The sequence below is a fragment of the Delphinapterus leucas genome, chromosome 1 (assembly GCF_059928025.1).
Source record: "Delphinapterus leucas isolate spDelLeu-1000000601 "Yukka" chromosome 1, BTC_Dleu_Yukka2, whole genome shotgun sequence".
NCBI classification, from domain to species: Eukaryota; Metazoa; Chordata; class Mammalia; order Artiodactyla; family Monodontidae; genus Delphinapterus; species Delphinapterus leucas.
In genome coordinates, this window is record NC_143129.1 from 15,030,038 (window position 1) to 15,606,753 (window position 576,716).

General features: G+C 39.3%; 6 protein-coding genes, 1 long non-coding RNA gene, 1 other non-coding gene and 1 pseudogene across 17 annotated transcripts; 3 read left to right on the forward strand and 6 right to left on the reverse strand.

Moving 5' to 3' along the window:
* Positions 1-48,208: 48,208 nt before the first annotated feature.
* RGS2 (regulator of G protein signaling 2) lies at positions 48,209-51,505 on the reverse strand. The gene is made up of 5 exons (XM_022579211.3): positions 51,371-51,505; positions 50,245-50,346; positions 50,086-50,147; positions 49,345-49,511; positions 48,209-49,067 (listed from the first exon to the last, which is right to left on the reverse strand). The coding sequence occupies exons 1-5, from the start codon at positions 51,478-51,480 to the stop codon at positions 48,873-48,875; spliced, it is 636 nt and encodes a 211-aa protein (XP_022434919.1). The 5' UTR covers positions 51,481-51,505; the 3' UTR covers positions 48,209-48,872.
* A 149-nt stretch (positions 51,506-51,654) lies between these two features.
* On the forward strand, positions 51,655-326,273 carry LOC111177458 (uncharacterized). 6 transcript variants are annotated; one of them, XR_016391984.1, is made up of 10 exons: positions 51,655-52,439; positions 59,562-59,842; positions 60,379-60,408; positions 62,772-62,946; positions 63,594-63,691; positions 94,417-94,569; positions 172,777-172,857; positions 174,408-174,523; positions 310,265-310,340; positions 310,862-326,273. It is a non-coding gene; the product is annotated as an uncharacterized LOC111177458 (long non-coding RNA). The 6 variants fall into 6 exon arrangements; XR_016391981.1 differs by having other exon boundaries at positions 51,656-51,956; XR_016391983.1 differs by having other exon boundaries at positions 51,657-51,956; positions 59,562-59,674.
* On the reverse strand, positions 118,725-121,360 carry LOC111171407 (Golgi-associated RAB2 interactor protein 4-like). Its single transcript, XM_089906686.1, is given in 2 exon segments — positions 118,725-119,747; positions 119,749-121,360. Coding segments are annotated over 2 exon segments (1,893 nt in total). The 5' UTR covers positions 120,793-121,360; the 3' UTR covers positions 118,725-118,898.
* Positions 139,804-139,910, forward strand: LOC115802822 (U6 spliceosomal RNA). The gene has a single exon (XR_004023365.1). It is a non-coding gene; the product is annotated as a U6 spliceosomal RNA (small nuclear RNA).
* RGS13 (regulator of G protein signaling 13) lies at positions 181,678-204,439 on the reverse strand. The gene is made up of 4 exons (XM_022579212.3): positions 203,999-204,439; positions 200,705-200,766; positions 188,823-188,989; positions 181,678-187,756 (listed from the first exon to the last, which is right to left on the reverse strand). The coding sequence occupies exons 1-4, from the start codon at positions 204,082-204,084 to the stop codon at positions 187,571-187,573; spliced, it is 501 nt and encodes a 166-aa protein (XP_022434920.1). The 5' UTR covers positions 204,085-204,439; the 3' UTR covers positions 181,678-187,570.
* RGS1 (regulator of G protein signaling 1) lies at positions 269,190-273,428 on the reverse strand. The gene is made up of 5 exons (XM_022579218.3): positions 273,252-273,428; positions 272,808-272,888; positions 272,332-272,393; positions 270,782-270,945; positions 269,190-270,022 (listed from the first exon to the last, which is right to left on the reverse strand). Exons 1-5 carry the CDS (start codon positions 273,347-273,349, stop codon positions 269,837-269,839), a joined length of 591 nt encoding a protein of 196 aa, XP_022434926.1. The 5' UTR covers positions 273,350-273,428; the 3' UTR covers positions 269,190-269,836.
* Positions 326,274-330,821: 4,548 nt separating the features above from the next.
* Positions 330,822-406,645, forward strand: LOC111177462 (uncharacterized). 5 transcript variants are annotated; one of them, XR_016392001.1, is made up of 5 exons: positions 330,822-340,144; positions 342,404-342,470; positions 351,108-351,176; positions 359,709-359,793; positions 401,503-406,645. XR_016392001.1 is itself a non-coding variant. In XM_089906733.1 (5 exons), exons 3-5 carry the CDS (start codon positions 353,143-353,145, stop codon positions 401,621-401,623), a joined length of 564 nt encoding a protein of 187 aa, XP_089762859.1. In that variant the 5' UTR covers positions 330,822-340,144; positions 342,404-342,470; positions 351,108-353,142; the 3' UTR covers positions 401,624-406,645. The 5 variants fall into 5 exon arrangements, 1 of the variants encoding a protein (XP_089762859.1); XR_016392000.1 differs by having other exon boundaries at positions 330,822-336,680; positions 339,987-340,144; positions 351,108-359,793; XR_016391999.1 differs by having other exon boundaries at positions 330,822-335,315; positions 336,566-340,144; positions 351,108-359,793.
* On the reverse strand, positions 342,801-346,298 carry LOC111182336 (eukaryotic translation initiation factor 4 gamma 2 pseudogene; annotated as a pseudogene).
* A 58,150-nt stretch (positions 406,646-464,795) lies between the features above and the next one.
* RGS21 (regulator of G protein signaling 21) lies at positions 464,796-483,279 on the reverse strand. The gene is made up of 3 exons (XM_022579219.3): positions 483,225-483,279; positions 479,899-480,065; positions 464,796-465,548 (listed from the first exon to the last, which is right to left on the reverse strand). Exons 1-3 carry the CDS (start codon positions 483,247-483,249, stop codon positions 465,345-465,347), a joined length of 396 nt encoding a protein of 131 aa, XP_022434927.2. The 5' UTR covers positions 483,250-483,279; the 3' UTR covers positions 464,796-465,344.
* Between the last annotated feature and the right edge of the window lie 93,437 nt (positions 483,280-576,716).

Below are 576,716 nucleotides of genomic sequence, written 5' to 3' on the forward strand. Positions count from 1 at the left end.
TTATGTTCTTCCTTTATGCGCCAGCCAAATTGATTCTAGTTTGTTCCCTTGAGCATGCACAGATTTTTTTCTACCTCAGGGCCTTTGCGCTTACTACTCTTCCCTTGACCTGGAAGTTTCTTCCCACCCTCATTCAATATTTCTTATCTCTTAGGTCTTGGCTGAAATGTTGCTTCCTTAGAAAGTAGCTTTCCCTGACGATTCTTTCTTACAGATTTCCCCAATCCTATTCCTCCATCATTCTCTGGTTCAGCACCCAGTCATTTTCTTGTGCTTGGCACATTGCAATTCTTTTTTCTTATTTAAAAAATTTTTGTTTGCATGGTTTTTGTTTATCTCAGTAATGCAGATGTAAAGGATAGAGGGCAGGGAACATGCAAGTAACACAATGGAATCATACAGTCTGAGTTTGAATCGTTGACATGTTCTCCTAGATATTATTTAAACTCCCTAATCCTCAGTTTTCTAATCTATGAACTGTGAACAGTAATACCAACCTCACAGGGTTGGTATGAGAAGTAAATGAGGTTATAAATATGGAGTTATAAGCAAAAAGCCTGGTCCATCATGAACATTACACAATTCTTACCAGATGATTTATCGTTCACTTTTTATTCCCCGACAGCTGGTATAGTGTTTGGAACACAGTGGGATCTTATTCACTCTTTGTTCAATGATTCAATACATGAATGAACTGTGGGCTCAGTTTGATTCATAGAGTTGTTTTGAGGATGAGACAGAGAATATGTCAAGTGACTAAAACAGTGCCTGGTACACTGTAAGTGCTCAATAAAACTTTATCATCAGTCCTCAAACAGGATGCTAATTTGATCAATTGATACACTAAGAACCACCCTCAGGGCTCTTATCTAAAGCAATCACCATCTTTAATTGTTGGGTTCCACCTCTCCTGTGTCATAAAGGACATGCTCCTGTAATTGTCTCCCTTTATCTTTCCCCCATCTTTATTGGCTCCCCACCAAGAAACAAACATGCTGAAGCAATTTTCATTTTAATAACTCCCTCCTTGAATCCCCATCTCTCTCTCTAGTTACCGTTTCTCTGCTTTTTACAAGTAAGCTCTTAAAGGAGTTGTCTACACTGTCTCTGATTCTCCCTCTCTGATTCTTCTTCACCCATTCCAATTAGTATTTATTTTCCACCTCTCCACAGAAACTTCCTTTGTCAAGGTTATTAATGACTTACACATTGGCAAATCGAAAGTCAAATTCTTGGTTCAAAGCTCCCTGGGCCAGTCAGCAGCACTGAAGGTTGCTCCTTCCTTTTTTGAAACACTTTCTTCACTTGGCTTTCAGGACCCTGTTCATTCTTGTTTATTCCTCTGCTTGACTACCCCACTTTTTTTCAGTCTTCCTTTGCTGGTTCCTACGCTTGTTCCCAAACTCTAGATTTTGCTTCAGTATCAGAACCTCACCTTCTTTCTCTGTATTCACACCCCATGTAACCTCATCCGATCCCATACCTTTAAATATCATCCAAAAGCTGATGATTCCCAAGTTTATATTTTCACCTTCGATCTCTCACTAGAACTCCATACATATTTATAATTGACTCCTTGATTTTTCCATTCAGGTGTCCAATAGGCATCTCACATGTAACACATTCAAAACTGTACTCTTTTTTTTTTTTTAGTAATTTATCGAAGTATGGTTGACTTATATTAGTTTCAGGTGTACAGCATAGTGATTTTATATTTTGTAGACTATGCACCATACAGAGATGGTATAAAATATTGACTATATTTCCTGTACTGTACGTTACATCCCTGTGACTTGTTTATTTTATAACTGCTAGTTTGTACCTCTTAATTCCCTTTACCTATCAAAACTGTACTATTAATTCCACCATCCTCTCAGCCTCTCAGTGGTACATCCTCCCGAGTTCTCCAGGGTATGGCAGCTCCATCCTTTCAGTTGTTCAGACCAAAAACATTGTGTTCATCTTTCATTTTTCCACACTCCCTAGGCAGGCCATAAACAAAATTTTATGGGTTTATTGGAAAATATATCATGTACACTACTACTTCTTACCACCTCAACTGCTTTCTCCTTACTCCAAGCGGGGATCACCTCTCACTTCGATGATTATAATGCTGCCTCTTCGGTCTCCCTTTCTCCATCCACCCCATCTCCTTGTCATACAGTTGCCACAGTGATCCTTCCAAAATGGCAAATCATTCCTCTGCTCAAAATCATCAAACAGCTTTCCATTGAAAGGAAATGCTAAAATACTTGCTGTGGCCTGAAAGGTTCTATATAATCTTTCTGACCTCCTTCTGGAATCCCCCCACCCAGCACCTTTGTCATCCACTGTGTCCCCCTTACCCCCATCCCCACTCCAGGCACACCAGGCGACTTGCTGTGTATAAAACTCTCCTGCGTTGGGGGCTTGGCATTTGCTGTTCCTCTGTCGGGGTCACTCTTTTCCCAGATATAATTAGATGGCTCATTCCCTCACCTCCTTCCCATCTCCTGTGTCCCCTTTTTTGAGACCTTTCTTAAGCCTGCAATAGAAAATTGTACCCCCATCCCTCCATCACCATCATGATCACCTTTACCCTGTTATTTTTTTTTTCATTGATACCAATCCCTCCTGGCATTTGATATATAGGATTATTGTCTCTCTCCTCACTAGTGTGTAAATTCCATGAGAGGAGGGACTTTATCCTCCTCTTTACTCCCTGGACCTAGAATGGTAGGCATTAAAAATATTTGACAAATCAATAAATGGTTTAATAAATGTTTGAGGGGTCTAATGACCTCTATGTTGTTCTAAGTGAAACTTTTGCTTCTTAATAGTAACCTGATGAAATTACAAAGTCTCAGTTTACTGGAGTGATTTATGTGGGCTTATTTCTGGACTCTCTATTCTGTTCCATTGATATATGTATATGTTTTTGTGCCAGTACCATACTGTTTTGAGTACTGTAGCTTTGTAGTATAGTGTGAAATCAGGATGCATGATTCCTCCAGCTCTGTTTTTCTTTCCCAAGATTGTTTTGGTTATTCGAGGTCTTTTGTGTTTTCATACAAATTTTAAAATTATTTGTTCTATTTCTAGTGAAAAAAATGCCACTGGTATTTTTATAGGGATTGCACTGAATCCAACTTTATTTTTGAAAGGCTTTTGTTCAAACTTAAATCATTCTGCACATTGCAGTGGATACGAATCCCTGTGGGATGACTCTATCTGATGCCTATCTTTCCCAGGCCCTCCTTTCTTAGCTCCTCCCAACCACCTACTAACTGACTATTTAAAATGGTCCTGAAGAGGAAAATCTTGTTTTGAAATAGGCCTCGCTGTGATTCAGAGGTGATAGATGTGCCTTTGACTTCTTGTCCTCCCAGGTGCACAGTGTATGTTGTTTAATCTCCTACTGGGTAGGGGTCTAAGTGCAATTTGGTTTCCATGTGAAGATCAGTTGTGCTGATGTGATGATTAGGACACCTGTTGAAGGACCACGGTATTCTTCCTAGAAACAGAAAACTGTAAAATATAAAACCTCACAAGCAAGTGATTTTATTCTAAAGCCAAGCCTATGTATGAAACTTATTTGTACAATTGGTGATTTAGAAAAACAGCAACAATCAACTATTTCTTCCTTTTTCTTTACTTTCTCCTTTTCATGAATCAGATATCTGGAACCAAATCACATATTTGCCTCAGTTTTCCAAATACCTTACATGTTAAATTAAGCCTGAATTCCCATCAAAACCCTGTTTAAAATAGCTTCAGCATTTTATGATGTATCAATTGTAATAACTGAAATTTTCAGATACTTTCCACAGGAAACGTCAAAGTATTTTTGCTTTTCTTCTACCAGGAAAATCGTATCAGGGAGAGTCAGTAGGTGTATTCCCTAACACTTTCTAAATCTGGTAGAAATGTTTGGCCGCAACTTAGATGCTGCAGCTGATAATAATTACAAACATCGTAATTATAACATTTGTTTTGTACAACTTTCATTCCCATAGTCATGTGGTGGGTTAATTAAATGGTTTTTTTTTTGTGTGTGTGTGGTACGCGGGCCTCTCACTGTTGTGGCCCCTCCCATTGCGGAGCACAGGCTCCGGACGCGCAGGCTCAGCGGCCATGGCTCACGGGCCCAGCCGCTCCGCGAATGTGGGATCTTCCCGGACCGGCGCACGAACCCGCGTCCCCTGCACCGTCAGGCGGACCCTCAACCACTGCGCCACCAGGGAAGCCCACATGTGAGCATCTTTTAAGTGCCAACTTTAACTATCATCTTGTCTATAAACCCGTAAGAGGTGCTTAAATTCTACTAAAACAAACATAAAGTAGGTTTGACTTTCCTAATTCATAAGTGGTCTCCCTCCTAATTCATTGGTGTTTCCCCATCTAGAGCATCTAGCTTAGCTACATAAATCTTTTTATGAAATTGTTTTTCATGTCATGTCACTATTAAAAGACTTTAATTGTTTTGCATTTCCAAGAGAAACCAACTCAATTACACACACACACACACACACACACACACACACACACACAGAGTACCTACTTTGTAAAAGGCAGTAGGTTAGGCTAACAGGAAACTACCAAAATAAATAAGACATAGTTCCTGTCCTCAAATGCAGTCTTAAAGGTTGATAAATCTTTACATTTGATGGCTTTTAAAATCTGATCCTAGTCTATTTTCCTAAATGTATCTCCTACTCAATCATAAACTCTCTACTGAAGTCCCACATGTGGCCATCTTCTCCCTGAATGTGCTTTGTTTATCCTTTATGCCTACCTAGGTAAATATTTTCCCATTCCTTTCCTTTAAGGCCTGCTCCAATCATACCTTCTTCTTAGAGTTCATTCATCCCTAATCTACACAGATTTCTCCTTCACCTTGGTGTCATGCCTGACTTTGTTGGTGAACTTTTTATTTATTCATGGATCTTATCTTTCCAAATTGACTGTGACTGCTCTGAAGACAGGAACTATGTCTTATTTATTTTTATATGCCTCACACACAGAAAGTGATCAGTGTTTTATTTATTCTGGTCTGAGTTCATCATTTTACATGTTTTTTTTTACATAAGTGGAAATTTTAAAGTTTTAAGTTCTTTCAACTTTCTATGTAGCTGGGCCTTTAATGTTAAAAATAAAAAGTCTTCAGGTCCACTTATATGGGTATCACATCACAGTCTTAGAGATTCTGCTTATGTAAACTTGATTTGTGATGTTTATAAATGTTTATAAATGGTCCATATTTAGCAATGAACTGGCAACAGCAGGGTAGAAGGGGGATTGGCAGTCTGGCTCAAGTATAACAAATTGGTATGTTTTTGTTCCCAGCCTGGATTTTAGGTCTCAGAAGGTTTTAATTGATTTGTGCTTCACAAGTTCACAGATTTATTAATTTATAAGAGCAAATTCTGCCCAAGGTATTCTCTTCCTGGAAATTTCCACTCAGGAAGAAAAATATTATTTAGGAATTTAGTGAATAGGGAATAAGCAAAGGAAACTGAATATTTTAAAGACATCTTTTATCAAGTTGCGATACCCTGAAGAGTTTTTCTCCTCTGATTAGTCTGAAATCATCATCTGGGATCTTAAACCAGGACGGATTCATTTATATTTTTCAGCTCTAATTTTCCTGAAACTCTTTTGTGATCAGTACTTTGGATTTGCACTGACTACAATTTCACTCTCTCATCTTAATATATTGTTATAGTCTATTACAATGTCTATGTTTTAGATTATATAATTTCTGACTGATTATTTTCCAAGTGGTTTGCTCATGACTAACCACATCGTAGAGTGAATTCCTTCTGGGCTGGTTTTCAGGAGACAGCTAATCCACTTTACAGGTTGAGGATTTTATTACCCTTACCCTTCTCTAATTTCTGGTATATACTTGACTTTTACACCAAGCTGTTGACTAGACAGAACATATTCTAAAATTGATTTGTATGTATTTAATGGTAAGAAATATCACCTTTTACAAGAAGTGAACTTAAGGCTTTCAAAAGAGAATAACCTGGTTTGTGTCCTTGCTTCTTAACTGCTATTAAGGCATTTGAATTACAGCATGTTTTGTAAAACAATGAGCCAAGACTTGTAATCTCTATTAATGGGTGATAATCAGAAGACAAGTTCAAACGTGCAACTCTAACAATAAGTGAAAATAGCTGAGAAGCTGAGGCACGGGAAAAACTCTCGTCAGTATTCAGCTATGTTGGTCATTTTATTGATACTCAAAAATCTCTCAATTTCTTTCTCTAGGCACTGTACTTATCACATTAAAAAGAAATCCCTACACAGGAGGAAAAAATTTTTGAAAATCGTTCAGATGTCAAGATTTGCTATAGAAATATTAATTGCTTTGTTTTGTTGGACGTTGTCTAACAAGAGAAGTCATCCCTGTTTTAGAATAACTGACCCTCCTCTAAACAATGCGTCATTGGCAAATGAAACAAAATAAATAAAATTAATCTTTGAGGAGATGCAGGAAAAGAAAAATCTCCCTAAATATAAATAAGACTAGAACAGAATGTGCCCATTAAAAAAAAAAACAACTGACCACAGTTGCTTAAAGCCAGCTGAATTTTTTCTCATGTTGCAGCAGGATTCTTACTCAATTGTAAGGTGTTTAACAGTTATAAGCAATGAAATCTTATGGAAACTGGTACTGGTCATAAATCAAGAGGTGCTTCCTATAAATGATGTACCAGTATTAACTGGTCAAACGTAGAGATCTACAGTTTACATTTTGTCTTCTTTGAGTCCATTTGACCTCAAGGAGGAGTTAGTGATATGAGGAGATCTGAAAAAAAATACAAGACGATTGTGTCAAAATAACTTTGATATTAGTTATCATTACTCATTTAGCTGTCATTGTAAAATTTTTGTAGTGCTTTTAATTATATCTTCACAAATATCTTATTTCATTGGACGGCTCATAAGCTCATTGAAAACTTTCCACAAATTTCACTTTTTGTATTTCTCTTAGGTATGGAAAAGAAATGTGGGTTCTGTGCTAAGTAAATGTGTTTCTGACCTTTGATTGATGAAGATGTGTGGTTAAAAATATGATTTATATACTACTTGTATTAGTAATTTACAGAGAATAAGAACGTTATTAGATATACTTTAAATCTAATTTGAATATATTTCAGTGAATACCGAAGGGCCTAATCTAGATGCTTCAGAGTGATATCACTTTATTTCTAAATGCAGAATTAGTAGCTAGAAAGAGGCTCTAATTAACAGCATAGTAAATAATAGGATTGATTTTATCATGTACATAAACTGATGACTAATACAAAGGCATTTGTTATATAGTTAAATTGTTCACAGTTCAAGATGTGATAAATCACATAAACATTAAATTAGATGAGCATGTAGAAAACAAGCTAGAAAGACTATATGAATAAAGTGGTTCTTTTCAGAAAAATGTCAGGTGATTTAAGTTAAAATTTAATGATTTTTATGAAATTTCTGTTTTCTAATTTTTTGAAAACACAATATAATACAAAGCAGAGATTAAGAAAAATGTTTTATTCCAAAAAAAGCTAAAAAAAAAAAAGTCCAGTTGCATGGCTGTTTCTTCCTTAAAGCACATATAAATTATGAGAAACAAGAATCTTTGAATGGTGAATGTTTGATATTGCATTAGTGCAGATTTAATAATTTAATATTGATAAATTATCTAGGAAGTGACAACTGTATCTAAAAGAGCCATAAAAGAAATAAAAGGTAACTGAAAATCCACATCTCTGTAAATTATTTTATTAATTTACAAATAATGAAAATGGTGATTCATAAATTACTATCAATATATATTATGGCCATCATTCACCATATTTGTAGAATAGAAAAGTCATATGGTTCTCTATTGATGAATTGAAAAGGAAGAAATATAATACAATATATTGGAACTAACTGAGCTATAATAAAGTCTCTCTTCTCTTCAATGGCATAATTTATGTCCTCCTTATGTTCTGAATTTGCTGAAAGTTTATAATAACCATTATGTGTATAAAATTATGTGTGGGTATAAAATTATAAACTCAATATTTGTAGAGGTCTCAAGACCCTCTATGCAAACCAGCAATCAGTTCAAACATGTTAGCCCCCAGTTGTTGCTTATACACCTGGAACCTCAAGCTTAGTGTTTTCCAGATGGCTCTTTTTTTTTTTTTTAACATCTTTATCGGAGTATAATTGCTTTAGAATGTTGTGTTAGTTTCTGCTTTATAACAAAGTGAACCAACTATATGTATACATATATCCCCATATCCCCACCCTCTTGCATCTCCCTCCCACCCTTCCTATCCCACCCCTCTAGGTGGTCACAAAGCACCGAGCAGATCTCCCTGTGCAATGCAGCTGCTTCACACTAGCTATGTATTTTACATTTGGTAGTGTATATATGTCAATGCTACTCTCTCACTTCATCCCAGCTTAGCCTTCCCCCTTCCCGTGTGCTCAAGTCCATTCTCTACGTCTGTGTCTTTATTCCTGTCCTGCCCCTAGGTTCTTCAGACCAGTTGTTGTTTTTTTATTTTTGGATTCCATATATATATGTGTTAGCATATGGTATTTGTTTTTCTCTTTCTTTTTTTCTTTAACATCTTTATTGGAGTATAATTGCTTTACAATGGTGTGTTAGTTTCTGCTTTATAACAAAGTGAATCAGTTATACATATACATATGTTCCCATATCTCTTCCCGCTTGCGTCTCCCTCCCTCCCACCCTCCCTATCCCACCCCTCTAGGTGGTCACAAAGCACAGAGCTGATCTCCCTGTGCTATGTGGCTGCTTCCCACTAGCTATCTATATTACGTTTGGTAGTGTATATATGTCCATGCCACTGTCTCACTTTGTCCCAGATTACCTTTCCCCCTCCGCGTATCCTCAAGTCCATTCTCTAGTAGGTCTGCATTTTTATTCCCGTATTGCCCCTAGGTTCTTCTGATTTTTTTTTTTTAAGATTCCAAATATATGTGTTAGCATATGGTATTTGTTTTTCTCTATCTGACTTACTTCACTCTGTATGACAGACTCTAGGTCCATCCACCTCACTACAAATAACTCAGTTTCATTTCTTTTTATGGCTGAGTAATATTCCATTGTATATATGTGCCACATCTTCTTTATCCATTCATCTGTCGATGGACACTTAGGTTTCTTCCAGGTCCTGACTATTGTAAATAGTGCTGCAATGAACATTGCGGTACATGACTATATTTGAATTATGGTTTTCTCAGGTTATATGCCCAGTAGTGGGATTGCTGGGTCATATGGTAGTTCTATTTTTAGTTTTTTAAGGAACCTCCATACTGTCCTCCATAGTGGCTGTATCAATTTATACTCCCACCAACAGTGCAAGAGGGTTCCCTTTTCTCCACACCCTCTCCAGCATTTATTGTTTGTAGATTTTTTTTTTTTTTTGCGGTACGCGGGCAACTCACTGTTGTGGCCTCTCCCGTTGTGGAGTACAGGCTCTGGACGTGCAGGCTCAGCGGCCATGGCTCACGGGCCTAGCCACTCTGCAGCATGTGGGATCTTCCCGGACCGGGGCACAAACCCGTGTCCCCTGCATCGGCAGGCGGACTCTCAACCACTGCGCCACCAGGGAAGCCCTGTTTGTAGATTTTTTAATGGTGGCCATTCTGACTGGTATGAGATGATACCTCATTGTAGTTTTGATTTGCATTTCTCTAATGATTAGTGATGTTGAGCATCTTTTCATGTGTTTGTTGGCAATCTGTATATCTTCTTTGGAGAAACGTCTATTTAGGCCTTCTGCCCAGTTTTGGATTGGGCTGTTTGTTTTTTTTGATACTGAGCTGCATGAGCTGCTTGTATATTTTGTAGATTAATCCTTTGTCAGTTGCTTCATTTGCAAATATTTTCTCCCATTCTGAGGGTTGTCTTTTGGTGTTGTTTATGGTTTCCTTTGCTGTGCAAAAGCTTTGAAGTTTCATTAGGTCCCATTTGTTTATTTTTGTTTTTATTTCCATTTCTCTAGGAGGTGGGTCATAAAGTATCTCACTGTGATTTATGTCATAGAGTGATCTGCCTATGTTTTCCTCTAAGAGTTTGATAGTGTCTGGCCTTACATTTAAGTCTTTAATCCATTTTGAGTTTATTTTTGTATACAGTGTTAGGGAGTGTTCTAATTTCATTCTTTTACATGTAACTATCCAGTTTTCCCAGCACCATTTATTGAAGAGGCTGTCTTTTCTCCATTGTATACTTTTGCCTCCTTTATCAAAGATAAGGTGACCATATGTGCATGGGTTTATCTCTGGGCTTTCTATCCTGTTCCATTGATCTGTATTTCTGTTTTTGTGCCAGTACCATACTATCTTGATTACTGTAGCTTTGCAGTATAGTCTGAAGTCAGGGAGCCTGATTCCTCCAGCTCCGTTTTTCTTTCTCAAGACAGCATTGGCTACTTGGGGTCTTTTGTATCTCCATATAAATTTTAAAATTTTTTGTTCTAGTTCTGTAAAAAATGCCATTGGTAATTTGATAGGGATTAAATTGAATCTGTAGATTGCTTTGGGTAGTATAGTCATTTTCACAATATTGATTCTTACAATCCAAGAGGTGTATGTCTCCATCTGTTTGTATCGTCTTCAATTTCTTTCATCAGTGTCTTATAGTTTTCTGCATACAGGCCTTTTGACTCCTTAGGTAGGTTTTTTCCTAGGTATTTTATGCTTTCTGTTGCAATGGCAAATGTTGCAAAATTGTTTCCTTAATTTCTCTTTCAGATTTTTCATCATTGATGTATAGGACTGCAAGAGACTTCTGTGCATTAATTTTGTATCCTGCTACTTAACAAATTCATTGATTAGCTCTAGCAGTTTTCTGGTGGCATCTTTAGGATTCTCTATGTATAGTATCATGACATCTGCATACAGTGACAGTTTTATTTCTTCTTTTCTGATTTGGATTCTTTTTATTTCTTTTTCTTCTCTGATTGCTGTGGCTAAAACTTCCAAAACAATGTTGAATAATAGTGGGTGAGAGTGGGCAGTCACCTGATTGTCTTGTCTTGTTCCTGATCTTACAGAAAGTGGTTTCAGTTTTTCACCATTGAGAATGGTGTTGGCTGTGGGTTTGTCATATATGGCCTTTATTATGTTGAGGTAGGTTCCCTCTATGCCTACTTTCTGGAGAACTTTTCTCATAAATGGTTGTTGAATTTTGTCAAAAGCTTTTTCTGCATCTATTGAGATTATCATGGTTTTTCTCCTTCAATTTGTTAATATGGTGTATCACATTGATTGATTTGTGTATATTGAAGAATCCTTGCATTCCTGGGATAAACCCCACTTGATCATGGTGTATGCTTCTTTTAATGTGCTGTTGGATTCTGTTAGCTAGTATTTTGTTGAGGATTTTTACATTTATGTTCATCAGTGATATTGGCCTGTAGTTTTCTTTCTTTGTGACATCTTTGTCTGGTTTTGGTATCAGGGTGATGATGGCCTCATAGAATGAGTTTGGGAGTATTCCTCCCTCTGTTATATTTTGGAAGAGTTTGAAAATGATAGGTGTTAGCTCTTCTCTAAATGTTTGATAGAATTCTGTGAAGCCATCTGGTCCTGGGCTTTTGTTTGTTGGAAGATTTTTAATCACGGTTTCAATTTCAGTGCTTGTGATTGATCTGTTTATATTTTTTATTTCTTCCCGGTTCAGTCTCGGAAGGTTGGGCTTTTCTAAGAATTTGTCCATTTCTTCCAGGTTGTCCATTTTATTGGCATATTGTTGCTTGTAGTAATCTCTCATGATCCTTTGTATTTCTGCAGTGTCTGTTGTTATTTCTCCTTTTTCATTTCTAATTCTGTTGATCTGGGTCTTCTCCCTTTTTTTTCTTGATGACGCTGTCTAATGGTTTATCAATTTTGTTTATCTTCTCAAAGAACCAGCTTTTAGTTTTATTGATCTTTGCTATTGTTTCCTTCATTTATTTCTGATCTGATCTTTATGATATCTTTCCTTCTGCTAACTTTGGGGTTTTTTTTTTGTTCTTCTTTCTCTAATTGCTCTAGGTGTAAGGTTAGGTTGTTTATTTGAGATGTTTCCTGTTTCTTGAGGTAAGATTGTATTGCTATAAACTTCCCTCTTAGAACTGCTTTTGCTGCATCCCCTAGGTTTTTGGTCATCATGTTTTCATTGTCCTTTGTTTCTAGGTATATTTTGATTTCCTCTTTGATTTCTTCAGTGATCTCTTGGTTATTAAGTAGTGTATTGTTTAGCCTCCATGTGTTTGTATTTTTTACAGATCTTTTCCTGTAATTGATATCTAGTCTTATAGCATTGTGGTTAGAAAAGATACTTAATATGATTTCAATTTTCTTAAATTTACCAAGGCTTGATTTGTGACCCAAGATATGATCTATCCTGGAGAATTTCCGTGAGCACTTGAGAAGAACGTGTATTCTGTTGTTTTTGGATGGAATGTCCTATGAATATCAATTAAGTCCATCTTGTTTAATGTATCATTTAAAGCTTGTGTTTCCTTATTTGTTTTCATTTTGGATGATCTGTCCATTGGTGAAAGTGGGGTGTTAAGGTCCCCTACTATAATTGTGTTACTGTAGATTTCCCCTTTTATGGCTGTTAGCATTTGCCTTATGTATTGAGGTGCTCCTATGTTGGGGGCATAAATATTTACAATTGTTACATCTTCTTCTTGGATCGATCCCTTGATCATTATGTAGTGTCCTTCTTTGTCTCTTCTAATAGTCTTTATTTTAAAGTCTATTTTGTCTGATATGAGAATTGCTACTGCAGCTTTCTTTTGATTTCCATTTGCATGGAATATCCTTTTCCATCCCCTCACTTTCAGTCTGTATGTGTCCCTAGGTCTGAAGTGGGTCTCTTTTATACAGCATATATCTGAGCATTTTTTTGTATCCATTCAGCCAGTCTATGTCTTTTGCTTGGAGCATTTAATCCACTTACATTTCAGGTAATTATCAACATGTATGTTCCTATTACGATTTTCTCAATTGTTTTGGGTTTGTTATTGTAGGTCTTTTCCTTCTCTTGTGTTTCCTGCCGAGAGAATTTCCTTTAGCATTTTTGTGAAGCTGGTTTGGTGGTGCTGAATTCTCTTAACTTTTGCTTGTCTGTAAAGATTTTGATTTCTCTGTCGAATCTGAATGAGATCCTTGCTGGGTAGAGTAATCTTGGTTGTAGGTTTTTTCCCTTTCGTCACTTTCAATATGTCCTGCCAGTCCCTTCTGGCTTGCAGAGTTTCTGCTGAAAGGTTAGCTGTTAACCTTGTGGGGATTCCATTGTATGTTATTTGTTGCTTTTCCCTCGCTGGTTTTAATATTTTTTCTTTGTATTTAATTTTTGACAGTTTGATTAACATGTGTCTTGGCGTGTTTTTCCTTGGATTTATCATGTATGGGACTGTCTGGGCTTCCTAAACTTCACTATTTCCTTTCCCATGTTAGGGAAGTGTTCAACTATAATCTCTTCAAATATTTTCTCAGACTCGTACTTTTTCTCTTCTTCTGGGACCCCTTATAATTTGAATGTTGGTGCATTTAATGTTGTCCCAGAGGTCTCTGAGACTGTCCTCAATTCTTTTCATTCTTCTTTCTTTATTCTGCTCCTTGGCAGTTATTTCCACCTTTTCCTCTTCCAGGTCACTTACCCGTTCTTCTGCCTCAGTTATTCTGCTATTGATTCCTTCTAGAATCTTATTAAATTCAGTTATTGTGTTGTTCATCACTGTTTGTTTGCTCTTTAGTTTTTCTAGATCCTTGTTAAATGTTTCTTCTATTTTCTCCATTCTATTTCTGAGATTTTGGATCATCTTTACTACCATTACTCTGGATTCTTTTTCAGGTATGTTGCCTATTTTGTCTTCATTTATTTGGTCTTTTAGTTTTTTACCTTGCTCCTTTCTCTGTAACATATTTTTTTGTCATTTCAGTTTCTTTTTTTTTTTTTTTTGATGGGTGGTGCTGTATTCCAGTCTTACTGTTTGTTTGGCCTGAGGCGTCCAGCACTGGCATTTGCAAGCAGTTGGATAGAGCCAGGTGTTGGTGCTGAGATTAGGATGTCTGGGAGGTCTCACTGGGGTCTGTGGTTCTCTGTTATTCCAGTGGTTTGGATTCGGAGCTCCCACCACAGGAGCTTGGGCTGACCTCTGGCCTGTGATGCACGATCCCGCAAGCTGTGTGGCACAGCAAAAAACAAAACAAAACAAAAAAAAAAAAAGAAAGAAAAAAAGGAGCAATAAAATATCAAAGAATAAAAACAAAATAAAATTACAAAGGTAAAAAATATATTAGGAAAAGTAAAAATATAATTGAAACAACTGCAACAAGTAAAATAAAACCAAAACAGAAAAAGGAAGAAAAGGGGGGGCTGGGGGGAATGAGCCAAAAGGAGAGAACAATAACAGTGTAATGAATAAAATAAAATTAGAGAAATAAAATATTTATTAGAGAAATAAAAATATAAATGAATCAACAACAGTGAATCAACAAAGTAAAGCAGAACCCCAATTTAAAAGAGAAAAGAAGAAGAAGAAAAAAAAACCTTGACTATGGGGGTGGAGTTTAGGCGGGGGTGGAACTTAGGCAGGGGTGGGGTTTAGGGTCGGGTGGAACCTAGGCAGGTGTGAGGGTGATCTTTGTGGGGCGGGGCCTAGACTCAGGACCCATGCTGCTGGAAAAGGTGTTGGCGGCGGGGCCTAGGTGGGGTGACTTCAAGCGTGGGCGGGGCCTCTGCTTAGGACCTGCACTGAAGGGGAGAGGCAGCAAGTGGAAAGGAGGGCCTCTGGAGTGTGGAGTTCCCGAGTTTGGAGGTGTGGCCCTGATGAGGGTGTGTGGGTGGGGTTTAGGCCCAGCACATTGGAGGGGGTCTCAGAGGGGGTCTCCGAGTGGAGAGGTAGGGCCCTGGGTGGGGGTGTAGGGATGGGGATTTGGTTCCACACAGCAGGAGGGAGGCTCCGAGGGCAGAGGATTAGGCCTGGGAGCCCACCAGGCTCCCTGGTGCCTAAATGGACAGGGAAAGCACTGGCCCCGTTCCCTTCCATTCCTCCACGCCACCCCCACTGTCTCCCCCAGGGTCGCCACTGTCCCTGCTGGACCCCTAACCGTGGGTGGGTCTCTCTGGGTGTAGGAACTCCCCTCCTCCCCCAGCCACCCCTCGGGTGCCAGTCCTGGAGGTCCAGCCTTTACTTTTGCTCCCCCTTCCCTCCCTCCCATTCCCTCAGGACCCGTGCGGCTAGAGGGGGCCTAGGTGGGCAGGGGATCAGGCCTGGGATCTCAGCAGGTTCCTGGGGGCCCAAGTGGGCAGGGGTAACCTGGCCATACTCCCTTGTCATCCTCTGCCCTCCCAATGGTTCCCCAATTTCCCCCTTCGGGTGTGGAATCCCTTCCCCTCCTCCAGCAGCCCCTCAGGGTCACCAGTCCCGTCCCACCTCCACTTCTCCTCCCCCTTCACTCCCCCCATGCCCCACATCCTACCTGGTTGCTGGAGGTTCCTCCGGTCCCCTTAGGTGTCCATGGTCCCCCACCGATGCCTGGTAGGTGCCCTATTTGTGAGGAGACGCGAATTCTGCATCCTCCTTATCTGCCATCTTGACTCCGCACCCGATGTCTATACCATTTTTTAAGATTCCACATATAAGTGATGTCACATGATACTTGTCTTTCTCTGTTGACTTACCTCACTCAGTGTGACAGTTTTTAGGTCCATCCATGTTTCTGCAGATGGCATTACTTTGTTCTTTTTTATGGCTGAGTAATATTCCATTGTATATATGTACCCCATCTTTATCCTTTCCTCTGTTGATGGATATTTACATTGCTTCCATATCCTGGCTATTGTAAATAGTGTTGTAATGAACATTGGGGTGCATGTATCTTTTCGAATTATGGTTTCCTCTGGATATATGCCCAGGAGTGGGATTGCTGGATCCTACTCCAGCAATTTTAGTAGCTCTATTTTTAGTTGCTTAAGGAACCTCCATACTGTTCTCCATAGTGGTTGTACCAATTTACATTCCCACCAACAGTGTAGGAGGATTCTCTTTTCTCCACACCCTCTCCAGCATTTATTGTCTGTAGATTTTTTTGCTGATGGCCATTCTGACTTGTGTGAAGTGATACCTTGTTGTAGTTTTGATTTGCATTTCTCTAATAATTAGTGATGTTGTGCATCTTTTCATGTGCTTTTTGGCCATCTGTATGTCTTCTTTGCAGAAATGTCTATTTAGATCTTCTGCCCATTTTTTGATTGGGTTGTTTGTTTTTTTGATATAGAGCTGCATGAGCTCTTTGTATATTTTGGAGATTAATTCCTTGTCATTTGCTTCATTTGAAAATATTTTCTCCCATTATATAGGTTGTCTTTTTGTTTTGTTTATGGTTTACTTTGCTATGCAAAAGCTTTTAAGTTTAATTAGGTCCCATTTGTTTATTCTTATTTTTATTTTCATTACTCTAGGAGGTGGATCAAAAAAGATCCTGCTGCAATTTATGTCAGAGAGTATTCTGCCTATGTTTTCCCCTAAGAGTTTTATAGTATCTGGCCTTACATTTAGGTCTTTAATCCATTTTGGGTTTATTTTTGTGTATGGTGTTAGGGAGTGTTCTAATTTCATTCTTTTACATGTAGCTGTCCAGTTTTCCCAGAACCACTTACTGAAGAGACTGTCTTTTCTCCATTGTATATTCTTGCCTCCTTTGTCATAGATTAGGTGACCATAGGTGTGTGGGTTTATTTCTGGGCTTTCTATCTTGTTCCATTGATCTATATCTCTGTTTTTGTGCCAGTACCATACTGTTTTGATGTCTGTAGCTTTGTCATATAGTCCAAAGTCAGGGCGCCTGAATCCTCCAGCTCTGTTTTTCTTTCTCAGGATTGCTTTGGCTATGTGGGGACTTCTGTGTTTTCCTATATTTTGAAATTTCACTGTAGCTAGAGTAGTGGGAATTGAGTCAAGGTGGTGGGAATGAAGGCAGGGGAATTTTGAAAAGACTCCAGGAAGAAAAGATGAGGGTGGTGGGAAAACAATTTGAGGCAGCTTATCTGGTAAAATGCTAAGACTAAGTGGCTCTTTCGCTAAAGGAGGCAAGGGGATGGGAGGGAGAGACTCATGGCAACTATGAGACTCGGGCCTGGGTGACTGTAGGTGGAGACACAGGAATAGGCAAGAGAAGGAGGAGAACAGGGGGCCCTGGAGAGGAGAGAGCAAATGTCTGTAAGAGGAGGGGCTGGGAATGAGCTAAGTTTGAGAGTGTCTGTGAATCATCCTGGAAGACAAGTTTTATAGGCAAAAGAATATACGGTTCTGGTGTTTGAAAATGTCATTAAGTGGTTTTGTGTATTGTCTCTGCCCACTGGGAAATCTAATTCAACATCCCCAGATTTTGCAGCTAGGCTAACTCCTGAAAATAGAGGAGGAAAAGAGATGGAGGGAAGAAAAGCACATATTATTTCATCAGCTAGAAATCCAAACCTCTAATAGTTGGTGCTTTGGGAGCTGAGATACTAGGAAGCATCACTCCAGATCAATTTTCCCCACAGTTCTGCTGGGAATCACAATCCCTCATTGTAAAGAAATACTGATGTAGACAGTAATGCTAAAAATGACTTACCTAAAAGATGATTTTAAAACAGAAAGCTCTCTGCAAGTGTCACTCAGCCTAAAAGGAGTTGAGTCATCTAGGATGAAAAATTCAGACCATGCTTCATTTACTCTTCCTGTTGGCTGTCATATGAAGAAGTGCTAAGATATTGATCACTGCAGTTCTTGCCTGAGGTTGTTAAAACCATACATCCCTAATTACCTTGGACCTGGAGTGGCCTCATGGAGCCTACCTAATGGTCTTGACCAAAGAACCATAATTTTTTAGATATGCCATGATGTGAAAAATGTTGGGAAGCATTTTGTAAGGTAAGATTAGAGTCAACATTCGTTCACTAACAGGTATTTATCAAGTCCTATTCTATTCCAAGTACATGGTATTAAGCTCCTTTTTATAGAGTTTCATAACAAAAGACAACCTTAAATTAACAATAGTCAACTAAATACTTTGAGACAGAATAAGAAAATGCTTATTAAGGGAGCATAGGTTGTTTTTTCATTTAAGTACATTTTGAACTTCTTTTCATGTATGTACAGGTCATGGTGGGAGAAGCAAGGTATACAATGTTTAACTTTTTCTGTAATTCCTCAAATAGTTCTTCAAAGAAAGCATGTATTCAAATGCTTAATGAATGAAGGAATGAGATAATCTCAGACTTATCATCATTAACCCATCTGTTGCATGAATAGGAATGAGTTTTAGCTCTGAGATAGGTACTACAATGGTTGTTGGATACAGTGAATTGAAAACTCTCTCCAACTCTAAAAGGATGCTGTGTTCTCAGGGAAACACCCTTGGAAATAACTGTGATAATGGAGTCAGGTGTGCTCATGGGCACCAGTATCAAGTGTTTCTGGAGCACAGAGATGCTCAGGAGGATTTCAGCCAAATGATGGGGAGGAATAAGAGCTTTCTCTTGCTTCTTCCTTTGAAGTCCCAGGTTTGATAGTTTGCTTCTTTTTATATACATTTTCACTTTTAGGACAAAGTTTATACTCTAAATCAGGGGTCCCCAACCCCCGGGCCACGAACTAGTACCAGTCCATGGCCTGTTAGGAACCAGGCCACACAGCAGGAGGTGAGCCGTGGGTGAGTGAGCGAAGTTTCATCTGTATTTATAGCCGCTCCCCATCGCTCGCATTACTAACTGTGCTCCGCCTCCTGTCTGCATTATGGTGAGTTGTATAATTATTTCATTATATATCACAATGTAATAATAATAGAAATAAAGTGCACAATAAACGTAATGCGCTTGAATCATCCCTAAACCATTCCCCCACCCCCGGTCCGTGGAAAAATTGTCTTCCACAAAACTGGTCCCTGGTGCCAAAAAGCTTGGGGACCACTGCTCTAAATGTTTCAGGTGGCCAATATCATGCAAAACATATTGTCGTAGGTACACACTGAATACTTACTGGAGGGTTTTCTCAGCCATCCCCTCTCTGGGAACTGCCACTATGGTCCTGCCATTCATAAAGTCACCAGAGTGGATCTTTGGGAGTCCTTTCATAAAATGGAACTCCATCTCATGACCAGGGAGTCACCTGATACGAACTATTAGAATCTCTTTCCTAGAATACTAAAACTGAGACCCAGAGCATTTTCTCTGGGAACTGGGCCTCACGTCTAGTCAGGAGCCAGTGGAAATCTTACCCACCATGTGGACATTAGAACAAAGGAAACCAGTCCACACCCAGAGAAGAAACCATACATACATGGAGGAGAAATCAAAGATGGAGAGAAAATTCCAGTGATTTTGTACCCTCCATTCCTGACCCTTCCAGAAGTCCAGTAGCGTTTGTGCCTTTAAACCTAAGAGATTTGGGGGGATTTTTATAATACAGTTCCATTTTCTACTTAGGTTAGTTAGAATTGGCTTCTGTAGTTTAAAAAAGAAGAATCCTAAATAATTGTAGTAAACATCTATTGTTTACCTCCTCAAAATTCTTTCATGACTCCACCCACCTTTATTTTAACATTCTTAATGATTATGGTGGGTGAAGTAGGTAAGGCTGGCCTTACCCTCAGGCCCAGGGAAGAGCCCTCACTGCCAATCGGCTAAGCCCTTGCTTTTGTCACAGTGGTCAGTTTCAGAGGGGGCCTGTGAACACCCCCCTTCCCCCCAGCACACGTAAGTGGATGGGTGAGGAGATTCTAGGACAAACACCCCCACTCACACGTGGGAGAGTGATGGAGATGTTGCCACTTCCTCTAGACATTGTGGCGGGAGAACATGAAGTCTGGAATTCCTGCAGATCTTCCCGTGATGAAGGAAGTCAGACAGAGGACAAGGTGGCACAGAGAAGCAGATACAGGGTGGCCTCTTGATCAGATCACAACCGAACACAACACTGAGTCTGCACATTTCCTTTTTTCCCTCTTTCTTCAGTTTGGTTGAATCATTTGAGTCAGATTTGCTACTTCTAAACCGAAGCATCATAACCAACCGTAAGGCATTGAGAACATTTCCCCCAGGTCTTCACTTCTTTTGCTAACATCTTGGAGCCTGAAAAACCTCCTGATCTTTAGACTCTGGATCTATAAACTGAGTCGCCTCTGGGCTGTTCTTTGGGAAATGTTGATCTGATAGCATTGCTCTCGCTTGGCTGTCACAGTGAGACTCCGTTTGGATGGGCCACAGTAACCACTGAGGAACAGAATGTGACAGATGAGCAAGAGAACAGGAGATGTGCTCTTTAGATTGGGCATCTCCTAAGATAGTGTTATGTACTTATTTAGAGAAACCTCAGAAGCTTTAGTTTCGAGAACACTATTTTTTGTGAATACTGTCAACTCACAGTTTTAGGTTTTTAGGCTTTGAGTCAGGATTCGGAAACCTTCTGGCAAGGCATGTTGTAGATAAAATTGCACCCCCTGAAGCAGACCACTTGCTCCACAAACTGTTCAATGGTGGTCTTTGACTTAGAGAGTCATTTGTTGTAGAAAGGGATGATAAACATTTTTGATAACTTAAAATCAGACTGTCCCTCTAGAAAGTGATCAGATACTCTGTGACTGAGCTTGTCTTCCTATCCAGTGAGGCTACCTCTGAGAGAGTGAATTGTGCATTCTTTTGTCAGCACCAAGCACTGGACGCTCATTCCTCTCTGGAGGTTCCCAGAACTCTCATTTCCTGTAAACATAGACAAGTTAAAATTCCTTTCCCTTTTCTTCCTCCTTTAACTTCTCCTTCTCCCTCCCTCTCCCTTTGTTTTTTATTCTAGCAAACCTAGGGAATATTTTTCACTGGAAATATCCATCTATCTTTAAGCTTCTCATGATAAAACCAATATATTGACTGTGAACCCATGCAACCAAATCTTTATTCATCCTTAACTTCAACTACCAGAAATCTTGTAGATAAACAAGCCTAAATGATCCGTTTACCTACTTCTCTATTTCATGTTTTGGAGATCTGACGTTTCCTGTAAAAGCTATTTTTAGATTTCCAAGATACATGATGACAAGTGTTACCTGTCTTATCTTTACTTGGAAGATGAGTAAATTTGAACAAAGATGTTTTATGTGTTTTCTAGACTGTTTGTTCCTTTGTCACAGGATTGTTCTGGTATATTGGAAACTCAAATGCTTGACAAGATGTGCTGTTAGTATGACTGGTTAAAAGAGCTGGTTTAAAACCTCTTTATCAGACACCATGACAGAATTTAGAGAAAAATAATCACTTTCCTTTTTCATAGAGGGACATTTAGAAGTCACATTCTAGACAATAGCTTCTTGGAGTGCTGTGATCTATAAGACCTGAGGCTGTTCAAGTTTAGAAAAGAATTTTATGATGCATTGTTCTTTCCTGTAATACATGAAATGCTGGATGCAGCTGTCAAAGAATGAAAACAAGGCAACTGCACAGAGAGGTTTAGTGGCTTGCCCAAGGTCACACAGTAAGTGGTAGAGCAGGAGTTCAAGCTCAAGTCCTCCTGACCCCATTATCTAGGCCCTTAGCCACAAGAGTAAGGATTGCAGAGACTCACTGAGCACTTCTTGTGAGCCAGGCACAGCTTCACATGCGGCAACTCGGCAGTAACTTCTCTTGCTTTACAGTGAGATGCTTGAGAGTGGGAATTGTATCTTTATTTCTGCATGTCTTGTGCCTATACAGAGTGGTATCTCAATAACTTGTAGTTTAAATAGACCCCCAGTGGGCCTAAGAGATTGGGTGGGATTTGGATGGAAGTGAAGCTGGGAGTGGGGGCTTGGGAGAGGACCTGCTCTTGTGATAAAGAGGAGAATTTTTAAAAATTGGGTAAGAACACTTAATATGAGATCTACTCTCTTAAATTTTAAAGTGTGTGTTATATAGCAGATTTCTAGAGCTTATGTAACTGAAACTTTAGACCCATTGGAGAGCAACTCCCCATTTCCCTTCCCCAGCCACTGGCAGGCACCCTTCTACCTCTACTTCTATGAGTCTGACTGTTTTCTTTCTTTCTTTTTTTTTTTTTTTGCGGCACGCGGGCCTCTCACTGCTGTGGCCTCTCCCGTTGCGGAGCACAGGCTCCGGAGTCTGACTGTTTCTGATTTCTCATGTAAGTGGAATCATGCGGTATTTGTCCTTGTGTGTCTGGCTCACTTCGCCTAGCAGGATGTGCTCCAGGTTCATCCATGTTGTTTCATAGGGCAGGACTTCAAGCAGCAGAGATTCCTAATAAGAATAACTGCCATGCACTGATGCTGCTGTTCATACCTCACCGGTTGTAGCGGAGGATGTTGGATGCTTTCTCCCCATTTCCCACAGCAAACCCCTTGATTTTTAGCTCAGCCCACATGCAGAAGGGGTGTGTGCTGCTTCCAGGAGACGTCCTAAAGAGTAGGAGCCTCACACCTGTCAGAATGGCCATCATCAAACAGACTGCAGATAACAAATGCTGGAGAGGGTGTGGAGAAAAGGGAACCCTCCTGCACTGTTGGTGGGAATGTAAATTGGTGCAGCCACTGTGGAGAACAGTATGGAGGGTCCTCAAAAAACTACAAATAGAACTAACAATGACCCAGCGATTCCACTTCTGAGAATATATATCCTAAGAAAACAAAAACCCTAGTTTGAAAAGATACATGCCCCCCAATGTTCACAGCAGCGTAATTTACAATTGCCAGGGAATGGAAGCAACCTAGGTGTCCATCAGCAGATGGATGGATAAGCAAGAGGTGGTACATGTATACAATGGAATATTACTCAGCCATAAAAAATGAAATTTTGCCATTTGCAACAACATGAATGGACTTGGAGAGTATCATGCTTAGTGAAATGTCAGATGAAGACAAATACTGTATGATATCACTTATCTTTGGAATCTAAAAAATACAACAAACTAGTGAATAAAACAAAAAAGAAGCAGACTAGTTTGATATAGAGAACAAACTAGTGGTTACCAGTGGAAAGAGGGAAGGAGAGAGGGGCACCATAGGGGAAGGGGATTAAGAGGTACAAACTACTATATATAAAGTAAATAAGCTACAAGGATATATTGTACAACACAGGGAATATAGCCAATATTTTATAATAACTATACATGGAGTAAAACCTTTAAAAAAGAATAAGTACATCCCCTTCTTTTCTGCCTGTGTCCTGCGTGGAGGGGGGACTGAACTGTGTACCATGAGGGAAGCTTGAGGCAGAGGCAACCAAGTAGATTTAGTCTGAGTCTCTGATACTACAAAAGGCCATGCCTGTCCTGAGATGCATATCTTTGTACACTTGAACGTGAGAGTGCAGGAAACTTCTTTCTTGTTTAAGCCAGTTATTTTTAAAATGCTATTCATAGCTGAAACAATCCTAACTAATACGCATGTATCATTTCATTTGGTCCTGACAATAACCCTCTGAGATAGGTACGGTGATTATCTCCGTTTGTGGGGGAAGAAATTGAGTCCCAGAGAATCTAAGTAACTTTCTCAGCGTCACACAGCTACTGGGTGCTCAAGCTGGGATTCTAACATCCCCTCTGAGGCACCGAAGTATATTCATCATAAAAGATCGCTACTGGTCTTATATCTCTAGTTTTTTATTTTTATTTTTTTATTTATTTATTTTTTTTCTGCGGTACGCGGGCCTCTCACTGCTGTGGCCTCTCCCGCTGCAGAGCACAGGCTCCGGACGCACAGGCTCAGCGGCCATGGCTCACGGGCCCAGCCGCTCCGCGGTATGTGGGATCTTCCCGGACCGGGGCACGAACCCGTGTCTCCTGCATCGGCAGGCGGACTCTCAACCACTGCGCCACCAGGGAAGCCCTATCTCTAGTTTTTTAATAAGACTAAATGATAAGTCTCCCCCTTTAGGGGCCCATTTAGTAAATGTGTAGAGTTCAGTGCAAAGCCCTTGCCCCAATCAATCAAATACCTAGTATTGATACGTAATGCTTTGGTGAGGATGTTTTTGACTTTGTTACTGAAAATCCAATTAAAACTGGATTGAACAGTTAAGACTTTTGTTATCTGACATAAAAGGAGTTCAGACGTAGAGTGGTCTTCTGGGTTGGTTGATTCAGCAGCTAAGTGATGTTACCAAGATCAGTGGTCTTTTCACCTTTACACTGTGGTCCATAGCATCAACTTCGCCCAGATTTTTTTTTTTTTTGCCGGCACTGTGCGGCTTATGGTATCTTAGTTCCCTGATCAGGGATTGAACCTGTGCCCCCTACAGTGGAAGCGTGGAGTCCTAACCACTGTACCGCCAGGGAAGTCCCACATCAGCTTCATCTAGATGTTGGTCCTTCTTGTGGTAACAAGAAGGCTGCTTGTTGCAATCAGGATTACCCACTTTCTTATTCACATCTAGCAGAAAGAGAGAAGGCGTTTTCTCATATTTCTTTCAAAACTGAGTACAACTTTCTCAGAAGCTTCCCACCAACATTCTCCTGTCCAACACCAGATGGGTGTAGATCTATCTGAGCTGAAGGCAGATATCAATATAGAAATGATAATCGGAGCCGTGAGAGTGCATGAAATGCAGGGCTGCCTGCTGGCAAACACATCTTTCGTGGTGTTTAGAAAAGAACGCTCCCTCTGGGCCAAATCATTAGAAAGCTGTGCTGCATCCCTCCCTCCCACAAGGTCAACTCTGCTCCTACACTAACCAGGACTCCAGCTATGACTAAATTCCCTCCTCCTTGATCAGGTGGCTTTGTATCAGACACTCCCTTCATAACCAACCAGATGCCAACAGAGAGGAGATGGTCCAGGAAAGTGGGAGACTGAGGAAAGAGAGACCCTTGGTTGGAAGCACAAGGAGGACATGTTCTTTGCGTAGCACAGGGTCCAGGACTGTAGTGATGCTTGTGCTGTGACAGGTCCACAGCAGAGTTGGTCTGTCACCTCCCTCATCCTATATCCTCCACCTCTATTAACATAGCCCAACCCTGCATTCAATTTTGGGGAACCACCATCAACTGTTGATTTATGTCAACTTGAACTCTTGGTCTTTTTCAGAAGGGTTTCTTCTCAGATGCATTCCTATCAGGCAAAGAGGTTTAGAAGAAGAGCCTGAAAGTTAGCAAAAGAGACCACAAAGGTGAGGTCAGAGAGTCAGGAGAGTAGCCAAGAACACCCAGTGCTTCAATCTTGGAGTTCATTAATGGTGTGTGGACATTTGGGCGTGAGAATCTCATTTCTTGGGTGACATACTGAGGGTATATTGATGCCTTTAAACTCATGGCCCCGTTTCTAGCATCTTGAAGGTATTCTGCACATAAGATTTTGATATATGGAGGCGGATGGTCCATCCCTATTACCTGGTCCTCTGTCTCTCGGAAGCAGTGAAATGCACAGATGCTGCAACTCGCCCCTGGGCACTGCTTCCAGGACTGGTCCCTGTCTCCTCCACCACCTCTTTCATCCACCACCTCCTCTACGTGCTGCTCTTGTTGGCACTCTCCTCCCAGGACTCCATGCTCCTCTACCAGCCCCTCAATCTTTTCCTTGCTTTCTTTTTTTTGCGAAGCAAAAAAGGAGCGGGTGGAGGGAGTTGCAGTCTCTACCTGTGTATGTGAGGGCAGGTAACCCTCACCCTAACGCAGTTCCCTTGGGTCCTCTGGTTTTTGTGCCTAAAGGCGGGCACTGGGGGAAAATCTCTCTCCATAGCCTCAGGCAGACAGTTCTATTCTTTTTCAGGTTGTAAACCATGTGTCCTCAAAAGATTGTGCTTCCTAAATCAGCTCCATGGGATGTTGGAGAATTTCCTCTTAGAATCCGGCAATACAGTGCCTGTCAATCATAGACTTTGGTGTTTTGCATTTTTCTCTTGATGTCTTCACAGGCACTTCAGGGGACATGGCAAAATACTATTTAGAGAACGTTGGCAAACGGTCATTTAAAACTGGACTCTTAGCCACAGTATTTAGAGAACTACATCTATAAAGCCACCCAAAATAATTTTTCTCTTTAGAAATGGAAAGAAGTCATCATTACTGGTTTGACCAGGTGCCTGTTTAAATGACTAAATCCACCTCGACTTAATGACTGAGCTCCTTATTAGAAGTTAATACATAGTTTGAAGCCATCACTTTCTCTTCAGCTCTAAAAAACTGTTGCCTGGCTTCTATATGAATTAAATGTATCTTGAGTGACCTGCTTGTACCCATACTTCTTTATCAAGCCTTCCCTGATATCAGCACTTACTGTATCAGAGAATTGCCTCTTAGTAAGTAAATATGGACTTGTAACATCGACCAATATTTTCATTGCATAAGAATTTATTTTCCCCTCAACTAAATTCCTCAAAGGCTAGAATTGTAATGTATATATATTTGCTTTAACTTTTTCCAAATATTGATTGCATCTCCTTTCGAATTTCTGTCCCTACTGATATCATCCTAGTTTCAATTTTCATTTTTTCATACCTGCACAATTGTAAGCTGTCTTTCTTGCAATTTCTCCTCATCTCAATCTACCCTACATGAACTGGCCAAGTCAGACTTGTTGAGGACAATTCTCGTCTTGTTACTTACTCTCTTGCACAAAAATGGTCTAAAAAGATTCTCTGTATTTTTTTTTAACAATAAAGTACAAAATCTTTAACCAGGTGGGGTTTATCAGGGGGTTGATAATGGCTTTTTAAAAAACTGAGGTATAGTTGATTTGCAATATTGTGTTAGTTTTAGGTGTACAGCTAAGTGATTCAGTTGTGCATATGTATGTATGATTTTTCAAATTCTTTTCCATTATAGGTTATTACAAGATATTGAATATAGTTCCCTGTGCTATACAGTAAATCCTTGTTGCTTATCTATTTTATATATAGTAGTGTGTATCTGTTAATCCTACACTCCTAATTTATCCCTCTCCCTCTTTCCCCTTGGGTAACCATAAATTTGTTTTCTATGTCTGTGAGTCTGTTTCTACTTCATAAAGAAAATTATTTGTATTATTTTTTAGATTCCACATATAGGTGATATCATACAATATTTGTCTTTCTCTGTTTGACTTACTTCATTCAGTATGATATTCTCTAGTTCCATCCATGTTGCTGCAAATGGCATTATTTCATTCTTTTTATGGCTAATATTCCACTGTATATATGAACCACATCTTCTTTATCCGTTCCTCTATTGATGGACACAGGTTGCTTCCATGTGTTGGCTGTTGGAAATGGTGCTGCAGTGAACACCGGGCTGCATGTATCTTTTCTAATTACATATTTCGAATTGTGTATCTTTTCTGTTTGTCTTTTCTGGATATATGCCCAGGAGTGGGATTGCTGGATCATATAGTAGCTCTGGTTTTAGTTTTTTAAGGAACTCCTATACTGTTTTCTGTAGTGGCTGCACCAATTTACATTCCCACTGACAGTGTAGGAGTGTCCAGCTGTTTTTAAATAACACTGGTTCAGTGACCTCTTTTTTGACATTCCCCTAGCATTTTTTTTGCATTTAATTTTTTTAACGTGATTTTACTTATTTATTTATTTTTTCCTTTTTTTTTTTTACATCTTTATTGGAGTATAATTGCTTTACAATGGTGTGTTAGTTTCTGCTTTATAACAAAGTGAATCAGTTATACATATACATATGTTCCCATATCTCTTCCCTCTTGTGTCTCCCTCCCTCCCACCCTCCCTATCCCACTCCTCTAGGTGGTCACAAAGCACCGAGCTGATCTCCCTGTGCTATGCAACTGCTTCCCACTAGCTATCTATTTCACGTTTGGTAGTGTATATATGTCCATGCCACTCTCTCACTTTGTCACAGCTTTCCCTCCCCATATCCTCAAGTCCCCTAGCATTTTGAATTGTTTGACTCAAACTTATTTTTTTCAATACTCTTTTCTCCCATAGCTTCTCGAATAGCATTCTCTCTTGACTCTGCTACTGTTTCCGTTAACTGCTTCTCAGTCTCTTTCACTGGTTCTCCACATGTCTCTGAAATGCTGATAGCCTCTAACAGATGCTCAGCCTCTTCTGTTGTCTCTCCACACTACAGGCTCTTCTTGGGGGACCTAATTTGTTCTCACGCATTGACTTATACAGACACAGTGAGAACTCCAGAGTCTTAGTCTTCAGGCCTGACTTATCCACCTGGCTCCAAATGTGCATTCTGAAATGCCTGGGTAGAAAAAAAACATATGTCGGGCTTCCCTGGTGGCGCAGTGGTTGAGGGTCCGCCTTCTGATGCAGGGGACACGGGTTCGTGCCCCGGTCCAGGAAGATCCCACATGCCGCGGAGCGGCTGGGCCCGTGAGCCATGGCTGCTGAGCCTGTGCGTCCGGAGCCTGTGCTATGCAACGAGAGAGCCCACAACAGTGAGAAGCCCAACAAAAACGTGAGAAGCCCAACAAAAACGTATGTCTACATCTCCAATGGTAGAAAGTAATTTCATTTTTAAATTTATAGAAAATCTATTCTTCTTGTATGTAAATGATATGGAAACAGTCGTCAATAGTAAATCCAAGTTCCATAATCAATGAAGAAGAGAGAAGGACAGCTGGCAAGTGGGTTTACTTTTGACTTGGGCACTTATTTGCCGTATAACCTTAAAAAAGGCACCTAAACTCCTGGGACCTCAGTTTGGAGTCTTTAAAATATGGGCTAATCTAGTTGAGGCAGCTGGTGTGGACGGAAGTAGCTTGAGTCTGAAGTCTCATCTGAGTTCTGTTCCAAATGAGCAAAGCGACACTGGCAAGTCATTTCAGCTCCTCAGTTCTTCCTCTCTTGTGAAATAAGGAGATTGGATTTGTTCCTCTTTCTATTAAAAACCTATTCTATATCCCATTATCTTATTGTAAGGTTCACGTGGGTGTGAAAGTGCTTTGTAAACTGTGAGTTATTATACAATTCTAAGGTCTTCTTAGCAGTATAAATAATAAAGTTGGCACTGAAGATGAGGGACTAAATAATCAAGAACTGCTAGGTTTGGGGGTTCTATTAGGATCTCTGAAGTCATTTGAGTTCATGAGCAATTTTTCCCCCAAAATGTAAATGTTGAATTAAAACATTTAAATGTCAAAATGGATGCAAGCTCTTATACCACTTTTGAAGTTGGAGCTTATTTATTTGTTTATTTTTCGTCATGAAGCTGTCTGTTTCCTGGGTTGATGGTTTTCAAAGGACTAAGTTTTTCATACTTTAAGAGCTTAGGAGAAGCATGTCTATTACTTTCTTCCACTGGCAGGAATACCAGGAGCCCCAGCTATCCTGAGAAAAGACAAGGAGCCAGGAGCAATTTTTAAGTTCACATATAAATTATTATTATTATTTTTGGCCTCACCGTCACGACATGTGGGATCTTAGTTCTGAGACCAGGGGTCAAACCTGCACCCCTGCAGTGGGAGCATGGATTCTTTTTTTTTTTTTTTTTTTTGCGGTACGTGGGCCTCTCACTGTTGTGGCCTCTCCCGTTGTGGAGCACAGGCTCCGGACGCGCAGGCTCAACAGCCATGGCTCACAGGCCCAGCTGCTCTGTAGCATGTGGGATCTTCCCGGACTGGGGCACGAACCCGTGTCCCCTGCATCGACAGGCGGACTCTCAACCACTGCGCCACCAGGGAAGCCCGGAAGCATGAATTCTTAACCATGGGACCACCAGGGAAGTCCCAAGAGCAATTTTTAAGTTAAAAATAGAGTCACTGAATTGCTATTCAGCATCAATATAATTACTAATATTTATTGTTTATAATAATTGAGCACTGGTAGCCTAATTACTTGTAATACACCCCTAAACGGTACACTGTAGTGTACCCCACACTTACTAAGAGGATAGGTGCCATTATTTACTGTTTTTCTTACTTCCAGCAGTTCTCCTCTTCACAGGTATCATTAAGCTTTTTTTACTTTAAATGAATGATTAATGAGATTATCCACTGTGAACTGAGTACAACCAGGAGAAGTACTTGCAACAGGAAAGTATAAAAATCTAGTAAAAGATAAAGAGAACTGTATCCTGCAGAAATCTTGAGATGCAGTAAGGAGATCAGTTACTATATGACTCAGAATTCTCCAGAGTTTTACAGAAAACCCTTCTAGATTTATGTAACTTCTCTGTTCCTATTTTCTGTTGCATTTCAAGGACCAGTTGAATGGGCAACCAAAGTTTTCATCTTTTCCTCTAGGCAGTGATTGTAGAAGAGATTTGAATAGCTGCCTCTTCTTACCCCAATTTCCAGTCTGACCCAGGGTGAACACACACACACACACACACACACACACACACACACATACACACACACACACAATAAGCCTGCGTGAAAAGGAAGTCAATCCATTTGGAAGTTTAACCAATCTAGGCAATTTATTTGGCACGACATCTGTCATGATTTTATCCAGCTTGAGACTTCTAACCCTGTAATGCTAATTTTACAACAATAAGGCAAGACAGTTTTAAAACACCATCGATTCCAAAATAAATATCCATGTTTTGTCTGCCCTATGCTCATAGTGTATCTAAAATCTGTCTTTTATTTCATCAAAACTTTTTATTTACTTCAGATATTTGTTTTGTTTTTACTTCCAACAACAAATCTTTTCTACTTAAGCAAAGGGATCAATTAACCTGCCTTTAAAAAGATACTCCTGTCTTTTAATTTCTTTATCTACCTGGGTGATGCAGAAGGTGTTCTTTCTGAGACCCGAGCATATTAATTTTTCAGTGGTTCCCACTGCGCTGATGAGGAGTTCCAGACAGGGTATTCACTGTTTTCGGCAGTAACCTCACTCACAGTATCAGCTGTCAGATTCGCTGCCAAGATTCCTTTGTTATTGGCCTTAGTAAGACCAACCTGGGTTTGTGTTTCATGGCCGTTCGTAGGCTGTCGTGTATGCCCTGCCCACAGAGGAAGTGAAGAATATCACCGTCCTTTACAAGTTGTCATTCCTGATGCTGTGAACCATTTCCCAGCTCTTCCTTAGTCATTTCCTTTCAACTCTTGGGCAATGTTTGTTTCATTTCTTAAACTTGGTTGGGTAGCTAGTTAACACTGAGACATGCAAATGGTTTCTTTTTATTTTTCATTTTTAATATGTTTTATTTGTAAATGTATTTGTGTATAACACATCATTTCCAAGATACATGGGCAGTTTGTTTTCATTTTTCTTTTTTTAAAATTAATATTTTATTGGAGTATAGTTGATTTACAATGTTGTGTTAATTTCTGCTGTACAGTAAAATGAGTCAGTTATATATACACATATATCCACTGTGTTTTAGATTCTTTTCCCATATAGGTCGTTACAGAGCATGGAGTACAGTTCCCTGTGCTATACAGTAGGTTCTTATTAGTTATCTATTTTATGTATACTAGTGTGTATATGTCAATCCCAGTCTCCCGCAAATGGTTTCTTTGTATTGTCATTTGCTTTCAAGAAGAGTTTGCTGTCGAGGAGAGCTACATGGGTTAAAGATTTATGAGGCTGCACCTAAGATTTTTATCTTTTTGTGTTTCCAGACTCTAGTTAACTGAAGGTATTACCATCGGTCAATGGCAGATCACTCGAATTTTCTATGAATCAATTTTATTTCTGCTATCCAGACTGGTGCCACAGGATATGTTCACCTTGACCCTTGGGGTAGGGATGGGGAGGTGGAAGAGGGGAATGGCATTGGTGTTATTGGACCTGGAAACCTTGAGCCATTCATTAGCATATTTATGAGGTAGCAGCATGCATGACATCTGTGCCAGATGGTCTGTGAAATGGAGAAAGCATGCATACACTTTACTGTCTATGTTTGGGTGAGTAGTAGTGGATGGATAAGAAGAACTTAGGAATGAAAGCCCAAGAAATGACTAAAATTTGTCTTAGATAATCTAATAATGTTTTCTCAACTAAGATAAAAATATACAAGCATGAGGTCTTTTGGTAAATTCTATATATGACATTTCTCTATGGGATAGATTTGCTTATGTGTTCATTTAACCACACTTATTAGGCATCTGCCATGCACCTCAATCTGTGCTAAATACTGGTAATTAAATATGTAAAATATATATTACATGTTATATATGTGTGTGTGTATATATGTATATAAAATATATATGTATAATCTCTTTTGAGGAATTCACAGTCTAATGAAAGGATAGACATGCTATGTAATGTGATAGTGGCTGAGCAGTCCCTCTCAGGTCCTGGTGTGTGGTCTTTCCTTCTCTTTCTCTGCCTGCCATCAGGGTGACCAAGACTGCCATCTCTTTCAGGTGGGAGGCATGCCTGTGAGTATTCTAGGTCACTGAAAAGGGAATTTCCAATATAGCACAGTTAAGAAGGGGCTGTCCTGTGGAAAACCTACACCCAAAGTGATGGGGAGAATGGCTAACTTCACTTCTCCCAGGATGGCAGCCGGTGTTCTCTGGAGTTCTGAGGAAGATCCGCTGGCTTGGGTCACCTGCTAAGTGACAGCTTGCATGGTGATGGGCAGTTCCCTACTCCTCTCCATGTAATTATCCTAGTTCTTGTTGTGGTTTCTCTTCTCCACATAACCCTGGGTGGGGTTGGAGAGGATGTACGGAAGTTAGAAGAGCCAGTGTGTGCTCTAAAGAAGGGAGCTGGGCCAACTGCATATCTTGGAAATAATTCTGTGCTGCCTCCTTAGGTTCTCCTTTTAAAATTTTTCTCTAAAGTGGTGTTTCTGTGCTGTGGACCTCTATGGCTGGCTGGTGATTCTCAGAATATTGCTTATAAATCCAAAAATAAAACATACAGGCTTGCAAAGGAAACCAATTATACTGAAATATAATCATCAAAATATCTTAAAAAACAGTAATAGAGGAGACTTCCACTTCCTGGAAGATGGAATAGATATTCTTTCCCCTATTCCTCCCACTAAATACAACTAAAATCCCTGCATATTATATATGAAACAATCATAAAAAGACTCTGAAAAGTGAAAAGAATAAGAAGACCAGCTGGAGACTTTAGGGCCCAAAGAATAATAATATGATGAGTTTCCTAGATTGTCTTTTTGCTTCACATCTCCTGGATCTGGAGCTGAAAAAGCTGGCAACCCAGAAATGTCAAGGCAGGCAGACCGAAAAGTCTCAACAAAAGCCTTCTTTCTTTAGCCAAAGGACCAGGGAAGGATTCAGCCTAACGAGACAGAAAACTTTTAAACAATAAGTACTCTATTCCAGCCAAACACCAAACACGCACACACACAGACACACACACACACACACACACACAAATCTGTGGCCATACCCATGCCCATGCCAGCAAAGTCTGAATGGGGAGCTAGGTTTCCACCTTTGTCAGACTCTGAGCCAGCGAGGTTTCAGTGGAGATCTAGTTAGGAGCTGAAACTCTCAGCCCTCCCCAGCAGTAAAAATGAGCATCTGTCCCCCCTCAGCCAAGTGGGAAACTTGGACTTCTAATCCTGGAAATAATAAGGCAGCATCTATCTTCTCCTACTGGAGTAGGGAGATATGAAGGCAACTAATACAGAAGGTTTAAATAAGATCCAGGGTCTCATAACAAAATACTTAAAATGTCCAGATTTTAATATGAAATCACTTGTCATGCAAAGAACCAGGAAAAATCTCAACTCAATGAAAGAAGATAACCAGCTGATACCAACAGTGAGATGACAGAGATGTTAAAATGACCTGAGAAAGTTTAAAGCCATCATAAAAACCCTTCAATAAGCAATTATGAGCACATGTAAAACACATGAAAAATAAAAAGTTTCAGCAAAGAAGTAGAGGACATAAAGAAGAACCAAATGGAAAAATTAGAACTGAAACATTCAATAAACTAAATGAAAACAGTCAACGAATGGGCCCAATAGCAGAGTGGATAAGACAGAGGCAACAATACAGTGAACTTGAAGATAAAATAGGAATTACTTAATCTGAGAAAAAGAATACAGACTGAGGAAAAACAAATAAACAAACAAAAACAAACAAACAGAGCCTCAGGTACCTGTGGGACTGTAACAAAAAAGCTAACATCTGTGTCATCAGAGCCTTGAAAAGAGAGGAGAAAGGGTGGGGCTGAAAGGAAATGGCTGAAAACTTCCCAATTTGACAAGAGAGCTAAACCTACATATTCAAGAAGCTGAGTGGGTCACAAAAAGGATAAATCTGTAGAAATACACATCAAAGCATATCAAAGTCAAACTTCTAAAACTGAAATGGAGATTTCTCAAAAAAACTGAAAATGGAACTACCATATGATCCAGTTATTCCACTTTGGGATATTTATGCAAAGAAAAAGAAAACAGTAATTCAAAAACCATATGCACCCCAATGTTCACTGCAGCATTATTAACAATAGCTAAGATATGAAAGCAACCTAAGTGTCCATTGATAGATGAATGGATAAAGAAGATGTGGTATATATATACATATTTCATTATATATGGAATATCATTTAGCCATTAAAAAATGAAATCTTGTCATTTGAGATAACATGGATGGACCTTATCCTAAGTGAAATGTCAGACAGAGAAAAACAAATATTGGATTTCACTTATATGTGGAAACTGAAAAACAAAACAAAGGAACAAACAAAACAGAAACAGACTCATAGATACAGAGAACAAACTGGTGGTTGCCAGGTGGGGGTAGGGGAGGGACAGATGAAACAGGTGAAGGGGATTAAGAGTTACAAACTTCCAGTTATAAAATAAATAAATCACAGGATGTCACGTACACATAGAGAATATAGTCAATAATACTGTAACAACTTTGTATGGCAACAGATGGTAAGTGGTCTTACTATGCTGATTATTTCATAATGTACAAAATTATCCTATGTTGTACACCCGAAACTGATATAATACTGTAACGAATATCACTCAATAAAAAAGGGGGGATAAACCAAAAGGAAAAAATCTTGTAAGTAGTGAGAGAAATGACCTTACCTATAGGGGGAAAACAATCTGAATGACAGAAGATTTATCAGAAACCATGGAGGCTAGAAGGCATATCATATTTTAAGTGCTGAAAGAAAAGAACCATGAACACAAAATTCTGTATCCAGTGCAAATGCCCTTCAGGAATGAAAGGGAAATCAAGACATCCTCTGATGAAGGAAAACTAAGACCACTTTCCACCATTAGACCTACTTCTAGTTCTTATAAAAGCAAGAGGAAGTAAGATAGGCATCCCATAACCAATTCAAAACATAAGTGGTAAAAGAGGGTTTGATATTAAAAGTCAGATGTTAGACATTCTGTTTCAGCTTTCACAGTAAAACAAATAACCTAAACAGAAAAGGCACAAGATGATATGGAAAAAGACATGAACAGACGTTTCACCGAAGAGGATATTCTGACAAGTAAGCTCTTGAAAAGATGTTCAACATCATTAGCCTTTAGGGAAATGCAAATTAAAACCCTAATCGATATCACTACACACCTACTAGGCTGGCTAAAATAAAAGACTATTTTAACTCAAAATGTTTGTGAGGATGGGAGAAAACTACATTATTCATACATACATTGCTGGTGAAAATGTAAAATGATACAGCCACTGAAAAACAGTTTGGTGGTTTTCTTGCAAAACTAAACATGTATAACCCAGCAATTGCACTCTTGTTATCCCAGAGAAATGAAAACGTGAGTTGACACAACAATCTGTACATGAATGTTTGCAGCAGTTTTGTTTATAAGAGCCCAAACTGGAGGCAATCCAGGCGGATTTCAGCAGGTAAATGGTTAAACAGATGATGCTACACTCACACTATGGAATAGGACTCAGCATAAAAAGAATAACTCACTGATACACACACCAACTTGGATGAATATCCATAGTGTGAGGCTGGTGGAAAAGCCAGCCCCTAAAGTTTACATACTGTAAGATTCCATTTGTATGACATTCTAGAAACGACAAAATTTCAGAAATGGATAGGAGGTTGTGGTTTTCAGGGGTTTAGGATAGGGTGGGGTGGGAGAAAAGTATGTATGATTATAAAGAAGACAAGGCAAGGAATCCTTGTGGTGACGGAAATATATTCTATATCTTGAACTATCCATGTCAATATACCAGTCGTGATATTTTACTGTAGTTTTGCGAGATGTTACTATTGGGAGAAAATGAGTAGAGAGTACATAGGATCTCTCTGTATTATTTCCTACAACTGTACGTGAATCTACAATATCTCAAAATAAAATATTTACTTAAAATAAACTATGATAGAGTAATACATGTACTTCTTCATTAACACTTTAAACAAGATCTACTGGCAGGTCTAATGACTCTTGAGATTTGGAAGTAATAATGATTGTAAATAAGATTTCAAAATATCTTCAACAATTGTAATGTGACGTAAAAATATCTGTGCTTTCTATTTGTGACAGAGTCTCATGTCTCGCTACTACTGTTGTGGTTTATTGCTAGATTCACAATGGAAGGAAATGCTAAATTTAGCCTGGGGTTAGTGAAAATGAAGATGTAATTCCCTCCTATCCAAGGGCACAAACCCCCAAAAGGTCTGTGGACAAGTTCAGAACCTCTGCTCTAGATCATATGTGAAGTGTTAAAAAAAAAATAAACAAAGAAACAAACTGGACACTGAACAAGGTAGAGTTCTCTTTCTTCCTGAGAAACAGTTCCACGTCTTGCCCAAGCACTGAGAATGCTTTTGATTGACAGGGAAATGTCTCTACAAGCAAGTGCACAAGGGAAGAGATTAATGTTGTGGGATAGATATTATCTCAATAAAAATGCTATAATGGGGCTTCCCTGGTGGCGCAGTGGTTGAGAGTCCGCCTGCCGATGCAGGGGACGCGGGTTCGTGCCCCGGTCTGGGAAGATCCCACATGCCGCGGAGTGGCTGGGCCCGTAAGCCATGGCCGCTGAGCCTGCGCGTCCGGAGCCTGTGCTCCGCAACGGGGGAGGCCACAGCAGTGAGAGGCCCGCGTACCGAAAAAAAAAAAAAAAAATGCTATAATGAAGGTGTGAACAAAATAATGTGGGTGATCAGAAAAAAGAAGTATTTTTTCTGCCTAGGGGTTTGTCCGTGAAGTTTTAAAGGAAGCAAATTTTTATCGAGGATTTGAAGAAGGAGTAAGGAAATCTCAGTCTCAATAAGGAGGAAAGAAGGGCATTTCAGGCAAGAAAACAATACATGCTGAGGCCTAGGGCGTGGAGCTCCGGAGAAGCTTTTCCTGTCAAGGGATGTAGAGATGTCTGCTTTGGTGGCAGGCCAGGGTGCCCTAGTGGACAGTGAAGAGAATAATTTTAAAAAACTATGAAAGTAAGCTGGAAAAGTAATTGAGTCAGAATGAGAGGAGCCTGCCAGTAGATTTGGAGCTGAATGTAAGTCCTATGGGGTTGTGAACAGGTCTTCCTAGGTAAAGAAATGAAGTGATCTCATTTGATTTTTAGGAAGGGAAAGGGAATTAATAAACGTGGGTGGCTACTAAGTGCCTGCACAGTGGTAAGTACAGTGCATGCAATGTTTCTTAGATTTCTTAAAACCATGTATGAGGTTGATACAATTTACAAGTAAGAAAACAGTCTGAGAGAGGTTCAGTACTAAGCCAAAGACTGAACAACAATTACAGTGGTGGAATCAAGATGACAACTGGAATCTGATTATTCTTTCTGCTCCACAACCTTTCCACTCCTTTCTTAGGATGAACTGAGCATGTCCAGGCTGGAGATGGGAGAACTTTCAGTAGAAAGTTGTAGTGAAGAATCCAGGTGAGAGGTGGTGAGGACCTGCCCAAAGATATACTGTCTTCATGTAAATTACTTAGAATACTATTGTTTTGGTTGTCTTCATGCAAATTCTTTCTCCACTATTTTATTTTATTTTTATTTTATTTTATTTTCCAGTTTTATTGATGTCTTCACATTGTAAATTTAAGGAGTAGCGCTGTGAGGAGAATCTCTGAGGTTTAGTAACTCAGTAATGTGAATGGTTGAGGTTTCTAACTTTCATAAAAAGTATATATAGTGACAGGTTTTTACCCCAGGGAATAAAGTATGTGATAAAGTCAGTAACATGATAGTATACTAGGAAGAGAAGCAGGTTGCTACCTGAGGAAATAAACCATAACAAATAATCAGAAGGTCAGGAGCTCTCTAGAAACATTAGCCTGGAGTATCAAAATAATAACAGTAGCAAAAACTTTAGATTAAACCTGGTATCTTTACTGATTTGAGAAATACCTCAAGGGGTTGTTATATTTTAGAATATAAAAACACTGAATGTAATATGTTGGTGAAAACATTCTTTTTCTTATGGATAAAAATTATTTTGGAATTAATAGAAAGCTATGGCTTAGCTAAAACAAGTTTTATGTCTATTTTATTCAAAGAGGATTTGTTATTACAAAGCAGAACCAGGCTTTTGTTTAGTTCATCAGTTGGTCAATACACATTCACAGAACATCTGACAATACTGCACAGCTAAAGTGTGCCTTCCCAGACCACCCAGTTTTCTCCCTATCTCACCACTTAGCTTATTTTTTTTTTGGTAAGCATTTGCCATAATCTAGAATTAACTTGTTCGTTTACTTGTTCATTATCTATTGACCCCAGTGGAATGTAAGTTCCAGGGGCAGGAAACCTGTCTCTCTTCTTCAAGGAGGTGTCCTCAGGGCTTTGCACAGAGTATGCACTCAACAAGTATTGCTGAATGAGAGATTAGATGCAGATATTAATAAACTGGTGTGCCATGGGAATGTGAGTTAAGTCTTGAAGCATCTATGGGATATGGGTAGGATAAAGGGAGTAGGGAACTTTTCAGGCAGGTCAATACAAGTGAAATGATGGTGGCTTTGTTAATGGGGTTAAGGAGGCAAGCAGAGAGATTAAAGCAGTGATTTTATGGTAGATTGTTTGGGGGAAAATTAAGGTTGTTAGGGGAGAGGCAGATTGCAGAGAAGATCCAAAGCCAAGCAGGATTTTAGAGTTAGAAGAGATTTCACCGTCCAATCAACTCCCTTAAACATGAAGTGGCTGGAGGGACTTCCCTGGCAGTCCAGTGGTTAAGACTTCACCTTCCAATGCAGGGGTTGCGGGTTTGAGCCCTAGTCGGGGAATTAAGATCCCACATGCCTTGGGGCCAAAAAACCAAAACAGAAGCAGTATTGTAACAAATTCAATAAAGACTTTAAAAAATATGGTCCACATCAAAACAAAAATCTTAAAAAAAAAAGGAAGCTGAAGTGACTGAGTGCTGAGAGATGACGGGTGACCTAGACAGGTAACTAAATGGTTAATGCTGTTACGATCAGAAATCTCATTCTGTTGACTTCCAATCCAGTGCTCTTCCTATGGTACTTTGGAAATAGGAGAGCAATGAAACTGAATGAAACACAGTGTATGGTAAAGTTGGTGTTTATGAAAAGTAATCTGACTCAGTATGTAGGGTGAGTTGGAAAGGGAAAACTCTAATTCCAAGAGAACAGGCAATGCACTGGAAAGTAGTGTTGTAAGCAGTGGAGCTGCAAATCGAATTTCTAAATATATTCCTTGCTTTATGTTTACTTGCTCATTTAATACTTTCCAGTCATGTTTGAACTGATAAATAGTCCATGCAGTCGGGATAAAAATCATGTGTGTTCTAAATTTCACTTTATGATGGCCCGTTTTCTGGTATTCTCCCCAAGTCCCTATTGAGTCATGGACTGCCTCTGCAGTGGCTTTAGAACAATCACACAAATATCAGTTCCTTTTTAGCAGAGTGTGTGATAGACATTGTTGATCGCCCACACAGTTTCATTTCCTCCTTACTAACAAAACCCTACTTTCCTTCAGCAACCCACCTCAACCCTAGGCATGATCCCTCTCCTGGACCGAGTAGTATTGGATCCTGGTGATGATTCCACAGCTTTGCCAAGGATCCTTTAAAAGCCCAACTTTGGGCTTCCCTGGTGGCGCAGTGGTTGAGAGTCCGCCTGCCGATGCAGGGGACATGGGTTCGTGCCCCGGTCCGGGAAGATCCCACATGCTAGGGAGCGGCTGAGCCCGTGAGCTATGGCCGCTGAGCCTGCGCGTCCGGAGCCTGTGCTCCGCCACTGGAGAGGCCGCGGCAGTGAGAGGCCCGCGTACCGCAAAAAAAAAAAAAAAAAAAAAAAAATGCCCAGCCTTAAGCCAATCTGTGCATGATTTCTTCTCTGGACTGCTACAGGTTGACCCAAGGAGACTTAAGAAACCTTTTTCACTGTACTTGGAGGAGCAATCTCGTCTCCATCGCTCCTCTCACCAGTGGCAACCCTTTTTTTTTTTTTTTTAACATCTTTATTTAGGTATAATTGCTTTACACTGTTGTGTTGGTTGCTGCTGTATAACAGAGTGAATCAGCTATACGTATATCCCTATATCCCCTCCCTCTTGCGTCTCCCTCTCACCCTCCTTTATCCCACCCTTCTAGGTGGTCACAAAGCACGGAGCTGATCTCCCTGTGCTATGGGGCTGCTTCCCACTAGCTATCTGTTTTACATTGGGTAGTGTATATATGTCCATGCCACTCTTTCAGTTCGTCTCAGCTTACCCTTCCCCCTCCCCGTGTCAAGTCCATTCTCTAGTCTTCATCTTTATTCCTGTCCTGCCCCTAGGTTCTTCCCTTTTGTGACCATGGTGGAAGCCAATCTGTTGACAAAACAGAAGTATAGAGGAGGGCTAGAGAAACAATGCCCAGTCACAGCAGGAGCCCGGATTGCACAATGACTGGGGTCGATCCTATCTTTGAATTTCCATATTTTGCAAGCCAGCTTGATTGGGGTTTTTGACTCTTTGCAGACAAAATCATCCTATGATAGATGTAAGCGAGAAGACTGTAGAGGGGATATCTACTGCAACAGAATTCCCATGATAGCAGAGACCATGTATCTTGTTTGCTGCTTAGTGGGTACCGGGCTGAATATTGTTGAATGTGTGAAAGCAACATCCTAATTCTAATTCTAATTCTAATTCTGTGTAAAGGAGTCAGTTCCCTTAAGAAACTAGTTCTTCCAAGTCAGGATTTTCTAGTGGTCCTCCAGTCAACAATATTTACTGATCTCCATCATGTCTAGAAAATTATACCAAGTAGTGTTAGTAGCTAAAGCTTAAATAAGTAATGTTACTATTAAGCATCATTTGCTAGCACTGTTATAAGCATTTTACATGTATCCATCCATGTATTTGGAAAAAAATCAAAAGAGCAGAAAGACCTGTTAAAGGGGTCTGTTCCTTGCTGTTATATAGCCGAGAGGCAGTGAGGTTAAGAGGTTCCATAATATGTCCCTGCTTGGTGACACAACCAGTAAGAGTTGGAGGTGGGATCTGATCTCAGACAATCTAGTTGACTGCCTTTATTCAGCAAATAGAAGGCAGGTTTCCTAATCCAAAGCAGCAAGGTGGTAAAGGATTTTGAGAACTGCTGGCTACAAAGTATATTTTGGGGACTGGAAAAAGATAAGGCAAAGTGTAAATTTATTCTGGTTTATAATCTGTCATCTCAGACTCAGCTTTTACTGTTGTGCTTTGCAATAAGGGAGCCAGTAGCCACATGTGGCTGCTGAGCACTTGGAAGGTGGCTGGTGTGGACCTGGATGTGCTATAAGTGAAAAACATACACCAGATTTTGAACACTTAATAAGAAAAAAGTACATATAAAATTTCTCTTTCATAATTCATTATATGGATCACATGTTGAAATGATAACATTCTGAATATTCAGGGTTATATAAAATATATTGTTAAATTAATTTTACTGGGCTTCCCTGGTGGCGCAGTGGTTGAGAGTCCGCCTGCCGATGCAGGGGACACGGGTTTGTGCCCCGGTCCAGGAGGGTCCCGCGTACCGCGGAGCGGCTGCGCCCGCGAGCCATGGCCACTGAGCCTGCGCGTCCGGAGCCAGTGCTCCGCAACGGGAAAGGCCACAACAGTGAGAGGCCCGCATACCGCAACAAACAAACAAACAAAAAAATTAATTTTACTTGTTTCTTTTTACATATTTTAATGTGGCTATAAGATTTAAAATTACCTATGTGGCGTGTTATATTACATTATCTTTTTTATTGGACAGCACTACTTTACTGATTTTATGTTTAATGCTGTTTCTGGGTTCTTTCTACATTCCCTGGAGGAAAAAATGTCTCAAAGTTCAGAGATACTTTATTAACATTTTCAATAGGAGGTGAATTGTTGACTTTTTTTTCCTAAAAATAGTTGTCTGATGATCAAAATTATTTCAGAAATTATTGTTATCAGCTGCTCTTAAAATGTTAAGCATCGTACCATCACTTTTGTAGAAAGCTACAGGACTTGTGAAGTTCTGGAATCTGTAAAGAGAGGTAGAAGAAATTAGAAAGAGTTAGCACTTTAAGCCCTGACATTTAGATTACCAGGCTCAGTGGCCACTTCTGAGAAGGCACAAATCTCTGTTGTGCCAAACAGAGATTTAATACTGTAAACTTTCCTGTTTTTGTATTGTTAACAGGGCAAAGGTCTGCTAAGTACCACCTGCTTCTCAAACCAAAGCTTTATATCTGGTCTTTCTCAGACTACACCATGGCTCACATAACTGCATATGTGCATTTTCTTAGTTCTTTCAATATCGTAGTTTAAAAATGCACTTGTCATAGACAAGCTGTAGTTGCATTCCGAAGCGAAAGACTGAAGAGTAATTTGGGGTGAAAGTGGCAAGAGGCCTATGAGATTGGAAGCTGCAAATGCATTAAAAAAAAAAAAAAAATCAGGTCCCTTCTTACCCCAAAGCAGACAGCAGCAGATATCAATAGTTTCTTCTTGTTCTCTTTTTTGGCCCATTTCTCCTTTTCATTATTTTGATTTGGTGTGACGTCTGTACATGTCTAAGATATACAACAGCTAAGTAAACACACGGCCTCACTTAAGGGAAGTTTCCATATAGGGCAGTGTGCTTTTTAAACTATATAAATATCAGATTAATTTGGGATTTGAGAAAAGCTAATGTTAGGATCTTATCCAAGATCCACACAGTTAATAGTTTTTTTTTTTCTAAATTTGCAAGGCAAAAACGTAAAGAGAAAATGAAAAACTATGTTGACTCCTGAAAAAACATTATTTTGCAAATGAGTTTAGCAAATTTAAATCATTTATATCTCTGCTTTTTTTTTTTTTTTTTTTTTGCGGTACGCTGTCCTCTCACTGTTGTGGCCTCTCACGTTGCAGAGCACAGACTCTGGACGCGCAGGCCCAGCGGCCGTGGCTCACGGGCCCAGCCGCTCTGCGGCATGTGGGATCTTCCCGGACCGGGGCACGAACCCGTGTCCCCTGCATCGGCAGGCGGACTCTCAACCACTGCACCACCAGGGAAGCCCTCTGCATGCATTTTTACTGAGGAGTTTGTGAATTGATCAGTCAGTGAGCTAATTACTGAATCAATGATCAATGGGCACTGAGTATCTTCCATGTCTAGAACTTTACTAGTTACTCCAAAAATTAAGTAGAATAAGCCAAAATGGTCCAGTTATTGACCTTTTATTTGGAAGATAAGACAGACTCCCTTGGCAGGATTTCATAAAGGTGAAACTTGATATGAGCCTTGAAAAACGAATAAAATCTAGGGAAAGAAAGGGCAGTTCTATGCAAGAGGAACAAATTGATCTCATAACAGGAGAAAAATAATATATCTCAGGAACAGTAAGAAAATCCAGCATTGAATGTTTCTGGTCAGTGGTGAGAAATGAGATTGGATGGGCAGCAAAAGGCCACATGGTGGAGAAGTTTTAGCCTTAGATATAGGAGTTTATCTTGATTTGGGAGATTCCAGAGTTCATATATTTTGTGTGAGAAAGTCCATGTTCAGATGGTAGACTAGGGAACAAATGAGAAACAGGACACGGGATCTGACCTATCAAGCTCTAGTCGAGAGGACCATGACAGTGGTGTGCTTGATGACGAGGCTGGTTGATGATCTTACAGAAATCAGTTTTTAAGGCAAAGAAAGCGTAGCTTTTAGTTGTGATTTTGAATTTCCAGCCTTTCTGTTTCTTTCCTTCTCAATAGATGACCATTTCTCCTGCTCTTTCACATCTCCCTTGCCGGGAGAAACTCGTCATAAATATTTGCCAAAAATAACTCATTGAAATGTCAATAGTTTTCAAATATACATCTCCATCAAAAATATCTGCCTACAATATCTGTTTATTTAGCTGTTGTATAGCATAGCACAATGCAAAATGCAATCCTGCTTTCCCCTTTCCCTTTATTTAAACTGTTTCTCCACCCTGATGCTCTCCACTTCATCCTTGCTAATCGACCCATTTTTTAAATCTGCTAAAAATTGCCACTTCACTTTGTTTCTTGATTCATTCCATCTAAAGGGTCTTGCACTTCTCTTTTGATAATTAATCGCCAATCATGGCCCGCCTCATGTTTTACTTTTGGAGCATTATTTCATCAGATACGTAATTGGTGCCTCCTAGAGGACCAATGTCTTACCATCCCCTGTGTGGTTGAGATCAGTGCTCTGCATGGATGTATAATTTGCTGTTAACTTATTGGGTTGGCCAAAAAGTTTGTTCGGTTTTAAGTAAAAATAAAGACACATTTTTCATTTTCACCAAGAACTTTATTGCACAATGGATTCACTAACCGAACGAACTTTTTGGCCAACACAGTACATTGAATTATTTGGTGACAACGTCCTGGTTTAGGCAACATGGCATGTTTCATCTGGGCTATAACTGCAGTCTCCTAATTCATCTGCTTGACTCCAATTCATCCTTCATTTGCTGCCCAGGTTATTTTGTACATTTGAGATTGGTATCCATCACCTCAGAATAAAATCCTAACCTTTCGTATTCAAGACTGTCCTCTATCACCTGGTTCTGGGCCATGCTTCTACACCCATCCCGGCCTTATCCTGCCAGGTCCTCTGGTGATGCTGAATCATGGGCCCCCAATGGGTAGTATCAGGCTTTTGTTCAGTGCTATTGCCTTAGGCTAGCATGTACTCCTTACTCCTCTAGTGATTCCGTTCTTTTTTTTTAAGATGAAAAATTTTAATATACATATATCATTTACACAGACACATATAGGTAATATGTATACAAGTACATAATGTGTATACACTCACATAATTAAGGAAATTAACCATAGTGTTTATAAAACATATAGAATAGAAAAACTACGATGTTCAACAGAGGAGAATTAATTATAATAAGCACATGTTACAGAACACTATGCAATTCTTAAAAATAATGGTCTTCAATAATAGAGAGTCTGGAAAACATTAAAGATATAGTTTTAGATTTTAAAAGCGGGTCACAGGAGAAGCTTTTTGGGGCTGTTATTGTTGCCTCAAGCTACTCCTTGGATCCGATGCCGAAATGTAGACCAACCTCATCTTCTTGCCATTGACAAAAACACAGCCTTGTCACTCTGCAACCCCACAAGATAAGAATCACTGCCAGAAATGATCAAATAATGTGGTCAAACAAACCCTCTACCAAAGACCTGTTTCCTATAAAATTTTGGGTGATCATTTTAAATCACCACGTTGAAACTCATGTTTTGCCTCTCTGGGCTCACATGACAGATAATACACAATTCTAATTTTTTCAGCGGGACTGTATGAAATTACATTTTGAAATGCTTCTGAACTTAAAACATATGGAAAATGAAATATTAGCAAAGTGAGTGGACTGTGGAGTCTAAGTGTACGAACTCCAACAAATGGGAACATTAAGTGATATTTATTTGTGGAGGTACGTGGTTTCTAAACTTAAATCTATTTCAGCTTGTTCTACATGAAAGAACATTGGAAAATACCACCTGAGTAAAGTCTGTACTTTTAGCAGCCCTGAAACGGTCAGAACTCTTGTTTCTTGTTACTCTAATCTGGCTTCTCCTTCTATTAAAGGTCAAAAGTTATAGAGAACATGCTTAGTAAGAGGTATTTTTTTTGCCAAGAAAAAAGCTCTGCAGATATTTTCAGATGTTTGAGGCAATGGGGCTTTTAAAACCTTGTCCTTAGTTCCTTGTGCATTGGTAGATACTTTCGCCAAAATTTAACGAGTTTTTAATATTCATGCATTCATTAGTGCAGCTGGCATTGTGTGCCCATCAAGGCGCTAGGTGTTGGGATCAGGCAGTGAGCAGAAAAAGACACGGAGTCCTTGAACTGTGACATCTGCAATCCAGGGGGAAAAGACAGAATTATTAATTATCATACAAATTAATGAGAATTCTATTAAGTGTGCTGAATTAGAGAAGCTGGTGCTATGAGAACATCTAAAAGGGGATCTGACCCAGGTAAAGAGGTCAGGGAAGGCTTCCCTGAGGAAGTGACGATTGCACCGATCTGTGAATGATAAGAGCTAAAATTGCATTCTATGCAGAGGGCCTATGATGCCCAAAGGTCCTATGGAACCAGCGGGCATGGCACCCATGGGGGAATAGAAGTAGGTCGGTGAGGCTGGCAGAGAGAGCTGGGGGACATGTGGTGGAGAATGGATGGAGAGGAAGAAGGGGTCAAGCCCATGCAGGTGTTAGACTATATTAAGGATGATGCCTTTATCCTGATTGTTTGGGAAACCTGTCAGGGGTTTATAAGCAACAGGAGACAAGATCAGGTTTCTCTGTGGAGAGGCTTCCTAGAGTTAAAAAGCAGGGAACACACTGGAGGGGGGAAAAGTGAGTGAGGGTAGGTGAATTGAGAGTGTTGCGGTTGCCCGGGGAAGATGGTGGCACCTTTGATCAGGGTGGCGACAGAAAGCAGGCTGGAGAGAGACTTGAAGTAAAAATAGGACTTGGTGACAAATTGGATACATGCCGTGACTCCTGGGTTTCTCTGTTGGCCAAAACCTTTCCAAATTGAGGCTTGTGCAGACCTGACATATTTATTCTCCAAAGAAATCTCTTTCAGTGACCCTTCAGAATTTTTATTCTATCACTCTTGATGGAGCACCTGTTATGTATTGTTTTGGCTGCTGGTGACACAGGAGTAGACTAGTTCAAGTCTCTCATGGAGCTTGTGCCCGTTGGTCCCAGAAAGCGGGGTGAAGGTGAAGTTCAGTGCAAGCACCACGAAAACAGTTTAAACCAGGGGAGGTCAAGTTTTCTTCTGGCAAATCAGGATAAATGTTCTAAAAAGCGCTTTACACTTCCTAAAGCCCCTTACTACCTCACAGGAACCAGTGGGATAGGCAGGAAGGTGTGAATTAAGGAGCCAGGGCAGATTAGGACTCCCAAGGTCACAAAGGTGAGAGAAGTCAGTACACGGGCTCAGGTTTTCCAAGACGAGTGTTCGCCCTCCTCTTTCATTTCAAAATGAAAACCGTTATCAGAAGGTTGAAAAAGCAACCTGCTGGAGAAGAGGATTCCTTGTCTAAGTAGCTGGTTTGGAAAATAACAGATTCAAGGCCTCTCTCTCAACTAGGGAAAGAGCACACTTCGAGGTGAAGTCTAAGCCACAAAAGTGTGCTTCTTACCTTCATCATTAGCTGCAGTAACATAACCAGATTCTTTTAAAAAAATATATTCATTTGGCTACACCAGGTCTTAGTTGCGGTGCTCGGGATCTTCATTGTCGCGTGCAGGATCTTTTAGTTGCGGCATGCGGCATCTAGTTCCCTGACCAGGGATCAAACCCTGGCCCCCTACATTGGGAGCGTGGAGTCTTAACCGCTGGACCACCAGGGAAGTCTCCAGATTCTTTGGCCAAATGAAGGCTGGCAAATCAGGGAAATTCTGATTTTGTACTGCTCCATCACGGAAGTGAAATTTCAGGCATGGATCTTGGAAGCTCATGCCATTACCCTGCGGGGGAACTTAGAACCAAGGGAAGTAAAAAGGCCTGCTTTCCTCTTTTCTTGGTTTCTTTCTTCATTTGAACAGCTTAGTTATGTGAATAATTTTGGTGCTTTGTCTCTTACATCATTTTACTTCTCATATTTAGCTGATCTTTAATACTCATGAAAGGCTTTAAAGCCAATGTTGCCATATTTTCAGTAACAAGCTTGATTTTTACAAGGTTATATTAGAAAGGTTGATCTCAGGGTGGCTCTAAAGATGTGACCTGACCTCCTTTGACCTACGAAAGCATTAGAGATGGGAGTAGATCTTCCCTGCAGCTGTAATTTCTCAGTTCCGAGGATTGTCAATCCTCACTAAACAGGCCCATCAACTGACACCTCTTCTTCACCAGAGAGGAGATATTTCACCTTGTATCTGCCATATTCAGTTACCAGAAAAACCCACCCCAACCCACATCTGGACCAAATATTCAATAACATTATTTATCAAAATAAATTTATTAAAAGTATTCAAAGACCACTTCAAAGTTTAGCTGCCATCAGGACAGTTTTGACACTCGTAATGGACATTGTCGTTTTCTACACAACAGCACTCATTCTATTACACACACCGATTGACAATTCAAACAGACTGTTTCAGTTTTAGAGTTACGTGAGACAACAGTACTGATGATCTGTAGTCATAGGAACTTCAATACCCTTGCACATAGTAAACATGTGTTACCTAGTACTAAAGAAACTACAGCTAAACCACTATGTGGTAACAAGGACTGATTTAGGGAAAAATGTACAGCCAGCTCACTAAGGCCACATAACCCCAGACCTATTGATTGTAAATGCTTCTGGACCAATAGTGTTACATAGTTACCTTTCAGTCTCAAGCTCCTGCTTTTCCAGCATGAGACACGCCACGTTTAGACCACGCTTTCCCTGTGCTCCCTCAGTTACGGAAGCTGTCCCAGTACCAGCTTCTCCTAGAGGGCTACTGGCTTCCTGATTCACTACCCAACTCTGAATCAATAGTTCTGAGTGATGTTTCCTGAACACCCAGGCTGAATTCAAGGTCAGTCTTTTTGGCAGGTGACAGCCTTTCCCCTTAGGAAAAAAATGAAATGTCCTCGTTTCTGGGTTCCCTTTGTCATCTCAGGTAGCATGGGGCTCAGTGGTGATCTGTGGCTTTTTACACAAGTCCTGGTAGAATTCTGACTCCAAGAAACGGGGATAAGAGTTGTTCTCCATCAAGCTGTACACCCTTTTCTGGGCAGTTGTAAAGCAGCCACTTGTAGCCTCTTGTATGTTTTGGGCAATCAGAGTTTTGGTTTGAAAGTCTATGTTGATCTGAAATAAAACATAAAAAGTGGTTTATTCCATATTCAGAGTTAAGAGATTAATCTATTTAATATTTGAAAACAACAACAAAAAAACTATAATGTGTGATTAGCTTAACCGGCCAAGTCACTCGAGAAATGTAATTAACCTCCCTGAAAGTAGAAGTAGGGGAAGAACATTTACCACTCCCCTTTTAATTTGAGGTCTCTTCAATTCTTTCCGTTTCACTTTGGTGCTGAGAATGTTTAAAATATGCTAAAACGAGGAAATTTTTATCTCCCCTTACCTCTTTTGGAGCTTCTTTTTCTATGAAATCAGTATATATTTTCTTTGCTTTTGAGGACAGCTTTTGGGGTGACTTGGTTTTTTTGAAGTCTTCACAGGCCAGCCAGAATTCAATATTTTCTTCACAGAATTCAGATTTTAAAAAAGCCCTGAATGCAGCAAGACCATCTGGGGAGGTAGGGTGGGGGGGTGGAGAAAGAAAGCATGCATACAGTGAACTGAGTGACCAAATAATCCCTTCTGTTTTTTCCTAGAACTCCCACTCCCCTGGCCCCATATTTTATTATTTCTAAATGATAGCAATTTTCTAGATTTCAGTCAACCTGTAACCCTCAGAATTTAGCTCTTTAAAGACTAAGATGCCAGTCAGCAAAACGCCTAAGTTGGCACACTACTACAAAAATATATAAATACTTAGCTTCGCTGTTAATTCACATATTTATAGGGGAGCCATAAGTTCTCTGGGAATGACGTCTCTTGCACTGTTTGCAATGGAAAACCTGACTCAACCTTAACAAAAAGCAACTGCCATTACAGTTTTGGGCTAATTTTTTTCCCACCTTGAGTGAAAAAGCCATGCATTTCCCTGGTTAATCACTGGGAAATAAAGGAGAAGAATACGCCTCATGCCATGGGGATTGTAAAGTAAAATTCCCCTTGGGCAAGCTGCTCTTGCTGTGTGGACACAACGTTTCTAGTCTCCTGATACTTGAAATGGATCAAATTCAACAGGTTAACTTACATTTACTGGCTAGCAGCTCATCAAATGCTTCTGACCACAGCTGGGCTTCCTCGGGAGAAGGCCTGCAAGAGAAGTTCTGCGTATTAGCTCACGCATGTCAGAGGTTCCCTTTTCAGCTCAGCAGTGAGTTCATTCGCAAGTACAAGATTTTGAACTTACTTGGTGAAGGTTTGCTGTTTGCTTTTCTTGCTGGTTTTGGGCTTCCCAGGAGAGGAGGAATTTTGCAAGAAGTAGCTCAAACGGCTCTTCCAATCTTTCAATCTTAAAAAAAAGAAAAGAAAAAAAAAAGGATATTCACTTAGTGGCAACACTTGAAATCACCAATGCAGCTGAAGGCATTTTTACCAAATAAAGTTGCCCCCTGTGGCTACAGACAAACCAAATAAGACAAAACAACTCTTCCTGTCAGTCTTACACCTTTAACATTTAAACCTAGCACCTATATACTAAACACACTAGTTTCATCCACTCATCTGAACATAATTACTAGTTTTAAAAATAAGGGTAGAACTACCTACAATTATAGGGTATTTTTATGAATCTAGTCTGCATAGTTCAAAAAGCAGATGTTATTTCTGGCCCACAGAAGGCAGCAGTTTTTCTGCAACGTTAATTACAATTCTGAGACATTTCACACTTGATGAAACCCACAGTGGAACTGCCCTGAACCAGCCTGTGCTCACTTCCCTTCTACCCTTCGAGCTGGAGGCTCTGGACCACCCTAGAAGCTGTGCATAATGAATGTATGTGTGTGAGATGGCCCGTCCTCCTCCCCCAACTACAACACTCATTTTAAGAAGATGATGCAGAACAATTATTTGTTCCACAGTCCTGAGTGGGTGAGATCTGTTCAATTAAAAAAAAGAAAAGATTTTAAAAGAATATATTAGGAATCAGCAAAAAATATCTACATCGCAGCAGCCGTGTAAAGCTGATCAAAATTTACAATGCAACGTACGAATGCCAGGGACGCGCTTCGGCCGCAGGATTCCCTGAAGTCATTTTCGATGCAGGGGGACAAAAAGCCAACCAGCATCTACCACCGCCTCTGCATCAAGAATTTTCTGCAGTTTCTAAACTCTACCCGAGAGTCCTTCGCTCACGTCACAAAATAAATACCCACACAGGTTTAAACCTTACTTAACAAATTAACCTTTTCCACATTTTTTTTTCCTGCAGAGGTGCACGGTACCCAGTTCCAAGCGCAAATGTACCGCGTTTGTAGCCGCCCAGGACAGCTGGGTCTGCAGGGGTGGCGCGGGGGAGAGAAAAAAGCCTTACTCACAGGGTTCGCTTCATCTTCTCCCGCTTCTCCTCGCTCTTGGGGCCGGTGCCTGCACTCTTGTCCATGGGTCCGCAGTCGTGCTGGACAGCCAGGAACATAGCACTAGGCATTATCGTTTTCCGACTGAGGCTACTGCTTCGGCTGGCGGGGCGGGCGCCGCCGTATTTATAGAAGGCGGAGGCGCGGGGGCGGGGCCTGACGATGCCCCGCCCGCCTCCAGCGGACGCCGATTGGCCAGCTGCAGCCGGGCACGGGGGCGAGGTCAGCGCCCGTCTGCGCAGTCACGGCTGCCAGCGAAGGGTCTGGAAGCGAGGGAGCTGCTGACGTCTGCGGCCCCGGCGTCGTGCGCAGTCGGGCCAAACGCGGCGACCGGCTCGGGCCGGTGTGGGAGCTGAGAAGTTTCCCGCCGAGTGGTCGCCAGACACCTCTGTCGAGTTGTGGCGGCCGGGCGGGGTCGCAGGGCCGTGGAGGCAGGGAGCCAGGTCGGCTGCAGGCCCGGCCGGGGCGCTCGCCCTCCCCGTCCTTTTCAACATCCCCTCCCCTCCCCCACGCTCTGACCCCAAAGCGAGCGGCGATTGCCCAGCAGGTAAAGGTTGCTTGCTGGGATCCCGAATGCAATTACCTTATTTTGAATTAGGATGTGTTTCCCCCTTTTTGGAGCGCACGCCCTCTCCCCACGCCTCCTTTCTTGGTCTGCAAACTGAGGCCCTGGGGAGACCCTCATCCGTTCCTTTTTGCGACTCCGTTTAATTTGCGGAAGGAAACCGTGAATGGGAGGAAAGGTGACGGTCAAGAGGCAGGTGGTGTGAGTGACTTTGCGTTCTGCCTGGGCGTCTCGTAGCACGTTTGGGGATGAACGTTAGGGAAGGGACAGGAGAAAGTGCTTTCACTGGGTGTGCAGTTTTGATCACCAGCAGGCACGTGGCTGGGTCTGTCCGTGGGGTTGCAGACTGTCCCTCAGGAGTCCTTGGCTGCCTGTCCTTCCAGAACAGAAAGAAATCACAGACTTCCTTACTATGAGATAGAGGGAAACACCAAGACCTCGCAGCTGTCATACACCCGAATCAGTGTAAGAGTGCAAGGATGCAAGGTTTCCTCCTGAGTCATTCTTAGTTGCCTTAGAATTTACCAGAACATTTAATTGGCAAAAAGGAGAGGTGGCGGTGGAGGGAGGGAGAAGTTAACAGCTTGCTTGAATAAGCTTAGTCTGTGAAGTCTTCAAAAATCATCTTGCTGTAGCACGAGTTAAACGGTTTGATTGGTAAGGACAGGTAGATAACCTCAACTCCAAAATGATTTGATATCAGATAACATGATTAGAACCGTACGGTGGAATATTCTAGTGGTTTTCCCTCAAGCGTCTAAGTAGACAGCGAGATTAACAGCAAGGTATTAGACTGCAAATATTCTCTCTGCTTTGTATTAGAACTGTTAAAAGAAAATGGGGACAAGTTTACCATATTCTTAGGATGAGCTGCCAGTAGTTGGAGCTCCCAGTTTGACTTGGAGAGTAAAACCTGCAATTATTACTAAAGAGGACAGCCATGTACTCACTTATGGAAAGGAAAATCATTTAGATTTCAGTAATAAATACTTGAAAGCATGTTTGTGAAATGTAAGAATATAATTTTTCTCAAGCCTATGTGTGCACTTCATCTCTGAAAGAACTTTGCATATTTCCTACAGCTATTTTCACTTTCTGATGATTCAGTACTTATTTATTAAATATGTGTAATATGCAGACACTTGCTTTTTCTTGCTAATTTAAACCTCAATATGTTTTTCACTTAGAACCTTGGATGGTAGAATTCACTCATAGTGGAAAAGACAGGCGTTCTGACTCAGAGGCAGCAAGGAGAGAGAGCTGGGCTTGTGTCAGGATACGTAGTTAGAGTCTCAGCTTCACCAGTAAATGCTAAGTAACTGCTGGGGCAGTCGCATCCCACCTCCCTGAGCACCAGTTTCTCATCTCTATTAGGAGTAATGAATGTGTTTTTCTTGCCAGCCTCACTGTATATTATGGGAATCTTTCGTGAAAGGCCTTTGCAAATTTTAAAGTACTATACAAAAGTTTGTTTTTTCTTTAAAATTTGCGTGTGCGTGGAAGAAGGAAATATCTGGAAGCATAGCTATTCAAGGTAGAAAAATCATTAAAGGATTAATTCAGGGTTTATTAGGTTATAAATGTGTAAGTACTAGTAAAATTCAAGATAACGTCACAGCTTTGTGGAGTATCAAGCTCGTAACAGATACTTTATAAATGTTCTCTGGGTAAAAAACAAATAAGAAAATAAGTAAACTGTTTAGGATTTGAACTTTTTCAGAGATCTTCAAGCCAGAAAAGTTTAATCATCTCAATACATTCACGACAGTGAATGTATGTCGTGAATGTATATGTATATCCATGTAGGTAGCTGGTTTAAATATAGACTATTCCAGATGTTTCTTGTAAGTTTTTAATATAACTATTTGCTTTTTTTGCAAACCATTTCCGAATGACAACTGAAGTTAAGGCAGGCAGACGTACATTGAAAGCGAAAACTGCAGTGTTGACTTCCCTTTTTTGCTGCTGTTGGGAGTGGCTTTTAGGTAAATGGGATTGCTTAATGTGAAGATGACACATGCTTTGCATTCTGCGTTGGAGGAAGAAACAATGCAGTAGGATGTAAATACTGCACAGCAAAACCTCAGTTGAGAGTGGCTTGATGAACTACACATACATTTCCCACGTTGAGTCTACCGTGCTCTCTACTGGAGAGGCTGTCTGCTGAGCGCGTTAGTGGTGGAAGCTTGCAGGGTGGTCCTTGAACTTTTTGTATCTAAAAAAATTTAAGTTACAGAAGAAGGCAAACAAAAAATACAAGTTTTTAGTAACACCAAAAGGAGATTACCGAAAGCAAAAGTGTCCCCTGCCATACTTCTCTCTTCCACACCCACTGTATGCTATTTATTAATAAGAACTATTATTATCTGAAAATATTTATACATAATAACTTTCATACTTGCGAAGTAGTTTTACTTTTTTGTGTCAGTAAGATATCTTAGTTCCTAAATTTGTAAAAGCTGTAAACCTGTTGCTTACCTCATGAAATCTTAAATTGGTGAGAAGTTTAAAAAAAGGAAAAAAAATTAGGAAATTAAGTGCCCTGTGTCAAACGGTGTGACGAGTAATTGGAAATAATGAAAACTTTTAGTATCCATATTGTTGAGTGTATTTGAGGAAGTGTGACACCTGTCTTCTCATTTTGTCTGTCTTTTTTTTCTTTTTGGTCTTATTCTCATTTAACTTTAATTGGTGGAATATGCTTTTAACAGACGGAACATATGACCCCACAATGAATGAATTTATGACCCCACAGGATTACGTACTCTACTCTTCACTCCTAATATGGTCTGAGATTTAAAATTCATAATTGCTCTCTTTCTTAGAAGGTAATTTTCATACCTAGGAGTTGTTAAGAGAGAAAGTGTTTTTGTCAGGAATGAATCAGAGTTTCAACCAAATACTTGACATGTATTATAGAGGAGTTAACGATTTTACTAGTCCTTGTATTGGTAATTTCAGTAAGAGCACTTCCATGGTTCTGCCTTAAATTCACCCATCGTATGAAGTATGTCATACTTCAGATGCAGGCAGGGCCTACTTAAATTTAATAATTCCCTCTTACTAAGTAAAGCACCTGGATTCTCTTTGGAAACTGACAACAGGAGGATTACAAATTTTTTTTTTCTTCCCGAATAAAAATCCTAATGTATATTGAAATACCTCTAGTAGGTTCCTGTAGTTAAAGAACACTTAGTATGAAGTCTAAGTTTGGGGGACCATTTCCAGTATCTGCCTCTTGCCGCTCTCTTCTGTGACAGTGGGCCACATGGAATCTCAGGGGAGAGTAGGCGATTAGAAACACTTTCTGATGAAATAAGTTACATAGATGGCATATTGCCTTATTAACCGCAGTAAAACTAGGGGTTTCTTTCCTGGCATTTGTTCTCCTGGAATTTTAATTTCTGTGCACAGAATTTTGTCAAATCATGAAAATGTCAAGTGTCTATTGATTACTGTTTTGAAATCTTGGGATATTGGCATCATAATATACAAGATTTCAAAGGTCTATATGATATCAGTTGCAGAGAATCTTTTTTTTTTTTAAGTGTGAAGAAAGGCTTCTTTTCATCTAGTAAACAAGGAATCCATTTGCACTGGTATTTCCAGCTTGCTAACTGTTCCTAGGTAGGGAGTATTAATTCATTTTAGACACTGGCTTTCAAAGGTCTTTGATCCATGGACTACTTCGCAAGAACCTAAAACCTCGTGGATTTTCTCTCCCAAACACATTTTTTTAAACCAACAAAAATTCCCAGATCTTAACCGAATTAACTGATAAAAGAACAATGCTTTCAAGGAGATACCAGTAGGCCCTGACCCAACTGCCTCGTTATAAATGTTCAAGTCCTCAATGCTGAGCTCACGTCCACAGCTTCAAAAGACACAGTACTTTTGCCTTTATTTTCATAAATTATCCTTAGCAGAGCAGGATGGTTGGAGGGTTTGTCCATAATTGGGATATTTGCCTTTAGTTCCCAGTTCCTGGCATTATTTTAGTTGTGAGCCCAGGCAAATTGCTTAGCCTTCTTGTGCCTAGGCTTCATATCTTGAGGGTGGAAGTAATTATAGCAGCCTTCCTTTGCAAGGAAGTGAAAAGAAAACATCGCGGGGACTGCATGAGTGTCTGGGTTGATGATAGCTCATAGTGCCCAGACCCGGTGTTCAGCAGAACTTTGTAGTGGGACTAGTTTCTTCCAGGTGACTCTTTTTCCCATTTTGTTGTTGCTTTCCTAGCACCCACTATTTGCTGCTACTCTTAGGGTGGCAGGTCTTCCATTCAGGTGGAAGGGTTGAATCAGAAGGCCCTGAGCATCTACCAGTCCGAGGAGTACCAGGGCAAGTTCTGGCTTGCTTCAGCGTAGGACACACTGTTTTAAGGATGGGGGTGGCCAGTGGAGGGCTCTTCTGTCTGTGGTCCTGTCCCTGGGAGGATGCATCTGCTCTCCACCAGGCTCTAGGCCCTGGACTCTGTGCCATTACTGCCTGCTGCCACTGCTTTCTGGGTGTCTGTTCATCCATGGGGTTCCCTGGTGCTCCCTTTTTGCTCTTCCAAATGCTCCATTGGGAACATCAGGGATGTAAGGTTACTTTTGGAAATGTTGTAAGTTCTTCCTGAAAAATGTTTTGGAAATGTCTAGCTCTTCACATGCTGACATTTCCATCTATTGATATTTTGAAAGAATTCTCCGCTATCTTCACAGGGTGAATTCTCTCTACATTAGATATTTGGTGAAAATTCATTTATTTTTCTCAGTGCAGTGTAGGAAGGATGTTAAGTTGCCTCTGGTGGTTCTCCCTGTTCCTCTCTAAGTACATTCCCCTCTCCCCCCTACCGTCCCCCTTTCTGATCATAGCGAAGCTTTCTTATTTGGAGACTTAAGACTTTCAGTGCTTCAATTATTTTATCTCTTTCAATTAATGCAGTGTACATTTGGTTTCACATTCTTCAAGAGTTTTTAAATAAATTTTAAAATAAACCTAGTGAAGGTGAGCATAGTCACCTGGCCTAGCCAAGCCTAGATCAGCCGTGTTTAACCCAGCAACATGAGTCAGTTTCATCAAAACTGCTTTGAATTCATCTTATTAGAAGTCTTCATTTTCTGATATGTTTGTTTATATCTAGTTTCAAGGTTCTGCATCCATGTTGCCTTCTTCATGAACTGCAGACTGATCTCTCATCTTGAGTAATAATCTTTCTTAATCATTTAGAACTTGTTCCAGATGCAGTTTTATTTATTTATTTATTGGCTGTGTTGGGTCTTCGTTGCTGTGTGCGGGCTTTCTCTAGTTGCAGGGAGTGGGGGATACTCTGCGTTGCAGCGCGAGGGCTTCTTATTGCGGTGGCTTCTCTTGTTGCAGAGCACGGGCTCTAGGCACTCGGGCTTCAGTAGTTGTGGCTCGTGGGCTCTAGAGCGCAGGCTCAGTAGTTGCGGCGCACAGGCTTAGTTGCTCCGTGGCATGTGGGGTCTTCCCGGACCAGGGCTCGAACCCGTGTCCCATGCATTGGCAGGTGGATTCTTAACCACTGAGCCACCAGGGAAGCCCCCTAGGTTTTTTTTTAACCTTTTTTTTTTTTCTGATTAATAAGTTTGCTCACTCTTCCTGTCCGTTCTTTAGTTTCTTGTGAAAGCAGTTATATACTTCCCCGAAGATAGGAATTGTCATCTGAAGCATCTTTTTAGTGCTGTCTGAAGTTGTTCTTTGATTTTCTGGTGCACTTTAAAGGCTGTTTTGCTTGTAGTTACTTATATTGCATGGGTTTCGATGAATTTTTCAAAGACTGAATATTTCTTGAATGTCAACTTGTTCTAAATGCTTAGATATCTTTTTGCTAAGTTCTTTTGTAAAGGTCTGTATTTTAAGCCTAAACAAGGAGTTGGAGATTCCACCTCCTTATTATTGGCCTCCAGTTTTTCTATTGCTGATAGTTTGTTCTTGAGTCTGGCCTCCATTAAAGTTGGTTCACGTCCTTCAAATTCCTTTTTTTTTTTTTTTGCGGTACGCGGGCCTCTCACTGTCGTGGCCTCTCCCGTTGCAGAGCACAGGCTCTGGACATGCAGGCTCAGCGGCCATGGCTCACAGGCCCAGCGGCTTCGTGGCATGTGGGATCCTCCCGGACGGGGCACGAACCTGCGTCCCCTGCATCGGCAGGCGGACTCTCAACCACTGCGCCATCAGGGAAGCCCCAAATTCTTTTTGAATTAGGTTAAACTTGACAAAATTTTGATGTCTTTTCTCCAGAAGGGCAGGAACTTCAGTAGCTAGTTCTCTGTCTTTATTTGAGTAAGGTAGGCTTTTAATTATTAAAAATCTGACTGACTATAAATAACACCATCTCTCACAGTAATCCATGGGCTCTAGGTCTAGTTTAATGTTCTCTAGCAGGGTGGACAGTGGCTGCTACAGCGTGTCCAGAACCAGGGCAGCACAGGCCATCGTGGCCATGAGCAGACCCCGTAGGCTATTCTGAGCCAATGCAGGTTGCCAGGACTCTGCTGGCCGTACAGAGTGTAGACAACACCTGCGAGCGTGTGCCTGGAACCAGTCCTGTGTCTGGTAACTAGGGTAGACCTCAATGCAGGGGAAGTAGAGGGGACAAGTACAACAAATTATTGGCTAATGCTTTTTTTTCTCTTGACTACCTTTTCATTCTGTGGCCCTGGAGGTCTTCTGTTGCCCAAACAGGCCACAGAAGACTTCCTGCTCTCAGAGCCCCTCCACGTCAGGATGGCCTTGAGCATATGTGGGAAAGGATGGGGGACGGATTATGGAGGACACTAGAGAGGCTTCAACTTCACCAATTTCACCTTTGAAAAATAAGAAATAAATAATTGGAATTTTAAAAAGTTTTCACTCCTTAAGAATGTGCAGTCCAACTGTGACCAGAGAAAACATGATGTTTTCAAACTCTTGCAGGTGGTGAAACATTTGATGATACAGAAGCCCTTCAGGGTGCTTCTGTTCAGAATGATCATCTCTGGAGGTATTAGATGTTGGATGCAGCTTTTCCTCCCAGAAGTTGACCCTTAGGCCGTGGGAGATCTAAGCTTTGTCTGGCTCACTTAACAGCTCAGTCTTTTTGGCGATGAGCCTGCAGGTTGGCTGGGAGTTCACTGGCTTTGGCTGGGCTGGGCATTTCACCTGCCCCGGCTGGGCTCACTTATACGGCTTGGAGTAGGCTAGAGATTGGTCAGTCAGGCTCGGCGAGGCTGGGTGGCTCTGCAGGTCTTGGCTGGATTTCTCCTGTGTCTTGAGCTCAGCGGATACAGGCTGGTATTGCTCAGTGCCTGGCTCTGCCCCTTGGATTTCTCATCCCTGTCTTGTAATCTGTGGTAAAACCTGGTCTGTCCTTCCCATGGTAATGGCCGAGCACAAAACAGCCAGTGTTTCGGCTGTGAGAGCAGTTGTCCAATTTGCATTTTTAAAAATTCACCCTGACTGTGAGATGTCGGCATTTCATTTGGTGGCCTTTTCTCTTCTCGGAGACATGATCCTGAGGGAGACTGTAGGTTTTCCGGAATTGGGATATGGAGTAGAAGTTGATCTAGTCACCCATTTCTTCTCTTTCTATGGCTTGGTTCACAGGTCACTGTGAAGTTGGGACACGTGAGTTGGCAGAGATGAACTCTTACTGCAGTGGACACCAACCCAGAGACGGCTGAACGAGCATTCCCGAAGTCCTGCACTCCGCTGACCAGGTGAGGAGAAACTCCTCACAGCATACACTGTCCAATGGGAATAACGACGGCTTGGGTGTCCAAGACACTGATTCAGCAGGACCAAATGCTGAGTAACTGCAGGATTCCAGGGAAGCCTCTTCATATTTGCAGGTCTTCATTTTTCTCTCTCTGAAGAGCAGGAAATATGTGAGTAAACTCCATATTTTGAATCTGGTGGGGCTCAAGCTGGTGTGAAAAGTTCATCTTTGGCAGGACTGAGACAGTCTTTTTCCAAGAGTGCTAATTTTTTTTTTTAACATATTGTAGAGTTTTCTTGAAAGAATAAATCAACATTTATGTCAAGGTACAAGGAATTATGCTCTGAGTCATTCTTCGTGCTGTCTTTCCAAAAGGTGATAAGCCTTTAATTCTTGTCCTGAAACAGCCTGCTGCAGCTGAGAGCTACAGAATTTCAGTCAGCTTGTCAATTTGTTCTTTGTCTTCTCTTTTCCACCTTTGGGAGACCCTGGCTGTCCTGCCCCTTGGAGAACATCATGATCCCTTGGGCTGGTGGATGACTGTAGCAAACCTGAGGGACTTCTGGAGGGAGGTGTCTCTGCTTTGTGAGACTACCACCCAGGTGGAGCGTCTCCCTTTTTTTTCTAAACATTAAATACTTAATGTTTGTTTGTCATATAATATATAAACAGACCTTCTTAGCAGACTGTTTTTTTTATTTTCAGGAGAGAAGAGCTTATGAACTTGATAAAAAGGTAAGAGTGTGTGTGTCAGTTGTTTTGGAGGAGGGTAGAGAAGTGGGTGGGTGATGGTGGCTATCAGATGTTAGAAAGCTTAGCAAAGACGTTGAGTTTAAGCTGGTCAGGAGAACTTTCTCTGTGGGTCTCCCAGATCCAAGCCAGGGAATTTTTATAGGGATATCAAATTGACTCTGTTTGGGAAGAGGGTTTTCTTTCCACCTTCTTTGCAGCATCTGCTTGTTTGTCCCTTAAATGCTGAAGTTCCTTAGATGTCTTCTGTTTTCGCTCTGCACATTCACGCTATGCAGTCACTCCCATAAACTCAGCTGTGGTCTGTGTGCTGATGAATGTCTATGCTCGTCTCTCTCCTCATCTCAGACCTTTTTAGCTAATTGTCCATTAGCTTGATTCACCTAGATGACTCATAGGCGGTTCAAGTGAACTTGTTGAAAACAGCATTTCCCATCTTTGCACCTAAACCTGTTTCTTTGCCTTTGTTCTCTATCTCAGTTACCCAAGACAAATTGAGTTTATCTTTGAGTTCTCCCTCGCCCAGTTTCATATCAAGTTTATCCTGCCTATTAATTTTACTTCTTAAATGTATCTTGAGACTATAAACTTCCCTTTACTCCATTTCCACTTTCCTGATTCTCTCTTCATCTCTCTTATGGATCCAGGCAAAACTTATAATTGATCTCTCACCTGCTAATTGATCCTCTCTAATGAATGATCTGTTTTCAGGCACCGTGATTCTACTAAAACACTTGTCTGGTCATTATTGCTTTTCTGATTAAAACCGCTAATGGCTTGTCATTACCCTTAAGTTCCAGATTCCTTAAATTGCCCTACGAGATCCTTTCTATCTGGCCCCTGAAAGCCTATCCTTTATTACGTGATCTTCTGTCACTGCTACCTTGCTCTCTATGCCCCTACCTACTGAATATTTTGTAGTTCCTTCCACGTGCTATGCTTCCTCTTTCCTTTAGCCATTTGCTCATGCTGTTACCTCTACTTGGACCTTTTTCCATTCTTTCCACTCTTTATCTGACTTTCTTCTGTATGATTCATACTCTTCCAGGTATCGCTTAAGTGAACTTTCTTTGTGTACACCACCTACACACTTTTCTTCCCTCCACTGACATGTCTGGATAAGGTGCTCCTCTTAAGTGCTGTCATAGCACCTGTTAATTTACTTACCACAGTGAATTGTAATTGCCTGGTTTCTTGTCACTGTTCATCACTAGACAATTTCTCTTTCTCCTCCCCCTTCTCTCTCCCTCCCCCTCCTTCTTCTTCTCCTTCCTCTTTTTAAAAATTATTATATCCTGGAACATAGAGAATCCTCAGTAAATATTTACTGAGGGAATGAAATGGATGGGTGGACATATGAATGAGTAAATGAGTGAATGAATGCATGCATGGTAACTTTTCCAGGGCGTTTGACATCTGTTACCAGTGTGACTTGTGCCAGAGGTTCATATGTTCTCCATATCTGTAATTAAATTCCTATTGTAACCTTATAAACTTTCCATACTAACATTGAACTTTGCAGTGTTTGTAAGTTTTCTATTCTTTCTGTTGGTATTTTTTCTGTGTGCAATTTATGAAATAATCTATTTGTTGGTTTTCTTAAAAATCTGACTTTTACCTATTGTAAATAGGTTTACAGGTTTAGAGGCTATTCATTTAAAACATTATGAACGTGTGAAAAATCTCACATTTCCTCTAATAAAAATGTTAAAAAAAAAAAACCCCACAGGATTAAAAAGGTCACACGGTATTATCATTTGTTTTCCTTTCACTGTCTCTTACCATATATATTTGAATGAAGCCATATAGATGTGTATATGTGTGTGTGTGTGTGTGTGTGTATTTGTCTTAATTAGACAATTTAATAGTAAATTAGATCTAATATAAAAGTAGCTTGTTTCTTATTTTTAGGAATTTCCAGTTTGGACCATTATGTAATAGGTTGCCTCTTTTTTGCTTCCATCAGACAAATGGACTGAGGCTCAACGCATTGTAGATTTTAGAAAACAGAACATTTCCTAATGGTTTTAAAACTTTCGTAATGATAGAAAATAATTTCCTTTATACTTTCACTGCTTTTAAACTCTGAATTTCTGTTCGCATATAAGCAGTATTGCATTATTTGGATTGTAATGTTCAATTTATTATAACATTATAATATATAATATGTACAATTATCAGTTTAGATAATTTTCTTAGGTTCAGGAAGAGGAAAACAAATAAGAAAGCCTTATTAAGAGTATGATCAATTGGGTAGCACTTAAAAGAGTTCAAAAAATTTTCTGGATTTCTGCTTTGAGGTCTTCTTGTCTTGAGCCTGTGCAATTACCTCCTGTTCTTTCCCACAGTCCACTGAAATGGGAAGAAGTTAAAAAGAGAGAGAAGAAAAGAAAAGAGGAAACTTTGTAGGACTGCTGAAAAGAGGAAAATGTACCACTGACATATAAGAAATATGGAACTTGGGGAATATGTGAAACAGAAAGGACAAAATGGAAGCAAAAACCTATCAGACTTGAATAGCAGGTAAGTTGGTTCCTCTTGAGAAGTAAGTGGACAGTGTCCTCAATGTAACCTGAAAAAGTTTCCTTTTTGGAGCAACAGGTTTGAACAAGGGTGTGCTATAGGGGTCATGGGTGAGGGGGATATTACATTATTTTAGAAGGTGTACCAGTGATCCACATGCTGTGTTTCCCTGGGTTTTGTTTTTTATGGAGAGTGTATGAGATGAAGAGCTTGTAAGCAAAGGAGGAAATAAAAATAAAAGTCAAAGGCTATTTAGAAATTATTAAAATGGGACAGTCATCTATGAAAAGCTGTGGAATGTGGTCAAAGCCATACACAGAAAGTAACTTGTCTTAATTTCTTTTAAATTTGAAGTATAGTTGATTTACAATCAACTATTACATTAGTTTCAGGTATACAACATAGTGATTCAATATTTTTATAGATAATACTCATATGAAGCTATTATGAAATATTGGCTATATTCCCTGTGGTGCACATTACATCCTTGTATCTTACTCATTTTATACCTAGTAGTTTGTACCTCTTAATCCCCTTCACTTGTGTTGCCCCATTCCTCTTCCCTCTCCCTGTTGGTAACCAGTTTGTTCTCTGTATCTGAGTCTGTTTCTGTTTTGTTATATTCATTCGTTTGTTTTATTTTTTAGATTCCACATACAGTAGAAGAAAGACTGAAGATAAATGAACCCATCCACGTTTGTCACTCAGTGGTTATTTGAGTGCAGTGTTGAGAAGGCGTGTGAAGGTGAGTCTGTACTGAATGGGGAGCACTGCTGTTAGTGAGTAGTGACTTCAGGGTTCAATGGATTTTTCAGATGAACTGAATAAAACTGCTAAGGGTCTGATAATTCCTGTATCGCTCCAAAGCACAGAATGACAGGAAGTTTCCCCAATAATTCTTTTTTTTTTTTGCGGTATGCAGGCCTCTCACTGTTGTGGCCTCTCCCGTTGCGGAGCACAGGCTCCGGACGTGCAGGCTCAGCGGCCATGGCTCACGGGCCCAGCCGCTCCGCGGCGTGTGGGATCTTCCCGGACCGGGGCACGAACCCGTGTCCCCTGCATCGGCAGGCGGACTCTCAACCACTGCGCCGCCAGGGAAGCCCTCCCCAATTGCTCAAAAGAAAACTAAAGAAAAATTTCAGTTATAAAGATGCAGATACCTTAAATAAAATATTTTAAATATTTCCACTGTGAACAGTTTCAAGGAAGCAGAAACACTGTGCACAGTGAAATATAGAATTCGTGGTACCTACAAGTGATAAAAGAAGCTCCTTTGCAGAAATTGAAGAATTTATATCATAATTCACAGATGAGGTGGTGAATAATATCTGCCCGGCTTTGCTGCCTGGGACAATTCACAGGGTGGGCAGTGTTGTTGACCTGCTTCCCCAGGGCAGGAATTACTAGCATCCACACCAAGGGTCTGAGAACTAGGTGAAAGCTCAAGCAGAAAGTCCAGCACCTGCTTTTGAAGGTCAAACTTAGATTTGGTATTGGTTGAGTTTGCTATCTGTATGTCTGTCTTACCGTGAGATAAGAACTACGATGATTCACCTTTGTTGCCATCCAGTACAGACATTTCCATAAAGCAAGCGCTAAGAAAATCCTTGTTAATTGAATCTAATCACAGGAGCTGTGGAATAGTGGGACACTCACGGGTCTTGGAGACAAGGATTTGGTTTCATTCAAGCCAGGCTGCTAGTGGGTATCTGCTTTTGTCACGTTTACTTCCCTCATGACTCAGCTGGGACACCCCCTCTGGAGAGCCTCCTCGAGGCCCCCTGCATCCTGAGCGAGCTCACTTGTGTGCTACCCCGGCCCCGTGCTTCCCTCTTCTGGGGCAGTTCGCTTCTCCTGCGTTTCCCCTGTGAGACAGTGGTGCTTGAGGCCAGAGACTCTGTCCTTTGCATCCCTGTATCTGCAGAGAACAGCCCTTGTCTGGACACAGTAAGGACTGACCACACTTGATACATGAATGAAGGATTTAACTTCCCTGAGCTTAATTTTTCTCCATTTGAAAAATGAGAACGTTAATAATACATGAGATGAAGTAAGCCAGAAAGAGAAAAACAAATATCGTATATTAACGCATATATGTGGAGCTTAGAAGAATGGTACAGATGAACTGGTTTGCAGGGCAGAAATAGAGACACAGTTGTAGAGAACAAATGTATGGACACCAAGGGGGGAAAGCGGCTGGGGGATGGGGATGGTGGTGTGATGAATTGGGTGATTGGGATTGACATGTATACACTAATGTGTATAAAATTGATGACTAATAAGAACCTGCTGTAAAAAAAAGAAAAAAAAATACACGAGAATGGGGTTTTCAAGAATCTTCCTTGGAAAAAAGTCTGGCCCTTTCATAATAAAGGCAGTAGGCTTTGTTTATTGAACACCTATTATATGTGCCAAACACTGACCAGGCACTCTATATTATTATCATTCTCTCTTATCCTTCCACGTTTGTGAGGTAGGTGCTATTATCTCCATCTTACAGATGCTTGGAGACCTGAAGAAGCTGCCCCAACTAAATAGCAAGCAAGTCCGGCAGAGCCAGAGTTTGAATCCCAAGCCTGTAATTGTTCCACTGTAGAATTGATGTTTCTATGGGAAGCTCAGTTTGGGTTGTCGTCAGTAGGTCTCATGGGTACCCTGGCTGTGTAATTATGGCTTGTAAAAGGTCGGTCGTGAAAGTTGAGCTGGTGAAATCCAGCCTTGAATACATTGCTTGGCACATGGTAATTGCATGGTCAATATAATTGTTGAATGAAATAATGAATTAGTTGATTAATAGAAAACCCATGAATGTTATTCTTAGTAATTTACGTAATAAACCAAGAGACTGTTTATATGTGTGTGATTCAAGAGTGTTTACACACCCACAACTTCAGATGACGGGCAGATATTCCTAGGAAGGTAAAACTGGAATTTGATTTTCATTTAGTGAGTGAAAGAAACTGAAATAAAAGGATTGGCTAGTCATCTAGGGATCTCATTAAAAATGAAAATCCCTATATTCCATTCCCAGAGTTTGTTATTTTTATACTCTCCTGGATGTGAAATAAAATGCTTTGTAAATTGTGGAGTGCTGTACACACTTAATATATTACCAAGAAACTGTGTGTGTGTGTGTGTGTGTGTGTGTGTGTTTCCCATGAAGGTGGAGAAAGTATCCTTTGGGATCTGTTGAAAGTGAAGGAAGAGAACAGTTAAGAGACTCAGTTAAATCAGAAAAGAAAGGGGCTCTTTCATTCAGTGAAAGGAATGTTTCTTTTGTCAGTATCTCCCCCAGAGGCAAGTCTGGTTGACTAAAATTTAACAAAGAGATCCCGTTGGTGTGTTTGGTTATTTCCTGATTGAGGCATCGTCGGTTACCCCAGGTGATAGCAGTGTATTGTCACTGTGTACACGCAGTCTGAAGGGAGAGCCAGGAAACTCTGAGCAAGGCTGCAGTGCTCAAAATCTGGCCCAGCTCTGGGAGCCAAGGGTGATTCTACTTGTCTGTCATGCTTGTGACTCAGCACTCCTCTCCTTGCTTCCCTTTGTAGATGTCTTCCTATTCCATAATTGGTTACTGCTTTTGTCCCTCCTTGTTTCTGCCTCATGGCTTCTGCTTACTGCCTTCTGTCTACCAGTAAGCAACATTTATTGAGGCTTACTGTGTGCCAAGCAGAATTTCACCTTTATTCTCAGAACAACCTTTTGAGGTAGGAATAGGGTGTCCTTGTTATCTGAGTATTCATTACTATAGTTTCCACACTGAGTGCACAGGGATGCTAAGGCCATCAAAATAGGAAAACATCCACTAATGAGTTGAAAACCAATGCATTTTACACTCAAAACCCTCTTCCTACTTCATAGTAGTCTTGGTAATTAACAATCACTAACATACAATGCACATGTAATGCAAAGCCTAATAGCAAAATTTGCAAAAGATGCAGAATGTCATGAAGTCGATGTCAATAGGAAGGTCATTGGTAAAAGACTGTCAGAGTGTGGCCAGTTAACAATTAGAGAAGAGGAAATAGACAAGGCCTGTGTTAATTTTGCTACTTGAGAACCAGTGTTGCTGTTCTGAAATACATTTTGGAAATCTTTGGTATGTGCACTATTATATAATTGAGTGTAGGCATTAACGTAGGCCAGATTTTTATCCTTTTCAGGTCTGTCAGGCTTTCATGGAATAAGAATTAGGCTTCTGGAACATAATGTCAGTGATTTTTGACTGATATGTGCTAATGGGGTTAGGGAAACATGAATACTTGGAGTCCTTAAAAACTGAGGGTCATATCTAAGATCTATAAATGATGGAGCTGTGACTATTCGTAGGCCCAAATAGTGTCTTTGGCTTTCACTGTGAAGTCCTGCTAATAGCATCTTAGTTTTATATAGGGTATTACAATTCGAGATTATTTTCATGTGCATTATCTCATTTCATGGTTATTTGTAACTATAAATATATAAACATTGGGGTGCATGTATCTTTTTGAGTTATAGTTTTCTCCAGATATATGCTCAGGAGTGGGATTGCTGGATCATATATTATTTTTAACTATATGAAGTAGAAAAGGGAAATAACATTATGTTTTAAAGATGAGGATACTGAGGTTAGTATGATGTCACGTATTAGCAAGTGACACTCCAGTACTAGAATGACTTTCCTAAATCCTGGTTCAGCGCTTTTCCTACTCCCCCAAATAAAAACAGAGAATAAGGAAGGAACAATATGATCTCTGTTTTATAAAGGAAGAAATTATAGAAAACTCAAACATTGCAGATGCACACTGGGAAGATCACTTGGCAAATTAAGTGGAATAATCATGTGTCCATAATCTGACAATTACTAAAAGAATTAACAAAATTGGAGTTACCCAGACTAATTACCCTTTTTACCCAGGGCAGCTTTTAAAACCTTACCTGATTTTTTTCATCAATATTTGTTTTGTTTCTTTTTGTTTTTGTATTGAGGTATAGTTGATTTACAATGTTGTGTTAGTTTCAGGTGTACAGCACAGTGATTCAGTTCTACCTGTGTGTGTGTATATATATATTCTTTTTCAGATTAGTTTCCTTTATAGGTTATTACAAGATATTGAGTAGAGTTCCCTGTGCTATACAGTAGGTCCTTGTTGGTTATCTATTTTGCATATAGTAGTGTTTATATGTTAACCCCCAACTCCTAATTTATCCCTCCCCTCGCCCCTTTCCCTTTTGGTAACCACAAGTTTGTTTTCTGTGTCTGTGAGTCTGTTTCTCTTTTATAAATAAGTTCATTTGTATGATTTTTTTAGATTCCATACATAAGTGATATTATATGATACTTGTCTTTCATTGTCTGGCTTACTTAGTATGATAATCTCTAGGTCCATCCATGTTGCTGCAGATGGTATTATTTCATTCTTTTTTATGGCTGAGTAATATTCCATTGTGTATGTATGTGTGTGTGTGTGTGTGTGTGTGTGTGTGTGTGTGTATGTAAATACCACATCTTTATCCATTTATCTGTTGATGGACATTTAGGTTGCTTCCATGTTTTGGCTATTGTAAATAGTGCTGCTAAGAACATTGGGGTGCATGTATCTTTTTGAGTTATAGTTTTCTCCACATATATGCCCAGGAGTGGGATTGCTGGATCATATGGTAGCTCTATTTTTAGTTTTTTAAGGAACCTCCGTACTGTTCTCTGTAGTGGCTGTACCAATTTACATTCCCACCAACAGTGTAGGAAGATTCCTTTTTCTCCACACTGTCTCTAGCTTTTTTTTTTTTCCTTTTTTTTCTTTTTTTTGGCTGCACTGTGTGGCATGAAGGATCTTAGTTCCCTGACCAGGCATAAAACCCATGCCCCCTGCAGTGGAAGCATGGGGTCTTAACCACTGGACTGCTAGGGAAGTCCCTCTCTAGCATTTATTATTTGTAGACATTTTGATGCTGGTTGTTCTGACCTGTGTGAGGTTATACCTCACTGTAGCTTTGATTTGCATTTCTCTAGTAATTAGCAATGTTGAACTTTTTTTTCATGTGCCTGTTGGCCATCAGTCTGTCTTCTTTGGAGAAATGTCTGTTTAGATCTTCTGCCCATTTTTTGATTGGGTTGTTTGTTTTTTGGATATTGAGCTGTATGAGCAGTTTGTATATTTGGGAAATTAATCCCTTGTCCGTTGAATTGTTTGCAAATATTTTCTCCCATTCTGTAGGTTGTCTTTTCATTTTGTTTGTGGTTTCCTTTGCTGTGCAAAAGCTTTTCAGTTTAATTAGGCCCCATTTGTTTATTTTTGTTTTTATTTCCATTACTCAAGGAGACAGATCCAAAAAACATTGCTGCAATATATGTCAAAGTGTTCTGCCTATGTTTTCCTTGAGGAGTTTTATGGTAATCTCGTCTTACATTTAGGTCTTTAATCTATTTTGAGTTTATTTTTGTATATGTGTTAGAGAATGTTCTAATTCATTCTTTTACATGTAGCTGTCTAGTTTTCCCAGCACCACTTATTGAAGAGACTGTCTTTTCTCCATTGTATGTTCTTGCCTCCTTTGTTATAGGTTAATTGACCGTAAGTGTGTGGGTTTATTTCTGGGCTTTCTATCCTGTTCCATTGACCTATATGTCTGTTTTTGTGCCAGTACCATACTGCCTTGATTACTGTAGCTTTGTAGTATAGTCTGAAGTCAGGGAGCCTGATTCCTCCAGCTCTGTTCTTCTTTCTCAAGATTGCTTTGGCTATTTGGGGTCTTTTGTGTTTCTGTAGAAATTTAAAAAAATTTTGTTCTAGTTCTGTGAAAAATGCCATTGGTAATTTGATAGGGATTGCATTGAATCTGTAGATTGCCTTGTGTAGAATGGTCATTTTAACAGTATTGATTCTTCCAATCCAAGAACACAGTATATCTTTCCATCTGTTTGTGTGGTCTTCAATTTCTTTCATCAGCATCTTATAGTTTGTTGGAATACAGGTCTTTTGTCTCCTTAGGTAGGTTTATTCCTAGGTATTTTATTCTTTTTGATGCATTGGTAAATGGGATTGTTTCCATAATTTCTCTTTCTGCTGTTTCGTTGTTAGTGTATGGAAATGTGACAGATTTCTGTGTATTAATTTTGTGTCCTGCAACTTTACTGAATTCATTGATGAACTCTAGTAGTTTTCTGGTAGCTTCCTTAGGATTTTCTGTGTATAGTATCATGTTGTCTGCAAACAGTGGTATCTAAAAAAACAGTTGAAAAGATCCATGAAACTAAAAGCTGGTTCTTTGAAAAGATAAACAAAATTGATAAATCTTTAGCCAGACTCATCAAGAAAAAAAGAGAGAGGGCCCAAATCAATAAAATCAGAAATGAAAAAGGAGAAGTTACAGGATATAAAGCATAATAGACTACTATGAGCAACTATGCACCAATAAAATGGACAACCTACAAGAAATGGACAAAGTCTTAGAAAGGTACTGTCTCCCAGGACTGAACCAGGAAAAAATGGAAAATGCAAACAGACCAATTAACTACCGAAATTGAATCAGTAATTTAAAAACTCCCAACAAACAAAAGTACAAGACCAGATGGCTTTACAGGTGAATTCTACCAAACATTTAGAGAAGAGTTAACACCTATCCTTCTGAAACTATTCCAGAAAATTGCAGAGGAAGGAACACTTCTGAACTCATGAGGCCACCATCATTCTAATACCAAAATCAGCAATATGTTTTGTTGAAATTCTTTTTCGTTTTTAAAATTGATTTGTTAACCATGATAAATCACATAGGTCAGTACAGTTTTTGTACTTTTCTCTTTGTGAAAAATAATATGTGGTCCTAAGCATTTACTTAAAAAAATAAGTCGAAAACAAAACAAGACAACTCCAGCCAGGAGAGACTTAGTCTTGGGGTGACTGACAGCTGATGATATGCTAATAGTTTCTCCTGCTCAAAATTAATGGTATACTTAACTTGTAACCACAGTTTAGGCTTAAGGGTTTTTCTGTGGGTGGTAGGCAAAGAACAATGATCAAAATTTTTGTGAGTCTTTACATTTCTGACGGTTGCCCTTTATTATTCTTTATTTAAGTATTTAGGAAAGAGTTGTTTCTGCAGAAAGGTTGGTTACTGGTGATAAGTGTAAGTACCCTGCGGTATTGTTGTAGGTAATTATTGGAAGTGGAAAAGTCCTGAAGGTTGGACTGATGTTATCCTGTTATCCACTTCATATTTAAACCAAATTTATTGGCTGAAAAATTTACCTTAGGGGCTGCCCTGGTGGCGCAGTGGTTGGGAGTCCTCCTGCCGATGCAGGGGACACAGGTTCGTGACCCGGTCTGGGAAGATCCCACCTGCTGCGGAGCGGTTGGGCCCGTGAGCCATGGCCGCTGAACCTGCGCGTCCGGAGCCTGTGTTCCACAACAGGAGAGGCCACAGTGGTGAGAGGCCCGCGTACCGCAAAAACAAAAACAAACAACAAAAAAAAACAACTTTAGCTTAGGACCCTCTTGTAGAGAGCTCCTGAAATAGATCAGAGCTGTTGGTAGACATGCCCTTGCTCCCAGTGCTTATCAGAACGGTGTTTTTGTGACTCTGGGCACATTAAACTTTTCTGATTTTCCTGGCTGGTCATTTGAGAAGAGAAGAGAATTAAGAGAAGACTCAGGATGAAGGAAAAAATGTCTCTGAAGGCAGTTGTATCTGGTTCTAAGGTATAGTAAAAAGCTGTTGGAATACCCTGTCTGACTTTAAAACAGAAAAATATCCATGACTTTTTGAGACCTGCTCTATAGCCAGGGAGAGGAGACCATCAGTCTCCCAGAGTTTCTGTGGGATTGAAGTTCCTGTTATGTCCAGAAAAACATTCCATTCCCCTGAATAGGACCAAACATGGCTCAAATATACTAACATCTTATATATAGTTATTTTATAAAAATATTCATTAGGTTTTGGTCATATGTTTGATTTAACTAACTTTATGTAGCTGAATCATCCCAGCATATGACTAAATAGAATTTCTGGCTAAGTGTTCCATTTTTTTTTTCACTCTTGTACATTATTATCTTATATTTTTAAGATCATCAAAATCTTAAATTAAAGTTTAATATTTTTATAAAAAAAATATTTTTTTGCCACACCCCACACAGCTTGTGGGATCTTAGTTCCCTAACCAGGGATCGAACCATTGCCCCCTGCAGTGGAAGCGCAGAGTCCTAATCACTGGACTGCCGGGGAATTCCCAAACAAAGTTTAATTTAACCAATTGAAATCATTGAGAATGTTTATGTTTAAATTTGTATAGTGTTTTAAAATATTTTAGATAAAGTGATATTTGCTGTATCAACAATTTAGGCATACATAGAAGTTACGATAGTTATTACGGTTTTTATGAAATCAGAGAAAGAATAATGAGATATATTCATGTCGGGCAGGAAGAAATTTTTCTCTACCCTTCTAGGTTCTTCTGGCTGGTCTAAGAAGTAAAGTGACATGAGACACATTAGCAGGAGAAAATCAAACAAAATTTTAATAACATATGTACAATGGGAGAGACCCCAAAAAACTGAACAACTGCTCAAATGGCTGAAACCCTTACCCTTAAATACCATCTTCAGCTAAAGACAAAAGAGGATGTTGGGGGTCGTGGTTTGGGACTTAAAGGGGAGGAAGGCAATGCACATGGAGATGGAAAAACAAATGTTTGGTGTATAAATGTTTGCTGGGCCAGGAAGAGACATGGGACGCAGAGAGGAATTCGCTAGGTTCCTCCCTGTCTACCCACCTAGTTTCTACTATAGTTCCTACTATACTAGTTCCTACTATATACAGGGATACGGGGGATAGCTCCTTTCCTGGAATAGGCCCTCTATCTAAATGTTTTTTAGGCAGTTATGGGGAAGGTCAAAGTTTCTTCCTGAGTCTTTTGGGCCTTGATTGTTTTCAGTTCAAAATAATCCGCATGCCAAAGAGACATTTTGAGGTGGCAGGTTTTGCTCCCCTACACTCTCACAAGGGAGGTGCTGTAGGGTTGGGGATAAAACACAAGGTTTGCATCATCCTGATTCTGTTATTTATAACTTTGGTTTAGTCTGGGTCCCTGTTCTGTCAGTTATAAAATAATCTTTACCTCAGATGGTATTTGGCATATGTATTAATTTCTGCCTTCTTATGTATTTGATATGCTATATTAGTTTATATTTGTAAAATATGATTATATAAGTTAATAGGCTTTTTAAATTTTAAAAAGTCGTAATATGTTGCTTATATTTGTTTCATAAATTTGTTTTTAGGATCAATGAGTCAAGAATTCTGACTTTTCAAAATTCTTTAGTGTTTTTCCTTCTTTCCAGTAACTTTGTATTAGAATAGGTAAGCCAGAAGCGTTTGGATTTTAAAGAAAACCTGATAAAATCACATCAGTCTTTGTTGGGAGGATGGTCACTGTAGTCAAACTTCTTTATCTTTTTGGGGGGCCTTGCTTCCTGTTTTCCTTTTCTTTTGTGCTGCATGAAACCTGACAAAGTGTGTTGATAAGACCCAACTGATAAAATAGGACCCACATTCACTGTATCTCTGAGGACCCTTGGTATTACAGTGGTCCCTCATATCTGCACGGTAGGGGGGCGACTGGTTCAATGTATCTCCCCCCACCCCCATACCAAAATTCGAAGATGCTCAAGGTCTCTATATAAAATGGTGCAGTATTTGCATATAACCTGTGCACACCCTCCTATATACTTTAAATCATCTCTAGATTACTTATAATGCCTAATACAATGTAAACGTTATGTAAATAGTTGCTGACCCTGGCAAATTCAAGGTTTGCTTTTTGGAACTTTCTGGGGTTTTTTTTTTTCCCCCTGAATATTTTCAGTCCATGATTGGTTGAATCTGTGCATATGGAACCCTCGGATATGGAGGGCTACTGTATTTGGATGTGGTAGGTGGAAGTGAGGGACCTAATTTCCTTCCAGATTATTTTCTTTCCCCTCTCCCTTGAAATCACTGCTGCAGGTGGTGTATCTGTGTAATGGTCTGGTGGCCTGGACAGTACCTGGGGGGGGAAGGGTGACGTTTAGGAGAGACAGCAGTGAAGGCTAAGGACTCAGTGACATAGTCTCTAACTGTTAAATTCTGAAATTAGTACTTAATAGATAAGAACAGAGATGTCACTTTAAAGAACTGGTTGATTTTGTCCCCAGGGGATATTTGACAATGCCTGGGGACATTTCTGATTGACTTCGCTGTTCTTAGCAACTATTCTTTCCTCTGAAACTCCTTCCACCCTGCCTCACTCCACCCCAAGCCAATCCTCTTTTCCTTAGTCCTGTTGCAATGAACTACCTCAAAACCATGAAACAAAGCATCATCATGCATTGCAGACATAAATATTAATGGGAAACAAGGAAAGACAGTGTGCATGTGTGTGTGTGCGCACGCGTGCGTGTGCGTGCCTGCACTACTGGCATAGTGGGTAGAGGCCAGCGATGCTGCTAAACTATCTGCAGTGCACAGGACAGCCCTTTACAACAAAGAATTATCTGGGTGAAGGTGTCAATAGTGCTGACGTTGAAAAACCCTGTTTTAATAGAACAACCGACTTTCCAGCTAGTGAATCTTGACTATAAAGGACTGAAGGTATTAATGTGTCATTCAAAAAATGTGTTGATTGGAATAATGCAGTTTAGAACATTTCAGGAAAAATTGTAGAAAACCAGAAAGACAAAGTTTGGCAATAATTATCCAAGCACAGGGGAACTTTCATTCATTCATTCATTTAGCAAATATTTACTAAATGCCTGCTGGGAGGCAGGCCGCGTTCTAGGTGTTCAACATGAAGTATGGGGCTATTTGGTGACTCTTTCCTTATTAAGAGGATGGACCCCTAAGTCCATTAGATCTAATGTCATAGAATAATGCAGTCATAAAATTAACTGCCCTATCGCCATTCTGAGTCCATCCTCACCAAGCTCATCTGAAAATTTTGTTTCCATGAAGCATGTGTCCAAAAGTGCACTATTTAGACCAAATGACAGTTGCATTCCTCTGTGTAAAGGGTCCATTGGCAATTAATCTCTGTAGGCCTTGTTTGTATAAATTAGCATCCCTGAGTTTTATTACTCTGAGACATTGGTAATATAGTTTCTGGTCCTGTGTGGCTGAGTGCCAAAGAAGTTTACTGAGGTACATATAGCATTGTGGGCGCTGCATGGGTGGCCATATTATTCTTTTTCTGAGTTCCTGTCGTTTTTCAGTATGTACCTTAATTGACCTTCCAACAGTAAATTATTTATTTTTAGAGGAAAAGAAAATAAATGAAAATATTCAACGTGTTCTCAGTACTTACAGCCTTCTTTTTGGGATGTGTTGTTAGTATTACTTTTTGTTGACCGAGATTTGTATAGCCTATTGCCATCATGGACTCAGTCATTTTTTTTTTTTCGGTACACAGGCCTCTCACTGTTGTGGCCTCTCCCGTTGCGGAGCACAGGCTCCGGACATGCAGGCCCAGCGGCCATGGCTCACAGGCCCAGCCGCTCCGCGGCATGTGGGATCTTCCCGGACCGGGGTACGAACCCGTGTCCCCTGCATCGGCAGGCAGACTCTCAACCACTGCGCCACCAGGGAAGCCCCTCAGTCATTTTTATATAAAAAGATATTACCCAGCTCAAAATAATGCCCTTTCTTTGAACGCCTGCAGCATTTATTGTTGGAATACTTAGTTTGAGCTTACTTTCATTTTGACTTTTGTTGTCATTGAAATTCGTATGTATTCCGTTATAACCGAAGTAGAGTATAAACTCTAAGAGTGTGTAAATCAGGGTCTATAACTTCTTGGAAACTTCTAGGAGCCTTACATTATCTGGGTACTGCTTAGGTAATCAGTGATACTAGCTACTGTTTACCCAGCATGGACAAGGCATCAAGGACTTTGTAGGAGTTATCTTGCAAGCAGTGAGTTTGTTCAGATTTATTATGCATTTTGGAGACCCAGAAGAGAGTTAAATGACCCAGAATAGAGTTCAAAAAAATGTTCCTACTATTTACCAGAAGATGTAGATGACTCTGAATCTCTATTTCACAATCTGTGGCAGCCCATCTTTTTTTTCCTCATCTCCAGATATCCCTATGGGTCCCCAGGGTTGCTTAGTCCAATGAAGGTGTTCCAAGTTTCTGTCTCCTAAAGTTGGGAGAGTATGCTGAATGGCATCGTTCTGAGCTGCTGTTGCAGACGTTGCTGCTCTGGGTGTCCCTTCCAAAATCCAGGCAGTCTGGGCAGACCAGAGCAAGTGCCCTTTCACTGCAGCTGCTGCCTATCTGCGCAGCGTTTTTTCAGGTCATCAGCCATAATCTGTGCTCAGAATCAGACCTCTCTTACTAGCTTCCCACAAAATGGGAACCCTCGGACTCTGCTAATTGAGACTCCAACACCCAGACAAGCAAGTCCAGTAGTCCACAGGATATTACCCAAGGTCATGCCCCATTGGCTAGTACCAGAATTAGCCTTTTGGGGTGGAGATTTGTCTCTTTCTGGTGTTCAGACACCAGAGGCAGAGGCATTTACTACGTCTCCCACACCACTAAAAACTGGAAGAGCTGGCTCTCCCTAGCCTCTTGTCCCAGTGCACTTTGTTTTAGGAAGCTTGTTTGGACCTTTTCCATTGGAAAGGGTCTGGGAAACAGGATCCTCACTGAGGTCACCTTTCAGATTTAACCAGTTAAAGTGAGAACTGAGTTCACTGCACGTGTCTCACATACTATTAGGCAAGACCAGGGTAGTAACTAGAAGTACAAAATGAGGATCTACCAAATTCATCCTGGCTTATTTTAACGTAACAGTTAATAAGCCTTGGTATTAAAGTAAAAGATAAGTCTGGGCCAAATACAAAAGTGGGTAGGACATCAGAATAACAGATGCAAACCTGGACCACCCAGGCAAATGGGGATGTGAACTTATTCTAAGGAGAAGGGTCTTGATCGCATCCAGAAAAAGAAGGTGCCGAAGTGTATTGAGTGACGGGGAGGGCCTCACAAGATAAGATCGCATAGATAGAGATGAACGAGACGGTGTGGGCACTTCTAGGCCACAGTGAGGGTTTTGGATTTTATTAGGTGTTATGGGAAGTCCTTGGAGAGTTTTCACCAGGGGAGCAACGTGATCTGATACGCACTTTAAAAGCCTGTGCTTTTTTTTATGGAATATAGAATTTTTGGTGCAAGAATGATGTGTGGTCAAGCAGAAGGAGAAGGTGACTTAGATGATAAAGAATGGAATTGTCATTGAAAAATTAATCAGTCGATCTAAGAAAGAAATGGAAAATTTTATTCAAGCCAAATTTGAGGATTATAGCCCAGGAAGAGCATCTCAGAAAGCTCTGAGAACGGTGGGTTAGAAGTCAAGTCGCAGTTATATGAGGTTGTTGGTTTGTTTTTGAGACTGAGAGCTGTACATCAAATAACATATTATTGACATTTTACGTAATCCAGATCTAAGCGTCGTCCTGGTGGGTCATGTGACCCCTTACAAGATCAAGAAGGAACGTTACCTCTTAAGGAGTTGTCTTGTTGATGCTAGGAGAATGTTGCTCTTTACGATTGACCGGGTATTCCTGCTGATGGTGGAGGTATTGGTTGATGCATAATGCAGATACACAACACACAGTGGGGGGAGAGAGGAGGCCAAGGGGCAGAGAAGATTTTTTATGTTTAAATTTTTCTAGTCTTGCCATAAAATATGAATTTTATTTCACAGAATGAAATGGTTAGAGTTAGGATATATTTCAGAGTTACGACTGTTGATATGATGTGAGGTAATTTGGGATGTGAGAAAAAAAGAATAAAAAGTAACTGTTAGGTTTCTGGCTTGAGTAACTAGGTGGGCTGTAGTGTCATTTGCTAATAAGATGAACATGGTAGATGAACATATATGGGGGAAAATCAAGAGTTCCGTTCTGGACATGTTAAAATGGAAATAAATGCCTTTTAGACAGAGTTCAGGGGAGAGGCTGGAGCTGGAGATAAAGATTTGTGAGAAGGAAGTGTACAGGTGGTATCTGAAGATGCGAGCAGTTGGTTAGGCGGCAGGAAGGACACCAGTGTGCTGCCACAAGAGGAAGAGACGTCTCGAGGGGAGGGGAGCAGTAAGTAGCTGAGTGCTGCGGGGAGTTTGAGATAAGGGCAGGGAAACGACGTTGGTTTGGATGTGATGGAGATTTTTGGTGATCTTGCTTACTGTAGTTTCTGCAGAATGGTGGTGACCAAGTCCAGTGAGATCAAATTGATGAGAGGCTAAGAAGTGAGGAAGTGGAGAGAATGATTTTAGACATCAATTTAGAAAACTATTACTGAGAAAGGAACTAAAACAAGGTGGGGTTGTAGCTCTAAGGAGGTGTGATCATGGGAACATAATTCTTGCTTTTTCTCTCTCCCCATTCATGGATTCACCCATCCTTCCATCCATGACCATCCTTTCATTACTTAAAATTATCACTTGAGAGAGAGGAGGTTTTCGTGTGCCCGAAGCCTTGGAATGGTGATAGGGGACGTGATCCAAAGCACCAGTGGAGAAGCATATAGAAGCAGGAACACCTCACCTATTGGAAGAGGAGGCAGGAAGGTAGATTTCAGAGGTAGAAGTAGCATGTTTGATGGTGGGAAGCTTAGGGAATTCTCATCCCAGTCCTTCTACTTGCTCATTGAAGTAAGAGTCAGTCATCAGCTGATAATGAGCAGAATGGCAGGGGTGGAGTGTTGTAGATTTGAGAAGGAAGAAAAAGGTGTGATGTGGTGATTTTGGATAGTGAGAAAAGAAATATTCCAAGAAAGTGTAGTAAAATACTCACCAGTGTATAGTGCCCATTTGGGATTTGAGGTCACGAATGCAAAAGTGGAATTGTTAGCTTGGTTGTGTGTTTTTCTTCAGCCACATTCAGCTGCTTCAGAGTTAGAGATGGAGCAGGCAGACCGCTGTCAGAATCTAAACTGCTGTGTACTACAAAGAGAGGAAGGCATAAAGGAGCAGCGGCTTACCAAGGGGGAGGACAGTGGGAGTGGTCTACCATAGTAGAAGAGGAGTATTTTAGTATTGACATTATTTAAATGCCAGCACAGGGTAGCAGTCAACAGCAGGCAGGCTTTTAGTGGGCTTCATTATCATTTTATTTTATTTTATTTTATTTTATTTTTTGCGGTATGCGGTCCTCTCACTGTTGTGGCCTCTCCCGTTGTGGAGCACAGGCTCCGGACGCTCAGGCTCAGCGGCCATGGCTCACGGGCCCAGCCGCTCCGCGGCATATGGGATCTTCCCGGACCGGGGCACGAACCTGCGTCCCCTGCATCGGCCGGTGGACTCTCAACCACTGCGCCACCAGGGAAGACCTTCATTATCATTTAAAAATTCTGTTTAGGTAGAGCACCCCTTCCTGCTTGTACCTGGGAAGGATGACTCCTGCTGTGAACCTTGCCTGGACCACTATTTACAAAGGAAGGAAAGAAGGATTATATTGATTAACCAGGGAATCCAAAGAGAAAAACAAATCTCCTACCCCAAGAGGCCATGTCTGGCTTAAAAAATTTTTTGAATCCTCTTTTTGCCAGGCACCTCCTATATGTACAGCTCCATCTAAGAAGAATTAGTGTTCCCGTTTGACAAATCAGGAATGGAGGAGGGAGGTTCGCAGATGTTGTGTAAATTGCAGGCCCCGTCAGTGAGTAATAGGCATGGCTGAACGTCATATCTAGGCCTTTTGCATCCAAGACTTCTGTGCTTTTTCCTCTGCTGAGTTACCTGTTATCTTTAAATCCTTTCTTTTTTTTTTGACTCAAAAGAGCTATAGGCAGTAGCAGAAGAATTTATGACTACTGTAAGAATTATTGTTTAAGCATAATAATGTGAAATTGGTAAATACAGTTTTCTAATATAAATACAGAATAGGAGACTTTAACTTTTTAATATGTGATCCAGGAAGAAGAATTGCAAAAAGCTAATAATGAGTATTTTACCTCTGTTCATGGTTACAGGGAAGGTAATGAATCAGTTCTATGAGGTCCTTTTCTTTTCCCCTATGCTTGATCAGTTTATTACTGTTTTTAACTGTGTTGGGTTTTTATTTATTATGGAGTAATTCAGGTATAGAAACATGTAACGACATGAAAACCCATGTAAATAGAAATAGAAAGGTCAAGAAGGAAAACAGTGCACACATGATTATTGTCCTGTGGGTCCCTCTGATCCCCATTCCACCTCCTCCCCGAGGAGGGACCATTCTCCCGACTAAGGCGTCAAGGGTATTTGTGTATCATGCAGCATCTGCAGACCTCCGTTGTATGCCTGTGGAATGTTGAATGTGGAAAAGCAAATCGTAAAATTGTTTGTCTTTTTCTTACTGGTTTTGTAGATGTTCTTTATATATTCTGGACACTCAGTCTTTGTCATTTATATAAATTCCAAGTGAAGTAAACTCTGAGCCTTTTCATTTCACTATTATAATATTGTCTTTAAATATTTTAAGTAATTGAATTTATGAAATACTTTTCTTTACAGTTCTGGATTTTGGGGTCTTATTTAAGAAAATTTTAACTCTGAGGTCATAAAGGTATTTCCCAATATTGTTTTTTAAAATTTGTGAAGTTGGATTTTTTTTATATTTAGTTTTTAAATCTACCTGGAATTTCCTTTTATATATAATATAAATTATATATAACATATACTATAACATAATATATAATATAAATATAATATAAATTATATATAATATTATATTATATTTATTTTTTATATATAATATATATGTATTTATAATCGTATAATAATGCACACCTGCATTATTTAAATAAATTTTCTTTGTTCCTCTGATCTAAAATGCCACCTTTGTTGACTTTTCAAATATATGTATATATATGTGTGTGTATATAATATATATGTATACATATATTTTGTTACTGTTTGTATGTATTCATAAATAAAGGTCTATTTTTAGGTTTTGAAATTAAGCTCTTTTTTTTTTTTTTTTTGCGGTACGCGGGCCTCTCACTGCTGTGGCCTCTCCCGTTGCGGAGCACAGGCTCCGGACGTGCAGGCTCAGTGGCCATGGCTCACAGGCCCAGCCGCTCCGCGGCACGTGGGATCCTCCCTGTCTGGGGCACGAATCCGTGTCCCCTGCATCGGCAGGCAGACTCTCAACCACTGTGCCACCAGGGAAGCCTGAAATTAAGCTCTTTTGATCTGTTTATCCTTATAGCAATATCACATTCTCTTAATTATCTAACTTTATAAGACAATATATGTTAAGTAAATATTATACCTGTTGTTCTTTTATTTTTCAGAATTGTTTTGGCTGTGATCTTCCATATACATTTTAAAATCAGTTTGTAAATTTACATGAGAAATCTTTTGGGATACTGACTGGAATAGCATTGGATTTATAGATTACCTTGGAGAAAAATGGCATCTTTATGAACGTGGTGTATTTTCCCCAAATCTTCTTTCATGACCTTTGATAAGTGGTACATTCTCTATAGATGATCTTGGAAGTTTTCCCTTGCTGTTCATTCTGATTAGAATATACTTCTGTCAGATTCTCCATATTGCTCTCTGTATGAAATTCCCAGGGTTGCTATAACAAATGACTATGAACTGTGAATTAAAACAACAGAAAATGTGGCCGTCTGCAATCCAAGAAGCAGGCCCTCATTGGGGAACTGAATCAACCAACACCTTGATCTTGGATTACCCAGACTTCAGAACTCTGAGAAATAAATGTCAGTTGTTTAAGCCACCATATCTGTGATATTTTGTTATGGCAGCCTGGGCTGACTAGGACAGGGAGAATCCATTCTCTGCCTCTTCCAACTTCTGGTGACTATTAGCAGTCCTTGACTTGCGGCTGCATCACTCCAATCTCTGCCTCTGTCTTCACATCGCTTACTCCTCTGTGTCTCTGTCTTCTTTCTGTCTCAAATCTCCATCTGCCTTTCTCTTATAAAGACATGTCATTGGATTTAGTACCCATCTGGATAGTCCAGGATAACCTCGTTATCTCAAGCTGCTCACTTAATCACATCTATAATGCTCCCCTTTCTAAACACAGTCAACATTTACAAGTTCTCGGGATTAGGACATCGACATATTTGGGGGGGGCACATCTCAACTGATTACATCTTATTAATTCACATCTCAACTCAAATGTCACCTCCTTAGATGACATTTTCTCTTATCTTCTTTATACTCTTGTAGTTGAAATTTTCTTAATAATTAGTTTAATGTTTTATCTGCTGTCTCTCTTCCTATTTAAAAAAATGTAACTCTTTGCAGGGAGGGGCTCTGTTGTATTTATTGCTATTTTCAGGTTGGTATTCTGATAATACACACTGGGAAAGCTTTATCAGTTGTTTGTAGCTGGTGTCTGCTGGTTGAGTATCCATTATAATTGGTCTATGTAATGTTACACTAGTTGCTAGATATTTTATTTTATTTTATTATTTAATTATTTAATTTAATTTAATTTTTTTATATAGCAGGTTCTTATTAGTTATCCATTTTATACACATCAGTGTATACATGTCAGTCCCAATCTCCCAATTCATCATAGCGCCACCACCACCACCCCTGCCACTTTCCGCGCTTGGTGTCCATACTTTTGGTCTGTACATCTGCGTCTGTGTTCCTGCCCTGCAAACCGGTTCATCTGTACCATTTTTCTAGATTCCACATATAGGCGTTAATATACGATATTTGTTTTTCTCTTTCTGACTTAATTCACTCTGTATGACAGTCTCTAAGTCCATCCACGTCTCTACAAATGACCCAATTTTGTTCCTTTTTATGGCTGAGTAATATTCCATTGTATATATGTACCACAACTTCTTTATCCATTCGTCTGTCGATGGGCATTTAGGTTGCTTCCATGACCTGGCTATTGTAAATAGTGCTGCAGTGAACATTGGGGTGCATGTGTCTTTTTGAATTATGGTTTTCTCTGGGTATATGCCCAGTAGTAGAATTGATGGGTCATATGGTAATTCTATTTTTAGTTTTTTAAGGAACCTCCATACTGTTCTCCATAGTGGCTGTATCAATTTACATTCCCACCAGCAGGGCAAGAGGGTTCCCTTTTCTCCACACCCTCTCCAGCATTTGTTGTTTGTAGATTTTCTGATGATGCCCATTCTAATTGGTGTAAAGTGATACCTCATTGCAGTTTTGATTTGCATTTCTCTAATAATTAGTGATGTGGAGCAGCTTTTCACGTGCTTCATGGCCATATGTATGTCTTCTTTGGAGAAATGTCTATTTAGGTCTTCTGCTGATTTTTTGATTGGTTTGTTTGTTTTTTTAATATTGAGCTGCATGGGCTGTTTATATATTTTGGAGATTAATCTGTTGTCCGTTGATTCGTTTGTGAATATTTTCTCCCATTCTGAGGGTTGTCGTTTGGTCTTGTTTGTAGTTTCCTTTGCTTTGCAAAAAGATTTTAAGTTTCATTAGGTCCTATTTATTTATTTTGTTTTTATTCCCATTACTCTAGGAGGTGGATCAAAAAGATCTTGCTGTGATTTATGTCAAAGAGTGTTCTGCCTATGTTTTCCTCTCAGACTTTTATAGTGTCCAGTCGTACATTTAGGTCTCTAATCCATTTTGAGTTTATTTTTGTGTATGTTGTTAGGGAGTGTTCTAATTTCATTCTTTTACATGTAGCTGTCCAGTTTTCCCAGAACCACTTATTGAAGAGGCTGTCTTTTCTCCACTGTATATCCTTGCCTCCTTTGTCATAGATTAGTTGACCATTGGTGCGTGGGTTTATCTCTGGGCTTTTTATCCTGTTCTATTGATCTGTATTTCTGTTTTTGTGCCAGTAACACTGTCTTGATTACTGTACCTTTGTAGTATAGTCTGAAGTCAGGGAGTCTGATTCCTCCAGCTCTGTTTTTTTCCTTCAAGACGGCTTTGGCTATTCGGGGTCTTGTGTGTCTCCATAGAGATTTTAAGATTTTTTTGTTCTAGTTCTGTAAAAAGTGCCATTGGTAATTTGATAGGGATTGCATTGAATCTGTACATTGCTTTGGGTAGTATAGTCATTTTCACAGTATTGATTCTTCAATCCAAGAACATGGTATATCTCTCCATCTGTTGGTATCATCTTTAATTTCTTTCATCAGTGTCTTGTAGTTTTCTGCATACAGGTATTTTGTCTCCCTAGGTAGGTTTATTCCTAGGTATTTTATTCATTTTATTGCAATGGTAAATGTTGCAAAAGTGTTTCCTTAATTTCTCTTTCAGATTTTTCATCTTTAGTGTATAGGAATGCAAGAGATTTCTGTGCATTGATTTTGTATCCTGCAACTTTACCAAATTCATTGATTACTCTAGTAGTTTTCTGGTGGCATCTTTAGGATTGTGTATGTATAGTGTCATGTCATCTGCAAACAGTGACAGTTTTACTTCTTCTTTTCCAATTTGTATACCTTTTATTTCTTTTTCTTCTCTGATTGCCATGGCTAGGACTTTCAAAACTATGTTGAATAATAGTGGTGAGAGTGGACAACCTTGTCTTGTTCCTGATCTTAGAGGAAATGCTTTCAGTTTTTCACCATTGAGAATGATGTTTGCTGTGGGTTTGTCATATATGGCTTTTATTATGTTGAGGTAGGTTCCCTCTATGCCCACTTTCTGGAGAGTTTTTATCATAAATTGGTGTTGAATTTTGTCGAAAGCTTTTTCTGCATCTACTGAGATGATCATATGGATTTTATTCTTCAGTTTATTAATATGGTATGTCACATTGATTGATTTGTGTATATTGAAGAATCCTTGCATCCCTGGGATAAATCCCACTTGATCATGGTGTATGATCTTTTTAATGTATTGTTGGATTCTGTTTGCTAGTATTTTGTTGAGGATTTTTGCATCTATATTCATCAGTGATATTGGTCTGTAATTTTCTTTTTTTGTAGTATCTTTGTTTGATTTTGGTATCAGAGTGATGGTGGCCTCATAGAATGAGTTTGGGCATGTTCCTTCCTCTGCAATTTTTTGGAAGAGTTTGAGAAGGCTGGGTGTTAGCTCTTCTCTAAATGTTTGATAGAATTCACCTGTGAAGCCATCTGGTCCTGGACTTTTGTTTGTTGGAAGATTTTCAATCACAGTTTCAATTTCAGTGCTTGTGATTGGTCTGTTCATATTTTCTGTTTCTTCCTGGCTCAGTCTTGGAAGGTTATACCTTTCTAAGAATTTGTCCATTTCTTCCAGGTTGTCCATTTTATTGGCATAGAATTGCTTGTAGCAGTCTCTTAGGATGCTTTGTATTTCTGCAGTGTCTGTTGTAACTTCTCTTTTTTCATTTCTAATTTCATTGATTTGAGTCTTCTCCCTCTTTTTCTTGATGAGTCTGGCTAATGGTTTATCAATTTTGTTTATCTTCTCAAAGAACAAGCTTTTAGTTTTATTGATCTTTGCTATTGTTTTCTTTGTTTCTATTTCATTTTTTTCTGCTCTGATCTTTATGATTTCTTTCCTTCTGCTAACTTTGGGATTTGTTTTTCTTTCTCTAGTTCCTTTAGGTGTAAGTTTAGATTGTTTATTTGAGATTTTTCTTGTTTCTTGAGGTAGGCTTGTATAGCTATAAACTTCCCTTTTAGAACTGCTTGTGCTGCATCCATAGGTTTTGGATCATCGTGTTTTCATTGTCATTTGTCTTTAGGTATTTTTTGATTTCCTCTTTGATTTCTTTTATCTCTTGGTTATTTAGTAACATATTGTTTAGCCTCCATGTGTTTGTGTTTTTTACACTTTTTCCCCCTGTATTTTATTTTTAATCTCATAGCGTTGTTGTCGGAAAAGATGCTTGATACGATTTCAATTTTCTTAAATTTACTGAGGCTTGGTTTGTGACCCAAGATGTGATCTATCCTGGAGAATGTTCCGTGCGTACTTGAGAAGAAAGTGTAATCTGCTGTTTTTGGATGGAATGTCCTGTAAATATCAATTAAATCCATCTGGTCTGTTGTGTCATTTAATGCTTGTGTTTCCTTATTAATTTTCTGTTTGGTTGATCTGTACACTGGTGTAAGTGAGGTGTTAAAGTCCTCCACTATTATTGTGTTACTGTCGATTTCCTCTTTTATTGCTGTGAGCAGTTGCCCTATGTTTTGAGGTGCTTCTGTGTTGGGTGCATATATATTTATAATTGTTATATCTTCTTCTTGGATTGATCCCTTGATTATTATGTAGTGTCCTTCTTTGTCTTTTGTAGTAGTCTTTATTTTAAAGTCTATTTTGTCTGATATGAGAATTGCTACTCCAGCTTTCTTTTGATTTCCATTTGCATGGAATATCTTTTTCCATCCCCTCACTTTCAGTCTGTATGTGTCCCTAGGTCTGAAGAGGGTCTTTTGTAGATGGCATATACATGGGTCTTGTTTTTGTATCCATTCAGTGAGCCTGCATCTTTTGGTTGGAGCATTTAGTCCATTTACATTTAAGGTAATTATCGATATGTATGTTCCTATTACCATTTTCTTAGTTGTTATGGGTTTGTTTTTGTCTTTTCTTTTTTTGTGTTTCCCACTTAGAGAAGTTCCTTTAGCATTTGTCGTGAAGCTGGTTTGGTGGTGGTGAGATCCTTGCCGGGTAGAGTAATCTTGGTTGTAGTTTCTTCCCTTTCATCACTTTCAATATGTCATGCCACTCCCTTCTGGCTTGTAGAGTTTCTGCTGAGAAATCAGCTGTTAACCTTATGGGAGTTTCCTTGTATGTTATTTGTTGTTTTTCCCTTGTCGCTTTCAATAGTTTTTCTTTGTCTTTAATTTTTGTCAATTTGATTACTATGTGTCTCGACGTGTTTCTCCTTGGGTTTATCCTGTATGGGACTCCCTGCACTTCCTGGACTTGAGTGGCTATTTCCTTTCCCATGTTAGGGAAGTTTTCGACTGATCTCTTCATATATTTTCTTGGGTCCTTTCTCTCTCTCTTGTCCTTCTGGGACCCCTGTAACGCGAATGTTGGTGCATTTACTGTTGTCCTAGAGGTCTCTTAAGCTGTCTTCATTTCTTTTCTTTTTAATCTGTCCCATGGCAGTGAATTTCACCATTCTGTCTTCCAGGTCACTTATCCGTTCTTCTGCCTCAGTTATTCTGTTATTGATTCCTTCTAGTGTATTTTTCATTTCAGTTGTTGTATTGTTCATCTCTGTTTGTTTGTTCTTTAATTCTTCTAGGTGTTTGTTCTTTAATTCTCCTAGATCTTTGTTAAACATTTCTTGCATCTTCTTGATCTTAGCCCCCATTCTTTTTCCGAGGTCCTGGATCATCTTCACTCTCATTATTCTGAATTCTTTTTCTGGAAGGTTGCCTATCTCCACTTCATTTAGTTGTTTTTCTGGGGTTTTATCTTGTTCCTTCATCTGATACATAGCCCTCTGCCTTTTCATCTTGTCTGTCTTTCTGTGAATGTGGTTTTTGTTCCACAGGCTGCAGGATTGTAGTTCTTCTTGCTTCTGCTGTCTGCCCTCTGGTGGATGAGTCTATCTAAGAGGCTTGTTCAAGCTTCCTGATGGGAGGGACTGGTGGTGGGTAGAGCTGGGTGTTGCTCTGGTGGGCAGAGCTCAGTAAAAGTTTAATCCTTTTGTCTGCTGATGGGTGGGGCTGAGTTCCCTCTCTGTTAGTTGTTTGGCCTGAGGCCACCCAACACTGGAGCCTACCCAGCTCTTTTATGGGGCTAATGGCGGACTCTGGGAGGGCTCTCGCCAAGGAGTACTTCCCAGAACTTCTGCTGCCAGTGTCCTCGTCCCCGCAGTGAGCCACAGCCACCCCCTGCCTCTGCAGGAGACCCTCCAACACTAACAGGTAGGTCTGGTTCAGTCTCCTCTGGGGTCACTGCTCCCTCCGCTGGGTCCTGATGCACACACTACTTTGTGGGTGCCCTCCAAGAGTGGAGTCTCTGTTTCCCTCAGTCCTGTCGAAGTCCTGCAGTCAAATCCCACTAGCCTTCAAAGCCTGATTCGCTAGGAATTCATCCTCCTATTGCCGGACCCCCAGGTTGGGAAGCCTGACATGGGGCTCAGAACCTTCACTCCAGTGGGTGGACTTCTGTGGTATAAGTGTTCTCCTGTTTGCAAGTCACCCACCCAGAAGTTACGGAATTTGATTTTATTGTGATTGCGCCCCTCCTGCCGTCTCATTGTGGCTTCTCCTTTGTCTTTGGATGTGGGGTATCTTTTTTGGTGAGTTTCAGTGTCTTCCTGTCAGTGATTTTTCAGCAGTTAGTTGTGATTCCGGTGCTCTTGCGAGAGGGAGTGAGAGCACGTCCTTCTACTCCGCCATCTTGAACCAATCTCCCTAGATATTTTAAATATCATTCCTGACTGTATATCTAGCATCTAGAACAGTGGCCAGCACACAGTAGGTTGTCAATAAATAATTGCGTTAACTAAGAGATTGCACAGATGAACACAGAAGAGGATGGGGAATAGTGTGTGGCCAGGTTATAGAGAGATTTCTATGTCATCATAAGGAGTTGGGACTTTTTCCTGAAAAATGATAGAGATTCATCCCAGAGTTTTAAGTAGGGAAATAATATAATTGGATCTGCATTTAAAACATGAAATTCAAAATGAATTAGCCTTAAATATTTTGGAATCTCTATTGAAGCCCTGAGGTGATATTCAGAAAGATGGAATGAGATGGAGAGAAATCTGCCCTTTATTGTTGAGATAGCTAGTTGCTAATAAGCTACACAATCCAGCCTTTATTTCTCAAGAGACACGTCCGTTTTGTGTGTGTGTGTGTACATGCACGTGCATTTGACTGAAGATTTTGCAATAAATATCTTGAAATATATTGCTTGAGATTATTTTTGTTGTGAACAGCAGGAACTGATTCTGGCTAATTTAAGGGAGAGAAAAGTATCATCATCCATTGGTTTGATATTGGGGTACATCTTACAATCTAAAGAGTAAGTGATTAAATTGTGGAAAGGTAAAGAACTGGGGCAGCTCCAAGGCTTAGTACCAGGAGCTCATGGATGTTTTCTTTTTTTTTTTTTTAACATCTTTATTGGAGTATAATTGCTTTACAATGGTGTGTTAATTTCTGCTTTATAACAAAGTGATTCAGCTATATGCATACGTATATGCCCGTATCCCCTCCCTCATTGCATCTGCCTCCCACCCTCCCTATCCCACCCCTCTAGGTGGTCACAAAGCACTGAGCTGATCTCCCTGTACTGTGTGGCTGCTTCCCACTAGCTATCTATTTTACATCTGGTAGTATATATAAGTCATGGACATTTTCTATAGAATGGTTCTAATGATCTCAGTCTTCATGTCTTTCAATTCTAACTTTCAGAAATGTTTTACACTGAGGTTTTTCTTAAATCTGTTTCTGTCATATCTTTGACTTTTAGTAAATTCAGAGGCCGCTCATATTTCCAAATATGTATTCTTCCTCTTCTCTTGGAAAGATAGAATCCCTGATTTTTAGCTGGGTATGTGAACATAAACAATGAAGACTATATCCCCAAACCTCTTTGGCTTAGATGTGGTCTTATGACAAACTTCTAGTCAAAGAGATGTAAGCAGAACTGCATATGGTGGTTTTTAGAAACTTTCTTCAGTCAGTGGCTCCTTTTTGGATACTTCCTTGAATGGAGATATAGAGGCTGGAGATCTAACTGACATCTGAGATACAAGAGTTACAGCCACACAGTGGGAGCTGCAGGGATCCCTGATTTAATGAAGACTTTGGTAGAACTGCCCTACTGTCCCTGTACTCTGCCTGTGCGCTTTTATGTGAGAGAGAAATGTGTGTGTGTATCACTTGTATATGTGTGATCTCTTGTATAATTTCACTTAAAAATTATTTTATAAATTTTAGGATTTGTTATAGGATGTGGAGATTGTAGCCTGTGCTCTGCTTTCTTGAAATGGAAGTCCCTTTGCTCATCTGTCCACTTTTCCTCATTATAAGAACTCTATGTATATTAAGAAAATTCGTTTTTTGTTTATCATACGTATGTTACTAATATTTCCCTGTTTGTCCTTTGCATATTTTCTTTTTGTTTAGATCTTTTGTTCTTCTGTACAGCTGTTTTACTATTTAACTAGTCATCTTTATCAGTTTCTTATGAGTTTGGGCTCTTATGTTATTCTCAAGAAGGCCTTTTCTACTCCAAGATGATAAAAATGTTTGTTCATATTTTTCCCTGGTACATGTGTAGTTTTATTTAAAAATCAAAATTCTTTAACTCTTTATTTAACTTGGAATTTATTTTTATATAAAGATTAATATAGAGTTACAGCTTTCTCCTCCCAAATGACTAGCCAGTTATCCCTATATTATTTTTTGAGTAATCTAATTTTAGGAGTCTCGGGATTTAAACATATGGAAATATCAAAGTAGAAGTTTACTGTTTATGTATTAAAGCCCCACAATGTCTTTTCAGATGAATTCCGTATACCATATGGTCAGTTTTGCAGTACAGGTAGAAAAAATACTAGGGGAATACGGAGGAAGGAATAGCTGGCTTTCTGGAGAAATTTTGGAAACCTTTTGTGATTGTTTTAAAGTATGTCAAAATTCTTTGACAATCCCCCCTGCAAAGGTGGAGACATTTCTTGAGCATTATCGGGACTTAGTGATTCACTTCCAATGAATAGAACATGGCCAAATAGATAAAAGACACTAGTTTTCTCCTTGTGCGCACGCTCTCTCCCTGTCCTTACCCACCCCCTGCGCTCTCTCTCTCTCTCTCTCTCTCTCTCTCTCTCTCTCAGATTTCTCATCTAGGCCAGCTGCCATGTAATCACAACACTGAAGCCGCCCTATAAAGAGGTGCACATTGTGAGGAGCTGAGGCATCCTGCAGGCATCCAACAAGGGGTTTTACCAGTAGCCACATACAGGAGCCATCTTGGAATGGGATCCTCCAGCCCAGTCAGGCTTCAGATCCCTGCAGCCCCAGTCAGTGTCCTGACTTCATGAGATGCCCTCTGTTGGAACCACCAGCTAAGCTCCATCCAAATTCCTGACCACAGAAACTATGATATAATAAATGTTTCTTGTTTTGACAGTGGCCCTGTTTTAGAGTAACTTACTACACTCATCTGACAATCAAAACACTTTGAGGAGAGAGTATAATTTGTGTCGGTTCTTGAAGGACCAGTAGGAAAAGTTATTTTTATTTTTTTATTAAAGAAGTTGGGGGAGGGCGTTCTAAGTGTAGTAGATGTCATACGTGAAGTTAAAGAAAAGTTATGATGTATTCAGGAATAATTTAAAATATCTAATGAGTATAATGAGACCCAAGAATACTACACAGTGGGGAGCTGCATGAATTGAGTTTAAAGCTTGTGAAAGGTTTTTTGCAAAGTTAAGAAGCTTAGACTTTGTCTTTAAGGTCATGCAGAAGCAACAATAGGTTTTAACCTACCCCAGCACAATGAGATTTGGGTTGGAGGGCAATAAATCTTACGATATAGTCTGATGGGTAAGTAGTCTGAAAATGATGCTCTCCTGAGAGAGGTGATGAGTTGGATTTATTTCTGCAGTAGTAGAGATGGGGAGAAGTATAATTTAAGGTATTTCTGAAGTTGAATCAGTAGGATTTGAAGCCCAAGAGTCAAATTACACAATTCAATCAAATAGAATTAGTTAAATATTTCTGACAAATTTTGATATTACACAGCACACCATAGGTATGTATTAATTTGCTTCAGTGAAAGAGTAAAATTTTGTGAAGAAAAGAAATTTTGGGAGGATATAGAGCATTATATTTGGACCATACTATTAAATTTTACATTTGCATTAAAACTCTATGAAGCCATCATTGAGAGATTTTAGTATAATCCCTCCAGTTCTATCCAGTACTGTGAGACATTCTGTTTCCTAGAACGTGAGCATAAGTGAGAAAGTTGGAACATGCTGTTTTTCTCCGAGATGACGAAAAGTGTGAAGGAGATGCTCAGGAAAGATTTAGTTCAGTCTCCACCGGAACATTGAGGCTGTTCTGCTGGGTATTTTGTTTGAATTTATTCGCTCAGGAGTCCACCTTTAAAAAATCTTACAGAAAAAGAAACGTATCTGTCTTCATTTCAGGAGTTCCAGATGGGGGAAGGTGTGAGGATAGAGCAGGACCCTTGAGGCCCCTACAGCCTGTATGCCTGTTCCCCAAACCCCACAGGGCCTGAGACTCTAAGGGCTTGTCACATACCCAGGGTGACTGGGGTGGGCATGTGACCTGGTTTGAAAATCCTCCCTTGGTGATTCTAATACACCTTCTCTCACCTTCTACTGTCTCACTCCCTGCTCCATCCTGAAAATCACTGTTCTTATTTATTTATTTATTTGGTCATGCTGGGTCTTTAGTTGTGGCATGCGAACTCTTAGTTGTGGCATGCATGTGGCATCTAGTTCCCTGACTGAGGATCGAACCTGGGTCCCCTACATTGGAAGCATGGAGTCTTAACCACTGCACCACCCAGGAAGTCCCTGAAAAATCACTGCTCTAATGCATGTAGTTAAGCACAACCCTTCTGTGTGCTAAAGGAGGCATGCAGTTAGATCTTTAGGAATATATGTTGTGAAAAGGTGCTGACCTGAAAAGTGTAGTCTTATGTACATCTGAATATATGTGTCATAGATTTTTGCTGGGCCCTGATTTTTTTTTTTTCGGTACGCGGGCCTCTCACTGCTGCGGCGTCTCCCGTTGCGGGGCACAGGCTCCGGACGCGCAGGCTCAGCGGCCATGGCTCACGGACCTAGCCGCTCCGCGGCACGTGGGATCCTCCCAGACCGGGGCACGAACCCACGTCCCCTGCATCGGCAGGCGGACTCCCAAGCACTGCGCCACCAGGGAAGCCCTGGACCCTGATTTTAAATCGGGTTTATATTTTGTTAGGAATCCATCAAATGATGGGCAAGCACTGGTTTTGGTTGTCCTGGGAAACCTGAGTGTGCTTCCATTACAGCCACTTCAGCTTCACTGAGGCAGTGCAGAGCTGGGTAACTTAGATTCCGAACATACTGACTTGTTTAGCTAAGTGAGTCATTTAGTAATTAACTTACATGTTTGTATTTATAGACTTACCCCAGTGGATTTAGATGCTGGGTGAAATTACACTAACATTTTCCCCTGTTCTACTGATTATAATTGAGAAGATTCTGCCTTATCCGCAGTCCTTCTTGGCAGTGAGTGCTGTTGTTTTTAATATGTAAATCTAAGATATTTTTATCTTATCACTTTTTTTTTAATGCGAAGAAACTGATTTCTGGTACTTCTGATATGTATCGCAGTAAATGAGCAAATGACATTTAGGCCTCTTCACTATGGCTGACAGAGAAAAAATAGATACAATTAGTTAGTTCTCTCATTTCTGTTTTGTTTCCTATAGATGCACATTGTCAGTGTCTCTTTTATGTTCATGAATTTAAATACTAGTCTGTGATGTGCAGTTATTTTTTTAAGATTCATTCTTTTATACCATGCTTTCTGTAAGGCAATGAATGAGAGGTCTCAAGAATATACTTGTCTCACTGAAAGTCTTTGAGTTAGACTAAGAAAAGACTTTGCTTAAATAACAGTGCCCAAAACTTACTTAGAAGTAAGTACCTTTGTAGTAAATGGATTGAAATGCTATGGAATTCAAAGGAGGAAGTTGGGAAGTGCTGTGTTAGGCAGGCTGGGCTATGCCTCAGTAACAAACCAACTCAGAAATCTCAGTGTGTTATTATATAAAAGCCTTCAGTGTGCCTGTCAGGTCTCCAAGGCAGCTCACTTTAAGCAGTGATTCAAGGTTCCATCTTGACTCTGTCATCTCAACACTAGTTTTCCATTCACTGAGGCAGGGGATGAAAATCTGTGTAGTATCCCTCTGGGATTTTTCACTGCCTCGGCCTGGCAGTGACACACATTACTTCTCACAATTTTTGGTCAAAGCTAGTAATATAGCATACCTATCTCTAGCAGGACCAGAATCGTGAAGAAGCGTGTAGGTAATAGGGGAGAATTGCACGTCTGTGCCACGGCTGTTATGTCGTTATGACTGAGATAAAAGGCATAAAATAATGAAATATTTGTGGGGTCAAAGGCATAGTTTTATTTGTCGGTTTTGCTTTCGTTTTAATATATGATTGTTTTTAGAGTATGCTGTGGACATATAAACAAAATAATGAATATCCCCAGGTTAAAGGTGCTCATTGTTTCTATGACTTTTAATTTTTCTAAGTTCTCACATCTGCTGGAATCTTCACATCCTTTTGACTTTTGGTTGTCATGCATCTAGGTAATATTTTTAAAATGACGTGTACATCTGCCCTGGGATACTGTATTTGTGATACTGGATCTAAAACATAGCAGAATACTTATTAGCATTTCCAGATAACTTTATCCTAAAGAGGAAAACATTTTTTATCTGGTAGGAAGAGGTAACTTTTTCAAAGTCACAAGACGTAAGAGGAAGATTATTGGGATTGAAAGATTAAGTAATTTGTTCTTTTTTTCTCCATGCAGGACCTACAGTTGTCCCTTGACCAACATGGGTTTGAATTGCGTGGGTCCATTTATACACGGATTGTTTTCAATAAATATACAAAAATATATGTGTAGAACATCATGTGCAAGACTTATATTGAAGTGGATAGCCTATCCTTACACAGACATAGGGTGAGTGATATTTAATATAAAATTAATAATGTGTTAGCTTTCTTACTGTTTTATAACTTTGCTTTCAAATAATTACTTTGCTGTAGAGTATGCCTTCAAGATTATCATGCAAAGCAAAGAGAGCATGGAGGAAGCACATGATTAAACTCTTTGGCCTAGAAATGATACACATTCACATTATATGGCCCCAAACTAGTAACATAGCTTCACTTAGAAGAAAGGGGGCTTGGAAATTAGATCATCACTTTCTGGCAGCAACTTTACCCTAGAGAAGGAGAGTGTGGATCTTTGGAGGTCAGCTTGCTGTCTGTCATACCGCTGTTGACGTGTGTCTCTCCAGACTACTATCTCTAGACTCAAACACACACCCTTTTGACAAAAGTGGCGTCATACTGTAAGACAAAACATATTAAACATTCAATTTGTAAGCTAGATAAATAGTTCTTAGAAGTGAAATGTGCCTTGTCAAATTTGATGCTCCATTAAAATTTATATAAGAAAACTAAAAGGAAAGGTAGGTTTTATTAGGTGAGCAAAAAGAGAAAATTTAAAGAAAAATTAAAAGTAGCCCTTTCATTTTATAAAATACATTGAAAGATTAAGAAACCAGGCAGTCAGTTGGGGTTTTAAGAAATTTGGGAATTTTTCATTTTTTATTTTATTCTGTTTGGAATATGCTTAATTGTAGCTAAGTTATTAGAATTTAAAGATAGGTTGCTGGAATACAGGTGGTTATCGTTAATTACATCCAGCTGTCTATAAGGAAGGAGAGAAGAATCTTAAGTCTTAGGTACCAGATTTGCAACATTTTCTTGTGTGAATTTGAGGAGATTAACATACATATTATTTCTTGGTCTCTGTGGCTGGAATTTGGTAACATTTAGTAATATGTTAATGATATTTTTTTAAGTAACTTTTTTGGGGGGAAAATTTTTAGATTTTCAGAAAGGTTACAAAGATAGAAGAAAGTTTCTGTGTGTTCCTCATCCAGTATTACCTAGTGTTAACATCTTACCCAATCACAGTGCATTTTGTCAAAACAAAGGAATAATTAACACTAATACAGTGTTATTAACTAAACTACAGACTTCATCTGGATTTCACCAGTTTTGCCACATATGTCCTTTTGCTGTCAGTATCCAACCCAGGCTAACATACTGCATTAACCGTGGTCTCCTAAGCCCTCTCCAGTCTGTGACAGTTACTTAGTCTTTCCTTGCCATTCATGACCTCCAGACAAATTTTAAAGAGTTCTGGTTTGGCATTTTGTAAAGGTTCCCTCATTTTAGGTTTATCTGATGTTTTCTTATGATTACACTGGGATTATGGATTTTTGCAAAAAACACCTAAGGTGAGGTGTTCTTCTCGTTGCACTATATCAGGGACCACATGACATTAGTGTGGCTTAAATCCGGTGATCGTAACCATGATCCTTTGGTTAAGGTTGTGTCCATCAGACTTCATGGGTATTTTTTACCATATTAAATAATATATATAAAATATACAGTATAAATATAAATAATAATCATAATGTGTATCTATGCAGGGCTGGAGTCTCTTCAGTACGTTTTGTTGACGATTTACATTCAGCTCTTATGGGCAGCATCTGTGGCCATAAATACTCTTCATGACCTTGAGCATGTATCCACTTCCTCATATATATGTGTTATGATGTATATAAGTTGATATATATGTGTCCCTTCAACATTCTTTTAAGGGGGAATAAAAAGTAACCTTTTTTGCACAGTCTGTGTGAATTGATGTCAATACCAGGGACCTCAAGCTAGAAAGTGGGTGTGGAGGAGGGAGCATGTGACAGTTGGAAGTACTTTGTATTTGCAAGTTACATTGATGCTATTGAATCTAAACACTGAGACCTGGGCCAACAGGCCAAGTACTGTCCCATGTAGCAAACAGCTACTGCATATTAATAATTGAGCATTTAGGTCACCCCAAATTAGACAATTCTGTGACATTTCCTCTAGCTACTACTGAGCCTAGTAGTGATGCATGGTGTTTCAAGGGAACTTGTAACCAATGGGCAAAGTAGGAAATGCTTGTCTCAAAGTTAAGGGAAGGCCTTCGGTTGGGGAAAGACTTCTAAGAAACGAATGCATGGCATACATAAATTAATAAGTTTGTGCCTAATGCATAGATTTGAAAATTAGCAATGCCTTAGAATTTGTCCTGTCCTTCTACCCAGTTAGAAAATGCTGGAAAAATCACTACTCTTAGTATAGTTTCTCTTAGTATTTTTTTTTCCACATAAGGAAGTTGATTTATGATTTGATATTTATACATTGTCTACAGATTAACATATGATCATGACAACAGGTACAAGAAAGTATTATTTGTAGATAAGATGACAATTATCCTTCCATTTGACTTTTTTTTATATTGCTGGGTTCCTCAGCTTTTTATGATGTGGGCCCTTTGGTGTGAGGTCACTCCTGCTGGGTTCCTCATCTTTTTTTTTTTTTTTTACATCTTTATTAGAGTATAATTGCTTTACAATGCTGTGTTAGTTTCTGCTTTATAACAAAGTGAATCAGTTATACATATACATATGTTCCCATATCTCTTCCCTCTTGCGTCTCCCTCCCTCCCACCCTACCTATCCCACTCCTCTAGGTGGTCACACAGCACCGAGCTGATCTCCCTGTGCTATGCGGCTGCTTCCCACTAGCTATTTATTTCACGTTTGGTAGTGTATATATGTCCATGCCACTCTCTCGCTTTGTCACAGCTTACCCTTCCCCCTTCCCATATCCTCAAGTCCATTCTCCAGTAAGTCTCTGTCTTTATTCTTGTCTTACCCCTAGGTTCTTCATGACATTTTTTTCCCCTTAAATTCCATATATATGTGTTAGCATACAGTATTTGTCTTTCTCTTTCTGACTTACTTCACTCTGTATGACAGACTCTAGATCTATCCACCTCATTACAAATAGCTCAGTTTCGTTTCTTTTTATGGCTGGGTATATTCCATTGTATATATGTGCCACATCTTCTTTATCCATTCATCCGATGATGGACACTTAGGTTGTTTCCATCTCCAGGCTATTGTAAATAGAGCTGCAATGAACATTGTGGTACATGACTCTTTTTGAATTATGGTTTTCTCAGGGTATATGCCCAGTAGTGGGATTGCTGGGTCATATGGTAGTTCTATTTGTAGTTTTTTAAGGCACCTCCGTACTGTTCTCCATAGTGGCTGTACCAGTTCACATTCCCACCAGCAGTGCAAGAGTGTTCCCTTTTCTGCACACCCTCTCTAGCATTTATTGTTTCTAGATTTTTTGATGATGGCCATTCTGACTGGTGTGAGATGATATCTCATTGTAGTTTTGATTTGCATTTCTCTAATGATTAATGATGTTGAGCATTCTTTCATGTGTTTGTTGGCAGTCTGTATATCTTCTTTGAGGAAATGTCTATTTAGGTCTTCTGCCCATTATTGGATTGGGTTGGTTGTTTTTGTTATTGAGCTGCGTGAGCTGCTTATACATTTTGGAGATTAATCCTTTGTCAGTTGCTTCATTTGCAAATATTTTCACCCATTTTGAGGGTTGTCTTTTGGTCTTGTTTATGGTTTCCTTTGCTGTGCAAAAGCTTTGAAGTTTCATTAGGTCCCATTTGTTTATTTTTGTTTTTATTTCCATTTCTCTAGGAGGTGGGTCAAAAAGGATCTTGCTGTGATTTATGTCATAGAGTGTTCTGCCTATGTTTTCCTCTAAGAGTTTGATAGTTTCTGGGCTTACATTTAGGTCTTTAATCCATTTTGAGCATATTTTTGTGTATGGTGTTAGGGAGTGATCTAATCTCATACTTTTACATGTACCTGTCCAGTTTTCCGAGCACCACTTATTGAAGAGGCTGTCCTTTCTCCACTGTACATTCTTGCCTCCTTTATCAAAGATAAGGTGACCATATGTGCGTGAGTTTATCTCTGGGCTTTCTATCCTGTTCCATTGATCTATATTTCTGTTTTTGTGCCAGTACCATACTGCCTTGATTACTGTAGCTTTGTAGTATAGTCTGAAGTCAGGGAGCCTGATTCCTCCAGCTCCATTTTTCATTCTCAAGATTGCTTTCGCTATTCGGGATCTTTTGTGTTTCCATACAAATTGTGAAATTTTTTGTTCTAATTCTGTGAAAAATGCCACTGGTAGTTTGATAGGGATTGCATTGAATCTGTAGATTGCTTTGGGTAGTAGAGTCATTTTCACAATGTGGATTCTTCCAATCCAAGAACATGGTACATCTCTCCATCTATTTGTATCATCTTTAATTTCTTTCATCAGTGTCTTATAATTTTCTGCATACAGGTCTTTTGTCTCCTTAGGTAGGTTTATTCCTAGATATTTTATTCTTTTTGTTGCAATGGTAAATGGGAGTGTTTTCTTGATTTCACTTTCAGATTTTTCATCATTAGTGTATAGGAATGCCAGAGATTTCTGTGCGTTAATTTTGTATCCTTCTACTTTACCAGATTCATTGATTAGCTCTAGTAGTTTTCTGGTAGCATCTTTAGGATTCTCTATTTATAGTATCATGTCACCTGCAAACAGTGACAGCTTTACTTCTTCTGTTCTGATTTTGATTCCTTTTATTTCCTCTTCTTCTCTGATTGCTGTGGCTAAAACTCCCCAAACTATGTTGAATAATAGGAGTGGTGAGAGTGGGCAACCTTGTCTTGTTCCTGATCTTAGTGGAAATGCTTTCAGTTTTTCACCATTGAGGATGATGCTGGCTGTGGGTTTGTCATATATGGCCTTTATTATGTTGAGGAAAGTTCCCTCTATGCCTACTTTCTGCAGGGTTTTTACCATACATGGGTGTTGAATTTTGTTGGAAGCTTTCTCTGCATCTATGGAGATAATCATATGGTTTTTCTCCTTTAATTTGTTAATATGGTGTATCACGTTGATTGATTTGTGTATATTGAAGAATCCTTGCATTCCTGGAATAAACCCCACTTGATCCTGGTGTATGAGCTGTTTAATGTGCTGTTGGATTCTGTTTGCTAGTATTTTATTGAGGATTTTTACATCTACGTTTATCAGTGATATTGGCCTGTAGTTTTCTTTCTTTGTGACATCCTTGTCTGGTTTTGGTATCAAGGTGATGGTGGCCTCGTAGAATGAGTTTGGGAGTGTTCCTCCCTCTGCTATATTTTGGAAGTGTTTGAGAAGGATGGGTGTTAGCTCTTCTCTAAATGTTTGATAGAATTCTCCTGTGAAGCCAATCTGGTCCTGGGTTTTTGTTTGTTGGAAGATTTTCAATCACAGTTTCAATTTCAGTGCTTGTGATTGGTCTGTTCATATTTTCTGTTTCTTCCTGATTCAGTCTTGGCAGGTTGTGCATTTCTATGAATTTGTCCATTTCTTCCAGGTTGTCCATTTTATTGGCATATAGTTTCTTGTAGTAATCTCTCATGATCTTTTGTATTTCTGCAGTGTCAGTTGTTACTTCTCCTTTTTCATTTTGAATTCTATTGATTTGAGTCTTCTCCCTTTTTTTCTTGATGAGTCTGGCTAATGGTTTATCAATTTTGTTTATCTTCTCAAAGAACCACCTTTTAGTTTTATTGATCTTTGCTATTGTTTCCTTCATTTCTTTTTCATTTATTTCTGATCTGATTTTTATGATTTCTTTCCTTCTGCTAACTTTGGGGTTTTTTTGTTCTTCCTTCTCTAATTGCTTTAGGTGCAAGGTTAGGTTGTTTTTTCAAGATATTTCCTGTTTCTTAAGGTAGGATTGTATTGCTATAAACTTCCCTCTTAGAACTGCTTTTGCTGCATCCCATAGGTTTTGGGTCATCGTGTCTCCATTGTCATTTGTTTCTAGGTATTTTTTTATTTCCTCTTAGATTTCTTCAGTGATCACTTCGTTATTAAGTAGTGTATTGTTTAGCCTCCATGTGTTTGTATTTTTTACAGATCTTTTCCTGTAATTGATATCTAGTCTCATAGCGTTGTGGTCGGAAAAGATACTTGATACAATTTCAATTTTCTTAAATTTACCAGGGCTTCATTTGTGACCCAAGATATAATCTATCCTGGAGAATGTTCCATGAGCACTTGAGAAAAATGTGTATTCTGTTGTTTTTGGATGGAATGTCCTGTAAATATCAATTAAGTCCATCTGTTTAATGTATCATTTAAAGCTTGTGTTTCCTTATTTATTTTCATTTTGGATGATCTGTCCATTGGTGAAAGTGGGGTGTTAAAGTCCCCTACTATGAGTGTGTTGCTGTCGATTTCCCCTTTCATGGCTATTAGTATTTGCCTTATGTATTGAGGTGCTCCTATGTTGGGTGCATAAATATTTACAATTGTTATATCTTCTTCTTGAATTGATCCCTTGATCATTATGTAGTGTCCTTCTTTGTCTCTTCTAATAGCCTTTATTTTAAGGTCTATTTTATCTGATATGAGCTTTCTTTTGATTTCCATTTGCATGGAATATCTTTTTCCATCCCCTCACTTTCAGTCTGTATGTGTCCCTAGGTCTGAAGTGGGTCTCTTGTAGACAGCATATATTTGTGTCTTGTTTTTGTATCCATTCAGCCAATCTGTGTCTTTTGGTGGGAGCATTTAGTCCATTTACATTTAAGGTAATTATCGATATGTATGTTCCTATTACCATTTTCTTAGTTGTTTTGGGTTTGTTATTGTAGGTCTTTTCCTTCTCTTGTGTTTCTTGCGTAGAGAAGTTCCTTTAGCATTTGTTTAAAGCTGGTTTGATGGTTCTGAACTCTCTCAGCTTTTGCTTGTCTGTAAAGGTTTTAATTTCTCCATTAAATCTGAATGAGATCCTTGCTGGGTAGAGTAATCTTGGTTGCAGGTTTTTCTCCTTCATCACTTTAAATATGTCCTGCCAGTCCCTTTTGGCTTGCAGAGTTTCTGCTGAAAGATCAGCTGTTAACCTTATGTGCATTCCCTTGTGTGTTATTTGTTGTTTTTCCCTTGCTGCCTTTAGTATGTTTTCTTTGTATTTAATTTTTGACAGTTTGATTAATATGTGTCTTGGCGTATTTCTTCTTGGATGTATCCTGTATGGGACTCTCTGTGCTTCCTGGACTTGATTAACTATTTCCTTTCCCATATTTGGGAAGTTTTCAACTATAATCTCTTCAAATATTTTCTCTGTCCCTTTCTTTTTCTCTTCTTCTTCTGGAACCCCTATAATTCGGATGTTCGTGCGTTTAATGTTGTCCCAGAGGTCTCCGAGACTGTCCTCAGTTCTTTTCATTCTTTTTTCTTTATTCTGCTCTGCAGTAGTTATTTCCACTATTTTATCTTCCAGGTCACTTATCTGTTCTTCTGCCTCAGTTATTCTGCTATTGATCCCATCTAGAGTATTTTTAATTTCATTTATTGTGTTGTTCATCATTGTTTGTTTCATCTTTAGGTCTTGTAGGTCCTTGTTAAATGTTTCTTGCATTTTCTCTATTTTATTTCCAAGAATTTGGATCATCTTTACTCTCATTATTCTGAATTCTTTTTCAGGTAGACTGCCTATTTCCTCTTCATTTATTAGGTCTGGTGGGTTTTTACCTTGCTCCTTCATCTGCTGTGTGTTTTTCTGTCTTCTCTTTTTGCTTATCTTACTGTGTTTGGGGTCTCCTTTTTGCAGGCTACAGGTTCATAGTTCCCGTTGTTTTTGGTGTCTGTCCCTAGTGGCTAAGGTTGGTTCAGTGGGTTGTGTAGGCTTCCTGGTGGAGGGGACTAGTGCCTGTGTTCTGGTGGATGAGGCTGGATCTTGTCCTTCTGGTGGGCATGTCCACGTCTGGAGGTGTGTTTTGGGGTGTCTGTGGACTTATTATGATTTTAGGCAGCCTCTCTGCTAATGGGTGGGGTTGTGTTCCTGTCTTGCTAGTTGTTTGGCATAGGGTGTCCAGCACTGTAGCTTGCTGGTCGTTGAGTGAAGCTGGGTGTTGGTGTTGAGATGGAGATCTCTGGGAGATTTTCGCCTTTTGGTATTATGTGGAGCTGGGAGGTCTCTTGTGGACCAGTGTCCTGAAGTTGGCTCTCCCACCTCAGAGGCACAGCACTGACTCCTGGCTGCAGCACCAAGAGCCTTTCATCCACACGGCTCCTCAATTTGGGATGATTCATTGTCTATTTATGTATTCCACAGATGCAAGGTATATCAAGTTGATTGTGGAGCTTTAATCTGCTGTTTCTGAGCCCATTTGACTTTTAAGTTAGGAAATTTTATCCTTTTGCTACGAGCGTAAATAATAGTTCCTCCTATAGAAAGAAATTTTAAGCAGTAGCTTTTATCTTTTTATTTAGAGGGTTTTTTTAATGCTTATACAGTTCTTTCTGTAATTGGAGATTTAAACTGCTGTTATGGAAGCATGGTTTGACTAGGTTTTCAATGATTTTGTTTTGGTACTGAAATGAGATTCTTGTTGCAACTAACAGAGTTTCTCTTCTTGGAGAATGTGCAGTCACTGCCGTTTGGCGTTGCCGTGAAAACAGGAGAGTCGATGCCATCCTTATTTACAGCAGCAGTGATATCTCTTCTGATCAGACTGTAGCTTCTCAGAATGTAGGGAAAAGCAAACTCTGTGCCTAGGGTTAGGCCCAGCTTTGTTTGCCCCAAGTCCCTGTGCTGTGGCTCCCCAACGTTACAGCATTTGTTTTATTGTTACAGTCTCAGTCATTAATCCCAAGGCATGTCCACATGCTGTATTAGCTGTGTCAGATCCATATGCTACCTACAGCCAGGCTCTCCTTATGAGAATCTAGGTCTTCCATTGAGCCTAAGTCACCAGTTGAACCACCTGAACTCTTTATCAAGAGCACTTCAGTGATGAGAGATGTTCTAATAATGTCAAACATCAAAATATAATAAAAAGCAGTTGGGGTCTTGAACTCTGTGCACATCTGAACTGACTTTTCTCCAATAGACTTTGAGTCCCACATTCTGAGGTCTGTGGTGTTGGGTGACTTTAGTCCAGTTCTAAACTTTATCTGTTGCCCCACAATAGTAATTTAGATTCTCTGTTCTGTTCATTCTATTTCCTTATTAAGTACTTTTCTTTAGGAATTCCTGTTTTGCTGTATTTTATAAAATTGGAATCTCCATGGTCATTAGACTATAGACCAACCAAAACTTTCTTCCATTTTTGTCACTGCTGTTAGACATTATACTTACCATGTCCCATTTAGAATTTGATGAGCAAAAGCATCTTGGTATATAACAGACTGAAATATAAATATATACTAAAGAGGAGTTCTCAAGGACTGTCTCAGAAATGTGCCATAAGGAAAAATAGAAAAGGAGATTGTGACAGGGGGAAGCAGCCTCCTCTCGAATAGGATTGCCAAGTGTTTAAAGACAGAACAAGGAAGATGAGAAGTGGCTAATGGCTTCTGTGTGGCCTGTAGCTTCTCACAGGGTTGCACGTCAATAGCACTTATGCTGGAGTGATTCAGAGGAAGTTCTTTGCCTGGCTCCGAGCTTCAGTGTGAGCCACATGTGAAAGCAAGCCTGTGGGAGGAATGAATGACAGAGATGCTTCCAGTAAGGACCTCGATGAGGATGGAAGGTTTGAGACTTGAAACATGAAGCAGCCAGCATTCTGCAGTTTTCAGTGTGGTCCTGTGGATGGATAAAGACAGTGTTTTAGGTGTATTGGCTGGATAGCCACAGATTATTTAACAGTTCTGATTGCCTACACATTTAATGTTTAATAAACGTACCCTGAAATATTTGGGCCAGTTCCTGTTCTTAATCCAAGTTTTTGGTAAGAGTTTATGCTGTGTTTTATGTATTGTTAATAACTGATGGTGACCATGGCAGTAGGTACTACTGAGTGCAACCAGTGATGGGAGAACTTAAGAGGAGAGTGTGCATAGATTGAGGTTCTTACGACTGATTTTCTTTTAGCAGCAGCTTTAAGGATTTATTGGCTCTGACTGCTTCCACACACAGGAAAGTAAAAAGTAGCAGCCAGACCCATATGGCTTTAACAGTGAAGTATTGTTCCCAGGGGTGCATGAGCAAGTTGAAAGCACAAGGAAAAAGTAGAGATGACAGTTCCTCTTAGTGGGGGAATGGGGAAATTGTTAGATTATTTAAAAACCATAACATAAATATTGCCACTGTTTGCAAGTTATCATATGAGAAAGAATTCTGAGTCATGAAAATGACTGGTCTTTAAACTTATTCTCCCAATATCCCACTGCCATCCCTAAAACGTATAGTCCACTGTCTCCTGAAAGCCTAAAGGATCAAAAAGCTGCATACTGGGATTTAAAACGAAAATGCTGCAGAAACTTTCGGGGGAACACCAAGGACTCTGGAAGCGTCTCTTTTAAAGGAACTGACCCATTATAGTGCTTGTAAACAATGTTTATGCCCAGTGAACTAAGTGGCTTCTCCAAGCCCTTTTCTGAAAATGATAGGTCCTGACATCATGTAGAGTATGTGGAACAAAAACACTGGGGGCAAAGAATCAAAACAGTTTAGACAGATAACATCTCTGAGACAGTCTGGTAATGCTTGTGTTCCAGAATTACAGAGGGAAGGAAGAATGAAATGGGGTCATTGGCATCTTCCTGCAGCTCTGTAAATCTGTCGACGATTGCCAAACTCAGAAAGCCATGTGAAAGGAGAGCGAGTCAGAGTTAGGAGGATCAGAGGATATCTCTGACAGTCGTTTCTGGTAAGGGCATTGGAACATCTGCTCGTCTGAATTCTGGGCAAATGTGTTAAGGAAGGTTTTGTGTCTGGTGATTTGATCTAAACACAGAGAGCAGAAGAAGTCCCTATTAAATATTTGATAAATTGTCCTTCCATCAGTGTGCTGACAAAACTGCAGAACGGATTCTTCTACCAGCTGTGAAAGTGTAATGTATTATAGACAATATATTAGTGTAGGGTTACCGCACGGAGAATCTTTGGAATATTTGCATACACCATATATATTCCTTGTCTATTCTAGTGGTTAGCTGGATGACTCATTTTCAGGCTAATATTCAAGCTAGGCTCTATCTAGTGCTGGAGAGAAGTGGATTTGAATCTCAGCAGTCACTTGCTAGCTGAGGAATCTTGGGCAAGTCATTTAGCTTCTCTAAGTTGTCAGAAAAAGACAACAATGGATTGGGCATGGAGTACCAGAGGAAAACAGGCATCAAGGATGGTGCCATATTTTTGGATGGAGCAGTTGGAAGCACAGAGTTGCCATCAGTAGGGATGAGGGTTTGCGGGGAGGGAAAAAGGGTTTGGAGGTGATGCTCGTTGTTGGTCGTACTAGATTTGAGACACCTTGTAGATATACAGGTGAAGATGTTGAGTAGGAAATTGGATATAAAAGTCTGGAAAGAGGCTTGGGAGGGAGATAAATATCTGGGAGTTGACAGCATGTGGCTAGTGTTCAAAAACGTCACTAAGGGAGTGAGTAAAGATAAGGAGATGTTCTGAGGCTAAGAGGTCGGAGAGAAGAGGAGGAATGCATGAAGGAACTTGAGAAAATCTGGCTGTGAAGGAGGAGGAAGCCAAGAGAGTTGGTGTCCTGGAAGCCAAGGGAAATTAAATATTCCAAGGAGGAGAGAGTCATCACTTGTGTTAAGTAACGTGAGGACTGAGAGATGCCAGGTGGATTAAACTACTGGGTTATTGGCGATGTTGAGTAGAATTGTTTTTAGAGGAGTGGTGGGGATGAAGTTAGTAACGGATTTAAGACAGAAAGAGAGGTAAGAGGTGGGAAAATGAGATGACGGATATAGACAGAGTTTTCAGGAGTTTGCTGCAAAGAGGAGCAAAGAATTAGGACCGTAGCTGGCAGAAAGAGTGGGGATCAAAATCCTTGTTTTTAGGCAGTGAAAAATAACAGTGTTGGTGTGTGATGTGAAAGACCCAGAGATCCAGTATGAAAGGAAGGGTTGCGGATCAAGGAGAGAGGAGAAATGCTGGGCCCAGTCCCCAGGCAGCTGCAGGAGAGGGGATCTCCGTTACCTCTGCCGGGAGTGCAGACATTTCTAGATGGTAACTGGTGAGAAGGAAGGACGTGTGGGCACAGACACAGGTGGGTTGTTCTGAAGCAGGAAGCAAGGTTGCTGGCCGAGAGCGAGTCTAGGAAGGAGTGTTAGAAGTGTGGGGAGAGGGGGCAGTTCTGAAATAGTATCCAGGAGAGAAGGAGGTGCAGTGTCGTGGGTGATCAGCTCCAGAGGCCCATCCAGGAGTGGTTAGAACACACAGGAGGTTAGTTCTTTTCTTTTGTATAAACATTTCAGCCTTCTGGATCATCCAAAGGGTTTCAAAACAGTTACATTCTCGCAAGACTGAACTTCTGTCAACCTTAACTGTCACTGCAGGGTTTGTCTGTGCTATAACTGGAAGTATTTGTTGAGCTCATGCATTGCGTCAGCACCATGCTGAAAGGCTGAAGAAAGAATTTAAAATTTATGTAAACCATATCTATTTGGTTATGAATAGAACTTCCAGAACCAACTTCTTGAATCTCTTCTCCCCGACCTCCCCACCTCCGCACCGCCACGCCCGTCTGGTTCCTTTCTGCATCTCCTCCATTGCAGTAAACGTCACCACCGTCCATTCACTTGCTTTTAGCCCAAAGTCTTGTCAACACACATCCAAAATAGTTCTCAAGAACTGCTGACTCCCTTTCTTCTCCGCTAGTGTCACTGTAACTCACGCCGTCCTCCCTCCTCACTTAGATGATTAGAACAAGCTGCTCACTCATCTCCCTGCTTCTGCCTGTGGCTGCTGCTTGTGCCTCTGCTGAGTCCACAGGTAAGCCAGCCTGGTCAGTGTCACCCTGTCTGAAACCCTCCAGGGGTCTCCCGTTGTGCTTAGAAGAAAACCTGAACTCGCCCGCATGGCTGTGTCTGAGCTTGCCTTTCTGCCTGACTTCAGCCTCTTCTACTCATACCCTTGCCCACTGGATTTCAGTCATCTGGGCCACCTTTTCTTTCTTTTCAGTGCTTTGCGAAAGTTAAGGGCTTTCCTGTCTCAAGGCCTTTGTCATTTGTTATTTCCTCTGCCCGAGTCCTAATCTCTCAACTCTATGTAGCTGGTTTCTGCTAATTGCCTTCTAAAGACTTTTTTACGCTCTGATGCCATCTCCTCAGAGAGGCCTTTCCTGGCCATTCTACTAAAAGTACGCTCTTCTTGTGTCAGAGATACTCGCTATCATATTATCCAGTTTTCCTTCACAGCATGTAACGGACTCTGAGTCTATCTTGTTTAAAGTTTTATTCTCTGTCCCTTCCTGCTCCTACTAGAAATAAGCTCCTTGAGCACAGGAATTGTGTCTGTCTCATTCCCTGTTTGTGCAGCTTCTGACAGAGTGCCAGGTGCATGGGGGTCGCCCAGGAAACGATAGGAAGTACTGATAAAAAAATGGAAGACAGGGGCTCCTCTGGTGGCGCAGTGGTTGAGAGTCCGCCTGCCGATGCAGGGGATGCGGGGTCGTGCCCCGGTCCAGGAAGATCCCACATGCCGCAGAGTGGCTGGGCCCGTGAGCCATGGCCGCTGAGCCTGCGCGTCCGGAGCCTGTGCTCTGCAACAGGAGAGGCCACAACAGTGAGAGGTCCGCGTACCGCAAAAAAAAAAAAAAAAATGGAAGCCAGAACGTGAATATTTTCCTCCCTTTTAAATTTAATACTTACCTGTCAAGAAGCTATCTTGCTGAGTTGTGTGTAAGTAAGTGGTGGATGAGTTAGTTGTACTGCATATCATGGAGTTAAGAGCGTGTGCTCTGGAGCCATACTTGCTGCATGAAAATGAATGTGTAACTTTGGGCAAGTTACTTAACCTCTCTGAGTCTAATTTTCCTCTCTGTAGAGCAGGGCTAATAATAATAATATATATCTATAGCACTTTCCTGAGGATTGAATGAGTTAACTTGAGCATACTGTATGGCATAGTAGGGACTCAGTAAATATTATCTAATATTTATGTTTAATTCATACATGACTCATACTATTTCCTATCCATAGAATCAATAGCTGAGGAAATAAAAATAATTTAAATAGCTTTTAATGATACTTTGAATATGCCATATGTTAGGAAATAAGCTGTTTTAAATGATCTTAAAAGTTCCTGTTGGATAAGACTGATATATATATATATGTATATATATATATATATATATATATATATTTTTTTTTTTTTTTTGCGGTACGCGGGCCTCTCACTGTTGTGGCCTCTCCTGTTGTGGAGCACAGGCTCAGCGGCTGTGGCTCACGGGTGCAGCCGCTCCGCGGCATGTGGGATCCTCCCGGACTTGGGGCACGAACCTGTGTCCTCTGCATCGGCAGGCGGACTCCCAACCACTGCGCCACCAGGGAAGCCCAAGACTGATATATTTATGCAAAAAGATTATTGGCTCTCTGGCTGCAACTTCAAGAGTGGTTCAGTGTATTTGCTGAAAATTGTGATGGTGTCTGGCAGTGTGCCACAAAACCAGTTCGTGAAATTAAACTGACAATTAGGAACACCATGTTGAAAATATTGTTAAAGCATCCAATGTGGAAGTTGTTCTATAAAGACTTTTCTTGCTCCAAGGAGAGTGCTTAAGAGTAGCAGCTATCCTATAAACTGATAATGGCTTAAAATGTTTGCACTCCATGAAGAAATAGCTGCATATTTCTCCTTAAATCTTGTCCTGTTATGTGTAAGTTTTTGTTTAAGCTTTGCTGAGGGAATGAGGACTTGTTTTCTTACGAAAAAAAGTCATTAATAGTGCTCATCAGAATGTGATGGGAAACCTCTATATTAAAGCCTAAAACAAAACAATCTTTAGCATTCAACACAAAATTGCTTTCACGGTGCTAGTTCCCAATCTCAAAATAAAGGGAAGAAGCTTTGTCACCAGGGTAGCCTTCTACTTAGATTTCATTCTCTTTCTCTTTTGGACAAAGGAATGAGAATACAAGGAGAAACACCCAGAGAATCATTTAGACACAGACCTTTGGGGAAAGGGGTTTTCCATTAAGAGTAAGCTTAGAAAGTCAATGCCTGCTTTCTGAAAAGGCAAAAATGGTTCCTGGTGCCCTGCCCAGTATTCAGAGTCTAGTATCAGCACTGCAACAGAGCAGCCTCAAGTCCCAAGGGTACTACAGGGGTCAGGCCAGACTCTGCTTGGCTGAATAGGTACTGGAGCAGGTTGGAGCAATATGCGTTACCAAGGCCAGGAGAAAAGAGGCAGGAAGGAAATGACAGCTCTGCAGAGATTTCCAAACAATTGGAAATAACCAAAATGCTCTTAACCTTTGTTTCTTAAATTCAGTGGTGGCTGGCGTTATTATTATTTTTTTGCAAAGAAAATTTTTATTGTACAGAAAATTGCTCTTCACATGGTTACATAAATTCTACAGCCATGAGATGAAGGCAGCATTATTATCACTAGTTTACATATGTGACAGCTGAGACCCAGGTTAATTTTGGGAAGATCTAGCTGCTCTATTTGAACATATTCTTACAGTGGGGTAATGAACATATGGTAAAAAATTCAAATCTTAAGTGTATGCTTTGTAACCTGTTATAGATGTAACTTAAACATTGTAACTACAACCAAGATCAAGAGACAGAAAATGCCCATCACCTTAGAATCAATAAAAACTGAGTTCATTTGTCACAGGGCATCTGCAAGGAAAAGAAAAAAGTTAATCATTTATTTAATAATTGTCTTTAACAATTATTTTTGTGCACATCTTTCATTGTGTTATACACTAACAGAGTTTATGCAATAAACTTCACAAGCCAGGTTAATAGCACAGATGGAGAAAGTGATCAAGCTTGAAACTCTCTTTTGTCCTCTTCCCCTTAGCCCTTAAGTAGTTTATGGCAGGGGTCCCCAAAGGTCTGCTGCCTGTTAGGAACCTGGCTGCTTCACAGCAGGAGGTGAGCGGCAGGCAAGCCAGTGAAGCTTCATCTGCCACTTCCCGTCGCTGGCATTACCGCCTGAGCAATCCGTGAACAATTTCTCCACCTCCAGGGAAAAAATTGTCTTCCACGAAACCGGTCCCTGGTGCCGCAAAGGTTGGGGACTCCTGGTTATGGCATATTTGGAAGAAGTTGAAGTAGAATGTGGTACTGGATGGGCAGGGGATGGAAAGTTATTGAAGATATTCATTGAGCTGCTTTTTTTAGATAAAGTTTTTTTTTTTTAATCAGTTAAAAGATTTTGAGAGAACCAATTTGATGCATATGAGTGCATTTCAAGTTGTACCTTTGTATGTTATGACCAGAAATCTGAGCATATTGAAATTTTGAGAACAGAGAAAAATGAGTGGTCCTAATTTGTTCAAGGAAGTACAGGTATTTAAGCTAAAATTGAGTGTGTGGATAGACCAGATGCTAAAAGCGGATTTTTCCTCCATTGCTTGAATGTTCTGACTCAAATAAATGATTGGTTTTGGAGAATTTCAGAGCTTTCCAGTGGAAACAAAATCGCAGTTTTAGAGATGAGTCACGGGGTTTGAGTATCAATTATGCTCAAGTTTTTGCAGATATATTTCTTGAGCTAACCTTAGAAGTTGGGGCTTCCCTGGTGGCGCAGTTGTTGAGAGTCTGCCTGCCAATGCAGGGGACGCGGGTTCGTGCCCCGGTCCGGGAGGATCCCACATGCCGCGGAGCGGCTGGGCCCGTGTTCCATGGCCGCTGAGCCTGCGCGTCTGGAGCCTCTGCTCCGCAACGGGAGAGGCCACAACAGTGAGAGGCCCGCGTACCGAAAAAAAAAAAAAAAAAACCTTAGAAGTTGTTTGAGTTACCAAGTACCCATCCTTCAAGAGAGGGGACAAAGTGAATCTTTGAATTCCTGGAATTTTAAACTTTTGAACCGAGTGTATCAATCTTAGAATATCCTTATGATTTGGAACATATGGCAAAATTGTAGACCTAAATCCAATGGCTTACATAATCTCTTTCATGGAATTTCTAAAATCAAGTGAAAGCTAATAATGACTGATGGAAACCTTGAGTTATAGACAAGATATTCTCTAATAGAACTCAGTTTTTTCTACCTTCCCAATCTGCTCCCAGGTCTCAAAATATTTTAGTCTGTTAGTATTTTCATTGAACTTGATCAGTATAAACAGTATTGGTCTTATAACTGAGTACTTTTGTATGCATACATTTAATTAAACTTTTGGAACCGCTTTTGCATTATTTCTAGAAATTGGAAATGTACAAAAGGCTCCCCTGTCAAAAGATTTTTGAATGTATAGCTTGCTGTAGAAAACATTCATTTGACTGCAGGGAAGAACAGAGTTGTTTTTTGTTTTTGTTTTTGGATAAATTTGCTTTATAAATTCAGTGCAGTTTGTCAGCAAGCATTGTACACTTCTTTGTCTTTTAGCAACCAGTGTATGTTGTTCTAATTAAGAAATGCCCTTGATAAGCTTCTAGGAGGGATCTGCATTTGAGGAACCTTCAGGCAAGGATACCTGTGTTTGTGATTGAAACATGAGTATAATGCTCTGGGTTGGGGGAAAACATCCTGTAAGCTGTAACTTGAAGATGAATTTTGCGTAGCATAAAGGCAGTGTGAAATTGGAGCAAAGCTAGATCAGGAACCTGAGGAAAGAATCACTCACTTCAGCAGCTGTGGCCAGTGACCAGGGAAGGATAATTCTCTGAAAGAATAGTAAATAATGCATAGCTCAATTTCAAGGTAACAGTGAGCATGAGTGAGTTTAGAGGTGAATTGTTCATTTTACTCAAGCACAATGGAATAGCGCCTTCTGAAATGGAGTTTGTTTCTTAATTAATTAGTTTTCTGTACTTGAAGACCCTCACCAATGAATATTATATTTACTACAGTAAAATAAAACTTCTCTGAATATATTTTGAGAATTTTTTTTTCTGTTTAGACTTAAAAAATTTTTAAAGGTAATTATATACGAATCCTAGGATGAGTAAGTTGGTCACTATTGAGTCTTTTTAAACTTTACTCCATTTCCTTGAGCAGTTTATTTAAATGTTATAATCCTACATTTCATTAAATGTTATAATCCTATGCTTATTCACTCGTTTATTCATTCATGTTTACCGCATACTTACTCTTTGCCAAAACCTGTGACACGTGCTAAAATTGCAATGATAAACCAGGTTAAATGTTATCCTTGCAGTTAGCGAATTGGAGGTTTGATGTGCTTGTGTTTAACCTGTGCTCTGAGAAATCCTCAAGGTTTCAGGGGATGCCTCAGGGCCACCAGTAGAGGCGAGGGGGATGGGAGGAGAGGGGCCAGAAGTTCCTGACTCATCTTTTTTCCACACTTGCTCTTTCTCTGTTTTACCCTTTGATCTTAAAAGATTTCAGTTGCATAAAAGATCTGGATGCTAAACCAGTTTAAAATTCCCAATCCGGTTAGCCTAACTGCTCTCAACAAGTCCTCCTTTTCCAGTCTCTTCAGGTTTTCACTTATTTGCTCAATGAACGTTAGACATCAGGGATTATGCTGAATGTCACAATGGATTATAAAATATAGTTGTTGCACTCAAGAAGTTTTCAATCTAGTAATATTTTATTTTACTCAGCTCTTTTAAGATTAGAGCTGTTGAGGTGACCTCCACCAGGTTACAGCTATTCTGCAAAGCCTCTTCCAAAATTCCTCTTGCAGTTCAAGGACACACTTGTGGGCTGGTGGAGGGGCAGTCAGGAGCAGTAGTTGCTGTGGCCTCAGGAGAGGATGGACCGCTTACCCTGCCCATGGGTGGGGCTTAACCTTTGTTCATAGTACTGCATGTTCACACACAAGCCATGCCGGGAATTTCCTGAGATTTTGGCCATCCAGATGAAGAAGAACTTAAATAACTTTCCAGGGATGAGCAGTGCCTTTGGTATTAATCACAACTGCTCTCTTTTCCCACGATTGACAGCAGCAGGTCATCGTGTCACTAGGTAGCCAGGCCGAGAACTGCAGCCCCGAATTAGCTCACGTAGTGCTTTACTTACTGCTCTTGGCTGCTTAGTAAATGGCTGTGGAACTGAACTGAATAGGAACAGAGGTCCTTCCCATACAGACCATTAAGCTATGTATACAGAGGTGCCTGGAGTCGAGGAATTGGTGATGACCCTTTACCTAGTGCTCAGTCGGCGGGTAGGGTTATGGTTCCTTTATCCTCAGGCAGTGCTGACCTGACTGGTAGGATGACTGGGTCGTCTGAATGATTTGATTCAAGGGGATTCTGTTAGAAAGCATCTCTCCCCTAGTACCCTCCTGGCTTTTAGAGTCAGCACTTAAATTCTTTCACTAATGGTTAAAGCAGTTCATCTGAAAACATATCTATTAAAATACGGATCCCTCAGTCCCCATGCCCTCCCAAGGTGTATTGATAACTTATGTTATCATCACTCATTTGAATCTTGTGAGTATTATTTAATTCATCAGATTGACTTCAGTTAATTTACAGAGAATTTGATAACTAGGACTGATTGAAAGAAAGGCAGAAATGTGCTTCCTGAACACAAGGCTCTCTGCCTTAAAGATCTAAGATACCGTAAAATGTAGCCTTGTTCTTTCAGGAGGCTGATGCGTGGAATTGGAGGTATTAAAGAACACCCCAAACCCCAAACTGTTTCCTCCACGGTTTTGTCTCTTGCCATTTCTAACTTTCAGTGTTGTAATTCCCAGCTGCAAGACTGGGCACTGGAGCTGAAAGCTGTTTTCATTGGTAAAAGAGGATAAGTGCTTTCCTATATCTATATTTAGATATACCTTATATAAATTTTTAGATTTGGTCCTGAGCCATATCTATACTGACAGAAAAGAAAATAATGAATCAGGTCAGAGAGGATCCATGATTCTGTACATCTACTACTGAACTTTTATTTTAGAATAATAGAGGAATTTCTACCAAGACCCAAAATTACTCATTTATCTCATTATGATGTCTGAAGAAGGACATATATGCCATACTTTAATATTTATTGTTAATCACAATCAAAAAGAATATATTTTAAAATCTGAAATGCTATACATGGAAGCTTGTATTAGGTTTTGGATTTGAAATTTTTAAGAGTTCTGGAATTTTAAAACTAAAAACTTCCATTAGTTTATTTTTTTAAATATTTCAAAAGATATAAACTATACATTGGAATCTTTGGTATACCCTAAAATCACTTTGGCTTAAGTATTATGAAATTTAATTTGGTCTGCTTATCTAATTAATGAGATCTGATGATACCTGGCTTGTGTTCAGAGTGATGTAAGGCTGAAGACATTTTTTTCAAGACTAGGCACACAGTTGACTCACTAAGTAATTTCTGTTTACCATTGTGTTATTCTCCTCTACTTAGAGACCTCAGTAGGCCAGGCATGTTTAGTTTCTTAGTTTCTTAGGTAAAAGTAGGGTAACTATCATATTTTCCATTGAAAGTCAAAGAGCCCTGTACATCTATATGAAATGGAATGAGACACAGCAGAGACATGCCTGTGATTTATGGTTTAGAAAATCTAAAAACGCTTCTAAACAGGTCAGTTATTCTAATTACCATTGTGGACTTTATTTTTGGAAGTTTGTTGTCAAAGGATAAATTTCATAAATTTACGTGAATACTTTTGATAAATATGCAAAGTCAGCAACCTGTAATTACTCCCTGTTATCGATAAAGTACAGATTATTTTGCCTTTTATTCAAAGTTCCTCATAATGCCTCTGCTTTCTTTTCCGGTATTACATCCTAGTAAACTTCAGTGCACACCTTCATTCTAGTTGCACTGGTCCAGCACACATAACACGTTTGTCCTTCCTCTGTTGCTCCATCCCCCCAGACTGTGACAGCATCCCGTCATCTCTGCCCACTCATATCCTAAGCATCTTTCAAGTTCCTGCTGAAGTCTTCCCGCGTGTCTGAAGTTCTCTTTGAACTGCTCTGTTCCAGTGTACCTCTACTCCATTTCCAAGTTCTTACGACCTTGTCTACATTAGTGCCCACTAAGTGCCAAGCATTGTGCTAAGAGCTTTTTCTTATTTAATCCTCGAACTCCATGGGAAAGGTGCTCTTCTTATCCTCATTTTGCAGGTGAGGAAGCATCTCAGAAAATTTAAATGAAAGCCACCAGCTAAAATTGGTGAAGCCCGGATTCAAATACATATTCTTACCTACTAAATAATGTTATGTTACACTAATAATTAACCTTTCATCCATTTTAATCTCTCCCCCACCCCAGACTGTAAATTATTTTGGAATTTTTCAGTGTTGCCGTAATATTTTCAACCTCTCTGACGCTGCCCGTCTCCTGCACGTGGTTCCTAGCATAATGATCTACATTTGGTTGAATCTCAATAAATACTTTTTCATTAAAGAAAGAAAAACATATATTAGTGTACTTTTACCATAGATTTATATCTTGTTTCCTTACCTTTTTTGCAAACGTATACTTTTCTCTGTAATAAAAAATGATTTATTAAGATACCTCAGTGATATGAGATATTCAGTGTATAAGTGCCTTAGAAATGTTACCGAATTTTTAACCCCAGGAACATTGAGGTATTCTCAACTCCGGGGCACTTTATTGATATAGTCATATGATAGACTTTGAATGTATACAACAAACCTTGGGCAAAATTTTGTTTACATTGTCATATGCCAACCAGTGTTTGTTGAAAAAAAAACAAAACTATTTCCATGGAGAAGAGCTAGGAATCAGCACAAGGGGTAGAAATGTCCATGGAGTCCTCAATACGTTGAATATTTTTCTCAGTCTCTGTGGTTATGATTTCATGACTTTAGTGTTGAGACAGGGGAGGGGTGAGTGAGTGGGCAAAGCTGAAGGTGAAGAGAAAGAAGAAATGGACATTAAAGATGTCTATATACTATAAGTTTACTGTGTTTTTTCATTAAAAGGTCTTAGTTTTTCTCTAGTAGAAAAAGAAAATTGAATAAATGAATGAGTGAGAACTAAATCTACAGCAGGGCCTTGCTGCCAAAGATATTAAAAATGGGATAATGTCTGTGCATGTAACTATTTTTAGTGTCCATTGCTAAATAAAACCTCGATACCATGCTTATATCATCCCTTTAAAACCTACTAGGAACAAAATGTAGGAACAAAATGTATTCATCTGAAAGTTAAGATGGTTATAGCTATGGTATCACTGAAATACTCTATAACAGCATGTCAGCATATCATCACATGTGATTAATCTTATTTCCCCAGAGGACAGTGTGGCTTCTTGAGTTCCAGGGTAACTATCAACAAAAAGGTGTGTGTAAACAATAGCACATAGCATTACCTTGGCAGATAGAATAATCTTCCCTCATGGGTCTGATTTCTAAACAATTTTACTTTGAGGCTCTGTTATAAATTGGGTGGGTGGGGAGAACTTTTTGCCAAGATACATTTCCAAATTGAATGAATGTGTTAGGCTATTTAGAAGGTCTAGGGGAGGGGTGGGGAGAATCAGTTTCTAAAAGCTATCATGAAAATAAATAGATAGATATGAAAGCTACCATTGCAAGGCTTATCATGCACACACAAACATGCTTAGTGTCTTAATTTCAGCTCCAGAGTTAAAAGATTAAAGTCTCTTAAAAGATTCTCATATAACAATTTGTGTTGAAACTTCTTCATTGAGGACACTAGAGTGAAACCTTACTTGATTATGGGAATGCCACCTGCCTTCCCTTGGAAAGACATTAGAATAAAGCAAAAATTCAGAATTCATAAATAAAATGAAATTGGATATGTATTCTTATTCAAATGCTTTCCTCTCTTAAATAATATTTAAAACTAATGTTTTCTTAGATATCTATTCAAACTGCTTTTTAAAAAGGAGGGTCCAAATATGTTCAATGAATTCTATTTTTATTTTCACTGAACAGGCCCACTGTAAATAGAAATTGTATGTGATTGTGATTAGCTATTTCTTAATTCATGTAGAAGAAAAACATTTCAATTACCAATACATATATACTCGATTTTTTGAACTTGAGTCATATACATAAGAATTAAACTCATAATTATCTGTCATTATTCTTGTTTTTTTTTGTTTTTTTTTTTTGCGGTACGCGGGCCTCTCACTGCTGTGGCCTCTCCCGTTGCGGAGCACAGGCTCCGGACGCACAGGCTCAGCGGCCACAGCTCACGGGCCCAGCCGCTCCGCGGCATGTGGGATCTTCCCGGACCGGGCCACGAACCCACATCCCCTGCATCGGCAGGCGGACTTTCAACCACTGCGCCACCAGGGAAGCCCAATTATATATTTTTAAGTATATTTTTATCATGAAAAAGGGAGAAAAGTCACTATATCCCACCTGAATGGCTAAAAGGAAAGAGCTAAACAGTATCAAGTGTTGGCAAGGATGTGGAACAACCAGCACTTTAATACATTCCTGGTGGGAATTATTATTTCCGCAGTCATTTTGGAAGGAAAATAGCTTGGCAGTATAATCAGAAGCTGAACATATGCATATATTCAATTCCATTCCTATGTATATGCCGAACAGAAGTTTATGTATATGTTTACCAACAGATCTGTATATAAATGTTCATAATAGCACTATTTTTAATAGCCCCAAACTGATAATAACTTAAATCAATAACAGAGTAAGTTGTAGTATCATCACACAGTGGAATACTGTATAGCAGTGAAAATAAATGGACGATCGCCAGGAAAGTCATGCACAAACCTCATAAATATAATGTTAAGGGAAAGAAACCAGAGTCAAAGAGCACATACTATGTGATTCCAGTATGTAAAGTTGAAAAAGCAAACAACATTCATCTATGGTGTTGGAAGCTAGGGTGGTGGTTACCCTTGAGTGACTGCAAGGGGGCACTTCCAGAGTTGCAGTGATGTGCCGATGCTTCGCCAGGTGCTAGTTTCATGGGGTTGCTTATCTTGTGAAATGTCATCCAGTGGTATGCTCACGATGGCACGCTAGCTAATACTTGCTGTTCTGATTGCGAGCTAATACCTGGGCAGGGAATGGCTAAGTCTAGGTGAGAGTGCTTGCGGTTCTGATTGCTAGCTAATACTTGTTTCTGTCCACTGAATAGCCCGAGGGGACATGAGTCCTGTTCTTGCTTTGTTTACAGACCTTCAGGGGCAATAAGCGTTTATAAAAAGAATAGGGGAATAGTGAAGGAGAGCTTCCCAGACCATAGTGTGACTTTGAGCCATGGCCCTGGGGGGCAAAGCCAGAAAGGAGTGGAAGTCAGATGCAGCACTGCTGTTGGCGCTGAGCATGTGTGTGAGGTGGGGCTGCCCTTGACTGGACACTGGGTCTCAGACTGTGGCACAGCTGACATCACAGAATCCACTGTGAGGCTACGGCTGGGCTTCAGGACCTAGAAATTCAGACAAAACACTGCATGCATTCTCAGATTGTTTGGTTTTTTATTTAAATTGCAGTAAGGAAGCTGAAATGGGCTCTCCAGGGGTATTTCCCTGAGCCCTGGTCCCCTTTGCAGCTCCCAGCTCTAGGTCCTGTTGATGGGCTTCAGCGGTCACTGGCTCCATGGTCTCAGATGTCACACCTCCAGTGATCTCCAGCCCCTGGCCACTCTCTGCTGTCTCTACGATGGCCTCCATTCGGGTCCCTTCCACTGGCTTCGCCAGGATGCTCACATATTTATCGCGTGAGGAGGCCACTGTCTTTGTAGTAAGCCTGGCTCTGACATTGCTGAAGAAAGAGCTGATCCTACTGAGTCTCTCGGTGGTGGGACCTGAACTCGCTGTAGATAAGCTCCTGCCCGATTTGTACGAGGTCCTGGACTCGTTGGTGATGGGAGCACGGCTGATGCCTTTGTGAGCAGTGCCCTGCTCGCTGCCCCCCGGGCTGCCGTGGCCTTTGTCCTTTTGGTCATCTCTAGTGGCTCTGCGGCCGCCTGAGCACGGGCCAGCTGCTTTCTGGATGGTCTTGTTCCCCGCTGCCTTGTGGTGGCTTTCCACTGAACTGCAGAGCGAGGGGCTCGTAAGAGCTCTGTCCTCTCCCCGGTGCTCCCTTCTCTCCCTTCTTCCCTTGCGGGCCTGGGACACCCTCTGTGAGCTGCCATCCTGTTCACTCACTTTGCCTTCCTGTGGCAAGGTGGAGATGAGGGTCCCCTCGCCCTCCTCGTCGGCTCTTCCTTCAACAGTCTTGCTGGTAGGTTCTGCCCCGACCACAGTCATGCCGGCCTTTGGGGAGAGGCTGGTGGACGTGCTGGAAGCATACCCTGAATAGTTCGCGGCACCTGCCAAGCATACCCTGAATTGTTCGCAGCACCGTTTTCCTGCTCCTCAGGGATGTTCTGGCAGTGCCCCCAGTGGCTCTGTTGGTTTTGCTTCCTCCTGGACCGTTGCTGGCTGTGGCTGCTGTGGCCGTGCTCTGCTCTTCAGGGGCAGGAGACTTGACCACTGCCACGCTCAAAGCACTCGCTGCGGTGCCTCCTGCCACCCCTGCTGTCTCCACCTTTGTCGTTGCCCGCAATGCTGACGCTTTGTCAAGCACTGTAGGTTTTGCTTTTGCAGTGGCCACATCGGGCATGGTATCGGGCTTGTGGGAGTCCAGTTGGATCCCCTCCCCGCCAGCAAAAGCTGCAGACGTGGCCCCGGCCAGCTCAGAGCACGAGTGGAGGCTGCAGATGCTCACCTGGTCCTGATCCCACTTGCCTTGGAAATCCTCCACTGCCGGGCTCCTGCCGTCCTCCTCCTCCTCGAACACAGGCAGGCAGATCATGTCCCAGGCTGGAACGGTGTAGGTGCAGCTGAGACCCTCCACTGGTGTTCGCAGGAGGTAAATCAGCTCTTCCCAAGAGGTGAAGAGGTCTTCCTGCGCGTCCAGAGGGGCACACAGCTGCAGGTACCAGGAGCGGCCAGTGGCAAACTTCACGCGCAGCTGTTGTTTCTCACGATTGTGAGTGGAGATGCTCACGAACTTCAGGGGAAGGAGCCTGGTGAGCTCTAAGGTCTTTGCAGCCTCGTGGCTCTTGCCCTTGGCGGCCTGGCTGTGCTCAGCGTGCTCTTCACAGCCGGTGGCCCATCGGGCCAGCAGCATGGTGTCTGGGAGTGGGAGGACGGGGCTGCTGCATGTGATGCCCACGGTCACCATGCAGACACAGTTGTGCACGTCAATCAGGTCTCCCCTCTTGGTGATCTGGATAAAGTCGCTCTCGAATACCGGGGCGTCCTTGAATATGTCGTATTCGCCGTTGCGCAGTTGCTGCTGCAGCTTCCCCATGGTGGTGTTGAACAGGCCCACCCCGGTGCTGCTCCGGGCCGTGTGATACGGGAGCAGAGAGTCCCCACTCATGGCTGTCTTTGATCGACAGGCAGCGCGGTTAAGGCGGGCCCCTGGCTCTTCGCTCCCTCGGCCTCACTGGCAGAAGAGCGAGCTGCGGTGCTCCTGTGTCGCACACCGGCGGCCCTACGGCAGGTCTTCCGAGCCCGCCCCACAGGCCCCCACCTTTGCCTCAGGGTCTCCCAGAGGCAGGGGTGTGGGTAGGGGCACAGATGATCACAGCGGGGACGCTGTAGGGCGCCTGGACCCCAGGCTGAATCTCCTCAAGTGTGTAGAGCGGTATGGTAGGCTCCCCCTCTGCCTCACCTCGCTTCTGCTTCTGGGTTTTTATCTCCCCAAGAGGCTGTGGTGAACTTCAGTCCTAGTGAGAAAAGTAACCACTTTCTCAGCCTAACCCCCTGGCACAGCCTATTTATCCTCTGATGGCCTTTGTGACCTATCCCTGTCGCATAGCCCTTTCCTCATTGTGACCTATCCCTGTCGCATAGCCCTTTGCCTCATTGTGACCTATCACTGTCACATAGCCCTTTGCCTCATCCCCCAGCTGCCCCCTCAGGGCAGGGCACCCATCCTCTGCCAAAGGAGGGGGAGGACATGTCCTCCCGCGGAGGACAGGCCCATCCTGCCAGGGACTCAGGTGCGTACCGAAATAAAAGTGTCTTCAACTGGGAAAGTTTTGTGTGGGTCCTTTTTCTTTTCCTCCCCCAAATTCAGCTACTGGATGAAATCTATAGGAATGTAAGATGATGGGATAAATTTGAACCATTTAAGCTCATGGTTTAATTGTATCGAATAACGTAGAGTTGGCAGTTGCGATCCTTAGTCTGTCCTTTCGTAAAATCTCAGTAAACGTCGACGACGGTGATTTTTAATAATCACATTAAAAATTGCTTCTCCTAGGCACCATGCTGCATGCTTCACATGTGGTGGTAAGAATGCTCTGAGTTTGGTACTGTTAACCACTGTTCCCAGTTTATAGGTGAAGAAATTGAGGTTGTATCTCCTGTTTAAATTCCCAGAGCTAATGGTAGCAGAGGCACTATTTGAATGTAGGTCTACCTGATTCTAAAGCCTTTGTTCTGAACCACTACAGTACTTAGCCTCACAAAGAAAGCTTGGCCCAGCCAAATGTTTTCAAACTGGACTGATTTAACTACCTTTAAGAAGACCTATATGGTGCATTATTAGAAGCTGCGTAATTAATTTTATGTGTGTATATATGTTATGGAGAGAACCCAAGACAGCAGTTGGGCTGACCTGGGGATTAAATTATCCAGGGGATCACTCAGATCCTCCCTTCCTTTATGCTTGTGCAAACAGCCTGTGTGTGGAAACCTAGTCATTCTTATGACATGTCCTCCCCCAGTGAAATGGGGGGTGAGTAGCCTGAGATGTAAGCTTTGATTCCAAGAGCCTGCCAGATGCCGTCCTGTAGTAACCTCCCTACCAGGCAGAAGTGGTTTGGAAGCCTTGACACCTGTGGGGAGCATGTACCATTAGACATCCCGCCTCATTGCCACTCCCACAGGGCTAGTCACAGAACAAGTGATTTCTAAATTGTGACTTGAAAGTTCTGAGAAAGGCCCTTGCGGCCAACTCTCTTATCTCCAGTTTGATGTTATGCTTGAAATCCCACCATAGAGATTCATTCCTTGAGGATAAAGGCTATCTTTCTGTTAAAATACACACACCTGTCCCTCAACAGATGACTGGATAAGCAAAATGTGGTCTCTCCGTACAGTGGAATATTGTTCGGCCATAAAAAGGAATGATATATGTCACAACATGGGTGAACTTTGAAAACATTATACTCAGTGAAAGAAGCCACATATTGTATGATTCTGTTTATAGGAAATAGCCAGAAGAGGCAAGTCCATAGAGACAGATATTAGATTAGTGGTTGCCTAGGGCTGGAGGGAGCAGAGAATGAGAATGGGGAGTACAGGATTTCCTTTTGTGATGATGAGAAATTCTGGAACTACATAGTGGTGATGGTTACACAGTAATGTGAATGCACTGAATGCCACTGAATTGTGCACTCTAAAATTACAGTGGTGAATTTTATCACAATCACACACACACACACACACTCCTGCTCATTTAATAGATGGGTTAAGAGCAGTTATCTTTTCATTGTTCCCTGTCTCAGGGGAACTCATTCAATCTTTCACCATAAAGTATGTTGTTAGCTGTAGTTTTATTTCAGAATTGCCCTTTGTCAAGTTTAAGAAGTTCACTTCTGTTCTTAGTTTTCTGGGCATTTTTATCGTGAAGGATTATTGATTTTTTTCAAATGCTTTTTCTGCATCTATTGAGCTGATTACTTGATTTTTTTTTTTTTTTTTTTGCGGTACACGGGCCTCTCACTGTTGTGGCCTCTCTGGTTGCGGAGCACAGGCTCCGGACGCGCAGGCTCAGCGGCCACGGCTCACGGGCCCAGCCGCTCCGCGGCATGTGGGATCCTCCCGGACCGGGGCACGAACCCATGTCCCCTGCGTTGGCAGGCGGACTCTCAACCACTGCGCCACCAGGGAAGCCCCATTACTCTTGTTTTAGATTAATATTCCAAGGGTTTTTAGTAAACATATTTACCACAGTTGAAATTTACAGGACCCTTGTTTTTGTCTTTTTTTTTTAATTGATTTTAATTTTTTACTGAAGTATCATTGACTTACAATATTAGTTTCAGGTGTGCAACATAGTGATGCAGTATTTTTATAGATTACAAAATGATCATGATAAGTCTAGTTAACATCTGTCACCAAAGTTATTACAATATTATTGACTATATTTCTTATGCTGTACGTTACATTCAGTGACTTATTTGATAGCTAGAAGTCTGTAACCTCTTAATCTTCCTCGAATACTTCATTTATCCCTCACACCCTCCCCTCCGGCAACTACCAGTTTGTTCTCTGTATCTATGAGTCTGTTTCTGTTTTATAATGTTTGTCCATTTATTTTGTTTTTTAGATTCCACATATGAGTGAAATCATATGATATTTGTCTTTCTTTGTCTGACTTATTTCATTTAGCGTAATACCCTCTAGGTCCATCCATGTTATTGCAAATGGCAAGATTTCCTTCTTTTTTATGGCTGAGTAATATTCCATTATGTGTGTCTATCTCATATCTTCTTTATCCATTCATCCGTTGATGGACACTTAAGTTGCTTCCATATCTTGGCTAGTGTAAATAATGCTGCAGTGAACATAGGCGTGCATGTATCTTTTTGAATTAGTGTTTTTGTTTTCTTCAGGTAAATACCCAGAAGTGAAATTGGTGAATAATATAGTAGTTGTATTTTCAATTGATTTAGGACTCTCCATATTGTTTTTTGTAGTGGCTGTACTAATTTACAGTCCCACCAACAGTGTATGAGGGTTCCCTTTTCTCCACATCCTCTCAGCACTTGTCACTTGTTTTTTTTAATAATAGACAGCCAGCTGTTCAGACACGTGTGAAGTAATATCTCATGTGGTTTTGATTTGCATTTCCCTTGTGATTAGTGACGTTGAGCATCTTATCATGTGTCTGTTGGACATCTGTATGTCTTCTTTGGAAAAATGTCTATTCAGGTCCTCTGCTCATTTTTCAATTGGGTTGTTTTTTGCTGTTGAGTTGTATGAGTTTTTTGTCTATTTTGGGTATTAACCCCTTATCGAATATATCATATGCAAGTATTTTCTCCTATTCAGTAGGCTGCATTTTCATTTTATTATGTTGAGGTGTGGTATCTTCTATACCCATTTTGTTGAGAGTTTTTACCCTACATGGGTTGAATTTTGTCAAAAGATTTTTTTGCATCTTTTGAGATGATAGTATGATTTTTCCTTCAGTTATTTAATGTGGTGTATCACATTGATTGATTTGCAGATAGAGTGATCTTAATCATGGTGTATCATTCTTTTAATGTATTATTGAATTCAGTTTGCTAATATTTTGTTAAGAATTTTTGCATCTATGTTCATCAGTGATATTGGCCTATAATTTTTTTTTTTTGTGATACCTTTGTCTGGTTTTGGTATCAGGGTGATCCTGGCCTCATAGAATGAGTATGGAAGTATTCCTTCCTCTTCAATTTTTTTGGAATAGTTGAAGAAGAATAGATGTTAACTCCTTTTTAAATGTTTGTTGGAATTCACCTGTGAAACTCTCTAGTCCTGGATGTTTTTTGGTGGGAGGTTTTTTTTTTTTAACTGATTAAATTTCCTTAGGGTAATTGGTCTGTTCCTGATTCAGTCTTGGAAGATTGTCCATTTTTAAGAATTTGTCCATTTCCTTTAGTTGTCCATTTTATTGGAGTATAATTGTTCATAGTAATCTCTTATGCTCCTTTGTATTTCTGGTATTTTTTTTTTTTAGGTTTTTTTTTTCCTTTTGCAGTACGCGGGCCTCTCACTGTTGTGGCCGCTCCTGTTGCGGAGCACAGGCTCAGCGGCCATGGCTTACAGGCCCAGCCGCTCTGCGGCATGTGGGATCCTCCTGGACTGGGGCACGAACCCTTGCCCCCTGCATTGGCAGGCGGACCCTCAACCACTGTGCCACCAGGGAAGCCCGGTTTATCAATTTTTTAGATTTTTTTCTAAGAAGCAGTTTTTAGTGTCTTGATCTAAATCAGATCAAGTTTTTAGTGTCATTGATCTTTTGTTTTTGTAGTCTCTGTTTCATTTAGTTCTGCTCTGATCTTTATTAGTTCTTTCCTTCTACTAACTTTGGGTTTTGTTTGTTTTTTTTTAGTTCCTTTAGATATAAGGTTATTTATTTGAGACTTTTCTTGTTTCCCGAGGTAGGCTTGTATTGCTATAAACCTCCCTCTTAGAGCTACTTGCCCTACATCCCATAGATTTTGGAACACTATGTTTCATTTTCATTTTTCTAAAGATATTTTTAAATTTCCCCTTTGATTTTTTCATTGACCCATTGGTTCGTTTGTAGCATATTGTTTAGACTCCATGTGTTTGTGTTTTTTGCAGTTTGTTTCTTGTAGTTGATTTCTAATCTCATAGTGTTCTGGTTGGAAAAGATGCTTTATGAGATTTCAATATTCTTAAATTTGTTAAGACTTGTTTTGTGGCCTCACAAGTGGTCTGTCCTGGAGAGTATTCCATTTGCACTTGAAAAGAATGTATTTTACTGCTTTTGAATGGAATGTTTTATATATATATAATTACTTGGTCGAATGTGTCATTTAAGACCAGTGTTTCCTTCCTGATTTTCTGTCTGGATGATGTGTTCATTGATGTAAGTGGAGTGTTAAAGTTCCCTGCTCTTGTAGATTTTGCTTGTTTGTAAAACTCTTTATCTCTTCTTCAGATCTGAATCGTAGCCTTGCTGGGTAGAGTACTGTTGCTTGTAGTTTTTTCCCTTTCATCACTTTGAATATATTGTGCTACTCCCTTCTGGCCTGCAAAATTTCTGCTGAGGAGTCAGCTAGCAGTCTTGTGGAAGTTCCCTTGTATGTAACTAGTGCTTTCCCTCCTGCTGCTTTTAAGATTTTATCTTTCTCTTTAATTTTTGCCATTTTAGTTATAATGTGTCTTGCTATGGACCACTTTGGATTCATCTTGTTTGGGACTCTTTCTTCCTCTTGGACTTGGATGTCTGTTTCCTTCCCCAGACTGGGGATGTTTTCAGCTATTATTTCTTTAAATAATAATAAATTTCTTCTGCCCTTTTTTCTGTCTCTTCCTGCTGGGATCCCCATAACGTGAATTTTAGTAGGCTTGACGTTGTCTCACAGGTGCCTGAAACTATCCTCATTTTAAAAAATTCTTTTTTCTGTTCAGCTTGGGTGATTTCCACTACTCTGTCTTCTGGTTCACTTATCTGTTCCTCTGTATCAGTCTACTGTTGATTCCTTCTAGTGTATTTTTTTATATCAGTTATTGTTTTCTTCAGCTCTGTTTGGTTCTTCTTTACATTTTCTAACTCTTTGTTAAACTTTTCACTTCGTTCATCCATTCTTCTCGGAGTTTGTTGAGCATCTTGATGATCATTACCCCAGACTCTTTATCAGGTAGATTGCTTACCTCCACTTCACATAGTTCTTCTGGGGTTATGTCTTCTTCCTTTCTTTGGAACCTATTTCTCTGTCTCCTCATTTTGCCTAATTCTGTGTGTTTATTTCTGTGTGTTAGGTCAGTCAGTTACATGTCCCAATCCTGGAGAAATGACCTTATGTAGGAGATGTCCTGTGGGGCTCAGCAGCACATTCCCCTCTTGTCACCAGAGCTGTACACTCTAGGGGTGCCCCCTGTGTGGACTGCACGGGTCCTTCTGTTGTGGTGGGACTGACTACTATGGGTGTGCTGGTAGGTGAGGCTGGCCCCTGGCCCAGTTGACTGCCAGGCCCTCCCTTGTGCAGTGGCTGGATGCCCACTGGTGGGCAGGGTTGGATCCCATCCAGCTTGGTGTGCAGCCCCGGGGGGCGGGGGGTCTCATGGCTGGTGCTGGCCCATTGGTGAGCGGGGCCAGGTCCTACCACAACCCTTGTCTTTGAAATTTCATCCCAGGATCATTCAACAAATAACTGTGACCATTAAAGGCCGTGGTGGATAGGCAGATTTTCACATTTTAGCTTTGTTATGAATGACTTTGCCATATTTGGTAAGAAAGAAGTAAAAAGAACCCTTGAGTTTGCCCTTTATTTAATTCATAAAACAAAGAAAAAATTAAAAAAAAACCCATCCAAACTGCCTTTTACTGAGTACGAGGCTATCCTTCAGGATTTAAAGCAGTTTCAGGTTTGACCATTCATCCTCAGTTATCCTGTGTGTAAGGTTAGGTGGTATCCAACTCACTTAAAAGCTGATGAAAGTCATATGACCCAGCAAATAAGCTGGCAGGAAAGAGCCGTTTTTAGACCTCATCTGGTGCTTTCATATACTTTAAATGCTGACATTTTTTTACCTATGAGTTACATAAACAAAACCTTAGATCAACGTGTTTCATTTGATGCAATTCTTAAGAAAAATGTCAGTGGGATAGACTTTGTGAAAGAAGAGTAATGCAAGTATGTATGGTGATGGTAGAAAGATATTATTTTGTAGAACAGATTTATTACAGCAGAGTTGGCTGACAAAAGTATTTCAATGAAGCAAACTTGTAGGATTTCCCTACTGACTTCTATTTTTCCTTGAAATGTGATGAGATAAAAACTGAGCATCTGGTAACATGCTGGTGACACAGTGCCTAGTGTGGCTTTTGTTTACTGGAGCACCAGTGGGAGTTTTATCTGTGGGATATTGTCATTCCAATTTAGCAGTTTGTTTTGTTTTTACAGTATGTTCCACCATCTCATTTCGACCGCCAGCTGTTTCTGGGTTCCTCCTTCCTGTCTCCTTTTGTTTATATTCTATCTCAGAAAAAGTCAAAACTCTGAAGCTTTTCTTCCTTGAGTGAGAATGAAGTGACAAATAGGTCCAAAGCAAAAACAGACCTCACCACAGTAGGTCCTGTGTCAGCCAGGTTAGGGAGCTGAGAAATTAGAGAGTCACCCACATTGTGTGATTGCAGAAGGTACTGAGCAATACCCTCTGCTCAGAAAAGACACCTAACTTATTGTTCTGTCATAGTGCCTACATCCCAGACATGAGATCTATTTCTTTAAATCGACCTTCACATTCAAGAGTCTGTTATTGAAATGTAATGACTCCTGGAAGGAGTCGTTTGTTTGTTTTTGTTTAACCAACTAGCTTTGGCCTAGTGGAGATGAGTTGAGAGCTCTTTGGGAGTAAAACATTCTAGGAGAAGGGAGGTGATTGCTTTGAGGGACTGTTTTCATGATTCTTCTATGAATGCTGTAATTGAATGTTTTTAATTAGAATTTTTTCAGTGGCTCTGATAAACACCTTGAAGTCCTTCTACTCTGTTTTTTTTTTTTTAAGTGTTGCTTGATTTTTTTTAAAGCAATTACTTTTCCAAGAATGAAAGATATGATATGTGACAGAAAATGAAATAGGAGTAGGCAAAATAATTTCACCTAATTCACAATTTAAGGAAGTCTTACCCGTTGTATTGTCTTTTAAATGTCATGTCACAAAATGAAAAATTAGAGTTACTTTGCTTGGAGTAAATGCCCTTATTAATTTGATTTGGATTTACTTATAGATAGGAATGACTAGAGTTGATTTCTTCAGAGGATTGCCTGCTTTGATTTTGTATTGGCGTCTGCCAGGCCAAGAAGCTTAACTAATACTTTCCTGGTGTGTTATAATGCTTTGTATTTCTGTTACTAGTTCCCTCAATCATTTCCTTATTGGAAATCAAAAGTGTCTGGCAATTACAGAAATAACTTACCTGATCACAGTCTGCCTCAGGGGCTTGGGTAGGACAAAGGAAACGGTGACTGTTTTCCATTTCATTTTGGGAAATCCACATATGATAGCTGTTGCTATGTGTACATTAGGAAAATAGTTATCTGAAGCAGACAACTCACCTTGGAGAGTTTCTAAACTTACCCAAAGAGTCTATTCTAAGAGATCAAAAATTTAGCAGTTGCCTTAAGATAGTTGCACTTCCCTAGTTTTACGTAAATTACTACCTCTTCCAAAAGTTGATTGCACGTAGCTTTACTGCCTGAAATTTGCTTTCTCAAAAGCACATTTCATTTTTTAAATGAAATTGTTACATGACATTCATCATTTTTCAATTTTATCATAGCTTCTAAAGTGACTCATGATTAATAGTGGAATTTAAATATCGAACTGAAAAATCAAAGTGTGAAATTCTGGATGAAAAGCAAATTTTAAAAAGAATGCTGTGGGACTTCCCTGGTGGTGCAGTGGTTAAGAATCTGCCTGCCAATGCAGGGGACATGGGTTCAAGCCCTGGTCCGGGATGATCCCACATGCTGCAGAGCAACTAAGCCCATGTGCCACAACTTCTGAGCCTGTGCTCTAGAGCCCACGAGCCACAACTACTGAGCCCACGTGCCACAACTACTGAAGCCCGCATGCCTAGAGCCCGTGCTCCGCAACAAGAGAAGCCACCGCAGTGAGAAGCCTGCGCACTGCAATGAAGAGTAGCCCCTGCTCACTGCAACTAGAGAAAGCCCGAGTGCAGCAATGAAGACCCAGTGCAGCCAAAAATAAATAAATAAATGAATAAATAATAAAAAAAAAAAGAATGCTGTAGTTGTAATGGTAATGGTCATGGTGGTGCTCATCTTTGGAAAAACTATGTATAGAAGCAACAGTTAAATCATTGATATTTTTGGTATATACTTAATTAAGTGTTTAGTTTTTGTAAAAGTAAGTCATTTGGATTTAAAACTATTTTTAAGAAAGTTCTAGTTACAGATTTAAAAACCCAACTCTTTAGCCAATGTTCTAAGGTGTATTTATTTGAATAAATGAATTATAAAGTTTTTGAAAAGTCTGTCAATTGATATTAATATCAGTATATTAATAGGGCTAGACATTCCATTATTTTATAATGCTCCTGATTTTAATACCGATTTCTGAATGATACAGGACAGATGTCATTTTTATGACAATTCACAGTTTAGGAAGTTATAGCCAATTATCTTTATAGGTATATATACTATATTTTGTTTCATTTGTAGAAAGTGTAATTGGTTCCTGAGTCTAGAGTAAGTTTACTTACATTTGAATCTGGGCTGATGCACTTAACCTAAGTGTCACTTCAGACAAGCTAAACTGTGGCTAAGTTTTCTCATCTGTAAAATGGGTTGACAACAGTACCCATTTGATAGGCTTATTGTGAGGAATAAATGTATTAATTAGCAATAATGAATTACCCTAAGCTCTTCCTGTTGTGCCAGATACATAGTAAGAGGGCATTAAACAATTATCATTATTACTTGATTATAAAGACTGTATTATCCAATAATGCTGGAGTCATAGAGATCTGGGTTTAATCCCTAATCCTAGACTTATCAGTTAAGTGACCTTGGACAAGTTAGTTAACCTTTTTGATCTCAGTGTTAACATAAATATAATAGGATTGTTGTACTGGGTAAGCTTATCTCATGTAACTTAGCACATCTTTTGGTTGGATTAGATATGATAAATGGCAGCTCAAAAAAGAATGTAGTTTTCTCCTTTTTCATTTCTAATTTTACTGATTTGCATCTTCTCTGTTTTCTTCTTGATGAGTCTGGCTAAAGGTTTATCAGTTTTGTTATCTTCTCAGAGAACCAGCTTTTAGTTTCATTGATCTTTGCTATTGTTTTCTTCATTTCTATTTCATTGATTTCTTCTCGGATCTTTATGATTTCGTTCCTTCTGCTGACTTTGGGTTTTCTTTGTTCTTCTTTCTATAGTTGCTTTAGGTATAAGGTTAGATTGTTTACTTGAGATTTTTCTTGTTTCTTGAGGTGAGATTGAATTGCTATAAACTTCCCTCATAGAACTGCTTTTGTGGCATCCCATAGGTTTTGGGTTGTTGTGTCTTTGTTGTCATTTGTTTCTATGCATTTTTTAATTTCTTCTTTGATTTCTTCAGTGATCTCTTGGTTATTTAGTAGTGCACTGTTTAGCCTCCATGTATTTGTGTTTTTTACAGTTTTTTTCCTGTAATTGATTTCCAGTCTCATAGTGTTGTGGTCAGAAAAGATGCTTGATATGATACCAGTTTTCTTAAATTTTCCAAGGCTTGATTTGTAGCCCAAGATGTGATCTATCCTGGAGAATGTTCTGTGTGCACTTGAGAAGAAAGTGTATTCTGCCCCTTTTGGGTGGAATGTCCTATAAATACCAATTAAATCTAACTGGTCTATTGTGTCAGTTAAAGCTTGTGTTTCCTTATTTATTTTCTGTTTGGATGATCTGTTCATTGGGGTGTTAAAGTCCCCTACTATTGTGTTACTGTCGATTTCCCTGTTTATAGTTGTTAACATTTGTCTTACTTATTGAAGTGCTCCTATGTTGGGTGCATAAATACTTAAAATTGCTATATATTCTTCCTGGGTTGATCCCTTGATCATTATGTAGTGTCCTTCCTTATCTCTTGTAACAGTCTTTATTTTAAAGTCTGTTTTATCTGATATGAGTATTGCTACTGCAGCTTTCTTTTGATTTCTGTTTGCATGGAATATCTTTTTCCATCCCTTCACTTTCAGTCTGTATGTGTCCCTAGGTCTGAAGTGGGTCTCTTGTAGACAGTTGTGCATGTGTATGCACAACTGACACCACAGAAATACAAAAGATTATAAGAGACTACTGCAAACAACTATATGTCAATAAAATGGACAACCACAAAGAAATGGACAAATTTTTGGAAAGGTACGAATTTCCAAGACTGAACCAGGAAGAATTAGAAAACATAAACAGACCTATCACAAGTAATGAAATTGAAATTGTAATTAAAAATCTTCTAACAAACAAAAGTCCTGGACCAGATGGCTTCATAGGCGAATTCTGTCAAACATTTAGAGAAGAGCTAACACCTGACCTTCTCAAACTCTTCCAAAAATTGCAGAAGGAGGAACACTCCCAAATTTATTCTACAAAGCCACCATCACCCTGATACCAAAACCAGACAAAGATATCACAGTAAAAGAAAATTACAGACCAATATCACTGATGAACGTAATGCAGAAATGCTCAACAAAATACTAGCAAACAGAATCCAGCAACACATTAAAAGGATCATACACCATGATTAAGTGGGGTTTATCCCAGGAATGCAAGGATTCTTCAGTATACATAAATCAATCAATGTGATACACCATATTAACAAATTAAGGAATAAAAACCATCTGATCATCTCAGTAGATGCAGAAAAAGACATTTCAACTACATGAATCAAATGACAGGATTTTCTAAGTTGAAACTTAAAAACAGAAACCCGTGGTTAGGACCAAGAATGAGATTCCTCTAACTAATTTAGGCATCAACAGTTGGAATTTAGACCAAACAAATAATATAACAAGCAAGACCCATTCAGAAATGAGTATCATACAAACACAGTTCTGTTCCAAGTGTGGGAAAGTATCAGGAAGTTGGGAGATCTCCTTTTGTTCCTGGAGTCTTACTGAGCTTGAGAAGAAAAGCCAGTTGAGGAAACCTGGTAGAGAAGAAGGCAGGCGCTGATTCAGAGGAAGAACTCTATTTTTGCCCTCATATCATCTTCTTTTCGTGTTAAGACCTCTTAGAAGAAGTTCCAGCGTGCTTAGGAGTGCGCCGCCGCCTCACTGCACTGGGAGCTGTCCCTCCCGTCATCCGTCTGGACCTTTCTGGGGCTGCCTGGGGAATGGGCAGTAGGAAGCCTTCCCTGGGCAGGTTTTTAAAATTGGAACTGAGAAAAGTAAACCCGTCTCTGAGTTCCTAAAATGTAGCATGTATGGCCTATGGTGTGTCAGCAACGTGTTTCCCAGCACGGTTTCAGAGAGGAGGAAGCCGCTTTGCAAAGAGAAAGAGAAGAGGGAAGCTGTCGTGGAGAAGAGCGAGGGGGCAGGCTGGGGGTGTTCGACTTGTCTGTGGTTCTGCTGTGTATGAGGCTCACCATGCACCGTCCTGTCCACGTGTTCCTGAGAGGCACACCTTCCTTAAGTTCTCTTAGCACAAGTCCTGTTAAGAAATCCAGTCTGAGCTGGGTTTGTATCCCCTGCAACCTAGGATCCAAATTATTTTATTTTCACCTATTTCTCTCCAGTTATTTGGATGTTAAATTCAAATTAACGTGAGAGAAATATTGGAACAATAATAGCAATGAATCGTGCTTATAGTATGCCTGGCACTATTTTTTGCACTTTACTTATATTAACTTATTTAATCCTCAGAATGATCCAGTGAAGATCCTGTGGTAATATCTCCATTTTATATATGAAGCACAGTGAGATTAAAGAATTTGTCCAATTTTATATGTATATATTAGCACCAACATTCAAACCCAAATGGCCTGGCCCTGCCATGCTGTAACCACTACTGTCTCTGCCTCTGACTGGTGTGCTTCTTTCCTTCCCTCCCAGCCTTTTGTCTGTCCCACTCTGGCTGCAGTGTCATCTCACAATTATTAAATGAGCAGACGAAACAGAAGTGCCTGTTTTGAAAGCAATAGCCCCATTTCGTCAGTTCATGTGTTTGTGATCACAGCTGGGCTTATTCCCCTCTGCATTTATGAATTCTGTCACTCCTCACCCAACAGCGTCTGGATACAGACTGTTCAGTCTGGAAGGTACAAGATAAGTTGGGCACAGAACTTACTCTGAAAGCAGTGCCAAGTAGCTGTGTGACTATTCTCAGATTTTAAGGTCAGCTCATCATCTAGGAATTAAATTTCACTGGGAAGTTAATGTTCTCAGAACGTCTGGGACTGGTGTGTTCTAGATTAAGACATTTCCCCCATTGTTTACAGATATTTCAGCCTCTCAAAAAGCTCATCAGTCACACACACACACAGACACATACACACATTTATCCACGTGCCTCCCTCCATCAACAACTGGAAGTTGTCACAATTCACGCATCACCAGAGATTTGCTTTGATGTCCCTGCCATCTTCCAGTAAAATCTGCGTGATCTCGTCTGCATCTTGTGGCCTGGCCTTTTGTTGCCTGGTGAATTTCATCATTGTCATGTGATGCTCTCTGTGCTCACCTTTCTTCACTTTTTATAAGGTCATCATTTAAAAATATATGATCATAAAAGGCTTGTTTCAAACAGTTCTGTTCCTTGAATATCAAGGTGTTCAGTCTCCAGGTAGGTATTCTGATATTCACAGTGTCGCTGAAGATGTCATGGCTGAGAAGGTTTCTTTGGAAGTGATCTTCAAGGATGGGTGTGTGTGTGTGGCTAATAGGGTGGGGTTAATGCTTGTTGAGTGAGTTATTTTGTGAACCATCAATGGGCCTGATTTTCCTGGGAACTTGTGTTTCTTTAAATACTTGTCAGATTATTAGTGCCTCTTGTTCTAAAATGTCATGATCATAGTATAGTGATTGCTTATGCGTCAGTGTTTTATAAAGAGTTGCTTTTTATTTTAAAAGACTGTGTGGAAAAATCTGCTGAAACCCTTCTCTCAGTTAAGCCATATACGAGACTAAGGATTCTGACCATAAGGCTGTGTTAGAATCACTCCCCATAATGAGAAGAGTCACTGATAGGATTGGTTGCGTTGGAAGAAAGGTTGAAAAATAGCGCTTCAGGAAATAAGATGATTCCTAGTTAAAGCTGGAAGATGAGGGCCTAGCTGAAATTTAAAATCAGGCAACCAAGGTTAAGTTTGAGGTAAATATCGTTTACATACAAAAGAATCTGTAATTATATAGCCACCTGATTAAAGGAAGGATTTTTGAATAAAAGATATGCAAGAGGGGACAAGGAAACTTTTGGGGGTGGTGGATATATATGTTCATTGTCTCGATTGGGCTAACGGTCTCTCTGTTGCATAAATGTGTCAGAACACATGTATGAACACATTTAAGTGTACACTTTACACTGTAAACGCATGCAGGTTATTGTGTGTCTGTCACACCTCGATAAAGCTGTTAAAAAGAAAAAAATCATACGGATCCAAATCACAGGAAGCCTTTCAAGTAAAGTGCTCACCAGCGAGTCCTTCCCTCCGCCTGCGCCCTCTAGCCTGGGAGGTGAGCCAGGCTCCATCCCACAGGGGAGACTTGTATTAGCCCCACAAAGAGGAACATGTGATAAATGCAGTGGAGGGTCCACCAAGAGGGATCATTTTTAGAACCACTGCACATTGGGAACTGGGGGGAAATTGAGAGATTCTCTAATACTCTAGGAAAATAGATTTACAGTTTCTAGTGACTTGTCCAAGAGAGTACAGCTATTGATCGGAAAACTAAAGAAAGCAAGTGATTTTGGAGAGGGGGGTCAGTGAGCTGCCCTTGAAGGCAAGCTGAGCTTGGACACGTGTTGCCGTGGAGACGCGCCTCACAGCCAGAAGAGGAAGGTCGCGAGGCATAGAAGCAAAAAGAACAAGGAGCATATGGACAAGACTTTTAGTGACGATACAGAACATGGAGAACAGCAGTGAGAGATACAGTTGGAACCGTTTCCTTTTTAAGGAAAGTAATGAATTGAGTGAACTTTCCATGACCAGCTTCTACAGGGAGGATGATTGTTTTCTTATGTGACACAGATCACTTTCTACTCAAAAGTTCTTATTATTAAATAACATGTGGTACCCCTCAATTCTTATTAATAGTTTTGGAAATTCAGAGTTATAAATACAACCTAAGACAAAAAAAAATCTTACAAAAGTTTGACTGTAATGAAGATACATTTCTAGTTATTTTAAAATTCATTTCAGAATTTTATTAGTAAAAGTACAGACTCTGTCCTAATTATAAATTATAACGTAATACTTTCAGCTGAATAACAAAGGAGTAAAATGTTTTTTGAAAAACATTTCAAAATAAAAAAAATAACATGTATAGGGGTGTCTGTACATATGAGGAATTTGTCTTTTTACTTGAATAAACCAAGTTGCAACACATTATGTAATACTTGCATAAATATGTCATGTAAAAACCTAAATATATCTCCATTTGCATTTATATGACCATAAATGTATCTTTAAAAGGACTGAAAAGATTCACATCAAAGCGGTTACTTCTGGGCTTCCCTGGTGGCGCAGTGGTTGAGAGTCTGCCTGCCGATGCAGGGGACACGGGTTTGAGCCCCGGTCCGGGAAGATCCCACATGCCGCGGAGCGCCTGGGCCCGTGAGCCATGGCTGCTGAGCCTGTGCATCCGGAGCCTGTGCTCTGCAACGGGAGAGGCCACAACAGTGAGAGGCTCGTGTACCATAAAAAAAAAAAAAAAAAAGCGGTTACTTCTGAGGAAGACAATGGGATTGGATGGGCCACCTACAAAATCTGATTCAAAACGTCTCAACATGGAGAACATCTTCAGGTGTTAACTGTGTATTTAAAAATATGTTTCAAAAAGATGCAAAAACAAATATAGTGAGTAACAGACTAAATATTTTAGTGCCTTGAAGCCTAGAAATGGAAAATTAGAAGTGACTATTCTAAAAATCTGTTATGAATGGATTAGTTAGTAAGTGGAATTGTAAATGTATTTATATATATCTCTTCACGTAGTGGAGCGTAAGCTTATAGGTCTCATTTTTCCCGGTGGCAGCACAGGCTAAAAATACAAATGAGTGAACAAAGAATTTAGATAAATGCATAGATGGAAGACCCGTACTGCCTTATAAAGGAAAGTCATTGAGATCTGGGCTGTATTCCTAAATCACAGAAGATTATATTTTCAGGGCTGAAACACTGAGTCACGTGATAACTGAGTATTTCCAGGACAGGTTTATACATGTTCTTCAGGTGTGACCTTCTCAGGCTTTTCCTTGAGCACCTGGTGTTCTGTCTCTTGTGCCCTGAAAGAGTAGGAGGTGATTTTCACCCTCTGGGAGTTCTGAGCTTGGCACTCTTGCCATCCCTTCTGTCTCTGATACTCAGATCACCTGGGAGGGAACCTGCCCTTCCTGGGATTGTAGTATGTTTGGTCCTCAGTGTCCCCATAGGTCTTCAGTGTCTTTAAAGGTATGATTTTTGGTAATTTATTCGGCTTTTTCTAGTTGTTGCAAGAGATGCCTTGCCATGACCTACCACATCTTTCATGGAAGGGAAATCCTGCAGGCTGTGCTTAAAACCTCATCTTGATGTCGCATGTAATCACCGACAGCGTATCTGCCAGGAAGTATTTCACACATAATTTTTCTTTGCCGGCAACTGGGAGCACATGGCCTGTGGGTTGGATTTCCTCAGAAAGAGGGTGTTGTTTGTGCCCTTCCTTCCGGGCTGGGAGCGTACTCTCTGCGGGGCTGCCTCCTCGCTGTCTGCCACAGGCCCCAGCGCACCCGGGCTGTGTTGTGCCTGGCTGCAGCACAGCCTCTGTCCACTGCCTGGGTCCTGGAGCCGCCCCAATCTGTTCTAGCCCTGAGAAAGGAGTGTCCATCCCGCCTCTGTTTCAGCATCTCTGTGGGGGTGATCCCGTCATCTTGGAATTCCTGGAATGTTGTCACCATGGTCCGTCTCCATAGAGACTTCTAGTTTATGTTTTGAAGATTATTCAAAGGGGCTGTAATAATGTATTTCTTTTTTATTCACCACTTCCCTTCCCTTAAACTATAAACTCGTGGTTTGAATTTAGTGCCAGGAAAAGTTCTTTCTTTAGAGTTGACATGTTTTTTACTGTGCAATTATGGCATAATGGCAGCCACACAATTTATTATTCTCTATCTGCCTGTCTATCTATCTATCTATCTCTATCTGTCTATCATCTATCATGTATTAGACCTTAGTATGAGGGTATGCAGAACCTCAGTGGCAGCACTGATGTTATCTTGTAGTCAGAATGTTTACATCTTTTTAGTCCTTGACTTAAAAGTTTTTTACTTTCCTTAGTTATGTCTTTCGTTTTAATCTATTTTAAATCCTTCTGGGAATAGGAGGGATATAAGTCATTTGACACATAAAAGTAATTGTGTAAGAATTAAACATTACACTTCTTAATATAAATTTGGGTTTGCTCAATTAGCATGCAGAGCAACAACAATGGTGAATATTTTAGAATGCTAATCAATAGAACATTTTCTTAAGGCTTATTTGATTATACTATTGAATTCTGCTCACACATATAAATACTTTATAATTCATGAGGCAGACTTTATTCTTATACCAAAACAAATAGAGCCAACATTTATCATCTGTTTATCTCTGAATGCATCATTCCCCTTATCGTTTAGAATAATCTTGGGAGATAGAAAATATCCTTAGGAAAATTGAGAGAAAATTGAACAGCGTGTCTTTGAGCTCAGGGTTCCACAGTTTGTTGCATTACATTTTAAATGGAGCCAAGATTATTCACTATTTATACCTTTGTTGTTAGACAGAGATTGCTTTCTATCATCATTTGTTCAGAAACAGAAGACATCTGGTAGTAGATTGTGCTGAAATCATTTGGCTGGGAAAAAAAGGAAAAAAGTATCCGTTTAACAGCCTGCCAGATGGTTGACAAAGAATGCCTTCACTAATTTGTGGGACAATTATTCTTAAGTACTGGGCTGTTCCTGAGAACAAAATGCTCAGATGAGCAGAGAGCTTCAGACAAAAAATGTAGCCATACTGTAATGATTCCATAGGCGTTACCCAACTTTTCATTCCTCGATTAATTCGCTTTAGAGCACAGGTTTTCTGAGTGAAGAGAGAGTGGAGTACGTTGGATTTCAAATCCAATATCTTGATAATACTATATTGTTAACTAAATTTTAAGCATCGAATCCTTCCCAGTTTTCACACTTACCTGAAAGGGAATGTGATCTAAGATTGACACAAGCGCATGGTTATCCAGAGCAGACAAAGTCCCTTTTAGGATACTTTGAGCTTGATCGTAGTCTCCATGTGCATCTTCGGCTGATGCTATCTTTTTATCCTCCCTGGATTAATTTAAAAGTGAGAATCATGTTACGGATAAGAAGCCGCTCTTTTCCTTTGTCTTGGCAGGAGCTAGAAAGAAGTACTTTGTTGTTTTTTTTTGAAAGCCTTAATTCTAGATATTGTTTGCTGGGTTTCTACCCTCCTGGATGTTAGCTGCTCTGGAAGCTTTGCCGGAAAAACCCAGAGCTGTCCTGCCACCTTCTGCATGATGCAAGGCAGAGTCAGGGGCTTTGGTGTCAGAGCCAGGGTCCCGTCTTCGCCCTGACAATATTGCTATATGCTCTGGGGAAATGACCTAGTCCCCCTAAATTTCAGTTTCACGTAGGGTTGTTTTTGAGGATTAAATGAGAAAGTATGTTAAATGTTCGGTAAGTGGTAGCAAGAGTAATGATGATAATAATTATCTGCCACCATGATAAACACCCATCCTTCCCTGTTTACCTTCTCTATTAAAATGCATAAATATTTCTACTAGTAAACCTCTAAATATGGTTTCTCGCTCCTGTCTCTCTTCCATGAACACAGATTTAAGTGTCTATCCTGTCTTTGTCATTAAACACTGTCTGTGTCTATCTCAGCTTAGGCTGCCGTAACCAAATACCATGGACTGGGTGGCTTTACAAACAGAAATCTGTGCTTGCTTCGGCAGCACGTATACTAAAATTGGAACGACACAGAGAAGATTAGCATGGCCCCTGCGCAAGGTTGACTTGCAAATTCGTGAAGCGTTCCATATTTTTGAACTGCTTTGTAACTAATCAAGATTAATTAATAATTAATATCAGCACTTCCGCTTTTACCCATGAAATAACATTGTGCCCCACAAACTGACATTTGGGGTTTCAACTGAGAATGTGAGCCTTTTTAAAGCAGGAAAGAAGATGTTGATGTAAAAGAAAGTACAAAATAAATTGAGCTTTTTTTTCTTTATAAATTAAAAAAAACAACCCCCCCCAAACTCAGAAATTTATTTTCTCATAGTTCTAGAGACTAGATGTCCAAGATCAAGGTGCCAGCATGATTGGTTTCTAGTGAAGGCTCCCTCCTTGGGTTGAGAAACTGCCACCTTCTTGCTGTGTCCTCACCAGAGCAAGCTTTCTAGTGTCTCTCCTTATAAGGGCCACTATTCCCAGCATGAGGTTCCCACCCTCAGGACCTCTCCTAAACCTAATTACCTCCCAAAGGCCCATTCTCTAATACTGTCATGTTAGGTTGGGCCTCAGCAGGGCCATCCTCCCTTTACCTTGTAAGTTCTCAGTGCCCAGTGCAGTGCTGCCCTGGGGACAGGAAGTCACATTGTACTGTTGCCTAATTAAGTGACCGGTTCAATCTCTGAACTTCTCAGAGTGACACAGGAGCTCCACTAGTGTAAACTGCAGACATGCTAAGTCAGAAAAAACCTAAGGTTCCAGGATCACCTGAAAAACTAGGAGACAGCAGCACCACCACTGTTCTCAGAAAGAATAACACTTTCTCTGGTGGCACTTCAGGGGAAATGATTCCACTCTAGGCAGTAGAGCGTGGTGGTTAAAAACACAGACTACAGAGTTCAGATGGCCTGAGTTTAAATGCCAGCTCTACCACTTCCGAGCTGTGTGAACTTGGGCCTCAATTTTCCCATCTTTAAAGTGAGGATAAGTAGCTTTCTCATAGAGTGGTTGTGAAGATTAAATGATGCATGCACGCACACACACACACACACACACACACAGTCTCTCACACTCGGTGAGTGCTTAGAGCAGTCTCTGGCACACAGTAAGTGCTATGTAAATGTAAGCTGTTGTTATTATTCATTTGGGGAGACAGGCCTGTGACTGTGTGTCCCTGTCATCTGCTTTTCTGCATATCTACAGGTGGACCAGAGCCCAGGATACTGATGCCAGCATGACTCCCACTGATTAAGCACATTCCTTTTTTTTTTTTAAATTGAAGTATAATTGATTTACAACATTGTGTTAATTTCTGCTGTACTGCAAAGTGATTCAGTTATACATATATACATTCTTTTTTATATTCTTGTCCATTATGGTTTATCACAGGATATTGAATATAGTTCCCTGTGCTCTACAGTAGGACCTTGTTGTTCATCCATCCTATATATGCTAGTTTGCATCTACTAATCCCAAACTCCCACTCCTTCCTTCCCCCACACTCCTCCCCCTTGGCAACCGCAGGTCTGTTCTCTATGTCTGTGAGTCTGTTTCTGTTTCATAGATAGCTTCCTTTGTGTCATATTTTAGATTCCACATATAAGTGATATCATTTGGTATTTGTCTTTCTCTTTCTGACTTACTTCACTTAGTACGAGAATCTCTAGGTCTGTCCATGTTACTGCAAATGGCATTATTTCATTCTTTTTTCATGGATGAGTAGTATTCTATTGTATATATGTACCACACCTTCTTTATCCATTCGTCTGTCAGTGGACATTTAGGTTGTTTCCGTGTCTTGGCTATTGGGAATAGAAGCATATTCCATTCGTGAGCATCTCTCATCTTCAGTCTCTTCGGACAAATGAAAAGGAGTTAGTATTCATCTCTAGGCTCTCGGATTAAAACGAATGTGTGTTTTTCTGTTTTACTTGTCTGTGAAGTGCTGAGGGGCATACACACAATTAAGGAATTTATCCAGGGGATGATATTTGATTCCAATTTATCCTACTTTTATGAGTTTTGCCTTTTTTCTTTCTTTTTCAAGAATCTGTACAGCCAAGCCAATTTTAGTTATTGATGAAAATACATACTGTTATCATTTTAGGTTGTTAGTCAACACACTATGGTCATTTACTTGCAAATGTAAAATTTAGGGATGGGGAAAAAAAGACTTTGATCTGGACTATTACAAAAGTCTGTGTTTTATTGACCTCAGCTCTAATTTTGCAGTAAATATGTAGATGACTAAGAAAGTGGAACTAAATGCTGTTTGCCATTCCATGTGGTTTTTCCAGTTGAGAAGTGGCCCAGCAGAATCTGTGCATCGTGTGATTATGTTTTTAATAACAATAGCTATCTTTCATTGAACACGAAATGTACCTTTTGTTGATACATAGTTATCATGTGCAAGGCATTTTATATATACATGTATGTTGTTTTTGAAAAAGACATTTTAGCCATGCCAGGGTATCTGCTTAGGATGTAGGAAGTAGACTTTACCCCTTTTCTCTTATATCTATTGGAGTTTCGTTGCTACCCTAGGAGCAGAGGGAGAAACCCTCCATTATGAATCCATCTGTAACCATAAATTTGCATAGAAGTAGAGGAGTTTCCTCTGAGGAAAGGGGCCCATAATGATGCCTTTCTTTTGGAATCCAAAGTTGTTAAACATTTTTAATTAACTTACGTAGCCTTCATTTTTTCTTGCCTGCAGGGAAGAGCAGTGACACTCTTGAGAGTGAATCCATCGCTACCAGAGTATATGTGTCTAGTGGGTGAGGTTCTGTCTCAGGGCTGGAGGCTAAAGGGAAGCTCTGGTTGTGAGACCGTGAATTAGCTGACCTTGGAAGCACATAATTCCAGTCCAAACACTCTCACCAAGAGCAGTGTGTGTGTTATTGAATAAGAGACCTTATCCCATTTGGCACCCAGGCCAGTGTTGTCATGGAGTGCTCCTGTCTGAGCTTGTCTTTTAAACAAGGTGCTGCATTTATCAAACCTTAAGGAATGATGACAGTCTAAGGATGTTGCTAGGAGTTGTACCCCAGCTGTGGTGGAGGCACCCAGGACCCCAGTTTCAGTGACTGTGGCACCAAAGGCAACAGGAGCTGTTGGTCTTTAATCTTTAAGAGGAAGAGTGCTCTCATTCTTACTTGGGTTAACGTTTTGGGCATGTTAACATTTCGGAAGAGGGTCAGGCATGTGATTGTGTGGTCCCTTATGCGGAGTTTGGCCAGCCTCAATTCTCAGTCATGAAGCTACAATGACCCAGGGATCTGCTGGAGCAGTGACATGGCATTTACCGATCAATAGGCCATGAAGAATTGGACAAATTATTGATATTTTGACATATTTGTTGTAGGTTGTCAGTATACAGTATTTTCCTCAATTTTATGATTGTTTCAATTCGGTAACATTTAAGTATCATAACTGAGGTAAAGGAGAAAGAGCTTTGATTGATTTAGTGCCAGAATAATTATGATGTTGAAATTAAACTGATGTTCCCTAAGAGAATGATTGTCTGGGTAAGCACACCTCTCATATTGTCTATTTATTAAGACACAGAGTGCTCTTTGAAACATTTAAAAATGCATTACACCCAGCAAACAGAAGTTCAGGACCAGATGGCTTCACTGATGAATTCTAACAAACATTTAAAGAAGAATTAATACTAATCCTTCTCAAACTTTTCTAAAAAATAGAAGAGAAGGGAACATTTTCAAACTCATTTTTCAAGGCCAGCATTACCCTGACAGCAAAACTAGACACTACAAGAAAATAAAATTATAGGCCAATATCCCTGATGAACATTGATGCAAGAAAATCCTCAACAAAATATCAGCAAACTGAATTCGACAGTACATTAAAAGGATCATACACTATGATCAAATTGGATTTATTCCAGGGACACAAGGATGGTTCAACATCTTCAAATCAGTGTGATATACCACATTAACAAAATGAAGGATAAAAATCATATTGGGCTGGCCAAAAAGTTTGTAACATCTTACAGAAAAACCCAAATGAACTTTTGGGCCAACCCAATACAGTCATCACCGTAGATGCAGAAAAAGCATTTGACAAAATTCAACATCCATTCATGACAAAAATTCTCAACAAAGAGGTATAGAGGTAATGTACCTCAGCATAATAAAGACCACATATAACAAGCCCACAGGTAACATCATACTCAATAGTGAAAAGCTGAGAGTATTTCCTCTAAGATCAGGAACAAGACAAGAATGGTCACTCTTACTACTTTTATTCCACATAATATTGGAAGCCGTACCACAGCAATTAGACAAGAAAAAGAGGTAGAAGTCATCCAGATTGGAAAGGAAGAAGTAAAACGGTCTCTCTTTGTAGCTGACATGGTATTATACATAGAAAACCCTAAAGACTCCACCAAAAAACCTGTTGGAACTAATAAACAAATTTGGTAAAGTTGGAAGATACAAAATCAATATACAAAAATTAGTTTCATTTCTATATACTAATAACGAACTATCAAAGAGAAATTAAGAAATCAGTCCCATTTACAATTGCATCAAAAAGAATAAAATACTGGGTATAAAGTTAACCAAGGAAACATAAGACACCAATGAAAGAAATTGGAGGAGACACACATAAATGAAAAGATACTCTGTGTCCATGGATTGGAAGAATTCATATTGTTAAAATGCCCATACTGCCCAAAGTAATCTACAGATTCAGTGCAATCCCCCTCAAAATTCCAATGAGATTTTTCACAGAAATAGGAGTAAGAACCCCCAAATTTGTGTGGAACCACAAAAGACCCTGAATAGCTAAAGTAATCTTGAAAAAGAACAAACTTGGACATATCACGCTCCCTGATTTCAAACTATAACACAAACCTACAGTAATCTAAACGGTATGGTACTGGCACAAAAATAGACACATAGATCAATGGAACAGAACAGAGACCCCAGAAATAGACCCATGCCTGTATGGTCAACTAATTTATAACAAAGGACCCAAGGATATACAGTGGGAAAAGGACAGTCTCTTCAATAAATGGTGTTGGGAAAACTGAACAGCCACATGCAAAAGCATGAAACTGGACCACTATGTTACCCCTGTTGACCTGAAACAAATAACTGCCAGATATTGCTCTAGCAAAGATGGGTTTATTTGGGATCACAAGAGAATTGTAATTTGGCTTCTGCAACCATGGCGAGCCATATGCAAGTCCCCACACAGCAAGGGAGGAAGAACACTTTTATAGAAGGGAAAAGGAAGTAGGGAGGGTGATGGTAAACAAACAGTTCATGGCTTTTCACTGGCTGAGTCCTGCCAGGAAAGAATAGGGGTCTTACTTCCTGTTGGGCTCTGCTATCATTGCAGGCCATGAGAGCTCCCCATGCTAGTCTCCCAACTCTATTTAATTGAGGTTTCTGTTTATTCATTTTGTATACTCCATACACAAAACTGAACTCGAAATAAAGACTTGAATGTAAGACCTGAAACCATAAAACTTCTAGAAGAAAACATAGGGGATAGGCTCCTTGGCATCTGTCTTGACAATGAGTTTTTTGGATTTGACACCCAAAGCAAAGGTAACAAAAGCAAAGGTAAACAAGTGGTACTACATCAAACTAAAAAGCTTCTATACAGCAAAGGAAACCATCAACAAAATGAAAAGACAACCTACTGAATGAGAGAAAAGAATTACAAATCATACATCTGATAAGCTAATATCCAAAATATACAAAGAACTTATACAACTCAATAGCAAAAAACAACAACAACAAACCCCCCCAAACCCAGACAATCTGATTTTAAGAAGGGCAGAGGACTGAAGTAGACATTTTTCCAAAGAAGACATGCAGATGGACAACAGTTACATGAAAAAGAGCTCAATATCACTAATCCTCAGGGAAATGCAAATCAAAACAACAATGAAATATCACTTCTCACATGTTAGAACGGCTATTTTCAAAAAGAGAAGAAGTAGCAAATGTTGACAAGGGCTTGGATAAAAGGGAAACTTTGCACTGTTGGTGGGAATGTAAATTGGTGCAGCCACTGTGGAAAACAGTATGGAGCTTCCTCAAAAAACTAAAAATGGAACTACCATATGACCCAGCAATCCCACTTCTGGGTATTTATCCAAAGGAAACAAAACATTAACGCCAAAACATCTGTACCTCCCTATTCATTGCAGCGTTACTTATAATAGCCAACACATGGAAACAACATGATTGTCCATTGGTGGGTGAATAAATAAAGAAAATAATGGAAAATTATTATTTAGCCATAAAAAAGAAGGAAATCCTGCCATTTTGACAATATGAATAGGGGCCTTGAGGACTCCTAAATGAAATGAATCACACAGAACAAGATACCATAAGATCTCATGTATATGTGGAATCTAAAAACAAACAAAAACTCTGAACTCACAGATACAGAGATTGGTAGTTGCCGGAGGTGGGGTGGAGGGATGGGTGAAATAGGAGTAGGTGGTCAAACTTCCAGTTATCAGATAAATAAATCCTGTAATTTACAGCACGGTGACTATAGTTAACAATACTATATTATATATCAATATTTGGAGGTTGCTAACTATGCATTGTTATGGATGTTAACTAAATTTATTTAGGTAATCATTTCCCAGAATGTACATATATCAAATCATTATCAAATCATTAGGTTGTATACCTAAAACCAATACAATGCTATGAGACAATTATGTCTCAATTTTTAAAAATCCACGTGTCATCTCTCCAACCTCTTGCTCCCTTTCCAAGGCTGGTGACAAATAGCAATTGTTGCTGGCTCAAAGCTAAAGAGAAATTGTAAAAACTATTTCATGACCTTGGGATCAGTTGATAAGTTTGAAAATCATGCTAGGAAAGAAGTCATTCCCTTTTTGGAGCTTAACAGTAGACTCTGATACAGAGTCTTCTGTCCTGACTTTTCAATTAGAACCTGAACCTAGGGTAAGTAACCACCACTTCCTCATTTGTAAAATGGGTTTTCTTGTTACCACCCTTTACTTACTTTATAAGGATTTCCTAAGGAGTCACTAGACTGCTATTCAAACGAAAGAAAGCTGGAAAAGCTTCAGGAGAGGAGTTCCATGTAATTATTACAAGCATCTTTCTGAATCATACTGTGCTTGTTGCATTGAAAAAATGCATCACAAATATTGATTTAGGATACCACTTATAATAAAGCTGTTTAATCTTTGAGAAGAGCATAGAGTGCGCCCATTCTACCAATATGATTGAGCCTCACGAAGCATCCTGTTGGCCCGGAGTAGACAGACGATGATGGGATCGCTCTTGTCCCTGAGTTCCCCACGGCGGAACGCTTAAGTTGTTTGCTTGTTGAAATAACAAAATCTAAATCAGTTAAAATGTAGTGCAGATTTGACCTCCTCTGGTTTGCAGACTTAACCACATAGAACATAACCTGAGCTGGATCTTAGACACCATGGTTTTTATGGCAAGACTTGTAGGATAGAAATGAAAAAGATACACGTACCTAACTAAGTAAAGCAAACAACCTAATTGTCAGCTGGCAGTAACTGGTGTTTCAAACCTAGTTGTGTTCTTTTGTGTCTACTGAGCCCATGATAATTTGACAAACGATTGTAGTAGAATATATATTAATTCCAGTCTCTCTTTATGGCCACATGTATTGAAACAATTGAAAATCTTAAACATTTGTCTTTTTGGAAATAAACTGAAACAACCTAGTGCCAGATAGTGGAGAGAAATGTCCATTTTACCTTTCGGCATCTTAGCATGCATGCAGCTGAGAGGGTCCTGGCCGGGGACTGAGCTCCACGAGAAGAGCTGCAGCCCTGACCTCTGTCTGACATACACCACGCATCCCTGTTCCTCTGTATAACCTGCTTGGTGAAGAATCATTTGGTAACAACACTTATTTACTTAACACATAATTTTGAGCACCTGTAACGTGCCAGTCACTGTCACAGATGTCAGGGAGCACAGTGAAGGGAAGTCCGCGCCTTCACATGTGGTGAGACAGACACTAAGGCGATCAACGCATAATGAACCATCAGGTGGCCCTAATGCTATGAAAGAAAGTAAAGCTGCTTAAAAGAACAGAGAGCTATACAGGGTGCTGTTATTTATCAGGGGTCAGGAACATTCTCTCTGTGATGGGGACGTTTGAGCAGAACACTGGAGAACGGGAAGGGGCAGCATGGCCACCTGGGGACACGGCATTCCAGGCAGAAGGGGCAGCAAGTGCAAGGCTGGTGTTTGGTGAGTTTGAAGAAATGCCAGGAGGTACCTGTGGTGAAGGCAGAGTGATGTTGGTCTTAATCATCCTCATGAAAGTAACGACGAGAAAGAACTGTATTTTCTCAAACCCAAGTTACGTCCACAGGTCCATTTCCTTTTATCTATTTATGTATTTGTTTTAAAGCTGTGAGTAGGCAGTTTGATGAGGGATCAGCATTGCACTGTTTCGGGCATTTTGCTAGTGACGTCATGTGGGCAAGCTCCTGGAATGTTCAGACCAACCCCATTGTTACCCTCATCTCTCCACGCATTCGGAAGGACTGAGGTGTGGAAGCTTTACATGACTTCCCCACGGTCCCAGAGCTGGCAGCTGTCGGAGCCAGGATCTGCCCAGGCAGCCTGATTGCAAGGGCGGTGCCTGGGACCCTCAGAGCTGGCTTCACACCAGGCCCCTGTGAGCCTGAGACCTTCAACTCTGCACTGTCTAGATTCCTTCTTGGAATATGGGAAAAGGGACGCTTTGGGCCACAGCCTGAAAACGGATGCGGGGCACAGTTTCCAGCCTTGGTAATTTTGCTGGGGGCTTATTCTACATATCTTTCCCTGTGGGGAATTAAATGATCCCTCTTAGGGGAAGAAGCGTATAGCTTTCTGCAGCAAGAACTCTGGCTGCAACTCTCTGTTATATGTATGGGAAAGGGCCGTGATATAAATTAATACCAGCTTGAATACACTTTGGACCGTTCGTTGTCAGAGTTGGAGGAATAAACTTCATTGGTCAGAGTGTGCCCCAAGGTGTGGGCACAGCAGACTGGGATCCGGAAGCCATCCTTCTGCAGGGAGGATAAACAAACAGTACTGGCAGAGATCAAGGGTTGTCGTGAATACGTTCCTGAATCTCAGAGCAGAAGTGAAGCTCAAAGGATGGTCCAGCTCTCTTAACATTAGATCGAGGCTGGTTCAGAAAAGTTAGCTGCCAGGAATTAAAAATACACTGTGCTTATGATAAAATGCCTGCTGTTGAAAGCTGACATTACGGGCACCTGCTGGTGAGATCGAGATTTCTGGTGCCTGTCAGCCCTGTGGAGAGAATGACAGGAATGGTCTAGGAGAGCTAGGTGTCCTATGCCGACAGGTCCTCTCTCTGGTCCTTACAATGTCTGAGGCAGAAGCTCTGATTTTGAGTGTTCACGTCACTGTGCCTGACTGGACACTGGAGGGTATTTTCAGATAGCACTCTGTTATTTCTTATTTCTGAGGAAAGATGCCTTATTTGAGACATCTTTTTAAGTGCCGTGGTTGTTTTATTTTCCCTCAAAGGAAATAATTAAAATCCACTCTATTTTTGAATCTGGAGTGCCATTGGAAGTCACATTCACTGATTTTGGCAAGCATTCTCCTACTGTTAGGACTTTCCATTTGCTTACTTGGTACTTTTTGACATGAGAAATAGGAAAAGATTTGTTATTAAGTAAAAGTGTTCTTGAGTCACGTGTAGAGCAGTAAGTAGCATACATTTCAGAAAGCAAAGACTTTGTAACTGGGCCTGGCTTGCTTACAATAGATAATAAAGGACACAATTCAGGGCAAACAAATACCAAAGATGAGGCATGTTAGGTTTTAGCGCATAACAAAGAGCTTTCTTCATATCAGTGATTTGAGGAAGGCTGTGTCTGGCTTCTTGTCTATTACTTTATAGGCACCACCAAAGCTGAGAAGATAAACCAGATACTGATTACAAGCGATACTTCCAGATATTAATCACAAGGGACTTTACTTATAGATCATTTGAATTATTTTTCCAATATTGATTTGGAAATAGTGATGGTATTAATTCAACATTTTTATTGTTATGTTACTTTGCCTATTAAATGCCTCTAACATTTTGGCTTAATGTATTCAAAGATTAATTATGATAAATTCCAGGAAGCTGAAAAGATGACTAGTTTCCATCTTGATTATGGTCTCTGGTGTTGAAACAGAAACTTGAGAAGTTAGTTTTACAAAAGAGAATAAATAAAAATATTAATCATCTTCTAAGTATTCGATTGGAAATTATATCAAATATTAATGAGACCCTTCCATTAATTAAAACATTCTTATTATTTTTGAATTATCAGATTTCATAAGATTAATAAAAAGTTTTCTATGCATTTTCTATGTTAAAAATGGGTAAATAATAACTTCTTAGAAAGTCTTGTTGTTGTTGTTCCCTCTCACATATTTGGCAAACTCAATCACCGGTATAAATAGACATGTAAAAATAAATAAGAAAGACTTCTGGGTAGCCAAGTACAGTAACACAAAATCCACATGCCCAGACTAAAGTCCTCTTACTCATGGGTAAGTGCTCTGGCTGTCATTTACAGGCATTTTCTTTCCATTTTACACTCAGAACTATGCTTCTCTTTTTTATCCATCCCTCAGAAGATTAGAAATGGGAAATCAAAGCAGAGAAGAAAGAGAGGTGACAGAGGCAGGTACAGTACCTTCAGTAGAAAAGCAATACCTGAGAGCTAAGTGGGAAGGAAAGGCAAAATGGTAGTAATATTATTAATATCTATTTGTGATGATATGTATAGATCTGCCTGCACATCTGTGATGATTTTAGGTGTCAACTTGACTGTGTTTTTTTTAATCCTGTTTTGTGTATTACTCTGTGATTACCTTTTTAAGCTAGTGAATTAATTTTTCTGAGCTTTACAATTCATGTAAAAAAGCAATATTGGGGGGATTTGGGGAATGGTTAAAAAGGATATAATGATTACAAAAGTGCACTATAAAATAACACACAGGAAGTATAGAATTTTGAAAATATAACAATTGACTGGTCTGTGGTGGAAAGTTGCCATGACTTCAGGTGTTTATACAGGTATGATTTAATCTCCCCAATATGGAGTTTCACCATCTATATTTAGCATTTTCCTTCCTGGCAAGGATTTTAGAAGGTTGTCACTCACTTTATTTTCAAAATAAGATATTAGTACTTCATGTTCTAAAATCCTTCCAGGATAGGAATCTCTCCAGGTAGAGGAAGTATTTAGCTGTAAATAATAGATGTATTCATCCCCAGCCAAGTATGTGGATTTTGGCTAAAATGCACCCATGTGTCTATTAAAAGTTATATTATGGTAGATCCCTGATATGTGACTTCTAGCATACTGCTTTATAAGTAGTTAGGAAAAAAACAAAACAAAAAAAACTTTACTTAAATATCCAGGGGGTAAATTTCCACTGGAAAATAAATTTCTCAGGATAAACTTTAAAACTACGTTAATTAGGGTTAAAAAAAACTAAAAAAATACTACATAGTGATTCCTCTAGGTATTTAGACTGGCAGAGTAAACCTTTCTTGCTTTGAAGACCAAATAGTTCAGTTGGTTTTAGCATGGTGCCAAGAAAATCGAGTGTGAATTTAGCCCAGGCTGGCCAGTTAGCTCTGTAATCCTACAGAATGACATTTTTCAAGCGCCTGTTATTGCTTTAGCAGGAACCAGGTAAGAAATGGAGACAGATTTGCAAAATTCTTCCTCCTCCTCTTTTTGGGAAACTAAATATAGCATGTTGAAAAGAGGTCACAGATTTCATCTTTGTACATGACAGGGTATTTTTCAGTATGTGAATTATAACATTTCCCATTAGAGGTTTAAATGTCCACTTGAAACATTTTTTAAGCCTCTTTAATATTCTTGAATCTACAAAAAGTTGGACTTCAGGTGGAATTAAGTTCTGCGTAATTTAATTAAGTTACTTTATATAGCTAAAATTATTTTACATTATTCAAATGATAGTAGCTAAATAAGTTGTAGAACTTAAATATAGAAATTGTATAAACTATATGTTGATAAAATTGATAATTTGATTAAAATGTAACCTCATTTAGATAGAATTAACTGAATACATCCCCTGAGCACTGATACTGGAGAAGATTTAATGCTGCACTAGAGGAGATATTTGCCCAATGGATGACCCATCTTCAACTCAATCATTAATCTGAAAGTAATAGGTTTCTTCCTGGAAAACAACATTAGCTCTCTTTCCTTCGTAGGGAACTGAATAAAGTACTCTTTCTTTCCTTTGGCACAGAGAGTAGTTGCCTCACCCAGAGCTCAGAATGCCATGTAAACAGAGGAAGAGGTTTAGCCCATGTAAACCTCTGGGATAGCTTGGAAAGCATGCAGCTGACATTTTGCAAAGCTTGTTGGAGAAACATTCCCTCCTCAGCTGTACCGCAAGGTGGCTGAGTACACAGCTTGGAATTAGACATTTCTGCATCTGAATTTCCAGTCCACCATCTCCCGTCTGTGTGACTTTAGAATTCACACAGTACCCGCCCGTAAGCCTCAGTTTCCTCAACTACACAATGGAGGTAAAAATGTCTACCTTGCAATGTTCTGTAAATATGATATGAGATAATAAATATAATAGATTTAACAAAATGATTAGCAGGTTTTGAGTAGTCGTTATGAGTAAATATTATTAGAATGTAATAATCTCACACTTGAACTTTCAGCACATGAAAAATTAGACTGAAAATAAAGATCCTTGCGCTCAGTAAACCAACATTCCATGATAGAATAGGATGGCACAAAAGTGGTGAAGTATTCATTAAGGAAAAAGAAGATGCTAATAAAAGAGAACTCCAGACCAAAATGGAGACTATTCTCTCAGCCATACTAAAGTGTTTTACCAGTTCCACTGTGAGAAAGTCATGCAAGTTTATTCAGAACCTCATTTTTATCCATTGAATACTTATCATAAATACTATGCATGGATACCATTTATTTGCTTAATGCATTCTAAGATATAGTAATATCTCTATACATATCCATATACATCTTACTCAGACTAGGGGTTATTCATTCTTTGCATTCTCAAATAAGGTTTTGGTTATCTCATAACGTGCCAAAACTTTTTTTAAATGAACCTTTTGGAATGATTGTACATAGATAACTGAACTAGATGGACCCTACTGACCAGTACAGTCAGGCTCCCTTTGCTAAGAGGGAGAAAACTGACGAGCAGCTTGAGTAGCTTAAACACCACAGACTTGGAGTCAGATATGCCTGAGTTTGGGTTCTTCATTTTCCACTTAGGAAGTTAGACAATATTCTCAAATTCCCTGAGATTTGATTTTCCTCTCTATAAACTGACTATAACTACCCCCAACAGCAGTTGTGAAGATTAGAAAAGGCCATATTATTTAAAAAGAGACTTTCTTTGGGGAGAGGTGTCTGGTTGTGATGTAACATTGCAAAGTGTTTGATGTAAGAATAGAGAAAAAGGGAAAGAAAAGAAGTGAGATGATCAGTGACATAGTTTATGTTTATTTACAAAAAGTAGATAGTTCACAGACACATATGTATGTTTTTCTGATATATTTATTTCAGTTTGGGAAATTGTTTTTGCACTGTTAAAGACTTTTGAGATAAAACAGATGTGGAGATGTAAGGTGTTTTAATAAAATGTCAAATGTTTATCTCATTTCTATTTTAGGGAAAACTGTAAAACCTTCCTTACATATTATAAATTATCCAATTTAAAAACTATCCAGGTAGAACTACTTTTAAGTGATTTAACCTACATGGATAATGTGTGCACAGATATATCACTGCATTTTCACAGTGCTTTTATTAATGATTAATTTGTTATAAGTCCTATTACATTTATTAAGCCTTGCTGAGAACAGCCACTGTTCGCCTAACTTTGTATTTTGCCAACATTTGCTTTTATAATGTTCTTGATGTAACATGATAGGGTTTGTTTTTAGAAAATTAGGAGAGTTAAAAATAATTTTTTTAGCTAGTAGTTCACAAAAAATTATTACCTGTACCTTTTCCTAGTACAAACAGTTTCATAGATTGCCACATAAATGGACACTCCCACATGAATTTTTTAAAGAACTCTATCTTCTATGGGCCTTGATCTTTTGAGAATTGCAGAACAGCTCATACTCTATATTAATCCACATGAACAATATTTTAGCCAGTCTAACTGCTTGTGATTTCTGTGACTATTTAAAGAATAAATGACTTTTGTATATTGTGGTTTAATAGTTTAATTCTGTTAACAGGAACCAATTAAGTTGCAAATTTTGGTACCAGAATCTCTCTCTCTCTCTCTGCTTTAGAGTGTAAAACTTCTCCAGAAAAGGAAGAAGTCAGGTCACTATGGACATAAAGAGTGGAAGCTTTTATTTATATAAGGATAACTTCTGTTTAATATTAAGGTAGAGGTTTCAAAGTCTATTCTTACAGGACCCGGCGGGTACTATAAATGAAAAAAGTAGGAGGAGTGGGAAGCTCTAAGATAACCAGAGCTGTGGGGGACCATGTGGATCCAGAAACTGCATTCCCATGGGTCAGACAAATTACTTCTGAGATCTTCACGTGGTTTTTGAGGTGCTTGTAGATATCTTGTCTTAAAGCGTGGGTCACATTTGATTAGGAGGGCAGAGAAGGTCAATTCTAAGACTGGGACCAACTGTAAGCAAAGTGGGTCCCAGACTTAGAATTGACCTAGACATCCTATAATACACAGTCCATCCCCCTCTAGGAGGATTATCTAGTCCGAAATGTCAGTAGTGCCGAGGTTGAGAAACCCTGCTCTAGATGAATGTGTGTGGTGGGAAACAGGGAAAGAGAAGACGTTATATCCTGCAATTTACTGTCAAATGCTTCAGCATAGAAAGTGCTAATTAATTTAATCTATACTCTAAGGTCGACATTTCAGATACCGTAGTCAGGAATATGCACGTTAGGAGTGGTTAGTCGGTGTATGAAAGTCTCTAAACAGAGGCCCCAGGGCCAGAGGCCCAGGCAGGCAGAGAGCTTCACTGTTTTTATTTCAACTAGTATCAGTTGCCTTATTAATTTTTATAGTTGATGTTAGCTATTATTTTATAATCCATGAAATGAGGGCTGATCAGTCTAGAAACGTTGTACAGGCATGGCAGCTGGGGCACAAACAAGGCACAGAGATCCCACTGACCACGTGCTGTGGACGACACGCTGGGCTCAGGTTTCTAAACCTGACCTGGGCTCAGTTGTTAAGCAGAGGATACTGCTGCTCAGCCCTGACCAGGTGAGTTGCATCCTGCCATTAGAAGAGTGTAGAGGGTGAGGAAAGTGGGAAGATGCTGGTCAAAGGGTATGGACTTCCAGTTATAAGACGAATAAGTTCTGAGGACCTAGTGTACAGCATGGTGATTTTAGTTAACAGTACCCTATTATATACTTGAAAGTTGCTAAGAGAGTAGATCTTAAATGTTCTCACCCCAAAAAAGAAATGGTAATTATATGATGTGAGGGAGGTGTTTGCTAACACGATGGTGGTCATCATTTTGTAATATATAAGTGTATCAAATCAACCTGTTGTACACCTTAAACTTACACAGTGTTGCATGTCAGTTATATCTCAGTAAAGCCGGGGAAAGAAAGAATGGTGTAGAATCTGCTTTAGGTAAATTTTCTATACAGAATGCTGTTGGAACATGAGAAAGGATAGAGAGATGGGCCTCTACCAGGCTTACAGAACAGGTGGCATGGTTGTGTTAGGGTCACATCACCGTTTGCATCGGTGGCAGAAGCAGCTTTCAGTCTTGCTTTCATTTTGGTGTAACTCTGAGTGACAGAGGGAGAGAAGACCTATAGCTTTAACTCCCTCTAGCCATTGGTTTCTACTGAAAACTACCAAAAAGAATCCATGGTGCGTTAACAATGCGTTTAAGTTGTTTTAGCAGAGTCAGGTTACAGGAAACCTTGAGAGTGAGGCACAAGAATGTGTTCAAGCAGGAACTTGATGTGATGGGAAGTTGCACGTAGGGGATAATTAATTACTAATGTCTAAAATGAAGAAGGGGAAAAATTGATGGTAAGAAAACCAGTGGGAAAGCTCTTAAAATAATGACATGAGGTGTCAGGTGATGAGAGTTAAGATTCTGTTGGAATCAGCAGCAATTGAGAAGAGACAAAATCAGTGAGACACATGAAGGCATGAATAAGAATAGCTAAAATGTATAGTTCTCTGTTTTTTAGTTACCGTGCTTACCCCTTTTCATGCATTATGTTACTTAAACCTCGGAACAGCTCTAAGATTCTAGACATTATTGTTACCCCCATTTTTAGGTGAGAGAAGTCAAGTACAAGAGTTTAAGTGACTTCCTTAGGGTTACAGCATTAGTAAGTGATGGGCCAGATCATTTGGGATTAGCACAGGTTTGCCAGGTGAGCCTCGTGTGGTGGTGCCAGTTTCCAAAATGGGTCTGTAGGAATGGAGCCAGTTTCCATAGGGAAGGGAAGAGGGTACATGTGGGCTCACCAGACCTGAGAGGGCAGAAGGTAGTAGGAGTTGTTGGCTCATGGAAGATCTGCCAGAGGACCCGTCAAAACTGAGCCAGAATAGACACAGCCCAAGTGATAATTTCACGAAGTTAAATTGTCCGGTGTTCCTGGATCTGCGTGGGTTTCTTGAGTAGATTTATTTAACGTTCAGTGCCTCAGTAATTCTAGATTGCAACTGCTGATGAATTTTGGTTTACGAGTTAGACCCTTTGTACTCCAGAGACTTGTGTCAAGAAAACATTTAGTCATGATTCTTAAACATGCGTATATGATATTCATACCTACTAAGAGGCAACATTTACTAAAACCAGGGCATGGCTTTCTCCTGATTGTAATCCCAGACCATTTGGGTTAACTAGAACTCATAGTTTCTAGATTATTGTTTTGATAGCTTCTATTCCTTGATTTAATGCTTGACCTCACAAACTCAGAGGGAGAGTCTGTCTTCCTTAGAATTTTAGGAAAGACAACAGGTTAATCTATAATCTATATATATTTATAGATTAAATTACTTAATATAGATCCTTGCAAATTCAGAATGGGAAAAAGGAGTAAACCTTTCATCCCACCTTTCATCCTCAGGTCCAAGCACTGAAAAGCCAGTGGATATTCTCAGGGATACTTCCTGTATTGTCTTGGAGACTTTGCTAGACATTTTACAAAGAACACTTTATTATATTTTTCTCATGAATGACCCCCTCTTCTTTTCACTTCCCTAGCAACCTACACTTCTTTGAAAGATTTGATCCATGCAGTATCTTTTTGAAGCTTATTTTTCTTGCGGGAGTAGAAGCTTCTTGAAGCTAGAGAACCTGTTCACAATATATATGTCTGACATATTGCAGGAACTGAGAATTCAAACAAATTCCAGTTCCTGTGTTAAATGATACTGGGACCAAGCAAAATGTATTATTTTTGTTTCACTCCAGGAAGCTAAGACCACAGGCCAACTAAAATGGTTATCGTATGAACACGAATAGCTTGCTCCTCAAACTGCTTCGAAAACAGCTTGCTTATCAGCCCTCATCTCGAGACCTCACTTTACTGTGGCCACCAATCCCAAGTTACTCTGTCCTTAATTCTACCCAATCCCAGCTGCTTCTCTGCTTTTCAAAATGACCTTGAAATCTTTTGGCGCGGGTCCTATAACCCTATAAATAACCGTCCTTAATTTTCTCCCTTTGGTGATTCTAAGATTTTGTCAAGGTAGTGTTCTTACTTGCTGCAGTAAATTTAGGAAAATTATCTTCTTTGGATCAGTAAGTGTTTTTGGTTGTCTTCATGGGGGCTTTCAGCTGAGCTAACAAATCTTTATTAAATGGGCAAGAAATAACTACTGACATTTCCACTTAAGGGATGTGCATGCTAAAGCTCAGAAAAGTGAAGTACTTAATTAAAGTAGGTAGACTGTGGGTTCAAATTCATTCAGTATTTCTGCAAAGCACTATTTGCACATGGCACTTTTCAGTTTTCTTTCTTCCATCAAGGTTGCCTTGAAGTTGTTTGAACCTGATTCAGCCTAGGTTCCTGGGGGGAAAAGAAAGAGGATGAAGTGTGACTGTACCCTGTGCACTGTCTTGACCACCTCCTTTGGGGGGAGGACCTAGACTTGGGGTGTGCCTGTTCTAGCAGTTTGTATGGGAGACATGAGATATTGAAGAGCTCATGTGTCCAACGAGAATATGTAACTTAGACAACGATGAAGAGGGGGTAGAATGAAGCCCCTCGTGAACACTTTCTCAGGAGGGGTGATCTTTCTCCCAAGGGGTGAAAACAGGTTCTTGGGGGATCAAGAAAATCTCAGATGTTACAGGTCTGTGGCCCTATAAAAGGCCATAGTACATAACCAGGTATGGTGTATCTGAGGTATTAAAATTTCATGGGGAGGGGACGATTAGGAAAAAAAATCTAAAGGGGGGTGATAAAAAAAAACATTGAGAAACACACCTCTAGTGATAGTTTCTTCTAGATGGCCATGATTCAAAACCCCTCACACGCAGTTCAAAGATTTCAAAGCTCAGAGTGGAGCTGGTGCAGCCACTCGTGGACTCACAAAAGGCATTTAGTTGTTTAAAAATAAGCAACATGATGTAAAAAGGCGCTCTTAAGTAGAAAGAAAGAAAAGTACATATGGTGGCTGGGATCTCTTAGTACCTCCGTAGGCTTGGTTCTGTATGTTATCAATTCAGAAACTAAAGTGTGTGTGTGTGTGTGTGTGTGTGTGTGTGTGTGAGAGAGAGAGAGAGAGAGACAGAGAGACAGAGACAGAGAGACAGAGACAGAGAGAGACCAACTTTACTGAGACAGAGGGCTCTGAAAACTTAGGGTCCCCTAACATGAAATTCACTTGGTTAAGAGATTGTGGGGATCTAGCATCACTTTGGCAAATTGCATAGCAAGCTACAAATGAAGCAAGTCATTGGAGACCACAGTTTCCTTGCCCTGGAAAAATATGACAAGCCCTGATATTTACTGTCCTCTATCACATTAGCAAGATGTACCAGTCAAAACTAATCAGCCACAGCTGCTGGAAAGCAAATAATTAACATGTCTCATTATATTATTCATCCTCTCAGCTCACAGAGAGTGGATAATGGGGTCTCTGTGTGCTACTTGACTGTTTGCATTTAATTTGAATTGTAATCAGAAAAGTCTCAAGAATTCTTAACACATTAGATGGCAGAAGATACTAGCCTGAGCTTATTGACACAGGATCTACTCATTTCTTTGTAAATAATCAGAGTTTCCAGGAAATATTAGGTAATGAAATAGATACTGTCTACATAAACATCATTCAATAAAATAAAATTATCATGAAAATTGGTCCTTCGAACACTTTGACATTGTGCAGGTGTGATATCAGAGAGAAGACTTAGTCTGGAATGTAATGAAGACCATAGTAATCTGGGTTTTTATGAGGTTATTTTGCTTTTTCTACAGTGCTAGATGGCCCATTAGAAGAGTGGAAGCAATGTAAACTAATAGGCCGATGCTCGTCACTCTTCAATTTGCAGACTAACAATTAACTGTGTTTCATGCCTTTCAGGTGACAGTATTGAATGATTGCACTCTCTAGGCAGCTGTGTGCTCCCATTTACAGAAAACAGAATGGGAGCAATAACAAAAGATGTGTGTTTGTGGACATTTATTGAAGGCTTGTAATAGGCTGGTCAGTTTATGAGATACCTCACATATGTTACTGAGAGTAATATAATCTTCATAGCAACTCTGTGAAGTAACTTTTATCCACAAATACTACTTTTATTTTGTTTTAGGGTAATTTTCGGTTCACAGCAAAATTGAGAGGAAGGTACAGAGATTTCCCGTATGCGCCCTGTGCCCACACACGCACAGCCTCCACCACTATCAGCATGCCCCACCAGATGGTGCATCTGTTACAACTGGTGAACCTACACTGACACATCAGAATCACCCAGAGTCTGCAGTTTACATTACAGTTCACTGCTGGTGTTATACATTCTATGGATTTGGATGCTGTGTGATAGGATAATGCCACATGTCATTAAACAGAGTATTTTCAGTGTCCTAAAAGTCCTCTGTGCTCCGCCTATTCATCCCTCCTTCTTCCCCCAACCCCTGGCAACCACTAATCTTTTTACTGTCTCCATAGTTTTATCTTTTCCAAAATGTAATATGGTTGGAATCATACAGTATAAAGCGTTTTCGGATTGGATTCTTTCACTTGGTCATATGCACTTAAGGCTCCTCCATGTCTTTTCATGGCTTGAGAGCTCATTTCTTTTTAGCCCTGAGTAATGTTCCATCGTGTGGATGTACCACAGTTTACCCATTCACCTACTGAAGGACATGTTGATTGCTTCCAAGTTTTGGTAGTTATGAATAAGGCTGCTATAAATCTCTGTGTGCAGGTTTTTGTATGGACATAAGTTTTCACTAATGCTGCTTTTAATCCCTAACCTTTCTCCTCATCAGCCCTACTTCATGCATTTTGCAGTTGCATTTTTGGACCATTGCATTGTTGAGAAGTTTGCAAAATGACCAACTGAGCATATATTAAAAACTATTCTTAGTATGTGTTATTTATTTATTTATTGTAGGCTCCTATTAGATAGAACCTCCCAAGAACTTATTTTAAAATATATACTTTGTATATTATAATGTATATTAAAATAACATGTTAGGGATTGACAAGTGTTGTGAAGAATAATAAGGTTCAGGGGAAGAGAAAGAGGTGGTGATGATAATGTTACTTTGTGTAGCGTGATCAGGGAATGTCTCCCTAAGGCATTTGAGCAGAGAACTGAACTGAGAGTGTTCCAGGCCCAGCGATTAGCAAGTGAAAATGCCTTGGGGTAGAGGGAGAAGAGGATGATGAGTTCATAGAAGAGCAGAGAGACCCCATGTCTGGAGTAGAGGGAAGGGTGATGGGTTTTTGCTGGAGGTGTTAGAGCAGCAGAGAATGGTAGCAGGAAGATTAGTTAGGCTTGATGGTGAGGTATCGGTGGATCTATTAGTCTATGGCAAGGATTTGGGGCATTTTCCTTGAGTGCTATTGAAATCACTGGAGAATCTTGAAGTGTGACATAATCTGATTTTTAAAAGAATACTCTGGTGTGTGTGTGTATGTGTGTGTGTGTCGGGGAAAATGATGGAAATGGAGAGGTCGAAACTCTAAGGCCAACTAAGGGTCTACTGCAATAGTCCAGGCACAGTGTGCCAGTGGCTTGGTCAAAGTAGTGGCTCAACAGGATTCAGGGTATAGTTCAAAGGCAGAGATGACCAGATTGACTGATGCATTGCATGTAGGCTGTGACGGAAAGAGCAGAGTTCAGGAAGATTCCAAGGGTCGGGGCCTAAATTTATGGCCCATGAATTGCACTGATGATGGTTGCCGTGGGCGCTCAGAGGTGAGAGAGTGTTCTAACCCGGGATGATCATGAAGGACTTTGGGAAAACATGGTGGGATTTGAACTGGATATTGAGGGAGGAACAGGGTTTGTTTAAAGCCAAGAGGAAGGGGGCAGGAATTTTAGGCCAGTGAAACAAACCTGAAACACGGACAAGTTGAGAACTGGGAAAAGGCGGTGGTGTTTCCTGAGGGGAGGGAATTGGGGAGGAATAGAGTTTGGAGGAAATCAAGAGTTAATTCTTGGAACTATTAGTTTTGAAATGTCTTATTAGACACCCTACCTATTTAGAGGTCCCTTAATATCTCATCCCCCTTCATGTGTGATAGTTCTTTGTCTGTAGGAAGCAATATACTGGGAACGGACAGTATGGTACTCAGAGCACCTTACAGTCTCGTTGTCTTCATCTTCTTCAGTTAGGTCTCACTTGCAGATGATTTCACCAATTCCAGATCCAATTGGGAGGTTTTATAAAAAAACACTTTTCTCTCTCACGGAGATTTAGTTGACACTAATTATTTTATTCCATGTTGAACTTTTTAACTGCCTAGTTGTTTTTCAGAATTATCACTAGTTCTGATATTTAGAAACCTTTGTGTAATATTTATCATTAGTTATTGCAGAGTTCTGGTTCATTAGGTTTTCTATTAATGTGATTTACTGTTGTTTTCCCTGAAAATTTATGTCACTTCATTAAAGCCATGAAGCACCCTTAACACCATCCACTTCTTACTTCTGGAGACCATGGCAGAGCATGGCAGAGCATGGAGACCATGGCAGAGCATGGCAGAGCAACCTTCCCGTTGCTCTCAGATGATCTAGATACTGGAATGGAGATTGGCTTTTAATAATACATTTCCTAAAACCATGACATCAAAAAACAGATAATAAAATGTTGTCCATCTGAGGAAGTCCTAGAAGTGGATTCCTACAACTAGAAATTTAACATTGAAGATTAAACTAAGTTACGGTTTTTCCACTTCTAGCTGTGTGGCTTAGAGCAAATGACTTAACACTTCTCAGGACTCTAAAGTCTGTCTTATCTGCTAAACAATAAAGGTAATAATGGAACGAAATTCATAAGTTTATGTGAGAGTTAAAGGAGATAATCCACATGAAGTGATTTGCGCAGCACCCGGCACATAGTAGATGCTTAATAAATTATTATTATTATTACTGTTATTGTTGTTACTATAATCATCATCACCAAAGATAAAATACCATATCAAATGTGCTTTTAGCATTTATGCCTTTCAGCCCACTGATGTGGTCTCTGGTGGACATAAAGGTGGAAAACATATTTAGTTCCCTCCAAAAATTTATACTCTAGTTGCAGAAATAAGAGTACTATTCTTGAAAAGAATACGATAATAAAAATTTTAAGAAGTAGTTCAATAAAGATAAAAATTATGGCAAAATGGCACAAGATTTACGGCCCATGGATTTCATTGCTAATGGTTGCTGTGGGCGTTCAGAGGTGAGAGACAGATGGCTTTCTAGCCAGGGGTGATCATGAAGGACTTTGGGAAAACGTAGTGGGATTTAAACTGGATATTGAGGGAGGCACAGGATTTATTTAAAGCCAAGAGAAAAGGGGCAGATATTTCACGCCGGTGAAATCTAACAGGGAAAAGTGTGGAACTGAGAAGACCCAAGTGTGTTTATGGAAACAGTATTTATAAGAGAGCTAAGATTTCAGTCAAAGTAAAGCAGATTTTTCTGATGAGTTGTTTGCTAAAGTTCTATTGGCAAAATAAAGTATAAAAACTAGAAAGCGAAGGGAATAGACATAACTATAAGACATAAACTTGAATTAAAATTTTCCATGCTAAAGACAAAAAGTTTGGAAAATTTCAGGAAAGAGTGATTCTATTAGAGACCTCCTTATTAGAGACCCCTTTATTTATTTTTCTAACAGCATAAACATTATGCTTGGGTTTTCAAGACAGCCTTTGAAAATAGGAAAAGTCTGTGCTTGCAAATAAAAATCTTTTAAGATCTTTGGCATCACTACAAGTTTCAGGTCTTTATTTTGGAACTCAAAAGCCAAGACTTTGACCATTTGCTTTTCGTGCTCTTTGTGCTTCCTTGAGCTGCTGCTGTTTGCTGCCGACAAAATAGGAGAACATGAAAGTAAAAATGTGTTTTTAAAAATTGAGATGCAGTTGACATATAACATTAGTTTCAGGTGTGCAATATAAAGATTTGATATTTGTTTATATCGTGAAATGATCACCACAGTAAGTCTACTTAACGTCCATCACCACATGTAGGGACAAAATTTTTTTTTCTTGTGATGAGAACCTATAAGATTTATTCTCTTAGCAGCTTTCAAATATACTGTAAAGTATTGTTGACCATAGTCACCATACTGTACATTACATCCCCGTGACTTCCTCATTTTATACCTGGAAGTTTATACCTTTTGACCCCTTCACCCCTCTCACCCATCCCCCCCACGCACAGATGAAAAATCTTGGTTAATATCTCATATATTATTTTTCTGCTACAAATGCTACCTACTAATGAAGGTCAGATCGACTGAAATACAATAACGATAACAGAAAAGATAAAATAACTGGTGATATTTAATGCAGGCAATAAATTTCCATATTTTGAACCTGTAAAATCAGGTGTACCTATTTTAATGATTAGAAGTTTTGTGCAAAAGGATCACATGTTTGAAGACTATCACTTTATTTTCTATTTCTATCATTTTTATTGAAGTATAGCTGACACACAATATTATATTAATTTCAGGTAAACAACATAGTGATTCTACATTTATATCTATTACAAATTGATCATAGCAATAAGTCTAGTAACCATCTGTCACCATACAAAGTTATTACAATATTATTGACTATATTCCCTATGCTGTACCTTATGTCCTTGTGACTTATTTATTTTATAACTGGAAGTTTGTACTTTTTAATCCCTTCACCTGTTTCACCCAACTTCCCACACCCCACCCCTCTGGCAGCCACCAGTTTGCTCTCTGTATCTGAGTCTGTTTCTGTTTTGTTTTGTTTTTTAGACTCCACATGTAAGTGAAATTGTATGGTATTTGTCTTTCTGTGTCTGACTTACTTCGCTTGGCATAATACCCTCTAGGTTCATCCATGTCTCAAATGGCAAGATATCTTTCTTTTTTATGGCTGAGTAATATTCCATTGTTTTTATATATACCACATCTTCTTTATCCACTTTTAAGCACTTAGGTTGCTTCCATATCTTGGCTACTGTAAATAGTCCTGCAGTGAACATAAGAGTGCATTTATCTTTTCAAATTAGTCTTTTTGTTTTCTTTGGATAAATACCCGGAAGTGGAATTGCTGGATCCTATGGCAGGTTTTTTTAAAATTTTTTGAGGAATCTCCATACTGTTTTCCATAGAGGCTACACCAATTTACATTCCCACCAGCAGTGCAGGAGGATTCCCTTTTATCCACATCCTCATCAACACTTGTTATTTGTTGTTATTTGTCTTTTTGATAACAGCCATTCTGACAGGTGTAAAGTGGTATCTCATTATGGTTTTGATTTGCATTTCCCTGATGATTAGTGATGTTGAGCATCTTTTCATGTGTCTTTTGGCCATCTTCATGTCTTCTTTGGAAAAATGTCTATTCATATCCTCTGCCTATTTTGTAATCAGATTGTTTACTGTTTTTTATACTGAGTTGTGTGAGTTCTTTGTATATTTTGGATATTAACCCTTTACCGAATACATCATTTGCCAGTATCTTCTCCCATTCAGAAGGTTGCCTTTTCATTTTGTTGATGGTTCCCTTCATGGTGCAAAAGCTTTTTGGTTTGATGTAGTCCCATTTTTTAATTTTTGCTTTTGTTTCCTTTGCCTGAGGAGACAGATCTAAACAAAATATTTCCAAGACTGATATCAAAGAGCATACTGCCAGTGTTTTCTTCTAGGAGTTTTATGGTTTCAGGTCTCAACATCAAGGCTTTAATCCATTTTTAGTTTATTTTTGTATGTGATATAAGAAAGTGGTCCAGTTTCATTCTTTTGCATGTAGCTTTTCAGTTTTCCCACCACCATTTATTGAAGAGACTGTCTTTTCCCCACTGTGTATTCTTGGCTCCTTTGTCATACATCAATTAACCATATATTCATGGGTTTTCTGGGCTCCCTATTCTGTTGTTTCCATTGATCTATGTTTCTGTTTTTGTGCCAGTATTGTACAGTTTTGATTACTATACTTTTGTAGTATAGTTTGAAATCAGAGACCATGATACCTCGAGCTTTTTTCTTCTTTCTTAAAATTTCTTTGGCTATTCAGGGTCTGTTGTTCAGTATAAAATTTTGAATTACTTGTTCCAATTCTGTGAAAAATGCCATTGGTATTTTGATAGGTATTTCATTGAGTCTTTAGATTGCTTGGGGACATCTTAATGATATTAATGCTTCTAATTCACTAGTACAATATATCTTTCCATTTGTTTGTGTTGTTTTCACTTTCTGTTATCAGTGTTTTACAGTTCCCAGAGTATAGCCCTTTCACCTTCTTGGCTCAGTTTATTCCTAGGTATTTTTTTCTTTTTTATGAAATAGTACACGGGATTGTTTTCTTAATTTCTCTTTCTGATAGTTTTGTTATTAGTGTATAGAATTGCAACAGATTTATGTATATTTATTTTGGTCCTGCCACTTTACTAATTTATTTATTAGTTCTGATAGATTTTTGGTGGAGTCTTTGGGTGTTTTCTGTATATAGTATCATGTCATCTGCAAATAGTTGCAGTTTTACTTCTTCCTTTCCAATCTGAATGCCTGTTATCTCTTTTCTTTTCTGATTGCTGTGGTTAGGACTTCCAATACAATGTTTAATAAAAGTGGCAATAGTGGGCATCCTCATCTAGTTCCTGATCTTAGAGGAAATGCTTTCAACCTTTCACCATTGCGTATGACGCTAGCTGTAGGATTGTTGTATATGGGTTTTATTATGTTGAGATATGTTCCTTCTATGCCTAATTTGTTAAGAGTTTTTTTTTTTTAAATCACGAATGGGTGTTGAATTTTGTCAAATGCTTTTTCTGCATCTGTTGATACAGTCGTATGATTTTTATTTTTCATTTTGTTAATGTGGTGTGTCACATGGACCTATTTGCAGATATTGAATCATCCTTGCATCCCTGGAATGAATATCGCTTGATCATGGTGAATAATCCTTTTAATATATTGTTGAATTTGGCATGCTAGTATTTTGTTGAGGATTTTTGCATCTGTGTTCCTCAGAGATTTTCACCTGTAACTTTTTCTTTTTTGTAGCTTCCTGGATTTGGATGACTGTTTTCTTCACCAGGTTAGGAAAGTTTTCAGCCATTATCTTCAGATAGGTAGGTCTTCTGTCATTGTTTCTTTTTCTCTTCTCCTTCTGGGACCCCTATCATGCGAATGTTAGCACACTTGATGTTGTCCTAGGGGGCCCTTAAACTATCCTCATTTTTTTGAATTCTTTTTTTTGCTGTTCCAGTTGGTTAATTTCCATTACCCTGTCTTCTAGATTGCTGATCTATTCTTCTGCATCCTCAAATCTGCTGCTGATTCCCTGTAGTATGTTTTTCATTTCGGCTATTGTGTTCTTCAGCTCTGATTGGTTTTTTATATCTTCTGTCTCTTTGCTGAAGTTCTCACTGAGTTCATCCATTCTTCTCCAGAGCTCAACGAGTATCTTTATGAATATTTCTTTGGACTCTTTACCTGGTAAATTTTGTATCTCCGTTTCGTTTAGTTCCTTTTCTGAGGTTTTGTCTGTTCTTTTGTTTGGAAGGTATTACTTTGTCTCCTCACTTTGCCTAACTCTTTGTGTTTGTTTCTATGTATTAGGCATGTGAGGTATATATCTTCCAGTCTTTAAAGAGTAGCCTTACGTAGAAGGTGTCTTGCGGGACCCAGTGGCACAATCCCCCCTGGTCACCAGAGCCAGGTGCTCCAGGTGTATCTCCTGTGTGGACTGCGTGTGCCCTTTTGCTGTGGTTGGGCTGTGATTGCTGCAGGCGTGCTGGTGAGCAGGGCTGGCCAGCTGGCTGAGAGGTCTGCACACAACTGCCGTGGGCATGCTGATGTGTGGGGCTGGCCCCCAGTGGGGATGGCCCTGAGGCCTTGCGGTGGCTGTTGTGAACATGCTGTGGCTGTGGGCTGGCTCCCTAGAGCAGGAACTGCTTTAGAGGGGCCACTGATGCTGACACAGGCCACTTGCCAGGTGGGGGTGGGGGTGGGGGCTGGGAGCTGCTTTGGAAGGGCCAGCTGGGATGGGCCTGGTAGTGGGGCTGGTCCTCAGGAGAACACCAGGGTGGGTGCATGGTTTTAGCCGAGATGATAGCAAGTGACAGAAGTGGCACCTGCCAGTGCCAGGCCAGGTAGGTAGAAACAGAGCATAACAAAATGGCACGCGCCAGCGCTTCTGTCCCTGAAGAAAGTTTTACCAGATCCCTGTCCCTCCAGCACAGGTCCTAATATTAGTCAACAAATCTTCTTCTCATATAGCCCAGGCACTTTCCAAGTAGCTTCATCTGTGCTGAGACGCAGTGAGAGTGAGTCTGTGCACGAGCCCTTCACGAGCGGAGTCCCGGTTTCCCACAGCTCTCTGGCTCTCCCAGATGTAAGTCCCACTGGCTTTCAAGGCCTGACGTTATGGGGCTCATCTTCCCTGTGCTGGTCCCCTGAGTTGGGGAGCCCAGTGTGAGGCACGGACCCCTTGCTCCTCAGGGGGCATCCGTGGTTGTGATGTCCCTCCTGCCTGTGGGCCACTACACCCGGGGTGTGGGCTGTGACAAGACTGCATCTCTTCCCTTTCTTCCCATCTCCATGTGGGCTTTTCTTTATATCCTTAGTTGTAGAACATCTGTCCTGCTCGTCTTCAGGCTGTTCTCAGAGAGTTGTTGTGTGTGTGGTTGTAGGTTGGTGTGTCCCTGGGGGGAGGTGAGCTCAGGTGTGACCCTGGGGACAGGTGAGCTCAGGTGTGTCCCTGGGGAGAGGTGAGCTCAGGTGTGTCCCTGGGGGGAGGGGAGCTCAGGATCCTCCTGCTCTGCCATCTTCATCCAGCAGGCGTGAAGACTGTCCCTTTAAAGGGATGACAAATTATTAACCTTTGACTGGCCTTTTAATTAGAAGTGTATGAGGTAAATAAATGGATAAAGGGCATTTCTTGTGCAAGAAGCCACGCAGTGGAGAAAAAGTACATAGGTTTAAGGGGCTTATAAGCAGTGTGTAATGGCTGGACCGTACAGTTCTTATGGGAGGTGTGGGGGGTAGAGAGAGAGAGCACGCGAGAGCCAGCGAAGGGCGAGATGAGAGCGGTTTGCAGGGTCAGAGCTCTGAAGAGACATGCATCATGGTAGAGGCGGTGGGGAGTTACTGAAGAACCGGATCGCATTTGGTAGACAGTGTTTTTGGCGAGAATCACCTCAGAGAGAAGGGTGTTTCCATCATTCAGAAGAGAACTGTGGTAATCCAAGCAAGAGGTGGGAATGGAAACCATAACCAAGGCAGTCACGGTGGAAAACTGAAGACAGCTTCATGAGACGTTTAAAGTAGAACGGATGAGACTTGATTTGTACTGGTCTTGGGAGCAGGAGAGGAATGAGTCTTGGATGACCTCCGGGGTTCCGGCTAAGGTGACTGGAGAGCATCATTTACCAAGCAAATACTTATATGTTAAATGTGTCAAACTTTTTGCCAGGCTCTCCGACGGGTTGTAGGCACACAAAGGTAACTGAGAATTTAGCGGAAGAGGTAGACAAGTGAACGTACAAATATATTACAGCTGGTAAGTGACGCCTTTCATCCTCATAAAGAATCCAGGAGAAAAAGAAAGCAGAGATGAATTATAAGGAGGAAAAGTGGCATTCAGTTATAGACACAGAAAAGATCAGGAGAGCTCTGGACCCACGAGTGGGAACTGGAAGTTATACGGAGAGGCAGTCAGGGCGAGAGGGACAAGAATCAGCCTTGGAATCAGAAAGACCTGGGCTTGGATTGCTGCCTGGCTCCATCAGTTGTTAGGCTTATGACTTCAGGTAAGTAACAGTTTCGTCGTCTGAAAAATGGGATTCAGACCACCCACTTTTCACAGTTACTGAACATGGGTGATGATAATGTATTACATCTTTAGTGCAATAACTGACAAAGAGGGTGAGTGTACATGGGGGTTTTGAAATGTGGTGCCATTGCACAGTTCCTGTCTGGAGTTCAGGTGGAGATCTCAGACAGGGGGTAGATGACTGGTGACGCTGCAGTGGGTGAGAGACTGCTCCACAGAAGTCTAGCAAGCGAGAGGGGCCGTGATGATTTCTGAACATCGTCCTGTTTTCTGAACGGGTGCTCATTTAAAAAACTTCAGATTATTCAGTTCAGTTTTTCTGAACAATTTCCTTGCCTTTGGAAAGATAGGGAATTACTGAAAACAGTAATATCTTTTAAAATTAAGTCTCCATGTTTTTTTTTCTTAGAATGTGCATCAGAGTGCACATATCAATAACTGTTGCATATTGCCTAGAAAGAACTTTCTAACTTGTCTGTGTTTAGGGTAATGACTGTGACCATCCTTACAATACAATTTGAATGATGACAATATCTCTTTTGAGATTTATTAAGAAAATCAGTCATTACTCAGTCACAAGAGTCTCCTCAATTTCAGAGGCTAATTTTAAGCATGTGACTGAAAGAAGTTGCAATTTTGGTCTTTAATCAGCAAAATCTCATTTGATTTATGGGAAGTGCGGTTATTTCAGAGGCAGAAAGTTCTTAGTTTTAGTCCTGGCTTGGTTTCTTGGTTCCTTGAGTGAACTTGGACAAGTTTTTAATGTCTCTGAAGCTTAGTTTTCTCAAGGTTAAAATGTAGTTAATAATAACTTCTTTGCACATTTATTGTGAGACTTAAATGAGATAAGAAATGCAAAATGACTATCACAGTGCCTGGCACCTAGTAGCTTCCAAGTTTTTTTTTTTTTTCTGGAAACAGAACCTCAGTATCTTTTTTCTTTTTCCTCTTCTCAAAGAATAAGCATTGATGACACTTTTTACCAAAGCTTTAAGCTAATAGTAACATTCATTTGTGGCAACTCTAGAAACAAACTGCCACACTGAGACATAAAAATTGAGCTAGCACGTACAGTCCAATTTTAGGATTAGTTACTTGGGATGTAACTTGTGTATAAATCACCAAAGGGCTGGGGTGTTATCAGACAGCCCATGCTTACAGCATGAAAGCAGACTATATTTACCTTAACTGTCTTTTATTATTCTTCTCACTAGCAAAGGCCTGTGAGAAAGAACTCAGTTACCGTTGCTGCCAGAAAAACACATCTAAGTGTCTAATAATATAGCGAAATACGTTATTAATTAGAAGCAGCAAGATGAGCTGTAGTCCTGTCAAGAAGTTAAATTATCCAGTAGGTGTTCCCACCTCTTTCTATATACCATTCCTTTTACAGGATAAGTTTCAAACTAAGTATGAACTAAGTATGTTTATTAGATCTGGCAGATTCCATTCTTGTATTGAAAAGTTTCCTTTCCTTATTAAGAATGGAAGCTCTCTAATGAAGGGTGTTTATCATTATAAGCACTGCTTATTTACTCTCATAGCACTTCTGCGTGCGGCTTATTTCTTCATTTCCCCCTCCTCCCTTCTAGCGATTGTCATCTGAGGCCACTGCTCTTTGCGTTTACAATACTGCTTCTTCCGTTTCCCCTATGTATTTCATTTTATTTTTCTCTTGTATCCCATCTACAGATTTCCTCTGTTTTGATTCTCACATGGCTGTTATTCTCTAAAATCCCATGCTCTGTCTTAATAACTAGCTTTTTAGGCTCACGGTGACCTGCCAGGTATAGCGGTCTGGGAGTCTGAATCCATCAAGTCACTTACTTCACCCCGTACCTGTGCAGGGCAGTTCCTATTACCACCTGCTGCTGGATTTCTGTTCACATGCTAGAACCTCACCACTCAACCACCGGCACATGTGCTCTTTGGGTCTCACTACTCTCCTTCTCACATATCGGGGATAAAAATTCATCCTGGTAGGATTGTTTTGAGGCTCAAGTAAAATAGTGGATAACAGTATTTTTCCTGAACTCTTCATTGATTTTTTTTTAAACATCTTTATTGGAGTATAATTGCTTTACAATGGTGTGTTAGTTTCTGCTTTATAACAAAGTGAATCAGTTATACATATACATATGTTCCCATATCTCTTCCCTCTTGCGTCTCCCTCCCTCCCACCCTCCCTATCCCACCCTTCTAGGTGGTCACGAAGCACCAAGCTGATCTCCCTGTGCCATGCAGCTGCTTCCCACTAGCTACCTATTTTACGTTCGGTAGTGTATATATGTCCATGCCACTCTCTCACTTTGTCACAGCTTACCCTTCCCTCTCCGCATATCCTCAAGTCCATTCTCTAGTAGGTCTGTGTCTTTATCCCCATCTTACCCCTAGGTTCTTCGTGACCTTTTTTTTTTTTTTCCTTAGATTCCATATATATGTGTTAGCATACGGTATTTGTCTTTCTCTTTCTGACTTACTTCACTCTTCACTCTGTATGATAGACTCTAGGTCCATCCACCTCACTACAAATAACTCAATTTCGTTTCTTTTTATGGCTGAGTAATATTCCATTGTATATATGTGCCACATCTTCTTTATCCATTCATCTGAAGATGGACGCTTAGGTTGCTTCTGTCTCCGGGCTATTGTAAATAGAGCTGCAATGAACATTTTGGTACATGACTCTTTTTGAATTATGGTTTTCTCAGGGTATATGCCCAGTAGTGGGATTGCTGGGTCATATGGTAGTTCTATTTGTAGTTTTTTAAGGAACTTCCATACTGTTCTCCATAGTGGCTGTACCAGTTCACATTCCCACCAGCAGTGCAAGAGTATTCCCTTTTCTCCACACCCTCTCCAGGATTTATTGTTTCTAGATTTTTTGATGATGGCCATTCTGACCAGTGTGAGATGGTATCTCATAGTAGTTTTTATTTGCATTTCTCTAATGATTAATGATGTTGAGCATTCTTTCATGTGTCTGTTGGCAGTCTGTATATCTTCTTTGGAGAAATGTCTGTTTAGGTCTTCTGCCCATTTTTGGATTGGGTGGTTTGTTTTTTTTGTTATTGAGCTGCATGAGCTGCTTGTAAGTTTTGGAGATTAATCCTTTGTCAGTTGCTTCATCTGCAAATATTTTCTCCCATTCTGAGGGTTGTCTTTTGGTCTTGTTTATGGTTTCCTTTGCTGTGCAAAAGCTTTGAAGTTTCATTAGGTCCCATTTGTATATTTTTGTTTTTATTTCCATTTCTCTAGGAGGTGGGTCAAAAAGGATCTTGCTGTGATTTATGTCACGGAGTGTTCTGCCTATGTTTTCCTCTAAGAGTTTGATAGTTTCTGGCCTTACATTTAGGTCTTTAATCCATTTTGAGCTTGTTTTTGTGTATGGTGTTAGGGAGTGTTCTAATCTTATACTTTTACAGGCACCTGTCCAGTTTTCCCAGCACCACTTATTGAAGAGGCTGTCCTTTCTCCACTGTACATTCCTGCCTCCTTTATCAAAGGTAAGGTGACCATATGAGCATGGGTTTATCTCTGGGCTTTCTATCCTGTTCCATTGATCTGTATTTCTGTTTTTGTGCCAGTACCATACTGCCTTGATTAATGTAGCTTTGCAGTATAGTCTGAAGTCAGGGAGCCTGATTCCTCCAGCTCCATTTTTCATTCTCAAGATTGCTTTGACTATTCGGGGTCTTCTGTGTTTCCATACAAATTGTGAAATGTTTTGTTCTAGTTCTGTGAAAAATGCCACTGGTAGTTTGATAGGGATTGCATTGAATCTGTAGATTGTTTTGGGTAGTAGGGTCATTTTCACAATGTTGATTCTTCCAATGCAAGAACATGGTATATCTCTCCATCTATTTGTATCATCTTTAATTTCTTTCATCAGTGTCTTATACTTTTCTGCATACAGGTCTTTTGTCTCCTTAGGTAGGTTTATTTCTAGATATTTTATTGTTTTTGTTGCAATGGTAAATGGGAGTGTTTTGTTGATTTCACTTTCAGATTGTTCATCATTAGTGTATAGGAATGCCAGAGATTTCTGTGCATTAATTTTGTATCCTGCTACTTTACCAAATTCATTGATGCAAAAATCCTCAACAAAATACTAGCAAACAGAATCCAACAGCACATTAAAAGGACCATACACCATGATCAAGTGGGGTTTATTCCACGAATGCAAGGATTCTTCAGTATACGCAAATCAATCAACGTGGTACACCATATTAACAAATTGAAGGAGAAAAACCATATAATCATCTCAATAGATGCAGAGAAAGCTTTTGACAAAATCCAGCACCCATTTATGATATAAACCCTGCCGAAAGTAGGCGTAGAGGGAACTTTCCTCAACATAATAAAGGCCATATATGACAAACCCACAGCCAACATCGTCCTCAGTGGTGAAAAACTGAAACCATTTCCACCAAGATCAGGAACAAGACATGGTTGCCCACTCTCACCACGCTTATTCAACATAGTTTTGGAAGTTTTAGCCACAGCAATCAGAGAAGAAAAAGAAATAAAAGGAATCCAAATCAGAGAAGAAGAAGTAAAGCTGTCACTGTTTGCAGATAATATATGTAGAGCATCCCAAAGATGCTACCAGAAAACTACTAAGACTTTATTGATTTTTGAAAATGAGTTATTCTTTCTAAGGCATTCTACCGATAAAGTGTTAAAATTTGAAAACGCCACTGGTCAAATCCTTTCTATAAACACATTTCTTTATACTTAGATAAAGGATCTAAGCCCTAAGTCACTGGTTCCTAATTTTAAGCAGAACTGCCCGTGACAGTGGTAGGTGCCAGTTGTTGGGTGGTGTCTTCAGAAAGTGGCAAATGCTGCTGCATGTATGGCTGATAGATTTTTAAAAAATGACCTCAGATGACAAAGATGCTGCTTGTGAAAAAAACTGAAATACCCTCATGATTTCCTACTCTATTTTCTCTAAATTTTTGGCCATTGATTCTAGATTCTTTCAGCACTTTCTTTCTTTGGCTTTTAGCGTTTCTAATGACATTTTCATTCTCTGCCCACACCTTTCCTCCAGGCTGTCAATCTGAAGATTTAGCCATTAGTACTGACTGGCCATGGCCATGGTGCTGAGCCTGGACCTCCTGCTCATTTGTCATCCAGGACAGCGGTGACAGTGTGGGATGCTGCGTGGTAAGTACCATGATCTCCAACCTCTCGACAGGCTTGGTTCCTCTCCTGTCTCCCCCTGCATCATTTTCATAAACATAAGCTGACTACTCAACATGTGTGTTTCAGTTCCTGGAGTCAACAGTGTATTTGCTGACTAAAGAGAGGAGGTTTCATCTTATTATTGGAACCTGGGCATCATTACCTCAATCAGTTGCCTGGTAATTCTTTCTAGCAGAAACCTAAGCATCAGCAATGTTTTAAACCAGTCTGTACGAGCTTATTAGCAGCAGTAACTAGCGGTAGCTATAATAGTGACCATTTCCATATTAAAACCGTCTGTGTAGGTAATAGCACTTTACATTTGAATATGTATTTTACTATATTAGGTTATTGTGCATTTACTTGCCATTTAGCTTGTTTGTGGGAGGCTGTACTTATCGTGGTTAAGGTATGAGAGTCAGAAAAATCTTGGTTCTAGCCGAGAGGCACTGAAAAAGTTATTTAACTTCGCAAAGCCTTGGAGTCCCAGCCTCGGTTAGGGCTGTCAGGAGCGGGGACCATATGAACTTTGCAGAGAAGCTCCCCTGACGGCTGTCTCCAGCTGTCCCCATCCTGCCTCTGCTGCTCTCTATCGTAGTGGTTTCTTTTCCTTTCTTTGTAGCACTTGTCGTAATCTGATGTGATATTCTTTATTTGGTTACTGTTTTGTCACACAAGACAGTGCAAGTTCCATGTGGGCAGCCATGTCTTCTGCTAGGTTTGTTGGTGCATCTCAGGTTCTCACCTGAGAACCAGGTTGGCATTCAGAAGGTGCTCTGAGACTATTTGTTGAACGAATGAATAATGTATTCAAACACTTAGCACAATATCCACAGAGGAAAACGCAATAAACCATCATTACTGTTACTGCAAATATCATGATGAGCTTACAACGAGAATTTGAATCATTAGTATGTTATTTTTTTCTCTGAGGTTTTTTTGTTTGTTTGTTTTACATCTTTATTGGAGTATAATTGCTTTACAATGGTGTGTTAGTTTCTGCTTTATAACAAAGTGAATCAGTTATACATATACATATGTTCCTATATCTCTTCCCTCTTGCATCTCCCTCCCTCCCACCCTCCCTATCCCACCCCTCCAGGCGGTCACAAAGCACCGAGCTGATCTCCCTGTGCTATGCGGCTGCTTCCCACTAGCTATCTACTTTACATTTGGTAGTGTATATATGTCCATGCCTCTCTCTCGCTTTCTCACAGCTTACGTTTCCCCCCCCCCATATCCTCAAGTCCATTCTCTAGTAGGTCTGTGTCTTTATTCCTGTCTAACCCCTAGGTTCTTCATGACATTTTTTTTTTCTTCAATTCCATATATATGTGTTAGCATACGGTATTTGTCTTTCTCTTTCTGACTTACTTCACTCTGTATGACAGACTCTAGGTCTATCCACCTCATTACAAATAGCTCAATTTCGTTTCTTTTTATGGCTGAGTATATTCCATTGTATATATGTGCCACATCTTCTTTATCCATTCATCCGATGATGGGCACTTAGGTTGTTTCCATCTCCGGGCTATTGTAAATAGAGCTGCAATGAACATTTTGGTACATGACTCTTTTTGAATTATGGTTTTCTCAGGGTATATGCCCAGTAGTGGGATTGCTGGGTCATATGGTAGTTCTATTTGTAGTTTTTTAAGGAACCTCCATACTGTTCTCCATAGTGGCTGTACCAATTCACATTCCCACCAGCAGTGCAAGAGTGTTCCCTTTTATGCACACCCTCTCCAGCATTTATTGTTTCTAGATTTTTTGATGATGGCCATTCTGACTGGTATGAGATGATATCTCATTGTAGTTTGGATTTGCATTTCTCTAATGATTAATGATGTTGAGCATTCTTTCATGTGTCTGTTGGCAGTCTGTATATCTTCTTTGGAGAAATGTCTATTTAAGTCCTCTGCCCACTTTTGGATTGGGTTGTTTGTTTTTTTGTTATTGAGCTGCATGAGCTGCTTATAAATTTTGGAGATTAATCCTCTGTCAGTTGCTTCATCTGCAAATATTTTCTCCCATTCTGAGGGTTGTCTTTTGGTCTTGTTTATGGTTTCCTTTGCTGTGCAAAAGCTTTGAAGTTTCATTAGGTCCCATTTATATATTTTTGTTTTTATTTCCATTTCTCTAGGAGGTGGGTCAAAAAGGATCTTGCTGTGATTTATGTCACAGAGTGTTCTGCCTATGTTTTCCTCTAAGAGTTTGATAGTTTCTGGCCTCACATTTAGGTCTTTAATCCATTTTGAGCTTGTTTTTGTGTATGGTGTTAGGGAGTGATCTAATCTCATACTTTTACATGTACCTGTCCAGTTTTCCGAGCACCACTTATTGAAGAGGCTGTCCTTTCTCCACTGTACATTCCTGCCTCCTTTATCAAAGGTAAGGTGACCATATGAGCATGGGTTTATCTCTGGGCTTTCTATCCTGTTCCATTGATCTATATTTCTGTTTTTGTGGCAGTACCATACTGTCTTGATTAACGTAGCTTTGTAGTATAGTCTGAAGCCAGGGAGCCTGATTCCTCCAGCTCCGTTTTCTGTTCTCAAGATTGCTTTGGCTATTCAGGGTCTTTTGTGTTTCCATACAAATTGTGAAATGTTTTGTTCTAGTTCTGTGAAAAATGCCACTGGTAGTTTGATAGGGATTGCATTGAATCTGTAGATTGCATTGGGTAGTAGGGTCATCTTCACAATGTTGATTCTTCCAATGCAAGAACATGGTATATCTCTCCATCTATTTGTATCATCTTTAATTACTTTCATCAGTGTCTTATACTTTTCTGCATACAGGTCTTTTGTCTCCTTAGGTAGGTTTATTCCTAGATATTTTATTCTTTTTGTTGCAATGGTAAATGGGAGTGTTTTGTTGATTTCACTTTCAGATTGTTCATCATTAGTGTATAGGAATGCCAGAGATTTCTGTGCGTTAATTTTGTATCCTGCTACTTTACCAAATTCATTGATTAGCTCTAGTAGTTTTCTGGTAGCATCTTTAGGATTCTCTATGTATAGTATCATGTCATCTGCAAACAGTGACAGCTTTACTTCTTCTTTTCTGATTTGGATTCCTTTTAGTTAACGTTTCTTCTCTGATTGCTGTTGCTAAAACTTCCAAAACTATGTTGAATAAAAGTGGTGAGAGTGGGCAAGCTTGTCTTGTTCCTGATCTTAGTGGAAATGCTTTCCGTTTTTCACCATTGAGGACGATGTTGGCTGTGGGTTTGTCATATATGGCCTTTATTATGTTGAGGAAAGTTCCCTCTATGCCTACTTTCTGCAGGGTTTTTGTCATAAATGGGTGTTGGATTTTGTCGAAAGCTTTCTCTGCATCTATTGAGATGATCATATGGTTTTTCTCCTGCAATTTGTTAATATGGTTTACCACATTGTTTGATTTGCGTATATTGTAGAATCTTTGCATACTGGAATAAACCCCACTTGATCATGGTGTATGGACCTTTTAATGTGCTGTTGGATTCTGTTTGTTAGTATTTTGTTGAGGATTTTTGCATCTGTGTTCATCAGTGATATTGGCCTGTAGTTTTCTTTCTTTGTGACATCCTTGTCTGGTTTTGGTATCAAGGTGATGGTGGCCTTGTAGAATGAGTTTGGGAGTGTTCCTCCCTCTGCTATATTTTGGAAGAATTTGAGAAGGATAGGTGTTAGGTCTTCTAAATGTTTGATAGAATTCACCTGTGAAGTCATCTCGTCCTGGGCTTTTATTTGTTGGAAGATTTTTAATCACAGTTTCAATTTCAGTGCTTGTGATTGGTATTTTCATATTTTCTGTTTCTTCCTGATTCAGTCTTGGCAGGCTGTGCATTTCTAAGAATTTGTCCATTTCTTCCAGGTTGTCCATTTTATTGGCATAGAGCTGCTTGTAGTAATCTCTGATGATCTTTTGTATTTCTGCAGTGTCAGTTGTTACTTCTCCTTTTTCTTTTCGAATTCTATTGATTTGAGTCTTCTCCCTTTTTTACTTGGTGAGTCTGGCTAGTGGTTTATCAATTTTGTTTATCTTCTCAAAGAACCAGCTTCTAGTTTTCTTGATCTTTGCTATCCTTTCCTTCATTTCTTTTTCATTTATTTCTGATCTGATTTTTATGATTTGTTTCCTTCTGCTAACTTTGGGTTTTTTTTTTTCTTCTTTTTCTAATTGCTTTAGGTGCAAGGTTAGGTTGCTTATTCGAGATGTTTCCTGTTTCTTAAGGTAGGATTGTATTGCTATAGACTTCCCTCTTAGAACTGCTTTTGCTGCATCCCATAGGTTTCGGGTTGTCGTGTCTCCATTGTCATTTGTTTCCAGGTATTTTTTTTATTTCCTCTTTGATTTCTTCAGTGATCACTTCGTTATTAAGTAGTGTATTGTTTAGCCTCCATGTGTTTGTATTTTTTACAGATCTTTTCCTGTAATTGACATCTAGTCTCATAGCGTTGTTGTCGGAAAAGATACTTGATACAATTTCAATTTTCTTAAATTTACCAAGGCTTGATTTGTGACCCACGATATGATCTATCCTAGAGAATATTCCATGAGCACTTGAGAAAAATGTGTATTCTCTTGTTTTTGGATGGAATGTCCTATAAATAGCTATTAAGTCCATCTTGTTTAATGTATCATTTAAAGCTTGTGTTTCCTTATTTATTTTCATTTTGGATGATCTATCCATTGGTGAAAGTGGGGTGTTAAAGTCCCCTACTATGAATGTGTTACTGTTGATTTCCCCTTTTATGGCTGTTAGTATTTGCCTTATGTATTGAGGTGCTCCTATGTTGGGTGCATAAATATTTACAATTGTTATATCTTCTTCTTGGATTGATCCCTTGATCATTATGTAGTGTCCTTCTTTGTCTCTTCTAATAGTCTTTATTTTAAAGTCTATTTTGTCTGATATGAGAATTGCTACTCCAGCTTTCTTTTGGTTTCCTTTGCAATGGAATATCTTTTTCCATCCCCTTATTTTCAGTCTGTATGTGTCTCTAGGTCTGAAGTGGGTCTCTTGTAGACAGCATATATATGGGTCTTGTTTTTGTATCCATTCAGCCAATCTGTGTCTTTCGGTGGGAGCATTTAGTCCGTTTACATTTAAGGTAATTATCGATATGTATGTTCCTATTCCCATTTTCTTAATTGTTTTGGGTTCGTTATTGTAGGTCTTTTCCTTCTCTTGTGTTTCTTGCCTAGAGAAGTACGTTTAGCATTTGTTGTAAAGCTGGTTTGGTGGTGCTGAACTCTCTCAGCTTTTGTTTGTCTGTAAAGGTTTTAATTTCTCCATCAAATCTGAATGAGATCCTTGCTGGGTAGAGTAATCTTGGTTGCAGATTTTTCTCCTTCATCACTTTAAATATGTCCTGCCACTCCCTTCTGGCTTGCAGAGTTTCTGCTGAAAGATCAGCTGTTAACCTTATGGGGATTCCCTTGTATGTTATTTGTTGTTTTTCCCTTGCTGCTTTTAGTATGTTTTCTTTGTATTTAATTTTTGACAGTTTGATTAATATGTGTCTTGGCGTATTTCTCCTTGGTTTTATCCTGTATGGGACTCTCTGTGCTTCCTGGACTTGATTAACTATTTCCTTTCCCATATTAGGGAAGTTTTCAACTACAATCTCTTCAAATATTTTCTCAGTCCCTTTCTTTATCTCTTCTTCTTCTGGAAGAAGTTTAATGTTGTCCCAGAGGTCTCTGAGACTGTCCTCAGTTCTTTTCATTCTTTTTTCTTTATTCTGCTCTGCAGTAGTTATTTCCACTATTTTACCTTTCAGGTCACTTATGCGTTTTTCTGCCTCAGTTATTATGCTATTGATCCCATCTAGAGTATTTTTAATATCATTTATTGTGTTGTTCATCGTTGTTTGTTTCATCTTTAGTTCTTCTAGGTCCTTGTTAAACGTTTCTTGCATTTTGTCTATTCTATTTCCAAGATTTTGGATCATCTTTACTATCATTATTCTGAATTCTTTTTCAGGTAGACTGCCTATTTCCTCTTCATTTGTTAGGTGTGGTGGGTTTTTATCTTGCTCTTTCATCTGCTGTGTGTTTTTCTGTCTTCTCATTTTGCTTATCTTACTGTGTTTGGGGTCTCTTCTTTGCAGGCTGTAGGTTCGTAGTTCCCGTTGTTCTTGGTGTCTGTCCCCAGTGGCTAAGGTTGGTTCAGTGGATTGTGTAGGCTTTCTGGTGGAGGGGACTAGTGCCTGTGTTCTGGTGGATGAGGCTGGATCTCGTCTTTCTGGTGTGCAGGTCTACGTCTGGTGGTGTGCTTCGGGGTGTCTGTGGACTTATTATGATTTTAGGCAGTGTCTCTGCTAATGGGTGGGGTTGTGTTCCTGTCTTGCTAGTTGTTTGGCATAGGGTGTCCAGCACTGTAGCTTGCTGGTCATTGAGTGAAGCTGGGTGCTGGTGTTGAGATGGAGATCTCTGGGAGATGTTTGCCATTTGATATTATGTGGAGCTGGGAGGTCTCTTGTGGACCAGTGTCCTGAAGTTGGCTCTCCCACCTCAGAGGCACAGCACTGACTCCTGGCTGCAGCACCAAGAGCCTTTCATCCACATGGCTCAGAATAAAAGGGAGAAAAAGTAGAAAGAAAGAATTAGTAGAAGTCGAAAGAAAGAAAGAAGGAAATAAAGAAAGAAAGGAGGGAGGGAGGAAGGAAGGAAGGAGGGAAGGAAGGAACAAAAGAAGGAAAGAAAGAAGATAAAGTAAAATTAAAAAAATGAAGTAAGATAAAATATAAGAAGTTATTAAAATAAAAAATAATTATTAAGAAAAAAATTAAAAAAGAAAACAAACAAAACAACGGACGGATAGAACCCTAGGACAAATGGTGGAAGCAAAGCTATACAAACAAAATCTCACACAGAAGCATACACATACACACTCACAAAAAGAGGAAAAGGGGAAAAAATCATAAATCTTGCTCTCAAAGTCCACCTCCTCAATTTGGGATGATTCGTTGTCCATTTATGTATTCCACAGATGCAGGGTACATCAAATTGATTGTGGAGCTTTAATCCGCTGTTTCTGAGGCTGCTGGTAGAGATTTCCCTTTCTCTTCTTTGTTCTCACAGCTCCTGGGGCTCAGCTTTGGATTTGGCCCCGCCCCTGCGTGTAGGTCGCCGGAGGCCATCTTTTCTTCGCTCAGACAGGACGGTGTTAAGGGAGCAGCTGCTTCGGGGACTCTAGCTCAATCAGGCCGGGGGTGGGGAGGGCCACGGAGTGCGGGGCGAGCCTGCGGCTGCAGAGGCCGGCGTGACGTTGCACCAGCTTGAGGTGCTCCGTGCGTTCTCCCAGGGAAGTTGTCCCTGGATCCCGGGACCCTGGCAGTGGCGGGCTGCCAGGCTCCGCGGAAGGGAGGTGTGGATAATGACCTGTGCTCGCACACAGGCTTCTTGGTGGCGGCAGCAGCAGTCTTAGCGTCTCATGTCCATCTCTGTGGTCCGTGCTTTTAACCGCGGCTCGCGCCCGTCTCTGGAGCTCCTTTAAGCAGAGCTCTTAATCCCCTCTCCTCGCGCACCAGGAAACAAGAGGGAAGAAAAAGTCTCTTGCCTCTTCGGCAACTCTAGACTTTTCCCCGGACTCCCTCTCGGCTAGCCGTGGTGCACTAATCCCCTGCAGGCTGTGTTCACGCCGCCAACCCCAGTCCTCTCCCTGCGCTCTGACAGAAGCCCGAGCCTCAGCTCCCAACCCCGCCCGCCCCGGCAGGTGAACAGACAAGCCTCTCGGGCTGGTGAGTGCCTATCCTCTGTGCGGGAATCTCTCCGCTTTGCCCTCCGCACCCCTGTTGCTGCGCTCTCCTCCGCGGCTCTGAAGCTTTCCCCCTTCGCCACCCGCAGTCTCCGCCCGCAAAGGGGCTTCCTAGTGTCTGGAAACCTTTCCTCCTTCACAGCTCCCTCCCACTGGTGGAGGCCCGTCCCTATTCTTTTGTCTGTTTTTTCTTTTCTCTTTTGCCCTACCCAGGTATGTGGGGAGTTTCTTGCCTTTTGGGAGGTCTGAGGTCTTCTGCCAGTGTTCAGTAGGTGTCCTGTAGTTATTCCACGTGTAGATGTATTTCTGGTGTATCTGTGGGGAGGAAGGTGATCTCCGCATGTTACTCTTCCGCCATCTTCCCCTCGTCCCTCTGTAAGGTTTGATTGAGTGCTTTGGGTTTCTACCCTCTGTTTTGCAGTTTCCCTGTAAGACCTTCTGTGGTCAGTGACTCAGCCATGCTAACAGCTCCCAGATCTACATCTCTGCCTCTCTCTGGAGTCCCCAGCATAGAATGTAGACGCTCAGCCTCTCTGGCGTTTCCAGCACGGCGTGTAGACGCTCAGTCTCCCTGGAGTCCCCAGCATGGCGTGTAGACGCTCGGCCTCTCTGGAGTCCCCAGTACGGGGTGTAGACACTCAGCCTCTCTGGAGCCCCCAGCACGTGCAGACGCTCACACACAGCAGGCCTCCCACTCCTGCTCACCTTCCCGGGCTGCCTCTCTCTGCTCATGACATCTGTACCTGCCCTCATGCTCAAATTAGAAGCTTTGCATCAGCCTTGATCTCTCCCTTATTTCGCTTATGTGACCAATTCACAGTTTCTCCCTCAGAAAGGTCTCTCTTTTCCTCACTTGCCTAGCTCTGTCATTGCCTCTCATTTGGACTTTTATGGCACCTAATAATATGATTAAAGTTTATTGACCACAGTACAGACTTGATATGCATTTAAATATACAGCAGCCTATGAGGAAGATGTTACTAATGTTGTTGTTATTATCATTTTACAGATGAAGAGAAAACAAGGTTCAGAGAAGTTAAGCAGTTTCTTAAATTCTCAAAGCTGCTGTTGGATTTGAACTTAGATCTGATTTCAGAGCCTCCACCGTCTTTGAAATCTTCCTAATTGCTGCAAAATTTCCCTTCTTGAGACCTTGTTTCAATCCACACTGCCTTCTCCTTTCCTCTGAATGATCTGTTAATTACTCTTCAAGAATCATCTTACAGAACATCTCTTCTCTTTCCAATTTCTCCAGGGTAGAAGCAGATGCTTTTGCTGGGATTCCACAGCACTCTGTACACGCATCAACCTTGGCCATTATTATTTTGTATTTTAATTATCAGCCTGCACATTCTTGAGAGAAGAAACCTCTAATTAATGTTCGTATTTACAATATCTCTACTCAGTAGGAGCTGGGTAGGTTTTTATTAAAGGAATGCTTCTATAAATACTGTTCATTGGGGAATTTAATAGTTGCTCTTTTATTTTCATAGGAATGCTATTCATTTTTTTCTGCTAAAATGTAAACTTAGCAGTTGGGAATAACTGCTTTTTTAAAAAAATCATTCAACATCTGTTTATTCAGTGGGAAATAGTACTTCAAAATAGCCTGAACAGGCACAGTTTTTTTTTCCTGTATACTTTATTTTATTATTATTTTTATTGAGGTATAGTTGATTTTACTATATTATATTAGTTTTCAGGTGTACAACATAGGGATTCAAAATTTTTATAGATTATACTCCATTTGAAGTTATCTTAAAATATTGGCAGTATTCTCTGTGCTGTTTAATATATCCTTATAGCTTATTATTTATATATAGTAGTTTGTACCTCTTAATACTTGCTTTTTAAACTAACCCCTCCTTCCCCTTTTGGTTTTCTGTTCTCAACATAGGGAGATTTTAATAAGAAATCCATTTCCACTTGTCCCCCAAGTTCCCACTCCTGTTTCGTATGTGGTGACCTCTATTTACTCTGATATCTTTGTTCCCTCAGCCTCTTTTTCTGTGCCACCCCATATGCCTGTATTCTATTTTTCCCAAGTTTTGCTTTCTGCTAAGCAACAGGTAATGTGTCAGCACTAGTGTTTCACTGCTCACTTAAAGCTTGAGTTCAGATGCTGTTTTTCATCTTTTATGACCATGATGGAAATTTCAGGTCCTAGATATGGGAAAGATATTTTGGGGCAGTAGGATCTTATGATTTTCTTCAAATCACACCCCATTATGTCTTTGAAGAAAGCTTCATACATATCTTTTCTGTAATCATCCTTCCAAAATTGGTAAAAAGTCCTTTGCAGTTGCCAAAACTGTGGTGTGACTGATAAGTTACAAACAGGAAAGTGCTCGTCTCTGCCAAGATGCCAAGATGCTTGAATCTGAATTGTACAAACCTCTGTCTCTTTTTGGAGAAGATAAGACTTTATTTTTATGAGGAAACAATGAAGGCTTATCTTGTACATCTCCAGAATTTGAAAATGTATATCTAAAAATGGGAAAAAAACATTAATATATCCAGGTTCTGATATCAGAACTCTAACAATATGTTTTTAATTTATTAATCTGAAAATATAAGGATAAAACAAATATCATGTAAAAATGTGTTAATGTGAATATATCCTTGTAGCCATTTGATAAATACAATCAATTTTTGAATTGTTATAATAAAATGAAGTATTTATTAATTTTTAAAAATCCTAAGAAAAACAAACAGGATTTAAGATAGTAAGTTAAAATAATCTGAAAACTAATTTAACTGTCAGTCACATGAAACACATACTTCCACATAGAGTTCTTGAACAGATAGCACTTTAAGTTTAAATTCTCTGTTCCTAAGTAAAACAATTTAGAACTCCCTCAATTGGTGTTAAACCCAGAATAGTTCATTATCCACTTTCCCATGAAAACATCAATTTTTGGAAGAATTCCTCTTCAAAATGAGTCCAAGCTTGAAGGAAATGATGAATACATTAGTAATGGGATGTAAAAGCACACTGCATGTGGCTCATTCCATCAGCTAGCCCCATTTCTTTATTTTATATGTGAAGAAACTGAGGCCTATTGGTACTAGAGGTACAGAGAGAGACATGAGGTGCGTGAATAGGCACTAATCCAGTTGCTTGGTCCAAAGCTTTTTGTTTCTTGTCACCATGTGGCACCTTGCTTCCCCAGCGTGAGGTGAACGTGCTCTGAGGGCTGGGCAGAGGGACTGTATTTGGAAGGTAAAATCAGTACATAAGCAAAACTGAAAATTCTAGACTTGTCCTGTGTTGGAGTGCAAGGGGAAAAATAAGTAGCAAAGGATGTTGGTTATTCCATTTATTAGTTACATCAGTGTTTGGCTGACTTAGTATAATTTGCGTGAGAAGGGTTCAAGGTGTCCTGAAACCATGTGTCTCGAGGCCATGGATGGATGACCTTTCTGACTTGCCCATGCATATACTCATTTGCTGATGGAGTGAGACGAGGAGACTATTTGAAACGCGTGGAAACATTTCTTTTCTGGCATATTGTGCCTAGGGATCATTATCAAGTTCAGATATCTAAGACTTAAGCCTGTGTTCTTATACTGGTATTTTTAAAAGAAAGAAATTCAGTGGATTAGATAAAATTGGACTACTGTGGTAACACCTTCTACAAGTAACTAGAGCCCCCATTAATCAGCTTTATACATTTTAACAAAAAAATGTTCTCTTGCACAGCTAATTCTCTTTCCCAGAAATGAACCCCTGAATACTGATTCTATATTATAATAATTCTTTGTTTAATGAGAATAATTCCAGTTAATATTTATCTTCATGTGATACAGCTTAGGTTTATAGGCATTTTAAAATAGTAATGCTATTTCAGTCAAACTTGAGACCTGAGAAACACTTTTCATACTAAAACTAAAAATCTTGATCAGAAATTTCCTACAGTTAATTCTTTGGAAAAATGATATTAAATATTTTAAGTATCTTATTCTTTATCAAAAGTAAAGAATATTTATCCATTACTAAGGAACATTTATCCTGTGCTCTGTGCTCAACAAAGCAAGTGAAATAGACATGAGTTCTTTCCTCTGGAATATTCTGACAGATTCTAAGAAGCTTCTATGACAGGGAAGATAAAAACAGTCTTTTACCAGAAAAATTACTTTATCGTGTCTTTGAAAAAAATCACATATTTATAAAGTTTTTAGTTTATATTTGGAATTATTGATTATCAAGACCATCATGATGCATTCAAATTGTGAGGAGAAAAACCTCAAAATATAGGAACCAAATTTTCTACCCTATAGCAATATAAGTATGAAAATAAATGAGGAAATTCATACATTTAAATAGCTTAGACTCATTTGGAATTTTTCACATGTAGAAGATATATGCAATATAGAAGTTCAGTTATGAAAGTAATAGTAGGAAGATTTTATAGGTAAAATATCTCTCAAGAACACATCTTTTTATATGACTTATGATATAATACAATTGATTATACTTTGAGTACCAAATTTGTCTACTAATTAAAGTTATTACGAGCACTCTAAAGAGTACATTTACACTAGAGACAAAACTCATATAGCTACAGTTTTTAAAGAACTGATCTGTGCATTATGACAGAAAAATTTCATTAATAAGAAAACATCCATCTAGTTGGATTTCTACAGTAAAAACTTTATCGCACTGTTGTCATGAAGAAAGACCTTCCTTCTCCTTGCATATTAAGTGAGCTATGTAGGTATGCCATAAATTGTGTTATTCATGTTATAAGAGTTCTGTAGTCCATCCTTTCAGGATCTGTTTCTCTTTGAGAACTAGAAATCAATTTATAGTTTGATTTCTTCTATTTCATTCCTACTCCATTTCTGATTTTTTTTAAAATTTATGTATTTAATTTATTTATTTTTGGCTGCATTGGGTCTTTGTTGCTGCACGCGGGCTTTCTCTAGTTGTGGCGAGTGGGGGCTACTCTTTGTTGTGGTGCGCAGGCTTCTCATTGCGGTGGCTTCTCCTGTTGCAGAGCTTAGGCTCTAGGCGCGCGGGCTTCAGTAGTTGTGGCTCATGGGGTCTAGAGTGCAGGCTCAGTAGTTGTGGCGCACGGGCTTAGTTGCTCCGCAGCATGTGGGATCTTCCCGGCCCAGGGCTCAAACCCCTGTCCCCTGCATTGGCAAGTGGATTCTTCTTAACCACTGCGCCACCAGGGAAGCCCAGATTTTTTTAATATATATATATATTATAAAAGCACAAAGCCAGGACTTTCAGTATACCAGCTTCAATTTAAACTTTTGAGTGGTGGTCAAGAATTGTTGTTGGGTTGAATAGTCTTCAGAAGTTTCTGGTACATTTCTGACTTTAGAAACCTGGGATAGGAATCCCTTTCCATGTGCATATGCACTATTTTTTGAGCCTCTTCAAAACACGTTTGTGTGGGTTCTTGAATATTCTTGATGATGGTTTCTCTTGTCGAACTGTCAATGTTAATCTGAAAAGTGAAATTACATGTAGAACATAAATAGGCATAATTGAAGTTGAAAATGGAATGGAAAGGTTTAATTTTTTTCCTCCTCTCCTTTTCAGTGGAATAGGGTAATTTTGTTTGCAGTTTCATTGGTATCTTAAAAGACAACCCCCCCCCCCCCCCGCCGCAACAAAACATGAGGACCAAGACCAGGGAAATACCAGAAACCGTTGCTTCCTTAGGCAGATGCAAGTGGTGTGTTAGTGGAGTCTGCAAGCAAGGAGTTTATGAGATGGAGGCCTCTTTTAAAGAAAAGGGAAATCGGGGCTATTTTGAAGTTTATCTTCCTTAAACAGTCATGAACGTTGATTTAACTGACTATGCCCTGAAATGGGAAGAAAGTGAAGAGAAGTGGAGAAATAGAGGAGAGAAGTGGTTATTCAATAAACCAAGTATTTTCCAGACAAGAGTTTTGAGGAACAAGTCAGTAATGTTGGACTCTCCTGAAAGACAGGAATCTCATGAACCACCCTCTACCCTTATCCTCTTGACCAGAACTTTCATTCCTCGTTTTCTCTCCACCAGCAGGAGTCTCAGAGTGTCCGTTTCATTCATGACTCTTTATTTCCTTTCTCCAGTTGTAAGTGATTGGCAGGAATGTCAGTGTGAATGTTTGCTGGGTTTGCTGGTTTTAAACTAAGGTGAGCGGTGATGGCACACTTTGCCCACCCCCACTGGGGAAGTCACCACGTCTATTCTATCTGTTGTTTCTTGTAGCAGAGTCAATTCTTACAAGGACTTCTTTTTTTTTTTTCATTTTCCTGGGAATTAAGATAACTCAATGAGGAGAGGCTTTGGAGCCAGACAGGCCTAACTTTCCTACTTAACTGCTGTGTGACACTGAAGAAGTTAAATTAACTTCTCAGATTCTCAGGTTTCTTAACTGTAAAATAAGGTTAACAATACTGACTACATAGCACTATAGGAGGTACTGGATGTAAAGTGCTGGCACGTACGTGTGCTTGACAGACACTAACACTTTCCTGGGATGCATTGATTTCCAGTTGCCGGCACTGTCAGGTGTGGTTACCTCTCTAGGGGACTGTGGCTGGATGTAAGTCCTGTAAAGCTTCTTGGCCCTAGAAGTTCTGCTCCTCTGTGAGGCGACTTTCTTATAGGTTTCACACGCCATCCAGAATTTAATATTTTCATCGCTGTGCTCCATTTTTAAGTATGCTGCGTAGACTACCGGACCATCTAAAAGTAGAGGAGAAATCAGTTTATTTTCCTGGGTCAGCATCCTAAAAATATGTGAACAATATGTAGTGCAGTTTAAAACTAACATCTGAATCAGAGCTCCCAAATTATTTAACAAGTGAGTATTATATAATGATACACACACACACACACACACACACACACACACACACACACCCTACATCTTAGTTACCTCTATGCGTCTGAAGCATGTTTTGACAGTGCCAGTTAATGGTGGGATCATTCCTTCATTCCTTTATTCCGTCTTACTCAGAGCAAAATGCCCACTAGTGTGGCTGGGTCTAGGATGGAATAGGTCACAAGGACCCAGAAACAGGACTTAAATGGCCTCAGTGGGAGAGAGCTCTGATCATGAACCTGACATGAAAAATCTAAAACCTCAATACAACCTGGAGGGTAAGAGCAAGGTTTAGAATCTAAACAGGCAGGTCAGGGTTGAAAGGAAAATGTCCAGACCATGTAGAAGTGATAAACTGATGAGGCTGTGTAGCCCGGGGTGTTTCTCGTATCCAGTTAGAGCAGGAGAACATGGATAATGAACAATTCAACTTCATATCCATGGTTTATGGTTCACACCAGAAATGAAGGACAAGGCAGGGAATGGAATTCGGATAGGGTGTTGGAAACTACCTCAAAATCCAGAACAGGACAGTGAGGATGTGCAGAACAACCATTAAGTGACACTTGATGCCAGGATCAATAGGCATCCTCAGCTCTGGTCTTTTCTGAAGTGGGAAGATGGGGGCAAACGTGTGGGAGGAACTTTCCCAATTGAGCCACTATCTTGTGGGCACCAGTGTTTGAAGAAGAGGGTTAAGTGAGTTTTCACAAATCTAACACATTAGTCAGAATCTTTGGGGGGATCAAGTATTCTCAAGATTCAAGATGAACCCTCTGAGAAAAATATTAAACTTCTTTTGGTGACTAGGAAGTCTCTTGGCATATCTGAGAAATTGAATTGCTAAATGATAAGGCAATGTAACTTTCCAATGATAGTGACAGGAATGTGTATGTAGGCGCATTGAACACGTGATGAAACATAGGATTTTGACTAACAGTATCTTAGTATTGTTAACTGTTACAAGAAATAATAGTAATCAGAGGGAATAGCAATGGTGAGTAAAATCATATTTTCCTAGATCTTCACATTAGAGATTGGATCTAATGAGTTTCCTAGCACCAGAAAGCCAGGCTCCTTGACTCCTTGGCTTCTACTGCTCTGTCAGCACTGATACAAAAATAAAGACAAGAATTAAGGTATTCTGTATTCAAGAGAAAAACTCAAACAGAGGCAGTTTCTAATAACACCTTCTAAGGAGACATTAGGGTTGGGGAAAGCTGGTGATCTGCAAGAAATGTGCTATCCTAGGAAGACACAGAATTAGAGCTTGGTTCATTAGTATCATGGGAGCAGGTGTAGCCTTCACGACATTGGGTGGGAGATGGTTCAAAAGAAGCATTGTTTGAACTGAGAGGACAGACGAGATGGGGGTAGGGCTTGTATAAAAATGTAACAAGGAAAGGATATGGATTTGGTATTTCTACCCAACGGGGGAATATATTTTACCTTACACTTAAAACAAGAAGTTTGTTTTCACAACAGTTAACTCTAAGATGTGCCTCACCTCATCACAGACACAGAAAGCTGGGGTCAGAGAATACAGATGTAGCAATTGGTATTCCTGTTAGAGAAACAGCTGAATGGGTAGGCAAGCCAAAAAACAAAACAAATCAAAACAGAAAGCCATTTCTGGCATAACAAGTGAAGCTGGAAGCCAGTAATTTGCCGTGTATATTGAAAGAACTAGAATCCTATTTAAGAAAATAAAAAGCAATTTTTTATACTTTGTACTTAGAGAAATTTTGACTGAGTGCTTCATTAGGAACAGAAAATAAGGATCCTAAAATAAATGAGTTATGGAATAGGAAAAAAAACAAGCTACCAGATGACATCTACAGATCCTGGAATGAGACTTAGCCACCAGGCTGCTTGCGTGGGTTAAGCGGATAGGGTGGGGAGCAGGTGGGGGGATAATTTGGAAACCAGTGTTAGATTACATGTTATAGTATTCTGAATTTGTGTTTATATTTATGTCTAGCTTAACTGTATAGTAAAATGTTTAGGGATTCTTATTCTAGAAGCTGCCTGCATCTGTATCTGCCTTTCTCAACTTCCCTCCTGATTGAGTGGAGGAAGGGTCTTCTGGGGCTGGCCGAATGGTTCAACAGTTCTCAACATTCCCAAGTCCTCTGCTGAGGAACCCAACCGTGTGGTGCCACATATATTTTTTAACTTTTTTTTTTTTTTTTTGCGGTACTCGGGCCTCTCACTGCTGCGGCCTCTCCCGCCGCGGAGCACAGGCTCCGGACGCGCAGGCTCAGCGACCATGGCTCACGGGCCCAGCCGCTCTGCGGCATGTGGGATCCTCCTGGACCGGGGCACGAACCCTCATCGCCTGCATTGGCAGGCGGACTCTCAACCACTGCGCCACCAGGGAAGCCCCACATATATTTTTATATAGATACCCGATGCGGTAGACGGTGATATTGTTCTCAGTTATTCCTGCCCTTCTTGGAGGAGGATTGTACTTTCATGTCCCACTTATTTCAGCCTTGCTCGTTGGACTTGTGTCAGCCAGTGACACCCATGCACAGTGTCATGTGCAGGTCGGGCAGAAGGCTTCAGGGGGACTATCAGGTGGTTCTGCCATTGCTCCCCCCCCCCCAAAAAAAAAAAAAAACGTGAGAAGGACGCATTCTGGAAGAGCTGCTCATTTAGTCTGAAGGCCAGAATAAAGACCTGCAACAGAGCTACAGTTGACCCAGTCATTGTGTAGCATGAACAAGAAATGCACCTTTCTTGTAGATTAGTGAGATTGTAGTACCATGTATTACTGTATCATATCCTAGTGAAAGCTGACCTGGACCGCTTGAACTTGTCTGATATTATGGATAGGACTCTGGTGTGTAGAATAAGTAGCTCACATGATTGGTATGTTTTATAGAATTTTGTCTTCATTAGGCTAATTGTTATGCTATGTAAGTTAAGCAGCTGAAAATAGTTGTACAAAAGTGTTCCAGGGGGACTTCCCTAGTGACGCAGTGGTTAAGAATCCGCCTGCCAATGCAGGGGATTTGGGTTCGAGCCCTGGTCTCGGAAGATCCCACATGCTTCAGAGCAACTAAGCCCGTGCGCCACAACTACTGAGTCTGCGCTCTAGAGCCCGCGAGACACAGCTGTGAGCCCACGTGCCACAACTACTGAAGCCCACGCACCTAGAGCCCGTGTTCCACAACAAGGGAAGTCACCGCAATGAGAAGCCCGTGCACTGCAAGGAAGAGTAGCCCCCGCTCGCCACAGCTAGAGAAAGCCTGCGCTCAGCAACGGAGACCCAACGTAGCCAAAATAAATAAATAAATTTATAAGAAAAAGAAAGTGTTCCAGGAATCCAAGCAGTTATTAAAGTCAGAACTGAATTGCTCACTTTAGAATTTCTATTGACTCATACAACAAGGGGATTACAAGGTGGGAAAGCCTTTTCCAAATTAGGCGATGCAGCCCAGTGCGGCCCGTTCTGAGGTTTTAAATGATGCTCCTTTCTGAGCACTAACGCTCCAGAGACCGTGATTCTGCTTGAGCAGAGTAACAGGGATAAACAGGAGAACTGCTCATTAAACTGAGAAGCTGGAAGAACTAGGTTTATGTCACACATAGTGTGCGCTTTTTCCTTGAAGAATGAGAGTGGTGCCTTTGGGACTCCCTAGTGTGTTCTTTACAACTTAGTCACTGAAATTAGTATTTCTGTGACACATGCTGGTATCTTGATGTAAATAGAAAGGAAACATGACATTCCTCTTGTCTGAGTCAGAATGGTGGCCCATCTATTCCAGGATTGTTTTCTGCAAGGCGGCAAGGCTCATGGCATCATTAAATCCTAAAAATGGGCTGTGTGGCAGTCTGCCACCAGAAAAGTGTCTGAAACTATGTTAAATCCATTTTATTTTTAATATGTACCACTGGAGAAAATGAATTCCATAATTCTACCAGCCTCTGTGAAGTTTTAAAATAAGTCTGTTTTATTGAAATTCTCTGGTTTGGCTTGCATGATATTAATCATTTCTGGGTTTTCTCCTAACTTCTGTTTGCTGTATTATTATAAAAGCAACTTAAATACAGAAATTTGTTAACAACTTGATATATTTCCTTTCACTCTTTCAGTCCTTTGTTCATGTTTAACTTCCTACCTAAACAGTATTCATTTAACTTTCCACCTAAACAGTATTCATTCATCTTCACAAATACAGACACACTCTCAAATTACCTTATTGGCATTATACAATGAAAGCAATTTTGTATCACTCTTTCATACTTAATATGGTGTAGCAAACACTTTCTCTTATTTACTCTTTTTTTTTCCTCCTGTTTACTCTTAAAGGTCATGTAACAGTCCATTGCAGGACTACTACACTGTATTATATTTAGCCGTGCTACCATTATCGAATATTTAGATTATTTCCCCTTTATATGTTGTAACGTATTCTACATTGACCATTTTGGTTTATAAATCTTTGCGTCTCTAATTACTTCCCTAGAATTAAAAGAGTAGAATTACTAGATTGATGATGTAATATTTTTGGAGACTCTTGATACCTATTGTAAAATTGCTTTCAGAAATACTTCATTGTTTTTCACTAGTAATAGCAGTGTTGACATGTCTACACACTCCTTCCTTCCCAATCAGATTGGGTAAGACTAGTGACTTGTAGTTATTTAAATTTGTGTTTTAAAAATATTAATGCTTAAACATTTTTTCTTTATTCCAGACCATTTCTTTTCTTTCTGTGAATTTCAAATTTTTCTTTTGCATTGTTACTGTTTTCTTGAATTTCCAGGTCTCTTTGTATATTAAAGACACTATCTGTTTTACTTATGGCATTATCTTCTGTTTTACTTTTACATGTTACTTTTGTTTATGATTTTGGGGGAATATTTGTAAAATATCTAATCTGAAGAAGCCTAAGTTTATCCATCTGATCTGCTTTCAATCTTTTCTGCACTCTTATTAGAGAAAAATCTGTAAAACGAAAATCTGGCCATGGCCCTTTATTTATAGCCTTCAACCTTTCCCATTGCTCTAATGGTAAAACCCCTACCTCTCGGCAGTGGCTGCAAGGCCCATGAGGATACTGCACTGTCTATCTCTCCAGCCTCATCCTGTCATGCCTGAACACCGTCCTGGTTTGCGCCTTGCTCTTCCTGGCCAGGTAGTGTGTTACTGCCATGCTGCTGTATATGCAGTTCCTGCTGTATGTGTGGCGGGCTTTATACCCTGATCTAAGACTCAGGTTTGGTATCTCAGTTTCTGAAGAAAATCTCTCTGAAGCCCCTGTCCCCACAGCAGGTTAGATAAGTGCTTCCTGTCAGTTGACAAGCAGCACCTAGTCCACACTTATTTTCATTCTCACTGTATCTCCCTCTGTACCACAGTCTGTTCTGTTTGTTGATTTATTTCTCTTACTCTCCGCTCGCCTGCAAGCCCTTTGAGAACAAGCACGGCAGTCAGTCACCTCTGCGTGCCCCACGCCTGCGTGCTGCCTGACGGGTAACAGGTACCCAGTAAAGAAATGTTTGTTAATCCAGGCTTTTGGATCCCTCGTGCTTCTGTATTTTAAAGAGACTGTCTGTAGATTTTGAAAAGTAAAGAGGCAGGCTCTAATTACTCAGCATCCAGGAAGCACCAAAGGACAGAGGATTATACCTGGCAAGTTGTTACTTTTTGGTTTCTTGAGAGCGAGACAGAAAATGTACTAACTGAACATTGAGGTCTACAGAAGGCCAGGTTTGTTGTTGTTTTCCCTGCAAGGTGAGGACATGCGTGAGAAGTTAAGACAAAAGTGCTAGTGGGAAGGGTGAGGCATGGCAGCATGGGGAGTATGAGGGATGGCAAGGGGAACCATGGCAACAGCTGTGGGCAGCAGCGCTGAGACTAAAGGGTGGAGTAGGGAGCTGCCAGTGCCCAGTGAGCAGCACAGAATCTCACGGACGACGAGAGCCGAGGGAACACACAGGAGGGAACGACAGCATCCCCCAGTGACTTGTAGTGTCCACTCTCTGCCGTGATGCACTACGGCGCCTTCAGCACTACGAGAATCCTACACTTTCCATCTGGCATTTCCAAGGCTGTCCACGGTGACTGTGATCACTGAGAAAGGGAGGGAAGCGTTCAGTACGTTTAAGGATGATTTTGGCCAAAATTAAGATTGATGCAAATTCTGGGATTCGGAACCCTTGCCGATCCAGAAGGGCTTAACTGTATGTCTGCTCTTGTGTCTGTGCCGGAGTGCACACAACAGACCATGGAAGAATACACAGTTGTACTTTCTCACTTGAAATCATCACTGCAAATTTTAAAATGGGCACTCAGCATTACCCTCTGTCATCCTACTATCCTCCCCTAATATCGTGGCTCTCCAACTCTCCAGAAACTATTTCCTATCCCCTCCTTTCACAATGCCAACTCATCCTCTCCTCAGCTGCTGATGACCCTGCTTCAAACTTAGCTGAGAACACAGGTTTAATTAGGTGGAGATTCCCTCACCTTCTCTCCACCAAATCAACCAACCTACCTCTGCTGGTACCTGCCCTTTCTGACTCTCCTCCCGAGAGGAAAGGATCCCAGTTGCTTTTTGGGTGGGCCAAACAGTTCATTTGTGGCTCCCACCTGATTTTGCTTTCCCTGTTGCCTTGCACTTCTCCTTTGCTCTTAAAGTCGCCTCCACTCTATTCTGTGTCATCCGTTTCTTCCTCTCTAATGGTTGCCATCGTCTGCAAATATGCTGCTTTATTTCCCAAGTAAAACCAATAACAACTACTGACTCTTTACGCCCAATGTGGAACGCATTCACGCTTCCTTCCAGTCTCTGTGCTTTTCTCTGATGAACTTCACAGCAATATTTATGTAAATAATTCCCTGTATCATCTGCCTTGCTTCCTCTTGTCCAGTCCATCTCCACCATGCCCCCCAGGCTGCTCTTATCTTGGCACAATTGACTTCACGTTGCCACACCCGATGGTCGCTGTTCCTTCCACATCTTACCTGACTTCCCAGCAGCCTTAGACACAGTGCACCCCTCCCTTCCTGAAACGCTCTCTTCTTTGCCTCCCATGATGATATGCTGTCCTGGTCATTCTTCACTCACTTGATGCTCCTTTAACATCTTCACAGACTCCTCCTCTTCTCTGGATATGGAAATATTGGTGTGCATCTAAGCTCCACGTCTGGGTCTGTGCTCACCTCTCTCTGAACTCTCCCTCTAAGTGAACTCATAGGGCCATGGCTTCGATTAGCATCTATATGCTAATTACTCCAGGTTTTGTCTTCCCTACTGAGTTCCAGTCTTACCTGGTTTATTGAAATAGCCTTCTAACTAGTCTCTCTGCTTCTTTTCTTCAGAAGAGAACTAGCGCGTACTTTTATTGACTTACAATATTATGTTAGTGTCAGGGATACAACATAGTGATTTGATATTTTTATAGATCATACTCCATATAAAGTTATCATAAAACATTGGCAGTATTCCCTATACTGTACATTGCATCCTTGGGTCTTCTGTGTTTTATACCCAGTAGTTTGTATCTCTTAATCTCCTCCCCTCCCTTGCCCTCCCCCACCCTCAGAGGGTATTTCTCAAAGCACATTAATGCTTGTTACTTTTCATTTAAGGTCTTTCATGTGGCCTGTAAGGCCCTGTGCTCCTGTTAGGCTGAATTTCTTTGGTTAATTGAAGACACTAGCTTCATTCATATCTCAGGGTCTTCTGAACATGGTTTTCCTCTGCTTGGGCCGCTCTGCCCCCAGACCCCAGTATGGCTGGCCGCTTCTCGTCATTCAGTTCTTAGCTCAAATTTTACACCTTCGGACAGTTTGTCTCTAATCATCCCGTTGAATTTCCCTCTTACTCCTGTCTTTCTTTGTCATGCGACCTGGTTTTAGTTTCTTCAAAGTACTTACTACGTTCTGGAATTAATTAAGCTATTAGTTGGCTTTCCTGTTTGTCTCTCTCCTCCCTCTAGAGGGTGCACATGAGCTGAGCACAGTGACCCTCTAGGCCTCTTTCAAGGTACTGTCCAGTGCCAGGAAGGCCAGCCAGACACATGGAAGGATTGAATGACTCATCCAAGGGCATTAGTTGCCGTTTTAAACTTATTTTTATTTATATTAAGCATACTTTACTCGAATATTAGTGGGAAACCTCTATCCTCATATTTTGAGATTTGGCCAAAAAATATTATTTATGTATGAGCCTTCTGCATTCTTTTCTGGCATTCTTTTCTGATATTTTAATCAAAATCAAATATAAAACTTTGATTAATCAAAGTTTTGATTTTAATTATTTTTTAGTCTTGACCTTTCCAGTTTGTAGAGTCCTCAGCTTTTAGGGGATCATTGGTCTTCCCTGGTATCGCAGTGGTTAAGAATCCGCCTGCCAATGCAGGGGACATGGGTTCGAGCCCTGGTCCAGGAAGCCTGTGCGCCACAACTACTGAGCCTGCACTCTAGAGCCTGCGAGCCACAACTACTGAGCCCACACGCCACAACTCCTGAAACCCACGTGACTAAAGCCCATGATCCGCAACAAGAGAAGCCGCCGCAATGAGAAGCCCGTGCACCGCAACGAAGAGTAGCCCCCGCTGGCAGCAACAAAGACCCGATGCAGCCAAAAATAAAATTAAAAAAAAAAAAAAGTTATTACTACTTTTATGCCCATTTGAAAATAATTTTTTTCCTAAAATCTTGGATGTTTGGAAACTTGAAGGACTTTCTATCATCTGTAAACTTGGAACTTCTGCAGGGTACTATCTCTTTAATTCATTGTGGAGATTTTTTTAATGAGACCAGTCTTCACACCAAATCCAGAGGAATACTACACATTACATTTCTTCATTGAAAGAAGCACTCATTTGTCTTCACTGTACTTAACTTCTTTTAAAACCGTTTTCCTATCTTTAAAGTACTTACAGTCAGAACTCTTTATCATTTTACAACAATCTGAGTCATTTAAGTCCCAGCTCAAAATTTGCCTCTTGTGAGAATCTTTGCCATGTGGGTTTCTGAACTACATATTCTTAGAAATTGCTTTTTAATCTGTGTGGAGGCATCTGTGTGTCTTAGCTAGAGGATGCGTTTTACTCCTGTGCTTAGTTAATGTAAACGCAGTCTATCCTCTGGCACATTTAATGTTTGTATTCTTAGTTTTATCTTTCTGATTGCCTGCCCCATAGAATGATTTGTTTTATCACCTTTTTATTACACGATTGTTGAATTTTTACATGAATTTCACAGTAATTCAATTTCTGGTAAGGTTAGTACCCTGTTTTTGGCGATTTTTGTAAAGAGCAGTATGCTGTCTTCCTGTCCTCATCTTTTCTTTAGACTTTACTTATTCTTATGATGCTAGATCTCTAAATTGCTAATTCTAGCCAAGATCCCACTTGAACATTTTTTCTGAGTAATTAACTTTATTCACTTAGTTTATGAGGCTGCCAGGATTGGCACAGAAACTCTTACACAATATGGTTTGGCGTTTTGATCTTTTCTTACTAATATTTGTCTTGTATTTATTCATTGAACATTTATTGCATGCCCATTAGGTACAAAGCACAATTTCGGCCTCTGGGAGGTAAGATAAAAGGTGGATGAGAAGTGATCTGTGCGCTAAGGGAATTTACAATCTAGTGAGAAAGCAGCTGCGGGAAAAAACCCAGTACACGAAATTGCTATAATTAGAAGCAAAGTAAATAATGATACTATCAAATAGAAAAGAGAGAGAAAAATAATTCCAGGAGGTTTCCAAGAGGAGAAAGTGGAACTTAAATTTTACCTTTAAGGATGGGCAGGGTAGATAGAGGAGACAGATAGGCAAAAGCCTGAATCAGGAGAGTTGGACATGTAGAAGATGGGGCAGACATCACAAGGGCAGAAGGGCATGTCCCGTGTAGGGACAGAGCTGGAGGTAAGTGTTAGAAAGTGCGTTAGGTTAGGTATAGAGTCCTGAAAACCAAGTTGGAGATTTTGGACTTTTGGGTGGGCAGCAGAGAAAAAGGAATGCTATTCAAGACAAGCGCTTTATTTCTAAGAGAAATAACTCTCAGTCATTGTGTGTCTCCTCTGTATCAGGCATTGAGCGAGGGGGTGTATATTTAACCTGCACAGGAATGCTGAAAGGATACATGATATTATGCCATTTTGCAGATGAAGAATAATAAACTCCAAGAGGGAGATTAATCTGGCAATGCTGCACAATATGGATTACTGGGGCTTGGGACGAACTCTGAATTATTAACAGAGGATCAGTCAGGATAGCCAACTGAACATACGCTTTAGTCTCTTCCTCCTATACCAATGTCCTAAAATTGACCAAAACGATACGTATCTTAAAATTTGCAATCATGCTGGCAAACCGGATCACAAACTAGGAGGTACACCTGAAAAGTGAGAGATGGGGATGGTGGCGTCAGAGAAAGAAAGCGTGGCCTTCAGTGCCCACTGGGGAGGGCTGCTACCTGAGGTGGGCCCTCAGGTGGTGATAGAGCCTGGAGCTGTGGGTCCCAGCACTGTGGGCGCCGTGGAATAAGAGCCAGGCCGGCTGGCTAAGGTGTTTCAGTAGGAGTAGCCAGGGGTCCGCACCTGTGCCATGGCCCTCGAGGCCAGGTGGCGACAGCTGTCTCCGAACAGGAGTGGTGGGGGGGGCCTTGAGTCGAGAAGAGCAGGCAGCACCCCAGGAACATGGCGAGCCTTGGGGAACAGGAAGCACCCTGCCCAGAATAACTGCTGGCACCCCTGCCAATTTAAACCTTGGGTATCACAGCTAACTCCCCTCCCACAGTCAATAGATGTAAACAGATTAAACGTTCACAGAGGAGCTAACAGGGAATCTCAAATAAAAAAAGGTCTAGAGCAAATCATTAGCAGACATTTGAGGGGAACAAACTGCATTTTGAAAAAAGTACCAAGTTCAGCAAACAGAGGAATTTTCTTTGAGTGCGCCCTAATTTTTCTCTGTACCTGTCTTCTGGTGTTTATCATTTCCTACAGCCTCCCAGTTTCCTACCCCAGACACAGTTGACTGCTCCTTCATTTGTCTTGTGTTGAGCCTCTGACTTTATCTTCCTCACCTCCACTGCTATCATCTTCCATTTATACCATGTGAATTCTGACACTTATATATAACTAACTATGGACTTATATGCAGTCCCACTTAAATCAGACACTGATAAAGTTAGAAGCAAACTTGGAGGATTTTTAGAATATCAAAACTCAAATTTATTCTTATGTCTAAAGGCACTAAGAAGAGGAAATTGTTAGTTTTTTTTTTAAATTATAACTTTAGAAAGCTAGAGGAAGGCAGTATATTTCAGTATGTGTTACTATTTAAGCATATTTTCCAAGGGATTTTACACATATACTTGTGAAGAATAAGTATTCACAATGACTAATCTTGCTTTAATTAACACTGAAGAAAATAGTACTGGTTGACACGGCAAACTACTTTCAGGTTTCTTTTTTTAACCGTGGCAGTTGCCGTTTAGAAGGCTATGAGAAGAGCAGCAAACATACATCACCAAGTTCCCTCATTTTCCTCCGAGAATAAAACTGACTAGTTATTAAAAAATGATATGTACATGATACTCACATTTCGTAGCCATCAACTTTTCAAAAGACTGGGCCCACTGTAATGCTTCCTCCAAAGTAAGGCTTTGAAAAGAAACAAAAGGTGCTCATTGCACTAAAATATTCTCAAGCTTTTTCTGAACTAAATAGAAATATGCTATCTTGAAAATAATGCCCAAATATAGTTATACTCTATTTGTGTGTAGTTTTGGATGGAAATTTATTTCCCAGTGACCTTTTACGTTTTATTTTTACTTTCTAAGTGATTAGAATTATAAAAATATAAAAGTAGGAAAAACATGAAAATCTGATAAAATAAATTTTAAAAGACAAAGAACCAGAGTTTTATAATCTCTGTGGCCCAGATTACCATTGTTAATATTTTGATGTATTTCTTTTTAGTTTTTTGGTTGTATGCATGTTTGTGTGCTTTTAACCAAGAAGTAATCATTCTCTGCATATGTGTGCGCATACTTTATATGTGTGTGGGGTGTGTATATACATGTATATACACACACACATACATATATATATGTATATATACCCTTTTAATAAGCCTTTTATGTCTTCACAATTTATAGTGTATAATTGTAAATTTATAATTGTAAATTTATTTATTTTTTTGATTAGGGAAATATTTATTCTTTTATCTCTAGATGAGTAATTGTAAATTTATAATCATTGGGAGTCAGTATCATTTATAGTGACCATGAAGTATTCTACAAGGGGGCATTTCATAGTTTACGTAATTATTCTCAATGAGTGTTTTGATCATTTCTAATTTTTCACCAATAAAACCAAATATAACCCAGCTGTCATTGAGGCTTGCCATGCCCACAGTCAAGGTAATTCCTTAAGAGATTAACAGAAGTAGAATCAATGCTTCTAAAAAGGTTATACGTTGTATGCCGCTGCCACCAGCAATGTGTTTGCTCATTTATCTATTAGACTCTTAGAGTTTATCCACAAAACCTATTGGCATGCATAACTTTGTATTTATTATGTATAAATATTTTCTTGGTCAGTTATTTGCTCTATACTTTTTTACCTTGACAGTTTTAGTTTTTATCACTGTGAATAATATGTCAAGTTACATTTGACCTAAACATATGAAAAAGGCTATTTACCATTTTGAAAATATCTGTGGAAGATACTGGCTTCGAGACTTCATTTCTTTCATTTTGGTGGGCTTTTTGAGGTGAATTGGTAAGCGACTGTTCTTCAGAGTCACTTTCTTTCCCTCCTCAGTCCATTCATTGCCATTCAGTTTATGATACGTTCTTACTTTTCCTATTTTTAATAACTGCATCTAATCAAAAGCCACTATAGATACAAGCAAGCACTGCCCATTGGCTATCACCTGGTATAGTTAGCTGAGTACTCAGTGTTGAGGGGACAGCCATCTGCATTAGCAGGTACTTAACACAACGAAAGAAGATTAAGAGGTTAAAAAGTAACCCGGGACACAGAAAAATATTGGGAGTCCTAGAAAGGTCAAATATCCTTTGTTTTCTGAAAGTTCAGGTGGTACTTGCTAGTTCTAGATGGACCGTTCACACCAGCACTGAGGCTTAACAGTGCACTGCCACTGAGATCGTTTTCAACAAACATTTCCCTGCAACGGTGTCGGACTCGCTGTTCCTTTCTCGTATTAGAACTTTTAAAAACAGAAACCTAAAATCACCTTTTCCAATCCATCGAAATGAAAAGGGCTTGGCAAGGTGCCCTGCAGACCTAACTGTCATATAGGAAAGAAGAAAAGCTACAGCGTGAGAGGAGACACCGTCACTGTCCTGGGTTAGCTCAAAGTTTGGTGTTGGTGATTGTTGGCAAGGGAGTACCTGTGCCTCTAAGGGTCATGAGTTTATGGAGATGCATTGTGATTGGGGTAATTATGGTTGGGGGTAAAGCTGTGAAGTAAAATTTGGTTTTGGCTTAATCCCATTTTTGCTTGTAATTTTTCCTGAGTATTTCACCAATTTCATGCTGTCGCGTGGCTACCAGTTTCCCTTAGGGTAATTCTAAACACCTTTGTCCCCTCATCCACTGGAGTTTCTAATAACAGACTCCACTTTTGTGTCCCCTCCTTTCTTCTGGACAGAGAGAGAGCAGGCACCAAACAGATACGGGAGCATATTCTGAGACATCGCAACATTGCGGAGAGAGGAATGAGGAGTGTTTGGAGTCTGACAGTCCTGGGTTCTGATTCCTGTGCTGGACTTCATAGCTTTTGGTCTAACTTAAAATCTCCAAGCCTCAGTTTTATTATCCACAAAGTTACCCTGAACATTAAGTTAGGTCAAGAACATTAAGCACTTATCAAATGACTATCATCTCTTGGTTTGTGAGGAATGTGAATTCTCTTTCCTTGGCCTTCGCCGGCCCTGATGGTGGGTGTCAGGGCAGGTAGAAGGAAGGCAAGCGTTGATGGTGATGCTCTATGGGAATCGTCAGCAGAAGAGAAGGAAGCTCTTCCCAAACCAGCCTTCTCGTCTTCCTCCTCACACAGGCCTGTGCAGTTCAGCAGCCTCAGCTGGTCAATTGAAATGCTGAGCTTTGGGTCTTCCTGTCTCTCCCGCCTACCACTGGAGACTCTGCATCCTCCAAACACACAGTAGCTGGTTTGCATTTTTGGATATTTGGATACCTCAGGGTGGGAGCCTGCGTACCAGGAGTTCCGACCGTAGCAGGGATGTGTGGCCACGACTGAGTCTCCATGCAGATGAGGTCAGGCTCTCAGGTTAACCTAACAGGGATCCTCGGCCTAGGGATTCTTCAGGGTGAGCAAATCCAGTCAAATGGTTTGTTACCCTCCTCAGGCATTCTGCTTTCCATTCTAGTATAGCCACTGGCCCCACCTGAATGGCTTCACTTTGAGTTATGGCAAAATGTAGAAGAGGCCTGGGAGCTTGGTGAGCGTTTGGTTACCCCTCCAGTCTCACCTCTTCCAACCACGGAGGAAGGTCTGGCACTTTGTAGACAGAGGGTTTGAACCATGTAAATAGTTTGGATGAAAGAATCTCATTTTAACATATAAAATTTTAACAATATAAGACTTTTAAAAAAAACCTAAGAATATTTGTTTGTAAAAGACTCTCTAAAAACATTAACCTTGCTGAATTCTCAAGTGTAAACCATGAATAATGAAAATGGAACCTTAGTGTAACGCATGGTTGCCCTTCTAGTGGAATTACGTGTAAATGCAAATTTTACTTTCTGAGCAAAATATACTAAGACAGCAGTTGAATAAACATACACCTACTTATCATGTGATAAATATACATGATAACGGTAATAGAATTTACATCCTACTTACTTTGAAGGAGGCCTCTTAGAGTCATCTCTGCACATCTTACAAATCCAACAATTCCGCCTGCTCATTTTTCTAAAGAAATGCAGCATATACTTAGTATAATCTAGTGATTTAAAATGATTATATATTAGAGTCAATTTCTAAAGAACAGACAAAGTTATAAATCATAAAAAAATAAGGATGGGTTCTTGAAGTTAATGGAACACAACCACTGGTGGGGATGGGAAGGAGGGAAGAGAATAAAATGACTCATCTCATAAATATTTTATAGGAATATAGGTGCTTTGAGTTGTGATTTTAGAACTCATCTGGCCCACCCGTCCTCTAATAACAGCTTTCAAAAAATACAGCTCTCTGAAAAAGATCTTTCCATGCAGGGGCTCCCAGCAATGAATTCACCAACTCCCAAGTCTTCCCACTTTGGAGAAGTCTTATTTATAGAAAGATCTCTCAATATACTGAACAAGAATTGGCCTCTTTGTAATTAACCAAACAAAATAGTGTAAACAGCCAAATACAAAAGGAAGCCTTTTTAAGGGCGGATGCTGAGTGGGGTGTTGCCTTCCTGGCTTTCCCCACTCTGGTCAGCGTGACTTTGACTTTAAAATTCAGGTAGAGGTTAGTCAGCCCAGGCTTTATCGACAATGTATGGCACAGAAGGTTTTTAACTCAGGACTTTGAGAAAAAAAAACTCAAACATTTGTTAAAAATGATGAAATCCACACTTTACAATGAGAGCCGGAAATACTTTGCTAAATATATATTCACACTTATCTGCAGTGAGATATTCAGGATAAAGAGTGAGTTTAATATCAGTCTTTATTGGTTCATGGGAAACATCTGTTGAACACTTGTTATGTACCAGGTTCTGGCTGCCGGGGGTCTACATAGGTCCCGTCTTTCCTCTTCCCATCCTCACTAACAAGCAGTGAAAATTCACGTGGTGGGGACTTTGCAACAGGAAGTACAGGGGCCCGTGAGTACACATGCGAGGAGAACCTAACCGGACCCGGGGGTGGTTAGAGGAGGCATCCCGGTAAAGCAGTAGCTGAGCTAGAACTACAGGGTGTGCAGGAATGTGCTGAGTGAAGGAGAGAGGCAGCTTGGGCCCAGGTCAGGAGGCAATGGGTTGAGTCCTCGTTGAGGAAATGAGAGGAATGTGGTCACTACATGAGACCAGAGTGTGGCAGGGAGAGAGCTCAGAGAGAAAGGCTCCAAAGCGTTCATTGCAGCAAGAAAGTGGTGGGAGATGAAGTCTTAAGGGTAGAGGCAGAAGCCAAGCACGATAGGCCTTACACACCATCAGTTTCATAGTAAGAAGCTGAAAAATCATTGAAGGTTTTAAAATATGGAATAGACGTGTTAACATTTGAAACTGGTTCTGTAGTAGAATGGATTGTAGGGTGGCCAGGGTGGAATGAGGGAGACCAGTTAGGAGGTGACTGCAGGAGTCCAGGTGAGGGATGTTACAAGCTTCGGTGAGGAAGGTGGCAGTAGCAGTGGTGGGAAGGGGATAGATTTCAGGTGTTTTAGCGGAGGAACTATCCGAACTTGTTGGTGTATTGACTCTACCCGGTAGGAGAAGGAAAGGAAACAAGTTCAGGTGGAAGAGGTTCAACCTCAAGGTAAACATGGGCAGTTTTCATAAAACATATAAGAGAAGCCAAAAGAAAAGATGAGATGGTCCAGGAGACAGTACAAAACAAGAAGAGCGGGTGGCTCAAGACAGATGAATGAACACATGTGATTAAGAGAGAGACTGAGACAGAGGGCCCTGCAGGAGGAAAATCAGAATAATATGCTATGATAGAAACCAAGGGAGGAGTTATCAGAAGGAAAAAAAATGGCTAATTGAGTGTTAGGACCTGGGTAGATATTAAGAGAGCAAAGGACTGAAAACATCCCTCAGATTTGTGAACAAGAAGGTCATCTATAACCCCGGTGAGAGTGGTTTCAGTGGAGTGGGGAGGGCAGAAACAAGCAGCAAAAAATAAAAGGAAATGGAGACCTGGCCTGCACATCTCTGGGGACATGGTTCATAAAGTCTACACTGCGAGTGATTCAGCCTGAAGTTGGCCGTGGTAGCCATGGACAGAGGGTGAAGACATAGGAGAAGGAGGGAAAATCAGTAGAATTTCAGGTTTCTGAAGACGAAGGAGGAGGTGGGATTCAGAAGGGAGGTGTCGGACTTTGGAGATGTCCCAGTGGAAGCATAGGAGGAAGTTACTGTCCCCTTGTAATCGGAAGGGGCAGGGAAGGCACAGGTGCAGGTCTAAGTATATTTGCAGGTTTGGGGATAAGAACTTATGGGTGCTGTGGTCTGCTGGACTTCATTTTCTGTGTGGGTCTTTGCTGTGAGGAGAACCAAGGGACAGGAAGCTAAATACATCTACAGGATGGAACAAAATTAGGACTCTTGAGTGCATATATAGATTCACTGTAGTTTAAGCCAAAGGGAGAGTTTATTATAGGGAATATGTTCGTGCAGGTAGATTCTGGACGGCCTTCAATGCTGGGCTCTACCCTGTTGATAGGGATAATTCATTGAGGTCTTTCAATAATACTGTGATGAAAATAAGTCTTTTTCTAGAAGGACAAATCTGACTGAAGTTGATTAACACTGAAATAATTGAGGCTGAGAAAACTGTTGCAGCGATTGGCTGTCCTTAACTGATCCTGTGTGTAATTGCACCCTCAAGTTTCAAGATTCCTCATCTCTGTAATCACCTCTAAGATGCGGATTATACCTGATGGCTCTCTGCTTATCTTCTAAGTAGGAGGATGGTAGACAACTTCTTTCTTTCATGTGTCATTTCTGTCAGTGTCGCTGGTCATCTCTGTCTTCTCCTGGGCCTGGACTTGTCCCCCAAGCTGTACTTTAACAATCTTTTTTTTTTTTTGAGGTACGCGGGCCTCTCACTGTTGTGGCCTCTCCCGTTGCAGAGCACAGGCTCCGGATGCGCAGGCTCAGCGGCCATGGCTCACGGGCCCAGCCGCTCCGCGGCATGTGGGATCTTCCCGGACCGGGGCACGAACCCGTGTCCCCTGCATCGGCAGGCGGACTCTTAACCACTGTGCCACCAGGGAAGCCCTAACAATCGTTTTTATATCTCATCGTCTCCTCACTTGATCTACTGGATCTATTTGCACACATTGGTGATCTGTGTATCTAAAGTTCATGTCTGTTTATAAGTCATCATATTTTCTTTTCTAAATTGAATGCACCTGTTTGACAGAAGCAGAGCAGTCTTAGTGTGCGCCACCCACGGAGGTCAGCAGCACAGCAAAGGTAAAGTAATTTCTGGGTGCACTAGAGTCTTGGGGAGTCCCGCAGTTCCTGAGAGGTGACAGTGTGTATTAAAATAATCCTGGGCTCTGAAGCCAAACAGACATATCCTTGAGTTCAGGCTCTTACTAGCTGTGTGAACTTGGGCATATTAATTAAACTCTCAGTTTCCTAATTTCCTCTTCTCTAAAATGGAACTGTAAATATGAGAAAAATGCATGTGTGCGAAAACTTTCTGTTCCAGTTAATCTGATCAGTCCTTCAGCTTCTTACACTCTGTCGCTCAGGAAATATTTCCTAAGCTCTAATGTATGTACAGGAAGCACACGTTCTGTCAGACTGCATTCCTTCCTCTTTTTAAAGTTCAGGTCAGACCTCATAAGTTTTTCCAATTAATCTTATTCATTCTTCAGTGTGTCAGCACACCCTGCAAATCCTCCTTCCTTCGTTTGCTCTTGTGTTCCTATTTTTCTGTTGTTCACGTATTATGTTAGTAGCTGAGGTTCCAGCTTTATAATTAGCTAGGTCTGCTGCAGAGCTTCAGACACATGTGGCATGTGTACCCTATTGAAGGGATGGGGCCGCCAGGAAGGATTTGTTTGGCCAGAAGAGCCCTGGCAAGCTTGAGGGGTAGAGGGGAAGGGGCGAGAGGACAGCCCAGCCAGAGCTTCCGCTTATGTACAATTATGCAGGCTGTCCCCCAACCCGGATGCCTGGTCTGGAGGAGAGAAGGGTTGAGATCCACCCACACTTCCCTTTCCAGGCTGTGGCCCCCAAGTGGGGTTTCATCCATGTGGTGGAAAGGCTACCTTTTTAAATTCCAGCAAAGGCTCCATATAGACGAGTCGCAGCCCTGTGCTCAGCTACATGACTGATGCAGAGGGAGGTTCTCTGGCCCAGATGGCTCATTAGTTGGAAAAGGAGTGGAATATAAATATATATAATATACAAAAATATATACAAATATATAAAAATAATGTTATTTATATTTCTGACTTTACTCTTACTAGAGTATAAATTTCCTGCTGTTATGTGCAAATGCTATCTGATAATCATGTATAAGTAGTTGTTTATATGTTGTTGTATTCTAAGTCAAACATTCACAGATTTATTAAATTATGGAATGCCAATAGAATATAATGACGTAAAAGCATCAACAATTAATACTTAGTGACAGAATTGGGTACAAGATGATTTTTCTACATAGAAAAATCAGATCACAAAATAGTCTTGTTTTGTGAAGCTTTCTGGTTTTCTAGTCCATTGAGAAATGCAGCTTGCTGGTTGCTGTCCCAGTGACTGGAAACCTGCTGCTCATCTTCTAAGATTGCTGGGACCTCACGTCCCTTGCACACCTGCATACCCTCTTTCAGTTACTGCTGGATTCACTATCACTGTGTACCTCCACCTTGCTGGAATATCACAGAACACTCCCCATGTCCTCATAATGCCTTCAGCGTTGAAACCAAGAGACAAATGCACAATTATTTAACCCAGTTTCTGGTAATAGAACAGATTGAACTCCTGAGTTTATTACTTCTTCCAACTGACACTGCTAAAATTATAGTAAAGGAATGTATAAGGCTTAAACATGAAGGAAAAGGCAGATTAAACATGGAGACAGAAAACACAATATTTCGAACGAATTCTGGAAGATGGAAAGCAGACAAAGTAATAGAAATTAAAATTCTCATACCTCTAAAAGGAGAAGAGAAAAGGCAGCCTTTGGAATTTCATCTGACAAAATGAAGAAAATATAATTCACAGTGTGAGGACAAAGTGTGAGAACTTCCAAAATAGCTGGTGGTTTAAAAGGAAATGTCTGCAGTCCTGCGTTCAACAATATTTATCATTAAGTAGTGCATCCACATCTACAGTTACCAAAATATAGTGACAGAGTGAAACACTTTCATATTTACAATTGCAAACTTATTTTTTTTTTAATTAAAAAAATTTTTTTTTTGCGGTACGCGGGGCTCTCGCTGCTGTGGCCTCTCCTGTTGCGGAGCACAGGCTCCGGACGTGCAGGCTCAGCAGCCATGGCTCACGGGCCTAGCCGCTCCGCGGCATGTGGGACTTTCCTGGACTGGGGCACGAACCCGTGTCCCCTGCATCGGCAGGCAGACTCTCAACCACTGCGCCACCAGGGAAGCCCTACAATTGCAAACTTTTAAGAAATATTTTTGGTGATCCCAAAAGGAGTAAATTCTAAAAAAAATTTAAAGTATAGTTCTTCACAACTAGAATTTGATTAAAATTCCTATTGATAAACTCATATCTATTTTGCTTATAGTTAAATCCAATTAAGAACATTTGCAGTGAAATTATACCTTTCAAATTAGAGCACACATGGTCATTTACTGGTAAAAATATAAATGAGCCTCAAATATTCCACAGAACTACAATTCTGTTTGGCAAGAAAAGAGTTTCCTGTGAAAGGATGACTTAAACTGATGAGATATAGAATTGATTTAAATTGGAGAAACTCACCAAGCTTCACACCAACAATAATCATTTTTTCCTCATATTGGTGGTATGATATGTAGAAAAATTCCAGTGACCTAAAAATAAAATAATAACAAAAACAAACAAAAAAAATTATTGTGTGCTTCCTGGAGAATGCATATTTGGCAAAGATTTCTATAAATTCCCTGCCTTACATTTTAAGCAAATATTTTTTCCACTTTGTAAGTGCTGGATTATGGTTATCTACATTTTTGATTTATTAACTCCTTATTTAGAATTTTATTAGTTTCATGCATTGATATCATAAAAATTCCTATACTTTTTATTTGTATTTTCCATTGCTTTTTCTTTAAATATTTTATCTTATTTAATATTATGTATTAATTTACCTAGCTTTTTTAATTTTTCAATATCCTCGTGGTAAAACTAGTGTGCATTGTTACTATCTAAGCATAGAATATTTGGAACAAGTTTAGGCGTCCGTATGATTTTACCTCCAGTGTTTTTTCCTGATTATTTTAAAGAAAGAATATATTTTATCTATGAAAGCCAATTCTTAGAGTGGTTATAAATGCATTAGTTATTAATTGAATTAGATATATAATATGCCAGGAATAGATTCAAGTTTCCTGTAACGTTTAAATGAAATCTTTCTCAAAGTGATATGAAAATAAATAAATTTTATTAAATTGAGCCTTTTGACATATTTAAATGTTCTTATTATCCTGGTAGGCAGTTGACATTCTGTTCATATGTAATGTTGTTATTTGAATGTGTTTATTTTATAATGTCACATAAGATTTAGAAAAACCTAGAAAACTTTTTTACTTTAGTGAGATTTTGTCTGTCATAGCACACAAAATTCTTGCCTTTTAAAAAACAAGTAATTTGGGCTTCCCTGGTGGCACAGTGGTTGGGAGTCTGCCTGCCAATGCAGGGGACACGTGTTCGAGCCCTGGTCCGGGAAGATCCCACATGCCGCGGAGCAACTAAGCCCGTGCACCAGAACTACTGAGCCTGTGCTCTAGAGCCCGCGAGCCACAACTGCTGAAGCCCGTGTGCCTGGAGCCTGTGCCCTGCAACAAGAGAAGCCACTGCAACGAAAAGTAGCCCCCTCTCACCGCAACTAGAGAAAGCCCGCGCGCAGCAATGAAGAATGCAGCCAAAAATAAACAAACAAAATGAATAAATTAAAAAATAAATAACTTAAAAAAATAAAAGTGGAAAACAAGTAATTTGTGCAATAGTTGTGCTTAGGCATAACATTAAAGAATGAAGAAATTTCATAAAATCAAGTTAATACTTCATAGAAACCGTCTAACAACCTACACTTGAAATCAGTACAGCTAATTAAATGATGGAACTAATCATTGGTAGTGCGTAATTTTTGAAACAAACAATTCTGAAGTTCCTGATTTTATAATGTATCTTTATCTAAACATATATACACACATACACACAAGAAACACATAAAATGAAAGACCATACTCTAAACTTTACTGCTCAATTTAGAAGCTTCGTTTATACATGAGTGACTTTTAAGTTTTGAGTATTCAAAGCCTAGGCCACACAAAGTGTGTTTACTAGTTTGTTTCTTTGTTTTCCTTAGAAGAAACCTGCTAACACTTCTGCTTTTGAAATAAACATCCACTAGTCATTTATATCAAGCGAACATTATTGTATTCATCAACTATTTTATAGAATCTCATACTTACAAATGTATGCTGTAGAGTAGTCCACCATGCTAAATTCTACTTCCTCCCTGTATGATCCTTTTGAAATCAGGTTCTGAAATTCCCCAAGACCTCCAGCATCTTATTTTTGCTGGCCTAAAAGAACTTGACTGTCTCAATAATTACCTTCGATGGCACTCTGGCCTCTGTACCGGATGTTCTGTTTTTACACACGTATCTATGCAAAGAGAGGTTTTGTTGAATATGGAAATCAGTGCTGTGGGATGCAATGCGTTGCTGATAAAGAGGTCTTATCTAACATTATTAGTCCATCTGAAGTGATCAGATGATTGGAAGCGGTAGCTCCATGAAATCTTCAATGTAGTAGTCAGCATTTTTTCCCCCAAATAATTCATTTTTGTAGTTTTAGAAAAAGTATAGCTTAAAGTAAAATCCCCCTTTTAAAAAAAAGACAGGGAACCGAATACCAATAAGTCGGCTACCACAGCAAACACTTGTTATCAAATTATTGAGAACCATTAAAATCAATCTGGAATAGTCAAATTACTAAGGACTTGTAACAATCGAAAGATCTAAAGAGGGCTGTTTTCTAGCTAAACCTTTCTAGTTCTTTCAACTGGTCCTCATAGGGCAGTTTTTAGACTTTCCTTCATTCTCCAGTTTGCTAAAACACCTCTTAAAATCTTAACTGAGCACGGTGCTGCAGATGTGGACTGGTGAATGCAGAGGATGGTGAGATTGCCAGTGCCCTTGTCCTGTGCCTCCCGTAATTGTGTGTGTGGGGCGGGGGGAGGGTGATTGATAAGAGGGGGAGAAACAGAGTGGTGGCGGTGGAGGAATGAATGCTAAATAAAACAGCAGGAGAGATCAGGCTGTGGTTGATGGAGTGTTTCTTAGTAGTTAGAAACCTAATGATGTAGAAGAGTACCTTTACGTGTATTCTATGATTTTGAGGTTTAAACCCAGGGAAATTGAATCTGTCAAGCTTAAAGGGTAAGTTTGGGAATAGAAAAGGCAGACAAACTTCAGGAAGTCAGGAGCTGAATAGATGTGAATAGATTGAATAGCTGAATAGATTCACCATTGCTGAATAGCAATGGTGCAGGGAATAAAGGGTGGGGTTTGGATTAGTTGGGAAGGATCCAGGTTGTTTGCTGAATGCAGTCATTTTCGTTGGCTTCTCGTCGTACAGTTCCTTCCCCAGCTCGGGGCATTTGAGACTCTCTCCAGGCATTGAGCCTGGGATTCAGGAATGACTCCTCTTTCTCATGGTTTGGGTGCAAGAAGCAGACAGGAAGATTCTGAAAGTGACACCCTGAACGAGTGGCCGTTTCAAAGCCTATTTAACAGAACAAAACTGGAGCATCTTCCTATGGAGTGAAAACTGGGTGTCAACAGGGGCTGGAAACAAGCCATGGAGGGACAAGTAACAGGATGGGTAGGTAGAAGGCAGTCCTGGAAGAATTCCAGAACAAGGTGTAGATGCTTGTGACAGATTTCTTAGCATTTGTGGTGTCTCTGGAAAAGGGTAGGTCAGGACAATTGATGGGGTTGGAGCATTGTAGGCTAATTTTTCTTTTTTTCTTGCAGTACACGGGCCTCTAACTGCTGTGGCCTCTCCCATTGTGGAGCACAGGCTCCGGGCGCACAGGCTCAGTGGCCATGGCTCATGGGCCCAGCCGCTCCGCAGCATGTGGGATCTTCCCGGACCGGGGCATGAACCCGTGTCCCCTGCATTGGCAGGCGGACTCTCAACCACTGCACAATGCTTGGTGCCTAGGCGGCTGTGACTGATTCAGTGATGTCAGGTCTGGGCAGGTACCAGGATCCTTGTGCTTTTGCTGGTGCAGCTCTGGAATGCCCTTGCCTTTGAGAGGCTGTTTTTTTTTTTTTCTGATTAACTTCGATCTGCACATTCTGCATAATCACTTTTACTCTATTTCTGTTTCAGCCAAACTAAGTCCAAAGTAACAGAAGTTCAAATGTGCACAATCAGTGAATATTTAATATTTTTGTATGGTTAAAATCCAAAATGAACTTCATATGAGTAGAATAAAGAAAGATTGGATATTGGTTATTGATGGTGGTTGTTTAAGAAATAAGCCTACTATTTACAGTGCATCCTACTTAAATAGTTGTTGCCATTCATTCGTATGGTAGCACTTTATAATATATTCTGGAACCAAAAGAAACCTCTAGTGACTTGACTAGTAGGCGCTGGTGAGTTCTTCAGTGAAACGTATCCAGTAGTCGACAGTGTGTGGCAGTGTTTTCATTCCCATATAGGAGAGATTTTCCCACATGTCCACACATATAATCACCTGCTTTGAGACCCTGCGGAATGGCTGCTACACTTACTGCTGTGGAAAGTTTTCTGTTCAGATTGAAGTACAGACTTTTATTTTCTACCCGCCTACAGAGGTATATTTCTTTTCAAACCAAATTTTATAATCATATTCAGCAGCTATTTCTAGCTGTGTTCACCCAGTACTTAGGAAAACTCATTTAGAATGTTTTCATTTCCTTTCACTAAACTGAAAATTAAGTGGTTAGATAATGAATTATGAAAACATTTACAGTGATGCTTAAGTACTGTATAAAAATGCTAATAATTCCTGTTTACTAATCTAAAAAGACAAACAAAAAGAAAAGTGTACTGGAACAATCTGTCAAAGACAGTCTTAGATGATGTGAATGTCACATCGCCTTTTTAGTCTTTAACAGAAGCTTTTTTTTTTTAAAGCAATTGTTTTAGCTTTACATTCTTTCATTAAAGGATTTAAAAATATTTTATTCAAGTTCTTACTTACAAAGACACAGAATTTTTACTAAAAAGTTAGGAAACATTTGAGTTCTGTGTACCTTGTTCTGATAGTACCTTGCTCCAAGCAGCCACCCAGACTACTAGTCTCTTAGCCACAATCCTCACTGTATCACCAAGTAAGAGATGAGGCCCCTTTCCTGGGGTGACCAGATATCTGTGATCTGCATTTTGTGAGGATCCGTTGCCTTTCCCAGATCCTGAGACGTTCCTTTTCGTTTCTGGGTAGATTTCCCCTTGTTCCACCTGTGCCCTTGGCGCAGGATGACCGGGGCCGCTCCTGCTTTCCTTTAACCCTGCCCCCTTAGCCTTGCACTTGGTCCTTTCTGCCTGCACTTCCTTCCCATGTTGCATCCTTGCAGAGCAAGGATCTGTCGTGATGGACTGAAGGTCCACGTCTTAGAGTGTGGCCCTACATCTGCCACGAGACCTGACTCACCTCCTGGCCTTGTCAGCTCTGGCTTGCTGCTGACTTAGACACAGTCTAACTTTGGCTTCTCCCCTGTGTGAGCCAGAAGCATAGTGACAACATAAATTAGAAACAGTCAACTGAGCACCCGACACTGTTGCCAGGACAAAATGCACTTAAATAGCAATTAAAACTAACTATCAATTTTGTCTGCATTTATTCAAATGACTGACTCTAAAGATGCCTTTGTTACAGTTATGGTTCTGCCAGCCTATAAAGCTCAGTCACTAACGCCCGATCATTACAGTCTCCATGTGACAGCTGCTCTGAATCCATTCTCTGGGCCTTCCCAGGAAATCAGTAACGCTGTCAGGGTCCTGATCTCCAGTTCGTTATTACAAAGCAACAGCAGCCCTACTTGGCTTCCCTTTCTCCCGAGCACTTAGTGGTCTCATCCTGTCCTTTCAGATTAGTCTCCAGGGGATCAGTGAGAATTTTATTGTGTTCCCCACTGTATTTAAGGCAACATTAACTTAGCTAGGAAAGCAATGTTCTTTTCCTAGAAAAAAGAAGACGGGGCACAGTTGTTTAATTTGGACTGGGACGCATCTATTAGCTGTTTTTCTACATTCACATCGCTGATCTGGTTATCTCTGCTTGGGGTTGAGGGTACATCCATTTGAAGATTTGCATAGGCCCTGTCAGGTGTCCCCAGGCCCTTCCAACCCAGGACTGCTTTGTTATTTTTTGACTTGGGGTTGAGGGGGCTGGTTCCTGGACCACACAGTTAGGGTAAATTTAAATGATAAATCCAGGAAAGCACACACCTGGTATTATGCTGAATCCAACATGCTTGCTTCATCTTGTCCTCAGTCTTTGCAGGTAACTGGTTTTCCAGTCCACTTTCTCAATGAAGATGCAGCACTTTGAGGGTCCTTGGCTCGCCTTCCTACCTGATACAGCCTGGGATCTCTTTTTCTGGCTTTCAAAGGACTCCTAAGAGCCAGCCCTCTGGCTGAGTTCAGCTGTACATTTCATGCTGGTTTACGACTCTGCTCTGGCTTTCCTTGGGGATTTCTGTTACTTTTTGTGAGCTCAACTATGCATTTAAATGGGGGTATTTGTTATATATATATATTTCTAGCATTTCTAGGTGTCTGGTAGTGAGATCTTTCAAGATATGCCTTGTCTCCTATAATCCATATTTTCTTTTATATGAAATGTGATATATTTATTTTTTAACAAAGTCAAACTCAATGAAATATCAAGGAAGCTGGAACTCCAGTAGTCCCTTGTTATCACAGATGGAAACCACCATTATGTGCTTCTTTAAGTGAGAAATACCTTAGACATACTGGGCCCACTGGACATGGTTGCAAAGCTGAGGCCTGTCTGGTTTCTCATCACCTAAACAATTCACTTCACTGCCCTTATTCTTTACATAACCCTGGCGCCTTCTGCGAAGTGTATGAATTTTCAGCTATAGATGGGTGGAACAAACACACCTGGGCCACATTTCCTATGTTTCGTTTAAAAAAAAAATTTTTTTTTTTAAATTACAGAGATTAAAATGGCTCTTCTGCAGGTCACTGTTTCAAAACTTGCAATCTGGAAACAAAACAAATCTGTCCCCAGGGCAGTGGTGAATGGTGATGAATAGCTCCATCCCACTCCAGGAGGTCTGTGTGGTGTCGAGGGACTCAGGGAAACAGCTGGCTAGGTAGTGGCTCAGAGACAAGGGCAATCTGAGAAGAAATAGGTCCTTGAGTTGGTTGGTAGGCAGTACATCGAAGGGTGGAGAACTTGGGGTCAGCCTGCATGGATCTCCCTCCTGTACCAAAGGAATACCCCGCTTTTCTCACCCATGCTTCAACTGCATCTGTGGACAGAGCACTGAGACTGGTGTAGTAGATGCTCAGTAAATATTTGAATAATTAATGAACATATTCCCTTTCCAACAAGATTCATCGAAAATAAAAACTACCCTTAATGTTCTTTTGACCAATTTTCACTTATGATTAAATTGTGGAGTTTAGGGAGAAGGATTATATTGCACAAGTTTTCCTATCACAGACCTTCCTTAGAGACAGTCCTGTGTCTTCCCTGTAGCCTTTTTATAACCTATAAATTAGTGTAGTAATTAATGAGAGATATCAGCAAATGCTAAGCTTTTTAAGTATAATTTACTCAAATATGTGTTTTTTATGAAGCATGCAAATTTGAACAATGGAGTCCTCATGAGTCTCTCAAATAAGGAACTAGAATAAAACACAAAGCAAACATTTGTCTTTGGATCTGAAAAATAACAAAATGAAACTACATTGTAAAACCTTTGGAAGGACATGATAAGCAAGCAAAATGAGTTAAAACATGTTTAGTTTTTATGGAAAGCAAGGAATTTAAAAAATGGCGATCCCAGACCTTTAGAAGTCTACTTTGATGTGCTTTCCTCCATTAAAAAAAAAAAAAAAATACATATTTTTCCTCCCACAAGTTTGAATATTTGGGGTTTGCTTTAGCAACTGTAAAACTAGTCATTCAAATAAGTGTTTTGTTTTATTTTTAAGATATAGAAAATCTATGCTTAAGACATTTTTACATAAAGGAAAAGTAATTTGGCCCAAAGAAAATTATGTCCAAAGGAAAGCAAGCAGCATTGCCATTATAAAAGATACAATCCTGGGGTCCTAGAATCCTGCAAGGTGTCCTTGATACAGGACATCAGAGCAATGGAGATTATTGAATGATTTTTATAGATGAAGCCAAGGAAAGGGGCCAAATAGGAATTAGACAAGGGAGACTGAGACAGAAGAAAGTATGACTTTAGTTTGGAAAAGAAAAATTGGGGGCTGTCGTCACAACATCCATTTTTCCCAAACATACTTTCAAATAATACAGAAAATAATATTTAATAAAACATGAAATTTGTGTTAACTTTACTGAAAACTTTCAAATACAATAATATGGGAAAGATGGCATTTTTTTCAGGTTAGTGGACACATATCCCTTCTTATTGCTTTTCTAAGTAGGCAGAGGGAAAACAAAAGTGTGAAAATTATATTAATTGGTTGTTTTCTTCATACCTTTGCTGAACAGCTTTGTGAAAGAGACTTACAACAAGGGTGAAATTTCTGTTTTTAAATCTTGGTATTGTCTATGTAAGGAGTTGAAGAGCTTGTACTAGAGCTGCTTCTCCAACCGCATTTTAAAGTAGAAAGTTTATCACAGAAATTGAGAGTTTAAAGCAACTTTGGAAATAATCTAGTTGAAAGCTTTCATTTCATTGACAAAGAAACTGATCTCTTTTTCATTGTTCCAAATCACACTAAACTCAGGCCTCTTAAGCCCTGAGCTTTGTGCTCTTCCTACATCCCTTTTCTGATCTACTTCTGATTGAGGACTAGAGAATTGTACATATCTTTCTTTTTTTTTTTTTTTTTGCGGTACGCGGGCCTCTCACTGCTGTGGCCTCTCCCGTTGCGGAGCACAGGCTCCGGACGCGCAGGCTCAGCGGCCATGGCTCACGGGCCCAGCCGCTCTGCGGCATGTGGGATCTTCCCAGACCGGGTCACGAACCCGTGTCCCCTGCATCGGCAGACGGACTCTCAACCACTGCGCCACCAGGGAAGCCCATATCTTACATTTCTGTTTCAGTTTTTATGTAGTAACCGAGAGTTTTCAGGCACACGTGTCTAGATGTCTACCCCTCCCCCGCTTCTTTCTTTACCAGAAGGACATGTGGCACAGATGCTATAGTTATACAAGTCCTGCCCCATTCTTCCTGCATTATATTCACTGTAATTAATTCATTTCATATTGAGAACTTGGCGTCTCCACTGGATTGTTAGTAACATGGTTTCCTGAGTTGAATAAATAGAGTGTAATGCTTCTAAATCTAAGTTATCGGTCTCAGATGATGCAGTTTGGGCATCATTCTTTGATGAAACACAGTATATGCTGCCTACTACCAGAATATGTAAACTATCTGACAGAAAATATAGATTACAGGATGATTATTCATATTGAAAACAGTGGTTTATTTTACAAAAGAATTCTTTAAGGATTCCCTTAGTGAATTCCTCTAGTTTAAATTTCTGAAACTCAGCTGATGCTCAGTGTTTCCAGAACATAAAGCAAAACGTACTTGAATTGAATGACACATGAAAAACACCCAGACTTTTCTAAATAATGCCAGCAATTCAAAACGCTGGTTATATTGGATGATGTGAGCAATGACATACAGTACTTAATAATATAATTCTTATTTTATTTTTGCTTTCTGACAAGGCCCTGGGTTGTTTGGTAGGATGAATGATACTATCTGGAGATTAGAAACAGATTTAAAATTGCTGAATTGCAATGCCTAGAAATACCCTGGAGAGTCAAACATGCCTGAGAAAACAGGGTCAAAAAACCTATTATGAAACAGTGGTAATTAAGGAATATTCCACTTAGGTCTGTTTTGAGTCAAGCGGTACTGCAAAGGGGCTTGCATGGCTTTATTTTTAGGCTGAAGTTTATTGATTCAGGTTGAGGCCTCTGCTAATTGGCAGAGCTGTTCTTAGCTGACAAATGTGCATTTGGTTCTAGAGAATGAGAAATTAAATGTTTCGTCTGTCTTTCTGGAGAAAGGAGATGGATTACTCTGCTGAGGAGACTTTCTCCAGGCTTAAGCCCCACGTCTAGGTGGGCCACGGGCAAGGTTACTTGACAGGTGCTGGGATTCACAAAGTCCACACACACAGGGTTCCCCTGGGCTGATCAGTGAATTCCTCAGGGTAGTGCAGCCAGGGTTCCGGAGGCCACGCTTGAAATGAGGATGTGGGGATTAGGACCTTCCAGGTGACACAGCGCACAGTTCATCTGGTGAGTTAACTAGCCGACTGCTTGGTCTCTGAGGGGCTGTGACAGGATGCAGATGGCAGTGGCGCGCGGGACGAAGGGATTGGCAGACAGTGGCTGGGGGCTGCTGTAGTGGCGGGGTGGCAGTCCAGGTGCAGGAAGACACAGACCATGCATCTTTAAAGGTGTTCAGAGCTCAGGAAGAAGAGACACAGGGCCCAGGGCTTGCTTTAATGCTCTGCTGTCATGGTCTTAAAATTCTTCACAGTTGTGTTGTTTGTTGTTTTTAATCAAAGGGCTTTTTGTTTTCATTTTGCACTGGGCCTCACAAATTCTTTAGCTGGTCTTGCTGGAAGGTGAGAGAAAAGATCAGGAGGTAGAGACCAGAAGGCAAATGTGCAAATTCCAGTCTGTGCCATGGAGAATTCTGTTCTCTGTAATGGGGTTTAGCGCGAAGGCATTTAAATAATCCTCCTGACATCATGATGTTGATGAAATGTCTGGAGGGCATTTGACCCCAGAGTTGCTGAGAGGGGAGAGGCCACGTAGTGGAGCTGATAGTGGAGTGAAGGGCAGCTTCGAATGTCACCTGGGAGGAGCAGTCAGGTTAGGGGGTGCGGGGGGGGGTCTCAGAGGAGGAAGTGCAGCAGTGGCCGCTGGGGGAGAGGTCCATAGCACGGGCCGTCCAAGTGGCCTGGGCCGTTGCGGTTGACCTAATTAGGAGGCCTGAGGAGTAAAGACAGTTTGCAGCATTCCATGGCCTTTGACTTGCTTGGTGCTCAAGAGAAAGTCTCTTGACTTGCAGTGTCTCAGATTCCTTATCAGTAGAAAGATGTTTTATCCTAGCTGCTCTCAAATACTAACAGTTTAGTGTGATAGCATCTGTCAAGTGCTTGAGCCCTGGGAGATAGGTGCTTTATCAATGAGTACAGTGGCCTGTTCCTGGCACCAGAAAGTGAATTTGGGGTCTAGCAGAGCTGCCTCGCAGGATGTGGTTTGAAGAAGTTTAGGAGTTCAAGTGTTGTACTTAGCAGTTGTCCAGGGAGACAGCTTATATGCAGTAGCCACCGTCCTCTCCCCCAAAGCTCCTGTGTATCATCTAGTTGTACTTCCTCACCAAGTTAAGTATGGAGTCAGACCCGGACATTCATTCTCTCAGGTCTTGTGGCTGGGCCCTGATTAATCTAGAGGATTCATAAAAATAATAGCCTGTGGCCTCTCAGGGGTATTACAGATAATTTAGTTCAACTCCTTAAATTTTCAAATGACAAAATCAGAAGAGAGGAAGGTCATGGGTGGCCCAGGTGGCACAGCTAAGTGTGCAGAGCCGTGTCCAGCGACCAGATCTTTTACTTCTGGTCCAGGTAATTTCCCTGACATCACACGTCTTCTGGGCAAGTCAGGCCCGTAGTCGCTATATTTGAGGAGTTCTGTTGCATTCTGTGTTTACACGTGTCCCAAGGTTATTATGGACTGCTTATTAATCAGAGTAATAATAATAGTAATAAGTACCATTTACATAGGGCCTGCGATGGGCACAGTGAGCTCAGCACTTCACCCAATCCTTTCAGCCACCTTTAGAGGTAGATCTTATTATTTTCACTTTTCAGAAGAGGAAATCGGGGCTCAATGTCACATGGCTCTTAATTAGGTAGATTTTAGGTTTCATCAGCCTTCTAGCAGTTTTTAGCAGCTGTTCATCTCTGACAGGCTCCAGTGCATTTAGTGGGGGCCCTTCCATTCCATCCTTCTCTGCTGAGAAAGAACTAGGGTGTGCATTAATTCATGGTATTTAGTTTCATTATTTTTTCCGGTTGATGAAGATTTAATCCAGGCGAAAGAAATAGAAGAGCTACATGGGTGCCACTTTATGGAAATAGTATGGTGACGTATGTATTCTGATTATAAGAAAGGACAATATTTGAAGTCAGTTTAAGCAGACCTGCCTAGAAATTGAAAAGAAATGGAAGGCTTTGCTAGGTTGTGCTTGCCCAAGATGTCCAGGATTTAGGCCACAAGTCAGAATGTGCATATTCACCCCTCTGCCGGGTGCAGAGCAGAGAAGAATAAGAGGAGTGTGGTGATGCCCCGCGTCTGGGGAGGGTTGGAGACATGGCGGGCCCCCTCCTGCAGCTCTTTGCCAAACCCGTTCAGAAGCAGAGGACATGGCCCCTAGACACGAACTCAAGGCCCTCTGTCACGGCTGTCATCCATGTTAAACAGCAAAGCCAAGCAGCCTTCATTTACCTAAACTCGTGTTGTTTTTTCCTCTGTAAGCTTTTCCGTCGGCTAAGGCTGCTGTAAGTACAGTGAAGTGTAAAATAGCCACACAGGTTCCTGTCTGATGAGTGGAGTGCAGGTTTCTCATCACTCCCCAGGGGCCACTTACAATGGGAAATTGACCTTGTGAGCCTTGAAACTTTTCCACTCACCGGCCTGTATGTCTTGTATTATTTTGCCTTTTAAAATTAGCATGCTATTTTAGAAAATGAAGAAAGCAGGCTTTAGAAGCATCACAGGGCATCTGCTTTATGGAAACTGCATATCAGTCCCTGTCTCTTCACACTGAGTTTTAACTTATTACCAAAAATGGGAAAATATGCAAATAAAATACCTGTGTATTGATTATGATTTTATCTTGAGGTCCTTTTGAATATCTAAATGATGGGCATTTGTGTGTAGATTTGACTCCTGTTTCTCCATATGACTCTGCTTGTGGATTCTGGACTGTGGCATGCCCTAGAAGGTGTGGTGATTCACTTAGATGGTACCTGGCACCCTGTACTATGCCCCAGCACTGGGCCATGACATAGATTTTATGTTAATAACAGCCATACTTTGTAGGTACTGAGTTTTCTCTGCAATTTGAAGGTATCAGAGGAGTGATGGCGTCTGTTCTGATGCCATCGGCGCCCCTCATTTGTGCCCTATGAGCATTCTGTGCTTATTTCTGCGTTTACTGGGCTTGTCGCAGGCCTGCATTTGCATATGCGAGGGCCTGGCTCCTTCTCTAGACTCTAAGCTCTTTGAGAGCAGGGCCCGTGCCAGTCTTGTTCATTATTGGGTCCTCAGAGCAAATTAGTGCAAAGCCCTCAGTGGGCACTCAAATAAATATTTGTTTAATTGATTTGATACCTTTAATTCAATATTATTAGTACCTTTAATATGCCACGCATTGCAAATCATGTCTTAAACACATTTTCCCATGTAATCCTCACAGTAACCATTCAGGGTTGTTGTTGATCTTCATATTACAGATAAGGAATCTGGAACTCAGATAGGGTAAGCAGCCTGACCAGGTCATCCAGCTGAGCTGTGTAATTTGGAGCTGGGCCTGAGTGACTGCAAATCACTCACCTACTCTGCTACACCACACTGCTCTGTGTGTTAGAAGGTAGAGTGGTGTAAAAATCACTCCAGATGCTGATGGAAGCATGCAAAACACGAGAGCTGGGGAGGCGTGTGGATACACTGGCAAAAGGACATTGGTAAAGAGATGTGTCCCCTTCGAAATTTTCACAGAGAAGCTCTTTTCATTGAGGAGAAGTATGTTTTGCTCCTTAGACAAGGAAACTGGATAAGGCATGTTTGTTCATTGTTTCTGCCGTTTGAATTGATACACATGGATATTGTAGTTATAGGTAAGGATGGCATAACCGTTACTGTTTGATTTAATTGATGTTATTGAGCCCTTTCTAATTCTGAGAATGATACTGGGTGAGGTTGAGGGCTGGGAACAGAATGGAGACCACAAGGTGGTACAAAGTACCTCTTATTTTCACAAGCTTGTAGTATAATTAGGAGTAAGAAAAATAATCAAGGTACTATATAATAAAAGAGGACATAATAAATGTGGAAAAAGTGGTTCAATGTAGAAAGGGTATAAAAGGAATAAAAAATTATATGTGACTGGTGATAGAAATATATTATGGAAGGGGTGGTACTGGGATAGTTCTTGAAAAATGGGTGGAATCTAATAATTGGACATTTGAAGATGATGAATGACATGGTCTCTGCTTTCAAGAACAGGTAAGACTCCTTGGCAGAAATGAGTACCGAATGAGCATCGATTGGTCCAGAGAATAGTGGCCTAGAGAAAGCAATTTCCATTGCATCATTATTACAGTAGCTGAATATGGAAGCAACCTAAGTGTCCATGGATAAAGAAGATGTGTTTTATATATATATATATATATATATATATATATATATATATACACACACACACACAAGGGAATACTACACAGCCATAAAAAGAATGAGGCCTTGCCATTTGTGACAACATGGATGGACCTGGAGGGTATTATGCTAAGTGACCTAAGTCAGACAGAGACAAACACTGCATGATTTCACTTCTATGTGGAATCTAAAATACAAACAGACATGCACAACAGAACAGAAACAGACTCATAGATATGGAGAACAAAATTAGGGGTGCCAGAGGAGAGGGGAGGTGGGAAGGAGAAACAGGTGAAAGGATTAAGAGGTACACACTTCCAGCTATAAGTCACAGGGACGTAATGTACAGCACAGGGAATATTGTCAGTAATATTGTAATAACTTTTTATGGTAACAGATGGTTACTAGACTCATAGTGGTGATCAGTTGTATAAAAGTATCAAATCACGGTGTTGTACACCTGAAACTAATATAATAATTCAATTTAAAAAAAGAAATAATTATGCAAGATAATATTGAAAAGATAATGTGGGACTGTGTCTTTCTAGGGGAAATACTAAAGACTTCCTGTATGGGTGACCAGCAGCCCAGGAGCCTGCGTTTTAGATTGTGTTGATCCGGCCCTTAAAAGTTTGTTCCACAAAAGGATCCAAAGGGGGTTCTAGAGATACACAGAAAACTCAGTGAACATAAACTCCTCTGGTTCAGTGACTCAGTCTTCACGGGGACTCAGGATGCTTGAGTATGGAATCCACACTGTCGGGAAAAGGAAAGGATTTTCCCCTAAAATCCTGTATTGTATTGTTACACTACTCATCAGAGTTGGCAAAGGAGAATCAGGCAGCATTTGGGTTGGATTATATTGAAATCACGTCAGAGACTGAATAATTAAAACCACTTTAAAGGGAAGTTTGATTTCCCTCTTGCAACGCGCATATGACTCTGGCACAGAAACATTTTTCAAGTTAAATTATGTTTCATTCTCCATTTATGATTTGTCATGGTAAATAATCCTGTCTCAAATGGCAGTGTCTTGAACGTAAAACATAGCGGGTGCTGTCTGAATATTAGGCAGTCAGTCCGGCATGGGATCAACTAGCTTTTCCTTAGATGGAGATTGTAAAACTAATAAAGTAACATACATAAACCAACACTAGGAATGTTTCCATGGTGAGGATGGCCAGAGACACTTTTGCTAATAGAAGAAAATGGGATGGATAGTAAAGATGTTAATTAGCTGTACTATGGCAGCAGCTTTTTTTTTTAATAGCCCTAAGCCTTCACCATTCTACATGTCTACAGCTCTGTGTTGCTGGCTATGAAAATACAAATCATGTAGAGACCTATTTTATTAAAAATTTTCAGCAGTTTTATTGAGAAATAATTTATATACCATAAAATTCACTCATTTTGATTGTAAAAGTCAGTGATTTTACTGAATATGTACAGTTAGTCAACCAACACCACAATCTAACTTTAGAACATATCCATCACTTCCCAAAGATCACATGTGCCCATTGCAGTCTCTCTCCAGCCCCTGGCAACCACCAGTCTACTTTCTGTCTCTATAGATTTATCTTTTCCGGGCATTTCACAATAAGTTATCCTTGATTGAATTCTGTGAGTTAGAGACTATGGGGAATATATATATATATATATATATATATATATATATATATATATATGTATATTTCTTTAAAGAGTAAGGCATATTTCCTGTTTCTTAAAATCTGACAACTAAGGAAGGTGAGATTAACATTATTATTTCAAAACTGAATCATAAAATTAAAGGTTATATTCTGTATAGAGACCAAAGGTACTGAACTAAAAAAAGGCAAGAGCTATTCATGTAGAGATGCAGAAATGAAACAAATAAATTAGACACCAAGACAGTTCACCTGAGATGTCCAATTCATTTAGATAAAAATGTTTGATTGAATAATGTGATAATCTCTCTCTTTGTTTTTCAGTGAGGAAATAAATATTTATTAGGATCATGTTAAGTCCATCCTGAGTTGTAGGTGATCTTGATTTTAAATGTTGGACATATTGGCATAGATGTTTTTCTGAGTTGGAAGGCCACCTAGTGCACATCATATTGAATCCTATCCTGGCCATATGTGTACATGCAGAAAGCCTGCTTGGCAAGTACTGAGAATCCCCAAGCTAGAGTGTGTCATATCACACTCTACCAGTGGCTTGTCCTTGCAGAACAGGGTCACTGTTCTCTCTTGCTGTGGCCAATACTTGGGGAGGCTATTCTTTGTCAGACTGCACGTGTTTCAAAGAAAGCGGGTGTCTTTTTAAAGAAAAGTAGATTTATTTTAGACTTCTTGGTCATATTTCTAGATAGGAGTGCTTTATCTAATGTATTAGTTTGCCAGAGCTGCTGTAACAAAATACCACAAACTGGGTGGCTTAAACAACAGAAATGTATCGTCTCACAGTTCTGGAGGCTGGAAATTCAAGATTAAGGTGTCAGCAGAGTTGGTTCCTTCTCAGGGCTTTGGCAGGGAATCTGTCCCACAGCTCTCTCCTAGCTTCCGGTGGTTTGCTGGAAATCCCTGCCATTCTTCGGCCAGTAGAAGCATCACCCCAGGCTCCGCCTTCATCCTCGCAGGGTGCTCCCCTGAGGGCATGTCTGTCTGTGTCCGAATTGCCCCCACTCCAGTATGATTTTATGTTACCTGATTGCAAGAGCAACAACCCTGTTTCCAAATAAGATCACATTCCGTGGTACTGGGGGTTAGGATTCTAACATATGAACCTTTGGGGGACAGAATCCAACAGGTAATATTTAATAATAGTAATACTAATAAGCAAGCACATAGCACAGAATGTGCCAAGCCCTTCCAAACATTAACTCATTTAATCCTCATAAAAGCCCTGTGACATGGGTACTATTATTGTCTCTTCTTTATTATTTATTTATTTATTTATTACATCTTTATTGGAGTATAATTGCTTTACAATGGTGTGTTAGTTTCTGCTTTATCACAAAGTGAATCAGTTATACATATACATATGTCCCCATATCACTTCCCTCTTGTGTCTTCCTCCCTCCCACCCTCCCTATCCCACCCCTCTAGGTGGTCACAAAGCACCGAGCTGATCTCCCTGTGCTATGCGGCTGCTTCCCACTAGCTATCTGTTTTACATTTGGCCGTGTATATATGTCCATGCCACTCTCTCACTTCATCCCAGCTTACCCTTCCCTATCTCTTTGTTATAGATTAAAAAAATTGAGGCACCAGAAGTTCATATAGCTTGCAAAAAAGAGACTTTTAGGTTAGAATCCAGGCTGTCTGGCTCCAATGTACATACTCTTACATGCCAAAGAACACGGTGCCACCTTCTAGGTATTCATAATCTGTCCAAATGGCTTTTATATTATAAAATTTCATAGGTAATGAAGAGTTTATGACCCTAATCTCTTTAGATGGCATTATGAAGGGAATTATATTCCTCCTCTACAGAGAAATATAGATTATATAGATTGAGAATGGTTCTTGATTTTCTGTTAAAGAGAAAATATGTTAAGCTGATGAACTGACTCATAACATATATACTCTTCTATTAGGTTAAACCGTATGAAATTGTCCTTTTATAAGGTAATACTTATAGTTTATTAATAGTTTTATATGATTCAAGCTATTGTCTTTACTCATGTTTAAAGCCAACTGTTTTGGGCTTCTAAGACTTGTCTGTTCTTTGCAGATAAAGCAGACAGTTCACCTCATTTCTTCAGAAATCTCTTTACCCTTCTGTACTCTGCTGCCCCAGCTTGTCCCAAACATCAGACCTGCAGCCTCTCTTTGTTTCAGGGAAGGGTGATACACAACACACAGGAAGAACAGCAACAAGCAAGTACAATTCAGATGCTTAAATCAGAATATAAAATATAGATTGTGAGGACTACTTCTGTCCCCAGATTTAATAAAGTTTCTCAGTACCACAGAAGGAAAGGAGAGTCTGAGGAGCAGCAAAAACCTTCTGAGGAGATGAGAGTTAGTTACCAAGCAGGGCCTGCGCCTTCCTTCCCCAGGCTGATCCTGGGAAGGATAGACAGTTAAGGGTGCTAGAAATGTGTTCTGATTTTTGGTTAGTGCCATGGAAAAGAGCAAGATGCCACACTTCTCCTGGGACCACGTGGTCTGAGTCACGTTATGGTAATAAGTCTCATTGGTTTATTTCCTAGTAAGTCTAAACTTATTGATAGACAGTTAGTTTCCTTTGAAAAAAATGAAGGTTTTTGCACACTTAAATTTGTTGACTGACCTAATAGCTACATGAGAGAAATATGATTTTGAATTTTTAGATCTTAAATTCAGTTTTTTTCTCTTTATTTTTACACTAAATAAAAGGCTTTTTTAAAAAAAATACATAGTTTCAATAATTTCTAAGAAGAATTATATTTATAATATATTTTATTTATGAACTGTAAGGTACTTTATGAAGTAGTTAGATAAAATATTTTCAGATCACTCTGACTTTATTTATTTAGCAATATCAGGCACTATATGAGGATGTGGGATTACGTAGATAAATAAGACACGGTCTCTACCATTGATTGCATTTTGTGTACCTTTTTATGACTTTAATCTCTATTTGTGACAACTTAAACAAGTTTACAGATAAAAAAATGAGCTCTGGATATACAAGCTGATGGAGGTGACTATAGTGAATAAAGAGAAAAGTAACATGAGTTTTACTTGAGTAAACTTGAGTTAAAGTGTTCACAAATAAATACCCAAACTAAGCAATAGTGCTCTCTGATTATGATCCATGAATGACATATGGAAGTTCTTAGGTAGAAAGGTTACCAACTTTGGCGTCAGAAAGAGATGGATCTTTTTTTCCAGTTGAATCATGAAACTAGCTGCAAGATTACAAACAAGTTACTTAACATTACAAATGCTAGTTTCCTGAGGGAAACTGAAGGTTATTATGAGGATTAGTAATAACTGACACATCTCAAGTTCCTAATGATTGGTAAATTTTATTGATATTTTAATTTTGCTGTTATTATTTTTCCATGATGCCAATTCAGTATATATATATTTTCCACTTTTATTGAGAAATAAATGATACATCACTGTATAAGATGTAGAGCATGATGGTTTGATTTACATATATTGTGAAATAATTACCACAGTAGTTTCAGGCAGCATCTATCTTGTCATATCGACACAATTAAAAAAAAAAAAAAAAAAAAGGAAAAATTATTACCAGGAACCATATCAAGGAGTTTTATTCCTATATTTCTTCTAGGAGTTTCACAGTTTCAGGTCTTACATTTAAGATTTTAATACATTTTGAGTTAATTTTTGTGAGTAAGGTAAGATATGGGTTCAGTTTTATTCTTTTACATGTGAATGTTCAGTTATTCCAGCACCATTTATTGAAGAGACTGTCTTTTTTTCATGGAGTATTCTTGACTTCCTTGTCAAATATAAGTTGACTGTATATGCTTGGGTTTATTTTTGGGTTCTCAATTCTGTTTCATTGGTCTATTTGTCTGTTTTTAATGCCAGTACCATACTACTTTGATGACTATGGCTTTATAAGTACAGCTTGAAATCATGAAGTGTGATGCCTCCTGCTTTGTTCTTCTTTCTCAGAATTTCCTTAGCTATTTGGGGTCTTTTGTGGTTCCGTATACATTTTAGGAGTGTTTTTTTTTCTACTTCTATAAAAAATGCCATTAATATCTTGATAGGGATTGCACTGAATTTATAGATGGCTTTTGGTAGAATCGACAATAATATTAATTCTTCCAATCCATGATCATGGAATACCTCTTTCCATTTATTTGTGTCTTCTTTAGTTTCTTTCATCAATGTCCTATAGTTTCAGAGTAGAGATCTTTCACCTCCTTAGAGGTGAAAATTTAAATTTAAATTTATTCCTAAGTATCTTATTGTTTTTGATGATATTGTAAATGGGATTGATTATTTCATTGCTTTTTCAGAAAATTTGTTGTTAGTACATTGAAATGCTACTGCTTTTTGCATGTTAATTTTTATCCTGAAACTTTACTAAATTGATTGATTAGCCCTAACAGTTTCTTTGGTTGAGTCTTTTGATTGATTTTTTTTTTGGCGGTATGCGGGCCTCTCACTGTTGTGGCCTCTCCCGTTGCGGAGCACAGGCTCTGGATGCGCAGGCTCAGCAGCCATGGCTCACGGGCCCAGCCGCTCCGCGGCATGTGGGATCTTCCCGGACTGGGGCCCGAACCCGTGTCCCCTGCATCGGCAGGCGGACTCTCAACCACTGCACCACCAGGGAAGCCCTTTTGATTGATTTTTATGTATAAAATCATGTCATCTGAAAATAGAGACAATTTTACTTTTTCCTTTCCAATTCTGATACCTTTTATTTCTTTTTCTTGCCTGATAGCTCTAGCTAGGGCCTCTAGTACTATGTTGAATAGGAGTTATGAAAGTGGGCACCCTTGTCTTGTTCCTGATCTTAGAAGAAAAGCTTTTACCATTGAGTATGAGGTTAGCTGTGGGTTTGTCATATATGAGCTTTATTATGCTGAGATATGTTCTTTCTGTGCCTACTTTGTTAAGAGTTTTTTTGTGAATGGATGTTGAATTTTGTCAAATGCCTTTTTTTGTGTCTGTTGAAATGATCATATGATTCTTTTCTTTCATTTATTAATGTGATATATCACAAAGATTGATTTGCATATGTCAAACCATCCTTGCATCCCAGGGATGAATCCCATTTCAGCATAGTGAATGATTCTTTTAATGTTCTGCTGAATTTGGCTTGCTAGTATTTCATTGAGAATTCTTGCATCTATATTCATCAATGATATAGACCTGTAGCAAATATTAATAAAATGTAGAAATTGTCATTCTAATTTGATAGAAGGGGAATGTAGAATTAAGAAATAAATTTGTCTATTTCTATGTAAAGTTAATAAGAAAGTCTGTCTGGCAAAAGTGATGGAGGAACAAAAGAGATCTGTCCTATAACAATTAAGGATGGATAAAGGTCAGGGTTACAGATCTACAGATCCAATAGATATTAAGCATAATCATAGGCAAGTACTATCAATGCAGGAAATAAATGGTCAAATTTCTACAAAAATGTAATTTATCTGAGCTGACTGAAAAATGAATAAAATATTTGAATAAATCTATATTAAGGGAATTGGATGGAAGGGTTGAAAATCTTCAGCGTGCAATCCCTTCCCCCCCTTCACTTACACTCACAAACGTACAAATCCATTACCAAATATGTCATTAACAGATAATCCCAATACATAAACTTTTACAGAGAGTAGAGAGTCAGTACCCTTGTAAACACATTTTATAAGACTAGTAAAACCTCTATATTGAAACCAAGGAATGACAACATGAGAAAGGAAAATTGTAGGTTCATCTTCCTTATGAATTTATAAGCAAAATTCCTAAGGTATTAGCAAGTCCAATCTAACATTGGGTAAAATAACACATTAGGATTAAATTGGGTTTGTTCCAGAATGCAAGGAATTTTTACTGTTATGAAATTTATTAGCATATTTTACCCCATTAATAGATAAAAGCCCTATGATCACCTCAATAAGTTTAGAAAAATCATTTGATAAAAATATGCAATACTCATTTACAATAAAAATTCCTGAAAAATTAGTAATAGAGGAGAATTTCCTTAATCCTATGAAAAATTTCTACCAAAATTTACAACAATTGCCATAGTAAGAGTGAAACATTTCAAGTATTGTCATAAAATGTAGCTATCACTTTTTCTATTCAACATTTTGCTACAGGCCATATCTGGTGCAGAAATTAAAAATAAGAATAATTATCAGCAATGAAGAGACAGAATTGTTCTTTTTATTCTATGGTAGGATTATCTATTTAGAAAATTCAAAGAATGATACAGGGAAATTATTTGACATTAAAGAAAGTTTAATAATGTTGAAATACAAGATTAACATGTAAAAATAAATTGCTTTTCTTTATATAGTGTAAACAATGAGAAAAATATAACTTAAAGCATAACATTTATAATAGTGACAACAATTATATAGAACCTAGGAATAAATTTAACAAGAAAAAGGAAATAATTTCTAGAGAAAATATAATATTTTTTGCAAAACAAATAGAGGACCTAAATAAATAGGAATCTATGTTGCGTTCATGAAGGAAAATATTATAAACATATGAACTCTGCCCTTATTAGTCTGTACATTCCATAGAATTCCAAACAAAAGTACACTAGAGCTTTTTCCTTTGAATTAGACAAGTTCTGGACATAAATTCATACGTAAAAGGAAGGCTCAAAAATAGTGAATGCACTTTCCCGAAAGGTGGAGAGAACAGATATCTAGATTTACTTAAAGTTATAGAAATTAAGAGAGTACAATATCTGTGCAAAGAAAGACAAGTAGAAAGAAGAACCAGGACAGAACATTCTTACTCATATGGAAAATAAAATGACAGAGGAGGAAATTAGCAGAAAATATAGGTTATTCACTAAGTAGTACTGGGATAATTGATTATCCACATGGGAAAAACCCCCATAAATTTAAACCCCCAACCTCACTTTATACACAAAAATATGGGTTCAAGACATAAATGTTAAAGCTTTAATTTAAAAAAATTTAATGGAGACTATTTTTATGACCTTGAGCTAAGAGAAAGATCCTTAAAATCTAAAAGTATAAACCTTAAGGGAAAAGATTAGTAAATTTTTCTGTTAAAATGAACAACTTCTGTATAGATTGCAAAATGATATATACTTGTATATAAAATTTACATAATATCTAAAAACAGGCAAACTAATACACATACTATTTATAATTATATGCAATAAAATATAAAGATATGCAGGTAGATTATAAACCGCGAATCTAGATAGTGAAGATACAGGGATGGAGGATAGGTACACAGGGTCCCAATTGTGCAGTGTTCTATTTTTACTAAATCAAATATGACAAAATGTTAATATTTACCAAAAGAAAAGTGGTAGATCCATGAGTCTTTGATGTATTATTACTTATAATTTCTCTCTGCTCAGAATAGATAATAATAAATTTTTTTAAAGAAAATGAAAACTAAAATAACAAGAGAGAAAGTGAAGATATGAAAAGTGGTCGAGGAGGTCTAGTGGGGGGGAGAGGGAAAACTCTAAAATGAGTTCAAACAGGACTAGAGCTTTCAGATGTAGAAAATGGAAGACTGTGAGAAGACTTGGTGGAGTTACACAGAATTAAGAATCTCATGGATTAAGTGAAAAAAGATCTGTTTGTTAAATACCAAGTAAAGGATGCTCGTGGTTCCTTCTTCATTTTAGTGAAGTAAGTGGAGGAAACATTCAAAGCTAATATCACTTCATTCAACAGCTAAAGAAATTATGAAACATTAATCAAGGTTGAGACCATAAATGACTTCAATTTTAGGGACCTAAATTTGATGACCTAAAAGAAAATTCATGTACCAGAAATGCTGATGTATATTAAGCCTTTAATCCTGAGTCAGAACAGAGCACCCACCCAGATACTCTGGAGTGTTAGGAACAGAGGTCAAGATGAGGAAGACCACGTGACTGACACTAATTTGTAGTAATTTGGTGACTCTCAAATGTCATCTAAATTCTAACCTTCTTATATTACGAGTTGTGGAATTTTGGCACAGAGAAGTTACAGAGTTTGCTCAAGGCCACAATAGCTAATTAGCAGCCCAGCCAGGCCTATAAATCTGTGGCTTGTACCCCTGTAATTTTATGTTAAACAATTCTGCCTCATATTCCTGTACTTTTGGAGGGTTGAATGATTACAATGCATGCATTCATCCTGAACTTGCATAATTTTATTGTCTGTATTTCTTTTTTAACTACGATTGATAGCTGATATCAAGAGATTTATTTAAGTAGAATTTTTTAAAGGTGGCCTTTCTTAATTAGAGCTCTCCTGAGCATTTCTGCCTTTGTGATAGGGAGCACTTCTATCTTTCATATATTTATTTTCTTCTTTAAATGTGCCGGAATCCATAAATGGAAACATTATGTCTGCATTTATGGAAAAAAAAATTGGAAAATTGATTAAACTGATCAAATTGGGGATTTCAAAATATGCCTGTTAGCCACTAGGTGTCACCATAATGCGCTGTAATTAAAAGCCAATATGACAATTTTGTAGAAAAAGTCAATAGCAGCACTTCTCCTGAAGCATTGTGACACTTCTAGAGGGCTAGCTGCGTAGCTCTATGTTTTTCCACCCCTGGGATTCTGTATCTAAGCCCTAGGTTAGATACAGAAAAATTAGTAATAGATTTCACTTAGTTATTTTCATAGTCTATGATTATAGTACTGAGAGGATCTTAGTGACCAAAGCAGTATGTTTTAGCAATGTTAAATAATGACGCCGTTTGTCTTGTCTTGGGATTCCACTTGTCATGCACGTGTTATTTCCAAGAAGGGGAGTGCAGGGGTGGCAGGGCTGCTGAGGAGGGGAAAGGTCACCTGTGGAGGGTCTGCAGGAATGGCAACTTCAGTGCTTAAGGGGCACATAATTGTGTCTGGGTGACTAGAAGCCAACCAGGCATCTATTTTCTCCTACACCAGTTCGCAGCAGTACACTTTAACCTCTGTGAAGGCTCGTTTTCTTCAGGTAATATACTCACTCACTTTTGGCTGAAAATGAAGATGTTAAAGAGTTTCTGGAATGGATCTGTCACATCCATTATTGACTTTGGTTCTTTAGTCCTTTGTTTCAAAAAAGAAAACGAGGATAGAAAAAGACATTTTTGGTTCTCTTCTTTTCTGCCATGGTACTTGTTGGTGGATGTTTGTCATTCTGTTTGATTTCTAGGCATCTGAACCCCTTGAAGACCCCCTACTTTATAAGATAGAGCCCACCTCCCACTCTGTAAATGAAAATTAAAAATGTTTCAGACTCCCTGTAGCAAGGACGTGGTACATGTCATGGCATCTGCTAATCAGATGTATCTGCACGTTGACCAGTGTGAATCAGAAGTTAGTCACGTGGAAAAGAGGAGCTGCAGATCCTTGCAGGGAGAGCAGTGGAGGAGAGGCAGCTGTAATCTGTTCCCGGGGCAGTGGTGCTGAGGGATCTGGAAGCAGCACTGCGGGCCTCTTCCCTGGGGGTGTGGTGGTGATGGCCAATGTGTTGGACAGTTTTGAAGCAGGATTTGGAATGGAGTTTCCAACCTCTGGGCCCTGTAGAGATTATAAGAGCTACCCAATAGCCCTTTAATATGTAACTTCTTTTTATGCTTAATTAGGTTTTTGTTTTGTCTTTTTACTTACAGCAAAGAATTCTGACTTACATACTTAAAATTTCCAAGGCAGTAAAACAAACATTGATGCTTATATTGTGATAAAATAAGGCCTATCACCCTTTCTTACCAGATTATCATAGATTTCCTCTTAGCTGCCAGTAATGAGCTGGATAAAGTAGCGGTGGTGGCAGTCGGGTGTGTACGTGTGCCCTGTCTGTGTGTGTGTTTACAGCAGGAAGAGATTTCTGCCAGTGGAGGCCAGGGATCCAGGTCCTGCCCTTGGCATTCATTTATTTGTTTGTTGGAGCGCTGTATCTTTCCTTCACCTTGCAGAACAGCACACACGAGCCATAGTACTGTAGCCAGGGGATGTCACAGCTCTGACACAGAAAAACAGAAGAACGTACATGTGGAAAGGCATTGGGTACCTGCCCTGGAGCAGTCATTAAAGTCCCCAATGCTGGCAGGTCCATGCTAGACCTATGCTACACACCCAGGGCACCGAGCCTCTGACCCCCCAATTAAAATATCTCATTCTGTATTCTTTTTACTATTATTTCCATACCCATTGCCATATTATTGGAAGTTTGGATGTTTTCCAGAGCATGTTGGTTATGAGCTTTGGGGTCTGGCAGACCTGAATTGAAATCTCAGCTTTGGCAGTTTTTTGCTAGGTGATCTCAGGCATGATTTATGTAAACTTATATAAAAATTGATTTTTAATTACGCAAGTAATACACAAAACCATTCTCCCTATGAAAAGTAAACAATTATAGATTAGGCTGAATAAAGCTCCTTGACACCCCTGCGGTGCCACAGTGCATCAGTCCCCCCCCCCCCCACACCCAGGTAAACACTGTCTCCCTTTTCCTCACCTGCAAAACGGGTGTGAAGAAAACCTGCTAGACAGGCTTGCAGTGAGGCTCCCTCACTCGGGAAACTGAGTTAAAATCCACCTTTCCAGGGACGCTGTCCCCAATCTTCCAACCCAAGTCAGATTTCCCTGCTCTCTGCTCTCATGACTCTCTACTTGTCATAGCAGTTTCTTAGCTGTAATTTATTTTCTTGATTAGAGCAGAATGTTATGTACCTAACACGTCCAGGATTTGGTCTGTACAAGATTGATGACATCCAGAGTTTAGATACCCTTAATCCCAGAGAAAAATAGAGCAAGAAAAAAGATGTCTTGGGGAATTCCCTGGTGGTCCAGTGGCTAGGACTTGGTGCTTTCACTGCCGAGGGCCCGGGTTCAAGCTCTGGTTGGGGAACTAAGAGCCTGCAAGCCATGTGGCGTGGCCAAAAAAAAAAAAAAAGAAAAGAGGTCTTGGCATTCAATGTATATATTCCGTGCCAAATGTGTATTTCATATCTGTATAGAAATATGTATATTTGCATTCTTGTTTTCCTCAACAGTTGAGTGAATATGGATTTCAGTCCATTAATTTATGTATTTAAGAAACTGAAATTTCATATCCTCTAAGTAAATTTCAAAATCTCTGATTGTTCTGGGGTTTACCATAGAACTGTAGCATCAGGGTAGGTAGGGAGTGTTAAAAGATAAAATGAGGCATATTAAAAAATTTTAAGAGTTTATTTGAGCAAAAATTGGTTCAAATTGGGCAGCATCTAGTCTAACAGATAGAAAGGAGCTCCAAGGAGCTGTACAAAGTGAAAGACTTTTACAGGCAGAAGGGAACAGGCACAAGGAAGTTATATTTGGAATAAAAGCGGATTGGTTATTGCCAGGGCACTTTCCTTTAAGGGAGGGCATGGGTCTATCAGGCAGGCGACCTCACTAGTGCTGATCAGGTGACTCCTGATTGATTGGTGTAGGATTTCATTCTGAGAGAGTGAAAATTAATTGTCTCGATTTGGTGACATGGAGCTTAGCAAAATTGACTCCATGTTGGGCCTGTTGTCTTGTTTTTAGCAGAAGAGACCACCTGGTCCTAGTTTCTGTCCTCTGTCCATCCTGGCATCCTTCCACACTGCCCTCTGGTCCTTGGTGGTCCAGCCACACTGATGGCCTACTCATCCCCGGGCCTGTCTAGTCCTCAGTTGTTGGTCCAGGCAGGTAACTGCCAAGTTCTTCTCATCTCTGGCTGCAAGGCCTTTCCAGTCCAACTCTCCAGCTCTTTCCATGCTCCTCCATGACTCAGGGAGAGGGACCTTCTGACGCTTCCAGAGCCGGCTGCCTAGAGACCTCAGGTGGTTCTCCTGGGCTGCTGCTGCATCATGCAGGGTGTGGGGAGTCTTGGCCAGACATGCTGCTTTTTCAGACTCAACCCAGCACACACCTGGATTCCCCAAACCACTTGAGAGTTTGTAACATCCTTCCCTGCCACATCAACCCTACTTGGTAGGTTGGGCCCTTTGTACTTACTCTTTGTTCTCCCTGAAATGCTATTCCCAGAGATACACAAAGCTCACCTCTTCACTTCCTTCAGGTCCCGGGGGCTGTCCTATCACAGGGACTTTCCCTGAACACACAAAGTAAACCTCTCTGCCTCCGTATTCTTTACGCCTTTAATCCCATCATTTTTTATTTTAGCATTTATTGCCAATTGTTTCCCTCTTTTCTCCTGTTCTTTTTCTTTCTTTCCTTCTTTCTTTGCTTCTACCATTCTTTCCTCCCTCCCTCTTTCTCATCATTATTATTATTATTATCTCTCCCCATTGGAATATTGGCTCAGTGAGGTTATGACTTTTCCTGTGTCGTTTTTTATTATATCCCAGCACTTAGGATTTAGCACTTCATAACCCATAGACTTTCTGAATGAACAAACAAATGAATGAATGGGTAATGAATCATCTCATTATTATATTTCCTTTAAAATATAATTCACTTTTTTCTGTTTTATTAGAACTAACAGAGGTTTTTCTATTTAATTATTTTATTTTCTTCCAGTTACCCTTTCCTGGATTCATCAAATTACAATTAATTAATTTCAGATTTTAACCTATTATTTTCTTCATTGATTACCTTCATTGTTCATTGACTAACTGCTTTCTTTTGTGGCTATTTCTTCATTCTTTTTGTGATGTAAATATTTAATACATTTGTCGTCTTCTTTTTTTTTTTTTTTCTGTACGCGGGCCTCTCACTGTTGTGGCCTCTCCCATTGGGGAGCACAGGCTCCGGACGCGCAGGATCAGCGGCCATGGCTCACGGGCCCAGCCGCTCCGCGGCATGTGGGATCTTCCCGGACTGGGGCACGAACCCGTGTCCCCTGCATCGGCAGGCGGACTCTCAACCACTGCGCCACCAGGGAAGCCCCTTGTCTTCTTTTTTTTAAAAAACAAACTGTAACAGGGAAGAGCCAGTTTTGACTCCATGTTGGATCTGCTTCTTTGACTTTAGCCTTTGCTTTTCGTTGCTTTTGTTATTATAATCGCACATAATGGCCTGCCTCAGGGAACTCTACCCACCTGTGAATGGCTGCAAGAGAGAAGATATCAACACATCCCCTCCCCGAGGCTGGCCGTTCCAGGAGATGTGTTGCAAGACTGTGACCCTTCTTACTTTACTTCCTCCCCGCCTCTCCCTCTCTATTCTGCCTTTTTACTTCCTTCTCTGATTCTGTAAAAGAAACTGGCATCCAGACCCTGATAAAATGGGGTTTTGGGGGGGACCTTAGTCCGCCATCTTCTCCGTCTGCCGGCTTTCTGAGTAAAGTTGTACTCCTTGCCTCAGCACCGCGTCTCCTGACTTACTGGCCTGTCCTGTGGTGAGCAGAGTGAGCTTGGGCTTAGTATCAGATTCACGAAGTTGTGATTTAATATATCATAGTCTCAATTTGTCGCCTAAATAGTGCTATATTTTATTTCACAAATAGTCTTTTAATTTATCCTTCTGACTTTAGGTTTTTGCAGAATATTATAACCGCAAAAATGTGTACTTTTAATATCAAATTTTTATTGAATTGTGGTCTGTGTAATTTCTTCTTTGGGGACTTTATTGAGGACTTTCTTTGTGATCAACTTTTCTAATGTTCTATTTGGTCTTTAAAAAAATGCATTTATTCTCTTGAGAAGGTATACACATATTTGTGGTGAGAAAGATTTTTACCCATCACAACTCTTTGGAACTGCGTTGTATTCATGTGGAAGAAATTTGCTGGTTGGCCGTAGTAGTTGGGAGGACAGTGCTGAAGTAATAGAGTCAAGGGCTGAGGACATCTTTGTACTGACAGCCCCTCACACCGACCTTTGGCCCTGTTCTGTCTTCAGGGTTAAAATGGCCTTAGAGGCTGATCCCATCCTGTGGGATGGGCAGCGGGTCCACATGGTGCCTCTTTTCCCGTTTCCTCTCAGTGTTCACCTGTGGAGAGCAGTTGTTTTAGGATGCCAGCTTCTCTCGTAGCCTTACTGCGTTCCAGGAGGTGTGGTTTCTGAATGTGTATGTAAAGAGAGAAGGAGCACGTGGCACCGTATGGGTGGGGGATTGGACTCAGATTTTAGGAATTTTATTTGGGTCATAGATTCTTTCTGACTTCCCAGACAGTTGTGTGAGAACAATTTTCTCTGCAATAGTCCATGGATTTAAAAAAAGTTCATATGATTCAGTGTGTGTGAAATTTATTCTTTTAGCATGTCTTCACAGGTATTTTATCAGGAAGTTTAATAGGGCTCTTAGTAATGAAATTTTAGTAGTGGTTATTCTCACACATTGTAAAAACTCTAACAAAATATTTGTTTAGGCCCTAACACCCTTGGGTCTCTGATGTGTTTGTTTCTAATGGGTGTCATTTTCTTATATGGTCATACAACAGCACTAAAATAGAGACACAATTTCTGCATCAAGTCTTAGAAATAGAATATAATAGAAATAGAATTGTATTGCTTTATTAAAATTCAGAACACAACCATTTACATTACATCTATACGTGTCCGTGAAAGTAGTGGGCATTGGCTTGCCCATGATTTTGATTTGTTGCTCGTATGTAGATTTTACAGTGACTTACACATGTTATATACAACTGGTAGCTTTTTGGGGGGCAGTGATGGGGTAAATGATGTCAAATGACAAAACTGTTTCAAGGAAAATAGGTTAGCACTCTGACACATTGTAAAGAGTGCTGAACTTGGTCTGGGAGACAGGGTCATTTCTGATATTTGCAGTCAGTATGACATTGAGCGAGTCATTGAATTTCGAGTCTTATCCTAAATAAGAATAATAAGAATGCCCACCTTTTAAACTCATAATTTCTACAGATGATAGGAAGAGAAGATAACATTTTATTAATACATCAAGTATTGCTATAAGTATTTTAACTCAGCTTTTCATTGACTCTTCAAAACAAACTTTCCTGGTAAATATTATCTCCATCTTACAGATAATGCAAATAATTAAGTTGCGTGAGTTCACAGGTCTAGGAGGTAGGATGATTCGGATTTGAACCTCCAAGCTGTTGCTCAGTTGCTCAGTATAGGACAATGCACGGCCTAGGATAATGCACGGTATAGGACAATGCACTGTATGTGCAAGCTTTTTGCTCACTCTAAAACACTATACAAAACGTGTAGTCCCATAATGTGAATGATGTTTTAGACACTCCAGCGGACCACGTTTTCATGAGTCCTTGCCATGTTTTCTGATTCCAAGACTATAATCAGCTGAAGTGGCAAAGAGCCTGCATCTGTTCTGCAGCAGCACCGAAGACACAGCTGAAGATGGGATCCCCAGTGATTATTAAAATACTGTTGTTCAGCGGTTAATGCTCTTGTTGTTCAGTTAGAGTGGACAGTAATGGGAATCTGTTGTCATTTCATAAGCTTTCTTGGGAAACATTTTTATTACTTAAATAAATTAGGTCAAGAACAGTTGGCTAGCCCGTTTTTGTATCAGAACTTCATAGACTTAAGTAGTGACCTTGGCCTACCTCAATATTGTGAGGCGACCTGAATATTTTTCAAAATTATCCAAGTAGAAACACATGTTAAAATGATAAATGAAAAAGGAAGTACATTGTAGTCCAACACGTCATAGTCTCTACATCTCAGTAAGGATGATGACTCTTCTGTGTGCAGTTAGATGTCACTAAAAAGCATAGGCCATGATTAAAAATAGTTTCTGTGGTCAGACATGTGAGACCACAAAGCGGAAGAAGGCTAATCTTGAGCCACATGTATATTTTAGAAACATCCTTAGTCCCCATTTATTTACAGCAACAAGCTTGGCCATTCACTAGTAACCAAGGCAGAAAGAACTCATCTGATATTAATGCAACATTTTAGCTATTTCAAGTTGAATGACTATAGTTTCAAAAGATTCAGTTTTTAGATGGTTATGTTTATTCTTAAAGCAAAAATTAAATTTTATATAAAACATTATTTGTGTAGCACTTAAATGTTGGCCAGAAAGTTCGTTTGTGTTCTTTTTGGCCAACACAATATGTTATCTTATATGTTTTTCATAATGTTGTCTTGAAGAAGAAAGTGTAATTATTTTTATTACCACTATGTTACAAATGAGGGAATAGGGTCAGAGAGGTTAAGTGACTTGTCCTAGGTACATAGCTATTTATTGGCCCAATCCAGTCTCTAATCACAAAGACTGTAGCCTTGGAATAAAGTTGGAAACCATAAAAAAAGCACTATCCAGGTCCATTTCTTTGCATACAGTCCACATATTATTGGAATGAAAGTTATCTCAAGAATCTGTTGGCAACAGATGATTTAGTATTTCATTGAATGCTATAATTGTAAAATGAGATAGAGCCTAGAGATCTAGCTGGTCATCTCATTTTATTTTGTGTTGTAGTAATATTTCCTTTCTGTTAATCCATCAAAACCAAATTTTAACTGTTCATGTGTGTCAAAAAATACCAAATAAATGTAGCAAGTTTGGTCACATGATGCTAAATACTTCTTTTTAATGTACAAGAAAGTCACAGCAACATATATTGGAACAATTATAATCTCGCAAGAGAGAATATAACCTAAGGCAGTTCATCTAAAATCTGTTTACATTATATGGTTTATATTTTCCTCTTCCCTTTGTCTTTAATCTACTTAATATACATTCTTTAGATAAACACCAACAGCAGAATAGAATTTATGCTGGAATATAATTGAAAGCTTGAGGCTAAAATTTCTCCGCAGCTTTGACATCACGTAAATGATCTATTTATCTTCCTATCTATCTTCCCATCTGTATATATGGGTTAAATTTATAGTCCAATACTTTGTACTTTATATTTTATAAAAACTCCACACAACTCTTCTATTTTGAAATATTCTGAATAATGAAATGCAGTTAATGCTGACATGAAATATTTGTTGTGTAATTGCAATGTTATTAGCAACAATTGTGTTTTATACTTGGGGGAATAGAGAAAGATAAGACTTTTTTAGGGACTTCCCTGGTGGTGCAGTGGTTAAGAATCCACCTGCCAATGCAGGGGACACGGGTTCAAGCCCTGGTCTGGGAAGATCCCACATGCCGCAGAGCAACTAAGGCCATGTGCCATAAGCCTGCGCTCTAGAGCCCGTGAGCCTAGAACCTGTGATCTGCAACAAGAGAAGCCACCGCAATGAGAAGCCCACGCACCACAATGAAGAGTAGCCTCCACTCGCTGCAACTACAGAAAGCCCGTGTGCAGCAACGAAGGTCCAACGCAGCCAAAAATAAATAAATAGATAAATAAATTTATTTTTAAAAAAAGATTTTTTTATGTAGTACGGATTATAATTACTACAAACTTCAGAAGTGGTATACTAGTGAAATGCTAGAATATTCTTGTTGAAGTAGGACTTGAAGTGGGCTTTGAAGGATAGATTTGGCTTTGCAGAACAGAGGTATAACGTCCTAAAAATGGGGGACAGCAAAAAAATATGGGACTCATAGAAGCAGAGAGCAGAATAGTGGTTACAGAGGCTTAGTGTTGGGGAAAATGGGGAGATGTTGATCAAAAGGCTCGTAGTTTCAGTTATGCAGAATAAATAAGGTCTGGAGAGCTAATGTACAATGTGGTGCCTATAGTTAATAATATTCTTTGAAATTTGCTAAGAGAGTAGATCATAATTGTTCTCACCAAGAAAAGAAATAACTATGTGAAGTGTTGGATATGTTAACTAGTTTGTGGAAATTATTTCACGATGTATATGTATATCAAAACATCACATTGTACACCTTAAATATATGCAGCCTTCAGTTTTCATCTACACCTCAGTATAAGCTGGAAGAAAAAGAAACAAATAAAAATACATGGGAGTAGAATAAATACTGTGGGAACCCTATAAAGAGGAGGTTTAGTTCATTCATTTACAGGATGGGCCAGGAGTTAGAATTGGTGGACTCAAGTCTGATCCGGCTCTAGAACATGCAATCATGGTCATCCAAGAAGTGGTCAGTGTGTGAAATCAGGACATTTGACTGGAGAAAGGAAAGTGGGTAACACTAATCAAGGGTCCAAAACAAGTACAAGTCAAGTAGGAGAGAAGCTAACTCTCAACAGAGGGTGAAGCAGCAGTCAACAATGAGAAACCCAAGAAGGCAGGAAGTTAGAGGAGATCCCTTAGTGGAGGTCTAGTGTTAGTGCCTGGGTGCATGGGGTTAGTCAAAAGTAAACCGAGTCAGCATGAGGTACTAGTGATCAGAAGAGAAGATGAAAAGTACTCATGTCAGAGTAGACGTAAGCAGCAGGCCCAGGCCAACATACCACCAGTCAGTTCTTAACAATGGGATTTTCATGTTCCCTTGTTTTAAGTGTAGGATTGCTTAGAGCCTGGAGACAAGGTTGAACCTGTGAGTAGGGCTCCTTTCAAGGGATCCTTCAAGGGTGGGAGGGATATAGGGGGTTAGGGGCCAAACATGCCATTTTTCTTTATTGGATTTGAGAGCGTGAGCTCGAGCGTGGGAGATAAAGCTGGACGTGAACACCTTAGAAACTGGGAGAAGAGTTCGGGTTTGATGTGGTTGGTCCTCAGTAGGTTCTTCTGGGGAGCAGCCACATCAAGGTGGCTCTCCACGTGAACTACTCTGGCCGTAGCATCAAGGCGATGTGAAAAGGGAGCTTGAGCAGGTGTAAGTGTGAAGTCACAGGATACGTTACCTTTATTTGTCAGGCAGTTTCAGGGAAGTCATAAGGATAGAAGTTTCAATGCAGTGGGTTGAAAGTGAACAGGAAGTGAGTCTGGAGAAAGCCTGGGTGAAAAGAAAATAGGAAAGTCGTTGGAGAGGAACTCACAGTATCATTTTTTTTTTCCAAAGAAGGGGGACACCTGATCATTTCTATTTCCATGTGGACACTTGAAGAAAAACACTTTTCTGCTTTCAGGACGAAGAAGAATGGTCCTTCTGAGCAATTCTGGTTTTTTATATTAGAGGTACCTTTGATCATGAAATTGATCAGGTTTTTCCATTTTGCCTTGACTAAAAAAATTCAAGTTAACTCTGATCCACCCATAAGAAATTTATAGATCTTCATGGGATGGATTTTAAACCTAATTCCATTTTATGGGCTTGGTCTTAATTTTCTGCCATTTGCTCCTTTTTTTTTTTTTTTTTTTTGCGGTACGCGGGCCTCTCCCTGTTGTGGCCTCTCCCGTTGCGGAGCACAGGCTCCGGATGCGCAGGCTCAGCGGCCATGGCTCACGGGCCCAGCCGCTCCACGCCATGTGGGATCTTCCCGGACCAGGACCCGAACCCGTGTCCCCTGCATCGGCAGGCGGACTCTCAACCACTGCGCCACCAGGGAAGCCCCATTTGCTCCTATTTTTAATGTCATGTTTCCCTCCCTCCCTCCCTCCCTTTCTTCCTTCTTTCCTTTCTCTCTCTCTCTCTTTCTTTGTAAAATTATAAATCATTTATATTACTTTCTGGAATGAGATGAGGATATAAATAAATTAATTATATTTCTAACACCTATAAATGTATTGCCCGGCACAGGGTAAGAATTTCATCAGTGTTTGTTAAGTAAAGTAAATAAATTGAGCCTAGAATATAAATAAAAAGAAAACTCTTGCTGACACTTTGAAGGGTGACATGTCAGGGTTGAGTAACAGATTGGATAAAGGCAGTGAGCACAGGAAATAGTGAAAAATAAATATCGTTCTGATCTGGAATTTTGATGGGGAAACCTGGAACACAAGTGGGTATTTAAAAGTAATGCAGATTTATAGAAAAACGATTAGCTTAGATTTGAAAAATATCTACTTGGCTATCATGTATAAAAAGTTTCAACTTCTTGACAATCAGGTAATGGCTCTTGTATTCCTCATTCATTAGTTTATCTGGGGGGGAGGGGCTTTCTTTTAAAGATTTTTTTGATGTGGAGCATTTTTTTTTAAAGCCTTTATTGAGTTTGTTACAATATTGCTTCTGTTTTTATGTTTTGGTTTTTTGGCAGCGAGACACTTGGGATCTTAGTTCCCCAGCCAGGGATTGAACCTGCACCCCCTGCATTGGAAGGGCAGAGTCTTAACTACTGGACCACCAGGGAAGTCCCAGGGAGGGGTATTCTGAGTGGAAGGATGGGCTCCTGGAGGGGAAGAGGATGGTCATGCGTCATGCCCGTGGGCATTACATAGGAATGTGCTCATACCCATGCTGGGCATAGCTAAGGACTGCTTCCTCTGAAGTTAGAGAGAAGTTTTAAGAAGTCTGGTTCTCTATTGTCAGCATGATCACTTGCTTCAATTCTAGTGATTTTCAGGGTGCACATGGCACTAGCACTGTTGACAGTGCAGGGAAGACAGGGGCATCTCAGGGGTGAAATGAGAGAATCAAGAGTGAACAGTGTTCTTAATAATATGGAATATGAACTGGAAAAAATTAGCAGGCATACATTTAAAGCTTGTATTTAGGTTCAAACAATAGGATGCGCTTCCTTCAAAAACATTTACTCGACAATGAATAGAAGCTTAATGCAACATAGTCCAAAAACGTTATGTGACTAAATAAGGAAGGGATACAAGCACAGACTGTGTTGACAGAGGTGAAGTGGGCTCAAGGGAGATAGCAGTTTCGTTGTGTTCTGCTGGAATCCTCTGCTCTCAGCCTTTGTAACATTTCCTAGGGGATTTTGACCACTGAGACACATTCCGGGGACTGTGACTCCAGTGGAATAAGTTCTGGCACCAGTCAGGTCACGAGTTGCCACAGGATATGGGGTTGTTAATTCTGGAGAACAGAAGCTCTGTGAAGTATCTTACAATATGTAAAGGGTGTCGTGTGAAAAATAACTTGATTTACTCTGCACTTCTCTAGGGAATATGCCACAATCGTTAAGCATGAGATCATGAAAGCTTTATTGGGCATCTATTGCTAGATGCTGGGGGAAGGGAGGAATAAGACCAGCACAGCCCCTGCGTGGAAAACGTGAGAGCTTGTAACACCTGAAGTGAGGTGTGTGCCAGGAGGAGGTACGCGACAGTGCGGGTGCGTATGGCGGTGGGACCAATTGGGGGAAGATGCGCGGAGTCAGATATTTAAATAATTGTTATTCTACATAAATGAAGCGGACTTCCCAACCCTCGTCCCCATCCTCCAGTGAGGAGTGCTCGTTACTCGATCAGTTCTAGGAGCCGCCAGGTGGCTTTCTGTGCAGGATCTCACAGGGAGAATCATTTCTTCAGGTGCAAGATTCAAGGAGAGAAACTCTTAATGTATCTTCCAACTCCAAGAATTTATGTACAATATTAAAATTTTCAGTTGCAAGTTTGTGTGTCTATTGAAGTCACTTGAAGCTTTTTAACATATGAGATAATCAAGCAACCGCCAGTCTTGGTTACTTCCTTTTCTTCTGTGACTAAGTGGTCTTACGTATAAAGAGTGTTAAGTGGGTGGATGTAACATAGTGTTAGAGAAGGAAAGAGGGTGGTTAATACCCTTCAAAAGCTGATCGCCATCTTTCGGTTTTAAATAAACTTGAGGGGAAAAAATGCCTCATCTAGTCTTCTTTTTTTTTTTCCAGAAGTGTCCCAAGGGCTGGTGCTTTCTCACCTCTCGAATAACTGTAGTGAGGAGGAGGAGAGTCACACTGTTTGTGGTTGTATCATTTAGCGACCAGAGTGTTGCTTGTCATCTTAGGATGATGATTTGCGAGCTCTTGTCTCATGGCTGCCCTGCTGTAATTTTCTTCTCCTCTGGATTTTCCTTTGAGGCTTTCAGAAGGTGCTCTCTGGCCACTAGAGGCCACAGAGTTAATCGTGCAAATTTCTCCCTTTGGATTATGTTCAAATAAAATTAGGTTTTAATAATCTAAATTCAGAAGAGAGTAAAACGACATTGAAAGAGCACCTGACTGAAATTCCTGAAAGCTGAGTTCCAGTCCCCTTTTGTTTTGGGTGAGCCAGGTGGGCTTGAGCAAACCCTGTGTCCCTCCAAGCCTTTGGTTCCCCAGGTGTGTGATCAGAGGGTCTGGATGATTATCTCTCAAAATCCCTCCCAGCTCTGCTGGAGCTGGTGACCTGTTCTGGACAGGAGGGCTTCCCCTTGACACTGGTGACAAGAGTGTCCTCGGTGGGTGGTACGTATCATTCCCATCTAATGCAGGACTGATACCTCTCCACCTCAGTGGACATCCTAGGATAAGCATTTCATAAACAACCTCCCAAAGCCTTCATTTCAAATACTACTGATTACTAGCAACAGTATCAGATATTTGTGTAGCACTTTATGTTTTTCACATCCACGTCTAAAACATTCTCATTTGATGAGCATAATAAACACATTAAGTAAATAAAAGTAAATGAAACCAGTTCCATTATATAAAAGATACTGAAGCTCTCTGGGGTCACTGACAAGCCCTAGGTTATATGGCTAATGTGAGGTAGACGCAAGTTTCTGATTTCAGTTCAATGCAATTTCTGTCCTCTTTGTCAAATGAGCAGCTCTATAAAAGTGTTAATCATTGGAGCTGTGTCACCTGCGTGTGAGGATCCTGCCTGATTCTCTTCCTGCACTGCCACAGGGGCGTCAGTGTGCTCTGCGGTGGCTCTGAAGGAGAGAAGAGCACTCACCGCACTCTGCACCACATTGGAGTTAGCGCACCAGACTAGCAAAGAGAACTGCAAAAGCCAGTGGCCTTTTAAAGACACTCAGGTAATGCCATTTCCGTAGCGATTTGAAAAGCCATCTGGGAAAATTTTGATTCTGTTCGGGTCCAGAGGGCACTGGGCGCTCCCGTTGGGTGGCCCTGCTCACACCCCAGCCAGCTGCCCTTCTGTGTCATCACCTGCAGGACAAAAGACCAGACTGACCCACCCCACTCCCTGCCACCTGAGCACGAAACCCGGGGCTGGATTTTCCTGACTTATGTGACTGAGACCTCCAGTCAGCCAGGTGGAGATATAGTGTAACCATCACATGTTGAGGATTTTCCTTTGGGCAAACTAATGTTTTGAATTCATTCTGAAAATCATCCTGAAAGAAGGGAAGTTCCTCTGACCCGTTAGAGGTATGCTTTTGTAAGTATGAGGAAGTATTATTTAGCATAATGGTTATTTTGCTTAAGGAACTTGTCACCTCAGACATTGTGTAGTTTTAAATTGTCAGATATATCAAGTTCAGCCACCACGTATTGCTAATTTTCCATAAAACACTGAACTGCAAGCTTTATTAACAGCACTTTATCCTGCGCACACACACACACACACACACACATACGCACGCATGCACCTTGTCAGTGAGGTATCGTTCTCGTTTTATAGTTGGGAACCCTGAGGCTTGGAGGTGTTGAGTAACTTGTCCAAGGTCATATAGGAGGTAATGATGCTGGGATCTAGGCTTGGATCTGATGACTCCGGCCTTGCTCTTAACTTCCATATTGTCACCAGAAAATGGTCTAAGTGTGTAATGATTAAGAAGCCAAACTAAACGTTCTGGGGAAAAACTGCTAACTCTGTCCCAGGCAAACCTTGATTTTGCTCGTAAGGCCTTTCAGCTGATTGGATGAGTCCCACCCACACTATCAAAGATAATCGCCTTTACTTAGAGTCAACTGACTGTAAATGTTAACCATATCTACCAAATACCTTTCACAGCAGCACCTAGATTAGTATTTTATTGAGTAACTGGATGCTGTAGCCTAGCCAAGTAGGCACAGAAAACTAATCATCACAGACAACTTTGTGATATGAAGAAAATTGCTGAAATAATAACATAAGCAGTTTTCCTTCCTACCTTCCTCTCTCTCTCTCTCAAAGTATAAAGAAGGACTCCTTTCATGGATTGTTACATTAAATCTCCACATTAAATTTTGCGGGTCTGAAATTTTCAAGAGGAACCCATAGAATTCTGAAAGATTAAAAGTAATGTTTTGAGTCCAACAAAAAATAAAAAAAAATATCCTTTCAAGTAATATTATGGCAAATACTTCTAAGAAATCTATACTTCATAATACACAGTTGAAAAATACACTTTTTTTGTTAAGATTTCATTTTCATTTCTTCCTACCACTTCACGATCACTCATTGAAGCAGAAACCTCTTGTACCAAATAAAGTTAAGTCTGGCCTCTGTAGCTCATCGTTTGAAACAGTTTCCTGTAAACCAACCAGAAGCTTCAACTTTTCGCAGACACGTTTTCTGATTGTCTTGCAATGTGAGGATGAATACAGGTTCAAAGTCAAGACTAGTTCCAAGTCTAGTTTAGCAAAATTCTATGCATCCACCGATATATTTCTCTGAAACCGTTTCTTAATAATTTATTTCAGTTCACGTTAGAGTTCATTCTCAGAATCCACGAGCACATACACCTCTTTGGAGGCTTTCTTTTCCCCCTCTGAGTTCTTGGTAAAAACTGTCCCTGAAACTCAAATTTCAGGATTAACTCAAAAACCATACCACATTTTCTGGGACATCTGGGGACGAGGAAGAGTTGGAGAGCTGACTGTGCATGATTTCCACTGCTTCCTAAGTTTCTTTTGTCTGTTTCTTTGGAGGCTTTGCTTCTTCTTTAGCCCCTCAATGCCGACAAACTTAGACTCCTCACTTGATCAGCAGCAACGAGAAAATATTGTCTCCATCCACACAAAGCACTCACTAGGCGAGTAAGCAGACGTTACAATGGAGAAAATGTTTAAAAACAACAACTCTGTGTGTGTGTGTGTGTCTGGAAAACTGGATGGAATAGAGGGATGCACGTCATGACAAGTCAGACAGCCTCAGATGGAACAGCAGACAGCAGGCCTCGCTGCCTCACCACCTTCTCCCTGCCCCGGGTGCTTTTCCAGCCCTCCTTTCCTTGCTCCTGTTTCTCTCTTCTGCATGTACAGCCATCACTTCCTTTGAAGAGCTGTTATAGTAACTTTCTCCCATTTCCTCTGTGGAACGTTTTCTTTCCTCTCTCATATTCCTTCTTTTTATAAATTTTTTTGCATATTTTAGATTTAGTTTTTTATTGAGGTAACATTATAACATCATATGCATTTTATGTGGATAGCATTATATTTCTGCTTCTGTATACCCTACAGCACGCTCCCCAATGAAACTTTAGTTTCTATCCCTCACCATACAGTCGATCCCATTTCACCCTCCTTCCCCTTCCCCTCTCGTAACTACTGCTTTGTCCTCTGTATCTATGTGTTTGTTTGCTTTGTTCATTTACCTTGTTTGTTTGTTTGTTTTTTATATTCCACAGATGAGTGAACTCATATGGTATTTGTCTTTCTCCTCTGACTTATTTCACTTAGCACAGTACCCTCAAGGGGTCCATCCATGTTGTCACAACTGGCAAGATTTCATCTTTTTAATGGCTGAGTAGTATTCCAGTGTTTGTATATATATATATATATATGTGTGTGTGTGTGTGTGTGTATGCATACACACACACACATATATATATCGTGTCTTCTTTATCCAATCATCCATTGAAGGGCATTTAGGTTTCAATATCTTGGCTATTGTAAATGGTGCTGCAATGAACATAGAGGTGTAGATATCTTTTCAAAATTATATTTTCATATTCTTTGGGTAAGCACCCAGATGTGAGATAGCTGGGTCATCCCACATTCCTTCTGACACCTATGTCCTTAGATTCTAATTTACCCTAAGGAAAATACTGACTTTTTATCAGATATTAAGCACAAAGGCTACCTAATGAAAAGGGTACATATGTGTTGCAAGGGATGAAAATAATGGAACCTAAAACAATACTTTCATCCAGAAAAACAGATAAAATCCAGGTAAAGAATGGATCATTTCCTGTTCTATGGAAAGCTGCTCCCAAACTGAAGTAGAAGCTCTTGCCCTTTCTCCACTCTTTCAGCCACCCAGAGGGAATGTTGAGTGTTTTCCTTCTGAACTCCTACATTCCCTACACAGAGTATAATACTGAATACTGTTGTTTGAGCTTATAGATAGATTGCTGTTTTCATTCATTCAGCAAACATGCATATAGTTATCAGGAGTAATAGGGAATGGAGATGCAAAAAATATTACATAGGTATCAATATTACAATCCAATGTTTAACATTTAAATAAAGCATACAAATACATGTTATCAGTGCTATGATAAGCCTGTGTTTTGGGTAAATCAAGGCCACAAAAGAAGGTCTGGACAGTTTTTCACTGAAAACGTTTGGGTGTGGGTGACACAAGTCATTTTGAAAAAGAGGTAGCTATTAAATGCTCTGAAGGTAGACAGTTCAACGCTGGAGAAATGGAAAATGCTTTTCGAATGCATCGGGGCAGGTGTTCGGTAAGGGTAAGGGAAGGTGTAGAGAAAGGTGAGAGATGGTAGAAGGGTGACGTGGAGATGAAGGGAACGTGAAAGGCAAGAGAAATGGTTCTCAGTTTACTCAGTCTACTGCAGCACATTCCAATGACTGGCAGCAATTTTCTGGAAGTACCTAGTGGAAGTTTGCTGTTTTCCAGCTTTGAGGAGAATAGCTCACCAAATTTTTACTAACAGAGCACGAGCTGCGGGGAGTATGTCAGTGGTGGATCAGCGGATTGGCTGTGATGTGGGTCAGGTTCGGGTAATTCACCTGGTGCTGGTGAGCGGAGGAGCCATTGGCTGGACACACACTAGAGGCTGCATAAGTTATAATTTAACAAAATATTCATATACTGTTATTGGCACTTCCTGTTTCATCCTGAGAAGCTTTGTAAAGCGTAGATTTGCTACGGATGTATAATCGTGTGCATGGTACACTGCTGTTCTAATGCATCTAACGAAAACAGAGAACAGCCTGTAGCACTGTATTGGGGCATTGTCTTACTGCAGTGTTACTGAAGTATTACCAAGTAACACTTGTATGCACCAGCTTTAGTTTATAGAACTCTCAGATCTGAGGCAGGCTCCAGTGCATAAACAAAGTTAAAAATCTTAAAAATCCTAATCTTTTTGCACCAGGGCTTCATAATCTACAAGTAGGAAGAGGAAATCAGACAACACTACGTCTGACGTTCTCTGAGTCCAGACAGTGGCGCAGTACTGTGGGATTCTGTTTCCCTCCCGTACAGCAGATGAGGGAGCATTTAGCTAGACAGAAAGCCCCCTCGCATTGCTTTCCCATCTCATGACTTCCTCCCAGACACTATTGGAGCGAGACAGACATTTAAGGGTCCTTGTTTGACAGAGTAATGTTCTCTCAGGATGTTCAGGAGCCCTCGGAGATTTTTGCAAATCTTCTCCATATTTGGGATCCAGTGTATTGAAGGAAGATGCCCTATTTTGTCAATGACGTTCCTTTTAGAATACAAGTGAAAGCATGGATTTAGCTTTAGGGGCATGTTAAAGTTGTTTTCGTCAGGCATTTTTCTGGAATACATTTGAACTTCATTTATAATTGGAAATTTTTTCTCATAATTACGTTATAAAGGCTAAGACATGGATTGATTATGATAAATGGAAAAGTAAAAGTAATCCAGGCCAAGGAGATTCATGTTTGAAAGAGAACCCAGTGGGAATACAGCACCATCCCACCTCAGAAACCTGATGAACAGACACCCAGGGAAACAGAAACCATAGGTGACAGGAAAAGCCTCTGCACCATGAGAAGCAGGAAGAACGTGAAAGGAAGGGCCTGAATTCTGACCGCAGGAGGAGTCGCAGAACTCCCTCTGGGTCTCCAAGGAGCTTGTCTGAGTGGGAAACAAGTCTGGAGGGTCTTTCAGTTTCCAAGTTTAGTCAAAAGGAAAATCTGGGCTTCCCTGGTGGCACAGTGGTTAAGAATCTGCCTGCCAATGTAGGGGACATGGGTTCGAGCCCTGGTCCAGAAGATCCCACATGACGCGGAGAAACTAAGCCCGCATGCCACAACTGCTGAGCCCACGTGCCACAACTGCTGAGCCCATGTGCCACAACTACTGAGCCTGTGCTCTGGAGCCCACATGCCACAACTACTGAAGCCCGCGCGCCTAGAGCCCGTGCTCCGCAGCAAGAGAAGCCACTGCAATTGAGAAGCCCACTCACCAAAACAAAGAGTAGCCCCCGCTCGCCGCAACTAGAAAAAGCCCGCACACAGCAACAAAGACCCAACACAGCCAAAAAAAGGAAATAAATAAAAATAAATTAATTTTTAAAAAAAAGGAAAATCTGTCCTGCTGCATCTGGCTCATGCAGAAAAGAGGGAAGATCCAAGAAAGGATGAGGAAGCCATTTAAAAGGGGGAAGTAGCTTTCACCTAGTGTTTTGTCTGTTTTAACATCCAGCATCTGGTACGAGGCCATATGCATGTTGCTGAGGACGGCGGCTGATGTAAGAATATGAAGTGTAAAAATGGAAATAGTCCTTTTAAAGAAGAAGTTTAAGAACTGGGGGGACATGTTTAGAAAACTCTAATACCCTCCTAATCTTTTCACATCATGGCACACCTTTTAGAAAATGATAAAATGTGTCCCTGTCACTGTGATAAGTGCTTGAAGACATCCATTGTTGAGGGTGACAGGCCAGCTCTGGGACTTTGGCCACCCCAGGCCCAACCTGAGGACCAAAGAATTGAATATCCTTGTTCACCTGAAATTTAGGTACAATGATAATACACATATTGGTGTGTTAGCTAGGGTAACAGTCATAAACAGAGAGACTCCAAAGGCAATGGTGAAATGTCCCCCTCAAGAATTAGGGCAGGTGGGCCTCCCCTACCCCTAGCGTCATCCAGGGACCCAGCTGGAGGGCACTCTGGGCTCTGCTGGGACACTGGAACCATCTGCAGACTGAAAGCTGGGTGCGGGCAGGTGCGGGTTCCAGCGGCAGGGAGTGGAATGAAGCGTGTGGGGAATGCGCACGACTGCCTTGTGGCCTGGGCATCAGTGGCTCATGTTCCACCCACTCCCACTCCCCGCTCCAGAGAACAGAGCTCGGCCGCACTGCCCGCACCGGAGGAGGAGAGAACAGATGGTTCTCCACCATGAGCATCATTTTATCCTGGCCTTAGGAAAAACACCTAGAGTTTGCAAAGCACTTTTATACATGTTTCCTTCTTTTTCCCCTGCAAGGGTGGGCATACCAATTAAACAACTAGAATTCCTCACAAAAATTTTCAAAGTAAAATATATTTATAAGCAGTTCGTAGTGAAAACTCTATGCTACATGCTTAAAAGATTAAAAAACATAATTTAACACATGGACCCTTCTTCCTGGGAACTTCCATAGGCGGCAGAAACTTAGAAAAAACACCAATTTAAGCTAACCATAGAAGGGACACTAAGTCCCTGTTGCCTAGGGAAGAATGGAGATAGAAAGTAGTACAGAAATTCAGAAGACGACACATTAGCGGCAATTTTGTTTGTTCCAAGAGGACTTGATGGAAAGAATGAAATGAGCTGGATTTTTAAGATATGGTGAGATTTGGATGGCAAAAAGAAGAGTGAAGTTATTCTATAAAAGGCAAAGGCTACCCTCAAGTCCCCCTACAATACATGGAATCTGGCACATTAATAAGGTTTACTAAAGGAATAGAAGCACATGGGTAAGAAATTACTAGGTTTATCGATGAGATATTTAGTTATCTTCTTGGACTGGAATGAAATGTTGAGGTACTTAGGTGACTAGCAGATGGGCCATTTGGGGTATGTTGGAAATACGAATGGCTTTTATAAGAAAAATATTGGGTAAACCGAGTCAGACAGACAGTTGCTGTTATTAGCAACAATTATTGCAAATAGTGGCACTATTTGCAATAAATTAAGTACATTTTTTTTTCTTACACGGAAAGGTCTCTTGAAGACTTTGCCCATAGGAGGGATCCTATATTGAAATTATCTGTTTATGGGTCACTTGCCTCTCCATACTGTAAACATTTCGAGGCAGAAACAGCAGGCTGTCTGCTATATATTCATGTTTCACTTTTAATAGTATACATTTATTGCTAGGGAGTGGCTGTTCTACTAGGGACTGAATTTCCTAAACCCCCCTGAGGATGTTGGAGGTCATGTGATTAGCTATGGTCAATAGAATCTGGACTAAAATTATCATTACTGCTTTTAGACCCTGCCCTAAACAAACAAAAAATGGACTTTACGTGGTTGAGAAGTAAACTTCTATAATGTTAAAGCCCTGAGATTTTATCCTTTTCCTCTGTTAATGCGGGTAGAATTTACCTTAACTAAAGATACTTTCGATTCCAGAAACGTTTGTTCTATGATTTTCTTTTAATATGCTTAGTAAATTGCCCTGCTTATGATATGCATTTAATAAATTCTTGGGGAAAGACTGCATTAGGTCATTTTTAAAAGAAAATGTCAAGAATCCATTTTGAGGTTTTCTTATTATTTTAGCTAAAATAAGATTTTTTTTGTGATAAATACAAATATATTGAGTTAATTAATAAATGGAAATAACAAGAAAATCAAGTTATTTCAAACATACACCCACCTCAAAGTGGTTTAAAAGTCTGGGGACCTAAGCACTCAGAGAAATAGAAGAAAGTAGAGAAAAAGGAAAATGATCGTCTGTACGTGCTGTTTGGTCCACCTTGGTCCATCTTTTGTCCATTCATGGTGCGGGGGAGGGGAGGGCAGGTTACTGGATTTTCCTCTTTTCTTCTGTTTTTGGTCTCCGTCTTCCTCCCTTCCTTGATTCCCTTGGTCAGTTCCTAACCTCTTCCCTGGCTGCTAGATAGTAACCAGAAGCTTCCCATCAGCTCTGAGATCAGGCACTTTTAGAATTCGACAGCTTCACCACAAAGCTTTGACCTGCAGGTTAAAATGATGCTCCAAGTGCTGTGTCTGCACTTTACATCTTAGGATGGCTCCTCCCTGGGAGAGTGCACTTCACTAAATTCATTGCATGTCCCCTCTCCAGTGTTTGTCACCATCCTGCCCAGTTCTCTGTCCTATTCAGCAGTTGTTTCAACAGCCTCTATTTTTTGCCTCTTTGCACTGTCTCTCCCAGCCCTGATCCTTAGCCTGTTTTCCAGGCGAGTGCCGTCAGTTATTCAAGGGAAGGGGCGTCACCTCCCTGTCAACAGGGACCCTCTGGTCAGCTGCTGTCTGTCCGGCCTCTGTTATACTTCTCGGTGACCCAACTCCAGAGTAAGCAAGCCTCCTGCTGTTCCTTTTCTTCCCTTCTTTTTCTACTCTATTCCCTCCTCTTAGGGAGTCAAGTCAGCCTTTCCTATTTGATGATTCACCTGCCACCACAGGATCCTTAGAATCTAATCTTTTGAAAATAGAATTCTGCATTCTTTATTTTTACCATTTCTATTACTGTTAAGCAAACATCCTTCTGTGAAGTAGTGATTTCATAATAGTGGAAATACCTAGGGTGTGAGTCAGCAGATAGCCAAGTCGTCATTCTAATCTTGTGAAGCTTGAGAGATTCACTTAGCAGATAGTATCCAGTGTCAACCAGAGCCATTGAGTTCATTTTTAAAATATTAAAAAAATAATGCAGGATATTAAGCAAGATGAAGCAAATTCTCAAAATGGTTAAATGATGTAAAGTGGATGTCTTTTTGAGGCTTTTTGATGATGACTGAGAAAACGTGTTATCTTTTTGGATAATACCACCATCCACGTAAACATTTATCGTAACCTGGTGAAGGAACAATTGGATTCTGTCACTGCTTGGGTAAATCACTTTCCCTTGCTAACCTTTGGTTTACTATCTATAAGGTAGGAATAGTAACAACTCTATCTCATCGTGCTGTTCTAGAATCAAAGAAATGATGTATGTTAGAGCTGTGAATACCGAGAGGTTCCTATTTTCCTACCTGTACTTATTTATGCAGATGCCATCTCTAGATCAAACTGTAAACATACTGACGGCACAACAAGCACCTGGTTGGTCACAGCACCTACCCCAGTACCTTATTTGCAGAGTAGCCTTAATAAATATTTGTTGTAAACAATGAACAGATATTCCCTTTAAATAGTTTTGACTTATTTCACTTTAATTTATTCTGTTACATATCATGCTAATTTTATAAGCTGATACAGTTCCTTTTTTGAAGGAGATAGATTATAAATCTTAAACAAATATATGATATAGTGGTAACAGAGTACTCAGATGATCCTTGCAGGAGTTTCGGAGATGGAGTAGCCCTTCCTATGTGACCCAGTTGAAGCAAGGGGCGCAGGTATTTGGATCCTGCACTGACCCGTCCCTGACCGCAGGCTGCCTCCAAAGAGGGGATGGGAACCTGGTGAGGCAGCTTCCGTAGGATGAGGGCAGTTTCTGGAGAGGAAGCATCAGTGAGCGGTCAGCAGCCCAGACTCCCGGCTGCTGGGGGAGAGTGCCTTGGGTCTGAGGCGGACTGTGCTCCCACAGTATCCACTAACCACCCGCCCCTTGCACCACCTAAATACAATTGCTTCACATAGTGTTCACCGGCATCCAGAAACAGCTGCTCCAGGTTCTGGAAGGACTTTTCCTGGGGAGAACTTATCAGAGGCAAAACAATGGGATGAAGTACTCCACCATGGCTGCGTTTTGTCTAGAGACCACACTTGGTCCTTTCTCTTCTATTACCCCTTCTAGATTCCTCTCACCCTGGGTCAGCACTTCTGCTGGTGTTGGTGGCTTATGTGGTAAGGTGACCCAGACCCTTGTTGTCCAGGGGTCTGATTTCCATGGCACCATACCCCTCCCAGGTCTGGCTGCTGCACTAATAGCAAATGTGGACACTCCTATTCTGACCCTTTGGTTCCCAGACCCATGTATTCCACATACTGGGGGAACAGAACCATGTCATGGTCACTGATTAAGGGTATATTCTTTATTCTAGGGGATGATGCACCTTCGTTGAAGGTTATCATCTCGAGGTGGTGCCTCCACTGTGCCATCACAAGACCATTCCATTACTCCATCAGGCTGGCAGCATCTGGGCCTTACAGCATGTGATGTAACCCAAGGATCCCGGGACCATGTGGCCACTGCTGCACTACCTTTGCTGTGAAGTAGGCCCCTTTTGTCTGATGTGATATCATATGGGATCCCCTACTGGTGGCTCAAAAGCTGCAAGCCGTCTTACAGTGGAGCTGGCTAAGGCCCTTCTGGCAGGAAAGGCAAATCTATACCCCAGATATATGTTGATTCAAGTCAAGATGAGTCACTGCCTCTTTCAGGGTGGAAGGAGTCCAATTAGTCAGCTTGCCATGAAATGGTTGGTTGTTCTCTTTGGGATTTCATTTGTTCAGCGTCGGTTTCTTTTTCTTGATGGTTGGACTTTGGCAAGGGCAGTAACTAGATCGGCTTTCATGGGTGGAAGTCCATTCTGTTGGGCCAGTGCATATCCATCTCTGCTACCATGGCTATTCTGTTCATGAACACTGATGGGCCGGCTGAGTGACAGGGGCTGTGAGGTCAACTGGCACAGTTGCTCTGTCTGCTTGGTTGTTCATGTCTTTTGTGGGGTGGATGATCTCTGTTGGATGTTGCCATGTGATACAGAGACCTTCATACTTTTGAATACTCTGATAGGTCCACCCACATGCATCTTCCTGAGACCTTCTTATTCCCAATTATCCAATCATTCTCCTTCCAGGCCCCAATTCACCAGCCACACCATCCTCCACTGCCCATGAGTCAATATCTATTCTAACCTTAGGTCACTTTCCTTTCATACGAGGTAGATGAGCAGGTGCATTGTCCCCAGTTCTGCGCACGGGGAGGGTTTCTGCTTGCTGCACTCTTTTAAGTCTGCCCCTTAGCAGAATCGGTCCATTTTCGGCTTGTGCCTGCAAACTATCCCAACACAGACAGTGATCTTCTTACTGCATCGTTAGTCATGAGGGAGTCCTGAGCTCCCACAGGACACCGGTAAGCCCTGCTCATGTTCGATTCTGGCTTTACCATTTCCATCTCTCAGTGGGTTGCTGCTGGGCCCACCTGATCTTATGGCCTGGTGGTCTGATAGAACCCAGCTCATCATGGAAAGACATTCCATCTCGATTAGGCCCCGTCGCCAGGAGCTCTGAGCTGGGCTGACTCTTCACATTTGTTCTAATTGAGACAAGACACCTGGGCATTTGTTCCCCGCATTGGCCATCCATCATGTAGAGATTGTGCCACCGTCCAACACTACCTGTAACGGGGAAGCAAGTTGGTTGAGTTCTGGGGTGAAGTTAGCAGGCCCATTTGACTTTCTCCCAATGCTCTGTTCTCCGGCCTGACTGTATCACTAATACCTTCGCCTCCACCCTGCTCTTATTTTTCTATTTCTCAAATACCCAGAACCTGGGTGGGGAAGAAGGACGTTATTCCCCTTCAAGAGCGCCTTCAAGACCACCACATCCTAAGATATTAGGCTGCTGTAAATGTCTGCAGATAGGGTGGTGGCATCTGCTGAAGCACCGCCCCCTTTTCCAGTTCTTCTCCTTCCCAGGCGTTCCGGGTCCGGGGGCTGGTTTTCAGTCAGTGTGCTCTGTCCTGTCAGCGCTCTGCTCCTAACTCCAGTGAGGAGCGTGCTTTAGCATCCCTTGAGCAATCCCCTGTTCCCGTGTATGTTCTCAAAGGTTTCCAGGGCGTTTGCCCTTTTAGTGTCGTCACTCTTTTATGGCTCTCTCCTCTCCCTCAGATTTTGGACCCGCAACAAAGGGCAATCTGAGCGTCAGGCACCTGGTGTAGTTAAAGTACTCGTTTCCTCCAGCTCTGACCCACCGTTTTTAGGCCAGATTTGTGCATCCTGAAACTCTCGTAGGATGAATTGTTTCCTACGTGGTTCTTTGGTCTTTCAGGGAAATCGGCCCCGGTGAGTTCACCCCTCTAGTTTTCCCGGTATGCACTGAATTCACAACTTCCTGTCTGAATCCCAGCTTAACCACAGGACTGCTTTCCAGAGCCGCATACAACATTTGTTTGGAATCCTGACTTTTACTTGGTGATTGGCCAGTTTAAACCTCAGAGGATATTTATCAATATCTGTCGTACATAGCCCTAAATGGAGTCAAAGCAAATGAGTTGAAAATACATGCAGCCTGGCCGACTCATTTTCACTTAATGTTTTTATCAGTTGCAAAATTTTCCATCACTTATTCTTTTCCTGCTTCTTAGTCCTCGCCTCCCTTTTTTGTGTTGTTTTTGGCATTTTCTATTCTCAGTTGCATCTGAAATAAGCTTTTCACATATTGTTCTCATCCATAGCTTACATCCTCTTTTCCAGGCAGCTCTATCTTGAAGAACATCACAAGGTCAGAGAGATAACCTTTGCCTCACATGGGAGCTGAATAACGCTGCACTCTGATGGAGATGTTGCCCTGGTTTTTCCAGGATGGCTCCATATAGCTCTCTAAATGAAAAAGGAATTGTTTCTTTCTTTCTTTTTTTTCTTAATAAATTTATTTATTTATTTATTTATGTTTGGCTGCGTTGGGTCTTCGCTGCTGCGCGCGGGCTTTCTCTAGTTGCAGTGAGCGGGGTCTACTCTTCGTTCCAGTGCGTGGGCTTCTCATTGCGGTGGCTTCTCTTGTTGTGGAGCACAGACTCTAGGCGCGTGGGCTTCAGTAGTTGTGGCATGTGAGCTCAGTAGTTGTGGCTTGCGGGCTCTAGAGCTCAGGCTCAGCAGCTGTGGTGCACAGGCTTAGCTGCTCCATGGCATGTGGGATCTTCCGGGACCAGGGCTCAAACCCGTGTCCCCTGTATTGGCAGGCGGATTCTTAACCACTGTGCTACCAGGGAAGCCCAGAATTGTTTCTTTTTGAAGGAAACTTAAACATTTATCAGTGTCTTTGGATGTATCAGAATAAAACTCTCTAATCACTCTAACAGATCATTGCTAGACCTTCAGAGGCGTTTAGCTGTCACTTACATAAGTGCCAGCTGTGGGTTGCATGACTGTTTGGAGTTTGACAGTTCCTCCATGTGGCTTTGCAACCTCAGAGCCCTTTGCTTCTGGCAGTGCATGTGCGGAAGCGAGAGACAACCTGGGGGTCTTCTAGGCAGTCCTGGAACTGGTGCCCATCCCTTTGCTCTCCACACAGAGCTCAGTTTTGTGGCCCTAATAATTCAAGGGAAAATATCAAATTGCAATTCAAGAAGAAAGACCAAATCCAAGCAAAAGAGCTACTGAGTATATACCCAAATACCGACTATGTAGAAACGTTCACATTGGGTTGGCCAAAAAGTTCGGGATGTTTTGTTGGAAAAAGCAGCTTATGGAAAAACCCGAATGAACTTTTTGGCCAACCCAATAGGAGGTTCTATATTTGCCGTTCACCTTAAGAGGGTCTGGGAAATATGGTTTGTCCAGGGAGGGCCTGAGATTGGTGAGCATCTAAGCAGTCTCTATCACACCCTCCTATAAGGAAAGAGAAAATGAAATCATTATTTTGGGACAATAATAATGGCTAAAGCAAAAAGATATCGATGTGAGCAAAGTAATACTAGTAAGTAGAGGACAGACTTATTCCAGCCCTTTCGTAACCCAGTAGTGCCAGAATTTACATTTGTTTGTGAGTTTCAGAGGTTGCAATTAATCCAATAATAGTTCACAAAGTAACTTGGGTTACTTTGAGTGTAATCCACACTTTGTTGTGCATCTGTCCCTTCTCTGAAGCCATACCCTTCCTCCAGGACAGAATTACTAGTCCCTCCTTTGAGTTCACTTGGCACATTTTCCTGTCTGCTGAGAGGAGGCTGGGACAGACCCCAAGAATTCCACAGGAGCAGAAGGGCAGGAGGTCCGTGGTTCCTTAGCCTCCCAGCATCCTGTGGAGAGAAGGTCTAGGCTGCTTTCACTGCTCGCTCTTTAATAGGCACTCTGGAAGGGAACACGTAGCATCCAACCGAGTTCATGACCATAGAAAGAGAGAACTTGCTAACGGAGACATACTTGATGTGAGTCGATGCCCATGGAAGCTGCATACGGAGCTGGGGGCACCTGGAGACCTTTTGGCAAATTGGTACCGCACAGCCTTTCCCATTAGGGGAGGAGGGGGGCACCAGTCCCATTTGGCGTTTCACCAGGGACCTGGAGAGAGCCACCGGGGAGGTCTTCTCTGAGACAGCCTTACTTGACTGTCTTCCTCACCTCTCTCCAAATGCTTAGTCTATTTGTCTGCAGTTCTTTCCGCGCTTTTCTTCCCGAGAGCACTGTGAGCCTCTCACTCTTCGGGGGCTGTATCTTAGTTATCTCTGTTTCCCTGGCACCGCGCATAGCTTTCGGCACATAGCAGGTGTCACTAACTGGGGAGTCTATCAAGGAAGCAAGCGTCTAGACTCGATTCTAGAAGTGTAAAGTGGAGCCTAGCATTCTGAAGATGAATTAAGAAACCTCTGAACAAGGAATATTTTGTGCTTTCTTCCCCTCAACTTTGGCACTTCCTAATTACCCCCATAGATAGTGTGAATTATGATCATTCTAGTCAAAATCATGCCAAATAAACATTCTAGGAAGTATCTTATTCAGTTCTTCATATGGGAACATGTTCTACCCTTTACTTGTTCACAGTGGGTCATTTGTAAACCCTGAATTAACTGACAGATTTAAGGAAAAAAGCACAAGACTAGGGATACAATCTGTTTTTATAGCTAATTCAAGCTGAGGGTTTCAAGGCAGAGTATGAAAGCTAAGACCAGGGGTGAGCATGTCAGTTTTACTGATTTAAAACAAGCCCACTGAACTTTCACCTTCTAGGTTTGACTAGAATAGCAACAGACAGTTTGGGGGGCAAGGATAGGACAATACCTGAAACCCACTATATTCCTGCCTTTTTTTTTTTTTCTCTCTATCCAGAAATAAAGGGTAGACTCCTCACCTATTTTGAGGATTTAAGGTAAGAATGACTGAAGGAAAAAATGTGCCAAGAGAGTGGCTACCTTCAGGTTTCCTGTCCTCTGTCTTGTCTCTGTTAACAAGAAGTGAGCACTAGAACATTCCACCAGTCACATGACCCACTGTCAAGCTAAGGGCCAGGCTTGCCATCTAAGGACACAGGATTCCTCCCTGAGAGTCGCTGTCATCACACTCCTTCCCGCTGGGGTGCCGCTCATCCCCAGGGCAGTTTCTGTTTCTGTCTGACAGCTGCTTTGCCCCTCTCTTTCACCTGGATCCTACACGTCAGTTTTGTCTTCTGTCTTTAACAGGTGCTCTCAAACTTAGAGCAGTTTCTTCCTGCAAGTCTGTTGAGTGTCTTGGTCCTTGCTTTTGGTTCTCAGCCTGGATGAGAGCTTGCAAGCTTCTAGTTTTGTCCAAGAAGAAAGTGAGCTTTGAGGAAAGACATGTGGAATGCTTCATATGTAGGTTCATTGTGAATAAACTGTTAACGTGTTGAAAGCGCTGCATAATTTATTTTGCACGTGGAGCCTTTTAGAAGCGTATGCCTTAATCTTCCTCCAGGGCTCTCCTCTTCTGTTTCCAAGTTGTTCAATGCACATTTGCAGCTGAAGGACCTCAAAGGTGATATGTTTAAAATTGAGCCGGAAAGGGCTTTGCTGTGATTTTGAGGCCCCAAGCTAGACACCCCGGAGGTATCCTGTGTTCCCCTCCCTCAATTACTCCTCACAGCAAATTGCTCACCAAGTATTATCTATTTGCCCTCTCTCTCCCATTGCCTTGATTTCTGCCCTGATTCTCTCCTGCTGGACTACAGAACTGGTTTCATGTTTGGCTTTCCTTCCTCAGTTATGCCTTCCTTTGTAACTGTCTTCCACACAAAATCCAGAAATAGCTTTCTACAACACAAAGTAATCCTGCCACTTTCAGGAAGAAGCATGAGATAATGCAGTCGTTGGAAACATACATACCTGGTCTCAAACCCTGGGTCTGCTACTTCCTGGCTCTGTGTCCTTAGATAACTTTTTTCACCTTTTTGGTTGGACATTTGTTGATCAATAAAATGAGGTTAAGAGTGCTTATCTCAGAGAGTCCTGGTGTAGACTCAACAAGTAACTTGTGTATCAGCACAAGCAGTTATGTCTTTTGCTCATTTGCTTGAAACTTCAGTGGTGACCTGTCATATAAAAGATGAAACTCACACTCTTTGGAATGGACTGTGTCTCTTCTCAGAACCTGCCCTAAACTACCTTTTGAGCTTTCCCTCCAGCCCTCTCGCTTCCGCCATGTGTTCCAGCCACACTAAATAAATCACCGTTGCTGAACACAGAGTGTTTTTTTCCTGATTTCCTGACTTTTTCACAGACTGTTTCCTGAAATGTTCTCACCCTCTTTCTTCCCTGGTTGGGGTTTATTTATTCTTCAAGATCCACCCCAGTTATCCCTTTCCTGTGGAAAAGATGGAGAAATCAGCCAGCTAATATTATAATAAGTAAAAATGCACATTAAATATAGAACAAAAGCAAATATTCTTCCTGGATGAACAAATCTACTGTCTATTATAATGCATTATTATTTAAGTAACTGTTTTTTTTGCTAAGAAAACTTGCAGTTAAAGAACTTTTTAGAAGGCTTGCATTTTTCACTTGAGAAGTGGGAAGTTGGTGTTTCTCTTGAGTGACATGAGAGCGTCTACTTGGAATGTCCCTAAACTCTTTGGAATTTTTGTACATTCTCAGCCACACGGATCCTAGACCTCTGACTCTGCCTGGAGTTGGACAGGAGAGAGAGGAAGGACGATGAGAACATTTAATTCTGAAGTGTGATTGACATGGCCAGCGCAGTTTTCTAAATCTAAAACGTGCTTACAGTGCACCGTTTCTTCTTACGTAAACCAATCAGCTCCCTAATCCCAGGAGCTTGACTTCTCTTTCAATCATCAAGCCTACTGCCACAGATCTTCCCCAAATGGTAACATTCCAAGTCGAGGCAAGGTCCCCACGGATTTAATAAATTTGGTTCTTTTGGGTTTGGATTCGAATTCCTAGCCTAATCTTCCATCAACTATGGGAGTTTCGAAGTAACGTAGACAATTCTAAACTATAGCACAATCCCTTTTGGCTTAAAATTTCAATTTGAGAAGATAAAATATAAGTGTGACATTTTGGGGCACTCAGGTTTTCAAATGAGACATAAGGTAATACAAACATTTAAGACACTCAGCCAGTTTGTTTCCTTTCTCTCTCTCTCTCTCTCTCTCTTTGCCTTCCTCCCTCCCTCCCTCCTTCCCTTTCATTTCCCTTTGGTCTGTTTACAAATTCAAGTGAAAGGAGCCACCAGGAGGTAAATACCCAGTCGAATATTTATATAGAAACATCCATAGAAGGTTCTATATTTTGCCATGGACTTACTTGTAGAAAAGTTTCATTTAGGTTAGGCACAGAGTAAGACACAAAATTTTGCCATTAGAATGATACATTTTTAGCTTTTCAAAATGAGCAGAACCTTGTAGGGCCTTCCCAAGGCAGACCACCGCTTCTCCCTAATGTCCTCAGCTTCTTGTTTATAGAAAAGCTTTAGCCTCCTAGGCCTTCCCTTAGTTCCAAAGAGCACATTTAATCAGAGAAGTGAGAAAATACAGAAACAAAGGAAAACAGTCAAACAAGATAAAATAATAGTAGTTTAGCTGTAAACTAAAGAGTCAAGGACCTTTAGTTCCTCCTCAAGGGCTATAGATAATACCCTGAGCCATATCCTTCAGTCGTTTTGCAGGTACTGACACCCCCACCAGGTAGAAGTTACATGCCTGCTGACTACAAGCATGTAGACCCAAGACTGGTTGGAACCAGAGGGTTGATGATGTTAACTCCCAATTACCTCACCATCAACCAATCAGAAGAACGTCCATGAGCGGATCAGACACCCTACAATCCTCACTCCTAACACTGACTTTAAAAACCCTTCCCTGAAAGCCACTGGGCAGTTCGGGTCTTTTGAGCCTCAGTTTCCTGTTCTCCTTGTTTGGCCCCATGTTGGGTGCCTTGCAGTAAACGCTGTACTTTCCTTCACCACAAGCTGGTGTCATTAGATTGGCTTTGTTGTGCATTGGGCGCACGGATCCAAGTTTGGTTCAGTAACACTTTTAAGATACTGGTCTCAACAAAACTGTTGGTGGTATTTCTGCAGTTGATGAGTATTTTTTTGGTTCTATAGATAGGGTTTTATGCGGTCTTGAGGAAATTCTACAATTCTGTGTATAATAGCAATTATTTATATCTACGGTAGTTTAAATCACCATTTACTCTATTTTCCCTTTACATATTTCAGAATTTCTTTTCTCAGTAATAAATCATCAAAGATTCCTCCTAATATAATACAGACTGTGTTTGCACACAGAATGAAAGAAACTTGAAATTTAGTTTATCCCACATGAGCTAAATGTGTAAATATATACTTTTTATTAGACATCGGGGGTCTAATTTCTACCTTCACGGATTCCTACTTTTCTACAATATACATATCGTATTAGAAATAGTATAAAATACATCTGAGCAAAGTAAATTTATTTTTATTTTTAAAATTAATTAGTTTTAAATTATACATATTGTTGATTGCCACTGCTTTAGTATCACAATAGAACATAGCATATGAGCTGAGAATCTTAGATGGAGCAGTTGGACCAGATTTCTCTAAACAGTAGAGCTAATCATATTTCTGTAAATGATCTAATAAAACGTCCACACCATAGTAAACAATGCCAATGAAAAGAAATTTATCTTTTCAAGTTTTTTGCAATATCTTGAATCTATGCAGCCATGGTGACAATTTTTTTTTCATTTTGAAAATGAAGAGATGTCTTAGATGTTTGTTTTGACCATCTGTCCAAAACTTGGATGCCTTTTTTTTTAATAGATTTTATTTATTTATTTATTTATTTATTTATTTATTTATTGGCTGTGTTGGGTCTTTGTTGCTGCGCGCAGGCTTTCTCTAGTTGGGATGAGTGGGGGCTACTCTTCGTTGCGGTGCACGGGCTTCTCATTGTGGTGGCTTCTCTTGTTGAGGAGCACGGGCTCTAGGCACGTGGGCTTCAGTAGTTGTGGCACATGGGCTCAGTAGTTGTGGCTCACAGGCTCTAGAGCACAGGCTAAGTAGTTGTGGCGCACGGGCTTAATTGCTCCCCGTCATGTGGGATCTTCCCGGATCAGGGCTTGAGCCTGTGTCCCCTGTGTTGGCAGGTGGGTTCTTAATCACTGCGCCACCAGGGAAGCCCCTGCATGGCTTTTTAACATGGCATCTTATCAAGACAAAGACCAGAAGCATTCATTTTATGACCAGTATGTGTGTTGGACAGTTTCACTTCTACTGCCTCCGAGTTTGAAGGGCCTGGACTATTTAATGTGACAGTGGTGCTAGAAATAGGAGCAGAGTGTCTTGTGTTTATATGGACCTGGTTCCCCTCCGGTTTTTATTGAAAATAACCACATAGCGGTGTAAGGTGTTAGAAAGCCTTTATAGAAGAGTAATTCTACCTGGGCCTTGAAGAATTGGTTGGACTTTGAAAACTGGAAGGAGGTAGGAAAAGGCATTTTAGAGAGCTAGTAGATTAACCAAAGGGTAGTGAAGACCAGGACTCCTTCAAGAAAAGGCAGTTGATCCAGAGTGATGTCCAGGTAGGAAGGATGCCGAGAGGGGAGTAAGACGAATTATACCCTGAAGGTCTCACTGGGAGTGTTTTGAATTCCAGAAAGGAAATTTGAACTTTATGTTGTATGTCACGGGAAATGGCAGGGCCAGATCTGTGTCTCAGAAGGTGATGTTTGTGGCTATTTAGAGGATGGATTGAAGATGGATTGAAGAGAAGAGGCTGGAAAGAAAGAAAACAAGTTGCATGAATGAGCAATCAATGAGAGACTACGCTAGCGCAGGGGGGGCAGAAAAAGAGCAAGTGACATACCAACTGCACACATCAATTGTAGAAGGAGGATTGAGGGAATTTGGTGATGGCATGAGTAAGGGAGAGAATGATGGTGATGATGGTGATTAAACTGGATTCCCTTCCTAAGCCTCTTACAATATTTTGACCTGCTAAATCATAGAATTAAGCTTATGGTAGAGACAATTTGGACTTTGTCCCATGGCGATTCAAGAATAGTACTTTTTAAACCTCTCTACGTATTGCCCCATGTCATTGCTGTGTGCCTGATGATAGGCAAGCCTGTACTGAGAATATCCAGAGTATTACACTGTGGTGGCTGATTATTCAATTATATATGGGACACGGGAGCATGGGAAGATACAGCTCTATAGGCTATGCTGGAATGTGCATCATCCTGATTATCCTTTTGTAGATGATCCTCCAGAGCAGTCTTATGTTCCTGCTTAGGTAACGCCTAGGACTGCTGAAGGCTTGAGGATTTAGGAAATGTCTTCTGGTCATTGGGGGGCAGTGTTGCACAGTAGAGGCAACACAAATTGTGTGGTGAGAAAATTTACGTGTAAATCCCTGGCAGTGGGACTGTCTCTTAACCCCAGGATTCCCAACCCTGCATAGCCAGGGCATCTTCAGAATCACCTGGAATTTACTCTTAAAATATAGATTCTCATACTCTATCCCTTGGGGATTCTGATTCAGTCAGTCTGGGATAGGGCCCCAAAATAGGTGTTTTGTTTTTTAACATTCTAGGTAGTTTTGATAGCTAAATTTGGGAAGTAGTGATTTAATCTTACTAGTCTCAGCTTTCATAGGATTGCTATGAACATTAAATGAGAAAATACATCTGGCTTTTATAAACTTTAAATCACAATAAATTATTAGTTGTTAATTAGATGACTTCTTGAAATAAAATTTCTATCCCTCTTTAAAAGACTTCTTCAATCTCTCATCAGTTTGAAGCTTGACTATATGAGAGCATATTATATTTGTTTGATCTTTATACATTGTGATAGCAGAGAGAAAACTAATGAATTCTGTCCAATACACACACGTAATACACAAGATATAAGATTAACTGGATGATAGTTTTAGATGTTGAAGAGGTGATAGAAAGTAGAAGGCCCTTGCTTAAATTTTTGTTAAATCTGAAAAATAAATGCCAGTTTTTAAATATGGCAAGGAAATGTAAACAGAAATTGCTTCTATGTTTTTAAGACAAAACTCACATTTATTATTGACACTGTGATAATTTAATTTACAAATATATTCTGACTTCCCAACTTTAAGGCAATAGCTTAAGTTAAATACATTGTTCTCCTCTTCATCTCTTTCAATCCCAAAACACTCCAACAAACAAACCAACACTGAAAAACTTTGTGTCAATAACAGAAATGGTGATTTTGAAACGCATACTTCTCAAATAGTCATCCAAGTAAAAGAGATTTCAGCAGCTCAATGCAATCTCTGTATAACAATATGCAGCATAAATGTCAGTTGACCTTGAAGCTTATAGCATGTTTTCACCAGTTTCAAAACCCTTATTCACAGTTTCTGCGTAGCAAGCATTACCCGGCCTTCTCAGTTCTGAGGGATGTTCTAATACGTAGGTCCACTGTATTTTATGACAGTACCACAGTATCTCCTTCCTTCTACCATCGCTAAATTTTCTTCTCACTCTTCTTCAGCCCTGAGCCTGGATAACTTCCATGTTAATCTGTCCTGAGTCATGGGTTCTTCCCCTGGATCTGTGAGTCATCCAAAAAGGCCAAGGTGTTCCCCCAGGGAGCCATCCTGGTACATTCCTTCTGTACTTGATAGCATCTTTAATTCCCTCCAGCCGGCACTAGTCACTTTAGACTATTAGCCTGAAGGTCATTCAGAAGATTTAAGTATATATTTGATTTGAGGAACCTGGGATAGGAGTCCTTTTCCATAAGAGTATATATGGTTCTTTGGGCTTCATCGAAACACGTGGGTGTTGGTGCTTTAATCTTCTTGGCTGTAGATTCTCGAGTGTGAAAGTCAATATTGATCTAAAAAGAAATCCTCATCAGTTCATGTGCACTTCCAATTTATTGCATTTTTTATGATGTCACTGTTGTTTTTGAAGCACCTCAAGACAGTGGCTTTAAAACCTCATTTAAATCAGCTCAAATATCTCTTGAATGCCTATTCTAAGCATACCTTATCCTAGGTGTGGAAGAGTTAAAAAGAAGTAGCACAAAAAAGCAGAAATATCTTTGCTCCAAGTTAGCTCATAATATCTTTGGGAGGTGCAAAAGAGGCAGACATTATTTTTTAAATATCTGTATAAGGTGATACGTGCATCAAGAAAAGTGATGTGCACATTTAAGGTTTACAGGAGGAGAGGACACTTTGTGCAGACGTTTGCTGCTTGAACCAGGAATATTTAACTGGAAGTGGGCATTACTACTAACTGGAAATATTTCTGCTGCTGCAATCCATGTATTGCACTAATCTCTACTTTATCCTAATCCAAAACGAGCTAGCTCATTAAGGACCCCCTGACATGCAGTTCTGGTCGGCATCACCAGTACTCCTTACCCCACCCCATCACATTAGCTTGTTTTACAAAATCAATCTTTCATCCAATCTTTTCACAAGGGTAGAAAATTAGATTATCATTGCACTGAACTATATGAATACACTTAAATATATAGCAGTGAAAATCATAATACTCAAAAAGGATTTCATCTTGCTAGTATGTTGAATCTTATTCTATATCTAAGTTTCTTTACATATAAACCGACGGTAATGAACTAAATACTCACTTGTTTGGCGGCATCTGACTGCACAAATGCTTTATAGATTTTCTCCGCTTTGCAATGCAAAAGATCAGACTCTGTTTTTTTATAGTCTTCACAAGCCAGCCAGAATTCAATATTCTCCTCACTGAACTCAGACTTTAGGAAATTCCCAAAGACGTCTTGACCAGCTAAAAAGAAAGGGTGAGGGGTGAGATAAATTAATTTATCACAGCCAATAAATGAATAACTGGAAGAAATTTACAAGAAAAGTACTGTGGCATATTCTCTGTGTACAAAGGGAAGGGTGGATGCTGCTGAAATGGTTGTGTCACCGTTTGTAGAGGTGGGAAGGCCTTAGGGACCCCTTCGTTTACAGTCTGTCTGGGGTCAGACACGCTTGTCACAGGTACACAGCTGCTTAGTGGTGGCTGAGAGACTGCTTCACTTCCATCTGCTGTTACATTACAATTCTGCTCTGCAGGTTACAGAACAATCTCTTTTCTTACACTACCAGCTCAGCCAGAGTGCAGAGTATTTTAGGGAATCAAATATTGACAGGAGGCATGAACATCATGTTAATCATTAGCAAATATAATTTCTCTGTCCAACTCATATAAGTCAAAAGATGTGAGGCCTGTATATTACCTATGTGCGCTATACTGCTTGGATTTACTAGTGTTATTCGGGCTTTTCAGTGGGCCATTTTCTATAGCGTTGTTTGGCTGAATCATAACCTAAGTCAGATAACAAGCAGATGAACCAGGTTGAACTACTTGATCTCCACGTGAGGCTCTGTAGGGTGTTGCGGGGGAGGGAGAAGGGGATCGGCTCACCCCGGATAGGGATAAGCTGCCCATCTATGCCCCTGAGCGAGGTCCTAATCCCAACGGGATCCCAATGCCCATGATGAGGGCTAAGACAAGCTGATCTCATTTCCCTTCTCTCATCAGAAACTCCCCGTGAGACTCTGTGTTTAAAAAGTCTTTTTATCATATCTGTGTTATAACGTGTCATGTTATATATAATGCAGTTTTATGCTGTGTGTCTCAACTGCCTTCAAGGCAGCAAGGCACTGTGTCTTTACTCTTGAGTCCTTGGTGCTTCTAAAATGCCTGCACATAAATGCCTGGGCTGAATGAGTGACAACGCATGTATGAATGGAAAAAGTTATTAATTGACTGAGTGAATCCTACCCCTTACACCCAGTGGTACAAAAATACATCCTTTAGGTAGCTTTCAGAATAGCAGTTCACATGTTGAGATGTTTGGTTTACTTTTTAAAACTCTAAACTTCAGAACCCCAGCATAATTTAAAATTTTGCTCCTATAATGATCCATGGAAACAGCTAGTTGCCTTGGCAAATTTTTCTAAAGGACAGTAGCAGAACTGAGTGCCGTGTCAACATTATGCCACGATGAGGCATAATACGCTGAAGCTATCAGTGCTACAGAACAGCTAGAGTACAACTTTTCCCACACCCTCCCATCCAGAATACTATATTTTAATGAAGCCATTCAATCTGTTAGCATACTGAGATAAACCCAGAAACATTCAATAGTTCATCTGTACTTACTCTGGTTGGCAAGAAGTTTTTCCAGAGATTCAGACCACTGCTTCACCTCATCAGCAGAGAGTCTACAGGGGACGACATTTACATAAATTAGTATTTTTGTGTGTGTAAGCGCAAATGAAATCAGAATGGCTGCTGCATTTTGATAACTTCACAAACTGAGACTCTACTTCTGATAAATTTTATTAAAATTTATCTATAAGAAAACAAAAATTTGCTTAGAATTACTATCGTTATGAAAATATCTGCCAATAAAATGTGAAAAAATCCAGATGTACTCCAAACAGTATAATAAGTAGCAAATCTATGCATGCACATTTGTATTTAAATTACATTGGTATTAATGCAGCTTAATCTTATTAGTCTTGTTACTTAAAAGAAATGAAGTCCATTATGTGTAGCATTGCCGCCTTGCTAGAATATAGAGCTAATGCACAGGCCACTTATATAGTGATAGTTCCGTGTTTTAGTGTACATACAGGTCCTTGGACTTGGAAGGTTTCATTCCAGATTCCAGATGTGGGATCATAGATCTCAGGTATGCTTTCACGTCCATTCCACTACAAAAGACACAAAAGTAAATATTCATATTTCTTCAGAAGAATACATTTTATTTGTAAAAAGAAAAGAGCATGAAGCAAACTTCTCCAAGGAATAAGGCCAGAATAAAAATAGCTGATACAACATATTGCTATATCAAGAGTGAGCCAATTTTTACGAGCCAAAGTCTGGAAAAATTCCCACCTCATTTAATGCCCTGTCATGATTCATTTTTAAATACAACTGAATATACTTGTAACTCACAGCAGGTCATTGCCCTGATCTAGGTAAACTAAAGGCTCGTATTTTCTTCCATTCATTCATTTTCAGTTGTTCTGCCATTAAGGATCATCTAAGTCAAAATTTGCAGTTAATGAACTTACAAAGTCTTTGGCCTCCTTTTTTGCGTCTTGTCGTCTAGAAGCGAATGATCAGTTCCTTTCAGTTCCTTTGGATTAGCAGAGAGGAACACGCCTGGCATTTTGTCTGGCCTTGGCGTGGAGATGGCCGCTGCTCACATGGTCCTCAGCAGGCAAGTATCTGCTAATCCACGCCTCTGCTGCTTTATATAGTGACGGCTAACAGGCCCTTGCTGTTCAAACGAGTCTGTTTATCAAGTGATGTTACCACAGACACTGGAAGTTCCCCCTTTCTTGGTGTGTTGTGACGTGTATCTTGAAAAAAACAAAAAGCACACAGTGATGTTTTGTGGTTGAAACTTAACCCAATGAGACTAGGTCACTTGATTATATAGAAAGAAAGAAAATTAGACCTACAGAGGTGCACACACATATACCACATGTCTAAAGCCTCAGCAGGATCAGTCTTTGGTTCTAGGGGGTGCTTGTTTCTTCATAAAAACTGCATATTTCAATGAAATGTTTCATTTGGTGGGTTTATTGTATCACACAGACTAGAGATGGGTCCCCTCAGGACTTTGCATAGTCCTTGACTATAAAATTCATTTGATTACAGTATTTTAAAAAGGGTTTTATTTTTCTTTCAGAAAGCAATGTAAAGTAAACAAATACTTCTTTTTTTTTCATTCGTGCAGTGCACACATCTGGTAGGAAGGAGAGTCATGAGAAGTTATCTTAACTTTTCCCTACTCCAAACCTCATCCCTTATTTCCATGGCAAGAAATTTTCATGTTACTGTTTTCCAGGGTGTGTGCTAAACACTCTACTGGTGATATACAAGATGATTTTAAGGGGTGCATGAATTTTAATATTCATTAGAAATATAACTAATGTATCAAACTGTTTTTTTTTGTATATTACCACTTAGGAAAGGAATAAAGTAAAATTAAAAACAAAACTATAAACACATAAATGTATAGTTAACACAAAAATATGACATAATGTGTAAATACACTGATACAAAAGAATTACACAGTATCAGGAGAAAAACTACTCATGGTAAAAATAAGAATATATTTGGCCAGGCCAGTAGTGTACTTCTTAGGTGATGATCTTCCAAATTTCGGTAGTATCTCTGGAGAGATATAGTCTAGCTTTAATTAAAATTAAGAATTAAAATAAAAACCCAAGGAAATAGATGACTAATCACTGATCAGGGTAGAGGGGCTAGTGCAATATAAGCTCGTACAGAGTTTGTATATAGAATGTGGTGTATTTATAGAGTGTCCAGTTTAATTTAAACCTCCGTTGATTTTTACCCCTGAAAAGACAAAACAAATTTTACTCAGAGAAGCTTCTGAAGGTATTAGGTAAACCTAACAAAAGGGAATTTTCCTGTCTTAGTTCTATCTTCAGGATAAAAAGTATTTGAAGGAATCACATTTATATTTAAAAATGTACTTACTACACAGGCATGCACAAATATTATGCTGTATGTAGTAAGCGTCAGTTGATGTTCGAAAGATAATGTGATACATTTAGAAAGAGAACTAGTGAGATAAGTTGGCCACTTTGGAAGTTACCCAGACAAAAATGATGGGGTTCAGAGACGGATGAATAAAGGCTTTTGTTTGTGTGTTTCTTGTGGTTCAGTCCATACTTAGTTTTCAGTTAAAATCTTCAGCATTGCTCATGTTTATTTATTTAGTAACTTCTCATTCCTCTGGATAATTGTGGGTAAGTTATGTTAGGGAAAAATGATTTAAAGTTTATTTGTAAAGGCCACTATTATTACTATCCAGATATACTGATAATTTCCAAAGCATGTTTCAGCAACAGTAGTTCCTTTGGATGTTAATAAGTATGATAAGGACTATGACACCAGCAGCAGCAAAGGTTCTGGGGCCACATAAGTTTGGGAAATGTTGGGCTAAAGTTGAATAATTGATCAATGCCGATCTTCTGAGAACCTTGAATATGTTAGTGCATGTTTGTCAGTCTCTAAAAGGAGGGTGGAATGTGCAGCAGTGTCTTAACATTTCTGAGAACTGAACTCTCAGTAAGTAGGGAAAATAGTTGGCAGAAATAATGTTCTCTGGACACCACGTTTGGAAGCTGTGGTCTGACAATGAAATAAATATTTGCCTCTTACATATTAATAATTCCTTGAACCTCCAACCTTTTGCTACCTCAATATAGACTTTCAAGCTCAAGCATTTGCAAGCAATTACGATTGTGTGCTTCAAAGCCCAAATGGAGAATTAAGCTCCTGGTAGAGGGGGTCCATCTGAAATTCACAGTGGCACAATAATGTAGCTGCTGTTTCAGAGGCTGCTTGGAAGCACCTGCTAAGCCTGTATGTACCAGAGCTGGGCAAATCTGGAGAAGCTGTAGCAGTAAGGCTGATGAGTCCATGGCAGGGCACTGAAGTTTCCTGTCAGTCACACGGACTGTCACTGTCTGGTCCCTTTTTGTGAAAATCGTTAAGAAAAGACAAGTGATCAAATAGTATCTTTACTGAAGCAATGGCTTTGGTTGAAATTGTAGAGGACTTGACAAAAGCCAGTAGAATAAATAGTGGCTCTTACAAACATAATCTGGTTTGTACATTTCTTCTGTGAAATTGTGTGGTTTTTTTTTTGTTTTTTTTGTTTTTTTTTTTTTTTTTTTGCGGTACGCGGGCCTCTCACCGCTGTGGCCTCTCCCGCTACGGAGCACAGGCTCCAGACGCGCAGGCTCAGCGGCCATGGCTCACCGGCCCAGCCGCTCCGCGGCATATGGGATCCTCCCGGACCGGGGCACGAACCCGTGTCCCCTGCATGGGCAGGCGGACTCTCAACCACTGCGCCACCAGGGAAGCCCTTGTGTGGTTTTTTAAAATAAATTTATTTTATTTTTATTTATTTTTGGCTGCGTTGGGTCTTCGTTGCTGCGTGTGGTCTTACTCTAGTTGCGGTGAGTGGGGGCTACTCTCCGTTGCGGTGCGTGGGCTTCTCATTGCGGTGGCTTCTCTTGTTGAGGAGCATGGGCTCTGGGTGAGTGGGCTTCAGTAGTTGTGGCACGTGGGCTCAGTAGTTGCGGCACGTGGGCCCAGTAGACGTGGCTCACGGGCTCTAGAGCTCAGGCTCAGTAGTTGTGGCGCACAGGGCTTAGTTGCTCCGTGGCATGTGGGATCTTCCCGGACCAGGGCTCGAACCCGTGTCCCCTGCATTGGCAGGTGGATTCTTAACCACTGCGCCACCAGGAAAGCCCTGTGAAACTGTGTTTAAGTAACCAGATTGCAGTGCTAAGGAAAGGAATACTTCATATGGTCTTCTTGTTCTTTTTTAAAAAATTAGTACTTTATTTTTAGAGCTGTACAGCAAAATGGAGCTGAAAGTGCAGAGTTCCCACATACTCCCTCCACCTCCACAGCCTTCCCTACCATCAACGTCTTGCATCAGTGTGGTATATTTGTTACACAATCAATGATGGACCTACATTGACATGTCATTATTACCCAGAGTACTTCATTTACATTGAAGTTCACTTTTGGTGTTGTACATTCTTTGGGTTTTGACAGATGTATAATGATATATATCTACAATTATAGTGTCATAAGAAGAGTTTCCCTGCATTAAAAATTCCAGTGTTACAATTTAAAATGTCTAGAAGATTGGTTTAATAAAACATTTCAGATTATGGCTATCAACTTCAATGGGGGTACATTTTAATCTTTGCTGAGTTGATTTTACATTTAGTTTCCACTCACTCCAACTGCCTGAATCCTTGTGGGGAGTTCTTTGCTGAATGACTTTTTCAGTCTTGATACTGATTAAACTGATGTTGGGCCTTTATAATATTGCTGACATTTTATTGTGGACATTAGGAATTATGGGGAAAAGTATGAGATTGTATTTTAAAAGTAGAAATATATCTATGTGGTAAGACTCGGTGACATGAACAGAAATTTTGATCCATTGAAACAAAATATCTTGACTTAACAAACTTTAATTGTGGTCCTACAATGTATCAGACCTAAGAACTGCAAATAGAAAGACGAATGAATGTCCAGAGAGGGTCACAGTATAGTTGGGCAGAGAGATACTTAAGCAAGTCATCAGGGTGAAAAGTGCCATCAGAGGGGAATGAACTGAGGAGGGAATAGCTCTGAAAGTGTGGGACAGAAGAAAAGTGTTGTTAATAGAGAGCCCAGAAATAAACCCACATATCTAGGTCAGTCAATCTTCTATAAAGGAGGCAAGACTATATAATGGAGAAAAGACGGTGTCTTTGGCAAGCGGTGCTGGGAAAGCTGTACGGCGCATGTAAATCAATGAAGTTAGAACACACCCTCACACCCTACACAAAAATAAACTCAAAAAGGCTTAAAGACTTAAATATAAGACATGACACCATAAAACTCCTAGAAGAGAACATAGGCAAAAAACTCTCTGACATAAATCATAGCAGTACTTTCTAAGGTCAGTCTCCCAAGGCAAAAGAAATGAAAGCAAAAATAAACAAGTGAGACCTCATCAAACTTATAAGCTTTTGCACAGCAAAGGAAACCATAAACAACATGAAAAGACAGCCTATGAACTGGGAGAAAATATTTGCAAATCATGCGACTGACAAAGGCTTAATTTCAAAAATATAGGGACTTCCTTGGTGGCACAGTAGTTAAGAAACCACCTGCTAATGCAGGGGACATGGGTTTGAGCCCAGGTCTGGGAAGATGCCACATGCCACAGCAACTAATCCCACGTGCCACAACTACCAAGCCTGTGCTCTAGAGCCCGCGAGCCACAACTACTGAGCCCATGTGCCACAACTACTGGAGCCCACGCGCCTAGAGCCTGTGCTCCGCAACAAGAGAAGCCACCGCAATGAGAAGCCTGCGCACCGCAACGAAGAGTAGCCCCCGCTCGCCGCAACTAGAGAAAGCCCACGTGCAGCAACGAAAACCCAACACAGTCAAAAAATAATAATAAATAAATTAATTAATTTTTAAAAATATATACAAACAGCTCATCAATTCAATATCAAAAAACCCAAACAACTCAATCAAAAAATGGGCAGAAGACTTAACTAGATATTTTTCCAAAGAAGACATACACATGGCCAACAGGAGCGTGAAAAGATGCTCAATATCACTAATCATTAGAGAAATGCAAATCAAAACTACAATGAGGCATCACCTCACACCAATCAGAATGGCCATCATTAAAAAGTCTGTAAACAATAAATGCTGGAGAGGGTGTAGAGAAAAGGGAACCCTCTTGCACTGTTGGTGGGAATGTAAATTGGTGCGGCCACTATGGAGAACAGTATGGAGGTTCCTCAAAAAAGCTAAAAATAGAGTTACCGCATGATCCAGCAATCCCGCTCCTGGGCATATATCCAGAAATGACAGAAACTCTATTCAAAAAGACACATGCACCCCAATGTTCATAGCAGCACTATTTACAATAGCCAAGACATGGAAGCAACCTACGTGTCCATTGACAGATGAATGGATAAAGAAGATGTGGCACATATATACAATGGAATATCACTCAGCCATAAAAAGCGAAATATTACCATTTGCAGCAACATTATTGGACCTAGAGATTATCATATTAAATGAATTAAGTCAGACAGAGAAAGACAAATACCATATTAAATATATCACATGTGGGATCTGAAAATAGTACAAATGAACTTATTTACAGAACAGAAACAGACTCACAGACATAGAAAACTAACTTATGGTTACCAAAGGGGAAAGGGGGTGGAGGGATAAATTAAGAGTATAGGATTAACAGATACCCACTATCATGTATAAAATAGATAAACAACAAGGTTTTACTGTAGAGCACAGAGAACTATATTCAATATCTTGTAATAGTCTATAATGAAAAGAATGGAAATAAAAGAATATATGTGTGTATATGTATACATATGCACACACATACATAACCAAATCTCTTTGCTGTACACCTGAAACTAGCACAATATTGTGAATCAATTACACTTCAAGTAAATTTAAAAAAGCGCTGTTGCCATTTACTACAAAATCAACATGAACTATTCTGCCTGTTTCTGCATTCAAGATCAACACCCCTTGGAGAGTACAAAAAACTGAAGTGGAGAAACTGGTCTCCAGCAAGTAGACACCTCTTACATGCATGAAGACCACAGAAGAATGGATCTGAAGATGCAAAGCTTTGCAGAGTTTAAAAGAGGCTCTGAAAGACTTTGCTGAATTAGCATAATCTCTCACTGGTTAAGGAAGTAAGACAAAGGGTCACTACCTGGGTCTATTTTGGCTCCTTCACTCTCCAGGCTTGTGGGTAGGGCTACTGACAGCGTTACAGCTACATTTCATAGAGTTTATTTGAAAAGCTTCAACAAATGTGAATTTGGAAGGATTTTTCTCTGTATCCAGGTAAAACGTTGGTGGGGACATTGATACCTACGTTATATCATTTGTGAATAAAAGGATTAAACATTTTAGACTTGTTTCCAATTTTATTTTCTAAATGAAGAAATCAACTGATAGGTTTTAGTAATAGAAGATCTTTGCAACTTGGGGAATTCGGTGATCTTCAGTAATTGCAAACTGAGCAAGATAAGAATCTAGTTTCTTTTTCTCACCCTGTTCTAATCTACTTATAGTAAACACCGAACACCTCCTTTCTATAATTTAAGAGGTTATAAGAAAATTGAATGTGGGACCTTCAGTGAACTGGGCTCATGTGATTCTGTAAACTTCACTCACCCTAGATCTTATCTTACCAATAACATTCTCATTAATAGGCCCATCTTTCCAGTTATTCTTGATGAATGTTATCTCTGATATACTTCCTGCATATTGGATTCATTTTCATTTATTTTCACCCCACGATTTATAATCATTTCAACAAGGGAGAGTAGTCATTGTCAGACTCTGTTTGATTAAGCTTTGCAAGTAAAATTGGGCAAGTACTAAAGCAAGTGTCTTATTCACAAGTTCAGATAAATGGAAACTGTGCTGTAAGAACATTGATACATTATTTGCGGTTGGACTGGAACGTTCTGTTACATGACACAGGACATAAATGCAAAAGCAAAGATGCTCAAAGTCAGCCTGGAGAGGCCATTTGTAAAGGAAGTTTTTCAAATTTCTAATATGATTCCAGTGATTTGCCTTTGCCTTTACTACACATTAAAATGGTTAAAATAGTGATTTATATCCTTTGTTTTTCTCCATTAACTACGTGATTTTCCTAAAAGAATCTATCTTGCCTGACATGTTCTGTCCTTTCCAAAGCCATGTCACTCATTTCTTGTGACTATCCTAACTGCATTTTTTCCATGTCTTTTCTAATGTTTTGCTTTTGTGTTTATTTACATTTTTTTTTTTTTACCATGTATGGAGGTCAGACCCACTGGACATTTATTTCATCATAAATGTCATACACTCAAAATAAGTCATAATCTTCCTTCTTAGGTGAATAGCTTTAAGTCAGTGGTGACCACTCTAGCGTGATTCTACTAATTTTGTGGGTCAAGTGGTCTGTGGTCCTCCACAGTTTCCTGTGCCTGTACTTTTCAAGTAAGCTTGATTCATTATCCCATTTTTCCTTTTTTTTTAAAAAAATTAAACGAAAGCTTTTGTGCCCGTTAAATCCTAGTGAAGTGCTAATCTTGCTGCATTTCAAAGAGCTGTGGGTTCAATACCAAGCTCTAATTTTGGCCTGATTTGTGAGGTTGATTGTATCAGCTCACTTTTTGCCAGTTTCCTCTGTGTAGAAGTCAGAGGGGATCCTTAAGCAACTTGTTGCTATGACAGTGGCGTAGGGAGATTTTTCTCCCTTTGAGATTCTACAGTGATCAAGATTAGACACAGAAAAATTAGGATTTAGTTGGAATTTGTTATAGGTAGTATGTTTTCCACTTTTATTTCCAGGTTAGAGCTCTTTGCCTAGAGTTCTTCTTAAAACTCAGTGAATTTGGCAACCCAACTGCTCCAAAGGCAGGGCTCCTGGCATTCACTGGGCCAGTCTTCCACACTATTCCTTTCTCTATCAATATTTATTTGTCATGGGCCTCCATTGCTTTTAGGTAGTGTATTTTTGCAAACTAATATATTAGACAAATGTACAAATGTTCAGATGTTAATGATGTGGAAATATCACAGACTATTTCTGCCAAACCCAATCTAATTTTCTCGCCATCTGCTTTTTAGAGATACTCATAGTTGGAAATACTGATCACTCCCAATTTCAGACCTTATCCAGCTCCGGTTTCTAAGCCAACCCATGATGGGGCTGGAAAGCACTAAGTTATTTCCGTTTGAATTAGGGGTGGTGGAAAGCTTCTGTTGTGGAGTCTGTTGTTAAAATGGGATTTTCATGATTGCAAGTGTCAGGAACCCCATTTTGACTATTCGGTAGCTCAGGCAAACAGGAAGATACTTGAAGTATCCTGGGAGTACCTCGGGTAATAAAAGGAAATGCTGAACAAGCTAACCCTTTGAAGGTCAGCGAAACTTAAGCTAGGCCTCAGAACGTTTGTAAATTATGAATTTGCTTTAGAACAGGAATACCTACAGATTGAGGAAACATGGCTGCCACCAACTGGGAAAGTTATATTCAGAAATTTCAAAGGTAGCCGACTCCTAAAGTGTAAATAGCCCCTCTTGTAGTCTCTTCCTATCTCTGTTTTCTTCTCCTATGTATTTTGTTTTGTTTTCAGTTGGATTTGTAGAAGCAGAAAACCAGGAGAGTGTATTTGGTGGGAACTCAAAGTTAGAACAAGCACATAATCTTATTTTATCGTTTGTCTCAGATGATACGGAAGATCAGGCTACATAAACTTACAAACTGCTCTACACTTCTGTTATTTTCTTTGGGAAAAATCAGGTAACTTTTACTGTGAGAAATTTTTGTCTTTTTTTTTTTTTTTTTAACCATTGTGAGGTTTTAAATTCTACCTCATCTTGATTTGGTGTCTTCTTTGTGACTCTCTGGCTTTTTCCCCTTGTGATTCTGTTTTGCCCAGGCTCTCAGTTGAGACAGGGAGATCTTAACACATGGAAGACAGTGCACAGAGCTATTAAAGCAGCCTGGCTTGTGTGGGAGTTTGTTCTATTCTCCTAGCCTGGGGTTTCTTTTCTCACATTTTGTTTGAGCAAGGTATATTTGCCTCCCCACATGAAAGGGTGAGGGGGCAATGCAGGCAAAGTGAGGTGACGAGTACAGCTTACACTGAATTACAGCAGGAGGGTGGCCATGTGCAAGAAGGCAGGGAAGCTGGGTCAGAATGGGACAAGGATTCAAATGTCCCAGTGGGGCTGGCGGTGTCCATGATGATCTCTGGAACTGATCTGTCCCTCTCCTGACTGCACTGTTCACCATGGGACAGCAGTTGATTCCTGAGGAAACTGAAACCTCTTTACAGCATGGTGGGTGCATCATAAATTACATGATCCTGTCCAATTCTAGAAGCCACTTTCTTTAAAACAACTGTCTTATAGATGGTTACCTTTATAATTCATCCTTTACATCTTTCAATGAATCCTTACCTTGCATAGACAATGAAACGCTTCTGAGAATATCTAAAAGTGAGATTTTCCCCCTTTGTACAGAATTCTCTCTGATTTGGGACAGTTTCAAAGACAATGGAGTAATGCCAGGAATACCAGGGAGAATGTCTCCCTTTCCCTTCTCTTTTTATGAGCAGCGTTGTTTACACAGTGTATCACTTCAGAACTAACGATGAAAGAGGTTTGCAATGTTGAGGTTGTTTTGTTTTGTTTTGTTTCCTGGAAGAAACCACACCCAAGTATCAAATCAAACCTCTGTCAATCCACTGGTAGAAGGTCTGGGCAGCTGAGGGTGTCTCTAAAACCAGAAGGGCATTTGACTGCAGAGCTGCTGGAAGATGAGGATACTGACACAGGTGTCTGTGGTCTCATAGAAAACATAAAGTACCTGTGATTACATCAAACTAAAGTCTATTTTAACCACAGCCCAACTCAGTGGCAGTAACTGATATTAGCCAACGATTAACCTGTACCAAATATTACATAGCAAGCAGGCCATTATCCACATTTGTTTATTCTTTCGCAGAAACACTGTTCAGTCCCCCTTTCCTAATTTGCTTTTTTTGTCCTAAAACCCTTGTATTTTTGTACCCAAACACTCTTTCCTTCCCTTTTCTCCCCTCCCTTCCCCTCTTTATCTTCCCTAATTTCATTGGCTTCCGAATGTGCAGATGGACTATGGCTACCTGGTTTCACTGTGAAACCTTGACCTTTATTCACCTTCTTTGTGAAATTAGAAGAAAGAACAGAGCAAGTCATCGGTTAGTTGAAAGCTGAGGGTTTCTGAGGGCTCTGTCTCCCAAGCTCCAATAGAACCTATAGTCTTTCAGTCATATAATCCACAAGCAACGCAAATTTCTTCTAAACCAACTTTTTTTTTTTTTTTTTACATGATTATAGCTTGTTTTGCTCAAATGTCCAGAACAATGCCTGGCACATATGAGGTACCAAAAAAAGCTAGTTGAATAAGGGGTCAAGGGCTGAGGCTTACACTAATTTCTTCAACTATTCAACAAATATTTATTGAGTGCTTAGTGCATACTAGTTGCTCTGGTAAGTATTAGGGAATCTAGGGGCACATCTTATTCTGGAGAGAGACATATAAATGAGAAATTTCAAAACTTGTGTACAATGTAGGGTTAAGCACAGGATATTCTGGGGACGGATGTAAAGTGTCACCTAACCCAGTATCAGCAGGGTCATGAAACATGTATTCATTCAACAGATAATACTTAGTACGTGCCGGTTACTGTTCCAGGCACATTGAAAGAGGCCAGACTCAACTGGCATAGGTCTTTGTCCTTTGCCCCTGCCAGCTGCAATCTTGCCACCATGAGCTTTCAAAGGACGAAAGCCAGAGGCTCAGGATGGCAGAGCAGAAATACAGAGGGGCCTGGGGCTCCGATGCAGCCACAGAGCAACAGCGGCAGCCTGGTCAGCAGCCCCGACGGATCTCTTGTACAAGAGAAGAAAATGACCAAACTCGGTTGTCTCACCACGTTATGTTACTCTTTCTGTTCTTATCGTTTTAAAATATATAGTCTGTGTGATTTTTTGCTATTGCTGTTTTAGTTTGTTTTTATATTCCTCCTGATTAGTTTGAAGGTTTGTTTTTTTGTTCCAGTGGTTATCTTTATGACTTTATGCACTTTAACCTTTACTGCTTTAAATGGGGTCTGTTACTGACTGTGAATTATCATCCCATTAGTATACTCTGCTTTCCCTAATTCTCTCCTTTCCCTTTACAATACAGCATTGTTAGATGATGTTTTCTCAGCTTCTCTTGTAATACTTGCAAATACTTCTGCCAGTATAGCTTATCTTTGAGTTATCATTTGCCACACAGGAGTGAAAGAGAAGAAAATCAGCTTATCTCCCATTACCTCCACCCATCTTTCCCTTTCCAGCTTTTGCTAGTTGGAGCATCAGTCCCTGGGTGATTGGGACATGAGGGAAGGGTAAAGGGATATGGGCTCCCACCTTTCTGGAGGGAGTTCATGCTCCAGAGAGAGATGAAGCAGTGAAAACCATTTTGTCTCATTGCTTTCAGCAACAGTCGTGCACTGTAGGCTTCTTTTCACAAAGCCATATGGACAGCTTCACACAGCGGAGTGCGGGAGATTTCATTCAGCTTTTCAAGACCAGGTGCCCAGCCCCTGTGCAGTAAAAGCACAAAGCAGGTGTCCTATGTGGAAAACCTTCTGTGTGCTGGGGACTCCTTTACATTCTAATCCATTATGTCAGCCCACGTGGAAGCACTGCTAATATCTTCTCCACTCCTGGGTTTTCTCTGCCTGGTCCAAAACCCTCTGTTCCGCCTGGGCCTGGCTGTGGCAAAGAAGATGGCTGGTGATCTCAGCCCACCTATGAAGGGCTCTTCCCTTGCTGAATTTTCATTCATCTGGTCCTCTTTGCTTCTATAATCATCTGTTATCTTTAAAAATATGACGGGCAATGACCTAGCGGTCCAGTGGTTAGGACTCCGCGCTTCTGCTGCAGGGGGCCCAGGTTCGATCCCTGGTTGGGGAACTAAGATCCTGCAAGCCTCGCGGTGTGGCTAAAATAAAAATAAAAATATGATGTGTTTTTGAAATTACTATCTTGAAAAGATATCTGCACCCCCATGTTCATAGTAGCATTGTTTACAATAGCCAAGACACAGGAACAACCTAAGTGTCCGTTGATGGATGACTAGATGAAGAAAATGTTATCTATCTATGTATAGATAATGGAATATCATTCAGCCATGAAAAAGAAGATCCTGCCGTTTGTGACAACATGCGTGAAACTTGAAGACATTATGCTGAATGAAATAAGTCAAACAGAGAAGACAACACTGTATGATCTCACTTATAAATGGAATCTAAAAAAAACACAACTCATAGATACGGAGGACAGGTCGGTGGTTGCCAGAGGTGGGGGGAGGGTGGGGTGTGGAGGAAATGGGTGAAGGAGGTCAAAGGTACAAACTCCCAGCTATGAGATAAATAAGTCCTTGGTATGTAAGGTACAGCATGGTGACTATAGCTAACAGTACTGTATTGTATATTTGAAAGTCGCTAAGAGAGTAGACCTTAAAAGTTCTCATCACAAGAAAAAATTATGTAACTGTATGAGGTGATGGATGTTGACTAAGCTTATTGTGGTGACCATTTTGCATGTATTGAATCACTATGTTGCACACCTACGACTAATTCACTCTTACATGTCAGTTATATTTCAGTAAACCTCAGGGTGGGGAGAAACTAAACACTTAAATAGTAAAACTTTTAAGAAGTCCTTACTGAAAAAAATGGTGTTTTGGGTATTTTTCTTTTTGTATTTTCCTAGTTGTTGCATCAGGAGCCGTGTCCTACCACTCCCCGTTATACTCTACAGAAACAGCATTCTGAACCCTTAAAGATTTAGTGAAATTCATACTGGGATTCCCAGCTGAATTGGCCTTTGTCTGGAGCCTCAGGAAGAAGCACTGCTGCCTCACAGCTTTCCGAGGCCAGAGCACTTCTCCTATCATGTTATTTCAAAAGAGCCTCTGCTCACTGCTATCATGCCACTTTCAGTTTCTTTAAAAATGTGAAAAGAACAGCTTGTCAAGATTAACTAGAACATGTGCAAAAAAAGGAGGCAAGCAAAGATTATAGGAAGGTCAACGGAGCATCGCACCGAGCTTACCGTTCTGTCCGCACGCTCAGGACACAAGTCTGTGTGTCTGGTTATCGCAGCTCACTTTTACTTATACACCTCCCCATCCCAGCCCCAGCTCCCGAGGACATAGGTGCTATTGGGCAGTCTGATTAGGAAGAGTGTATCATTTAATCTTCAAAGCAATTCATGCAGTCTATATAATTATCAATACTTCCATTTTAGATAAGGAGATGGAGGCCCAGGGGGATTAAATAACACGCCCACTATCACCCAGCTGATCCATGTAGTTAAGACCATGAGAAGGAAGAGACTCCCTCCCCACGCCCTGCGCAGGCCCTGCCTGTTCCTGTCCTCCGAGCCAGGGACCAGCTGGCTCTTGAGAACCAGTCTTGCTTCACACTGCTGTTGGTCTGTTTACTGGTGTCCGCTCCCAGCCCTCACTCCATCCCCCAGATCTCTGGAGGCCTGGCAGTGCCCTCCTCCTGCAGGCCTTCACGTACTCGGGAAAACCTCCTTGTTCCCTTCACTCTACTTTCATTTCTATTCCTTCCCCTTTTGAAGGGAAAGAAACACACACACACACACACCCTTAATGCTCCTAGAAAAGAAAATCAAAATCTCCCATCTAAAGTGATTTTTCCCGCTTTTATTTTTTTCTTTTTTGGTCTCAGTGACAGGATATTTTACATCCCAGTTAAGGTTCCTCTGTTGATCTATGAAATTTTAAGTTTTTATATCTTGAGGCTCTGCCTATAATTTTCTTTTCAGGAATTGTGATGAATGGGACACACACACACACACACACACACACACACACGCTATTTTCTCCCTTGAGGTTTAGTCTTAATTGTGTAATCTGACATTATCCCATCCAGTTGCATTTTTCATTTTGGATACTGTAGTTTCCATCAAAAATTAAAAATTAAAAAATTTTAATTTGTGCCTCTTTATATCTTCTGTATCTTTCCGTAACATCTTCAATCTTCTAACTTCTTAACCTTATAGGTTGCAGTTATAATGACTGTTTTGATGTTCTTGTATATTGGTTGTGTTATTTGTATCATTTCTGGAGAAGTTGCAACTGATTGGGTTTTATCATTATGGCTTGTATTTTCCAGGCTTCTTGCATACCTGGTAGTTTTTGATAGGATGCCAGAAGTTATGATTTTACCTTTTTGGGTGCCACATATTTTTTCATTCTTATAAATATTCTTAGACACGGTTAAGTTACTTGAAAGCATTTTGATTTTTCAAGGTTAGGCTTTCTTTTTTTTTTTTGCGGTACGCGGGCCTCTCACTGTTGCGGCCTCTCCCGTTGCGGAGCACAGGCTCCAGACGCGCAGGCTCAGCGGCCATGGCTCACTGGCTTAGTTGCTCTGCGGCCTGTGGGATCCTCCCCGACCGGGGCACGAACCTGTGTCCCCTGCATCGGCAGGTGGACTCTCAACCACTGTGCCACCAGGGAAGCCCTTTTTTTTTTTTTTTTAATAAATTTATTTAATTTTGGCTGCGTTGGGTCTCCGTTGCTGCACGCGGGCTTTCCCTAGTTGCGGCGAGCGGGGGCTACTCTTCAGTGCAGTGCGAGGGCTTCTCATTGCGGTGGCTTCTCTTGTTGCAGAGCACGGGCTCTAGGCACGTGGGCTTCAGTGGTTGTGGCTCATGGGCTAGGTTGCTCCGCGGCATGTGTGATCTTCCCGGACCAGGGCTCGAACCCGTGTCCCCTGCATTGGCCGGCAGATTCTTAACCACTGTGCCACCAGGGAAGTCCCCAGGTTAGGCTTTCTTAGGTGGGAGCAAAGTAGTGTTTTGACACAGGTTAATTTTTTCCTGCTTCTGAGGCAAGAAGTAGTAGCACTCCCTTTGTAGTACTCTACCGAATATCCTTTGAGTCTTTAGGTCTTCCACTCTGGCTCTTGGGACTAATTCTGTCCCTGTGTGATGTCTGAGTATTGTTACCTATTGTGCTTTTAAGTGACCTCCTTCCTTGGCCTCTGGTAGTTTCATTACAGACAAGAGCTTATCAATAATCAACTGACGCAGAACCCTCCTCAACCTAGAGAGTCATTTCTCTGTGTAGCTGGTTCTTTTCTGGGTTTTCCCTGCTGATCCTAACTGCTCTGCTCTCCCTGTGCCTCCACTGTTCCCTCCTGGACTCGGGGAGACTGCCCAGCTCTGCCGGGGGCCTCCAGCATGGCCGCTTGCCCCAGCAGCCAGCTGTGCCCTCACGAGGTACCTCATTCCCCATCTCCAGGTGTCGCCATTCTTTCTTGTCTGATGTCTTGAGAGCCCTAGAATAGCAGGTCTTTGGATAAAGAAATTCCCAGCTTGGTGACCTCCTTAAATCCACTGACAATAGTTTTTGTGTCATTTTTATGTGGATAGAAGTGTTACCTAGTCCTGACTCCTTCTTGCTATGACATTGCGTGTTGACAATAATCCATTCATGTCAAAATTTTATTCTTCATTCATACATTCATTTGATTACTATTTTGACCTTTAGAGCACTACCATGCTGATCTTATTGCACTTACTGATGAATATAATACAATGTCTTATTTATAATGTAATATAATATAATATAATGAATGTACTGATTATCAAGTGACCTGGATTTACACAGTTTTTAAAGTGGAAGTGTTGGACTTTGTCTCTGGCATGATGCATTTGAGGTCTAAAAGAAGTAGTATAAGTGAACAAATTGGCCCACACCGGTCAAATGACTAGTCTGAAGTCAGCCAGCGCGTCACTGTCAGAGGCAGGTGGCTCCCGGGAGCATGATTTCCAATCACTTGTCCTAACCTCCAGACCACACGTTCCATCATTTAAAACCCTGCTCACGGTTAAGCAAGAACTGTTCGCTTTGTTTGCGTACTTATGGCAAACGGTAACTCCCAAGTCTGGATGTGTCACAGGTAGGTCTAGAAATTCATTCATAGAATAACGTACACCAGTTTCTTCTTCTTATCACTGCAGGAAATGACAATTATATTTGCAGTATTTCGACCATAAAAGAAACCTTGCCCATGCTACAGGCATCTGAAAATGAAAATCGCATTCAAGACTGATTTGAGGTAGTGGATCCTTCAGTACTGTGATCTGGAAAGGGATAAACTCAGGGACGTAAAGTGACCTGGAAGAGGCTGGGTATCAGGAGACTTCAGCTATGCTCTCAGTGGCACAACTCTCTGTGTCAGTTTTTTGTTTGCTTATATACACCTGTGATTCCAAAGAAATATTACCCTAGGCCACACATGCCGATTTTTTCCCTTCAGATTTGGTGTAGAAGTCATTTTATACGAGTCATAAAAGTAACAATGATAGCTGATAATAACGTGAGATAACAGATGTAAAATCATCTCAGACATTTTAGATCACTTGATCTAATCTTTAACATTATCCTTTGAGACAGATGTCATTATCCCCATTTAACAGATTAGACAGCTGAGTTTCAAAGAGATTAATTTTCTAACCGGAAGGGTCAAAACTTGGAATAGAACTGAAGTCTGGCTTCAGAGTTTGTGCTTGTTCCATGGTTTTCAGCCGATTCTCAAAATCCCTGCTTTGTGACCGAAGTCGCCAGCACTGCAAGGTGCCACTTCCCTTAGTGTGTGAGCCCAGTGCCCCCTGAAGGCTTTCTAAGCACCCCAAAGAGAATATCTTTTCCATTCGGACCAAGTTTTTCCCTTCCTTGGGTACTCCTGAGGGCTTCCCTTGTAGCTTCCTTTTTGCATCTCTGTCTTTTCCCAAGTTGGAATCTGGTTTGGGGATTCTCTCACTTGTGTGGAGCCCACAGTGCAGAATTAAAACTCTTTCCTGGCAACTTTTCTTCCTTAGCTGAAAGGTACCCCTTGCCCCATCACCTGCATCACTTGCTTTCCTGTCCTAGGCAGCTCTCCTCACAGAAATTTTCATCAGTATATAAAGACTGTAGCTTTTAACAGTGTATTAGGACCTTTACCTAATTTTCAAGTATGATTTAGAAGCTTTAGCTCTTTCAGTTCAAGATTAGAATAATAATGTATCATCTTATGCAATTTTTAGGACACGGCTTGTGAGTTGCATGCCTCATTGAACATCCCTGATCAAAACTCACTCTTGTTTTGGGTTTCAAATTTATCGATTGCATACTGATTTTGAGTGTATTTTGTAAATTTTAGTGTAGGGGAGTTCTTTACAGAGTGTGTTGTCCTTAAAGTTAGTGTTTTAAGATCACTCAGTGAGACAACATTTTGTGCCAAATATGAAAAAACATTTTGATGGCAGTCAGCTCAGAAAGAAGTATGAGACCGACTTTAATAATAGGATTCCAAGGTACGTTATGAGAACCCTGCAAACCATGGGGGTTTCCACTAGAAAAACATTAAAATTTAGTTCTGTGAAATCTAGGGGCTTTCTGATGTTAAGCTGTAACACATCTGGACTGAACATTTAAATGTCGTTTCATAAGCATTCTGTGTCAGTTTCTTTGCAGTGCAGGAAATAGGTTCAAAAAAAGATGAGAAAGATAGACAATAGCTATGCAGGATGCCCTGCATACTGGTTCATACTAATGTGGCCATTTCCGGGAATCAGTGGTTGATTATTATTCATGTGATGTACTTAAAGTACAGTGATGGGAGAATATCCACAATCAAATTCTCAAGCATCTTTGCACATGCAATCACCTGCTCTTATACTTACCATTGATACTAACATGTAGACACATGCATATGAATCGTATATATGCTTTCTCATGTTTCTATTTTTATGTCTCATTCAAGAAACACTTTAAGATAATTCACTTCACTTCTGAAATATTATGCTTCTTCTAAAGAATCTCAAAAGAGCTTTACTTGAAGAGCGCGCTGGTTTAAAAACGTAACGATTAACTCAGATTTTTAGAGCCTAAGTACCATTTTTCCCTATATATCAGTTTGTCTTTACTACAAAACTATGAGATAGATCTTATTATTCCTATATCTTACGCTGGAAAATCCAAGCTCAGAGATTTTTTTTTTAAAACCTGCTTAAGGTCACAGATGGAATAAGAAATACATATATTGAGAACTCACTATGCGCTACGTTTTACGTGTTTTCATCAGTCCTCCAAGGAGCCAGGAAAAAAGGACAACTTGATCTCCATTTGATGATGAGGCACCACAGCTTTGAGAGGTTAATTAACAAATCTGAGTTAAAATAATTAGCACAATTTAGGGCTAGAGTTCTTAGTGCTGGGTGTCTGATTTGATACCCAGTGACTGTCCACTCCACCATATTTTCTTTCCCTGGTCCATTGAGGTAGACAGAGCTAGGACACACACCCAGGGCCTCCGACTCCATTGACCATAGAGTATCTACTTGAAGATGGGTCAGTTTTATAAATACAGGAAATAATTGGTGCGGAAGTTTGAACAAATTGATGGTTTACACGATGTGTTACTCATGAGAGTACAGCTGCAGACTCATCTGCCCAGGGGACATCCTTGGCCAGGAGTGACAGAAGATGCTTTAGTGGCTCAGCAGCGAATGTCTGGAACAGCCTCTTATCTGAAATGGTGCCCTTGGGAGTGACTGGTTGCCATTATGATCATAAATACAGATAAAACATAATCAAAGGAAAATAATCAAAAGAAAATATCAAAAGCCTTGACTTTGATTCAGCCCCTGACCTTCCCGTCCTGTAAACTGAGATCAAATTCCCCGGCGATCAACTTCAAAGCTGCCCATAGAACACGTGTATTCATCACCCCCCTGCCCTGTCCTCAGAGATCCATTCTCCTTCTCGATTTCAGTCTCACTCTTGAACTTCCCCCGGGACATCTCATGTGACGGAAGTGTTCCAGCTGACAGTGGGTCAAGTTCTCTTCCAAGATGGTGGCAGCATAGGGCATTCTATATCTGACTAGATAAATGGCTCCAAAACTTCGGAAAATGCCAGTGTGAAAGCTAGTGGCCACACTTAGTCACAAGTTGCATCAACCAGGAGAGACCCTGGCTGGAAGCTCAAGCAGGAGACCTCACGCAAGGCACACGCAACTCCTGAAAATGAAGATGTGGCTGCAGACAGATGCCTTGTGTGAGTGATACCTGGGAGTTACATCTGTAGCTGGGGAGGAAGTGTGACTCACCACCTTAACCTTGAAGATTCTGGTTGACAAATCCAACATAAGTCACAGATACAGTCACGAGTCTCTTTCTGGACTGCACTTTCCAGTGCTCTTCACAGTTGTGTTCAGGAAGTGCCTGGGTCATTTCACCACGAAGGCATTTATTCCCGGTGTATTTTAATCAGTTCCTGTGATGATTAAAGGGAAGGGACTGTAGCTCAGGGCTGTCACTTGGCAAGCTACGTTAGCCCCACAGAATGCTTACTCTGAATAGTCCTCAGTTTTTGTACCTTCGAAGCTCATCTTAAAAGGAGATTGCTTAGCTATTCATTATCAAAGTGAGTTCTAACTGAGTATTTCTTAAGCGGAGGCCAGATCATCCTAGGAACTGTACATACGGGTTCAAGGCTGGCTAGAGGGCTGGGAAAGCCTGAGGGAAAAACAGTTTTCTGTGCCTTGAGGGTGATGCTCAGGTCTGAAAGTGGCACAGACGCGGGATCCAGGCCCAGAGAGCTCAAGAAAAAACCACTACTTCCTCACGGAAACTCATAGCCTTTTGCAGTGGCCCGCGGGAGGCTCACAGTTTCTGAATAACCTTAAGTAGGGCAGCAGAAGGCCGCAGTTTAAGAGCTTTTTACTTATTTCAGTGTTGTTTTTTTTTTTTGTCTTTTCGGTTAAAATATTTATGTACTAGGAGGCAGTTTTGAAGACTTCTGAGGAATACTGTGGAGGAAAAACCACATTTATGGTTAAAGATAAGTTCTAGTGAAAGGAGTGGTATTTTAACTTCTAACTTATTTTCAGGGTTGGAATGTTACTGTCATCCTCTCTTCAAGTGAAGACATTTAATTAGTGCGTACTGCACACGATTCAAAGGAATACAATATTCAAAGAGTTTTTGTTGTTTTGGTTTACCCAGTGGAGATTAGCTGCATTAGCAAGTGCTGCTTGCTAATTGCCCAATTGTGTTTGATACATGGCGGAATAAAATCAATGTTATTAGAGAAGTGCAGCAGAGTGGCATGAGACTGGAAGGTGTAAGAGTCGCTGTAGAGGCATCAAGTTCAGTTCCCAGAGGTTGTCCCTTCCTTTTGGACCTTGCCTCTTCTGTCCACAGACCTCCGATGGTCGGGCCCATCTTAACTATAGATGGAGTGACCTGAGAGTGGGATCGTCAACTCTTTCATCTACTATTGTAGCTAAATAAAAAACACTTTCAGTTAGCATATCAGAACCTTTGGAAGGCTTGATTAAATCGTATACCTGGTGATCTGTAGGAAAAAATTCGAATTCACTTAAGGAGTGGTTTTTAAAAACTTTCTATTCTGATATAGATTTAGACTTAAGGCTTAGAAACATACTACGGAGTTCCTGTATAATTTTTACCCACTTCCCTTAATTTTAACATCTTATGTAATCTCTTTACAATGAGTAAAACTAGGAAATTAACGTTGGCACAATACTATTAACTAAACTACAGACTTCTAAATCAGGTTTCCCCAGTGTTCCACTTTCTGCTTACCTTTCAGATTGGCCAAAAATTAAAAAATTTGATAATAACATCTGTTGATAAGGATGTACAATAATTGGAACTCTCATATATTGGTACCAATACTTGGGCAAGTAATTCAGTGATGTCTAGAACAGTGCTGTCCCAGAGAAGAGCCATAGCCACTTGCGGCTGTTGAAATGTGGTTAGCATAGAATACACATGTCAAAGAATGAGTTCCAGAAAAGAATGTTAGATATATTATTGATATTTTTTATGTTAGTTATATTTTGAAATGATAATATTTTGGAGATATTGTATTAAATATGTATTAAATAAAATATATTGTTGATATTGTTTCTTTTAACACGGGAACTAGAAAATTTAAAATTGCCTTTGGGGGGACTTCCCTGGTGTTCCAGTGGTTAAGATGCCACGCTTCCACTGCAGGGAGCGCGTGTTTGATCCCTGGTCAGGGAACTGAGATCCCACATGCCACATAGTGTGGCCAAAAAATAGAAAAAATAAAATAACCTATGGGGATCACTTTATATTTCTATTGGACACACTGATCTTGAATGTAAATGGAGCATTAACCCTACAACTCAGATATTTTAGATACATTCTAAAGAAGTCTTCATACTTTTGCATGAAGAGACATATGCAGGACTTTCATTGTATTAATTTTTGTAATAACAAAATTACAAACAACTTGTGTGTTTATCAAATAGAAGAATACATAAATAAGTTATATATTTATATAATGGAAACAGTTCAGTAGTAAAAGATAATCTACATGTACTGATCAGTATAGATAATACTGCAAACAAAATGATTAGGAAAAGCAAACTACATGGTGCAGTAAAATATTATATCACTTTAATGTAAATTTTAAAAATTAAAAATACTCAAGCCACTAATTCATTGTTTATGGATATAGACGTAAATGATGAAGTAGAAAAGTATGGAGATAGGAGTTGAATTGATTGCATTTTGGCCCCAATTTTTCACCCCTCAATATACATAGCCCATTAGACCTGTATCCTCCCATGCCCTCTCCTTATGTGTGAGCTCACTTTCCCCCTTTTGACTCTGGGTTTGGCCATGTGTCTTGCTTTGGCCAAAGTGTACGGCAGAATTCTGTTTAGAATGAACAAACCCTTTGAAGCTTTCAGACAATACAGTGGAAAGGGAAATGCCTCTATTTCAGATGTTACATGGGAAAGGGTGATATTCTGCTAAATATAGCATATAGGGACTTGGGTTGTTTTTAATTTAAATTAGAGAATAAGAGATAGACTGCATTTTTACTTTGAGTTTTATGAAGCAGATCACACCAGTTGTATAATGTATGTCAGAGATTTAACACAGGGTCTAGCTCACTGCAATTAATCAATAAATGGTAGTCATTGTGATTGCTATTATTTAAAACAAAAATAAAAACAAAACAAAAACAAACAAAAACAAAGTATGTGGTGGAAGTGATGCTATAACAGTTCCCAGCCTAGGCTGCAAGGGGCGTGGCATTTCTCCTTGCTTTCTTGTGCCCCTGCATTACTAGAAAAAGAGCATGCTGCCATCCCCGAGGGCAGACACATGGAGGAGAGCCAGAAGGCCACAGCTGAGTCCAAACTTCTTCAGCTGTCCCCCAACTAACTCTCACAGGTATGAATGGCTTCCCTGGAGCTCTGCAGAGCCAGCCACCAGAGCCCAGCCTGGATTAGCTGAATCCTCAGCTCTTCCTCAGACCCATGAGAGTAAAAGATTATAGTTTTAAGCCACTGAGTTTGGGGGTAGTTGTGACACAGTATTTTTCATGGCAATAGCTAACTGATAGAGCACACAGCACAGTGTAATATTTCTATCTGAGCTAGAGGAAAGTAAGTGTTTTGTATTCAAATATTTTTTTTTTCTTTAAAAAATTTCTCCTATAAATGGGGAAAAAAACCCATTAACATTGGGTAAGTTGGAATGGTAAATATATGGCTGTTCGTTGTAATTCAAAAATTTCTATAGGTTTGAAATATCTTAGTTTTTTTTTTTTTTTGCGGTACGCCGGCCTCTCCCTGCTGTGGCCTCTCCCGTTGCGGAGCACAGGCTCCGGACGCGCAGGCTCAGCGGCCATGGCTCACGGGCCCAGCCGCTCCGCGGCATGTGGGATCTTCCCGGACCGGGGCACGAACCCGTGTCCCCTGCATCGGCAGGCGGACTCTCAACCACTGCGCCACCAGGGAAACCCCCTCTTAGTATTTTTTAAAAGGTAAAATATTTTAAAAAGTAAAACTGAACTGTGGTATGCCCAGACGTGGATATTATTCAGCATTAAAAAGAAATGAGCTATCAACAAGAAGGTCCTACTGTATAGCACAGGGAACTATATCCAATCTCCTGGGATAAACCATAATGGAAAAGAATATAAAAAAGAATGTATATATGTGTATAACTGAGTCACTTTGTTGTACAGCAGAAATTAGCACAACATTGTAGATCAACTTGCTTCAATTAAAAAAAAAGAAATGAACTATCAAATCATGAAAAGACATGGAAGAAAATTAAATGCATATTACTAAGTGAAAGAAGTCAATCTGAAAAGAAAGAAGCCAGTCTCACATCCTGTATGATTCCAACTACATGACATTCTGGAAAAAGCAAAACTATGGAGACAGTGTAAAGATCAGTGGTTGCCACAGGTTAGTGGGGAGCAAAATGTGAATAGTTGGAGCACAGAGCACTTTTAGGGCCATGAAACTACTCTGTATGATACTATAATGGTGGATACATGTCATTATAGATTTGTCCAAAACCACAGAAGGTAGAACACCAAGAGTGAACCACAATGTAAACTGTGGACTCTGGGGGATTATGACATGTCAGTGTAGATTCATCAGTTGTTAACAAATGTACCATCTGATGGGGGATGTTGATAATGGAGGAGGGGGAGGGGGTGTATGGGAAATCCCTGTTCCTTCCCCTCAGTGTTGCTGTGAACCTAAAACTGCTCTAAAAAAATAAAGTATATTACAAAGAAAAAGAAAAACAGGGCTTCCCTGGTGGCACAGTGGTTGAGAGTCCGCCTGCCGAGGCAGGGGACGCGGGTTCGTGGCCCTGTCCGGGAAGATCCCACATGCCGTGGAGCGGCTGGGCCCGTGAGCCATGGCCGCTGAGCCTGCGAGTCCGGAGCCTGTGCTCCGCAAAGGGAGAGGCCACAACAGTGAGAGGCCCGCGTACCGCAAAAAAAAAAAAAAAAAAAAAGAGAAAGAAAAACAGTGAAATGAGAGTACTAATTGCCCACGTTTATTTTACTTCACTTGTGATTTTATGCCCATATTAATTCTCTGATATTTTTTACACGTTCATTACCTATTTACTTAAATAGCTCTGGCTTATGCTTCATATTTATATTTATGTCCAAATTTGTCCCAGATTTTTCATGCTTTAATGAAATACTCTTATGAATTGCTGTGTTAAAATACAGTAAAATGGACTCTGTGATCTTTCAATTTATATTTCCAGCTTGGTCATGGTCTTATCTAATAGTTTGTGAATCATTTCAATGCATGGTTAAATCTGAAAAGCAGTGAATGCTAACCCACCTCTCATTTTGCTACACCTTTTCAGAAGTGAGACCACCACAGCAGCTAGAGACAGCTAATTTCCTCTGGTTTTGGATAGCGATAGGAGAGGCATCTGAAGCTTTTTTCCCAGCTGGTGTCTTTTTGCACCAGCCATCTGTGTTCTGCTCTAGCCTCTAGCATGATTGCGAGATAAACGGAGCTGTAAAAACCCCCGTAGGTGGGATCATTGAGAAACACGGACAGTGGAAAGTTGATGTATGTAACGCATGGCCAGGAAATAGAAGCTGAGCACTCCTGCCGAAGAGTGTGTAGGTAATTGTCTGAATGCTTTTGCAAGAGTGTTTTATTTTTTGCTTATCATATAGCACAAACATACATCTATTCATTTATTTATTTTTTATTTTGCAACAGAAGCTATAAGTTCATGTTTAATTAAAAAGTGCATTATTTCTGTTACTCAAGAAAATTGATGGTGGACGTGCACCTTGTACAAAAACATTTGGAAACATTTTCCATCCACGATGGGGGCTGTAGTGTTATCACTGATCACATGAAAAGCAGAACATGCAAATGTACTAAAGAAGCATCATCAGCATCTACTTCATAAGTGAGCAGTTGTGTTATGCAAAGTCTGCACAGAGATTATGGCTCTCTCAGCATTTCAGATGATAATTAGTGACGTTAGTGATCGTAGTTAAATGGAGCCTGGCAATCATAAACCGCTAGGTCTGTCAGGAGCCACCTTGAAGTATTACTGGAGGACGGTTCAAAGTTCCTCTAATGGACTTCCTCAATAACCCAGCAACTCAGCCCTTCAGGGAGTCCTGGGATCCAGGTCCTTCCTCAGTCTGCCGTCTGCCCCTGTATGTTCATGGTTTTGCCTTAGCTACCATCTCAGGTTGGGATTTTGATGGAAACCTAAGATACGGTTTTCAATTAGAATTGCATCCAGAAGGGCATCCACTTCAGCTCACCCCATCTTCTGTGCCTTCCTAGTGTTGACTGTCATGTATTTTTTTGTAAATGCATGTTTTCTCCAATTGCTATTAATTTATAACAAGGAAGTGATGGGGGTGAAACAGAGTTAGTATTCTCAGTGAACTGTTCTTAAAAAGTGGGGGCATGCCACCTGTCATTTTAGCTAAATTTCTTGGTACAGAAAATTTCCTCAGTAACAGAGATTCTAATGACAAAGATACTTGGCTTGACCAAACTTTAGTCAGCTTCTGAACCTTCTTTTAGGCCCACCTGTGCACTTTCTTAAGAAAATCCGATTTTAGCAAGACTCCTGCTAAGTCGGTTTAGCAGGAGTCCCCCATCCTCCAAATCTAGTCACTCTCAGTGTCTGATTGGTTTCCTCGTCCTCCACCATCCCCAGGTGATGTGTGATTACCTGGCCTGTCTTCGGCGCCAATCCTGTTATGTCATTTTAGCCAGCATACTCCCTTACCCCTGATGTTTCCTCGTAGTAATTTTCCATCCACTGACCCCCCCACTCTGCTCCTTGGCTATAAATTCCCAAGTGCTGCATGCTGTATTCAGAGTTGAGCCCAGATCTGTACTGAGATCCCTTTTCTCCTCTTGCAATACTCCTGATTGGTATCTGTTTTTACTGCTTTAACTACTATCCAGCTCTTTTTTTAAAAAAAAGCAAAACACTAACTTGATATCACATAGAAATGCAAGAATACTTATGTCAAGAAAGAGTTTACATAATTGGAAATAATATTTATAGTTCCAAAAGGTTACTTTCCTTCCTCTATTATGAAAATTATAAAGTTTTTATGATATTATTATTCTAAAGAATTACCACTGTAATCCCAATATTGTAGCCACAAATACTAATCTCTCTTAAAGACTTCACATAGTTTGGTACAGGTTCTTTTTTCCTTTTTAAATCTTTGTGGTATTCTTATGAGGTTAGAAGTGGGAAAAAGTAATTTTCTTTTAGAAATGGAGAAATTTTCCAGACTTCACTGGGAGTTAATGAGGTGGGGATTAATTGAGGCCTGCTGATTCTCAGGCCACAGCTCATAGGTCGTTCACATTTTTCGTGGGTTCCTCGTTAGAAATGACTAGGAATAATGAGAAAAAATTGTAATAAGGTTATTATTACTGGAAACTTTCAAGTTGTCCATGGAGGTGCTTTCTTTTTAGGAAAGAATATTCAATGAATCACAGTTCCTTGCATGAACCCCTTTGAAGGAAAAAAAGTTCAAAGGGGATGTCCAGAGAGAGGCTAACTCTCTGGGACTACAGTGAGTTGATTTTTAGTCAACGGGGGGATTTCTCAAACATTCTTAAAACCTAACCCAGAACCCAGAACTGCACCTGTCAGCAGTGTCGGTCTTCCAGGTCAGAAACATTAACCGAGTGTAACTTAAAATGCTAAGTATCTACAACTCCCTCTTAAACAACTGTCTTCATCCTCTCAAGAGAACAGAAAATAATGGGACTCTGCATGTTTGACTAATTACTCATTTCCTGCAAATGCAAAACCTAACAGTTACGTGAAATGAGGATGGCAGCAAGTTGTGTCTTATAAATGTGCATTAGAAATTACAAAGAATTCAGGCTCCTCTGAAGTATTTCCGTTTAATCAAGGGCCAAAGAAAGAGTGGACCTCTGTCTCTACTCCAGAAAATTTCCCTTTTAAACCACCAACGGGAATTTCTTTTTGCCGCCAGTTGGCAGAAGTAACTCTATGAGTGTGAGTTTATTTCGTATAGCTCCTACACGAAATCAGAGTCGTGCAGGTGAAATTGCAAGGAAGACTGATCATTAGTATTTAACCTGAAACTCTAAGTGGACTAGAAATTTCTAATATTTATTGTTTGGTTTGTAATCCCGAGTGGTACTTGAGGTATTTACCGAGCCTGTCAGACTTTAGGTAAAAATCACAGGAAAAAATATTCATCTGGAATTCTGGAAAACATCTCCCCTGTTAAAAGATAAATAGAAAATGTGCTTTTATAGCCACCCATAGCAAATCGTTATGGCATTTCATAATCTTTATAATTTCTAGTAAACCAATATAACATTTTATAGAAACAATAAATTACATTTTTATGATTTCATTGGATAGCAAGTGGATCTAACAAGAGGAGAAGAAAAAGAAAGGGTAAGGCTTTCTCCTGTCAAAGAGATAAACAAAACCGGACATTAGTTAAAGTGGTGAAAACAGATTTTCTTCAGTAACTACTGACAGTGGGAAAACACTGAACTCCATTCAGATTTGCACAGAGGGGCGGGGGCATTTTAAAAGCAGAATGCAGGAGTCAGGAGGGGAGAGAATGGGGGCTCCAGTAGAGTCAGGGAAGTGAAAATTATAAGGGTTTGGTCGGTTGTAGAAGATTCCATTTTGGTGTCTGCTAGCTGGCAGGTACGCAAGTTAGGACTCTATCCTCAGAAAGAGCCTGGGAAACAGAGGCTACAAATAAATCTGAGAGGGACAGAAGAAAGATTCACAGTTGTAAATCTTTTTTAGTAAATGCTGTAAGAAAGGGAGGTCAGAGGCCTATCATCAGGTGTTGCCTAGAACAAAGAATAAACTCTTTTGACAACCCTGAGCTTTTCCAGACAGGAACACCCCTCTCTCTCCCTTTTCCATCTCCCCACCCCCTCTCCCCCATCCTCTTATTCCCTCTTGCCGTGTCTGACAGGAAGAATAGAAACAGAAACTATCACTCTAGGTACTTCAAGCAATAAGGGTTTTTTGTTTTTTTTTAAATAAACTTATTTAGGCTGCGTTGGGTCTTCGTTGCTGCGCGCGGGCTTTCTCTAGTTGCAGCGAGCGGGGGCTGCTCTTTGTTGCAGTGCGCGGGCTTCTCATTGCAGTGGCTTCTCTTGTTGTGGAGCACGGGCTCTAGGCATGAGGGCTTCAGTAGTTGTGGCTCGCGGGCTTCAGTAGTTGTGGCGCAGGGGCTTAGTTGCTCCGCGGCAGGTGGGATCTTCCCGGACCAGGGCTCGAACCCGTGTCCCCTTCATTGGCAGGCGGATTCTCAACCACTGTGCCACCAGGGAAGCCCAGCAATAAGGGTTTTAATACAGGAAATTATGTGCTTACACAAATATTAGAAGTGACAGGTGAGGAGTCTAGGCAGGGCCCCCAGTACCCCCACCTCTGAGGTCTTTACTAGAGCTGTAAATTCTAGAACAGTTCCCTGGGGCTGTAACACAGGTGTTTGTGTGTGGGAATTAAGCTGTCGCTGCTGCCATTTGTGACTGTCTTCCAACACTAGGGACGCTGAAAAGTGGGCTCCCATAGCTACAAGCTGGGCACTGACTCTTGACAGCCAGGAAGCTGTAGACTAAGGGTCTGGAAATTTGTTGTGGGAACACCTCCGGTTTCCACAACCTTGCTCGCAAGTAGAAGTAAGAAGATGGGTTTGACTTTGCTGTACTTCCAAATGTTTTAATCAACAGAAACGAATTTGCACCCAGAAAGATGGCTACAAAGGTGTCTTTGTGTCTTTCTACTTTCCTCAGGCTTTTCTCCCCTCCCCCGTCTTTTAAGTGTATTAGTATATACTTGTTCCCCGACAAGGGCTAAACATTGCTGAGCTGTGAAAACTATACATGAAATAGGTGAATCTCATGCTTTTGTGTAGTTCACGGTCTGGCAGGGAGGTGGGCGCAGAGTCACAGTCGGCAGGTTAGATGCTTGAATAGCATTATGCATGCAGGGTTTTGGAAACAAAAGAAGTTAACTCAACATGGAAGCAGAGCAGCTGTCACAAAAAAAACAACCGTAATGCAGTGTATGGAAAGACGACTACAAGGCTGTCCACTGGGGAGTAGGTGGCGCGTCTTCTTAGAACAAGCAAGTGAAAAATGTAGGTTTCAGAAAGTCTGGCGAGCTAAGGAAGAGCCAGTTGAATCCAGCCGTGATGTGAGGGTAGTGGCTGTAACTCTAGAAAAGTGTAGTTGGAGATGAGAGCTTACCTCTAAACACGAGGCTCCGACTCCTGAAAGAACAATGATATCTCAACATGTACACACTGCTATATTTAAAGTAGATAACCAAGAAGGACCTACTGCAGAGCAGAGAACTCTGCTTAGTATTCTGTACCTAATTAGGAATCGAATTTGAAAAAGAATAGATAACATGTATATGTATAACTGAATCACTTTGTTGTACGCCTGAAACTAACACAAGGTTGTTAATCAACTATATTCCAATGTAAAATAAAAAGTTAAAAAAAAAAAAAAAAAGAAGATGCCTCTTGGTCTTTCTCCACCCTGGCTTTTTAGTTGCTGGAGGAATTAGGCCCAGGCCTCTGATACCCAAGACCTGCTTCCCTGATGAGCATTTCCCCTCTAAGCTTGTAACTCTGCATTTATTTCTTAAGCTTAATAGAGCACAGAATGTCTTCATTTTTATGGGCATGCACATTTAATTTTTTTCTTCATTTAGCATACATTAAGCTCCAGTTGTGTGCTGGGCCCTGTACTCAGTGCAGAGGAAAAGCAGATGGTTATATCTGTGGTGAGGAATCCTCAGTGAGGAAACAGACATTCAGACACTAGCAGTAAAATCACACAGTTGATCTGAGGGAGCCTCGTACAGAATGTGCTTGGCACCCCGAAGAAGGCTCACCAGCGTCACCTGGAGACATCAGCAGGGGCTTCGTGGAAGAAGCAGTGTTTTAACTGACAAGTAAAGGCTAAGCAGGAATTTTCTAGACGGTTTAATATGTGGGATTGGAAGGGTGTTCCAGGGAGAAGAAATAGCTTTTCATGTATCAACAGTCCTCGGTGAGAAGAATCCTAAAGTGTTGGGGAAAGGGTGACATGGGACCCGGATGGTACCCAGAGGATGTACAGGACACAGGACAGGTCCTCAAGGAGAGGCCTGGTATGAGAATGCATGGTAGGCCCTGCAGGTGCTCTGAGGACCTAGAGAAGAGAGGTTTCCTGAGGTCCCGGGATGGCAGTGAGGGCTTATGGAGGGGATAGAATCTGATTAAAGCTTGGATTTGGAAAGATGGCAGGCTGGGACCTGGGCCCCTTTGCTGCAGTGCTGGCACCTGGACACACCTCTCCTTGAGCCACAAAATACAGAGAAACTGTATGGGACTAAAAATAACTGTGCGCATGCACAGTTGGGGCAAATTCTGGACAGAAGACACAAAGAGACCAAAAAAAAAAACCCCCAAGTGCTGCTTTTGAAGAGCCTGGAGCAAAAACGGGGTGTTGGGAGCAAAAGCAGGGTACTGCGCATGCCCCCTGCACACAGCACCACCTAAGGGGTGGGCAGAGCACCAAAGCCACTCCTCCGGCCTGATCCCTGGACACACCTCTACCCTCACCCTGTATAAGGAACGAGCTCGCCCCCCCCCCCCCACTCAGGGAGCAGGCAAGCAAGGGAACCTGTTGTTTGTTCTCACTCCCCTCTGCTGCAGCAGGGGCCCCAGTAAGGCCTTGCCTGAATCTCTTGTCTGGCCTCTGATGGGTTTTTATTGATTAAGGAGGACAAGAACACTGGTTGGTAACGTGGGCACCTTGCTGCAGGTCTGGTGAGCAATGGGAATGCTGTTCAGAAGCGATATGAGTGCGGCCCAGCTGTTGCAGAGAGCAAGACAGAGCCCATCTTTGGCAAGAGGCACATCTCTGAGCCTGGCAGAAACTGGACAGGTCACTGGCATGTATCATGGAAAGCTCACAATGCCAGGGGGCTTTTTTTTTTTTTTTTTTTTTTTTGCGATACGTGGGCCTCTCACTGTTGTGGCCTCTCCCGTTGCGGAGCACAGGCTCCGGACGTGCAGGCTCAGCGGCCATGGCTCACGGGCCCAGCCGCTCAGCGACATGTGGGATCTTCCCAGACCGGGGCACAAACCTGTGTCCCCTGCATCGGCAGGCGGACTCTCAACCACTGCGCCACCAGGGAAGCCCCGCCAGGGGGCTTTTAAGGGAGTGAGATGGAAAAGTAGCAGAAGATGCTGACCTGGAAGTCAGGAGATTCAAGTACTGGCTGAGTCTATAATTAGTTCTGTAGTCTTGGACACATTACATAGTCCCTGAGTTCCTGCAGCTACAGTGTATAAAGTGAGGACTACTAAATTTCATAATCTGTTAGGCCATTTCCAGTTCTTAATTGCTACATGTCTTTTAAGAGGTGTTGAAATTTTTAGTGGGTTTTATTGTGGTGTTATTGTTAAGTTTGGGGAACTGGGATTTAGACCCAGAGCTTCAACTCTGCACCTTGGTAGCTTCATGACCTTGAGAAAGTAATTTACTCTTCCTGAGCTTGTGTCCATATTTGCAAAGCTGGGATAATGTTTGCCTGGCCTCCCACACGGTTTGTTTTGAGAGTCAAGTGTGATGCCTATATAAAATATTGTGCATTCTATAAAATACTACAGGAAACAATTGAAAATAAGTAAAGTAACAGGTTGTTAGGCTAACCCCCTGTGAGAAATAATCTGGATATAATAGTGCCTTTGCAAATAGAGAGTAACATTTAGGAAGATATTTTCAACAGCATGCAGATAGGAAATAGTGACTAACCCCATAAGGTTGATGGAGAATAGGATGAAGAGGAGAGGCGAGTACCCACAGTGACAGGGGATGTCATCAATGTTTACTTAAAGTCTCTGTGCTTGATGCAGGAGCTCAGGCTCATCCCAGAACTAAGGAATTAGAATCTGCATCTTAACAAGGGGCCTAAGTGATTTTTGTACACATTTGTGCCCGTCTCCTAGAAAATACCAGAATTGAATGTTCTGTTTCTGTGTTCCATCAGAACTGGCTCTGCCCAGCTGACACTGATAGCAGCCCAGGGGCTTTGAGGGGTCCCTGTGCCCTAGCCTGACAACTGGGCCTGATTCAGGGCTCTTTCCTGATCAATGAAACATGGGAATTATTTCAACCAACGGTCCTGCTTCCCGGGGAGAGCAGGTGAGGACAAAATACTCCAGCCAGACAGATGTTGATGATACCTTAATGACAAAGGGCACAGAGAATTTAAACTCAAAAAGAAGAGAGGAGAGAGAGGATCTGTTGAACATTATGTAACAAAGCCAAGAATATAAAAAATGATGAATGTAGCCCCAGCAAACAGCTTGACCACAACCTCATGAGAGACCCTGAGACAGAATCACCAGCTAAGCTACTTCTGGAGAAGCTCTGAGAAAAGAAACGTTTGTTGTTTTAAGCTGCTAAACATAAAATAGAAAACCTCTGTGCTGGACACTGTAGAAAACCTATTTTAATGCAAATGGATAGCATAATAAAGTAAATTTTTGTTATCTGGGTCAAGAGCAAGCCACAATGAGAAATTTACTTCCAAATTTCAAGAAGCATATGGAAAGAGAACCAGGTCTTAGAAAGATATTTGCATCTCTGTCATCTCCACTAATACTTTTATACAAAACATTTTAGATAATAAAAAGACGATAATCTATTTTTCTAGTGTGGAAAGAGAAAGAAGATTAACTATAAAGTAGTCAAATTTTTTTAGCTCTTTCCAGAATTGAATAAGAGGATTTCTTGATGCCTTATAAATAAAACCAGAAAACTATAAGAACAGGGGGACATTTCTAGAACTGAATATAAAATCCTAGGATGTGTTTCTGCTCCAGGTTTCTGCAATTCCTACCATAAAGGGAGCAATTCAGATGAAGTGCTCTGTAATATGGCTGCTTTTCTCAGAAACTTCTCTAATCCTTCACACAGGGCTGGAGGAATGCAGACCTCTGGAGGTCGTATTTTATGTGTTGCTATGGAACTGTCTAAATATTATGAACAGAGCAGTGGTATGGGACATACAGCGGTCTAATGCCATGAAATTATGGCAGCTAGAAACCATCTTCATAGTTCTGAAATGTAAGCTTCTAGTGTAAAAGAATGGCATGGGTGTCTTTAATAAGTGAATATTCTTTATTGCACTAAATTAGATCCTAGGTGGAGATACAAGGTCTCACTTCAAAGCAACTTCAGTCCAGGGAGAGTCTTGCAGACCCTAACAAGGAAACGCACAGCAGGCCGGACAGGGCCTAGTGCGGGGCAGGCCTGAGGAAAGAACTTGGTAGCCTTGGGATCTCAACTATGATATTGATGTTACAGAGTTGCTTTCAGGCTCAGCCCAGAGGTGTGGTTGGAGATAAACAACTTCGGGAAGTCCCCAAAGCAAAGCAAGCCTCCCTCTTCCAGCTCCCTTGTTTCGAACAGGGAGACCCCAAACCCTCAGCTACTTGGGCTTCAAGGTTTGATTCTTTCTCGGATTCCAATAATTGTTTATGAAACTTTGTTTAAAATTTTATGTCAGAAACTACCCACCACAAAATACACCTATTTTTCCTCCCTGTTACAGCTAGCTAAGGTTAGTTACATTTAAACAAGAAGTACAGCTCTGTGCTTCTTTTTGAATAACAGTTCTGTGAATGCTATTTTCTTCTGTAGATTATGCCAAAGCCAGTTTCCTCTCTGAATGATTTCTAATATGTGAATTCAAACTACAGCAAGCCTGCGTCATGAGCTGCCCTGAATGAACAGGAACTAAGCACAGCTGGGGCTTTGTGGCTTCTCTTGTTTTCTTTCCTTTTTTCTCTCCTCTCTTCAGTCAGTTGCTATTGAATATTATTTTTTAAATTAAAGAGGGAAAAACATTTCTCAAAAATCTTTTCACCCGCACCGAGAAATTCAAATTAAAAAATTGAAAACTTTCAAAAGAATGAAGTTTTACTTTGCAAAATGCAGGGAAATGTGTCTGTGTCATTATCTGGATAAGTTACCCTACCAGTAGAAAGTTTCCACTTCACTCTGCTTTTCTATTTTCTCGTCTTCCCTGCCGAGGAGGAGAGGAAGAATGTGTTCCCTCTTTTCGTGTTGGTTCCTCATTAAAACAGCATGGGAACAAATTTTAATAAGATTTTTCCTCTTTTCGTCAGTGTTTTTAGACATGGCACCACCTGGATATTCTTGTCTGGAAAACTCCTTTAAAAGTGTGGGAGGTCTAGAAAAAAGTAAAATAAGTAGAAGAAGTTTAAAAATATCTGTTGAATGAAACGTCATAGAATTTTTTTCAAACATCAAACTGCTCAGTTTTCCTTTCTTCTTCTTAAGGCCTTTGATACACAATGGAAGAAAGTCAGCAAAACGGGATCAAAGGTCAACCTCAATCAAGAATAAACATAATAAACTGTAAGAACTAATCAAGTTCCGTGACATCGCTGGTATTATCTTGCACCAAATATTGCTTGAAATAAGTGGCTCGTTCATCCAGTCTTGAAAATAGGCTTTGCTACAGAGATTCTCATTACATTCCTCATAAGAAACGGTGTACACATGAATGCTGTACAACTTTAGCTTTTCATCAAAGAGCAAACAAGAATAATAGATAAATATGAAAAAACATGGCCTAGATTTATTTATAATGCAGTCATTTCAAAGTTTCTAACCATTGCCTCTCCCCCATGCAATGGAAATCTAAGCAGTTATCGTAGAGCTTCTTAAATGTCAGACATGAAAAGTAATTGTTTTAAAAGATACCCGTGGTAAAGTGTACTTCAAGTCAAGCCATTATCAGTAAGCAGATTAAAACCCAACAAGCTTCTCCAGCACGGTTCTGTGGCCTTCCTGCCTATTGCCCAGCTTAGTGAGACATAGATCCTACTAGGTGGACAAAAAACAACTGATACTTGCTGTTTCTAGGCTGTTGCATTTTTGAAGAAGGAAGTAGATTAGTCAACTGTGTCATCTGTGAATAGCAGGACTATGACACAGAGATAACCGATCGTTTGTTTGCTTCAGCAAGTGACGGTGTCATTTGATGGTTTGGGAAGAGATGATGTTTTACATTATCCTTCTGGCAAAGCTTTGCCATCTTCCCTTGGTTGATGACTTCAAAATGCTTGCTCAGAATGAAAGAATTACAAACTATATTATGAAAATTAATTTGTCTCTATTCTAGTTGTATAGTAATAGATTCTGTGTCAGTGCTTCTCCGCCAGGGGTGATTTTGCCACCCAGGGGACATTTAGCCACTTTAAGAGATACTTTTGGTCGTCATGACTGGGCTGGGGGGGGGGGTGCGCAGGTGCCGAAGTCTTGTCATGGTTGGTTAGAGGCCAGGGATGGCGGTCCACGTGCTCTACCGCATAGGATGGCCTCCCTCGGTGAAAAAGCATCCAGCCCCGGTGTCTGTAGTGCCCAGGGTGAGAAACGCTATTTTATATGACTTACCAGAATGACAAAATTACCTAACATACATGATCTAATCCTAAAATATTTTTGCTCTTTTCGGATTACAAAGCTAAATGTTTTTTTTACATATATTTTTAGAGTTTTGTTGTCAGATAAAGTAATTAGTCATGTTGTATCCAGTTTGAAACTGCAGAACATACTTATATGTTTAAAGATAGGAAAAGGAGACATATTTCCTCTTCTGTTTGTGTGTTAGGGTCAATTCACCTTTTCCTACCCCTTCATATAACCCCCAGTAGAGGCTATCTTCAAACCTGAGAACACACTGAATGTAAACTGCAGGGGGAGAAAAGCTCTATTTCATATTGAACTTATAAGCACTACAAACATTATTATAACCCATATTATACCGAGTTACTGAATAGTAACATCTCTAGGTTTTCCTCATCTAGTTGAAGTATGAAAGTGGAGTGAGGGATATTGCACAGTAAGGATCACTGCATTTCTATTTATAATAAGCAATGGGAAACTGTATTCAGGTTTTCAAATTTAATTTAATTTTTATTTTATGTTGGAGTGTAGTTGATTTATGGTGTGTGTTAGTTTCAGGTGTACAGCAAAGCGGTTCAGTTATACATATACAGATACCTATTCCTTTTCAGATTCTTTTCCCATATAGGTTATTACAGAATATTGGGTAGAGTTCCCTGGGCTACACAGTAGGTCCTTGTTGATCATCTATTTTATATATAGTGGTGTGTATATCTTAATCCCAACCTCCTAATTTAGGATTCCACTTCCTACTCATCTCTCCCACTGAGACAGAGGGAAGGAAAAAGGAAATCAGGGAGAAGATTGGAAAGAATAAGGGTACACCTCACTCAGCTTAGAGAAATGAAGCGGGCCTGCATGACTTCGCTGTGGCTAGCAGACCTCATTGGAGGAGAACTCATTTCAGAGAAGCCAGCACCTAATGCCCTGTTTGGAACTAGAATATATATCTGTACACGCATCTTTTATCAGGCTGGGGGTAAAAATGGTGTCAGTAAACAGTGAGCTCAATTACAGTGACCCTGACTGTCTTTTGCTGTAATGACTGAATATCCCTCCTCTTCTGTAAGACATTTCCAAATTATTTCTGCACTCCTGAAAGGGGTGCCTCACATAAATTGCCACGTGTCCCCTCCTCTCCTTCTCTGTCTTGCACTGCCCCACCTGCCTGGTTTCCTGTCTTTACACCCCCTTCCCCAGGCCCCTCTCTTGAGGGCGCCTCTCCGGGGGTGATAGGGGTCCTGCTAAGGGAGACGCGTCCAGATTCTCTTAAAACTGCTGCGCCCCGTCTTCCTGGGAAGACACGCTGGAGCTGTGGATTTGGTTCAGAACAGGTTCTCTCCAATTTCTTGCCTCCTTTGAACAACCCCTACCCCCATACCACAGCGTTGCTTGAAAGCAGAGATTCATAGCGTCTCAGTAACGGCTGCCCCTTCTGTTCCGTATTTCCTACAAGCAATTCCTAAAACTAACAAAAAACCTAACTCTCTCACCAGGTACTAGCAAAAGTCCAGACGCAGTCCACTGCTGGTCCTTTACATCCCTGGACAGTTCTTTTCTCCATGGACAAGCGTAAGTAATATGCAACCTCTGCTCAACCTACAGGTCAACTTTCCCAAATATTTATTATATTTATTCCAGAAAACGTATTATCTACATTAGATTAATGATGACATTGCAGATGTAATAGATGAATATTTCTTTACATTGATGTAACAGAAGGGTCATTGTGGAGATTAAAAAATAGTCTGTTCCAGAATCAAAGTCTACTGCTGGTGCACAAAACTAATTGTGATATTTAGAAACAGTGTTCCCCCAACTTCTTAGTCACATTTCAAACTCCTTGGTGTTCAGTTTTAGCTGTTAAATGAGAAAAAAAAAAAAAAGAAGAAAGAAAGACTTCAATCAAAGGGGAATGGAGTAAAAAGTAAATATTACAGTGCAAGTGTCATTAGCCAAGATCAGTGTGGCACACAAAGAAGAATTTTGATTAGTCTAGAACTTTTGGAGAATCTAGATCCGTTGAGACCTTCACTTTTAGCTGCACTGCAGAATTACAGCTTTTCTGATCACTTTCACATTTATACCTCCAGGCTGACCACTCTCCCGAGCCTCACACTCATGAAGCCAACTGCCAGGTCCCCGTCTCCACTACCTGAGTGTCTAAGAGCCATCTCAGACGCCTGGGTGAGAACTGGCCTCCTGGTTGTCCCCTCTCCACCACCTCCGCATCTGGCTAGACCTCCTTGTCTAAACTCAGGGCAACTCCCATTTTTCTGTTCCTCAGGGCAAAAACCTTGGGGTCATTCTTCATTCTTCTTGAAATTTTTCTCTCTCCCTACATTAAACCCATCACTAATCTATGAGTTTCATCTTCAGGATGTATCCAGAGTCTGGTACTTCTTATTACCTCTGCAAATATTATCTTTGGACCAAGCCCCTGTCATCTCTCACCTGGAGTATTGCAGCAGTCTCTTGTCTAATCTCCTGTTTCTTCTTTGGGCCCCTCTGACTAATTTCAACGCAGATGCTGTAAGTTTGATTGGTTAAAACCCTCCAATGATGCATCATTTCGCTCAGAGTAAAAGTCAAAGTTCTTACAAGGGCCTGGAAGGCCCTTCAGATATGTTCCCTCACTTTCTTACCTGTTTGATCTGACCTCATCTCCTGCCAAAGCTGGCTTTGTGGATGTGTGACCCGTGCTCATAGGGTCCCAGTGCATGGTTGAAGGATCTGCCAGAGCCATCTTGAAATTTTGAACAAGGGACCCCCGATTTTCATGTTATACTGGGCCCTACAAATTATGTAGCCAGTTCTATCTTCTGCTGTTCCTCTGGTCACCCACCACCCTCACTTTGACCCCTCACACTTCTGTAAACTCGCCTGCACCTTCTCCCCTCCAGGCCTTTGTACTTGCTGTTCCCTCTGCCTGACTCTTTGCCCCAGTGAGCTGATGTGACTCACGCCCTCAGTTTTTTCTAGTCTCTGTCCTGGTGTTAACTTTCATTGAGACTTGCTTTGACTGCACCATTTATATTGCAAACGAGCTCCCCTTCTACCTGACTCTGCTGTATTTTTTTCCGCATTTGTACTTATGAACTTCTTACATATGAATTTTTTTCTTATTTATTAAGTTAATTGTCTATTATCTGTTTTTCTCCCTCTTGAACATAATAAGCTTCATGAAGGCAAGGATCTTTATCTTTTCTTTTTCACTGCTGTATACTGCGTGCCTGACACATAGTAGGTACTTAAAAAATGTTTGTTGAATGAATGAATAAGCATTGGGAATTGATGACAGAGTCCCAGATATAACCTCTGTAGTTAATTATATATAACATGGAATGATAAGCTATATATAGTTTTCACTAAATCTTGTGACTTATTTCATTCAGAGCAAATCTTTGTGTTGTGTTCATATACTACTTCTTTCACTCTAATTCAAAAAATAATGTATCAAGACTTAAATTCCACTAAAATATGAGAGAATTCCAGTCTGTATAAAAATAGTCACCTTTAGGTCAATTTTGAAATAGAAAAAATTTTGTGGAAAAGGGCACTGATGACTTTGCAACAGAAATATAAATACCTAGAAAACTGGGATTTCTCCCAATTTAATACAAACAATCAAAATACATACCTCTCCACTCCTCATGTCCCCTGCTTCTACCTGTCCTTCCCCCGCGCCCCCCACCTCCACCAAATAACCAAGTTTAAGTGCATGAAGAACTTTTTGGTGTGTAAAACTGAAACCGATTGGCAGCAATGGCCGAGTCTGGCCAAAACTGGAGGCAGAAGTAACAGCCAGATCTGACTTGACTGAGTTTCACTTCCTTTAAGTGCATCTGTAAGTGCATGGCTCTCCGCACCCCTACGTGGCGTGTGCCCGGTCGAGACTCCGCGTACGTCAGCACATTCTTGTCCTGTCCTGAACCCTGTGCAGATGTTTGTCTGTAAAGAGATGGCAGGATACCAGCACGTCTCGGCCCTTTCTCTCTGGACGGTATTTTTGTTTTTTCACTTGAATTATGTTGTGAGTTTTATTCTTTGAATCTTTACTATCACGTGAAGATCTTGTCTCCCATTTTACTGAGAAAACAGAGGCAACTAGAGGAGAATTTCTGCAAACTCATTCCCTCACACACCCGACTTCTGTGCCCACTACATATTCTACTTTGTCTCCTGTTACCACAGAGGAATGGTCCATGTTCAAGTCCAGGGTCAACTCCTCCCCTTGCAGAAAGATATTGCACCCGTGATTCTCCTCTCTCTGGAATTTTCCCCTTGCTAGCATGATCTTTTCCATCAGCATGTAAATAGGATCAAGTCCTTACTGTTCCTTTCCCATGAAAAAAAATGAGATCTCTTGATCTCACTACCCCTCTTCAACTACTGCCCCATTTTTCCCCCTTTTTTTTAAGTGGTAAATCTCCATGGAATAGTCAACTGTGCTCGCTGTCTTCAGTTTCCCATCTCATCCTGTATCAAGCTCGTGCTTTCGGTACTTCAGAGACTGCTCTTGTCTACGTCACTAAGATCTGGTGTCATTACAACCAAGATCTGTGCCCTATCTGCCTCTTACCCGAAGTATGAGGAAAGTCAGACACAGTTGATTATCGCTTCCTTCTTGGTGTATTTTTCGCTTGTCTTCCAGAATAAGCCTGATTTTCCTTTTACTTTACTGGCCATTTCTTTTCATTTTCCATCGCTTGTTCCTCTTCATTGCCTGACTTCTTAATTTTGAAGTGGCCCAAGGCCACTTCTCTCTTCTGTTCTCACTAATTCCTGAGTGATCTCATTCATTCTTGTCATTTTAATACCATCCATATGCTGAAAAGCACCTGAATTTATATATCTCTCTGGATCTCTCCTTTTTTTTTTTTCTTTTTTGCAGTATGTGGGCCTCTCACGTGGGCCTCTCCCATTGTGGAGCACAGGCTCCGGACACGCAGGCTCAGCGGCCATGGCTCACGGGCCCAGCCGCTCCGCGGCACGTGGGATCTTCCTGGACCGGGGCACAAACCCGTGTCCCCTGTATAGGCAGGCGGACTCTCAACCACTGCGCCACCAGGGAAGCCCTGGATCTCTCCTTTTAACTCGAGATCGAAGTATCTCAACTTGAATGTTTAATTGTTCTCTCAAAATTAAGGTGTCTATATTTCCCATCGCTTTTTTAAAAATTAATTAATTAATTAATTTTTGGCTGCATTGGGTCTTCGTTGCTGCACGCGGGCTTTCTCTAGTTGCAGCAAGCGGGGGCTACTCTTCGTTGCGGTGCTCGGGCTTCTCATGGCGGTGGCTTCTCTTGTTGCAGAGCACGGGCTCTAGGCGCACGGGCCTCAGTAGTTGTGGCACGCTGGCTTAGTAGTTGTGGCGCACAGGCTTAGTTGCTCTGTGGCATGTGGGATCTTCCTGGACCAGGGCTCGAACCCGTGTCCCCTGCATTGGCAGGCAGATTCTTAACCACTGTGCCACCAGGGAAGTCCCTGTATTTCCCATCACTCTTAACTTGCTCTTGCCAGTTTTTTTCTGATCTCCATGGACATATGGAAACTCCATTTTCTAGGTGCTCAGGCCACAGTCTTTAGAGTCAATCTTGATGCCTCTCACATCTTGTCTATAGTACATCCTGTTAGCTTTGTCTTCAAAATATTCAGAACCTGATTCCTTCTTATCTCACTGCCACTAACCTAGTCTCAGACATCATTATCCTTTGCTTCGATCACAGCAGTAACCTCCTGTCTAGTCTTCCTTGTTATCTTCCACTCCATCTCTCACCTTTAGTCTGTTCTCAGAATAGCAGCCAGGGTGATCCATTTTTAAAAAGTTGATTATTCACTCCTCTGTTCAGAATCCTCCACTGACTTTGCATTTTACTCAGAGCAAAGCCAAAGTCACTACCGGGCTCTCAGCAGTCTGACCTTCTGTAATCTAACTTCATCTCCTCATTGAGTGCTTTGCTCCACCGACCATGGTGGACCATGCCAGGCACATTCTCTTTGCACCAATTGTCACTCCCGCTTAGAAGAATATCCCTTCAGTATCTGGATGACTTGCTCACTTAATTCTTTCAGATTTTGCAGCAGTCTTTGCTTCTCAATGAAGTCTTCCATGACTACCATATTTGCACTGCAGCCCTTCAAAACACTTTATCCTTCCTCCCTGATTGTCATCCACAAGTTATAATCATGTAACATTCTGTGTATTTACTTGTTACTTTTTTTTTATTGTCTGTCTCCTCGTGCTAGAATATAACTCCCACAAGAGCAGACATTTTTGTCTTTTTGTCCACTGCTATTTCCCTGGTATCTGAGCAGTGCTCGTCACAGAGTAGGTGCTCAGTACATATTTGTTGAATAAGTAAATGAATATATTTTGCGCCTACTTGATTCTATACATATATAAACACACACACACATATATATATATATATTTGCTTATATACATATACAGTATTTGATGAGTAAAGGGGAAAAGTTACAGATCTTATTTTAGACCACTGAGAGAAGCTAGATCAGAACAAAGTGAGATAGAATTATTTTTAGTTTTTTTTTCATGAGAGACTATTTTGGAATGTAAGTCAACCACTTATTCAGTCCTGCATAGCATTCACCTACTACTTTCCTATCTGACTTCATTCTTGTCTTTTCCTGGTTTCTCCCTTGGATTAGAAGGCATGTTCCATAACCACATCCAGTGCCATCTTTCATAGTTATTTCATGATAGTTATTTTCGGTTCAAGAGTGTGCATGGGCCAGCAGCAGGTCTTTGATACTGGCTGCTCATCAGGCCCGTGCTGAAGAGGAGGCCGTTCTGACTCTGCTCTCACTCAGCATGTGGACTATGAATGAAAAATTAAAAAACAGGTGGAAAATACTTGATGTTACCTAACAACTTGCTTTTCCATGATTGAATCTTACCCAAATGTGCAAATACCATAATTCTCAGATACATTAGTCTAATTATCCTTTCCAAAACATGAAAAAGATAAATTAGAAAAAGCAAAACTAAAAGGAACTTGTGAATGATCCATGTCTTTCCTGTAATTTCTTGTGATATATCTGAGTTAGCATGCGTCTGTATATTTGTGTGTGTGTGTGTGTGTGTGTGTGTGTGTATCTCTGTGCATGACCCTAGTTTTTGGATGCACTTGAAACTGCTCAAGAGAAGGGGACTGTCCATGAGAAATCCCCAGGATTTTGTCATGAAAGCTGAGCATCTGGTTTCCCTCATGACTGTCCTGATCCTTGGCCAGAAGTAAATGGCATAGAGCCCTTGTGAAAGTGACTAATGGTGAAAGTCTTTTAGTTCCTGGAATCTCTAAGAAGGCTTAACTTGATATTCATGAGTAACTCCCCTTGGGACACCTGTACTCCATTTAAGGTGTGTGTGGAGGCCTGGATTCATTATGTCATCATTCAGTGGGTCCCCCAAGATGTTTCTTCTTGGACCTATTCACTGAAGGATTTCGTGGGTAGACCTCATACTGTCTTCTGAAAACTCTAGAGAACAGACAATAGTAAATGGCCCTAGAAGGTTCTCCGTTTTCTGTGGAAACTCTGTAGGTTGATCACGTGGAGGTGAATTAAATGATTTGGCCTTGATCTTTTCCTCCCATGGTTTTGTGATCTCAGGTTGACTACCGCATGTGTGAAGACTCATCACTTGCTTTTTCTTTGCGTGGTTTCTTTGTATATGTTTGGTGCCTTAAGCTCCTTGACTCTATGTGCCTTCAGACTTATCGATAATATTATATTACTTTTTAGTTCACTGGGAACTGGTTAGTGTCCAGGTTTGGTTGCTGTTAATGTAAGTAACACTTGCATTTGTGTATAAGTGACATCTCGCTCATACAAACAGAAAAGGATGCCGAACTTTGTCCATTATTGCCAGCCGGGCTCATAGGGATTCACCTGGGGACTTGATAAAATCAAGAGAATTCATTAAGATTGACTACACCCATAATATGAGCCACTTGTGGCTTACTAAATAAATAGCTTACATATATTCAATTAGTAATTAATCTTATTTAAAAACAATTTAGTAGTTCCCATTATGTTTTGGGAATTGTTCTAGACACTGGAAGTAGAGCAGAGATCAAAACAGGTACAGCCCTGCCCTCCTGGGACTTACATTCTAAGGTAGTGATGGGGCAGACAGTAAGCAAATAGATGAATAAATGATGTCATGCCTGGTAGTGATACATGAGCCATGAGAGAAAAAGAAGTAGAGGATAATATAGAGAGTAAGGAACAGGTGTCAGGGAGAGTCTTTAGGGGAGTGTTGTGGTTGAACAGAGACCTGAAAGAAGTCAGGATACAAGTCATGGGACTCTCTTGGGGAAGTGCATCTGGACAGAAAGAACAGCGGGTCCAAGGTTCTGTGGTGGGAGACTATGATGTCATGGGTGGTGACGGAGGTAGTGGTAGGGTTAAAGTGTTACTGCTCCTAGATAATGGAAGACCTTGTAGACCAACCTAAAGAGTTTGGGTTTTATCCTTAGTGATATGGGAAGTCACTAGATGTTTCCAAGGAAGAAAATGATGGGATTTTATTTACATTAAAAAAAAAATCCCTGTTTGCTCTAGAAAATAGACTTAGGTGAGAAAGGCATATAAAAGTGGAAGCAGAGAGATCAGATAGGAGACTGTATAGGAATCTAGGGAAAATCTGATGGTGCTTGGTCCAGAACTAGGGTGCTAGACAAAGCGGAGGTCATAGGAAGAGTCCAGATTCACAATAAAATCTGGACAAAGAGTGGCCAGGATCTGCTGAAGGAGTTGACGTAGGATGTGAGAGAAAGAGAGGATCAAAGAAGGTTTCAGGCTTTGGAGCTGAGCGACAGATGAATGATAACGGCACTAAGTGACATGGGGGAGACTTGGGAAGAGGAACAGCATTGGATAGGTGGCTGGGTGGGAAGCAGGAGTTCAGTTTGATAAGTGTTGCATCTGCAAAGCCCATTAGGAGATGTTGAACACAGCTGGATACAGTAGCCTGGCTTTTAGGAGAGAGGAGAGGGCTGGAGCTAGAAACCTGGAGGACACCAGCGCACAGATGGGACGTGGTGAGAACACCTGTGCTATAAGTGCAGCCAGAGAAGAACCTCAATATCGAGGAACTGAGAAGGAGAAGAAGGAAGAAGGGGATGGTCCAGTGAAGAATCAGGGAATAGGAGTGGGGAGAAGGACTGAAGAGGGATAGCTCTTTGAACAAGTGAAGAAAGAAAATGCTTTTCAAAGGTAGAGGCCTGTATGTGTTAAATGCAGCTGATAGAACAAGAGACTTCCCTGGTGGCGCAGTGGTTAAGAATCCACCTGCCAATGCAGGCGACATGGGTTTGAGCCCTGGTCCAGGAAGATCCCACATGTCGTGGAGCAGCTAAGCCCGTGTGCCGCAACTACTGAGCCTGGGCTGTAGAGCCCGGGAGCCACAACTATTGAGCCAGCATGCCACAACTACTGAAGCCTGAGCGCATGGAGCCCGTGCTCTGCAACAAGAGAAGCCACCACAATGAGAAGCCTGCACACCGCAACGAAGAGTATCCCCTGCTCGCCACAACTAGAGAAAAGCCCGTGCACAGCAACGAAGACCCAACACAGCCAAAAGTTTATAAAAAAGATAATAATAAAATAAATAAAAGTTTTTTTTTAAAAAAAAGAACAAGTAAGAGGGGAATGATAACCCCTGGAATTTGAAATATGAAGGTGCTTAGATGATAATTAACAAGATGTGGTGATATGTTTAAGTTACTAAAAGATCCTTTTCTTTTTTCATTCCAGTTCTCCATTGTATGCTAATACTTTCCTGTCTTTCTCAGTAGTCAAAATCCTAGGTCACCTAAGTGGCAATGATGAATTCTTCAGAGGAAGCCCTTTTTTTTCTTTCTTAACTAAACCTGAGGGCTTCTTGCTCTCACACCATTGCTCAAAATTCAGATTTTAGAGTGTTTATCCACGGTCACACTTTCAAACATATTTTACTGCCCACTCTCTGGGGGTCTATGTGTTAGAAATCGTAAGGTAACTTTTGAAAAGCAAATTCAACTTATCTGTCCCTACTAATGTCCGAATAGTGTTCTATTTCCAATTTCCTATTATGACCACTTGCCAATATTCATCCAACTATGTGCTTACTCCTTGGTATCTTAATGTTTCAGGAGTACCAATTTCTCCAGTAGGGATAGATTAGTCTCTAAGTGTATCAGAAGTGTTCGAGGTAGGTTGGTGATGTAAGTAGTAGTTCCCAGGGAAGGTTCATTTACCCTTCTCTTCTTTCCCAGTATTTCAGTCAGCAGCTTGCTTATGTGGTCACTGGTTACTCAGTGGGAAAAATGAAACATTATAGTTCTTCAAATGTTGAAGAGGGAAACACCTTTAGAAAGGGCAAAAGGTCAATGAGTTTGTTTTAAGGGAAAGCACTATTTTTACCAGCACCTTCTCAATAATTGCGTGGAACACCGAATGAGGAGGAATTGGGAAAATTCTGTGTTTTAGGTGGTAGTTCATAGAACTTTGTGGATTTTGGGGTTTATATAGTTCATGTTATATTTCTGTCGGGGAACTTTCAGGGCACTGAAGGCAGAACAAAACTATTCCTTTTTTTCTTGACTGGAGTTTTTGAGAAATGAAAACTCTTTTCAGTATGTGACAAAAAAAACCAGCCACCGCTGTGGGCACAAGCACACTGGTCGCTCTGATTTAATCAACTCAGCTGACATTTTGAGCACTTAATCTGTACTCAGCACCGTGAGGCCTCTCTATTAATTTTCTCACTTAGTTTTCCCAACTATCCCATTACATAGATATTACGGATGACATTATATAGAAGAAAATTCCAGTACCAAGCATGTTTAAGTTCTTTTATTAAAGGCCCACAGGAAGTAAATGATAGAGCCCTGACACTCTGAATCCAAAGCCCATGTCTGACATGCTGACCACCTGGGAGCTAGATAGACGCATATACAGCCAAGTAGCGTACAGTCCGATAAGCGTGGCTCTGAACACGCTGTTATGAACCAGAGGCAGAGGCAGGTAGTGACCCTTTGAAAAGATCACAAAGGTAGGTTTTCTGCGGGGCCTTAACAGATTAGGATGAAGGAGCACGACACTCCTGACTTTTGGAGATGCATAAGCGAAGGCATAAAATCATAAAAGTGATGACTTCTGTGATTGTGTGTAATACACCTCCATAAACTAATAAACCACTTGTTGAAAACCTTTCCACAGTGGAACATCAAATCTCTTTGTATTCAATTATTCATCCATACGCTTCGGAATTGGACATATGCTGCTAGTGATGGGAGTTGCTAGTAGTATATGTATCCAGAAGCTTACTTGAATGATCACCGGCACAGGGACAGTTGGAGACGTACCCTAGGAAAGCTTCTCCAAAACCTTGGGCCATCAAGATACTTAGAGAACTGAGAGGAGAGAGATGGAGAAAAAGGGGAAGCAGTGGGACAGGTTGTCCCTCCTTCGTTTCTGCACTTGCTTGTGAACATCTCTTGTGCCAGGATTGATTGCCCTTGTAATATAACATCAGAGAGGTGATATTATTTGAAGGCCTGCAGTCAAGTCCAGCAAGATTAATTAACGCAGGAAAGAGTAAAGGGCATTGAAGGGCTGGGTGAGCAGAAAATCCAGTCCAAATCAAGTCCAGACTGACCTTGGAGATTAACATAAGAAAGAAGGATGCAGCATCCAGGTAAAAAATCTTCGTAAAGTATCTCAATCTAAGCATCAATTTAGGAAGCAGGGATGGATAACCACAGTTACGGATGTGGTTTGATCCTGAGCCAAAGCCTTTCTGCTGCAGGATGGATAGCATTTCTCCTTTCTAAGACCAGAGCTACCTCAGGGGTGGGCAGTTCTGATTTTATAAGTGAACAAGAACAGGCCTGAAGAGGTGGGTGGAATTCCTAGATTATGAGTTCCTGGTGACTCAGATCACTTTTCCTGGATCAGCTTTTCCAGTGGGGTTTGTTGCTGCAGTCCCAGCGCTCCTGTGCCCTATTCATTTGTGCTTTTCATCTGTGTTTCCCAGGTAGTCTGTGGTTGAAGATGTCAGGCCAGCCTCTACTGCACAAATGTTCCCCTGATACTGATTAGAACATCTATAATGTCGCTTGGTCTCTGAGCCACGTGTCCTGTCTAATGCTCCTTCACGAATTCCATATAATTCATGGGGTTTTAGCCTCACTTCTACTTTACAGGGTGTACCATGAAAAGGCACCTAGTTACTGCAGAAGCTGATATTTCCCTTGATCTCCAACACCCGAACTCCTTCCTCAGCCACTGGTGGGTCACATCCTGTATCCTGACAAGATACCGTGTTACGTATATTTTCAGGTACATGTGCCCTGTTGCCTAGACTGTATTGTGAGGTGCTTGTGGTCAGGGAACACGAGCATGTGTTCTGATGTTGTGTGCAACACCTAGCTTAGTGCCCAGCCCACCGAGGTCACCTGACATGGTTGTTACAGATGCGTATTCCGGGGCCTCTCCCCCAGATACTGCAGCTTAGTCATTCCAGGGTGGAGCCCCAGAACGTACTTTTTCTAAGCCAGTTCTCTCTGGGGATCATGATTATACTTTGAAAAACACTTGAGTCAGTAGTAAGAGCTCAAATAACACATATGGAGGGATTATTGATGCACAGGGAATAGGCGGTGGAAAAAGCAAAGAAAATTAAGAGGTGTGACGTAATGTTTTCTGTAATACGTACTGGCTCTCTTGGTTGGCGTGCTGTTGAGTGTTGCTACTTTGGTGGTAAAGTTCGAAACGTTCCTTCGTGCAAAGCCACCCTTTCACAGTTAACTCACCTCCCTACTCCACCTCTACTTGCTTGATTCACTCTTTCCTATCTTTCAAATTGTGACTTAAACGTCACTTCCTCAGAGCCTCTCCCTAACTTCTTGAAGCACTTGGAGTAGACCTTTCCCCCACGCAGCCCTTATTCTGTTGTAGCGCCTATTTCAGTTGTCATTGTTTTGTAAAGACCCATCTACAAGTCACCCTTAATGTGCAGATGGGAAAGCTGAGATCTAGAAAACTGTCTATTTCAGGCTGCCATAGGTGATCAGGGGCAGTGTCTGCCCATCTTCTCACCCCGGGTCTAGCACGTGTTCTTCTACAGGATATTGTATGCACGAGGTAATCAAACTGCTAGAGCAGCTTTGTCTGTGTCTTTAGAAGCAAGGATAGGATCCCATGATTAGTAACTCACAAACTCCACATTTCCGGAACTATGTCTTGGAAAAGTGCATAATGTGTACCTTTTTCCTGTTGATTTCAGACTGTATTTTGGTTCTGCTGACAGCGGGCTGCATTGTGTTGTGCTCTGTCGACCCTCGGATAGCAGCTGTTAAGGAAGGCTCTTTTCAGGGAGAAATGGCTTCCCTTCTCCTATATAGGATTATGTGGACAGAGTCGAAGCTTTGGATTGAAACATATAGCAGGATGACAGGGCATGTTCAGAGAGAATTCATATTTCTCTTGGCGAGGTCTGTACTTTCAGTGGTGGTGTGGGTTTTCTTACACTCATCTTTGGTGTGTGTGTGTGAACAAAACCACCAATTCATTCTCCACAACTGACAGAACCTCACTCAGACGGAATGGTTAACAACTGTCAACTTGCTTATCACAATATTCTACTCATGCAGTATGATCAGTTTTGAAACTTAGAGTAGTTTTATTGATCACTTATGAAGGTCTCTTAGAGATCTAAAGTTTCTAATTACGGTAATTTCTGTATATTTTTTGGTCTCAAGAATTCTCGATTAAAAGATTTAATAAAACACAGTGTTACCAAAGCCTGTATTCATCTTTCTGTTTAGAGTTTTGTTCCGTAAATTTTTTGGGGGGGATGGAATATTTTATTTGGCACGGGCATGAGGAAATGAGTAGGGGTCTTTCAGTGTCTGATCTACTAAAGCAGGCTACATTAAAAAAGAGACTACAGATCGATGCTATGAATTATGGTGCCTCATTACGTATGGATTTCACTTCTCTCGGTTGGTTCAGTGTTAAAGAATTTTACAGTCCAATGAGGTTATCTGGTAGAGAAAGTCATGTGATTTACAGCCAGATCCAAGAAAGACTATTCTGCTGCCCACCTGCGTTTTTCTAGCAGATATGAGTAAAAGCTGAAGAGGTAACCCCAGAGCCACCTTACCAAGTTCAGGACCGGATGGGGGAAGGTGAGATATGGTCAAATTTAACATTACCCTTGGGTGACCTGGGCTCTGTGATCATGCAAATCTGAACCTTAGTGCATGGCTCCACCTGGTTTCTGCCCAAGTGGGTCGCAGCCATCCTAGAGCTGTCAAACTGACTTTATTGAACTGAATAGTTAAGAGGGAAAGCTCAGTTGGTCCTAATCACTTTCAGGGAATGAGGTGTGCTAGCGCGGTAGCTGTCTGGGCTCCCTGTCTATGTGATGTTATAGTATCTATATGATACGTCAGAATGAATGCCATGTCACTCAGTTCTCCAAGTATGTCACTTTCATAATTGGCCAGATGAATCTTGGTCTTACTCCTGCCAGAAGAGGCAATGCCCAAGAATGAAAATTGAACCAACTCATCCTCACTGACACTGACCCACCTGGGTTGAGTATTTTGATGACACGTACATAGGAAGTTGCACAGTGAGAAAAAGGCCACACCATCAAGCTTGAAACTAGTCAGCTGAGAGTTCCTCTGGGTAGGCAGTTCAATGCCCTGAAATTCTGAAAATGAATAATGCACTGTATAGCACTATTTTCCGGGGTAAAGGGTGGGCTTCATGATCTACATTTTAAACCCATGCCAAGAATTTGAATGTTACAAGGAATCACATGGCGGGGGCGGGGAAGAGGGAAAGCCTGAATTCTGAAAAGTGGGAAAGAATTTTTAACTTGAAAACCAGAAAGTTCCAAAAGAGTGACAATGTTGTATTCAGTGACCATAATACAACTATTTTAAATATAAAGCGGCATATAATCTAGGCTTAGAGAACATTCCTTCACACCTTACTAAATAGATACTGAACAAGCTAGTTAGAGACTATATTCATCTGAAGAAATGCCAAATGATTAGCATCATGGGAACCTCTCATCTCTCCCCACGTACTTGGTCCTACCTCTAACTCCTGCTCTCTCTCCTGCACCCAGTCTCCAGGTTTATCACATCATTCTGCTGATGAAAAGTATTCAGTGGCTCAGCATTACCTGTGGAAGGAAGTCTGAACTCCTTGGCTTTGCATTCATGTTCTCGCTAGCCTGATATCCTCCTGATTCTCAGCCCTAGTTCTTATTCTTCTCCTGCCTCAGCCAAGTCCAATCCTTGTTTCCTAAACTTCCCTAAAGCTTTCCCACTTTCCCACTCCTCTGCCTTTGCTCCACTCTCCTTTCCTCCCTGTTCTTATTCCTCTGTCTCTTATTCTTCTGTTTTATCCGACTGGTTCTCTTTTCCAAAGCTCACATCAAGTACGATTTCTTTCTAGATTGCTCTAACTCATAATTATGGTTATTGAACTCTATACAGATCTCTGATTATCAACATCAGTCATCTGGAAATGTATTGCGTGTGCCTGGTTTTGCTGCTTCTTTTTTTCACGTGCCTAAAACTTCCTCCCCCAACTGGATTGCAAATTCCTTGAGAATCAGAAGCATATTTTGTATATCTTCTTCTCTCTGCAGTATCTATAAGAGTACTATGCAAATAATAGGTATCCAGAATATAATTTCATCTAGAATAGCTTGGGGTAGCTTAATTTAAACAAAAATTGCTGAATCGTTTATCCCCGAACTGTCATATGATTATAAGTTGTGATCTGAGATTCTCAGAGATGCTGTTTGTTTAAGCCCAGCATCTTTTGGCTTCGTTATACATTTTAACAGATAGTGTCCCCACGACTTGTCAATAGAAACATGTCCTGCATTAATGTGGGTGACCTAACTAAGTTCCTTTGCTGTGCCTTGTACGAGTTTTATGTGTTGCATTGGGAAAAGCAAATGATTGCTGAGATGAGTAATACAGAACTTCACAGGTTAATCAGTCTTCCTATTCCGGAAGCAAAGCCTTCCACGCATGGCTTACTGACACCAAAGGCTGCAAAAGGAAGTGTGGAGCTAGGTGTCTGCAATCTCTGTTCAACATGCGTGTCCCACACAATCACGTGGTCCTTATAAAACCACCTATATCCGTTCTCATACACCACGTCTCGCCGTTGTGTTGATCGTTACTGACAGCTGCTCTTTTTTTTTTAAGCTTCTGAGCTCTTCTGTGGCCATGTGAGATGTGGTGGGAAGTAAAGTAAATGCCACTTGAAAGGGAATCATCCCCGATATAACTTTTATATATCATCAAAAAGAGTTACTCGATTCCGTATCCATGACCTCCTCTAGACCTGGAGTTCTTTGAAGGTAGAGCCGTTTCTTATCTATTTCTTCGTCACCTCCAGCACGGGGCCTGAGAGGTTGTGGGTGCTCAGCGAATGTTTATTGGATGAATGTTTGGAGAAAGAATGAAGCAATCAAGGAAGTGTATATGGGAGGTGAAGGAAATTAGTACCAGCCCCACAACCAGTGAATCACTTGACAACTGTTTGCTAAGGGCTTATTTGTGAGCTGTGGTCTTCAAAGAATGCAGAGGAAGTATGATAGAGCAAGCTCGCGAAAGCTCACTTTTTACCCATTTTAAAATGAAAGCCAGTGGAAACAGAAAGTAGGAGGAAAAGAGTTGTCTATTCTCCCCTAATTCCTTTACCAAGTACTGACCTTGTATGGATGGTCTTAGATCGTTGAATCCTTGTTTCTTCACTTTATCCATTATTCTAGAAGGCAAAACTGGTGGTTTGTTTGGCCTTCTTAATGCTTAAAAAAATAGAAAAAAATTCTATTGGTACATCAATATTCAGATGTCTGTTTATTCTTGAAAAGTATCCAGCAACAGTGGGTCAGCATTTCTGCATAGCAATGATTATCTGAACAGGGGCTGCAACTGTTAAGTAGGGCATGTGGATAATATTTGCAGGCTGTCACTATATACATTTTGAGGCACATAGAACTATACATTCACAGTTTGCATTACACACAGAGGTTTAAGAATTCTTTTTTTAAAATTTATTTTATTGACGTATAGTTGATTTACAATGTTGTGTTAACTTCTGTACAACAAAGTGATTCAGTTATACATATATATGTTATTTTTCATATTCTTTTCCATTGTGGTTTATCACAGGATATTGAGTATATTTCCCTGTGCTATACAGTAGGACCTTGTTGTTTATCCACCCTGTATATAATAGTTTCCATCTGCTAATCCCAAACTCCTGGTCTTTCCTTCCTCCACACCCCTCCCCCTTGGCAACCACAAGTCTGTTCTCTGCCTGTGAGTCTGTTTCTGTTTCATAAATAAGTTCATTTGTATCATATTTTAGATTCCACCTCTAAGTGATATAATATGTTATTTGTCTTTCTCTGTCTGACTTACTTCACTTAGTATGATGATCTCTAGGTCCATCCATGTTACTGCAAATGGCATTATTTCATTATTTTTTTAATGTCTGAGTAATATTCCATTTTATATATATATATATATATATATATATATATATACCATATGTTCTTTATGCATTCATCTGTTGATGGAGATTTAGGTTGTTTCCATGTCTTGGCTATTGTGAACAGTGTTGCTATGAACATAGGGGTGTGTGTATCATTTTGAATTATAGTTTTGTCCAGTTATATGACCAGGAGTGGGATTGCTGAATCATATGGCAACTCTATTTTTAGTTTTTTGAGGAACCTCCTTACTGTTTTCCATAGTGGCTGCACCAATTTACATTCCCACTAACAGTGTAGGAGGGTTAAGAATTCTTAATTAAGTTTAGAATGAGAGGGGGTGTGGAGGGTGAGCAACACATGACTAATCTTTAATTTAGCTATGTACCTTAGCTAGGTATAACAGAAACGGCATCAAATTTGGTTGTTTTTTGGTTTTGTTTGTTTGTTTTACTAAGTTTGCCACCACTTAGCTGTGTCAATGTCTCTAAACACTTTGGACCTTATTCTGTTCATTTGTTGAATGAAGTCCCTTGATGGTCACTGAGACTGCTTTCAGTTTTACCATTTTCTGATATTTTTAGTTGACAAGCCAACAGAAGTGGAGTATGAGACAGGAGAGAAACCTGTAGAGAGAGGAAGGAGAGGAAAAAGAAGCAAACCTTCTTTTTTGCATTGTCTCCTTTAATCTTTACAAACACATCCTGAGGTAGTTTTATTATCCCCAGTTTATAATAAAAAACAAGGATTTGACGTTCAAGAACACACAGTAGAGGCAGAATGTGTGTCCTGGTCTCTTCGATCCTGAACTTAAATGCTTCCAACCATCCCTGCTGATTGGAGTGCCTTTCCTCCATGAAAACTGTATTGGTGGTACATCAACTCTGAATTATAGGGTGAGATTTAGAAGGCTGTGAAATTTTAAATGATAGAACAAACATGAAACACCTGGCATGAAACCAAGTATATAATAGGTGCTTAATAAATATAAATCCCATTCCTTTTTGACTGCCTTAAATAAAGAAAACCATTATGTTTGCAAATTTGACTGGGTGAATTCACAACCTTAGCTACTTAATGATTGAAAGAGTTAATAACAACAAAATGTGAGTTCTTTCCATGACAGAGGCAAATACTATATATCTGTATGTATGTATCTATAAGTATCTATGTATTTGTCTAAGGACATATACCCCTTTGAGTTTCAAGAGTTGAGCTGGGGGCACAGCTTATTTGTCAAGTAATACAGTCGCTATTTTATAGTCATTGAGCGGAATCAACCTAACTCACTGTGTGTCAGCAGAAGTCACCATAAAAAAGAGAATGCAGCATGAATCTTGGCATGGTGGTTACTAACCGACTATAAAAAGCAATATACTAGATCTCTTTGGTCTCCAAGTACTAACACAGACTGAAATAATAAACTGTTCTGTTCTTTGAAACCAGGAATGTCTTTGGGAATCCTGGAGCAGAAAAGAAAACATCTCTGTAAGCTGATCAAGCCCGAAGTGTTGCCAGATAGAATTAACTCAAGTAACATTGGCCACAACTGTACCATTTAGCCTGTTTTTGCTATCACAAAACATATATTTTGCTTTGCCCTGGTAAGCTTGTGGCCTAAGAGAATTCATTTTTAGTGGTTAAGAAAAATTCTCAGAAACAAAAAAGACCTCCTGTTGAATGATAATGAATAAACTTGAATTGATGGCAGGTTGTAGGATGAAATGAGGCAAGGGCCAAGTAGAGATGTTGTTAATTGGTTTGATGTGACGGGTGGTCCTGCTTCCATACGGAGAAGGGCGTGCAGAGAGAGAGCTCCCTGCCACCTGCAGGTAGGCAGGGTGTCAGGAAAGCGGCGGCCAGACCACACACTTGTAGTGTGTTTGACCTCGCCCCGCACGCAGCCTGGGCAGAGGAAATTCGGAACCAAAGGCCTCTCGTTTTCATTGCCTGTTTCTATTTTTTTGGTCCTATAATGTGGAAAGAATTCTTAACATTTAGAAGGGATAAACATCAAGAATTTAGAATTTTTCTGTAACTTTAAATAATTTACAGTCAGAGCACATCTAATTTGATAATACCCTACCGATGAGCCTGTGATGCCAAAGGAGAAATGCATGTGGTTTTATTTTTGTATTTCATTTAGCTTAAACCTAAAATGAAATGCGCTATTGTTTTTTAGCCCACAGAGGCCCCATAATCAATGCAAAATCCTACACCGCTCCCCCCCCCGCCCCCCGTGCCCATCCCCTCCCCCATCACACTCCTCTTTCTCTTTTTGCAAAGATATGTGTTAACTGAACTAAAGATCTAAAGTACTTTACTATTCAGACAAGAGTATTTCTCACATGGTATGGCTATCACAAGGCTTTTGAACTAATTATTTTTATGCCTATAATTTCTATAATTCATGACTTTACAAGCCTGATGTAGGCACAAAGTGGAGAACTTTAGAATTAGAAGTTTAATGTAAACAGTGCCAAAGAGATAAAAGACGATAGAACTTCAGCGGCTAACTGTTCATCCTCCTATACATTGGCATGTTTGTTATCAGCAATGCTACTCCCAAGTGTTCTGAGATAGAGCCACCAAAAGACAGATTTCTCAGGTTCAGGTGAGAAAGTGGATCTTGACCCAAGATAGCACATGGCTGAGTTCTGTTTGGAGTGAATGTTATTGTAAGTGGCTCTTCGTTGACTAACTAGTAAGAAGTAGAGTTGTTCCCTGTGTCTCCTCTGTTATCATTCAGACAAAATGGAAGCTGAGAAAGTAGGAATGTGGAATGTTGAAGATGATTGTTCTTTACTTTGTAAAAGATAAGATTTTACTTACAGTAAAGGGGTAGGTTAGGACAAGTAACAGGGAGTGAGGCCAAAGGCCTGTCATGCTGACGGGGCTATTAAATGCCCTCGTGGTAGCCAAGAGCCTCCAAGGCTGACAGTCTTCCTCTGGGAACTGTGATCATTCTTCTGTAGCATTGGAAATGAGGAAAGCCCTGCTGTGGGAAGGGGTTTCTCTTTCTTTTCCCTGTGGGTAGTTGTGGGGTCAGAGCATCTGGAAATCAGCATTAGAGATACTTGTGCACACACTTCCCCAAATCATATTTCCTTAGTGCATCCCATTGGGGTTGGGGTGGAGGGGAGCTTATTCTCTATGTCAGTTCTAGGGTTTGGGAAAGGGGTCTGGAAATAAAAATTATGGACAAATTAGAAGTGGAAGAAGGGGATGCAAATACGTTTTGAACTTCGTCTGTGTCAAACACTGTGCTGTTCTCACAGTGCCTTATTTAATTTCCAGATGAGGACTGGGGCTCAGAGAGATTAGGGAACTTGTCTGAGGTTGCGATAGCTAAAACAAGCAGAAGCAAGTTTGGGACCAATATCTGTCAGCTCTCAAAGCTTACACTCTCTCTACTTCATTATGCTGAACAGCAGGATACAGAAAGAGCTGAGAGGCAAAACCATTCGAAATGATCATCTTTCCCAGTTGGAAAATCAAGCAAGCAAGCAAACAGACTTGTGTCGTTTCATTTTGTATAACGGCTTTTGCTTAGACAGAGCTGATGAGCACGGCCTTCCCGATAAAGCTACCTCTGTCTTTGGCTTCTTGGAGACATTCTTATAGTAAAGGGTGTCTGGGAAGATATGCAAGCCCCTGGAATAACTATTACCACAGGTATAGCTTTGCTTCCTGGGGCTGTGAGGTGACTTCTAGTTTGGAAGAGTGCCTGGGGTGATCATATACACGAGTACGCATTCAGCTATGTCTGTGTGTCACGTGATCATGTTATAGGTAAGTTATTTAGTAACCTTTGTATTTTAAAATATCTTAATCAAAAACTCCGCTTCTAAGTCTAGGATCCCATTCTGGGCCATAACTAAATAAATAGATTTTGAGGGTAGTGTAGAGCAGTTCTTCTCAAACTTCAGTGTTCCTAAGAATCACCTGTGAGGTTGTTAACAACACAGACTCTTGGGCCACCTCTGAGTCTCTGGGCAAGGACGTCTGCAGTGGCAACCGAGGTTTGCATGGACAGCAAGCCCTCACATGTGGTGATGCTCTGGTCCAGGGACCACGCTCGGAACAGGCCTGGCTGAGAAAGTGAGCAGGGCAGGAAAGAATAGTGACAAGTTCTGAACATTTTCTTTTTCGTATTCAGGCTTTGTCAGTTATGGGCATGAGGTTAGAATTCATACTTTTTCTTTGATGATTTCTTGATTCAATTCACTTCCATTCAGGAAATGATTTTGAGCATCTTCTCTGTTCCAAACATGGTACCATGCGCTGTGGATGAAATTTAACCTTAATGCCTTTAAAGAAATAAATGCTAAAGCCTCTCACATTGTTCTAAGCTGGAGCTTAGAAACAGGTAAACAAATCTTCATCATAGTAATGTAGAGAAGGAAGAAAAATTAGAGATAATCTACGACATCTTCACTTATGGATGAAGACATGTTCCAGATAAATAACTTGTCCAAGTTCATACAACTAATTGTGGACCTGGCCTGGAGTCTAAATTCTATATTTTTGATAAACAACTCAGAACCAAATTCTATGTTGGATTTTGAAAAAAAAAAAGTTCTTTCTGAGAAATGTTGCTGAGATGTGTCTTTTCCTTTCCATTCCTATTTTACCAACTCTTATTACCTCATATGAATTATCACATTTGTTTCTTGCTATTCTACTTGCCAGATCTCTACTGCCTCTAACTCATCCTGCACCCAGTAAATTACTCCTTTCTGCCATGTTCATCGTAGATCCTCATTCTCTCGTCAATGGAACTGTAGGTTTTCTGCGCAGCTCTCAAGGACTTCTTCTACAGTCTCCACTTTGCTCTTACTGTTCCCCACCATGAACTTTCTGCCCAAGACGAGTCATTCTCACCCAGACATCATCAAACGCTGTGAATTCCTAACCTTCGCTCACATGGATTCACCAGTTTAGAAGGTCCTTCCCATCCCTCCCTTATATAGGGAATCAGAATAGTGTTGGCTTAGAGCGTGGTCTCTGGTAAGAGACAGATCGTAATGGAACTGCAGCTGTGGCCCTTGGACAACCTAACCTTTCCAGACTTTCTTTGGTTTCTTCATGTAGGAATGGGGCAGCAGCAGCCACTTACTCATTGGTTTGTGGTGGAGATGAAGGGGGTGGAGTTGATGCATGCAGAGGACTTTACCTGGTCCCTGGCATGAAGTGAACACAATGAATATCAGCAGTTATTTTTAGTCAAACACTATTAGTCATTCACATGTGTCTCACTTTGTTTAATTTAACTTTTTCCCAAATCCGTCTTAAATTTATAACTTCGTTAATACCACTTTGCTCCTAATGACCTATTTCCCTCTTTTTAAGAAAATATTATTAAAATTGTCTGGACTTTTTCTCGTAAGTGGACAGTAAACAATTTGATGATAGGGTCAAGAATCCAAACACTTCTCACTTACCTTCACTGCTACCACCCAGGCTGAGCCACCATGGCCTCTCACATGCTGCAATTATAGCTTCCTAACTGATCCTTTCCCTTCAACAGTGACCCTGAGACACACCAGCTGGAATAATCATCCACCGTAAACAGATAATTTCACTTCTCTGGTCACACTCCTCCAACGGCTTCTCACCTCACTAAAAGTAAAGATAGCGCTGTTCAAGGCTTCGCCAGACCCTCACCCCTGTGCCCTCCTTCCCTCTGTGACTGTGTCTCCTGTTACTCTCCTCTCACTCTCTTTCGCAGGCACACTGCTCACCTGGCTTTTTCTCAAACCCACTAGGCATCTCCCCGCTCAGAGCTGCCACTCATGCTGTCCCTCCTCCCGGAATGCTGTTCCTCCAGATATCTACAAGGCTTCCTTCATCATCTCTCAGAGCTTTGCTCACACACCACCTTTTCAGTGAAGCTCTCCCTGGCCACCTAATTTAAAGCAATGACTCTCCCACTCATAATTTCTAGCGACCTTCCCTGCCTTATGCTTCTCCTTAGTATTTTTCAACATATAGCATATTATATATTTTTATATATTTTATTTATTGTCTGTCTCCATATAATATATATTTTTATGTATTTTTTAACTGCTAGGACAGATAAGAGAATCAATAAATATTTTTTTCAATGTTTATATAATATTTAAGAAAAAAATCTTACATCAGTAAGCACAGGACTAGAGACCTACGGATACTCATCATGATGATAGTGCCTCTGCCTCTTTGTGTGTAAATCCATATTGAGTTTTTTTACTTCTATAAACATGTCCTCATCTGGCCCATATTCATTTCCCATACATATACTGGGTGCTTAAATCTTTTATGTATACTGATATTATTTCATTTGATCTTCAAATGTATGCAAGAATGATATGTGTACTTACGTTATAGGAATTTACTCAATATATGGAATGGCCTCTATTGGATTGAGGATGAAATAGTACTTTAAAAATTGTAATCTGTACCTTTCTTTAGAAACTGAAAACAGAAATCTCAATTACGAGTAATTATTAACGTATAGAATCAGTATTATATAATGATTTATCCTAATTTTTAAAGTCAGAGAGATACACGTTTATGCCTAAGAATTTAGAGGATAAAACTGAAGTATCTTTTTAATTCCTGATTTTGTGTACTTGCCATTTCTACATTTCTTCTTCCTTCTTCTTGTACTTGTCTGCTTTTTTCTCTTCATTTTCCTCTTCTTCCTCCTTTACAATTTCCCTGTTTTCCTCCTGTTCCACAGATTATTTTATTTTACTTTTTCTTTTGGCCATGCTGCGTGGCTTGCGGGATCTTAGTTCCTGGACCAGGGATCAAACCCGCGCTCCCTGCGGTGGAAGCGCAGAGTCTTAAACGACTGGATCACCAGAGAAGTCCCTATATTATTTTACTTTTTAAGATAAATACTTATTCTCTCCCCAGGAAAAAATTTTCACAATGAATTAAATGCCTCTAGAGATCTGAGATCAAACTGATGGATCTATTCAGTGGTAAAGGATGGGATAACTCTGGGCGGATTGAGGGAATTCACTTTTTTCCTGGGCAAAACCAAAACAAAACAGCTGATTTTTCCTCAATCCAATTACCAAATGTATGTATTCAGGCTGTCTTAAGTCTTTTGGGAGACACCAAAAAATATTAAAACTTGATCTTAGCCTTAAGGAATTAATAACATATGGATATAATTAATATGTTAAACTTTAACCACAATTGATATTAAAATAACGAGATTAATTATAACTTTCACTCAAGTGCAAGTTCACTGCTTGATGCAAGTATTGACTTCAGTGAACCTGCTCAGGCTGCAGTGATCACAATGCTGAAGTTGGGTGTCTAAGTGCAGTATCACCTTGCATTTGTGACCTGAGGGGCTCCCAAATGGTTAAACAATTCCCCGAAGCTCAAGTGGGGCTTCTTAAGAACAGAAGTAGGGACTCCTCTGGCACTCCTCTGATCTTACTAGTCCCATGTCCTCTATGGACCTAGAAAAATGACTGTTTAAAGTTTTATAACTAGTAAGTCCTGTGTCCTTCACACTCCTTTTGAGCTTCTGTCTACAGGTGTATTGAGTGTTAACTCAAGAACACATATGGGCAAGTCTTACTCTCACTTGAGCAGGGGTATCAGTTACCGCAAAGGAGTCAGGTCCCTATATCTGTATGGACAGGCAGTGGTGAGCTTCCAGTAGACAGAGTGAGCAAATATCTATGTGATGGGATTTCAGGGCTGCCACGGAAAATATGCTACCCAGGAAAGTTCCATTGTGCTTTAAGTTCCATTGTTCACATCAATGTCCTTGCCATAAGTCCTTGCCTTGTTAAATTGCACACTTTTTGTGGGAATACTAGCATCCTTGCATCTCACGTATCACAGGAGGTTATGGTACCAAAACAGAAATTTCTATCTTACCCAAAATATCTCATGGAAATATAATCAAATGAACAAGTTTTGGAGAGCCTAAGAAAAGGAAGTGGATTATCTTTTTTACTTTTCACCTCAAATCATTCATCCCTTTTTAAAATTTTTTTTATTGGAGTCTAGTTGATTTACAGTGTTGTGTTAGTTTCAGGTGTACAGCAAAGTGAACCAGTTATACGTATACATGTATCCACTCTTTGTTTGCTCTTCTCTCCTTCTGACAATGTGGCATCACTATTTGCAGTTACTCTTGTTCTTCCTCCAGAGTGACCTCAAAATTTGCCCCCTTATATCATAGCCAAAGAGTCAATAAGCTGTGAAGGAAACAGCCCTGAGGAAAACTGATTGCCTTTAGGTACAGAAAAGGGAGTTCATTTTGATGGTAAAACTCAGTGTCCAGAGGGATCTGCATTAACAGTCCTCGGGTGGTAGTTAAGGAAGGATGGTCCAAGATGTGGTGTGCGTGTGTGTGTGTGTGTGCGCGCGCGTGCGTGTGTGTGTGTGTGTGTTAGGTGTGTGTGGGGGGAGGAAATGTGTGGGATCTAAAAGGATAAGAGTTAGGAAATAGTGGAGCTTGATTTGTGGAACCTCAGGAAGGCTGCCAATGACATTTATGTTGTTAGAGAGAAACTCTGGGACAGAATTCGTCCTGGAATTTGGGGCTACAGGTATTTCAGCTCTGGTCAGGAAAAGAAATGCAAACACTGGAACACTGGTTTGGATATTACAGCTGATGCTAAGTCAATAATGGACATATTTAGCTACAGAGATTCAATGATTTAATTGTTTTTTAAAATTCATATTTGAAATAAATGTATGCATACATACTAGTTGAAATTTGATGCAATATGTAATTTTTCACGTGCTGGTTTGTTTTTTTTTTTCTTTTACGGTACGCGGGCCTCTCACTGTTGCAGCCTCTCCCGTTGCAGAGCACAGGCTCCGGACGCGCAGGCTCAGCGGCCATGGCTCATGGGCCCAGCCGATCCGCGGCATGTGGGATCCTCCCGGACCGGGGCACGAACCCGTGTCCCCTGCATCGGCAGGCGGACTCTCAACCACTGCGCCACCAGGGAAGCCCTCACATGCTGTTTTTTAAAGGTATAATTTACACAGGATGAAATGCATGGATCTTGACCATTCAGTTCTCTGAGTTTTGACAAAGGTACACGCCCATGTAACACCACCCAAAACAAGACGTGGCACAGTTCCATCACTCCAGAAAGTTGGCTCCTGTCTATTTCCAGCCAATACACATCCACACCCACCTTCCCCAGACAACCATTTACTTATTTCTATCGTCATAGGTTAGTTTTATCTGTTCTTGGACTTCATATAAATGAAATGATAGAATATGTATTATTTTGTATCTGGCTTTTTAAACTCAACACAGTGTTTATGAGATTTATGCATGTTGATTGTATGAGTAGTCTGTTCCTTTTTATGACTGAGTAGTTTTCCATTGCATGACTGTATTAGTCATAGAAATAAATAGAATACGTATCTATGTATCTCTCTCTATGTATCTCAGGGTTCTCCAGAGAGTGGAATCAATATATATAAAGAGATTTATTTTAAAGAAGTGGCTCATGCGATTGTGGGGAACTAGGCTATCACCCAGATTTTTCTTGAAATGCCCAATCAATGTTTATTGTGTACAATATATTATGGACAAAATGTTGTAGAGATGGTACTTTCCTATCTTCTTCTAAAGAGCATTAATTATTGTTTTAGCAGGCAGTTCAATTACTCACTGAGAAGTTTGAACTTATGGAGGCTTGATTTTAGGCTTTATTAGGGCAAGTACATTTTGGTTTTTCCCTATTTCTGGGACAAGTTTCTTGGTCTTGGGATGTTGTCTTTACTCCTAAGACGTGGCACTTTGTGATGCCAGTGAAAACTCTGAGGTGGTTACAAGCCCCTCTTCTGATGAATTAAAACTCCAAACTCTGTTTCCTGTTCTGTGGGCAGCAGTTAAAATCTCCAGTCCACCATTTGAGCTGCCCTACTTTCGATTTCCACTGTGCTTCTGGGGCAAGCCCCTTATACCACAGATCAGGGCTCAGCCAAGGGTCTGAGTGAAGTTTTAGTCATATTTTGAGGCTATTTCCTCTGTGGCTCCCTCCTTTCTGGTATTTCTCTCCTTAATTTCTAGCTACTTTGGCAGATCTGAATTACATTCCCTGACATCTCAACCTAATGAGACCATAGCTTGCTTTCTCCATAATGTTTCTGAGATGCATCCAGGCTGTGTGTATGAATAGTCTGCTCCTTTTTATGACTGAGTAGTTTTCCATTGTATGACTATATCTGTATCTGTATCTATATTGATGTCACCTATTTATTTTAAGGAATTGGCCTTCTGCTTGAGTTCTACCCACCCTGCCGTAAACATTCCAGGAAGTGCCCTAATGCAGAGAGCCCGTAAGCATGGATGGCACCCAGTGCGCTTCCTTTTTCTCAAAGGTAGACTCCTCACCTGTTTTCTGCCTGCTTTTTTTGTTGTTGTACACTGATGCCTTCACATTTTTGTTAATGAAAATGTCTGTTTTGAGTTTATGATTGTTATCTGTAGGAGGATCAGTCCCACGCAGGTCACTCCACCATTAGGTTTCCAGAACTGGAACTTTTCTCTGTGTGCTTTTAAGGTATACTCTTTTTCTCTGGTCTTCAACAGTTTGACTAAGACATGAGTAGGTGTGAATTTTCAGAATTATTCTGCTTAGGGTTTGCTAAGATGTCTAGTCTGTGGGTCAGTCTTTCATCAATTTTTGAAAAATTTTGGCCATCATCTCTTCTTGATGAGTTACTTCTCTATTTGTTTGTTTGTTTTGTTGTTGTTGTGTTTTTCAATTTTCTCTCTTCTGTTCTTGTGAAACGTCAATTATATGTATGTCAGAAAGTTTGGTATCACCACATAGATCTCGGATATTCTGTTCTTTTTCTTTACCTTTTTGTGCATCAGTTTGGATAATTTTAATTGATCTGTATTCAAGCAAATGGCTTTTTAAAATCTGCTGTGTCCAGTTTTCTGATTAGCCATTGGATAAACTTTTTGTCTGATATTACATTTTTTTATTTCTAGCATTTATATGTGTTTCTTTTTCGATAGTTTCCATCTTTTTGCTGTAATTCATCATGTGTTTTCATATGTTGAATGCCATTTCTGTTAGATTCTTTATAATATTTATTGTAAATATTTTAAAGTCCCTGTGATAATTCCAACATGCCATCTGTGGGCTTCTTTCTCTTGACTATGTATTGTTTCAAACAGATCATTTCTTCTCACTTAGGATGTCTCAAAATTCTGGATTTTATGATGGGATTGTGAGTAAAAGAACAGTAAAGACTGAAGTAATATTATTTACTACCCCCCTCCCCCAAATCAAGCATCTTTTTTTCTGTCAAGCCTCTAGACTGGGCGGCTAAGTCGCTATAATCTGGTTAAAGTCAGCTGTCTCTACTCTGCCGTAGCTTCAGTAAGTTTTAGGTCACCACTGGCTTCAAATGTTCTGAAGGTTGGATCGGGACTTTCCCTTTGATAGCACTTGGATCTGAGCCAGATCTCAAGGCTCTCATATGCTTTATAGCCAAGTTACTTTCTGCACTCCGGCTGCTAGATTTTTAATTGCTCAGAGTGCTCTTTATTTATTTATTCGCCCTTTTAGTTTTCTGACCCTTGGGAGATCTCTCTTCCTCTTCCTGCCTCACCGTCAAACTTCAGTAGTGATTGCTTGCATCCATTGAGAGCCTGAAGTGCCTCAGATGGACTTTTCTTGCCATGTCCCCAGTCCTCAGCAGGCTGCTTCTCTTAGGAAGGCCCTATGTGCCTTGCCCTGTCCACAGCTGTATGTCCACGTGCAGGAAGGTCTGTGGGGAAATGGCGGGTGGGAGCAGACTTGCTCTGAGGCTGGGGCTCCTGGGGATGCTAATTCATCACGCCAGCCCTCACACAGTCATTGAGAGGTAATTAAGAGTTTGGGTAGTTTCTTCTTACTCTATGGTAGTTTCCTCCTTTTTCTACACCATTCCTTCATGGAGGAAAGCAGTGTGGCTCACTTCTCTACCAGGAAGGGCTCAACACTTTTTGGAATTTGTTCCTTTAAGTTTCTTTCCTCAACTCTCTGATTATTTTTAACTATGTTTTTGTAGCTTATGCAATGTATTCTCATTAGGGCTGGTCTCCTGTGACTTTTTACACGCTTCCTTATAGCACAAGGCCCAGTTCAATGTAATGTCCCCTACAAAATAATTTAATAAATGCTCTTACTTGAGTGAAGTTAAGGTAAAGATCGTTTTAAATACATAAAAGATGAAGGTTAATTTTACTGAAGTTCTTTATGGTCAGGGAACATAATTTTGAAAAATCCATGGCCTAGTACAGAATTAAAAATTTGTTTTGATAGAGAGAAAAGGATGATAGGAACAGATTACTAAAACTTGTAAAACCAACAATGGTATTCTTTTTTCTTAAAGAAATATTTATACTTAATCTCATTAAATAAGAATATATATTAAAACATACATATATATATGCATATGTATACATATACACTTATATATATACCTATACATTAAATTCCTTAAAAAGGAATATTTATACTTCATCCCACTTAACATTAACACACACTCAGTATAAAAAATCAAAAGGCATAGAAATATGTAAAATAGAGTTAGTATTTCTTTACTCTTACTCTTTAAAGGTGATCACTGTGGACTTTTTGTATATATATTTCCAAACTTTTAAATTATCTATATACAGAACTATCTAGATTTTAAAAAAACAAAGTAGAAATCACATGAAGAATTGTGCAACACGATGTATTTTAGTTGACGTATACGGACAGATATCATTCCATTATGCATTTTCCTAACCAGTTATTTTCTCCAGAAAGCATCGCTAAGTATGGTGTGTTAAGCACAATTTAAAAGAAAGTCTCAGTTATTTTATTTTTCCAGAGTATCACTTAAGCTCACCCAATTCTGTTCCTTATTGTTCCCATTTCCCCCGTTTCTCAAATGTCTGACACCCTGCACCAGCTAATGCATTTCCTTCCGCCAGTATGCCAGACTGGTGAAAATATTAGCAATTACACTGCCACCTTGTGCCAGAGTCCATCTGAGCGCCACTTGCCATCCGTGAAGGGGTTCTCATTGCCAACTGAGGAACAAGAGATTCAGCTCTAAAATCCTATCTTAGTATGTACTTTCTTAGACAACACATGGCAGTGATCGCTTGCAATAGGTTGGGTCTCTTGGGAAGCAAACCCTGTGATGGAGATTAGCATCCACGGTATTTATTAGGTAGTGCTCTTGGGAGAAGAAGGACCAGGGGTGAAGAGGCAGAAGCTGACCTGTGATCAGTCTCAACAGCGCCTTCAACAATGGCTTTATTTCCACGATGGGCTTTGGCAGCCTGGTGACCTTATGAATTGTCCTAAGTTGAAGCAGCGGATACCCTAGAAAAACAGCATGAAATAAACTCTACACAGAAACAACAGAATACATCACGCATAATCCTTTCCCTTTTTTAAATCAATTTTTTGAACCTTCTGGTAACTATCAAAGGTAACCAATGAGCACGTGCAATTTTTTTTGTATAATTACTAACTCATGATTTTACATATCTATAAGATCTGTTTCAGGCCTTTCCAGTCATTTCCATCGATGCTCAAACTATTCCACAAATTAACCAGTGGGAGCTGGTCTAATTGTTTCCTCTGTCTCTTTTCTTTGACATCTATAATCGTTGATAGCTTTCTTGCTTTTCAGCACAAGATGCCAAAGATCTATTCACCGTATTTTCCACTCAGACCTGGAATCAATCAGTTTCACAAGGAGGAAAATTAAGTTCTGAGACCAGAATCGAAGCCCCAGAAGTGGTCATTGCTATCGATTTGCTTTTGCTTCTGGAACTGCTCAGTGAACAGGTATTTACATAATATGTATTTTTAAAAAAGATAAATAAATGAAGTCAGGTGTCTTTGTCAGCTCAGGCTACTATAACAAATACCATAGACTGAATGGCTTAAACAACAACATTTATTTCTCATAGTCCTGGAGACTGGGAAGTCCAAGATCAAGGTGCCAGCAGATTTGGTGTCTGGTGCGAGCCCGCCTCCTGGCTTGTAGCTAGCCACCATCTTGCTGTAACCTCATATGAAGGAGAAGAGGTCATTCCTCTCCTGTCTCTTCTTTTGAGGGCTCTCTCTTGTGACCTAATTACCTCCCAAAAGCTCTGCCTCTAAATATATCACACTGGAAATTAGAGCTTCAACAAATGAATTTTGGGGGGAAACAAACATTCAGTCCATAACAATGAGAATGTGTATTTTTTAGAATAAGAAAAAAATTGTGTATCCAAAATGATATTTCTATTTCAAATGTATGATTACTGTGTATTAATTTATTTGGTTTTATGCTTTTCTTTCCACATTTTCTTATATTGAAAATCTTGGTGACATGACATACACCTAATTACTCGTTTGATTTATCCTAAACCGTACACATATAATAATTTCAAAATAACAATACCAATGTCTTTAATAATAAACCTACTGAATGCAGCCTGTGATTTATTTGTGGTAATTTTTATCCTTAGGATATATCTCCCTAGCGATGGACTGTAAAAATATTGCATTTTAATTATTCTTTTCCGTGTGTTTATGTCAACAATTTGTTATGCAATTAGATTCTTTTTTTTTTCATTTTTTAGGAATTGCTTAGCTTTTTATTTCTGAAATAACTATACTTTTTGATTACATAAGGCTTTTACAGGGTTCCCAAGTAAATATATATTTGGACATTCAGTTCCTTTTTCTGTTTCTTGCCCCATAGTAACCATTTTAAAATAGTTTTTGGTTTATCTTTCTACTGCTTCAAAACACAAGTAAATTTATACTTCTATTCCCTATTTGAAAACATTTTTTTAATTTGAAAATTAGAAGGACTTTAAAACATAGTCATATATTTGCATGACCTGATCCTATAGTTAGACAACTATATCAGATAGAAGATTGATTTTTTTTTTTTTTTTTTTTGCCGTACGCGGGCCTCTCATTGTTGTGGCCTCTGCCGTTGCGGAGCACAGGCTCCGGACACGCAGGCTCAGCGTCCATGGCTCACGGGCCCAGCCGCTCCACGGCATGTGGGATCTTCCCGGACCGGGGCACGAACCCGTGTCTCCTGCATTGGCAGGCAGACTCTCAACCACTGTGCCACCAGGGAAGCCCAGAAAATTGCTTTATTTTGTACTAATATAGACTCAGAGAATAGGACTTCTAATTAGAAAAAGCAAGTATTGTGAGTCTGTAAGGAAATGTTTTGGAATATTATAATAAAAATAGAATATGTACTCATATTCATGCAGTGCTTTTCAGTTTATATAGCACTTTCACTATGAATTTATTAATTTGATTTTCACAATAATCTTACGACTTTATCTCCACTTTACAAATCGGAAACTAAGGCCTGGAGACAAAAATGCTTTGTCCAAGGCCTTGCCAGTTACTTGTCAGCTAATTACTGACCGAGGTAGGGGAAGAATTCAGCCTGTCTGCCTCCAATCCATATTGTAATGATGCTGCCTCTCAAATCACTTGCAAATATACATGGAACACTTGTGTCTTAGGCTGTGTCTTCTGTAGTTGTCGTAAGTTACTCCAAGTAAGTTTTCGAAGTAGGAAACCCTCTATTCCCTTTTTGAAGATTCACAATACAAAGTAACATTGTCAAGTCTCTGGAAATGTCTGTATTTTTTGAAATCTGTGTTATGTTGCATTTTTAAATGTTTCCTGATTTCACAAGACCACAGAACACCCCCCTTGGGCACTGTCCCCCACCCCGAACTAGGCCTGAAAAGGTGTCAAAACAGTAAGACTTGTTATTGTTAAAAGCGTGGGTGAATGCACTTCACGGCAGCTTCAATAAGCAGTTATTTTCTTGACATAAACCATGCTTGAGAATTACATTTGGTTTAGATGGACATCTGTGATGTGTAGGAAGCCAAACTTTGAAGATCAATTGTGTTGTAATTTGATTCACTCAGTCCTTTAGCAACTTAACCAGGCCCTAATTAAAACAAAAACATTTACTGGTAATATTTTCCTCATAGAAAATTCACCCCTATTTAGTTAACAGACTAACAGGAGAATCCACAGCAGTTTAGAGTTGCTTCCATGTGTTCCTAGGAACGAGAAACCATGACAGAGCACGGCCTCAGCCGGGAGTCTTCTGCATTTTCTTATCTGCAATGAGGTAAGTTGATGTGGAGATAAATGAGTCTGAGATACAAAGAAGTATTTACCCCTGGAAAATATGCTCTGCACTAAAACAGAGGTGAGTACCAATGCAAGCAGAACACAACATGTGGAGCTATAAAGCCTTGAGTTTTCAGGAACTTTATGTACAAAGTAATAAAGAATGAATACTACAATCACTTGATATAACAGGATATTCTTTAGTATCTCAATTTTTTGTTATTTTTATTATGATTATTTCAGGTCAAGTGACCTATTTTTTTAAGAATAGAGAAAATGCTGTTTTGAAAAAAGAGGAGGTGCTTTAAAACTTGGAGTTTTTTCTCCATTCTTTTTTTTTTTTTCCCAGTATCACAATGTTTATTGATAGATACAAGTATATAAAATCAGGGCATGAACATGACTTGATAAATTAAGTAGACTTAATTTCAATACTATAATAAGAGGGACCAATTCAAATTCTCACCATTTGTTTCACACCCACAAAGACCACTTTAAGGGCATTTACGATCTCTCAGAACTGGTCAATTTTGTACAAGTAAACCCTGTTTCTTTTTAAAAGACTTGTGCACTTGCCCAGGCTCAAGGATATTAAAATCTAGCACATAAAGCCCAGTGTAGAAATACAGGCAATATACTATTACGGCAACAACCATCAATTACAGTTAAAAAATTTTCTGTAACAACCAAATGGATAATCAAATATTGCAACAACTCAGGTATTACTGAGCAAAGTGCATTTCTACAGTATTCAGTGTTGCTATTCAGTTTTCTAACTTAAAACAGCCTATGATAACTGGCAGCAAAGAAGGTCCTTGCAATAGACTGCCTCTGCTTGAGAACTTACGATGTAATTATTGCATGCTGCTAATATACTATCTAAACATTAAAGATACTCCTAAAATATTTGATGGTAGACTATGATTAAGACTTTACACTACAAAAAAGCCTTATGCAGAAGGAAATCCTAACTGATGTGCTTCTGCTTTAAATATTGTGAAAACGTTACAGCGAGATGAATTTTCGCAGTGGTTAGGTCAAATGCAATAACATCATAGCAAAAGTACGCTTTGCACAATTTAAGGCTTTGGCTGGGTTTTTTTAGCCAGCTTCTTCTTCTGATTCTTCTTCTTCAGCAGTTTCTAGCCAGGTTAGCCACTGATTCATGTGGAACAAAGCCTTGCCTTTCCCTGGAAACTCTTGGGTTATATCTTCTTTCCAAGCCAAGAAAGCTTCTCCTTCAATAACCTCCATGTCATGGAAGTGAACAAAAAAGCAGAGTAACATGCCTTTAGGGAAGTTGCTATTGTAGCAGTGTACCTGAAGAGCATAGAGGGCACTGACTTGTAGATCAACGTGAACATGAAGAGATTTCTGCATTACTGGCTTGAAGGAAAGAAGCAGTTGTTTTTCCTGCTCTAACTGTTCTGTGGAAGGAGCAGAGGAAGAATCTGTTTCATCACTGGGTGGGATTACTTCACTAGAAATGTACTGTAAGAAGCTAGTCATTAAGATGTTCACAAATCCTTTATCTACATGAAGTTTGGGAGAGATGTTATCTTTAATCCACTTATATATGGTTTGAGGAGATGGACCCAACTTTATTTGCTTTAACAGTTCCTTCTCCAATTTGAGGAGTGGGAATAAGAAACTCAGTCCCTTTCCTTCCAAGATCTCCAACATGCAGTCCTTATTCCGATCAATTTCTGGGAGCATTTTCTGCATATTGACCTTGCTTTGTTGGAAAAGCTCTGTTAACCATTCTTAATCTTGTAATTTAGCTAATTGCTGAAGACAGAGTAAGAAGAGAGGAAAATGGGTGCCACTTTCCAGTGGTTGAGCTAGTTCTGAAATGCTCAGCAGCTCTGAAATGATAGCACGAGCCGCAAACTGTGCTAAATATGATTTCACCAAGGGGATGTCAACCTCCAGTTTGGGGCACTGGTCCAATACATTCAGGAAAGACTGCATGAAGTTGTCACTTGTGGCCATCCCTTCCTGTTTGAGGAAACTGATCAGAGAACTTGCTTTTTCTTTATCTTCATCACTTCTGTCAAGTGACAGGATGATTACTTAGGTTAACATCTTGGGGAGAAAGTGTTTAGGAGACCTCATCTCTCTTATACCACTGACAGCTTCGTTTGCATTTCCACTATTCAGATATTCGGTTACAACAGTTTCGGTTAATTTAAGCAGCTCTTCCTTTGATGGTGGTGGCTTTTTACTGGTCTTGGTAGGCTTTTCCTGAATAAGTGGTGGATTACTTTTGAGCCCAAGCTGAGGTGTCTGTCCCAGCGGTGGTGTCTGAGTGCGTGGTGGTTGTGCACTAGAAGGAATCACAGTTATCTGGGGCTGAAGCTTTGGCACTTGATTTTTATTCATTAGGAAAGACTGAGCAGGCCTCAGGCTAATCCCATCTGCATTAAGCTGTCCTTTCTTAGAAAACAGAGGTGGCATATCCTTCGAGTGTCCTTGCAGCTGGGATAAGAATCCCTGACTCTGGTTATGGGAGAGCTGGCTTAGCCCCTGGCTTTTCATAAACTTGCCTCCCATCTCCCCAAACTGCGATTGTGTGGGAGGTATGATGTGTCCCCCATGGCCATTGAAGAGTTGATTTGAACGATGACGCCCCATGGTGGCTGAAAATCTATCCTGGATAACTCCCGGACCAGTACCGATTCCGCTACCTGGCATTTGTCCAAACATATCAGCAAGTCCTCCAAGTGGGTCCCTATCCATTTTCATCCTGGGTGGCACGAACGGTCCCTCCAGAAAGAAGTCACTTCTCATCCCTTGAGCCATAGGAGCAGGAATAGACACTCCTAGATCTTTTACTGCATCTTGACGGATTTGATTGATCGTCTTTGGTCCCCTGTCAAGAAAAGCCTTGCGAGGAACCCAGTGGTGTTCTTTCAACTCTGTGGTATGCTGCAGCAGGAAACGAATCCTCGCCGGCAATTCCTTACTCAACATCAAGGAGCACATTCGGGCAAAGTACTGATCCATTAAGGACTTGGCTCGTCCCTGGTCTAACCTAGGTCCCACTCTCCTCATTATCTGACAGAGGCACTCCAAATCCTCTCCCATATCTTTGAGTTGGACTCTTCTTTTTTTCCAAAAGTGTTTTGATGCACTTATGAAGGATAGATTCATGAATAAGATCAAGCTTTCCAGGTTCTCCAGTGAATTTGATGTTCCCCAGCATCTTGGTCTTAGCAATGGCTCTCTGTTCCTTCTCCTTGGGGAGGAGGGGATTTTCACGCTTATCACAGACATCAACATTTCCGGTTCGGTTTTCAAATTCCTCTTGTAATTTGGAAATTAGGAGGCGTCTGAATGTTGTGCTTTGCTTCTGTCCTGGCTAACCCTCTGCTGCTGGGCCATCAAAGTTTGGTGCATCTTCTGCCAATCGCAGACATAGCTGAGCATACGGTGAGCTATACTTTGGCTCTTCTAGGGCTTTGTCCACAATCAGCAGTATGACCCCTTTAAGGATGAGTTTACACTCTACACCCACACTGAGGCGCTCAAGGCATAGCCTGTCAAACTTCTCAGGAGTGAGCTTCCTGAGTATGCCTCTTACTTTCCTGAAGATTGCATCATGTCGTTCTTTTTCATTTGCGGAGTTGTTTGCTGCGGAGTCGTCATCTCGTCTAGTGCTTGATGCAGGAATCCATTTCTGCGCGTTTTGCCCTGGCGTTCTCCCCAGGAACTCGCTGTTGCCAGCAGTCCTGGGACAGTGCTGAGGTGCCCCCCTACTTCCTCCTCCGCCCGAAGAAGCACTGGAACGAGAAGCAGCCGCTTCTACCATCGCACTCTCCACTTTGGCGGCTTGACAACGAAGACTCTTCAAAAGAATAATATTAATCGATGGGGTGGGGAGGGAAGGGGATGGAACAAATGAAAAACCTTCACCGAGAACTCAGCAGCTGCCACTGCAGCTGCCGCCTCAGGATCCGGTTGCGGGGACAGGGAAGGGAGGGGGAGGGGAACGGAAAACAAAAGAGGGGGAGGGAGGGGGGAGGAAGGAGTCGGGACTGGCCTGAAACTCTCAGCTCGAAAGAGTCGCTGCTGCAGCCACCACCTCCATAGAGCTCCGGCTCGCTGCTGGCCTCCATTCTTAATTTCTGAGAAATTTCCTTGAGAATTTAAACTTTTGTTTTTAAGTTGTTTTTTTTTTTTTAAGTACAGTTACATATAGACGTAGAAAAAAATCTCTGGGGATATGTATGGCCCTCGGGGGGCTAAATTGAAAACACTGTTTTCTTGGATGAGTTCTTAAATACAGAGGGGAATTAACTGCAGTATGGGTTTTTTCCCAAGGTAATGTTAATTCACTCATTCATCAAAGACCACACATTACTGTTTACCAAGTGCTCTGGAGTCTGATAGGCCCTTTGGGAAATACAGTCCAAATATAGAGAATTCAAGGTTCATGGTCGCTGCTGTCAATTCGGTGGCGTTCCAGTGGGATGACAAGGTAGGTACACAACTGTGATAAGATTAGTATGAATACAAGGGGAGCAATGAAGTTATTCGTTGTGATGAAGTACTGCGTGGATTTCAGACAACTATAGGAACTTTGGAGAGAGATATATATGCCTGGAGGAGTATAGTAGAGACAGTTTTTGTGGTAAGTGTGATACTTGAGTTGAGCAGTGAACAAAGGAACGCTTGGGTAGCAGGCGAAGAACAGAGAGAACGTCCTGTGCAGGTGGGCTGCGTTAGCAGCGGCAGGAGAAAGTAACCCTCCACCCCCACCCCGCGATAGAGTCTGGGGATGAGTAATAGCAGAGTTTGTGTGTAGGATGCATGGAGAGAAAGTTCTAAGGGAGAAACACATGATTGTTGATGCAACAAGAAGGACGCATTTCATCTGCGTAGTATTAATGCTCAGAATGTTTAAACTGAGTCTAACTATCCAAATTGTAGCACATTCTGGAAAACCACTGTCCTGGACCTTTAAAAATGTCAACATCATGAATGACAAACAAGGCTGGGACACTGTCCCAGATTAAAGGGGGTTGAAGAGACATGACATGTGTGACCCTAGATTGTAGCCCAGAGAGGAAAAGTAAATTAAAAAAACCAAGGACGTTATTGGTATAATTGGGCAAATTTGAAAATGGACGTGTATTAGATAATGGCATTGTATTACTGTTATATTTCCTGAGTGACATAATTGTATTATTATATAGGAGAATGCCTTCATTTGTAGGAGATTTGCATTTAGGGATGAAGTGTTATGATATCTGCAAGTAATTCTCAAATGGTCAAGAATATATTCGTGCACACACACACACACACACGCACACACACAGACAAGAAACAAGCTCAGCAAAAGCTTAACATTGAGGAATCCAGACAAAGGGCCTATGGGTGTTTCTCTTACTATTTTTGCGACTTTTCTGTAGATTTCAAAATTTTCAAAATAAAAAGGAAGGGGAAAATAAATTTTCTGTGAACATTTGGGTGTTCATAATTTTTTTGTTTTACAACTTCTTTTATTTACTTGATACTCATTGAACATGTTAGTAAATGACCTCAGGGCTATATCACTCGGTTTGTGCTGGTTATTTTTGTGGAAACATTTGCTTTATGATCATCATTAACACATTTTAATGTAGTGTGAGCACATTGTATCCCTGAAAATGACTGGATAACTATGTACCATCTTTTCCCCCTTGAGTGATAGACTCATGTGACACAGCAGGCTTTTCAAAGGGTCCTAATCCTCACCACCATTATAAGACAACTTCTTATAAGCATTTTACTTTTTTTAGGTGTTCATGAAATAGTGTAGATTGATTCGCTATGAAATAAATAATCAATACCTTTTTTTTTTTTTTTTTTGCGGTATGCGGGCCTCTCACTTTTGTGGCCTCTCCCGTTGCGGAGCACAGGCTCCGGACGCACGGGCTCAGCGGCCACGGCTCACGGGCCCAGCTGCTCCGCGGCATGTGGGATCTTCCCGGACCGGGGCACGAACCCGTGTCCCCTTCATCGGCAGGCGGACTCTCAACCACTGCGCCACCAGGGAAGCCCCCCTATTTTTTATATATGTATTGTATGCCTATAACTTGGCCAAGTGCAATTCTTGTCTTCAGGGAATGTGTACAATTACTGATAATACATGCCTGGCCAGTTTACTCCAGGGCATGTCAGGCAATAGGGAATGATGATTTTTATGTGCCTCAGGAGTGATGAGAAAAGTGGTGTGATTTTTCTGATAACAGTGAGATTTTGGAGAAACACACCTGGATGAATTGCATTGAGGCCAAAGATTTGGGCTGTTCCCAGGGAATTATGGCTTCCAGAAACTGCCAGTAATGGGTAATTCTCCTTATTTAGGGCTGTACTGAGTGCCTTCCCCTTTAATCATTCCATCCGAAGAGCTTGGGCCATACCAGTTCTTTGGTAACGTGGTCTCTGCTGGCATCTGGAAGGAGTCACTTTTTAACAGGCTTTCCATCTGCTAAGATGATTAATGATACCTGCTCAAACGGCTAGAGCTGTATTTCCTAGCAGAGTTTGTGGGCGTGTGCTGACTCATGCAACCTCTGACCTCATGTCCCCATTGTGATCTGGAGCATGTACTTCCAAGAGGACTGGTCAGGTGACTGCCAGGCTATACCCATGGAACAAAACCAAGTTAAATGTTGCACAACCTAAAAACTTGGCTGTGGAAGTGCCACACTCCAAATTAAAATCCATCCCTTTTTTTTTTTTTTTAATGAGAATTATCAGTTCGTTTCATCTGGTTTTACCTTCCATGGGGGGAAGTTAGTATTAAGCAAATTCATCTCCCCATTCAACAGGGTCCAAATAATGCAGCCACAAAATTAAAGCAACACGGGCACTATTGTAAACTGAAATCACGGTTCACTTTACAATGTAAACCTGATAACCAAAGAGAATTGATCAGAAGGTGGATATGGGGTTCATTTATTTAAAACATTCAGAACCCTGATATCCCCTAAATTAGGATACAGAGAAATACAAAACAAAATAGTAAAACAACAACCACAAAACGCAATCGTGAGGAAAGTTTTCACAGGACGAGATTTCAGGAGCTAACAGGTGGATCAAGTGTTCTGTTGACTGCAGAGCGTGTGGTGGACTAGACAAGGCCAAGCTGTGGGGTGCCAAAGCTAGAATTGTAGCGAGTGCATTCTAGTGTGCTCTGAGATGGAGTATCACACACCAAAGAAGAGAATAGACATGGAAGGTTAGGAAAGGCAAGGTCTAATGATGTAGAAGAATGATTTTAATCTACACAATATTATAAAAAATTATTAAAGGATTTAATTTCAGAATGAAGATACTGGGAACTTAAGGCTGAATAATTAAAACTGATTATTTCCAACTCGCTTTCCATACTTATTGGAAATTTATAATGAAAGGTATACACATATATTTTAAAAGAAATTCTACAAACCAATGTTAGATATTGGAAAAAGAACAGCAAATTAAATCCAAAGAATATAAAGGGAAGAAAATGATATGATAGCATAAAAGATTAATGGAACAGAAGAAACACACAATAAAAGAGATTAATAAAGTCAAACTTGCTAAATTGAAAAGATTAATAAAATTGCTGAACCCTTAGCAAATGTGTTTGATGGTGAAAGATTGAAAACCTCCATCATATCAGAAACAACGCTAGGATGTGCTGTCACTCCTTTGTGTCCTAGTAAACTTGGAGGACCCAAGCAACGCAGTAAGAAAAAGACAACACTTTAATGTTAGCACAGTAGGAAATAGGCATTATTTGCATAAGATATAATCAAAGTTTGAGATTTTATACATAAATAGTATCAACTAATAAGAGAATTTAGCAAGTGTGCTGATTCTAGCCAGTGTACAGAAATCATTGCATTTGCATATACCAATAACACAGGTAGAAATTAAACTTTAAGAACAAGATACTATTTAAGGCAATATAAATAATCCAAATACTTAACTCTAGGTGCAAGAACTCTATGTAGAACATTGTAAAATATTCTTTAGAGGAATTAAATACGATCTAAATACTATTGAATTCATGAATTGTAAGACTCAATCTTGTAAAGGTGGTAATTTTAAGAAAATTGATTAATACTATTCCATCAGAACCCCAGCAGATGGTTGTTATTTTGGGGGTCTGGTTTGTTAGCTTCAGTGTGTGTGTGTGTGTGTGTGTGTGTGTGTGTGTGTGTGTAAATTGAAAAAGCAGTTTTCATTTTGAAGTTGGGAGTCGATTTTTCTACAAGTCTCACACTTTTTCCTAGTGTCTTGAACAATGTGTAAACCCCAAGCACTGCGCCAACAGCACCTAATGGTAAAATGGGCCCGTTTATGTATCCCCAGGTCTCCATATGCCCAGGTGCATGGTATGCTCACTATGATACCACAGTGTGCTTCTGCTTCTATTCTAATGAGTCATTCGCTGCTTAATTCTCTTCTAAGTTAAGAAATCCATGCATGTGTCGTTGAGTGGTTTTGCTTTAAAGTTTATATAGGTCTGTGGTGGAAAATTGTGCTTATTAATTTTATGAAACTTAAGTTAAAACAAATACATGATACTTTAACTGAAATTTGTGTTCTTACATATGAAGCATCATTATTCTACTTTCTTCATTGGTTGCTGCGACAGGAGAAACTTTGAAAAATATGGCTTCTACCCACATTCAAAAAGCAGATCAAGACTCTACTGCTTTGTCCGGTAAGTACTGATTTTCCACCGTGTTTGTCTGCCCTCTAGTGGTTACAGAGCAAAGTCCAAAGAAAAATTCCACAGGTCAGAATCAGATGATTTAGTTTTGAGAAACTATTATTATTATTATTTTAGTTCAGCCTGGCTCTCTGTGTAACGTATTACTACATTTAGAAATCTGGGACAGGTCAATAGCCTAGACATTGGCATACACTTGTACAGTGCTGTTATATATGGCGTTATCAAGTATGCAAGATTTTTAGTTCAATACTAAAAGACTGGTATCAAAATAATTTATACGTTGGTAAAAAAGTAACAATGGAACCCAGTCAAAATGATAATTATAGATAAAAGTTTTGAATCCTTACACCTGGTGCTAAGCACTTTCCATACGTTATCTGATTTTATCTACACAGCAATTATGGAAGCAGGTCACCATTTTACAGATAAGGAAACGGGCTTAATGTGGCTAAGGTCAAATATATGACACCACTTATATGTGGAATCTAAAAAATAAAACCAACTAGTGAATATAACAAAAAGGAAACAGACTCACAGGTATAGAGAACAAACTAGTGGTTACCAGTGGGGAGGGGGAAGATACAGGTAGGAGGTTAAGAGGTACAACTACTAGGTATAAAATAAATAAGCTACAAGGATATATTGTACAACGCAGGGAGTGTAGCCAGTATTTTATAATAACTATAAATGGCATATACCCTTTAAAAATTGTGAATCACTATGTTGTACAACTATATAATATCGTACATCAACTATATATCAATTTTAAACGTTTTAAAAAGGTCAAATATAAACCATAATGATAGCTAACATTTTTAAAGCAACTTTTAAGTGCCAGAAACTCTACTAAGCACTTTGTATGTCTGTATTAGGCAAGGTTCAGGGTAGGAAACAGAAGCCTCTCCAGAGATTTAAAGTGGAAGTGGGTAGAGACAGAGAGTGCAGCCCTTACAGTCAGGGAAGGGCCAGGGAAGCAGGTTCTCGGGTGGCTGGGATGCCCGCCGGGATGACGCAGGCCCAAGGAGCTCCCACCTCTGAGGTTGGCCCCGACATAAGGCCACAGGTCTCACAAGACTGAAAAATCCGGACAGTGCACTGGAACTCCGCTGCAGGAAACCTCCGAGTTCTGACACCTTGCTTGCCAGCACAGACGGCTGAGCTGCAGGGACATGGCCTCTCGCTCCTGTCCAGCTTCTGCCTCCGGCGGACAGAACACAGCTCACACCCAGAGCCCCTGCTGCCAGGGAGTGGGCCTCCCTCTTCTGGCCGCGGCGGACCAGGAAGTAGCATGGGAAGGGGTGGGGGTGGACATGGGGGCAACTGGCCACATCACACACAACGTCTTGTCCGTCCAGTCCCCACAGAGGCACGTATTTTCGCTTCTGCATCTTGGAGATGGGGAGTAGAGGCACCAGCAGGTGACATCATACGCTGGAGCATCAGGGTAGGAGGCTGTGCCTTTTTCCTCCGGAAGTACAGCACGTCCCACTCTCTTGATGTGACCGCAGGACGTCAGCGTTCGTTCCAGGTTAGGATAACGTGGAAACGGCGCCCCCTACACAACACGTCTTCCTTCATGTTTCATCAGGATGAGACCCAGATTCAAAGAGAAGTGAAGTGAAGATGGTGCTTCTCCTGCTGTCTCCTGAGTGAGTTGACTGCCTGGGCTTGGGATAAAAAGACGTAAAATCAAAACGCAGCTCTCGGGGGCTTCCCTGGTGGCGCAGTGGTTGAGGGTCCGCCTGCCGATGCAGGGGACACGGGTTCGTGCCCCGGTCCGGGAGGATCCCACATGCCGCGGAGCGGCTAGGCCCGTGAGCCACGGCCGCTGAGCCTGCGCGTCCGGAGCCTGTGCTCCGCAACGGGAGAGGCCACAACAGTGAGAGGCGCGAGTACTGAAAAAAAAAACAAAAAAACCCGCAGCTCTCCTGCTCACGTTCTTGCGGGAAAACAAATGTGTTCACTAATGCTTGTAAGACTGCCAGGCACAGGGAGCTCGCGGCGTTGCTGGCGCTGGAATGTGGGTGCAGTTGGCATATTTGGAGGTATCGAGGGGCTTTACACGTACTCGGCGCCGAGGACATGGGGTGCTGTTCTTGTTTGTCCAGCCGGGCTCGCTGGGCTGTGCCTTCCCTCCGCGTGCTCTTCAGACGCGTCCTCAGCTCCAGAGGCGGTTGTGGAGCCACACCAGGCCAGTCTGACGACTCACCTCAAAAATGAGCGCTTTGGTAGAGGACCCGTGGGGAATGAAAACAGAACTGCAACGTTGTGTGGTAACCGTCTTCAAGGCAGTCATTTCCTGACCGCTTTAGGTAATGCCCCTGACTCCTGTGGAGATTCCTGCGGGGGTGGGGGGTCCTGATTCTTGTCTTTTCCGAGGCACAGTTGTTCATACATATCTGTGGGTATATATGTATATATACGTGTGTATATATATATGTGTGTGTATATATGTATGTGTGTATACATGTATGTGTATATGTGTGTGTGTGTGTGTGTACATGTATATACACATATTTTTGCAAGGCTGGTTGAAAACAGTGGCCTTTGTCCTCATCCAAGAGTGTATTAAAAGCACTTGGGGAGGGCTTCCCTGGTGGCGCAGTAGTTGAGAGTCCGCCTGCCGATGCAGGGGACACGGGTTCGTGTCCTGGTCCGGGAGGATCCCACGTGCCGCGGAGCGGCTGGGCCCGTGAGCCATGGCCGCTGGGCCTGCGCGTCCGGAGCCTGTGCTCCGCAACGGGAGAGGCCACAACAGTGAGAGGGCCGCGTACCGCAAAAAAAAAAAAAAAAGCACTTGGGGAGCTTCTAAAAACCTCCTAAGCTAATGCTGTGCCCCGGCGGTTGTAATTTAATGCATCTGAATGAACAGAGTGGGCTCAGAAGTGCACGTTTCGAAAATTCTCTGGCGTGAGTCTAAGCTCACCGTTGTGAATCATTAACCTAAAATGGATAGCGCTGTGATCTCTTCAGGAGAAACTGAAGACAGAGGCTCGGTGTTGTAATGACAACTTGAATAAGATTAAGTCATGAGCCAGCGATGTCACAGTTTCCTGGATTAGAAATAGCTTGTTTGAATTTTAGGAGCTAGAGATTTAATAGAGATTTAAAAGTGTCAGAATCAAGGATGTAATATTTGTAGGGAAATTAATTCTGGCCTTTTTGAAAGGTGCCTGGCATTTTTTTAAAAGGGAGTGCATATAAAAGATCTAAAGTGCCCTCAAGTGGCTAAACTCTAAATTACATTTTAGTGAAAAGATTTGAAAAAGGTGAGTAGAGAGGAAAGAATTCTTTGGAGTCCAGGATTTTCTTTCCTTTTTTTTTAAAATAAATTTATTTATTTATTTTTGGCTGTGTTGGGTTTTCGTTTCTGTGCGAGGACTTTCTCTAGTTGCGGCGAGCGGGGGCCACTCTTCATCGCGGTACGCGGGTCTCTCACTGTCGCGGCCTCTCTTGTTGCAGAGCACAGGCTCCAGACGCGCAGGCTCAGTAGCTGTGGCACACGGGCTTAGTTGCTCTGTGGCATGTGGGATCTTCCCAGACCAGGGCTCGAACCCGTGTCCCCTGCATTGGCAGGCAGATTCTCAAGCACTGCGCCACCAGGGAAGCCCCAGGATTTTCAATTCACAATATTAGAAGCTGCGATTTGAAAAGGAGATGTGGATGCCATGAGATGTGTCGTTTAGCTGAAATGTCCTCCCAAAATTGGTGGTGAATTATTTCCATCCCTAAACCTCAGGTGCACTAGGGATGTATATCACCTTAGGAAGTCCATATTTCACTTGCAGTTTTGTTTTCTTATTGTAACCTGGACTGGCCTCCTTAGACTCACTTTCCATTGAAATTCACCAGGATTATATCATCTGGGTTGACACAGAGGAATAATCACATATTTTTGTAAGCCTTTGTTTATAATGAGGATTATGGATTTATTTATCCAACAAATATTAATTTAGGAGCTATTCTGTGCCAGCATTACTCTGGGCATTGGGATTACAGTGGTCAACTAGACAGAAAAGATCTCCATCCTCAGGGATGTGTGTGAGGTGTGTGCAGAGAAGACAAACAAAGACCCAAATCGCACCCAGCCCAACTCACCATCACCCCTTCATAGGAAACGCCATCCATGCAGATCATCTGACGTGCTTTGAGGGGACTAAACATGGAGGTGGGACGGAATCTCGTGGGTGTGCTGGCAGCTTTAGGTAGGATGGTCAGGGATGGACTGAGGTGAGATATGAAAGAATTCAGCTGTATGCAAAAGAGGGGAAGAACAATGAGGTAGAGAAAGAACAGGAGGGGAAGAGCCAAGCGTGTTTAGGGGAAGAGTACAGAAAGCAGAAAAGCCAACGCGCAGGGAGGAAAGTAGCAACTGGACCAAGAGGAAGCAGCTGCCAACCAGACCTTGACCGCCGTGCTGTATTCCGAGCTAGTGAGCCAGCCACTGGAGGCTTTTAACAAGCAAGCGGGATGCGGAGTGAGTCAACTGGATTTGCATTTTTGTAAGTCACTCACGTGCCATGGGGAGTATTGATTGGAGAGAGGCAAGAGGAGAAACAGATCAGCTAGGAAGCAATAGCAATAGTCCAGGCGAGAGAAGATGGTTGAACTCAGATGGTAGAAATGGAGATGCAGAGAAGTAGACTGGTTCAAGTGCACAGGTATGCGAGGGGAAAATTGGCAGGCCTTGTTAATGGCTTAGATGTGAGGGATAAGGGAAGGAGGACAGAGGATGACTCCGGATTGTTTGTCTAGAGTTACAGGGTGGAAGGAAGTGCAGTTTATCATGATACGTAACACAGAAGCAGAAGTTGGGTTAAGGTGGGAAAGCACCTTTTGGACTTGCTACCTTTGAGATGCACGTGGCATATATGCTAACATGTCAATAGGCAGCTGGCTCTAAGAATTTAGAGCTCAGGGCAGAATTAGGAACTGCGGCTGTGCATTTGGCACTCATAATCTAGTCATATGCGTTATTTAAAGCCATGGAAATGAATGAAATTATCTAGTAAGAGGTTAGAAAAACACAAGTAAGCTGAACTGAACCTGGGGAATTCTTACTTTTTGAGGTCAGGTGGCGGCAGTGAAGTCATCAGAGGAGGCTGAGGTGAGACATGGAGAAAAGCAGAAGAGCATGAGGTCGCAGAAATAAAGGTGGTATTTCAAGGAATGAGTGGCTAAGTACGTGAAATGCTGTTGAGTGTAAATTAAAATAAGAATTTATAAATGTCTACAGAATTTGGCAACATGGAATTTTTTGAGACCTTGACAATTCAGTGCGGCGGTGTGGAAGAAAGCCAGATTAGAAGAGACTGAAGAATGATTATGTAACATCATCGAGAAGAGATGTCAAGTAGAAACTTCCAGGAATTGTGCTGTAACAGGGGAGCAAAGAAATGGGTGGCAACTTGACATTTTTCAAGTAATATCTGTTTCCAAGTTGGGTTACAAAGAAATGTTTTCATGCTTACTGGATCAGCATCTTAATAGAGAAAAACATCAATAGAAAATTGATGATGTAGGAATGAAGTCCTTGAGAAAGTAACAGGGGATGGCAACCAGAGTGCACTTGGAGGAGCTGGTCCTTAAACAGGAAAGGGGCACCTTTACACCAGCAGGAGATGACAGAGACCATGGCCATAGACATGGATCATGTTCATCTCCAGCTAAGGTCACTTGACCATCTTAAGAATCTTGTGTTTTTGAGTTACAACATCACATTTTTTTTGGCCAGAATTTCTTTGTGCTTTCCAAAATTTGGGAAACATCGGGCTAAATAAACTTCCTTTACTCTGGGACTTTTCAGACTCTTTTTTAAATTAAAAAAAAAATTTAAGTTTTTTATTGGAGTATAGTTGATTTACATTTACAATGTTGTGTTAGTTTCAGGTGTACAGCAAAGTGAGTCAGTTATACATATACATATATCCACTCTTTCTTTTTTTTTTAGATTCTTTTCCCATATAGGCCATTACAGAGTATTGAGTAGAGTTCCCTGTGCTATACAGCAGGTTCTTATTGGTTATCTATTTTATATATAGTAGTGTGTACATGTCAATCCCAATCTCCCAACTTATCCCTCCCCCCCACCTTATCCCCTGGTAACCATAAGTTTTCTACATCCGTGACTCTACTTCTGTTTTGTAAATAAGTTCATCTGTACCCTTTTTTTTTAGATTCCACATATAAGCAATATCATATGACATTTGTCTTTCTGTGCCTGACTTCACTCAGTATGACAATCTCTAGGTCCATCCATGTTGCTGTGAATGGCATTATTTTGTTCTTTTTTATGGCTGAGTAATATTCCATTGTATATATGTACCACATCTTCTTTATCCTTTCAGACTCTTTGATTTGCTCATGTGTATTGTAAATTTCCAGAAGGGAATTTATAGAATGCAACATTCTCCAAACCCATTTGACCACATAGATCTTTTCTCCTGAACTATCCTTTGTACTTTGGAAGAAGATTTCCGAGGAACATATCTTAGGAGATTCTGAATAATCAAAAGGACTAGAGTTTCTTTTATTAAAATTGATTTTTAAAAGGCATTTTTCTTTTTATCGTTTCTCATAAATCCCATTTTTTTCTAGCACTCAAATAAATTGAAAAGAAATGAGATTATATGGTAAATATGTGGGCACATGCTATTTTTAGCCAGTTCCTGACTTTTCCTTGATAAACTGAACAGTAATAATGTAAGCACTACTTTGTATCTGATCTTGATATAGTTGGATTCATCGCTACCATATTTGTTACTGTTTTCTATTTGCTGCCCTTGTTCTTTGTTCCTGTTTTTGTCTTCCACTCTTTTTCTGCCTTTTGTGGTTTTAATTGAGCATTCTATGAGATTCCATTTTCTCTCTTTTATTAGCATATCAGTTATACTTCTTTCTTTAACTTTGTAGTGGTTGCCCTAGAATTCTCAAGATAGGTTTATAATTAATCCAAGTCCATGTTGGAAAGCACCACACCACAGACAGTGTGAGTACCTTCTGGTAACAAAATAATCCTAATTCCTCCCTCCTGTCCTTTGTAGCATTCCTTACTTTCATTTTGTTTATACATAAGCATCCTTAAGCACATATGTCCTTAATATACATACATCAGCATATGTAACCAAATACATTGTTGCTGTTATTTTCAACATACTGTTATCCGATAGATCAATTAAGAATCAGAGAAATAAAATAAAAGTTTTTATTTTACCTTCACTAATTCTTTCTCTGATGCTCTTCCTTTCTTTATGTAGATCCCAGTTTCTGACCTGTGTTAATTTCCTTCCCTGTAAGACTTTTTTTGACATTTCTTGCAAGGAGGGTCTACTGGCAACAAATTCCCTCAATTTTGGTTTGTCTGAGAAAGTCTTTATTTCTCCTTCACTTTTGAAGGATAACTTCCCAGGGAACAGAATTCTAGGTTGGAGGCTTTTTTCTCTCAATACTTTCAGTATTTCACTCCACTTTCTTCCTGCTCACATGGTTTCTGAGAAGATGTTGGATGTAATCTGTATCTTTGTTCCTCTGTAGGTAAAGTGTTATATTCCTCTGGCTTCTTTCAAGATTTTTTCTTTATCTTTGATTTTCGATAGTTTGAAGATGATACGCCTACATACAGATTGTGTTGGTGTTTATCCTGGTGTTCTCTGAGCTTCCTAGATCTGTGTTTTGGTGTCTGACTTTAATTTGGGGAAATTCTTAGTCACTATTTTTTTCCAATATTTCTTCTGCTCCTTTCTCTCTTCCGTTTCCATCTGGTATTCCCATTACATACATGTCACATGTTTGGTGGTTGTCCCACAGTCCTTGGGTAGTCTGTTCTATTTTCTTCAGTCCCTTTTCTCTTTTTGGAGGTTTCTATTGACATATGCAAGCTCAGAGAGTCTTTCCTCACCTGTGTCTAGTCTACTAACAAGCCTATGTAAGGTGTCCTTCATTTCTGTTACAGTGCTTTTGATCTCTAGCATTTCTTTTCCTTTCTTATGATTTCCATCTCTCTGCTGACATTGCCCATCTGATCTTGCATGCTGTCTGCTTTACCCATCAGAACCCTCAGCGTATTAATCACAGTTGTTTTAAATCCCCTGTCTGATAATTCTAACATCCCTGCCATGTCTGGCTCTGATGCTGGCTCCTTCCCTTCAAATTATGTTTTTTGCCTTTTGGTAGGCATTGTAATTTTTCTTGATAGCGGGACATGATGTACCAGGTGAAAGAACTGCTGTAAATTGGCCTTAGTACCTTGGTGGTGAGGTGGGAGGGGAAGGGTTCTATAGTCCTGTGGTTAGGTCTCAGAATTTAGGGAGTCGAGGCCTCTGGGCTATGAGCTTCACAAGTGTTTCTCAGTTTTCCCTCCCCTCTTAGGTGGCGCAGGATGGCTAGAGCGGGCTGCAGTTCGGTATTTCCCTTTCCCCCAGTCAGTTAGGCTCTGATAATCCCCCAGCAGGCTAGGCTCTGGTTAACTAGTTTCACCTGAGGGCAGCCTTGTTAAGAAGAGAGTGCTCTGGTGTATTTCAGATGGCTCTTTTTCCCCTCCCACTGCCGGAGCCCGAGGAGATTTTTCTCTGATATTCACCGTAGAAGCCTTGTCAAGATCCTGGAGGTAAGTGTCACAAAACTTCGGGGGACCTCCTATGACTGTGTTTACCCAAAGTGTTTAACTCTCAGCGTTGTCTGAACTGAGTCTCCAGCAATTCATTAATTACAGTGCAGGGTTCCCCCGCCAGCATTAGTTCCCATAGCTGTTTCAGCTCCAGTAAACCACAGCTCCCTGTATTTGACTGTCTGTCTCTCCAGCCTTGGGGACAGCAGTTTGCCCTGTGTCCTCATGTCTCTCATGGATCCAAGAAGAGCTGTTGATTCTTCCGTCTGTTCAGCTTTTTTTTTTTTTTTTTTTTTTTTTGCCGTACGCGGGCCTCTCACTGTTGTGGCCTCTCCCGTTGCGGAGTACAGGCTCCGGACGCGCAGGCCCAGCGGCCATGGGTCACGGGCCCAGCCGCTCCGCGGCATGTGGGATCTTCCCAGACCAGGACACGAACCCGCGTCCCCCGCATCGGCAGGCGGACTCCCAACCACTGCGCCACCAGGGAAGCCCTGTTCAGCTTTTTACTTGTTGTTGGGAGGGAGTGGCAACTTCCAGACTCCTTACATGCAGAACCAGAAACCAGAAATCTCCCCTTTTCCTCTAATATTAAACTCTGAATAAAAATCCATTCATTTACAAACAAAAATTTAAAATATATCACAGTCATATATCACCTATACTTTGAGTATCAGATTTAGGAACTCCCAAACTGCCTAATATAGCATCTTCCAAATAGAAGGCATTTTACAAATACTTGTTGAATGAGTATGTAAATGTATGAACTTCATTTACCATGACCATTTATTATTTATTTATCTTGAAATGAGGAATTAAGTATTTTTTAAAAAATTTTTAATTGAAATATAGTTGACATACAATATTGTAATATTGGTTTCAGGTGTACTGCATAATGATTTGACATTTGCATACATTATGAAATTAACGCCACAGTAATTTGCATGTCTCCATGCAGACTTATTACAGTGTTCATTTATTATTAAATTTAAAAGGAATCCAGTTCATTTGCACTATTTAAAAGAGTTTGAATCATCTACCTATTCTGTCTACTGTTATATTGGAATAGTAGCAATGGCTTTACTGTTAGAATAGATTCTGGTGGTCAGGAAACAGCATTTGCCCTTCCCCAGACTAATTAAGAAACGTTTTAAAATTAAAAATGTAATTAATTAAATAGTGAATATTCAACCCCTCGAGGTCTTGTTTATATATATATATATTTTTTATTAAAGTATAGTTGATTTACAGTGTTGTGTTAGTTTCTCATGTACAGCAAAGTGATTCAGTTATACATATATATATTCTTTTCTATTATGGTTTATTACAGGATATTGAATATAGTTGCCTGTACTATACAGTAGGACCTAGTTGTTTATTTTACAGCATTTTGTATCTGCTAATCCCAAACTCCTAATTTATCCCTTCCCTACCCCCTTTCCCCTTTGGTAACCATAAGTTTGTTTTCTATATCTGTGAGTCTGTTTCTGTTTTGTAAATGAGTTCACTTGTATCATATTTTAGATTCCACATAGAAGTGTTATCATATGGTATTTGTCTTTGTCTGACATACTTCACTTAGTATGGTAATCTCTAGGTCCATCCACGTTGCTGCAAATGGCATTATTTCGTTCTTTTTATGGCTGAGGAATAGTCCATTGTATTTATGTACCACATCTTCTTTATCCGTTCATCTGTCGATGGACATTTAGGTTGCTTCCACGTCTTGGCTATTGTAAATAGTGCTGCTATGAACATTGGGGGTGCACGTATCTTTTCAAATTGGAATCAGATCTTGTTTTTAAATCCATGGTAGAACCCAGCAGAGTAATCTGCACATAGTAAGGACTCAACGAATATTTGTTGAATTTAATTAGAATTTCAAAACAACCTGTCTTCGTTAAACTTAGCCAAGAAAGCTACACATATTTGTTTCATTTCAGGAAATCCAGGAGGGCCCAGTCACCCCAAATCATTTTCACAAGGAGACCAATAATATGTGAAATGCCACTTGAGAAAGTCACTTCTTTACTCATCAAATCCAGATGAAATATTTAGTATGTACCAGCCGCACTGCTAGATGCTGGGAACACTAGGCCACAGTCTGGTGCAGAGAGTCAGGCGTGCAAATAACATCACCTATTTTGTTGTCTTTACTTTTTGACAAAGGATCTTCATCTGCCTTTTGTGTAGTGTGCTCCTCTCTGCGTCCTGCTCCTTTTCTAAGTGTTTTCTTATTATTCTTAGTATTGTTCATCTTGGAAAGGTGAGCAGTTCTGAAAGAGAGCTGGGTGAGGTATCAGAGGAAAGGGTGGGCCTGCAGGTTTTGAAGATCAGCCAGTTTCCCCACACCCTCGGGGTTACAAGAAGGTCCCCCCAGGGCTCTGTGAAGTCTAGAATGTGGTACGAGGTGGGGGATGTGCCTACATCCGCACATGCACACACAGGCGTGCTGAGATCTTTTTTCCTTCTCCAGTGGGTAAGATTAGCGCCTGCAGGGCTGCTTACTACCGTATTTTATTCTCTGTGCTGTCATTCCCATGGCAGACAGCTTTTTATTTATTTATTTATTTTGCAGTACGCGGGCCTCTCACTGTTGTGGCCTCTCCCGTCGCGGAGCACAGGCTCCGGACGCGCAGGCTCAGTGGCCATGGCTCACGGGGCGCAGCCGCTCCGCGGCATGTGAGATCCTCCCAGACCGGGGCACGAACCTGCGTCCCCTGCATCGGCAGGCGGACCCTCAACCACTGCGCCACCAGGGAAGCCCGACAGGTTTTTTATATATTTCCTCTTTCAGTTCCACCTTCCTGGGGCCACTTCTTTGCAACACAAAGGCATCTTGGAGGCTCCCGCTGCCCGTCCCCCACGGGAATCTTGCTATTCTAACCAGAGACCACTGTTTGCCCCTGAACGTGGGATGTAGCTACGGTGAACTCAGCACGCTGCACACACCACCTGGGTTCTGCTGAGATCCTGGTCACACTTTCAAGGCCCTGGTCTAATCATCATTGCCCTTTGGAACTCTTTTCTGTGTATTTTCATCCAGAGTTACGGACTTTCATCAGTTTTTATTGAAGATGAGGTGGTCTTTTCTGGTTTTCTCCTGATTATTGTTGGATAGTTTCTAAGAAGGAGAGGGACAGAGAATCTTTTGCTCTGCCTTCTTTTCCCAGAATTCTCTCAAAAGGCTTAAAAAAGTAGTTGTAGTGGGAGAGAGGAAGAGAAAGGTGGAAGGCTAAAAATTGTTGGTGATAGAAAATCAGAGTTGAAGATTTAAGAAGTGAAGTGTTAGATGGTGACATGTTCAGATACGCTCTTAAGTATCCGAGGTCGAGCGGAGATGAAAAAGTATGGAGGTGAGGTAAGACACTGTCAGGCCGGGGTCTTGATTCCAACCTCCATGTGAAATCTGATGGATAATTGCAGTAACTGGCAGTGAAGAGAAGTCTGTGGATCCCATAGCAGGGCTCTCAGAGCACGTGCGTTCATTGAAAGCTACGGGTAAGAGAGTAAGAAGGCAAACCTTTCATGCTGTGTCTTAAATGAGAGAAGTTGCATCCCATGACAGTTGAAGAGAAAAATCATAAAGTGCAGGAAGTAGGGGCAGGCCTGGTAGGCAGTGTCTGCAGGCGTCAGCCAGAGCTGGAGGTCTGGACTTGCGGCGGGGGGGGGGGCGTGACGGATCACCGGAGGTGGAACTCTGTGTCAGGAGAGATGGCTTCTGCTTTCACATAAATCACAGCGCCTTTGCCAGCATCGGGTCTCATGCTTTCCTAGGCACTTTTCATGATACACAGAAACTCTGCTAAAATCTGTGCTGGAATTTCTGATTTCATTAAATTTTCACAGGTGTATTTTCCCTACTTCTTAATTAATATAGAGTAGAAAGAAAAATACTATGAAAAAATGTATGGTAGCTGCTTTTTCCTTCTGATGGAATTGCTTAAATTATCTCTGGGGTAGATGGTTCTTTTGTTGGTGAAAACACTGAGATGGGCTCTGATGGCATTTTTGCTTGAGAAACACAATGCTGTCGGTCTCATTTGGATGGAGTCAGTGGGAGAAGGACAGGCGTGGACTGTTTGACAGGATAGAGTGAGAGGAATTTCGAGTTACGGTGAGTCAACCAGAGATCATCTAAGTGACAATCAAACAAGGAGGAAGGAGAGCCTCATGAATGTGATGGAAGGCAGGGGACTTGTGGGTGAGTATGGACATTGAAGAATATTTCCACAGCAGGGGAGTGATAACAAATATCTAGAAACAGGGATGTCCTCCACTGAATTTGCAGTAATTCCTTTCCATTTTATACCTTTATATGGTTACTGTCAAGTTTCCATTGAATGCTTTTCTGGCTTAAAATAGCCTAGTGTTATTTATAATTTGGGGAAAGAAAGAAAGAGTTTCGGTTAGGCCTGGTCATTACTCTGTGTGGCAGAAAACTTGAAAGGGCATGGCTTAAATATGATGGGGACTTATTTCTCCTGTAAAGAATTCTAGGGGAGGGCCATCCAGGGCAGCAGTGCCAGCCCCAGGGTCATCAGGAACCCACAGCCCTTCCTGTTCTCCATTCAGCCACCTGAGGGTACGGTTCTCATCCAGCAGTTCCCTGTGGTCACTACAGCAGGCATCAGACCCCATCCTACCGGAGGTAGGATGGGGAAAGGGAGGAAGAAGGGCATGTTTCCTCTTTTCCAAAGAGGCTTCCTGGAAGTTGCGCAGAACTCCTCCATTTCCACAGACCTTTATACACATCTCACTCACCAGTACTTAGAGACAAGGGAGGCTGGGAAACCAAGACTCCTAGCTGACTGCAAGCTGTCTAGCTGAAAATTAGTATTCTTTATTTTGAGAGACAAGGTGACCACATGTATTTGGAAGGAGACAGGTACTGGTGTTTCTGCTGCAGAAACATGAAATCCAGCAGAGGGGCAGGAGGGGCAAGCTGGCCAGCTGGGGACCGCAGCTGGGTGAGCTCGCAGCATGGAGATCCAAGCTGTGGCGTGGGCTGACTCAGAAAAGTAGCGCCTCTCCATCCCCATCCCCTCAACCCAGCTCTCAAGAATGCTCAGGAATTTACTGGAGGAGACCGGTAGAGCTGCTACAGCAGGTGAGGAGGGCTCGAGCTATCGTTTAATGCTCTATTTGATCTCAGTAGGAACAATCTACGCCCAAGGGGCGGACACATGAATTATGGTGCAGGAGGCCCCGTCGCCCACTTGCTAGGGTGGGACAGCTCCAATTTGACTTCGCTCTCCAGCTCTCCTCTTTACCCACCCCACACGTTTATACCTTTATATTCCCTGTATTGGTAAAAATATTTATTGAATAGTTAAATACCTTTCAAAAGTATTTCTAACAAACATCATCTCTCTCTATCTCTTTTTATAAAACAAATACATCTTGTATGAATTCAGGATGCTTGTCAAGACCTTGGCTAGTTATATAAATCTTGACCTATGGACCAAAAGTCTGATTTTCATTGTATATGTCCTTTTGCCGGCTGTCTTGGGAAAATATGGAGGGAGCTTCAGGGTCTGTGATCAGCTGTCCATAGGATTAAGATTCCGCAAAGCAGGAGGAAAGCAGGAGACTATTATCCTAGCCACTTGGCCTGGAAGCCAAAAAACTCTCTCTGGGGAGGAGGAAAGTTTTCCAGCCCTGGGTGGAATAAAAATTGTTGTATGTGGGCTGCCAGTGCAATATTGGTGTCACTGCAAAAGTCCCTTACTCCTGCGTCCAGAAGACTTGATTTACAGAGTCTTGAAAAAAGTCCTGGGAAAGGAGAGGGGCAGATGGATTTATAATTTTATTATAATCAGATATGTTTCCAGTCTCTTAAAATAAAACCTGAGCCCTGGGTATTTTTTCTTTGACTGGTGTATCTTATGAACTAAGGTCAACATAACATTTAAAATTCTATAATTTAATCGGTGGATATAATAGACATCACAGTTACAGGTGAATTTTGCTCCTTTAAAGCAAGAATTCTCAAAACGTTTTGTTTTAGAGACCCTATACACCCTGAAACGCTATTAAGACACTAAGGAAATTTTGTTTATATATATTTATAATAGAAATTAAAACAGAATTTTAAATGTTTATATGGATTCATTTAAAACCCATACTAATCTCATCACATGTTAACATAATTTTAATGAAATAACTAGATTTTCCAAATAAAAGTTGAGTGAGAGGAGTGGCAGCGTTTTACCCTTCTGCAGATCTTTCTACTACCTGTCCTAATAGTGGATTGCTGGATTAACCTATCTGCCTCTGCATTCAGTCTTTGGTGATATGTTTCTTTGGTTGAAGTAAATGAAGAAAATTCAGCATTGTACGCATGTATATAGTTGCAAAAGGGAGGAGCGTTTTCATAGCCTTTATAAATAATTGTGAAGGACCTTCTTCGATACCACACCCAAACTCAGCAAGTGGTAGTTTCTTAAAAGTTAATGGTAATGTGGAATCAATAAACATGTCATTACATTAAAATCCATTGGTCTATCACGTTATTTGAATGTAGTTTTTACCCATGCATATTTATGTAATATGACACATTGAACATTTGGAAAATGTTATGTTGAATTTTGTAGTCTTCCAAATGTTGATGAATTTCGTTATACAATATCCAGAAATTTCATTAATATCACTACCAAATTTACCAGAAAAGCCTGGAAGTGTTGGAAAGCTGTCAAGCTAATGGAAGCTTTTACTTGAAGCTTAAACAGTGTTATTTGCAGTAAATACTGTTGTTTTCCTTAAGTGACAGGCTCACTTTGTTCATGTTTGAGAAAATGTCTGACAAGATTCAAGTCTGAATAATATTTGTTTTCCAGCTGTTCTTTTCAGTAAAAGTGATGTTTCATTAAAATAGTAGAAGGTTCGGCTCACAACTTAAACAATTGCACAAGTGTTTTTCCTCATGACAACCATCAGATTTTGACACGCAACAGAAGTGCCTTATGTGTACTTCCCATCTTGTCACACAGAATATTAAAAAGACATGTACTCAAGGGTCCAGATTTAATAATATTAACATATCTCTGCTTCATCAAGGACATCCTTAAGTGGAAGTGGATGTGTTGGCCTGAAGGAAATAATGACCCCTATGCAGTTTGGTGCCACTGCCTCCATTCATTCTAAAGTGCCAGCTTTTTAATCCATCACCATTTTGCACATTCAGTGCAGATGTCAACACAGTGAAAATGACAAAGCCTTAGTCTTATTGTTAAAATGGCTCTAACCTTTTGGGGACCCTCAGGGGGCTGAAGACCACATTTTGAGAACTGCTAAACTAAATTATTCAATAGTATGTCATAACTTAGCACAAATCCACTAGATTTTAGTGTTCAGCTCTATTTTTGAACTCCTTGAAAATTAATACATTTGTATTCTTAACCTCATTTAAATAAGTTTATTGGACAAAATTTTATTTTGACGATTAAAAGATGTCTACTAGCGATTAAAGTGGTTGAGTATTTTCCCTTGCCTGTTAATCCCCTTCCTTGGAGAATATAATTTGTGAAGCAGCAGACAGAAGGTGACACTGTCTCTGAGTTCCATCTTAGTGAAGGTTAATGGGATCAAAAAAAAACCCTGTTAATTTAACATGCTATTTTAAAGTAGAGCTTAATATTTATCATATTTTCTTCAGTGACACTGACCTCTCACTCTTTTTAAAAATGTCTTTCAGTCATTCACTGAAATTGTTAAACCTCATTATCTGGTGAGATAGATTACTTCCAAACAGTGAGTGTATCTTACAGATAGTAGGGATCGTGTTCTTCTTTCCGTAGTCACCTGTTTTTCTCCTGTACTAGGCACAGGGCACGGTTTTACTGGGATGCCCACGGGGATCTCTTTCAGCTCCCTTTGTCCACCTTTTTTTCTCTTCGGGAAACTCCATGTGCCATTCATTCTTCTTCAAAGCTGCCAGCTTCTTTCTGAACCCGAGTTTTCTCTCTCCACAACTGTGTTTGCAGAACACACTCCAGACTTATTTGTTCCTTTGTGCCTGTAGAAAATAGGCATATAGACCCTTATTTGTTTTTAGATAGTAACTAAAAACCAACATGGGAAATATTAAAAATAAAAAAGTCAATTCAGTCATCCCATCTTCCATCTGTTTTATTTGCACTGAGTCGCTCCCATTTCAATATTCTGTGACATCATCTGGCCTCCACCACTTTCTCCTTTGCAATAAGCCCCCTGGTCTTCACTTCCTTTCTCATTCATCATAGATTTTCATGGTCCAGCTCTTGAACAGTTCTTAATCACATATTTAATTATCTTTCATTTTTTATCTACTGTGTACTGAATTGTATCACCCCCAAATACATGGGTTGATGCCCTAATTCCCAATGTGATGGTATTTGGAGACGGGGCATTTGGGCTATAAGGAGAACTAGATGAGGTCGTAAGGGTAAGGCACATGATGGCATGTGTCCTTACTAGAAGAGGAAGAGAGACCCCGTGTGCTCTGTCTCTCTTTGCCGTATAAGGACACAGTGAGGAGGTGGCCATCTGCAGTGCAAGAAGAGAGCTCTCACTGGGGAGCTGAATAGGCCAGCCCCTGGATCTTGGATTTCCCAGCCTCTAGCACTCTGAGAAATATTTATATTCTATTGTTTAAGCCACTTAGTCTACAGTATTTTGCTATGGCAGCCTGAGCAAAGACACCATCTATCTGGAAGAATTTCTATCTTAGATCAATTCAACTGCCTACTTTTTCCATGTCCACGCTTGATCGAGCTGTTGATCAAATCTTGAGATTTCCAAATAATTGGTGACAGTTTGTTTCTATTCATTACCCTAGCTAGGAGGCCTTGTAGTTAGAATGGGAGAAATTAGTGAGAATTTTGATCCTTTTCTACTCTCTTCCAACTTGTCTCCATTTCCCTCTCACTCTCACAACAGAGAACTGCTTCTTCTGCTTCGTTGGAGGAACTGGAAAGAAACATGTAGTTTAGAGAATCTGAATTCTTATCTTTGACACATTCTGGTTGTGTGATATTGGACAAACTATCTTCTCTGAGGTGTTCTTTTTCATTTGCAAACTGGGAAGGTATTATCAATGTTACAGAAAGTTCCGAGTGTTAGATGAACTCTGATCACCCTGATTGAGACATAAAATGTAATCAGTGAATATTGATTACTATATTTGTTCATATTAAGAAATTGAAACCATGCTATGGGAATTCTCTCAGCTTCCTGCCACTGCACCTTTAAATTTCTTTATATTCTTGTTTATTCTTTCCTTCCATTGCAGTGTAATGATCCTTCTTCAAACCCATTCCTCGGCTGTGCTATGCCTTCATTATACCTTCATGAGGTCTTTGTTCTGTCAGTTATTCCCGCTGCCCCCTCTAGCGTCACCTTCTTCCTCCATACTGGATCCTTCTCATTAACCTTTAGACTGAGACAGAATTCTCTGATATTTTAAAGTAAAGCTATTGCTATTTGCTTCTCTCTCATTACTGCCCTATCTTGCTCCTTTTCTCAAACCATCACCTTCCTGAACCTGGTTAAAGGCTCACCACTCAGGCTTCCCTGGTGGCACAGTGGTTAAGAATCCGCCTGCCAATGCAGGGGACATGGGTTCGAGCCCTGGTCCGGGAAGATCCCACATGCCGCAGAGCAACTAAGCCCGTGTGCCACAACTACTCCCGCAAGCCACAACTACTGAGCCCGCATGCCACAGCTACTGAAGCCCGCGTACCTAGAGCCCGTGCTCTGCAACAAGAGAAGACACTGCAATGAGAAGCCCGCGCACCACAATGTAGAGTAGCCCCCACTCGCTGCAACTAGAGAGAACCTGCGCAGCAACGAAGACCCAACGCAGCCAAAAATAAACAAATAAATAAATTTATATATTAAAAAAAAAAGACTCACCACTCAGGATCCAACTTAGATGGCACTTCATCTAGAAGTCTGCCCATAATTCCTGCAGTCTTGTCTAGATGCCCTTTTCAATGTCATATCTTAGCAAACTGCTCGTCCCTGTCAAAGCACATATCATGCTAGAATTGCCTCATTGCTTTCATTGTCTCCCCAAATATTGCAAGCTCTCTAAGGGCAAGAAACCCGTATTTATCTTATTTACTATCATATCTTCAATACTTTGCACGGTGCTTGGGGTATAGTAGGCATTCAATAACCATTTATTAACTGAATAAGGGGAAACGGATAAAACTTAAGGAAAACTAACAAGAGAAGTTGCAAATGTTTGAGATATTTTAAAATCATTGTCTTGAGTACTCACTGATTTATATATTATCCTGAAGCGCTGTTACAAGTTTAAATATACTGTTTAAATATGTCTTACAAGTTTTAAGATATATTTAAACAGTTAACAAAGTAGAGACTTGATGCTACAGAGGCCTAATATTAATCCTTATGTAGCATATAATTTAAGAATAATTAAATGGTCAGTGCACTTTTGAACTTGCTGAATTGCTTTCCCATTTGCTTTCTGCAGTCAAACTTAACTTCTGCCAGGGGTAATAATGGTGGAAGGCCACAAATTTTGAAAAGGCTTTCCTTTTCTTTCTTTTTTTAACTCACAAATAATATTCTGTTTTTTTAAAAATTATTTATTTATTTATTTATTTATGGCTGTGTTGGGTCTTCGTTTCTGTGCGAGGGCTTTCTCTAGTTGTGGCAAGCGGGGGCCACTCTTCATTGCGGTGCGCTGGCCTCTCACTGTCGCAGCCTCTCTTGTTGCGGAGCACAGCCTCCAGACACGCAGGCTCAGTAGTTGTGGCTCACGGGCCCAGTTGCTCCGCGGCATGTGGGATCTTCCCAGATGAGGTCTCGAACCCGTGTCCTCTGCCTTGGCAGGCAGATCCTCAACCACTGCGCCACCAGGGAAGCCCACAAATAATATTCTTGAAATCTCCCATATTCTGAATGGAACCAGCCTTACTTAAAAGGGCACTTGGGATGTTCTGAGCACGACACAGAATATATTGAGGATTATAAATCTTAGACCATTGCATGAGGCGATAGTTCCTAGATGAGATGCCAAACTCTCTCCCTCCTTTTGTTTTGTCCTGGAAATGAGAAGGGCTGCTTTCCAGGAGCACCCCCGGGAAGAGAAGTAGACTATTTTGGCTCATACGATTCTATGAAATCTGTGCTCTCTGAGTTAAATTATATTGCCTGACTCCTAGGGCACCGAGGATACCCTGTAGCCAATAAAATATTTTGACATTCTTTCATTCATGGTCTCTGCTTCCTTTTGGAAATTATGCCAGTCACAATGGGCCGTGATGGCTACAATAAAAAAAAAAATGGTGGGGTTGATAGGTATATGTAGCCACAAACAAATAGCTCTCCCTGTTTTTATTCCTGGGGGCTGGACCTTAATTATTAAGACTTTTTCATCATATAAATCTTCAGCAACATGAAGCTCAAGGAAAGCCCCTCTTCCCAGGAAGTAGTCTTGAAGTACACATTAGAAAACACAGAAATGCTACATAGCTTGATCGATGCCCATAACATGCCTTCTCACTCAAGTGGGTAATTTGCAATTCAGTGACCCAGATGCTGGTGTCATCCTAACCTCCACGCCCACCAGATACCCTGGTAGTACCACAGTCCATCTCCAGGACCATAGGGCCTTTCCCCCTCTCCTCTTGAGAACAGCCGAAGGAAGGGAGAGATGTGATTCCCTTTCCTGTGCTGTATATGAAAGTTGCCGAGGCAAAACAACAAAACAAAACAAAAGACAATGAACAGGCGGGGCTTTTTGCCTGGGCCCATTGTCTTAAGGCACTTCCTCTGGCCTGACTTGAAAATAAAATCAGAGGAAGATTAATGTTTCTTGTCCTATTTATTATAATATAGAAAATGATATATTATAATAACTCCCTAATATTTTTCTAAACTGAACATTTTTGCTGACCAGTGTAAGGCTTACCCAAGGTTCCTAATTAGTGACCCATGGACTTGGAGGTGAATGCATACCTTGCTGGTAACATTGGTTTTTATAGCTGTACACAGGTGCATTTTCCTTAGGAGAGCTTATCAGATTACCCAAGAAATTCAAGACCTGGAAAGGATTAAGTTTTGTTTACCTATCTACATAAAAATATATAGATATAGTTACAGTTAAAGATATGGATATAGACCCCATCAAATATATATTATATATAGTATATATATATAACTACGCATGCATACATGTGTGAATACATATAAATACACATACACATGTTTATATTACTTACACATATGCATATAATACCTACCAACATGTAAAGTTGTTGACATTTTAAAACAACCAAAGGTTTTACAAAAAGAAATATGCTTGATTGCATTGAACATTTTTCTCGTAAGGAGACTTAGATCGTAACATGTTTATGCAGAGGTCACTAGGATGATAAATTGCTTGGGGAAAGAAAAAGATACAGAGATGGTTTGTAGTAAGGTCAAAGCACAAATCGAGACTCTGTGTAATTTCATCTTTCTTATTCTTTTTATTTTCTTGATTTTCCTTCTTGGCTTGCTTTTACCCAAATGAGTATCAATAAATGGCCATGTCAATATTAACAATGAATGAACTAAGCCTGAATAATTAATTTCATTAATGTCTTCCCATCACTCACCAGGGGCACATGTATCATTTTAGAACTGTCAGGGCTAAAACAAGTCATGTAATGTCCTTTCTAGATTTAATGCTTTCTACCTCTCACGACACATAAGAGAAAACACTGAGATTATATTCTCTGTTCAAAGGGCCAGAGAAAAATCCAGCATTTTTATCATGGAAACTTTACTGATGTGTTCCACAGACACAGTGTGAGGGTCTGGAATGTGACATCGGAGTTCTCCAAGTCTTTCAGAGACGCCTCAAATTCCTTCTGACCATGCTTTGGATTTATCATCTCTGCGGCCGGCAGCACAGACATGTCCCGGGCATTCACCCGTTTTGCCGTGTGTTTAGCTGGACAAAGGTGGTGCTGAGCAATGTAGAGAATATATACTTTGAAAGGGTCTCTAAGCACCGTTTTGCTCATAGTCAGTGATGCACTTGAGCCAGCAAGTGTTTAATTTCTAACTTAATAAAATTACCAAAATGTGGATCTTAAAATAGGTATTTAAGAAATGTCTCTTTGGGGAGTGATTGCCATCAGCAGCATGGAAAGCTTGCTTGGAGATTGCAGTAGTACTTACTGTAAAAGAGCATCTGCCCCTGGGCCTCTTAATCCTCTTGCTCATAAAAAGTATCCAGCCCTAAGAGCAAACAGGAAAGGAAGGGGGTGGAGAGGACTGCTGAGTCCGCGGCTGGAGGCCTCCGATGGGGAGGGCCCGGCCAGTGAGCGCATCCCTGAAAGCCACTTTCAGGCACTCATGTCCCGCATCTGCTGGCTCCTTTTGTTTTATCGCTCTGCAAGGCCATGTCCAGTTTATTCAATCTAATGTAGTTAATGAACATGAACTCTTCAGGGTCGCTAAGGACCTCTCCTAATGAATATCAGAACCTTAGAAAGGGAAATGATGATAAGGGATGCAACAGTGTTCTTTGAATCACTAGACCAAATAAACTGGACAAGACATAATAGCTTCTTGTTTTTGCCAGAGGCTCACTCCGGTTCTTTGGAGAGGAATTCAATCATTTTTGTTTCGGTCAACTCTTTATCAGCTGTTTGAATTATTTGATGAATAGCTCCAGTGAATATCCTGGGGCCGGGAATTTTTATGAATAGCTTAGCGTGCTTGTCCGTATAATAGAAGAATTCAGAATATTTCGGTTAAGCATATTTTTCTTGCCAAATCTTGTATTTGAAGTTAAGTGTAATGAAGCAATGTGCTCACTTGGTATCGTTTGAGAGTTGCTTTCATTTTCACCTTTATATTTCAGTAGAATAATACGAATGAAAGCATTCTGAGGATGAAGGATGCCATCAGCTTCCATTAAGATTAATCACCTTTTTAAAAGTAGATGATGCTGTTTTAAAATTCAGTCTTCTAGTGTTTAAATTATTTTCTCAATAATAATAATATCTTAATAACTCATTCTCATATAGTGCTTATTATCAGCTTTACCTGTGTAATTCATTTAATTTTCACAAAGACTGTATGAGGTAGATACAATTAATATCTCTGTTTTACAGAGGAGGAGACTGAGGTTCAGAGAAATTTAGAAGTATACTCAAGGTCACAGAGCTGTTAGGTAGCAGAGTTGAGATTGAACCAATGCCCCAGAGACTGTGTTCTTCACCACTGAAGAACTTCACCACCATACTACCTTTTAAAAATTTATAACACAAGTTAGGATTATTTAGTGTTGTTGATCAACTGTGTGGTAGTATAGAGGAAAATTTGAAAACTAGTCATGACATTACAAAAAAGAGCAATTGGCCCTGAAATCCATAGTTGTTTTTTTCTGTTTTTTTTTTTTTTTACCTTATTGATCATGCATAAAGGTATTTAAGCCACATGGCCTTATGGATTTTTGAGGCTGCAAGGAACAGAGACGTGTTTGGTTACAGTATATAATAGGACTTTTGATTGAGGAAGAGCAGGAAGTAGCCTAAAAAGCTACATTTCCAGCCCCACATTCAGAATAAAACTGTAATTCTGTAGTCATGCCTTAGGGAGAAGTGGAACTTCAGTGTTCGACATTCCTCTGGTCATAACCTGGTTCTCTGGTGCTGCCTCCAGAAATGTGGGTCCGTCTTTCCTGTTGACCTTGGCTATTTTATACCCCAGCTCATCTTTGTTTCACCTGCTTTTATTTCTGCTACTGCTAAGTGACTCTGTCTTTGCAAGTTTCCCCAAGAGAGAGTATTCATTTTGGTTGAGTTGTCATCATCCAGTATAAGGGCTTTTCTTATGGACAGAATCCTGTGACAGTCACCTGTGGATGGCTGCCTTAGGGTATGACAACCACCCCTGTTCCAAGAAGCTGTGCCCAGTATTGACAACCTACGCATATGAAATTCCTAGGTCAGTTCCCTCAGAAGAAAGCTAAGGACATTCAGCACATTATGTCCAAGTCATACCTCCATGTGTGTCCCCCTAAACTATATAAATGCTGGTCAACCTAAACACTTGCCTCAGTTAAGCTAGATATCAGTTACAGTCAATGAATTTCTTATTTAAAATGGATGAAACAATGTTTTCTAAACACACAAGGTAAAAGTATTAGCTAAATATTAGAACACATTATACAATATGTATAAATTTAAATATACATGGCCAACTTCCAGATCTGCTCTCAATTCTTAAATCTTTGTATTTTCTTACAAAGATTTAAGAATTGAGAGCGGATGTGTCTTTAATTGAAGAACTCCAAGTTTAATATTGAACTAAATTCTTTTAAATAGGACTTAAGTTATTCAGTTCTGTTGCTATTGGTTTCTTTTTATTTGGCTGTTAATTAAAAAAAGCAATTACTCTGTAATTTCTAGGGCATGATGTGCCTTTCAAGATTGTTGGCACAAGTAATAAGATATATTAAACTGAAAGGATTCAGTCCCTGTGGATGGATGTGTGTCCCACTGAGTGTATTACTGCCTTGACTGAGTGGTGGCACACCCTGATGGATTATTCATCTAAGGTTCCCTCACTATTGGGAATCTTTATCCCCTGTATTCTTGTGACAGTTTAATTTGGCAGACCTCTGCACGGATCCTCATGTAGTAAGGAAAACAATCTGATGGGGGAAGAGGAAAAGTAAAATGGGAATAAAAATGAGCTGTGGTGAGCAGAGCTTTCTCAGAAAACTGAGACACCCATGCCAGAATATTTTTAAAATGTTCTTCCTTTTGTTACAATTTGACCTGTTTTGAAATAACAGGTTTTCTTCATTGATTTATTTCTTCTTTAATATTTCCTTGATAGTTGTGGAATGCAAGCTTGATATGCCACTTTTTTTTGTTGTTGTTACAAAGAATTTTACTTTGTATTTGTCATTGAGAAAAAAAATGTCTCCAGTGCCTTTTACCTTACATGAATGCAAAACTGAATTGTGTTTTTCCCCTGCCCCCCGCTGATCTCTGGAAATGTCTTGTGAATTGTGTATTATACTAAATTCCAGCTGAACTTTGGTTCCAAGTAGCTTAGAGACGGCTCTGTGCTACTCGTTAGTGGAAATGTTTTTATGCCCATGGTGGCAGGTAAAGGAGAGGCTCATAAAATATTTATAAAAAATAGAATAAACTGGATTAGGAGTGGGGAGTTTGGCACTAAATTGTACCACATTTCGAGGTGGGTCACTTAACCCCTCAACCCTCAATTTCTTCACTGGCGTTTGTCCTCAGAGGTGGTGTGAGTTTGAAATATTAATATCAGCTGTTTGGTACACAGTGCCATTCCTAGGTCATTTGAAAATACTATTTTTTTTATTAGATAAATCTGATTCCCTAAGAAATGGACACTCTGTCAGCTAAATGACACATTGTTGAAAGAGAAGTAGTCTGATAATAGAACTAACACATAGATAATTCATCTTTTGTTTAGCCATGATACCATAGACCGTCAGACTCTTACAGACAGAAAGGACTGATGTAATGCAGCGTATTCAGGGTTTGATCTTCGGTGCCCTAGAGGTTGATGTAGTTCCTTCAGGGACCCCAGAGTTGTAATGAGGGAAAAAGGCAAATTAGTGGGATCTGACATTTCCCCCCTCCATTTCCATGAAAGAAGTTCAGCTTTCCTTTTTACATAATTTCGGGGTGTCTCTGAATAATTTCAAAGTCTTTTGCCAAAGATTTTTGAATATTACTAATAATATTCAACATTCTCATTTACAGATAAAATAGCTGATCTCCAAATCTATCTCGAAATCATGCTAGTCTGTGATTCTAGTTGCCAAAAGAGCTGTGGAGTCCAAAAAAGCGTTAAGATCTTGTAGCCGTTTTTCATCCCCGGCTGTACATTGGAATCACCTTGAGAGACTGACAAATCGTGATGCCCAGGTGCTCCCCAACCAATTATATCAAGTCTCCACAGGTGATTCCGACCGTGCAGCCAAAGGTGGGAACCACTGGCTTGGCGGGAGGGGGAGGTGACTCCGACTTAAGTGGATGGGGGAGGGGGGGTGTTTATGGAGAAAGTGGGCTCTGAGGATCTGACAGATGGGCTGAATTCCGACGGGACAAAATGGAGGCATTTTAGGTCATGTATTAAAATTTGTTTCAGAAAATAGAGAGGGGTGAATAGAGATAGAGAAAAAGAGAATGAGAGAGAGAGAGGAGAAAATCGGAAGTATAGCATGGCATTAAGAATCAGAAATAACTTCATATGTCAAATTCCGGCTCTATCCTTTACTACAAGTGAAAAAAATGTGGCCAAGTTACCTAACCTCTAAACCTCTGTTTCTTCATCTGCAAAATGGGAACTAAAAGGGGTAATAAATAAATGAAGTAGTCAAGGCTAAATGAGAAAATTTATATAAAGCCCTTCTCTGAGTGTCGAGGTATAGAAAGCTCTCAGAATTTCTTGACTGTTGCACTCGTCATTACTACCAGTTCCCGGCACTGAAAGTCAAGGACCGTCCCTAGATGGATTAAGGAGTTAGCTGGGGTCCAGATTGCGGGGGACCTCAAACGCCAGCATAAGCACAGTTCTCTTTTCTTCCGTCACTGGCCCTTACGTTTTTGAGCATGAGACCAAAGCCACTAAAGTCAAATGTCAGATGTGTGTGATGTCAAAGGGCATGGGTGACGGCAGAGGGTGGAGAGCAGGGCCTCAGGGGCCGGGCGGGGGAGGCAAAGAGTAGCCCAGGAATGACGTTCCTGCATTATAGCACTTGGAGTTTACAAGAAAAAATTTATAAAAAATATATTGTTCCAGAAAACTAGAGCAGAGAATAGCAACTGACTTGATTTCTATGGCAGCAGGGAAATCTCAAAGAAAGAAAACGAAGTGACTTTGAGGTTAAAATAGTGCCCGGAGGAGGCGACAGTTGGGAAGGAAAGACCAGAAGCTCGCTTGTAGACCTTTCAAGTCTGAGGTTCGGGCAGAACGCTTCGAAAGGAGGGAGCAGAGATCTGAAATGTAACACGGAGGCCGGGAGGGGGTTCGACGTGGTAACAGGGCCAGATGGCGCCTCACGGCGAGTCATGGCTGATGGTGTGAGAGTAACTCAGACCCCAAGGCATGATTACAGAGTCGGAAGAGCGGAACACCGTTCAGATTCCGCAGGTGGTTCAAAAACCACCTTTCCCCCGGCCCCGCCCCTTCGGCTCAGGAAACAATTTCAAATTGTTTCCACCACTGCAGTGTCTCCCCCCCCTTCCCTGGGCTGCCCCACGCTTCCTTCAAAACCGAGATACGTTTTTTTCCTGCAGTTTATAGCTATCTCTATTCTCCCAGTCATTTTTTTCCTTTTGTTTTCTTAGTACCACCTCGAATATATTTTTACAATAACATGAATTGTGATTTTATGTTTATTTTGTCTCTCCAATCAGTGAGTTCCCTGTATATGTTATTTGTCTCATAATTATAGATGCTTAATAAATTGTTGAATAAATGAATAAGTATTTTTCTTGTGTGTACTTCGTTGCTCACCTATATGCTCTAAACCTCTAGGGAGCATCTGAAAATGTATGGAAGCATTATATTTTGTTTGAAAGGCTGATGAGGGCTGCAGGTACTTGGATGCCTAAATTCCAAGAATGCCAAATACACTGCAATGTGTGGGACACTGTCTAGAGTGAATAATTGTTTCTTCCCAAACATGAAAAGGGCTATTGAAAACACCGGTCTAAACAGTGCTAAGCAGATAGCAGCTGCTATCAAAGACAACTGTTGAGGTGGGTAAAGGGTTTCTCAGCTAACAACAGGCATGGTATAGCCCTACTTGAGCAGATTCGGGCTGGAAGTAGTTTTCAGGTACCCTGGGGCAGGAGAGGAAACGATGGGGGAGTGGTGGAAAAGGGAATGCCAAGTGATTTGAGTTCTGCTGTTGATACTATTATTAAATGAAACCAGGATGCTCTTTCTTCCCCCAAAATGTAAATTACACAATTTGACAGATTTTAATATAATCAGCTACTTTTTAGATTCTTAATCTCTTGTTAGTTGCATGAAGAGTGGTCAACATAGATATACCTCTCTAGCTTTCCTAAGCAGAGGAAATCGTTCAGCACAGGAATTTTTTTTTTTAGCCTGACACAAACGATGATAAAGATACAGACATGGTTTCCGGGTCTATTACAGGTGCTGTAACAGTGTGTTATCTTTATATCTCCTCTCCAGTCCCTCCCTCAAAACACACACCAGAAAATACATCCCTTGAGAAAATGTCCATTTATTATTTATCTTTGTGAACCTAATGACTAACAATATTTCGGATCCCAACATAACGCTTAATAAATAGTTGTTGAGCAGATGCTTGAGTATAGTATTTTAAAAGTTTTCTGTAACAAAATTAAAAAGTGATCAATTTATCAGTAGGCTGTCATATGGAAACAAACCGCCAGGTGGCACCAGAGTATTTGAAGTAAGTGCATTTAGCTCTACTTGCTCTAAAACAATGATGGGATAGTGTTTTTTTTGTTTTGTTTTTAATGCATATTATTGATTGACTAATGATGTGGACCACCATTTTATGTGACCAGGTTATTTGGATATCTTCTAGTCTCTTGCCTGTTTCTTATTGGGTCGATCTAGCTAGCTGGCTATGTATTTGTATTTGAAAGAACTAGAGTCTTTTGTTGGTTCTATAGGTTGCAAGTATATTCTCCCACTGTGTGGCTTGCCTCTTTATTAACGATGTCTTTTGAAAATCAGAACATCTTGATTTGATTTTATTGAAGTTTAGTGTATTAAGTTATTCCTTTTTGATTATTGCTTTTTATCAGCGGTTAGTTTTTTAAAAATCTTTTTAACATCTCTTGTGTTATTTTGAAGAAGCTTTATTTGTTTGACTTTTAAATGAAATTGGTTTTTGTGCATGGTTTAAGATTGAAGTCAGGAATAATTTCTTCTTGCATATCATTATTCAATTTACATAGCACTATTTGTTGAAAAGGCTCCTACCCCATTGCTAGGTGGTAACATAATCTTGATTCCAAGTTCCATTTACGTATTGATTTATTTCTGGACTGTGTATTCTACACTAAAAATAGGCAAACTTCTCTAGTGTCAGATAGTAAATATTTTAAATTTTTGGATCATATGCACTCTGTCACACCTACTCAACTCTATCACAGTAGCGCAGAAGCAGTCAAAACAATGATGAGATAGTGTCCTTCTAAGAAATATTTTTAGATTTATACATAAACGACTTAATAAAATTATGATTAATAATTTAAATTTCAGGTATTTTCTGGGTGCTGTTTTGCTCCCAAATGTGAGAGCACACAGAGTAAGCATTTTAAAAAACAAAACTGTGGATCAAGTGAGAAATGGAGGGCCAGAGAAAGAATGTGTAGGAAAGGCTGGTGGAAATGGCTACTTTGCTTGAAAGAATGCAAAATACATATATATATATATGTGTGTGTATCTATACACGTAGTGTATCTGTACACACATATTCATTTATTATATATATTCATATATATAATATTTACATATATTTTATATAATGTATATAACATATACATTATAGAATATATCTATTCTGTTCTTTTTTTTATATCGATTCTTTTTTACCTATCCATCTATCAAAGCAGAACATTTTCAAAGGAAGCAGCCTGGGCTGTTTCGTGCCTTCAGGCCTCTTCTGGAATGGGCCCCTGTCTCACATTCCTTTCTAGACTCCACTCAGAAACCCCTTTCTTTGTGAAGCCCTTCCTGATATTTCTCCCAAGGAAAAAATTTATTATTGGCTTCGTTGTCTGTGGAGCATTGTTTCCTTATGCACATTTCTATCAGTATCTAGGCCTCGTAAGTGCACATAGTATTTACTTTGCTACCCGTCCACTTTTATTTAATTGTGAATCCTCTGAGAAAGGAATTGTATCTTATTTGGTTTTGTCTCCCAGAGCCTGGCACGTAATAGAAACCTAAGAAATGCTCTGTGAATGAATATCAGGCCTTCCATGCTGAGAGAACACTATGGAAAAAAATGCACAAGACAGAGAATATACTTATTTTTTAATTTATTTTTTTATTTACTTATTTTTTAACATCTTTATTGTAGTATAATTGCTTTACAATGGTGTGTTAGTTGCTGCTGTATAACCAAGTGAATCAGCTATACGTATACATATGTCCCCATATAACCTCCCTCTTGCGTCTCCCTCCAACCCTCCCTATCTACCCCTTTAGGTGGTCACAAAGCACCGAGCTGATCTCCCTGTGCTATGCGACTGCTTCCCACTAGCTAGCTATTTTACGTTTGGTAGTGTACATATGTCCATGCCACTCTCTCACTTCATCCCAGCTTACCCTTCCCCCTCCCCGTGTCCTCTAGTCCATCGGAGAATGTACCTAAATTGTGGTCCAAGATGTCAACATTTTCTGGCTAATGTTGATCTCCATCACATTTAATCAATAATGGTGATCATGAATTTATGAATTCATTATGGTTTTTACTAATTTTAATAATAGGAAAATTGTCATTAAATGGTTACTGTTCTTCCTATTTCTTGTGGTGTGGGGTGGAAGAAACTAATCTTAACAGATATGAAGATTAGCTAGATAACCATTGTCTTAGCCATTTCGCACATGAATTTGTACAACTCTCTCATGTCCCCATTTACTGCATCTATAAACCAGATCAATTAATACTAGACTCAACACTGATCCTTCCATATGCTGGTTGCTACTCCTTCATCAGTTAGGAGCTTAGACCTCTAGTTTTTTTAAACCCCCTGTTTACAAACCTTCTGCTTATTTTCAAATAATGCAGCAATGTTAGAATACCGAGCCAACAAGACTTAATTTTCAAGAACCAAATGCTCATCTAAATAAAGATACAGTATCTTGGAGATGTGAACTAATGAATACCTTTGTGAGTAGTTTAGTTTCTTTGAAGTAAAGTTTTTAAAATAATTAACTTTGCATTATGTAAAATCAGAATTGTATTTTAGTGGCAATATTGTAACAAACATAGCATTTTTTAATTTTTATACAATTTTTAAAGGTTACACTCCATTTACAGTTGTTACAAAATATTGGCCATGTTCCCCACGTTGTAAAATACATCCTTATAGCTTATCTTGCACCCAATACAATCACAGTATGTTAATTTCCATTTTAAAGGTGGAAAATGGAATTGACCAAGATCTCATTTCTGCTACAAACCATTACATTAGAGAACACACACGCACACACACACACTCTCTCTCTCTCTCTCTCTCTCTCTCTCTCTCTCTCTCTCTACCTCTCTCTCTACCTCTCTCTCTACCTCTATCTCCAGTAACTTGAGCTTAAAGGCAGGTGATGATAATGCATTCTGACCAAACACAAAAAGTCTCCCTGGGCAAACTGAGAGGCAGTGTAGAATCTGTCCTACCGCACTACCCCTGCATTTTCCTAGATTTTTCTTAAGTTTTCTCCAATTAAAAAATTATATGAGCTACTTGACATAGGAAATCTAGAAGAGATAGAAACATTGTCTGTCTCTTAAAGAGCCATCCTTGTTTTCCCTGGCACTATGGACAAAACTCCTTTTTATTCCTCAGAACATCTTATTTGGAATTTGTAAATAAAATTTGAAAAACATACAGCAGAATCTTAAAACTGTGCATGTAAATCATTCCCCTAAATGTGAATAACTTTGAATGCCACATATTTCACATTGATTTCAATTTATTCTTCCCAGAAACAATCCTGTGCAGGCTCCCTCCTCCTCGTATCTCTCCCCCTTCCCTCTCCCCCCGGGAACATACGTACCTATTTTGGTCATTTCTTCCATGCTTTATGTAATCTTTTAGAATCTGTTTCTCTGTGCATGAGTCATGTATCACTTTGATGAACCATTTTCTCAACCTTCAGTCCTACTGTTTTTTCTTTTATTAGCAAGGTGTTTTGGAAATCTCACTCCTAGAACACACATGGTTGAGTTATAAAGGCGCCCTCTCCTTCATGTCACTACATTTTGTTCTCTGCCTATCCCGTTGGCTGGTTTCCTGATTAATACCATGTTAGCACCCAGTGGCCACTTACTGAATGCTTGATTAATGAGTGAGTGCACCATTTGCCATGTTGTTGAATTAAAGACTTTGAGAAGAGAGTAATTGCCACCTATACATGTCTTGACTCCTTATTTTGCCTACGTAAGTATAAAAAACAAAAACGGGTTATTTCATACATTTATTTCATATTTTCTCAGTACCTAGCAGAGTTTCTTGCCCACACTATGTATGATAATGTTCTTTACCATCTCTGGTTCTGTAACTGTGTTTGAATCTTGGTTCTACCATTTATTAGCTGCATTAACCATTCTTAAGGCTCAGTCCGCATTGTGAAATGCAGAGAATAATAATACCCAGCTAATAGATTTCTTCTGAAGATTAAATGAGTTAAATGACAGGAACATAATTGGTCCTGTCATCTGTTGCTGTTTAATAAACCACCCCTAAACCTTAGTGGTACAAAATGGAAACTATTGTGTTGTACCCAGAAATTTAGATAGGGATCATTGAATTCTGGGGCCTCGGCTTGGAAGACACAGGTATCCAGGTGTGTGTCAAATGCTGGGGTGGAATCATAAGGAGGACTCTTTACTTAATGCCTGATTGGTGATGACTTAAGGGGCAGGCTCCCCGGTGGTCATCCACTGCAGCCTCTCCATCTTGTCTGTGCCTCTGACAGGGTTCCAAGAGGTCCTGTCCAAAGAGTGGTGTCTGGAAAGCAAGTGTTTCAAGAGAACCGTGTGGAAGATACGTAGCTTATCTGACCTAGCCTCAGCTGTCAGATAGAGTCACTTCCTTTATGTTCTTCTGCCTGCACGCTGGTCCCTAAGTCCAACCTAGATCCTAAGTAAAGAGGGATCAGACTCCACCTAGGAATGGACGAGGTCACATTGCAGGGCAACCCTCAGGGGAGGATATTATTGCTGTCATCTTTGCTTAATGCACTCTGTCTACACAATGCTTGGTAATACTGACTGATCAAAAAACATTTTTCCATTATCGTAAATGGTGATATATCATCAAAGTGTATATTTATGCGTATTTTTGCATTTATAGGATTAGCAATGGGCTCTAAATTTATCGTGCATTCAGAGTTCAGCACCTGGGACAGTGACTCACACAGTTGGCTCTCGATCACTGTCAGTTGAATGAATGTCAATGATTTGGTGACTGAGCTGGTTCTATGTCCTGATCATACTTTTGGCTTCTTGATCTCCAGTACTACTGATACCTTTTCCTGGAATGAACTACAAGTTTGGCCACTGTAGATTCATGAGTCTATGTGACGGTGAGTGGTACCCAGTTCTAGGCTGCGTCTTCCCTTCCGCACATGGCAACATTGCGTGTAGGCTTCAGCCTTTTGGATCCGAGAAGGAAAAAATGTGCTGGTTTAGACAAGTTTTTGATATACATTGTGGCAAATCTGTCTTGGTCTCCTTTGCTAGTTCCTTGTCTTCTTAACTTCTAACTGGAGTGCCCCAGGACTGAGTCCTTGCACCTGTTTGGTTCTCTACCTAAACTCCCTGACTTAGTGATCTCGTCCAGTGCCATGGCCTTAAAAACCAACTGTCTATCTATCATCTGTCTATCTATCTATCTATCTATGTCTATCTATTTCTATCTATCTATGTCTATCTATCTGTCTTCTAGGCTATTTTCAACAGAGCAGTCAGAATAATTTTTTAAAAATATAAACTAGCTCATGTTACTTTTTTGTCCGAAACTTTGTTATCTTACTCAGTATCTTCCTATCTTACTTGGACAAAAGTCAAAGTTCTTATAATGGCCTAAAAGGCCCTACAAACACACATACACACACAAACACGCAAACACGCACACATCCCCATCTGGCCTCCTTTCTAGTTTTCTCCCCTGTACTTTTCACCATATCTATACTGTCCTCCTACCAAGCATGCCTACATCAGGGCCTTTGCAATTATTGTTCTTTTTCCTGGATTTCTCTTCTTCCAGAAAACCACGAGACTGGCTCACTCAATCTCCAAGCCATTGTACAAATGTCACCTTTTCATTGAGATCTTCCAGACCATCCTATTTACATCACAACACTCCATCAGTCCCCATCATTCTGCTCTGTTTTATTTTTCCCCACAGCACTTTTCCCCCATCTGACATAGTATTTATTCATTTATTTTCTTTATCATTAATTCCTTTACTGGAAAGCAAGTGCTATGAGGGCAAGGATTTTATCTGATTTGTTTACCTTATTGTCTCCCAGCTCCAATCACAGTGCCTCTCCTAGACACTCAGGAAATATTGGTTCGATCAGTCAATAAGTTAATAATGTATAAAATATAATATTTTTTATTCAAATGAAGTAAAATAATTTACCATCTATCAGATATTTATCAAAAATAATACCCATCAAAAACACTCAATATGTATTTTTATTTATCAGCTGGATTTTCTGAGTATCCTAAGTTTATTTCAGGTTATTTTGCTTCCCTAAGAGCCTCAACAGGTTGCAAGTCCTTTGTTAACAGCTTTGTGCACACTGATGAAGCTTCTCTAGTGAAATAACGTAAACATTAGGAGTCATTTTAGATCCTAGGAGAATCTGGCTCAATTTGTATCTTCATTTTAAATATATTATTATTAAAAATAAAAATTCCCCATATCACTTTGGGAGATATGACCATGTACTTTTAAAATACTATCTTGTAAATTATTTTTAACAAGTACAGGGAAATGTAGGGACTTCAACTGTAGGCCAAATGCAGAACAAGTCAGGTCGAAGTTGTAGTCAGTATTATCAAATTATAAATGTTCTGGTCTTACAAATAGGATTCATGCAAGACTACATGGCCAAGTGTAAATTGGTTTTTCTTGCATACACATAAGATCAAGAATATAACTTAACAATCTTCTAAACCTAGGCTAGTAACAATTGTGAATTATGGGCATCATAATATTTAGATGCATAATCTGGCCATGTGCTTGGTTTTTCCAAATTTTATATGAAGAACTGTGTAAATACTGTTGTTGTTTACTGAGCTCTCCTACAGATGACTTACTTTATCTCTGTAGATTTATCTTCACAGTCAGAGAAAAAAAAAAAACAAAAAAAAAACCCCAAACCCTTATGTCTTCTTTTAAAGGTAAACTGTTTTGCTATCTTTAAAAGATATTTATTTCGTTCTATCACTTTTCCTTAACTTTCAATTCAGTTGTCAATTTTGTGATACATTATTTGAAAAAGCTGAATTTAAATTCGAGTTGTTAGACATGATTGGTTAAAAAATTAGGAATATTGAGAATTGAGTAAACATTTATGGACGGGTTTATTTATAATCACAAAACTCGCATTATAGAATACATTTGCATGTATATTTATATATAAGTAGTTTTCTGCGACGTTAGGAAAGCTTCTTAGCGAGATATATTTAATAGGGTGAATGTAGGGTGAACAACTCCTAATTCAGAAGGGATTATGCCCTGTGGGAGTAGTGTCCTCTGGCAGATGATGGGCTCAAACAGAACCCCTCATGCCGTAGGACTCACACAATCTCAACTGGATTCGGATTGTATAAACACACTTGGAAAAGCGATGGGGCTGAATGGCTCACTAGGGGTCTCCCTGAGCAGGGACTGGGAAGGCTCCTGGGACATGGCCCATAATAAGCAAACGTGAAGCCAGACGTGGTGAGCTGCACTCAGCAACAAAGCCTTGATGATCTTAGGGGAGCAGTGGTCCTGAGTTCAGAGTGGTGACTGGCACATGCATCCAGTGAAGGTCGATGGCCTGTGCCTGGGACTAGGAGAAGAGTAAGCAAAGACTGAACCATCTGTACTAAAAATAGTTTAAAATATGAATGGACAGAGGGCATTCCCTTGGGACTCCTAAGTCACAAGAAGATGAGAGGCATTGAGCCCTTTACCAGAGAACACTGCACATTTCTGAAAGGCATCTGGAGAACCCAGAGGAGACACTGCCGTCCCATGAGAATGTGCAAAGCAGCATCTCAGAGCCGCTCCTTGAGCAAAGTCCTTGGGATTCTCAGAAATATTTTGAATAGGTGGCCTTTGCAAGTGTTTGGAGTCCTACGAGGGAAGTATAGCAAGAGCTGGGAGAATTTGGGTTGATGTTGTTCACAGGACCCTATGTGTCCTCGTGGGTTGGTCAGGCCTAAGGAGACTCGCATGACACTAAAATCACAATGGCAATTTCTCATCAGGGAATTACACATGAGGGTTCAGCGGTTGGCCATGTCTGGCATGTAAGAGTTGCTCAACAGGGACTTCTGTGGTGGTGCAGTGGTTAAGAATCCGCCTGCCAATGCAGGGGAAATGGGTTCAAGCCTTGGTCGGGGAAGATCCCACATGCTGCGGAGCAACTGAGCCCACGTGCCACAACTGTTGAAGCCTGTGCACCTATAGTCCACAACAAGAAAAGCCACCGCAACAAGAAGCCCATACACTGCAACGAAGAGTAGCCCCCGCTCAGCACAACTAGAGAAAGCTTGCACACAGTAATGACGACCCAATGCAGCCAAAAATAAATAAATAAAAAAATTTATATATTAAAAAGAGTTGCTCAACAAAAGTTCATTGGATGGATGAATATTTAGATATAATGGGAGTGCTCCAGACAAATCTAACTACTTTGGAATGCAAGGTTTCTATTCTAGGGGCTCAGTATGAAATGAGCTCTGAGACTAGTTCTGCGATCTTGGTGGAATCACTTCCCCTCTCTATGATTACTTTTCCTCAGGGGAATATTAAATGGAGGCTTTGTGACGATCCCACTGGATAGTCATTTTGCCTGGTGCAGTGCAATGGGAAAAGCGCTCCAGAAGGGTCTGTGCTTTTATCACTCCCCTTTCTGTTCTTTCTTTAGGTCCTAAAGAAAGAACATTAAATCCCTCATTCCCTTAAATCCAAGTACTCAGTGACTCTGTATTCTCCTTTCCTTCAAATCCAATATTAATTAATTTATATTAACATATTCATGCTGTTCATATTTAACAGTAATATACATTCCCCTATTCTTTCTTACCCTTTAAAAAATAGTTTTATTGAGCTATAATTTACATACCATGAAATTCACATCATAAATGTGCAATCCAATAATTTTAGTAAATTTACAGACTTGTTCAACTTTGACCGAAATCCAGTTTTAAAACCTTTCCACTTCTCCCAAAAGTTCCCTTGTGCCTGTTTACACTAAATTCTTGTTTCCACTCAGCAATATACATTTAAGCACATATATTACATCCTTCACAGGTAATTACATTTATCCTCTGTTTTAATAAAGTTTCAGCTATTAAAGAAGAGATGTTGAGAGAACGAATCGTTATTAACCAAAGAGGCTGAAATCAGATAGCATGGTGACTACTTATACTTTTTAAGTGTTCCCTTAGTACTTCAGTTGTAAGTGTCTGAAATCTGTCCTTTTCTGATGACATCTGACAGGTATCTTTAACTGTCTGCCTGGGGTCATATTCCGAGGCACCTGTGGTGCCGGGGAGGATGCAACCTACCCAGTAATAATACCACGGTGGGTTGCTGAGAAAGCCTTGTGGCTCTGTAGAGTGGAAAGAAGTGGGGTTATCCCTGTCTTTGCCATTTAGTGACTCTGTGATATTGGATAAACTTATGGTGTCACTGAACCTGTTTTCTCTTTTGTAAAGTGGGAAATAATATTTATTTTTCTTTTATTGCTGCATAGGTCGTTATACCAGTGAAGGGAATGTCTCTGAAAGCACCTTATAAATAAAAATCCCTACACATAAGTTAGTTTTTTCCTTGTCATCGTTAAGGTTAAGACCAACTGTGTCTTCAGTTAACTCCTTTTACCAAAGCTCTAAAGCTGAGTTGATAAATAAATAAGGGAAAGTATTTTTCATCTGCTTAAACTCTGAGGTTCCTTGGGTACATGGGTCGAAAGTAATTAGTACCCATTCGAATTACATTTTTGCGTCACTTGAATGACCAAAATCTTAATGATAGTAGTGCATGTAGAGAATTTATTGAAAGTTTAACACAATTCTACCTTTAAGTCCCAGATATCTAACATTTGACTCTCCCTGATGAAATTTGCCGAGAACGTTCATCCTTTCACTTGAGAAAGAATTTTAAGTTGCCGGTGGCGCTCAGCAGGCAGCCTCCTACACAATGATATTGCAGTTTTACTCTCTGTCAAGGTTAAAAGCTTAATGCTATCTTGTCTTACAGGGTAGAAGCAAGCTATTCGAATTGTCTTTAAGTGCAAAGAAATAGAAAGAGGAATTTATGAAATGCTTCAAATCCCACTTCTCAAACATCTTTTCTATCAGATTCTTCTGCTTTTGAATGGAACCCGTTGTTGTTAAACCACCTGAGCCTGTATCCCTAAGCGCTCTTCCTCGCAGGCTTGGTAGAGAAAAGACTGATTCTTTGCAGGAATGCATTGCACAGCTTGAAAGGATTGAACACTATAGGTTTTATGTTCTATGTAAGTATTAGTTCCTGTTAGGATGCCATATTTAGCGGGTCAGCCGTCTTGGTATTGTTTGCAAAGGATATGCTCATTCAAAAGAGCTGAATTTAAAAGTAGGTGGAGGCATCAATAAGAATTTCTCAAATACAGGTTTATCACAATCATGGGCTCCATTGTTCTTTATTAAAACTAAATCAGAGATGAATAATGGATAATAAATAACTTAATTCTCCCTTTTGTTTGTCCATTGAATTGGTAAGAGAAACTTGCATCTTTTCCCTTTCTAGGGTTTCATCTGTTATCAAATGTATCTATTTATCTATTCTCTTACTATTTGCATATTTTCGTCTTGACATTGAATTGGTTTTTATTGATTAAAAAATTTTTAATTTAGAAGTACAATGTAGGGACTTCCCTGGTGGCACAGTGGTTAAGAATCTGCCTGCCAATGCAGGGGACACGGGTTCGAGCCCTGGTCCGGGAAGATCCCACATGCTATGGAGCACCTAAGCCCGTGCACCACAACTACTGAGCCTGCTCTCTAGAGCCCGTGAGTCACAACTACTGAGCCCACGTGCCACAACTACTGAAGCCTGAGCACCTAGAGCCCGTGCTCCACAACAAGAGAAGCCACCGCAATGAGAAGCCTGCGCGCCGCAACGAACAGTAGCCCCTGCTCGCCGCAACTAGAGAAAGCCCGCGTGCAACAAGGAAGACCCAACGCAGCCAAAAATAAATAAATAAATTTATTTTTAAAAATAAATAAATATATTTTTAAAAATAAATTTATTTTTAAAAATAAATATATTTTTAAAAATAAATAAAAGTACAGTGTAAATGGTTTTCCATCACGCTGAAAAATCAAACCTTCTTATTCTGGCTTACACAGTCCTACATGATCTAACACTAGCCTAATTTTCTGACCTTAAGTTGAGCCATTCTTTTGAACAGTTAAACTCTAACCTCAATCATTTTTTCTTTTTTTTTTTTTTTGCCTGTCCTTGCCTCTTTCTGGAATGTTCATCACTCTAATCATGCCATTGCTACTGCTGCAGGTTCAGTTTCCCAGGAAACAGGCTCTGAAGTGGTAATTAGGATGTGGGGAGTTTGTTAGGGAATGCTCTTGGGATCAACATTGTGCAAGGGAGGAAAGCAAAAGCAGGGACAGAGAGAAAGTAGGCTGCATCACAGCCTCAGTAAAGGCATCAGGTGACCCCAGAGGGAACTTGGAGGCTGGGCTGGCCCTTCAGAATTGTCTGGAGTTGGGCTGAGGGGCCAGGCCTTTACTCTCCATCTTTTTTTTTTTTCACCTGTTTATTGGAGTATAATTGCTTTACAGTGTTGTGTTAGTTTCTGCAGTATAACAAAGTGAATCAGCTATATGCATACATATATCCCCATATCTCTTCCCTCTTGCATCACCCTCCCACCTTCCCTATCCCACCCCTCTAGGTGGTCACAAAGCACAGAGCTGATCTCCCTGTGCTATGCGGCTGCTTCCCACTAGCTATCTACCTTACGTTTGGTAGTGTACATATGTCAATGCTACTCTCTCACTTCAACTGTTTCCCCTTCCCCCTCCCCGTGTCCTCAAGTCCATTCTCTAAGTTTGAGTCTTTATTCCTGCCCTGCCTCTAGGTTCATCAGTACTGTATTTTTAGCTTCCATATATATGTGTTAGCATACTGTATTTGTTTTTCTCTGACTTACTTCACTCTGTATGGCAGTCTCTAGGTCCATCCACCTCACTACAAATAACTCAGTTTTGTTCCTTTTTATGGCTGATATTCCATTGTATATATGTACCACATCTTCTTTATCCATTCATCTGTCGATGGACATTTAGGTTGCTTCCATGTCCTGGCAATTGTAAATAGTGCTGCAATGAACATTGTGGTACATGACTCTTTTTGAGTTATGGTTTTCTCAGGGTATATGCCCAGTAGTGGGATTGCTGGGTCATATGGTAGTTCTATTTTTAGTTTTTCAAGGAACCTCCATACTGTTCTCCATAGTGGATGTATCAATTTACATTCCCACCAACAGTGCAGGAGGGTTCCCTTTTCTCCACACCCTCTCCAGCATTTATGGTTTCTGGATTTTTTGATGATGGCCATTCTGACTGGTGTGAGGTGATACCTCACTGTGGTTTTGATTTGCTTTTCACTAATGATTAATGATGTTGTATTCTCCATCTTTAACAGTTATTGAAGGAAAGCTGCTCTTGGAAAGGATGTGATCTTGGCCAAGGCTGCTCTCTCCAGTGAGGAAAATTTGCAGAGAGGGCTAACCACTGTTACAAAATCAACTGAGATGTAGTAAACATTTTAAGTTTATTTGAGCAGAAATAAATTTGAATTTGGCAGTGCCAAACTTGAAGAAGTTAGGAGTGTTCCACCAGTGGGAGCTGGGGAGAGTTTTTTGTAGAGGAAAGACCAAAACAAAGTAAGAAAACTGTTGGTTGGCTAGAGCTCAAATCCTAGTTGCCTGCTTGTGACTGGCTTTAATTTTGTAAACTTGAGGCATTTACAGCCTTAGATTTTGGTTGCATTCTTAGGCTGCCACGGCATTAGAGCCACCTCCGTCCAAAGGCCTCCTCGTTTAATTAATTTAACTCAACTAGGAGCTCCCAGGCAGCAGTACTTGTAGCAGCTGGGGAATATATGTCAGTCCTCAGGGAACTCTGGGTGGTCCATCACAGGGTCCAGACCAGCTGTCTGACCTGATGATTCAGATCTCAGCCTAAATATCACCTATTCAGAAGGGCTTTCTTGATCACTGTGGAAGACGCACCCTAAGGCAGCCTCCAATGAGTCACTCTTCTTTCTTCCCCTCCGGTTGAGTGTAGGTGGAAGCTGTGACTTGCTTCTCATGGACAGAATATGGCAAACAGGATGGGATGCCACACCCATGGTTACATTATGTTACACAAGGTTTTATCTTGGCAGACTGGACCGAGAGAGGCTCTCACTGGCCTTGCTGTGAGCTGCCTGTGGAGACAGCCACGGGGCACAGAAGGTAGCCACCTCTAGGACCTGGGGCTGCTTAGAGCCGATAGCTAGTAAGAAGCCGGTCTCCCAGTCACAGAGCTCCGAGGAAACTAGTTTTGCCAGCCCTCTGGTGAGCTTGGAGGAGGGCCCCAAGCTCCAGAAAGAAGGCAGCTTGGCCGACACCTTGACTGCAACCTTGTGAGACCCAGGGAGAGGACCCAGGAAATCTGACCCATGGAAACTGAGGTAGTAAGTGAGTGTTGTTTTAAGTTGCTAAATTTGTGGCAATAGAAAACCACAACAGTCATGCAATCTAAAGTCTACACACTAAGGTACTCCCTATCGTACATCTCTGTTTCAATTCTCTGCATTATATTTAGAGCCATAGGATATTTTGTGACCTACATGTTATCTGTTTCCCATCACCAGAATGGAAGCAACCTGCAGACAGTTTCTTGTCTTGTCTATGGTTTTGTTTCCACGTCACTTCCCATCAGTTTAATTCTCTTTTAATTACTGCATAGCATCGCATACTATGGATGCATTGTCACTTATTTAATATTTCTTTGATAACATTTAGGTAGTTTCCATTTTTAAACAGCATCACCATTATTCAACAGTCATTCAATTTCTTCTTTACATACACTTTCATGTAAATATATTCATGTGAATATATCCGTGGAAAATAGATCCTAGAAATGGAATTGCTAGAGGAAAAGTGCTGTGCGTTAGATTTCCACCGATTTTTCTTACCTGAGCGGCTTCAATAATTTTTGGGGGGATCGTGTCACCTCCCGGTCTTCCTCAGTCCTCCATCCCTCAGACGTTTAGTGTTTCACTGACATGTCTCTGATCATGCAATAAATAACCTTAAAACTTCCAGTGTTTCCTTATAGTCTAAGAAATAAAGTCTCAGCTCCTCAGTCTGGCATTACGGCTGCTTCAGTATGTTCTTAACCTTCCAGCCTCACATGGAACTGTCTACCTCCCATGCTTTATTAGTGAGTTTATGGGAAGATCTTCTGTTCTCTAAGCATCCCTGGCACTTTGTCTTCTCTGTGTCTTACTCTTCCCTCCCCTAGGGGGAAGAGTGTCTTCCTGCCCCTCGCCCTTTTATGTAGCTCAAATGCTGTCTCTTCTGATTAAATATTTCTTGAGTTTCCTAGTCTTTGGTAATGCTTTTATATTTGTAGTTTTTTTTAATAGTTCACAAATACTTTACATATTTATTATATTCTTTAATTCCTAAAACAATCCTTTGAAACAGGTAATAAGATGTGTTTTACAGATGAGCAGGTTGAGTTTAGAGAGTTTAAACAATTTACCTAAATCACGCTGCTTTTTGAGGGGCAGTGCTGTAATGCAGAACCTTCTGACTTCAAATCGAGTGTACAGACCACTAGGCCACGGCTGCCTTTCTTTCTTCCAAATCCCTGCAATTCTGTACCTGGGCTGGTCTAACCTTTGGTGCTTATTCAATTACAATGTACATTTTAAATATTATTTTTGTTATCATATATTCCCTTCTAGAGCATAAGCTCCTTGAAGTCAGGAACTTCTCTTAGTTTAATTTTTGAAAAATTTCCCACCACTTCTTATTGTCCCAGGTATGTTTAGTTAGTGAGCAAAGATGAACGATTCAATTACATATCCATTGCATTCAATGGGGGAAGAAAGTCATATTTGGATAGAGAAAAGCCTGTTTGAGTCTGGCCAGACCAAGCTCATTTTTGGGTTCTGTGCTTGGGTTTGCATCTCACCAGCATCCGCGATGTGCTGCCTCCCTGCATAGGGTCTGTGTGCACTTGGTCCACAGGCACCCAAGCACATGGCTCAACCAGTATTTTCACAGACCAGTTTTTAAAAGGTGTATGTAGTACATTTAAAAAATACCACCTGATTATCATTCATCAGTCTGATGAACTCGGCAGAGATTTTAGCCATGCTGAGACTGACCTTCAGCAGATCGAAGGTCAAATCCTCTCTCCCTCCCAGTGCCAGAGATTTTGCTGGGGACAGGTCAGGCCAAGGCTGTTCCCTGATGCATGGGTTTCTCCTTCTGTTTTCACATGAGAACTAGCAACTCACTAGTTTACAGAGAAATCTGTAAAACCACTAATGCATGCTCAGACACAAACCCATGGACCAAACTGAAAAGTGAAGATAAGTATATATTTGCTTGCATAAATATTTTAAATATTAATTTTCTTCATTCTCTTAAGAATTCTTGACATATTAATTCCCCCTTACAGCCATGCTACCAAAGATTATTCATCTTGATAAGAAAACTGATTCTCAGTGAAATCAAGATGAAGTCATGAATTAATTACTGCTTATATTTAGACCAATATTTTTTCTGTCTTTTCAGTCCCCAGTGTTCTGGCTAACAATTGGATAAAAGAAATTGTTGGAGGTTATGGCCAGATCTTAAAGGTCAGGGCATGTTAAAAGCTTGTGAACAAGCCTCTCTTTTTTCCTCAATAGTAATATACTATTCTAAGCCTTCCTCATAATTTAGTTTGCTGTTAAATTACAAAAGTAGTATTTATTTAAAAAAATAGATATCTTTCCAACAATACCGAAGACATAAAAGGTAGAAGTCTCCATTGTCCCCCTAACTTTTATTTCCATGAGTAGTAACTGTTAACATTTTGGGTTATATATTTCCAGATGTGAGAGAGTGAGTGTGTGTAAGACATATTCACACTAGTCCACTATTCTGCAAACTATTATTTTCTTTCCAGAATATATCACGGATCCCTTCCATGTTAATACGTAGTTTCCATCTTCCAGATCCCTCTGGCTACAGGTTGACTTTTACACAGCTTCCTCTGCAAGACTGGCCTTGTTTATATTCATCATGTTTACTTGCCCACCCATCCGGGAAAGACTGTGGTCAGAGGTGAGGCAGTGTGCGTGGCAGTATCCACATTACCCTGAGGATCCTGGTGGGGCAAGCTTCTTGCCCTTTGACCCCACCTTGTTTGAGTGCAAAATGACCTTTCCTAGCAATAGACTGATCACCCTTAATATTTGAGAGTAAGCTGTAAAACAAAGTAGAATGTTTTTCTTTTTAATTATTGATTACTGAGTTAAACCATCCTCTGGACACTTCTCTGGTGATTTGGAAGGAAAGGTCTTTAGCCTGTCAATTGCATTTTCATTTCATAGCATTAATTAGGGGTTTCTAATGGCCTGCATATTTTTTTAATAGACTTTATTTTTTAGAGCAGTTTTAGGTTCACAACAAAAATAAGAAGGTACAAGGAATTCCCTGGTGGTCCAGTGTTTAGGACTCTGCATTTCCACTGCTGGTGGCCCAGGTTCAATCACTGGTTGGGGAACCAAAATCCTGTAAGCCACGCAGCGTGGTCAAAAATAAATAAATAAAAATAAAATAAAAATTTTAAAAAAGGTGCAGAGATTTTTCCTATACCTCCTCTGTTCTCACATGCATACTCTTGTCTATTATCAACATCTCCCATCAGAGTGGGACATTTGTTAAATCTGTGGACTTATATTGACACATTACTGTCACCCAAAGTCCACGGTTAACATTACAGTTCATTCCTGGTATTGTACATTCTATGGGTTTGGACAAATGTTTAATGATACGAATACAGTAGCTTCTAGTATCATATACAGTAGCTTCACTGCCCTAAAAATCCTCTGTGCTCCATCTAGTCATCTGTCTCTCCCTCCAATCCCTGGCAACTACTGATCTTTTTAACTTCTCATAGTTTTGCCTTTCCCAGAATGTCACATAGCTAAAATCATACTTCTTTCACTTAGTAATATGCATTTAAGTTTCCTTGTCTTCTCATAGCTTCATAACTCATTTCTTATTAGTGCTGAATAATATTACATTTGCTGGATGTACCACAGTTTATCCATTCACCTGAAGGACCTCTTGTTTGCTCTCAAGTTTGGGTAGTTATGAGCCAAGATGTTATAAACATGCATGTGCAGGTTTTTGTGTAGACATAAGTTTTGAACTCCTTTGGGTAAATACCAAGGAATGCTACTGCTGCATCCTATGGCAAGAATAGTTTTGTAAGAGACTGAGGAACTGCCTTCCAAAGTGTCTGTACCATTTTGCATCCTTGCCAGAAATGAATGAGCGTTCCTGCTGCTCCACATCCTCATCAGTGTTTGCTCTTGTCAGTATTCTGGATCTGGGCTATTTTAATGGGTGTGCAGCAGTATTTTGTTTTAATTTGCATTTCCTTGATGACGTATGATGTGGAGCATATTTTCATATGCTTATTTGCCATCTGTGTATCTTCTTTTTGTGCGGTGTCTGTTAAAGTCTTTGGCCCATTTTGTAAGTGGGTTGTTTGTTTTCTTATTGTTGAGTTTTACTAGGTTTTTTGGTATATTTTGGACAATAATTCTTTATAAATTATGTCTTTTGCAAATATTTACTCCCAATCTATGGCTTGTCTTTTCATTTTTTTGACAAAATCTCATGCAAAACAGAAAATTTAAATTTTAGCTTATCAATTATTTCCTTCATGAATTGTGCTTTTGGTGTTGTATCTAAAAGTCATTGCCAAACACAATATCATCTAGGTTTTCTCCAATGTTATCTTCTAGGATTTTATAATTTTACATTTTACACTTAAGTCTGTGATCCGTTTTGAGTTTATTTTTCTCAAGGGTGTAATGTCTGTGTCTAGATTTTTTTTTTTCATGTGGTGGTCTAGTTGTTCCAGCACCATTTGTTGAAAAGACTGTCTTTGCTCCATCGTATTGCCTTTGCCCCTTTGGCAAATATCAGTTGACTATATTTATGGGTCTATTTCTGGGCTTTCCATTCTCTCCTGTTGATCTCTTTGTCTATTCTTTTGCCAATACACACTGTCTTGATGACTGTAGCTTTACAGTAACCCTTGAAGTTGGGTAGTGTCAGTCTTCCAACTTTTTTCTTCTCCTTCAATATTATGTTGAGTATTTTGGGCCTTTTGCCTTTCTATATAAACTTTAGAATCAGTTTGTAAATATCCACAAAATAAGTTGCAGGGAGTTTGATTGGGATTGTGTTGAACCTATAAATCAAGTTGAGAAGAATGGACATCTTGACACTGTTGACTGTTTCCATCCATGAATATGGAATATCTTTTTATTTATGATTTCTTTCATCAAAATGTTTTAGTTTGGACTTCCCTGGTGGCACAGTGGTTGAGAGTCCGCCTGCCGATGCAGGGGACATGGATTCATGCCCTGGTCCGGGAAGATCCCACATGCCGCGGAGCGGCTGGGCCCGTGAGCCATGGCCACTGAGCCTGTGCATCCGGAGCCTGTGCTCCACAATGGGAGAGGCCACAACAGTGAGAGGCCCGAGTACCACAAAAAAAAAAAAAAAGTTTTAGTTTTCCTCATATAGATCTTGTACATATTTTGTTAGATGTATGCCTAGGTATTCAATTTTTTTTGATGCTAATATAAATTGTATTGTGCTTTTAATTTCAAATTCCACTTTTTTCATTGTTGTTATATAAGAAAGCAATTGAACTTTTTAACCTTGTATCATGCCATCTTGCTATAATCACTTTGGCCTACATATTTTAAGTCTCATCTATAAATATAATCAAATTGTTTTGATTAAATATTCAGAAGATGCTACATGTAAATTTTTGCTCATTTAACATATTCAACTATTGTGCATGTGATAAATCATGTCAAAATTTCATTTCCATTTATCTTGACTAATGAAAATTTGAAGATTTTTTGTTTTTCTGTTTTCCTACATATATGTGTATGTTTATATAGATATAGATAGATATTTATGTACATAAATAATTGTTTCTTCAAAGATATTTATATACATAAATAATTGTTTCTTCAATTAAATAAAACTTTTAATGAACTTCTCTCGTGGTATCCTCTGCCTTTTAGGTAAAGCGTAGAGAGAAAGAACCACATATTCAAATATGGCTTGAGAGAAGTAAAAATGTCTCATAATTTAAAGGAAACATTTCAGATTAATGGAGAAGAGGTTTATTTGGTTTGTTCATTTTCATTTATGTGTTTGTAAATGTACCTTTTCTCAAATATAGTTTTTTATATGTAGGGCATAACCTATTTTTTAAAGATCCCTCATGGTTTTTGTTGAAAGGTGTTCTGCCTCTCTAAAAAGGAGTAAAAGTATCTTCTAGGTGTAGACTTCATTCCTTGCTCTCAGAATAGGGAATAGAAATTCTCTATTGTCAATAACATTCCAGATTGACTGCTGTTCAGGTTAAAACCTGAACAATCATCATGATTTCCCTAGGACTATTTAATTACTGTTGACATCCAAGTTAGAAAATGTGGTTGGAATGTGTAGTTCTTCTCAAACTGTAATTTGTCTTACATTGTTTTGGATTTATGAAGGCCATGCCATTTCCTCCAGAACAGCACACAGTAAATATATGTGCCTTAACATGCACATTTAGAGATTTTTTTTTTAAATTCATGTCTCTGTTTTGATTATTGTTTTTGATTTTCAATTTCCCTTTTCAAAAGCTTTCTAGATAGTGTTTCTCCTCCAGCTCAGGGGTCAGGGAACATTTTCTTTAAAGGGTCAGATGTTGAATATTTTAGGCTTTGTGGACCAGATGGTCTCAACTGTGTCTTTGTAGTGGGAAAGCAGCCATAGAGGGTAAGAAAAAAATTGGGCATGGCTGTGTTCCAATAAAACTTTATTTATCAAAAAAGGTAGTGGGTCAGATTTGGCTCACAGGCCTTAATTTACTGATGTCTGCTCTAGTTCAGTGTTATTCATAGTTATTACCAGTCTAGAATGAGATAAAGAGCTTCTACCATAATGTAAATCTACACAGTGCTTTCTTCACTGAGGAAGTCTTGTTATGAAAAATATGTAAGTTGAACTAATTATTATTTTGTGACAATAGTTGACTTACATTCTGCTGCAAGCTCCTTATCTCACCATGGACTGGGGTCAGTTTTTTCATCCAGCTCTGGCCCAGGGAAGACACCATGAATGGCCCTGCTCAGGCTTATTCTCGTATATATCAGTCCCTGAAAACTTTGCAGTTTATGATTTGATTACATCTATTTTTTTCCAACATAGAGAATATTTTTTTCTGCTGCTTATTTTGTTGTTATTGTTGGAAATACAGCTCAAATAAAAGGCAAAAAACAGGAGTTGTGTTAAAGATCACTTACTTCTCTAGCAGCTGTGGAAGAGTTATCTCCTCAGCACTGATGGACTTTATCACCTCATTGCCTTTATTTCCTTGATTCAAGAAATATTCATGTTGTTTTGTCTTTAAGGACAATAAGACTTTTATAGTAGATTGTTCATTGAAGGGAATATTTAGGGGTGATAATTAATTTTAACTTCTTTAAAAAAATTCATTTTATTGAAGTATAGTTGATTTACAATATTGTGTTAGTTTCTGGTATGTAGCAAAGTGATTCAGTTATATATATATATATATATATATATATTCTTTTTCATATTCTTTTCCATTATGGTTTATTATAGGATATTGAATATAGTTCCCTGTGCTATACAGTAGGACCTTGTTGTTTATCCATTCTCTATGTAATAGTTTGCATCTGCTAGTCCCAAACTCCCAATCCATCCCTCCTCCACCCCCTTCCCCCCTTGGCAACCACAAGTCTGTTCTCTATGTCTGCGAGTTTGTTTCTGTTTAGTAGATAAGCTCATTTGTGTCATATTTTAAATCCACATGTAAGTGATATCATATGATATTTGTCTTTCTCTTTCTGACTTACTTCACTTAGTATGATAATCTCGAGATCCATCCATGTTGCTGCAAATGGCGTTATTTCATTCTTTCTTATGGCTGAGTATTATACCATTATACCATCTGACTTGTGTCAAATAGTAGTAATAGAAAGGACATTTGGAGAAAAATTATGCACATTGGGGCTTCCCTGGTGGCGCAGTGGTTGAGAGTCCGCCTGCCGATGCAGGGGACAGGGGTCTGTGCCCCGGTCCGGGAAGATCCCACATGCCGCGGAGCGGCTGGGCCCGTGAGCCATGGCCGCTGAGCCTGCGCGTCCGGAGCCTGTGCTCCGCAACGGGAGAGGGAACAACAGTGAGAGGCGCGAGTACTGCAAAAAAAAAAAAATTATGCACGTTTGCCAGTTGATTTGTTTATTCATATCAAAAACATAGAGTTGAAAATGTTATGGTATGTTGCTGTGATAAGTACATGTGAAAGAGTTTCCCTTCATTTTCTAGGTAATTCAGGGGAGTGTTGAGGATGGATGTATACTATTTTCATGACTTTGCAAGCCAACACGTACAATCTAAGACTGTTATTGTAGATGCATTGTCAGCATGTCCAGTTTTCAAACAATATAAGACATGCAATTTTAAGTGTGTGAAATTAGGAGATTATATTCTTTCTTTCTTCATCCTTATCTTTATGTGATAGAATTACCCACTTCTCAAAATCTGAACTGTTGGGTGTTTTTCTATACCGTATAATCTTTGTCAAATTAAACATTTAAGCTTAAAATGGTTATACAAATTGACCATTCGGTTTTGAATGTTAGTCTTTAATTTTTTTTAACCTACCAAATGACAGTTCAAAATGAACTAAATGGCTTACGTGTCGAATCTGTCACCATCTTACATTTTTTGTTTTACCGATGGTGATTAGTGGATAATTTGTGGGATGCTGTGACCATTCACTACTGCAAACAAATAATCTTATGACACATATTGTATTTCTACCCACATTTTAAAATACCTTCTCAATATTCAAAATGTATAGGCTTCCTTCTCTGAGTCATACAGCACCTTTTCCTTCTTCCACAAATCACTAGGAATAGGTTGCAAGTCTTGGCTTCATGTGGATTTTAGAGACGTGAAAGAAACGATCTCAAAAGATAAAGTGTTGATTGGTAGAACTGTATATTCATTCCTTCATTAAGCATTTATTGGTCCATTATTCAGTGTTCAGAATTTTTGTTTTAAACACCTAAAGATAACAATTCAGTTTGATAGGACTTCATAAATGTGCTTTATAATTTAGATTTAGGTTTTCATGGCTTTATCAATTTAGCTATGTACAAGCAGGGCTGTTTGATCATATTCTAGTTCCTGGCTTCAACGTTTCAAGCCTCTCCAGGGCAGAAATGAAAGATTATGAGTGTGCTACATTTCTATAGCTCTGTCACTTCTACCCCAACCCTAGCTTACTTTCATGTCTGCAGTAAATATTTTGATCCAGGTCGGATTTGTGTGAACGTTATTTTTTTTCAGATTGACTGACCCTGTGACTGAATTTTGCAATGACTCCTTATCAGATTGTTATACACCACTGCAAATGGGCACCTTAAAATTAGATGGAAGAAACAGAATATGTTACCAGAGGATGTGCTGACTGGATAAAAAGTAGGTTTTACCTTGTTTCATTTTTTTTGAGCATAGAAGCCACTTTAAAAGTTTGCAAGTCTTTAAAGCATTAGCTACAGATATTTTAAATGTGCTAAGGTGAGAAAGTGCAGTGAAAAACATGAAACATTGTGTGACGGAGATTTCTGATGTACTATTTTATTAAAGAAAGTAGATGGAAGTTCAGGAGCCTATTGGCAAGAAACCCCCAAAAGCTAGGTTTTCCTGTTTTAATTTTCCTAACAACTGGTTGTGAGGTGATGGATAGGTCATGATCTTCCTTGTGTCCCAAGGTATCTACAGACTTCAGATCATAATTTGTAATCAATTAGTGTTACCACTCTGAATTGACATAATTTTGACCAAAGTCAAAGAAACGGTGTTTTATTTAGTTCATCCAAAATGGATAAATGAGCAATGTCTATAAGACAGTTTGAAATTAAAAATAGCTCATAGACTTCCCATGACTATCTTGAAAGGTGGTATGCAGAGTGATTAAAATATCTAGGCTGCTTGGGTTCAAATCTTAACTCAGCCAGTTACTAACTGAGTGACCTTGGTCAAAGCTTCTTCATCTCTCTCTCTGCATTAATCTCCTTGTTTGTAGAATGAAGAACACTAAGCTCACAGCTTTGTTGTAAAGGATTAAATATTTCATAGATGTAACGTATATAAAACAGTTTCTGGAATACAGTAGGCACACAATAAGTGTTTTTTTATTATTATTTTATCAGTATTATCGTTAGCATCATTATTGTTATTTTGGAGTCCATTTTGGCATGAACCCTGGAAGTCCAGAGTTTTGGATTGAAAACCATTGATCTAAACTCAAAATCTCACTAAGCTGAATTTTATTTATTTATTTAATTTATTTATTTTTGGCTGCGTTGGGTCTTTGTTGCTGTATGCCGGCTTCCTCTAGCTGCGGTGAGCAGGGGCTACTCTTTGTTGTGGTGCACAGCCTTCTCATTGCGGTGGCTTTTCTTGTTGCAGAGCACGGGCTCTAGGCGCCCGGGCTTCAGGAGTTGTGGCTCGCGGGCTCTGGAGCGCAGGCTCAGTAGTTGTGGCACATGGGCTTAGTTGCTCTGCGGCATGTGGGATCTTCCCAGACCAGGGCTTGAACCCGTGTCTCCAAAATTGGCAGGCAGATTCTTAACCACTGCGCCACCAGGGAAGCCCACTAAGCTGAATTTTAATTTAGAAAAATAAAAATTAGTCAAAGAAGCATTTATTAAACAATATTCTCATTGTTAATTAGAAAAGTTATAAACTATTAGGCATTGTGTATATATGATCTAAACAGTTAATTCAAAATAGTTTGCCTCTTTGTATTTTGACTTTCTACATTGAGTTGACAAAGATTAGTCAGCATATGAACCTTATTTGCTGACAAACACACAGAAAGCTTTTCCATCCAAGGGTGTCCACAGACTGAAAACTAGATCGTTCTTTTGGGATTGACATTATTTTATCTAGAAATCACTTTTCTTTTTAATTTCCAGCAGTATTTTCTCCCTTCCTTCCTTCCTTCCTTCTTTCCTTCCTTCCTTCCTTCCTTCCTTCCTTCCTGTGTTGATAACTATAAGGTAAGTTTTCTGTGCTACAGCCTGAGGATGCCACATTTGGACCATATATCCAAGTATATCAAAGAGTAGAAAGTTTTCTGAGTTCTTTATAGTTATACATACTGTATAAAAGACTCAGGGTAAAAAAAATTATGTATAAAAGAGCCCATAGTCTAATATATACCATATTATGAATGGTATATATTTAGAATAAATTTATTCTAAATTGTAGACTGCACTGTGTGATATACTCCCACAAAATACCATCCTAGTAACACACACTTTTGTTTATTATTTCACTTGGGAAGGTTAGTTTTGCCTGGGCAGCCCTGACTTAAAAATAGAACAGGTTCTATCCGGTGAAGCATCTTATCTGAATGTTGCTTGAAAAACTCTGCGTTCTGTAGTAATGTGCACAAAATAATGTAAACTTAAACAGGTGCTGGTCTGGTTTTATTACATTTAGTTCTGGGCTATGTAGACAAATATCTAAGGTCCATTTGGCAACATATAATAATATATCACTGGTACAAAAAATGTTTTGTATGCGAGCAGCGTCACTGTACTTTTTATTTAAATGTATAGATTTGCCCTAGAGCCATACTGTCACTTCCATTTATTAAATACGTGGCCTTAAGAAACACTATCATAATACATCTTCTTAAGATCTGTAGAAACCTCTGGATTTTAAAATTTTATGTTCTGATATTTTCTTCTAGTAATGAAACAATCCCAGTTTCTCATAAAGAATAACACATTTGCAGAACCTCATAGGAATTCTAATTTTTAAACTAGAAAAATTTGTAATACTAGGAAATATTAGAACTATTTTCATTCATTTTCACTTTAAAAGAAATGGTCTAAACAGAGGTTTTAAACTTTCTTTTTCTTTTTTTTTTTTAACATGGACCATTTTTAAAGTCCCCACTAAATTTGTGACAATATTGCCTCCATTCCATGCCCTGGTCTTTTGGCCACAAGGCATGTGGGATCCCGGCTCCCCAACCAGGGATCGAACCCACACCCCCTGCACCAGAAGGCCTAGTCCTTAACCACTGGACTGCCAGGGAAGTCCCTAAACTTTCTTGTTTAAGGTGTTTGTACTTATTCTCCCTTTCTACATTCATAAAATCTTGTTAGCTCTTTTACATCGTTGGCAAGAAAAAATACCAAACATAAACATGAAAAATAGACTCTTTAATAGTTACCAGTTGAAATATATCAATACTTAATTTTAATGGGAAATAATTAAATTCTCAAGTATATGTCATACAATTTGGTCCATAATGGTAGATTCATTTGGAAAACCCAGAGTATTACTTTTTTGCTTTTGTAATAATAACTTTTTATTCACTTAGAGTTAGTTTCCATTAAAGTTGAAAATCTTATTCCTGCCATAAGGCAGATAGCTAATCTGTGTAGATTACTCTGAGGCTTCGTATTAAAGTTTGTTTTATGTAGACTCGAGGCTCATATTTGTTGGAGTTCAATCATTGAATATGATACTTTGTTTATACAGTGGCCACTCATCTTATGTCATACTTAGCAATATATCTGTGTATGTGACTTTTCTAGTAATCAAATCATGTCTGATAAAGAAACGTCTTTATAAGAATTCAACAAATCTAATGCTCACAATTTGATTGTTGTAACTGCATATTGCACTCAGTCTTTCTGTCCATGTCCTAGGCAAGATCACAGGGACCACTAATAGTCCATGTTTGTTTTTAAACAATACTTGTAAATATATGATGACGTAGGAATTTATCAATCTATTCACAATATTATTAACAAAAATTATATTAATAACTATTTGTATCCAGCTAAAATAATTGAATGCTCATCCAGTTAGGAAGATAGGGTGGTAAAAGTGTGACTCTAATGTATTTTAAGATGATGGAGTGATACTGCCACAGTAAACTTCTGAATTACGAGTACTATCTTATATTTTAATATTGGATTATGTGTTTCTAATGTTCTTGTTATCCTTATTCTTCTCACCATTCAAGCATCAGTTAGAGTCTTTTATGTTCACTGCGTCAAGCACACAATATTCAGAAATATCCCTCCTTTTAATTGTTAAGAGTCAGAAGCATTTAGTGAATTTTATAATCTTTTTTTTTTTGGCCACACTGGCTTGCAGGATCTTAGTTTCCCCGACCAGGGATTGAACCCACACCCTCGGCAGTGAGAACACAGAGTCCTAACTACTGGACTGCCAAGGAATTCCCTGAATTTTGTAATCTAATTTAAAAATATCAACAGTTAAAATTTGAATGACTCAGAGCATAGAGCTTAAACCAGTAAGAGAGAATTAGTGATGAGTAGAGATAATACAAAGGGCTGGATTGTCAAATCAGACTCGCTCACATGAGAAATCTTACCCAATAACAAGCTTTGCTAATAATTTCAAGAAGACATATAATCATGAGGCACAGGTGGAACAGGGAGAGATCTGGACCTTCAGTGCAGTTACTCAGGTTATTTCTTGCGAGTCAAGATGTGCTCTGGCTCAGGTTACTATGTGCGCCTCTGTGTGATATTTGTGTCTACATAAACGACACAAAAGAGGGCCATTTTGCTATGACACATTATCATTTAATTTCCAGGTGGTTGTATAGCTTATGTGACATTTTCCAGGAAGCCATGTGCCATAAATTTGTAGATTTGTTTGTTTAGTACCAACAATCGTAGGCAAATCAAGTATATTCTGCTAAAATATTTTCATAGATGAAGACTCTCTTGAGAGAACACCATGAGTGCGTGTACCAGGCCATCTGTTGTCAGCATGATGGTAAGGAGATTTGGCTAGATTAGCTTCTTTGTTTCCCAGAGTGGCTCCCCATCTCCCTCCTCCTGCCACAAGGGAGATCGTGGATTGCAGATATTCTGCTTAATGATTTTCTTTCCAGGAACCATTCTTGAAGAAGATAGGTTCAACCACAGGGCAGAAAGAGATTGAGGAAAATGCATTTCGTTTAATGGTTGCTGGGTCTTTGGAAAGAGTTTCAGTCTTTGATATAATCTTCTCAGCTGAGTCCAGGGAGAAGGTATGACTCTAGAGACACCTGATAAGTTTGGAGATATCTCACAGCTGAATATACCATGACTTAATGCCTCTCAGGGCACAGCTAAACAAGATGGCAGGCGTCTTGGAATATTGGAGTTGTAGGTTGTCCATGGTTGAGTGTGGTACCTTGTGGACCAGTCTGAGTCATAGCAATGTTACAGAGTTTTGCACATCCAGGCCAGCGATGGTACCCACCATTACATGGGCAAGATGCCCTTGCTTCAGTTCCAGGAAAACATGTAAGGCCACTGGAAATTACATAACTTCAGGGAGAGGAGAAGAAGGATCAAGAAGGGAATAAGGGAGAGCAAGAGAGAGCGAGAGAGCGAGCGAGCGAGAGAGAGAGAGAGAGAGAGAGAGAGAGAGAGAGAGGGAGAGAGAGGGAGGGAGAGAGGGAGAGAGGGAGGGAGAGAGAGAGAGGGAGAGGGAGAGAGGGGGAGAGGGGGAGAGGGGGAGAGGGGGAGAGAGAGGGAGAGAGAGGGAGGGAGAGAGGGAGGGAGAGAGAGAGGGAGAGGGAGAGGGGGAGAGGGGGAGAGAGAGGGAGAGAGAGGGAGGGAGAGAGGGAGGGAGAGAGAGAGAGGGAGAGGGAGAGAGGGGGAGAGGGGGAGAGGGGGAGAGGGGGAGAGAGAGGGAGAGAGAGGGAGGGAGAGAGGGAGGGAGAGAGAGAGGGAGAGGGAGAGGGGGAGAGGGGGAGAGAGAGGGAGAGAGAGGGAGGGAGAGAGGGAGGGAGAGAGAGAGGGAGAGGGAGAGGGGGAGAGGGGGAGAGGGGGAGAGAGAGGGAGAGAGAGGGAGAGAACGCAATGGGATTCAATTTTACATTGGAAAGGGCTGTATTTCCTTAAATTGGCAAGATAAATTCTTCTGGTCGGAAAACACATTGCAAGCCAAATTCCATTCAGTTATAGAACAATAAATATTATATTTTTTGAAAGACTGAATTCATGACAGTGGAATTTCAAGCAAACTCTGTTACCTTTGCTGAAGAACAAATGGTAGAGGGGATCTGTTTTAAAAACAAACACCTCTGCTCTTACTAGCTGTGTTACCTTGATCATATTACTTAATCTCCTGCACTCTCAGTTGTAGGTATAACTATGCTTATTCATACAGTTGCTGTGAAGAGTAAATGAGATATAAAGGAAAGCATGTAGCATGTGGTCTGGTACACCTATTGGTAGATTTCCAGTGTTTGGAAAAGCATAATCTGAAGCAATGTAATCAATGTGATACTTTCCTTATCATTCTGCAAATTATTTAGTTTCTGCTTCCACACTAAGACAATTTTTCCCTGACCCTTTGAGATTTGAAGTCACCATTTTTGTTCTTCTGTTTCTGAGACCCAAACGTTTCCAGGACCCAGAGGTTGTTTGTGGCAACCAAGTTTTCTACTGTTATTAGAAGTAGGAGTTGTAGTTGCAAATGGGTGAAAAAATGTATCAGGTACCACAAAGTCCCTTTGTACTAGTGTGGTCATAGTGTCACAGGTCATAGTCAATCAATGAATCCTTACAGATGCGGATCTGAATTACACCTTACATTTCTAGAAGTAGCCCTCTTGTTACCGAACCAAACTTGGGTCTGCTTGCCCATGTGCAGTAAAGCCAATCTACTGACAGCAGGTTGTAGTGAAGGGAAGTCCACATTTATTGCAGGGTTCCAAGCAAGAAGTCCAGGTAACTAATGCTGAAAAAGCCTGAACTCCCTGAAGGCCTTCAAGGAAAGGTTTTTAAAGACAGGGTGAGGGAGGGGGAGTGTGGGTGTGTGATCAGCTGGTGGACATTCTTCTGATTGGTTGGTGGTGAGGTAATCAGGAGTCAACATCATCACCCTTCTGGTTCCAACCCGTCTGGGGTCTCTGTGCTTGTGAGCAGCAGACAGTTAACCTCTTGCACCTGGCGGGGGTTTCAGTCTCTGCAAAACAGCTCAAAGGACATGGCTCAGAAAATTACCTATAGCGTTTGAGGAGGAACTAAAGGTCCTTGATTTTGTTTAATGGCTAAACTATTATTATTTTGTCTTGCTTGACTGTTTTCCTTTTTTTCTGCATTTTCTCACTTCTCTGATTAAGGTTACTCTTTGAAACTTGGGGAGAGCCTAGGAGGCTAAAGGTTTTCTACAGACAAGAGACAGGCTGAGGACATGGTGTATGGGGGAGTCTGTTCCAGGAAGGCCCCATAGGGTCCTGCTCGGTTACACTCTAGCATCCATCTTTTTTTTTTTTTAACACTGATGTTTGATTATTTGAATTCATTGTGGGACTTCTACTGTCCCATCATAATTTATATGAGAGGGCAAAGCACATACAATTTGTGATATTTCATTTATTATTCATTTATTTATCCATTTTTATTTTACAATATCAGTGGAAGTACTGATATTATGGGCCTGTGTGCATTTTCAAGAACTTCCGTTTTCCTTAAAAGTAATAAATAATACCTGCAAGCTATTGGGAGCACTTGTTCTCTTATGAGGTCAGGAATGTGCAGGTATAAAAGATGAAGTATTTCCACAGGATATGTTTTTTAAGCACCAATCAAAACTCAACCAGTGTCTTCATTTTCAAAAGAAGTCCACTGAGGTTCGCAATTTCGTTTGTGTTTGGATGCTGGAAAATAGGCGTGAAACGAATTAGAGACCGAAGGCTACACTGCCATTTTGTCTCCTTTAGATACAGCGCTTGAGGTGTAAGAAAGTTGTGGGGGAACATGGCTGAGTTTACCATCTTTTAACAACAAATTAGTCCAAAACAAAGCACATTTCTGCCTGTAGTTGTTTTGAATTATAAAATTCTTTCCAGGGAAACAAACATATAAACTTTTATAACTTCCAATTTTTTTCTACTATAAATCCCAAGATACACAAATTTAGGGTTACTTCTCCAGATCATTATTTTGTCAGCCACATTTTCCTTCTTTACAACTAAAAATTCCAAATACTTTGCATGTTAATGTGAATTTTGAAATCTGAATTAGTTATTTTGAAAAATTAACCTGACTAATGTATTTATTACCTTACCAAAAGTTACCACAATGATCATTTTAAATGTTCTGTTTAGAATATTTTTAACTTCTTCTTGTTCCTTCAGAGTCTCCTTTATTTACTTTTTATTATTTGTAGTTTGTAGTGTAAATTATATGCTTGTTTCCCTGGAGATTCACTGATAAGAGATTGAAAACATCAGAATGAAAATAAGATGTGGTTTTTATTCTCAGTTCTGTCACTAACTAGCTCTTTGCCCCTGGGCTCTCATTTTCTTCCCTGAACCTGTGTTTTCTCTCTGGTAAAATGAAGACAGGGTGTTAAAAGATCCCTGATTTCCTTTGTTCTAACATCTTCTGAAATTGCTTCATCATTTTTTTCTTGACTTTACTTCTGACTTTCCTAGCACTTATCGTAATGTATAACGGTTTTTATCTTTCATAACTATGCTTTTGAGACTACAGTATTGTGACAAGGTAGATGAACATGAGATCCATTGGAATAATATACCAAAACGGACATTATTTAAATAGCAAATAAAACATGTATCATCCCTTGGAACCTGGAAGTCCCAGGTTCAATGAGAAGCATGATGTTTCCTATATGCCATTAGAAATGTGTTAGGAATCCAGGGATAAACTGTATTTTTTCTTACATGCTCACGACTTTCCTTGAAGTCAGCAGGAACTGAATACATGTAATGCGGTTAGAACATGGCCTTTGTAACAGGTGTCATTGTTGTCTGTAGCTCACGTTCTTATTCTGCATAACTCCCAAAGAGTGTTTGTCAAGTTCAATTTCAAGTCTGAGAAGCCAGTTGTGATGATTTGCTTTAGCATCGCGGGCTGAAGTTAGTAGAAATGGTGCAACTGACACACAGGATGAATTTACTGGCCTGGAGCTACTAATTACAGAGGCTGTGTTGGCAGAACCTGAAATGTTTAGATGAAAATCCTAAAGCTCTTAAGAAGATTGGAAGGAACATTTTTATCTAAGGAAGCAGTGGAATTTTAAACATGATCGGGAGATGATTGTATACTAGTTTAAAGTCATCCCAGGTGTTACATTATTATAGACTTCGAATCAGTCATTTTGTGCAGGAATAACACTTAAATCTGGTTTTCTTTTCTTCAGAAATCTTGAGATGAGAGAAGGAATCTTCATTATAATAACTGACATAAAACTGGAATTAGAAATGAGAATAAAGTTAACATCCTGGAAGAAGCAATAGGCCTCTATCCACAATTACCTGGAATATATCTATATTTGCTGTGTATAGCAGAGAGCCTCTCTCCAAAATTATTTCTTGAATCGGATTGGTGTGGCTAGTTCACAAGAAGTTTAACAAAATCAAAACAGATAAAGCAATGTATTTGGATGGTATATGTCTGAGAGATTTAAAGGAATCCAAAGAGAAAACTGGGGTTTTATGAGACAAAATGTATATATAAATTATACAAAATGTATAATTTATATATAAAAAGCTTAATGATGTATTTTAAATTTGATTATCAATTTAATTCACATAAGGAAGTATGTTGAATTAGCCTCACCGCCACAATGGATAAACTATAGACATTTATAAATGGGAGAAGAAGAAAAAAAAACTCTGAATACTTAACAAAATGACAAATTAGAAAAAAATAGGTTATGTGATTTTTCACTCCTCCAATGGTAAATCATGCTAATTTAGGTTATATAACTAAAGAAGGACCCGCTTTATATAATCTACTTGAATTTCTAAAGAGTATCTTTGGGGTTCCACAAAGAACTAGGGTTTAACATATTATATTAGTGTAACATAAATAGTCATTTTTGCAAGAAAATGGCTCATAGCTAGAAAATAAAGGGCAAGGGCACAGTTATTCTGTGCTGGAGACATGCCAACATTTGCATCAGCCGAAGGTTATCAGGTTAGTTTTATGTTTGATAAAAAGTAATATACAGAGTTTTTTAAGCATTTAAATATTTAATAGCTATTGACATTGGGAGCAGAAAAGCATCTTAGTTTCAGAGATGGTATCCTAAGGTATTAATTTATAGTAATGCAGCAACCAAAAGAGCCAGTGTAATAAATGAAAACCAAAAAATAATTTATGCAGAAATCTAAAGCTACACGATAGACAGAGGTGGGTATAAACTTTTAGGCTTAAAAGTCTAAAAAATAAACTAAATAGCAACCAAATCTAAACATATAAAATCATGAGTGACACAAATGAGGTAAATAATTTTTTTCTACAAAAATCTTGTAATGCTAGAATAAATGTACACATTTCAAAATCTTAGTAAAGAAGAAATTTCCTAAAAATAGGAAATTTTACTTGATACAATGAATAATAGAATTTAAGGAATTTAAAGATTAATAGTTATAGAGAATACAGTTTAATAAAAAGGATTAAAAATTTCTTCTTTTGTCAAGGAGCCACATATAACTTATTATATCAGTGTTCACAATAAGCTAAATAATCCTAATATCAAAATATTGTTAAAAGTTGTTCATGCTACTTATTCATTTTAATATTATATATAATAATGGATAAAATGGTATAATATTTATTATAGTTGCATGTAAGTATGCATCTATAATATACTTTAGTTTTTGGAAAACTTCAGATATTTTTTCAGGATTGATCCATATATGAACATCTGACTTGATTATTAATCATTCTTAGCTAACATTAAAGTTGTTCTGAGTTTTGATTATGGAATATATATGAAAGAATATCTCTACTGACTCATTGTTAATACTACCTCTTTTACAATTAATCATATGCCATTTTATGACATTTTTCTATAACTTTTTATTTGTAGCAAGCTTTTCATCAATTTTTAAATTGATTGTTTAATTCTCCTTGAGTTCAAACAGTAATTTTAATAGTCCCTTACATATTCCACAACACCTGCATAATAGACAATCTAAAATTATTAAATTTCCTTGTATTTGGAAAATATCTAATTATTTAATCAAAACTACTTCTCATTAATTTCATTGTGCTGTGGATTGAATCTGGTTTTAGGTGAACCTCAAATTCTACCTGTTCTTTCCTATGTAGACAGAACCTGATTGCGGTTGTTGACGTGGGCCATTTTTCATGAAACAAACCTAGAAGATATCTTGCAAAATGTAAACAGAAATTGCATGCTTTTTAATGGCCCCACTGCTGGATTGTACTTTGAGGGGAGTACTGCTACTTATCAGACCCTAAGTTGTCTTTTGTTGCACGTGTTGAAATGTAAAAAACTAGAAGGAAATAATTAAGTGGTTGTCTGAAAAGTTAGAGTTCATAATCAGCATTAGAAGAACCAGTTCTTTTATTTATTTATTTATTAAAATTTATTTATTTATTTTTTGTGGCCATGCCGCATGGCATGGGGGATCTTAGTTCCCTGACCAGGGATCGAACCCGTGCACCCTGCAGTGGAAGCATGGAGTCTTAACCAGTGTACTGCCAGGGAAGTCTCAGTTATTTTATTTATTTATAACAAGTGACTTTAAAATGTTCCTATTACTCGTCTGCTCTGGTGCAAAGTATATACAACAGAAATTGTCATATGCTGGTCATTGGGTTGGAGAACAACCAACACATGTTTGCAGGAAATGGGATCTATGGAAGGAGATATGTTTGCTGTAGAATTTACTGGAACTGGCTTCTCAGCCTAACAGGTACCATCCTTCCCATTCAAACTGGAGTCCAGTGAGCAATGACAGTCCAGTTGACATGCAATGACAGTCCATTTAGTCATCATATACTTTCCATTTACAAGTCAAATAGTCAAGATAGTCTCTTAGGTTTTTTACAAGAAAAGGGAGCCAAAACCTCAACTCTGGCAAGATGTTGTTTATATAGATAAACCATGTATATTTGGTATGTATGGAAAAAACAGGAATTACTCTAGATTCATAACATTGCAATTAAGAATGTAATTATAGGGGTTCCCTGGTGGCGCAGTGGTTAAGAATCCGCCTGCCAATGCAGGGGACACAGGTTCAAGTCCTGCTCTGGGAAGATCCCACATGCTGCAGAGCAACTAAGCCCGTGTGCCACAACTACTGAGCCTGTGCTCTAGAGCCCATGAACCACAACTAGTGAGCCCACGTGCCACAACTACTGAAGCCCACACTCCACAACAAGACAAGCCACCGCAATGAGAAGCCCACGCACCGCAATGAAGAGTAGCCCCTGCTCACTGCAACTAGAGAAAGCCTGCATGAAGCAACGAAGACCCAATGCAGCCTAAATAAATAAATAAAATAAAAATTTAAAAAAGAATGTAATTATAATTAAATAATAATTCTAAAAATAGATTATAATTATTACATAATTACATACTTTAATACAATTTAATGAAAAATTTAAATCAATAAACCTTTGTTCATTGTGGGTGTTGTGGAATGTATATAGAAAAAATTAGTTTCTGTCTCAAGAAGTAATAAACAAAGTTAAAAAATAATAGAAAATTTTTTAGAAATTTTTAAAAATGTACACGATTATTGTGAAATGCATGCTATAAACAATGAGACAGAGGAATATTATTTCATGTGTATTTCATAACTAAAACTCACACCATGGTTTTGGTATGTTAAGAACAATTATTAATCTCTAGATCTGGTATTCACGTGTGAATTGGTATTGCTACTAATATCATATGGAATGTATTGAATATGAAATGTAAGAAGTTTGTGAAAACAAGAATTTGAATCCATCAATTGGCTAAAATTTCATTTATTCAACATTTTTTTCTTCCTAGATGAACAAAGAATTTCAGTTCATTCTCTAGGTTACCCTAAATTTTGAATTAGCAGAGCCTATGTTATAAAAGATTTTACATGTCTTTAGGAATCTTAGTAAATATGCACATTTTTTCCTTCTCCATATATCTACGACTAAAATTTGTATCTTTCTGAGAAACCTGCAGATTTATAAAGAAAGAATAGCCAGGCTAGTAAAATTAAAATTAGCATCTCTCCAAGGAAACTACACACTCTTAAAGAAAGACCAGGCTGGTTACTGTGAGGAGTACTTAAGATCCAAGGAGTGATTTAGTGTCATGCAGTTGCTCTGTCTTTCCCTCTGGTTTTATGAAATGAATTTATTGAGCAGCAACTTTGTTTATGTCATTAAGATTAAATCTCTGTCAAAATTGTCCTGGAAGAATTCTACAAGATCTGAGAAAATGGTTTTGGTATTAACAACGATGCCAGGTTTTCACATTAAAAAACACTGTTTCTGACATCCTAATTTGTGTATTTGTGGTGTGTGTGTGTGTGTGTGTTTGTGTGTGTGTGTGTGTGTGTTTGGAGGGCAGAAAGAAAAATAACTAACTTAAGAGTGGTAGATAGATATTCCATTAGCGGCATCACGTTTCTTTTTTGTATATGCAAGTATGAAAAATTTGGTGTGTTTGAGGGTGAATGGGTATGACTTGTTAAATACATTTATAGATGGTCCATTTTTCTATCATATACTACTCAAACTCTGAAATGCTAAAAGACAGTAATATTATGAACTGTTGAAAATACAATAGGTATTAGAATGAGAAATATATGACTTGGGAGGTTATCATTCTACTTTAGTTTCCAAAAGTAGTTTTAAATAATTGTTTAATACATGTTGAATGCTGAATGTGATCATATTTGAAAGACAACTACTTCTTTTGTATATCTTTTTATTTTTAGTTTTTTAATTGAATGAAACATTCTTTGAATTCTGTAGTGCTTTATGATTTTCAAAAGTTTCACACACATGATTTCATACAATCCCATAATAACCCTTTTTTCCCCCACCCCTGTATTGCCCCTCCCCCCTTCCCTCTCCCCACTGGTAACCAGAAGTTTGTTCGGTATATCTGTGAGTCTGCTTCTTTTTTGTTTTATTCACTAGTTTGTTGTATTTTTTAGATTCCACATGTAAGTGATATCATATAGTATTTGTCTTTCTCTGCTTGACTTACTTCATTTAGCATAATGCCCTCCAAGTCATCCATGTTGCTGCTTCCATATCTTGGCAATTGTAAATAATGCTGTTATTAACATTGTAATTTTTCACGCTAGTACTTTTGGGTTTTGTTGTATATATACCCAGAAGTGGAATTGCTGGTCATATGGTAGTTCTTATTTTTAGTTTGTTGAAAAACCTGCATACCGTTTTCCACAGTGACTGCACTGATTTACATTCCCACCAACAGTGTACGAGGGTTCCCTTTTCTCCACATCCTTGTCAGCATTTGTTATTTGTGTTCTTTTTGATGATGGCCATTCTGACTGGTGTGAGATGATGGCTCACTGTGGTTTTGATTTGCATTTCCCTGATAATTAGCGACATTGAGCATGTTTTCCATGTACCTTTTGGCTGTCTGTGAAAGACAGCTACTTTTGATCATGGATGTTCTGTGCCTACATACTGTGACAAAGTCTTGCATTAATAAAATGCTAGTGAAAAATTTATTTTCTTCCACATCCAGATTTGTTGTTTTTATGATTCTTTAGCTTAAGGAAAGAGAGAATTTTTTAAACAGTGTTCTGAATTTCTCCTTGAGAGATTTTTGGCATTATAGGAAAAACCCCTTGATCTTAATATTCTTACCGTTCATGGCCATACACAGTGCAGCATTCTACTTAGTCAACTACCTTAGTAGTACCTAATCTTGTGGAGAACAGCAGTGTCTCAAAATGTTAAATTATTTAACAAGCCTCACAGCTTTAGCTAATGATCTCACTTTATTAGAATGCAGTCTAAGGAAATGTGAGGTAAAGGAAATCTGTGGGAATTCAACACACTAAGTGATAACAGGGAGCAGGATCTAGTCCTTGAAGCCTTATTGACCTAAATTCCCATTGACTGAGTTTTCTATACTTCATTAATTGATTACTATTCTCAGCAATTCATCCTGCTTGGAAAGAGAGGGTCACCCAGATATTAGTGTTCCTTTGTGCTACGCCTTCCTCTTGTGTGTCTCACTTGTGATCTTTTATGCCGTTATCATTTAATGTGTATAAGAATTGCTTAAGGTGCTTATTGAAAACCAGAGACTATATGTACAGGTGTATCTGTATTGTGTAGGTACTGTGGGAGCTTTCTGTTGGAAAGATTCTGTTCAGAGTGATACTTGATAGTCTTATACAAACAGACCAAAGCTCATTTAATGTGTAAATTTTTAGATAGAGTTTGTAATAGTAGTAGTAGAAATCAGAGTAATAATTATTAATATGTCTTTATATTTATATTCACAGTTTTACAGAAATATTTATATGCATCATTTCAGAGATATGACTAACTTCATAGTAATTTATTCCATGTTTATTGATGACTCAGGTGTTCAGCTGGAGATGAAGCCCCAAAGACTAGGGAGTTGTACTTAAAACCACCATGAGGTTAATTTCCACTCTTAGCTCTGAAAGTACTTGCCTACTTTAATTTTCTCATTCATATTTTTTATTTCTTGAACATTAAAAATCCCCCCCAATTTCTTGAGAGATTGTATAATCTAGTACTAGGCTACACACTGTCAAGATTAATATTTACATGAAAAGAAGAAAGCAAAAAAATTTAGGCTCTTTAGGTCAAAATAACAGTGACATATTAAAGTTTTAACACAATATTCTAATTACTCCTTTGAAAGGCACAGTAATATTCAATAAAAAAAGGCATTGTGAAAATTAAAAGCCTACATCAAGATTTTCAGAGTTAAAAACGTAGCAATAAGAAAAGCAACTTAGCAGCTTCACTATGGAGGAGACAATTCCCCAGAATATCAACATCCCAATTCAGATTTTAATTGCCTTGTAATTCCAGTTATGTGAAAAAGTCTGATAAAGGAGAAAGGGGGATTTCATGTAGTTTGCCCTCAGTGAGATTTCATATTTTAAACTAATTGTTTTTAATTGTGCTGCTTTTTCTTGTTTGGACAAAAAAAAAAAGAGCAAAATGAATGGAGTTTGAAGTGGTAGAGAAGCCTATCTTGGTTCAAATGAGAAATTCTGAGTTCATAATCTGAAATTTTTTCATACTTTCAGGTGACAGAGTAAAACCGAAATCCAAATCTTGTTCTCTCACTAGATTCTTTAGTACTATTTTGGAATTGATATAATTGGGGGGTTACTTTTTGCTCATAAATATAGGAGAAAAAGCAAATAAATTCACCCTTATCTTATGAAGCCAAGCAGGAAAACATGGTTTTTATACTGAATCCCTGTTTTTGCAATTACTGTACATCAAAATAGTTATGGTTTGGAATGCAGTACTAAATAGCCAAGATATCACTGAAGAAATCAAAGAGGAAATCAAAAAATACCTAGAAACAAATGACAATGAAAACATGAAAACCCAAAACCTGTGGGATGCAGCAAAGCAGTTCTAAGATGGAATTTTATAGCAATACAATCCTACCTCAAGAAGCAAGAAAAATCTCAAATAAACAACCTAACCTTACACCTAAAGCAATTAGAGAAAGAAGAAGAAAAAACACCCACAGTTAGCAGAAGGAAAAAAATCAGATCAGAAATAAATGAAAATGAAATAAAGGGAACAATAGCAAAGATCAATAAAACTAAAAGCTGGTTCTTTGAGAAGATAAACAAAATTGATAAACCATTAGCCAGACTCATCAAGAAAAAAGGGAGAAGACTCAAATCAACAGAATTAGAAATGAAAAAGGAGAAGTAACTACTGACACTGCAGAAATACAAAGGATCATGAGAGATTACTACAATCAGTTATATGCCAATAAAATGGACAACCTGGAAGAAATGGACAAATTCTTAGAAAAACACAACCTTCCGAGACTCAACCAGGAAGAAACAGAAAATATAAACAGACCAATCACAAGCACTGAAATTGAAACTGTGATTAAAAATCTTCCAACAAACAAAAGCCCAGCACCAGATGGCTTCACAGGTGAATTCTATCAAACATTTAGAGAAGAGGTAATACCTATACTTCTCAAACTCTTCCAAAATATAGCAGAGGGAGGAACACTCCCAAACTCATTCTATAAGGCCACCATCACCCTGATACCAAAACCAGACAAAGATGTCACAAAAAAAGAAAACTACAGGCCAATATCACTGATGAACATAGATGCAAAAATCCTCAACAGAATACTAGCAAACAGAATCCAATAGCACATTAAAAGGATCATACACCATGATCAAGTGGGGCTTAGCCCAGGAATGCAATGATTCTTCAATATATGCAAATCAATCAATGTGATACACAATATTAACAAACTGAAGGATAAAAATTCATATGATCATCTCAATAGATGCAGAAAAAGCTTTTGACAAAATTCAACAGCCATTTATGATAAAAACTCTCCAGAAAGTAGGCATAGAGGGAACCTACCTCAACATAATAAAGGCCATATGTGACAAACCCACAGCCAACATTGTTCTCAATGGTGAAAAACTGAAACCATTTCCTCTAAGATCAGGAAGGTTGTCCACTCTCACCACTATTATTCAACATAGTTTTGGAAGTTTTAACCACAACAATCAGAGAAGAAAAAGAAATAAAAGGAATCCAAATCGCAAGAAAAAAAATAGAAGGAATCTAAATCAGAAAAAAAGTAAAACTGTCACTGTTTACAGATGACATGATACTATACATAGAGAATCCTAAAGATGCTGCCAGAAAACTACTAGAGCTGATCAATGAATTTGGTAAAGTAGCAGGATACAAAATTAATGCACAGAAATCTCTTGCATTCCTATACACTAATGATGAAAAATCTGAAAGAGAAATTAAGGAAACACTCCCATTTACCATTGCAACAAAAAGAATAAAATACCTAGGAATAAACCTACCTAAGGAGACAAAAGACCTGTATGCAGAAAACTATAAGACACTGATGAAAGAAATTAAAGACGGTACAAACAAATGGAGAGATATACCATGTTCTTGGATTGGAAGAATCAACATTCTGAAAATGACTATACTACCCAGAGCAATCCACAGATTCAATGCAATCCCTATCAAATTACCAATGGCATTTTTCACAGAAGCAGAAGAAAAAATTTCACAATTTGTGTGGAAACACAAAAGACCCCGAATAGCCAAAGCAGTCTTGAGAAAGAAAAACAGCTGGAGGAATCAGGCTCCTTGACTTCAGACTATACTACAAAGCTACATTAATCAAGACAGTATGGTACTGGCACAAAAACAGAAATATAGATCAATGGAACAGGATAGAAAGCCCAGAGATAAACCCATGCACATATGGTCACCTTATCTTTCATAAAGGAGGCAAGAATATACCGTGGAGAAAAGACAGCCTCTTCAATAAGTGGTGCTGGGAAAACTGGACAGCTACATGTAAAAGAATGAAATTAGAACACTCCCTAACACTGTATACAAAAATAAACTCAAAATGGATTAAAGACCTAAATGTAAGGCTATATTACACTATAAAACTCTTAGAGGAAAACATAGGCAGAACACTCTATGACATAAATCACAGCAAGATCCTTTTTGACCCACCTCCTAGAGAAATGGGAATAAAAAACAAAAAGGAACAAATGGGACCTAATGAAACTTAAAAGCTTTTGCACAGCGAAGGAAACCATAAAAAATGTCAAAAAGACAGCCCTGAGAATGTGAGAAAATATTTGCAAATGATGCAACTGAGAAAGTTTTAATCTCCAAAATATACAAACAGCTCATGCAGCTCAATATCAGAAAACAAACAACCCTATTTCAAAAATGCACAGAAAATCTAAATAGACATTTCTGAAAATATACAGGTCACCAACAAACACATGAAAGGATACTCAACTCACTAATCATTAGAGAAATGCAAATCAAAACTATAATGAGGTATCACCTCACACCAGTCAGAATGGCCATGATCAAAAAATCTACAAACAGTAAATGCTGGAGAGGGTGTTGAGAAAAAGGACCCCACTTGCACTGTTGGTGGGAATGTAAATTGATACAGCCACTATGGAGAGCAATATGGAGGTTCCTCAAAAAACTAAAAATAGAACTACCATATGACCCAGCAATCCCACTACTGGGTATATACCCTGAGAAAACCATAATTCAAAGAGTCAGGTACCACAATGTTCATTGCAGCACTATTTACAATAGCCAGGACATGGAAGCAACCTAAGTGTCCGTCGACAGATGAATGGTTAAAGATGTGGTACATATATACAATGGAATATTACTCAGTCATAAAAAGAAACAAAATTGAGTTATTTGTAGTGAGGTGGATGGACCTAGAGTCTGTCATACAGAGTGAAGTAAGTCAGAAAGAGAAAAATACCGTATGCTAACACATATATATGGAATCTAAAAGGAAAAAAAAATGGTTCTGACAAACCTAGGGGCAGGACAAGAATAAAGACGCAGACATACAGAATGGACTTAAGGACACAGGGATGGGGAAGGGTAAGTTGGGACGAAGTGAGAGAGTGACATGGACATCCATACACTACCAAATGTGAAATAGATATCTAGTGGGAATCAGCCGCATAGCACAGGGAGATCAGCTCAGTGCTTTGTGACCACCTAGAGGGGAGGGATAGGGAAGGTGGGAGGGAGATGCTAGAGGGAGGGGATATGGGGATATATGTATACGTATATCTGCTTCACTTTGTTATATAGCAATAACTAATACACCATTGTAAAGCAATTATACTCCAATAAAGATGCTAAAAAAATAGTTACAGTCTGGGACATAATTCATTTCAGTATTCAAACCTCTTTAGAACACCGTAATGCTTAGAGTTCGTTTTGAAATTCAGAAAATTCTGGATACAGGTACAATGCCTGAAAAAAACCTGAAAGTGTTAAATCTAAATACAACTGGCAGAAAAAGGTGAAGTAATAATAGGGAATATTCATTTTGTTTTCAAAGGTGCCAAGACAGTTGTGTCAGGACAGCTAATATGCTGTTGGGTTTGTATATAGGCTGTTCAATTACATGAGAGATCAGGGGATATTCCCAGTGCCTCTGCCGCAATTCTCTCCTATTTTTTTCCTTATTTTAGAACTTTGATTTTGCTTTAACAAAATGCATGAAATGCTTACCTCAGGGCAAACTGTCTCACCCCATGTGTCTTCTCTTGAAATAGCTGCAATTTGCACCTTCTATAGATAAAGAGGTCAATTTGTTTTATATAATGCGATATTATTCAGGAAATACCCTTGAATTTAGGCTCAGGACCTGAGGTGTCAAATATTTGCTCTTTCCCTAAGCGTGCCCCATGGGTTTAACTGCCACCTATTCTTAGAGTCTTGATGCTCCTGGGTCCCCTGCTCACCACCTCTCCCACCATCTTTCCCATCTTCTTTCTGAAATGTCAGTCCCTCTGTCGTGCGCACCACTCTGGGCTTGAAGTGCAGTGGGCAGCGGGCCTTCTCGGTAACGTGGAGATTCACACACTCCATAGAGCAAAGCTAAAGGTAGAGGTAGATTAGCACTTACATTAGAGGGAAAACACAGGACCAGTGGACACCTGTCTGAAATGTTTTGCATCTGGAATAAATGTTTACAGTTTTGTTCTCTCTTCTCAGGCATCTCCTGTCACTTGAGTAAGTATCTATATGAATGTTTTGTTTGAATAAGCCAGTTCATTTATTTATTTACTTAGTCTCATTTCATGAAACCTTTACAGGGCTTACAAGAAATTACTATGACAAATATGAAGACATGTAGGTAGAGTTTACCGCACATGATCTACTTTCAGTTGAGATTCTAGGCCTTTCTGTGTCTGTCTTTTTTGCTTAATGGTAATGTTTTGGTAACTACTAAAAAAGGCTCACTGGTAACTACTAAACAGTTAATGACAGGATCATATCATGTACAATGATCAGATCATTTCTCTAAAGGTTATAAATTCCTAGAGCTCATTGGAAACTCTAAGTTACTCTTGCATTGTTGCCCCATGGAGGGTGGGATCCACGTCCCCAGCCAAAATCTGGTCTGGATGTCGATACTGATGACACCACACATACCACTACAAGGGTGTGAAGAGGTGTATCACTCACGTAAAGAGGATCTCTGGGGAATGCAGGCAAGCTGTCAGGGTGGTCTGAAAGTGCCTTGGGAGACGGGAGAGGCAGTTGGCTTTGGTTTTTCTTGTGGTCCGAGGGTAGGCGAGGTGAGGGTTCCCAGGAGGGGTGGGGACTTACTTGGTTGGAACTTTGCGCTGGTGCTAAGGGAAGGAGAGCACAGGCTTTCTTACTGGTTGCCCAGATGTGGGGCAAGAGGAAACGTGGGAGACATGGGACCTCAAAGCTCTCAGTGGTCAATCATCAAACGTGCAGTCAAACTCTGTATTACAATAGCAGTGAACATTACCTTTGTAAACCAGTCCCTGGATAACATCCCTCTTCTTTACCTGCACTGTCACCTGTCTATTGCTATCACCTTATGCTGCTTCCTTCCTTCCTTTATTTATTTTCACGGAACTGGTCACAACTGGCCAGATGAGTGCCTTTGTTTATTGTTTGCCTCTTCCAGCTGCAACTGTGAGCTCCTAAGTGTTAAATTACATTTGTCTGTTTACTGCTATATCCTCAGCAACCAGACAGTGCAGGAAACATAACAGGCACACAGAAATTATTTTAAAAATAAATAAATGTCCATCAGCTTTACTTGACTGTATGCTTTATGAAGGCAAGACTGTGGTTGTTCCTGTCATGGTTGATTCCAATGATTCAGAGGGATGCTTTGTGCTTCAGTAAATATTGGTGAAAATAATTCATTCTTTTAGTTACTTTAATATAGCACTTTTGTTTTTATTTTTGGATTTTGGGGGTTTTTGTTTTTATTTATTTATATTTTTATTGAAGTACAGTTGATTTACAATGTAGTATTAGTTTCAGGTGTACAGCAAAGTGATTCAGTTATATATACATATATTCTTTTTCAGATTCTTTTCCATTATGGGCTATTACAAGATATTAAAGATAGTTAGTTCCCTGTGCTATACAGGGAATATATATATAATATAAATATAAATATAGTTATATCCCTGTGCTAAATATAGTTAGGTCCTTGTTGGTTATCTATTTTATACATAGTAGTGTGTGTGTGTGTGTTAATCCCAAACTCCTAATTTATCCCTCCCTCCCTTTCCCTTTGGTAACCATAGTTTGTTTTCTATGTCTGTGAGTCTGTTTCTGTTTTGTAAATAAGTTCATTTGTATCATTTTTTTTTAGATTCCACATATAAATGATGTATCATATGTTATTTATCGTTCTTTGATTTACTTCACTTAGTATGATAATCTCTAGGTCTATCCACGTTGCTGCAAATGGCATTATTTTATTCTTTTTTATGGCTGAGTAATATTCTATTGTATGTATGTATATGGGAAAATGGGAAAAAATGTATAGCACTTTTGCAAGGTTCTCATAGCTTTTTCAAAAATTTATTTTATTGAAGTATGGCTGATTTAAGATTCTCCTCATAGCTTTTACTTTCAATAAAGAAATCTTGGCTCACTTTATTCCTGAAATAGAGCAAAAACAAGTTTATTGAGTCTTGTTGATTTGTTTAAAAGTTTGGGCAGAGCAGCAAATTACTGAAGAAGTAAGAGTTGGGCACTCACTTCTGATGACAAAAAGATGCTGAAATTGTAAGTGACTTAGAGGTTATGTAGACATAGCCACTCTTTTGTTCACAGAAAGCAACAAGAAATATCTTAATTCCTGGAACACTAAGTGAATTTTTCATTTAAAATCAACTATATAAATTGCAGGACAGAACAATTGAAGTCAGGGAAAATCTAATGAATAGCCTTCAGATGAAATTTGTTATGTGTGTTTATTAATAAACCAAAATATCCCCTCCAACATAAGTGAATAAATATATAGATAAATAGACACATAGATTAATAAGTAAATAAATAAAATATATCAATAAGATGTTTTCTAGTCCAACATGAATGAGAGCACAAAAGCTATTGTCTTGAAACTAAACAGTACTTTTTGATTTATTATATGTCCTGAGACTTAAGCTGGTTATTTTTAGTAATTGTGAAACATTTAGTTCACTCTAATTTGGTAACTTATTACAAAGCCATTTGATATTTTGCAGCTGTGCAATTAATTATACGGCGGCCAGACTCCACAACTGACTGCAATGCTGTCATGGCCGGAGAAAGGTGGCCCAGCCCAAACCCCTTCCTGGTGTCCAAACCTCGGTTAGATTAGCTTTCAGCTGCCTGCTTTTTGCTAAGTAAAGGACGTGGAGTGCTGTGTGCTCTTCAGAGTAGTCTGTTGCTCAGCAACCGGGCCTCCCCTCTTAGGAAACAGGTCAGGAAAAAGGAACAGAGATGAGGGGGTGATTAAATGTTTGTCTGCCATCTCTGATAAAGCAGAAATCCTCTGAAAAGAAATCATCCTGGATAGATATCTCCAACCCACAGGGAAACAAATTAATCTCATTAGGTAAGGGGTTAATATCTGTTTGCTAGAAATGCTGTTTCCCGTTATCACCTGGAGGAAAGTTTTAGTGGTTTTAAATAGCATCTAAGACCAATAGCATTCTGTTTGATGAAGTTAGAAAATTTAATATGGCATGACCATCACCTCAAGGTCAAAGAAAAAAACTTCATTCTTGAAAGACAAGAACGGATGTTTTATTTCATATAGTTCACTTATTATTTACTTATTCAGAATCACTTAAATGTCATAACAAACTCTAGCTATTTTTCATGACATAAAAGTTTTGTGAAATATCTTTTTTCTTCTGTTACTTAAGATTTCGGATTGATAGTGTTTGTCAAGAAAAATTCCCAATGAAAAACTGCATTGTAGAATCTTGAATATCTCTAATTGAAAATTTTGAAACAGAAAATACTCTTTTTAAATGAAAATTTTCTTTCATGTATTAAATGATGTGAACTTGTGATGACTGTATACCATTTGGTGAATTTACAGTCTAAAAAAATTAAAAATAAGATCTGCAAACATATGGTAAAACAGAGACATTTTAGCTAGGAATAGTAGTCAGAAAAAAAGGAATCCATGATTCTTTAAAAGTCCTCTCTTACCACCCCTCTTAAATCAAATTTTCTTTTTAAAAATATTTTGTCTCAGCTGGTATAATTATACATGCTAAACTATCATACATTTTTTCCCCTATATTGTATGACTGATATGCTATTTAAATGGATGCTATGCCACTTCAGTTACTTTTCAGTTAAGACCTTTTTAATGTTCTCAGTAGTAGAGCTTCTCAGTTTCAAGGTGGGAGTCACTTAAGAGAAGGTGGTGTCATCCACCAGGGAATAGCCAAGTGTCAACCGCGGACACCGTGGGTGCTTCTATGTACGTGTTGATGACTCTGCTGGAATCTCAAACTCGATCTGTGTAATTACCTGTGCATCTATTTGTTTACAATTCATTCATTCATTGATGATTCAGCTTTTATAAGGCCAAGGAGAAATACGAATAAATTAATTTGGCAATAATTAACTGCTTCTCAGCTGGTTTTCTTAGTAGAGAATATATTGGCTTTGAGAATTGAAGACAACTGAACATATTTAAAACCCATAAAAAAATACAGGGGGAGAGCCTTTTTTTTTATTCATGGTGAGCTCACTAAATTACAAATTCAAAAATCTACTTCTACTTTGTTTTCTGTAAAATGGGGTTTAAACTTCCTCTTATATCTTTGAAGAGGTATCGTTTTGGAGATTTTATTTTTAAATGTATTTTAGATTTTAGTTATAGTTAATTACGTTATAATTAAGAATAATGTTGCTACATAACCAATAATAATTCTAATCTATATAAAATATACACATATTTATATTCACATTTATATATATTTTTGAGTTTAGCTCAGGTAAATTGTCATTTTCAATAAGTTGTCATTATTATGATTTGTTTAATATTGCTACCTGATGAGTAATGGAAAATTCTCTATCACATACACACATATTTATATTTTATGGTGACCCTGGAGACTTAGTTCAGTAGATCGTAATTGTAATTTTGATTTAGTATCTCTATGTTTATATCTGTCCTTAGAACTGGAACAATTCTATCCACACCTTTCTCACTCCTGCTTTTTAGTTCTCATGCTGGCAGTTAAACCTCAGAAGCATCCAGCCACTCCCAGAATCGTGTTCTGACCACTTGTGTTATTATTCAACTCTCTTTGCTCAAACATAAAGAGGTCACATGCTGTGTGAGGGATAGCCTTCCTCAAAACCCATAAAATGTAAGACAAATTCCCATAGGATATTTATATTTTAACACAGCCTGGTTGGGTTTTGCTGGGGGAAAGAGTGGCCAAAATATTCTTCAATTATTCCGGCACAATATACCTTTTTTTAAAATAAGAAAATAGCACAACCTCATACAACAACTTTTGCAGCTATACCTAACTTGTGGACTCTCTTGCTTTATAAGATTTCTTCACAACTGTGCAGACTAGCAGTGTGTCAAACAATTTGCATTTAAACGTGATAATCAGGAAAAAGAACTTCTTTAAAATATAAAGGTCAGATTAAGAATACATTGTACATGCAAATATGCTGATTTAGATGCAGAGGATGAATTCTAACAGTGGGCAACTCTAGAAAAGGCTAACGCTTTTCCTGAGTGCCCAGTAATGTCGAATTACAGTTGAACACCTATAGAAATAAATGTGACATCCAAATGGTCACCAAATGAATATATTATGCTCTGTGATGTTTCACTGAATTCTAAATGAGTTCAGAACGATGACGTACCAAGAGGTGCTGAAGTACTTCAGACACACTCAGTCAAACGCGTGTGGTTAAATAAAAATGCGTGGAATGTTCCTTATATAAAGTGAGTGTTTCCTATTCGGAAGGAAAGTAGAACAATTTATTTTTTTCTTTTACAGACTCATCACAAGCAAGAGTTTACTTTAATAAACTTGCTTTGGTTTTTAAAGAAACTCTTGCAGTTTGAAAGTTACTTTGCAATGTTTTCAAACTCTAATGTGTTGAGTTACAGTCTTGCTTTTACTGTGTCCTGTGACATTTGTTAAGCTACATTTTCTGCATTTAATGGGAAAAGCAGCCATGAGCTGGGTAAGTGGACTAATGGGCAGAATATGTTTACACTACTGCAAGGCTTTCCAGTAAACTAGGGAGTTGGGTGGTTCTAATTAGTTAAATATCCTGGTTAATATTTTTTAACATATCTATATAAGAAATCTTAAATGCTCTACATTTATTTTTCTTTATTTTTAAAATTTATTTATTTATTTATGTATTTATTTATTTTTGGCTGTGTTGGGTCTTCGTTGCTGCACGCGGGCTCTCTCTAGTTGCGGCGAGCAGGGGCTGCTCTTCGCTGCGGTGTGCGGGCTTCTCACTGCGGTGGCTTCTCCTGTTGCGGAGCACAGTCTCTAGGCGTGTGGACTTCAGTAGTTGCAGCACACGGGCTCTACAGTGCAGGCTCAGTAGTTGTGGTGCACAGGCTTAGCTGCTCCATGGCATGTGGGATCTTCCTGGACCAGGGCTCGAACCCATGTCCCCTGCATTGGCAGGTGGATTCTTAACCACTGCACCACCAAGGAAGCCCTCTACATTTAGATTATACTTAAAAATGCAGTTATATTCCAAGTTCCCACTCCTTTTGATAGGTGTGAGTTAATGATTAGGTTGCGAATTTCAAAGAGTAAACTCGTCAGGAGTGGCCCTCTGAGGATGGCTTTCCTGGGGTGGGATCTGCTCCAACCATTGTTTGGAGCAGAAGACGCCACCCAGCGAGTTTCAGGTCCACCTGTGTGATGACAAAAGCCTGAGACAGAGCTCCATCAGCGGGGAGAGCAGAGGGGAACCTGGAATAGGAGCTCCTTCCTGGGGCAGTGGAGAGAGAGAACGGAAAGAACTAAGGAGATGAAACGGCCACTCAGCCCTGCTCATGTCTCACCAAGGAATCAAACGCAGGAAATCTGTAAACTATTGCAAATTCTGAGTCTGCCAATGACTTGCTATGAGGCCTTGATGAGGTCACACAACCTCTCTAAGTTTCAGTTTTCAAGCTATAAAATGGGAGTAAGTGTCGATTGCTGGGTAATTGCAGGTTTGGCAGAAACACTCGTATTATATGGCACAAAGGTCCCTTGACTGATTAATGTCTGTGGTTACCGTTATTTTGCTGGGTCTCCCGAGGACCCAGCACGGCAGGAGCTGGCTGTCCACACCTTCTCCACGGTAAAGACGCCTTGAGTCATGGCTCCTCCCACCCTTGGAGCCTTCCCATGCTCTCCCACCTGCCGTCTTATTCCGCTCCCTCCTTCAGCCCCAGTGCATTAGCCCACGGATGTGTTCATGCTCCCACACTCAAGCCTTTTGCCTCAGGGTTTTTATCCTAGCTGCTCTCTTGATTTCCAAATGGACCTCTTCTTGGGTCCTTAGCTTAAATAACTCTACCTCTGTTAGGCCTTCTCCGAGCATCAAGTCTGATAATAAAATTATAATAACAATTTTATCAAATCATCCTATTTTAATTTTTCCCTAGCAAGTACTACTGTCTCATATGTTTTTGTTTGTCATACTGATGGATGGACTGTTTTTATCCCACTAGAAGGCAAGCTGCATGAGGGCAGAGTTGGTTAATCTTCTCTTCTGTATCCCCTCTACCTACTTGGTGCTTAGACATACTAGGTGCTTAGTAAATATTTGTTGGATGAATAAATTTGTAGTGTGAGCTGCCTCTGGGGTTACATTTGCATTGTCTAAGTGTGAGGAAGTACCTCCTCTGAGCAGGCCTTAATCTCTCACCATTTAGATTGAGGGCTGGGGGGGGGTCCGATTTCTTCAGGATATTCTGAGGACTTTTTTCTCTCAACCGAGGGTTGAATACGTACTACTTCTTCTCCTCCCACTCCCCTCCTCCTTCTGGCCCAATTTACCTTAGTGTGTCCAGAGACCCAATTTAAGTTTCCCCCATTCAGGAGTGGTCAGTGTAGAATGCAGGCATCTGGAGATTCTAGTCAACCAGGAATAAATTAAAAATATCCTGCCTGTGAATTCAGCTTTCTGTGTAAGGCCCTTATAGCTATAAAGAGCTATAAGAGCTCCACTCAAAAAGTGTGGAGCTATAAATTACCTCGTACCCACTGAGAAGACAACACCATTGAATAAAAAGAGAAAAATAATCTGATGACCTCTTTCTTTTTCAAAAGACACACACATGGAAGCTGTCCAGGGAAGCTATAGGCCCCTCACCAGGCCCAAGACACCCTGGCTGACAGTCCCCTGAAAAGTCCAGTGGAAATCAGCTGAGATCCTAAAACTGAACAAGGCTTGAGGAGAGCTGTTTGCTTGGGATGAGTGTCTTACTTGATTCTCTATAATTTCAACGCTTTGACTTCCAAGAACATCTGATTCAGATAACCCTATCATATTAATTCCTTATGTAGAACATAAATTAAGAAACATCTGATATTTACTAATAGGAAAAAGCAATTTCTTCCCCACTGTGGTTACTTTTATTTTGCTGGCTCTCCCAAGGCCCCAGCACTCCAGGAGCTGGAGCTTTTCCTTTAATAAAACTGAAGAGGTGCCATGTCAGTGGTCTGCCCTGAGGCCCATCTCCCTCCCTCCATCCGATGAATGAGACTCTGTTCCTCTTGTCTCCAGGGCCCTTTCTCCTCTCTTGGTACTTAAATCCTATTAGCTTTGAATGTGCTTCATCCACTGTGGAGTGTGGAGACAGAACAGCTTCCAGAATTGTGGAATTAGACTATTTCAGCCACAGTCTTCCCTCAGTCCCCCCCACCTCCTTTTTTAGTTCTGGTGCTGACAGGTTAAACCCTTGACAATCGGAGACATTCTACTCTCTTCCAGAACCATTTTCCAGCTCCTTGTATTATCTGCTCAGCTTCTATCTCCCACCACTACAGGATGCAGAGGCCACGGTCTGTGTGAGACATGATATTCCTTAAAACTCACCTGTTAAAGGAAAAAAGTGCACCAGACAAGATGATGAGCAGAGAGAAGTTGATTTTTTTCTGATACTATTTCCAGCTACAGGGGCTTGAGCACAGACCAAGTGGGATACAAGCACCACTGAAACAAAGCGGGTGTTTCCAAGAGCTGGAGTGGAGGCTCTAGGCTTTCTGCATTTGCTAATTGACCTTCACCAAAGGAAATGTAAGCTTCCTCCTATCATCATGACAGGAGGAGGGAGTTTCACAAGTTGGAGCAAGTGTTCAGGCAAGTTAGACTCCTTCCTTCCCACTGAGTCTGGGAGAGAGGGTGTTGTCTTCCATGATGTCCTACCTTCCAAAGGAAGGGGTCCTAGGTCCTTGAGGAAGACATTCTGGTTGTAAAACTGACAAGGGCTTACAAAAACATTTACTTCTTAAGTTAGACAGAGAAAGACAAATATCATATGATATCGCTTATATGCGGAATCTAAAAAGATGATACAAATGAACTTATTTACAAAACAGAAACACTCGTAGACTTAGAGGATGAACTTATGGTTACCAGGGGGAAAGGGTGGTGGTGGGAGGGATAAATTAGGAGTTTCAAATTAACATACACACACACTATATAAAATAGATAACCAACAAGGACCTACTGTATAGCACAGGGAACTTGGCTCAATATTCTTTAATAACCTAAATGGGAAAAGAATTTGAAAAAGAAAGGATACTTCCATGGGTATAACTGAATCACTTTGCTGTACACCTGAAACTAACACAACATTGTTAATCAACTACACTCCAATATAAAATAAAAGTTAAAAAAAAGAAAACATTTACTTCTCATAGAGGCAGAGAATGGATTTGCCATCACAAGTTTTCTCAGGTAAATGCTCTAAGAAAAAGGAGGTCAGGGGCCTGGGGTATAAAATTAAGTCATCCCGAGGGGAATGTGGAGGCCCACTGGGGCACTGGACAGGTCTGAGTTTCCTTTAGGAGTAAACTCAAGGGCACTTTACAAGGAGAGGTTCATCTTGCAGCCATGTGCTAACAACTTGCCTGCATTTTCTCTGTTTTTCTTGCCTGGGATGTTATGATTTTGGCAAGCTTAAAGGTGTGCCTGGCTTACCAGTGTATTTCTTTTCTCAGCTTTACCTCTAACATGGCACAGAGCCATTGGAGGAAGCCGTCCAAAGGACATGACCTCCAGCTGACCCGCAAGCTGGCCCCCGCTCGTGTCCTTGGGAGTTGCATTGTGCTTCCTTCCCCCGCCCCCAGAAGCTACTCCAAGCGTACAGCCTTGAAATAGAAACGTGGTGTTGAAGCCACCTAGGATAAATACACGACTGAACCCTGTTACGGTCTCTATGTAAACTTTTAAGATTCTGGCAGATGTGTGTGGAGAGCTGCTCATCTTGCAGCTGCTCGAGTCTAGCCTCACATGCAAGTTCCTTTGTTTAGTAAACCTGCCACCTCCCAATCTGGGGTGATCTGCCCCTTTCTTTGGTCTCTCCCTGCCCTCTGTGTCCGGGGACCAGGGGGTGATTTCAGATCATACCCAGGCAGCTCTGAGGAGGTTCTCAGGCAACAATAGTGCATTTTCCCAAATTAACAGCACAGTGAATCAAGCTGGTTTTTTGCCTATCTTCACAGTGGTTTTTTTTCCATATTAAAAACATTCGATTCCAAAGTTATTGATTTTAAGCACTATCATCGCCACTTGATGAATGCTTGCATACTATTATCAGAGTTTTAAAAAAGATTTATGTTATTTTATGTTAAAATAATAGCAGTGGTAACGATAATCATCTGTAGAAGTTCCTATGTGTATAAACAATGGCTTGGATCACAAGATACTGTAGAGTTTAGAAGTGAGTGTTTCTGTTTATCTGCAAAAGTACTGTCTCCGTGGGAGGCCTGGGCTTAAGCAGACTTTATACAATCATCCGTCAGTCTACAGGGCGGGGGGGTTGGTTCCAGGAGCTCCCACATATTCCAAGGTTCGCGGACGCTCAAGTCTCATAGTTGACCTGCCATATCCATGGGTCTCACACCCAGATTCAGCCAACCGCAGATGGAAATTTAGATCTGCAGTTGGTTGAATCCACGGATGCCAAACTCAGGAATACAGTGGGCTGACAGTATATTTATTTAAAAAAATCCACATCTAAGTGGACCAGGGCAGTTCAAACCAATGTTGTTCAAGGGTCAACTGTAATTTGGCCAACTTTGCAATTTTGCCATTATTAACTGAACTTTAAAATTATTTGAGGTTTCCATTATTTTAAACTTTCTCATGAAATGGGTTGACAATATTAATCTATAACAATGCATGGACCTGTATTTTAATTTTCAAATAGCACACTTGTACTTTAGTTACAGATGGCCACAATCCTAGCCAGTTACATTTTAAAAGAGCAGAACGTGTTTCTAAATGCTTAGGGTCAGGTACCTGAATGCTTAACAATATGTACTCTCAATGGTTTACGGCAATTATCTGAGCCATCTTTGCAAATATCACAGTGCTAATAATGCTCATATCTGAGCATTAGCTGGGGATGCTGTTGTCTTCACTTACCTGCCAAATGTGTAATAAGCTCATCCTTTAGACGGCTATTAAATCTTTAATGTTCAATTATTTCCAAGTCTGTGACCACTATTTTATTTCATATGGTTATTTTAATTAAATTATTGAATTACAGTTATGAGGTATCTTGTTGCATGGCTAATATTTAATGAATGAATGGCATGACTTGAGTGATTTCTGTGTTGTTCAATTGATCAATCAGGTCTCCTCAGCACAAGTATAATAGTTGGTATTATACTCTTCTATACTAGCACTTACAGTAAAGAATGGAGCCATGGATTTGATAAAGATATATATGAAGGAAATGAACAATGTCTGCTCTGCACCGTTTCGTGGTGAAATGGTAGTGCTCTGAACCTGTGACAACTGTATGGGATGGATGTTTTTTTCTCAATAAAAAGCAGATTGCTTCACTCTTTTAAATTCAATTAAAATGAAATTTTAGAATATAAAATTCCGTAATTATGGAAATTACGAAGCAAGTGTATTGACATTTAGTATAGTTCAGAATAATAATGAGTGGCAACCAAAGAAAATGAAACTCAGAAACTACTACCAGATTGCTTAACGTTTAGAAATTTTTAGATCATGACAGAGATTTAAGCTAAGAGCAGGCCAATTTCTTGTTACTAGAAATGGCTTTACTCATTGTAGCTCCCATTTACAACAAGTTTCATTTACAAAGATTTTTTTTATTATTTATCAGAAACATATAAGAAATCACTGAAGCTAAGGTTACCGTCAGGGTTAGGGTTAACTCTGGGTGGTGGCACCATGTATTTTGCTTCTTCCTGGCAATTGTTATTTGAAAGGACAATTAAGCAGTGTCTAAAGCTGTACTCTTTCATATACGAGGTTTGACTTAATTGCATACACTGGGTTTCTCAAATTAGGGTACGAAGGCGCCCCATCTGTGTCCTCCACACTCTCCCTGTCGCAACTCCCCAGATTCTGGAAATATCCTAGGAGGGACTCTGGCTCCTCATGAGAAAAGATTAATTTTTAAAAATTTCATTTACACAGATACCTAAAAAATAATGCAAGCATCTTTCGAATCGTGTTCTTACTGAGAACAGTGAGGCCATTTCAGGGCTCCTATCTGTTTGATTATTACTATTATTATTTAAAACATATCAAATAAAATTTACCATCTTAAAAAATTAATTTATTTATGGCTGTGTTGGGTTTTCGTGCTGCACGCGGGCTTTTCTCTGGTCGCAACGAGCGGGGGCTACTCTTCGTTCCGGTGCGCGGGCTACTCATTGCGGTGGCTTCTCTTGTTGCGGAGCGCAGGCTCTAGGGCGTGTGGGCTTCAGTAGTTGTGGCTCAAGGGCTCTAGAGCGCAGGTTCAGTAGTTGTGGCGCACAGGCTTAGTTGCTCCGCGGCATGTGGGTTCTTCCCGGACCAGGGCTTGAACCCGCGTCCCCTGCATTGGCAGGCGGATTCTTAACCTCTGCGCCACCAGGGAAGCCCCATCTTAACCATTTTTAAATGCACAGTACAGCAGAGTTAACCAAATGTGCTTTGTTGTGCTATGTATCTCTAGAACTTCTTTATCTTACAAAACTGAAACTCTGTCCATTGAGCAACTCCCCTTTTCCTCCTCCCCCACAGGTCCTAGCAGCCAGCGTCTACTTTCTGTCTCGGAGCGTTTGACTATTTTAGATTCCTCATATCCTCAAGTTTCATCCATGTTGTCGCGTGTTGACTTGCCTTCAAGTTCATGTACTCTTCTGCTTGATTGACTCTACTGTTGATTCTTGTTAGTAAATTTTTCAATTCAGCTACTGAATTCTTAAGCTCCAGAATGTCTGTTTAGTTCTTTTTTATAGTGTCTATCTCTTGATGTTCTCATCTTGTACATACACTGTTTTCCTGATTTCATTTAGTTGTCTATCTGTGTTGTTTTGTAGTACTTGAGCTTCCGTGAGATGATTATTTTGAATTCTTTGTCAGGTAATTCATAGATTTCCATTTCTTTAGTGTCATGTGCTGGAGAATTTGTTCCTTTGATTATGCCATCTGTTTCTTCACGTGCCTTTTTTTTTTTTTTTTTTTGGTCAGGATTTCTGCATTTGAAAAAAATAGACACTCTTCCCAGTCATTATATAGCCTGGCCTGATACAGAGGAAGACCTTCACCAGTTTGGGTGGAGACTCTGGGGACCTCTCAGACCTTTCATCGTTACGGGTCTTCTCTGGGCTTGTGTGTGTTATTTCCCAATTAGGGAGATTTGATGGTTTCCCTTTCAGGAGTTGGTGATATCTTGCGCTCTCTGCTGTTTTTCTGTGGTACTGCAGGTACTATTCCCCATGGCCCCCAGACATTCAAGGTGTGCTGGTTTTATCAGTGCTGAGTCAGGCAAGACAAAAACCAGTCCTTAGGGCAGCTCCCCACAAAGGGTCACAAGTTGAGTGCTTTCTCCTGATCATGACAGCTATCACCTTCTGTCTATAGTATTACAGATTCGCTGATGCTGCCACAAGCCAGTGATTTCTCTTTTGCCTCCCCAGGCCCAGGCATCCAAAGTATGTTGGTTCCCCATCAGCTTTCCAACCAGGCAAGACAGAAACCAGTCCCTCAGTCAGGCTCCTGGAGAGCTGGAATTTTGGACTAATGATCCACTCTTCTCTTCCTATCCCAAGAGGAGCTGGGCTTTGTTCCTGGTCACAGGCTGTGCCAGCTTAGGGGAGGCACTGATGTAGTTGAAATGAAATGGCTTTTCTTGCCCATTTCAGTGGGACTGGTCCTGGCGTTGACCTTGGCTTCTTGCCCATTTCAGTTGGACTGGTCTTGGCACTGCAACTTCCTAACTGGTTTCTGGAGTTCTCACGAAGGCTTTTTGTTTTTTGTTTTTTGGCGGTACACGGGCCTCTCACTGTTGTGGCCTCTCCCGTTGCGGAGCAACAGGCTCCAGATGTGCAGGCTCAGCGTCCATGGCTCACGGGCCCAGCCACTCCGCGGCATGTGGGATCTTCCCGGACCGGGGCACGAACCCATGTCCCCTGCATCAGCAGGCGGACTCTCAACCACTGCGCCACCAGGGAAGCCCTCACGAAGGCTTTTTGAATGGTATATTGTTAAGTTGGTGTTTCTGTTGAGAAATGAGGTCTGGGGTTTCCTATTTTTGCATCTTACTGATGTTACCTCCCCTTATCTGTTTTTGTAATTAAGATCAAATCGGTTCCAAGTAGTAAGGTCTACAATCCCTTATCTGAAACCCTTGGGGCCAGATGTTTTTCGTAATTTTAGATTTGCCAAAGGTAACATGGTGCATACACTGCAAAGTATATAACTTCCAGGTGGGGTGGGACAGAACCCTGAAATCAACACAGTGATAAATGTGTATATCCAACTAAGAGGGAGATAAAGATTCTAATATTCTTCTGTTACATTATGTCAGATTTTGCCATCAATAAATTATGAAAATCATTTTCAAATCATTTTCAAGAGTGAAGCGCGAGGATAAGGAGTTGTGAATCAGTAGCCTTTGTTTTTATTGCCAAATAAGAAAAGAATAGAATAACCTTAATATGTAAATGACCGTTGCATCCAGTGATGGTGGATGTGCTGCCTATGGATTTATTGTGTCTTAGCTCTAAATTCATGCTTTTTGTCTGATCAGTGAAAATGGGCATGGACCCTTGAAATCGTTTTTTCTTTGCCAGCTGGCGCTGAAGCTTCGCCAGTAGAAGGTGCACTGCTTTTCCCAGTAGAGGGCGCACAGGAGCTGCTGCTTCCTGCAGTGCATGGCAGCCAGCAGCTCCCCCTTGGTACTATCTTGGGAGATTTTGTAGCAGAAAGACTCTGGTGAGACACCTTCCCCATGAACAGCTTTACCTGGTGTCCTGAAGGACATATTCTTAGCAAGCTCTTTTGGTGCAGTGATAGAGCAACTTCCCTGCCATAAAATGAGGCAGAGCTGCAGGTTCTGGATCTCAGCCCTGCAGTGTTTCTACCTTGAGTGCTCTGTCTTAACCCTTAACCCTAGAGGTAGTAGCTGTTCCTTTTGCCTGACAATTTTGGATTCTTTAAGTTCTCTTTACTTCTTACTAGCCAACCTTGTGTTACTCTAATCCCTTGCTATAGTTAATAATTCTTTATATTAAAGTTTCCCTGTGTTAACTGTGTAGTTTCTCTGTCTTGATTGGACCCAGGCTGATACAGTAGGCTCTTCATTCTAGTGTTCAGCAATGGTTCTGTGGCTTAATAAGAATTATTTCACCCTTCGCCCAGTTTCAGGTACAGAACTCCTAAAAACCTTATGATTCCCTGAGTTATAGGGGCGCTAGGAGCATCTTTTGTTCTAATTTGGTCTTTGACTCTGGTTTCTGACACCAAGAACTTCAAGATCCTTGGAAACTCTGGGGTAATCAGAGCGTCTTTTTGTGTGCTATTGACATGACTGATAGGTAGGGGTCCCTAGATAGCTCCTGGATGGGGTGGGGCTGGTCATCCGAAAGACCAAGCCACAGTTAGAAGCTTGGAATCTTCAACTCCACTCTCCATCCTCGGGGGGGGGGGACGGGGGGGGGAGAAAGGCTGGAGATTGAGTTAATAATCAATCATACCTATGTGATGAAGCCACCATAAAAATATGCAAGTATGAAGTCTGAGAGCTTTTGGATTGGTGAACACGTCCATGTGCCAGGAGGCTGGCGCACCCAATTCCACGGGGACAAAAACCCCTGCATTTGACACCCTTCTGGACCTTGCCCTATGTACCTCTTCTTGTGTCTATTCATTTGCATCCTTTGTTGTATCCTTTACAATAAACTGGTAAAAGTAAGTGTTTTCCTGAATTCCATGAGTCATTATAGCAAGTTATCGAACTGGAAGAGGAGTCATGGGAACTCCTGATTTGTCAGCCACGTTTGATGGAAGTGTGGGTAACCTGGGAATCCAGTACCTGTGACTGGTATTGGACGAGGGGCAGTCCTGCGGAACTGAGCCCTTAAACCTGTGGGATCTGCACTAACTCCAGGTCGGTAGTGTCAGAATTGAACTGTAGGACAGCCAGTGGTGTCTGGAGAGTTGAGAATTGGTTGGTGCAGGAAAAACCCCTACTTTGGGTGTGAGAAGTGGAGCATTGCTGTGTGAGTATAGGAACAAGTATTTCTCTTTTAGTTGGAGTCAGAGAAGTAGGATTTGCTAGAACAGCCTTGCCTCATGGAAATGTAGAGTTTGGGAGGAGGAAGGATGAAAGGGTGGGGCATGAGGAACCTTGATTCTTGGCTGGCCACATGGTCATGCACAGTATGGAGAAGTAGCTGCACCATCAATTACTAAAAGTTACCAACAGAATTTAGAGTTGGAGACAGCTGTAGGGCTTGGTTCACGGCATGCTTAAGGGAATGCAAACTAATAGCAGAAAAGCTAAATATACGATCTCTTGGTTATTTTAACCCGCAAGAGCTACAAGGAAAGTTAAAAGAAAGTGCTGAGTTGGGCCTTGCTGGTGGAACGAGCTCAGAATTTGATCAGTCGGAGATTTTGGCCACTAGTCTCAAAGCCACCCAGAAAGGGACAACAGAAAGTACCTCTAAGACCTTGGTCACCAGGAAGGTGGTCAGTGTGCAAGACAGCAAAACCAAGAACCTATGGACCAACGGGCATAGTGTAAAAGAGTTGTTTCATTTGTAGATCTGTATCATCAGATTCCTCTAGAGCCTTTACTGAAATGCATAGTGAGAGTGGTTACTGCAGGGTCTGTGTCTTTTGTTTTAATGATTCAGGATGGAAGGGCACATTTGGGTTGATACAGTACACACAGCTCACCAGTGAACGATCACAGATGCGTGATCCAGACACACAGGAGGTTATTCCTGAGAGAACAGTCAATGTTGTGGACTGGATAAAAACCACTGTGAGGTCTACTTGTCCTGAGGAGGGGGACTGACCATCTCCCCCATAAATGCCAAGTGGAACACCCTGGGTGAAGCAGCTTATATGCTTTGTGTGCAAGCCATGTGGGACTGGCTTTGTGATGACCTGGATAGTCACCCACTGAATGTGCCTATTACCCTGTCATGGTAAGTGCTGTGGTTCAGAGGGTCCTTTTCACACGGGCACCCCATGTACCCTTACTGCTGCAAAACCGAGGGACAGCTCTGGAAGCTTTATTGAACTTGTTGCCTCAGTTTCCCCCCATGGCTCATACAAATGCTAATAAAGACATAAGATTAATTCAGAAGAGAATGGGGAGAGGCACTCTTTCCCAAAAGGTGGAAAATTTAAACTATTATTAAGAAATAAGGTGATAGGGAATCCCCTGGTGATCCAGCGGTCCAATGGTTAGGACTTGGCGCTTTCACTGCCAGGGCCCAGGTTCAATCGCTGGTTGGGGAACTAAGATCCTGCAAGCTGTGAGGTGAGGCCAAAAGAAAAAGACAAAACAAAGGGATAAAGGAAGCATTGATATGGGCAAAAAAGAGGAAAAAGAAAGCGGAAGGCCCCTAAAATCATCCAAGCAGGGTGGAGATCTTACACAGTTGTTAAGAAATGAGATCAATAAAAAGAACGCTGGCGGGGTTACAGCACAGTTTTAGGAGAGCACTGCCAAGTGTTGGGCAGGGCAGAGGGACCTCCCTGCTTGTCCCCAACATTAAAGGGGCCCAAATAAGTCCACTCTGTTTACCCAAGTTTAGAGAAATTTAAAGCTGGAAGGTAGGCAAATATTACGATGGGAAATCTGAACTACAGTTGCTGGGCAGTGGTTAAGTAGGTTATAACCAGGATAAAGATCGGCAAAAGGGCCAGGTCCCTGGCTCAGCCTCATGCTGGGAACCCAAAGCCTTTTGCATCAGAGTGGGTAGAATGGTCAGGGACAGAAAAGGGAAGTGTCCAGGGCTCCTTGGTATGGGAACCCCATGCACTGTGGTACCAAAACTCCCTGGTGAAGCCCTAACTCAGGCTATAATTAGATTGAAGGAGTAGAAAAAAATAAGGGTTGATAGGTTTAAGGTGAGAGTTTGAGTAAAAGTTGGAATGTTTATGTTTATGTAAAGAAGTCGTGTTTCTTTTATCTGAATGTTTTATAGGAATGAGTATTATGTCTCATTCCAGTGGCTGGGGAACATTTTTCCTACCTAGTCTTGTAAAAGATGACATGTAAATTCGCCCTTCGAGAAAGATTAATTAGACAGGCTAAGTGGGAACCAGTATGATTGCCGGAGCCCACCCCCTGTAGAACAGGAGCTGGTGTTGGGACAGATGCTCTGTGTGAGAGCTCTTTGCGCAGCAGAGACTGGGGCCGTGGCGAAGTCTGTGGGCTCCTCTCAGCAGCGACTATGGGGATTTTGGACTAGAGAGTTTCCATTTGAGAGGCAATTACTAACTTGCTACAGACATTAACTGAAACTGCCACTATGAATGAAGGTCAAAAAGTAACCTTGAAACCTGAAATACCCATCGTGTCTTGGATGATGTCAGAGACACACTCTAATTGGATGGTATCACCCATAATCAGGTGGACGTTTTTGTACAGGGTCCCGCTGCCTGGGAATGCAGGAGGAAGATTCTCTTGAGCAGGGAGCCTCTTTTCCCTTAGGACTGACTGAAACCACTCTTGCTTTTTGGAAGCTCAAATAGAGAAAGCTAGGGAGATATGGAATTATCTGTGGCCCATATTGAAATCAAAAGAGCTAATACTGTAGCTGCCAAAAGCACACTCATGTTCTAAATATGATTTGGCTGCAACAAAATGACATTTCTGTCATGATAAATTAGTATTATTAATTTAAATTTAATTTTAGATTTCGTCTACTTAGTATTATGTGAATTTTAAGAAATATGTTTCGTTACTCATTCAGGTAACGTTAAAACTGAAATAGTCAATGTGGGCTATCTGCTAGCATATTTTTCCCTTTAAAAGAGGTTCATACCCGTTATAAGTTAAATTGTGTGCTGTCCAAATTTCATAGGTTGAAGTCCTAACCCCCAGCACCTCAGAATGTGACCTTATTTGGAAATGGGATCGTTGCAGATATAATTAGTTAAGGTAAAGTCATAATGGAGTAGGGTGGGTTCCTGATCCAATATGACTGGAGTCCTTGTAAATGGAGAAATTTGGACCCAGGCACATATGCAGGAAGAGTGCCATGTGAACATGAAGACGGCCAACGATAGACACTTGGGACAGTATTCCTCTTGAATCTCAGAAGGAACCAACCCTGCCCACACCTCGATTTCAGACTTCTAGCCTTCAGAACCATAAGACAACATATTTCTGTTGTTTAAGCCACCCAGTTTGTGATACTTTGTTATAGCAACCCTAGCAAATTAATACAACATCCAACTGAAGTTCTGAAAAATACTTAGCCTTCTTCTCCTCTGTACATTTGCTCAATATTCTTGAAGCTTTCTCACATGATTCATTGCTTAGTAGAATTTTTTTTATATGTATCTGTTTTTAAACCTCTTTTCCTAATTGTCCTGTGAATTTACTTGTAATGTTATTTATTCAGTTAAACTGGAGCTTACAAAGATCTCACTTAAAAGAGTTTCCATAATGTCACTTCCTTTTCTGCTGACTTTTCTCTTTATAAACATTCACACAATTTTAGAGAATCAGAAACTGCCAAGGTACTGTCTGTATGAATGTGACATGTAACTAGATTGTGATGGCACTTGTATCAAAAGATGCGAAGTAAAAATCATTACGTTCTTTATAGTCATCATTGGTGTAGTACTTACATAACTGCCATTCACTCTTCTAGCCTCTTCCTTTTCTTCATACTTCCTACCTGTCTGAGCATTACTGCTTGTCTTTTTTCTATATTTCTCTCAAATACATACACTTTTCTTGTCCCAATTCACATACAATTTTTTCTTGAAAGATGATATTTAATTATGTTTTAGAAAATTTCTTGCCTATCATTTGTGTTCCTAGAGCTAGAGAAAAATAAAAGGATGTCAAGAAATCAATACCACCACCAGAGAGAAAAAAGATTAGCCTCCAGATTCCATCATTTCCTATAAATCCTCTTTGCTTGTTTCTATGACTAATGAATGCAGAATGGAAAATTATTCACACTCCAGCAGCAGCCTGGATGCCAAACCCATTCGCAGAAGGCCTGGAATAAGAATATCATTCAGGATTTGTTCATTTTCAATGCAAACCGTGGAATCTGAGTAGGACAAGAGTGTCAGGGGGAAAGGGTGTGTTTTCGGCACTGCAGAAAGCTGTCATGGTGACGAGGAGGCATAACAACTTACTTATTTATAAAAATAAACCTGAAAAGAAAGTGAGTCAGGCACAGGTTTGCGATTTCACTCCTGTCGACGTCAGATGGAGAATATATCCTGAAAAATCTTAGTTATCGGAATCCCGAGAAAAAGCATTAGAGAAGGAATAGTGACAGAAAACCCTACCTTTACAAAGGCGGGGATATAAAATACACTCATCTTCAGGTTGTTTGAGATTTCTATAACCGACAATTTTTGGAGTTTTTTCTAAATTCAAAGCAAGGAATAATTTTTGTGTGTGAAATTCAAAACATAAATTTGTAGTGAGTTCTGAATTTTATTAAATTGTGTGTTTTGAGTTTTTTAATGAAAATTTTGTACTCATCGTTTTCCCACAGGTGTGTTTTTCCCCAGCACTAATCTTATTCATCATAAACCAAATAAGTAGCAAAGACCAGGGAATATGTTAAAATTCAGAAAAGAAAATTAACTGAAAATCAATCCTAAATAATAAGGCAACGTTCTAAAGGTGGATCTACCCTCTCTTGGCTTGAGTGCGTTAGGGTAAAGTGTCACTGGGATTAGTGTGGGGTTGAAACCCTGCTCGGGGAAGAAGTCTCCACCGCTACAGCTGCGAGTTTTGAAAGGGCCAGACCCCATAGCCTGGTGCTCAGCATTTAAGCTTAACTGGCCACCCAACTGCCCTGGGGGGAATTGTGGAGATGCGAATCAGCAGCAGGCCTTGATTTTCCACCAGGTGCTCTTTCACTTCTTGCCATAGTTAGACATTTAACTGGGTGAAAGTTCAGGGGTGAATTTCCCCTCCCCCCCTCCCCACAATGGTATGAATTTTGCTGTGGAGCAGTCAGGTAGGAAGTTGTCCTCATTCTAAAATACATATGTGGGTGCCACAGAATTCCATCTGAAGGTGAGCTGGAGAGGTTCTAGTTTGCTCTGTGAAAAGAGTTAGTTGATTTCCCCATCCACGAACCCACCTTCCTCCGGTGTAGACCAAGGAAATAGAAGGGAGGTTGCTTGATATTTTTAAGGAACTGGTTACAGAATTTTAGTCAAACTTTGACATAATTTTTTAATTCCGTGGCATATGGAACATGAAAATCTTACAAAATCAAGGTCTTATAATCACGTCAACCATATTTGTAACCACTTTTAGGGTCTGTGATGAACTTATTTATTGTCTACAGAAAGCAAACAGACACTGCCAGCCTCAGTGTGTTGTATTTTCTGGGTTTGGATTAGACATGACAAGAGTATTTAAAATGTGTTTACTGTGTATGAAGCTCTGTCCCACTACTTGGTGAAAGGAAAAGTTTCTTGCCCTGAAGATGCTTATACCTTGCATGTAGAAAGGAGATCAAAGTTATAGAATAATTTGGTGAACACTTTTACATTGACAAGATTATACATAAACATTTAACACCTAGAAGTGAAAGTTTTGTTCATTTCCATGGCATTTCAACACTTCAGGCATCTTTCTAAAAGAAAATTTTAATTTTCTTTGTTGCTTAAACCCCTTGACCAGCTTCCTCCCCACTCTGGCACACAGAATGGTAGATGCCTATTGGAAGGATTTATTTGAGCTCTCCATCCCTGTCAAAGACTGACATGTCCTTCTGTGAACTCTATCCTTTCCCTTTAATAGAAAATATTATTGGGCTTGTTTCGTTTTCTCTCTGCTGCTAAGCTGTACTTTCCAAAGAGGCAGATATTCTATCCACCCTATTTATTTTTGTCTCCCTAGAAACTAATGCCTTGCATACCTCATAGCAAGTATTCAATGAGCATTTCTGAAATGTGTGAATATTAATACCTCTAACTTGTGGCACATCAGCAGGCAACAAAGCAAAGCCGAAAGGAGAAGTTCTACTCCTCTTCTGTGTGGCCCCACAATCTTGGCTTATTAGGTGTTGGTTGGGGAGAGGAGTGGTAGAATTTCTAGGGCTGCCATATGTCTCCATTTTCAGATTCAGCCACAGAGATGAGAAGACCAGTGAATGTGAATAGAGATAGGATGAGACCGTAAATCATTCACTCAAGCATGGAGCTGGCTGGGCCTTGAGGTTTTCAAAACTCACGGTGCTCGCTCGCCCTCTTTTTTTCCCCCAACACCTTTTATATTCCATCACCCTATCTGGTAGGTTTTTAGTATTGGTTTAAGCCTAACTTATTCTTTAGATTTCTTTTTATTTTTAAGATTTTTTTGATGTGGGCCATTTTCAAAGTCTTTATTGAATTTGTTACGATATTGCTTCTGTTTTATGTTTTGGTTTTTTGGCCCCGAGGCATGGGGTATCTTAGCTCCCTGCCGAGGGATCAAACCCACACCCCCTGCATTGAAAGGCTAAGTCTTAACCTCTTTTGAGGCTCTTCCTGTTCCAAACAGACAGATATGCACACACGCATTCTTTCTCACTTTCTTAAACTCTCTGCTCTATCTCAGCTGACTCACATACAGGGCCTTCTATCATTGCATTCCTGTAATAATTTCCCTATTATGTGGTCAGTGAAAGCAACATGTTATTTAACCCATTGGGAGAAGTCCCTACTCACTTTTCTATGAACCACAGTTATGAAGCAACTCAACAGTTAATTATTTGCTGGATTAATTAATGGTTGAAAGGCTTACTATATAGATGACTGGAAAAATGGGTGGGTGGGTAGATGGATAGATGGATGCATGGATGGATGGGTGGTGAACTGGAGCAGTAACTGCTTTTTTACTTTACCTTGTCAACTTGGGTGATTCTTAATACTCCAATAATAGATTAGGTAGATGAGAGTAAAAACTCTGCAGGAAGGCATCCATAGCAAAATAATAAGCAAAATAAAGTACTCTTATAGTAAGCAGTCTGGTGCACAGTCTTAAACATTTATATTATACAACAGTATATCAAGTTACTTAAGATATTGCCCTATTTTGTGGAGATTTTTGTTAGGGTTGGAGTAGAGGTAGCACAATTTTTTTAAATGAGGCCCCCCCCCCCAAAAAAAAATGAAAGAAAAATCAGTGATTTTAATGTATTATTTTGATTATGGTTTTCTTTAAAACTTCTAACTATACAGTTTAGTTATTGTGTGCATAAATTACATCTGTGTACTTGATGAAGTAGTGGATTCATAAGGAGGTGTCCTGTGCCACTTATAGTGGAAACTGTGTTTAATTATTTAAAAAATTTGTATAGCACCAGAATTTAGTATTACTCCCAAGAGACACACATTGATTTAAGCAGAAATGGAATGATTGCTTTGATGTCTACTCAGAGGGTTCTCAGGACTACAGCAACACAGTAAATGAAGTTGAATTTCAAGTGGGCAGCATTGTTCCACTGTAATATTGCATAACTGAAATGTGGAGCCACAAGGGGTGTGACACAACTGAAACTATATTTGGTACATTTAAGATCTGAAATGATGACTTCTTTTTAGAAGAGCAAACAGAAGATCAAGCAGCGAAGTTTCAGTTGAGTCATCTCACTTGTGACACTTATTTTAAATGCAATCTGTTTAACTCCAAGTATTTCCATCTTTAGAAAACATGGGCCTCTTTTCTAGGGCACTTCTCTTATCCATTTGTAGGCAGCTTGCTGAAGAGCTTCCAAAGAGAAAAATCCCATCTCATGCAAAGTAATATACTTTGACTTACTTTTATGTAGAGTATCGTCTCTGATGAAAGATGACTGTTATCTTTTCTCTGTTGATTATTACCTCCTGCTCTCAGGGAATGGCTTCCTGCAAGTTCAGATGCAGCTCTGCATTCACAGTCCACAGAGCAAAGATGTCTGAGCATTTTCCCTGTGTTGCCTGTAAAAAGACTAGTTATTTTCCAGGCTTTGGGTAGCTGTTGGGAGACATTTCTCCACGGGCCTCTCACATTTCTGCCTATCTTGTAAGCAGAAGCACTGACTATTTTTGCAAGTAGCCTTGGAAAATAGTGTGTCTCTCTCCAGAGCAAAGGATAGGCATGTTTACTGCCCATTATAAAGATTCAGGTTCCCTAAGCTCAGGCTTTCTCTCTTGTGACACAAACCATTGAGTATGCAGGTGTCACCCAGCTCTCTGCACCTGTGGGAGGGGGGACTCAAGGGTCCTGATACTTTGCCTACTGCTTTTACTATGAGTAATAACATCTTTTGTTTCAGATTCAGGAGTCTTGTGTCTTCTGTCATCTATGGGATTATAGTAGGCCAACTTATTAACTTCAAAATAGGATAACATCTCATATCCTTCCAGTAAGTGAAAACAGTGAGGTAAGAAATATTATTTTAAGCATTGTGATATAGAATTAATTAATTAAACCTTTGGTATTAACAAATACTTGTAATATATTAAATAACATTTTAATGATGGCTGAGTTGTATGGTAAGTTTAGAATAGTACTAGGAAGAAATGCTTCATTATGACACAGTATGTGCATTTATTCAGTGTTACAGCAAGGGTAAAATTAAATTTGCATAATGTATAGCATAGCTCTTCACAACCAGTACGTTGCATGTTTTGTTGAAAAGTTGCTACTTTTCTAAGTTTAACATTTTAATCATGAAAGAAAAGTAACCTTAAGTTAAAAGAGTTATATGGTTAAAAATTTTCAGGGACTTCCTAAAAGTTCCCCAATTATTTTCTTATATTTCATATCCCCAAGAAATTGTATTTTTCCCAAGGCATGTTTCTAAAATACACTTGCTTAATAAAACTTGCTAAGTTTGTTCACATTCAAAAATGGTTATATTTAAAAATCTGTATAGTTTAATTACTGCTAAATATTGTTTTAAATTCATGGGACATTATAGTTGTTTGTGTATAAGTTCAGTAGCATTCTCAAAATATTTAAGAAGACTAATTTAAACAACAGTTTTAAATAACTCAAATATAGTTTCATAATATGTGCATTTCATAAAATAAGAATTTTCATTAAGCACTTTACTTGGATTTAAATACCTTTTTATTTCATATTGTAGGTTTAATAAAAGTAATTCAGTGTAATAATTTTATTATACTTATGATTCTGAATTACTTGAAAATGCAAATTCAGGGAGATATGACAGTATTCTTTTTCATTATGCACATTTAGATTTTTTAATAGTGTTTGATAATTATAATGTTAGTAGTGATAGATATGTTTGACATTAGTGAGTTATGTATATGTTATAGTTTTTTTTTTCTTTTTTCAACACCCTGTCTTTCATAGATTAAATTGGGTGGTTTATTAGGGGCTGGCAACTTCTATCGTGCAGAAATGAAAGCTTACTCTCGAATCTTGCTTTATTGTGCACCATGCTTTCTTCTCTGTTAATTCCTCTTTCGTTCCTGTTTCTTCCCTACTTCTATTTCCATATTTACCTTCCTTCTTTTTTTTTTTTTTTTACACACTTAGAGGGTTAGTCCATGGGCGCCACAGACAGGGATTGGTGGGGGGAGGGGGAGGGGAGACTCTAGAGTGTTTCCCCCTCTCTGTCTTGGGTGGTGTCTCCATCAGGGACTGCATCTTTTCCATGCCTCCAAACATGGCCTTCCTTCTGTGGTTCCAACTTCTACCAGTCAACCCTCACATGGTGTTCTGGCCCCAATAGACACTTCGGACTCCTGAGATCTGTTAACACCCCCTCCTCTTGTGTGCCTCTAGCCCTAAGACAATAGCACTTCTAGTTGATGTTACTCTCTGTGTTTCATCACCATCCTTTGCTTAGCTTTTCAGCTCAGCCATCACTTTGATAACTAGTTCTGTGTATTAGATTTCCTCTTTTCAACCTACCCAGAATTGTTTCTGTTTTCCCTACTAGACCCTGACAACTCTCTTGAAGGGATAAAATATCTTTATTGCTCTTTCCTAGTCAGAGTTTCTTCCTTTCCTTTTATTCCTTCCTTCTTGGTTCTTCTCTCTTCTCTTTTAGCTTTGACCCTTCAACTGGCATTGACATTTTTGCATGTAGAACAGACTATGATTACAACTACCCAATATAACAACATGAAAAACAATGCCAACTGAATTTCTTATTAAACATCTTATGTATCACATTATAAAATGAGTAAGTAAAATAAAGTCTTTAAAAAATAGTTTATCAAAACTGTCACTGTGTGTGTGTGTGTGCATGTATGCATGTGTGTGTGTGTGTGTTGTGTACATGTACGTGATTAAGAGAGATGAGAGAACAGGGCACTGAAGCCCCAGTCCAGTCCCAGCTGTGCATCTTGCTTTAGAGCTTTGGGCTAATCAACTCTTTTTGCCTCTGCTTCCTCATTTCTATGATGAGCAAATTACCCAAATCTTGGAAGAAAGGCAAGGGAAGACTGCAAGGCTTTTCCCAGTGTCACACTAGAGCTTGTGCAACAGGTTCATTCAAGGATTATTTTATTTTCTAGGGCAGGGTTTGGCAAATTATAGCCCACAGGTGAGATCCAGACCAAGGCCTGTTTGTTCAGCCCTTGAGCTAATATGGATTTTACATTTTTAAAAAGTAAAAAAAGGAAACCAATATGTGACAGATTTTATATGGCACAAAAATACTAAAATATTTACTATCAGGCACTTTAAAGAAAACTTTTGCCAACCCCTGCTCTGGGGGAATGAACCACTGTTTGATTGACTACCTATTGTTGATCAGGATTTAGACTCAGTGAAGGTAGATGATTGATAAATTGACAACGAATTTTGTCCTTTGGGGAAGCAATGGATTTGTGTCTGGAAGAAAAGAATATGGCTGTAGTACTCTCTAGGACATTAATTAGTTTCATATATAACTTTGTAATTATATTTTAGCATCTTCAATTGATTGTGAGTAGTTCAGGCTGTCTCATTCTCTTTTGAAACAGCTTTACTATCCTGCTGGTTCCCTTATTAAAAAGTACAATGATTTTGTCAATATGTGTTTATTTTATATTTGCATTTGAATGGTATTTTAAACTCTTAGAAATTTATGCTTTGACAATAAACGGGCCACCTCCGTCTTTCCTATTTCGCTCTCAGTTCTTTCAGGATTTTAATACAACATGATGTCGGATAACTAGATGTGGGTTTTCGCCATCTTAAAAGTCATCTTAAAAGTCAGTCTAGATATTCTCTTAACAAACTCCAATCAAAGGCTTCTCTGAGTTTTCCCACTTTCTCTATGTTTTTAACATACTGTCTGATGTCTGCAATATTGAATCTTTTGTTGCTAAAGCTCATCTCTTCATACCAAAAGAGTTGTATGTTTATCAAGAGACAGATTTTTTTCGCTTTTTTCTTTGTTTTAATTATTATGGTTAATGCATTATTTGATTAAATAATACACAAACAAATAAAATCAGGGCAGGAATAGAGGGCTGATTCAATGAAGACCCCATTGAATGCTCTGAAAACAACAAAGATGAATTGCTAAGTAGGTGCCGTGCAGTTAAGTCTGGGTGAAGCAGTAGCCAAAGGTTGGCATGCTTGGCTATGACCAGGTCTCTGCTTGGAAGTGCCCGGTTTTGAAAACACCTGTGCTGCTTGTCAAGCCCCCTCTGTTAAATGTGGACATCTTTATGCTTTATGGCTCAGAATGACTAGAAAGCTTATTACCTTTTGTGTGATGGTAATAACAGGGTAGTTACATCTTCTTCTAGGTGGGGCTGGGGCTAATGGGAATTAATTTGGGTTAAAAGCCGGTCACAAGGAGACTCCTCTCTCTTAACCCAGAGCCCACAGATCCAGGGTCACCTGAGAGGCATTAGGAGGGCACCACAGGAAAGCTGGTGTGCCTGTTGCTCTAAATAGCTGAACTTGTCCTTACCCAAGGTCAGAAAATGTACGGAATTACTGTCAATAGTCTGTGTGATGACCCCACAACTAGACTGGGCTCCCGTGCTTGGAAAATAAAAAGATGGAAGAATTTCTGCACTCAGACTATTTCTTTTCGTTCTCATTCACTTTAAAGAAACTAGAACTGTAATTTGTAGAATTTTTGCGGCGGGTATAAAGTCAAAAGACAAAGGTGACAAAGCTGAAATCGAAATCATAGAGTCATACTCAGAGAAAAAATATTTTAGGTAATACTTTTTTACTTATGTATTTATTTTTATGATTCCCCACTTTGTTCCTGATCTTGTTGAACAAGATGACTTGCAGACAAATAAGGAGCTTAAAGAGCATAAAGATATTTGAGCAGGTATTCTGATGATCTCTGAGATTTAAAAAAATCTGAATTTATGAAAGTTGCATAGCTTCTGCCTTCATGGGAAATTTTGGATTACTATCAACTCTCATGGAACATTGAACAAGATATTTGTTGTTACACAACAAACCTAAAACCGTCACAGTCCTCTCCAGGTGTCAGAGCCTTGCACCCACCAAAGCTGGATTATTAATGGATTTTTTAATATGAATATGGATATTAATTCTAATACATGATTCATACCCTAATAAAGGTACAGAATAGGTTCACCTGGTGAGTCTTGATTCAGGTTAGAGGGACAAAGAGTGGTGTCAGTGGTCAAAAAAGGTATCTTGGAAAGGAAGTCAAAAGACCAGAGGAGTTTAACCAACTTGTTCAGGGGGTGATATTTCTGGCAGAAGGAGCAACAGATATAAATACTTGAGCATGGTGTGGCCAATTATAATATTTTAGTATTATTGGAATGTAGCATGGTGTAGAGATGAGGGGTAGACAGTAGATGAGAGGTGAGGCTCAAAAAGCAAGCAGAGAGGCTGAGTCAAGATGGCGTACTAGGAGGATGCGGAATTCACATCTCCTCACAACTAGGGCACCTACCAGTCACTGGTGGGGGACCATGGACACCTAAGGGGACGGGAGGAACCCCCAGTGACCGGGTAGGACGTGGGGCATGGGGGGAGTGAAGGGGGAGGAGAAGTGGAGGTGGGATGTGACTGGCGCCCCTGAGTGGCGGCTGGGGGAGGGGAAGGGATCCCACATCCCACAGAGGATCAAAAGGGAGCGTGGCCAGGTTTCCCCTGCCCACTTGGGCCCCCAGGGACCTGTTGAGATCCCGGGCCTGGTCCTCTGCCCACTGATGCCCCCGCCAGCCGCGCGGGTCCTGAGGGAGTGGGAGGGAGTGAAGGGGGAGCAAAAGTAAAGGCCAGATCTCCAGGACCGGCACTCCTGTGGGGTGGCTGGGGGAGGGGAGGAGTCCCTACACCCAGAGAGACCCACCCACGATTAGGGGTCCAGCAGGGACGGCAGAGACAGTGGGGGAGGGGTGCAAAGGGACAGAAGGGATGGGGCCAGTGCTTTCCCTGTCCACTTGGGCAGTGGGAGGCCTGTTGAGCTCCTGGGCCTAATCCTCTGCCCTCAGAGCCTCCCTCCTGCTGCGAAGAGCCCAAGCCCCGCCCCTACACCCCCCCCAGGGCCCCACCTCTCCACTCGGAGACCCCTTCTGAGACCCCCTCCAACCCCACTGGGCCTAAACTCCACCCACACACCCTCACTCAGGGCCCTACCTCCAAACTCGGGAACTCCACACTCCAGAGGCCCTCCTTTCCACATGCTGCCTCTCCCCTTAAGTGCAGGTCCTAAGCAGAGGCCCCGCCCCATGCTTAAACGTCACTCCCCCGACCCGCCTAGGTCCTGCCCCACCCTAAACCCTGCCCCTGCCTAAGTTCCACCCCCCTGCCTAAACTCCACCTCCATAGCCAAGGCTTTTTTTTTTTTTTCTTTTCTTTTTTCCTCTTAGATTGGGGTTCTTTTTTACCTTGTTGATTCATTGTAGTTGATTCTTTTCTAATTTTATTTTATTCTTTATACATTGTTATTGTTCTTTCCTTTTGGCTTGGTCCCCCCCACCCTTTTTTTTTTTTCTTTTTTCTGTTCTGGTTGTATTTCACCTTGTTGTAGTTGTTTCAATTATAGTTTTATTTTTCCTAATATGTTTTTTTATCTTTCTAATTTTATTTTGTTTTTTATTCTTTGATATTGTACTGCTCCTTTTTTTCTTTCTTTCTCCCTTTTTTTTTTTTTAACTGTGCCATGAAGCTTGCAGGATCTTGGTTCCCACGCTGGAGGCTGGGCTCAAGCTCCTGTGGTGGGAGCTCCGGGTCCAAACTGCTGGACTAACAGAGAACCTCAGATCCCAGGGAATATCAATCGGAGTGAGGCCTCCCGGAGGTCCTCATCTCAGCACCAAGACCCAGCTCTGTCCAACTGCCTGCAAAGTCCAGTGCTGGACGTCTCAAGCCAAACAACCAGTAAGACAGAAATAGAGCACCACCCAGCCAAAAAAAAAAGGAAATGACAAAAAAATATGTTACAGATGAAGGAGCAAGGTAAAAACCTACAAGACCAAATAAATGAAGAAGAAAGAGGCAACGTATGTGAAAAAGAATTCAGAGTAATGATAGTAAAGATGATCCAAAATCTCAAAAACAGAATGGAGAAAATACAAGAAACATTTAACAAAGATCTAGAAGAACTAAAGAGCAAACAAACAGTGATGACCAACATAATTACTGAAATAAAAAGTACTCTGGAAGGAATCAATAACAGAACAAGAGAGGCAGAAGAACGGATAAGTGAGCTGGAAGATAAAACGGTGGAAATAACTACTGCAGAGCACAGTAAAGAAAAAAGAATGAAAAGAACTGAGGACAGTCTCAGAGACCTCTGGGACAACATTAAACGCACCAACGTTCAAATTATAGGGGTCCCAGAAGAAGAAGAGAAAAAGAAAGAGTCTGAGGAAATACATGAAGGGATTATAGTGGAAAACTTCCCTAACATGGGAAAGGAAATAGCCACCCAAGTCCAGGAAGCACAGAGAGTACCACATAGGATAAACCCAAAGAGAAACACACCGAGACACATATTAATCAAATTATTAAAAACAAAGAAAAAAATATAAAAAGCAGCAAGGGAAAAGCAACAAATAACATACAAGAGAACCCCCGTAAGTTTAACAGCTGATTTTTCAGCAGAAACTCTGCAAGCCAGAAGGGACTGGCAGGACATATGTAAAGTGATGAAAGGGAAGAACCTACAACCAAGATTACTCTACCCAGCAAGGATCTCATTCAGATTCGATGCAGAAATTAAAACCTTTACAGATAAGCAAAAGTTAAGAGAATTCAGCACCACCAAACCAGCTTTACAAAAAATGCTAAAGAACTTCTCTAAGTGGGAAACACAAGAGAAGGAAAAGACCTACAAAAACAAACCCAAAACAATTAAGAAAATGGTCATAGGAACATACATATCGATAATTACCTTAAATGTAAACGGATTAAATGCTCCAATAAAAAGACATAGACAGGCTGAATGGATACAAAAACAAGACCTGTATATATGCTGTCTACAAGAGACCCATTTCAGACCTAGGGACACATACAGACTGCAAGTGAAGAGATGGAAAATGATATTCCATGCAAAAGGAAATCGAAAGAAAGCTGGAGTAGCAATTCTCATATCAGACAAAATAGACTTTAAAATAAAGACTATTACAAGAGACAAAAAAAAGACATTGCATAATGATCAAGGGATCAATCCAGGAAGAAGATATAACAATTATAAATATTTATGCACCCAACATAGGAGCACCTCAATACATAAGGCAAATGCTAACAGCCATAAAAGGGAAATTCGACAGTAACACAATTATAGTAGGGGACTTTAACACCCCACTTTCACCAGTGGACAGACCATTCAAAATGAAAATAAATAAGGAAACACAAGCTGTAAATGACACATTAAAAAAGATGGACTTAATTGATATTTATAGGACATTCCATCCAAAAACAACAGAATACACTTTCTTCTCAAGTGCTCATGGAACATTCTCCAGGCTAGATCATATCTTGGGTCACAAATCAAGCTTTGGTAAATTTTAAAAAATTGAAATCATATCAAGTATCTTTTCCGACCACAATGCTATGAGACTAGATATCAATTACAGGAAAAAAACTGTAAAAAATACAGACACGTGGAGGCTAAACAGTATGCTACTGAATAACCAAGAGATCACTGAAGAAATCAAGGAGGAAATAAAAAAAATACCTGGAAATAAATGACAATGAAAACACGATGACCCAAAACCCATGGGATGCAACAAAACCAGTTCTAAGAGGGAGGTTTATAGCAATACAATCCTACCTCAAGAAACAAGAAAAATCTCAAATAAACAACCTAACCTTACACCTAAAGCAATTAGAGAAAGAAGAACAAAAAAAACCCAATGTTAGGAGAAGGAAAGAAATCATAAAGATCAGATCAGAAATAAATGAAAAAGAAATGAAGGAAACAATAGCAAAGATCAATAAAACTGAAAGCTGGTTCTTTGAGAAGATAAACAAAATTGATAAACCATTAGACAGACTCATCAAGAAAAAAAAGGGAGAAGACTCAAACCAACAGAATTAGAAATGAAAAAGGAGAAGTAACTACTGACACTGCAGAAATAGAAAGGATCATGAGAGATTACTACAAGTAACTCTATGCCAATAAAATGGACAACCTGGAAGAAATGGACAAATTCTTAGAAATGCACAACCTTCCAAAACTGAACCAGGAAGAAATAGAAAATATAAGCGGACCAGTAACAAGCACTGAAATTGAAACTGTGATTTAAAATCTTTCAACAAACAAAAGCCCAGGACCAGAGGGCTTCACAGGCGAATTCTATCAAACATTTAGAGAAGAGGTAACACCTATACTTCTCAAACTCTTCCAAAATGTAGCAGAGGGAGGAACACTCCCAAATTCATTCTGTGAGGCCACCATCACCCTGATACCAAACCAGACAAAGATGTCACAAAGAAAGAAAACTACAGGCCAATATCACTGATGAACGTAGATACAAAATTCCTTAACAAAATACTAGCAAACAGAATCCAATAGCACATTAAAAGGATCATACAGCATGACCAAGTGGGGTTTGTCCCAGTAATGCAAGGATTCTTCAATATACGCAAATCAATCAATGTGATATACCATATTAACAAACTGAAGGAGAAAAACCATATGACCATCTCAGTAGATGCAGAAAAAGCTTTTGACAAAATTCAACACCCATTTATGATAAAAACTCTCCAGAAAGTAGGCATAGAAGGAACCTACCTCAACATAATAAAGCCCATATGTGACAAACCACAGCCAACATCGTTCTCAATGGTGAAAAACTGAAACCATTTCCTCTAAGATCAGGAACAAGACAAGGTTGTCCACTCTCACCACTATTATTCAACATAGTTTTGGAAGTTTTAGCCACAGCAATCAGAGAAGAAAAAGAAATAAAAGGAATCCAAATCAGAAAAGAAGAAGTAAAACTGTCACTGTTTACAGATGACATGATACTATACGTAGAGAATCCTAAAGATGCTACTGGAAAGCTACTAGAGCTAATCAATGAATCTGGTAAAGTAGCAGGATACAAAATTAATGCACAGAAATCTCTTGCATTCCTATACACTAATGATGAAAAATCTGAAAGAGAAATTAAGGAAACACTCGCGTTTACCATTGCAACAAAAAGAATAAAATACCTAGGAATAAACCTACGTAAGGAGACAAAAAGACCTCTATGCAGAAAACTATAAGACACTGATGAAAGAAATTAAAGATGATACAAACAGATGGTGGGATATACTCTGTTCTTGGATTGGAAGAATCAACATTGTGAGAATGACTATACTATCTGAAGCAATCTACAGATTCAGTGCAATCCCTATCAAACTACCAGTAGCATTTTTCACAGAACTAGAATAAAAAATGGCACAATTTGTATGGAAACACAAAAGACCCAAAACACAATAGCCAAAACAATCTTGAGAAAGAAAAATGGAGCTGGAGGAATCAGGCTTCCGGACATCACATGATACTACAATGCTACACTAATCAAGACAGTATGGTAATGGCACAAAAACAGAAATATAGATCAATGGAACAGGATAGAAAGCCCAGAGATAAACCCACGCACATATGGTCACCTTATCTTTGATATAGGAGGCAAGAGTATACAATGGAGAAAAGACAACCTCTTCAATAAGTGGTGCTGGGAAAATTGGACAGCTACATGTAAGAGAATGAAATTAGAACACTTCCAAACACCATACACAAAAATAAACTCAAAATGGATTAAAGACCTAAATGTAAGCCTGGGCACTATAAAACTCTCAGAGGAAAACATAGGCAGAACACTCTATGACATAAATCACAGCAAGATCCTTTTTGACCCACCTCCTAGAGAAATGGAAATAAAAACAAAACCAAACAAATGGGACCTAATGAAACTTAAAAGCTTCTGCACAACAAAGGAAAACATAAAAAAGACAAAAAGACAACCCTCAGAATGGGAGAAAATGTTTCCCAATGAAGCAACTGACAAAGAATTAATCTCCAAAATATACAAGCAGTTCATGCAGCTCAGTATCAAAAAAAACAAACAACCCAATCCAGAACTGGGCAGAAGACCTAAACAGACATTTCTCCAAGGAAGATATACAGATTGCCATCAAACACATGAAAAGATGCTCAACATCACTAATCATTAGAGAAATGCAAATCAAAAATACAATGAGGTATCACCTCGCACCGGTCAGAAGGGCCATCATCAAAAAAATCTACAAACAATAAATGCTGGAGAGGGTGTGGAGAAAAGGGAACCCTCTTGCACTCTTGATGAGTATGTAAATTGATACAGCCGCTATGGAGAACAGTATGGAGGTTCCTTTAAAAACTAAAACTAGAACTACCATACGACCCAGCAATCCCACTACTGAGCATATACCCTGAGAAAACCATAATTCAAAAAGAGTCATGTACCACAATGTTCACTGCAGCACTATTTACAATAGCCAGGACATGGAAGCAACCTAAGTGTCCATTGACAGATGAATGGATAAAGAAGATGTGGCACATATATACAATGGAATATTACTCAGCCATAAACAGAAACGAAATTGAGTTATTTGTAGTGAGGTGGATGGACCTAGAGTCTGTCATACAGAGTGAAGTAAGTCAGAAAGAGAAAAACAAATACTGTATGCTAACACATATATATGGAGTCTAAAAAAAAAAAAAAGTTTCTGAAGAACCTAGGGGCAGGACAGGAATAAAGACGCAGACGTAGAGAATGGACTTGAGGACACGGGGAGGGGGAAGGGTAAGCTGGGACGAAGTGAGAGAGTGGCATGGACATATATGCACTACCAAATGTAAAATAGATAGCTAGTGGGAAGCAGCTGCATGGCACAGGGAGATCAGCTTGGTGCTTTGTGACCACCTAGAGGGTTGGGATTGGAAGGGTGGGTGGGAGACGCAAGAGGGAGGGGATAGGGGGATATACGTATGCATATAGCTGATTCACTTTGTTATACAGCAGAAACTAAGACAACACTGTAAAGCAATTATACTCCAATAAAGATGAAAAAAAAAGAAAGCAGGAACTATGTTATGAAGGAATTTATATGCCAGAGTAAGAAGCTTGGAAATTGTGCATAATGAGTGTCCATTAATGGTTTAAGCAAGAGGGTGTCTTGTTAGGATTTTTAATTCAGAAAGCTTTCTGGCAGAATACAAAAGTGAGTCACAGTGAGGTAAGACTGGCAAAGTGGGTGCCAGTTAGGTGGCTGTTGGAAAGGCAGAAAAAATGATGGGACCCTGATTTATAGCAGTGACAGTGGTGATCGAAATAAATTGTATCAGTAGAACTTATCAATTAATTAGATCTGAGATCAAAGGAGAACTGTTAAAATGACTCCTTGCCTTTAGACTCAGGTATCTCAATGATGGGTGACCAGTAACGGAAGGAATACTAGAGGATGCGAAGGCCTTATTGCCCGGAGGTAAGGTTGCCACATCATTTTCAATGATGAGATGTTTGCATAACAGCCAGGTGGGGCTGTGCATCTGGATTAGACAAACTTGGGCCACCCCACTGGCATGACTCTGGGAGGGACCCTCACAACGGGCTCACAAGGTCATGTGCTCTTGTAAAATTTTTAGCAATAAAGTATTTTAACCACAGTTGCCTAAGACTGCTGCCCCTTTTACTCTGACTGCCCTCCACTACACTTTCCGTCTTGACAGTGGCTGGGTGAGTTTGGGGATCTGCCTGAAAGGCAATGATGATACACTGGTTTGGGTTTAGAATAAAGTGTTTGGGAGGTTCACAATCCTGGTGCTAGCCATCCTGGTTCAGGAAAGGCTTTCAGGCACACGTGTACGGTCCTCTGTGCCAACTCACCTGACGTTACAACGTGCAGGGGCAGGGCCAAGTGTCCCGGGTTGCCTGGTGTAGAAACGTGGGTCACAGAGGAGGAATAAAGTCTGAATGTATGGAACCACGAGTTGTTCTGTGGAAAACTCTTAGAATCATCCAGATGTGAAAAACTTTGAGTGAAAGATGTGGCTTTTACTAATGCTTGATCAAAATAGAAGTTCTTTTCTTTCATGAATATGTTTGATACTGAAACACATAATTATAAATGCAGAATAAATTTTAATTTTGAAGGGAATTTAAGAAATGAACTTTATCTGAATTCCTCCGTTTATTGGACACAAACCTATAAGAAGATTACACACAGCGCGTTCATCTGGGTGAGAGGCCTTATGGGTTTTTTTGCATTCCAAATATCAGTAATAAGAAACAGCAGCTGACTAACCACACCAGATGAAAGAGTGATTTATCTGTCTAGTCTCTCTATCATGTTACCGAACGATTAATGAAAATGGAGTAAAATATAGAGTTGTGTCAGACAGTTAATGAAAATGTGTTACTTTTTTGGTTTCTATGATACTGTGGTATTTGTCAGCCTTTTACAAATTATGTATTTTTGTTTGTTGTTGTTCTAAGTATGTATTCACTTCTTAAACTAATTTTGTATTCAGAATTCTGTGTTCCGTTTCTTAAAGAGGACCCTCCATACGGTATAAGCTTTGGACCTCACAGGATCTGAATTGCTCAGCAGTCAGAATATTCGTAGTGATGGAGACTGGGGCTGGGGATGCTCTCAGGAGAGTGTCCTGGGACTGGGAAGGAGAACGAGAATGGAAAGCTGAATTTGGGAAACTAAGGAGAAGGCAGAGAAAGAGGAGCCTGTGAAGCAGATGGAACAGAAGCAGCTAGGAAACAAGGGCACTAGTGGGAAACGGTGTCACAGAGATCCCGTGAGTCGAGTATTCAGAAGGAAGCAGTTAACAGTGTGCAGTTCCACAGAACGGCCATCATGAGAGGGCTGGGAATTGGTCACCAGATTTAATCTCAAACAGCCATGACATTTCAGGGAAAAGTGAGCGCCAGTGACGGAAGCCCCTCTTGTACTAAGTTAAATAGCGAATTGAAGAGGAGCAAGTGAAGGCCACGTGCAGACCACACATTTCCATGATGCTTGGAGGTGAAGAGTATAAACTATGGTAGAAATAGAGCAGGGATGAAGAATAAGATACGGCTGTTTCATTCAAAGTGGAAGACCTGAGCGTTTGTAACTGCTGGTGGAAGCTGAAAGAGGAGAAGCATGCACTTCTTTTACATCCTTCAAAACCACGGGACACAGGCAGTCCTACAACTTCACTTGTTGAATGGAATTCCATTAACATTAAACCTAAGTCATCCTCCTTCAGTCATTCTGCTTTTCTACAAGATATTTCTGTTAGTTGTAGCATGATTCCTCTATTCTTCCAAGGCCCAAATCTTGAAATCCACCTTCGTTACGTTTGTTTCGTCAACTGCAGGTGATCTTCGCTGTTTCTCTCCCAGCCGGCTCTCTTCAGTGCGCCTGCGCCGTGGTTTTCGGCGCGGTCCCTGCCCTCCTCTCTGGTAGGTGGGCCCTGCGTTTTCACACATTGGTCCACAACTTTTCTTTTCCAAGTCTCAGCTGACCGCGTTTCAACTCGCCCGTGTCTTATATTTATATATTTTGTATACCGTGATAGTAATTATCAACACGTACTCTGCCTGTACATTATCCCGCAGTTAACATTTATACCATAGTTCTTTTAATTGTATATTACGTTGTGCAAAGCAAAAACTTACTTTTCTCTGTGAAAATGCTTTAAGCTATGAGCTGCTGTCCAACTTCTACTGTCTTTCAGTTTATGGTACACTTTTTGAAGACTTTAAAAAACCTCTTGTGTTTTCCACACTGCTTACCTCAGAATTGTTAATTCAATGGGAAATTCTTAAAACTCAACTGATCAGACAGTAGTAATTAAATACATAAATAGACTGTTATAGTCTTTCAATACTGACTGAAGAAATCTTCTTTTATGTTTCAGGGCTAATAACTGCATTTTAATTTAAATTACAGAATGAGAAAATAAATGTGTTTTGCTTATATTTAGCCTCTTTTTTCAAAGTTATTGTTTTAGAAAATAGGTCTTCTAATTTGATTAATACTTGCTTGCATTTTTTTCTGAGGCTTTACTCCTATTTGAAATGGAGGCATTATGAAACAGTTTATATGAGCTTAAAAATGACCAGTTGAAATAAGTAATTAATGCTTTCAAAAGATAGAAACAGAGTACCTTAAGAGGATCTATGTATATGTTAGTATATTCATGTAACTTTAGATTTCTCAATGAAGTTCTAAATTTACTTCAAGCCATTATGTAATGATACTTTTCACTCTTCATTGGTTTCTACCACTTAATATAAAAACTACATTTGGGAAAATGGCTTTTATCCGGCTTAAAACACAGTGAGGGCTCATTGTTTGAAGTTTCCAATCAATCTTTAATCTTTTAGTGTTGGGGCTTGTTTACTCATTTTAAAAGACTGCTTCTAGCAAAAAAAGAAAATCCTATAAAGGAATCTATAGAGTTGTTCTACAATAAACATGCTTTAAAAGCAAATTTTTAGTAGCTCAATCATAAATTCAACATTTAAATCTCCCTCAAAGTGCTCTTGGTTTTTAATAATCGATTTTGGTATGATCCCATAAAAGATTCATGTTCAGACCTTTAACAAATACTGCTTTGAATAATTAATTTCAAAATATATTTTTTCTAATACATAATAGGAATTTCCTCTGTCTTTTCTGTTTATAAGAAGTAAGGAAAACCAGTCTTTTGATTTTGATTCATGATTATGTCTTTGTGGTAAACATGACATATTTGGAGAGAAGAACAGAAACAGTAATTCAAAGGCATTATTCACAAAAATATTTACTTTTTAAAGACCTCAAACTGAAACTTTTAAAGTAAGATATTTTAATTAAAATATATGAAACAAATATAAGAATATTTAATATACCTACATTATGAAAAATTTAATTTTTTCTTATCAGTTTTTAAAAAGAACCAGATATTTATTATATTTTGTATCTAAGCCATCATCATTCACAAAATTAATTTACAACTTATTTTCCCCAATGCACATAATGAATAAAAGTATCAGAATAAGGAGACCACACCATATTTTAAAAAAAATTAACCATTTCAAAATTCTTATTTGTAAAAATATAAGTCGATGAAATGATGTTTTATGTGAGATATCCAGGAATAGTTAAACAATCATCACCCCAGGAAAAAATGTGAATTTAACAAGACAGATTTCTGTTTTTCAGAAATATTCATTGCTGACTTTAATCTGGACACAACACAAGGCATAAATATTCAATGGCTAAACAATAACCCAGTTAAACTTCATTGGTTTTTTTTTTTTTCTCTAGTAGGCATCCAATCCAATTTTTGTATCTTAAATGAAATAAGGAGAAAAAAATGATGTGGTTTCTTAAAGAAATTAGGTCATTTAAAAAATGTTGTTTTCCCACCTTCTGTTTGTTATACTTGGAAACACACTAGTATCTATTCAATTATGATTATAATTAATTTTGCATATATATTTTACATTCAAATGCACACTATAAATAGTAATTGTAATAAAACATATTAAATTCCTCTGAAATGGCATAGCTAAAGTAAATAGTTTTCCTTTAATATTCATTCCCCATGCTCTCCCATTAAAATGCAATGGCAAATCTGACAAAACAATAAGGGAAACACAGGGCAAGTGACTCTTTATTCATATAATAATTGACTACTGCTGTGACAACATCCCACCTTTTTCACATAGTTGTGAAAAGAGTTCACTTTAAATTAATTGGCATCACCATGAAATAAATTACAAGACTGTGTAGTTGGGAAGCAAATCAGGCCCACATTAGATATAATTGGGTGAAACTGATATAGGGATTTTGTGGGTGAAGGTTAGAAATGGAATTTTTGCACAGGAAATAAATGTATGAGACCAAATTGTTTTTGTTTTTAAAGAGCATTTTCTTTTTTTTTTTAAATGGATCTCTTTAGTTATCTAACAATGATTCGTATTGATTACTTAACTTAGGACATGGCTTGTAGGATTTGGAAGATTAGCTGATCAGCTTCCATTTAAATGAAAGGAAGATCCATTTAGTCTAAACTTCAAGTCCTGGATAATGGATTTGACCTTTTCTTGAAATATTGGAAAATAAATCCAGACTATTCTTCAAAGTTATGGGCCAGAATGCTACTATTTGTTTAAAAGCCAAGATGATACTAAGCTTATTAGAAAGGATATTAGAAAGGAAACAGAAAAACACTTTTTTTTTTTGCTTTTGTTATATCAGCATGTACTCTCATCAGGAAAATTATGGATACACATAGTTACTACATCACACAAAATTAGAAAACTCTAGAAAAAAGTCAAACAATGAAGGCGAATAGAATGAATTCTATATAAACACAGACTAAAAAAAAGTTTGGGAAAATAAAGTTTGACACTAGCTCATGTTTGTAATGCCCTAAAGGTTTTAGATTTTTATAATATAGTATTAGTAAAAAAAAAAATCTGTTGATTATATTTTGAGGCTGAAATATATCCTTCCTATGCAAGGTATTTGCATAAACTTATAGGAATCAGTACTCGTTACTGATGAATTTTCGCTATTTGATATTTAAATAAATTCAAAAGGATTTTAGATAAATTCATGGATTGTAGCTCCACATTGGATTGTTAAAGAAGCTAAAATTCTTTTTGGAATATGTATATCATTTGATTTCTTTAGGTCTCATCTAATGGAGGGCAAACATAAATTGCTTTAAAATATATTTTGTAGGAATATTCTGTTTCTGTCAGGAAATAGAAAACACTGTGCTTGGGAGAACTCTTCTTATAATTTGAAGATCATTATCTATGTCGCTATCTTGTAATTTTATTACTGCTTACTGCTTAGCTTAGTTTTTAATATAAGTACTTCATTTCTTAAAACCGATGTAAATATTTTTAGAAAATGGCATTACACCATTAATGAATATTTAAGTATGTTACCAGGAGTGTTAATGTTGTTATTCATTTTTTTGGCCAGTTAATCTTTTATTTAAAAATCCCATCCATAAAATCACTCATCAGTGATAACTGATGAATAAAGTAACATATGGAGTGAAAGAGACATACAGAGAACAACATATGAAAGATATACATCTGATGTTTTACCAAAATTCCTCACTACCAAGTGTTCAAAAACCTGAAATTGATTTTCTTCCCAAAACTTGCAATTGTTTTCTTTTCTGTTCTATTAAGTCAGAACATCTATAATTATAGCCTGGGATGGGGAATGAGTTCAGGAGGTGAGAAGGAAGGATTGCAGGTGAGGGTCTCTGGTTGGGATCTCTTAGAGGTCATTCAACATCCAATTTTTTAACAGATCGTTTTGACACCCGCTGTAGTTTTACCCACTGCCAATCATCTGCTTCTAGGTGGTGAGAGTCTGATTTGTGACTGACTGTGCATTCTTAGAGAAAACCTGAGAGGCAGTCTCTGAACAGGAAGTCTTGCTGTATGACAACAGGAAGGAATTTGCAAACTGATGGTAAAAGGTCAATTTGCATATTCAATGAAAGGAGCAGTGCGGTGTTCGAGGATGAGTAGGTTAGTAGATTCTCAGGCCGCGGCAGTTCTAATGGGGAGGAGATTCCTCTGCTGCTGTGAGAACAAGGTGCTGGCTGTGGCCCCGTGGGAAAAGCACTGTTCGTACCAGCTCTGCCTCTTATCAGCACGTGCCCTTAAGAAATAACCGAGATCTCTCGGGGTTTTACGTCTTAAAGGAGGGGATGTGATTTTAATTTCTAAGGTCCCTTCTGTCTTTTAAAGTTTTTTTTTCATCTCTAGGAATAACTTTTTAAATTTCCTATTTAAGTAGAGACTAAATTAAGGTTGGAACCTTCAAAAGAAATGTTGAAAAGGGTATATATAGCCCTTTTCCATTAAGTGCGCCTTAAGGGGGACTGAATATTCAAAATCAGTGTGCATAATGTCTTCCTTTAAAGAATTTGCAAGTGTCCAGGGAATGTTCCGTTTGCATGAGGTGTTTAAATGTTTATTTTTCAAGACAAAGGGGAGACAAAATTTTGTCTATCGAATGGTTTGTAGAAACATAAAATAAATCCTGCTATTTTTCCTGCATTTTCTAATGTTCAAATAATCTGCAAAATACAGATATCAACAAAGTTAAATAAATCTGTGAAAATAAAATGGAAACATGGAAGATCTGTTGAATCTTTATAGCTTTTCATATGAACGTGAAATTATTCGTAATTATCATGGGACATTTACATGTAGAAAGAGGACAATTTTAGGAACATCTCAAAATAACTGCATTTAAAAAAATCTCTTTGAGTTTTATAAACAAGTTCCAGTGCTGAAGGAGTGAATAGATACTTAACTCCACAGTTATTTGAGTAGATAATATTGCAGTAATTTTTTATTTTATGGGATAGTCACTGCTGTGCAGTTCATCAAATAAGGACTTAACCATGTTCCTTATTCCTCCTCGTTCCTTTATATTTGTATTGATCTAAGAAAACCAATCCTCCCAACCCTCAAGGTCCTTTTCATACATGCCTATGTGTGTCATTGAATTAAACCAAGTGATCTACTTTGACAGTTTGATCAATGGCATATATATATATATATATATATATATATATATATATATATATGCCATTTTTCTTTTTCATTAATCTGAGGGCTATACCAGTTTAGATAACCACCACATTATCAGATGCTGGTTGAAAAGAAATCATTGATACACTAAATGAAGGGTTATGTTTTGGTTTAGAATTTCTCTTTTTACAGAAGTGAGGTTTTGACTAATGCAAATGGTATTTAAAATCATCTATATGATGCTAAACAGTCTCCCATGCAGCAAAATGAAGATATATAGTTTCTTGAATTTATAATGTCATAAAAATATCCACTTATGGTTTGAGTATATTATATGTCTATAAACTTCCTTTGTACTATCCCAGTAGGAGATTTTTAAGTACCTGATAAAATAAACACATTCTAAACAAATGACTTAAACATTCAGCCTTCAGATATAAAATATTATTTTTCTACTGGAGTAAAACAATGAATTCTAAACCCTAGAAAAACTTACATTGTGTTTGTATATTTAAAACATTCTAGCCTTGAAGTATAGTGATTGAGTTGACCTATCCTATCACTTGTTTTCCCCCTAATTATAATCTGATGGTTAGTTGTCATTTACCTTCTTTACAAGAAAGGGAGCCATTTTTTATGATTTCCAGCCTGTTTGCTATTTACCAGTTTCTTATAAATCTCTGACTTTAGAAATCGAGGAAAAGAATCCTTGGCCATCAGACTGTAGATCACCTGCTGAGCCTCATCAAAACATTTGAGAGTTGGTTCTGCAATATTCTTTGAGATGAGGTCCCTGGTACTGAAGTCAATGTTAATCTGTGGAAACAAATTTCATTGCGTTAGTTTAATCAAAGAACGCGTGGTTTAAACAGATGGTAGATACACATATGATTTGAATTTTTTTTCTAAACACAAAGTTAATCTGATCTAATCTAATCTAAACAACAGAGAGGTCACATATTCATTTTCTGGAATTCAGAACACATGTTCAGTTTAATTACATTTCCTAGGTTGAGAGTGTTGGCATTGACCGAGAAGAGGTCAAGCCTTATTTTGAGATTACAAAAAATGGCAAAGTGAAAGGCAAACAAAAAATTTTATGATTTTAGATTTCTTTTCCCTCCCATCCTTGATTTCTTTCTAGTACTTTGACCTTAATATGTAAAATGTACTTTTCATAGGCAGAGCAATAATTAGAATTTACTAGGTTGGTTTTCACCAATCCATTCCCATTCTCCATACCTCCCCGTGTTGTTTCCCATAATGCTGCTTTTCATCCTAATTTGTATTTCTTTTTGTTTGCCAAAATGGACCAAATAACACCCCCTTTCACCGACCACCATGCCTCCCATGGAATATACATATATACGTATGTGTGTGTGTATGTATATTCTTGTCCCTTGAGCACTACCATATGTAACTATTCTTAGCAAGGTGTAATAGAGATCTATTATATTGAACACACCATTCACCTGCAAATCTGTAAAATGCCCCAAACCTTGTGGAGATACTTGTCCAATTCTACCCATATTCCAGGATATATTTTGAGAAGCAGAAAATTTCACATCCAAGCTGTTTTACTTAAACTGAAAATATTCATGAAGCGTGAAAGAGATTTGAATCTTAAAATTCAAAGCTCACCAAAGGCGGGTGCTATATCTGTCTTATTTATCATTTTATTTCTTGGCACTTAGCCAATTATCTGCCACATAATAGGCAGTCAGTAAATATTTGTTGAATAGAATTATAATGTCTCTTGGTAAAATGTGGGAGACTATAAGAATGCCAGAATTTGGGGGTCTGGTAAAAGACTATAAATAACAATTTATGTTTATTGAATTGAAGTTAAAAGATAGGCAGGTAGACCTTCAATCAAATCTCTCCTCTGCTACTTACTTGCTATTCATATGAGTAAAGCAAGTTCTACAGTTTCCTTCAATTTTTGATTTCTATGGTATAAGAGAGGATAATAATAACATCTGTCTTAGAGTGTTTTAAGGACTAAATGAGATAAGTAATATCAAACTATTTCAGTATTATTATTGTAGGAAAAGAACAAAAGAAAAAAACTTTATTTTGAAAAGAATCATCAAAGGCCACTATTTGCTCACTGATATTTTCTTTCTTTAGCGATTTCAGCTACTCAGGGATCCAGATTACATCTGCTTTGTATTTCTTTGATCATCCTTTCAGGTCCTCCGTCAAAGTTCCAGATGAAATGCTGCAACTTCCTCGAAGGAATCAATTTCTGCTTCTTTATACAGGAAGATGGTGTGGCGTACTGGTAAGATTTTAGAATAGTTTTCCAATCTGTGCTCTAACACTTATGATGTTGCTGACCTGGGGTGAGTTACTTTCATATTTTCAAGCTCTGCTTTTTTATCTTGAAGCTTGGCCATTCTTGACTGAGTGATTGCAAGAATTAAAGTGAGATGATCCATAAAATCATTGATTCCACAAATATTTTGGGGTATGTTATGTGCCAGGTGCTTTCTATATTTGGGGAAAATACTATATACTTTCTATGTAGTCTTAGTATTGTACTATAAATAGTACTATTTTATATTTATACCTGAACGATGAGAAGAAGCAGGTTCTCTAAGAATCTGGGGAAGACCATTTCTGGCAGAATAAACAAATGCAGAATCCCTGAGGCAAGAAAGAATTGTTTGTGTTTGAAGAGCCTCGTACCTGCATGGCAGGGGTGCAGGGTGTGAGAAAAAAGTTCCTGTGACCAGGTTGGGAGAGGAGGTCGAGGCCAAGTCTTGGGGGGCTTTTGTGCTTTGGTAAGGGGTTCTTATCTTTCTACTAGAAGCAATGGGAAGACATTGAAGTGTTCTGAGCAGGGAGGTGGCATGATAACATGTCATGAATCTAGTATAGTGCCTGCCTCGTGGACGGAATCAATGAGTAGTGGGTATTACCAAGATCTTGTAGTGGTTTCTGAACATCTAGTATAATCTGTTTCATAAATCCTATCTTGTGTTGTGGGGATATGAGAATATATGTTGCCCATTTCCTCCTTCAACTATGCTGTTCGTTCTTTAATGGTGTCGTCTGCAATTTGTTGAACTTTATATCCCCCATAAAGGTAAATACCGCAAGTTAACTCCTTTAGGCCTTCAGTCATTGGGTGAGTTTCCACTGATAGCAGGGCCAGTGTGTACCTGGTGCAGAGTGCTGCCTTATTATTTTAATCAGAACTGAACACCTTCAGTATCTCCTCATTCCCTACTTAAAAAACCCAAAGCCCCGATCTTGGCATTCATGACCTATACAATATGGTCCAAACCTATACATTTTTTTCCTCTCCGTGTGCCCTGTATCCCCACTAAGGTAGACACTGCCCCTCAAATTTCTTATATTTTGTTACAGATGAATATTTTCCCATACCATCCCAGTCTAGCTGAAAATCACTCCTTCTCGCCTAAGTCTTTCACAACCTTTTATGTCCTTAAGACTACATTCAAATAGCATCTACCTTGTGAGGTTTACTTGTAGATTTTTTCCCCTTTTCTGACCTCTGAAAGGGGTTTGGGTTACTTAGATAAGATTGACATTTTGCCTGCCCCTTACTATGCCTTGCACAGTGTAAGGATTCAATAAATAAATGCATGTTGTACAAAGTGGAAAAAAGCTCTACATTTGTTAAAAATCATGGTAAAATTTTAAGCAGAACTATTCCATTTCAATATGATACTGATAATTACTATTATTTGTTCAGATATACTAAGCTTGTACTTCTGACTTATCCCTCTCACTTTTCTGATTTGCCTTTTTTCCTACTAAGAAGCTGCCAACATCAGCTCTTGATAGCTAAGTGATGAGCAGAGACACCATTCCCAGGGGATAATCAGTAGTCTTTTGAAGCTGCATCTTGGCAATTCAGTTTAATGTCAGTGACAAAATATCACACCCACGTGTTTGTATAAATGTCATTATTTTCCTCCAAATTGTTCAAGCTGGAAACATAAGAATCATCTCTGCCACCTCTTTTACCCTCTGGTCTCTCTCCCTCGCTCTCTCTTTCTCTTTCTCTTTCTCTCTCTCTCTCCCTGTGTGTGTGTGTGTGTGTGTGTGTGTGTGTGTGTGTGTGTGTATGTGTATGTGTTTTCCTTATTCACCTTTTATTTTGTAATTTCACAATGCTGTTTTTCATTCTCACTCCTATCTCTCCAGTTTAACCTTTTATAACGTAATCTCTTCCCTGAACCGTGGAATCTACCTCTTACCTGATACCTCCCCTTCTACACACTGTGGACAGCATTACTATATCAATTTCACCAAAATATCACTTTCATTGTATGAATGTTCAGCTGACAAGGCATTACTTTCTATAGCATAAAATTTAAACATTTTACCCTGGCATCTGAGCTTCCTCCTACCTGGACTTCAAAGTGTTGTTTTGAAATCATCTCCTACTTATCTTTGGTGACATCCACAAAGTTGGTCTACGTTCTGTTCCAAAAGTGAATTTTGTATCTAAAGCCCTCGTTTATGCTGTTTCACCATCTAAAATCCCTCTTGCCTCCACAGTTTTATTCTGTACGGATTATCCTGAATCCCTTAGGATTCAGCTTAAGTTGAATATCCTCCAAGAAGCCTTCCCTGATCACAGACGGAAAGTCACTGTAATTTCCTTATCATCATACATTATTTTGATGTAAAAATCTTAAGAAATTTGATTTCTTGCTTAAACAGATTTGGATACAATGGCTTCTATTAATGTTAAGTATTCAATCTGATAATCAGAGAGAGAAGATTTGTCACTACAAAGGGAATTCAGTAGCCTGTGGCATGGAATTTACCTGTCTTTTATCTGCTATCTTTTCCCTATTTTTTTCATTAATTCTTTTTTCTCTGCATGTCCCTCAAAGTATGAGCAGAGCAGATATGCGTTATCTAAGTTCTGGGCCAAGTCTTCTCTTCCTGGGTTTTCTTCCTTGGTGACTGTGTCTTCTCCCATTTTCAAATATTTAAGCAATGTCATTATCTCTAAAATAACCCTAAGAATGTTTAAAGATGATTGCTTTAACTGTAAATAATAATAGTTAACATTCATCAGATATTACTGCTGTTGTGCTGAGTCTCTATATGGCTACTTTACACACACTTGTGAGATGGATAGTATTATCATCCCTATTTTTCTGGGGAAAAAAACCCACCTCATCTGAAAAAGTAGTTGTTTCTTGCTAGTCATTTCTGTAATTTATTCATTTAAAGTATTTCACTGAATGGGTGCTTAGGAATTACGCTAAGATCTGACTATATAAAGATGATTATGTTGAAAGTCAGACAAGAAGACAGATTTTGAGAAAGTAATCCAAAGGGAAAAATATACCTTCTGAAAAAAAAGCTTTTTGAAAGAAATGAGATTGTAAGCTGAGAATCAAGGTATTATTATGGGTATATAAGTTTAAGGAAGGGACTTGGACATGGGAGGGAAAACTGGAAGAAGCCCAGTGGGTTTTCAGGAGGAAAAGGGCAACAGTCTGGAAAGGCATGAAGGTCCAGACCACATAGACTTCTGTAGGTCTCGTTAAATAATTTTTAATTAACCTGAGAGCAATGAGGAGAATTTTAAGTACAGTACTGATAATAAACACATGTTTGAAAAAACATATCACTGGCTGCTATGTGGTATAACAACTAGGTGTGGATAAAGGGAAGAAAAGTTAGGAAGTCATACCAGAAATTCAGGTGGTCAATCATGGTGGATTAGGCTGGGTCATGTCACAGAGAATGAAGGGAAATGCATAGATTTCAAAGATATTTAGAAAGTAGAATAGATGGAACTTGTGATTGAATATTTATGAGCTGGGATGAGGAACAAAATCTTTAAGAATGACTGGATTTTAGAAATATTCTGAAGAATGAGATGACAGAGTGTTGATGGGTTGGATAAGGCATGTAAGCAGAAGAGAAGAAACAAGTATGACTATCAGCTATTTAGCCAGAGCAAAAAGGATGGAGTTGCCATTAACCGAGATGGAGAGACTGAGGTAGAAGAAAGGTTTGAGAGGAAAATTAGGACTCAGATTTGTGTTTAAGTTTGAGGTGCCCTCTTAAAGCCAGAGGGCTGGAAGAGATCACCGGGGGAGTAAATGTAAGCAGGTAGTAGAGGAGAACTGCCTCCTCTCATGATAGTGTGTGCTGGGTTATGAGTAGGAACAGCAAAATAAGTTGTTAAAGAGTGGTGAAGGGGCTTCCCTGGTGGTGCAGTGGTTAAGAATCCGCCTGACAATGCAGGGGACACAGGTTCAAGCCCTGGTCCGGGAAGATCCCACATGCCGCGGAGCAGCTAAGCCCATGCGCCACAACTACTGAGCCTGCGCTCTAGAGCCTGTGAGCCACAACTACTGAGCCCACGTGCCACAGCTACTGAAGCCTGCGCACCTAGATCCCATGCTCCACAACAAGAGAAGCCACCACAATGAGAAGCCCGCATACCACAATGAAGAGTAGCTCCCGCTCGCCACAACTAGAGAAAGCCCATGTGCAGCAACGAAGACCCAACACAGCCAAAAATAAATAAAAATGAAAATAAATAAATTTATTTTTTAAAAAGGGGGGGAGTCAGTAAGAGAAGAAGAAATTGAGTCCTAGAAGCCAACTGAAGATAGTATTTCAATTAAGAGAGGGTGATCACCGTTGTTAAATGCTCCTGAGGAGTCAATCTGGGTGAGGTTCGAGAATAGTCTACCCAAAGTGCCTTGTCTTTTCTTCTTGACTTCCATGAAATTTCAGTATCAGGACAAAAGAAAATATTAGGCCTAATATATATTTTGACACATACATTCCTTTAATATAATCACTTTTCAAGACATGTCTGCGAACTGCACCCCCAACTTTGCATTCATCTCAAATTTGACTTTTGGCTGAGTTGTTGTATCAATTTCTATCTCAAAAAGTAAGAACAGAGGAGATGTTAATCTTGGAGTAGTTTGAAGGCAGACATCTTATCAGGTGGTAACCCTCTAGAGATGCAGACCTTCCAACTGTGTGGTCTTGAGTCCCTCCTGAGCTGCTTGGGAATTGCAGGGAAGCTTAGACTTGTCTGAGGATCTCAAATTAGTAGGTCCAGAGCATGGTCGAATGTCGTATTGACTGATGAAATAAACGCAGTTATATCTATATTCTTTACTGATGTGAATAATCACTTGCATTTTGTTTCTACGGATACACTTAAGTTTCAAGGATACTGAGAAATACCTTTAATTTGCTTATTTTTCAAAAGGTCATGAGTTACCTTAGCTATCTGAGACCACTGCACTGCCAATCTCAGAAAACAAGACTTAGGCTTGTGATTCTCATGGAATGACAGCTGAGATGTCATCGCAGCTGTTTAGCAGCTTGTAATTCCTGTCAATTTTGAAAAGGCCTTGACACAGCTGACATTGACAACAATCCATTGCATTAAAATGACTATCTTCTGACTGGTGTTTGTGATGGTTGTTTAAAAACGATATTATTATAATGAGCCAGAGATATTTTAATACTCAGGTGATTTTGATAACTGCAAGTTATGCAAGCCAATTCCTCATTTCTATACTAGCAGTTTTAAATTCTTTTGGCTTCCAACAAATTATTTTAGCAGGAAGAATGCATTTTAAACTGTACCTTTCGGCTCTCTTGTGACCCTGAACTGTGCTTTATATATTTTTACATAATTTGAATGAAAAGTTCTCAGTTGAGCTCTCACATTCAAATGAGATAGACTTTTCCTCATTTAGAATGTATAGTGTAGCAGGAGACTGTCATTATGCAAAAAGTGTGTGCATGCATATGTAAAACGCCTTGCTCAAATAGGGCAGGCAGCTTCCTAGACCTCATTCACAACAGAGCTTAAAAATTACTATTCAAATTAAAGCCGCCTATAATCATGTTTTTGGTTACATAATTCTGTTTAATCACCACTAAAACCTCTAGTATTACTTCGTTTTTGGCATCATTAAAGGCACACGAATATCCTGAAATATATTCTCAAGGGCGGCTATTAAAGTTGAGAATAGCCAAGTTTGTAACGTCGAGAAGGAATCCGTCTTGCACAGGACTGTATCCTTTTGTTATGATTGGTTTTAAAGACAGAAATAAGTGACACGAGATGGGAGGCAGTACTAATACCTTAAATTGGACAAGAGAAATGGAAAAAATAATCAAATGTATGTGATCATAACATATAAAAGCATGATGGATATGGATTGTTAAAAATAGATGTAGATAGCAAATGTTATCTGGAGCAGCTGAAAGAGAGTCAGATTGACTGGTTTCCTTCACCAACCCCATCATGCTAATCCAAGATTAAGTAGTGCAGGGACATGTGCAAATTCAGAAAGCAATAGCCAGGACATGGAAGCAATCTAAATGTCCATCAACAGAGGAATGGATAAAGAAGATGTGGTACACATATACAACGGAATATTACTCAGCCATAAAAAGAAACAAAATTGTGTCATTTGCAGAGACGTGGATGGACCTTGAGACTGTCATACCGAGTAAAGTAAGTCAGAAAAAGAAAAACAAATATTATATATTAATGCATATATGTGGAATCTAGAAAAATGGTACAGATGATCTTATTTGCAAAGCAGAAATAGAGACACAGACGTAGAGAACAAAAGTATGGATACCAAATGGGGAAGGGGGAATGGGGTGAATTGAGAGACTGGGACTGACACATACACACTACAATGTATAAAATAGATAACTAATGAGAACTGACTGTATAGCATGGGGAACTCTACTCAGTGCTCTGTGGTGACCAAATAGGAAGGAAATCCAAAAAAAGAGGGGTTATATGTATACCTATGGCTGATTCACTTTGCTATATAGCAGAAACTGACACAGCAGTGTAAAGCACCTATACTTCAATAAAAAACAAACAGCTGAGCATTTTGTTTTTGAGTTGAAATGCAGCAATCATTCTTTCAGAGGGCCAAAATGATACTGCAGGTTATTAGAAGAAATATTTCTGCCACTTTGTTTTGCTTTATAGTTTAAGAAGTTATACAAATTAGAGGGAATATGAGAAGAGAAATACAGCTTTTGATAGAAAGGAAGATAGACTCTGTGTGACAAGATAATTTTATGCTTTTGCCTTTAGCATAAACACCAAGGTTCCCAGGCTGTGTCATGAACATTGAAAATAAGTGGTAGATCTAAGAAAGGAGTTTAACATGTAAAAGCCTGGGCAGAAGACCTATGTCCTCATGAGCTGTGTACCTTAATGACTGTAGGACCCATCATTTTCTCTCTAAGGCTCAGTTCATTTTTCACCTGTATAAGGTAGATGATTGTAATGCCTCCCTAAGATAGTGAACATGGTGATCAAATCAGACAGTCCATGTAAAAGCCCTGGACAGATGTGGCTTATGGTTTCTTTAGCTCTGCTTTTCTTTCTTTCCCCCTCTCCCTCCTCCTTTTCCTTCTCCTTCTCCTCTTTCTTTCTTTCTCTCTCTCTCTCTCTCTCTCTGTCTCTCTCTCTCTTCCTTTTTAAGAGGTCCCTTTAGTTTAAGACGAAATAAATACGGAGCAGAAATCACTGGGTTGCAGGAGGTGCTCTTGCCTGCACTTATACTCCAAGGCACCCAGTACTAGGCTTCTTTCACTACTGGACTAGCCTTCTAGGCACCAGTGGGTCCTTCGGTTGACCTCCACTTCCACTACTATCATCCTTCCCTCCTCCCATTTTGTCTTGTTTTCGTCTACACTCAAATTTCTGACCAAAGCTTACTAATTAACTTCTTTTGAAGTACATTTCCCGATCCCTTAGACTTGGATTTTTCTGTTGCATGAGACCACATCACCTGTATTTCCCTATCTCAACACTCATGAAAGCTTATTGTAATTACCTTCTTATACTACAGTTTTCCCACCACGATGGTTAGCTTTATTTATTCAGAGACTGTCTTTTTCTTAGTGGCACCAGCAAGGTGCTTGGTATGTAATAGACACCTATCTATTGATTAGTGTACAAAAACTTAGGAAATTAATAAACAAGCAATCATTTTATCTGGAGGTGATTCAATAGCTGGGGGGCACTGTTGGCAAGCAGCAACTTGTGGGGCAGGACCAAGACTCAAAATAACATCAGCACCTTGTGGAAGTGACACTTAAAAAATGCAAAGAAAATACAAATACAAAATGGAAGATACAAAATTGGCATTCCAGTAATATCAGGAAACGCCTCTAGTTGCCCACGGGCTTCTCTCTACCAAGAATTCATATATCTATCTCTTCCCTCAAGACTCAGTTTAAAACTAACCTCATTTAAAATAAAGGCCTTATCTCAATATCCTGCCTCAGAACTATTCAATCATTATGTCCTTTTAGGTATAATGCAAACAATTTCACCTCTTACTTTTCTTTTTTTTTTTTGCACTTAATCATTTGTTGCTTTCCTATTTTTTTTTCCTAGAAAAAAATAGCGAAGTTCTAGAAATTAGAACTTAATTTAGTCCTAGAAATCAGTTCTAGAAATTTCATTTTTTAACCCAATTAGGTTGAAAGTTTCTTTTGAGCCAAACTATAGTTTCAACCTGTTTTATTTTCTTGAATTTTCTTATCGAGCTGCCTCATTCACGTAAAACATTGCATTATACTTCTGTGTTTATTACCTGTTCTCTTGCCTAGACCTAGCTTCCCTTCCAATGGAGGGAATTTATCTAATGAAGGTGAATCGTAGGCACAGAATAAGCACCTATTGATGTGAAATAAAAATACGAGTCAATAAATAACATTGTACTACAATAAAAATAAAAGCAAAAAATCCAGACAGGTATTTTAAAAAGCGTCCTGCACAACCCATTAAGACATCTTTTCCTTTATGACTATAGTTTCTTCTGTTTCATGTTATGATGTCCTCACATTTAATAAATACATTAAGAAATTAAATATTTTATACTAACATTTTTTACTTAAGAAACTGCCAATGTATTGGTTCCCGGATTGGTCATACTATGAAGTTAAATTTATATTAAATTTTCAACATTACAATGTAGTATGATTTGGAACATTTTCTAATCTCACAGAATGACAATCAACATAGTTTTCTCTTTAATCACATATTTTCCATCCTGACCAATTTTCTTTCTAATATAAGGGAGTGATGATACAAACATAATGTATATAAATGATATAAATAAAACATAAATACTTAAAATATGTCAGTGTCTTAGCTGAATATAAAAATATTATTTAATTTTTTGAAGATTTACATTCTTTTGAAACCAAGTAATATTTTTTTGAAAATTTCCAAATATTATGAAATTAGTGGTCCGAATTGAAGGAAGAATAAATACAAGTTTAAGAATTCTTTTTCTTTGCCACTCACAAGTTCTTACTGTGTGCAAAGTAAGGCCACTTTAAAATATATATTGCTTATCTAATAATTTTCTCATTTTCAAATCACTTAGCCAAAATATCTGGCTCACACTTATTTTTTTTTCCTGCAGTACCTTCTGAAAATATTTCGGTACAATCCATTCAATGAGTAGCTCTTTCTATCTGAAACTAGTGATTTGCTGTCATGTTCTTCTAATTTGTGTTCACATATATACATTTATCAAGTCTTTTAAAGTGGTTTTTCCTCAAGTGTTCTTTGAAGTTAGTTAATGGATGTTTTCAGGTAGATTCAGTAGCACTTACAGTGACTTGTGTAAAGAAAAAAGGGATTAACAGTAGAAGCTAACACAACATTGTAAAGCAACTATACTCCAACTAAAATAAAAAAAAGGATTAAACTTTTTAAAACCTGTTCTGCCCCATGTAAACCCTAGACACTTGATCTCATTCATCATTCTCATCTCTCCTGTGTGGTTGCTACATGCTTTTTCATAGATACGTTTTTAGATGTGGAAACTAAGGCTCAAAGGGGTGAAATAGATCACCACAAGATTACAGGATTTGAATCTGTATCTCTAACCTTCAGGTTTTCCACAGCATCACATTATTAGTGTAGAAACCAGAGAGATGGTAACACTGTAAAGGAGAGGGCATGAGGTCCACTGCGATTATTATTATCTCTCATAGAGACCTGAAATTTCAATTTTTGTGTGCAGTTTTGCCTATTAGAATAGGAAACTGAGAACCATTATTAACATCAATTTATAGATAGGGATCATTTGGTAAATTTAGTATATAGTCTAATTGTAAATTGTCTATTTGCATCAATTAAAAATTATTGTCATGCTTGCAATTTTATAGGTGAGGAAATAAAGACATAAAAAGTTGAAAAGAAACTAAATGGGATTTAATAGACATCTGGATAACGTGACCTTGTCATTGTTCTCTGTTTTAGGGTTTTCTACCAAGGAAATTGGTTATAATTTTGATTCTTTATGAGAGTCAGTTTTACAGCTATAATTGAATATAGAAAAATGGAGAATACTTTCATATGAATCTCATTCTTGAATTAATTTTCCACTTAGGAAAATAATATTTTCCAACCTCCATATCAAATATACCACTTTGTCATGTGAAGCCCACCTACTAGATAAATCTAAGCTACTTCCCACCCTCTCTTTATCTCTACTGCTGCCTGGCCAGCCTTATCCCCCTGCTTCTTGTTAGCAGTATCCAAATGCTTGTGATTTCTGGAAAACGCTAGGGAGCTTTGTACATCCAGGCTACACACTGTGCCCGCAGTTTGAAATATTCTTTTTTCATTTGCTCTCTTGATGAATATTGCTTATTTTTAATGACATATCTTTTTCATATGTGAACCACCTGGCAAATCGGTCCCTAAATTCTCCAGATAGACTTAATCGCTCTTTCCCACTGTCCTAATAACAAACTTTAATTATTTAAATTATTAAATTGCTTATTTTGTATTTGACTGTTTTTTATCACATGTCAATCTCCCCTTCTACTCTGTGACTTCATTGTGGGAACAGGCACTCAAAAATAACTCCATTTAATGAATCATACTAACAGTCATATTATATTTAATGTGTAACTGATGGACTATAGAGAGATACCTTGAAGACTGCAGTTGGTATATAAGAGACAAATGCACTTTAGTAATTGGAATTGGAAATAATTAATGGCAAATAATTGGGAAGACAATGACTGTTGTAAATGTATATACACACTTCTTTGTCTTCAATGAGAATTTTGTCATATCCAATAATAACCTCTTTAGACACTTCAAGGAGACAATGTAATCTATTATTTGAAAAGCAGCCATAAATTTAATTATATTTTATGTAGTAAAAATTAATTAGATGGACAAATTATTAAAAAGTATGAAAGTTTTATGTCCTAAAATAGTAGCTGTACTATTTTTTTAAATTATTACCATATAAACTTATTTTGGAAGGGAAGATTAGGAAAGAAAACAAAACTATTTTGTCCAAATTGATAATTTATTATATATTGTAACTTTGAATCCAGCTATAATTAAAAGATTACATTTCTTACTAGAAGATTTTTTATACATAATATTTGAGAATGTTGTCTTAAAATAATCATTCAGTAGATGGATTCATAAAGAAGAAAAACATCTGGCTTTCAAACCAATACCACAATAAGTAGGATATGTCTAGAGTTGATTTCAAAGCCTTTTAGGGAATGAAACATTAATCAACTTGACAAATCTTATATAATACATTTTCAGTTTTCTGGAATTATTTATTGATTTTTAGATAGTGACTGGGAAATGAATGTTGAAATAGCTCCACAGGAGTTATGTTCTTTTCTCTTTCCCCCTTTGAATTTCAGGCTAAGCTTCAATTGTTTCACATGTCTGTGATGTTATACTTTACCAATATATGCTACAGTAATTAATGTCCATCTAAAACTTGAACTATTGATACGGCAACATTATGCCCTAGATTTTTGGAGATGTTTGCATTTCATCTGTGCTGTCCTCTGTTCTCACTAGTACAATAACTTCTCATACCATGAATTTTAATTTTGGATTAGAGAATTTAGTAACTGTCACTTAGGAGGATATCAGTATTTCAACTTTAGGGAAAGATGATGACTTGTGCTGGTGGTTTATGTTTGGTGCTAGTAGTTTCATATAGGTTCCTGTTTGCTGCTTATGCATTAAAACTCTCTGCATATGTTATATTTAGTGAGGAATCAAAGAAGTTTTAAAAAATATATATAGTTAAACATTAAGGGGGTGTGCAGAGATGATCATGGTTTGGCTCTGGAAATGAAGTCAAATATAAATGAGATGTTACACACATAAAACACTTTATGGGGTCTATTCTTGGAGTCATTGCAGGTTTCTCTCTAAGGCCCTTTCTGCATACTTGCCCCTCAACCCCAGCTAGTGATCTCCCCTTTGTTAGTTTAATAAGGGAAGACCTCTGCCCCAAGAAGGTACTTAGCCAGAGGGGCTAAGAGGGCCCTGCCCCTCTGCTGGTTTCCCTGGTAACCGATGAGCCAAGCTGATGGCAATTCCCCCTATAAATGGTAACCTCCCTATTCCCCCCGACTCCCCTGCGACGTCGGCCACCACGTCCTGCCCGCCGTCCACCACACATGGTGGGGTGTCGCTCCAGGACCTTGCTTCAGACATTTAAGCTCCGCCATCCATTAAACCATTGATGACTCTTTCGCTGAGTCCGGGCTCTTTCTTTTGTCTTGAAGCTGGGCAAGTGCAGGCCTCGTAGGCCAGCGGGGTGCAGCCCAACACCCATCAACGAAATAAAGGTAAGCAAACCCCTCTTTTGGAAAGGAAGACATTATTATATGCTGTTTGTGGGTCTCCAAAGTATTAAATGTAAAGAATTTACACTGTTGGTTAGTAGTTGTTTTTTCCCTCACATACATACCTTTTTGATTTAAAAAATTTTATTCCAAATTGACCTCCGTGGTTTACAAAAGGGAAAATGAAAGTGAATTTGAAATCCAGCAGCACGTTTAAGTAGGATTTCTGTAGAGCTGTTAATTTCTGACATATTAGACTATTTTCAAGAGCCTGTGTGTTGTGCTCAGAAAACAGAAACCTTTAAGCACATAGAAGGTGCTTAAAAATATTTGCTGAATCAGTGCCAGAGGATCACGGTAAGGAACTTCTTTTTGAATTTACCAACATTTTCTGTTTGAATACATAGTGACAATTTAATTTCCCTCAAGATGGACTTGGCGCCTTTCAGTTGGGAGCAGATTTGTTAGCAGATAAATATTCACTATTGTGGAATATTTCACCCACCTCTTTAGGGGCATCAGCTTCAATGAATTCAGAATTAATTATCTTGGCTTTGGAAGCAATTTTTTCTGCACTTTCTGTTTTCTTAAAGTCTTCACAGGCAAGCCAGACCTCAACGTTTTCTTCACTGAACTCTGATTTTAGGAATGTTCGAAAAGCATCTAGACCAGCTATAAGATATATGAGAAAAAATTTGTTATATCACACAGTGCAGTCATACGGCCAAAACAAGTACGTTGTATAGGGTGAGCATTTGAGGATTCAGTGACAAATATTTATCATCCCTCTAAATATAACATTTATATATTTTAGTTTTTAACTTTAGAAAACTTTATTTTGGATCAGTCGTCATAAACATAAAACATTTATATCTGTATTTCTACAATTAGCATTTTTTAAATTGAATAATAACAGGTAGTGCTTGAAGTCTGGGATTCTCATAGGTCCCACCTCTTCCCATTATCTTATTTTCAGCCAAATTTACACATTTATTATTCGTTGCATTCATAAATAAAGTTTGTGATCACCTGTTTAGACTCTTCCTTTCTCTAGTTTCCACATTAAAATGTGACCCGAAAATGTGCCCCGAAATCTTCTTTGGCACTCCTAGAGTTTCTTTGGGAAGGTAATGCTTCTAATAAATCTTTTAAGGCCGAGGATGGTTAAGAGTGGGCCTCTACAGAGGTAGCAGGTTAGAAAGATTACTGTCAAATTCCCAGAGTTGCCTGAACTAAGCCAGTCCTTTCAGTTCGTGTTACTCAGTTTCAGTTGGCGCCTTCTGATGGCAGTGTCTGATCATAAGTGAGACTGTGTTTCTCTGAGGAGGAAACGCCCTTTGGCGCATTTGTCGCTCAGAGGGAATCGCCTTCCTTCACGTTGGTGGATTTCTCTTCCATCTGCCATGGGGCCCCCCCATGCCTGTGCTCAAAGCAGCTCCTCCCTGACTGTGTGCTGAAGGGCTGACCCTTCAGGTCTCAAAGTAGAGAGAAATAAATTTATGGAGAATCGGGGGAAAGGAAAAATTGACCAGCAAAAAAGAAAATATTGGAAAAAAGTGTATGGAAAAGGGGCCTAAGTTAGCTGTTCGTAGGTTGCTGCAGGTTGGAAGGAAAGTGAAGGTTAGTGAGAGAAAATAGAAAAGGGCTTCATGGAGCAAGATTAAAGTGTCTAAAAACACTATTAAAAATAGATCTAACGAGCTTTTAATTATTTGAAATAGAGTTGAAATAACAGGTCACCGCAAAGGGTTTTCAGGTACCAATGAAAATTCTCAGTAGAAATATTGGCGAGTGTGGATGTTGTTAATATGTGAGCACTATAAAAAATTCAATTAACTGCACATTTCTTGCATTTAAAAATACATCTGAGAAGCTTCTGAGATTCTGTGACACATATTTGGGTTATAAAAATCCTCTTAGTAACACAGTTAAAATTTTCCATGAGGTCCAAACAATGGTGAATTTGACAGGTCTAAACAGAGTTTAGACTAAAATCTATTTTATATAGGAGATTAAGCAATAATACTGAAAGAATATGGTAGATTCATGTCTGGCACTATTTTATTTGTGTGTCATTAAGGCATATGAAGCATTTTCCCAGTGAGGGTTATCTAAGTGCATCCCAGAGACAGGAAGTTAGAGATCAAGAGACTATTGTTATTTTCTTCCCACCTGCTATTTTAATGCAGGGCTACATCAAACTAACAACCATTTCCTTCTTTTCTCCTCCTATTGCTCTGTTTGGACACAAGGGAACAGAATAAACAACTAAAACTGGGGCTAGTTATCTCTGTCTTGGACACACTATTGTTGAACTACTCGTCTACCCTATACATACAATTTGAATGTTCATAGGATGTTCAGTGACTTTGGAATAATATGGTACATACAATCACTATCATGTCATCTGAGGACTCTCTACAGGAGGGAATGGCTACTGCTTAGGCACAGCAGGGGCTGATGGGTAGAATAGGTCAGCAATAGGTGGCGGAAGCCACACTAATACATGCAAGACATATCCTCAGGTCACAAGACAAGGAGGTCATATGGTAAGTCGTTTAACCGTTTAAAGCATTAAAAAGCATGAGAGCTATTTCTCTGGTTTTATAAAAAGCAAAAACCAAACAACTTTGCAGATGAATCTATGACTTTTCTGCTTTATGCGAGCATGAGATACAAAATCCCAGGAGGTTTGCAGGTGGAAGCATTTGCCTTCATCTAACACCTTCCATGTCTCTGTTCTGCGGTGCTGTCCCAGCCAACTCTCCACCAGCAGATACCTTCCTGAGGCTCTTAGCAAACCTGATCTGTCCCGCTGGTTATGTATTTAGGGAAAAAAGAGACACGTCATTCGAAGCTTACAAAAATGCAATTCCATATGTCTGACATCTTTAATATATGTCCTTAGTTGGATTCTAGGTGTATTGTGGATTATTTTATGTCTATGCTTTGGGAATTAGTTATTTGAGAATCATAAAATGAAAGTGTAATTTTGTCTATTTCAGTCTAATTGTGCATATAAATAAATAGCCATGAAGAATTTATTCAGCTTTACCATGTTTTAAACTTTTCTAATATTCTGATATTTACTTTATAAATTTAAAGTGGAAATGCCATTTGATTAGAACAAACAATACTGCATTTCAAACACTTTCTATGTATGTCTCTATAATGTCATTTCTATCCCATATGAAACAGAAATACTGCCAAGCAGGATTATGTATAACAAAAGCAGAATTCTACATATCTTTGTAAATGACTATTTTGTATTAAATTCTTAGATGTTTTATTTATAATTGACCAAAATTACCTTATTAAGCCATCATATTAATTGAAAATATATATCCACAATGTACATATTAATATATACACACACATTTAAATATGTTTTTGTATTCACTAAAGTAAGAACTCAATTGAAATAAATATTGATACTTAAAAAACTTTATTTTAGCCTGCAGGACATGAAAAACAAGTGATTTATTTAAATTTTCCACTTTTCAATAGTTTGTACGTGTCTTTCAATTTGTAACAAAGGTAGTCATGATATACATCAAATGATAATGAGTCTAAGAAAATGACAACTTTATCACTTCCTATTTGGGATTTTCTTTTTGTTTTAACGTTTGGAATTTCTATCATCTTGTCTTATTTTGGACCCAACCTAATTCCATTTAAACTTTGGGCCTGTATAAATTTGTGTGAGTTTTGGGAATTTCATTCTTCAAATATTGATCAAACTCATACTGTATAACATGACTACAACTTTCAGAATTTAATGATTTTATTTTAATCATGGTATTTTTAAACCTATTATTAGTTGGATCTTACCTTGGTTGGTTAAAAGTGTATCCATATTTTCAGAACACACTGTTGTTTCTGTAGTTGGTGACCTGTGGAAACAGCATCTACCCTTGACAATAGCATTGTGATCTTTTTCTTCTATAACCTATAGTAATATTTGAGTTATGTGTATTTATTGAATGATATCATTTAAATTAGCTTTGCTTCATGAATTAAACTGCAAAAGGTCAACGAGAATTATATAATGTTTTCCACAGTAGAGAGCAATAGCAAATCAAAGTGGGATGTAATTTGACATCAGCAAATTATTAATCTGGCCAACAGTGTTAATAATACTTACAAATTCTTGAATTCTAATAAAGGCACGAGAGAGATTGCTTATTGTTCTACATAGCCTCGTGAATTTCTTCTCAGCTATATTAATTGTTAATTTATACGGCATTACACTAGTCTATTCCTGAAGAGTTATCATGATAGCAATAATGACGAATGAACTATTTTCTAAGTTTCCACAGTATCCAGAATTGTCCATTTCATAATTATGCATCTTAAAAAAGTTTTTTTAAAGTTTTGATTAAGGATTTCTAACATGTGATGATTTTAAAAGTGTTTATTTATAGTATTTTGAGAAGTCTTTACCTACTCTGAGACAGCCTTTATTTCTCTTTAGACTGGTATGCTTCCAGTTCTGGGTTGATTTATTTAAATCTAGGAATCAGTCAGGACAGAGTAATATCTTTTCCAAAGCAGTCAAAAAATGTATTGACTTAAGTCTTCTAAAGAAGGTATACTTTTAGGGATGTGGTATAGAAATAATAAATCAGATTTGAGATATAAACTTTCTGAGATGTAAATATATCATGCATTATTCCCCTTAATAAAAAAAGATCCTGATGAAATAAGCCCCCATCCATAGAAAGCATTGGCTACCCAGAAGAAAAATTTTGGATAATGTAGCTGTGATGTGAAAATGACTTCGTTATGGAAAGGAATGGTCTAATTGAAGGTTTCTATTAAAATGATTGATAATAAAATAGAGTCTCCCATCCAGTCATTCTTATAAACTTTTACATTTGCATATCAAGGTGACTAGATGTATGTAGCATCTATGCTACATACATAGGTGCTACTAGCATATATGCTAGTGTGACTCGATCTCTAAGCTTTTTTATTCTATTACTTTGTGTGATTTGCTGCAGTTTTCATCATTTGTGTTAGGAGTGACTCTGCTCCCTTCTGCTGTTGCAGTTGTAGTTATATTTTCAGATAGTAATGTCTGTCCTTGTAGAGGCTACATGGGGAGGCTATGTTGACAGGGAACTCATCTTGCTACCTCCCATTACTCTTATTTCCTATCTCCCATTTCTTTTACTTTCTTCCCCAATGGCTGGCAACTGATTTTCCTGTCTCCCTTGATCTACTAAATCCTGGGGACACAAGGTTTCCTGTGAAGCCATTTTGAAATTTTTTTTTTTCATTCAAATGGACATTTTAAAAGATTTAGGTTGCATTTCCATCTTTCATAAATGCAGAACGGGACCCGACATAAGATCTAATTTTCTGTAGAAGAGCTTGTGTGCACTATGAAAACTGTTACTGTAAAATGCTTACATTATATTTCATGTGAGTCAAATATTAGGTCTTCTGTCAAATATTAGGAATTCTATCAAACAGTGCTAAAATTATATGACTGCTTAAAACGCACGTGTTTAAAATGTTGTGTGTATTTGTAGATTGAAATTTGGTGGTTAGCATGGTACTCAAATTTCTACTTAGTACCTGTGGAATGTATGTTCATGAAGAGGGCAGAGAGTTTTGATCCCTAGTCTGGCCACACAGTATACCCATTCTGAATAAGGAACAGCCATCAAAGAAAAACCCTGAGAAATAGAATCTAGGCAGAATCGTTCAAGAATGGACATGTACTCCCCCATTTGTATGTAAGTTGTCTGATGACAGGAAAATATGTTATTATCCAGCACCAAGAACAGTGTGTCTGGTTCAAGAAATATTTGTTGGACATGTAAATAAATAATGACTGAATGGCCAAACCCCAGATAGTGGCAGGCATTAAAGCCTTCAATGGAAGCAGTGCAGTGGCTTTCAAGATGCTGGTAGATGACCGTGATAAGAAGGTTACTAAAGGTGTAGTTGAATTGTGTTAACTTCAGAATGTGTTTTGGGTGAGGAAAGAGGAGAAATGATGCAAAAGAATCACTAGGCAGCGACAGACCAGGGACCTCACTCTCAACCCTGAGCATGTGAAATTGGAGGAAATGGACAACATCCATTCTGAGGGCATCAAAGCAAGCCATGTCCTTCAGGGAGAGCCAGAGTTTGCTTAAGCCAAAATCAAAAGGAATATTCAGGGAAGGACTTGTTGGATGTAAAGGAGTCTTTTTGAAATGGAAGTGTTGAAATGAGTGGTAGCTATTCTTAGTGTCATCATGAATGTAGGGAAGCAGTAAAAACAGAAAAAAGAGAGCAAAGTCTGGGAGATGGTGTAGAACCAAGGACAAAAGAAAATTCCTAATGTTTTGAATTAGGGAGATATACTAAAATATTATAGATATTCTATAGATATAGAATATCAGTGGAGATACTAGGATATTCTAGTAATATTTAAGGTCCACCAAATACTGACATTGTTGTAAAGGAAAAAGTTGTCCTTCAACCCTCTGAAGAAATACCCCTGCTGGTGTGTGATAATGCCTGGAATGCCCTCAACTCGCTGTTTTCTAATAGATTTCAAATTTGACTTGAGAGGTTCAATTTTGACTACCTGATATGACGGAAGCATTTGTTGTAAGGCAGTATTTATTTTTCAGAAGTTAGGTGAAATGCAACTATTTCAAGAAACAGTATTAATTTGCTGTTCAGATTTTTAAATTTGAGGTTGATTGTAAGTCTTTGGAAGAGTAATTTCTATATGTGAATAAACTGAAAGACAATTTTTATAATAGCACTAAAATGAAAAGCAATGTACTGAATGTTTACAATCTATACCACATTGTGCTAATCATGTCACATACTTTACCTCATTTAATCTTCAAAATGACAGTCTGTTTTAATCCCATGTTACCAATGAGTAAGAAGACATAAATGTTAATAACTGGTGTAATATCACACATGTATTAATAGGCAGTTCGAGTTCAAACACAGGTGTATCTGCTTGTAACCCAAACTCTTTTTACAATTCTTCCTGGAATGGATGAGTCAATATACATATGCTTATACTTTGTTCATGTTTTGGAACATCTGTAATAAACGTTTCAAATAAATTTTAGGGTGTTTTTCCTGTAATAGAGTTTATTACACGTCACACAAATATTTCCTCTAAATAACAGTTAAACTGTAGTAATTTCTACTCAATAGAAAGTTTTCAGAAGCCAGTGGTTCTTGAATTTTGTACATTATCAAACAAAAATAGGACATTTCTTATGTTAGATGTGACTGACAAATAGGTTTAAAATTTTTAGAAACACAACTGTATAAATGTTAAGAAAAATCTATTGAATTAAAATTGGGGGATAGAGGGGGTGGCTGATTTAAAAATAGACTGACTGGGTTGAATTTACTTGACAAGTGCAACCTTAAATGGACAGTGTACTTCTCCCTCCCTCCTCTCTCTCTCTCTCTCTCTCTCTCTCTCTCTCTCTCACTTTTCTTTTTTTCCCCTTTTATTTGGATTTTAGTTGGAACTTTACAAAGATTTTGTCTGGCCCTTCTCCATTGTGTGTTCGCATATATTTCCTGTAAAATTGTGGTGCATAGTCGGGGTAATTTTTTTGTGTGTGTATGACTTGCCTTGAAATTCACTTGTGTATCTGGAGCCAAAATCACACTTAGTGTTTCATGGGGCTTTGGCTGATTTCCTTCATTAAATGAGTGCCATCAAGGCCAGCAGTCCCCATATTATGTGTCCGGAGAAAAGCCAGGCCAGATGGGAACTGCGTGAAAGTTACCAGTTATCTTGCTAACTGTGCCCGCTAGAACCAGTTGTATTGCATGTAAAAATGTGGGCTCTGACAACTGAGCTCTCCACACTCAATTAGCGGTTTGCTGGAGAGCGAGAGATTCACGCAAGGAGCCCGCGTGCTCCAGGAAGTGACAGCTGCTGCCTTACCCCGCAGTTAATATCTATGTTCAAATTTCTCAATCCATGTTGCAACAACGAATAGTTTTTGCAAGGATCATATGTATCTTATGTCTTTAACCTGAACATTTAATAATTTGGGAAAGCTTCACATAAAGGGAGCTCAGTGGGTTTTCTCCACTTTGTAGCCTTTCTTTATCTTAGCAAGTATAAAGAATTAACTGTACAGGCAAGCCATGCATTGTGGACGGATTTTAGAAAAGAAGAAGAAATCAGTGGAGAAAGGAGAAAAAAATAAATCAGGAGGAAAGACAACAATTAGCATATTTATCATAAATGAAGGAAACAAAACATCGAGACTAATGAAGGCTCAAGTGTTTTCATTTGTACATCTGAGACAAAAATAGCTTTGAACAGCAGCTCACTTCACTGGCATTTTCTGTTCCACTGTCTGGCTGTCACAGATGATGCTGAATTTCTCTTTCTGACTGATCTTCAAGCTGAAGGGAATGTGACAGCAGGAACATTACAATTAGTATGCAAATACCTATCCCCTGGGTTACAAATTGGCATTCTTTAAATCATGCTATTCTCAGCTTTCTTCATTTTGCTGTTAACTTTTCACTGGTCAGAACACTTAAACTTCTAAGTAACAAATAACTCTTGGAATGAGTGTGACATTTCCTCAAGTCTGTGGCATAACTGAAATAAATTCCATTTGAAAGTTTGGTTTCTAAAGTTCGTATACATCCGTTTACAAGACAACTATTGTTCACATGAGGTTAAATCAACTCGGGGAAAAACATATAGATATAATTCAATATTCACCTTTAGGTCTTTAATCTGTCTAAAAGGTCATTTTCCTTTGTTCTTTGATTTTCAGAAAGTCTGGGGAAGACTTTCTTTTTTAGTACTCTTATTTTAAGTATATATGTTTAAGGATTTTAACAGCTTTATTCATGGATTAAAATATTCTAACGCAGGCATCACACTTTTTAAAAAATTGTGGATTTATTATAGTTTAATAACATGCATTTCTCAATTTATTTTAACCATGCGTTTTGTGCCAATATTTCTTTATACAGCGTTGATGTTTGAGATAATAATACTTAAATATGTTTATCAAGATAAAGGACTTATATTGGTATTTTTATTTGTAGTAAAAGTTTTGTACATGTTTCATTAAGCTTTTATGTCAATATGACAGAGTTCTTCGGTAGCAAAATTCTACCAGTGTATATTTATGACCCTTAATGTAAATTAAACGCTCCTGAAAGACCGATGATTTTCAGGGTAGAAGAAATAAAGGAGTCAGGGACTTCCCTGGTGGTCCAGTGGTTAAGACTTCACTTTCCAGTGTAGGGGGTGTGGGTTCGATCCCTGATCTGGGAGCTAAGATCACACATGCCTCACGGCCAAAAAACCGAAACATAAAACAGAAGCAATATTGTAACAAATTCAATAAAGACTTTAAAAAAATAAAAGGTCCACATCAAAAAATCTTAAAAAGAAGTCAGAAGACCACAGAAAAGCTGCTTGTCCCTGAGTTAGCATGGAAGCGTCCCCATTTCGTTGATCTATAGAAATGCCAGAGGGCTCGTCCTAGGCAAGTGGCCCTGGGCTAATGAGAGTGATTGAAGCAGAAGAGATGGCCTAAAAAGTCAGTATCATTAAGAAGGGATGCCATCAGTTAGTTCCATTTATTTGGTTAATTCAAGCACCATTAAGTAATGTTCTTATGATATGCAAAAACAGAATCATTAAACATATTTAGACTTCTTGTTTTGCTGATGGGGAATAATGAAGTACTAACTTTATAATATATGCTTGAACACAGTACATTTTGAAAAATAAACTGTCCAAATTTAAAGACCCTCATGGTAAAAAACATGCTAAGTCTGTAAGTAATATGAGTCAGGAGTAGACTGATTTTACATTTAAACTTTAAAAAATTGACATTTCTATTTTGAGTTCAATGCAGTTGCAAGTATACTCTTTCTCATAAGTCCTTCCACACGTACAATTGTTATTTAATGTGTCCTTCCTGTTCCTCTCAAGCTTCTTTTAATTGTTCAGGAAGAACAAAATTGAATTTTATTTACCAACCTGAAAGTTCAGAATAAATGAGCAGGTGAGTAAATAAACTGTCTTCTTAGGTAAATGATTCTTGATTATGTTCAAAACCTCTTGACAAAAGGTTGCCATGTATAGGTATTGCTAGGACATCTAATTATCACCAGCTCTTGGTTTCAGGGAATTCAGGCTCCGTTATCAGAGCTCATGCCTAGTGTAATAGGCTGAATGATGACCCCCAAAGAGGTCCATGTCCTAATGTCTGGAACCTGTGAGTATGTGACCCTACATGGCAAAAGGAGGTCGATGATTCTAGATTAGCCAGACGGGCCTAGGGTGATTACAAGAGTCCTTACAAGAGAGGGGCAGGAGGGTTCAAACCAGTCATAAAATATGTGAGGACAGAAGCAAGAGATTGGTGTGACGTGAGGAGGGGGTAAAAGCCAGGGAATATAGGTAGCCTCTAGAAGCTGAAAAAGGCAGTGAAACAGATTTTCCTCTCAGAGCCTCCAGAAGCAACCAGCTCTGCCAACACTTTGATTTTAGTCCAGAAAAACTGATTTGGGGTTTCTGACCTCCTGGACTCTAAGATAACAAATTTGCATTGTTCTAAACCTCTCAATTTGTGGTCGTTTGTTACAGAAGCAGTAGGAAACTAATGTATCCAAGGAACTCTCATCTTTAAAACACTGCTTAAAAGAAGGTAGGAATGGAATAAAATTGGCATACATTTTGAGGCCAGGACAGTGACTTCATATCTAAGTGTGGATCCTTCCAGCTGAACAATAATCTTGATGTCTCTGAACTTCTTTGCTACTGAAATGGAGTTAGTACCTTTATCACAGGTTATTGTGTGAGACTAAAATGAAAATATACTAAGCCAAGGCGTCATACATATGGTATTTGTATATGTTTGTTTCCTATCCTTTGCCCTTATTTGACATTCACAGAACTATAGATAAGATGCAGTACGGGACTCTTAGGGCAATACTACCATCATGCAATCAGTGGGGGTTTCTGTGTAAGGAGATGAGATTTATTCTACAAATTTGAGTGTTTACATTGTATAATAAATTGTATTAGGTGTACAAAATGATGTGCATGATAAAACTTTATTCAGACAGTATGAAACTGCTTTAGGAAAATTAACGTGATGAGTGCGTGTGGAATGAATTGGTAGAATGTGAGGATAAGGGCAGGTGGGCGAGTTAGATGTATAGCATAGTGGTCTACAAATGAGATGCCAAGGGTTTGGACGAGGGCGGTCATAGAGGGATGGAAGAGTGAGCATCAGTAGTGTGGTGCCTGTGAAGAAGGGATGGGACAGAGAGGGTCAAAGGACCAGATTTCAAACCCAGTGCCCGAAAGAATGGTGTTCCCACATGTGATCACAGTAATAACAAAAGAAAAGCAAGTTTGGGGAAGTCAGTAGGATAAGAAAGTTTAGGGGTACACAGTATGTTGACACGGTTTTGATTAACTTTCCTGTGAATTGGAGGTCACAGCATTTTGACAGCATACGCAAGACAACACAGAGTTTTTACATCTATATGAAGCCTCTCTATTAACTTAAGAAAACTATTGCTGTCTACCCTTCACTGCTAAAGGTAGGAGAAAAATAATTAAATAAGAATTTAATTCTAGTACTTGCATAATTTAAGTGAAAGAATAACATTTTATTTTGGTGCAAGTTCTAGACGGTGTTTATATTTTTTAAAAATATGCTGAATTGATTGTGTGACATCCAAGTGAGGATGTTATGAAGTATTGGGGGGAAAAACAATAACAGTTGAAATAACGAACACTTGAAATGTATCAGAAACTTCCTAAGTGTTCCGTCTCTGGTCATAATTCTGTGAGGTAGACAAGAGTTTCATCCTCATTTTACACATGAGGAAACTGAGACTCAGGTTAAGTAACCTGATCAAGGTTGCATAACTAGAAAGTGATATGGATGGAGCGAGCTTGAGTAGTGGGACTTGATATTTGAGAAGCGGTGACAGTTAAACATGTAACATTTCGTTTAACAAGGGAAACAGCACAGAAAAACAGAGCAGAGAACCGAGGGCTTAACTATTTAGTCAATAAATATTTAAGTATGTTTGTAACTCTGTATGTAGAGCAACACTTACATGAACGGGGGAAGAGGACACAGCACAGTAAGTCAGAGAAAGGCTAAGGACCCAGAGTGGTATGGAATTTCCTTTAAGAACGCTGCTCACAGCATGTTGGGGCGAAACAAGGATGATCAAGAATGTCAGATGATAAAGAGAGGTTGAGAAGAATGAGGAGAAATAAAATACCGGAATTTGCCAAGGTGGTCACAGGGAGAACAGACAGGACCATCAGGCTTGAGGTTCATGAGTGAGGCACTGATTACAGGTCCATATTGTGTCCCTATTCAAATTCTAAGGGGAAAAGAAGGATCATGATTTTTATTATTATTTTTACAATTGTCTTTCTAGCTTTAAATAATAGGCTTATAAAAGCAGTTTATTTGGGGGCTTAATAATTTAACATTTGTTTCTTTTTGTAAGTAAAAGACAAGAGAAAATTACATATTTCAATTCTGCTTTGCTTCAAATCGCTGCTATATGAGGTGCAATTTATAAAGCAATGAGCCTGAGCTTTGTATGGTTCATAAATTACTTCTGAGAACATTCTAAAGGAGAAGTTTGAAATGTGTTGCTCAGTGGCAGCACCACTGAAATGTGTCTGATCTCCCATAGTGGCTGCTTAGAAATGTAACGCTTGTTTGGATGTTTAGTTCTTAGTATGCTTGTTGACAAATCAATCACATTACTTGCTAGTCACATCTCATGATTGTATATCCTAAGTGTACTTTTTTGTTATCTTAGAATACCAAGTCACTGAGATAGTCAAAGAAACATCTGCCTCAATAAAGTGAAATATTTAGAAGTTTACAAGCTTTTGAAGCAAGCAAAATGGTCTTTTATGTTTTAAAGTTAAATACCATTTTATATTTTAATGGATTCATATACCTAAATTAATTAGAATTAAATTTGAATATATGATAGAAATGAGTAAAGCTAAATGTATTCTCCAAATCGAAAGATCAGATTCTCTTTTTTCTTTGGCAAAAAGTATTGAATGCCACATTATAGTCTCATAGTCTTCATAATATCTGTTATTAATTGATTCCTTGTGAGTTTTCTTTAGCTGACAACAGAGAGAAAAGTAACCGTTGAAATGACTTTTTTACCTTCGTGTTTCAAATTTCTGTGTTGCCATCTTGTACACACAGCATCTGACTTTTCCAATGAGCTAAACTTCCCTTTGCTCACTATCTGATAGAGTTTAGTATTCAATACAAAAATAGGTAGGGCAGGATAGCAGTCATGGGAGGTAGAAATAAAACTAAGCATTATAGTTTTTAAAAGAATATTTCAACTGGAATCTACATACATCTTTGGCTAAAAATATTTTGTTCACTTTTTGTAGCCTAACAAAATATTCAGGACGTTTTAGTAGGGAGTACCACAGTCTGAGTAGCAGAATTTTGACATAATGAGAAGAATAATTCTCTGTACATTTTAATTTTAAAATATACAATAGAAAGAAGTTTCTAAGGTGTTCCTTGTGTTTGAGGGCACTAATTCCTAAAAAGAAAGGATGAAACACAAATTTGGGCTATGTATATCTAAACTGAAACTCTGTTACATCCAAATACATTTCAAGCATAGCATACAATATCCTGTACTATTTTATAAGGCAATGATTTCATTTGTTTTATTATATATTACTAGAATCAATTATCTAAGCCATGATATAAATTAAAGTTTACTTAATTCTCTTATTTCAGCCAGATTCAAATTCCTGCTAGGGATAACTTGACCCATCCTACTTATCAGTTATCCAGAAAAAAAAAAGGAAAAAGGCAAATAAAATTCTCACCAAGCCAATCAACTTTCTTCCTCAATACATAAAAAGATTACTTTTATTTTTTTTCTTAATCACATATTTCCCCTTGCAAAATAATTTGCCTTCACGAATACTATATGTGTGTGTGTATATATGCATATATATATGCGTATATATCCATATATATTTTAACTTTTAAATGTTAAAAGAAGCGTTTCCTTTCCTACAATGGAAAAGGAAAAAAAGCCAATGAAAAGCTATTCACTCTTTGTAGCAAGTATCAGTAAAATATCTGACTTAAGTACTTCATGATATTCAACCATTTAATTTTTTGACAGGCTGAATGGGTTGCTCTTAATTTGCAGATCACTGCTGGAAGAACTCTCTTTTCAATATTATAAAGTAGGCAGGAAGTCATCAAATATGTGCACTGCTGGGAATCAGACAGTAGCGATGTCTTCCATTGAATTCATCACTTTGACTACTTGAGCCTTTTAATCTTCTGATCATTGGTGCTTAGGCTTTACTTATAGACTGGCTGCAGGAAATTCAGAAATGTCATACATACACTAATTTTCAATCAGTTGATTTTTAGACAGTATGCTTTACGCAAAAGGGTATTATACGGAGTTGTTAACCTAGATGATATTACAGTGAGTATACTTTCCAGAGCACTGGTTTCCCTTTGCTTATCCAATAAGTCCAGAATCCTTAGCATGGCAGTATGTAAACCATTTCTCTAAAACACAGATATTTTTTTTCCCCTCAGGCAAACTGATTTCCTGCATTCCCTGAGGGTGCCTCTGCATTCTATCCATTCTATTCTTCGTGGAATTTTTTTCTACTTGGAATTCTCTGTCCATTTTTTGTCTTCTGAAATATCACTAAAGCATAGCTTAAAATTTGCATTTACGTAGAAGCCTTTGGTATTCTCCAAAGAACCATCCAATCATTCACCTTCAGTAGGTAGCGCTGCGATGCTACTAGTATCCTGTTTCCTACTTGTCACACTCTGTGTCCCAGTCTTATTTTCTTGTCTGAGGCAGAGATAAAGTTTTGTACATCTCACAGAACATGGCATAGTACCTTGCCCTCTAAGAATGCCCCCTGAATATTTGTAAAAAGAATGAAGTGAGATGGATATGGTAGGAAACCATATGTAAATCTAAGGGACATACTGTAAATATTAAAGAACCCACAAATAACAATGAGGAGGCAGTTAATAAATAAAATAATTAATGATAGTGATTACCATTAGTAAGCCTCTTCTGTATGCCAGAGAGTGTATATATAGCTTTACACAGGGTGTTCAAGTTCATTCTTAAACAAGTTCTAAGTTTCTCATTCTATGTGTGAGAAAACAAGCTAAAAAGTCAGTTCTTTCTTTCCAAAAGTCATTTGATTTAAGCAATGGGGTAAGGACCTAAACACGGCCTTAAGTGATTCCAAAACCTATGTTCTTTCCTTGCACGTAATTTAAAATCTCAAACTATATTCACCCTTTGCTGTGAAGGTATTTGTTGTAAGTTTAAAGGAACAAAAGTATCAAGCATTATTCTGATGACCTATGATATTACTATTTAATGGAAGTTGTGTCTGTGGGAATAATATAATGAAGAGTTTTGTTCAGGATCATATCTGAATACTCTTTATTTGTAGGCCCAGATATGGTAATAAATATATAATTGGAAGAGTATATGAGATACAACTTTAAAATAAGATTTATGCAGACTTATTAGGCAGGCTTTCAAGTTTTGCAATGACATAAGTGGAGTAGTGATGATGATTTATTTCAAAAGAAGCGCTAACCGAGCATCAACCCAAACTTAGTGGGACAAGGGAAAGGAAGTGAAGGGGGTGGATATAGAGCACATATTCTTTTACAATTTTAAGAGTATGATTTTACACATTTAATGCCTTGGTTACATGGGGTCTCTTAGTAAACTAAACACACACACCCACAAGTACCATATATTATCTTGTGTCTGTTCCAAATTTTGCAACTCATTCTTTATTCCAACATCTCCTCCCTTGTCAGCATTTCCCTGATTTTTTTTGGTGGGGTCAGTCCTAAGTTTCCTACATATATTCCAGCATAAATTAGACATCACTTGTTCTCTTTATTTGAGAAAGTTTCTGAATTAGAAAAAAACAAATGTTAGGTGACCTTTCATGATATCATCATACAAGTAGGTTATACTCATTGTTCTATGAAAAAATGTAGGTTTTTCCCAACATTCAGTTCGAAAACTAAAATGGGAGACTGTTGGTAGAAATCGCTTCATAAATTGTGTTTTATCTGGACCTCAAAACCATACAATCACTATTGGTTATCTGCGCTTTAAAGATTATAAACTGAAGCTCAGAACATACATTAATATTTTTACTTATGACTACACAAGTAGTAAATTTCTTAAATTAATAACGGCTGGATCTTGGATTGAAGCTCAGATGTCTCTAAATCTAAATATGTCTTCTACTACACTTCTGATGAGCAGTTCTCTGTTTTAAAATAGAGCCTAGATTAGCAAAGGGCATGCAGACTCAAAGATAATGCTATATATACAGGAAGTCCATCTTTTTATAACCACAGTGTGTTCAGAGAGCCATATGTTAAAGTAGTTCACTCTTTCCACACGATTAATGATATAATTTTGAGTTATATTTTAAACCGTACAGTATGTTTTATTTTACTTTTGAAAAAGTTTTTTATTCTGACACAATGATAGATTCACAGGATATTATAAAGGTAGGACAGAGAGGTCCCATATACCCTTCACTCAGTCTTCCCCACTGCTTGCATCTTACATAATTACAACACAATGTCAGAGCCAGCAAATTGACATTGGTACACGTGTGTTTAGTTCTGTCATTTATCACATGTAGATTCATGTAATGACCATTGCCATCAAGACACAGAACCTCAATGACCTCCCTCATGCTTCCCCATTACAGGGAGCATCATCTCTAATCCCTGGGGATTAGCAATCTGTTTTCATCTCTCTTTTTTGTCTTTTGATAATGTTACATTATCATACATATATGAAATCATACAACATGTGACCTGTGATGTCTGGCTGTTTTCACATAGAAAATGTCCTTGAGACCCACCCACGTTCTTCTGTTATGTGTTCCTTTTTATTGATGAGTAGTATTCCATAGTATGGATGTGCCACTGTTTGCTTAACCATTCACCTATTGAGGGACATACTGATTGTTTAGAACTGTTGGTCTATTATAAATAGAACTGTTACAAACATTTGTGTGCAGGTTTTTGTGTGGACATAAGCTTTCATTTATTTGGAATAAATGCTGAGGATTGCAACTGCTGGGTCATATGGTAAGTGCATGTGTATGTATATGTGTACAGATATATACATTTACATATATATGTATATACATACATACATATTTTTAAAAGAAATAGGCAAAATATCTCCAGAGAAATATTTTATTTTCCACTTGCAATGTATGAGCTATCTAGTATTTTTGCATCCTCACTTGCTTTTATTGTCACTGTTTTTTGTTTTATCTGTTCTAATAGGTATGTAGCGCTAAGTCATCATGGTCTTAATTTTAATTCTCTAACAGCTAGTAGTGTTGAGCATCCTTTCATGTGCTTAGTTACAATCTGTATATCCTCTTCAATGAAGTACCTCTGCATGTGTCTTGCCCATTTCCTAATTTGACCACTATTTATTTTTTAAAAACTGTTGAATTTTGAGAATTATGTATATCAGATATAAGTCCTTTGTCAAATATGTAGCTTCCAGATATTATTTCCTAATAATATTTCAGCCTCTTACTAGGGTCTTTCACAGAGCAAAAGTTTTTGATTTTAGTGGAGTCCAATTTATTAATGTTTTTCTTTTATGGATGTGCTTTTGGTGTTGTTTTTAAGAATTTTTCCCCAAGTCCTAGGTTTCAAACATTTTCTCCTATTATATTCTAAACAGTTTAGACTTTTATGTTTTACATTTAATTCTATGATCAATTTAGAGTGCATTTTTATATAAAGTGGAAGTTTAGATGTAGGTTGTTTGTTTGTTTGTTTTTGCCTATGAATATACGATTGATAGTTTGGTTGGGATAGAATTTAGGCTGAAAAACATTTTCCCCTGTAATTTTGATAGTATTGCTACATAGTCTGCTTCCATCAAATGTTGCTGATGACTGATACCATATAATTCTCATTTCTTTATATTTTTATTGCTGGATTCATGAAGTAGTTTGATGCTGTTACTTAGTGTTTCTTAATAGTGTTACTTAGTAGTTTCATTCATCGAATAAGCTGGACACATGATTAATCATTTCAGTGTGGAGCTTATGTTCTTCAGATCTGGAAGTTTTTCTTTCATTATTTTTCAATAATTTCTTCTTTTAAAGTTTTTTTTTCTTCTTTTTTCTGGACTTTCATTTACCAAGTATATTGTGAACATCTTGAGATTTATATTTTTATAAATATTTTATATTTCTATTTCTATATTTGGTCTTTTTCCCCCACTGTGAACCTTTAGTCTAAGATTCTGCTTCATCTGCCCTGATGCATGATCATTTTTTTTTGCAACATATAAGTTTCCCAAATTAAAAAATATATGTATTTTTTACTCAAGACCCTTCTCCAAATATCTTTGTTATTGTGGATATATGCAATATTTATTCTTTTAATATTATTTCAAAATGGTCTCTTGAGGGAGAAGCAATAAATATATTTTCAGTCTGTCATTTTTTAACAAAAATTAGAAACAATTTTATATCCATTTTTTAAAGTCTAAAATAGTTAATATTTTTCATTATTATTTTCATTTTTTCCTATATCATTGTAATTTTTGAGCCTATGAATGTAATGATTTCATGGAATTTAATGATTAACCTATCAGTTTAATGATTTCAGGTATTTATCAAGTACCTGTAACAATTTTTCATAGCTACTTTTACTATGCCACTTACTAGGTATTTAAGTATGTCTGATTTTCTGAACAGTATATATTAACATACAAAAGAATAAAATTGGACCATTATCTCACACCAGATATACAAGTATCAACTCGATGGATTAAAGACTTAGACACAAGACCCGAAACTATAAAACTACTAGAAAAACAAAAAGAAAATCTTCTTAACATTGGTATTGGCAATGATTTCTTGGATATGACACCAAAAGCACAGGCAACAAAAGCAAAAATAGACAAATGGGATTGCGTAAAACTAAAAAGCTTCTGGACATCAAAGGAAACAATGAACAGAACTAAAAGGCAACCTACAGGATAGGAGAAAATATTTACAAATCATATATCTAATAAGGGGTTAATATCCAAAATATATCAAAAACTCATACAGGGACTTCCCTGGCGGTCCAGTGATTAAGACTCCACACTTCCACTGCAGGGGGCATGGGTTTGATCCCTGGTTGGGGAACTAAGATACCACATATCATGTGGCGCAGCATAAATACATACATACGTACATACTCATACAACTCAATAACAGATAAAGTAACCTGATCTAAAACATGGGCAAAGGACATGAATTGACATTTCTCAAAAGAAGACATATAAGTGGTCAACAGGTACATGAAAGGGTGCTCAACATCACTAATGAACAGGAAAATGAAAATCAGAACCACAGTGAGCTATCATGTCACACCTGTTAGGATGGCTATTATCAAAAACAAAAGATAACAGGTGTTGAGGATGTGGAGAAAAGGGAACCCTTGTACACTGTTGATGGATATATAAACTGGTACAGGCACTATGAAAAACTGTATGGAGTTTCCTCAAAAAATTAAAAATACAACTATCATTTAACCCAGATATATATATCCAAAGGGCATGAAATCTTGATCTCAGAGAGATATCTGCACTCCGATGTTCATTGCAGCATTAGTGACAATAACCAAGCTATGGAAACAACCTAAATGTCTGTTATGTCTGTTGATGGATGATTGATATATATATATATATATATATATATATATATATATATATGTGAAAAAATATATATATGGCTGAATGATATTCCAGTATATTTATTTAACAAAGAAGGAAATCCTGGATTTGTGACGGTATAGATGAACCTTGATGGCATTGAGCTAAGTGAATAAGTCAGACACAGAAAGACAAATACTATCTGATTTCATTTATATATGGAATCTGAAATAGTCAAACTCATAGAAGCAGTGAGTAGAATGGTGGTTGCCAGGGGTGGACACCAGGGGTAAATGGGGAGATTTTGGTCAAAAGGTACAAAGTTTCAGTTATGTAAGATGAATTTGTTCTGGCGAGCTCACGTACAGCATGGTGACTATAATCCGTAAAGTGTTCTTACAACTTGCTGAGAGGGTAGACTTTAAATGTTCTCACCACACAGACACACAAAGAAAGAAAAAGGTAACTGTGATGCTGGCTATGTTAATTAGCTTAATTGTGGTGATCATTTCACAATGTATACCTATATCAAAACATGAAGTTGTACATTTTAAATGTATACAATTCCTATTTGTCTAGTATAACTCAATAAAGCTAAAAAAATCAGTTTAAACACATCCACATTTATTTAAAATAATAAATTTTTTATCAGATCACCTGTAGCTTTTTGATCCAGGAGCAAGGAAGAAAGTAAATTGTGTCAAGTTTGCACTGCTACACGCAGCCAGATTAAACAAGAATGCGGAACCCCTATTTACCCAGGGCTACATGTGCTCTACTTTAAGTGACCTTGGTGGTATGGCCAAATGCATACGTCCACTATAAGTATTAGCTATTACTATGTATATAGGAATCAATACAATCTGCTATATTATAATCACCCAATTAATTACCAAAATAAATCTCAAAGCCAAATTGCCAGTTGTTACATACCTCCTTTCTGGTTATCCCTCAGCTCATCAAATTCAATGTGTCAAAAATGAATTCCTCACTTACCATCTTCTATCATTGATCTTCAATTTTTGCTTATTCCTATACTATACTCTCAGTATCTCAGATGTAAACTTTATAGTTATTATTAATGTTACATCACATGAAGATAATATATTATCAGATCTCATTTAGTCATCACCCTCATTTATGTATAGCTCTCGTATGCCAACATGACCCAAGTAACGAACTAAACTAACACATCTGTCTTCACTGACTGTGGTGCTATCTCCAGATTCTTTCCAACACATCCTATATATCTTAGAAGAGTCTTACTGAAAACAGATATGATCTCATTATTTTCTGTCCTAAGACCTTATACGTCTCTCTGTTACTTCCTAAACTATGTGTAAACCTCTTTGGATGACTTTCAACATCTTCCACAATCTGGTTTCAGTCTGATTTTCTAGATTTTCTTCCAAAGCTTATTGTCTCAAAGTAGATTGTACTTTAGGAAAACTATTTTTTCCCACTTTAATTTATTCATTTTGTACCTTTGTCCATACTTTAACCTCCCTCTGGAATTGCTCAAACTGCACCATCTTTAATTTTCTAAATTCTGCCCATGAATCAAAGTTTGGCTTACACACATTCCTGTCTCTGATCCACAGAGCTGGGAGTGATCTTGTTGCTCTGAACTTTCATAGACTCTACAAAATATGTAATCACTTACTAATTTGTGAACTTCCATTGTCTCTCCTTCTAGACGTTTTTTTACCCATGAAGTTCGGGTTTCATTCAGCTTTGAATTTCTTCTCAGAACTTAGCAAACCGCTTGATACATAACAACAGAATTGGTTGACATGTAATATTAATAGCATTAGATGTAAAATTCAATAGAATAGAATAAACAACTTGAACAGTTTTATTTCTCCCTCAACAGCTAGGGAGACTTTCATGGAAACATGGCTTTAACTTACCATGAATGTATCTGCAAGATGGAATTTATCACTGAGTTAGAATAACTCTGCTTGAATAAACAAGCTCCTATACCTAGTCCTGTTCATAATGTGGAAAAGGCAAAGAACGTTTATCCTGAATATGCAGATTTTTGGAGTTTGGGGCAAGATTCAATTTTTGTACTGTTTCCTGTCTCTGCTGACCTCCTTTCCTCATTTGTATTATGGCCTCAGGCAGCAAGATTATAGCACAAAGATTTGACTACAGTTTTACATTAATTGCACGACACACCTCATTTGAGAAACATCTCTGCTTTATAGAGTCCATTAATTGCCTAAATACTTTAATTCCTCAGAAATGTTTTCTTCAAATCAGAGTAACAGGTGGAAACACAGTTTTATTTTTCTTATGTAAGCTGCAGTTTGCATAGATACTTTTTTTCCCCTTAACAATAGCCAGCAGATAAATTAAAACATATTTCCACATTTTACCCTTTTCAGAAATAGACATTGAGAATCAGAAACAGTCAAAATGTTGCTTTGATAAGCAGGAGACCTGGTTAATCTCAGGGTAACGGCCTTGAGAAGCAAAATTAAAAATATAATAATGTATGTTCTTCATGAAGCTGACATATATCCAAAGGGAAAAACAGACTAGGTAACTGGATTTTGTGCTCACACTAATGGGATCAGTCAGTCCTGTATGTTTTAGTTGCCCGTTATCTACTTTGTTCACTGAATTTAGTGAGGTGCTATCATTTATTTCCAGTTAGACCTAAAGATATGAAGCCACTAACTGTCCATGTGAAATTTGTTAATATTAGTGATTTATTGGATCAAATAACTTTTACCTGTGTCATTCTGATAGAGATTAACTTCTGAATCTTTTTGTTTAAAAGGAGACAAAAATGGCTCATGGAATTGTCATAAGAATTGATCTATTTGAAATTATATAAAATTGCATAATGCTTTACAAATAAATTTAATCATTTATAATGTGAAATAGGAGATCCTATTAATATCAAACTTTAATCTTTTCATATCAATAAATAGATTTCTTGAGCACAGTAACTAGTGTCTGCAAATTATTTCATGATTTATGTAATCAATGCACAATTAAAGTTTGGATTGTTTCCCCTTTTTCACTATTGAAGATAATACTGTGATGAACATTCCTGTGTGGACATGTTTTATACATATGTCATTATACATTTTATACATATGTCATTATATCAGTGTAAATTCCTAGAAATGAGATTGCTGTGTCAAATTCTATGCACAATTTATATTTTGATACTTCCTGTCAAACTTCACATGAGAAACTTTTTGCCAATTTGCATTTACACAAATAGCATTTCCCTCAAATTTTTGTACAGTGAGTTTTTATTATTAAATCTTTGTCATTCTGATTGAAGAAAGCAATAAAATACCATAGCATAAGCAATGGCCTGTTTTGTTGAAACTCTTATATGCTACTTGTAAATATGTTTAATTCAGAAAAAAAAGATATTATTAATGGAACTTACTAAGCACTTACATTGTAAGTAATAAACCAGCTAATTTCAGGAAAGTGATAACCATCTGTGTTTAAATTTGTCTCCAATTTTTTTTACCTCCAATTTTACAAATTGAGTTCATAATATGAAATTGTATAATATGTAATAATACATAATGTGAAATTAGTGTTAATTTCAATAGATCTGCATCATTGTGTAGGCATTCATTTTTTTAAATTGAAGATATTGTATTTTATTTTGCATATGAGATATAGTCACATTGGCAATTACTTGGATTTTACTCATCAACCTTCTTGGTTGATTCTGTTTGTTTAGCCAGTACAAAGCACATACATATATTTAGTACTTATAAAGTTATTTCTCTTAGCCATCTCAAAGTTGACTTGACTCAAAGCTGTATTTTTAAGGTGTAGAAATTGATTCACTTAGTTCATAAAACTGACAAGATACAGAGTTAATATTGGAACGCAGGTTTGTCCAAAAGTTTTGCGGAAGTCTAATTTGCACTCTGCCTATCCCTGTCCAGTCCAATAATCCTGGCTATAACACCACTATTTATCTCATTACTGTGTATTTTTTTTAACATCTTTATTGGAGTATAATTGCTTTACAGTGTTGTGTTAGTTTCTGCTGTATAACAAAGTGAATCAGCTATATGCATACGTATATCCCCATATCCCCTCCCTCTTGTGTCTCCCTCCCACCCTCCCTATCCCACCCCTCTAGGTGGTCACAAAGCACCAAGCTGATCTCCCTGTGCTATGCGGCTGCTTCCCACTAGCTATCGGTTTTACATTTGGTAGTGTATATATGTCAATGTCACTCTCTCACATTATCCCAGCTTAGCCTTCCCCCTCCCCGTGTCCTCAACTCCATTCTCTACATCTGCATCTTTATTCCTGTCCTTCCCCTAGGTCCTTCAGAACCATTTTTTTTTTTTTTTTTTTTAGATTCCATATATATGCGTTAGCATATGGTATTTGTTTTTCTCTTTCTGACTTACTTCACTCTGTATGACAGTCTCTGGGTCCATCCACCTCACTACAAATAACTCAATTTCGTTTCTTTTTATGGCTGAGTAATATTCCATTGTATATATGTGCCACATCTTCTTTATCCATTCATCTGTTGATGGACATTTATGTTGCTTCCATGACCTGGCTATTGTAAATAGTGCTACAGTGAACATTGTGGTACATGTCTCTTTTTGAATTATGGTTTTCTAAGGGTATATGTCCAGTAGTGGGATTGCTGTGTTGTATGGTAGTTCTAGTTTTAGTTTTTTAAGGAACCTCCATACTATTCTCCATACTGGCTATATCAATTTACATTTCCACCAATAGCACAAGAGGGTTCCGTTTTCTCCACACCCTCTCCAGCATTTATTGTTTGTAGATTTTTTGATGATGGCCATTCTGACCCATGTGAGGTGATACCTCATTGTAGTTTTGATTTGCATTTCTCTAATGATTAGTGATGTTGAGCATCTTTTCATGTGTTTGTTGACAATCTGTGTATCTTCTTTGGAGAAATGTCTATTTAGGTCTTCTGCCCATTTTTGGACTGTGTTGTTTGCTTTTTGGATATTGAGCTGCATGAGCTGCTTGTATATTTTGGATATTAATCCTTTGTCAGTTGCTTCATTTGCAAATATTTTCTCCCATTCTGAGGGTTGTCTTTTCATCTTGTTTATGGTTTCCTTTGCTGTGCAAAGCTTTTAAGTTTCAGTAGGTCCCATTTTTTAAAAAATTATTTTCATTTCTCTAGGAGATGGGTTAAAAAGGATCTTGCTGTGATTTATGTCATAACTTTTGTTTCATCAAGTGATACAACACAAAAAGGAATATCATCATTTTAAAGTCATCCCCAGCATTTTTCTAATCCAGTCCCACAAAGCCTATCCAGATTTGTCAGTCCATGTAGACAACAGTCATTCTATATTCTTTGTACTAGAGTTGTAATAGTTATAGGATATATACCTTTTATTATTGATTATTCACCATAGACTAGCCATGTTTTATTTCTACAGTGTAATAAATTGTCACAATCTTCCATGTAGAATATTCTTTTTCACAAAATCACCTAAAAAGATCCATATTCTTTCTTCAAGATCCGTCTTTAGTTAATCAAAGCAAAATGCTTGGTATCACAAGGCAATTGAAAACTAAAATAGAAAGATATACAAGTTAAGACACCTTTATTCACAGAAATAGTGCAACTTAAAGACAGAAGAGGCAAATTTTATCCCTATTATCACAATTTTTTTAAAGACTTTATTTTTTAAGAGTGGTTTTAGGTTCACAGCAAAATTGAGAGAAACATACAGAGATTCCCCATATACCCCCTGCCCTACACATGCACAGCCTCCCCTATTATCAACATCCCCCACCAGAGTGGTACCTTTGTTACAAATGACGATTGAAAAATCTACACTGATACAACATAATCATCCAAAGTCCATAGTTCACCTAGGTTTCACTCCTGGTGTTGTGCATTCTATGGGTTTGGACAAACGTATAATGACCTGTATCCATTATTATGGTATCACACAGTATTTTCACTGCCCTAAACTTTTTCTGTACTCTGCCTATTCATCCCTCACCCACCCAATTCCTGGTAGCCACTGATCTTTTTACTGTCTCCATAGTTCTGTCTTTTGCAGAATGTCGTATACTTGGAATCATACAGTATCCAATTGGATTCTTTCACTTAGTAATATGCATTAATATTCCTCCATGTCTTCTTGTGGCTTGATAGCTCATTTGTTTTTAGTACTGAATAATATTTCATTGTTTGAATGTATTTATGCATCTACTGAAGGACATCATGGTCGCTTCCAAGTCTTGAGAGTTATAAAGAAAGTTGATATAAACATTCATGTGCAGGTTTTTGTGTGGGTATGTTTTTAACTCCTCTGGATAAATACCAAGGAGCCCAAGTGCTCCTAGTATGTTCAGTTTTGTAAAAAAAACAAACAAACAAACAAATTATCTTCCAAAACGCTGCACCATTTTGCATTCCCACCAGCAATGAATGAGAGTTCCCGGTGCTCCACATTCTTGCCTGTATTTGTTGTCAGTGTTCTGGATTTTGGCCAGATATTAGAATAGGTGTGCAGTGGTATCCTGTTGTTTTAATTTGCATTTCTCAGATGACATGTGATGTGGAACATCATTTCATATGCTTATTTGCCATCTGTGTATCTTCTTTGGTGCGGTGTTGGTTAAAACCTTTGGCCTATTTTAATAGTCAAGTTGTTTATTTTATCATTAATTTTAAGAGTTCTTTGTGTATTTTGGATAACAGTCCTTTTATCAGAATTGTCTTTTGCAAATATTTTCTCCCAGTTTGTGACTTGTTACTTGTCTTCTTATTCTCTTGGGAAATGATTTTTCAGAGCTTCAGAAGTCTCACTTTCCCAATCTATTCTTAGAAACATCAGTTTCCTATAATTTCAATATAGCTACTGAATAATTACCTGTGACTAAGGTATTTGTTGGCATGGGATAGATTTTGTAGGCTTACCTTTCGCGAGATTTGATATAACTTATTTTTCAACGTTAAAGTTAAAAGGGATAAATAGTTTTTAATAAATATAGATGGAGCCAATATATTTTTTTTCTGTGGGTGGAAGTTCTTAAAAGTTAAAATTTTATAAATATATATCCTTCTGTGACATTTTTGGTTTTTTATACGTAGATTTCCAAGTGCAACATAATCATTATTTCCATTTTCCCAATGTGAAATTCACATCAAGGTGAAATACTATTCCAAAGGGAACAGCATATCATGTTTTTGACTTTTAGTTCAATTTTACAACCAGTGCAACATGAAATCACTGCTAAGTGCAGCTACTAATGCCTTATCCTTCTGTGAAATATATCTCTTTTCAAAAAGAAACCTAAACAAGGGGAAAATTATACCAAATGTAGACCAACAATCAAACTGAACTGAAAATTCTTCTAGGGAGAAAATTATTTAAGTAGAATAATTGTAAAATTATTCTTGCAGAATTTGTCATCATCCTAGGGCTTTACCAACTTCTTTTGAACCTAGATGTAACTATATATAGTTGGTCACAAGACTCACTGATCTTTTAATATTAAAACTCTCTATGCTAATTTCCTGACATTATGACTGTACAGAAATATACATGTGTCTGTGGAAATAATTATTGCATGTATATCATTTCTATCTGTATTTAGCTATATATTTGCTTTTATCAATTGTGGTATTTCTTAGGAACGAATAATGAAACACGATACAAACATTGACATGAGGCAAAATTGGTTTTTAACAATCAGGTTTTCCCTACAAGCTACCTTTTTTTGGTATAAATTCCGTATCATAAGGCTATGAATCTCCTAATAAATAACTTGGTAATGATCGCTGGGCTGTGCATGTCTAAGGCTTCCACCTGACTTTTTTCTATCCTAAATATGCATTCTGTTTACATCATCCCAATAACTGTTTGAATAATCTTCAATAAATTCATCCACACCACTTTAAGGCTGATGATTTTCAAATCTTCATATGCAGCTCAGACCCTTCTTCTGAGCTTCTTATCTTTTTATCTCTACTTAAAATTTCTGCAAACTTATAAACATGTACATGCTATCACCTTTGCCCTCTATCTATATGGCTCTTTCTTTTGTAATTTCTATTTCAGTCAGTTTTTCTGTCATTTACTCAGTGACCTGAGCAAAAAGCAATCCAGAGTCATTTTAGACTCTTCCCTCTCTCTTACCACATCTTGTGTAGTTTCTTACTATCTCTTGATTCGTCATTTCATCTTCTCTTTGCTTTCATTAGTCTAGTACAGCTCTTGTCTGGTATTCCTACTCTGTTCACTTGGAGTCCTCCCTCGCCTTCCTAAAGGCCACGCTCCGTGACACAACACAATTCATCTTCCTGAAAAGTAAATCTGAGATGATGTTGGTGGCTGACCAGATGTCATGCAAATGAATGCAATTTCCTTCACAGCCAACTTTTATGCAAAGGCAGAGGGAGGCAGCTGCCTCTACAAGGTAAAGCGAGGAGTGACTGAAGTTTCATCTTAAACTTCTGTCTGCAGAACCATCACTGCACCTGAAATTTCCAACTTCCTCATTCTTTGTGTTAATAAATTGAAGTCTCATTTTAAAATGCAATACTTGTTTTTTGAAATCAACCACTTATTTTGCACTAGTTTATTTTACAGAGAAGTTGCAAAGCTAATACAGAGTTTATATAGACCCCTCATCTATTCCACCCTTTCCCTCTTAATGTATTACATTATCATGTAGGTTTATCAAAACTGAGAAGCCAGCATTGGCGCATTACTGTTAACTGAACTCCCAGATTTATTCAGATTTCATCTGGTTTCCCACTGATTTCCTTCTTCTGTTCCAGGACCCATTCCAGAATGCCACAATACCTTTTAGACAGCTCTGATTTTGATAGAGAAAATTAATTGAAAACTTAGTTTAAGACAATTTATTAGATGAATGAGCTGATCACTCTTTATACTCTGAGGAAATGGAGGGAGAGGAGGACAGTAGGAAGAAAAATTTGGAGACAGCGCGTTGGGGTGTTTGAGTGGTCTGCTTTCATGTGAGATCCTGGGCGGGACTGGTATTGGTGGGAGACCCCGAGAAGCCAGGGAACACCCTGAGGACGCTTGATTTAGGAGATGCAAAGTGGAGGGGGAAATGAATAAGGGAGCAAATGAATCATTGCAAACAAATATTTTAATTCCTAGTTTGTTTGAGAATAATATTTATTGATTATATAGATAATGATCAAATCGTTTTGAGTCCAAACCCAGAATGGGAAAATATTTGAAGAAAAAATTAAAAACATATATACCATTGACTAGAACTGCAAATCTACAAATGTCTTAAGAGATCCTTTGCGTGGCATCTGAAGGAGATACTTGTTTGAGGATGGGGAAATATATTCTGAGTAACTAGTTTGATTACTGTCTTGTCACGATAGGCTTTTCTTCAGCTGCTACAAAATTTATGATTGACCTTAGGTATTTGAATGTCATGTTTCTATATTCAAATGAATCTTCTCAGGTTCTAAGGGGGGCAAATAGAACTTTCTGGCTGACTCATCTACCTAGGAAGCTGAGGGGAATATCTTTGTGGTTGCCAGTCTCCCTGGAAGCATCAGCTGTGGCCCCTGCAAGGGGCAGGATATTGGATTAGCTGTTCCACTTCTAATTTCCTGGGAACATATTGTGTAGTTCCAAGGACATGATAAGAAAAATCTGCTTTACAGTCCTTTCTGAAAATGAGACATTACAGAAGATTTACCTGCTATAATCTATATGGGTGGGGGAAGGGTTTGTGGATGTAGGTTTGCATTCTGGTGGTTCTATTCTATGGAGTTAGGTTTTCCATTTTAAGATAATATAATGAGCTATTGAAAATGAAGGATTTGTTCAGGCACTGAAAATGAAAAACATTCAAAAAGCACATTATCCTCAAATCAGGACTCTTCTTATTACTGTTTCAGTGTATTTAGGTAGTATTAATGAGAAACTAGTTTGATTTATATTAACTGTGCAGCCTTATAGTACATATTTTAGTTTATCATATTTATATTATATATGAATATGTAAATAATTCATAAGCAAGCAGTAAGAAAGCATAAAAATAAAATCAATACGGATTTACTCCTTTTGATAGGTGTCAATAACTTTATTTATTTATATTATAATGTTTAGTACCTAGTTATAATTAGAAAACATCAATGATCAGGATGATTTTTTATTACAGTTGGATTTTATCAATATGCCTTGGGATTAGAAAAGCCTCAAATCATAAAACTTTCCACTGTTTCCAGTGAAAATTCAGCCATAATGTCAAATCATTATGTTTATTAGGCACTTGTCATAATAACACTAATTATAAATTAGATCATTTTATATTCTTGAGAATGGGAAAATTAATTAAACTGGTAGTTTCATTAGTTGACGAACAGTTTAAAAGTGTTTATTTCTTTTGGAAAATCAAGGTGTATTGGTCTTTCTTCTTCTAAATAAGTGCTTAGTACAAAAATGGGTTTACTAGAAATCTAAATTTAAGAGAATAAAATAATGTTGTTATGAATATTGACTTGATTTTATTAATAAACTTTAATATACTTATTTTAAAGATGTAAAGCCTTAGCTTAGAATTTGAATATTAGAATTTTTCTTTATTATATGAGACTTCAATTTTAAGATAGATATTTAATTAGATAAAAACAGAGTCATGATAATATTACCTGTTGTACAGTCTATTCTTTGAAAATATGCTAATTGCAGACTTTACAAAAGACATGGAGATTAAAATCTTTGTAAATCCTTAAGCATTGTAATTAGCCTTTATGATTTTTTTTCTAGCCAGATTTAAAAGCATACACATGATTAATTTAGGATCAACCAAACTGAAAAAGAGTTTTTCAATATTTTTAGTCAATTAACTTATTCTAAATTTGCTTTATTTCCTCTCATGCTCTTTCCTATTCTCATTTTGTTTCTGAAATGGCTAATGTAGCAGTAGAAAATTAAATTAACAGTATAGTAAATCATAAATATCATGTTCTGATGAAGTTTTAAAAGTCCATTGTTTGTAGCCCTGTTTTAGATTACTAGTTTTTCTTACCCGAAAAGCTTGAAGAGGTGATTACAACACATCCTTACTCTTTCCTTTATATTTTTTATGCTTTGTGCTACAGAATTAGCATTTGCTGTTTCTACTGTATGCTGTCCTCTGACTCAACTTCTCATGCAACCATCATCATGTGAAACATTTCATGTGCATATATTCTTGCAAAACATGTATTGCTATGTGTATGCATATACTTTAAATAACTAAATGATGTTGTGTTATATATTTCATTCTGTTTCTTAATTTCTGTCATCAGCATTATGCGTTTTTAAAAGATGCAACCATGCTGCTATGCATCCTTTGCTGTAATAGACTCCGCTGTGTTTGTCCCCCTATCTGCCCTTATACTCAAATGCTTCCACCTTCCAGCAACCACAGGTATAGCTCAATTGAACATCTTCCTTTGACCTTCATCACCATTTTTTAGATGACAAAACTGAGGCTTGGGGAGTTGAGTAATCTCACCAGGATCGCATGGCTGGGATTAGAACTCAGGCACTCTGCACCCAGATTCCAGCAGCACTCTTACTTCCTCCAGTGCACTGCTCTGATTGAGTAGCCATCTTGTATTATATATTCCAAATAGCCATCTCTAGAAGGACTACACTAGCCCCAACTTTGACCTTGGTACTTAGTTTAAGCAGAATAATTCAGTGATTGATCCATGAATCTAAACTCTACTAGCGTTATAATAAGGCACACAGTGTGTAATGAAGAGCTAAAAATATTATTTTCTATAGGTCTAGTCAAAACTGAAGTGGAAAAGGAACCACCAATTTTTAATTGCCCACTATGTGTCAGGCATTGTAGCAGAAATTTTATGTTCAGTAATTAACTTTATCCACTTAGGTGCCCTATGAAGTAGTTAAAATGGCTCTCTTCTAACAAATCAGAAAACCAGCCTGAATTCTCACCGTTGATCATCAACTGAGTCAGAAGTTCAGTCAATATTTGTCAGTCCCCAAAGCTCACATTTTTCTTGCTAAACCACAAGATCTCATTTTAATGAATCCATTCTTTAAAAGAACAAAAATTAAAAGGTGGAGGCAAGTTTGCTTGATGACGCAGGTATTTATCTCATTTTGGCAGATTGCCGACATAGCCTTAGCAAAGGTTTGTGTGAAATCCTTTCCAAGTACCAAATTCTACATACATTTTCTTTTCTAAAAAAAACCTACAGGAGGCAGCAAAAGTAGAAAATATTAACATATGTTTTAAGAACGAATTGGAGATTCATTTTCCTAGAAAACAAACACTTTGAAACTAAAGCCATAAAAAATTTGGAAATGGGATTTCATATATACAAAGCCTGTTTGTTGCATGCTTACGGCGGCTTGAGCCTTGCCCTCCTCTGTTTATTGGTGTCCAGATAGACACCCAGATGATGTTAGACCATTATTTCTGTTCCATTTACCTCTAAGTGAAAATGACCTGCAGGTCTTTATGGTGATTATGACAGGGAGTTATTAAGGGTCTATATTCATTCTTTTCAAAAGGAACATTTTGAAGATCGTTTAACAAAAAGCTTTCTTATTTTTTCCAGAGGTAGTTTTTGAGCTTGAGCAATGATGAGTGTGATGATGAATCACTATCAGTTTGGGTGTTAGAGTGTCTCCCGAATAATAAATCCCATCAACAAAGACAGAACTAACGTCGCCCAAACTAGGAAGTAAATTAACTTTGGCACAGGAGTTTCTTTTACATTAGACATCTCTTTCTCCCCTCATTTCTGCTAGAAGACCAATTCTGGGAGAGGACAGTGTTGCAGAAGGACCAGAACAGAGAGTTGAGCTCAGCACAAACTTCTGACAGGGTTTGCTATTGTAGGAAGGTCAGAGTCCAGCCCCAGGGAGGGGAAAAGCTAGAGGCAGGCTGATGGGGTGAGATCGTGTGATGTCCCTCAAAGCAAACCACATAGGAGACCACTTTGCTTCTTCCCCACAAAGTGTTCATTCAGCTCAGAGGTAATTAGCAGAAGTAATTAATAGTGTTACTTGGAGGATGCTGTGGCTGCTTGATTTATTTTCAAAACAAATGGAAAATTGCAGTGTCCCCTTAAGAAACCCAAAGGCATACTTGACATTTCTGAGTCTTATGACTATGTTTGTTAGATAATGCAACATTTTGACAGTGTCTTAAAATAGCAAGGCATTGATTTCTTTAAAATACAGATATATGGTGGAGAAATTAATATGTATTCATATTTCATAATATACATACTAGAAAAAAGGGAAAGAGCTGTCAGCATTTGATGTTGTAAATTTTAGAGCATGCTCCAAATCACTAATATGTAACTGTATGCACGTATATACTAGTATGGTACATGTAATAGTAAATGTACAAATATGGTAACAACACTTCTTGAGTTTGGAATGTATACACTGAATAGCAAAATCTTACTAAATTGCAAATTAAAAGTGTATAAACTATTTTTTAAGAATGAAATATTTCAAAAGACTTATAATTTTATTTAGGATGGTACAAGGATGCATCTTTCAAAATGATTATAAAAAGAAAAAGTTGAAGAACAGTGAAAATACTAGTTTAAATACATCTTTAAAACTTTAAACATGGTAAAAGTAGTACTTTTATCCTTTTAAGTTCTGCCTAAGTTCTTTATATATAAACACAGACATAGGAAGAGTAATTTTATATTTAATATGCTTTTTTTTGGCTACATATCACATCACATTTTCTTTATTTATATAATATATTGTTTGAGAGGATTGTAATCAGCCACATACTGACTGTGCCCTTGACTAAGGTCTTATTATTACTTGTTCTAGTTGTTTTTCCAGAAAGATAGAGGAAAAGGATCAGATAGTTTTTTACTTCTACTTCCAAAATTCCGTGGGTTCTATGATCCTGTGTCTTGTCTCTTTTTTTCCTCCCTATGAAGTCTGATCTTTGTTCATGTTACTCTTACAAACTTGAATCAAAGACTACATGGCAGAGTGTCACTTCTCTGACAATCTGTGACAATATATTATTTTGTGCAAATGTTACCAAATGAATAGCTAGTAAAAATTTTCCATTTTATGATTCTAAACTTCTGAGTTTGATGAATAGGATCTAATTTTGGCATTTTTATCTTCAAATGTCATCATTTTAATCTCTATAGCAAGGTCATTGATATAACAAACTTTAAATCTCTATACTCCCACAAATGCAAGGCAGGGAAAACCATTTTCCTTCTTACTCTCTTGATTCCTTCTTTGTTGACAGAATCGGTGGGAAAATCAGTGCTTCTTTTAGATGAATTTTTTTCCAAGTGGAAACTTTTCTATATTGACATATTCCCTATCATATATTTTTTCCCCACACAATCTTCATCTAACTGCATTATTTCTGAGGTCAAGTTTAATATCTAAACACCACTGAATCCATTCCATACTCAGGATATTTAGAATTGAAGGATTTGGGTGGTGTTTCTACTAAGTGTATAATAAATCGAGTTCAACAAGAATCTCAGCTATCTGAGTCTCTTTTTTCAATGGCCTGGTACCTGTGGTGTCAGTGTCCTAAAATCTTCACATTGTGTAGTCACTTGTCTTGTGACATGTAAATTATTTTTTCAGTCAAAAATATGTAAATCTGAACTTTGAAATTGTGCTCTGAGGAAAGGGCTTCATTTGAGGGAAAAAAAAGCAAGCTTTTTTTTTTTTCTGAAAGCATTTGCATGGCTTTCATATGGTATAAATGTCTACATAGGAAATTTATCTTTTATTTTACATCTGCATGGCTTATAGCCTTTAGTTTCAATGATTCAAAGCTTATCTGAAGGACAAGCATTTTAAAATGCTTAGAAGCTGCACACTATTGTTATGATTTCAACTAATTAGGAAATATCTTTTAATGCATAAATACCATCTTTATCAAGTTAAGTAGAGTTGAAGGGAAATTATCACACTATGGTGATATTTTAAAGGAATGAGCCCAAAATTGGAAAGACATAGAAGAAGAAATAGCCACTGCATCTGCCCAGATCTTTGAATCTTTCTAGTATCAATAAAATATCAGGTCTGCTCACCAGCCAGTGTAGGTGGGGGCTGGGAGCTGAGGCTCGGGCTTCCTCAGAGGTCAGACCCAGGGAGAGGACTGGGGTTGGCTGCATGAACACAGCCTGATGGGGGCTAGTGTGCCACAGCTAGCCGGGAGGGAGTCCGGGAAAATGTTTGGAGCTGCCTAAGGGGCAGGAGACCATTATTCTGGGGTGCGCAAGGAGAGGGGATTCAGAGCACCTCCTAAACGAGCTCCACAGACGTGCGCAAGCCATGGCTATCAGCATGGACACCAGCGACGGGCATGAAATGCTAAGGCTCCTGCTGCAGCCACCAAGAGGCCTGTGTGCAAGCACAGGTCACTATCCACACCTCCCCTCTGGGGAACCTGTGCAGCCCACCACTGCCAGGGTCCCATGACCCAGGGACAACTGCCCCCAGAGGACACACGGTGCACCTCAGGCTGTTGCAATGTTACACCAGGATCTGCTGCCACAGGCTCACCCAGCACCCCTTACCCCTCCCTCCCCCCGGTCTGAGTGAGCCAGAGCCCCTGAATCAGCTGCTCCTTTAACCAGGTCCTGTCTGGGTGAAGAACAGATGCCAGAGGGTGACCTACATGCAGAGGCGTGGCCAAATCCAAAGCTGAACCCCAGGAGCTGTGCGAAAAAAAGAAGAGAAAGGGAAATCTCTCCCAGAAGCCTCAGGAGCAGCAGATTAAATCTCCACAATCAACTTAATATACCTTACAGGGGTGGAATACCTGAATAGACAACGAATCATCCCAAATTTGAGGCAGTGGATTTGGGGAGCAACTGTAGAGTTGTAGTTAGCTTTCTGCATCTAATTTGTTTCTGATTTTATGTTTATTTTAGTTTAGTATTTAGAGCTTATTATCATTGGTAGATTTGTTTATTGATTTGGTTGCTCTCTTCCTTTATTTATATATATATATTTTTTTACTTTTTCTCTTTTTGTGAGTGTGTATATGTATGCTACTTTTTGTGAGTTTGTCTGTATAAGTTTGCTTTTACCATTTGTCCTAGGGTTCTATCTGTCTGGTTTTTTTTTTAGTATAGTTTTTAGTGCTTGTCATCATTGGTGGATTTGTTTATTGGTTTGGTTGCTCTCTTCTTTCTTTTCTTTTTTGTATTACTTTTTAATTTTTTTTAATAACTTTATTTATTTTTATATATTTTTTCTTTCTTTCTTTTTTCTTCTCCCTTTTCTTCAGAGCCGTGTGGCTGAAAGGGTCTTCGTGCTCCAGCTGGGTGTCAGACCTGAGCCTCTGAGGTGGGAGAGCCGAGTTCAGGACATTGGACCACCAGAGAACTCCTGGCTCCACATAATATCAATCAGCAAGAGCTCTCCTAGAGAACTCTGTCTCAATGCTAAGACCCAGCTCCACTCAACAACCAGCAACGTCCAGTGCTGGACACCCCATGGCAAACAACTAGCAAGACAGAAACACAACCCCACCCATTAGCATAGAGGCTGCCTAAAATCATAATAAGTTCACAGACACCCCAAAATACACCACCAGACACGGTCCTGACCATCAGAAAGACAAGATACAGCCTCATACACCAGAACACAGGCACCAGTTCCCTCCACCAGGAACCCTACACCAGCCACTGAACCAACTGGGGGAAGACACCAAAAACAATGGGAACTATGAATCTGCAGCCTGTGAAAAGGAGACCCCAAACACAATAAGTTAAGCAAAATGAGAAGAAAGAGAAACAAACAGCAGATGAAGGAACAACAGAAAAACCCACCAGAGGGCTTCCCTGGTGGCACAGTGGTTGAGAGTCTGCCTGCTGATGCAGGGGACGCAGGTGCGTACCCCAGTCTGGGAAGATCCCACATGCCGCGGAGTGGCTGGGCCTGTGAGCTGTGGCTGCTGGCCCTGCACGTCCGGAGCCTGTGCTCCACAACAGGAGGGGCCACAGCAGTGAAAGGCCCGCGTATTGCAAAAAAAAAAAAAAAAAAAAAAACCGCCAGAGCAAATAAATGAAGAGGAAATAGACAGTCTACCAGAAAAAGAATTCAGAGTAAGGATTGTAAAGATGATCCAAAATCTTGGAAACAGAAGGGAGAAAATACAAGAAACGTTTAACAAGGACCTCGAAGTACTGAAGAACAAACAAACAATGATGAACAGCACAATAAATGAAATTAAAAATTCTCTAGAAGGACTCAATAGCAAAATAAGTGAGGCAGAAGAATGGATAAGTGACCTGGAAGATAAAATAGTGTAAGTAACTACCACAGAGCAGAATAAAGAAAAAAGAATGAAAAGAATTGAGGACAGTCTCAGAGACCTCTGGGACAACATTAAATGCACCAACATTTGAATTATAGGGGTACCAGAAGAAGAAGAGAAAAAGAAAGGGACTGAGAAAATATTAGAAGAGATTATGCTTGAGAACTTCCCTAATATGGGAAAGGAAATTGTCAATCAAGTCCAGGAAGCACAGAGAGTCCCATACAGGATAAATCCAAGGAGAAACACGCCAAGACACATATTAATCAAACTATCAAAAATTAAATACAAAGAAAAAATATTAAAAGCAGCAAAGGAAAAGCAACAAATAACATACAAGGGAATCCCCATAAGGTTAACAGCTGATCTTTCAGAAGAAACTCTGCAAGCTAGGAGGTGTGGCAGGACATATTTAAAGTGATGAAGGGGCAAAACCTACAACCAAGATTGCTCTCCCCACCAAGGATCTCATTCAGATTTGGCAGAGAAATTAAAACCTTTACAGACAAGCAAAAGTTAAGAGAATTCAGAACCAACAAACCAGCTTTACAACAAATGCTAAAGGCACTTTTCTAGGCAGGAAACACAAATGAAGGAAAAGACTTACAATAACAAACTCCCCCAAATTAAGAAAATGGTAATAGGAACATACATATTGATAATTACATTAAATGTAAATGGATTAAATGCTCCAACCAAAAGACATAGACTGGCTGAATGGATACAAAAATAAGACCTGTATATATGCTGTCTACAAAGGACCCAGTTCAGACCTAGGGACACACACAGACTGAAAGTGAGGGGATGGAAAAAGATGTTCCATGCAAATGGAAATCAAAAGAAAGCTGGAGCAGCAATTCTCATATCAGACAAAATAGACTTTAAAATAAAGACTATTACAAGAGACAAAGAAGGACACTACATAATAATTAAGGGATCAATCCAAGAAGAAGATATAACAATTGTAAATGTTTATGCATCGACAGTAACACAATCATAGTATGGGACTTAAACACCTCACTTTCACCAATGGACAGATCATCCAAAATGAAAATAAATAAGGAAACACAAGCTTTAAATGATGCATTAAACAAGATAGACTTCATTGATATTTATAGGACATTCCATCCAAAAACAACAAAATACACTTTCTTCTTAAGTGCTCATGGAACATTCTCCAGGAAGGATCATATTTGGGTCACAAATCAAGCCTTGGTAAATTTAAGAAAATTGAAATCATATTGAATATCTTTTCTGACCACAGCACTATGAGACTAGATATCAATTACAGGAAAAAATTTGTAAGAAATGCAAACAAATTAGAGGTTAAACAGTACACTACTAAATAACCAAGCAATCACTGAAGAAATCAAAGAGGAAATAAAAAAATACCTAGAAACAAATGACAATGAAAACACCACTACCCAAAACCTCTGGGATACAGCAAAATCAGTTCTAAGAGGGAAGTTTATAGCAGTATAGTCCTACCTCAAGAAACAAGAAACATCTCAAATAAACAAACTAACCTTACACTGAAAGCAACTAGAGAAGAAGAACAAAAAAACCCCAAAGGTAGCAGAAGGAAAGAAATCATAAAGATCAGACCACAAATAAATGAAGGAAACAATAGCAGAGATCAATAAAACTAAGAGCTTGTTCTTTGAGAAGATAAACAAAATAGATAAACCATTACCCAGACGCATCAAGAAAAAAAGGGAGAAGACTCAAATCAATAGAATTAGAAATGAAACAGAAGAAGTAACAACTGACACTACAGAAGCACAAAGGATCATGAAAGATTATCACAAGCAACTAAATGCCAATAGAATGGACAACCTGGAAGAAATGGATAAATTCTTAGAAAAGCACAACCTTCTGAAGAAATAGAAATAGAAAATATAAACAGACGAATCAGAAGCAGTGAAATTGAAACTGTGATTAAAAATCTTCCAACAAACAAAAGCTCAGGACCAGATGGCTTCTCAGGTGAATTCTATCAAACATTTAGAAGAGAGCTAACACCCATCCTTCTCAAACTCTTCCAAAATATAGCAGAGGGAGGAGCACTCCCAAAATCATTCTACGAGGCCACCATCACCCTGATACCAAAACCAGACAAGGATGTCACAAAGAAAGAAAACTACAGACCAATATCACTGATGAACTTAGATGCAAAAATCCTCAACAAAATAATAGCAAACAGAATCCAACTGCACATTAAAAGGATTATACACCATGCTCAAGTGGGGTTTATCCCAGGAATGCAAGGATTCCTCAATATATGCAAATGAATGTGATATACCATATTAACAAATTGAAGGGGAAATACCATATGATCATCTCAATAGATGCAGAAAAAACATTTGACGAAATTCAACACCCATTTATGATAAAAACTCTCCAGAAAGTAGGCATAGAGGGAACCCACCTCAACATAATAAAGGCCATATATGACGTCTACAGCGAATATCGTTCTCAATGGTGAAAAACTGAAACCATTTCCACCAAGATCAGGAACAAGACAAGGTTGTCCACTCTCACCACTGTTATTCAACATAGTTTTGGAAGTTTTTGCCACAGCAATCAGAGAAGAAAAGGAAATAAAAGGAATGCAAATCAGAAAAGAAGAGGTAGAACTTTCACTGTTTGTAGATGAAATGATACTATACATAGAGAATCCTAAAGATGTTACAGAAAACTACTAGAGCTAATCAATGAATTTGGTAAAGTTGCAGGATACACAATTAATGCACAGAAAGCTTTTGCATTCCTATACACTAATGATGAAAAATCTGAAAGAGAAATTAAGAAAACACTCCCATTTACCATTGCAACAAAAAGAATAAAATACCTAGGAATAAAACTACCTAAGGAGGTAAACCTACTTAAAACACCTGTATGCAGAAAACTATAAGACACTGATGAAAGAAACTAAAGATGATACAAACATATGGAGAGATATACCATGTTCTTGGATTGGAAGAATCAACATTGTGAAAAATAGTATACTCCCCAAAGCAGCCTACAGATTCAATGCAATCCCTATCAAACTACCAATGGCATTTTTCACAGACCTAGAACAAAAAAATGCTCAATTTGTACGGAAACATGAAAGATCCCGAATAGCCAAAGTAATCTTGAGAAAGAAAAATGGAGTTGGAGGAATCAGGCTCCTTGACTTCAGACTATACTACAAAGCTACAGTAATCAAGACAGTATGGTACTGGCACAAAACAGAAATATAGATCAATGGAACAAGATAGAAAACCAGAGATAAACCCACACACATATGGTCACCTTATTTTTGAAAAAGGAGGCAAGAATATACAATGGAGAAAAGAGAGCCTCTTCAATAAGTGGTTTTGGGCAAACTGGACAGCTACATGTAAAAGAATGAAATTAGAACACTCCCTAACACCATACACAAAAATAAACTCAAAATGGATTAAAGACCTAAATGTAAGACCAGACACTATAATACTCTTAGAGGAAAACATAGGCCGAACACTCTATGACATAAATCACAGCAAGTTCCTTTTTGATCCACCTCCTAGAGAAATGGAAGTAAAAACAAAAATAAACAAATGGGACCAAATGAAACTTAAAAGCTTTTGCACAGCAAAGGAAACTATAAAAAGAACATAAAGACAACCCCCAGAATGGGAGAAGATATTTGCAAATGAAGCAACTGACAAAGGATTAATCTTCAAAATATAAAAGCAACTCATGCAGCTCAATGTCAAAAAAACACCCAATCCAAAAATGGCCTGAAGACCTAAATAGACATTTCTCCAAAGAAGTTATACAGATTGCCAACAAACACGTGAAAGGATGCTCAACATCACTAATCATTAGGGAAATGCAAATCAAAACTACAATGAGGTATCACCTCACACTGGTCAGAATGGCCATAACATCAAAAAATCTGCCAAGAATAAATGCTGGAGAGGGTGTGGAGAAAAGGGAACCCTCTTGCACTGTTGATGGGAATGTAAATTGATACTGCCACTATAGAGAACAGTATGGAGGTTCCTCAAAAAACTAAAAATACCATATGGTTGAACTACCATACAACCCAGCCATCCCACTACTAGGCATATACCCTGAGAAAACTATAATTCAAAAAGATTCCTTTACCACAATGTTCATTGCAGCTCTGTTTGCAATAGGCAGGACATGGAATCAATCTAAGTGTCCATCGATAGATGAATGGATAAAGAAGATGTGGCACATATATACAATGGAATATTACTCAGCTATAAAAAGAAATGAAATTGAGTTATTTGTAGTGAGGTGGATGGACCTAGAGACTGTCATACAGAGTGAAGTAAGTCAGAGAAAGAAAAACAAATACCGTATGCTAACACATATATATGGAGTCTAAAAAAAAAAAAAAAAAAGGTTCTGAAGAACCTAGGGGCCGGACAGGAATAAAGATGCAGATGTAGGGAATGGACTTGAGGACACAGGGAGGGAGAAGGGTAAGCTGGGAGGAAGTGAGAGTGTGACATGGACATCCATACACTACCAAATGTGAAATAGATAGCTAGTGGGAAGCAGCTGCATAGCACAGGGAGATCAGCTTGGTGCTTTGTGACCACCTAGAGGGGTGGGATAGGGTGGGTGGGAGGGAGATGCTAGAGGGAGGGGATATGGGGATATATGTATACGTATAGCTGCTTCACTTTGTTATATAGCAATAACTAACACACCATTGTAAAGCAATTATACTCCAATAAAGATGTTTAAAATACATACATAAATAAATAATATATCAGCTGTTGTAGTGATGTCGCTGTTGCCTCGTGTTTAATGCTCATCCTATTCAAGGATTTAAAAGCACTAAAGAGTAATTTATAGAATATGTTTTACCTTGTGTGCTGTAACACTGACAGTATATAAAAAGATAAATAGATTAGTTTGTCACATTTTTACTCTTGATCATTTGGGGGTTTAGCTCAAATAATTAACTCCTCCTTCCTTCTCTCACATACCCTCAAATTAAGTAATGATATTTAAGTATTATATTGCATGGCGGTATGTATTTATATTCCTTTATTTAGTAATTCGCTTGGCATTTTACTTTGTTAAATATACCTTATGAGTGTGGTATTTGAAATGTGATACATCTGTAAAGGAAAATATTTAGCACAATCATTAGCTTTACCCAAGCAATCCTTAAAATTAGATTATTTTTGCTTTTGCCTCAATGTCTGAACATTTAACATGGTTCTTTGTCCCTTGAGTGCTACATAAAGTAACTGAAGAGAAATGAGCTTTATGAGAAGAAACCAGTTCACATAGAAATGCTGATTAAGTACTCAGAATTCAGAAGCAAAAGGGAAAAGTCAATGCCATGTAATGAAGTAGGCCATCTGTAACAGGATAGCTTCCACTGATATAAGTAGGCCATTTCAGTAATAAAGCAAAACAGGGGACTGGACAGCTCAGGACATAAACTTTTATATCGTCTATAGACTATCTCTTTCCTCTTAAGTTCTCGCTAATGGTTTTATTTTATTTAAAAATGTATACTGAAGGTAGTTAGTTATTTTAAGTATGATTATAGATGATGGCTTACTTTAAGTCTGAGAAAACTGTTACATTTGAGTGCTGGTAATCTTGTCTAAGTAAATGGTCGGATTTCAGATTGATTTTCTGAACCAGTTCAAGCCCAGAACTGAGCAGTGAAAGACAGTGTTTTGCTGATAATTGATGAATTCTAAGGAAAAGTCACATTGCTTTTAAAATTCAATCTAAGATAATTGTGAAGAAATCATGTAGAGGGACAAATAGTGATATATTTTGGCTACTTCAATCCACGTTCAGCTACTTTCTATGTTCATCCTTGGGCGTGTTATTTAAACTTTGAAAACCTTAGTTTTTCTGTCTCTAATTTATAGAAAATAGGATTGAGCTTTTATGCCTATAGTAAGGATTAAATGAGGCAACTGACCTGAGAATTTATAAAAGTGACTAATTCATGGTAAATATTAACAAATGCTATCATTTACTACAGAGGGATCGGCATTTCAAAACACACATTTGGTATGTACATACAAGTCAAATGAAATTTAGAATATGATTTTTAATCATGAGTAGAAAAAGAAAATAAATTTAAAAGGGATACAATTATAATTTAGAGCAAAGATAAGTAACGTGGTTGAGAAAGAAGCAAGTACATGTTATCAAGTCAAATTATTTCACTCTCATGAGGGAGAAGTTTCAGAGAGAAGTAGCTAGACTTTAGAAATCTAAGGCCGACCAGGTAGATTGTGGTAAAGTTTTGAAGTAAAGATGGTGAATCCTGAGAGTAAGGGTAGAAAGAAAAGTGATTTGAGTGATAGAATTATGCTTATTTTCTACAGATGCAGGATTCTGAAAATGTGATTTACAGAGTTTATAGGAAAGGCAGTCAAGGAAGGAAGAGCTTAAAGATATGGATTGAGGTTTCAACCGAGGCATAGTTTAGCCAGGGCTATGGGTATTGTGAGAGAAATTTTAAGGATGAATGTGGTAATATATATGAAACACTGTCTGTTCCCTGGAAGAAAGGTGCTATAAAAACATAACATATTGCTGATTCTTAGAATGAATGGTGAAGTTTGAAAGATTTTCAGACACGGGGAAAGGGCACATTCACAATCCAGTGTGAGGCAAAGGATATTGAAAATGGAAGGTCAGATTCAAGAAAAAAGAACATTTTAAAGCTCCCTATAAGAATACACACACACACAAACACATGCACACACGAAGCACAGTTTTAAACAGAACTATCTTCTTTTTGAGTTACACTATACAATAATAGATTGTATTTTTAAAGGATTTTTGTCTCCATGATAACTGCACTTAGAATTGAATAATTTAAGTGCATGAAGTTAAAATGAATACAGTGATCAAAAAGAGCAGAGTGAACTTGGGATAAATGTCAAAGGAAGCAATGCTGTAAAAGAGAAACTACAACAGGAACAGTAAAGAAGTAGGTATTTCAATAAATATTATTTTGCCAAAAACTTCAGGGAAATGGTTTGAAGAATGAAATTTTTTTTAGAACTTCCCTAAAAAGGTCTGCATGTAGTGGGTGGAGAGAGTAAAAGCTTGCAAGAGGATTTATGGCCACTTTTAGATATACAAAATGAGTTGGAGGAAATACAAGGAAATTCGAGTTGTACCACCCAGGGGGTCTCATGTGGAGCTGCTGATTGCCTGTCTGGATATTATAATTGGTGCAGGGGTGGCTATCAAGTAACTTGGCCAACAGAATGCTTTGAAACAAATCAAATGCCCAAATTACAAACTCTGTTGAATTGAATTGTGTTACCATGAAACGTCTATACTCCCTTCATGACCTAAATCTGACTATAATATTGCTGCTTTGATTAATTAGACAACCATATTTGGTTTTTACTGAAATGTATTATTATTTGAAATGTATTATTAATTGGAATTTTATAGTTAAATAGAACTGAGGTTCTAATAGTAAATGTCTTATGGCTTGAGGAAGGGGCGTTTGATTTAGTAAATGCTCCCAGGGAACAATTCAATACTACTGTATTATCATAAATTGAGATCATGTGTTTTGTTATGTGTCTGATAAATACTTGGAAAGGTAATAATAGATTTTTCATTGGCACCTACCATAAATGTTATGAAAGAAGTTATTCACTGTCCTTGACTTCCGAATGTTATCAGATTCTGTTATTATACAAATCTCTCACATATGTAAGTACAAAGAAGGAAAGAATTATCTCTAGCTAATCTCATTAGAGTTTTCTCTGGGACTTGCAGAAAGGAAGTAATTTTGACTTTGTTTATAGACTTTTTCCTTAAACTCTTTTTTTCTTTCACACCCCTCTTCCATTTAGTTATCAAATCCTTTTGATTCTGCTTTCCAGATGTATCCACCCCCCAATTTTTACTCAGTCACCTCCATCACCACCCCTGTGATCAAGTTACAACTCTCTCTCCCCTGGATGAAAGCTGCTGTCTCTCTGCCCTCTCCTTGTCTCCTTCGCCCCTGCAGTCTGTTCTCAAGCTGGCAACCTGGGTGGTCCTTTTTCTTTTGCTTTCTGGTCTTTTATTTTATTTCTACCATTCTCTGATAAGCTGGGAAGACATAGGAAGGACAAAAAGCTATGTTTTCATAGGATCCCTATAGATATTTTACATAGCATGGAGAGCTGGAGATGGGGTATACAGGGCAGTAAAAATCTACTGAACTCTTTCAGGTTAGAAATGATGGTTGCTTGAACGAAGGTGACAGCAGTGGAGGTAGTGAGGAGTGATCAAGTTTGGGGAAGACTTTGACGTGTGGTGAAATTTTATCGAAAAATTAGATGTGTGTGAGTAAAACAAGAAGTTTTTAGGCAGATACTAAGTTAAACAGATAAAATTAATCCCTAATTTTACTGATGGAATTTTCATATAAACAGTTTAAAGTAGGCTTCTTAAAGGAAATCATGGTTTGTTTTTTTTTTACTGAAAAATTTTTTTTTTTGCCTTTGTATATTTCAGGACATGCTCTTTATCTGATTTGGAATTCTCTATAACACTAAAACATTTACACCTATTTCTGAAATATGTCATTGCTCACTAAGCACTCTGTAGGAAACCCACCTCAGAGGAAATTTTGTAAGATGGATTCACATCAATTTTCACTGTTCACTTCTTTTTTTTTTTTAATAAAATATTTGCTAAAGTATCTGCAATAAGTCAGATCATATTGCTCCTCCACCCAGCCCTCCTTGGCTTCCCATCCCACTCAGGGGCACAGCCCTGCCCCAGAGCGAGCTGAAAGTCTCCACAGAATTGTTCCCCATCTTCTCTCTGACATCAGCTCCTATTACACAACCTTTGGTTCACTCTCCCCAGTGACGTGGGTCTAGTTGCCGCTCTTCTTCTTTTCCAAGCCTTCTTCTTCCTCAGCTGCGTTTCTTTCTTCCTGGGCATTCCTTCCCTAGCATCTCCATGATTTATGACAGCCTCACCTGATTTGCTCAAATGTCAAGGGAGGCCTTACCTGACTGCTACATTGAACATGCCTAGCACGCTGCATCCTGTCTTCTCCCTAAATATTGTACCCCCTTCTCTGCATTATTTATTCCATACGTGTAAAAGCCCTTATACTGTTGAGCATACTATATCTTTTATTTCACTTATCTGTCTCTCACTACTTGAATGGAAAACTCCAGGTAAACTGGAGTTTGTGTCTGGATCATTTACTTTTGCATCACAGAAGTTAAAATAGTTTATAGTATGTAGAGACATTTAAATTTTTTTTGTTGAGCATAGAACTGAATGATATTACACCCAGATGCTTGCTAGCGTCATGGCACCTTGATGAAACACCATTGTCTTGAAGTTGCAAAATACTGGGAGAGGTCGCTGGATAAGAGTCAAGAAGTGGTACTTAGTGGGAGAGAGAGGTTAGAGAAAAGGTTGGAATAAAGGCAAGGAAAATGCACGAAAAAATGAAACTGTGATCTGACTTGCTTGACAATTTAAGAAGACACATTTTCTTTTATTTAAGAGTTAAGAATACTATGGGTTTTTTTTGTGGTACGCGGGCCTCTCACTGTTGTGGCCTCTCCCGTTGCGGAGCACAGGCTCCGGACGCGCAGGCTCAGCGGCCATGGCTCACGGGCCCAGCCGCTCCGCGGCATGTGGGATCTTCCTGGACCGGGGCATGAACCTGTGTCCCCTGCATCGGCAGGCGGACTCTCAACCACTGCGCCACCAGGGAAGCCCAGGAGTTAAGAATACTATGTATTTGATGAGCTTAACTAAGCTTTTGGCAAATTCGAAAGTTAAGTTTTCCAAACTTGAAACTTGTTCTCAAACCACACATTTAATCTTTTTTACAACAACAAAATTGGAGTTCTTCCTAATTTGTAATCTTATGAGGGAAAAGAATAAACAATTATTTAGGCTACTGCTAACACAACTTCAGTATTTGGGGCTATATGTTTTGAATAGTCATGTCCTTACATAATTTAACCAAAACCATAGCTAAACATTAATTTCTAAATCAACTTTTACTATTCAAACTAGAGCCATTAAAAAATTCTATCTGGTTTATAAGTTAACCAAAACTTGTCTGCTTATTTTTGCCAATAGATGTCAGTGGTTGACCATATTAGTGAAATGATTGCAGATGTACTTGTTTTATGCCCCTGTTAAAAGGCTTGAATTTAAAGGAATGTATCATTCCTTAAATGGTCCTTTTTATTATTTCATCTTGAGAAGTAATATATATTTATGATGTGATAGGGTTGACAATAGGAAATGTTAATAGATTCCTTAATTGATTGCAACTCTTGAAATACTTAGGAGCTATAGGAAGCATTCACAAAATCAAAATGGCTTTTTAAAATGCTTGCTTTGTTTATATAGATTTATGTACATTCCTCCCACCAAACAATTTTCAAAGGACAAGAGCAGCTGTTCATATATACAGTGTCAGTGTTTTATTCACATTCATGCCTACAATGGAGATTTTTATTGAGGTTTCAAGCAACTTATTTAGAAACAAACCCCAGGAACATTGTCCAAGGCAGTTTGCAAACAAAGCTTTATTTTTTTATTATAAATGGTTATATGGTAGTTGAGTAGTCATCATTTCTATCTGTTAAACATGATTGTGAACATTCATTCAACATGAAATAGTCTCATTCTCAAGTCTTCCAATCAGATACAATTGTTTATCCATTTCCTTTTCTACTATTGAATGTTTTATCCTCTTAATGTTTCTTTCCTTTAATATATCTTCTTGAGTTAGATGTAATGTTAAAGTAAAACAGTGTATGGTAGGTTTATCTAGATTAAGAATTTCAAAAAATTATTACAGTTCTTTGGAATTTGCAAGAATAGTAACACATGCTTCTCTTCTTTGGTTGATGGGAAAGGCACAAGCCTCTGAGACATTTCAAAAATTTTCTTATTTTTCTCCTAGAAAACTGCCATTACTATATTGGATAAAATATTGAGGTAATATTTTGATAAGGATTTTATTGAGCAGAAAAGACATGTATGCCATCATTTATTAATTAATTCAACACATACTTATTGAGCTCCTACTTTATACCGGGTCTTAACATAATTTCTTTCTTGCCTAGGGTTATCTGATACCATGTAGAGTAAACCTTTGCTCTCTTTTTCCTATGTATAAGATAGTGGTGAGCATGTTTTAAATAAACTATTTGAGTGAAATAAAATACAAGCCACAGAGTGGGAGACAGTATGGGAAGAATATAATCTGACAAAAAATGTGCACACAGAACGTGTAAGGAACTCATAAATAAATCAAGAAAAAGACATTCAGCCCAACTGAAAAGCAAACAGGCAAAATGGTTAAGCAAACACACTTCATAACAGAGGCTATCCTAGTGGCTAATAAACTAAAGAAAATATGCCAACCTATTTGAGCCATCAGAGAAATAAAAATTCAAATTATTAAATACCCACCATAATATCTAAAATTTTTAAAAAAGAAATGGTGATACCAACGGTAGGCAAGGCTGTGAAGCAACAGGGTCCCTCGCACAGCTCTGATGTGGATGTAAGTTGTTACAACCATTCTGGAAAACTGTTTGGGAGTTTCTTTTCAAGCTGAACATATGCAAAACCTATGACCTGGTAATTCCAAGAGAGTGGCGCACACATGTGTAGTAAAAGATATGCATCAGAATGTCATTAGCAGCATTGTTTGCAAAAATGCCACACCAGAAACAACCCACAAGTCCACTTAGAATAGAAGGAGTAAATTAATTGTGGAATATGCATGCAAGGAATACTCTGCAGCAATGGAAAACAATGAACTAACACTACATGCGACAACATGCATGCAGCTCACAAACATTAAGCAAAACAAACTAGTCACAAAAATGTACAATATAATTCCATTTATATAAATTAGTTAAAAAGCAGTCAAAACTAATCTATAGAGGCAAAAACAACAATACCTTTAGGAGGGGTAATGACTAAAAGGGATCATGGTGGAAACTTCCAGAGAGATTGTAATCTTGATCTGGATGGTTTTACACAGGAATGTATACTTTGGAAAATGATTGTGATTCCTCTACTTTTCTGGTCATGTTCTCTGCCCCAACACAATACTTGAAAATTGAACTGACTATGCTTCATAATTGTTAACAGAATAATACTGATATATTGTCTATCATTTTATAAAATCACTTTATTCTAGATAAAGGATTTTTTGAGGCTCTTCACAAGGTATGGAGATGACTTTCCTCATTCACTCATTCACATTCTTACCATAATATGTAGGTGAAAGGACGAGACTTATGTAGTGAAGGGGGGAAGTGAAGTAATCTAATAGAGTTCCTGCTCCAAGTAAATTCATTTAAAGCGCAAAACTTAGTTCTGAAATTTCTTGAAGATACCATCAAAAGAGAAACATAGTGGAATACAAATTTTTTTTTTTGTTTTGCTTTTACCTGATACAATAAAGAATATCAAAAGAAATAAAGCTTTTTTTTTTTGGCTAGCTCTTATGTTGAGGAAATCATGTTTTATTTGTTTTTTCTTTTCTTAAATATAAGGGTCATTAAACAACATAATGCCTGTGATTTATGGCTGTTTTATACAATATACATATACAACCAGAAAAATTCAAATCAGGAATTATGTTGCCTATTTATTTAATGCTTCCTGACAGTAATAGTTTACGTTTAATTTCTCATAGATACCCAAATCCTATCATGAAATACAACTGAAATGGCCAAACTCCCTGGAGAAGAATGTTTCCCTAAGGATTCTGGGAAATATGTCACTCCCTCTTACTTTTCAACAGTATTTTGGACAGAATTATTACTTAATTCCACAAGTGCTTATAGATTGCTTATATTTTGTGTAACAGGTGCATAAAATAATAATGAAACTAGAGCCTTTCCAATGAGAAAAACACTTAAAAACTAGGTTCTGATAGTTCCTTTTTTCCATGCTGCTTTTGTTCTAGCCTGACATTTACTCAATAGAATGTACACTGCTTAGGTTCAGTTCATCTGTCAGGTTTTTTTCTTTAATATATAATTTTCTTAAGTTCTACATTTAAAATAATGGGAGGAAATAAGTGAAATAAGAGACAGAGAAAGACCAATACTCTATAATTTCACTTATATGAGAATCTAAAAAACAAAAGAGCAAACATAACAAAACAGAAACAGAGTCATAGGTACAGAGAACAAACAGGTGGTTGCCAGAGAGGAGGGGACTGGGGAGAGGAGAGAAATAGGGGAGGAGATTAAGAGGTACAAACTTCTGGTTACACAATAAATGAGTCATAGGTATGAAATGTACAGTGTGGGGAATATAGTCAATTATTATGTAATATCTTTGTATGGTGACAGATGGTAACTAGATTATCATGGTGATCATTTTAAAATGTATAGAAATAATGAATCGCTATGTTGTGTACCAGGAATTAACATAATGTTATAGGTCAGTTATACTTCAGAAACAAATTCATAGAGTATTATGAATGTTCTATATTCATAGAGATTAGATTTGTGGTTACCAAAGGTAAGGGGTGGGGAGAAGGGGAATTGGATGAAAATGGTTAAAATGTCCAAACTTCCAGTTATAAATAAATACTAAGGATAGAACATGCAATGGAGGTTGTTGAGAGAGCAAATCTTAAGAGTTCTCATCACAGGGAAAGATTTTGTTTTTTAGTTTCTTTAATTTTGTATCTATACGAGATGTTGGATGTTCACTAAACTTATTGTGATAATCATTTCAGGATGTGTGCAAATCAAGTCATTATGCTGCACACGTTAAACTTACCCAGTGTTGTATGTCACTTATATCCCAATAAAACTGGAAGAAAAAAAAATGGAAAGAAAATAATGGTATGATTTAAGCTTAGCCAAAAATCACATCTCTTTTGCATTCATTTGTTTTTCAAAATTGAACGTCAATCTTTTTTCACCTTAAGGAAGTGAGCTTCAGGCTGATCCTACCTGAAGGTCAGCTGTGAGGTGGGACCGGAGACTTAGCTCACATTCATTTCCTTAGTTTTCTTCACTCAGAAGCTGAACACGCAATTATAAAGTGGTAGGTTTTGTTCATGATGACACAGATGACATAAATGCAAAAGAGGGGGTTATATATGTATGTATAGTATATATGTTATATGTATATATAGTCTCTCAATATAAATATATACATGTAATTTTTATTTATATACAAGTTTATGTATACTATATAACATATACACACATATATGAAAAAGGGAAATAAGGAGTATTGTTAGGAAAACTCATACTTTATTTTAAAATTTCATCTTCTTGTTCTCTAGGTTTATGTGATGTTTCTCTTGAGGTTTCTTACACAGTAAAGGAAAAATAACTGTTCATAAGCATAAATCTTTCTCTTATATTTAGCCCTAGTCCTTGGGCAACATCCTGAGACTTAATAAACTTGAATTTTATCAGAAGAAAAGTGAAGGCAATTTAATGGTCAAGACCCTGTCATAGGAAATAGGTTATTCTTGGAGCTCTCTGAGATTTAAGTTGGTGAACTTCTCTCTGGCAAAAGGCAGTCAGAGACCAAATAGAAGAGACCCTCTCAAAGCCAGTGAAGGCAGAAGCTATAAAACCACATTCAGTTTAAAAGTACTGCTTTTATGGAGGCCACTTGCTATAGGAAAACTTAACGTAGTGGGAATTTCACTGGGGTTAGAAGACATAAGTTCAAATCCTGGTTCTGCCATTTCTAGCTGAACAATGTTGAAGAGGACAGTCATTTCTGGACCTTGGATTACCCATTGGAAAAGTTAGGAATTAGGACAAAAGGTTCAGACAGTCCTTGATGGTTCCAAAGTGATGCTATGCATTCCAACACATTCAAATATCAGCAATTTAAAATAAATGGACAGATATCTTCTATGTTCTATTGAGTGTTATAATTGTTGCTGCTGGAATACAAAACAAAACAAAAAACCAACCAAGAACTCACAAAAATACTCTGGTCTGCTCATGAAGGGCTGATAGTCAAAAGAGGCAGAATTTAAGAAATCCAGCAAGAAATAAAGTAGATGTTAAAATAAAGCTTGAATTCATATAGTTCTGTTTCCTGCTTTTCTTTCACTTGCATGGATTTGTATCAAGAACTGCAGTTCTACCAACTAATTTCTGTGTACTCAGGCAAGTTGAGCTTTGCTTCTCTCAACTGTTAAAGAAGAACACATATATCCCCCTTGGCAAGAGTTAGTGAAATTAAAAAAGATCTGTAGCAAATGCAAAACCCTTAACACTGTATCTGTACTTTGTAAGTGTTCAGAATGGCTAGTTCCCTGCCTTATCATTTTTTAAAAACTTTTTATTGGAGTGTAGTTGATTTACAATGTTGTGTTAGTTTCAGGTGTACAGCAAAACGGATCAATTATACATATACATATGTCCACTCTTTATTTTTGGCTGTGTTGGGTCTTAGTTGTGGCTTGAGTCTCTTCGTTGTGGCATGCTGGCTTCTCTAGCTGTGGTGTGAGGGTTTTCTCTCGCTAGCTGTGGCGCGCGGGGTCCAGAGCGCGTGGGCTCTGTAGTTTGCAGCATGCGGGCTCTCTTGTTGAGGCGCGTTAGCTCAGTAGTTGTGGCTCATGGGCTTAGCTGCCCCTCGGCATGTGGGATCTTAGTTCCCTGACCAGGGATCAAACCCACGTCCTCTGCATTGGAAAGTGGATTCTTTACCACTGGACCACTAGGGAAGTCCCGATCCACTCTCTTTTAGATTCTTTTCCCATATAGGTCATTACAGAGTATTGAGTAGAGTTCCCTGTGCTATACAGTAGGTCCATAACAGTTATCTATTTTATATATAGTAGTGTGTCCAACCTTATGATTTTAAACAAATTATGTTTCGTTTATTAGAAAAGGATAACTAAGAGGTCAAAGATAATAATATAGAATCACTGGGAGATAAGGGCAATAATATAAGATCCTCAGCTTTGTTGAAAGAAAACTCTTCTGTGCTGGTGTATTTTTGTCCTGGTCTCTCATGCTGTCTGGAAAGGCATGCCACTGTTCAGAAAGGAAAATGTGTGTAAGAACATCTCAGAGAGAACCTCTAACTCCTGGAGGAATCAGAGGAACACTAATGGATGGTGAGCCAAGAAAATCACCATTATTTCAAAAGGATGGTGATCCTTACTTTATTTTAAGGAAGTTGAACATCTGTTAACAACAACAAAAATACGACTTAAAGGGCTTCCGTGGTGGCGCAGTGGTTGAGAATCCGCCTGCCAATGCAGGGGACACAGGTTCGAGCCCTGGTCTGGGAAGGTCCCCCATGCCACGGAGCAACTAAGCCTGTGCGCCACAACTACTGAGCCTGCGCTATAGAGCCCGCGAGCCACAACTACTGAGTCCGTGTGCCACAACTCCTGAAGCCCATGCGCCTAGAGCCCGTGCTCTGCAACGAGAAGCCACTGCAATGAGAAGCCTACGCACTGCAACGAAGAGTAGCCCCCGCTCACCACAACTAGAGAAAGCCCCCGCACAGCAACAAAGACCCAATGCAACCAAAAATAAATATATAAATAAATTTATAAAATAAAAAAAAAAGAAATACGACTTAAAGATACAAAACTTTTGTCCTTGAACTTCACTGGCGAACTTTATTACTTCAATTGAAATGTGTCCTGGTTAATGTTTAAAGTACACTTTCTCCTTTCCATTCAAGGATGGGTTTTTAGAAATTTCTAGATAATATTAATTTGATTGCCTTATTATCATTGCTTAACACTTAGAGTGGTAATATATTTCTAATAGAACAGTAAGAATTTGGTAAATTAGTTGAAAGAATGAAAAACATAAGACTTGAATTTCTAACTACATTTTTCAGCTTACACCCACTTTGTCTGCAAAACACTGACTGTAACAGGATTAATGATACCAGTGATAACCCAAGGGGACTGTGTGATTTACACACAACCTTTAGCAATATCTTAAAAAAAATAAAGTCAGATGTTTGGTTCATTAAACCCAATATTTGTCTCTGACACTGTCTCTGACTCTGACACTAAGGGAATAATTTTAAAAGTTAGTCTGTTTTCTGAGGAAATCATCCATGACGGTCTCAAAATGCTAACTATAATTCTCCCAAATATCTTAATTTTCCTTTAACATAATCTGTTACAAGCATATCATCCATTACTATGTAATGAGTATTATAGAATCTAATATTTTTAAAATTTTGGAATAACATGTAGTATCGATTTTCTCTCCTTCATGTAAAGTACTTATTTTATCTTCTCTGTTTATCTCCCTTTCAAGATTTTAAGGTGTATCACTCTTTCTGGTACTTCCATTGTTCAGTTTAAGATGCTTAAGGGTAAAATTAAATTCTATTTCTCATTGCTCATGGTATTAAAAATCTTTGTATCCAGAGGGCCCTACTGCACTGATATATTCAGAGAGCATGCTACAGTAACTTGTACTCCTTTTTCCCCAGTAAAAATCAATAACTTTGGAGTCCATCCTCATATAACTATTATTCAGATTGTTTTTGCTCTCAAATTCCCAAAGTATTTGTGTTTACCATCTAAACAGCTTCGCTGTATCTTCCTGTAGCTCAGGGTTTTTTTCTGTTTTGAAATGTCAGTTTGTATGGCAGAATATGCAAATTGCATTGCCTCAAAGAAACCACTATCATCCCCTCCTTCCCTTAATTAATGGAATCCCTGAGTTTTAGCTAAGCCCATTTCCCAGCTCTCTTTGCCGCCAGGTGCAGCCATGTGACTAGGAATTGTTCAAGGGCATACAGCTGGAAGTAATGGGTTTGAATCCTGCATCATAATTTGATGAGAACATTGCACATCCTCCAGTTTCCCTCTTTTCTTCTTACTGGCTGGATTGTTGGTGTGATAAGGTCATGGAACAAGAAAATAACTACTAGGATCTCTGGATGATGCTGTGGGACAGGATTCTGGACTGGCTGTACATCTCTGGATTGTTATGTGGGAGATAAGTGAACATCTCAGCTGGGTGAGCTGTTGAGTTTTGGTTTATCTTTGTTAGAGTAGCTTGGCCTATCAACTGAATAAGGCACTGAACTGAAATGTTTTTGCATATCGCTCTAGATTTATGAAGTGCCCCAGGTACCCACATTCTTTATATTTTTCTCTCTTTAGTTTTTTAGCCTCCCTCTAAATGAGTTAAGCAACTCTTTGAAAGACAGTTGAGGGTACACACTGAAATATATGTTAAGTTTCTTTTTGGAAGGAAAAAAAGATTTCAACAAATAAAACAATAAACCAAGCCACTTAGGCATTCTAAGAAAATCTACATACCAAAACTTCTTGACATTGCTTGCAGCAGTTTCCAAGGGGTTACTGAATCTAGTTAATGTAAGAGCAATGGAAATGTAATCAATAAAATAGAAACACATGGAAAAGTGACATAATATTTTTGCATAAGTGCATTTTGAAAAGGTTAGTAATGAGTTAATGTGTTAATCTCACAGAGGGTGACAAAGATGAGAACAATGTCTCTGTTTCTTGAATTAGAATATTATGATGGTGAATTCTGTTTCAAAAAAGAGATATTGTGTATGTTCTGATTTAAAAGTGTATCATAGATTAGACACTTTTTGTATTTGCGAGCAGTCTGGGGAGATAAATGCTTTGCTTTCTGACAGAATTTGATTTCATTTATTTCAATATTGTAATGTAAATTGCAACTTATTGGACTTACTTTCCTTCCTTCTAGACTGTGGCCTTCTTGAGGCCGGCATCTGTATTGTTCAGTGCTCCGTCCTCAAAACATGTAGAATTAACCGATAGATGAATGAATGAAAGAAAACATATATAAGTTATTCGTTGTCATGAGGCTTTGCAAGGGAATCACTTTGATAATATTAACTTATTTATGATGAAACAGGTGATTATTTTATCAAATACTCAAAACTCTATTTGAGTTCTATGTACTACAGTACATCATTTCGTTTTGGGCATTATGGAAGCTTTAAAAGTTACATCAGTGTGAGAACAGCATTAGTCCATGACAAAACTTCAAAATTGAAAGATGATGGTCTTCCCTGGTGGCGCAGTGGTTGAGAGTCCGCCTGCCGATGCAGGGGACACGGGTTCGTGCCCCGGTCTGGGAAGATCCCACATGCCGCGGAGCGGCTGGGCCCGTGAGCCATGGCCGCTGAGCCTGCGCGTCCGGAGCCTGTGCTCCACAACGGGAGAGGCCACAACAGTGAGAGGCCCGCGTACCACCTAAAAAAAAAAAAAAAAAAAGGCAGATGATACCTTTATTTATTTATTTTTGTGTCTTGCAGCCTCGTCCTGCCCTCTTTTGGACCAGGTGGTTAGTACGGACTTCATCCTAGACAGTCCTGGAGAGGTTGCCCCTGTTTTCTGTGTGTCCTCTGTTCTCTCTCCCAGATACCATTGAAACTTTCATCTTATCTCAGCCCCTCAGGGTCTCTGTCTCAGTACTTCAAGGTGAAATTAGATCACAAGAGCCAACAGTATTAAGATTACTAATAGTAGATTGGGCCAGGGCTTTCTTTCCTTCTCTCATGGAAGATTTTATTGAGCCAGAGACATTTTTATGCTGTAATTCTGTCTTGATTGTTAATTCATCATAGGGACTACATGACGGTAGTTTTAGAACTGATGAAACATCCAGACAAGGACGGGATGTGTGCAGTTACGTACGGAGCATCTCAAATTATGACTATGTATCTGTCTACTTAAATGGTAGGCTGTCCTGCTTGGGCTGAACTCGCTAAATCTGTGAATTCGGCATTATGTGCATCTAATGAAAATGTTGAATCACATTTTGCAGAGAAAACAATACGATGTGTCTCTCATATGACATTTTGGAGGCTTCATGCCAGCTTCCTTACAAATAAAATAGTGATAACATACACGCACAACTTGAATTCCAAAGTTGTTATGTAATTCAGATTAAAAAAATGAGTAATTTGTGAACCATAGAGTGCTATAAAATGAATAGTATTGTTTGTGATTAAATACAATCGGAATATAGTTTTACATAAAGACTGTGGCATAGTTTTCCTCGTAAGATTTACAGTATGTTCAACTTCACCGAGTCTAGGTATTTGTTTCCTGGTGACTACTAAGGATATAACTGAATGATATAAATACCCAAGTTCCATCCTGCAGACTTGCTATTTGATGAGGTATTTGCATTATCGTGAGAAAAAAAGAATAGAAATGAAAACAAAAAAAACCCCCAAATATTCCATGTAGTATACTTTACTACATCAAACTAAAAATCCCAAATACAGATGCTAATCAACTTTTAATGAATTATTTAAATAAAAGTAACGAATATTCAGTTATGCTGCAATCAGTAGTTCAGTAAACTATTGTTGAGAGAATCTCTAAATCCTATATAGTAATAATAGAAAAGCTTAAAAATTCAATTCTTCCAAATTTATGTAGAGATCTCAATTTCTACTTCCTACCAAAAACTTTGTCTCCTGTTACTGAACTGCCCTTAAAAACCAAGCCTCCAGGTTTCCAAGATTGGGAAATCTGTTGGTACTTTGGAGATTCCAACCCTTAACTCTTTTTTGTAAGTTCAGCTGTTCATTACAAAGAATATTTGTTACATTTGGCCAGGATTTATGTGTTTCTTTTTTTGTTGGTTGGTCTTTTTTTTTTTTGCTTGAGGTTTTATTGATCATCAGGTGATATTAATCCAGGCTGCACATCCATGGGAGGATACACTATATAGTCACAAATTCTTAGAGAAGGTTTTTGTTTTTGTTGTTGTTTTAACATCTTTATTGGAGTATAATTTCTTTACAGTGGCGTGTTAGTTTCTGCTTTATAACAAAGTGAATCAGTTATACATATACATATGTTCCCATATCTCTTCCCTCTTGCGTCTCCCTCCCTCCCACCCTCCCTATCCCACCCCTCTAGGTGGTCACAAAGCACCGAGCTGATCTCCCTGTGCTATGCGGCTGCTTTCCACTACCTATCTATTTTACGTTTCGTAGTGTACGTATGTCCATGCCTCTCTCTCTCGCTTTGTCACAGCTTACCCTTCCCCCTCCCCATATCCTCAAGTCCATTCTCTAGTAGGTCTGTGTCTTTATTCCTGTCTTAGCCCTAGGTTCTTCATGACATTTTTTCCCTTAAATTCCATATATATGTGTTAGCATACGGTATTTGTCTCTCTCTTTCTGACTAACTTCACTCTGTATGACAGACTCTAGGTCCATCCACCTCATTACAAATAGCTCAATTTCGTTTCTTTTTATGGCTGAGTAATATTCCATTGTATATATGTGCCACATCTTCTTTATCCATTCATCTGATGATGGACACTTAGGTTGTTTCCATGTCCTGGCTATTGTAAACAGAGCTGCAATGAACGTTGTGGTACATGACTCTTTTTGAATTATGGTTTTCTCAGGGTATATGCCCAGTAGTGGGATTGCTGGGTCATATGGTAGTTCTATTTGTAGATTTTTAAGGAACCTCCATACTGTTCTCCATAGTGGCTGTACCAATTCACATTCCCACCAGCAGTGCAAGAGTGTTCCCTTTTCTCCACACCCTCTCCAGCATTTACTGTTTCTAGATTTTTTGATGATGGCCATTCTGACTGGTGTGAGATGATATCTCATTGTAGTTCTGATTTGCATTTCTCTAATGATTAATGAAGTTGAGCATTCTTTCATGTGTTTGTTGGCGATCTGTATATCTTCTTTGGAGAAATGTCTATTTAGGTCTTCTGCCCATTTTTGGATTGGGTTGTTTGCTTTTTGTTATTGAGCTGCATGAGCTGCTTATAGATTTTGGAGATTAATCTTTTGTCAGTTGCTTCATTTGCAAATATTTTCTCCCATTCTGAGGGTTGTCTTTTGGTCTTGTTTATGGTTTCCTTTGCTGTGCAAAAGCTTTTAAGTTTCATTTAGTCCCATTTGTTTATTTTTGTTTTTATTTCCATGTCTCTAGGAGGTGGGTCAAAAAGGATCTTGCTTTGATTTATGCCATAGAGTGTTCTGCCTATGTTTTCCTCTAAGAGTTTGATAGTTTCTGGGCTTACATTTAGGTCTTTAATCCATTTTGAGCTTATTTTTGTGTATGGTGTTAGGGAGTGATCTAATCTCATACTTTTATATGTAGCTGTCCAGTTTTCCCAGCACCACTTATCGAAGAGGCTGTCCTTTCTCCACTGTACATTCCTGCCTCCTTTATCAAAGATAAGGTGACCATATGTGTGTGGGTTTATCTCTGGGCTTTCTATCCTGTTCCATTGATCTATATTTCTGTTTTTGTGCCAGTACCATACTGTCTTGATTACTGTAGCTTTGTAGTATAATCTGAAGTCATGGAGCATGATTCCTCCAGCTCCGTTTTTCGTTCTCAAGATTGCTTTGCGTATTCGGGGTCTTTTGTGTTTCCATACAAATTGTGAAATTTTTTGTTCTAGTTCTGTGAAAAATGCCAGTGGTAGTTTGATAGGGATTACATTGAATCTGTAGATTGCTTTGGGTAGTAGAGTCATTTTCACAATGTTGATTCTTCCAATCCAAGAACATGGTATATCTCTCCATCTATTTGTATCATCTTTAATTTCTTTCATCAGTGTCTTATAATTTTCTGCATACAGGTTTTTGTCTCCTTAGGTAGGTTTATTCCTAGATATTTTATTCTTTTTGTTGCAATGGTAAATGGGAGTGTTTTCTTGTTTTCACTTTCAGATTTTTCATCATTAGTGTATAGGAATGCTAGAGATTTCTGTGCATTAATTTTGTATCCTGCTACTTTACCAAATTCATTGATTAGCTCTAGTCGTTTTCTGGTAGCATCTTTAGGATTCTCTATGTATAGTATCATGTCATCTGCAAACAGTGACAGCTTTACATCTTTTCCGATTTGGATTCCTTTTATTTCCTTTTCTTCTCTGATTGCTGTTGCTAAAACTTCCAAAACTATGTTGAATAAAAGTGGTGAGAGTGGGCAACCTTGTCTTGTTCCTGATCTTAGTGGAAATGCTTTCAGTTTTTCACCATTGAGGACGATGTTGGCTGTGGGTTTGTCATATATGGCCTTTATTATGTTGAGGAAAATTCCCTCTGTGCCTACTTTCTGCAGGGTTTTTATCATAAATGAGTGTGGAATTTTGTCAAAAGCTTTCTCTGCATCTGTTGAGATAATCATATGGTTTTTCTCCTTCAATTTGTTAATATGGTTTATCACATTGATTGATTTGCATATATTGAAGAATCCTTGCATTCCTGGAATAAACCCCACTTGAACATGTTGTATGATCCTTTCAATGTGCTGTTGGATTCTGTTTGCTAGTATTTTGCTGTGGATTTTTGCATCTATGTTCATTAGTGATATTGGCCTATAGTTTTCTTTCTTTGTGACATCCTTGTCTGGTTTTTGTATCAAGGTGATGGTGGCCTCGTAGAATGAGTTTGGGAGTGTTCCTCCTTCTGCTATATTTTGGAAGAGTTTGAGAAGGATAGGTGGTAGCTCTTCTCTAAATGTTTGATAGAATTCGCCTGTGAAGCCATCTGGTCCTGGGCTTTTGTTGGTTGGAAGATTTTTAATCACAGTTTCAATTTCAGTGCTTGTGATTGGTCTGGTCATATTTTCTATTTCTTCCTGATTCAGTGTTGGCAGGTTGTGCATTTCTAAGAATTTGTCCATTTCTTCCAGGTTGTCCATTTTATTGGCATAGAGTTGCTTGTAGTAATCTCTCATGATCTTTTGTATTTCTGCAGTGTCAGTTGTTACTTCTCCTTTTTCATTTCTAATTCTATTGATTTGAGTCTTCTCCCTTTTTTTCTTGATGAGTCTGGCTAATGGTTTATCAATTTTGTTTATCTTCTCAAAGAACCAGCTTTTAGTTTTATTGATCTTTGCTATTGTTTCCTTCATTTCTTTTTCATTTATTTCTCATCTGATCTTTATGATTTCTTTCCTTCTGCTAACTTTGGGGTTTTTTGTTCTTCTTTCTCTAATTGCTTTAGGCGCAAGTTTAGGGTGTTTATTCGAGATGTTTCCTGTTTCTTGAGGTAGGCTTGTATTGCTATAAACTTCCCTCTTAGACTGCTTTTGCTGCATCCCATAGGTTTTGGGTCGTCGTGTCTCCATTGTCATTTGTTTCTAGGTATTTTTTAATTTCCTCTGTGATTTCTTCAGTGATCACTTCGTTATTTAGTAGTGTATTATTTAGCTTCCATGTGTTTGTATTTTTTTACAGATCTTTTCCTGTAATTGATACCTAGTCTCATAGCATTGTGGTCGGAAAAGATACTTGATATGATTTCAATTTTCTTAAATTTACCAAGGATTCATTTGTGACCCAAGATATGATGTATCCTGGAGAGTGTTCCATGAGCACTTGAGAAAAATGTGTATTCTGTTGTTTTTGGATGGAATGTCCTATAAATATCAATGAAGTCTATCTTGTTTAATGCATCATTTAAAGCTTGTGTTTCCTTATTTATTTTCATTTTGGATGATCTGTCCATTGGTGAAAGTGGAGTGTTAAAGTCCCCTACTATGAACGTGTAACTGTTGATTTCCCCTTTTATGGCTGTTAGTATTTGCCTTATATATTGAGGTGCTCCTATGTTGCGTGTATAAATATTTACAATTGTTATATTTTCTTCCTGGATCAATCCCTTGATCATTATGTAGTGTCCTTCTTTGTCTCTTCTAATAGTCTTTATTTTAAAGTCTATTTTGTCTGATATGAGAATTGCTACTCCAGCTTTCTTCTGGTTTCCATTTGCATGGAATATCTTTTTCCATCCCCTTACTTTCAGTCTGTATGTGTCTCTAGGTCTGAAGTGGGTCTCTTGTAGACAACATATATGTGGGTCTTGTTTTTGTATCCATTCAGCCAATCTGTGTCTTTTGGTGGGAGCATTTAGTCCATTTACATTTAAGGTAATTATCAATATGTATGTTCCTATTCCCATTTTCTTAACTGTTTTGGGTTCATTATTGTAGGTCTTTTCCTTCTCTTGTGTTTCCCACTTAGAGAAGTTCCTTTAGCATTTGTTGTAAAGCTGGTTTGGTGGTGCTGAACTCTCTCAGCTTTTGCTTGTCTGTAAAGGTTTTAATTTCTCCATCAAATCTGAATGAGATCCTTGCTGGGTAGAGTAATCTTGGTTGCAGGTTTTTCTCCTTCATCACTTTAAATATGTCCGGCCAGTCCCTTCTGACTTGAAGAGTTTCTGCTGAAAGATCGGCTGTTAATCTTATGGGGATTCCCTTGTGTGTTATTTGTTGTTTTTCCCTTGCTGCTTTTAATATGTTTTCTTTGTATTTAATTTTTGACATTTTGATTAATACATGTCTTTGCATATTTCTCCTTGGATTTATCCTATATGGGACTCTCTGTGCTTCCTGGACTTGATTAACTATTTCCTTTCCCATATTAGGGAAGTTTTCAACTATAATCTCTTCAAATATTTTCTCAGTCCCTTTCTTTTTCTCTTCTTCTTCTGGGACCCCTATAATTCGAATGTTGGTGTGTTTAATGTTGTCCCAGAGGTCTCTGAGACTGTCCTCAGTTCTTTTCATTCTTTTTTCTTTATTCTGCTCTGCAGTAGTTATTTCCACTATTTTATCTTCCAGGTCACTTTTCCGTTCTTCTGCCTCAGTTATTTTGCTATTGATCCCATCTAGAGTACTTTTAATTTCATTTATTGTGTTATTCATCATTGCTTGTTTCATCTTTAGTTCTTCTAGGTCCATGTTAAATGTTTCCTGCATTTTGTCTATTCTGTTTCCAAGATTTTGGATCATCTTTACTATCATTATTCTTAATTCTTTTTCAGGTAGACTGCCTATTTCCTCTTCATTTGTTAGGTCTGGTGTGTTTTAACTTGCTCCTTCATATGCTGTGTGTTTTTCTGTCTTCTCATTTTGCTTATCTTACTGTGTTTGGGGTCTCCTTTTTGCAGGCTGCGGGTTCGTAGTTCCCGTTGTTTTTGGTGTCTGTCCTCAGTGGCTAAGGTTTGTTCAGTGGGTTGTGTAGGCTTCCTGGTGGAGGGGACTAGTGCCTGTGTTCTGGTGGATGAGGCTGGATCTTGTCTTTCTGGTGGGCAGGTCCATGTCTGGTGGTGTGGTTTGGGGTGTCTGTGGACTTATTATGATTTTAGGCAGCCTCTCTGCTAATGGGTGGGGTTGTGTTCCTGTCTTGCTAGTTGTTTGTCATAGGGTATCTAGCACTGTAGCCTGCTGGTCGTTGAGTGAAGCTGGGTGCTGGTGTTGAGATGGAGATCTCTGGGAGATTTTCGCCATTTGATATTATGTGGAGCTGGGAGGTCTCTTGTGGCCCAGTGTCCTGAAGTTGGCTTTCCTGCCTCAGAGGCACAGCACTGACTCCTGGCTGCAGCACCAAGAGCCTTTCATCCACACAGCTCAGAATAAAAGGGAGAAAAAGTAGAAAGAAAGAATTAGTAGAAGTAGAAAGAAAGAAAGAAAGAAAGGAGGAAGGGAGGGAGGGAGGAAGGAGGGAAGGAAGGAAAAAAAAAAGAAAGAAAATAAAGTAAAATAAAATAAAGTAAGATAAAATATAATAAATTATTAAAATAAAAAATAGTTATTAAGGAAAAAAATTTAAAAACAAACAAAGAAACAAAAAAAAACCGGACGGATAGAACCCTAGGACAAATGGTGGAAGCAAAGCTATACAGACAAAATCTCACACAGAAGCATACACATACCCACTCACAAAAAAAGGAAAAGGAGAAAAAAATCATAGATCTTGCTCTCAAAGTCCACATCCTCAATTTGGGATGATTCGTTGTCTATTCATGTCTTCCACAGATGCAGGTACATGAAGTTGATTGTGGAGCTTTAATCCGCTGCTCCTGAGGCTGCTGGGAGAGATTTCCCTTTCTCTTCTTTGTTCTCACAGCTCCCAGGGGCTCAGCTTTGGATTTGGCCCCGCCTCTGCGTGTAGGTTGCGTGAGGAGGGCGTCTGTTCTTCGCTCAGACAGGACGGGGTTAAAGGAGCCGCTGATTCGGGGGCTCTGGCTCACTCAGGCCGGGGGTGGTGGTGGGACGGGCACGGAGTGCGGGGCGGGCCTGCGGCGGCAGAGGCTGACATGACACTGCACCAGCCTGAGGTGCACCGTGTGTTCTTCCGGGTAAGTTGTCCCTGGATCCGGGACCCTGGCAGTGGCGGGCTGCACAGGCTCCCCAGAAGGGAGGTGTGGAGAGTGACCTGTGCGCGCCCACAGGCCTCTTGGTGGCAGCAGCAGCAGCCTTAGTGTCTTATGCCTGTTTCTGGGCTCCGCGCTTTTAGCCGCGGCTTGCGCCCGTCTCTGGAGCTCCTTTAAGCAGCGCTCTTAATCCCCTCTCCTCGCGCACCAGGAAACAGGGAAGAAAAAGTCTCTTGCCTCTTCGGCAGGTCCAGACTTTTCCCTGGACTCCGTCCTGGTTAGCCGTGGTGCACTAACCCCCTGCAGGCTGTGTTCATGCTGCCAACCCCAGTCCTCTCCCTGCGCTCCAACCGAAGCCAGAGCCTCAGCTCCCAGCCCCGCCCGCCCCAGCGGGTGAGATTAGACAAGCCTCTCGGACTGGTGAGTGCCGGTCGGCACCGATCCTTTGTGCGGGAATCTCCCCGCTTTGCCCTCCGCACCCCTGTTGGTGTGCTCTCCTTTGCAGCGCCGAAGCTTCCCCCTTCCGCCACCTGCAGTCTCTGCCCGCGAAGGGGCTTTGTAGTGTGAGGAAACCTTTGCTCTTTCACGGCTCCCTCCCAGTGGTGCATGTCCTGTCCCTATTCTTTTGTCTCTGTTTTTTCTTTTTTCTTTTGTCCTACCCAGGTACATGGGGAGTTTCTTCCCTTTTGGGAGGTCTGAAGTCTGCCAGCGTTCAGTAGGTGTTCTGTAGGAGTTGTTCCACGTGTAGATGTATTTCTCCTGTATCTGTGGGGAGGAAAGTGCTCTCCGCGTCTTACTCTTCTGCCATCTTCCCCTCGTCCTCCTACCGTTATGTCGGATTTATGTGTTTTGAAAAAAGTTTTGTCATTTTTTTTCTTTTAGAATATCTTGTCTGCCATATTTTCAAAATCGAACACCACCATCTTCATAAAAGAGAGGGTGAATAACTCTTCCTGCTGCAATTGGATGTATCCTGGAAGGATTCCACTTTTATATATAAGCAATAGGTTTTAGTGCATTTTACTTAAGTGTGCACTTATAAACATGGATTTGTGATGCTCTGGTTCACTCCTATCCAATAGGGTTTTTTACAGTGGTAGATATGGTTTATAAATCTGTGTTGTCCAGTATGTTAGTCATTTGCCACATTTGACTATCAAGCATTTGAAATGTGGCTAATATGCCTGAATTTTTAATTTTAATTAATTTCATTTTGAATAGTGATATGTGATTGGTGGCTACCATATTGGACAGTGCAGCTCTAGACATTTATATACAGAAGCTGATCTAGTGGGCAAGAGAAATGGTTTTGACTGCAGCATGGAGAACAGTGGGAAAGAAAAGAATTAAATTAAGCACTAGCAAAAATACTGAAATGAGTATACTAGAATTGTGGGAGCGAAAAGCTGGAAGTAAATTGGCACAATTAAGATAATGAAAATTGACAACAGAGTTGTTTTCAATGGTGCTCAAATGTTAAGATGATTAGAATCACCTGCAGGGTTTTAACAAACTACCAGACCTCAAATGCAGAAGTTCTTTCTTTTTTTTTTTTAATTTAAGTATAGTTGATTTACAGTGTTGTGATTATTTCTGGTGTACAGCAAAGTGATTCCGAATATATATATATTTTTTCAGATTTTTTTCCATTGTAGGTTATTACAAGATACTGAATATAGTTCCCTGTGCTGTATAGTAGGACCTTGTTGTTTATCTAAATGCAGTTTCTGATTCAGTAGGTTTGGGTTGGGGCCTGAGGATTTACGGTTTAAAAAGTTTGCAGGTGATGCTGATCTTGCTCGTTTGAAAATTATGGTGTAACTCTTGTAGAGTTGCTAGCTCCAAAGTGAAGGCTGCTTGCCGGAGAGTAACACTACTATGTGAGCCCCATGGCTTATTTCCGCTGGAAATACTCTTGCTTTCTAGCACCCAGAAGGGGATAGCATGACTTCCCCAGAGAGAGATTGAAAACTTAGTTAAGGGGTCAGATCTTTCTGCTATTTTGGACAAAGACAAACTGTGTACCTTTTGACTTACATATTTATATACTTAGATCCAATTAATAATTGGATTGATTTAATAATATTATTATACATTTATGAAATTAACTAATATACTTAGTAAGCTATTATCTATTAAATTATGATACATTTTACATGTTAATCAACATGGTCAGTGTAGTGAAACTGTTAGTTACCTACCCAACCCTTCATTCTTCCTAACATTAACACTGATTAAAAAAAAAAAAAGTTCCACTTCTTTCATGACCAAAGATGACCAAATTCTTAGTTTCAGGATTAGATCTTAAATTGTTTACATTTCTTTGGAACTAGTTATGTTAAAACTAGTTTCTTTAAACTAGTTATGTTAATTTCATTCTTCTTGCAAGTGATTGGTTTAAGAGTGAAGTATTTAACCCAAACAGTGAGAAGTTTTTTCATTGTAAGAAAGAGGCACAACAATAGATGCTATTTTTCCCCTGGACTTGGTAGTTTGGTTATAAACCCTGAAATTACTGCAGCCCATCAGTACACAGCCCCTAACTCTGATCTTTAGGGTGTGATGCTCAGGAGGTTTTTATTTGTTTTCGTTTTTTTTATCCTTTTTTTTTTTCTAAATCACAGAGGTAAACAGAAGCATTCTTTGTTCCTCTTGAAGCTGTTAATGGAACAATGTCAGGAATTAATTCAAGAAACCCTTTCTTTGATGTTACTCCTCATGTTAGTAACAAGAAATGATATTTACTAATGACAGAAAAGTCTAGAGGACTATTCAGAGATTTCTCTCCACCTATTTTACCAACTGAATTGTGAACTCTTTTAAAGATAAATACTTTTATATAGTGTCTGGTAAAGTTCTTGGCATAATAATTTCACAGTAAACTCTCATGCAAATGATATATGGACAAATAAATAAATAAACATTTCTTCCTTAGCATCCTAAATAGATTTTTAAAGAAACGTTACTAGTTTATGTAAATTTACCATTGCTTTGTTTGCTGAATTATACCAAGATTTTATTCACAAGATTTATCATGAATATGTAGAAATTGCAGGATTATTTCTTGTTCTAGGCAGCTATGCTGTTATACTACATCTAATTTTTTTCCACTCTGACTTATCTGTAGAGCAAAATGACAATAGACATTACCTACTTCCTTCTTCCTTCTTTTTCTTATCAGATGAAATAACAAAGTAGAATAAATGACAAGAGAAACAATAGGATTGCCATAACCTCAGGTTATATTTTTCCAAAAAAAAGAAAGTCCTCTAAAGTGTCCTTTGGCGTGATATAACACTAACATTTAAAATGTCCTTTTCCTTTGCTTCGACATTCTATAGCCCATCAAAAAGTAAATTTGAGGTGATGTCATGTAATGTCTAGCGGATGATTGGGCTACAGAAACATTGCCATTGACTGACCTATCTCTAGCATCATAAGCAGTACCACTTACTTCTAGATGGCAGACAAGTTATATAATCAGCATGAGTTGTTTAAAATATAATTATAAAGAGATCATAACTGAAAATTGTTTGTTTCCCAAATGTCTGGATAGGTATTCACACTGTTTATCATCTTGTATCTAATTTTACTACATTAATCAGACATTTCTCAAATTTAAGTCTTAATTTATGAGATTGGGTGGTAAACAAAAAATACAAAGGAAAATCAGATATAAAATATTTCATAATATAATTTGCTTTATTTTAAATTGCCATGTGATTAAAAGTTATCCACCAACTACAACTGAATATGTGTAAGGCAAATCATCCTATTTTTTAGACTTCTTATATTTTTAGAACATTTTTCCTAATTGCTCATTTCTATAAATTCCATCAGTTGATTTTCTTTTTCCTGTTTAGAGAAGGCATGCAGAACAGTTTGCTTCCCGTTTCCAGTAATGCTTCTCTACCCAGCCAGTAAGCTTGGAGTTCTTTCCCCCCTCCCAGCTCTATTGAGTTATGATTGACATATAGCATTGTGTAAATTTAAGGTGTACAATTTGATAATTTGGTACATGTATACATTGTGGAATGATTGCCACAATAAGATTAGTTAACACCTTTGTCGCCATGTAGAACTACCATGTGTGTATGTGTGGTAAGAACTCTTAAGATCTACTCTCTTAGCAACTTTCAAGTATATATAATTCAGTATCATTAACTGTACTCACCATGCTGTACATTAGATCTGTAGAACTTATGCATCTTATAACTGAAAGTCTGTACCCTTTGACTACCTTCAGCCATTTCTCCCAACCCCCATCCCTGACAACCAACAATCCACTCTTGGTTTCTATGAGTTTGTGATTTTTAGATTTCACATATGAGTGAGAGCATATAGTATTTGTAATAATGCCTTCAGATTTCATTCATGTTGTTACAAATGGCAGGATTTCCCCCCTTTTTTAATGGCTGAATAATATTCCTTTGTATCAATATATACATACCACATCTTCCTTATCCATTCATCTGTTGATGGACCTTTTGGTTGTTTCCATGTCTTGGCTGTTGTAAATAATGCTGCAATGAGCAAGGGGTACAGATATCTCTTTGATATAATGATTGAGTTTCCTTTACATATATACCCAGAAGTGGAATTGCTGAATCATATGGTAGCTTTATTTTTAATTTTTTGAGGAGCCTCCATACTGTTTCCTGTAGTGGCTGCACCAAGTGACGTTCCCACCAACAGTACACAAGGGCTCCCTTTTCTCCATGTTCTTGGCAATGCTTGTTACCTCTTGTCTTCAAACACATCATATTCAAAGCTTAATTAATGTCAACTCTTTCCACACCATTTCAGTGATTGGCACTAAAATCCATCCACTTTAACAGAGAAAATATTTATTTATCGTAATTGATCCCTCCCCCTCTCATATCGCACACTTCCTATTACAATCTATTTTCAAATTCTTGATATTTTTTAAACTTTTATTTATACAATCCACATTCCGTAAAATTCACCCATTTAACATGCACAAGTCAGTGTTTCTTAGAATACTCACAAGATTGTGCAGCCACCATCACAGTATAATTTTAGAAATTTTTGTCCCCTGGCAAAAGAAACACTTTACATATCAACTGTCGTATCACCCCCCATCTCCTCCACCCAGCCCTAGGCAACCACTAGTCTACTTTCTATCTTTTTTTGTTGTTTTTTTTTTGGGTGGGGGGGTTTGGGTTTTTTTTTGGCGGTACGCGGGCCTCTCACTGTTGTGGCCTCTCCTGTTGCGGAGCACAGGCTCCGGACGCGCAGGCTCAGCGACCATGGCTCACGGGCCCAGCAGCTCCGCGGCATGTGGGATCTTCCTGGACCGGGGCACGAACCCGTGTCCCCTGCATCAGCAGGCAGACTCTCAACCACTGTGCCACCAGGGAAGCCCTACTTTCTATCTTTATATTTTGTCTCTTCTGGATGTTTTATATAAATGGAATCATACAATATATGATCTTTGTGATTTCATTTAGCGTAATATTTTCAAAGTTTATCCATGTCAAAGTATGTTGCTTTACGCTTTTTTATTGCCAAAAATATTTCATTGCATGGTTATGCCACATTTTATTCATCCATTTATCAGTCTATGGTCATTTCAACTGTTTCCACTTGTCTATTTATGAATAGCCAACTATGAACATTCATGTACAAGTTTTCACGTGGGATATATGTTTTTATTTCTCTTGATTGTATACCTAGGGGTGGAAATGCTGGATTATAAGGTAACTCTAGCTTCACATTTTGAGGGACTGCCAAACTGTTTTCTAAAGCAGCTGGATCATTTTACATTCCCATTAGAAGTTTATGAACATTTCTGTTTCCATAGCCTTGCTAACCCTTGAGATAGCCTATCTTTTTTATTCTAGCCATCCTAGTGAATGTGGAATAGTATCTCACTGTGGTTTTGATTTGCATTTCCCTGATGGTTAATGATGTGTATCTTTTCGTGTACTTATTGGCCATTTGTATATCTTTCTTGCAATAGGATCTGTGTTCAGATATTTTGCTCCTTTAAAAACTGAGTTATTTTATCATTTCATTATTGAGTTGAAAGAGGATTTTTTAATATATATATTCTGGGTGAAAGTCCATTATGAGGTTATATGATTTGCAAAGATTTCTTCCCAGTCTGTAGGTTGTCTTTTTACCTTCTTGATGGTATCATTTGTAGCACAAAAGTTTCTAATTTTGTTCGAGTCCAATTTATTAATTTTTTTATTGTTGTTTGTATTTTGGTGTCATGTCTAAGAAACCACTGCTAACGCGAGTCACAAATATTTACTACTATGTCTTCTTCTAAGAGTTTCATAGATTTAGTTCTTAGACTTATGTCTATGATTCATTTTGAGGTACTTTTTGTGTCTGATGTGAGAGCTAGCGGTCCAATTTAATTCTTTTACTTGTAGATATCCAGTTCTTAGCACCATTTGTTCTTAGACTTAAGTCTATGATCCATTTTGAGGTACTTTTTGTGTCTGATGTGAGAGCTAGCGGTCCAATTTAATTCTTTTACTTGTAGATATCCAGTTCTTAGCACCATTTGTTCTTAGACTTAAGTCTATGATCCATTTTGAGGTACTTTTTGTGTCTGATGTGAGCTAGCAGTCCAATTTAATTCTTTTACTTGTAGATATCCAGTTCCTAGCACAATTTATTGAAAAGACTATTTTCCTTATCAAATCTTGGCACCATCAAAAATCAGCTGACCACAAATGGAAAGATTTATTTCTGGAATCTCAGTTCTATTCCTTTGATGTCTATGTCTGTCCTTACGCAAATACCACAATGTCCTGATTACTCTAATTTTATAGTAAGTTTTGGAATCAGGAACTGTGAATCCTCCAAATGTGTTATTTTTTTGTTTTTCAAGAATATTTTGGCTCTTCTGATCCCTTGCATTTCCATATAAATTTTAGAATCAGCTTGTCAATTTCCTAAAAATATTTCCTAAAAAATCCAGCTGACATTTTGACAGGAATTGCATTGAATCTGTAGATCAACTTAAGGAGTACTGTATCCTAACAGTAATATCTCTACTGATCCATGAACTTGGGGTATCTTTCTATTTGTGTCTTAATTTTTTTCAACAGTGTTTATAGTTTTAACTGTATGAGTCTTACACTACTTTGTCAGTTTTTTATTTTTAATTAGTTTTTTATCTAATTATTTTATTCCTTTTGATGCTATTTTAAATAGAATTATTTTTTAAATTTTATTTCTGGTATGTTCATGGCTAGTGTATAGAAATAGAGTTGATTTTTGGATATTGAAGACTTGCTTAATGCTTGAGATTTAAAATCCTAATTATTTCTTTATGTTTTTGTAGTCTCTCTCTAGTTCATTTTTGGCTCTTAACCATGCCCTTCTTTCTTACTTTCTGCGGAACCTATAGATTGTTTTTTTTCTCTTTCTACTAGATAACTACATAGTTACTTTTTTTTTTCTTTATGGTATATTAAACCTCTTCCCCTCAACTGGGAGTCCCACCTCAGTATTAGACTCTCATTTTTACTTCTGTCATCATTCTCAGTTCAACCTAGCCTCTTCCAACACATGTCAGCCACAATGATATCTTCCAAATGAATTTTGGTCATGTCATCCTCTACTTAAAATCCCTGACAGCTTCTTACTATTTATATAATAAAGATCAACACTCTGTTGATATTCTAATAGCCCTCCATGGCTTGTCCCTGCGTGCATCTCCATCACATTACACACAGAACACCACTCTTCTCTTTGCCCTTTGACCTCCTCTCACACTCGCCTGCTGTCAGTTCCTGGATCAGGCTATACTCCTTCCATCCACAGGCCCTGATAGACGGTGCCCTCCGCCATGCACGCTCTCCCCTTGCTAACACCACACCATTCTCAGATCTTAGAGAAGCCTCCCATGACCTATACCTTTGGCCGGTTTCCTTATTTTCAACTTGCACAATGCCACACTCCTTTTCTTCAAAACAATAACTCTTGTTTATAATTGAACACATAGGTTTTAGTACTTAATTAATGACTTCATCTTTCAAAAGACAATAACAGAATATAATGACAATGTCCGTTTTTGCTCCGTCGTATCTTTAGTGCCTGATACCTAGAAATGTTTCACTTAAAACTTTATTGACTAAATGAATCCTCATCATTTCTTGCAAGTAGTTGACACCTGGAGTACATAGTTCTATTGTGATTTTTGGAGTCATACATGTGAGTGGACACTGTTTAGCTTGTTAAAGCTTTAAAAGTGACAGCATTATTCTCTCTGATCAAAGGAATCTAATCAGGAATTTAAGGTTCAGGAACTTTCAGTTGTGACTACTGAATGTGTTCTGTCTCGCCTTGAGGAAGATACTTCATTATTTATGTCAGTTTTGCATTCAGAAATCTCTCTCTTCTTTAACAGACAGTCGCTAATGAGGATGGCACCTCCAAAAGAGCAAAGTCCTAAGGTTCTTAATAACTAGGTGTGGCTCTTTGAAAGTCATTTAAGCCCTTTGAAGCTCACGTCTCTAATCAGTGAAATAGCTGGCTCGTTGGTTGTAGGTGAAATACTTAATGCATAAAAATTTTCGTTTCTTGCTCCTCTCTGTTTCCACTTGCCTCCCATCTCTCAGCTCATGGTTTTCAACCTGAGAGTACATGGTAAAATAATTCATAATCTTTGGAACCAGTGATCTTCAAAATGGAATGCACACATACAAAGAATACTAAAGATAATCCACTGGTGTCCAAGAAGAAAATATTAGAACTTCAGTTTATAGTTATTTTTTTGAAAAATAAAGACACACACAAAGGCTTGTTATAGAAATAATACAGATCGACGCTGGTGGTCTCAGTTTCTCTTAAGTAAAATTTTAAATTATCTGATATATCGTTTCTACTATTTAATTTCAACAAAACTAACTTTCACACAATAGACGAGTTGCTTGGAAAGATTCCTGGGAAGAAACATCACATTGAAGATAGCTGCCAGAGTTTTAATCTCAGCTTCTTGTCAGGCATATATTGGGTGGATCAGGAAAACAAAAGCACTCTAATTCAATCACACTATTGCATGCTACCTGAAATTTATTTTTAAAAATAATCACATTTTAAAAAAATAAAATAATCACATTTTATTATGCCCTTCTTTGGTAAATAAGACATTTTTTCCCCATGGTGACTGAGAAAGAAACTCATGCCAAGTAGAGAGCATTTTGAAGATAGGTATTTGGAAATGTTTTGTTGCAAACATGTCACCCATAAAAACTCTCATTGCTCTTCACATAAAAAAGATCTAGAAATGACTTTCTAACCAGTTCATAAGAACAGCTGGCCCAAAGAACACAGAGGTTTAACATAAAGCTAAATTTCAACAAAATCTTAGGCTAATTACAGATGGATTGAAAATGTGTCATGATTATTAATACAGCTGATGATATATGCCGACCATTTCTATTTAAGTGTTTTCAAGGTATTTTGTCTTGCTAAAATGTTACTGTCAGTGCTTAATCCCAATTACCAAAATACACTTTACATAGAAAGGAACTTTGGATGCTCCAACAAAAATATCGAAGCAGTTACATTGAGAAAGTTTTTGTACACTTAGCCAATAAATTATTTATTACAGTATTAATATTTGTCTCCTTTTTGCAGAATCATATTTTATGTGTATTTTTTAATGTATGCAATACGTTAGCATATTAGTATGCAAATATAATTTTAAATAAATAGTTCTACATATCCTGAGGGTGCATGCTCAATTAATTTTTTTTCTTTTTCATGATTGGAATGAGTGTTCAGACAACTAGAAACAACCTCCAAAAAGTGACTGTTAATTATACAGCTCTGATAATGCAAATTTCACGTCTTCTTCCTTTTCTGCAATATTTTCTTTTTTTTTTTTTTGGAATTTTATTTATTTATTTTTTTATACAGCAGGTTCTTGTTATCAATTTTATACATATTAGTGTATATATGTCAATCCCAATCTCGCAATTCATCACACCCCCACCCCCACCACCCCCTTACCCGCTTGGTGTCCATACGTTTGTTCTCTACATCTGTGTCTCTATTTCTGCCTTGCAAACCAGTTCATCTGACCATTTTTCTAGATTCCACATATATGTGTTAATATACGATATTTGTTTCTCTCCTTCTGACTTACTTCACACTGTATGACAGTCTCTAGGTCCTCCCACATCTCTACAAATGACCCAATTTTGTTCCTTTTTATGGCTGAGTAATATTCCATTGTATATATGTACCACCTCTTCTTTATCCATTCGTCTGTCGATGGGCATTTAGGTTGCTTCCATGACCTGGCTATTGTAAATAGTGCTGCAGTGAACATTGTGGTACATGACTCTTTTTGGATTATGGTTTTTTTCAGGGTATATGCCCAGTAGTGGGATTGCTGGGTCATATGGTAGTTTTATTTTTAGTTTTTTAAGAAACCTCCATACTGTTCTCCATACTGGTTGTATCAATTTACATCCCCACCTATAGTACAAGAGGGTTCCCTTTTCTCCACACCCTCTCCAGCATTTGTTGTTTGTAGATTTTCTGATGATGCCCTTTCTAACCGGTGTGAGGTGATACCTCATTGTAGTTTTGATTTGCATTTCTCTAATAATTAGCTATGTTGAGGCACTTTTCATGTGCCCCTGGGCTATCTGTATGTCTTCTTTGGAGAAATGTCTACTTAGGTCTTCTGCCCATTTTTTAATTGTTTGTTTTTTTAATATTGAGCTGCATGAGCTGTTTATATATTTTGGAGATTAATCCTTTGTTCATTGATTCATTTGCAAATATTTTCTCCCATTCTGAGTGTTGCCTTTTCATCTTGTTTATAGTTTCCTTTGCTGTGCAAAAGCTTTTAAATTTCATTTGGTCCCATTTGTTAATTTTTGTTTCCAATATTCTAGGAGGTTGGTCAAAAAAGATCTTGCTGTGATTTATGTCAAAGAGTTTTCTTCCTATATTTTCCTCTAAGAGTTTGATAGTGTCTGGCCTTACATTTAGGTCTTTAATCCATTTTGAGTTTATTTTTGTGTATGGTGTTAGGGAGGGTTCTAATTTCATTCTTTTACATGTAGCTGTCCAGTTTTTCCAGCACCACTTACTGAAGAGAAAGTCTTTTCTCTATTGTATATCCTTGCCTGCTTTGTCATAGAGTAGTTGACCACAGGTGCGTGGGTTTATCTCTGGGCCTTCCATCCTGTTCCATTGATCTATATATTTCTGTTTTGTGCCAGTACCATACTATCTTGATTGCTGTAGCTTTGTAGTATAGTCTGAAGTCAGGGAGTCTGATTCCTCCAGCTCTGTTTATTCCCCTCAAGATTGCTTTGGCTCTTTGGGGTCTTTTGTGTCTCCATACAAATTTTTAGCTTTTTTGTTCTAGTTCTGTGATAAATGCCATTGGTAATTTAATAGGGATTGCATTGAATCTGTAGATTGCTTTGGGTAGTATAGTCCTTTTCACATGTCTTTATTTTTCAATAAGTTAACTATAAATTGAAATTCTAATATTGATTCTTCCAATCCAAGAACATGGTATATCTCTCCATCTGTTTGTATACTATTTGCTTTCATCAGTGTCTTATAGTTTTCTGAGTACAGGTCTTCGATGTCCTTAGGTAGGTTTATTCCTAGGTATTTTATTCTTTTTGTTGCAGTGGTGAGTGGGATTGTTTCCTTAATTTCTCTTTCTGATCTTTTGTTGCTAGTGTATAGGATGCAAGAGAATTCTGTGCATTAGTTTTGTATCCTGCAACTTTACCAAATTCATTGATTAGCTCTAGTAATTTTCTGGTGTCATCTTTAGGATTATCTATGTATAGTATCATGTCGTTGCAAACAGTAACAGTTTTACTTCTTCTTTTCCAATTTGTATTCCTTTTATTTCTTTTCCTTCTCTGATTGCTGTGGCTAGGACTTCCAAAACTATGTTGAATAATAGTGGTGGGAGTGGATATCCTTGTCTTGTCCTTGATCTTAGAGGAAATGCTTTCAGTTTCTCACCATTGAGAATGATGTTTGCTGTGGGTTTGTCATATATGGCCTTTTTATGTTGAGGTAGGTTCCCTCTATGCCTACTTTCTGGAGAGTGTTTATCATAAATGGGTGTTGAATTTTGTCAAAAGGTTTTTCTGCATCTATTGAGATGATCATATGGTTTTTATTCTTCAATTTGTTTATATGGTGTATCACATTGATTGCTTTGCATATATTGAAGAATCCTTCCATCCCTGGAATAAATCCCAGTCGATCGTGGTGTATGATCCTTTTAATGTGTTGTTGGATTCTGTTTGCTAGTATTTTGTTGAGGATTTTTGCATCTATATTGATCAGTGATATTGGTCTTTAATTTTCTTATTTTGTAGTATCTTTGTCTGGTTTTGGTATCAGGGTGATGGTGGCCTTGTAGAATGAGTTTGGGAGTGCTCCTCCCTCTGCAATTTTTTGGAAGAGTTTGAGAAGGATAGGTGTTAGCTCTTCTCTAAATGTTTGATAGAATTCGCCTGAGAAGCCATCTGGTCCTGGGCTTTTGTTTGTTGGAAGATTTTTAATCACAGTTTCAATTTCAGTGCTTGTGATTGGTCTGTTTATATTTTCTATTTCTTCCTGGTTCAGTCTTGGTTATACCTTTCTGAACCTGGTTCAGAAAGGTTATACCTTTCTCAGAATTTGTCCATTTCTTCCAGGTTGTCCATTTTATTGGCATAGAGTTGCTTGTAGTAATCTCTCATGATTCTTTGTATTTCTGCAGTGTCAAGTTTTACCTCTCCTTTTTCATTTCTAATTTTACTGATTTGAGTCCTCTGCCTCTTTTTCTTGATAAGTCTGGCTAAAGGTTTATCAATTTTGTTTCTTGTCAAGGAACCAGCTTTTACTATTATTGATCTTTGGTATTGTTTTCTTTGTTTCTATTTCATATATTTTTGCTGTGATCTTTATGATTTCTTTCCTTCTACTAACTTTGGGTTTTGTTTCTTCTTCTTTCTCTAGTTCCTTTAGGTGTAAGGTTAGATTGTTTATTTGAGATTTTTCTTGTTTCTTGAGGTAGGATTGTATTGGATAAACTTCCCTCTTAGAACTGCTTTTGCTGCATCCCATAAATTTTGGATCGTCGTGTTTTCATTGTCATTAGTCTCTAGGTATTTTTTGACTTCCTGTTTGATTTCTTCAGTGATCTCTTGGTTATTTAGGAACGTATTGTTTAGCCTCCATGTGTTTGTGTTTTTACCTTTTTTTCCCTGTAACTGATTTGTAATCTCATAGCATTGTGGTCAGAAAACATGCTTGATATGATTTCAATTTTCTTAAATTTACTGAGGCTTGATTTGTGACTCAAGATATGATCTATCCTGGAGAATTATCTGTGTGCACTTGAGAAGAAAGTGTAATCTGCTGTTTTTGGATGGAATGTCCTATAAATATCAATTAAATCTATCTGGTCTGTTGTGTCATTTAAAGCTTGTGTTTCCTTATGAATCTTCTGTCTGGATGATCTGTCCATTGGTCTAACTGAGGTGTTAAATTCCCCCACTATTATTATGTTACTGTCGATTTCCTCTTTTATAGCTGTTAGCAGTTGCCTTATGTATTGAGGTGCTCCTATGTTGGGTGCGTATATATTTATAATTGTTATATCTTCTTCTTGGGTTGATCCCTTGATCATTATGTAGTTCCTTCCTTGTCTTTTATAACATTCTTTATTTTAAAGTCTATTTTATCTGATATGAGTATTGCTACTCCAGCTTTCTTTTGATTTCAATTTGCATGGAATACCTTTTTCCATCCCCTCACTTTCAGTCTGTCTGTGTCCCTAGGTCTGAAGTGGGTCTCTTGTAGACAGCATATATGTGGGTCTTGTTTTTGTATCCATTCAGTGAACCTGCGTCTTTGGCTGGAGCATTTAATCCATTCGCATTTAAGGTAATTATCGATATGTATGTTCCTATTACCATTTTCTTAATTGTTATGGGTTTGTTTTTGTAGGTCCTTTTGTTCTCTTGTGTTTCCCACTTAGAGAAGTTCCTTTAGCATTTGTTGTAGAGCTGGTTTGGTGGTGCTGAATTCTCTTAGCTTTTGCTTGTCTGTAAAACTTTTGATTTCTCTGTTGAATCTGAACGAGATCCTTGCCAGGTAGAATAATCTCAGTTGTAGGTTCTTCCCTTTCATCACTTTAAATATATCGTGCCATCCCTTTCTGGCTTGTAGAGTTTCTGCTGAGAAGTCAACTGTTAACCTTATGGGAGTTCCCTTGTATGTTATTTGTCGTTTTTCCCTTGTTGCTTTTAATAATTTTTCTTTGTCTTCAATTTTTGTCAGTTTGATTACTATGTGTCTTGGAATGTTTCTCCTTGGGTTTATCCTGTCTGGGACTCTCTGTGCTTCCGGACTTGGATGGCTATTCCCTTTCCCATGTTAGGGAAGTTTTTGACTATAATCTCTTCAAATATTTTCTCAGGTCCTTTCTCTCTGTCTTCTCCTTCTGGGACCCTATAATGCATATGTTGGTATGTTGTTGTCCCAGAGGTCTCTTAGTCCATCTTCATTTCTTTTCATTCTTTTTTCTTTATTCTGTTCCACAGCAGTGAATTCCACCATTCTGTCTTCCAGGTCACATATCCGATGTTTTGTCTCAGTTATTCTGCTATTGATTCCTTCTAGTGTATTTTTCATTTCAGTTATTGTATTGTTCATCACTATTTGTTTGTTCTTTAATTCTAGGTGTTTGTTCTTTAATTCTTCTAGGTCTTTGTTAAACATTTCTTGAATCTTCTCGATCTTTGCCTCCATTCTTTTTCCGAGGTCCAGGATCATCTTCACTATCATTATTCTGAATTCATTTTTTGGAAGGCTGCTTATCTCCACTTCATTTAGTTTTTTTTCTGGAGTATTATCTTGTTCCTTCATCTGATACATAGTCCTCTGTCTTTTTATTTTGTCTATCTTTCTGTGAATGTGGTTTTTGTTCCACAGGCTGCAGGACTGTAGTTCTTGCTTGTGCTGTCTGCCCTCTGTGGATGAGGCTATCTAAGAGGCTTGTGCAAGCTTCCTGATGGGAGGGACTGGTGGTGGGTAGAGCTGGGTGTTGCTCTGGTGGGCAAAGTTCAGTAAAACTTTAATCCACTTGTCTTCTGATAGGTGGGGCTGAGTTCCTTCCATGTTGGTTGTTTGGCATGAGGCGACCCAGCACCGGAGCCTACAGGCTCTTTGGTGGGGCTAATGGCGGACACTGGGAGGGCTCACGCCAAGGAGTACTTCCCAGAACTTCTGCTGCCAGTGTCCTCGTCCCTGCAGTGAGCCACAGCCACCCCTGCCTCTGCAGGAGACCCTCCAACACTAGCAAGTAGGTCTGGTTCAGTCTCCTACGAGGTCACTGCTCCTTCCCCTGGGTCCTGATGTGCACACTACTTTGTGTGTGCCCTCCAAGAGTGGAGTCTCTGTTTCCCCCAGTCCTGTCTGAGTCCTACAGTCAAATCTCGCTAGCCTTCAAAGTCTGATTTTCTTGGAATTCCTCCTCCTTTTGCTGGACCCCCAGGTTGGGAAGCCTGACATGGGGCTCAGGACCTTCACTCCAGTGGGTGGACTTCTGTGGTATAAGTGTTCTCCAGTCTGTGAGTCACCCACCCGGCAGTTATGGGATTAGATTTTATTGTGATTGTGCACCTCCTACCATCTCATTGTGGCTTCTCCTTTGTCTTTGGATGTGGGGTATCGTTTTTGGTGAGTTCCAGTGTCTTCCTGTCGATGATTGTTTAGCAGTTGGTTGTGACTTTGGTGCTCTTTCAAGAGGGAGTGTGCACACGTGTGAACCAATCTCTCTGCAATATTTTCTGTAACTGATCAACCTTTAGCCTCTGGTTTTATTCTCCTCTATTTAAAAATCATAGTTTCTTTCCTTTTGACTTCCTTATTAGATTATTCCTTCCATCCTTTTTTGGGAACACCTCATTATCACTTAAGTTTGAAAATTGTTTTTATGCTCTTTCATCTTCTTCTCTAGTTGGAGACCAGCTCATAGTCAGGGAGAACATAATTGGCAAATCCCTCAGGCAATGAGACAAACATAGTACATACCTGCAGGACACTGGAACAGGTCCCCTGGTATTCATTACCCCCGGAGGAAATAGTTGAACCATTTTCACTTCTTCACCTTCCCTGAAGGCTGCTCTTAAACTTCTCCAGTTGACCTTCTCCCCCTCATCAGGTAATCTAAGCATTAGTAAATAACAGTAATTCACACACAAATGTATCAGACTGAATCCCCTTAGATCACAGCAGCAAATACTCCGAGATACTAGGGATATGTCAAAATCTCTCATTCTCTGCTCTCCCTTATTTTGACAGGTGTTTTCGAAGTATGACTCCTAAGATATTTGTATTTTTTAAAATAAGCATTGCAAACAGATATTACTGAGAAAAGTTTGATCTTTACATTTTGCTGTTTTATTTATGGTTTAAAGTGTTTATATAGAAGAAGTATGAACTAAGACAAAGCTAAGGAATTAAAAGTGAGTTTGGGGTTAACAGATGCAAACTATTATATAGAGAATGGATAAACAACAAGGTCCTACTGTATAACACAGGGAATTATATTCAATATCCTTTTATAAACCATAATGGAAAAGAATATGAAAAAGCATATATATATAACTGAATTGCTTTGCTGAACAGCAGAATTTAACACAACGTTGTAAATCAACTATACTTCAATAAAATAAATTTTTAAATAGGTGAGTTTAATGCCTTTACACACACATACACCCCTCTAACTGGAATAATCTTTAAAAAGATAAAAAGATATAGTAGGGAAGAAAGAAATGCCTCCTTTGTCTTTTTATCCTCTCAGGGTGAAAACTATTCAGCAGAAATGAAAAACAGAGGTCCAAGTCATTGGAGGGCAGCTTCTGCCTATAAACCCAGGACATATACATGAGGTTGCCAGCGTTACTCAGGGACGATCACTGAAAGGGCTGGGACTCCACCAGGGAAAGGCTCCAGTATGACATAAAGGAGCCGACATCAGGAACAGAAAAACATGGTCAAAGTTCTGGGAGATTAAAAAAGGGGGCTCAGCTGCAAAGACAATTTGATTAATTATGCTGAATATCTTTCTTCTCTCAGGCTGCCTTTTAGAGGTTTTACCGCGTATGCTATCCCAGCGGGTAGCTAGGTCTTTGACCTATCTTCTATCTGTTGAAAACCTGGTTGAAAATAAAAATTCAGGCAATCATTTGGCTTCTTTATTCTCATGGTGCCAAAATCAGTTTTGTTATTTTTTTTTAAAATCCATGTTGTAATGGAACATTTTTGTATTATGTGTATGTGATTGATGGTTATCATGTTCATGTGGTTTTCTATTAGCATATTTCTACAACCATTTACTGCAAAATGTATTTCCCTGTAGAATACCCCAAAGTCTTGAAAATTCAAAAAAAAAAAATGATGCTCCATTCACCTTGTAAGTCATCAGATAATGGCCACTGCCAGAGGTAAGATTTTTTTTCCAGAGGTCAGATTTTGAGACAGAAAGACCAAAGTTCTGATCTCATTAAGCAATCTCCCTCTTCCTATCTTTTCCATCCAGCTACTAACTTTAAAAATATGTCTAGGTTGTTGGCAGTTTATTATATCCAGAAGGCAACTTGACTTACTTTTTAAGAGGTGAAAAAATCTGAAAGTGCAGAAAATTTAAAATAGCACTTACCTTTAAGATAAGTGAAATATATTCAAATTTAAAACATTGTTACCCTTTTGATTAGTAACTTACAGTCTATACAACATGTGGTACTGCTTAGAGAAAAGGTGCCACATAAAAAACAACTAGAGTTATGAGGAAGTGCAGTATGAAAATTGTAACTTAGTTTTAAATGTCTTTTAATGCCAGTTTAACCATTTGAGGAAAAAGATCTGATATTTTCCTATAACGTTTTCCAAATCAACTAGAAATGATATTTTTTTCCTTACTAGTACTGCTCAGAATTTAAATAAAATTAGTTCAAATCAATGCACTGCTCCACATAAAAACAGGAGAGTAAACTAGAAATTTATTTTCTCACCATAATCTCTTATGTCATCAAATTAAATAAATGCAAATATAAAATTATTTCCTAATCAGTTATGTGTTAAGTGTTTAAAACAAAGGACCATACCTAGCACTTCTCCATTATTCATGGACAAGAAAGGCAAGTTAGAGGGGAAGTAGGGATGCATTTAGATATGTGCCTGTTTCTTTCCTTTACTATTCTAGCCTAAAAAAATTGTCCCAAGGAATCATTTTCCTTTAAAGAACTGTCTCAGATTAAATGAGAAAAGGAAAGAACTCAGCTGAGGTATGGAGGATTTGGGGGGAGAATAACTAGGTCCCAAACAAACCACAGCTCAGTTGATACAGAAATAAATTTTAGGAACGATCACAAGTGCAAACTCCAGGACTGTCAAGAGAGAGAAAGCATAGCACTATGTTTAGAAGTCCAGGCAGCCACATACGGCCCAGGCTAGAATCCCCACCTGTTGCGTTTATTGATCAACTAAGCATTTCTTGAATAAATATGGGCACATACATTCATAATGTGATGTAGGTGTTCTAAGTGTTAAGGGAGTCTTGATGAGGCAGAGGGTTATAAAAGAAACACTGATTCCCCTGAGTTATGGAGTTGCTTGTGTTAGCACAAGCTTTTCACTGGTCACTATTCTCAGCTGAGTGATAGATAAAGCTTCTCTGGTATTTCCAAAGAAGGTGTAGTTGTCTCGAGAACAAAATGCTCCTGCTTAATAAATATAATTGGTCTCAGTTTGGATTATAAAATATAATGCATTCTTTTCTGCTTAAGAAAATATATATGATTCCAATTTGAACCAGTTATTCAAGGTTTTATTCTTTAGGGAACAAAAAGCGGCTACTTTAACAATTCAGGTAAATAGCATTTGAATTCAAGTTGGTATAAGTTCTGCAGAGAGTGTCTAACAACTGGAAACTACTGTTATTATTGAAAGTTGGGGAGTGCCTGAGAAAAATCTAAGAGGCTTAGTGGGAATCTATTAAGAAGATAATGTCAGCGAAGGGCTTTAAATGTGAAGAGGTGCAGTGGAGCCTGCTGGAAACCAGTTTCCCCCGTGGAAGCTCTTGTCCACAGTGGGCATCTCTTTCTCATGTAATATTTTCTAATCACAACGTTCCATAAACAGTATTAGGAATGTGTGTGCCTCTTAGCAAGATAATATGGGATTTATATCCATCCTTCAGCTATGAGACTTGTTGCCTTTTACGAGGAAGTTGTCTCTAACTCGTGAATATGGCTAGGGGCTCAAATCATTCAACTTCTGCCGAGTTCCTTTAGTTTTTCCCTTTACATCTAATTTATTTTCCTATAGGATCATTCTGCTTTCTAGTTCAGGTTCTGGATGCTATTTAGAATTTGTTTAAACTGACCTTTACCTTTCATTTTGATTTCCCTGTGGAAAAATAACATCAAGTGATCCGTATTTTGTAAGTAACCGTAGTATTTTTGGAATATAGGTAAAGATTCATCTTTATGTCAAGTCACCAGATTGGATGGCATACTTGATAAAATGTAAATAAAGAAAGCAGCCATATGTAATTCAAGGTGGGTGGGAAAGCAGGTGAAGAGGTTAGTAATGAAGATCAACAGGTACTCTTGGGCCAAATAAAACCCCAGTACAGGTATCTTATATGTTGGGTGCTGTTTTTTAGGTTTTGGTATAGTTTAAGAGATTTTTTTTTTTTTTTTTTTAGCTGTACGCGGGCCTCTCACTGTTGTGGCCTCTCCCATTGCGGAGCATAGGCTCCGGACGCGCAGGCTCAGCGGCCATGGCTCACGGGCCCAGCCGCTCCGCGGCATGTGGGATTTTCCCGGACCGGGGCATGAACCCGTGTCCCCTGCATCGGCAGGCAGACTCTCAACCACTAGCGCCACCAGGGAAGCCCTTTAAGAGATTTTTAAAAGGATGATAACTTTGCCAGCACTCTACAAGCTGGCTTATTTATAGATGAGACTAGAAACTGGACAGCTAAGCTAAGCACAGTGTGGTGTTTATGAGGGCAAGAACTGAGGCAAGCAGGAGTGGAGAGCAGAGGCCAGATTCTAGAGATATTTAGGAGATGCCATGTAGAGTGCTTGGTGGTATTTGGATATGAGAAATGAGAAGGTGTGATAGATGACGCTACATTATTTTAACATGCCATCAGGTATTTATAGTTATAAATGCTAAGTTAAAATGTGGGACATTTTTACAGCAAGCCAAGTTCCAAACTAAAATTTAAAAATCGTGAGCCAGTTGAAAATGTGTGTGCACGTGGGCAAAGGCAGACCCTGAGCTAAGAAAAGAGAAAAATGTTGTATGGATGTTATGGATGATCTCTTTAATAATTCCTTTAGTGCACTCTCACGTTGGTTTAAAAAATAATAATAGCTGCCAGTTGTTAAACACATCCTGCTGAACTTAACCACTTGAACTCAAATACTAGTTTATCTACTTGAATTGTAAACATAACCAAGTAAAGTAAATGAAAAAAGGAAATTGACAAATAGAGATAAAACATGCTAATGATTTTGTTAAAAACTTGAGCCCAAAGACCTTGCTTTGTATCTTTGACAGCTCTTTATTAAGATACATGTTATTTTATGTGCAGTAGTATTAATTGTGTCATTTTTATTTGAGCGTCTTCGTGTCATCTTGGACCAGAAAATTAAACCCTCAGGACTATGGCATCTCTATCTGTAAAACGGAGGTAGGGAGTTATATATCTCAATGTCTTGGAAAGGTTTAAATGAGATAATATGCACAAACTAGCATGTAAATTCCCTGGAAAAGATCGATTGCCCAACCTAGGTTAGTAGTATTTTCCCTGACCTTTAAGGTAAACGTACGTGAGTAAAGAGATATTTGTAGAGCATGGCCTTACAGATAATACATAGATCCATACAGCATCATATTTGTTCTGGGAATTTACAAAGAAAGCCTCTCTTTGACTTATGACAGAGACGGGAAAGGTCCAGCTATCAAGCCAGATTACTTGGTTGATATTTATTTGAAATCAGTGCTGGAGTATATTCTGATTCCCCCATTCTGGGAAACGTTCCCTTCGTAGGAATCTCCCTTTCACTTTTGTGAATCTCTGTCATAAAACTTATCAGTGTATAGGAGCTGAGATATGATTCGTGCAGTGGCTATGTTTCTCAGGCACAGACTAAAGGATGCAGGAAACATTATGGACTTTGTAAAGCTGATTTCTTGCCATGAGTTGCCCTGGATCTTTCAGACAGAAGGTGAGGGTGTTTCACCTCCTATGGTCATTGATCATTTGCCCCCATAGGTTACCCGTCAGATATCTGTTGGCAGGTAGCACTTGCCATTTAAGCTAGGAGGCACTCTGCTCCTTGAGGGCCTGGAGTTTTGGTCAGGATGCCTGTGGAGTCACTACCCATGGCGCATCCATTTCATAGCGGGCTCTTTCTGCTTCTCTGGCATATACTGCCTGGAGATAAAGTTTTCATCTTCCTACTTTCAAGACCTCCAGCCTTGTCTGCCTTTCTCCAGTCTGATGGGAGTGGAAGTGATGGGAGTGGAGGAGGCGGGGCACGTGTGTGTGCGGCGTGTGTGACTGGATAGAAAGAAGCATACTTCCTCCTGCTTCCGGCCAAGATGATCTCTTTTTGTAGCCCTGACACATTTCCCTTTTATAGCAGCGAGCGCTGAGAGAAGAAAAAAGAAGAACCATGAACCAAATAGGCTCATATCTCAGAATTCCACCAAGAGATTTGCCTGCTGTGCCTGCAACTATCTTTGAGAGCAGGATGTGTATATATATTTTTTAAATCATATTTCACTTCCAGCCTTAGTGCAGTATCTAGAACATAGTGTTGCTGAATAAATATGGTACTTGTCAAAAGATAAAGTGAAGTCCACCATTAAAAAAAATCTTGTAAAGAGGGTCGGTCTTATTTAAGTCCTTAGAAATCTCTCATACTACATTTTTTTTTTTTTTTTTCGGTACGCGGGCCTCTCACTGCTGTGGCCTCTCCTGTTGCAGAGCACAGGCTCCAGACGCGCAGGCTCAGCGGCCATGGCTCACGGGCCCAGCCGCTCCGCGGCATGTGGGATCTTCCCGGACCGGGGCACGAACCCGTGTCCTCTGCATTGGCAGGCGGACTCAACCACTGCACCACCAGGGAAGCCCCTACATTTTTTTAAACTTAAATTTTTAAAATTAATTTTTATTGGCATATAGTTGCTTTACAATGTTGTGTTAGTTTCTGCTGTACAGCAAAGTGAATCAGCTATACGTATACATATATCCCCTCTTTTTTGGATTTCCTTCCCGTTTAGATCATCACAGAGCACTGAGTAGAGCTCCCTGTGCTGTACAGTAGGTTCTCATTAGTTATCTATTTTATGCATAGTATCAATAGTGTATATGTGTCAATCCCCATCTCCCAATTCATCCCACCCCGCCCCCCCCTTCCCCCTTGGTATCCATACATTTGTTCTCTATGTCTGTGTCTCTATTTCTGCTTTGCAAATAAGACCATCTATACCAGTTTTCTAGATTCCATGTATATGCATTAATACATGATACTGTTTTTCTCTTTCTGACTTACCTCACTCTGTATGACAGACTCAAGGTCCATCGATATCTCTGCAAATGACCCAATTTCGTTCCTTTTTATGGCTGAGTAATATTCCATTGTATATATGTACCACATCTTCTTTATCCGTTCCTCTGTTGATGGACACTTGCGTTGCTTCCATGTCCTGGCTATTGTAAATAATGCTGCAGTGAACATTGGGGTGCATGTGTCTTTGTGAATTATGGTTTTCTCTGAGTATATGCCCAGTAGTGGGATAGCTGGGTCATATAACAGTTATATTTTTAGTTTTTTAAGGAACCTCCATACTGTTTTCCATAGTGACTGTATCAATTTACATTCCCACCAACAGTGTAAGAGGGTTCCCTTTTCTCCACACCTTCTCCAGCATTTATTGTGTGTAGATTTTTTTGATGATGGCCAATCTGACCCGTGTGAGGTGATACCTCATTGTAGTTTTGATTTGCATTTCTCTAATAATTAGTGATGTTGAGCATCTTTTCATGTGTTTGTTGGCCATCTGTATGTCTTCTTTGGAGAAATGTCTGTTTAGGTCTCCTGCCCACTTTTGGATTGGGTTGTTTGCTTTTTTGATATTGAGCTGCATGAGCTGTTTATATATTTTGGAGATTAATCCTTTGTCAGTTGCTTCATTACATTTTTTTTGAAATAAGACATTCTATTTATGAAAAAGTTATTAGTATGAAGCTGTTCCAGTCAGTGCTAGCTTTGGATACATAGAGAGATTATCTGACAGAAAAACTAGAAAAGGAGGCAAATAAATTTAACAGAGATTTTATATCCAGGTGTATGATTTCACGATTGCAAATGTAAAATGCCCTTGTGATGTAACTATTTAAAGGCCATTGAAAAACAATTTCATTTGTTAGATTTTGGAGTTCACAACTATAGAAAAACAGGGCAAATTTAAAAAACCTAGTGTTATAGGGCTTCCCTGGTGGCGCAGTGGTTGAGAGTCCGCCTGCCAATGCAGGGGACACGGGTTCATGCCCCGGCCCGGGAAGATCCCACATGTTGCGGAGTGGCTGGGCCCATGAGCCATGGCCGCTGAGCCTGCACGTCCGGAGCCTATGCTCCGCAACGGGAGAGGACACAACAGTGAGAGGCCCGCATACCGCAAAAAAACAAAAAAAACCCGTAGTGTTATAAAAGTTGGTAGCTGTGCTTGCGATAAAATTTTCAGTGAGCATTATACATGGTATATTAATCAGTTAGTGTTGGGATAATTAATGATGCATAAAAATAAATAGCTCAATGGCAGCTGTCACCAAGTGTTTATTCTCCTTCCCATGTCTGTGGGTGGGCTAGGGTGGATCTGCTTCAGACTTCATCTTGAGTTCAGATCTGCTCAGTTTGTCTACGCCTTCTCCTTGGACCAGCAGCCATTGGAGGAGAAATCCACAGCACAAGCCAGATCCTGCAGATTACAAGCTTTCCTCACTTCAGGCCCAGCAACACTCCACTGATGGACATAAATCACATACGGAGCCTAGAGCAATGGAGTGATGGAATGTTATTCTCCCGTGGAGCCTGGGAGCCATGATACCAGGAGACAGAGGGAGAGGAAAGGAACAATTATAAGCAGATAACATGAATTCAAAGAGGTTTTGTCTACAACACTTTAAGTGGAGGATAATATGACCCTGATGTCAAAGAAATGTGAACTTTTAATAAAATTATGTCATAAACAATGAGTGAGAATAATTTTATTTCAAAATCAACATATTGTATAATACACTATGTACATTTTTAGTGGAAATATGTAAAATATTTTTAAAGTCCAGAAATTAGTATACAAAGCGTTTGACCATTTTCTCAACATATTTAATTAAACTGCTATGATAGCAAACCTCCAAAATTTAGCAGATTGTATGAAATTTACCTAATTTTCATGTAACAGTCCAGAGCGGTTGTCCCAAGTCAACAGAAATACTATTTCACACACTTATTCAGGAACCTGGGCTAGTGGTAGATCTGTCACCTTCCAGGTCATTGTGGTTTTCCCCATCAAAGTTAGGTAGAAGATTCGGGAATGGTGCATCTCACTTGTACTTATGTTCCATGGAAACATCTGATAGCCAAGGGAGCTGGGCAACAGAGTCTAGCTGTGTACCCAGGAGGAAGGGAAGTGCAGATGTCAGGGACCAGTTTAGCAGCCTCTGCAAAACCCGACACAAGTCAATACATTCAAGTTAGTTAAAAAAAAAAAAAAGGCTCTTCTAGCTGAGATTTGATAGAATAGCATTTTAGCATGCATTGCCTTATATTTGTCTATACATAGTATTTGTTAAATATTGAATAAAATACAATGATATTAAAGAAAAAACACTATCGATTAATTTCTTTGACATCTAACACCTAAATTGTGACAGAGGGAAATAAAAAAATAACAAGTTCAGGTTCAGTAAGAAAATTTGTAGTTTTTACTTACAAAGCATATTGCCTTGAGTATGATCCATGATAATGTATGTTTGTTGACTGGATTAGGTTTTAGTAATAAGGACACAGTGAAATACATAATTCATTATATATTTTTAAAAGAAAAAAGTTTGACTTGATGGAATTACAAACTATAGACTGCTATGACTGAAAGTATTTTAGCACGGAAAGAATCTTAAATCATTAGATAATCCTTTTTCCTTTTATTTTTTTAATTCCCTTTTCTTTTTTAACTTCTTTTTATTATTCCCTTTTCTTTTTTAACTTCTTTTTTTTAAGTGAATACCAATGGCAGTTTATCTCAGAAAATTACAACAATACTCTTTAATTACTTACCTGTCAACTATAACTGATTACATGGCTTTTTTTCTTTACACAATCTGTGAAGTTTATGCTGTCAGTTTTGTGTAGGTTTGGAATTTTGTGCAGTGTTATATTTAGTAATGACAAGCTTTCGAGCACCACCCTAGTTTTAAACACACTGAAGTAAAGAAAATTTTATGTTTCAAATACACTTTGAATTTTGTGTCCAGATTTTAACTGATATAAATAAAATAGTATATTTTCTAAACATATGTAACTTACATCAAACTGCTGTTTATAGTAAAGAAGCAGGGCTCAAGCTTCCAATACCAGAGGACAAACACCCTTTTTTCTAAGTTAGTTGCTTTAATTTCATGGAAAAATAACAAGGTTTATAAGTATTTTTCTCCAAATGTAGCCGTTCTAAAATATTCAGTGTTAACTATGCTTTTAGTACTCTATTTTAAAATATTGCCTCATGTAAACTGTTTCAGAAATGGAAAAGTCACCCAAAGGTGCAAAAAAGAGCAAAATGAGTCATGTTTTATATAGAAAGATTACAAGTTTATTTTAAGCTTTAATACAAACATGAAGTTGATATATAAATGTAATTATATAAGTATTTTTATTTGTATATCCTCTATGGAATTCACTCTGAATTAACTTTCAATATATTAAGTAGAGACTGAGCAAAAGAAATTTTAAGGCAACACATATACTGGCATGTTTATGCACTCAAACAGGATAGTTTGCAAGATCATTATTTCCAGACAGTCTTTGCTTTTTAGATATTTCTTATTTCATGCATGTTTTACCCAGAGGGATGGAAAGGGGCATTCTCTAAAAATATGAAGTGATTATCCAAAAGTACAGGTTACTCCTAGAAAGGTATTGCTACTCCCCAAGAATCGTGGGGTCATGATGAAATCAAGGACATCATCATCTCCTGGCCACCCTCCACCCTCCCCCCTTGCCCTGAATAAGTTATACTGGATTTCTCTGTTACAGAACTGTGTATTTCTTCTTCCTTGAACTATTATCAGGCAACTCTTACTGGCTGAGTCATCACAACGTCTTCCAGTATAATTATATTATGTAAGGCACTAATATATTCCAGTACATCCTTGATTTTTAATGACCTCAATAGGTCATGCAGTTCAACAACTGCATCTAGCAGGACCAAAGTTACATTTTGAAAAAAATTATATTTATTTATTTATTTATTTTTGGCTGCGTTGAGTCTTCATTGCTGTGTGTGGGCTTTCTCCAGTTGCGGTGAGTGGGGGCTACTCTTCGTTGTGGTACATGGGCTTCTCATTGAAGTGGCTTCTCTTGCTGCAGCACGTGGGCCCTAGAGTGTGTGGGCTTCAGTAGTTGTGGCGCACGGGCTTAGTTGCTCCGCGGCATGTGGGATCTTCCCGGACCAGGGCTCGAACCCGTTTCCCCCATACTGGCAGGCAGACTCCTAACCACTGCGCCATCAGGGAAGTCCCAGGACCAAAGTTACTCTTCAAGACTGTACATTAATTTACATTAATTTAAGGAGCACCATTTTAAGCTATTTTCTAGTCCTCTTTGTACATACTTACCACACTCTGTTAAAAGCATTTATCTATCTGTTTCCTCAACACACTATGCCTGCCTCAAGTATAAACACACGCACACACAGACTTGTCTTGATCATTTTCATATCTCTATTATTGAAGTATATTTGATTTACAATGTTGTGTTAGTTTCAGGTGTACAACAAACTGATTCAGTTTTATGTATATTTTTTCAGATTCTTTTCCATTATAGGTTATTACAAGGTATTGAATATAGTTCCTGTGCCTTACAGCAGGTCCTTATTATTTACCTATTTTATATATAGTAGTGTGTATCTGTTAACCCCAAGTTCCTAATTTATCCCTCCCCCCACCTTTCCCCTTTGGTAACCATAAGTTTGTTTTCTATGTCTGTGAGTCTGTTTCTGTTTTGTAAATAAGTTCTTCTGTATCGTTTTTTTTTAGGTTGCATATGTAAGTGATATCATATGGTATTAGTCTTTCTCTGTCTGACTTCACTCAGTATGACAATCTCTAGTCCATCCATGTTGCTGCAAATGGCACTATTTCATTCTTTTTTATGGCTGAGTAGTATTGCATTGTATGTATATACACCACACCTCCTTTCATCTGTTGATGGGCATTTAGGTTGCTTCCATGTCTTGGCTATTGTAAGTAGTGCTGCTGTGAACCCTGGGGTGCATGTATCTTTTTGAATTAGAGTTTTTGTTTTTTTTCCGGATATGTGCTTAGGACTAAAATTCTTTCTAAGCCTCATTTTGCTCATCTGTAAGATGAAATTAATACTGTATACATCACGAGATAGTTGTGGGGGTTAAATGAATTCATGTGTATGATGATCTTGCACACATACATTTCCAGAGAATCTTACTGACCGTACAAATTTTCTTGTTACATTTATTCCAAAAAAGTCATTGAGCAACTCTTACCTAAAAGGCAATAAATAAAGAATTGTCAGGTATACGAAGCTGAAAGACATGGTTCCCCGCCCTTGAATAGGGAAGGTAGCAATTATTTATTGTTGCAAAATAAACTCTCCCTAAGGTGACCAGCATTCAGATTACCTGGGTCTGAGGGGATTCCTGGAACAGGAAATGTTCAGTTTTAAAACGAAGACAGTCTGGAGTAAACTGGGTCAAGTAGGTTGCCATAAATCCATCCCAAACCTTAGTTGCTTAAAGCAAAAATGGTTAATGGTTTCTTGAGAATCTGGCTAACTCTTCTGCCGGTTTCCTCTGGGCTTATTTGCGCAGCTATCTTCAACTGGAAGGGCGACGGGGCCTCTTCAACTACATGGTCTCTGATCCAACCTTTTCACAGCATGGTGAGTGATCTCAGTTGTAGGCCCCTACACCCCAATGCTCAAGCAACGTATCAAGCCTTTGCTCCCCTCACATTTGCTCCTGTCCAGTTGGCCAAAGCAAGTGTCAAGGCCCAGCCCTACATTAGTGTGGGAGGAGCATATACACGGGCATGGAGAACAGGAGGCACAGCTCCTTTGGAGTTGTTACTACAAAGATCTACACTTACCCAGCAAGTTAGTGTATTATGGGCTTCCTGTCAGGTGTGCAAGTAATAGGATAGAGGTGGTAGAGAAAAACCAAAGTGGGAGGGAAAAGCAGTGGGCTGGAATTGAGAGCCCTGGGCCAGAGACTGAACTCTACAATACTTGCTTTGAATACCTTAGTTACCTAACTTCTAGGAGCTTCATTTTGTCATCAGTAAAATTACCCATGCCACCTTCACAAGGTCCTTATGTTATAAAAATGTAAGTTTAATGTATAAAAATGCAAAATATTTTTCATTTAAAATTTTTTTTAAATTTTGTTTTATTGAAGTATAATTCATTTACAAAGTTGTATTAATTTTCTACTGTATATCAAAGTGATTCAGTTATACATATATATGTTATTTTTCATTTTCTTTTCCATGATGGTTTATCACAGGATATGGAATATAGTTCCCTGTACCATACAGTAGGACTTTGTTTATCCCCATTTTCTGTGTAACAGTTTGCATCTGCTAACCCCAAACTCCCATTCCATCCCTCCCCCACACACCCTCCACCCCTTGGCAACCACAAGTCTGTTCTCTATGTCTGTGAGTCAAAATATTTTTTAAATTAACTAAATCGTCTTAGGATATGGCTCTTCCTACCACTGAAATCTTCTGATAAGGGTTAAAATCCTGATAAACTAGCACTTTATAATAATTCTTTTTAGAAATTTTTAATGCAGTTACGTTACTTGTTTTAGCTATGTTAAGTCATAACTTAATTTTCCTTACTCTTCCAACTTCTCGGTTCTTTTTATTGATCAAAAAAGGATAATTTCCATTTGGGGGCATTTTGAGTTAAAATGGAAACCAGTGTTTATCCCAACTTGGAATAAAAACCATTATCAATACACAGAAATAACTACATCCTAGTATTTAAATATCATATTTTAATGCATTCTTGCATCATGTTAAGCTTTAAATGCAGACAGTCCCTGACTTATCATGATTTGACTTAGGGTTTTTTGACTTCATGATGGTGTGAAAGTGATATGCACTCAGTAGAAACCATACTTCAAATTTTGAATTTCCATCTTTTCCCGGGCTAGTGATGCCACGGCTCTCTGTCAGCCCAGCGACCACAGTCAGGAAGGTAAACAAGCCATACGCTTACAGCCATTTCTGCACCCATACAGCCATTCTGGTTTTCACTTTCAGTACAGTGTTCAATAAACGACATGAGATTGTCAATACTTTATTATAAAATCGGCTTTTGGTTAGATGATTTTGCCCAAGTGTGGACTGATGTAAGTGTTCTGAGCACGTTTAAGGCCGATGAGCCCAAGCTGTGATGGTTGGTAGGTTAGGTGTATTAAATACACTTTCAACTTGTGATGGGTTTACTAGGCTGGAACCCTCTGTAAGTTGAGGAAAGTCTATAATGTGATTTCCATGTTGTTCGCTCATGTTAAATTCCTCACATTTTGATTTCTCTTAAAAAAATAAACGACGATTTATTTTGATCTTAGTAGGCTGTATTCATTTAGTCATGTTCAGCCCATGCATGTGCCTTTTCCGTATGACTAGGACAGAGTGTATCTGTATGAAATCCACTTCATAATGTTTAACTCTGTGTTATATAGGTGACTTTGGCAGTATTTTTTCTTTTTCATTTGAAGAAACCCATTATGCAAAAATTTTTCTTAGGTAAAAGTGTAAGAATCTGAGTTCTAACGTTTGTCTAGGTTCAAATGTCAGCTCCACAACTTAATTGCTGTGTGTCCTTGAACAAATTATTTAAACTTTCTGTGCCTTTTCTATTGAGTGGTGATGATCATGGTATATATCTCATGGTATTGCTATGAATATTTAATGATTTAACAAGTGCTGAATGCTTAAAACAACATCTGGCACAAAGGAGTGTCTGAGTAAATGTATCCTCTGTAACTACTACCATTATTTATGTCTCATCATAAAACAAACTCGATTTTTCCTTCACCATTTATTTAATTACGTATCCATTCAACACATATTAATTACCTGCTCTGTGTCAAGCATTGCTCTAGCAAAGGGAATCAGGAGTGCCAGGGTGAAGTGACAGGAGTACATTGCAGTCTTCAAGTCAGTGCTCACTGAGTGGATGCTATTTGTGTAGGGATTTGAGGAGGTGCTGAAATAAACAGTAGTGATGCCTGGAAGAAGAATATTCCAGGTACAAGCACAGCCGGGCACCAGTCCTAACGCGGAAGCAGGTGGAGGTATGCCTGAGGTGTTCAAAGCACAAGGAGGCCAGTGGGACTGGAGCTGAATGACGGAGGGAGAGTAACAGGACTAAAAGACAGAGAGATGTAACAGAGGCTGGGTCACACGGAGACCCGTACGCCATTGTAAGGACTTGGCTTTTCTGCTGAGGAAAACAAGGAACTGTTCTAAGATTTTGATTTAGTGTTTTAAGAGGCTACCCTGTTGAGTAAAGATGTAAAGAAAGAAACACAGAGACCAGACTCCACTGGTAATGATCTTGCCAAGGTTATCAAATGCATTCTTGCGCCTCTGCCCTAAGGGTACTTTTCAGTCCTTACGTTCCCCAAATTTCCAGCAGTTGGGGTTACTGTGGATCACTTGTTACCCTTTGTAAAGCTCTCATTTCCTGCCTGTTCTGATAGCATGTCTCTTCATGTTCTTCATAACCCCCCACCTGCCTTTTTCTTTATCCTATTTATTAGCTGCACTTTCTGTTCCTATTAAGTACTGGTGTTGCCCAGACCTCTCATTCTATACTGCTCTGTGCAGTGGCACAAAGGGTAGTTAAGTGCTTAAGAGCAAAGACGCTGGAATTAAGTTGACCTAGTTCACCAGCTGGTGTGTGTGTTTGGGGGAGATAGTGAACCTCTAAGGTTCTACAGAATGAGAAAGTAAAGTTACATACTTTATCTTGTTTTTATGCAGACCAAATCATATGTTGTTTTGAGGACTGAAGTAAATGTGCTTAACCGAGTGCATGGAACATGGTAAGTGCATAGAAGTGAGATTATTTTACCACCTGGCAATGCAAGGCATTTCCAAAGCTTCAGTTTCTATCAAGAGGCTGATGGCTTCCAAGTGTATATCTTAAAGCCACATATGTCACATATATTTCTGTAACATCAGACACCTATATGCAGTTTTCCTACTGGATATTTCCAATTTAATTGTTCACGACATCTTACACTCAGTATATGGAAAGTAGGGCTAATCTTTTTACCTCCCTCCTCCAACCTGCTCTCCGTCTTGTGTTCTCAAACACGGTACAATGGTGCTAACATCCACTCAGGTGAAGACAGAATCTTGGACACCATCTTTGGTTTCTCTTCCTATCATCAGAGAAACATTATCAACTACCAATCCTCATTAATTCCAGCCCTTAAATATCTTTGGAACTTGTCCACATTTTGTCACCCGTTTACCAATTGCCCCAGTCCAGGACAGGTAACCCTCTCTCAGCCGGGTTATTGAACACATTTCTAAGTTGCCTCCCTGTATCCAGAATTGCCCTTTCCAATTCGTTCTTCACCTGGAAGCCATTTCTCAAATGCAAGTATCAGCACATTACTCTTCTTGAAATTTTAGTCCATAACCATAACTTAACCATAGAATAAAGTCACATACTGTATAGTGGCAATCAGCTCTGTCCTTGAGTGAGTTCACATCTTGCTTTTTCACACCTTTCCAATATCCACTTTATGCCACACAGCCTAGCCGTACTACACTTCTTTAAAATGTTAACCAGCACTTTCCTTCTGCCTAGAACCTTCTTCCACGACAATTCTTTGTATCCTGGACATTTTCTCCAATCTCTCCTCTGAGGACTATTTTGGGTACCTGCCACGCGTTCTGAACTCTATACTTCTAACATTGTCAGTACCACGCTAATTTAAATTTTTTCTTTATTTTCTCCCTGTGGACTTTAATCTTTATAAGGGTCAACCCATATCTGTCTCGTTCAGGTTTAAATTCCAATACCTGACACCTTCTTGGAACAAACAAAAGCACAAATATTTGGTGTGGTTTCTAGGACTGTGTGGTACTAGGCATGCCCTTAATTTAATGAAATTATCTCAGACTTTCTTATAAGTCACGCTTATTTTTTTTCCTTGTTGTATAATACTATCATTAAAATAACAATGCATGTCACATTTTGCATCCTTTGGGCTCAGAGTTAATTTTGTAGAGCAGCAGATTTTATTTTTATATAAGGAAGAACTTTCTATTAATTATAGCAGTGGATGTAATCAGGACAGGGCAACCAGTTCTTTAGAATAGATAAAGTTGAGTTTATTGAACTACTGGAAAAAGGGCTGGCATAGTATATATTAAGCTTCTTAACCTTATTTTTCCCTCCAAATTCCTCCGCAGTGTCATCAGTTATAGTTGTGCTACAGGTTATTCCTTCTCTCACCTTCTTTCTCTTCTTTATGAATTTATAACAGAGAATTTGTGGAACCTACTGGTTTATAGTGTCATTTTTTTTCTAGGAGACACTACTAAAGAATGTAGCTGGACATTCTTTTGACGGTTGAACTAAATGATTCATATGGTCTTTTCCAAAACTATAATTCTGAGAGTCTATGGATCATGCCATATGGAAATACGGGTTTGACCATTGACATTTATCAAAATGTTTGTTT

Bases quoted from the DNA above. Each gene is read 5' to 3' on its own strand.
- RGS2 (XM_022579211.3), bottom strand. From the start codon at position 51,480: ATGCCTAGTGCTATGTTCCTGGCTGTCCAGCACGACTGCGGACCCATG. The intron at 49,512-50,085 runs GTAAGTTAACCT...CTACCTCCCCAG, and splicing joins TGAGCTGCTAGCCAGTAAAT to ATGGTCTTGCTGCATTCAGG. The intron at 49,068-49,344 runs GTAAGGGGAGAT...GTTTTATTTCAG, and splicing joins AAAAAGAAGCTCCAAAAGAG to ATCAACATAGACTTTCAAAC.
- RGS13 (XM_022579212.3), bottom strand. From the start codon at position 204,084: ATGCTGCATTTCTTTAGAAAAATGAGCAGGCGGAATTGTTGGATTTGT. The intron at 188,990-200,704 runs GTGAGTATCATG...CTCTACTTTTAG, and splicing joins AAAGTTGATGGCTACGAAAT to ATGGTCCGGTAGTCTACGCA. The intron at 187,757-188,822 runs GTAACCACACCT...TTCACTTTTCAG, and splicing joins AGCCACAGTCCCCTAGAGAG to ATTAACATTGACAGTTCGAC.
- RGS1 (XM_022579218.3), bottom strand. From the start codon at position 273,349: ATGCCAGGCGTGTTCCTCTCTGCTAATCCAAAGGAACTGAAAGGAACT. The intron at 272,889-273,251 runs GTAAGTTCATTA...TGTCTTTTGTAG, and splicing joins AAAAGGAGGCCAAAGACTTT to TGGAATGGACGTGAAAGCAT. The intron at 270,946-272,331 runs GTAAGTACAGAT...CTTTCTTTTTAG, and splicing joins AAAACTTCTTGCCAACCAGA to CTGGTCAAGACGTCTTTGGG.
- LOC111177462 (XM_089906733.1), top strand. From the start codon at position 353,143: ATGTGTTCACTAATGCTTGTAAGACTGCCAGGCACAGGGAGCTCGCGG. The intron at 353,501-359,708 runs GTAATGCCCCTG...GGTGTATTTCAG, and splicing joins TCATTTCCTGACCGCTTTAG to ATGGCTCTTTTTCCCCTCCC. The intron at 359,794-401,502 runs GTAAGTGTCACA...ATTTTTTTTCAG, and splicing joins GCCTTGTCAAGATCCTGGAG to ATTGACTGACCCTGTGACTG.
- RGS21 (XM_022579219.3), bottom strand. From the start codon at position 483,249: ATGGATACACTTTTAACCAACCAAG. The intron at 480,066-483,224 runs GTAAGATCCAAC...TATATCTTATAG, and splicing joins TACACTTTTAACCAACCAAG to CTGGTCTAGATGCTTTTCGA. The intron at 465,549-479,898 runs GTGGGTGAAATA...TTGTTTCCACAG, and splicing joins AAGCTGATGCCCCTAAAGAG to ATTAACATTGACTTCAGTAC.